This window comes from Melospiza melodia, chromosome 5 (assembly GCF_035770615.1).
Source record: "Melospiza melodia melodia isolate bMelMel2 chromosome 5, bMelMel2.pri, whole genome shotgun sequence".
Taxonomy (NCBI): domain Eukaryota; kingdom Metazoa; phylum Chordata; class Aves; order Passeriformes; family Passerellidae; genus Melospiza; species Melospiza melodia.
The window spans coordinates 29,431,552-30,008,267 of record NC_086198.1 but is presented as its reverse complement, the minus strand read 5'-3'; the positions used below and the strand labels follow the sequence as shown (position 1 = coordinate 30,008,267).

General features: G+C 40.4%; 5 protein-coding genes and 1 long non-coding RNA gene across 9 annotated transcripts; 2 read left to right on the top strand and 4 right to left on the bottom strand.

Moving 5' to 3' along the window:
• Positions 1-117,349: 117,349 nt before the first annotated feature.
• Positions 117,350-160,296, bottom strand: LOC134418446 (uncharacterized). The gene is made up of 3 exons (XR_010027776.1): positions 160,255-160,296; positions 120,384-120,527; positions 117,350-117,887 (listed from the first exon to the last, which is right to left on the bottom strand). It is a non-coding gene; the product is annotated as an uncharacterized LOC134418446 (long non-coding RNA).
• Positions 160,297-160,373: 77 nt separating this feature from the next.
• On the top strand, positions 160,374-349,467 carry NR3C2 (nuclear receptor subfamily 3 group C member 2). Of its 3 annotated transcripts, none has more exons than XM_063156751.1 (9): positions 160,374-160,506; positions 165,324-167,091; positions 270,402-270,541; positions 300,084-300,200; positions 318,239-318,577; positions 318,989-319,133; positions 334,467-334,597; positions 338,177-338,334; positions 346,628-349,467. In XM_063156751.1, exons 2-9 carry the CDS (start codon positions 165,326-165,328, stop codon positions 346,781-346,783), a joined length of 2,952 nt encoding a protein of 983 aa, XP_063012821.1. In that variant the 5' UTR covers positions 160,374-160,506; positions 165,324-165,325; the 3' UTR covers positions 346,784-349,467. The 3 variants fall into 3 exon arrangements, with proteins under 3 accessions (XP_063012821.1, XP_063012822.1, XP_063012820.1); XM_063156752.1 differs by lacking the exon at positions 160,374-160,506 and adding an exon at positions 162,118-162,188; XM_063156750.1 differs by lacking the exon at positions 160,374-160,506 and having other exon boundaries at positions 165,310-167,091.
• A 5,007-nt stretch (positions 349,468-354,474) lies between these two features.
• ARHGAP10 (Rho GTPase activating protein 10) lies at positions 354,475-493,007 on the bottom strand. The gene is made up of 23 exons (XM_063156749.1): positions 492,801-493,007; positions 451,998-452,093; positions 451,847-451,908; positions 439,639-439,710; positions 436,294-436,395; positions 433,183-433,293; positions 431,075-431,179; positions 427,391-427,520; positions 425,998-426,104; positions 424,261-424,355; positions 421,461-421,542; positions 420,395-420,437; positions 419,020-419,085; positions 412,673-412,747; positions 407,664-407,751; positions 406,380-406,438; positions 403,752-403,857; positions 402,970-403,129; positions 389,247-389,397; positions 374,316-374,478; positions 363,991-364,122; positions 362,971-363,062; positions 354,475-355,444 (listed from the first exon to the last, which is right to left on the bottom strand). The coding sequence occupies exons 1-23, from the start codon at positions 492,952-492,954 to the stop codon at positions 355,356-355,358; spliced, it is 2,340 nt and encodes a 779-aa protein (XP_063012819.1). The 5' UTR covers positions 492,955-493,007; the 3' UTR covers positions 354,475-355,355.
• Positions 493,008-498,580: 5,573 nt separating this feature from the next.
• PRMT9 (protein arginine methyltransferase 9) lies at positions 498,581-514,144 on the top strand. Its single transcript, XM_063156747.1, has 14 exons — positions 498,581-498,712; positions 498,940-499,042; positions 499,591-499,803; positions 500,249-500,397; positions 501,247-501,483; positions 501,984-502,151; positions 503,244-503,346; positions 504,366-504,472; positions 506,396-506,588; positions 510,245-510,428; positions 511,580-512,291; positions 512,978-513,131; positions 513,524-513,646; positions 513,820-514,144. The coding sequence occupies exons 3-14, from the start codon at positions 499,618-499,620 to the stop codon at positions 514,033-514,035; spliced, it is 2,532 nt and encodes an 843-aa protein (XP_063012817.1). The 5' UTR covers positions 498,581-498,712; positions 498,940-499,042; positions 499,591-499,617; the 3' UTR covers positions 514,036-514,144.
• A 2,306-nt stretch (positions 514,145-516,450) lies between these two features.
• On the bottom strand, positions 516,451-526,036 carry TMEM184C (transmembrane protein 184C). The gene is made up of 10 exons (XM_063156748.1): positions 525,828-526,036; positions 523,941-524,071; positions 523,810-523,846; positions 522,899-523,104; positions 521,919-521,993; positions 521,061-521,154; positions 520,030-520,142; positions 519,262-519,361; positions 518,636-518,807; positions 516,451-518,253 (listed from the first exon to the last, which is right to left on the bottom strand). The coding sequence occupies exons 1-10, from the start codon at positions 525,942-525,944 to the stop codon at positions 517,961-517,963; spliced, it is 1,338 nt and encodes a 445-aa protein (XP_063012818.1). The 5' UTR covers positions 525,945-526,036; the 3' UTR covers positions 516,451-517,960.
• A 16,858-nt stretch (positions 526,037-542,894) lies between these two features.
• On the bottom strand, positions 542,895-576,149 carry EDNRA (endothelin receptor type A). Of its 2 annotated transcripts, none has more exons than XM_063156744.1 (8): positions 575,957-576,149; positions 572,651-573,149; positions 558,433-558,560; positions 552,612-552,810; positions 548,674-548,826; positions 546,755-546,888; positions 546,247-546,355; positions 542,895-544,944 (listed from the first exon to the last, which is right to left on the bottom strand). In XM_063156744.1, the coding sequence occupies exons 2-8, from the start codon at positions 573,047-573,049 to the stop codon at positions 544,804-544,806; spliced, it is 1,263 nt and encodes a 420-aa protein (XP_063012814.1). In that variant the 5' UTR covers positions 573,050-573,149; positions 575,957-576,149; the 3' UTR covers positions 542,895-544,803. The 2 variants fall into 2 exon arrangements, with proteins under 2 accessions (XP_063012814.1, XP_063012815.1); XM_063156745.1 differs by having other exon boundaries at positions 572,651-573,136.
• Positions 576,150-576,716: the final 567 nt, after the last annotated feature.

Below are 576,716 nucleotides of genomic sequence, written 5' to 3'. Positions count from 1 at the left end.
ATGGCATTTTTTCAATGAGAAAAATTCAAATGGTGGCCATGTAAAGGTTGCAGTTTAATTCAAATGTCTCTGTCCATGTGTTTTTATGTAATCTAGATATCATATCATACTGTAAATTTCTATTCTGTTACGTAGTGGCTTTGATAAGAGAGTTAGGAATGGTGGAGTCCTCTGTGCAGGCCTCATAGCTTGAGGACTGATGACCTTATAATGTAATTCTTGCCAGCATGACTACGCTTGCTGTTACATTTATAAGTGAGTAGCTCTCTTTCAGTTTCACTAAAATATCAGTCTTTTAGGCAAACCACATTTTTCAGGGGACTTTCTGCTTTCCAATATACTCTAAAGGTCAGAAAATTCATCCATATTTTATTTTTCAGAATTATCCATGAGTTAGGTACTGATTCTTACATGCTGCTCTGGGGGAAAAGAAAGGATGAAAAAAAGAAAAGCGAAAGGAAAGCCTTAGAATCTCAAAACTTGTAAAGAAGCAGAGCCAAACTGGAAAAGAAAAAGGATGGACCAAACACAGATTCACTAAAGTGGCTCAAATTTTTTAAAATTAAGTAAGTAACCCTGAAGGATGTTCTAGCTTTAACACTTTCAAGAAAGTATTTTGTCCCCTTACAGAAAGGTTGTTCTTGATTTCATATGCAAAGATGACGGGCTTCTAGCATGTCATTTCCCGGAAATCCCTGGCTGGCCGATCCCACATAACAATACTGGGATGAAAAGGAGAAGTGGGCCCCTGGGGATAGCTTGGATCCATACCATTGGGCCTTATTCCTGCTGAAGAGCATTAGGAGAGCCTGGGTGGGGTGCACAGTTCTGCAGCACCCTGTCAGCAGTGCCATGGAAAGCCTCCTCCACAGCAGCCATCCTCACCCACGACCAGGGCACCTAGCTCAGCCCCTGTGGGTGGATCTGGAAGAACAGAGGAAATGCCTTCCAAAGCTGGAATTATGACTTGCTCATGTTTTGGAAGAAAATTGTTCTGTGTGCCTCCTCTTTATCAAGATAACTTTGTGGCACAGGCATCATGTCTGCCACAGAGGCTAACACCAAGAGAAAAGACCCTGCTCTTGGTGTGAGTTCATCAAGAAGGGAAGGATGGACCCAAATCCACTCCCAGCCAGCTCCTGATATTTCACCGTTTTTGGTGGGAACAGATTTGCTGTTGCCCTTGACACGCAATCAGACTAAACTTCTGCTCATGTATATCTCAGCAAAACAGATTTGGCAGTGGGAGCTGGTGTTGGGCTTCTCAATAAAATTAAGCAGTCTGGGTGCAATGGATGAGACTATTCCCTTGAATCATCTCACTGTGATTCTGACTTCCTTTCGCAGTGGGTTGGAAGAAGGTCAGTGGTTTGTCAGGGTGCCTTGGGCCAGGAAGAACATTAGGAGAAATAGCAGGGATTTATCCACTCTGCTGGAAATTAGTCCCTCAGTGATCAATGCTGATTTGCTGCTTCTCTGGACAGTCTTTCCTGGCTTCATGGATTAGATGCTGGTAGTGTGGGGAATAACAATAAAACCATTCGCTAGCTGCATCTGGTGCAGGGAAAGCTTTCCAAAGATTATTAGTTTAAGCATCCTAGAGAGACATAATAAAAGGGGAATCATTATTATAGTGTGTGTGTTTTAGGATATCCATTACTGCAATGTCTTGGCATCATTACATAATTTAAAATAATAAAAACAATTATCCTTCAGGATAAAGGAGACTTTGAAGATGCTGAGTTACAGGTCACTGCCTATGCATTTGTTAGGATAGAAGCACCCTGACATGTGGAGCTGAGCAAAATGAAAGCTCCAGAGGTGAATTCTGTGCAGCAATAGGAGAGTTGCAAGAGCTGGTTTCAGCCTTAACCACATCAAAAGTGGCTTACACATCTCTGAGCCTGGTGTCACCACACTGCTGCAGAGCTCACACTCAGCCTGTTTATCTGCAGCTTTGCATTATTCTGTAGTGAAGTACAGAGGAGCAGAGCTGGGTTTTATCCACAATGGATGCAACTTTCCTACACAGACCCCCCAACAAGCCTGAGCCTGCAGATGCAATTGGACACAAAGTTAAGTAAGAATCCCAAAATTGTTACTACAACTCAAAATCTCAAATTGGAAAATTTCTTCCACAAACTATTTGAATGCTTTAGGACTCAGTATTTTGTGACCCTTGTAGAAGATCTGAGATAGCAGCAGTGAAGTACAAAAGGAAACCACCAAGATCTGTGAGGTATCCAGCCATAAGTTATAATTATTTTAATCCATGGTAATTACTTCATAGATATGCAAGTGGATGACTCGGGTCTGAACCCAGGGGCGTCTTCCTCTCATACCTCTTCCTTCTGTGCCATTGACTTACTGTATGACTTGCATAATCCTGTAGGTATTGGAAACTGGAGGAACTCAGAAGTAAGGAAATGCTCTTTCTAAGCCTTAGGTGCAGATTTAGTTGTCTAACTTTGTAAATGTCAGCTTTCACTTACTTGCCTCAGAAAAGGCTTGGTAAATCCAGTCAATTCAAGTCAGTAATATGCCTAACAGACACTGCATAAAAAGTGTTACTTACATGCAAAGTATTAGTGATTATGTATTATTTTGTCTATATTAAAACATATCAACACTGAACATATTGTCGTAGCTACTGGAGGACGTGAGAGGGCTACGCAGGCGACTTGTCTTTATAAAATAGCATGTGTTTGGCATGAAAGTTAACTGAGGGAAACATTCTGTTTCAGTAGATGTCACACAACCACCAGTGCGTGGAGATGACCCTCTCCCACACTAACACAGCCTTGAAGGACTGGCATTATGGAAAGGATCCCAGTTTCAAGATGCTGGACCACTTTCATCTCCCTTGCACACTGCAAGCTCCTCTTGAAGTCAGTGGGTGGCTGGTCCTAAAAGGAAAGCTGTGTTGGGAGCTGTGTTTTTCTTAGATAAAAGTTGCATAGAGAACTCACTCTCTCTGTGCTTTCCTCTGCTTTTCCCAAGTATCAACAGCAGCAACTATTTGTATTGGCCACACCATTATTTTAAACAGAAGGGACTGACTTGCATGCAGCCCACACACAATCAGAATCACCATGTAGCATAAAGCTGATGTCACCTCTTGCTGCTACTCACATAATGGATTTTGTTCTCAGTCTGTGCAACAGTACAATTTTTCTTTTCTTTTTTTTTTTTTTTTTGCTAGGCAAAAGAAAGAAATTACTGAATCAAAACAGTCTGAAGAACTACCAAAATTCAAATTGAAATGAAAAATACTAAAATGTTCACATAAATGTTCTTCTTAAAAGACTCTATGGGTTTGATTTTAACAATTCATTATTTTTTCAACCTGTGGAACATCCCTCTCCAAGACCTAAATGTACATAATTCCAGGCTCTTTTGCTTTTTCCCAAAAACAATCACTTTGTCACCAAGACACATATGAGAAATTTATGCCTGTCTCTGCTTGGCATCACTGCCACCTCATGGATTAATGAATTCTGTGTCCTCTAATTCCCCCACATTATGCACCTCTGTTTTGTATGAGTAGCCAAATGTATCAAGATTCATTTTAATGAATGTGAGTCATTTCCCTTATTCAGAAGGCAGGGCTGTTATGTTGTAAGCAAGCACCCCATTAGCTGTGCTAAAAATAAACAGGCATTACCTGCAGGAAAACCTATATAGTAAAGATACACACTGCTAAGTACATAGGAAAAAAAAAAAGGAAAAAAACCAGAGACACAGCCAGGAATGGTGTTTGTTTGCTGCAGACAAAGGAAACAGGATGGATTGCATAGGGAATCCAACAGGTCTGAAAGAAGAGTAGGTCCTGAAGATTGCTTTACCATGAAATTTAAATTCAAAACACTCAGCTCAATGTCATCATACATTTTGTTGATGCTTTACTATGCTTAAGGTAATTTAATTGCTAGTGCTGAAGGAGAACTAAATGGATGGCTTCTTTTAACACCAGTTTTCTTCTGTGTCTTGGTTGGTCTAGAGCAAGTATTTCCTGTGTGGTTTGATGGAGATTTCAAGGTTTGGAATATTTCAAGGTCAGCCCAATGTTGGTTAAACAGAAAGCATGCATGACTTCGCCATGTGGTATTTCTGTTCCATTATTTTCATGACTTTTAGTGTGGTTCGATGGGAAAGGCTCTGGTTGAGTCTCAGAAACCAAGCTCATAAATCAGGAAGTCAATCAACAAGTCTGGGGAACAATATGTTCTTCTATTTTAATTTCTTTGTGGGAAATGTGTAAATAGATACTGGCAATGAAGCTGGAATATAATGGGTACTTACAAATCAAGGCATGATTTATCTTCTCTACGTGCCATGTAAAAAGAGGTTACACTTTCTGATGTGTTACAATACTATTTTTAAAATAATGAAACATCTTTAGTTTTTAAGAATGAGAATTACTGTCTCCTGACCAGTTTCCAGAAGTGTGGGAAGTTAATGTGCTGAGATGAAAATTTAAAGACTCTCAGCAGAACATTTCTACGTGACTGTACATTATCAGAGACCTCCCAGCATCACCTGCTGCAGCACACCACAGCCCAGCAGCCTGGCCCAGGCAGGTTTGGCATTATTTATGGCATTATTTGCTGCAGGTTCAACCTGTCCCTGCAGCTCCTTGGCTGTGGCACCTCTGTGTGCCTTTGCCCAGCTGTTTCCCCCTGTAAAACCGAAGGATGAACAACAGCCTTGCTGGTTGCTCAGCAGTCCCTGGACATTAATTAGTTAATGTTTCTACAGAACTGATAAAGGAAGTCATAAACAAGAAAATGCAAAGCAAAAAAAAAAAAAAAAAGGAATGAAAAGCTTTAAAATTACTTTGTGCCTGTGCCTTCGCTAACGAGGTTTTAGTAGTGTTTGAACAACTAAAGTGCTCTCTGTACAACTGATCCCAAACAGCTAATTTAAGCCCCCTCACTGAAGTCCTTTTAAACAAACCAAACAATATGTATTATATGCTGAAAATTTATTATGGAAAGAAACAGAAGTCATTTATAAAGTTACATCATCTATTCTGGGAAAATAATGCAGAACTTGTGATTTAGGAAGCCAAACACAAACCCTACATCAAAGGGTCTACTAAATGTTTACTGCAACCAGCTGACAAATGGCAATGCATAGCTCAGAAATGTCCACAAAACAGCTCACCAACCTATTTTAAATAATTTTATTGCTTTCTTGCTATTGTTAGAAAGGGCCATATTTCTGGATGACTTACAAATGGAAGGAAAAAGTTAGCATTTGAGAAACCAAGTATTTGCAAACAGTAGTCTGTCCTGCCCTAAAGACCTGACTTTTGAGGTGCATTTGGGCAGAGAAGCCATAAAGTGGCCTTTTCAAAAGCTTCCAAATATCTAAATGAGGTACCTATGAATTTTTAAAATCTCATTTCTGCCTGTCCACATCTTGGCATGTTTAAATGTCTTTAAAAGCTGCCCCCATGATGTTTTTGTAGTGTGAAAGGCATTATCTGAGGGCTCCTCCTCATCGCAAGAGGCAGCTGCAATTACTGTACACAGTCATGCTCCTCAGATGAGGCCAACAAGAGCAAGCCAAGAAGACCAAGCAGAGAGCTACACAGAGTGAGTTCTGCTATTTCAGGCTGCTCCTGCCTTCATCACAAGAAAAGAATTAGCTAGAGCCTTACCTCCCACTTTCAACCTCTTCTCTGAAGCTGCAAACCAGCTTAACCTTAAACATGCCCTAAAGAGAGCAGGAACGGGGATCTGGAGAGCAGTGACAGGGTAGCATCTCAGATTATTGAGTTAGGAAGGTTCAAGGGGCAAATATTAATCAGAGACACCTTCGGGCGTGTTTTAGTGTTTGAGTTCCAATCTAAAACATGGAGCCCATCCTTCTACTTCCATAAATATATAGGATATTTCTAAAAACACAATTCCTAATGAAGCCAAATGAAGAATAGGCCCTTAATGCAGATGTAAAGACCAAATATTGGATTTTTGAACATGAAAGATGTCTTCTCCTTTAGAAAAATATGGAGGCCAAATGTGTTGATATTTTTTGAATATCACCCAGTCCTAAAGCTCAGCAGATGCATTTTTATCTGAAAAGAAAGTTGCAGAACAACAAACATAAGAGTGGTTTAAAAGCTGACCACTTGTACCTGTAAATAGAAAACAGCAAACTTTTTTGGAGTGGGTTCTTTTGCTTTCACTCATTGGTGAAAGAGATATTCTCTAGAGGACAAAATGGTTGTCAGCTTCCCTTAGGAATGAAGTATCATTTCAAACTCAAAAGGAAGGTACAGGAAGAAAAAATGTAAGAAAATATAAACAAATTCAATACCATAGATGTCACATTACAGAAAAATCTGCCTGTCTCTGGACCTTGGCTGATGAAAATGAAAATAATGAAAATATGATGAAATAATGGAAATAATAATGAAAACCAAGCATCTTTAATGAATTTATTTTTTTTTTAACTTGTGAATTTTCCAAGTATTTTTCTTGAATATGTCTACTATGTGAAATGCTATTAGGTTTGGGAGAAAATTTATATACAAATATATACCTTTGTACATGAAGAGTTTTATAGATTTTTTTTGTGCTTTACAAAAACACAGAGAACCCAGCAGAGTGTGACTGTTAATATCATCCAAATAAGTGGTTGTCCTGGAAAAAATGATCTATTTTCTGTCTCTATTGCTCTGACTTAAAACTAAAATCCCAGGAAAAATTAGAGCACCTGAATTAAAGGTTGAACTTTCCAACCTATATTTGCATACTCTGGGAACACACTCCTTCCATTTAATTGATTTGCTGGGATATTCCTGTATTACAAACACAGCATCAGATGCAAAACCAGATGATGTCGATTGTGCTAAAAAACATCTGAATTATCATCATCACAGCACTTGGTCAGCTACTCAGTCACACTTTCCAGAGCCATAAAGGCTGGCCTCAGACTTGCAAAAACAGGCAGCTGCACAAGGTGTCTCCTTGCACTGAAATTGCTTTCTGGCTGCTTTGTCAACAACGTGGCTTCCCCTAGGCAAGTCTTGCTTGCCCTTGAAAGAGTTGCAGGACTCGTTCTGCACCATAAATATGATCAACGGATAGTGGGACAGATTTACTGCACCTCAGCCCTGCTCTCATCTCTTCCTACAATATCATCAATAGCCTCCGTTGCAAAAATTCCCCAGCGCAGCAGCGTGAGGCTGGGAATGCTTCCATTTGCTCTCCTGAAACTGACTTGGTGGTCCTGGCTCTTCCTTGAGGATGGAAACTGAGGAAGTGAGGGCTGTGGGGGTCCCCACACCAGCAAATCAGGAAGGATCCCCCGAGCATCCCCAGCTGCCACTGTGACTGTGTCAAGACGTTGGGACAGCACAGTGACATTGCAGAGGTCTCAGCTTTATGAGAGGAAGAACCATTCCATGTAGAAATCAAAGGACAGTTGTGCAATTACATGACGCTGGTGGGAGATTCAGAAGGTGGAAAAAAATTCACAGAATTCTGATTGCCTTGTGCTTCCTGGATTAACTTAGCTACTGTAGTTTTCTGCTCTAAACCTCCTCTTTGCCAGGGCACTCCTTGCTCCTTATTTGCAGTAGGAGCTGTTGTGCTGTCTGGAATCAATTAGCATAAAAGTGCTATTTTTATTAATGTAGTTTCCTTGTTGCAGCTTCTGCTGTGATTGAAGGCTTTCAAAGGTCAGCCTGAGCATATCAACAGGAGGGTGCATCAGGCAATGCAGAAATGCACTGACAAGCCCTTCAACAACTCCTCTTTCAGCTGGGCAGGCAGTGAAAGAGATCCAGTATTAAACAGCTCGGAATAGAATATGATCAGGATGATGAAGCCTGTAATAGATGAAGCCTGTAATATCCAACCAAACTCCAGCTGCCTAAACAGAAATCAAACCTCAACGATTCCCTCATCATGAAAGACATTCAAAGCCAGTGTGTTGGATTAAATTACAAACCTTTAGAGATGAACCCTTTTTCTACCTTTTTGAAATTTCTTGGACTTTGCCAGAGTGTCTTCGGATTCTACATGAAATTAATTTTATTGGCTACTTACTAACAAAATCAAACAAGTTTTAGTGGCTTTTATCATAGATTTGTTTCCTCATATCCATGGATCCCTAACCCTTTTGCAAGTTTTCCCTGATGAGGAGGACAACTGACCAGTTTGGTCAGAAACCAAAACCATGACCTCCGATGCTGAAATACATTCCTTTTTGAATGGTCTGTGACATCAGCTCCACTGCAAGTCAACTAAGCAATATCCAAAGGTATTGCTAAGGTCTCCTTAATACAAGAAGTCCACCTCTCTCATACGTAGTACAAAAAATTCATCCTAATGTCTGTACTGAAGTGAGGCAGGAGTAACTAAAGGAAATCAAGCAAACAAAGTAATGGTTCTTTTCTTTTAAGAAAACACAATGAAGTATGTATAGACTTAAACTGCACATCTGGATTATTCATTAATGGCCTGATTTGATGATCTCAAAGGTAATTTCTCACCTATTCGATTCTGTGATGTTTCTGCAGTAAATCAAAACACTGGTAGAAATTTTCCTAGAAAAATATCCAAGACTAATGAAGTCTAGCAGGATGAGTTGTAACCACGGCTCTGTGTTTGGCAGCCCCGTGTTTGAGTTCACCTGGTCAGTAGATGGGACAGGAGCAGTTCTGAAAAGGGATACCCAGAAACACAAACATGCAAAACCCTGACAAACCTAAAACAATCTAAATTCTTCAGCAGACTATGTTGTATCTGTCCTGAAGTGAAGTGCACTGTAAATTTGTTTCAGTTTTTTATTATCTTGTATTTGTAACGTCATTTACTATGCAGGACAATTCTAATAGACTGGTAATACATAGAAAGTCTTCCAGAAAAACTCTGAAGGCCAATATTTAACTGTCAGCTGTTGTTCCTATTTTTCAGTGCTTTGACCTTGTTGGAAGTGAAGTCTCTTTAATTTATTTCAGATTACATCCCGAAAACAATTATCAAGTCTCAAAAAGTGCCAAGCTCCTGACTGGCCACCTTTTACTGTTTTCAAGTCTGACTTTAACTGACACATGTATAAAACCAGTTCAGTATGGAAGCACAATTTTTTCATATGCTTTTGTTTACTTTATATAAAATTTTGTGGATTTATTTAACCATCATTTCAGGATTTTGGCTGTAATCCCAATTTTTTGGTATTATTAGCAATAAATTGACCAATCTAATAATAAAAAATTTCCTTGCTCCATCCTATATCTTAGTAGAAATACTATTAATTATTACAAAAATCATAGCAACACAATTTTCAGATAAATGTCTAATTTTTGAATTATTATTTTGTTAAACCCTGCTCTTCTGATTGTCCATTAGCTGACAACTAATGGCCTTGTAGCCGTAGCTGTACATTTGATCTTAATTAACATCTGATCTCACCAGTAATAATGATTTTATTGACAATATCTGCATCACAAAATCAATTTCTTTTTCTTAGGTGAAGAGTTCATTTAAGTAAAGTCAGCATTTAATAAAGGGGAAGCATGAACACATTATGTAGAAGATTTTTTTTCATAATGACTTTGAACAGCACATCACCATCTGTACAATTCCATGTGGTTAAAAAACCCCAAACAACCAGCACTGCATTAAGGGATCATATTTGTGATTCCCTCAATTCATCATTTGAAAATTTCTATATATCAACAGAAATTAGCATTGAGAACAAGCACAGATATAAATCACCAAAGAAAACATCTCTGTGAACATAACAGAGTGATGAGGGGCCAGCATATCCTGGTTGTCTAATTGTTTAATTTATGTGGACATCGGTGTTCAGAGAAAAAGTTGGTTTTGCGCTGGAAACATCCAATTACATGAAAGTGTCTGAATGTATATTCTGGAAGCAGCTGTCAAATCAAACCATGTCAGTAAGAGGGTTTTAAATTTATTCCAGCATCCAAAAGAGAGAGCAGCCCAGCCAAAGTAAGGAAAAGAGAGGAAGAGCCCAAATGAACCACACCCTGCAAGACTTTGATTGCAAACCAAATACCATTGCAGATTATTGCAACTGGCTTCAGTTGCAGTTCTCCATAAAGCAGCCAGCAATGCCTGTCTGGGATAAGCCACTGATTTCCCAACCCATTCCAACAGATATCCCCTCCCAGTGCTCCCTGGGCTCACCGTGCTCCATCCACCTCACCAGCCTCTGACTCCAGACACAGCTTCATCTGAAGACTCTCACATGGTCAAAGGTGCTGCTGGAAGTGAGGAGCTACGTGTCCCTCTGGGGAAAACCTACAAGGAAAAAAGGTGATTTACTTTCATATATTTTATGCTTTCAAGGCAAAAAGCGGAATCTGATTAAAAATAAATGACTTGTATCTGATGCTTATCTTTAAATCAATTGCAATGGCATGGTGATTCCACTGGCATCCATAAAATCTGGTAGTCACTGGAGATGTCACTGAAAGAAAATGGTATTCTAGATCATGCAGAGCATTTCCAGGTTGGGACCTGGACACTACAGCCAATATCCCTGATAAGCAATGAGAAACGTGGCTAGAGAAATGATAGCCTAGAAATCTGAAATCCTGCAATATAATTAGCTAGACCATTCTGAGCTGCTTTAGAGAGGACTGCCTAAACTTGTTCTGGCTCTGGCTTATGTCCTATTGATCTGTCCTGACAATTGGTGGACCCTTTAGCTCAGCCTCAGGTGCAGATACCACCATGCCTTGAAGTCCTTCAGAACAGAAAGTCTGTCCATGTCTCCATGTGTGCAAGTGCAGCTTCTGCATTCCTCCAAGGGCAATTCCCGGGGGTTTGCAGCTGGCAAGCAGTACACTAGCTCTCTTTTTTTTTTATTAAAAAAAGCTGCTACATGCAAGTACCCTCCCCTAGGTGCTGTGAGTTCAGAAGCTGTAGTCTGGCATCCATGGGCAGCACTGCCAAGCACCTCATTCCTGCCTCTCCGTGGAAAAAGGAATCCCAGAAGCAGTGCAGGTGAGGTAAGAGCATGTAGGCACAGGATATGGCCACATTATTGTCATACCTCCTGAGATCTTGTGATCCGAGGCAAGGTCCCTGGACTTCCTTATCTGCCTTTAGACCAGACTGTAACGTGAGAGCAAAACAAAACTCTGTTTAACCATGTGATGTCATCTAAATGTTGATTTTCCAGTTCTAGGAATACCCATCAAGGGAAAAAAAACCAGCACTAAATAAAGCAAGCAAGCATGAGGCAGAGGATTATTATGTGAAGACCTAAGTAATACACAGGGAGATATTGCATAGTGGCAGAATAAGGTTGGACAGTGGCTACCTGTGAGTAAGACCACATAGAAGAAATAACTTTTTCATTCAGGAATTCTGGCAGTGTAGTTTTTTACTTGCATGTTCTGCCATGAGTGGAATACACACATAATTATTTTTAGTAGCACTTGGCTTAATAATAGTGGTATGCAGGGATTTGGTGCATAACATTTTACAATAAGTTGCCATATAATTTGAAAGTAATGTGATGCCTTCTGCTTCTTGTGCAATGAGCCTGTTCAGGCTTTGAGAACAGTTGGGAAAATTGTTTCTGCACACAATATTTTGCTATCTGTCTCCTACAGCTTCTGAAATCAACATGCAGTTTTGCATGCAACATCATCTTAGTTGCAGGGCTGACCATAGTAAAAGATATCTTATTTTTGTTATAATCTTTCAGATGCTCCAGACCTCAGTGGACAACAACAACAGAGCCTTTGTAGAGAGTTTTAGGCATGGGCCCAAGAAGTGCAATTAACTCAGAAAGACTGCAAAGAAAGAGAGGAAGATGAAGGCATGCCCATGAAATAAGACATGGGTTTGAATCCTACATCGCAAAGGAAAAGTGAGTCCGGATTCCATCAGGTCACAGCATGAGTCTACTGGAAGCATTTTTGTTCACCCTAAAATCTCCAGTGAGATTCCTTTTAAATATTGGATGATCCTTGCCAGCTCCCTCCAAATTTCACATTATTTCACATACAAGTGATTAAGGGAAACCTAAGGTACTTTATTGTCTCAAAGACTAGGATGATTCCATTTAAAGTAAGTGGAAAGTCTTCCCATGCCTTCGTTCACATCCAGTCTAATCCCAGGGGAGCTCTCTCTCCTTCTGCTGTTGCATCTAGTGACTTTTGCTTCTTACTGCTTGTGCCTTGTACAGGGGAGAATAAGTGAACATTTCCCATTCCTTTATCAGTTGCAAAATGAAAGGCAAAAGCAGAACCTGTGAAATGCACTCTAAGAGAACATACGGAAAATGTGACCACTGAAATTGCATTTAATGCCCTATGTTATAATGTCACATGTTTGCACTACAAGCAGCAAACGAAGGGATGCCTGAATTATTTCAGGAAGAAATCTTCCCATAAGTCATTGCCAGAAAAATGGGAGGCAGTTTGAATTCAGTTCCTATTATTTAAACTTAGCCCTTTAAGATCAGTAAGTAAAGAGCAGAAGCTGATCTGCTGCACTGAGATGTGCTACACTGCTTAAATATCATTTGCCCCACAGCATTTATGTCTAAACTGCTTGATTTGTGCACCAGCCCAAGTTACCTGGGTCCCAGTCCTTGCCCAGCCAACCTGGCTGTTATTTCAGTTTCTCCACATCTCCTGTGGCTGATTTCCCTGCCCCAACAAACAAAGAACTGAGGAACTGAGGAACTGAGGAGTGCTGTGTATATCCAAACCTGATCCTGCAAAACCAGGGTGGCATGGGGATACAAAACTTGATCTGTGATCTCGGAAGTACTTCCAGGTGCTGCATACTAAACATGCCCAAAGAGTGCTCTGGCAGAAAGCCTAGATCTCGTGGTATGGAAGAACTGTAATAAGCTGTTGACGATGCATATATGGAGATTGCATATACAAAATTTTCTAAAACTTCTTTAACTCAGCTTCTTCCAGAGCATTGGACACCCCATATGTTTTTTCTTAATTGTTCCCTCAAAACAAATCATTGTTAAATCCATACATATTTTGCATGCATCTTCATAGGGGAGGAGTAGAACAAGCCCATACACAGCATTTTCAGGTTGAAAGCATCTAACAAGCATCAACTAATTATGCTGTTTAGAGTAAAAAGAAGAGGGACTCATCTGCATAGCTATAGACAAGCTAGTTACCCTTGTCTCCCTCTCAGCCAAATGGTGTCAAGGCAATATAGACAAGAGTCTGGGACAGTGTTCATCTCATCCTAAAGCAGCTACCCAAAGTAAATCAGATGTGTGTGACCTAAAAATGACCTTTTTCTCTCTACTGAGTCTAAGGTAAGTCTGCTCTGGCTGCCTTAACTGTGGGACTATTGAGATATCCAAGCCTACTGGGAATAACTTCATGTCCTATATCAATTATATTCAGCTCAATTATATGCAGCTAAGAAAGCAACCATTGCAATAATTTAAATTGCCAAAAGAAGGAATAAGAAATTTCAAATGTATAGTGGAATACATGTAAGTAAGTATTTGTAAAAAATATGCTTCTGCTAAATTCAGCAAATGGATTGGGTATCTGTTGTTCTTACTGTGATTTTTACTTTCTAAAAGACTTGTTTACTCAACTCTACAGGGATTTTGTTTCATGTCTCAAGTGATAACTAGTTTCTTCAGTTCAAAATGCTGATAACATTAGCTATTTTTACTGCCCATGAAAGGCAATTTTCTTGACAGCAATCTGGTGGTCAAAACTGATCATCCCTATATACTTTCAAATTATATCATCATCATTAGCATTTTTCTGTGCCATTTAAATATCCTGCCTATCTGCTTCTTCTGCAAGAAATCGTGTTCATTTGTTAGGGAAAAAATAAAAGCCGTACAAAGAGAAGAAGCAGCTGACATGTAAGTTAGTCATACTTCCTTGTGGCTTGCCTCCTGAAGACATACATGGCCAATCTGCTCATAAAATCCACAGGCACACAGTTAACAGTAAGGGACACAAAGGCTGTTAAACTCTTGGCCAAACTTCTCAAAGTTTTCAGGTAGCAAATACAATAAGTTAAATATTAATGGTTCAGCCACAATGAAGAAGCAGTGACCAAGAAGAGAAAGGCAGTGCCACACAACAATTTGGCAGCAGATGATCCAAGGAAGTCTCTTTGAGCAAGGGCTGCAGCCAGTGCCACAGTGAGCAGCACCATTAGCCATATGGAGGTCTAACATTTGCAAGGATGGTTCCAAGTACAATCCCACCCCCTCATCTCCTGGCTCCTAAGGGAAAAGGGCAGCAAAGTATCTCCATTTCAAATCTTACCCAGTTTTGAAGAATATATAAATTTTTTTCAGTCTTTGTGTACAAAGTACAGCATTCCCACAGCGAGCCCTCTGCTCCCCAGGAGCAGGGAAGAAAGAGTGACTATGACTCAGGAATGGTGACGCGGCCTTGGCACTGATGGAGGCTCCACAGCGAAGCTCAGAGGTGATCCATGGCCCTTTCATACAATTTAGGGCAACCACCAGACTTCTTAAACTACAAGGGGAAGGAGTCATATGAAGTAGCAATGAGCTACTTTGTTAGCAAGAACAAGGAACTCTCTATACCGAAAGCTTGGAGAACCCTAAGTCTTCCAGTTCCAGGATATCACAAAATCCCTCCACGAGGAGACAATTAGCTTAGCTCAGTGTGTTGTTATTGTTTACACACAGCCATAGATAGACAGACACATAAACAGTGCAGCGAACATTTTCTCTCACACTATGTATTTGTCCTTACATGGCAGCTTATTTCCATGCTTTTTTCTAATAGGGTTGCAAATGGGGGGGGGGGGGGGGAATAAATAGCGTGATCTTCAAGGAGAAACAAGTTTGGCAGCAAGAAGAAAAGGAGATGAGTAATACTTCTGTTTCTGCTTTTCAGAAGGGTTTATTTGAAAGCTCTGTTGTGCCCCAAGTGTTGACTCACCCATGATACTTTTCAGCATCTACATTTACCCTGAAGCAGAGCAAGCTTCTAAATGGAGGAGTAAAGCAGGGTTGAACTGGGGAGCAGTGAAGGGTTCATATAGTTTGTACATGGGAGTGCAGTTTGAGGAGCTATAGAGAAAATCTGATCATTTTTCAAGTTAAGTGAAAAAAGGAAAAGAGAAAATTTGCTTTCAACTCTCTGCCTGGCTAACTGAATTTAAAATATTAAAACCAAAATGGGTTTACTCTTTCCTGTACATGATTGCTGCTAAGAAGGTGCCTGAGAGACAGATTGTCCTAGGAGGAATTAGCCTTCTAAGCTCAGCTTCTTGGTTTGTATAACTCATCAGGGTTAATAAGTTTAAAGATCAGCAAAACACTTTTTGTAGCCAAGGTCATCAGACGTAGCTCTGAATGCAGCAAAAGTGGAGGGGGACTTGCCATCCTGGCAAAGCATCCTTCTCAAAGCAGAGCTGCACCTTTCTGAGTCTCCTGTTTCCTGCTCACATGGAAAGATTTCTGCCTTCTCCCACTCCTGTTCTGCATAGTTAAACTGGGTCCTCTCTGGGGACTGAAAGTAAAATCCCACCTTCCACTGGGACAAAGTGCTTAGAAGAGTTCAGAAAACAGACAACCAATCTTAGGAACTGCTCTGAAAAATTTACTTTCAATTATTTTAGTATACCATGCATAACTTCTTCTTTATTTGTGCTCAGTAAAAGTTTGTTGCTTGCTGCAATTAATATTGTTTGTATTTAATTCACTAAAATGGGTTGAATGTTTACATTTCCAAGTGTTTCAAGTAAAATAGAAACTGACAACTGAGATTAAAAGTCATTCTCAACAAGAAAAACTCAGAGCCTTATCTTGTGACTACAAGAGCATATGAGTAATTTAATAGAGTATTAGGAAATATTTTGAAACATCTGAGTTTTCTTGAACAAAAACATGACACTGGAAATATATTTAAATAATATAAAATCAGAAATATGAAACTTATGTACCTGTTTTACTTGTCTTATTAAGGTTAGAAACCATTATGGTTTCAGTGATCAATAACAAAGCACAAATAATGAATAATCAAAGCAACCCTATCATGACTAGCAAGTGATCAGCGACCAAGGAAAAAATTACAATATCTGCAGAAAACAAAAATAGTTCTGATAACAAATTGTCAGCCAAAAAGGGAGTCAAAATAGTAAAGTATGAAATGAAAAATGAATATCTAAATGAGATCAAATGTCAAACAGCATATAGGAAAATGAAAGAATGCAAGAACAAGAGCTCCAAGGCTTCCAGGATCATGTATGTAATAGCTAAAACTATGGCATGACTACTGGATCTTACAACAGTTCAAATGATCTAGACTGAGTTAATAAAGTTCTAGACTGAGCACAAATATTAATTTGTTACCCAAATTATCTGAAAGAAAGCATCTAACCTCCTAGACAAAAATATTACCACATTTTATAATTCATTCTGTCAACAGAATTATATTTAATTCACAAAATACAGAAGTAAAGATGGTGAGATACACGTATATAGATCTATAGATATATGAAAGGCACTCTGAAAAGAAAATATATTCATGCAGCACAACTAACCACTGGCAATAAAAGTCTCCCAGGAGGAGTCTGTAAATCTCTTCTTTACTGGAAGTCTAAAATAAGAGGAGAGAGAGGAGAAGTGGGTTACCTTTTCTTCACACCCTTTCCCAGAACACCTGCCTGTGGCCACACGGACTCAGGGATGAGCAGGCCACGAGGTGAGACATCCACTCAGGGTTCGACTCTGAATGGCTGCACATGGCACTGTGCAAAACATCTGCTCTGCCTCTCAGAATGGCAAAGTCCTCCACATCAAATATCTTCAGGCTGTTTCTAGGGAAGTACCCAAAATCCCGTGGGGTTGATTTTTGAGTATGCAACCACACTGTAGATCAAAATGTCTCTGAATTCACAACACAGCATTGTTAACCTACGTGAGATCAGCTGTGCTTTTTGGGAGTAGCTAACACTGCTGCAATCTGGTTTGTATTTAGAGGTGAAATTAGTGTTAGGGAAAATCCATGTTTTCTTCCAGTTTCATTTCCCATGACCACACTGGTCCTCCAGTGAAGATATTGGTGAAGAGAAGACAGTCAGACTGATACCCAGGCAAAGGAGTCCAGACAGACTGTTGAAGACAGATCAAATAATAAAATTATATCTATTTAAATCAGCCTCTCCCCACCAAATTAAACAGCACACCTCAGGTTTGACAGGAAGAATGAATGTCCCTTATGCACATGAGATAATAGCATGTATTACAGTACCCTCTAGTGACTCCTACCTCAGCTGGGTTTCAGCCAGCATTCAGCACATCCCAGGATGGATCCCACCATGGCAAAGGTGCAAGACCCGGATGCTCCAAGGTTGCCCTTGAATTTAGGGAAATCAGTCTCCAGCTCTCTTTCTTAGGAAGAGCAACACTGAGTGTTGAGTGTTCATTCATTTCTTGTTTGCCCCAGGGTTTGACTTTCTTAATTCCAAATACCCAGCTTTTAAAACGTATGTGAGCTAGCAGCTAGACACTCACTATTCTTTGATCTCACAGTATGAGCTTCCTACACAGCAGGAAGCTGATATTTTTTCATGTCAAAATCCAGTCATATCTCAGAAGGAAACAAAAATAAGCTTTTTCTTCTCTGCCCCAGTTTTCATCACAAAACCTTTGGCCCCTGTTTCTTTTATAAGATCTTTCCTCCCTGTCTGACACATGAACTGTGGGAAATCTTTCCCAAGTGCGATTAAGCCCTTCCCATCAACCCATTCCAAAAACTGCTTTGGATTCAGTGTCCCTCTATTCAAACACTCCCTTCCCCTCCTGTGGGCTTTAGCTCAGGAACTGGCAAAAAATATTAATATCACCTGAATGGCCTGGCCTTGAAAGGTCATCTTCAAAGGTATTGTAACTCCCTTCTTGACTGATGTCCTATACAGCAGACTGGAAAGAAAAGGAAACTTCAGCTTTGTGCCTGATTTCCTTACTTTTTAACCACATTTCATTGTTATTCCAGTTTCTTGAAAACATTCAAAGAAATTGTCTGACTTAGATCACAGGTAACACAAAGAGATTGGTATTAGCAAAGTGAAAGGGTCTAATATCTGTAGGGTTCCATGTGTGCTATATATTTTCAATAGTTGCAAACTCCACCTGTAACAAGATCTAAGTGTTTTTCTCTTCAAAGTTACAGACCTAAGGCTTTGAAACAGTTGCCTTTTAGCTAATGGACCATAAAGCCAGTCACAGTTTAGGCAAGAATGTTTTGAGAGCGAGGAAGAGCTTTTGGGAGAGAGTTTCAGGCTTTCTTCAGAAACTTTACATCTCATGGCTGAGCAGTTGTTCGTGCAGGTGTAGCTGGAAAAATGTGCCGAGCAGGCTGTCGGGGAGGCATAAATGCTTCTTGAATGGATTTATGGCTGGATACCTGAGCAGTCAGCACTACATGATGTGGTATTGAGTTATTTTAATCCTTTAGTCTGTCCACTTATGCGTTTGGTCCCATTCCCAGAATGGCTGAATCACCTTTATGGACTTATGGCAGAGAAAGGCAGTGCTGGGAAGGGAGCAGGACGCCAGGGTTTGGACCCTCGAGCTGGGTCTGCTGATTTTACATCCCCAAAGTTCCCAGAACTACCAGGGAAAACTGTGCCTGGTCTGTTTTATTTCTCACAGGAAGCCACTCCACAAATAGCTCCACACCCCATCATCCAGGGCTTGGATACAGCACCTCCAAATTCTCAAAGTCCCCAGATAGCAGCTGGGATATCAGAAGCTTTTCTGAATTTAGTCCTGGAGCAGACAGCAACATGACAGGCAGCTCTCATGACTCAAATTTGATTCTAGGTAAATTGAGTAGTCAAATAATTCACTGTAATTCAGCCTAGCATTTCAAAATACCACACACTCCTGATTCCCTGGCAAGCTACATCATGTAGGATACAATATATTTTTTTCAGCAGTTTCAAACTGCCAAAAATTTGGTATTATTTCTCAAACAGGAAATAAATTAATGAAGGATATGAGAGGTAAATGAAAACATGTCACAGAATGAAAACATAGTTCAAAAGCTCTTAATAAATTAAAAGTTACAAAAAGCAATTTACAGAGTGTTTTATGTATGTCACTATGATGAGGTTTTATTGGTGTGATATCATAATTTGGCTGCCTCTGATCCCTTTCTTGGCAGCAATAGCTCCAAAGACATTATGTGCTGATCATGCCAGCTCAGAAAGCTGAATGCCAGAGGTCTGCTTTATTTGGGCACTAATCAAGAGGACTTGTAGGCTTACCTAAGAACTTCCACATCAATTCTCATAGTACCAGATCTTGGAGACTTTCTTGCTTGACTTTAGTAATTGATTTTGTGCAGAGAAACTTAGTAAAGTTGTCAAGATTTGCTGCCTGAATTGCATGGTTTTCTGCTGTTTTCCAAATTTCCCATGAAATTATCTGTGTTTACAAATATGTCCAGATTTTACTTTGAACATTCTCCACTCCTCCTGCCCCTAAAGATAAATGAATTCCCAAGCATATTTGTACTTGCAAATTCATAGATTTATACACTTCATGCCACTTTAATCCCTATTAAACTAATTTGAAGTCATGTCAGGCCAGCTATCCACAGTAAAATGGATTAGATAAGCCAGCTGATCAGATACAGAAAGGACTTCAGGCACTTTTTCTGTCTAGCCTCCACTCCATGAATTTAGAGAACTAGTTTCATACAAATAATTTTGTTCTCTTTAATTCCTTTGTGATTAAGCTAATTCACAAATAACATTGGTTCTTAGAGAATCATTAGTGTAAAACAGAGCAGACAAGGCTTTTAATTAGGGCTTTTCATACCTCCTCTATCCATTTGGTAATAAAATTACTTCTGCATTAATTGGTTAGTTATTTTAATTTACACAGCAATAAGTGCTGATATACACTGCCCATAAACATCTTTGCTAAATAATTTTTGAAGTACGACTGATATTTATTTCCTGGAGAAGTGGAAGATGTTTTGTTTAAAAGCTTTCTGACGTCTGTGCTGCACTTCAACAGTCATTCTCACAGTAACAAAATAGACTTCCAAGTGAATTTTAAGGAACCCAACATGCACATCAGCTTTATTTTTATTTCTACTACAGATTTTCTTGTTTCTAAATTAATACATGGGTTCTTTAGATGTCTTGAAGTTATGTAAAAGACTTTACTGTAAAAAGAGGTTCTTCAATTGCAAAAGACTGGTTATCTACCAAAAAATAAGTTTTGTGTTCTCAATTTTATTTACAGTTCTGCTATTTTTTGACACCAAGAAATAAATTAAAATACTTTGCCTTACTAAAGTAACTAGTAATTTTAAATGGCTGTTGGGAAATCAACATTGTTGGAAAATGCATTTTTAAAATAGAACAAATGCACATGTTTTGGACCAAGAGGAAAAGAGTGGAGTGAAAGTAAAGACAAAAATGAAATCTCCCAATACAAGTTCAGAGCAAAGTGTTTGATATTCAAAAAAGACCAATTTTGATCTTAAGCTTGTAGTACATGAAAGTCAAGTTTATCACATTTGATCATAGCTGTCAATATTAGCAGTCATTTCTGAATGCTTGTCCTACAACATGGAAGCACAAGTAATGAAGAAAATGCAAGGATTAGTGAAATAATCTGCAGTGGTATCTGCCACCCCATCCCCAAAGCCACAGTGGCTGACATTTAGGGCAAAAGAATGGCAATTACTACTGAACAATTCTATTTTCTCAGCATCAATCATTTAGAAATTTCCAAAGCCAGATATGTGCTTCCAGTTGAATTTACTAAGTTTATTTGCTGCTCAAAAAGAGGCCAGAAGACAAAAAATGCATTTCCACATCCCCCCCCCCCCCCAACAACTAAAAACAACCTCATAGAGGCATTTATTTTTACAAGTTACAGCTCTCTGACACAGAAAAATCATTAAGTGAATGTCACCCATTCTGCTCATTGAATGAGGCCAACATCCTCTGGGAAGAAAAAGCGAAAATAACATGCAATCATGTGGTCACAGGCTGCATATTTGGGACATTTTGCAACTCTGGAATATTTGATTTTTTTTTAAGATTTACCGATCCCTTAAGACCCATTTCTGCGTGCTGCTTTGTCCACCCTTCTCTTTTCCCACACCTTTTGCCTGTCGTAGCTGTTGCCTTACATCTGCCAGGGGGTTGAAATCCTTAGGGGCAGGAAATATGTCTATGGAAAAGTCTGGATGACAACCAGCATACAAACAGTGTCACAGCAGGTGAAACAAGGCCAACCCTAGGCACCCTTTTAAGCCATAAACCAGCATTTTAACAAAGAGGAATCCATTGCATTTGGAAGACTACCTTGGGCATATACCAAGTGTGGGATTTGCTGGGAATCTGCTGCTGTCAAGGTGAGCTCTGCAGTGAGCCTGCAGGAAAGTTTTAACCCAAACAATGATAATCAACAGAGATAGTGACAAATGGAGAGGAAGTGGGGAAGAATAGTGACATTTGGTGCTGAACCATATGTGCGTGGTTTGAAAGACATGACTGAATTGTTTTTGGTGCTCTATTATTCTGACATTTAGAATGAGGCAAGTTTCCATTTCCATTAATGTACTGCCAACTCAAAGGGGAACTGTCGCAAATTTGAGACTAAAGAAAGCTGTTCCTCAAACTTCTCTTGAGCATAATCAATGCCCTCACTAAGCAACAGAGTAGTGTCACAGTGTAGACTCCAAATAATTATTATGCTTTCTGCCTCTTTTATACCTTGCGATTATATGGAATAAGCTGCCTTTGATAAAAGACCATGAATTTATACAAAAATGGAGAACAACCAATGCAAAGGGAGGAGGCTGACCAAAATTTTCTGATTGTTAACCTCGCACTGAGAAAGTGATACAGCCTTAGGTGGAAGATGTTCAGGTGAAAGAATCCAAAAGCCTAAAATTTTACAAGCTTGGAGGAAAAGTACAGTGATCATCTTTTGCAGCTTTTTAAAGTACCTGCCTATCTTTACCAAAGAAATAAAAAAAAAGGAGGGAGACGGAGAAGAGAGAGCGAGAGAGAGGGCTCAAGACAAACTAGGTGATCCAGGATCTGGGGAGGAGGCTCTGGACTCATAGATTTGCCCCTCTTTGAAGCATCTCTTGGAAGCAGCTGTTCAGCAGCTCTACAAATAACTTGAATTCAAAGGACTCTCCTGACCTTGAGTGATGGCAGATGAGCACAATGCCAGTAATATCACTTAGAGATCAAAACTGAAGGGATGATTTTTCTCAAAATCATCCATGCACATTTTATTTCCTAATGAACATTTCTCCCTTGTGACTACTTAATCGCTGAAAATTTGGTGGAAGTGGCTCAATTTCATTCTCCCTTGGAGGCAGTAACTGCTCTTAAGTACAGTCCTTATTTTCTTTCTCCTTAGGAAAAAATCAGACTGCTTGTCAGCTCATTGTCTTGTTGATTGCATGTAAAATTATTATTATTATTATTATTATTATTATTTTGGCAGGGAGGGGGTTTGTGTTTTTTCTGTTTTGTTTTTTTTTTTTGTTTAATCTGGCAGGAGTTTAAGAAAGTCTCCAGGTTATGAAATCCAGTGTTATGCAGCAGAGCTGAAGCTCAGAGTTTGCCATTTCACCTAGGAATAGCAGAAGAGCAAATGCATCAAGCTCTGTGCCCTATTATCACCACTAACGAGTACTAAATCACAACCTCAGGCTGATCCAGATCTCTTGCCACTCATTCCTGAAACTCTCCCTCAGCCTCTCAGAAATTCATTTCCTTCCTTACTTCACCAATTCGCTCATGACCATACATGACCTTGGTGCTATTCTGTACATTTTTCTTTTTTAGTTTGTACCAAATTCCTAATTTTTTATCAGCTCGAATCTTTCAGTCCTTGTTGTGGTATTTCTCCATTTTGCTGGCAGAAAAGAAGATAAGAAAATATACAGGAGTGAACACACTATGTATATACCTTGATTTTACATAAATTATTTTATGGCCAGAAATAATACTCCCACCAGTGTAGGACCGACATCTGAAATTCTTCATTCACCCACAGAACAAGTGATATAAAGATTAAATAATGAAGTGCAAAATCCCTCTAAACACCTCTCCATTTGGCCTCAATATTGGACCAAATGGAGGAAACAGATCATACCATGAATGAGAGCTAAGAATAACCAGTAGAAATGTCAAGAGGCACAGACTAACTCGCATCATTTACCTTACAAGGAATCACAGAGCCACAGAAAGGCTTGGGTTGGAAGGGACCTTAAAGATCATCTCATTCCATCTCCCCTGCCATGGACAGGCACACTTTTCACTGGACCAGGCTGCTCAAAGCCCCATCCAGCCTGACCTTGAATGCATCCAGGGATGGGGCATTCATGACCTCCCTGTGCAACATATTCCAATATTTCACCACCCTCACAGTAAAGAATTTCTTCCTAATATCTGATCTAAACCTGTCCTCTTTCAGTGTGAAGCCTTCCCCCTGTTCCGGTCACTCCATACCCTTGTAAAAGGGCCCTCTCCAGCTCTCTTGCAGCCTCCTTTAGGTGTTGGAATGTGCTCTCAAATCTCTCCAGATCCTTCTCCTCTCCAGGCTGAACAGCCCCAACTTTTTCAGGCTGTCAGAGGAGCACAAGCACAATTCCTAGAGCGCTGGAGGCTTATAAATTGAATTAACTCTCTTTAGGTACTGGGTAAAACACAAATTAGGACCAAAAAAACCCCAACCCGCATGTGAGGTAAGGGAATTAACAAAAGCAGGAAAAAGAATTAACAGAGAAATGAACAAAAACAAACAATCCCCCCTCATCCTGTCACTCTGTCTGCAACGACCACTGACAAAAATTATACCTCATATAGTGATGCCTTCTGTGGAAATAAGCTGCAACTTCTATGCCATTTGACATAAGTCACAAAAGCATCCTCTGGAGAAGTTCCCCATAGTTATCATTCTGCTCTGCTTTTCACTTGCTGCCATTTGGTCTACAGAAACCACCCACTGAACATTTGCCTTTGAAGTGCACCACCTTCTCCTAAGTAGCATGAGTGACTTCTTGGGTCTCTCTCAATTTGCCACAGACAGCTTCTGAAATCTACAAATTGTAAGTTACTTTTTTTTTTTCTTTCTTTTTTTTTTTTTTTTTTTGTGGAATTGCTGCAACATCTTATGTTCAAACCAGCAGCCTTGGGGGGAAAGAACTGCTGGCTCGGGTTAGTCTGGCAAGACCAGACCAAGAGTGGACATGATGACCATGGACAATTGTTCAGAAAATTGATAACCTCGATTCAGTCTATTGCACAGCTGCAGACACTGACTACCCCAGATTTTCTTTAAAATGGATGGTTTTTTCTTTTTCATGTGCTTAATTCATTATGCACAAAACACTGGAAAACTATCCAGGTGTACTACTTGCTGCATCTCACAGTCCAGTCTTTGACTTGCTGGAAAGTTTTCTCTGTCCTCTAAGACCTCATTTCTTTGTATGAAGGTTACTGTATTTTATATTCAGTATTTTTATTAGCCTCCCAATCAAACAGTTTTCTTCCATCTGGCTGGCAGTTCTTATTGCATTATTTGATAAACCTCTCATAAATCCTTTACATTTTGTTTATGTTTCCTTTCATGAAACAATTGCTGCATGAAAACATTTGTTTTAGAATTTAGACCTATAAAGATCAGAAATTTCACATAAAAAATTACAGGCATGTATTTCTGCCATTCTCAGGAATATAGCTGCTAAATGTTTCTTTACTGGATTATAGTGGAAGCTGGTTTTTGTTTATTTCAAGGAAACCCCTTTCTGCCCATGCTTACTGCTGGGTTATCATTTGAGAGAGACTTTGTGGACACACTAACTTCGATATAGTTTGGATGAATTCATGGCACTGAATATTCATACAGCGTATGATACAGACACTGAACCCAATTTAGTAAATGAATACTTGTAATTTCACCAAAGCCCCTCTGAGAGATTATTATGCAGATTTATGAAGGAATATTGCTGAAGCAATTCTTGGCTGTGTTTTCAGTCACTGAGGACTTAAAGTATGTAAACCTAAAATAATTTCAGACTTATTTCCTGTCATTGCTTTCATCTTCTGAACCTTCTGACATTATTTCTCTCACTGGTTTGTATCCAGAATCCCCTCTGCTATCCTTGCCCTTGAGCAAAGAACCAGTGTCAGAACACCTATGAGCATTGCCAAGTTACTCCTAACAATATCCTTGCTGCCATAATGCCAGCAATCTGCTCTAATCCTGCTGCTGCAAAACAGCATTGCAGGCAGAGGGATGTATGGACACAGTGGTGTGGGCAGTGTCACTCACCTGGAAACACAGACATTAACACACAACCACACTTTGAGGTGAGCAGACTTTCACACCTCTTCTGTAGGATGAAGATTACCTCACTCTTTTGGGACCACTGGTCTCATAAAAGGAGGAATGATGGAGATACTTGACCCAACAGCATACTACAGTTCTTTAAAATTCAACAAGTGTACCGTAGGCTGTTCTGTGTGTTACTGATTTTATGGGCAGTATCTTTTTTAGAGCCACAGCCCCAACTCCCACACCCACCGTAACACCTTCAGCCCCATCCCTCTGTCTCAGAAAGAAAGCTCATTGCCACTTGCTGAATGTCTTAAAAGACTTAGATCAGTGTCCCTCACTCCAGTCACTGCTGCGTCTTCTTCCCAACTCATTGAGAGGATTAGTCACTGCTGGACTAATGGGCATGGAGCCAGATCCCAAATCCTTATTCATATTGGTCATTTGTCCCTCACCAGTTGGAGTCCTACCTCTCATGAGGTGAGGTAAAACATGGGTAAAGTCTTTGGAATGTGGCCCACAGGCTTCAGAAGGCTACAGCAACAGTTAAATTTTAGCATACTGTAAATACCACGGCTCTTCTCAGTTACATTTCTTGGTATACAGTATAGTAACATATGCTACATGGAAGTGAATCGTAAAGGCCAACTTCTGCTCTTGGATTCAGATCTCCCTGACTTCAGTGAGACTGAAAAGCAAGGGAGCCTGGTGACACCTGCAAGCAGCAAGTAACCATGGCAAAGTCTCCATGGGGGAGTGGAGGGAATGATCAGCAGAGAATTCCTGAAGGGTTCTCATGCTTCATGTGAATAGTCACCCTGCAGCTCGTTTCAGCCACGTTTTGTGTAGTGAATGCGCACGTTGAGCTCCTTCCACAGATTAATGCATGTTGTGGTAAAGGCAAGTGAAGCCCACGGGCCAAAAAACAGGAAAATCTGCATGTCAGAGAGACAGCAATGAAAGAAGAGAACTAGAGATAGATGATGATGGGAAAATCACCTGTTTTTCTTATTTTTTTTAAACTAAATGATAGTTTATGAATTTATCTCAAGAAATTTTCCTGCTTCATGCTTTTAAATATTTTTCTTTGCATTTCTTTTTTCTTGGATTCTCTTTTTGTCTTCCTTTTTTCATTCCTTGATCCTCTTTTTCTCCTTGTTCTTCTGTGCTTGATTGAGTGTCAAGATAGATATGAGAGGGAGAACTATCTTTGAAAATGTCAAAGAGTAGCTGCAAAAAGACACATATTTGCACACTTTACATGAAACATGTTCAACTCTACATGGATAGAATCCAAGACAGCAAGGTACAGAAAAGGAATTAAAGAAATCCTCCTCCTTTCTATTCTGCAGACACTAAACTACCACTGGCACAAGTAAAACAAGAGATGATTGAAACTTAAGGATGGGTCCAACCACTCAGCACTGTGTGAGGGAAAGTAAACAAATTCAAGCAATTTTTGGAGAGTGAGTCATGGCTGTACTCGAGTCAACTAGACCAATAAATTGCACATGGCTTAAGGAAGATTTTCTCATTGTCAGAATATTCCCCTTCTCGTTGCATCCTCTCAACAGCCCCAACAAGCATCACAAGGGTTGGAAGGTTTGAGAGGAGCTTTCCTTTTGAACAGAATCAGTCAAACTCTGTGAATGGCAAGTAAGTGGTGCTGCATTTAACAACTAAATTCCAGGAAGTGACGATGTTGTTCCGCAAAACATCAACCCAATCTTCTCTTGGGAGACCTTTCCAACACACATCTCAGATAAAACTCATGGCTGGCAGCATTCTGAAGGCAGAACTGGCTGTGCCTGACTCACAATCAGCTTGGCTTGAAGATAATTTTTTAGGGGAGTTAATAAGAAGGAGTTTTAGGTGAGTCTTTCAGATAGTCCAGACACCATTTCCCAGCATTTAGAAAACTGGGCATCATGGCCAGAGCTTATTCAAAAGCATGTAAAATACTTCAGTAGAGCGTGAATATACTTTATCTTATATTTTTCTTATTTTATATTTTATCTTCTATTTTATCTTCTATCTAGTATATTTTTATGGTGCAGTATTTTCACAGGGGGTGATGAAACTTTTGAAGTCCCAACAGTAATGGAAGAAATATAGAAGTCCCAAGTAGTAATGGAAAGGTTGTATGTTACTCTTTTATTTATGGTAAAGGTCATGTTTTAGGGGTTCCAACCTCTAAACTCACAGTACAACCTGCTTTCTTGCTGCTCTTCCAATGGACCATAGATATTTTAGAAAATATTATTCAGCTGTTCTAGAAAATTTAATTTGATAAAGGTGTTTCTATAATGGATTCTCTTGAATAAAACACAGCATTTTTAGGTCTAACAAGTAGTTTCTTAAAAAAACCCCAACAATTTTTTTATATTTAAGAAACAAGTCTTCAAGTCTGAGACATCCTAAGCAAAATTTGTTACTATGGATTTCTTGGCAGTGTTTGTAATATTAATGTAATTTTCCTTTTGTTCAAATGACCAAAAAATCGGATGCAAGTACTGGACACAAAAGGTGCGGAGTCTTTTCCAGTTTGTATAATATCCCCGGAGATCTGCTTTAAGTTCCAGCTGAGGGTTTTAGAAACTTTTTCCTTCTGTTTGTAATTTTCTCTCATAAATAGCTTGCTTCTGAGTAGAAATGTACAAGGCTCTAGAACATGCAAGCCTGACGCTTGCGCCTCTTCATGAAAACTTTAGAGTGTAGAAAAATAAATCAGTTACGAAAGGATTTCTGAAAAGTGGAAAAAGTGATGTGAGTACAGCTGCAGGAAATTCATTTTATAATCTGAATAGCTGCTTAAGATTTTTTAATAATAACCACCTAGTTTTAATGGGGACATTTTCATGTTGCTCATTCTGTATTCCTGAATACCCATCTGATACTTTGTCAGAAGCACTTGCAGTATCATTTAGACGAAGCAGAACTATTCATTTTCCTTCTTTTTCACCTCAACAAGATTTGCCTTTTTTGACTCTGAAAAGCCCATCCCCTTCTGCTTGTCTTTGCTCTCAAAACACTGTGGGAAGATATTCAGTAAATCCCAAACACACCTTACTGCCCTGCCAACAACATCCATCATCATTCCCCCTCCAGTATCAATCTTCCCCTGTCTCTGCTTGCACTTGGTACCAGAAGGAGCTTGGAGAAGGTGACCTGCATGACTCCTATCTTAAGTTATCAGCCTGGTCCCCCAGAAGTGATTCATGATCACATCAAACCCATCTCCACGGCGCTGTTTTGTCCTTAAGGCTTCGGCAATCGCAAAGACTGACTAGAGACTCCAATCAACCATCTGGTGTCTGCCAACTGGAGTGTCTAGTCAGGTTACACGGAATGCAGGGAGAAATGTGCTTTGTAGCTGCATCCTCAGTACGCTCCTCTCTCCCCGTGGGCCAAGCAGAGTATTAGGCTGTTGAAACTCAGAAAGGTTGGGATGGCAGCAGAGGGAAACCCTAGATTTTAGAAGGAAATTTAAAGTCAGCTTTAAAGCTTGACTGCGTGGAAGCACTTGTAGAATGTATGCACTAGCCCTGTACTGGCTGAAGATGGATTTTTTAAGTCATGGGATGTTTTTCATCAGTTCCTTCCGCAGTTCTTTTTTTTTAATAATAATTTTCCTATTTATAAGTGATTACAATGCTGTTAAGGGAGCTGATTTTTTACTTTAAACTCTGATTGTCCTCTAAATAAAAAAAAAAAAAAAAAACATTAGAAATCTGAAAAACCCATTATATTCCTTTTGCCAAATATTTTTCAGAGCAGGCTGCCTCGATTTGTGCTTTTGCATAGATTGTTTCACTCCATGTATTTTGAGATGAGCCCTTCCCCTTTAGCTATCTCCCTTTCATTTCTCCCCTCCTAAGGATACCACACAACTGGAAATACAAATGCTTTGGCCAGACCTGGTCTTTCCACATTACTGAATCACATGAAAAGTCTTACTAGTTATAAGCCCTTCATAATAAGCTTCTTACTCAACTGGTTTCCTTCTACCATGGCAAGTTTTATTACAGCCTTGCACAATCACAGCAGCCTAAAGTGGTCATTGGGGGAACTACTTTCCCAAGGTGGTCCCCTGTCTCCCTTGGCACTGTGTGCTTTTAGGGCACTGAGGGCATGTCCCCTGTAGCATCTTGGTGCCTCCGCGTCCCATCCTTGAGCATCAGAAGCAGTGATTGCGTCCTTGAAGTGCAATTTTCATAACACCACTCAGTCCCGAGTTATGTGCATGGCCTGATTTGACGGGTAATATCTGTCACCCACGGGCTTGAAACTGGGCAAGAAATTTCCATAACTTTCACTGATTTCAATAAGAATTGTAAACTGGCATTAAATTCATTATTTTGTTTCTACAAACTAAGAGAACGGACACAGGGCAGTTCTGAAATTTCATCCAACACCTGACAACGCTTCTCAGTCAGAGAGTTGTTGCATGTGTGGCCTGAGGTTTGGTCTAAAAAATGTGCTTTCCCTCAGAAGCTGGATTTTTATACAACTACCTGACCAGTCTTATTCATGTTTAAGACCACAGATAAAGCACAGGATCCTCTTTATATCTGTTCTTCAACTAAGTTTTGCCCTTTGTATTCCCCAAATAAGAAGTATCTCTGCCTGTCAAAGGAAATTAGTCCAGTGGAGGTACCAATGGAACAAGAATAAACAATTTATCATAAAAATATTAAGGGAAAACAGAACAGTTTGCTGTTCCATATGATTCCATATAAATTCTCCTTTAGGACATCCAGGGGCTTGAATTTTGGATTGATCTTTCTTTTGCTTTCTCATTTTACCTGTTCCTTTTAAGGAAAAATGCCTGGAGTGAATTCTAGCTAGGAAAAAAGAAATGAACTACGAATTTCAGCCAAGCACAGGAAATCATAAGAAATCAAGTCCTTAGCTTCTGGATGCCAGCTCCTCAGAATCAGCATGTTGAGATCAGTTGATCAGACCTCTTCATTTGCTCAGTTTTAGCCAGGGCTGCCCATGTGTTACACACTCAGAGAGCACAGCTTTGTCTAAAAGCACAGCCCCAAAACAACGACAACGGAACAATAATAAATCCTGGGGAGGCAGTTCAGACTATATTTACTATATACCATCTGCACTGAGCCCAGAGAGACATTATGTTCCACATTCCCTGTCTGTGCTACAGAGAGCGTTTCTGATGTGTAAACCATCATTTATCTTGTCTTTGATTCCCTTCATGTGACCTTTCCCAGAGCATGGCAGTATAACATCCTGGCTATGGCAGGCTCCAGGACCATTTGAGGACAGGCCTCATAAAGCCTGCCTTTAACATTAATCGATCACTTTATTATGGAAGTAAATCAAAGCGCTTAAACTCGGGTCTTCAGGGAGTTGAAGGTCAAACAGGGAAAAACAAACTTTATCCTGGGAAGAACACAGAAAAATTCTTCAGCCCCATCCCTTTGTTCTTTGCCTTAGAGGCATGACAAAAGCACGTACTACACACACCAGTTAGGCAAGCATGAAAGCTAATATATATTAATATACACAAAGTGTTTGACTGATTATTACTGCCTCTTCATCTCTTTATGCCAAGCAGTTTTGCAAAGCCCTTCTTTCATGTCCTGGAAAGCAGAGGCTGAAGAGGGAGGTGGTCAAGAGGAGAATACAGCCACACTTGCTTTCCTGACAGCTCAGCTGGAGAGGGAGAGGAAAGGAGGAGACGGGTGGTGCGGAGGAAGGCTCCAACAGATCTGGTCTTTGTTCATGCAGATCTGGTCTTTATTCATTCTTGCCCTATGCTGCACCTTCACTGATGCATTCTGAGAGGTGCAGAAGGACCTCCACACCTGTGAGCACAGGGGCTGCAGGAGCACGGGTACTGCTGCAGGTGAGGGTGAACACATCAATACTTCCAGGAAGCCAATTCAGACTGAAGAAATTTTATGAAGAGGAGAATCTGAAACTTCAGTTCTCCTTCACTCTGCAAGGCTGGATGAGCTGAAAGCCACCCTCTCTTCTCCCTGATTTCCAGCTATCCCAGAGGGATATCACGCTCTGCCTCAGCCTCTGCGGCGCCCCAGACAGGAGTGGCCACTCTGTGCCTTGGAATAAAACTGCAAGGCTTGAAAAAGCACCCCAAGGCTGAGTGAAAGGGCTGTGTGAGGAGGAGGAGTAGGAGGAGGAAAGCCAAGCAGAAGTTGCTGCTTCACTGCACGCTCAGCTCAGGGCAATGCTGATGCCCAGGACCTGCTCCTTCCCCAGCAGCTGCAGTGCCTGAGGGGCTGCCCACATCCCCCAGCCCGCAGGGAACACCAGCTGGGCTTGGCAAGCACATCTGGAGCTCTAGAAAGCTGTCCCTCCCCAGGCTGGCAGTGGGACAGGGGTGCAAGGGCAGCTTCAGAGGTTATGATGCCCCGTGAGTGTGACAGAGAGCTTCTGCCAGCCAAGGGAACACAAGAAGACCTCAGCATCACCTTAGACCAGCCTCTAATTTCTGTGCTTCAATCTTCCCTTGCTGAAACAAGACATATCAAATGTGGTTTTTTTCCTGTTTAACCAGTTTCATTTATGTTGTTTGTTTTAAAGAAAAAAGCCAGCACTTACTTTGCCTTTAGCCTTGCATTCTTCAAGCCCTGTGATCTGCTGTTGAAGTGTTCCCTTGACCTGTTTTGCTTTTTGAGTTACCTTGGACTTTTCAAAGCTTTACACTCACATGGGCACACCCAAATGACAGAAGAGGGTGTTGGTCTGTAATGAGATTTCTAGTCAGGGGAACCTGCCAGTTGAATTTATTTCTTTGTAAGACACAGCCATTTTTTAAACACAGATATTTGCTGACATAGTCAGTAATTAAGGGGGCAAGCACTGATCAACTCTAACTTATTGTTTTTCTTCTGGTGAAAAGTGTGCTCATCACTTTAAAGAACACATGTGAAGACATTGTGCCTGTCCTGAAGGATCACAGGAGGGCAAAGCATCACTGGAAGAAGGCAGGGTTAGGAGAGGCAAAGGTTACAAAAGACGATGATGCCACTGATCAGTCATGGAATGTTCTTATCTTGGCATCTCCATGAGACATACAATAAATAAGCTTATTTAAATGAGATTTAGGCAGTGGTTGACTCACAGGCAAAGTAACCACTCAGGAAAAATATGCATTTGAAGGAAATAATTCCCAGCCCCTGGAAGAAAGGCACAAGTGTTTATGGGTGAAGTGACAAATAGACCACTGCAAGCAAAGCTGTGAGTGGAGGAGAAAACAGGGTTGAATTTATGATAGATCACAGACAGAAAAGCAGGCAAGGCAAAGAAGAGTTCCACAATATATATGTATCTATTGTATCTATTAATGGAAGGCTAGGGAAGGAAGAGCACTGTCAGTTTGAAATATAGTACTTTTCCAGGAGTTATGTTTTCCTATTTTTAAGTGATTTCATCTCTTTTTCTTTTATGCAGTGAATCATCTGAAATGAACAGGGAATGCTGACTGCACTATTAATTAGAGGAAAATTGAAATGTAAAGTGCTATCAAGTACACAGCACTAAAAACCTAGAATAAGCATACACATTTCCACATTTCTGTCAATTACAGTAGTATTAAGGGTATTACCAGTGGAAAAGGAAAAAAATATGTTTCAGTATCACAGTGACCCTTTTAGGCCTGAAGTTCTGGGAAAAGAAGTTGACTCCAAGATAGCATAATGCTGCCAGTCAGTGAGAAAAGGTCATTTTTCTGAAGAACTCTCTGAAATTTAGCCAGGTTGATTGAAGAGCACAGCGTGGGTCACCAGGTTCAAGAGCAAGACTACGTGAGCAGTCCCAGAGAGAGCAGCAGCTATTGCTCTAACCACAGACCAAATGGAAAACTGAGGCTGCCCTAGAAATTACCAGCTCTTAATTATGGTCATTTCTGATGGGAAGCATCCACAGCATCAGACATGGGATCCTGCCCTAAAATGAGCATGGGAAATACAGTGTCCATTTGAAATAAATCAAGGGTCCAGCTCCAAATATTACAGCTGGCCCCTCTGTTGAGACAAACCCAAGAGGACACTTTGGGTCCAAATCCTCCCTCACTTCTGTCAGGAACACCAGTCTGAATTTGACTGCTATGGCTGGGCCCCATAACTCTTAAAAGGTTTTCTGGTTTGGTTTGGACTTGCACCCAAATCCCAAAAAATCTAAACTTCCAATTAAATTTGAAATATTTATATCAGGACTTACTGAAAAATCCTGGTTCTTTCTGATTCTTAGTAGGTCAAGGAAATGGAGGACTGAGTATTCTAATATTTCCATCCCACTGAAAACTGCAAATCCATGAGTCCGGGTAAAAAACAAAAATATGGAAGATTTTGTCTGAACAGTCTCAAATCTCAGAAAAAGTTTCTGCTGGCTTTTTCTTTGAGTATTTGGGTATAAACAACTTATTTCCTCCCAACAGACTCGTACACTACAGTAACAGGCAGAGGCAGTCAGTGTTGGAGCGCTTCCCTCTGTATTCACATGTGCATGTAAATAATTCCAGTAATTTCCCTGGACACAATTTCCAGCTAATGGTTTGTTTCTAACTATAATGTTTGTGCACACTCCCTCCCCAACCTGCCATTTCGTGATATAAGATTTTTTTTTTTTATTTAATCTTGCAAACTGACAATGAAAATAGATTCCCAGGATTAAAAAAAAAAGGCCCAAATTCTTCCATCAGCATCCTGAAAAGGTATAAATATGCATCTGTCTGGCTGAGCTAAAACCTACTCACTGCGTAGTACAAAGACAGAGTTATTTTGTCTAAGCAATCACAGTCCTGACTCCTCAGATTTCAGAGTCCCCCAGACTGCTGGAGACCAAAGCCTGAACTTACTGGTGAAACTTTAAAAATGTAATTTACCCCATATTTACATTTAAGTGTTCAGCCCAACTGCTGGCTACTACTCCTAAGAGTATTTGCAACCTTTTTATAGCTGATAAGTGATAAAACATCCTCTTTTATGCTGCTCTTTTACATTTGATAAAATGTCTTGGAGTTACTGGATGAAGCTTAATGAGAAGAATTCATTCACTTAGGTGTTCTGCTTTTTTTTGTAAAAGCAGACAGATCTACTGAATTGCTACTATTCTAGATAGGAAAACTAAGCTTAAACGTTGGCTTTGAGAAAGGCAGTCCAAAATGACAATGCTTGCTAATGGACTGCTTGTACACCTATGTGCTGTAGCTCCACTGGAATAAAATATGGCCAGGAGGGCTATTTTCATGATATACAGCATTCATAATAAATTTTTATATAATCGGTACTTCTGCTCAAAAAAAATGGAACCTTTCAGAAAAGGTAAAACACCTTTGTTTGATGAAAAATATATAATAACTAGCTTGGCAAATGTTGTATGTGAAATTTCAACAGAAACCATAAATTATATTAAATGCCCAATAAAAATGTTCAATCAAAAGCTCATTTTAAGATACATTGTTAATGAACTGTATGAAATGATGCTTAATCAAAACCCGACACCTTGCAGGGGAGAGAGATTCCACAGGACCTCAGGAGCACAATTGTTCTGAACAAAAGATAACAATAGAACAGGGTAATTAATAGTCTGCACTCCTGTGGCGTTCTCCAGGGAATTCCAATTTCTAAATGAGCTCCATTGTTTTTCAAGAAAGCAGAAATTATGCTGCATGATACTGTTAATGCCTTGAACTTGATCAAACATTAAGACATCATTTGTCAGGCAGGATCTGGTTGCTCCAGAGTACTGATCATTCCCCTGTTTAAAGTTATTGATTGAAAAGGAGAAAAGACTTCTCTTGTAATAGCTCATTTTGCAAAAGCATTGCCGTGTCCTTATCTTTTCTGTCTGCAGTTTTGTAATTCTCAAATTGCATAAAACTAGTCAAAGAAAAGCTCAAGAAAGACTTCTTCATCACAATGGTATTAATAAGAGATTTGGTGTGGTTATACTGATACGCACAACAGATTTTCATATTTGGTTCCTTTTCAATTGGCACCCTATAATGAGTATGTCATATTCATCATATATAAATTTCTAAATTTTCCTAGCCAAAGATAGAAAATGCTACTCTTCCTAGCAGAGCAGAAGAGGGGGGTAAAGCACTACAAGGACAGAATACTGAAATACTCAAGTCATCCTAATTATTGGCAGCATTACAGTTGTAAATAGTTTCAAATTCAGTTCTCTGGGTATTTTTCCTCCTCTTAAATCTTCATTCCTTTGAGCAACTTGGAAACATTAATTTTCTACAAATGCAATTTTTCAAAACAGTCATAAGCTGCTATTATTATTAATCACGATATTCATGTTAGCACAAAAATGGATTTTGTGCAGAGCAGAAGAAGATATAGCCCCCTCCCCTTCTCTTCATTGCAGCCTCCCACTCGGAGCTGTGTTCCTGCTTGCTCAGCCTGCAATGCTTGGGATAGAAAGAACACAAACATACTATCACCAACAATGCCTTCAAAGCTGTGTATCTTAGCACACAGCTTAGCACACTTTCCTATCTTAGGAAAGTCAAGTTTTCATAGGGGACTTGTGCTCCCTGAGACCACCAGGAGATTCCAAGGAGAAGCTGGGGTGTGAATCTGTTCCAGCCCCCTGGCAGTGCCATGGCTGCTCCCCACACTGGCACTTGTTTCCCCTTTACTGACAAGAGACCAGCCAACACACCACAGATTCCTGCTTCTTTACTCCTGGCAACATTTCTGCCTCCTTAAGCACTTTTGAGAAGTTGTCCCACTCTCAAAAGTCTAAGTGGAGCAGCTCCATTCAATGGGGTCAGAGGTGAGAAAGCCCCAGTGGAACATTCCTTCTTCTGGTGATTTCCAAGTCTGCCACAGTGCTAAGAAAATACACATTTTAAAAAATGGATTTAGATTAAAGACAGCTAGATGTGAGACATTCCCAGTGTGAAAAGCCCCTTTTCAGTGCATTTTCTGCTGGCCTGGAGACAGCTGTACCGAGATGAGCAAACCAGGCTGAGCCTGAGGCTGGGAAAGGTATTGTGTGGCTGCACAGGACATCTTTCTCTGTGTCTCGGTGCATGAGACTCAGTGCAGAGAAATAGCTCGGATTATTGAGCTTGGAAAAGCACATTTGGATGCTGATTTTTTTGACAGAGGCATTACTGTGTCACTGGCACTTAACAGCTTCAGTAGCAGTGGTCCCATATTGGTGTCCCCAGTGCTGGGAGCAGCACCTTGGGCCCCTTTCTGCTGTGGGCCTGGCACAGACAGAGGAGTTGCTCCTTCCACCCGCTGCAGTCATGGCCCAAAACTCAGTCCCTGCAGGGAGAGGGGCTGGCTGCCTGCTCAGCTGCTGTAGTGTGCATGTCAGCAGCTCTGCAGTGCCGCAAGGGCTGCTCCTGCTGGCCTCCGGGGTCCCTGTTCCACAGTCAAGGGCAGGCAGATGAAGTAAAACTATGCAGAAATTCAGGAAAGACAGATTAAGTCAAGGAATTACTGGGCTCATCAATCTTTGTGTGTTTTCTGAGAAGGAGAAGATACTTATTTTTCTTTACTCTTGCTCCTTATAAATGAATGTATGTTCACAGAGAACTGTGAAGAGATTAGATATGCAGCCAAGATAAGGTGCAAAAAAGCCCCTTGGAATGTGGCAAGGGATATCTCTCATATCTCAAAGCTGTCCTTAAACAAGACCACTTTTTGCTCTATCCAGCTATCAGTTCCAACTCTTTCCCTCAAATTTCTGCACAGTAAATATGATGTCATTGTTGTCTTTTATCTCTTAAATATCTAGTTGCTATTTGTATTTTCCCAACTAATTATTTAAATGGGTTTTTGATTTTTTTTTCTTTCCAGTAATGAATGGCACTATATTTTTTTCTTATTTTTTATTTGAGATATGATGCACCTTCCTCTCCCATTTTAAACCTTTACTTATGATTTCTTTTTCATACCTTGCAGCATCTTATAAAATATAAAATAAAAAAAAAAAGTAATGAAACATTCAGAGGTTTCTTCTCCTTGTGGGTTTTAGGAGACGCAACATTGTGCTGAATTTTGAGCCTGCATTTTATTACTTCCAAGAAGGTGCAAAGAATAACAATAAACACCTACCTGCACTTGGAAGCTGACAAAGAGAATGTGCTCAAAGGCTCTCTCACCTCAATTTCAAATCACAACTGGATGCCTCTGAGGTAGGGATGAGGACATTAACATGTGTTGTCATTCTTTTTTGCATATGGAGATTCCACACTCATTAATTTAAATGTTTAGTGCTCATACAGTTTTGATTCATTATTGAAGGAGACCAAAAGCTGTTGTATTCTAGCCAGAATGATTTGCTGCTGCCACCACAACCACAACTAGCTGTGCTCACTGTTTTATTCTCTTTTAAGGAAAAATGTGATTTACTGTCTGCAGTTGTCTGTGCCTCTGTGGTGATTTCATAGAATATTTTCCCACCTATCTTGCTCCGCTCCCTCCTTCTTGCCCATCAAGATCTTCATCACAAAATTCCTTCTGTTAGTTGTATGTATTTCTTCTAGGTTACATGAGCTGCCCATGTTGACCAGGAAGCTAAATGAGATACCATCAGAAAACTCTGGTTCTGAGCAGTTCTACCCCTCTTCCTTGATTTCTTGGGGTGGGTATTTAGGACAAGCACTCCTGTGCAGACAAAAGAGGCCCTGACAGGGACCACACCTGTGTAGGATGCTGGAAGTATCACCAGGGAGCCACCTTCCACGGGAGAGATGGGTCTGAAAATGAAGGACTCTGGGAATACAGCACTTCCCTCTGGAAAGGAAAGGTTCTGGAGGTTTGAAGAGTGATGCTCTAAGAGACTTCTGGATTCAAAAGTGAAAAGAGCAAATGGTACTTGTTAATCTGTTTTGAAGTATGGAAAGACATTTACATGTGTATATTAGCTGAAGAGGAAAAGTAGCCGGTGACACACCATAACAGGCCTCTTAATGATGGTGTGTTATTAATTGGCTTAGTACAACCCATGGCATTGGGTTTGGAATGAAATGATCTCTAGGATTCCTTCCAACCCAAACCATTCTCTGACTCTTGTCATCCCAAAAGTGATCCCAGTGCTCAAAAACAAAGGAGTCTGTAAGACTGTAACATTTGAGTGCCTCTACAAAATATTTTGGGAGATAATTAAAGTTTCAAGGTCAGGTGTGTGCTTTTATTGGTGTATATGAAATATTGTTCACAGAAGACAAGTCCCTTGGAAGTTTATGAGTCAATCATGAACTACATTGCATTGAAAGTAAATCAAGGTTCAAATGCAACAGATTTAAATGTGCCACTGTTAAAACATGCAGAATTCCACTGAAAATCCAAGTCTAAACAGAAGACAATGCTTTTCAGAGTGTTTATGTAGACTAAGAGAAAAATCTATTCCAAAAGCGAGTAGCAAATGAATCTGAAAACAAAGAGGAGGGGGAGGTATGTGGAAATACAAAACACAGATGAATGTCCAACATGGAGAACTCAGGGTCACAGAACAGAAGGAATGGTGCAGTGGAAACACAGTGCTGCATGAAGCAGAAATAACAGAAATATGAAGCAGCACATCATAGTCACAAAGGTTAGCAGCATAGAGAAATGGCACCAGGATAAATATTAGTTGATATTTAGTGCACATAGTGTTTTAATATCCATGAAGATATTTGAACAGGTGAAACTATTCAAGCTTACCACAGTCATTGCCTAAAAACCAGCCCCATTTTGCAGATTAGTCATGAATCTACAAGATGTGTGTATGCATTAAAGCAGATAAAATATTTACAATTCTAAATTGCAGATACAATGCCCCCCTACTGCCTGCTTTCAAACCATGCCTGAATCTTAAATTGATCGTGTAGATATTAAGACTGGGAACTATCTGACTTCCAGTGCTACCAGCATTAAGCCAGAAGATGTAATGGAAGGATACAGAGGTTCATTTCATAAAGCCCAGCAGTTTCCTGGGGAATACAAGATAAAAGTGAATCCTCCACTATGAGCACCAATGAAATATCCCTTCTGCACTAAGGCAGATAGGCCAGCAAGACTCTTTGAGAGTAAAAACATACAAAAGGTCCATGCCAAAACCAGGAAAAGGCATTCATGGGAGAGCTGTAACTGCATCTAAGTCCTTAATCAAGAATGTGTTTAAATGACTGCACCTGATTGTATATACATTTATATATGCAATTTAGGCTGTGCTAAATATTTCAGATGATGGATGTAAATACAGCTCTAGTTTATTGTTCTGTGTATTACACGCTTTTAAATCTTATTGCTTGTCTGCCCTGAGTCTATAAATTTCCTGTCTGCAGGGCACTTTCCAGAGGACACTGTGTCTCAGACACTCAGCTGTGGCAAAGACAGCTTTCTTTCCAAAGACTCCCGGTAGCTTTCCTCCAATGAGGGAAGGTGTGCTCAGCATCCCCATCTCCCCCCAGGACCACAGAGCCATCATTTTTCATTAGGATAATTTAACCAGGCCGAGTTCTTTAAAGCTATTGGATTGTTCACAAGCGCAGGCTGAGCCACTCACTACAAAGCTCATTGGCATCAATAAACCAAAATCCAGCAGCAGGATTGTACCTTGATGTAAGTGAAACCAGAAACCACAAATATAAGCTTATTTTATGGCAAAAACATGGATAAATAGTGAACTTGTTTACATAAAGTCTCGGGAATAATAGGACCAAGAGAACAGTCAGTTATTGATATAAACAAATCCCAAATTTTCAGGAAAATATGATGTGCAGCAAAGAGGACATTTAAGCTGCACTTCCATCAGCAAAGTTATGCCTGTGTTTGTCAAAAACCTTATTCAATTTGGCAAGGCAATGTCCAGTCTCCAGATAATAATCTTATGACTATGGAAATAGAGCAATGCAAAGAAGAGAAACTCGGATTCAGGGACAGATATGCCAGCTGCTGGCACCTGAAACTGACTGTGGCCAGGCATAATCGTACAGAGAGGCCACCTGAGGGAGGTGATAAATGCAGTATAACCAAGGGTTTCATTTAGGCCACATCATCAGTGATGTTCTTTTCTAAATATTTTATCGGAGTGTTAATAAAAAAAAAATTCTCTGAACATTGTATTTCCAGATAGGAATTCTTCCTCAAATCTGTGCTAGTTCCAAACAAGGCAGTGATGGATACTGAATTGAATGATATATGTGAAAGACTGGTTAGTCCATGATCACTGAAATCCATGTAGTTGTTTTTATTATATGTAAAATATGAAAGTAGTCCCAAAATATACTCTACTTAATTGTATACAAATGAATTCATATCTTTCCAGTCTTTATATATTACCTGAAAATACCAACATTAAACTGCCTACTGGGAATTTTCTTTGGCCTGGGAGTAGATGAATATTTTACAAATTTAAATTAGTACCTTATTGTAATCTATGTACTTCAGATTACCTTTCATGAATCTTTATCTTCAGGTTAGATAAGATTTCCCTCTGTCTGAATTTTTCTGGTGCAGTCCACAGAGAAATGGAAAGATTCAGGAAATATCTGTTACCATTTAGTGTTGCTTGTACTCTGAAACCACCTTAAGGCTTGAATATATGAATATTTGCTCTGAAGTCGACATTAAATGTTCCTATTGAAAGTCAAAATGTAGTGCACTGAAATATTAGCAGAGCACTGTCTAAAACCCACCTCGCTTCTAATTTCAAAGGGATTTGCTCTCCCAGGCAGGCACGGAGCTCCTGAAGCCATGGTAATTTGGCCCCACCATGGCCGTGGGAGAGCAGAGGCTGGAGGCAGGCAGGGGTGCAGTGTTTTGGGGAGTCACTAGATGGTGGTAATGCTGGCACCCAGATACTGCTGTCAGCTTTGCTCACGCAAGCTCCAGGTGAAAGTCCTCATCCCCTGCTGTGGGACCTCTCCTTTCAGAAGCAGTGTATATGATTAGTCAAACCTTCCTCTCGTAACTTTTCTGACTATAAATTATTTCTTAGCTGTAGTTATTACCTCAGGCTTGATCTAAATTTTGAAGTCTTAGTCTAGACTCCCAAGCCTTTCTTCTGGGGCTCCAGCAGACAGGGAGATGCCAACTGATCCCCTTTCAGTCTTTGTATCCTTGGAGATACCAAATTCCCCTATGACTCTGCCATGGTTTAACATTAGCTCCTGTGTGTGGCAAATAAGCCACACACAGGAGCTCCCTTGCTCCCCTTGGTGGAGCAGGGGAGAGCATAGCAAGAGTAAATGTGAGAAAACTTGTGGATTGAGATAAAGACAGTTTAACAGGGAAAGCAAAGCAAAACAAGGAATTCATTTTCCACTTCCCAAGGACAGGCAGGTGTTCAGCCATCCCCAGGAAAGCTGGGCTCCATCACAGGTAACAGTGACTTGGAAGGCAAACGCCATAACTCCCAACATCCCCCCACTCTTCCCTCTCCTCCCAACTTTATATGCTGAGTATGACTGCAGGAATGGTCAGGAATGTCCCTTTGATCTGTTGGGGTCAGCTGTCCTGGATGTGGCAAGGTGGTGCAAGAGGCAGAAAAGGCCTTGACTTTTTGCTGTTTTGAGCTCTGCTCAGCAATATCAAAATCACCTCTGTATAGTCACTGCTGTTTTCAGCACGAGTCTGAAACACAGCCCCATACTGGCTGAAAAGAATTAACTCTTTCCCAGCCAAAAACGGTACAAAAATCCAAAAGTTCTCCTCATTTCCAACCATTTGTGAGTTGAGATAGATGTGGGTCCAGAAAACAGTGATGGACACAGCTGTGCACATGGGAGCTGCGTGGTCTGTTCCCAACGAGGCACCAAGGGCTGCCCAAGGCACCAGTTTAACCCCTGGGCAGTGACAGAGGAGGAGGAGGTGACATCTGTGATCAGCGAGGTGGGGGAGAGCTGCAGCAATATGGGAAGCTCCAGCAGGAGCTCTGGAGATGGTGCCTGGCTGCTGCCCCAGCAGCATGGGGACCTGGGGCTCCTCTCTGTGGCATCTACATGGCTGTGGTGCACATCCCTTGGCTTAGACAAGCTTCACCTCATGCACAGATCCCATTACTGCAACAAGAGGTACAAACACCCACCCCTGCCCTGCATTTTGCTGTGGGGATTCATTCTTTTATTGTTCAGCTGCACCAAAAACTGTTGTGTTTAAAGCTGATTGCATCTTTGCTCTTTCTGTAGGTGAGGACTGTCCTTCTGGACTGGTACAGAGAATGAAATAAAAAGGAATGTAATGTATTGATTTTTTAAAACTTATTTATTATCTCTTTCAGCATAGTATAATAAAAGCTCTGCATCAGAAGACCATGCTTTGCTTTTCATTCCTTTCACAACTCTAAGAACTTGCAATGAAGGCAGTGATCAGTCTTCCTGCTTCTGCTACAGCAGTTCCAAAGTAATAGGTTGGTTTAATCCTCTGTCAACAGGCAGAGTATGAAATATGCTATGGGGAAACAATGTGTCTAGAAATGTATTTATAAATATGCTAAGTGCATCCTCAGAAACTTTTTTTCTGATTCTTTAGCATTGTTTCTAAAGCAGTCTCCTTCATTGTTTCTTCAGAAATGCACATGCTTACCTTGAATAACTCATTATGAACTTCTGCACAAAGACCTTCAGGAGTTTAAGAGAAAAAAACATCTGTTATTCAAAATAACCTCATCTCAGTAGACAGTTTTCCTGTATCCAGTCTGGGTGCAGTGTGAGTGTTTTGCAGGTGCAGTCTTGCTGACCTTGGATGTAGCAAATAGGTGTAAATGACATTCAGGCCCCTCTGCTGCTGTCATTATGGGTTCTTTGTTATACTGCAGGAGTCACATTAGCATTACACTGAGAGTACAGTATTGCAGGTGAAAGAGAAAACTGAGCCTCATGGATATTACAGTATAACAGCTTTGGCTCAGGCTCCTGAGGCAGTGAGCCAAGCGATAACAAAATGTAAGTCAAATTAAATACAAAAAACCCTCCTACATTAGCATTAAGGATTTGACTTGCACTCCTTAAGAAAAAGTGTTCTAAGTCTGCTTCTGTCTGAGTTTGGAATGAAAGTGATACAGGCAACTTAAACTTTCATAAAATGGACAATTGCTCGCTTGGTTTTGTGTTAGGTTTTAATTGTGCTTTAGACAGCTTGTTAACAGCATATATGAGATTTAATCATATCATATAATATATATTTGTTTATTCATATCATTTTTCAGCCAGGAAAAAATTAGGGTCTGATCTATGATTTTTGTAATCAAATTTAGTAAACTTTGAAGCAGGAGATGACAACTCAGGAATACGCATAAAAAAAATAAGTTGCCAAATGCATGAAAAGAATATACACTGGAATATGATTTCCAAAATAACCTTTTCACAGTGTTGTTCATCTTGCATTAATTTCCAGAATTGCATTAATCCATTGTAGGTTCACATTTTTGCAGTAAGAAATATAATTTTCTAGTTGATAGGGTCTCGCTTAACCATATAATTAATTGGTAAACTTTTAAAAATGAGCTTATATTTTAAAAGCCAGGAAATGCAAATTGTTAAGTGTATACAAATCCCCTTAAAAGGAATGGAAGGGCTAAGATGAGCAAAGAGCACAGTGTCAGGCTTGTTGCAAAACTGAACTGCCATTCCTTTTTAACCACAGTTGCATGCAAAAAGCACAAAGAATCTAGGCAGCAAGCTTTGACTTAAAACATTAAAAAAAAAGGGGGGCTGATAAAAAGTCCCTCCTCTTCTTCAAAAGACAGAATGAAGAAAATACCAAAAGCTACATAATAGTCAGTTCTGGTGGTGGGGAAGGAGCAGGACAAAAAGTCATTCTTCATCCACAGGCATGGCAGAAATAAAACAGGATGCAATCAAAGTATAATTGGAAATGTGGGTTTTTAAAAATATTCTTAGTTCCTTTTTCTATTAATTACCAGATCTTGTGAACCGTTATATTTTAGAGGAACGAGTCAGACAAGATGTCTGCTTATAATTAAGGTGATGAAGAAGCATCAAAATAATGTCCCAATTCAATAAAACTTAATAAAAATGAAAATATAATACATGTGCTGACAACAAATAACGTGAACATGCTTGAAATACATCAGGCAGGAGTCAAAAAGGACATTGAAAAACCTGCAGCCTACTGAGAGCCTGAAAGTCCCTGCACAGAGTGAAATGTTTACCTATCAACCTCTCCTATGGAAATTTATGTATATAAAGCTATGGGAAATGATCTAACCTTAAACTGAAATTCTTACATCCATGGGGAGACAAAAGTGCCCGTGGGACTTCCTTTGTTTATTTCTCATTAATTGAATTCTAAGTAGAAATGGTAAAGGTTGGCACTTATTAAAAAAAAAAAAAAAGAAAAAAGATTGACATGAAGAGAGAGAGATTTAAAACCAAAATCAATTTCTTTTTGATATGGAATGATATAATTCCTCACAACACTGTATGTATCTTCAAACTAGCTAAATATGAAAAGGAAGATTTCTGTTTCAATATTTTTACGGTTTAAAAATTTGCTTTTGCTGACTGTCATAAACTCTCAAAGGTGACCAAAAAAAAAGGTTCTTTCTAACCAATGCTCTGTTTCTGCAATTGATCTTTGATCTCTTTTTTTTTTAAATTGGGACCAAGCAGCAGACAATAAAATGAAAGTCAATAAACAGGTCAGCTTCTCTCCAGCCCTGGGGGCATTCCTGCCTTTGTCTAAAGAAACCCTAAACCTCCAGTCATATGGCAAATGTCCTGGCAAAAATAATGATGACAAGTTATAAAAAAAGATTGAAGTGCTAGGAGTTTGAAAAACAGTCCTTGCAATAAAAAAATCTCAGATTGGTGACTGTAAAATGAAAAGGCATTTATGTACTGTGCACAGTGAGAGGCAGAAGCAGGCACCTGAGCTTGAAGCCATCCTGGGGCTACCTTGGGCTCATTGCCCATGGCCACCTTGTCATGCAAAGGAGAATCCATGGCAAACCATGGGGTTTTGTCCATCTTTATAAATGCCAGCCATTTAACCTCCAGGTGAGTCAGAACCCCTGCAGCATGCTGTCCAAATACTCACTGAGGGTGAAATTGCCCTGACATTTCACAATAATTGACAAAAGCTCTGATCTCCAGGGAAGTGGTGGAGTTCTTAGGGGAGCCCATGTTTCCAGCTGGCTCAGGGGCTGGCATGTCCTGGGGCGTGTCTCAGATGCTTTCCTGTGTTTGGTGTCCCTGTGCCACAGCGGCTGCTGTCCTTGCTGGTTGGTGTGTGGGACAAGTCCCCCCCGCTGCGCTCTGAGTCACCACATTAATCAGTGCTTTGCTGCCTCTTGTCTCCTCCCTGCAGGGAGGCAGGAAACACACCGGGTATCCTTGAAACTGGCATCCAAGATGTGAACAGGATGTGGAGCTACTCATCCTCTGAGCACCCTGATGCATAAGTCTCCTTAGAGCATCCGCTGCACATGAAAATCCCTCTTCACCCACGTGCTTCAGTGGGTGAGCACTGATGTCATTGCTCTGGAGCCAGATGAGATGCATTGTTTGGCTGGAGGAAGCCTCTTGGTTGCCAGCTGGTTTGCAGGTAGCACTGACCTACAAAGCCCCAAACAAGCCTTCTCTGCGTTCACATCCCCTTCTCTCCCTCTGTGAGTCATGGGCAATGAAATAGTATAGGCACACAATTAGGGAGAGCTTCTCGTCCTGAGCAGGCTTTTTTACTCTTTTACACAGGGATGCTTCAGTCATTTATCCAAAACAGGGAAGGGACAGACATTTCCAAAACTGAAATAGAGGCTTTATTAGGAGTACAGTGTACACAGATTCTTGCTCTGAAGAGGATGCAAGCTCACTCCAAAAAGCACAGATTTCAGGGAGCTGTTGAGCAGTTGGGTTCAAGGTGCCTCTCAGACACCAAGTGGGAGCTGTACAAGGGATATTGGGGTAGAAATATGTGTCTTTGCACTGGCAGAGTCACATCAGTGTGGAATCTCTCAGTCTTCTTCGGGCCTGCACAGAGGGTTCTCCAACCAATATACCTTTAATTAAAGGAGAACCTTTGAGCAACTTCATCTACAAGCTTTGAGCTGGCCCAGGAGGCTGTTCAGCTGTGCCACATCTCCAGGCTTTCTCCCCATGCAGCAGTTGCTCTTGCAGGTACAACATGCCAAGCATAATCAGTTAAACTAACCATGAGATCTTCTGAGTGACAATCAGGGTCCTTCCACACTTTCTTTCAGCAGCAGCAGCAGTGTGAACCTGCCAAGAGGAGGTGGGTGGGCCACACGACTTCAAGTTGCTGCTGATAAATTATTAATTCTCCAAGAGGCTGCTGAGAGTTGAAAGTTGGAGAGGAGATGTAACTTCCAAGAATCCAGGGATCATTTAAAAAGGACTTGTTCCTGATAGGGACAGTGGGAGAGACAAGACTATATGCAAAGTGCTGACCTGGGGGCAAGTTGAGCATGTCTTGCTTTCCTGGAAGGTTCTGAATTTGTCAGAGTTGTGCGCAACCCTATTAAAAAAAAAATAGGCCTTAGACAATTTGGCCAGAAATTATTCTAAACCAATCCTGGTATAATTCCCTTTACAGACTACTGCATAATTACTTGTTTCCCCCTTTACAGTAACCGAGAAATCCCCGAGGTGCAGAGCACCAGGAGCCGCTCCTGTGCAAGCTGTCCATCAAGGCAGACTGGCCCTCCTGGCCCAGGTCCAACAGCCTCCAGTCCTGTATTCATTGGCACCACGAGACAATAAGGTTTAGCAAAATAAGGCTGATGGCAGCAGCTCTGGTAATCCTGCCCTAACCTGTGCTAAAATGACACCGTGTGAAAATGCCAGCCCTTGCAGGTACAGGCTAGAGTGTTAGGGGTTTAATGCTTGGTGAACGCTAGACTGTAAGAATTCAAATTAAAAATGGCTGGAAAATCCCCATTACCATCATAACTAAGAAGTAGGAGGGTCTTAGCTCATCACCTCCCGCCACAGCACCCCCAGTCTCAGGTTGTCTAAAGCCCTCATTAAGACTTCTTTTGACCAGCACAGTGGGTCTGATGAATTAGAGAATTCATATTTCCCAATGAAGATATCAGGGCAACTAGGTACACTGGGAAGTTAATTTCATACATTGTCTGTTCCAGACCCTGGATATTCCCACCAGTTCATCAGAAATTCAGTTCAAGCCCCCTGCAGGTGGTGGGGTTTTCTGATACATGGGAAGTCACCTTCACGTGCTGATGCACCATTTAAAGTTCACACAGGAGTGCACAGTAGAACCTGTGTAACTCACAGAGAAACAATACAGTTAAGACAGAAAATCCAGATTTGCCGCTAATGTAAATGATGAGCACTTCACTGTAGCACTCTAAAACAAAGGCAGCTTTAAAATTCCAGATCACAAAGCCGCACCCAGCTTTAGTTTTCATCCTCTAAACAATGAGCCACTGTCATCTTCTCATCATACCCAAGGGACAAGAGAGCAAAGGGGAGTTCTTGATTGCAGAGCAATGTTTACATTTGTTTGTATATCCCTAACCTGGAGAGAGATGGTATGTTGCCATCCCCATATTCAATTCTTTACCTTTCAAGGGCCCTTGAAAATAGGAATGTCTGCTTACTGGTTTGTACAAATGCTGAACTAAACTGTAAGTATAAGGCTTTGTGAATTTAATCTAAAGGAGGCAGCTACTAAAGCAAATATTCAAAATGCATTTGGAGGGATGGTATGAACTAGTAGTACAGGCAAAGGTTGTTATGCATAAATAGTATTTCTCTCTTAGAATATTGATGGCTTATAGGTGAATCAACATTCCAGTCATAACAATTGGTTTGACCAGGCAAAGTCAAGTGGTACATTGACCTGTGGCTCAAGAACTGAGCATCAATAAAAACAAGAGCAGCAGCAATTGGGTGAGGGAATTCATGGTCTAGGTGTGTTGTAGGTCTGTCACCTGCCCTGATGATAGAATTACCCCTATAGAGGGTGTTTCCTGACTATCAAGATGAATTTTAAATCTTGTACCCCTGCACAGCAGCTGCAGGTTGGTTTGCAGCAGAGGTAAGAAAAAGGCTGTGGTTTTAACCCAGATGAAAAATAACAGGAAATCTTCCCTGCAGCCTTAGGTAGGCACCGTGGGCTTCTGGTGAGGTGCAGCACTCCAGCTCAGTCTCTCCTGGCTGTCAGCCACGTTAATAAAGCACACTGGAGCACAGAGGCACCTCCTGCCCTTACACACCAGTGTGCAGCTACATGCCATCCCCTGGCCAGCAGAACACGCTGGCAAATCAGCAGCTCCTTCAATGTCCCTGTTGGCTGTGCACAAGCTCTCTGAGCCTTGCAGCCATGCGTGGCAGAACCAGTCAGATGGAGAGCTTCCTGCACTGCTCCAACAGGTGCCCAGCAGAGCCTGAGAAATGTCAGCTCTGCAGAGAGACCTGGCAGGACAAAATCATTCAATTCTGGTGCGGGAGGAGTTTGTGATGAAGGCCTGACTGATGCTCTTTGTGCAAAACTGAGCAGAGTCTAATGTCTTTATAAATCCTCTGCATTATTTTAGATCTGATGAAAGCTAGACTGTCAGTTCAGCACAGGAAAAATTCATCCATGTGCAGGAGTATTCTATGAGACTGTGTGCCTTCCATGCCAGAATATGGCTTCAGGGAGACCCAGAGTCACACTGGCCTTCTCCAAGCCCTCTGCCCAGGAAGAAATTCCTCTCTAAATGGAAAACAGCTCTCCAGTAAGTAAAACCTCCTAGAATATCTTGCATGACTGATGTGTCACATGGTACATCATGGACTGTATTTCCCCCCCAGGTAATCTGCCTGAACAAAGACTTGCTTTTGCCCTCAAGTTCTTTTGCCTCCTTGTGTCTCTCATTCTTCAGCAATGCCCTCCATGCTGGAGCGATGCCGTGAAGCTTTGCTATATTGTGCAATGTTGTCAAAGAAATTTATGGTCCAGTATTTTGGCTTTTTGGAGGGCTGCTCCTCCCCTTTCTGCTTTAGCAAAGAATTTACTCTGGTCAAGGTCATGTGAATTTCACCAGTGGGGATACCTGACTGACAGGATACCAGTGTGCCCCAGAAATGTATTATCTTTCAAAATACATGACAACAAGGTATTAAACCCATACTCAGCCTGCAGCTTTTTAATTCCAGGTTTGGCTGGATTTGCACACTATACAGACAGAAATTTGGTAGTTGCTTCAGAAAGGAAAAAAAAAACAAGAAAAAAATTGATAAGTTAGAATAAAAGCATGAATCCATATCAATCACTCAGAAAGGTTTATACACAGATAGGTGTGTGGGAAAACTGGAAGAACTCAATCAAAACTGATGCAGAGAAGAAATGACTGGCTATATTGACAATGAGGGATAATAACTATAGAGCTACATGGCAGGAAGACTTACAAAAGGGAGCCTCAGAACTAGTGACATAATTTGAATGAAAAATGTCTCAGGAAAACTTAAATGTCATTGCTGCTCAGGTTGTCAACAGTAATGCTGTCATTTAGGTAAATGCTACATTATTTTATTACAAGCCTTTAATTACCGCTCTTGCATTCTAACTATGTTTTGTTAAGCTCAACATTAAGGTGACCCATTATTACTTATTAAAGGCAAAATGGCAGGATAATAGCAGGCTAGTCCAAAAAATCCTCAGTATGGTATGCATTCATGGAGCCCACCCTGGACAGCCACACTCAGTACTTGAGTAACACTGTTTTTGCTCTATCTGTTTCTGTTTGTCACATCTTCCCACAAGTATGAAGTTCAGCTTCCCTCCAAAAATCAGGGGCATGATGGTGTACTTATAAAGACTGGAAAACTGAATAAAAAGCATTAGTTGGCCATTATTTGGCCATTAGTTGGCCACGATGGACTCACGGCAGAGGCCTAGCCCTCCAGAACTTAGATCTGATGGAAGGAATGCAATCAGTGTGCTTTTCAAAAGGAGGCTTCACACGTCAGCAGGTACTCCTTAAGGAGAGGTTGCATCCCATAGCTTTCTAGCCCAGGCTTCCTTAAGGACATTAATTCATCAATCTGCTTCATAGCTGACAGCTGAACTGTGAACTTGAGGTTTTTTGCACTGTCTGTGAGATTGTGCTTCCAAACCCTCAGACAATGCAGTGGAAAAAAACTGGAAAATGCAGTTATACCTTAGTCCCATCACATGACTCGTCTGTTCTTGACCCCAAGTTCACATTCAACTTAAATAAGAGAATGAAACAGATATATAACAAGGGAAATGGGCCTGGGGGAGGGAAGTGATAATGGCCACATGCTGCAATACAGAGAAGAACTGGAGCAAAGTATTAACACGTGAAAATCACAATTCAAGGTAGGAATAAATCAAATGGGCTGCAAAGACTGCAGTGTATCCAAGATACTTTCTGTGACGTAGAGAAAAGAGGCCATCCAGGGATTTGTAGAAGGGACAGTTTTCAGCCCTAGAAAAAACCCATTCTACTGAACAAGTAACAAATATCACCCTCAGATCTGGTTTTCTTACTTTGCGATTTTTTTCTTGACCTGCTGCAATTTTACAATGATCTCTACAACTTTGTGGCTGGTCTGTTGCTTGAAACAAACTGACTCATGAAATGATGCACTTTTACTGCTGTTTGCACTACTGTAACAGCCTTATCTACAGTACAATAGTTCACTGCACTACCTGAATAAATAAAAAAGCTACCAAGTCAAAGCTATAAGTCACAGCTATCAAAGACAGAAGATATTTTCACTTTAGAAGTCCATAAGAGAACTTGCATAGTGTACTATATCCTTAAAAGACTTGCTGAGTGTTTTCCATCCAAAGGACTCAATCCTTGCTGGATTTGCATATGTGGAAGATTGCATATGAGATTTCTTCTGTCTTCTAGAAGATTCGGTGTGAAACAGAGAATTCAAACCGGAAAGAGGAAGGATGTCAGTGGGAAAATAACCTGAATTTGATCATAAAACTTCTTTTGCACAGACTGTATGGAAAGGACATGGCAAAGTGGTGAGAGGAACTGCAAAGAATGTACACAAAGAGTTGACAGAAGCTGATATAAAGAACATACTTAAGTCTCTCCAAAATTTGTTCCCCAGTCTCTGTATGGAGACTGTTTTTCAATGACTTTTTGATCATAATTCCTGCATGTGGCTCTGCCCTGCACATTTCAGGCTGTTTTGTTCAGTGCTCAGCGCCAGGCAGGCATTTTCAGTGTGCATGAGCAGCAATAGGAACAGGACTATGTAGTTAATGGGAAGCATTTGTTATTACCTAATTTCATCAAATATATCAGTATTTAAGAAAGCAAATTATGAATATTACTGACAGTCATGGGTTTGTTCAAGGTTGAATACAGTCCTGGAGTCAAAGATTAAATAGCCTTTGCCTGATATAATTCATCATCATGAACCTGTGGATGTAATGGCAACCAAGGAGTTTTTGGCCAAGGAGAGAATTCATAACACAAGACAACTCAGAGAAGTTCCACCTACTTTAAATGTCTTTTTTCTTTAAATATAGACCATCCATATGAATATCTACTCATTGTTCCATAAGGGTCAATTATCAGTCCTTTGCAATTATTCTTCCAGCCTGTGGGGCTCTGTGATGCTTTTTTTCCTCCCACATTCGGAGCACAGTTCTCAAGTGTTAATTTACAGAGAACCACATGATTTAATTTCACATTCAGGGCTGAACTAAACACACAAAACAAGCAGGTTAACAAATGCAGGTTTTACATAGTGATGATAATGATCCATGTAAATGGGACTTGTAACAATCAATTACTTTGATCAATAAGGTTTTTAGAAAATCAAAATCACTACTGATATAAAAAATAAACTAAAATCTCTTTGCTCTTGAGAGAAGTGACTGCTAAGGTCTCTGTCTCCTGAAGGCAACAGTACTATTCCTTGCCTGGAAAAATTTTGCTCCATGAAATGTAGCTACCCTCCTTGCTATGAATAGCTATGTTTCTTCTTCATTTGCATGAAGGACCTCTCTTAAAAATAGAAAATAAGCAAAGAAGAGTAACAAAACTTACAATGGAGATTTAAAAAAAAAAAAAAACAAACCAAACAACCCACCCCTCCCCCTTTAAATTTCTAAAATACCTTAAAATTAAAGCTGAGCAGAGGTCACACAAAGTAATTTTCATTAACAGGAATGAAACCCAACCTGTTGAGTTGACACCACTGAAAAACCGCAATAAAGACATTTTCATATAAGGTATACTAGAACATGATGTATTAGGACATGTATGACAAAACAAGCCAGTTCTGAATGTATGAAAGTACTGCTGCAGTAGTTCATGCTGACTTTTGAAGGGGGTGTTTTCTGCCTCCTAGGGCAGCCTGAAAATATTGCTCTATCTAGTACAAACAGGCCATTATACGCTGCATTAAACAAACCCAGCAGTGTTTGGTAGACTTGATCATTGCCTACTTTTGTGTCCTTTGGAGGAGTCATGCCATAGGCTCTCATTTCCCAGCATTCCAGGAAGTGTCTCCTCCATTTATGCACTGAGTTACCTCAGAGGAAACTTTTGTGAGAAAGCCTAACCAAAGCAGCAAAACTCATTTTGATGTGCTCTTGATGTGCAGTGGGCTCTGATGTAAGTTCTCACAGCCATTTTGGCACAAAGAAAAATATCATCCCCATGTCTGCTTTTTTTATTACATATTAAACCTCAGCTCCCAAAACTGTGATCAGAAATAGAAGCAATGACCAATTCTGCTACGTGTCTCTGATAGTAATGGAAAAACAGAAGCCACACATAGATGCATTTGGAAAGAGGGAAAAAATACAGAAATGTTCTTTTGAGTCAGTTGGGTAAAATCATGTTTTGCAATATTAAAAAAAAAAAAAAAAAAGATATTTAGATTCCTTTGTACAGACTGGAAAAATATTCACTGGGTGCTCACATTGAAATTCATGCTGACATGGATTTTTAATTACTTATGGTGAATTAAAGGATCAAAGTTCTGAGAAAGAGAAAATAAGTTCTCTTGTGCTTTAAAATTATGGATTTTACTAAAACATGCTGAAATATTCAATTTCATTCCCTTTGCAAGTCAACAAACAAGACAGGGGCAAAAGCTCCCTCTCAAAGCATTTATTCTTTAGTATGAAATTAGTTTTCATTTACCTTAATTTGTTCTGTTTGCTGAGAATTACTGGAGTTATTAAAGCTCAGACTTGAATTTTAGGATCAAATTACTTTCTCATTAATTTAGCAGTATAATAATCTCACACACCCGTGGCATCTTCCTTTACCAACATCTTCATGTCTCCTGTTCATTTCTGGAGTGGCAAGCTGCCTGTTTTGCCTGTGAATATATATATTTGTGCACATAACATTCCTCATGGCTGGGCCATCCCAATCCTTGGTCTCAACTTTCAAGTTGAGAAAGCAAATGCAGAAGTAAATTATGTGCATAATATCTGCTTCCCAGACTTATTAATGACAATATTAGAAGGATTTTTCAAAAGCAATAGAATGCAGGGCATAGTCTTCTCCTGAAGCTGGACATACTGAAGTGAGAGGCATTTGAAAGTTTTACTAAGGAAAAGTTTCTGCTAATGACCTTAGCTATCTTGTTTACCTCAAATAACTTTTGATAAACCTTTTTATCCCAACAAGACATTCCCTGTCAAGAATGCTGACAGAGCTGGTCAAGGACTCCTTATGAATCAGGAAAAATCACTTCTGACACCAGAACAGGACACAGGAGCTGCTGGTGGGTTCTCACTTTAGTATAAAGGGAGTAGGGAAGCCCTAGGCAGGTTTTGATTGCAAAAGACAGACTTTCAGAAAACAACTGGGATAGAAGCCCCTCAAACAGACTCAATCAATTCATAGGATCTTTGAATACTGTGACCTAAAGCAAGTGCTGTTACCACGTACACATGAACTCAAACCACTCATACACAGGGGGATGACAAAAATGTTAAGATAAACTCCTGAACTCCCAGAAAAGAAAAGCATGAGAGCATGATAGAAACATCACAGGCAAGAAAACACAAATCTGATCTCTAAATTAACATGAACAAAACCAGCATCAAAAGCAGTTAGCATGTGAAATCAAAGGATTTTACTATTGTAGTGCAGCACTGGAGAAAACAGATGGCTTTGCAATACCTGTGGGAACAGATAAGCATTAATGACAGCACGGGAAAGATGAAAGAGATTAACTAAGTATTCTGGCAATGTGTCCTCCTCACCTTGACCTACAGTGCAATGCAATACAGCCCACTTTTTGCATAAAATACTTAACATGTCTCATAAAATGTTTATAGGGAGTGTCAGCCAAGGTAGAGGAAGACTATAGAGAAATGCAATCCCCAGAGCAAGTCATAAGTAGTTGAGATAAAAGTTTGCACAATTTCCTGTTCTCCCTTTTCTGTCCCCACCTCTTATAAAATCTGCAGATTTTTCTTCTTGTTTTCCACTCCTTTATGTGTGGTTTCACACTTTAATGTCACAAGCTAATGTGAGATGTCATGTATTTATTATTTTAATTTACTTATCACATAAATTTATTCTTCTGGTTGCTGCTGAAAGAAAGCAGAAAGAAAGCCAGATCCCCTGCACCTAGCAACCTCCCAACTTTGTGTGACCCTGGTAAATTCAATGCTGAAATATTCTCAAAGTAAAGAGAGATTATGCACTATTATGCAAGGGGAAGTCTTACAATTTTCTTTGGTATCTCCTCTCTATTCAAGGCCCAGAGAATACACATATTTGGTTTCTCCTGAGGAGAAACCTAGCCTTTCTACTCCTTCTGATTCCTAAAACTGGAAGGAGAAAGGGAGAGATTGGTGGGGAGAGTGTGATGAAAACAGTCTTTTTTGCTGAGAGGGTGCAGGTGAGTACCAGGACACGGGTTGAACTGCCTCACCTCCCCAAGTCCTTGCAGTGAGACCGTGAAGGACACCACCAGGAGGAGCAGGAATCTGAAGCCATTCCAGCAGCAGAACCATGTGGAATGAGCTACAGGAAGTTTTAATTTTTACAAGATCTAAACGTGATTTTACAGTTGGGTTTAGATGCAGCAGCTGTGTGGGAAACAAATAAAGGAGATAACGAAGTCTTGGGAGGTGCAAGTCCATCCCCAATGCCAAGTCCATCCTGTTACAGTGTCCCTAACTCTGATGTCAGTGGAGCTGTGCTTGCAGGCACAGAGACTGACCTAGGCCCACTTACAGCTGTTGAACATGCCAAACTACACCTGGGAAAATGGGAAAATAAGCAGGGAAAAGTGACAGGGATGGTGATAGGCTACCACAAAAATAAAAAATAATTATATAGCTGAGCAAGGAGTAAAAGACAAAACTCCAGCAGTGTGTTAAAACAAGTGAGAAGGCAATGGGCCAGGGCAAGGGACAGGTGTCCCCCTGGCCTGTGTAGTCGGGATGCAGGGGGATTGACCCCTGCTCTTGTGTCAGTACTAGCCAGCAGAGTGAGTGCAGCTCTGGGAGGTGGTGCACCCAGGTAGAGCAACTCTGCTGCAGTGTTAGGAAGTCTTCCCCTGAAAAGAGAAGGGTGTTTTTCACCTGAAGTAGTTTAGGTTTAGTTTGGATGGAAAATCCCTGGCACCAGATCGCTCTCCATAGAGCTGCAGAGTCTGGGTTAGAATTTCTAGAAATCAAGTTTCATTATGAAAGGAACCAAAACATCCCACACCATGGGCAGGGATTAACCTCAGCACAGCATGCTACTCATCCTCCTGGCCCATTGCCAGGACTGACCAGGGTTTGCCTGAAATCTCAGTCCTGGCAGGTAGCAGCCATCACATCCTTCTGGAACAAGGTCTCTCCAACTGCTGGCCATCGTTTTGGGATGTAGGTGCATTCCAGCAGTTAGCTCCTCTAAAGTAGAGCCTTGCTAAATAAACTCTAGTGGCTGGAGGAAGAGGGAGAGAAAAGACTTGTATCTTTGCACTCCTGCCACCTAAACAGGATTTTGCATCAAAACATGCAGGAATCAAACCAGGAACCAAAGAATCACCTCCATTTCAGGGACGCATATTTTGCTAATTCCACCTGCTTACCTTCCTTGTATTGAGTGGGGCAGGAGAGCCTTCTGAGTGGGACAGAATGTGCCCAAGAACCACAGATTTAGGCTAGTTGTTTAATTAGTTGGGCCATCCAGTCAGCTAAGAGCATGAACTGGGGGAATTGAGTCACAGTCAATTTCCACAGTGGGCTGCAGAACCCTGACTGTGGTACTGCAAACAAGAACTGAGCACCATGTGGGATGGATACTAGAGTATTAAATGCACTCCTTCACTTAAGTCTCAGAGTCCTTTCAGGTCCTTTCAAGAATTGTATTCTGGAAAAAAAAAACCACCTTTGCAATGTCTACTACAGATATTAATGCTGCATAATTTTGAGATTTCATGACTTCTCTGTTGTTTTATTGGAAAATAAAACCTCCTTTCAGCCACTAATGAGAATGAAGTATTTATATTTAATAAAGTTTAAGTGGTAGTGGAGAAAAACTGTGTCTTAAATTGAGACTTCAGCTCCTAATTGGCCTTCTCAAACTGTATGAGACCATTTATATGCTGAAGGAAGTCACTGCAGTACCTAGTCATCTGTATAACCCTCCATCTCTATTTTGCTTATGTGAATTGTAATGGAGATTTACAGGAATCTGTGGTCTGTAGAATATCTTTGTTTAAAATATAATGGCCACGTATCAGCATGAGTTCTCCTCTGAAGAGGCCCGAGCAGCCAGGGCAGATAAATATTCCAGATGGCATTTTCTTTTCCACCTGATATTTTCCTGACTGGGTGCATGAAATGGGACAAAGCAAGGCAGACCAGGAGGTATTTTGTGAGGCAGCAGAAATTAGCTAGCCAATTTAGTTATCAAACAGCTATTTTAAACCACAAGTATTGAACCTCTAATGACTTAACTTGTTGGTGATGAGATATATGCTAAACAATACACGGACAATGGTACAGTGCTTTAGGTGTCTGCTGGGAAAATAAAGGGAAAGATTTAAAAAAAGGAGTCAACACACTTGACTTAATGCAGAGATTGCTTTTATTTCTCATTCTGTAGCCTCTGGGGACTTATTTAATCAATAACAATATCCCATTTCATCACAATATTCCATCCTTTTTAATATGGGAATAATAACAACACCCCAAAAGGTGTCCAGAAAGGAAGAAGTTTGTTGAACAAGTCAGCCTGGAGCTCTGCTACACTTTCTGAATAAAGGCCTCCCTCCTAATTCTTCTCCTTAAATGGCAATCATCTGATAAGGAAGGATATGTGCTTTGTATGTCCCTGCTGGAAACAATTATGTTCTTATAGCACATGTATATTTGTATCTATAGTTGTGTATATGCATATGTATGTAAATTAATGTGTATAAGTATGTAAAAGATTTAAACAACATGATTTCTCCTCTGCCTTCTGAATCCTGATACATTAATCTTGTGGTGGGCTCCTTGGAGATGAAGAGCTCTAATGCAAATCTTCAAATAACCTTGTTTTTACCAAACTGTCTTGTTTTCACAGTGGTCTGTATGAAGTACCTCATTTTACTAAGAAATTGCTTCAGAGATGGAAGGTCACGTTGGTTTTTCTTTCTGACTTGATAGTTACATGCTGCTCTACTGTAGTAACAAGGTTAAGGCCCTGGAATCAAATATAAGAGCAGAATGTTTTCTGTTTGAGGGAAAATGAAGATTCGTTTAGATTTGCTGTGCTGACTTGCAGGGCTTGCACACCAGGATTTTTGCCATGACATCTGATCCCCTTTTATGTATTTGTCAGTGCTGTTCTGCAAAAAACATATTCAGCTTGAGCACTAAAACACACTGATGGCTGCTGAAGGGTAGATTGATTTCAAGTCTCAAGACAGATTCACATGATTCACAACTCCTACAAAGCAAGAAGGTTGTAGGTCTGTTAAGCCCATGCTATATCACATACCAGTAAGAAAGAGGGGCTGAACACACTAAGGAGCTCAGATTTTCACTTTTTAGGTACCCTTGAGCACATGAGGCCAAAGTGTTTCACCAGTCCAAGAGAAACCTGGTGGTCAAGCTGTGATTTGCAAAGGGAATAACTTAAAATTTGCACTCACTGATTTGGAGTGCAAAATCATGGATTTGGGCCCAAAGAACAGTGTAGGCATGTTTAAAAATATTTACAACAAAATGATGCTTATTTTTGTGTTGAGTTTTTTGACTGTCTTTATAAATTTTTTTTGTGCTTGCTTATGTTTTATGATCCTAATAAATAAAGATGCTAGATATTTTCTCCAACTGAACAATTTCCATTGCAAAAATGTTCTAGAGCTAAAAGACAGATATGGGGTGGAATGCAAATACCTAAGCACATCTGTTTATTGCTATTTTAATTGCCCAGCAAGATGCTTTATTGAATGGGTCACCTACAGGTCTTTTGTCACATCTGCCAGCTCTACATAGACCTGTCAGACACAGAGGTGTAGAAAATGACAATAAGTGTCTATATGAGAGTCCTGAATAGTTCTCTGGGTCACCTGCAATGTTTTCTTTTTATAAGTAATATTAAGTAATATTTTCCTTTTTTTGTTTTTTAAGCACCTATGGACATATTACCCAAAATTTGACAGAAGTAGACTACATCCAAAAACAAATTGCAATGTTTTGACACTTGACATTTCATTGCTTGTCAAGCTTGCCCCATGACATTCTCACGTCTCCAATGCAAAAAAATATGATGGTGATTTAACTTGTATGAAAATTACCACACCATTTCAGTTCTTAAATAGAATAGCATAGTGAAAGCAAAATTTTGGCTAAACAAAGTTCTTGAGTACATAATTAATCTCACTACAGAGAAACAGGGCTGCATGTGTGCTCCAAGATAAACATATTCTTAAATGTTACAATAAGCTGAAGCCAAAGAAAATACGCATAGAACAGAGACAAGAAAGACACGTCCACAGAAATGTAGAATAAGAGGAAAAACCAGTGCAAGAAGGTGAAAGCAAGATATTCCAATCAATCAACAGGAATATGAATGGGGAAAGAACCTGAAACTATTTTCTGGGAAGGAAAATTTGAGAAGTTTTTAGCTAATTCTCATTCAAGTGGAGAAAGTTCTCAGCAAACAAAAGAGAGTATTTGCTGAAGAGGCATTTTTCACTAAGCTTTATGAGATTTTCCTTTGAGATACTTCATCATGTAGGTTACATTCACCCCATCAATGAGCTGCAATATCATAGGATCCGTGGAGCCCAAATAAAACAAGATGCCTGAAACCAATTAAGAAAATGAGATCCCCTGCCAGGGGACAAAAAAATACCAAAACCAAAAAAAAAAAAAAAAAACCCAAAAACACCCCACCAAAAAATACAACGACAAGAACAACAACAAAAAACTACACAAAAAACTCCAAAGGATAAGTAATGAGGCAAATCACAAATTTTATAGCAAACACACTTGTGATTTGCAAGCTATGTTCACCTCTCAGAAAGGAAGCTGTATGGATCTGTCAAGCAGCATTTCACAGGAAACACTTCCTTCAGCTTATAGTTTGTGCTACTGATGTGGTTTGTTCTGGGTATTCCAGTTGAGCCCACACATTTCTCTGAGCAAAGGTAAAGCCCACTGTCTTGGTCCTTGTTTGTGCTGCCAGGGAGCTGAATGGTGCCAAGCTTGGGTGCGCTCATATGTACCTCAGAGGTAAAGCTGAAATCCCTGTCTCTTTTTCCAGCTGAATTCCCCTCCAGCTGTTACCCACCTACCAGCCATTCCTTGCCAGCAAACTCCTTCCAAGGCTGTTTTCTAATCCAGATGTGTCAAATTATGCCTTTGGCATTCACGAACTACCTAGAGGACAGGTAACAAAGCAAAAGATTAAATACTGTATGGAGAAGAAAAATCAGATTAAAATGTGCCACATAGTCATGGTAGATCATTCAACCAGCTGGGCTAAATGTCAAAGTGACTGACACTTAAGTCATGCAAAACTCCCACAGATTGGAATAAGAGTGATGCATAAATAGTGACTTCAGGATCAAGTCTGTTCTTAGGAGCTACTGAATGCCTAATTTCTACTTCAGCCCTGGAATACACTCATCAGCATCCAAGAATCTGCCCCAAATCCTAGCTGTGTTTTGCAGAGCACCAAGACTATAAAATTCTCATTTTATCCCATCTCTGAACAAAACTTTTATTTTGTTTTTCTTAAGAAAAAATAATCATATGTATGTTATTAATGGTTTTAAGGATAATTTAACCTGCAGTTTTGTGTAACACAGAAAGAAAATATGCCACTGTTATGATCACATTTCAAGGGGCTGAAATACTGTTGACCAGAGGTTAACTGCATTATTTGTTACCATTTCTGCCTAAAGCTTCTTGTTTTCTTACTTACAAAAAGTTTAAGCAACACAAGAAGTTTGTACAGGCTTTCATCCTGTACTACATTCACCACAATTCCTTCAGAATCAAAATCTTCCAGACTGAAAAAAAGCCTCTGTTCTTAAAAAAATTAATTTTAATAACTATGTACATTATGGACAATAAAGATGATTGAATATTTGAGCAGCACAGCTATGCAGTTTTCATGGAGGCCATACATAGTTCTTTGCCCCAAGTAAATAACCTTAACCTAATGCAACTCAAAAGTTTGGAAACTTTCCATACTGTTTCTAGGAGGACAGTCAAGAAGTATACTTCATTTCTGCAAAACTAGAAAAGACTTTTGCACACTTTTTTAGAATTGGAAGAATTGCTTAAGCAATTTTTCAAAACATCAATACAATTAATAAAAATTATCATTCAATTTAAAACTAAAACAGCTTCTTGAATTTCACGATAGGCACCATTAGAGTCCAAATCTTTCTGAAGTTGATTCCATCTCCTACAATACAAATCATTGTATTTTGTCATGAAATGTGAGAATATATGAAGATGGAAAAGGGAAAATATTGCTTTCCTCCACTGGCCCTGCTCAATGTGGCAAGTGCCACTGTGACGTTACTTAGAGAAAGTCTATACCTCGTCCAGAGCAAGCTGACCGCCACGTTTGACTCAGACAGGAGGCAGTAGTTTTACTAGAACCCGTTCTACTCACTCCTCTCTGTGAGTGTCAGAGAGAGGTGAGTTTCTCTCCTAAACAGCAGAGTAACATGCTAACCTAACCCTAACCCCAACCCCAACCCTAACTATCCAGAGGAGCGTGCAGCCTCAGCGGAGCGGGGCTGTGTCTAACAGGCCACTATAATTCCTTGGTCTGTTGGTTCAGCAAATGAATGCCTGTTCATTGGTAGAAAAGTAATCTAGTTTTATCAGAAATATCGATAGACTGCATTCTGCAAAACCTGCACAATTAGCACATACCCAGCTTTTAACAGTTTCACCTTTCTCCGTAATTTGTTTTGGATAACACTTCCTTGGGTATGTAGCGTCAGCCAACTGTACATTTTTTTTAGAATCTCAAAGTATAAGCAAATGTTTCAGTGTTCATATGAACCTAGGTTCTTACTTTTTTCATGAGGGGTGCAACCCTCAAAGGATTTTTAACTGCTTTTCATAATTACTCCTTTTTTTGGTGCTCTTTGTAAACACTTTGGCAGCAGCTCTCCCTTCACACCTGGATGTTTCAGGAGCAGCAACCTGACAGCTCTCTCTGTTTCAGCTGAATAAAAATGTATAGTCAGTTTTCATGACCTCGCACAGAATTTCACGCAGAGCTGCCCAAAAGGAATTCATCAGCTTTAGAGCTTCACCCCAACTTACACTGCTTCAAAGTAATTTCACCTCTGATGGCCCTTGCAGGTTTCAGTCATTGTCACAGACTCCAGCTTGCTCCAGTGCTGCTCTCCCAGCCCCACAGGAGCGCTGGCAGGCAGCAGAGCAGCCAGGGAGTGCTGATGGTGCCACACTCTCAGGGGGGACCAGAGTCAGGTGTGCATCTTCAGCACCACCAGCCCTGGGCATGGGCTCCGCTGTAACTGCAGCATCCTTCTCTACAGGAGCATTTGCTCCTTGTGAGAATGTTTTACGATTAACTCAAAAATCAGAGAGACAATAAATTAGCATTTGAATGTTGTATTAGCTTTGCATGGCCTGGTTTTTGGTACTGTAAGATGTGGCTTCTGTGAGAAGTTGCCAGAAGCTTCCAGCATGTCCAGCAGAGCCAGTCCCTGATGACTCTGAAGATGGGCATGCTGGTGGCCAAGGCTGGGCCAATTAGAGGTGGTGGTAACACCTCTGTGATAACTCATTTAAGAAGAATTCAAAAGAAAGGTCATGGGGCAGTTGTAACTCCAGTCAGAGAAGAGTAGGCTGAGAACAACATGGAGACACCAAGGTCAGGGGAGAAGGAAGGGCAGGAGGTGCTCTGGGCACCTGCAAGATTCCCCTGCAGGCCATGGTGAGACCATGGTGAGGCAGCTGTGCCCCTGCAGCCCAGGGGGATCCACAGGGAATGTTGAGGATCTCGTGGGGGAGGTGCCCACACCAGAGCGGGAGAGCTTGGAGGAGGCTGTGATCTGGTGGTAGAGAGGGCCCTGCTCCCAGGCTGGAGCAGCCTGTCCTTGGAGGATTGCATCTCGTGGAGGAATGACACATGTCTCAGCAGTTTTGGGAGGACTGTTGTCTGTGGGAGGGACCCAAGTTGCAGCCATTTGCAGAGAGCTGTTTCTTGTGAGATAGACTCTCACTGGAGAAGTTCATGGAGCACTGTCTCCCCTGAAAGGGACCCCACGGTGCAGCAGGGGAAGGATTCCTATCCCTGAGCAGTGAAAAAAGCCTCAGGTTTCCCCAGACCACAACCAGACCATGACCTCCATTCCCTGCCTCCTGGAGGTAGAGCTGGGAAGGAGGGAGGGGTGTGGGGAAGATGTTTTTAAGGGCTTGTTGTGCCAGCCTTTTAAGGGCTTGTGTCAACCCACAAGAAAAGTGTATGCTGAAACCAAGAAAAAAAATCCTAGTTTTGTATTATTATCTGTTTGCTTCAACACCTAAGAAATGAAATTTCATGTAAAGAAGAAAATAGTTTGTTCTAATTTGAATAAACATTTTCTTTTATGTATCTTTCTTTAAGCAAATAATCATGGCTGCAGTCAACACACGCAGCCCTCAATTAAATTTTCAGTGGTAGGATGAACATTTGTGGAGAAGTATTTGGTCTGCAGTGTGCACCAGAGAGCAGCTGATTGCCACAGTGCAACTCTTTCTTCTCCAGCCGCTGTGGCAGTGACATCAATGTGAGGAAAAAAGTAAAGGTCTTGTGGTTGAGATGCCGAAGTCGAGCACCTCACTCCGATTCTTGGCCCCACCACAGATTTCCTGCACCACAGTCTGGTGGCAGTGACATAACCTCTCTGTGCCTCCATTTCTTCCTCTCTGAAGCCTGCCTGTTTTCTTATCACTGCACTTGAGGAAGACCTGCTCAGGCCAAGGCAAGCAATGCTCAGCTGCTTCAAGTTGGAAGTCCCTCCTTTATTTCAGCAAGACCCTTGGAGGCAGAGGGCAAAATGCTCTGCAAACCTCCCGGCCTGGGGAGGCTGGGTCAGCAGCCCAGACTCTTCTGTGATGCAGAGGATTTGAATTCCACCCAGCTGATGGCAGAAACCGTGGTGTCAGGAAGATAAGGACAGTCAATATTTCACAGCTGGTTCTGCTCTCAAATATCAATGAAAAGCTGCAGTCTTGGAAAGGTCACTGAGGCACAAATCTGACCAAGTAAATCGATTTATAGGTTGCTATTAAAATATTTTATACATTTAAAGCTGAATAGTTTTAAGTGAAAAGAGATATTTTTTTCAATGTGTTCTTGAACAGACCCCAAAACTGAGATATTGGTAAATGTAGAAGTACCATGCAATCCAAGGTCTGAAATTTAACTTGTACATTACATTAGTAAAAAGCCTAAAATTTCCCTTTTGCCTCTCCTATCCTCATGAATTTAAATAAAAGATTACACAAAGAAGAAAATAAACTGAAATATTTAACTGAAACATTGCTTTTAGAAAAAAATCTACTTTGAAATAAGAATGAAGTACAGAAAATCACTAGAGTAACCTGTTCTAATATTTTCTGTTGTTATCATGGTGATTTTCCAACTGAAGGGATTCTGATATTGCACATAACAATTAAGTAAATATCCAGAGTTTTGCATCTATAGCTGAAATAAACTCTGAGTGTTGTTTGGTGATGAGTATCATTACTTCCCAGACCCTCAGTTGTCCTGAAATGACCTTGAAAGGAAGCATCACAAAAATACATTGTAGATTTTATGAGGTCAGTTTCAATTATATCCAGTCTGTTACTTCTAACACACTTTCCTCTGAGTGCTGTGTTATTTGAAAACACTCCTTTGTATTTCCAGTGATATCCTCCAGTTTTTTAATAAAATTCCTTTGAAAATGCCTATTTATCAATGGCAGGCATAAGTCTGATTTTTGCCTTGGGAAACAGTGATATTCCTGGAAGAATTACTTTAGGTAGCTAGAAAGATTAAAAACATAATTTAGTTTTATACAAACATGAAGTATGACTATAAAACCCTGCTCTTCTAGATATATGATTTGTTCTTTGGTCAAAATTAAAACAAAGAATGAAAACACTTAGCTAAAAGGTGTACTTCTCATCTTCTCCTCACTCTTTATAGCAGAAATCCACTTATCTTGGCTTTCTATAATAAGGTATTTTCCATCATCTAAAATTATGGCTGGGGCTGTATAAAGGTTGTGTCAGCATTTCCATTATAAAATCATATTTTAGGGGGCTTACAACTCAGTCATAAAAACTCCCTCTACACTGAAACTCAGAATGCAACATCCCAACCTGGAGCATTTTTTTATCATGATTATATTATTATAAAAATAAATTTTAAAAATCTAGATGTGTTTGGCTGTTTTTCAGTTTTCTGAATGACACATGAGATGAGAAGAATTTCAGGTGAGGTGAGGGAACGGCACCCTGGTGAGGATGTTATAGCTGGTGTTGGTGTACACAGTCTGCCACTGGAAGAGGAAAGGTGGCTACAGGTAAAAATGGCCTCAGTAAAGACAAATCCCATCCCAAAAAGGAGAGGCACATAAATCCTGACAGGTTAAATGTTAAACCTCAGGAAGGCCTGCCAATTTAGTAAGGAGAAACTTATTAAAGGAACTCATTAAAGGAATAAAAGCTAATAATAAAACCTTTTTCAAATGTTTCAGGAGCAGGAAGTCTGTCAGAAAGTCAGTGGGGTGAATACCAGATCTGAGGGAAGAAAAGTTCTTAGTGACAATAAAACTCTCAGAAATGTTACATGAATTATTTTTATTTGAAACTTGTCTTTGTAGAGTCAGTCACACAGGCTCCCAAACCAAAGCTGAACTCTGGGAGAAATGAATTGAAGGACCTGACTCCAACTGGATCTGTAGGACAAGCTTTTTTTTTTTTTTTTTTTTTTTAATTTTGAGGAAATGAAAAGTTTTCTATTAAGAAAAATGGTACTCATCCTGAAAAAGCTGAAGGACAAATTCAACTAAATTGCAAACCATAGTGTGGAAATTATCACTTAAAGCAACCTCTGTGTGTGCCAACATCCCTACAAGACTGGAGATAAATTGACCTTTGCTTTGAGCCAGGATGGAGGATCTTATGGTCTACCTACTTATAAGTATTTTTTTTCCTTAAAATTATATACTTCTATCTAATGCTTTGTTCCTTTTATGGAAGCTCAGCTTCTGGTGACCTACATACTCCAGCTACACAAGTTTAGAGAGACCAATACAGAAAATAGATTTTTCTTCCTTCAGTCTCCTTGCTAGAGCTTCCACCTAACATCTGCTGGATGGATTGTTTTCACCAGGAATTGGCAAAAGAAGCCATTTTCTTGTGATAATATCCAGGAGATGAGTCTCAGACATTCCTGCTGCCTTTTCACCACTGACCCCTGTGGTGTGGACAGCGTGGTCACCACGCTGAGAGTCGTGTTGCTGGGAAGGGAAAGTTCATGGATGTTACATCAAAAATCCACCACTGAGCACAGAGACGCCTTCCATGACAGTATTTCTGGCTCAGAGGAGACTCTATCTATGTCTGCCTACATTAAAAGGGATAATTACATTAATTAACATCTTTAATCCCTTTGAAACAGATTCACATCTGAGGCTGACTGTGAATGTAGCCCTCAAGAGTGGGTTGTACTCTGAGATCACCCAGGGCTGCAGAGCTGTCTCAGCCACCTCGGATGCTTTTGAAGAGCCTGCTGTGGTGGCAGGGGAGTGGTGCAGTGCCACAGCCTCCCCCAGCCCCTGCAGGCAGTGCCTTTCACCTCCAAGGATGCTCCACCTGCCCTCAGCTCCAGCCCTGCTACCATGTTCTTCTCCATGATCATCTTGGAAAGGTCATTGGTTGTAGAGGCAGAGAGTTCAAAATCCTGATGCCAGGTCACTGGTTGTAAAAACTTGCTTTTCTTTTTGGAAAAAACAACTTCCTAGCTATACACATTGTTGTCACTTACCTCCCTTCACTGTGAGACACTTAATCGCTCTCCGTTCCTACAAAGAATTGTTTGAAAGGTGGGAGCATCCTCCTCCCCAGCACTACAGCAGTGTCACCCACACAGGCAGCATCCTGCCCATTAGTTGCAGTTGTTGTCACTCAGGGAGAGCACTGGGAAATCACACAGCTCTGCTCTTTCTGCCATCTCCTGCAGAGGAAAACCAATCTTGCCTGTTTTCTAACTGTCTCCCTGATTGCTTCTGCTTCAAAGCAGCTTCTTACAAGCTTTGGTGCATGCTTTGAGTGTTGTTTTGGTTTCTTGGTTACCCATCTGCCAAAGCTGACTCCTGTACAGGGGATGGGTGGGCACCTCAAGCATGGAGCCTGCCTTCCAGTGCAAGACTGGACCTCACATCACTGATGCTTCCAGTCAGGAACCTTTAGTTTTATTTTTACTCTTACACACTTCTACTTTATGAAAGACCTCATATAGCTCTGGTATTGAGAACAACTCATATCTTCATGAAAAAAATGCTGGGCTTTTTTTCTCCCCTACATCAGAACTGTGGACAGTGTGCAAGACAACATGATGACAGGCAGTCATGGATGGTCCTGGTCTGGGCCATGACACGCTGACATTCTTTCCAGTGGGGATGTGGAGACAGAAACAGGGACCACCAGCTCTCACACCCACCCACCTGAGCAAGTCCTGATGGGGATATTCACTGATAGTAATCCCAGTTCCTTGTTCAGCATCTCCTGTGAGACAACGCATTTTTTTAATTGAGGTTTTTTGTGCTATCTTCCTGTAAGAGTATTTTTGACATTTATGATGAAGTGTTTCTCCGCAAAATTACTCTCCCAGAACTGTCCAATTCTTAACCCATGTTCTCTGGGTTAAGAATATGTGTTGTACATTAACACATGAGAAAATATGTATTTCCCTCTGGTAGGGAGCAAAGAATTTGTTCATTTCTCTACTACTGTGGCATCATCTCCCAGGCAGAGTGAGTGAGTTCTGCCCAGCCTCCAGGCAGGATCAATTTGACCCAAGTGCAAAACACACCCATGCTAGGAAAGACAAGAATTAAAGAAAGAGAAGCTGAAAATGCTGTGAACCTCTGGAAGACTTAAGTGATGTATTTGCTGTTCAGCCTTATAATACTGCATTTCATACTGCTGGTTTAGTGCTAGCTGTGCTTTCTCTTGTCCTTTACGAGTATTTCATGAGGACAGTGCCAGATTGGGTTTAGCAAATACTGACACTGCAGGGGTGTCACTGGGGTCATCTCTGTGCTTATTCCGTTGGTGATTCTGCTTTCTTAGTGACAAAAATCATGGTGCAGTGGTGCTCAGGCACAGTGAGAGATTCCTCTGTCACAGCAGTGGTGCTTCCAGAGGCTTTGGGGAATGATCCTCTTTCCCATAGACTGCAAGGACCAGGCAGCACAGGGGACTTACCAGACCTTAAGTCCTTCCCCGAAGGGATCCTGGAAGCAATGTGAACCTAAATGATGGATCTGAAGGATAGACAGAGGATTTTGTGGTTGCCCTGGAAACTGAGACCAAAGTCCAGAATGTGTTTCAGAGAAGAGGTTGGACAGGTGAAGACAAGAGCTGTCACGAGCCCGGGATTATCTTTGGATTACCTGCAGCAAATAAAACAAGAGATGCATGGGTGGGAAAATAGTAACACTAATAGGGCACCACATTTTTTAATGCAGACTGTGAAGCTTTTCTCCTCACAGTGAATAGGACGTGAGGACAGGATGACTGCAAGCCCAAAAAGCAGTCAAGGACAACCTTTGAGAAAGGTAGAGAGGGCTTCCCACCTTCCCACAGGGCCCAGGGATCATGGCTCCTGAGCATCATAACCTGTACCTGATAAAGCAAGTCTCCCCAAAGGCTGGTATCTTCAAGAAATCTTTTACAGATAAGTTCTCTGCAAGGGAGTTTTTTTCTTGGTTTGTACTTCTTGAATTGCAGTCCTTAATGTAGCATAGGGAAAGAAAATGTTTGATTTTCTCATGACACTAGATACTGAGATCTGTAAAGGAAGTCCCCTTGGATGGAAGAAGGAAATAATTAACAAATATCATAAATTCCATTGATTTCTGCTAATTCTGTATTTGTTATCATGAACAGAAGCCTGTAGTACTGTACCATTTTGAGCAGAGTGTCAGAAGAAAGCCTGCATTTGCTTTCTTTCCTCATCCAGTTTGTTGTTTCCAGTATTTTGGCAGAGAACAACTTGCGCAGCTTCCAGATCACAAAGCAGACGCAGAACTTCAACAAAAGAAGAAGAGTTGGATTGCTCATAGTGGTAAGGAGTAATCAAAGTAATCAAAGATTAAATGCAGTTGGTGGGGACAGGACAATTGAAATAAGGATTAATTCAGATATCTATTCCCTTAATTTTTCTACTGTGTCACAAAAAATACTTTTCAACTTCTCATCTGCTTTCTGTGTTTCCCTAAGGCCAGGTTGAGAATAGAACATTTGGGATTACATTACTATATGATACAAGGTGGATTCCATTTGAAATGATATAATTAATGTTTGTATTATTATATTATATAATATTTATATTATATTATATATATAATTATTATAATATAATAATACAAACATTATATAATATATATAATATTATATATATTATATAATGTTTGTATTATTATATTATAATAATTATATTTCTCAGGGTGGGTAGGAAGAAGCTGTCCTACCCACCCTGAGAAATATAATAACCAGCTGTTGAAGTGCAACTTTCCTACAAGAAATTCAGAAGCAGAAGGGCTTTTGCAGACACAGGTACATCACTCAGCCCCTCCTCCTGGGGGGGCTGTATATACAGTTCCATTGCTATTTGTAATCCTTTCCTATGAAGCACACCAGCATGAAGCAAAAAAGCCTCACAAAACTAAGTGAAAACCAGTCAACAAGCCTAATTTTAATTATAGGATGTAAAGAAGTGCTTTAATCCTTCTTTAATATGTGGTAGAAATACAGAGGATTCTAGGCCAGAAGCAAAAATGTTCCTGTGTTTGTTCGATTGCGGCTCCTAATGCATGTGAGAAGATGACTTCCACAGGAGGAGAATGGTCCCCCAAGTGGTGCCAATATTAGTTATTCTAGGGAACTCAGCTGTGGAAATCCAAGTCAGGTAGGAATATCCATGTCAGATAGGAATATGTGCAATGAGTAATTGATTAATCAGCATCACAGCTTCCACTGTATAGCAAATGATTAAACAGATTGATCTGAACTTTGAAGGAACAGCAGGTCTCCTGTTTTCTTGTGATAAACCCTTTCTCATTGTGCTAGCCAAGACATTGCCTTGTATATTCCCTTCATGCTAGAAGAATCAAAAATATGCTCTATCAGGAGAACATTAGACATTAGCAATGTCATTAATAATCAGAACAAGAGAGTCAAAAATCACACTTGTTTGAGTTGAACATTTATAGAAATTTGTTCAATAACTGAGTGTTTCATTATGTTGTTATTGGGTTTGGGTTTTTTTAAGGCCATTGTCTTTCTTGTAAAATATGTGATGACATTAATTAAAAGTTAAAGCTAAAGTAAAAAAATTAATCAAAAATTATTTATGTGCTAGAATGTTTGTCCAAAGCCTGAACTAGATAACAATAGCAGCTGTTTACTTTGCAAGTGGATACCAGTACAGCTCAATTGACTGTAAAAGGGAATGTCAATCAAATTCCACTCTGAAGGCTTCAGGGAGTCAATGGAATCTACATATATAAAAAACAAACATTACATACACCTGAATTTAACCCATTTATTCAACCTGCATTGTCTCAAAACAGGTATGTGCACATGCACATGCTGCATTGGGTTAAATCAAAAGGGGAGGCCTAAAAGGAAAGGAAATTTATGACAAATTTAAGGGACCATGGTGGGGGATATCAAGGATTATTCATAAAGGATAAGGAAGAACAATAACTTTAGTGCACCCCCCATCCTGGTGATGTTGACTTGATAGCATCAAACATTTCTGTGCACAACTACAAGCTTTGAGATGCTGGGTATAAGACAAGAGAGGGAGCTGGCAGCAACCAGAGAAAGCATTGAAATGACATTTCTTCCTTTATTTCCAAGAGAGAAATTCCATTTCCAAGAGAATTTCCCTAAAGTGGAACTGTTGCACCGCTGACTGCAAGGAAAACCTGAGGGTTTATATGGAGCAAAGATTGCCGTGGTTTTATACTTCTAATGTGTCTCTCAGTGAGCAAGTGACTTTCTTGTCGAGGTCTCCCTTTACCCTTATCACTGCCGTTAAAAAATACCTAGGAAAAGAGGTTTACTGCTGTCATAGCCCACTTGATCTGTGTTTCCTCTATTGAAATACCAGAGATGACAAGCTCCTAGAGCTGGGTGTCTTGGAAGCTCAGGTGAGAAACAGAAGACTGGGTCTCTTGTCTGACCCCCTGAGGATGGAGAGGGAAAACCTCTTGGCCTGTTATTCACGACAGGCAGACTGGTGCCCTGCTGGTCCTGCCCCAGGAGCGAGTCCCTGGCCCTGCTCTGTAGCCAAGGGCCGTGTGGGAATGGCTGTGTGCCAGGCTTTAAACAAGTCCAGCCAACACCAGCAAGTACAGGATCTCGGGATAATTGCCTATAACACCATTACACTGGAAACCAAATCATGAGTATTGTAAGATATGGAAACAAGACAGTTCATCACTCACACAACTGCTTCTGCCTGCTAGCTGCAACCTCTCAGGTTTGTTGAAGAACATGTAAAGGTCAAAATAAACATCCAGGAGATATAAAATCCCGTTTCCTTTTCACTTGAACTGTCTCCAAAGTACTAAAACATGAACATATGTTACAGTATTACTCACTACATAAAAATACATATGTTAGTAGATATACAGTATAGTTAAAACACAAAATTATACAATCCACATATAGTCACATAAACCTCCAACAACATCATCTATCAACACACTCAGTCAATCAAATCCTATATAAAAAAATTTCTTATTCTCTAACAGACACAAGACAAAAGGTTAGAGAACTTTTAAATATCTTGAAGGTTTCATTACATTCTTAAGTGACAGGATGTTTTAGACCAAAGTGTACGGTGTTGCCACTTCCCATGATGTCAGTGATTTTCATTAGTTGATGGTATCTAAAGTCTCAGCTCATGAAACTCCAACTTTTTAAAAACAAGGGCTTTTGTCTTTTTCCTAGAGAGAAACAGTTGATGTCTGTTTTGATACCTAAGCATTCAATTACCAGAAATAAATAAAAAGAACTCAACTCAGGATTTTGAAAATCTCACTCCTTACTCTAACAGTGAAGTTTATCATTAATCCACATGGATCTGCTGATTCTTTTTTTGTTTTTTTTTCAGACACATTTCCTTGCAAATTATTGTGGTTTAAAATAAAATTTAAAAAATGTTGGGGTATTTTAGCTGATTTTTTAAATTATTTATTAGAAAATAAAGTCAGTTTTCTATGCCTGCCTTTTCCTGCTGGAAGCTCCTTTAATTTTTAAAAAGCAAAGGAGACTTGAAGGCTCATGTTTGGCAGAACTTATTGATTTTAAACCCTGAAAAGAATTTTAAAAAATATTTTGTCATTGCCTCCACCACAGGTGAAATGTTTCCTTTCTATCTACAAGTCTTGAAACTTCCTCACTGATGGCTGAGGTCAGAGTTCTCAATGCAAGCAAAGCACTTGCAGAAGGCCAACACCTCTTTTGCATTGCTGAAGGAAGGTGTAACAATGAGCAATTAGAAATTCTCCCTGACTTCCTCTCTCCTATAAAACATCTAAGAAGCTCCAAAGCAGCCCCTATGTATAAAAAACAGGTCTTACACTCACTACAAAAATAGCAGACACTGATTTTTTTTTTTAAATTTGTTGTCAGACATTGAAACAGCCTTGATATATAGCTCATGCTTTTGAACTGGCTCTGTTCGGAGTTTAAGCCAAAGCTACAGGAATATTTTTGGCAATTGGTTGGATTGGCAGCCCTGCCACTGATCACCAAGGTGGAGAAGGTGGTTGGAAAATTTAGAAGTTATGGCATGCAGAAGTCTTTTTGTATTATTGGTATATCTGAGGTTGTCTTAGACTGGTTGATCCACCAGTAATTAGAACTGCTGGAAAATGCAGTGCAATCAGCAGGGATGTGAGAGCAGTAGGGGAAGATTTGGAGAGCCTCAAACATTGAAACAGACACAGGGATCCAAATGGTTTTGAATTCTCCAGGTAAAACTTGCTCTTTAGGAATTTAGCATCTAGGAAAATGACAGCCTCCTTACAGCATTTAGGTAAATAATATTATAACCAAAATAAAGCAAGTCTGTGTGTCTAGTGTCAAAGGCCCACATTTGTGACCAAGGGATAAATACCCTGAGCACTTACAAGTATCATCTTCACTTCTCTGAGGGGTGGATGTTTGGCACTTCTCTGAAGAAAGATGCTTATATTTTTCTTACTCATTTTCTATTACTGAATAGAGGTAAAAAAGGCAGTCATCTTGTAAATGCTGCCAGTTTCCAACTTCCAGGCTTCTCGTTCATTTATGGTTTGCATGTAATTTACTTTCTTGGGCAATTTTTAGAAACTTAACGATTTTTGAGAAAACTTCAAAAAGAAACTTCCAAAGTCTTCTATAAGCCTGTTCCTAGTTTTTAAATAATGTGTTAATAAAATAAATAAGTGGAAATTATGAAGTGGAAGGGGGAAATATGCACAAAGCTTTTTTCCTGCAGGGAATTGTTCCAATAGGCTTAGCAATTTTAGGTTTTTTAAACTAGCTTAAGCAGGATTATTACTTAGTTAATTCCTGATTACTTTTTATGTTGGAATATGATTAAATAAGTCAACACTTGCTGTTGTCTGACCCTCTAAGACCTACAGTCTACTATTCATAATGATGAGCAATAGCTTGAATATTTGTTGCTGCATAAAAGTCTATCTTCTTGGACATGAAAAACAATGTAAATCTTTTCCATTTATATGCCTGATCATTTTTTCAATGCACTGAAGTGCTTGAGTTTCCAGGGTCAGAAAATGATTAATCTTATTAAATGTTTGACAGAATGAACTAAGTAAAACATCTTTTGATAGCATAAAGAGAAGATAAAAAGAATGCATTCTTATCATTGTAATGCTTTAGCTGCATGACTTCAAGGTTCTTAGGCTATCATAATATAATATAATGTTTATTAGAAGCCAAAACAAAGATTTCTCTCTTAAAGGAGTTTTGGGATGTAATGCAGAAGACAATCTCAGAGATATATCATATTGAAAAAGAAAGTACTGTGTTTTAAAAATGCTAGGAATATTAAGCAAAAAAAAAAAAAAGTTTAAAACCAGAAAAATGAGAAACTTCATTCTGGGCAAAGTGCTTGTGGTGACTAACATGCTAACAATAAAGATTTTCAGTGGAATGTATAACAAATCTGAGGAACTTTTATTAAAAAATTGCCATGGGCAGCCATACTTTGGTTTTGGCTAAGCCTCAATCATCATGTTTTGATTTAGAAGCAGAAAACCTAAACCACCTGTGGTTTTCATTTTTAATTCATGGCCCATAGGAATACAGACTTTACACTTTCCAATATTTCCTACCCATGTGCTGCCTGCTAATCAGAAAAATAATATTATAAAGCTATTATTATCTATGTGTAGAATTTTAAAGACGCTGAAGTGAAAATATACAGAGGCCAACACCAGCATTGTCCATGAACACAGAGGAGGGACCTTGCAAATCCAGACCTCCAACCTGGGTGTCACAAGTTGCCCTTTCTAGATAGAGCACATTTACTGCAGTGCCAGCTTCTCCAGCTTAAGGTTATATGTTATTTTCTTCTCTTAAAGAGTAATGTTGGAGATAGGTGAAGTAACAGCACTTCCAATAGAGCCAGGAGAGAGACTTCTCCTAGGTAAGGCTGATTTTCTACATGTCCATGGAGTGGTTTTGAAGAGGTTGTGGACCACACACCCCCTCACTCAGTGATGATCCACGTATAAAGCTGAAGGAAGCTGGACCATATCCTGGAATATTAGAGAGTACAAAACAGAAAAGTAGGCACACAATCTCCAGAGGGGAGAGGGCTGGGATTTCAAGGGGAATGGGACCACAAACAATCTTAAACCTGGCAGCTGAGGTGAGGGACCCTCACTTCACAGCTGTGCCTTAAGTGGCCATGCCTACAACGATGCACCAAAACAGAAATATCAGGCAAATGTTTTCTCCTGTTTTGTTTTAAAGGAAAAAGTACATTTTGTGTGCTAATCTGCCACAGCAGACTTCCAAAACCTTCACCCTTTGTCATGCAATGAAATGCTGACACACATTTCTTTTGTCTTAACCCACATCTAGCTGGATCTCCAGCTGGCAGATGTTATTGGCAGCTCTCTTTGAGAAAATACACAGGGTGAAATACAGATCCCTTTGAAGACAGTGGGAGATTTGCCATGGACTTTAGTAGGGCCATATTTCACACACTTCTTTTTGATAAAGGCAACAAACTAATAGAAATAATTTGGTTTTGAAACCTCTATATATAGTGGAGGTACATAATTTCTTAGCTAAACTAAGCTTCATCTTCTATGCTACAGCATTCCCACTATAAGCAATTAGATTTATGTATTTAAATATTTGTATGGATGCACAAACATATATGAATATAAAAGATACATAAATACTGTTTACATTAAACCTCTTTCAAGAAACAAATACATTTAATTAAAATCCAGTTATGTAGGCTGTTTTCTTTCTTTTTACAGTTACACTATTTTTATAATAAATTGTCATCTTACCCAGAGAAATTAAAAATAAAATAGTTAAAAAAATAGCATGTAAATGTATATATAGCCATTATTTATATATAAATATAAGAAAAAAAAACCTGAATCTTTTTCACTCTCATATATGTGTACATTTGTATATATGAACATATACATGTGACAATAACATAAAAAAAAAAAAGTCCTAAATAAGGCAACTTCTCTGCAATATTTTAATGCAACTCAGAGACCATAGTGGGTTTATGAACAATTCTGTGGTCAGAGGCATGACCATGCAGATTAGTCATGACAAAATTAGTGCTTAAAGTCCCCTGTAAAACCACCATAAATTCCAGAGAATCCCGTCACATTAGTATAATGACTAATATTCATGTTTGTAGGTGCAGATCCTTTGTTCTAATGAATTACTGCAGCCTTCTGTAAAGTCTCTGTGGTCTGCCTCCCAATGGCATTTTCTGAAATGTCCTCAAAAAAATGAGATAATCAAACCTGTTCTTAACATTTAGATATTTTGCTACATCCCCTGGATTGTTCCGTCATTCTTTAAGTAGACATTGGATTTTTATAGTGATTTTGCTCTAAGTTATGTAGCAGGATGGGGCTCCTTACATTCACTTACCTTTGTTAAGGTGTTCAGTTGTCTTACCAATTTGTAATCTCCAAAGCAGTGAATAACATGATCCACTGACACAGCAGCATAACAACCATTTCCCCAACAGTTCCTAAGACATAAAATGTGACTGAGCCCAGCAGATTTGCAAGGCAGATAAATATTATCCAAGCCTCATAAATGAGGAAGTCAAAGCTGCGAATACTTGACAAGTGAAGTGCAGGATCCTCAGGGCAGCAAGGAGGGGTATCAGGAGAGCAGGCTTTGGCTTCTCCAGGGGTCTGCTTGGTACAACACCAGGGGACAAAGCCCTGGAGGAAAGAAGGTCCCAAAAAAGCTGGTTGATAGTCAAGAATCACCACCTCTAAGATCAGGAGTGATGCTCCTTAGCCAAGAGAATGTCAGGAAAAAATGCCAGGAGGACTGCATGGATGAACAGAGATCCTGGGCAAACTCAAACACAGAAAGGAACCTACAGAGGGTGCAAACAGGGGCAGGTAGTCTGATTGGAGTGCAAAGACATTATCAGAGCAGCCAGGGATCAGGTTAGGAAAGCTAAAGCCTGGTAGAATTAAATATTCCCAGTGAAAATGTGAGCCTTCTCCACTAGGAAACCAGACACCTGGTTATCTGGGATATGGAGAAAACCATGATCTCTATAATATTTTTGCTTTAGTATTCACCAGAGAGCACTGGGAGAACGAAGAACTGCTCACTGTAGGAGAAGTTCAGGTTTGAGATCATTTAAGTAACCTGAAGGTTCACAAGTTCATGAGACCTGATGGGAAGCACCCAGAGGTCCTGAGGGAACTAACTGAAGAAGTGGCTGAACTACAATCCATCGTGTTTGAGAAGTTATGGCAGTACAGTGAAGTTCCTGCTGACTGGAATAGGGCAAAGATAACCCTCATTTAAAAAGGGAAATGAGGAACACCCAGGGAACTACAGGCTGGTCAGCCTTACCTCAGTGCCCAGTAAGATCATGGAGCTGATCCTCCTGGAAACCATGCCAAGGCATGTGGAAAATGATGAGGAGACTGGAGACAGACAACAAGGCTTCACTAAGGGCAAATCAAAAGCAGCATGGCCAGCAGGGTGGAGATGGTGATTCCCCTTCTCTGTTCCATTGCCATGAGACCACACCTTGAGTATTTTGCTCAGCCCTGGGCCCCAGCACAGGAAAAACATGGAATGGATGGAGCAAGTCCAGGGAGAGCACTGTCCAGTACCCAAAGGGTTACTGGAGAAGAGAACTGGTACAAGAGAACTGGAGAGGGACGTTTTACAAGGGCAAGGACAAGGAGTTATGGATTCAGAGTTAAAGAGGGTAGGTTTATATTAGACATTAGGAAGAAATTCTTCACTGTGAATGTGATGGGGCACTGGCACAGATTGTCCAGAGCAGTTGTGGGCTGCCCCATTCCTGGAAGTGTTAAAGCCATTTCGGATGGGGCTCTGGGCAGCCTGGGCCAGTGCAAGATCTCCCTGTCCATGGCAGGGCATTAGAACTCAATGATCTTTAAGGTTCCTTTGAACACAAATCATTCTGTGATTCTATGAATACCTGGCAATGCCACAACAGAACTGAAACTAGGTCCCAAATCTCCATTTTTCAGGGAGGAAAACTGGGCATTGTAGTCAGCCCCACCTTTTACCAGACCAGAAGAACTGTGGGTCTCCCAGTAGCTCTCCACAGACAGCATTCAGCTGCTTACCCCATTCACATTAAAGCTCTGTTTAAAGTTATATATTTATATGCCAATATACCCATTATATTTAATGTATTTATATGCCTTGATCACCTTCCATAGTAAACCAGATCTGCCAAAAGCTGGGTTTCAGTCACCCTTATGCCTTTCGCTTTTTGATTGCAAGTGGAGAAAAGAAACAGAAGAGAAAGTCAAACCCATTTTTGCTTAATGAATAGTCCAGCTACTAAATTTTGGGTGCCTTCCTTAGATGGATGCTGCCAAAAGGGCCTGGGATGCAGAGGGAAAAGAGACAGTGTAGATTTTTGGGTGAGAAGAGTTTGAAGCTGATTTAATCCAATGCAGAAAGTAATATTCAAAAGTTATTTGTAAAGACAATAAGAAAATAACATATATACAGAGATAAATTTATAAAACTGAAAAAAATTTTGCAAGCGTGCCTATACAATAGAACTAAAAATCTCCATTTTTATCCTGCTGACTTGCTTATATTCGTGTGGTTTCAGTCTCACAGATGTTCTGGAGGCTAGGACATGTAATATGGCTCCATAGTTTTCTAACCACAGAATATCCAAAATATATAACCAGGAAATCACTTGCAGTCTGTGTGGGGTTTGGCAGATGGTATTTCTAAAAATGCAAATATCCAATATGGAGGTAGTGGAGAAGACGGATTTCACAAGGGAACAGTGTAACTCTTTATATGGAGTGTAAACTTTACACAGTATTCCAATATAGAACTGGTGAGCACTGTTAAAAAAGTTTCCAATGAATATTCATTTCAGTTTATAAACATATTCTCTTCAACTGTTTCAATGCCCTCTTTGTGTTTGCTTACTGTGCATGTTCTAGCTATTGCATTTACTGGCAAGAACGCTTGTAGAAACAGCAAATTTTAAGCAAGTATTAGAGAATATATATAGGTAATGAATTTTTCATTTGGAAATATAGGTGCCAGCACAAGAATTTAATTCCAAAAGGTATCCTCAGCCACTCTGGAGAGGGATGTATATGAACTGCAAGACTGAATTTTCACAACCACATGCGCTAGCAGCGGTCAGATGAGACAAAAATTGAAAGGTTGTGTGTTCTTCTGATATGGAACTGGCATGTAATGGAAGAAAGTCAGGAATGGGAAGGTGTGAGATAACTGACTGAGCTGCATTCTGGTTTCTGTTGTGATACCAGTCAACCTGGTACAGTAATGAGGGAGGCACAGAGCAAATGGGATGTCCTGAATGAGGGGCAGCCTCCCAGCAGCCTGCTTAGGCTGTGACCGAGTATTTTTCAGCTGCACTGAGCGCCCCTCCCTTTGCTCCACAGCACAGTGTTGGGATGGAGCAGAAGAAAACCTGTTTCCAGTGTTCTGTGCCCCTGGCAGAGCATGAGGCACCACCTGGGACACAACACAGGGCACGCTGCCCACTGTGAGCAGCACAAAGGATTTGCTTCCATGTTTTGTGGTGGGCTGGAAAAACCCCGAGATGAGCAGAACGACCCTCAGCTCCTCACAGCTAAAGGGATTTCTGCCACTGGTGTTCCTCGCCTGGCAAGCCATGTAGCTTCCAGTGCTGAGGGCTTTCAGAGCTAAATGGTAAATATGAAATATGGATGTATGAAATACGTGACATATGAAAGCTATTTGAGCCAAGTTTTCCTCGCATGGGACCTGAGTGACATGAAATCCTTAGAAATGATGGTTTAGTTATAGACAACAGCAAGCACAGAAAAGGCCAGGCAGACTTCATCTGAGGGAAGATTTCATATTGCATTGCACAAGTGCAGTCTCTGTCTTAATATACCATAAAACATATAAACCCACGTTCCTAACTGATGCAAGCAATTACTGCTCCATCAAGCTAATTTACAGTGGAACTAAAACATATCATTCGCCTGGCAATTCTACCATAAACAGCCTGGATTCTCTCCTAGTATAGACTAGTAGGTTTATAACCCATAAATGTATTTACAAGGAAAAAAAAAATCAGAACACAGACCAGGCAGAAATGCATGTGCCCCCATAAATTTTTTGTGAAGTTTAACAAAAATAGATATTTTTCTCCAAGCTTTTTTACACACATGCCATGGTTTAACTTTATGTGCATGTATACACATCTCAAGTACACTGCTCTGTTAAACATTTTAATCGCCCGAAAGTGAGGATGTCAAACTCAATCAAGATCTGCATAATTTTAAGGTAAGAGGTTAAGTTTAATGTCTGCTTGTTCTCTATTCTTTTTAGCTTTACATTCTCTATGGCTTTTTAATTTTTTTTTTTTTTTTTTTTTTTTTTTTTTTTTTTTTTTGTCAAAGAAAAATCATAAAACAGAGAGGAAAAAAAGTTATCTGTGTCTGAATTTCTGACTTTACTAAAGGGTCAGTTTCTTTCCAAGCCATATCAAGGCCAGATGGATTTCTGGCAATCTCAGTTCAGCTGTGAACAGCCAAGATAATGTGAGATGATCCAAAAGATTCCTGAAATATTAGATATGCCTGCATATATATATTTCAGACTAAATATTTTCATGGATGCAATCAGATAAAAGAAAAAAAGATCCCTCACACTTATGAAAACCCAGCTTCACACGTTTTAGACTCTGTTTATGAACCAACAAGCTGTATAGATTGGATTGGCTCTTTCCTCGTGGCTTGCATGGGCTTTGTCTAGAAAAGTGCATTCCAGCTGCACTGACCTTACATCTCATCAATAATATTTCACTGCATTGAAGGGACCACACACTCTGTTGGGATGATAATTCACCTTCTCATGTCAGAGGGTCTGATCCACGGTCACTCAGGTTCCTCAAGCTGAGGTCATTATGCTAATTCCTTTCCAATGTGCAAATTGTCAGTTTCTTCCAAAAATGTAGCAAAATATCCATAGAATTTTCTGTGTATCTGTAATTAAATATATTCTTTATAAATTCTTGTCAGCAAAACCCATGTGAACTTTTTCTTCATCTTTTTAAATGCAAATAATTAGCATGTGATGGAACAAAAGACTTATCCTGTATTTGTGCATGTGTAACACATCTTTGGTTCAAAACAAATCTTCTTTCAATTTTCTTCTTCTTTCTTTGTTGTATACCAGTGGATATTTTTATTTACAGGAAGAAACTAATCAATTCATGAAACCATGATTCTAGGTTACTGTATTTCCAAGGCATAATTTAGTGATGTGCTATTCAGTTTTTCAACAGCAACCCCTGGAGAAACTCAGCAGGCCCAGAGGCCCAGACTCGTGGATTTCACACTTATACCCTATTTCTGACTCCAGTTAAGTCAGTAGGACATGTGAGCTTTCATGGCAGGGGAGCACTGCTGGAGATGTGCAGCATCTCCCAAGCCTTCAGCGCTCTGTCTCCTCTGCAGCAGTCAGAGCATGGGCTGCTCAGCTGAGGCAGAAAGCCATAACACCAAATCATGGATCAGAAACACACTCAGGTAATGCAGCACTGTTATTCTTGGGTTTGAAATGCATTACCTAACAGAACAGGCACAAACCCAAAATTATTTGGCGTCATAATTCTCCTCTCTGAAACAGAATAATTGTCATCTGCTTTTCAGCCACAGACATCAGTATCTGTGACACCAGCACAGTTTAAAATTTTCAGTCCAGCGTCTCATCACAGTATTGGAAATGGAACAAAGCTTTGAGTATTTTTTTTTCCAAGAAACTTTAAAAGAAGAAGGGCTGATCAATATGAGAAGCAAAATAATCAGAACCAGCCTGACTCTCGTGCTGCTAATGCAGTAAGGAAGGGTGGTAAAGAGTTACTTGTATTCCATCACACTTGATTCTCCTGTGACTTACTGCACTTTTATTCTAAAATAACACAGCTGGACTCTTTGTGAAGTTTCTCTTTTTAGACTGCAACAGATAGTGTAATCCAAGTATGGATTTAAATGCTTTTTCTATAGACTCAAAACATGAAATAGAAATCGATATCTTACACTAGAAGTCTTCTGTGTATTAAAGGCAGAATATGTTTTCTTCTGTAATTTTGAAAGCAAGTGTTTATGTTTTCCCATTTACACAGAGCAGAAAGGCACAATGATATTCATTTCTGAAAGGATGAAGGCAAGCCAAACACAAAACAGCACCAAAGCCCTGTTCCTCCTCCTTTGTCAATGGCAAAGCACCTTGGAGGAGCATGATCACCTTGCACCATGTGTGCATGATCACACTCCAGAGAAAAAGAGCTCTGATGTTTTTCCCCAAAAGCCATCAGCAGAGATTTGGGTACAAGCAACTGTGGAACAGCACAGAAATATGTGAAGAGCTCAAAAATATAACCACTTCTTAGAATCAGAAAACGCCACTTTTCACAGATCTAAGACCATACCACATTCTTATTTTCTTCCTGTGGGAGGTCAGTGTTTATGCAGCGGATGTGTCTGCCAGGAAGAACATTTTTGCACTTGCTCCTCTTCCAGTTGCTAATCTGCACGTTCATTTGCCTCTGCTTGAAGAATGGCCCGTCTGAGCATTTCCAGTGCTGCTGGCAGTAGACCCAAACATTTTCACAGAATCACAGCACTTTGCAGGCTCAGGATGGAAATTTTATCTTCCCCTGATTTGCCTTTCACACAGTACCAGGAGGTGGCTGCCTTCTGTCCTCTTCTGGCTGCTAGGCTGGCTTTTGGAAGTGGGCTCTGAAATTGCAGGAGCCTTGTTAGTGCCCTGCTCTGACCAGGAGGCTGAGCACCAGCTTTCCTGACTACAGCCTTGGTTCCTCACTTCTAGTAATTTCCCTGAGTCTCCTCACAATCCCCAGTTTGGCTGCGTTGGCAGCAAATAAAATCTCCCTCCTGCAGCATCATGCTGGTGTTTCTACAAATGCTCATAAAGCCTGTTGTTATTCCTAACAATAAGCTGGAGAAGAAACACAGCACACAATGCCTCATCTCTTATTTTGTAGCTTGCCACAGTCTTGTCTTTGCCTTGTGTCAGGAAAATAGGAAGGTAACTAAAGAGTGGAGTTCACTTTTAGGGGTATTTCCTGGAGGTATTCAATATACGTTATTCCATGCAATGCATTTTATCCCAAATTTAACTGCAGTGCAGAAAGAAATGAAAGGTCAAGGTGGACTCACCTCCAGATTTGCAGGAAGCTTGAAGCAAGGACAAAAAGTGTCAGTGTGGGACTCATCCCCCCAAACTCAGGGTTTAGCCTGTTTGAGTGGAGCTAACTAGTGCTGGATGCAAAACAGATCCAAAGCAGCATGTTTAGGTCTTACTTTCCTTATTAGAAAACAAACAAACAAACAAACAAACAAACAGGAATAAGAAGGAGGTGCATTAACTTCTCTGCCTGGTTTCTGAGCATTTCTCACCAGTAGCATCTGCTGCTGGCTCCCTGGCCACACTGCAGTCAGCACGCTGCCTCTCCCAGGCTCCAGCTGCACAGCCGGAGCTCGATGGAACACAGCAGCTTTTCTGAAGGACCCTGTAGACACTAAGCTACTCTCAGAACACCTGAGGCTGTAACCCATGGCTTTTGCCTCTGCCTGGTGAGTGAAAACGAGAACCTGCTCAGCCCCGCGTCATGCTCTCCGTAACCCTGCGGTTTGCGGGGAGACCTTCATGGAGTGTTTCCTGTTTTCTAATGTTTGTTTGGGGTTTTATTCTCACACATCCCAGGAGGTACAAGTTGAAGGAGGCATTGTGAGAGGCTGCAGCCAAAACTCCATCTTGATAACATTTTTATGGGGGTGAAAATACAAAGAGCAACTCAACAGCTGCCAGCAGGGCAGTGTTAGCGTGAAAGAATCTCCAGAAGCAGGCGAGTAACATTCATGCTGAAAATATGATTGATCACTTCTTCTTTTCCCTGCAACTCTGCCCTGGTACAAACCCAGTCTCAGTGAGAAGTGACTTCAACTAGGGCTGAGTTCAGTCTTCAGAGGCAGCTGCACTTATTTCCACTAAATCACTGGTTACACACCAAGCCCATGGCATGGCTTGGGGATAGCACATTGCCCCGGTCTTTACTTTGCTTAAAACTGACAGAAGCTGACATTGGTCATTTCTTGAATTCCATCCAAAAGACAAGTCAATTCGTTTCTGGGTGTGCCAACGAGCTGAGGTATTTAACTGTTCTCTGAGAAAATAGAGCATGCTGCTAATAAAGGTCACTTTGCCTTTGTTTCAAGAGGAGCTGAGGGATTTTCCAGACAGGTAAAGGGCTGGATTACCACATGAGCCTCTCTGATCAACATTCTCAGTAAGAGAAAGCACTGCTAAAGCTAAGGGCACTGAAACCATGTGCAACCACAACTGCCCTTTTTTTGACACGCTGATTTGTCCCCATCACAGGTACCCTACAGAACTTGCGTAATTACATTTATGTAATTTGCCTAATTTAACATCTTGTTTGAGTATTCAAATATCCACCAAAGAATTTGTCACAGAGAAGGGTTTTTAGAAAAAAAATTAGTATAGAATCTGGAAAATATATTAAGACCTTTTTCTTAATTCTTTAAGTTCCCTTGCTGCTTACAGGAATTAAGTATGGAAACAACATCTGTGTAATATTGTGAAGGATTTCAAAAGGGTTCCTCAAAAAGGGCTGACACAATCTTACTCCTTTTAGAAGAGGATATGAAATGAATTGCTTACTTTGGCTATTACATGCACTCCCTTCCCCCCAGCAGCAGAGCCAAGAACTAGTGGCACGTCTGAGAATTTTTTTTTTATGGTGAGTCCTTCAAATTTTTTTGACTATTTGCAATAAGACCTAAGAGAGGTCCCCTCCCATAAACATAACAAAGGAAATTGCTACATTATAGCCCCACTTAAGTGAATAAATAATAGATTAATAGAAACCTATGATTAATTATTTATGTCATGTTTTGGCATATGACCCTGACAGATGAAAAGGGTAAGTGAGTAAAATATATATAGAAACTTTTAAAAAATCATAGAAACCAGCTGAACCTTAATTATTTATTCAAAACAAATAATATTATCCATTCGAGTAGATGTTAGATACGCTGGTAACTATTAGCAACAAATGTCATTTGACAGGAGGCAACACCTCCATCATTGAAAATATACATGGATGCCGGTCTCCCCCCTCTCCTGTGAAAATATTGGCCAGAGTCTTGAAACACCACCCTTGAAAAGGCAGACACCTCCACTCTGGCATATAAGCTCAGGTATGTTTCCAAAGTAATTAATTAAAGCCTTAATGGCAGTATGGAACTTGATTTGAGTTTAGCTTAGCTTTAAAAGCACCCTAATAATATTTTCAGAACTTGCCTGGGCCTAATTACATTTATGTTGTATCAGCTCTGAGGTTTGTCATGTGTAAACACACAAACACAAAAATAACTTCTCTCTTCTACTTTCCAGCAATATTCTAATTGTTTTCAAGTGAGGAGTTTGCCTAAAAAGAGGAGATGTCTTTTTGAATCAAAGGGCCACAGGATGATTCAGGATGAAGCTGCATGTTACATAAAGACTCTTCCTACCTTAGGGAAGGTAACCATGAAGTTCCCATTGACTTGTAATTAGAATGACAGGGCACACTGCTCTCTTTTAAGAGAAGGTATTTGCAAATGCTGTGTATCTGAGAGAGGTGACGTGTGTCTCTCCTCTCCCGCATGCCCACATGGGGGATTTCCTGCTCTCACAGCTTCTTTTATCACAAATGAGCCTTGCTGCACCCTACCCTTACTGAGCTGCCATGTCCTAGAAAGAGTAAATACAGATATGCCAGGACAGAGTCTCACAGAGAGAACACCAGCCTCCTGTGGACTCAGACATAGGAGCAGCTTCTGCAGTAGATTATATCATGTTTTCAGGTAGCCACTTGTAAACACATACTCTACTTACCAGAAAATGCCATGATGGCAACTCCACCTGGATGCTGTTGCATTAACAGTTCAACCAAACTGTCCTATGCAGTTCTTTAATTAAAAGGCTGTTCTTCTGAAAATGGGGGAAATTAACCAGACTTGTGGTGTGAAGATGCAGATTCAGCATTTTTAGGTGTTTTCACCAGATGCCCTTGAAATATCATAAACGTGAAAGAGGATGCAAAACCAAATAAAAACAGACTTACATCCTAGCCCAGGACAACTCCAGAGTCCACTCTGCAGAGAATCTTTGTCCTCCCTGAGGGCAGCCCTGGGGCAGGAGAAAGAAAGGTGTCTTTGCCAGGAGCATTCCATCAGCTGCAGCATGGCTCTGCACCTCTGCTCCCCTCATGCCCTGCCTAACACCTGGCACTGCTTAATGCCTGGAAAACCCATGCTGGTGAAGCTCCTGGTGCTTGGTAAGGCAAGGTTGCCTGATTTTCCATGCCTTCCTTTGGTACCAGCCACTGGAGTTTGGCCCACCCTTAACTTGCCAGTTTGGCAGGAACAGCAGAGTTCACTGAAAAGATTATTTGCAGCAAGAATATTTCAGTGCTCCAAGCCAGAATCCAACAATGCTCTTTCAAAATAAAGCTGACTAGTAAAATCAACCAGCTGAAAAGCATTTTTCACAGTATCAAAAATGTAAATAGAGTGGACAGTTGGCGCATTATTATGCATTTGTATGTATATATAGTCATTGGGCAAATCCAAAACACACGTGTAGTTTAGAAAATAAAACAGATGTATGTAAAAAATTGTTTCGTCTATACAAATATGGTGCAATTGTTCCTGTGTAACAGGCTCAGGAAAGAGAAGGTGACTGTATTCTCTCAATGGTGTTTTAAAACTGTGCTTGCTCTCATGAACTTCTTATTCATAGAGAGAATCCCCACTGAAGCCAGCAAGACTAAGTCTTCCAGGATCTTCCAGGATCCTGCCCTTAATTTGTGCTTTAACAGAGTTTGCAAACGTCCAATATATTTAATCTGCCATATCTAAAAATGTCCCAGTAGCATTACAAATACTTTATGAAAAATAAATATTTAGACAAGTGTAGAACCTATTTAACATTGATTTTTTTCCTTTTCATTAAAACTCATCTCGTGTCAGAGGCTGACTAGATCAGCCCGCATCCACGTCAACAAAGTTTGCAATCAGCTAATTTATCCTCGGGGTACTAACTTCTAAAATTGTAATATTTGAGAATTAAATGTAAATAAAATGCTTTCAATCTTCCAGTCAACATTTAACCTCTCATTTCAAAAAATTAAAGTAGACTGAAAACTAAAAAAAAAAAAAAAAGCTAGAAGAGTGGCAGCAGCAGGATCAGAGGACTTTTTCTTCACTGGCAACAAGGATTTCAGAAGCAGTGACCAAACCAGGCAGAAAAGCAGGGCAGGATGCTGGCCATGCCTTTTATCCATGGAGCCTTTCAAGAGGATCGTGGTACCCTGCCATGAGAGCATCCACAGTGAGGGTGCATATCCAGACACGACTCCAGTCAGGTCCTTGGATAACTTCTCTGTCAGCAGCCTGGGAAAGACCGGCCCAGGCACTGCTCTGGCCCCGAGCTGCTGCAAGTGTCTGACCCTCTTTGCAGCGCTCTCCTTGGGAGAGAGCAGCCTGCACCCAGCAGGGCAAGAGGATGGGCATGTGCTGGCCAGATCCCCGGGACCAGAGCTGCCACGTCACCCGGGATGCTCAGTGGCTTTCCTGCCGGCAGCTCCTGCTGTCCGACAGTGCTGGGGATGGCTCCGGGTTGGAGGTGGCTCACGGACAGCCTGTGCTGGGTGGGGTGAGCCTCTGAGCTGGCAACACTCCCCCGAAATCACAGTGCTGCTGGTTGCAAAGAAGAGCAAGCAAAGGGCTGTGCAATGTGGAAAAAACCTCCTCCAAGGTCCTGAGGTGAATTGTCTTGGAGTCAGAAGCCCAGATAAAAAAAGCCAAAGAAGCCTCTGAGCCCAGAAAAGGATTAAATGGATTTACTGGGTCCAAAGAAAAGCCAGGCAGAAACAAGGGGGAAAAGTACACTGCCTTGGTTTCTTCAGCTCACTGCTATTCCAGAGAGAAGAATTATGAGTTACAGTGAACTGAGGAAAGGGTTTTTGAATGTGTGAAAGAAAATAAATATATCATTCATGCTTATTTTATATTGTCACATATGCCAGTTCGGGAAGGAAATAGCCATACAGATTTCTGTATCTTAACAGAAGAGGAATCTGGAGGAGTGGGGACACTGCTTCAGCCACTGTTACAGGCTGGTGCTGGAGAAACAGTTCTTTCAGGTTAATTTGCCGCTGGTCATTTTCTGACATGCAGTATTTGGGTAAAGGCTGACTGTATCATGGCCGTGTTACGCAGGAGCCACCAAACTGCCCAAACCCTGATTTCAGCTGCAGTGTTGCAAGTGCTAATGGATGCAGTCTAAGTAGCTTCTCTGTTCCTCTTGCAATCTCCATGTTTCTGGAGTATCGATAAAATACCCATGATCCTCACTTCTTAGAAAATTCACCTTTGAAATGAGTGCGTGTATGCAGCCATTCTCTTTATTTATGTCTGTATTTAAATTCCACATTTTTAATACTCTAAATCTGCTTATCTGTAGGAGACACTTTAATAATCTGATGTGAATAATATTGATACCTAAGGATAGAGGGAAATGCATTATGCCTATTTGGTTATTCAAAAGTAGGCGCTGAGATTGTGCATTTCTGCAAGTGTAATCATTTATTTTTTGGAAAAGCAGTATAATATAGGCCTCCACTTTTGTTTAAATTTCAGCTGAAGATAGCAAAAGATTAATAAAGACAGATTTGCCACTAATTTACCAGAAAGTGTCATAAACAGAGCTTTGTAAAGTAGCAGAAGCTGCTCTGTGGCTCACAGTACCAGATCTGCAGTAAAATTTTGGTTTTTTTTTTATTTTTTTTTTAATTGTTTTTCGGGTTTTCCCTCCAGAATATATGTGGCCCCATCATTTCAGCTATGCTTCTACATCTGTACAAATATTTTGGTGGTGTAAAAACCCATTTGTGTATCTCTGAAGATTTCCTTGTTGCCTTCTTTGGGCTCTGTCCATGGACAGAAACTTGTTGGGGAAGAAATGCATGTCTGCACATCTTTGTACCTTCAAGAGCACGTTTGTTTGCAGCAACTTGCTGACATGCTGCACGGTCACATCCTTATTTCCTCGTTTTCAACTTTATGTAATCCATTTCTATAAGAATGAATATCTGGACCATGACCTCTCCTTTATCAAAGCATGTATTTGTAGGCTGTGATATCTCTGAGTACACAGATACCTGATTAGGTAACGTGTTTGCATTCGGGCTATTTGTGCAGCTATTGAGCCGCGAGAGCCACTGAAGCACCGTCACCGAGTGCCAAATTTGCTCAAGTCTGAGAACCCTTTATGGCCTCAGATAGCAACGCTTTGGTTCCCACTTGTGTGCAGAGCAGATAAATAAGTTATTGTGGTGTTCTCCATCACCAGCCAAACAGAAATCATTTTGCCATTACACGGCTTTAGCAGTAGGGAATGTGCATCGGAATTGCCTCACTGACCTAAATGAGAACAATAAATGTGGGGAACACTTGAGTCTGATCCTCCTCTTTTTTCCTCTAGTCCGTGTACTGAAACCTATGAAAAGTGAATGTAAAAGAGCTCTCACCCACTCTGTATGTTGTAATGCAAAGGCACATGTGCGGAGCACAGAAAACATGTTACTCCGTGTTAGCAACTCACAAAAAATTTTGCCTTTGAAGAGCTTCAATAATTAATTTTTTTGCTTAATTTATTTCCTTCAGTCCCAAAACAGCTAAAAAATGCAAAATAAGTTCTGATTTCATGGGGTTTTTCTTGGTTTTTGGATTTTTGGTTTTTACCAGGGATGATCAACAATGTAAAAAAAAAAGCTTCTGCAAAGGTATTTCCTATCATGCCATGCTCCTTACAGACTTTCCCCATTCCTTTTCACTCCACCTCAAAGGAATAATTAGCTTCTAAAAAGTGTTTTTCATTTTGGGTGGGAGAAGACAGAGCATGTTCTTAATTAAGGAACTGTTATTAAAATAAACTTTTCTAGGAAAATGTACATAATATATAACATAATTAGAAAAATACTTTTATTTCTTCTGTTTTTTTTTTTTAATGGCTGACTGAAAAGTTTTCAGCCAACTCAAGTATCAGTTCTATCTTCTTTTTCTGTAATCATCCTCTTGAGTGTACTCACTTCTTCAGCTCATTCCTTTCCTTAAAAAGCAGTTTCATAGATTTTGTTTCTTCACTTTCTATCTTAATTGTCTCTAAATTTGCATCCAGAAAAAGTATGGATAATTTTCTTTTCATCAGTGTGTGTCTCCCAGCTTGGAGTCCTGCCTCTAGCATTGCTGGTCACATAATTTTTATGCCTCATTCTCTCTGATTTTACTGCATCTGTTACAGCTGCAATCACACCTACAGAAAGGAATTCCAAGATTTCAGTTAAATGTAAGTCCTGCCCCACATGTTTACTTCCACCAGGTTTTCAGCCCAGAATCTCCAAGCTAACCTGTATTGTTTTAAAACCACTGGCATGCTGTCATCTTTCTTAATGGCTTCAACTTTGTGCTGCTTTCTTTTCTGAAGTCTGAATTCCTCATCAGTAACTAGGGGTTGAAGTTTATACAAACATTATAATCTGTGCAAATCTTGTATTAGCTGGGCCCTAGGGAGCCTTCAAACCACCCAGCCAACTCCAGGCTGAGTTTCCTCCTGCAACCTGCAATTGAACTGTAACTCTTTTCTCTTGTGCTGTCTCATTAACTTCAAAATATTGCTTCATCCTCAGTGTCTGTGTTGGCCAGGCCCCTCTATAAAATGTTATCAAAAGGCATCACTTTTTCCAATATTCTCTGACATGCTGTCAGCAGAACTGAGTGAGTTGCATTATTCAAGCCACACGGCGATCGCTGCTCAGGTGGAAGCAGCAAGCAGAGTGGTAGGTCGTGTCACACCAAAACAAAATGTGAGTGCTAGGGCTCCCCACTCCGAGGAGAAAAGGCACAGGGCCTCATTTTTGTGAGCAGTCTACCTGGCAGACTTTTGTGTCTAAAGTAGCCACATGCTGATTCTGTGTCTAATGTCAGGGCTGGCTTGTTTGCTAATAGTAGACATCACTGGATGGTAACAGTGCTTCAATACAAACCTGAATGCCATCTTTGAGATATTTGGACCTGTGAAAACTTTTAATCGATGAGATGCTCACTATTAATGCACTTTGAAGACTGCCTATAAATGCCTTTTGCTTTTTTACTCCCTATATAGAGCTGTGTTTCAGTTATCCTGTACCATTTTTTTTATCATACCACACAAGTATACTGTTATTTTTACTTTTATTTAATCTTCAGCTGAGAGTTTAATAAGCATACTGACAAACTCATTTATTGTAAATTCAAGCACATTCAGAAGTCATTTTTAAATAAGCTGTGGTGCACAGGAGAAAAAACAGATTTTAGGCTAAAGTGATGGAGGAGATTGGTGCTGCAACATAATGTTGATGTCAGGTGCTTTGCTATCTGCCACAATCCCAAGTGCCTGTGTGACCCTGGTGACAAAAGGAAGACTGAGGAAAATATGAGCCCCCTCTGGAAGGAAAGAGGTGACCTGGTTACTTAGGGCATGGAGAAGGCTGACGTACTCCACAATGTTCCTGTCTCAGCTTTTACCTGCAAGTGCCCCAGCCACACCACCTGGGTTGGAGATGGCAAAGCCACTGTCCATCAGGGCTGAGAAGATGTGGCAGTCCAGTGAAGTTCCCACTGACTGGAAAAGCCCCCCATTTTTATAAAAGGAAAAAAAGGAAAGCCTGGGTGACAACAGGCTGGCCAGACTCACCTCTGTGCCTGGCAAGATCGTGAAACACATGGAAAATAAGGAGGTCATTGCTGACAGCAAACATGGCTTCATCAAGGCAAATCATGCCTGACAAATTTGGTGGCCTTCTATAATCGGGCTACAGCATTGATGGAGGAGTTAAGAGTGATTATTGTTATCTACCTGCACTTGTGTAAAGCGTTTGACACTGTCCCACACAGCATCCTTGCCTCTAAACTGGAAAGATGTGGATTTGCATGAGGAGATGCTGATGTGCTGGACAGCACACCACTGGAGGCAACCAAGATTCATATGAGTGCTGAGATGAAGATTTGTGCACCTGATTGTCAGGTCAAGGTCAAATGCGAGTAAATGTGTGTAAATACATGAGACAAACTAAGGTTTATGTGAATTGTGGTGTTTATTTGACCATAAACTGTGAAAGAAGCAATAAAATGAGTGAAATGGCATGCTTAAAGGAGTATTAATGCAGCAACTAAGTAGGGTAATAGGAAGCTTGTACAATTGGCATATGTTCCTATTTGGTTTTTATTTTATAGCTTAGCAAGGCAAGGCCTATTATTTCATCTAAAGTGTGGTTAAAACTGACTGTAAAAATGGTATTAGACTGCTTAAATTTTATATTTCATTTACTTCCAGGTATAATACTCTGTACCGTTTATAAATAAAATTACTCTCCTTCTGAACTGTCAGCTCAGCAAGCACAAGCTGGCCTCTGAGGTCTGGGCATCTCCGTGTCTGATCTGTTCAATAATAAAAATTATGTGGTAGATCTTCAGTGCCTGCTATGCTACAATTTGCATGCCATTTTTGGATAAAGGTGTGTGTTTAATGAGGGACTTGAATATGCAAATTTTGTTTTGTGCAAACAAAGGAGATGTCAGCCATACAAATAAACAAGTATGTAAATCCTTCTCATGCAGCAAAATGCCTTTGTATTTGCCAGCAGTTTGCAGAATCCTGCCTTTTGCTGACAGTCAGTGTCTTGGGAAGGCACTGTGGTGGCTTCCCTCCTTTATTACCAGAACAAGGCTCAGCCTGCCCCTGGCCATACGAAGCCCCATTCAGAGAAAATGCGCAGGGAGGAGTTTCCAGGAATTAGTTTATTCTCATTGTTGCCTGATATTCTGCCAGATGTTGCAAGTGGGGAGGGATCCACAAACACCTGAAGAGTAAGGCTAATCTCCTCCACACCCTCTGCAGTCACTGGAGAGGTAGATGGCCTCCTCCCTGGCACAGCAGGCACCAGCACCTTCCCACGAGGGACAACCCCTGCAGGCTCTGGCAGCAGCCCTGCCCCTGGTCCCCACAGGGTAAGCGAGTCAGCTGGCTGGGTGGTCGGGAGTCTGGGAGCTTCTTCACCAGAGACATTCCTGATGTCCCTCCCACTTCCACCATCCCCACTCACAAGGGAAGAGGGCCCCCCAGGTAACAGCTCATGGCCGGATTGCAGTGGTCCAGAGGACAGATTTTACAAACTTTAACATTTGAGCTGTGTTTGCCTTTGAAAATATATCCCTTGCACTTGGAGAAAAACGGTTCTCAAAGTTGCTTGAAAGAGTCAAGAGTCATTAAAATATGTAAATGGTAAAATTGTACATGGATAATAGTCTGATTACCATTTCAGTGACAGATGTTCTCACACAGAACCAGATTTTCAAAGGAGATCCGGGTTAAATTTTCAAGTATTCAGCCCAACATCTGGAGCTGAATTTTCAGATGAGCCCACCTCTTGCTGAGGCACTAAGTGGGCAATTCTCTGTAAAGCCCTCAACATGTTATTCCCATTGTGTTCCTAGTCAGACTCTTTTTTTTTATTCTTACTTGCAAAAGAAAATTTGCAAGCAACTGAACTTGTTTGAATATCTGGCCCTGGCTCTCAGTGCTGAAGAAATTCTGGAACTCCAGCTTCTCACGTGTACCTGAGCCCCACAAGCACAGGATCACTGAATCCTAGAATGCTTTGGGTTGGAAGGGACCTTAAAGACTGTCTGGATAGATCCCACAGCAGGGGTAGGGTTGCTGCCCACTACCACTCAGAGCCCACTTCAATCCAATTAAAGATTTCTAGGGATAAGGCATTTACAACTTCTTTGGGCAACCTGATCCATGGAACATTACCACGGAAGGGTGTCCCACACACCTTCTCCTGATGCCTTTGTCAGGGACCTTGGTACAGCAGAGTGGACTTGCTTGGCCTACCTAGGGCCATTGGCAAAGGCCTGCTATACTTCATGCTATGCACCGGATTCTCTAGGGCATCAGGGAAAGGCAAAGAAGTAGGTGAAACAGCGAAAACCACACTGAAACTAAAGGCAGGCTTCCAAACACTGGGGCAGTGCAATTGGGCACCAGGATCTCCTCTTAGTCACAGTAGTTCAGTGTTGGAACCACCATCAAAATCGTGGTGATCCAAGTGTGACTGGGACCTGGCTTTTCTGTGTGCATGTGCACCTTGTCCAAAATGTGACAGGCAACCTCCATCTGTCTCCTTAGGAAGTTTCAAGCTAAAAAAGGGAGCCTGCAATGACAGGAGGAGCATCACCATTTGACTGGGGCACCTTGCAGCATTCCTACGTAAGGCACTTCTCTACTGCCAAAGGCACTACAGAGGGAAGCCAGGATTGCTTAGCTGAGCTACTGGTGAGCACCTTTGCGAAGAGACCTGTGTCACTGAATCCCACAACAGGCAGCTAAGACAGCCTAAATATGTCCAAGAGCAAACGCCATCACTGTGCTGCTGCAGTGGGGAGATGCTGCAAGGAGAGCTGTGGAGAAGTCAGGGAGAAGCTCCCAGAGGCCACGAGTGCACTGGGAGGGTGCAGGACTGCCACTTGAGCCATCAAGCTCACACACTGGAATTGCCCCACCTATACCAAAAAAAAAAAAAAAAAAAAAAGTATCTGAGTTTCTGCTATTAAAAATAGGCATCTTTTATCAATGTATGTAAATTGCTTTAAGAGGGGGAAAGATGTTCAAGCACGATGACTCATTTTCGTAATCACATCTAAGAGTATACAGCTAATACTGAAAGTACCCGAGTCGTTCTTGTGCATTTGGTTTATTCTGTGTTTGGTTTGTAGAGTGTATTAGACACTTGCATAATCACTTGCTGTCTGACTCGGGCTTCCTCTCTACTGGGAGGTACAACTCGCCCACTCCACTCACTCAGTGCCTTGTCTTGCATCCGTGACCTTCACAGTTCACTCATATAACAATGCTAAATTAGTATACTGGGGGCAGGAAATTCTGCTGAGGCCTTCTTTTTCGTTTTCTTTTTATTGTAATTTAAGCAAACCCCAGCAACTCATTTCCAAAACCTGTGACTCTTTTTTAACTAACATTTATTTCAAAGTGATGCATCAATGATCAAAAAAAAAAGGTTTTGGCAGGCATTCCAACAAACTCTCTCACCCTCAGTCATTGCTGGTTGCCTCCTTTTAAAAGTGAGGCATGAGTGTTTTCTACAAGAAAATCAACAAGCTTTATAACTGCAGGATTATGACCATCCCTGCTCACCATTTGTGGAAGGTTTGAAAATCTCAAATTTCATTAATTTTTTCATCCAGGGTTGTCTGACAAGAAGTTTCCTGTGGGAAGGATTTAATTTTGAAAGTCTACACTCATTACCCTTTGTTACACTATGATGGCAGAGGAAAATGTAAATGTGGCCTAGAACCAGTGTCAGGACACTTGGTGGTGTGGAGAGCTGGCTAGTACCTGGTGGCTGGCATCTGCTTAATGTTGATGGATGCAGTAAAAGGTGACATTAATACAAGCCTTTATGACAAGCTGCTAGAGGAAGCAGCCTGGAATTTGGCTATCCTCACCTAAGCTGCTTCTTACAGCTGGGAGTCAATGACAGGAAAGTAGGAGCTAATTAAGATGTGGGATGGGGAGAGATTAGAAAATTGTTCTAAAATCCTATAAAGGTAGGTAATTAGTGACATGATGTCAAATTGCCAGAATTATATGGAAGTATCAATGAGAATCTCTTCCCTTCTCCCTAGCTAAATGCAAACATTTCTTGTGTTGATAATAATTACTAGCTGTCTTTTCTCTTTCTTATTTGTGCCTGTGAACAACTTTTTCTATTAAAAGTTAAATCAGAGCAAGAAGATGCTTATTAATTCTAAGTATGGTGAGTTTAACAATCGCTGTTACCTGCTGTGAGGTGAGTTTCATGGTATCTTGCTGCTGAGAAATTCCATCCCTAGTGTTCACAGATCTCCTGTTTTGGTTGAAAGTTTTGCCTTGGAGGTGGATTTAGCAGTGTTGTGAAAGGCTGTGATGGAAGCAGGTAAATAGAAAATAAATACCTCTAGCTAGAGACACTCCTTTAAGAGACATTGCATTGATTTCAGATTTCAGCCATAGTAATCACTAATGTCTTGGTGGCTGAGGACAGATTTTTCATCTTAACTAGCAGCAGGTTTTTTCTATAATCTTTCCTATGAACTCAGACTCACAGAATTTATCCCACTTTATTTATTAGCAAGTCCTGACAAATATTGCTGTTACATTTTATAATTGTTTCTGAGGATAAAACATGCAAAATACCTATAATATATATTGTTTCTTAAGCAGAAATCTCCATACTTCACCTAAAATTAGTCCACTAAGAGCCTGCAAGCATCTGGTCACCTGTGCCTGTGCTCAGCAAAGATTTCTCGTGGTTAACAAGTCCCTATAAAATGAGCTGTTTGTTGCTGAGGCTGCTGTCAAATCCCGCAATGCTTTCCCACTTTGTCCAAGCGGTTTGGGAGAAATCTGATCGCTCTCTGTCAGGCAGCATCAGGCTCGTTCAGAGAAAGCTCATTCTGATTGACAGTAATCTGAGGAGGCACTGTTTGATCAGAAGGAGACTTTCCTCAAAATGCGGGTTTGGGTGGAGAGAGTTTCCCAGATGCCCAATGGATCACAGGGCGATCAATTGGCTCCCCTGGAGGGGGAATGTGAGACAGCCAGGGTTCTGGCTACTCTGCAGCTGGGGCATCTCCTTCTGGAAGTGCTCAGCACTGCTGGGCAGGAGGTGATCCCATAGGAAATCACGGCTTCTCCTACCCGTGAGAAGACCACAAAGCCACCACATGTGTGATCTTCAGCTATCAGCATCTGCTTGCCTTTTCCTCAGATGCTGATATTGTACTTCACAGAGGTCTGGAAATGAGATTGATCTGCTGGGAGCATCAGAATGAAGGAAAAAAGCTGTGGTCCCGCTGAGATTCATTCCAGTCAGCTTCTGCATCACCAGAAGTGTGAATTTCCACACATGGCACCATCAGGCCATGGGGGTACCATGGTATTAGAAGCAAGCCCTGGGATGAAGGCAGTGCCCTTGGTTCAGAGAGGAAAGGAGGGTGCCTGACCTCCACAGCAGGACTCATCCAAAGTGTCACTGACACGTTTGAGTCCATTTATTTATTTTTGTCTATTTATTTCTTTTATCTGAGGCTCACAACCAAGAGGCAAAGGGCAGAGGTCAGTCCCACACTGGCAGGACATTCCAGACGTGGTGAGCACTGAGCTGGGTGGGACTGGAGACCTCTTCTTTCCTGGTCCCAAGGTGTTGAGCTGCATTATTCTCTTCCTCTTATGCTTATTTTCACCAGCCATAAAATACTGATAGGGCATATTTAGCTCTTAGTCATGTTGTGAGCATTATTTTATGAGTGTGTTACAGTGCTTTGAAAACTCAGTATTCCCTGAATTACTGCTTTAATGCTGTGCTAGAGATCAACGACACTGATAAACTGGGGTTGCCTGCCCATTAAGTCATAGGTTGGACCAGCAGACACCAGGGAGAACTGTGAGCTCTCCTCTCCATCATGCCTTCACCAGAGCAAGAGGCTTATCTGTATTTGCTGAATCATCTGCTGGAGCTGCATAATCAATGTATTTGCTCTGGATACTATTTCCTGTGAAAATAACTGCCTGTGAGGCCACACCTCACACTTCTAGTGAGATAAGTGGTTAACCATTGTCTCAACTAAAGATTGACATTAAGCTGATAAAGCTACTAAGCTAACTGAGCAGTAACTTCATTAACTCCCAACATGCCAGTCAACCAGGGAGTTTAACAAGCTGAGGAGCAATTAAGGCCCCCTGAAATGCTGGGCAGCTGTTCCCAAGTGTTTATTGAGTAAATGTCCCACTGTGTCAGCTTAAAGCCTGACATTCATCTGTTTCAACTAGCTCTATAAGGCATCTGCAGCCAACCTTCACCACAGCTGTAGTGAAGATCCCTTTGGCCATTTGAACAACCATTCCGAGTCCACTTTCTTCTTTGTCTTCTTGTCTCCTCTTTTCTCCTTCACAGCAAGAAAAACACAATTCAACCACAACATGGATGGAGCACCACGGTGGTCAGGACACAGTTATCTTCACCCAGAGGAGTTGTGCAAATCCTCAATACTTTTCTGGATGTGCCCAGAATGAAAATGTGTCACTTCTGCCTTTTGTCTCCTCCAGATGTTGCACGCAGCCACTACACTGATGGCATGGAGACACTGCTTCCCAAAGAACCTCAAAGAACCTTCTTGAAACCCATTTCCTCTCAAGCAAATCCCATTAACCTTTTAGGTTTGGGTGGGTTAGACGTTGACCTATGATTGACTCAGATTTAATTGTCAGGCTTGTTTGCTGTCTTTTCAGAAAACCATGGGCTGAGTGGACACACTCCTCTGACCCAAGAGTGTCTTTTCAGGTAGGATGGAGGCATAATGCCAGGATAACATAAAAAATCCAACAAAACAGTACTACAGTACTTTGAAAGTCCAGTTGAATCCCAAGATTGAAGGGTCTCCCCTGCAAAGCATTCAGTGTTTGCCATATAATCTGCTGAAGCTTGGATGGTGATGAATAACAAGTCTCAGTTTCTCCAACTGCTCATCCAGAGTCCTACACAGGGCCCCAAACCTGCAAAAGTGCAACTTTTGCTGTTTGAAATATGGCCCTTTTTCTCCTCACCAGCAGATTTAGGAAGCCAAGAATCCACCTTGTATGTATTACAGCAGTCTTGCTTGTATTAACTCATCAGGTGCACAGAAAGAATATTTGATTGCTCCATCCTATCCATCAACAACTTGTCCTTGGACTACATCACAACATTTACAGTGTGCCTGTGCAAAACACACTCTGCAAAGGGATCCCTGACTCCTTGCACCAGCTATTCATACATTGTTTTAATCTTTCCTGTGGGGGAAATCTTACTGAATCTTTCACACCCCAGGAGACACGGTAGGATTTTTTTAAACTGAGTTGCAAAGTAAGGAGTTCTGTACCAGGGCAATTATGGTTTATTGTTTCAGTTGGTAAATGTTTAAAAAAGCAGCCGTCTCTTAAGACCATACCATAAAATGTGACTTGCACACAAACTGTAAATAAATAGAAATAATTGCTTGTGCTACAAGATCCATCTGGGGTTGGTTTCAGTTCCTCAAATAGTTGCAAACTTTCCGCGCATCTATGAGCAAACCAATTAATCTTCCCTGTATCTCATTTCCCTTTTAGTGCAATGAGCAAAGTTATCTCCGCTGTCCAGAGGATGAGTTCTGCAGCCTGGCAGAGCCCCAGCACACCCAAGCCCTTACCCCCTGCCCCAAGGAGGCCTTTAGCAGGATCAAAGTAAATAGCTTGCAGTGATTTCACATATTCCCAGCCCCACGGGCTTAATGTGATTTTTAAAAAGGGAATTAATTTCTAGCCAACCTATGGCTTAGCTGTTACCCAGTTACACCAAAGATGACAGAAAAGGCTTAAGCTAAGGTGTGACTTGATTAGCAGCATTTCTTCTCACAGCCAGGTATGCCGCCCTCTTTGAACCCTGTCACTGCCCAGAGGAGCAAAGGGGAACCTCAGGAGCCAGGATTAACACGAGGGCCCCAGGCCACAGCTGCTTCCATAGCTCTTGAAACAACAGCAGCCAGATCTCTGCTCTGGTGACTTCCTATCCTTGCTCTATCAGTTTGTGCTGGCAATCATGAAGCACTGGAAGTTAGAACCAGTGCTTGTTTGCTGCCTGTTATCACATCCAACCATTCCCCATAACTAAAGTGCATGGGCTCCTTCACCCATGTCCCCCAACTTCTAGGATACATCTGAAAAATCCTCGTGTCTCCACAGGCAGACACGGTACAGCCTCATGCTTTTGTTTCTCTGCAGACTTGTTCCTGCTGAGCTGGTGATCTTGTCATCTGTACAGGAAAAAAAAAAAGACTCATTTTCAAGGAGAATGAAAAATGGATCTCAGCAATTACAAGGGACTCACCTCTCCGTGCTTCACTGGTACCTTCACTATCATGACAGTGGCTACCTAGCAACCATGCCTTTCTACTCAAGACATCTTTATTCAGATATATTTATATTTCTACTGGCATGGGGAAATGTTGGCCATAAAAATATTAGTTTATTTGGACACAGTAAGGTAAAGTATCTTTCAGAGAATTTAAAACACTATTTCAGCAGCAGCTTGAAGAAGCACCAGCAGCTCTTTTGTTGGTGTGGCAGCTGTACCTGTTTAACCTCACTATTGAGACATGGTCCTTGTCAGGTTAGAGTGTGCAAAAAGTACTTACAAACCAAAACTAAAACCACTCCCCACCCCAAATCCCTGAAAAACAAGACCTTAAGGTTTTCTAGGAGCAAGTCCTCTTCCTATTAGCTCACAGGAGCAATTAACCAGTGGGTGGTTTCTGGGCCTACCTTAAGCTTTAAATGAATGTACTTAATACATTTACCTATTGCCTAGAAGACAGGGTGGAGTTAAATGTGCTTAAGATTTATAGACAGAGGCAATCTAAGGCAATAAAGCTGTTTTGCCTCCCTTCTGTCTGAAAGAAGAGCAAGGGTAACCTTATAAAGCTGGCTAATTGTGCTGGTTGTTTGTATTTTAGATCACTGCCCTCCATTTTAGCCCTCCCTCCTCCCTCCCCACCATCTATGAAAAACAAAATTAGGCAGAAGCAGTAAATCACTGCATGGAGCTTCCCTACCTCATCCCTCTTCCAGCTGACAAGAAGTAAAACCTTGTTGATTTTCACATGGCAATGCTTACTTTAATTCATGGGACGAGATACCCTTCCAAAAATAATTCAATATGGTTCTGTATTCAACCCAGCTGCCCTTCTGCTTTATGCTGTAGCCTTGTCACAACACTCTTTCTCCCTGCACTTGTTTCAGCCTTCAGACTGGTGTATAAGCTTTTAATCATTTCAGAGTTATTTACTTAGTATTATCCCACCAACTTTGAGTTTTTCCCAGTATTTATTAATTAACTTTCCCAAAATTTCTGTGGAGTAGCAAAGTGTTCCTTGTCCGATTTCACAAGAATGGAAGCAGGGTTTGTATTTAGTATTACTGGGGAAAGTTCCTGATTCCTCTGGAACTGGGTACCAAATAAAGGGATTTTGTTCAAGCAGACAGTATCTGACCAACAGTTAGAAAGACTGAAACCCAAACAGTCAGTAGGCAACTCAAAGGAAGGAGGGGGAAATGTGTTTCTGTAAAAGTAGACATGGTAATAAACAGATATTGAAAAGATAAGAAGTTCTATAAAGAGTGAGATGGGCAGACAGTATTTTTTTTAATACCAGGCTACTCATCCCAGATCAGGGATGTGAGTTCAACTTCAGGCTCCTACAGGAGCTAATGGTCCTGCAAGAGGTTCACAGTCAACAAATAAATACAAAAGAGAAACGACTAAGCAAAATGCAGCCCCAGGTGAAGTGCTAGGACCCTTGAGAAGCTCTGAGTAGGATCCTAAACAGATGTCACTTTGGGTAGGGACAGAAAAGAAACTGAGATGTGAGAGGGGGACCACTGTCTGCCAAGGTCTCAGTCACCTCAGGTGAGGCTTCAGTCATTTCTCTTCTCCTGAAACCCACAGACCAGTGGACACATGGACTCTGGTACCTGTAAGAACATTTTTTTTTCCATTTTACATTGTTTGAAGGACAATATACGACTTTAAAGTCATGGATTATATCTCAGGTATTCACTACTAATGCCTTAGTCATGTAGTGTCAGTTCCTGTCTGCCTTTATGCTATCCAGCTGGATTACCCTGGAAATCCTCGTTTTATAAGAAAGGATGAGCCAGTGAGTCACCCAACGTCTCCTGTGGTCCCAGCTGCTGGAGACAGAGTGAAGCATGTTCTCCTGCTGAAAGGTGCTGAACCCACAGGTCTCATCAGCTGAGTGACTCGTTAAAGAGGATAGGGAGGGCAGCAGCAGCAGCAATTTAAAACACAGCAGCTTCAGCTGTTTTCTTTGTGAGGCGCCCATCCCTTCAACACACGCAGAGAAGGTGTTGAATTCCAGGTGGACATTGGAAAATAAAGTTTGGGTCTTTTTGACACAAGGATTCAAAATCCATTTAAACCCTCCTGTGGGCACCATGTAATTGACCAAGATGTATCTTTGACAAGCCCTTGAAGCTGCATCACAAACTATGCGATGCATTTCTTTAACAAATCATGCAAAGGAGAGCAGTGCCCTGCCTTCACCACTGTTCCTGCTTTCATTAAATCTGGTATCAAACCTTTCAGGAGGAGAAAGGCAAAAAGACTCTGAGGAAAAGAGCATGTTCAAGTTCAGCATGGGCTGCACTTGCCTAACTCACAGGAAAGCTCAAGTTTGCAGAGGGCTCTGCGGATGTCAGAAGAATTGAAACAATCATTAATTAGAATATGATCATTCAACTTAGGTTTTGATTCTCAGCATACTTTATCCTCTACCCTTTCTATTACAACTGCAGAATTGAAATTTCATTTATCTTGATTGTCTGCAGTTTTGAAGTAATGGGAAAAGTTCACAGTAAAGGCTTTGAGGTGTCTTCTGTTATCAAGGGTTCCTATTAGCTACATTGAATTGATTTAAGCCTATTAGTTTATCGAGAGCATAATCCCATTCTTTAGCTTTCAAGGGAAAGCAGCAACTATCTCAGTTAATTACTGTTTCCTTGCTGGTACCCCAGAGCAAGCAAATGGTCCAAAGTAATTGGTAACAATTGGGAATGAATGTGTACGTATGGTCCTGCTAACTATAGCTTTTAAGGTTAATTGGAAAAACTGGGATAAGTGTGGGATGCAAAACAAGTGAATTTTCTTCACAAAAGGAGATGAAGTTCCAGCATACTGAAAAAATAGATATGTTTTACTTGGTGTTTATATAAAGAACAGGTCATGAAAGACCCCTGAATCACCACAGAAATGCATCCAAAGCCATCTGAACCAGCTTTGCCAAGGAGTCGGCCTTTTTCAACACACAGCTGTGGGGAAAACCCTGGGAGCAACCCTGCCCAGGGGCCACGAGGTTCAGCTGCCTGCAGATCCTGCTTGCCCTCACCACAGGCAGCTTCAGGGTCCCTCTCCTGAAGATCCTCTGCTTCATTGTCGTGCCCTGCATCCCAGCAGCCCCACGATGACATGGCAAGGTGAGAGCAGGCGGGAGTGGGGAGGGAGTTTGTCTTGGCCATGCTGCTGCACAGTCATATTCACCTGTAGGGGATAAAGGAGCTGCTGTTTTTTCTGTGTGTGAGGGGTGCAGGTGGAAGGAGGACCTGCATCCCAAGATGGGAGAGACGAACAGGTCTGAAGGAATGGGAGTGTGTGGACAAAGCTGTGTGCAGGGAGAGGCGTGAGGGGAATCGTGTTTTGCCTCACAGGGGTTTGAATCCTAGACAGAGAGCACAGCAAAGCAGGAATCTTTTTGAATAACATTGCAGTAAATTTTCCCAGATTCTTAGGAGGTTTCTAATAAAATAGTCGTGTCAACTTCAGTGAATCTTTGATTTATACTGACTGGGGATTTATCCTTCTGCTGGGGCATTTCTAAACTACCTATAATTTTGTTATACTAGCAAGTCAGAGTTATTCTGATGTATGTATTATTGGTTAATATGGACTGTCATCAACCCTTCAGTCAGCTGGCCATGATTCATGAAAGAAAATCACTTCTAATTAAACATTCATCTAATTATTCTTGCCAGAAACAAATGAAATATGCAACCAATATGTTCCATAACAGCTTCAGAAGAGCACCACTAGGATTTGTGAAGCCAGATGATTGAATGCACGGGGAAGCTTTTCAGCACATGTTGCATGAGAAAATGATCCATTCCTACCTTTTAACTGTCTTCTGAACATTTCAAGCAGTATTTAATGTCAGACTAGATTTTGGAACAAGGCACATTAATGACTGCAGTAATTGCTCTTTGGGAGAACAGATTTGAGTGACAACACTTTCTCTAACCTCCAGGGTCTTACTTTCCTATGAACAGCTTAACGTTTAAACAAACCGATTTCTCAATATTTTACCAAAAAAAAAAAAAAAAGGAAAAAAGATCCCTGCAGAGGCTCGCATAACTATTTTTCTGTTAATTTATTTTTTCTGTTAATTTAATGTAAAAGAAAAGCTGTAGCGTAACATTTTTCTTTGATGTATCAGTGTATTGCGAGTCTGTTTCATACATGCATCTAAGTAATAGGACGTTGACCCCCTAGAATGACTTCAAAATTCTTATTTCTTATCATTCCCCTTTGTGTCTGGGACTGTAAATCTATTCATCAAGTGCCTGGAATAGTTTTGTGAGTCCTGTAAATTTCTTTTTTACTCTAACATATTCTGGCTTACAACATCTTGAATATGCAGTAACTGAGGATTTTCTCCTGATTTGTAGACATACATGTTGCAAATTGGTCATATATGTTTGATTGCAATCAGTTGAACTTCCCTAGAACTCAAAACTAGTCTAACTGAAGAGAGAAACAGAAACAAGGTTTGGCAATATTTCCCTCATCAAAGGGCAAATCTATAAGGTTACCATTTAATTTTAATTTTTTATGGCACAATCCAGTAACCATTAACAGATGAGTGGCAAACAGTAATGTTATGCCTTCATGGAAACTACAGTAACAAGAATCAATTCTCAAGATTTGTTCACAATTGCAAGCAAATAATTTCTGTTAAGAAACCTTCTCCTCAGTCTGAAAAAAATGAATTACAGGGAAACAGGTAACAAGCTGGGGAGGATAGGCTGTTCAAATATGTGGAAAAGCCTGGAGATTCAGCAGGTTGCTTCAGATACCATCACACTTGCAGGTTATCAGGTTCTGGCATACTACTTCTCTGAAATTATTTATTAAAAGACCTAAAATGAACGTTTCGAAAGGATTTTGCAGAGCAGTTGGAGTTCAGGTTTGTTTCTCAATCCTGCCACAGCTTTTATGTGCAGGGTATTTAGAACCCCACTGGCTGAAGCAGGTAGGTGATGAAATCAAGAATTACAGATGTTTCTTATGAAATCAGTGGGAAGTAAATATCTAAAAAACTTCAAAAATCTAGTTTCAATGCTCTCTGGAATAATCTCTGGTTGGAAGCAAGCAGTGCAATGCCTGATATGGCATCAGAGTTCAGTGTAAATTGATCATATCTTGGGGATTTCTTGAGATCAGTTTGGCTTTTCAGAAATACCTTACTGTTCCAAGGCCTTCTTTCAGTAAAATAAAAACAAACAAACAAACAAAAAACAAAAACAAAAACAAAAAAATCAAGTTTTTCACTGGGAGAGTTACATTCTAACCTATAGAACTGACTGTTTAATGATACTTTGATTCCAAACACAATTTGTTCCATATTTACTAGAAACAGGGAATTCAGCAACACAAGCAGTTGTAGTTGAGAACAATTATTGGAGTCAAGATGTTGAATGGAGCTGGATGCCATTGTTGTTTCATACATGCTAAATATCTGTTTTCTGTGGTTCCTGACAATTGTGCCAAGGTCTGGACTCTACACTCCCCTCTCCCAGAGCCACAAGCGCATTACCTGAACATGGCAGTTGCAGTACAGCCCGCATTTTATTAATATACTTTTCTATCATAGGGATATTTTGTGACTCTTGAATGCCCCCATCAAGCTTTCCTCTTTCTCATTCTGAAAATACAGGCAATTTAGCTTTGCTTTTCAGTTTTAATAACCAGACATTACCACTGACTTTAATCCACAGATCATGCCTCCCCACACTGGCCAGATTAATCATCAAATTGTCAGATCTGTAGTCATCTTTCTCTCTAAATTTCCCTATTATCATTTTATTAGCTGCAAATTTCTGCAAAACCACACAGAACTCTTGTCCAAATCTGACTGCCACAGCTCTCATAATCTGGAGGAGTATTTCAGCAAACTGTGACCACAGAAGAAAGGCAATTAAGAAATTTCCACTATGGCTCCATCCTTCTGTGATATCCGCCACAGTGAGAGGCTGAGGATAGATCAAGGCAGTGAGAAGCTGAGGAAGGCCCAAAGGCAGTAAAACTGCAGCAGAGGGATGTACTGAGAGTCTGGAGGTGCAGGATCCTTGGGAAGGCTGTCCCACATCATTGCTCACACATCCAAAGCACCCAGTTTTCTTCTCCTTTTCTGCCTCCCGCAGCTCCCAGAGGCACAAAGTGCATTTTTCCCATGGGAGATTTCTGCGTTCACTTGTGCTGGAACGTGAACTCGTGAGTCACTCCTCACACAGCAAGAGCAGCACTCTCTCCCCTCCCTGCACCTCTGGCAGTGCTGCCTGGTGCCCACATCATCCCTGCTCCCAATGGAACCAGCCTGGATTCAGACCCCAAGCAAATGGCCACCTCCATGGGCGCCAGGTCTTGTGAGATGGTCAAAATCAGGCCCATGCCCCTTTGCTTACTGATTTCAAGTTGGCATGTCTCCACTTAGCTGTGAGGGATTTGGTTTTTTTCAACAAGCCCTTTCAATGTGCCTGTGTGCTGTTCAAAGGGTCCAAGCACTTAACTTGATATTTTTGCTTCCATTCCAGGGACCAGTTGGCTAAATATTCAATTTGCAGCATCTAAACATATGGGCATTTACGTTCTTTATCACATGTAGCTGAGAGTCCACTGAGCAGTGAGACTTATTTATGTTAACTGTTCATTTTACATTGTTTTTAATACGGCAAAATAAGGATTTAAATTTGTTTGCAGACAGAAAGCAAATTATTTTTATGTTGTGCTGCCAGAGTAAAATTTTGCTGCATGCAGCTTTCCTCCCCTTTTCTCAGAAGCTATCTAAAAATAAATGTCGCACACCTGTCTTGTCTCTGTATGCCATCCAGTAACTAAAGCTAGACATGCATACAGCACTCTGATAAAAGCCTCAGTGGAGCCTGGAGGGGGAACTTCACACGCACTGCCTTTGCCAACTGTCCTACTTGCTTTCCATATCAGAGAGCTGAGACCATCCTAGCCCAAACTTCACCCAAGAAATATAACATGGACAATGTAACATGGACAACCCTGAAGTAATCAGGCAGTTGGGCTGATTACTGATCAGTCAGGCTTGATGGTCACTGCAAGCTTCTACAAACTGAAATATTTTATTCTTCTGTATTCTAAACCAAAAATCCATTTCCTTGCTCTTTCCGCCATGGAGTTTTGCCCAGTTTTCCCATTCAGTTTATTTCAGGCTGGATTCTCACCTTGGCGCGCTGGCAGTGCAGGTCGATCCCGACATGAACCAGGGCCAGGAGCACATTCCAGTGCTGGGAAGATCCCACACCTCACACCACAGCTCCCGCTGGCAGAAGGGAATCACAAGCCAGAACGCTGCTGGCACGCTAGCATGCATGACAGATTCATTTTCCTGCGGCATATGAATTGGCAAATTACGGTTTCTGAATGAGACTGGGCCTCAACAAGTCTTGTGCTGTCAGATACACCTCAGTTTCTGGGATTTTACGTCATCCACCTTTCTGTTTCACACCAGTAATTTCTGTCTTACGGAAAAAATGCTCTTTTTTTCTCATTCTGAAAAACATTGTGACTGTTGTTATGCTGCCTCAACAACACGCCATTGGCTAAGAGCTATTTTGGAAATTCATGTCAGGTCTGTTGAACCATTTTCTTCTTTTCTTCTCCATTAAATCAGACTTGCATCCCAGCCACAGTCAGTCAGAGAAATCGCAAGCATTGATTTCCAACTTGTGCTAGTTAATGCAATTCCCCCCAAAACTTTTGTGGCAACCTCACCTTCTCCAGAGTTAAACAGGTGATCTGCTCATGAGCCAAGCTGGGAGCAGCTCCTGTTGGATTTCAGAGGGACAGATTCTCATTGTGTGCACACCCAGCCTCTGGGCTTCTGTGAATGGCGAACCATCTTTAGAGCATGATGCAAGGAATACTGAGATCAGGCAGCCAAATCAGAGCCTAAACTGGGAAATAACCAGTCTGATCTGACCCAGCTGTGTCCCACTGCTTTTGCAAAGGTGAGAAATACATAAATCTGAAAAAGGTTTTCCTGCATTGGATAACCAAGCAAAGCTCACTACTGGCATAAAAAGCATTTTCAGGTAAAGGTTGTACTGTGGTATGGATTAAAAGTTTTTCATTTCTATCTGCTACATTGAAATGACAAGTGTCAATCCCTGAACTTTAAAGCATAAAATAAAGTCAGAAAAAGATTCCCTGAGGATGAAAGCTTTACAAAGTTTTGTCAAAAAAAGGCACTGTAGAGTAATTTTACCTTCTGATGGAAGACCTATGAATATCAGTGGAGACAAGTGATTGGACTAGTCACTGGTGTGTGACATTAAGATTCCTACAGAGGAAATCACTGTAAAATTACTGAGAGACATAAGAGGTTCACACTGTCTTCACCTATGAAAATAAAATTCTTGTGGGTAGGTTATGGTATAAAACATGTAATTGCTATCAAATGAGCACAAAAAGGTTTATCTTTTGTGATTATTAGCTGTTTTAGATTACATATTTTGAGACATGGAAATTCTTTTCATCTTAAGTTGTTCAGATCTTTTGCCTCCTAGCCAAGATCTCAGGAGACACCAATAATATACAGTCTAAGGATCTGTCTCTTTTCCCCAAAATGGGACAACAAAACAATTTTAGAAAACCCACCAACCTAAATGACTGCAATAATTTGTTAAAATTAAGGTTGGATGTGATGGATCCTGAGACACTGGAACAGTGGGGTAGAATACAGCAGAATGCTGTATTACAGTGCCGAAAATAAATCAGCAACGTAGGAAATGATTCAGAAGGGTTTTGGACTGCAGTCCATAGTGTCTCAACATGCAGCAATTGAATTAGCCTTCATTCTGCTCTAGAGACCTCAGAGCCCTACCCTGCAGTGAGGCAAAGTGCAGGCGAAAGTCAAGAGGAAAGCGTGGAGCCCTTGAGAATGAGGAGGGACACATAGTTTGTACTTTTTTCCCTAATAAATCTACAAATATCTCAGCCTAGCTTTAAATAATGCAGGCAGGGTCTTTCCTTCTTCCTACAAATTTGCCATTAAATGGAAACACATACTTCCTAATTTGACATGGTCACTTCTAATGGAAGTATGGGGCTGCATCCAAGTGATAAACTTCTGATTCTAGAATTAAAGAAGCAAAGGAACTCTGCTTCAGGGCAAATGCAGCAACTTTAAATTCCTTCCTTGCTCATGCTGTTGTATAGCAAGGGTATCATTAAGCTTTTTCAAGCTGGCATCGCAGATGAATCAAGGCATTGTGAGTGGCTTTGCACACTGTGGAGGTTTATCCCAGGTGAGGATGCTCCGGCAGTTTGTGCTGTGTGTGGGCACGAGCACGTGCTGGGGAGGGGAACACACGCGCCACCACAGATTCCTGCTCCTCTCCATTTGTTTATAAATAGCAGTTTCGCAGTTCAGCCACCGTGTATTGGAATAAGAATCCTAAAGTGTAAGCTCTTTCAAAGCTCTCTTTAAAGTCCTACATTTTTTGAGAGACATTCGAGAAAATGTCTCCCAAAAAGTGAGAAAATAACCTTTAACGTGTCCATGCCTCATGAAAGAGATTTAACCACCTCTCAGTTAACACATAATCAATCATCTAGTAAGATTTAATGCAACTATGAGATCAACTAAGAAATTGTTCTGGGCAGCTCTTATAAATCAGGAATGTATTTAGATAAATAGTAATAGTGGTGATTTAGTAGCAGTAGTAAATATTTTTTGACCCATTTCTACTTTATCAATGCCTCTGTCAACTCAGTGTAAACCCCACTCTTAGAGTTAAAAACTGAATTAGAAAATAAAACATAACAAAACATCTTTTTGAAAACATAGGAAATGAGAGTGACATTTCTTCTGCTATTGTTCAACACTTACAAGTAGTATTAACTTCCAAAATTAAGGAAAAAACTGTCGTACTGAATAACTTCTATATTTAAGATGAACAAGTAACTCCAGATTTCTTGAACTGATTAATCTCCCTTCCCTTCTCATGAAAAAATATTCCATGTGAAAATAAAATTGCATGTTTCTTACGGCATGAAGCCTCTTTACCTAACTGAATAGAAGAGTGTTCCACTAAAATGTATTTATCCTTAGGCAGAGCACAAGTACGCATGGTTATGAAGGTCAGCTTGCTTTCGAAGCTGAGTGAAATACATGTACCAGATTTAGCAGGCACACGCACAAGTAAGCCCATACAAGAAGAGAGAGTGAGAAAAGCAATTATAATTGCTATTCTCCAAATATATAATGAATTCTCAGGTTTTCATCTTATCCTTTTACATTCCAAGAAGAAAGCTTTGCAGGTCTTAGGGAGTGGAGGTAAGAGAGAAATTTCAGCTTCTGATAGGACTCTTAGCTTGGTTAAATGTTAAAACAAAATTTAAAACATCTTTAGTGTACTGAAACCTTTTGTGATCTTTCAAAAATTATATTAATCCAAAGAGCAAGTTTTATTCTAGGCAAAGCTGGATAGCGAAATTCTACTCTCAGTGCAACACTTTGGATGCCCACGAATTGTGTGAATCTGTCACTGAAAGTGGAATTTAATGCCAAATATCTGTATTTTCAGCATCTATTGACAGGCCTACAAATAAGATTTCTAATTAGTCTGCTACAGAGAGAATAATCTGATCTTTAGGGAGCTTTTGCATTTAAACAGTCTTGAGGAAGACACCTTGGCATAAGGATATTAGTGGTTTATGCATCCATACAAAGAAACACAATTGATTTGCTCTTTGATAACTACTCAGACTAAACCAGAGCAAACCCACAATCTTCAGGGGTTTTAGGCTTAGTACCTATTTCATAGACAAGCTAAGTGCTTTGCCATGTACACCACCATAGTGGCAATGAACATGGCATGTGTTTTTAGGAGATATGGTAAAGACAAGAAGATTTTTACATGTCTTGAAAGGGTGAAAAGTTAAGAAATTTTATGCATGTACCATAATGCCACAACTGTCAAGGTCTCATCTCTCTTCCCCTTTTAATTCTATTGTAGCACAGGAAGAGTACAAAAATTCAATAGAGGAGAATTAAAGAAAAATCATTACATTTCTTACAGCAAATCATGAACAATTGTGTGGTGTCACCGAAGAGCATGAAGTGCAGTCAAGTCTAAAAGCTGGAAGTGCCCTATTATTCATTTTTACTGAAAATCCAAGAGGGCTTCTTGTAAATTCAAAATTTGTCATGTGGTCCTTGAAGGAGGCCTTTCAAGATTTCAAACAGTTGCTTCAGAACCATGAACTATTGCTGCATTTATGGAGTTCACAGCATTTATAAACAGCTAAAATGCTGTGTTAAGAAGCAAAAATATGAAGTGAAAACTGGATCTTTTCCCCTACTAACATAAAACTACAACTCATATTCAAAATATAAACATATGGAGATTGAGAAAAACATTGCTTTTCCTCTTCCATTTAAAGAGCTTCAGTGGTTTTGTGTTTTCACTTCTCTCTAGCCTTTGCAAAGATTACACTCATAAATCAAAAAGTCTCAATCTAATTACTGAAAGAAATCTCTTCAAAATCTGGGATATCCACAACTCTTAGGTTAGCTCCTGACCTCAGGCAGACCAAGCCATCTGGCTTGGTTCCTTATTGCTTGTAGTGATGGTGATGGACCTCAAGCAACAGCTGGTGGCTGTGCCAAATTCTGACCTTCTTATTTTAAATATAACTTCTTCTCCATTCTGTAATAGACAATTAAGAGCTGAAATTGCACCAAGTAGATGACAAAATGCCTATGGAGATCTCTGCTTCCTAGGAAGGGAACTTAGAGCCTCGGCACCAAGCAGCAGCAGCAGCCTGCACCCATCCTGTATTCCACAATCTGTAATTTCAGCTACATATCTATTTATTCCAATGCTGCAGTATTCCATTTCTGAATGAGTTCCCACATCATGGTGACACATGCCTAGCATTATTGCATTTTAGACAGCCATCTGTACTGATATATTCAGCCAATAATTTGCCACCAGGAAATTGGTTCCTGGGAATATATTTTTTATGCAGAGTGCATGCATGCCTGTCTCTAATTTGTAAAATCCATATATCCTTGATGTGTCTTGTAGGAAGGTGAAATCCTATTTCATCCTGAACCACCCATAAAATGTAATTCTTGGTATTAATTAACGGTCAAGAAAATTTATGCCACAGTTCATCAGCAGAACCTTTGCAGCAGCACAATAATCCCCAGAAGGATAAGTGGCAACATGGCAATGCCAGTCAGCTATATGTGGCAAATGGCAGGGAAGAATGAAATGGGTCTAAAGGGACACAGATCCTCTCACTGATGAAAGACATGGGCTAAAAATACACCTCAGTATGGATAAATATAGAATAATGATCGTTAAGAGAAATAATCCAGACGTGGGTTGCGGTGTTTAGTGGAGCAATCTTACAGGATCCTGGAAAAAAAAACCCAAAAGAGCTGGGTAGGTATTACTATATATTATAGTATATTTATAACCCCTTATAACCCCTTATGTAGTGAGAAATGGCCACCTAACTTCAGATCATTAAGTCCATCTCCTGTGACACCAGAACATGGCCCACCAGATGGGAGACACATGAAATATTAAAGAGATACTAAACATGTACTTCAGCTTTGGGCAGAGAGCCAAGGGTAGCAGGAGCACGGGCAGGCAGCTCACAAGGGGTCTGGGGAGGCAAGAGTTCCTCAGATGAAAACTGTGGTTCGAATTATGTGCAGCACAATTTTCATATCTGCTAAAGAGAGTGCTTTATTTTCCATTTCTTTTGGAGGGAGGGGATTCCTTTTTTGGTCTAGGGAGGGGTGGAAGAGGGCTAGAGAATTAAAAAGAGAAAGCTTTAAAGCATAGTTCAAAATGCTAAAAGATAAAGAAAAATTCTATTACTTTCAGCTAAGAGAGACAGAGTTTTGGAAATAAAGTGGGTTTGGTTTTTTTTTTTAATTATCAGAGATTTTCCTGTCCTCACACAGACACCAAGCTGCTAATCAGGGGCATTCACAGCAGTTAATTCCACTTTGAGTAGGATTAACTCTAATATTTAAATAAAAAACCTCCACAGCTTTGCAGTTTTTGAGTAACAGGAGTTTGGGGAGGAGGAAACCGATAATGAAGGGAGAAAATGAAGTCTCTGTCCTCCAACAGATCTGGAAGCCAAGCAGCAAAACTGGGAGAATATCTCATAGGGCTCCACAGCCCTGGAGGAAATTTTGGAGGGAGTGGTCATCCAGTTGAAATAAATACAAGTTCTGTTTATTTTTGGAAGAGAGAAGATTTTCACAAGTCTCTCTATGTCTATTAAGTATTTCCAGAGAAAAGACTTTTTCATAGTGAATAAGCAGCCTCCAAATAATTTTTGAAACTGCACATAAGTATTGTCTTGACTTACACAAAATTATCTTTGGTGTGGACTGATTTTCTCTCTTTATTTTGGCAAATTTACACTACTACAAAAAATGCCTTGTTTTGCAAGAGATGTCAGTTGGGTTTCATGTTTCAACTAATTGTTTACTGTCAACTAAAATATTTTCACAAGAAAAAAATCACTTAAGTATTACTTGGAGTTAGTTCTCTTTCTGTATAGAATAATTTTTCATTTTTGTATGTTTTGAACTTTTAAGAGACCATCATAGCAACGTTCTCAGTACATCATGGTTACAAGTATTGCTGTACTATTAGGGTTAATAGTAGACTGATATTTTATAGTAGACTGATATTTTATAGTAGATTGATATAACAGATATTATGTAATATCTTTTTCCAAACACATGAGAAAGGTGTTTAAACCGATTTGGAATTAGAAAGGATAACCCATTTCCTTGACTAATTGTAGATTGCATATAACAACAGGCTTTGAGACGGAAATAAATTTCGGTAGCAATTTAAATGGAATGCGAGATTTTGCAGTAGGAATCACATCTCCAGCATGTTTTTTTAGAGCAATCCTGTTAAATAAAAATCCAGCATAAGCTCTTGCAGGAAGGGAGCAAGCAAAGTTAGGTCAAGAGGAGTTTCCAAGGCATATACTCAGGGCTCATCCCTCCTAAAGTGGCACCAGCAGAAGCTTTGGCACAGCCTTGGGTTGTCTCCAGGGGGGATCATTGCAGGTTAACCCCCCTGCCCGGCCCCACTGCTCGCTGCACAGCCCCACATCAGCGGGAGCAGGGCACCTGCAGGTCAGCTCCTGCTGCTCCCACCAGCTCCTGGCTTGCAGGGCTGAGACCTAATTCTGAGCTGAAATTGCGCACTCTTAAGACAAAAGGCAATGTTCTCTATTTTCGTCTGTCTGCCTCAAACAAAACTGAGAAAATACTGAGTCCTCCAGGATTCTTAGCTCTCCAGGGCAGCAGATCCTCGGAGAACCATCCTAGAGGAAAAATTCCCATTTTTACTAGAGTCCCCCATTAGGCTGTTCTGGGTGAGGAACCACAGAGCTGATGTCAGCTACTTTTAGGTTGGTTCTAAAGCCTTTTGGCATTATAAGAGGGAAAAAAAAAGAGAGTGAGGGAAAAAAACCCAGACTCTCATGGGCTGACTTCTAGGTTGAAATTTGTGCATATGTTCAAAAAATACAAGTGACATTTGCTCCCATGTATTGAAGGCAGCAGCAACTGAAATTTGACATGTCATATAGAGTACATGCCACTTAATCTATCCAGTTTGAGATCTGGAACACAGCGTGTTACAAAGACCTGAGGAAAAGAAAAAAAAAAAAGGAACATTAAATATATGTGAAATGCTGCGGAAAAAAAAAGTGTAAATTCTGTTTTTCAGCCCCCAGCTTCACAATTCTTCCTTTCTGATGTAAATAGCTTCCAGCAGAAAGATTTGAGAGTGCAAATCTGTATGAAATGTTGGCAATTCCAAAAAAAAAAATGTTGAGAGAAATGACATCGTTTATTTCCTTCAAAATTTCTAAAGTTCTTATTTTTTTATGAAGTATCAGGAGATGTTTCATAACAGATCAGAATTAAACCTCCCTCAAAAGTATATGTTAGCTTTCTCTTCAGCCCCTCAAGAGGACACTGTATGGCAAAAGTCTAAAAACACCCTCTATAATAAAAAAAATTGAAACTAATTCAAAGAGTTAACAACCACTGCAAATAGATTTACTGCACTTCATTATAAAGTTAAAGTAAATGGAGCATTTAAAAAGAAATAACAGATGCCATCATCCTGGATGGATAATTAACAGCAGACTTTTTAACACTTATATTTAAATGGGACTGAAACATTTCAAAAAGATTTTTTTTTCTGTTGCAAAACATTCAGATGTAAAAAAAAGACCATTCTCCTCCAACAACCTCCCTAGGGAAATGAACTTCTGAATAAAACTGAGAGCACTTCAGGACTACAGGTTTCCATTTTTCATGAGAGGAGTGTGAGCTGCCTGTTGAGTTCCTGGGTGTGGGAGAACAGCAAAGGTGATACCCGCCCACCTCCCCAGCTACCCAACCCACTTCCATCCCTGCTGGGCAGATTTCACCCTCCTCAGCCTTGCAGACCTCAGCTCTCCTAGCTCTGTTTGGCTTTCCAAGGTGCCTTGCCTGCACCAAAACAGCTGCTGAACAGAGCTGTGGCCGCACTGTCACCTTCTGCACCATCAGCCCAGGTAGAGCTGAGTGGGGACACCATTCTTTAACAGGTGCTCAATAATAAAAATAATACTTCATTTCCACGTGCATTTTTCCTGGACCTTTTCTTAAACAACTCAGCCCTTTTCCCATCTCCCAGGTTCTGGGGAGATGCACAAAGCCAAGGTTTGCTCAGACCTATTCATTACAAAACTGCACCTACTTTGCCGTCACTTGGCACCTTCTTTTGGCTGCAACAGTAGAAAAACTGGCTCACTCTGACAGAAAGGTTGGAACTCTCCTCTGTTTTCTAGAGGTGATCTCTCAAGGTAAGGATTAACACATTGTTCAGACAGTCTGAGGGAACAAAGGTGCTTTTGCCATTCTCTGTGCCATTTCGAGGCATCGGGTAACACCTTTCACTTTAATTTTGAGGAACACAAAACCTTTTAAAACACAGAAAAACCATCAGCTGCCAGGTTATACAACTCACTCCAAGTTACCTCCTCTGAATTTTGAAGCTGGTGTGTAATACATGGCTGTCCAGAGGCTGGGTATATACCAGCTAAGGGTGGATGGGCATCCAGGAACATCAGGATATCTTTTTTCCCATCCTAGGTGCCTTCAGCACACGGCACAGTTCAACCATCAGCTGCCTCAATATATCATTTCAGGTTCTGAGTCTATGCTGCTTATAAAACACAGCTTTTCAGATAAACACACGTTTCTCACTTTTTTTTTTGCTGTTGTTGTTGTTTACCAGGCTGTAAGTGTTACAGATTATCTTCTGAGTCAAGACACACAGATGCTCTCCTTATTAATGTGAGAAAATAATAGTGCCAAGGGGCATTAAAGATCTGTTCATTCAGGTGGGGGCGGGAGGGTGGAATTACACAATATGATAAAGTCAGAAAAATACCGGGAAACTTAGGACAGCTCCTCCAACTATTTATTTATCAAATTGATTTTAAGTTTGAATATGTGGTCTGCATATGTAGTCTCCCTATTAGCAGTTGCAAATTAATGATTAAGACTTTTGACAGCCCTAGCAGCAGAAACTGAATGTTCACATAGCAAAGTGTTGCTGCCTTGGTAAAGACACTGAACTGAGAGTCTAAACAGGAGAACAAAAGAGGCTCCATCTCACAGCCAGCAACAACTGGGTTTGCCTGTGCCTACATAGAAAGCAAAGCCCCAGCTCGAGGCACGCCGAGGGTAACTCATGAATATGAACATCCGAGAGCGATGATGACAGGAAGTTTACATAATGGTAACAGTATCTGTCATCCTTTGCGATTCTCCCACATGTGATATCTGATGTCTGACAGTGACTCACGGGCCACGGCTCTCATGTGGCTGCTCAGTTAGGTATGACTAAAAAACAAACCCGGATCGGGGAGGAGGCGCACGTGTGCCCCAGCGCTGACAGCCCGGTGGGCGTTTGTTGGGGCTGGTGGCAGACACCTGGATGGATGCACCACCAGTGTTTGGGGGAGGGCGCATGGGCACCAAACTGCATCTTTTACACAGCCGTGATTTTGAGATGTCTGGGAAGAGAAGTGATACTCGGAGTCACAGCCACCCTCCCGCCCCCCCCGCCTTGATAAGTCGATAAGTTAGCATTTTTGTCTCATTTCCATTTTCCCAAACTTCTACGTGTATGAAATTGCTATAGGCAACTGCCCAATGCCTTTGCATCTGCTAGAGCTGTTAAGTAGCTGATGAGGTCTTTTTCACAAGATCTGGCTTTTATTTAATTAATTATTTAGATTACCCTTTTTTTATTTTTTTTTAACAATTTCTGAAGATATAGAATCTGTTCCAGCAATATGGCGAGTGCAAATGCTCCTATTGGAGACTTGCTGATATCCAAGAAGATGTCTTAGTCCCAATCTTAAAATTATTTATTTAGCATAAAGGTGTAAATAAGCACATGTAGATGTAGGTGTAGAAAAGGGATATTAAGATACATAAATATCCAGTATCAGAGATTTTTCTATGGCTCCCATGACAGAGATTCATTTTAATGGAAATTGCTAAAGGACAGCCAGATTCTTCATGATATTGGTATTGAATATCAATAACTTCTGTGATAAATAGGGAAGGTAGTGGGTTAAATTCAGTCTTTAGTGCATGGTGAATCTACCACTGAAACTGGAAACTGTTGAACTCATAAAATTATGACTATATATTTCAGTTAACTAGAAAGATCGGGGGGAAAATAAACCCACATTGTTTTTTTCCTTAGTTAGCAGGATTGTTTTAGTACTATTCACAGCACTTTCGTGCCTCAATGGCTTCCCAGGAATCCTATGAATTGTTAGAGATAATTTTTCAAAGATATTTTCTTACATAGGTTTGTTTCCTGAAATGCAGCCTCACTTCACAGGTTCCTTCCTTGTAAACTTATTTGTGACGAGAGGGTCTCTGCAGTTCGAGGGCTGTCTGCTGGGGATGAAAGTGAGGGAAAGCGCTGTAAAACAAACAAAAAAAGGGAGGAGTAAGATCAAAGTACCTCATTAAGGGTAGCACATTACAGCCTTGTCCAACCTCTGCCTGCCGAGATTGTTCATATCTGTCACCAGTTAGCTGATAGCCTGGACCTGCACCAGGGAGGAGAGGCTGGAAACAGGAACATGTGGATGTTAAAGTTACCTGTGCTTCCCCAACATGAGCTGCATTCTGAGCCATCCTTGCAGCACAGGGGCCAGCACCTTTGCTTGATTTTTGAGCTGTTCGGGATGTTCTTGAGCTGCCCAGCTGCATTTCTACCTGAGCGCCCCAGGATAATTTGTCATAACAGAGGCTCCTAATTTTATTTGGTTTATGTAATCACACGTGCTTACACCTCTTCTGACAACGGCATGTCAAGGAAAAGATCTTGGAGGAGAGATCACAGCATCACAGATCTCTGTATTTGCATCCTTTCCCAGCTAATCGGTGACCGGGCAGGCATGGCAGAGCTCTGCCTTTGCCCTCTGGCTTTGGCCATCTCTTGCTAATGTCAGCCTCTCCCCAGCCACATGGAGAACCTTCCATGGTGAGGGCCTGCACGGAGGAATGGCCTGCCTTTCCTGCTCTGCACTGCCAGAGCCAGCAGGACTTTGGACCCATCCTTCCCAGCCAACTGCTTTTCATCTCTTTACAGGAGCCAGGAGCTCTTCAGAACCGACGATTCCTCCAGGGCTGGTTTCACACCCACTCCTTGTGGCTGCTCCTCCAGGCTGGCGGAGTTTCCTGCAGGCCGTCACGTGCCCAGCAGAGCCATTAGGAAGGAGGAGGCATCCCTAGGGCCTGAACCAGCTTTCCAGCAGTGTGGCAGGACTGGTCTAAGGAGTTTGGGAGGCAGAGGCACGTTGGGATTTGCTCCTCTGTTGAAAAGAGGTAATCAGGAGCAAAAGCAATTGTTTTCCATTCTGCTGTGTGAGCTGCCTCCTACATACCCACTGCATATTGTGAAGCTACAGCTGAAACACAAACACCTGAGCATCTGCCCTGGCATAAACAGGCTCATGGGGCCCTATTCACCCCCTCCCACATGCAGGTAGACACCAGAAAACCTCAGCTCCTCTCTGAAACACAAGATTCACGTGGTCTCACCAAGAAGAAAGGCGAAGACAACGGTACAGCCAGCCACCACTGCAGCTGCTCACTGCCACATCCCAGAGGGACAACTCCAGAGCCCCATCAGAGTTGCCCAGCTGGGATCAGCTCAGGCCTTGCATGGGTAATCATGAATGGATTGCAAACGAGGAATCTGGAGGCTCAGAAACTGGAGGTGCATTGCCTTAGGACTTGACTGTGCAGCAGTGATTAAGCAGCCTTGGCTGCTTGACACGAGTGGGAGAAAGGCACTTAGGTTCCTCTGCATGTTTGAATGTTGGGGTGCTGCTCTGCTTCAGATGTAATTTGATATTTATTTAGACATCTAGCCTTGGGCCCATGGTGACTATGGAAGCGAGAGAAATCACGAAGATAAATTCCTGCCAAACAGATGGATGACTAAGCAGCTTCAGATGCCTACATTGATAAGACTAATCATATTCCTTGACGCTTCCTAGACATACTGGTTGCACCTACCCAAGGCTCCTCAGCAGAGGTTCAGCAGGTCCCACATCGCTTCACAGGTGTGGCCAGAGTCCATGACTTCATTTTACACCCTACCCAAAACATTGGTGACCGAATCCCTAGTGGTGCCTTGCAGACTGTATTATATAACTGTATAATGTCGTAGAATTGTATAAATAGCTACTTATAACAATAGTTCAAATATTTATCAAGCTGTAAAAGTCTCCTCACCACACCCACGGGAGCATGATGTGATTCCATGGGAGTGAGGTCTTGCTTGTGAGCAATCACAGCCTCAGCAGGTTTGCTGCTCACCTGGCCTGCCTGCCCAGTGCAGACCAGGATACTTGTGCAGCACGGGATGGAGGAAGTTTTTGTGTGGCCTTTTTTTTTTTTTTTAATTATTTTTAATTACCTACTAATTGTCTGGAAAAAAAAATCTCCATTGTTTCTTCTCCAGCTGGACAGGTCAGTTTGTAATGTAATTTAGGAGAATTAGGCCTTCCATCAAAAACAGGAAAAACAGCTCAGTGGTGGTCTCTGCAGCAAAGAACTTACAAAGAGACTGAGCTCCACTTTTTAGGGACTACGTCTTGAAGATGATTGTGAATGCACCCTCCCTCTCTATCATTCTCTTTCTTTTTCCCTTCTCCCTTGCCAATCCAACTCCCCCAAGAGGACAGGAACCACTTGGTTCACATCCACCTTCTCATCCTGGTGGAGGCTGTAGCACAAGGTGGCACTGGAGTGTTTTTGCATGTTTTAGGTGGCTGCTGGTTTCCTTCCTATAAACCAGGATTTTTCCCATAGGGAATACAAACAAATTAGTGTACCATATAAATAATTACCTTTATGTAAATGTATGTGATAAGATAAATAGAATGTGAAATGATTAACTAACCTTCCATTTAACAACATTTCTGACATTTGATTAGAGGAATGAAGTCCAACCAGCTTTTCTGTGCCTCTTGCTGTGGGAATACCAAGGATGTGTAGTGGGCATTAGCGTGACTCAGACATGCCTTGTTCTTCTTTGTCACATAGGCTGAAAATATCAAACATGAGGGGAAAAAAATTAAGGAAGCACACAAGTCAGCCAATTTTTGATGTCCAACCAGAGTCAGCTGCCACTAGGGCAAAAGCACCTTCTTCTCACAGTTTGTCTTCATCAGTTTCTTATGATCTGTGCTGCTGGTTGACTTGAATCCTTGAATCCCAGCATCATCCAACCAACACAGCACTGCATGGTGGCCAGCTGGGAAGCTGGTGATCCAGCAGCATTGTCCCAGGGCTGGTCCTGAGCTCACTGAAGCTTGCTCCATGCAAGCATGGCTGTTTTGGTTCAAGGTCTGGAGCTAGATCGTTCAGTGTTCGTCTGGGGATTTCTGCACCACACCTTCCTGCCCAGTGTAGACATGTCCCAGTTCTATCATCATTTTCATCTGCCAAGCATTCAGACAAAATAATTAACTTAGCTTTGCTGGCACACATTCTTCACTCTAAATTATTTGTATCAAAGAGCATTATTTCAACAAAATCTTTGTACTTAAATCACAAAAAATAAACATGAGGAGACTTAAACTGTAACAACACTGATTAAAAATATAGAAAAACTTGACTGTGTTTTCTGGCACAGACAGATAATTAAGAGGATTTTTAAGGGTTTTTCTCTGTACCAGGTAGAGTGGTATTTTGTGCTAATCACCTCTAGGCTGCAGAATCAGTACCAAAGCATAACACAAAATAAATGACCAGAAGGCTTAATGTTTTTGGTGTTTTATTTAAAGTGATTTCATATTGTGAGCTTATGCCAAAAGTTTCATTTGTTTCTGAGGTTCTGGCTCTGAGGACTGTTATCCACGCTGTGAATTTACCACTGTGTTTGTCCACACAGCTATTGGAGTGCATATATATAGTTTTCAGGGGCCATTCAAGCTTGTCTCTCTTTTGGTTCAAAACACTTTGACAGCTACCAATCAGAGCACTTTAATTACCTGCAATGCTGTATCTGATGTGAAGATTACTGTAATTCATGAAAAAAGTCTCTTATCCGGCTAGGAATATCTTCTGCATAAGGGCATACCTGCTATAGAGTGTTATACAGGACCTCCTGCAATAGGTGGGGCACTCTCACTCATAACTTCCCTACACTGTGAATGAAGTCCTGAGGTGCTCATGCAAGTTATTTTATATATAAAGGAGTATTTTATATACAGGAGGTTTTTTTGAGGGATCGTTGTTTTTAAGTTACCCAACTAGAGTCTCAGCCACTTTTTGACTTCTGGACACCAAGACTCATCCTGGTGCCTTTTGCTGTACAACTCTTCTGTTGATGAGCTCCCAGAGGGCAGTCTGAGACACCTTTGGATAAGACATGAGGTCATGGCCACCCTCATGATTTCAGGTGTTGTTTGAGGCTGTTCCAGCTGCAAAGTCAACAACACACATTCCAAGTGTTTCCTGAGTGTTTGAGGACCCCAAGAGTCTGGAGAGCTGAGTGTGTCACTCACTGACTTCACTCCTCTCTTCCCTGAAAGGCAGCATGGTACTGTGGCTCATTCTCCTGATTTCAAGAGTCATAGAAAAGGGGGCACCAAAATTTTTGGGGTTTCTGTTACAGGTTAATTATTTTGGGTCCTGCTGCTTGACACCCTGCTTGTTGTGCCAGCTTTCCATAAACAAACTTTGGGAATCCTTGTTCTAATAGTATCTTTCCATCTTCTTAATGACTATGTTTTTTCACTCCATATGGCCACTTCATCTGCATTAAGCCTCCTCACTTTTAACAAAAAATCCTTCTGTCGTTTCTGTGTTTAGCCAGGTCTGTTGCTCAGATGGTGCAACCACTGAATACTTAAGCTGAGTCTGTGTAAAATGTTGTTTCTCTAGCTATAGGCAAGGTCAGAAATAAATATCTTTGGTACCATATCTATTTAACTGAAAATCTAACTAGACCTCCAAATCTGTGCGCTCGGGCGCATATGTTAGAAACAGATCCTCTAGGAACTGATTTGTAATAGCCATTCCTACCACCACCTCCTCCTCCTCCCCAGAAGCCTGACTGCTGTTGATTATATCCTGACTGTGCCCAAGGAAAGTTGTCTGGACTGAGTGAGGCTGAGAAAGAAATTTAATGTTGTTTCAATACCTTTGCATCTTGGCTGTACCGGACCAGAGGTCCCATGTTTCCAACACTAGCTGACAAGGAATGTAAGTAAAATAAAGAGCAGCAGAGCAGAGGGAACATATGATGGCTATGTGCTATTTCCACAGTTCCAGGTATCTCAGCCCATCCTAAGCCATGTACAATGTCCCTGCACCTGTAGGTCTTCCATGAATTTGTCAAATCACTTCTTAAGAACAATGAAAATTTGAGCATCAGCAGCATTCTATGACATGCACACGCCAGCAGGGCAAAATTCTTCCTCCTGTTTGTTAAGAGTTTGCTGGATGATAATCTTATCTAGCCAACCCTAATCTTATCACATGCAGAACAATGATCAATTGTTCCTAATTCACTTTCTCTATTGCCACTATTGCCACAATTAACTCCATAGACTTCTACTGTATTTTTCTTTAGGTCTTATTCTGCTGAGTTATTTCTTATAGGATCTATCCCATGCTTTTTTCTTTTTTTTTTTTTTTATCTCTGTTGTTCTCTATTTCTCTTCCCCTTCTGCTTATTTTTTAATGAGGGAAAGATCAGAAATGCATGTGGTAGCAAGAGCAGGTATTTAGAGTGACTGAAAGACTCTCCTCTCCTCTCCTCTCCTCTCCTCTCCTCTCCTCTCCTCTCCTCTCCTCTCCTCTCCTCTCCTCTCCTCTCCTCTCCTCTCCTCTCCTCTCCTCTCCTCTCCTCTCCTCTCCTCTCCTCTCCTCTCCTCTCCTCTCCTCTCCTCTCCTCTCCTCTCCTCTCCTCTCCTCTCCTCTCCTCTCCTCTCCTCTCCTCTCCTCTCCTCTCCTCTCCTCTCCTCTCCTCTCCTCTCCTCTCCTCTCCTCTCCTCTCCTCTCCTCTCCTCTCCTCTCCTCTCCTCTCTTCTCTTCTCTTCTCTTCTCTTCTCTTCTCTTCTCTTCTCTTCTCTTCTCTTCTCTTCTCTTCTCCTCTTCCCTTTCCTATTAACTCTAAGCTAACTGTGCTCATCAAAGACCTTAATCCAAAATATCTTTTTCACATGAAGAAGGTTTCCCTTAACTTGGAAATGAGCCTGGTGTTGGCTTTCCTACTGTCTAAATGTGGAAAAACAGAAGTGGGAAAACACATTATTGCAGTGATCCAACTGAACATAGTATCACACCAGGTAAAGCCCAATCCATAAATGTAAGAGACAGCCAAACTTGGATTTTGCAGAGTTAACAAGATCCATGCCATTGCCTTCAGTGTGGTCAGGCTGTCTCTCCAGGTCTCTCTAAGAGCCAGTAGTAGAGTCATCAGCTCCCATGACAGCACACTGGTTGCCTCAGTCCCCAGGAGACTGGACATTTTCTCCATCCCTGTGAATAAGCCCAGGGTATTTTAAATTCACTGACAGATTACCTGCAAACAGACTGGTCCTTTTGTCATGGCATCCAGATGGGACTATTTTTTCTTTGAGGTGATCATGACAGATTTTTCTCTACTGTATAATCTTCTTCTTGGTCTTTTAAAATGTTGTCTTAGATCTTTATTTTCAGCCAGGCTTCTTTTGCCTAAAGACATGCTTACTCTTAACACTTAGACTGCCCATAGGGACTTTTATTAGCAAAAGAAGCTGATTTAATTGGGCACGAGGAAGCTGTGGCAGTCATTTATCTGCTTCATGCTCAGAATGCTTCTCTCAGCTTCTGGTGATGCTTTATTTCTGAATTTCTCCTTGCATGCTTTCTCTTAGAAATTCCATTCCCAGCATTAAGTTACACCTTTATTACCTCAGAGCTGTAAATATGTCTCCAGCAGCCCCCGTGGCAAGGCACTGCTCTGAGGGACGATGCCTTCTCCCCTACATCACCAGGTGTGTCTTGAAACTTTGCCTCCACTTCCTACCCCTGCCTTCCCCCCTGTCAAGAGAGCAGATTTTTCAGTCAGGGTATCTGTGCAGCAGGTTCAAAGGCAGGCTAATTCTTCAGAAGCACTATAAATAAGCCTGTCCCTCTCTCTGCCTCCTGGTGCCATGAAAGTCACCGTCACTGCAACCTTTGCTCTGAGGCTGCACATTTTTGGGCAATAGGGCATGTAACACACTTTTGAGTCTTCATATGCCAAGATGCAGAAAATCAATTTTAATGTCCCTACAAAGAAGAGCTAGTGAAGCGAGAGGCTATCAATACTGCCAGACACTCTCATGCACTGGAGGTATGAGGAGAAAAATAAAAAGAGGTTCAGTGCTTTCTTTAGCCCCTGACTGTTGTGACAAGAACGCAATGCAGAGGAATAGGAATGGAAAAGTAGTGTTGTCTGCATCATGTGCTTAAAAAATATTTGCCTTACTGAAATGAAAAATTGAAGGATTAAGCATTCTTTTCCTGTTACCATAGAATCATAAAATGGTTTGGATTAAAAGGGACCTTAAAGATCACCCAGTTCTAGGGTTCTGCTAGAAATCTCTGCTCATGTCAGCACCATATCAGTGATCAAATTAGAAATTAGAAAAGTCACATCTAGAAACCTACAATGCCTGAAGAGAAAGTGTTGAGAGAAATTTCCAAAGACAGAAGTAATTAAATACTAAAGTAATGGTATTATAAGGATCTCCTTGTAGTTTTAATTACAATCCCTAGTTCATAGCAGTCAATAATAATTGGCTTTACCATAACTTGCTGCATCTGAGTCACCAAACTATCCATATCTTGATTTTTTAAGCCCTCAGCTCCAAAATTCATAATGGTTGAACTCCACAGATGAGAAAATAGGAAGTGAAAAGGAGGGCGAGAACAAATCAAAGCAATCAATTCAAACAAAACTGTTTCTTACAAGCTGAACAGTAAATGTCTTCAGAATGTTTCACTTCAGGGTTTTGACAGAGGCAAATTCTAAAGTCTTGGAATACATAGCAGAAAACAAGTCAACAGTTTTGTCAGCAAGTAACACATAGATGGGAATTATTTCAATCATATGAGAATCTTAACCTTTGCAACTGTGCCTTTCGAGGGATATTTCGAGCAGAGTGAACTGACACCCTGTGGAATGCTCACACAAGGCATGTTCTTGTTCCTGCAGTTTTCTTCGGCACGTCTGCTGCCTCTAACCTCCTCCTTCCCAGCTGCATCCTCAAACAATTTCTCAGAGCACACAGCTATCTGCTGGCTTTCCTTAGCAATGGGGAAGGGTTATGCTGGGCAAGTCCTCTCTGCTAATGTGCAGATACTGATGTCCACAAAACATCAGCGCAGCACTTGGCACGGGGAAAGTCTTTTCAGGCTGGCTTTATAACAAATAAAAACTATGATCAACAGGTGGCTTTAGCTGGTGTTTTTCCCAATAACAGCATAATTTAAGCAACTCCAGAAAGGAATAATGCTGAGTGCAAAGAGAGAAATATAATAAAGCTGTGAGAAACACATTCACACAGTGCATTTAAATGTGCACTGAATTATAAATGAGGTGATTCCACAGAAACATCTACAATAAAAAAAAAAAAAAAAGTTTGGTGCGAATAGATTTTTCTCTTATGAACATGTTTGCAGAATTATGCAGGTATCCCTGTCCACCCTATTAAAAAAAAAAATATAGCTTGAGAAAAAGTTAAAAAATAACAAGTCTGAGGGATTGTGTCAGGGAAAAAATACTCAAGCACAAAGAAAAATTGTAGTAAGCACACAAAACAGGGACTTACAAGCACTTAAAAAACACCATGGTATACTGTAGGGTAACAAACATGGTATCAGAAAAAGAAGTCAGGCATTTTGAGTGCTGCATATCCTCAAAATACATAAAGTTGAAAATAGATATTCAATATGCAATGCAAAAAAAAATCCTGAATTATTAAATCTATGCTGTTTTTTCTGTGAGCACTGCTTGCTTATAACAGCTACTTCAATGAAGCCTTCTAAACCCACTGAAACTGTCACAACTTTACTACATTATTTCATAGAAGAATCATAGCTCAGTGTTTCACTGTGGCACATGAAATAATTTTAATATTTGTACTGCTGAAAAGACATGGTCAGTGTTCCACTACTACAAATGGTTATGTTTTGTTAGAAATCCACTGGAGATGGGATGATTGGTGGCTGTGAATGCATGTGCAAATAATGAACTCAGGGTGCACAGGGCTGTCATTTTCCAGAAATAAATAAATCATATGCCGAGTTATTTTACCAAATTATAGTGTGTATATCACTTTGATACATAAAGTAATGTTATATTTTTATCTGAGATAGAGAAGAATTTCACAATAATTATTTTTAATGCATATTGTAACTTACACATATCAGCGTGAAACATTGAGAAATTTGGGGTAGTTTGGCAAAGATGTTTTTCTCAACAGTAGGAAAAATACATATCCTGTAGATGAGGCTTTGAAAAGAAAATCTCAGAGGGAAGAGGGGGGCTGGTTTCTAGCAAGGGTTTAACCTCCCTGCTTCCCAGCCCATCTCTGTTTTGACAAACATGCCTAATTTCCATTGGAAAGCGGTTTCCCTGCAAAATTCCCAGCTGGCTGGAATCGGGAGTTATGGCTATTTCCTTCCAGAGTTTGCTTTCTACAACAAAGCAGTAGAGGTTGCAAGGCTTGTGACAAACATGTCTTCAGCATCAATGGCATGCCAGGCAACTGCTTTTCCCCTGTGTGTGCCAGGCTGTGCAGGATCAGGTGTTTGTTCTTCTTCTGTCACGTTTTAAATGCAAGTGTGGGAGATATTGCTGCACAACTCACCTCTGTCAGTACAGGAACACTAAAAATGTGTTGCTGCTTTTCACACAGAGTACTCTACCATTATGAGCCTTTGCTCATTGTGGGAGACAAACTGGTTTCTGATACAAATCCAGAGACATTCAAGTCTTTTTATGTTTGTGGTGGGGTTTTTTCACATTAGGAAACAATTAATTTCATGGTGTTTATGAACTGTTAAAAATAACTATACCCATTTTTCTCTTTTTCCATAGTCAATTCTCTGCAGAGGCTACCACATGAAAATTCAGTGATATAAATCTCGATGAACCTGCAGACACATTTATTCATGATGCATTTTAAGAGCTTAAAGCAGAAATGTGATGCAGCTCATTAATTTTTCTTTCAGTGGTCCTGAGGCATACAACAACAGCTTATTACACCAACCTATTATACAGTTTGCTTTTTGCCAGTTCTCAAAAAACAAACAAACCCATTCAACCAAAATTTAAGTGGTAACTTTTTGGTTCACTTTGTCTTTCTACATGCAACATGTATGTACTCATCACATTGGCTCTGTTCACTTGGTGTTTTTCAGCACTGTGAAGAGCCCCATCCCAATTTGTGTATTGATTTGTGTAATTGGCAGAAGCTGTGCCTGCCATGTTTCCAGGTGTTGAGTCAGAAATTCACCCTGTAGAAATGCCTACCTGCACTAATCTCCCAGGGCAGGTACACATGACTACAGGTGTAGGCAGGATAAAGGTTAGCTATTTTTTGACTCAGTGGCATGTGGCAGAGCATTCCTTGCTCTGCCCAGATACACCTGCAGGAGCAGTTAATATGGTGCAACAACTGGTGTGACTGTGAGATTTTTGTGACCCGCTAACTTTAACATCTGTTACATGTTTCCAGAAGCCTTACCAAAGTTAGGAACAAACTGACTATGTACATTGAACAACAATAACAACAATAAAACCAAAGAAAAAACCAAAAACAAAAAACAAACAAAACCCCAAAAACCAAAACCAAACCAAAATGAAAAACCAAACCAAAAAGTGGCGTGTCCTTTCTTTTGTGTTTTCTTCTCTCTGGTAGATCAAATTTTATAAAACTATCAGTGAGAAATAGTGCCCATCATGTTGGCCTAAAGGAGAAGGGAATGGACTGGAAGAAGAGAGAAGGAAGAAATTTAGAGTGTGCAGAGGATACCTGAGTGCAGCCTCTGCAGGTGAATGAGGAAAGGAATGGACCTAAAATGGTTTCAATCCCAGCTCCCTTTCCTTTTACTGGCTTTCTTTTCAGTTTAAGAAACAAGAAAGGGGTCACAGTGCTTTATTTGGAGCTCTTCAAGCCATCAGCCAGCTGTTTATCCATCAGGAGCCTGAATGCTCTGACAGACGTAATCAGTGAAATCAGTCACCATCCTCCTTTTCCCCTCTCAACCTGGGTTTGAGAGCATTCCTGATTAGAGGGGTAAAAACCCTTTCTAAGTATTCTGAGTCACAACCCTCCATTGAAAGGGCTCCCTTCAAAGGTGTAGCATCTCTTTATATAGAAAGAGAGTTTTTTGATTTGGAAGGAGCTGCTTTGGCTCCAGAAAGCAGCACTGAACACTTGTCCTACATTGCTTCCTGAAAGGGAGCATTTCAGCTGCCACTGAGTGTGCAGGACCAGGGATGCTGCAGGCAGACTGCCAGAGGACAGTGAACATCAGTCCCATGCAGGACAACTGCAGCACCTCTGCCATCCAGCATGGATACCTGTGCATCCTGTGGCTGAGAATATCAGAAAAATTAGAAATCTCTCTAGCTGATCTGTTATTCAGAGAGAGCCTCCCTCCCTGGATCTCTCTCCAGCTCACTGCCTCATCTCCTTTTCAGCCACTCCTCCTCCCTGCCCAGACACATTCCTTCCCAACCCCTCCCACACCTCAAGCCAAGGGCTGGAGAGCCTCCACAGAAGCTTTGGGTTCCTTACATGAATGAATGGTTATAAATGTTCTCAAATGTGGTGGCAACCATACACTGAAAAGAGTTTTCTTTATCCTGAGGGAAAGACTATTATTCAGACAAGCCTTCCCTAATGTTTTTATTCTTCTGTTTCCCACCTTACAAACAGCAAATTGAATTAGACTCTCAGACAACTGTTGATGTGGGAGAGGAAGAGCAAACACTGACGTGTACATACACACTTCTTAAGGATCCGACTCCTAGTTTAACAAAAACAGCCTTCTGTTATTCAGCCTCAGTATGCCTGGATGATTTATACAAAAGCTTTTGAGCATTGCTACTCATTCCCTAAGGGAGCTGTGAGGAGAGCAGAAGCTTTCCATGCAGCTCTAAACTCACAGTGAAGGTTTGGTTCATCTGAGAGGATGAATGGAAAAAAACCCAAAAAATTATTTCCAGAACACACACTTTTCTAGACATTTCCCATCGTGTCCATGAGGTGCAAGAGACGTAGCTCAGCTCCAGAGCGTGGCTGCAAAGCAGCTCCCAGAGGAACCCAGAGCAGGAGGACGCAGTGCAGCAAGCAGCCACTCACAGCCACTGCAGAGGCCAAGGATGTCCCCAGACATCCTCACACCACCACCACCACAGATGGGACAGTGTGGGACGGCTGGAAGCATTTCCCTGGGAGGCCCTTCCCAAGCAGGGCAGCCTCCAGCAGCACCATGCTGGGTGTCTCCTCTTCCCACAGGCCCTTGTTCTACAGGGCTGTCTGTCCATGGGTGTTGGTCTTTGCTTCCGTAGTTGAAACATTTCCTGAAATGTCAAAACTTGTCATCAGTAACTAGGTCAGACTGGCTGGAGCACTGTGTAGGCTCCTCCTGAAACCTCACCAACGTGTCTCTCACCCAGTGTCCTTTCATTCCTGGTGCTTTTTGCCATGTCCAAACCCAAGCCATACCAGTAAATGAAAGTTAACCCTGAAACTCTCTCTAACTTTTGTCCTAATGTGGCTTCGAGCCAAAGGCAGAGAGTTAGTGCTTTAATCCACTTCACCATCTATCCCTCTGGGGGTTCATAACTCAGCCATGAATATTTGTTTTGAGCTGAAACCTGCAGTGCAGGTTCTCCTCCAAGAGCCGCGGCAGGGCGGAAGGCAGGCACACTCCCAGGGACTGCAGAGAGGGAGAGGAAAGGCCAAGTCCCTCTGCAGGGAGAGAGGTGGGAAATGAGGCAGGGAAGGAAGGGAAGGAAGGAGGGAAACATACATCACATATATGCACTAACACTCTTATCTTTGACTTGCTTAGTCTTACTCTCGTATTGTTTGTCTGGATTGGCTTTTTAATCTTCACACAGAGACTGGGACCTAATTTCTCCTCATCCTGCTCAGGTAGTGTTGGTGTCAGCATAGCGCTCTGAATCATCATAATCCCAGTGATAATAATATCAGTGTGACTGTTTCATATTCCTAAAACTGACCACATTTGAATTTGTGGGCATACCTTTTTACATCCTTGCAAATTTTATACAGATTTTTAGAAGATTCAAGCAAACAGTGTACGTTATCTGAGGTCCTACCATTGGGATATCTGCATGTCTCAGGCTTTATGGTATGTTTGGTTTTGGTTTTGGTTTTACTTTTTTTTAATAATGACCTTGAGAAGAGTGGAAATGCTACCTCTGTTTTACAGAAGGGAAACAGGGGTAGAAAGCAGCTAAATGCCTTCCCTGAGGCAGGTAGGATGTCTCAAGCAAAGCAAAGAATGAAAATGTTTCATGGAATCCAGACTGCTGAAGTCCTGTTGTGTATTTCCAAGCACAGGGACACTGACATGTGAATATGACCTCTCCTGACTGAAAAATAACATTAGGCATTCTCTTATCAGAACACAAAGTACTTACATACGCCATGTTCACCAACTGTTTTCTTTGGTCTTGATTTCCAGAGTAACGTCTTTAATTGCTTCAGTACAAAGCTTGGTGGAATTATAACATTAATGGATCTAATGAAAGATTTTCCATTTCTAAAATCCTTTTTCTGACATGAACCTTCTAAACACCTCTTACTGAGCATCTCTCTTATTCCCCTTATGTAGCTACTCCTTACTTCAAAAGTCTTTCCAAGGGTAGCAGTTAGTTAATATGAATTTTAGAACCCCATAGGGAAAAAAAAATCTTTATAACCTAGTATCTTTTTTATATGGGTACACCAACCATCATGCCTGATGACAGGTAGACCATCAAAGATTGCTGTGGATGTGAGCATGTTAAATTATGTTTTAACTTGCTTAACATTAATTTAACAGGAGCACAGTCACCAAAGCTGTAAATTTCCTGACAACTTTTTGATTGATCCAAGCTGTTCGATTTGCAGCAGGGACCGAGCTGCAGTAAAAAAGCTCATGGAAAATCCGTGTTTTTTAACAGCTACTGACGAGTCAGTGTGAGGATATCCGTGCTTCAGCAAGAAGCTGGAAAGCTGAAGGATGAGCAGCTCCGGTGAGAAAAGCACATCCCAGTTTCCCATGGCACCTCAGAGTCATGTGCTGTACAGAAATGAATGACTGGCACACCCTACATACTTCTGTGCTTTGTACAGGAAAATGGCCAAAAAAAGGTGTCACATGAACACCGCAGCCATAATCGACCACCTACAGGGGCTCTTGCATCAGAAGGTGACCACCAGGTTTGAGTGTAACCACCAGGTTTGAATGCAAGCAGCAGGTTTGAATGCAAGCAGCAGGTTTGAATGCAAGCAGCAGGTTTGCAGTCGTCCTCCTTGGGAGCCCCATCAGCGTTCCAATGACAACGCTGCAGATGTGCCATGCTGATGAGGCATTCCCTGGGCCATCCAGCTACACCTCTGACCTCCTGTCATCAGCAAGCCCACTTTGGCCAAGTGCCTTGCACAAGAGTGGCTTTTGGCTGATGCCATTAGGCAGAGCAGGACCACAACAAGTGGTCACTCCCACTGCTTGAGTTGCTGAGTCATTAACAGGAAAAATAGGCAATGATTCATGCATGGGATGGGTGCACTGCAGTGGCTGCGCCGTGCCTCATTACCAGCTGGCTTGCCACAAAGAGAAGTCTTTGCATACTTCCCAAACAGTATTTCACTACATGCTAATGACAGAAAAATCTAGAAATATTCCTGGGATACCACCAGGGATGGCTAGAGAAGACCAAGGGGTCTGAGACTCATGGATCCTCATCTATAGGTGCTTTGCACCACAGGCACGTACTCCATTGATAAATGTGGATGAGCACAGAAGAGACGTGGGAGTGTCATCCCAGGAATATTAACTTAAACTTCCTGAAAGATGTGCTTGCATTTTAAGCACATCTGATACTTGGAAATATAGGACTGATTTCTCTTCTACATTTTACTCTGTCCCACTTGTGGCATTACAAAAAGTGGCTCAGCTTTACTCCCCAATGTATGCAATGTATACTTCACAACCAGCAGCCCAAGTGAGAAACCAAGCCTGCAGGCAGGCAGAATAAGCCATTACTGAAGATTCCCTTTGAGATGGAAAAATGAACAATCATCAAACCCCAGTATTAATGTGGGATATCAAAAGATACCTCAGCAGAGGTCATGCATCTTACCTGCCTTCTCATTTCCAAAGCCAAATTAGCACATTCTTTGAAGTACCAGTGTTTACCCAGGAGCCATTAAATCATCTCTGGGTACAGGTAAAGATTTAATGACTAAGCAAAAACATTTTACACCTCATTTCAGCTGTGCATGCTGCTTTGAACTGCTGCTCCAGTCTCAGTGTGGGCTCTGGTCCCCTGGCACTCCACTGGGGAAAAGGGTGTGGGGCACACCAAAAGAAAGCCAGTTCTGGGAAAGCCTTCAGACCACAGGATCACACACTGGCAGTCACCTCCTGCCTACCAGCACAGGCAATCTGTCACCTGCTCTCTCACCTGTGTTTATCTGGTGCCTGGTCTGCTTTTCATTAAATAGCACAAGACCAATATAGTTTGACCTCCTTGCACCCAGTCCCTGCCTCTGTCTAGTCCTTCTCCACAGCCATGTTCTCATAAAAGAAGCAGGAATGACAAACAAAAATTATTGAGAGAGAGAAAAACACAGCTACTGGTGGAAGCTCCCAGCTCCCCAAGTCCCAGGAAGCAGCACTTGCTCTTCCCAGAGTCTCTCCCTAATGCAGCAGCACTGGCTGGCACACAGGGGGACTTTGTGCTCTGTCTTTTTCGGTGTTTTTCTCTTTCCTTTGGGGGGTTATTAAGTGTTCACTTCTCCAATATTTGTCTCTTCGGTGTAGAAATAGCACAGGAATTATATTTCAGCTGAGTGAGAAAACGCTGACTTCTGATGTTTTCCACAATAGATGGGTTGATGTGAATATGAAAGATGATGTACTTGATTTGCTTCGCTTTCACCATCCTCTGGAGAGTTTAATCTATCCAGAAAAGAAGTGTCTGCTTTTCTCTTCCTGTGTGACTGGCAGTTCATCATCTTGTAAGAAGGAGTTATTCTAAACACAAAAAAGAAGAATTCATAAGGCAGCTTGATGAGTTTGACTCACCCTATTTGCAGCCAACTTCCTCTATGAGGTTACGAAGGGATATGTTTAATTGCCAGGTACCATCAAAAAGGTAACACCTGAATTCAGTGCTTGGACTTTGAAAGAAAAGTGTGCTTATCAGTATTTATTGAATTGAAACTGTCAGATTCAGCTTTTAAAACTGGCCCAAAGCAACACATGTTTACTTTGTGTTTGCTTACCAACGTAAGCTTATTTTGCATGCTTCCTAAAAGTTGCTTCCAATCACTTTATTTCTCAAAGGAAAGAAGAAAATTATTCAAATATAATAAAACAAAAGAAATATTTCTCATGCCATGTTTTCTTATTTTTATAATGCCTTTTAAAAAAAATTCTCACAGAATCAAGGTTATACACTAAATATTATTAACAAGGATGGTCCTGATTCACTTATCTGTGAGGATAAGTCTGGCCAGCACAGAAAAAAGCTGTGAGATGGTGCAAAACAAGGGGTCTCATGCCTCACGATCATGAGCAGAGAGACCCCAGAGAGTCCTGGCACCTCCTTATGCCTACAACCTGTCCTTTACCTGAGGGAACACCACTTGCAGCCCTTCTGTCAGCCAAAAAATGCAGGACACTTATTCTTCAATTTAGTTCCTGGTACCTCTAGCTCAAATTCTGGTAAATACAGCCTTTCCCTGCTTTTATCAGACACACAAAGCCTCAAATGGCACAAAAAATATGTAAGGGCATAAAACAAATGGATGTTGAGCAAGAGCTTCTGCTTTTCTTCCCTAGTCATACGAGGATAAGGTGACATTCAATTACATTAAAAATTGGCAGGTTTGACCAAAGGAGGTCCTCTTTCACATAATTAATGGATGGAAGTCCTGGCCCCAGGATGTCATTGAAAAGAAGTGCTGCTCCTTGACTGGGATGAATCTGCAGGGATCTGCACATGCTCCAAATCCATCCTCGGGAATGCAGTTGTCACTCTGAAACGTCCCAGGATCTGCAGTCTGCCAGATCCAGGGATGCCCTCTTTGAAGGATTTTGCAGGAAAATAACCAGAAAAAAGCCCTCCTTTGACATGTCACCAAGTGTTTCCTACATACAACATCTGTACAGGAATTGTGAAGGTTTGGATCACCAGCAACAACAAGTGATGCACAGCTTTTCACACACAGCAGGGCACTGACAGCTCTGCTAGGGCTTGGGGCTTCATTGCTAATCATTAAAAAATTTAAGATGATTAATGCTTTTGGACAACATTTATCAGCAATAAAATCTTAAGAAGTTCTACATTTTTATTTCCATCAGGGCCTGCACTTTTCCCATTGACATTGGTGTTTGTTTTGACAACTGAAAATCAGATCAGACACCTGCTTCAAGCAGCACATTGGCAAAATTAATAATAAAAAAGGCAAATGTCTCCTGGCAGGTGGATAATTTTTGAAGGAAAACTGAGTATACCCTGTGACTAGGAACAATAGCTAAATAGTCCTCCTTCCTTAGATACCAGCAACGTTTTTGCCATGCTTTAACAAAATTTTTTCAACAAACATTTCCAGACACATCTATTTACATGATGAAAGTAACATCTTGAGCATGTTGGAAGCCACCCATGCAGCCTTCCAAGCTGGGTCACCAAGACCTGGCATGAATTGGGTGTCTTCTACAGTTTCACAATAGTCTTTCATTTCAAGTTTTATTTATAACAGAAGGAGGTGTCTCCAAGGGTGCTGGCATCTAAATAACTAATGGGGGAAATGAAACAACAGGTGGAGCCAGTATCTGCCCAAATTGCAGCACAAGTGCACCAGAGTTGTTGACAGGGTGCTCTTTTCAGAGTATATGAAATCCAAGACTGGAATTTAATTTTGTAGTTCAAATGACATGAGTGTATTGTATGGCACAGGTTGGCCGAGAAAGGGAAAAGATTATATTGGATATCTGTGCTGCGTACTGCACCTATAAAAACTGGGGCATACAAGCATTTTCAGCAGGTGAGACCAAGGCTGTTTCACCCAATGTCCTGCCACTGACAGCTGCTCTGGGAGTGCCCATGGACGTGCAGAACAAGCAACAGCTCCAGAATAAAGATGTGCTAATTTGGCTGATAAGACTAGCTCCTGAATTTCCATAAGTATTGGAGCAGCAAGTTTAGGGATCCTCTTTTTCTCAGGAACATTCATGAGAAATACACAAGACACGACATTTTCAATGCTGTACCCCAAGAAATTTAAAGTAAGTATAGATGTATTGTTAGAGGTTGAAAGGGTCACATGATATTTTTTAAAAAAACAGCTTCACCAAACCATTTATCATATTTTATTCACTTCCAGGGCATAAGATAATGACAGTATGATGAGGCAGTTTCTCCTCTCTCCTTGAAAGAATGATTCTCCAGGCTGTTTTGGACAGGAAATAAAACTGCAGAGAGTGCAAGGCGCTGCTACTCCTGGTGCCAGCAGCAGGCACAGAGGCACGAAACCACTGGACAGCCAAAAACTGGACAGTTCTTGGGAGTGTTGGTGAGTTGGGCAGAAGACTTGTGCCAATGGTCAACATATTCCAAACACCAGCTTCTAAAAGAGCCTTCAATCCTTAGGAAAACCTTATGCATGTAAGAAGGGGTGGATGATTTAGACAGAGCAGATAAATATCATTTTAATCAATATTTGCCCTTCATAGCAGTTCAGCCCAGTGCCTGAAGTGCTAAAACACCAAACCAAAATGCATTTGGCAGGCCAAATACAGCTGGTCAAGATAAGCACCTGAAAGCTAGAATTTCCACCTGAATTAAAGCACTTTATCTTCTGAGGTCTGCAGCTCACTATTTATAGCACAGCTAGGTGGGTCCTGGTCTTGAGCACATGAATAGTCCCATTCAGCACAGCTGCCCAGCAGAGCAAGGGCTGTGACAGCACCTTCCACTGTCTCTTTCAGTGTGCCATGCCGAGGCTGCTGAGCACCCACAGCCCAAGCTCGATCCAGCTCGTGGGGGCAAACCATTGTTAAACCCACGGCACTCCTGCTGCTGCTGCTGCAGGACCAAACAGCTGTGAGCTAAGTGGCATCGGGATCACATCATCTGCTTACAGCCTCTCTGTTTCCAAAACATTCTCTGATGGGGCTGAAATTTTCCATGATTGATCTCTGGCCAAAGGCAACCCTTTTTTTTCTTTTTTTTTTCAAGTGTAAGTAAACCCTTCATTTTCAAGAGGGAACGTGTTGGAAAGAGGGCAGAGCAACCCTGTGAGGAACAATTCTGTAACCCGTAGCCTTTTTGTTCAAGCCTTTATATCCTCATAATGGAAAACAGGATAGCTAACTGCTAAAAAAGGCCAGAAAAAGTACAATTGGACAAAACCACAAGTTTTATCATGCTTCTGATTCAAAAACAATTTCTACATATATTTTTCCTGTAGTTGTATGTATTGTGTGACAGTGGAAATCAGAAAGTCATTGCTATTAGTCAATAACAAAATGGGAGCTAATAAACCTGACTATAAAAAAAAAAAAATCTTTCTCTCTCTAGTTCCAGGAGTGTTAAAGTACCCTCTGCTTTGCAGAGCCTGTGCAGGGGTCCAACCCACACCAAGGAGAAAGAGCAAACTCAAAGCTAGCCATCAGAACAGACCCGAAGAGAAGGCCAGCTCATTTGCAAGTGAACAGGTTACACAAACACCGAGAAGTGCAGACCCATTTCAAAACCTGGTATTACAACTGAAAATAATTTTCAAAGGTAGAACTATGAATGCATCTTCTAGCATTTGCTGCTGACTTTTGGACAAACTATCTCTTTACTAACTCATAGCAGAAGATGGAGAGGCTGCATTAGTTTCCCCAGGTTTTTGTTTCCAGCTCAGTGGTTTCTGCCTGAGTGTAGCCCAGATTCCCCGTGAGGTCAGCAGCCATTCAAAATCACTCCTGCTCCCAAGGACTAGCCAAGCCTCATTATATTTCTGTGCAAACATCCTCCTGAAATCGCAGCTCCACTGACAAACAGTTTTGCACAGCAGAAAACAACGGGGTAAATCACACCGAGCTACAAGTCACCACTTTGGAGTTCCCAGTGAATCTGTAAAAAGCATGTGGCAGCACAGAGGCACAAAATCTGTACACATGACAAAAGCAGGCACTGCCTGTGTGTTGGCCTAAGGAGGTGTTCAGAAACCACACAAGGGTTGATTTGGTAAGATGGTCACATATTTAGTGGGTTCCAAACACACACTGTGAGGACCCAGACCTGGCTCAAGCTCAGTATGAGTTGCTCAGCAAAAAGTTGGTGTACAATGGGAGTCTAATGTGGAGAGGGAAAAAAAAATCTAATTATTTCACAATGGGAATCCATAGAGCTGCTTGAAGGGTAGGTTTCATTTCACAGAAGTCATGGTAGGCACTGATCCCATCCCATGCTTCTCCTGCCTCCATCTCTCTCTGCTGGCGCCTGTGGTCCCCAGGAAGTCACTCCTCCTTGCCATATTGGAAAGAGGAAGGATGGATTTTTTTTTTATTTTTATCATTAACGTGTGCATATCCAAAGGTAGAAATCACGTTGTATTCAGGGCAAACACAAGAGGTGTATAGTGGACACTGTGACACAAATATTATAATCTGGGAGGTACCAGTGAAACAAACTTCAAACCTGGTGCATTACCTTCCTCACAGACTGCCTATGAATTCTCAGGCAAATGACACCCCTGTCTCACAGAACCAGGGAGCAGGACTGTCCCAGATGCCTGTATCCCTGAAACCCTGCCTCACTGTCCTTTAGGCACGATTTCTGTGCCATCCCAGACTCTTGCAGCAGTGCTGATATCACTCTTACATGTCGCGCAACCTCAGCTCCTCTGACAACCCAATTAGATACATTTCACATTTTAATAGTTCTCTGAAAAGAGAGATCAAGCGAAATGACAATTTCCTTCCCACCCAGGGATGCCATAAACAGCAGACTTCAGAGCCAGCCTCACTGACATTGAATATTATTGTCTCTGCACTTCATTCCTTCAGCAAAGGCCACGGGGAATACAACCTTCCCCAGACCCTAGAGATCCACAGATCCATACAAGGGTTTGGGTTGGAAGAGACCTTAAGGATCATCTAGTTTCAACCCCCTGCCATGGGCAGGGACACCTTCCACTAGGCCAGGTTGCTCAAAGCTCCATCCAACCTGGCCTTGAACATTTCCAGGGATGGGGCATCCAAAGTTTCTTTGGGCAACGGTTGCCAGCGCCTCACCATCCTCACAGTAAAGAATTTTTCCCAAATATCTAATCTAAACCTACTTTCTTCCAGTTTAAAGCCATTCCCCCTCATTCTATCACTACTCGCTCCTGTGAAAAATCCTTCTCCATCTTTCCAAGGCTGGAGATTCCAGCCCCATGAAGCATTGGCTCATGGGAGGCCAAACCTTCCTCATAAAGGAAGAGGGGCACCCAAAGACACTGAGTTTCTTTCCCACCCAAAAGGGAAGAGCTGACCTCCAGGTGAGGAGCAGGAGCTGGGACTTCTGTCTGCATGGGGCTGGGTGACAAAGGGGTGCCAGGGGGCAGGGGCTGGCTGCTTGGCCAATTGTGGCTGGTGGCAGAGGAGTGCTGGAAGACAAGCAGGGTTGGCTGCTGCCTTCAGTGCTTGATGGGCACAGCCAGTGTGGGTGGGGAAAGCAGTGGCTGCTGCATTTGGGGGTTCTGGGAACACGGGGAGCTGCTCCTGTGTCACAGACTGCTGCCATGTCCCAAAATCATGTTCATCCCTTGCTGCAGCAGTGATGCTGCCCAGCATCACTGACATAAAAGTCTTCCCTGCTGACTCGTACAGCTAATTTCAAGAGAGGGCTTTGGTTTGTGATTCTAGATTTCATCAAGAATCCTTCCTCGAGCCCAGATTTAAAGTTCTGCCTTCTGTGGGCAAGCTGGGGAGAGCTGCCTGCTCTGCCATGGGGCCTGCGTGCTTGGTGCGGGTTGGGGCAGAGAGGCACAAAAATAGTGTGGCAATGAGTGACCACAGAAGCACCATAGTTAGACATGGTTTGTTTAGTGCCAGAAGTATGCAAGTCATTTTGCCAGACAAGAATCTTCCTCCCAAAGAGGCTCCCAAAGAGCCTATCATCAGTTTTTTAAAGTGCTTGCAGTTTGCTGGCTGAAGCTTTCCACTAGAGTTGGTCTTGCCTAAGGGCTGTAAACTTGCAGAGTTGGAAAACATAGTGTTGATGTATTCTTGCCAAATCCAGCTTGTTCCTTGGATTGTTTCCTTTCTCTAATCACTGTTTATCTTTACATGGGCCAGATTGGCCCATTTCTTCCACTCTTTCACTAGTCTCTGCAACAGATACACGATCTCTAAAATTCTCCTTTGGCTGACCATGGTTCATTCATCGGGGAATAAATTTATCCCTTTGTTGGGAAATTAGTTACCACTCACTGAATTTCCAAAGGCATTTTTAATACCTCAGCTACCTTGGATTTCCAGGTGTCACAGCAACCCTATCCTGTGTGCATGCAGGGTTTCCCCTTTTAGCAAAACATCTGCCACCAACAGCACACAAAAGCTCTGTCCCTCTAGCTCTTGGACAGGAGTCAGCTCTTCCCCAATCTCCCCCTTGCTTTTATAGGCAAGGAAAAGGAAAGTGCTACCCAAAACCTGCCCTCAGCTATGTCTCTAAGCAAGGACTTTCACTGCAGTTTTCCAATCTGCATTTGGAATTTCTACTCTCTTTCTCAAGATACTTGGTTTGATTCTTTCTACTCATCTCTGTAATGTCTAAATTCCCAGGCCCTTTTGCTTAATTTTCTGTTATTGTTACTTACATTTTAGTGTATATTCTATACTAATAGGTAAAATAGATAAACAAAATATTATCATCCCTTTTGGCAGATGGACAAGAGAGAAATTGGGAAAATTAGGTTGTTGCCTCACAGATTGCAGCACAGTCACAAGCAGAGCCTCAGTGCCTCAAGTTTGGTACCCTGATCCTCGATCCTGATTTTGATCCTGTAATTTTCCACCTGAACCCATTCCAGCTTTTACTGATTCCAAAGGGCTGGATGAATGTGCTCTAGCCTTTATACCTCTATCTGCCTGGGACAGCAATACTTTCACACTGAAGAGAGGGGAAGTAAGCGGCCACTAAAACAACGGGAGGCAGATTCAGCCCTTACATAAGTGAAAGCAACTCTCTTCTGCCAAGCCTGAATTTGCCTCTGTATCCATAGCGCTGCATTTTTTAAGATCCTCAGGCCAGCATGAAAGGGGTTTTGGTAACCCAAAGAAACCATGAAGGCCAGCTCAGAGCTGGCTGCAGCGCAGCCGGCTGCCATCTCGGCCAGCTGGAGATCATTGGGCTGCGGACGCGGCGCCAGCACGCGGATCCATCACCCACTGCCCCCCGTGGGGAAGCGAGGACCATCGCCAGACTATTCCCATCTTGCAGCCAGAAGCAGGAGGCTGAAGCAGCTCTGCTGCCACCTCACGCTGTGCTTCTCCCGGCCTGCCTCCGCTGAGAGCCTGCTCTCCGCTGGCGGGAGCGGAAGCCCCGTGGGCCCCGCCGCGGGAGTTTTCACACATTAGCCTCTGCACAACTCCCACTTAGAAACAAAAAAATCACAACTTTGGGGCAAAAAGTATTCGCCAAGACCCCGTAATTGGAAGAGCTTCTATTCGATTTCCCAGCAGTATATTTAGGTGCAATTTCTAGCTTCTTTCTTCTCGAGCCCACATAGAACATTTGGGGGTGCGGATCCGTATGGCAGAATAGCGCTGTGACTTTATAAAAGTCTTGTAAATATTGCCTGTCAAAGAGAGCACGCGGGGGAGTTGATGTCCAGGCAGCTGGCATAAAGGGGTAGGTTCCTGTCATTTCCAGAGTCCTCTCTGCCAGCAATGAGTTATGCTCCATTCAAAAAGTCAGCATCAACTTGCAGGCAGTAAAACCAACAAAATTTGCTTGGAACTGCCCTGGAAGTGTTCAAGGCCAGGCTGGATGGGACTTTGAAGAAGCTGGGCTAGTGGAAAGTATTCCTACCCATTCCTACCCAGGGGCATTGAAACGAGATGGTCTTAAACATCCCTTCCAACCCACTCTTTCATGACTCTATGACATTTGAACATGTTGTCTTGAAATCCTTGTGATACATTGTGTTACCCTGACCTGTGCTTCTCTCCATGCAAATAAAATTACTAAACCTACTTTTTGCATATATAACATTCTTGCCCATTAAAAAAAAAAAAAAAAGTGAGGAGTCTATTTTAAGAGCCTTCATATAGCCTCCTTTCCATTTCCCACAGAGAGGCACAAATGCAGCATATACAAACGTGACAGCATTTACAAAACACAAAGCTCCAGCAAACATAAGACAGTGATCCAGAATTTCTGACTCTCCAAAGAAAATGGAGAAAATAAAAGAGAAGGATGCTGAGCCCTGTGATTCTGAGGCTGACCATAAGTGAGTAGCAACAAAACCTGACCTTGGTCAGAAGTCCTTCCTGTCTTCTGCCCTACATCAACCTCAGTCAAATTCAAAGATACCACAGATGACAAAATTACTCTCGTCCACAGCTTGTGGCCAAAAGGCTACACCCTTTTGTGGCCATGGTTCCACTGGTATTTCAGTTTAGGCTCTACAGACCTCATGAAGATTGCAGGAGGTGACTGATGCATGTAGGAGGAAGGTTGCTTTGCCCCATTTCCTCCCTAAGACACCCGTGCCAGAGAGAACTCTATAAAAGGCCACAGTTTTATTAAAAAGAAAAAAAAATGCTTTCAAGATAAGGTCTAATCACATTCAGTTCCTTCAGTGCTTGCTGGAATAATCATGATGAACTCTGTCAGTGTTAATGGGGGTGTTATAAGTATCTGTGTAGGACTGCCTCTGTAATTCAGCATTAATTAGCTGAATCATTATTTTAGAGTGTTACTGAATTATCTTATAATTACTACCTAACTTGGTGCTTGTAAATGAGGCAACAGAAGGAAATGGCAATTCTTTTAAATGTACTTAAAATTAAGAAGGCATAATAAACACTCCATTCTGTCCTTTTGAGAAGCTTTTTTATCCTCTGTGAGATGTAAGGCTAGTACAACTGCTTTCATCTGTGCCTTGTAGATTTATTACAATCATTATAACAAATGGAAATGAATATTATTCAGGTTTATTACCCCATAGTATATCTTAATGAGCACACAGGAAACCATGTTGCTTCTTTATCCACTGCCTACGAAGAGACAGAAAAAAAATCCTGCCTGGGAAAACAGACTATTGTGATTAAAAAAAGATCATTTGATTCTCCTAGTATAACTGTTTTGCTAATAACTTATCTGCTCTGATTCCCAACACAATCAGACCTAATTGTTGCTCACTAAGAAGCCTCATTACAGCTTGACTGGGAAGGTAGTTAGGAAATACCACGTACATTTTTGTTGTCACTGATTCTGCTCCGGAGGTGCTAATTCTGTGGTACAAAGTCTTGGGCACCATATCCCCCCGCACCAAGTGTGCAGAAGGAAAGGGGAAGAAAGGGAATGTGTTTGTCACCAGGCAAATCAGAAAGGCTGGTTTGGGGTTCAGGTTCTTGGGATCATCTGAATGCTGGGGACAAGCCCCTTTGCTCAGACCAACATACATTCCCAAAGGACTACTCTGCATAATTTTTTGCAGGATTTTTTTTACAGCACAGACACAGATTTATAAAATTATGAAGAAGCACACTAAGAAAATCTCTCCCTATTCTCAGGCTTTTACTTAAAAGGTCCTTTTTGTAACTTCTCTGCTCAGACTAAAAAAGATTGTCCAGGTCTACAGCTCTGCCAGACCAAAGGGGAGTCAATGTTGTGCAACCAGTTGTACCAGCAACCAGACATTTCTGGCGTACTTTAGTTTTTCAGGGTGTATTCAGAGATTTGCAGCAGGCCCTCACAGTCTGCATTCTCTTACTTTTACCACATTCTTCATACGCAGGACTCACAACATACCTGTAACCTCCATTTTCTCAGTGTTTTGCCACCAGAGCTGAGGGCACGTTGGTACTTGACGTTTTTAGAACCCAAGTGGTTCTAAATTTGATACAAAAATCAATATATACACACATACACACACATATATAAATATATATACACACATACAAGGAATACAGATACTTGAAAAATCTTGTTGTGAACAGATTTTCAGCCTGACTGTTCTCAAATGCATTGCTTCCTGAACACTAAATATTATACACAGTTTGAAATAGTGTAACAATTTATCATGGATGATTGCTGGGAGGATGGTACTGATACAATGAAGGTATGAAACGTTAAATCACACTTAACTTTTATATCTATGAAAAAAGAGATGATTTTCATACCATGGTATGTTTATTGCTTTGAGACCTAGCCTGTTATTTATTAGGGTTTACTCTGTAGGTTTTAGAAATGGCAGACTATTACTATTGTGATTGCTCTTATTGCTAGAATCATGATGTATCCAAACTTCATACAGAGCAGTTTAAATCACGGGAAGAATGCACAGCATGGCTAAACAATTTTGAGGCGAAGATAGCCCACAAATAACCCCTCTTCCATGTAGTACACTTTAAGAAACTTACCTTGAGTTTCTCAACTCTCCTATCCAAGATCAATCAATTAAAAATATGTGTCATAGCTGGTCTTCAAAAGCAACATTTTAGATAGACAGCAGTGGTCCATTACTGGAAATATAACCATCCTGACAACTAGAATATTAAACACTCAGAAGTTTGGATTATGAAAATATGATGGAAAACTTTTGGCTGGAAGGGACTTCAGGAACTGATCTCCTCCTCAAGGCAGGACTAACCTTAAGGTCTAGTCAGGCACCTCAGGATCTCAAGTAAGCAAATTTTGCTTTCTTCCCTTGCTCTCCAAACCTCCCAGAGGTAAAATGCATCTCTCTGTTCAGCATATATCCAGAAGAACCCAGTTTGGGTGCAGTTAGATGTGTCACTCCTACCTGCGCTGCTAATATCAGCACAGCAGTAGTTTTACATATTAATAGGGCTGCCAACCGCTTTGAAGAGCCCACTTCCAATTGTGTGTGACATTTCCAAACACTACAAAACATCTCCACAGTGAGTCAATTCTTCTCTTTGCTTTCACTTTAAAATACAAATTTCATCTGAATTAGCTGAGCTGTTTCTAAGCAGCAGACGCAGGAACAAGATTCCTGCTGAAAAACCCAGTACCCTCCCATAACTTCAGGGCAAGGACAAGAAGCTCTGTCAAAGAACAGCTTCTCTGTGCACTTTCTGTGCAGGTCCACCCACATTTGGTCAAAGGATGAGCTTTGTAAAAATTGTGATGGAATCCACTCAGTGTGGACTTGCTATAGCCTTGAACAGACACTGCATGGAGCACGTCTGAAGCTCTCTGCTTTTCAGGAGAGCAGAAGCCAGCTGTGCATCAGGGTGGCATTTGGGCACGAGCAAGACAGGAGGTGACCCTCCACCAGTCCCTGCTCCCAAGTCCCTTGGTTCCACGCCTTGGACCAGCCAGGTGGGCAGAGTGCAAGGGGCCAACAGCAAGAGATGAAACATGAGGACAGGAATGAGGTGGAAAAGACAAAGCAGGCAGAGAAATTTGCTAATGGCACTCACCACTACCAGTTCTGAGTGCTTTGCAAACATCAATGATTTCATTTTCACAGCATGCTGGAAACTGAGGTGACACTATTAACAACATTTTGAAAAAAAAATCTAAAACGTGGGGAATAGTTCCAAAGTTTCTACTATTCTTGGTGTCTGTTCTGAGTCATTATTTGTTTTTCTCAGAGCATTTACCACTACATAATGTTTCAGGCATTCAGAGTTCATTACAGATGTAGCTGCTCATATGTCTGAAAACCAGAATTCATGGCCAAATGTCTGTAAAAGACTAAATTAAGGATAACCTGTGAAAAAATTGGTTTAAGTAACTACGCAATGTCCTAATGGGACTCTTTGGCAGAGCCAAACCAGAACCAGATCCCACAGCTCAGCTGAGGCTCCTTGTGCTCCAGACTGTCAAATACGCCTCCAGTTTCAGCTGGGCACCCTAGAAAAATCTATTGTGGGCTGGCTTAGAACAAGAAATTTGGGAGGATATGGGAGGATAATTGAAAAAGTTATGAGAGGATAACACCGCAGGAAATATTATTAAAATGTTGATGAATGTGCTTAGTCTCCCTTGCTGCTACACCATCCCACCCTTCGGTCTGAGTGGTGCCTCTAACTTACTCCAGGACAGGCACAACCCAGAGAGCTCTCAGTGACATCTTCCTGCTCCCATAATCCATCCAGAACAAACCTCCTGGGAGACGTTTTTCTTCCCTAGCCCACAATTAAGTGACTTCTTCTCTCCTGCCTCTTCCTGTTTATGCACTCCTGCTCCGCGGCGATTGGGCTCGGCACTGGAGCGTCACATCTCTCTGTACGGGATGGCCTCCTTCCTTCCCTGCCTCCCAAATCCTTCTCCCTTAAACTTGCTTCTGTGCATCTTTAATTAGCACATTGCCAGCTTCAGGCACCACGACACTTTCTCCTGCTTAAATCCTCCTCAAAGTATGATCACGTTACCTTGCATATTACAAAGTATGGAAATGTTTAATGATGAAAAGCCCTTTTATTCTGTTGAACTTGATGAGATTTTCAATACCCTGCTGTGTTAAACCTCCATGTACACAGAGAAAAGCAACAAAGGTTTAGGAATGGAATAGTTCAGGCCACACTGTTGACATCTCAATTTGTTGGATTAGGGAAACAGCCTTGCACCTGCCCTGCATTCAGCACTACAAGGTTAACTCCAGTTTCAAGGCATTAGCTTGAATGCAAATAAAATATGTTTACTCAGTTAGGTTTGAACATGTGTTGCCTCAGTTGCCTGATAGCCTACCATGACATTTATATTTGTGTTGATTCTTACAGTTAGGGTAAATCTCTATAACTTTTAGGCTGGTTTTTTTTGGGTTTTTTTTTTTTTTTTTTTTTTTTTTTTTTTTTTTTTTGTTCAAATACCAAAAAAAAAAAAGAAAGAAAAAAGAAAGCAGCAATAGAGTATGTTTGATTTTTCTTAGATTTGGACAGTGTTCAGATAAAACAACCCTATTTACTCCTGGATTTCTTATTGAACATTCCATTTCAGGAAATATTTTACATCAAGTTCACACTCTTTCAGGCGCAAAAGTGTTAGCCTGTGAGCTGGTGCCATCACTGAAAAATCCTTAATTCCTGATTTCTGATGATGATTTTGTAGGGATTTACTTACAGCAGCCATAGCCCATCCCAGCACTCTGCCTCTGCAGAACAGGATGCTGCCAGCTCTTTGTAGTCCACCAGAAGCAAAACTCAAAGGATGGTTCCTCTAAAAGACTTTGTCTGACAGATCCTCATACGTCATTTCTTGGCACCTATCTGTCAAATTATTTGGCAGTTCTCTCCATACGAATTGTAGCAGTTTAGCTGCAACAATTTCCAGATCAAAGCTGTCAATCACTCGGCAATTCCCACAAGGACATGCAAAAGGACCTGACAGGAAAATTAGTTAAAGCTGCAATAATCTAGAAGATGTGAAAAATATTTTTAAAAAATTAAAAAAAAAGAAAGAAAAGAAAGATTTCCCGAATTATATGGATTGAAGTTCAATTACTGTTTTCCTTTGAACAATTTAAGACACTGAGCTATCATAGCCACTAGATCTGCAGGAAAAGATCTAGAAAGGGACTTGCAATTCATCTGTTTCCTTGGCATTCCCTTCCTTTCCAATTAAATATGCTTTTCTTTTCTTCACCATTATTGTGAGGAGGCAGTAAACTTCAGTCTAAATGAACATTTACATGAAAGTCAGAGCTCTCCAAGGCATCCACTGAAACTTCTTTAATACAATATTTGCTTTAATTTGATTTTTTCTCTTGCCAGTGGGAGAGTTTCAATCACATTTGGTATGATTTATAATTGTGCACCCCCTCGTCCTGCAGCGGTCATTCCTTTCCTAAAACTGCATCACTTGACCAGAAAGAATTCCTTTTACAAGTAAACAGCTGAGCAATCAATACTGTCCACAGATGACAGTGAGCACAGTGCATTTTTTAATAGAGTCTCTCAAATGTCAGAAACCTCACTTTAATCTCCAAGAAATATAATCTGTTTACCTCACCTGCAGCCTCTTGGTCGTCTCCTTCAGGAAGACTGCTTTCTTGGGCTCACTGAATAATCTCTTCTACTTTATTTTATGAAAAACCCACCTTCATCAGACATACTTCAAGCAATCTTTACCTCCCTGGATACAAGTGAATAGGGGAATCATATTCTGTGATTCTCCTTTATTTATCTCTCCACTTCAAAATATGAAGCCACATACAAAGGGTTATGATGCAAGCATCTTCTTAAAGTTATTTAATCCTGCCTCCATGATATTGATATCACTTTGTTTTATTAAAATAATCTGCCACATGCTATTGGCACTGCCTCTCAAAGAAACAAATTCTTCTTCTAAAGAGGGAACCTTGACAAAATGTATTATTCAAAGTATTAAAAATTAGTATTTATCTGTATATATCTGTATTTATACAGATATATATCTTATATTTATTTAAGATATTTACACAGATATATATATCTTATGTTTATGTAATACTAATTTAAAAATTAGTATTGACCTTATATATATCTGTATTTATACAGATATCCTAAACTTTTACCAAACATAGAATGATGTGCAAAAAAAAAAAAAAAAGGCTAAAATCAGCAGGAGAAAAGGAAAATTCTAATGATTTACAAAATAACTATTTTTTTCAATTACTAATCTATGCTATGACATGTCAAAGCACTACCATGATTGTTAGAATATGGAACCCAAAGCAAAAAAAATTGTTTATCTAAAACAAACACATACTCTGGGTTGGATTTTCTGTCCCCACTCTTAACTCCACATACTTTGTTGCATGTCTGCATAGCACTACATATCTGTACAATGATTTCAGTAAAGTAAGCACCTAGACATGTCTGCATGTGTACTTTCTGCTTAGCTATGTATGTATAGTTTTTTGCTTACTGATCAGACATATAACTGATGGAAAAATTAGAGCCTACATCCTTCTGTCCCTGTAGGTTCATAGGATGTCAGGGTTTGGTTTTTGTGAGATTTCTCTATCTTGCAATCTGAAGCTCTTAACAAATCATTATTTATCACCTATTTCAGCTTCTTAGAGCTGTGGGAAAACCCAGGAGATTTCTGTATAGTTCTTTGGTTTCTTCTGGGGAACTTTGGGCTTTATTTCAGAAACAATGCACATTACGCAGCCCTGGGTCAGGTATTGCATCTGTGTTAATTGTTGGCTTAAAACTATTTCCCTGCCTACATTGCAAATGACAGCAGTCTTTCAAACCCTTTTTTCCTCTTCTTGATCCTAACAGAATATCCTTACAACAAAGACAGCAAATTTTGCATATGCATGTTGCATGAAAAAGAGCAATGTAGAGACAAGTTTCCTCCAGGAGAAGGACCAATGTGCGGTTCCTCAGGAGTTAACATAGCCTGCAAAATAAACTGATATGCATTTCTGTAATGTATGTACTCTAACTTGTTTTACTTGCTTTTAGAGTGGCTACAGTCCAGATGTGCATAAAGTATACATATATATTTATATACATATTTGTGCATGGTTGTTTCACTTGACTGTATTATTAAAGACAAGGCAGAAAACCACAAAGAAAACCTGCCAAGCACTGAGCTAGGGCAAGATTTGCAGCCTCTTGGGCCTGAGACACTCACACGAGGGGACATTCCCAAAGAAGCTGCAAACACATAATCAGCCAAACATTCTGTAAAGCAGAAATCCCCTGCACCGCTCAGGAAATCCTGCCAGCCTGCCACCAAACACCCAGAGCCACCAGCAACCTGAGAGCTGAGTGAAACCTCTTCATGCCATGCCAGAGAAGCTCTTAACCCATGGTAATGTGGGGAAGGGCTAAAACCACTGCAGCCCCCTTCCTAGAGCCATGGCTTTTGGCTGGAGCACTTCAGCAGACAGAACTTACCAGTCACACCACGGAGGGTGAGAGTGAGACACTGAAATGCATCATCCCCAAATCAAAGTTGAGGATCCACAACACGACTGTGCATAGGCTGCTCAGAAATGAGTACTCACAGTGAATGCAAATGGACTAACACTGATATTAAGGGGAAAACCCAGAGAAGTGCTGTCTCCTAATCCTCTGGGCCACCCATTTGTCTGGTCACTCCCTGTCCTCCTAATGCACCCCAAAAGCTATCCCACCAAAACACTGGGATTTACCTTATAGCTTAAATCTAACTAAAACCCCATCAGACTTCTCACAATCCCAAAATTCCCCTTTTTCATCATCCTAATGAGGTGCAGCTCCTTGTTTCCAGATGTGGCACTGCCCTGAAAGCAGAAAGCCCCAATGGCATCAATGCACAAACTTCCTTGCTCTGTGAGAATGTGTTGTTGCCTGACAGAAACTTCTGTGATGCATTTGATTGCCTCTATCAATGCCTTATCAATGCTTTCCTGTGGTGAGCAGCATTTTGAACAGTGCTCATGTCCATCTGTGAGCATTAGCTCTGTGGGAAAAATCTCCTGGTTGTTTTCTTATGGAAAACTCATAAAAAAAAGATATCCATTCGCCTGAACCAGGGCCTCGCCAGAATATTATTAACTTTAAATCCAACAAATAAAAATAGTGAGGGTGCACATCAATATCTGGAATCATATTTAATATTACGCTCTACCAAGCCCTGAAGAAACATCATTGTATGGCTAATACTGCAGTGAACAAGGAGTAACACACTTGAAGGCAGAGGCTGTCATTTACAGATGTGCTTTGGATAAGATTTGCAACATGCAAGTCTGAGTCTCCCTCTTCCTTTCAGCTCTTACAGAGGTGCAGGGAGCTGGGAAGCAGAGGCACAGGAGGATGGACTGAATTTGATGGACTCTCTTATCTGTCACCTCCAACTGAGGATTCTTTGAACTGCTCTCCCTACTGATTCATAACAACAGTGGAGCACCATGTCTTATTCTTCACCAAGGCTGCTGGGACATAGTGTTGGAGAGCCTCAAAGCAAATGCTGGCTGTGAAGGAACCTTAGAAGAAACACCTTTCTCACTTCACCTGAGCCATATAAAGTTACCTCCCACCTGAGAACTGATATGTCTTCGCCAATTCTGAATCACCTTAATGGAAATAAACTTTTGGGATAACAGTTGTGACTGTTTCCCCTCTGTTAAGGTGACACTGAAAAACTGCTTCCAGTTTCCTCCTGCCAATCTGCACCCCTGAAGCTGAGGACTCAGACCGAGCTAGAAGGAAATTATCAAAGGGATGCCTCAAATCTTTGTACTTCCCCAAGTATATTCACCTTAGCATACACCACTACTAAAACCTCCACCCAGACACAGATGGAAAGAGAAAATGACAGGCTTTTGTTTGGGTGCTTCAAATGTTTATTGTCTTCTTCATTCTGCTTTTTCAGCTTAAATTGTAGTCAGCTTATAATGTCATTACTGGTATGAAAACCATCCTGACAAGTATTCCATGTACTCTATAAAGATGCCCATTAATTTACACCACATTTCCTTTTTGTTCTTAATTGCCCAAATACTTTGTGCATTTTATATACATGTTTTCTGGACTTTGTGACACCTAATCTTCACTGTCTGTCAAAAGGAAATGCATTCTCCCTATTGCTGTAAGTATTAGAATTTCTCAGATCAGTCTGGATTACCTGCAAACTTTCCCTTTCACTCTTCAATTTATGGATCATCAAACTAGATGGGAAATTTTTTAGCACAGTATCTATTTTCATACACTGTTGTATTCATATTGTTGCATAATTATATTTCCTGAGTCTCATACCTTCTCTCAATGGTCTTCTCACGGCAGATCTTCACAGCAGTGGTGTTGTATTCATATTGCTGTACAATTATATTTCCAGAGCCTCATACCTTCTGGGTGGCTTTCTCATGGCAGATCTTCACAGCAGTGGTGTTGTTGCTTCTCGGTCAGGGCTCCTCTCCCAGGCTCTCCCTGACCACCCCGCCCCCTTTTATCTCAGCTACCTCCATGGGCTACAGCTGCTGCCCAATCAAGGACATCACAGCTGCAGCCCATTTACAATAACTAGAATCAGGGCAGGGTCACTAATACAATACAAAGATCTTTCACTGCCATACATATATTTACAATACATAAGTTAACTCAGGCCCCCACATTTCCCCCTTTACTTTTACCAATTTTACAATTACCATAGACATTTTTGTCCCAGCTCTCAGGCTGCCACAGCTCGCAGCTGTCTAGTCCCAGCTCTCTGGCTGCCACAGCTCATACATAGAATATATACATATCCTCCTTTTTTTTCTTTTTTTTTTTTCTCTTTTTTTTCTTTTTTTTTTTTTTTTTCTTTTTTTTTTTTTTTTCTTCTTTTTTTTTTTTTTTTTCCTTTTACTTCTAGCAACCCTACAACTACAATACACATATCTGTCCCAACTCTCAGGCTGCCATACACATATCTGTCCCAGCTCTCAGGCTGCCACACACACATATCTGTCCCAGCTCTCAGGCTGCCACAGCTCGCAGCTGTCTTTACCTTTATAGTCCCAGCTCTCAGGCTGCCACAGCTCGCAGCTGTCCTTACTTCTAGAGTCCCAGCTCTCAGGCTGCCCCAGCTCTCGGCTGTCCTATCTTCTAGAGTCCCAGCTCTCAGGCTGCCCCAGCTCTCGGCTGTCCTATCTTCTAGAGTCCCAGCTCTCAGGCTGCCACAGCTCTCGGCTGTCCTTTCTTCTAGAGTCCCAGCTCTCAGGCTGCCCCAGCTCTCGGCTGTCCTATCTTCTAGAGTCCCAGCTCTCAGGCTGCCACAGCTCTCGGCTGTCCTTTCTTCTAGAGTCCCAGCTCTCAGGCTGCCCCAGCTCTCGGCTGTCCTTTCTTCTAGAGTCCCAGCTCTCAGGCTGCCACAGCTCTCGGCTGTCCTTTCTTCTAGAGTCCCAGCTCTCAGGCTGCCACAGCTCTCGGCTGTCCTTTCTTCTAGAGTCCCAGCTCTCAGGCTGCCACAGCTCTCGGCTGTCCTTTCTAGAGTCCCAGCTCTCAGGCTGCCACAGCTCTCGGCTGTCCTTTCTTCTAGAGTCCCAGCTCTCAGGCTGCCACAGCTCTCGGCTGTCCTTTCTTCTAGAGTCCCAGCTCTCTGGCTGCCACAGTTCTCGGCTGTCCTATCTTCTGTCCCAGCTCTCTGGCTGCCACAGCTCTCGGCTGTCCTATCTTCTGTCCCAGCTCTCGGCTGTCCGGGGGATTCCATACCTTCTTTAGATGTTCGTTGTGGCTGCAGATCTTTATCACGTCAGGGTCACCAGATGTTGTATTTCTATTGTTGTATAATTATATTTCCTGAGTCTCATAGCTTCTTGGTGGTTTTCTCATGGCAGATCTTCACAGCAGTGGTGTTGTTGCTTCTCGGTCAGGGCTCCTCTCCCAGGCTCTCCCTGACCACCCCGCCCCCTTTTATCTCAGCTACCTCCATGGGCTACAGCTGCTGCCCAATCAAGGACATCACAGCTGCAGCCCATTTACAATAACTAGAATCAGGGCAGGGTCACTAATACAATACAAAGATCTTTCACTGCCATACATATATTTACAATACATAAGTTAACTCAGGCCCCCACAATACACAAAGCAGGAGGTTGCATCATCTCTTTCATGAAGTATTCCAGTAATCTCTGGATTAATAAATTTCTTGCCCTTGTCAATTTGTCTCTTTGATTAGTCTTCTTTTTTATTGTAATCAGAACTGGCATGGGGAAGCACCTTAGGCTGTTTTGACCAATTATACCTTCAATCCTTGAAATCATCTTTTTGGCATGTCTGATTAAAATGGATCAATTAAAAAGGACATTTTGCTATTCCTTGACATGAACTCCTCACTTTTCAGTCCCATCTCATATTTTAGTTCCCAAGAGTTACGGCGCCATTAGAAGATTTTTTTTTTTCTGTAATCAAACTATGATAATTCTTTTTATAATGGTGCAATTATCTCCTCTCATCTGGTTTCACCTTAGCTAGCTCAGTGAGTCATAGACCTTTACATCTACTGCATCTACGCCCACTGATGATCAACAAGGAGCGACAGTCCCTGGGATTCATTTGCTCTCCGCAATGGATTTACAAGGAAGCACTTGCTTAGACACCCTTCAGTTCAAGCTCTGAAATAAAAATGTGCAGGCAGAGTGTACTGTCTACTTCATGCATTCATTTTTTCAATGATACCCACTAAAAGAAGGTCTAATTCTTTCTCTCCTGATAGTGTAGAACATGTTACAATCACTATTGTTGTGGTTATATAAAAGTAGTATAAATAATGCAAATACAACCCAGCACCTCCAGTTGCTTAACTGTTCTGTGTTTCCTTTCAGTTTTCCTTTTCTTACAGAAAAGAGTAATGGTTAAGACTTGAAAAGTCCTGCAAGACTAGCACCACAGTGACAGGTGTCTTCTGCCTAGAGCAGGACTACAGCAACCAGATTAAAAGGATCAGTACCTGCTCTTACATTTGGAAGTAGTCATGTCTTCCATGCATCTGTTGAACACAAAAGATTTCTGATAGGCTCATGTTTTCAATTTTAAGTCACACGTAGAGGACATAAATGAACCATGCCAAGAGAAATTCTTGTTTGCTAAACCCTCTATAAGTCCTGCCCTGGAACAACTTTGACTCTGAAACAACATTTCCTTTGAGTCCTGGCTGATCTTCCTTTGAAAATCTTGAGGAGGCACATAATTTCTACTCCATGAGTGTCTAGCCAGGGCTGAGAATAGAATACAAAATTAATAAATAACAAAAAAATTTATGAAATTACCTTCATTTAGCCTCTTATGTGTTTACTTTATCTATATGAAAGAAGGATTTTTTTTTTGGTCAGAATTCCTCATGAAAAGCAGAGTTCAAAGTCGTGAGGGCATGAACAACATGCACAGAAGCCAAAATGAAAATATGCATGTTACAAGAACTCATACAAGAAATTCTTGCACATTCATGGAATGTGACTCTTCTGACCAGGTTTGAGCAGGCAGGGAAGGTAACGTCAATCTTCAGTGGCTGCTGCTAATCCATAAGGTAAAAGCCCCAACAGTATGGGGTTTCTAAACTCATTCCAATAATGAATCCATTCAAACAGAGCATGGAGCGTTTTCCTTCCCAGACAACAACCAAAAGTGTTGTAACTCTACGTCACTTGTGCTCAGGCAGCATTCCTGGGAAGGCCCTGGCTGAAAAGGAACCCTGGTCCTGCAATGGAAGGCGGTGATCTGTGATTTGGGAAGTAACAATCTTTGTACTTTGTAACCTTCTTGGTGGCCTGAGATAATCCCTGCAATCTCTTTGTTCCTCCACTCCCTGCCTATAAAATGCTGATAATGCTGCTCCTTTTTCTAGAACTCAGAAGAAACGGGTCTGTGTGGTACTTGGATGCTGCAGGTGCCAGGATTGCACAAGCACTGATAGAGAGAGCAGCCTTTGTGGAAACCAAGCTGAGTTGGTTTAAACCAGAAGAGAATGAACCACAGCCAGACAATAGGGTTGACGAGAATACAGCTCTCACCTGTGAGTTACTAGGGACAAACCAACCCAATGTGCCAAAATTTCTGTCTCTCCTGGCCTGTGAGCCAAGTGCTGGTGAGTTCAGTGGGAAAATGCTGGAATGCATGACTTTTCATTACCAGATATTTAGTCTAGGGCAGAAAAATTCTGGTGTGACCCTGATCTCCAAAGCCAGGACAAGTTCTCAGAACACTGACTTATGGTTCCTTTTTTAACCAAACCTGTGTAAATCAGCATGCATCTGGCAAGGACCAACTCTCCATGTTGTGCAAGATCAACGGCCCAGGTGGGCCCAGGGGACACACTGAATGAGCTCCTGGAGCTGGATCATAGCCTACAAAGGAAGAGACAGTTCAATATATGAACAAAACCAACAAAATACATCCAGGGAAGCTTTAGGAAAGCTGTGCATCTTCCACCTAAATCAATAGATTTTTTTCCCCTTTTCTGTCTTGCACATGTTTCTTCCTCATTCTCTTAGCTTCACAGCATTGCTCCTCTCAGTCTTTTCTTCACTGTACGCTTTGGGAAGAGTCCAGCCAAAATCTCTCTTCTCCAGGAAATACAGATTTCAAGAAATGCAGACAACAAAGGTTCTTCAAGTCTCAATATAAATTTGATCATGCAGGTTGATATGAAACAATCTAACATTGCATAATATCTGAGAGCAGGCAATTTCAGGATTATAGAAGAATCTGGAAAATTACATAAGAATTCTCCTTTTGCTGTAGGAGATTTAAAGCCACACCTTCATTCAATCAGGAAGATAATTTCTTCTATGCAGCAAGTTTCAAATTCTGCTTATGACCTTGGTGTCATGACAATTTTGGTACTAACTTATTCCACACTTTAAGTATTGCTACTAGAACTGTGAATAATCATCAAAATTAACTAGCCTATAGACTGATTAAATAATTTCCTCCAATTTGCATTTGATATGTTTATGAAGTGCTGGAGGGTGCTATTTGCTCTTTTTACTGCTGTTAAACACTGTGTCTGGGTTTTTGGCACAGGTGCAGTACTATTATGGTTACTACAAAATTTTTATCAGATTACAGCGTGAGTTACCATTTGATACTGCAAAAATGCCAGTAGGTAGTAGATAAATATTAAGACACAATTAGCTGCCATGACCTTTTATTGCTTGGGAATTCATTAATATTGAGATAAGGCTCCTTTCTGTGGCAATGACAATTATTTTTAAAAGTTACATAGTCTTACAAGAAATAGTGTAAGAGAGAAGCTGACTATAAACAATGTAAGCACGTGGCAATATTAAAGCTCCAAAAAATACAAAGTACTGCCCATGTGTTATTCTTTATGCTTTCTTTGTCCTGCCACTGTCTACAAGACCTATTATCCACAGCAAGCAACTCCCTGTGGGATGTTTTTATTTTGAAGCAGATGAAACTATTGGTGCTAATAGTCAATAAAAACTGTGATTTGAAATGTATTGGAAATAGACGTTTTTAAATGCACGTCTTGGCCCTTTGCACAAGCAAGTGGTTGCTAATGCCAATGTGCATTAGAAATGCACTTGTACTATACTTAGATGTGGTTCAACCACAGTTACAACAGGGCTATTAAAGAGCATTAAAAAAAAGAGGAAAAAAAAGTAGAAAAGAAAAAATACAGGTTAAAAGGGAACATGTTCTGTTGCTCATCTAAACGTTTTCTCTATAATTAGAAAACAAAATTGTTCAAAATTAGACTAAAGAGGTAAAATATTGATATCTTGGAGAACATAAACATACCATACAGAAAACATGCTTACTTACAACAGTCTTGTAAAAAATTCTAAAGATTTTCAGCATGGCTTGGGAAACTAGCTTTAACACAATTAACTGGCAAGTCAGAGAAGACTGTGGACTCCTCTCTTGGAAGGCTCATGTCTGTTGGTCAGGGAAAGTAAACTCTCACCTGCCATCCCCAATGTTTTCCCAGTGTCTTCCCAAACTACTTCAGACCAGCTGCAAATCTCCAGTAATCAAACCCACATGAGCCAAATGGCACAAAAATTAAATCTACGGTGAGTAATGTCGGGTAAAGGAATAATATGTGTGACCATGTGATTGCCTGCATTCCTGGGCTGGAGCTGGAGAGAAGTGGGAAATGCCCAGCTGCCTTAGTTGGAACCGGCTCAAAACTTCATCCGCTTTGGTTCAGTTCTCAAAATAGGGCACATGACCTCTAAGTGAGACAGTACAGTAGGCTGCTTTTACACCACATCGCTGCTCCTGCAGCCCCTAATACCAATTCACTCACTTGTCCAAGCACTGGAGGAGGTACAATTTGACGCTTGCCGAGTCCCAGCGTTATCTTGTTTTGTAATGCATTATCCATAGCAAATTTGCCCCTATCTTTAGGAACAGAGATGACATCTGCTGCAAGAGTGCCCTAACACTTGTCTGTCTGCTGCTTTCAGTGTCATGTGTGTGACATGAGTTAACCTCACAGAAAATCTAATAGCAGGGAAGAGAACTGCTCATTGGAGGTGTCCGTGCTGCTCCTCTTGACCTACTTGGAAAACTATGACTCGACTCTTTGCGGCTTCCCCCATCGCACACAGCTGCAGAAGGCAGCAAAACAGGACCACTTTTAACCAGATCTGAAATGTGCTATATATACATTTGTATGCCTTTGAATAACATTACTTCCAAAGCCCTGTTACTTTATCAAGCCCCCTACACATGCCCCTTTTTCTTTCCCCCATGGAATTGGCATAATGAGAAAATATAGCCTTTTCTCTTCGCAGATAAAGATCCAAATTGCATTTTGTAATCTGACAACTATGTAGTCTGATTTTTTAAAATAAAACAGATAAACTCCCCTTCTCGTTCAAGATGGGATCGTATTTGTTAGTGACAGCTGTTAAAATGCTGCTAAAAATAGATATAGTGTCAACCACTAAAAAGCTAAGTGCTCCTGTGAACCACAAACAGAAAACAAATGAGGTTTCTACTGAATTTGTGGAAAAACTGTGAGCATCTTGCACATACCGTGAAAGGTACTTTATTCTTCCAGCAGCCATCTCTGTCTGCATCACAGGGGAAAGGGAGGGGATCAAATATTTGGTACTAAGGCAGTAGATTGGTATAGTCCCTCAATTTTATTTTCTATCTCCATTTTGCTCTTAAAAATACAATAAAAAAAAATGATGCAACACAAAGACTGAGGCTACATCCAAACATTTAAAATGCCTTTTTCATTTACAACTTTGCCCCCCCCCAAAAAAATCAAGAAAAGTAAAACAAAAAAAGTGCAATCAAAGAGCCAAATACGCTGTAATTCTTAATTAATAAAAAATTTTTGTTCTGGCTATGCCAGTTATTGGGAGAGATGACAGTGTGCTTGGATGCTTTTTGCATGGCTGTGACTCGCCGGGTTCCTTGCAGAGTTGCGTGGAACTTTGCTTTGGAATTGCAGCCTCCAGCCCATCCACGGTAGTTCTGTTCAATTAATAAATGAGCTGTATTCCAAACCAGATGTATGACACAAAATGAGTAAAAAGAGAGAGAACAGAATTGTTCACATTCGATGTTATAATACATCTCAGTAGGTTCCTCCTTTTTAGCTAGATTATGGCTAAAAATAGAGCACTAGTGTAGGCACAGTGAAATATGATTTGCTTCCAATAATACAGTAAACTAATTGTGAAATTAAGCTATTGAATGTGCTGTTATCTCCGAGTCTGGCCTCACCAGCACTTTCTGCTTCCCTGTTTAACATTTATCAAGTTACCCACAAACTTTGACGGATGCAAACAACAGCTGATAAAATATTGCCCTTTCCAAGGCCCCGATCCTACAGACTTCGGCACAGGTAAAATTCCCGGCGAGCAGCCCTTTCCCACGTTTAAAGACTTGCATCGAGACTACTAAAATAGGGCCAAGACTTTCCTTCCTCCAATACCTAGGTTTTTTTCCCTATGATGTTTAAATGCAGAGACATTTAATGCCCCGAACTCAAACATAATCAGTTCTAAAAGACCTTAGCCACAAGTGAAATATTATTTCAAAACCAGCATCGCTGTTAGCACCGATTTTCCTGTTAGTGTGCGGAACCGGGGCGGGCTTGCCCCAGCGCAGCCCCGCGAGTGCGGCGCGGATGCTCCCGCGGCTTGCCCGTATCCCGGGACACAAGGGCACGCTGGGGGGCAGCGGGGACCGGCTCCCCCCGCCCGGCAGCGGCGGGGACGGGGGGATGGAAGGCGCAGGCCCGGCGGGGGGGAGCGCAGCCTCCTCCCGCCATCCCGTCCAGGGGCGCTCCGCTCCCCGCAGCCCGCCCGGGGGCCGAGCGGGGCGGTCGGAGCGCGGAGCGGAGCGGAGGGGAGGGGTGTTCCGCCGCCGCCAGGGCCGGGAGAGACGCTCCGCCTGGGGAAGGGCACGGGGAGACACTCCTCCTCCCCCGCCGCCCGCCCTCCTTCCCTTCCTCCGGCGGCTCCGCGAACCAGGAACCGCGGCGGCGGCGGGCTCCGTGCGTGAGAAACCCCGCGGCGCCGGGAGCCGCCGGGAGCCGCCGCGGCGGGCGGCGCGGGAGGGGCGGCGGGGGCGCCGCGGCCGCCGGGCGCTGCGAGGGGCCGGGCGGCACCGGAGGGGGCGGGGGGGAGGAAAAAGTTTACACCCTCGCCACTCTCCTCCCTCCTCTTCCTTGGTGGCGCAGATGGGAGTTTTACCTGGAATGACATAAGTTTGATTTTTTTTTTTCGGGTTTGTTTTTTGGTTTTTTTTTTTTTTTTTTTTGGAGGGTGTCTCTCTCCCGCCTTCCCTCTCCGCCCCCTCTTCTTTTCCCCCCCACCCCCAAAAAACCCCTTCCTCCTCCACCGGTGCTGGATCCACCCCCCGTTCCCCTCCGCCGGCGGGCGAGGGTGTGACCCGCGGGAACACCCACCCACCTAGGCGTCCATGGTGGGAGCTGTCCGCCGAGCCGAGCCGAGCCGAGCCGCGCCGCGGGCACCCCGCCGCCTGCCGCCGCAGCTCCCTCCCTCCCGCCGCCCGGCCGCGCTCCCGGTGCTTCCTCCGCGTACTTTTTTTTTTTTTTTTTTTCCTCTCTACCCTGGGTGGCGGTGCGGGCTCCCGGATGGTTCGCTGCCAGTAGCCGGGGGCCGCGTCTCCTCCCCCCGCCGCGCCACCATGTCCTAGGGGAGGTGAGTGAGTGCAGCGCGGAGCCTTGCGCGGGGCGAGCAGCGGCGCGGGGGGCAGCGGGGCGGGTGTCCGACACACCGGCCGGCGTATCCAGGTCACGGCTAGTCCCGTCACCATCCGTGAAAACTTCGCGGGAAGGACACGTCCATTGCTCGCCAGCGCCCGCGGGGAAGCGCGGCGGGGGTGGCGGCTGCTGCTCCGCGGGTCGCGCCGCGGGCGCTGGGAGCCGCCGCCTCGGCCCGTGAGTGTGGGTCGATATTTGGCAGAATAGGAAAACGAGAGGGGCACGTGACAGCCCAAATCCTGGGGATGTTGGCGCTTTCGCCGTGACTCTGGAATACCAACCCGCAGCAGCACACGCGGGGTCCCTGCGGGCGCGCACGGGCGATTGCGGGAGAAGGTGCGCGGTGCCCGGCGCTGCCGCTGCCCGGCGGGCTCAGCCCCCGGCCCCGCTCCTGGGGCACCGCTGTCACCCCGCGGGGCCGGGAGCTGTCCCCGCCGGGCCGTGGGGCGCACCTGGGGCCGGGAGCGGGGCTCTCAGGGGCCGCTGACCGGGGGCTGGGGGCGGTATTTAGCGAGCGAGTTGGAAGCGCATCGCCTGAAAGTTTGCTCGGCGGCTTTTTTCCCTTTCTTTCTTTCTTTTTTTTTTTTTTTTTAAAGGCTTGTCTGGGAAAGGGGTATTCCTGCAGCTGGGACGCAGGCACCCAGGGGGACACTGGGGAATAGGAGGTGGCAGCAACCCCGGGGCCAGGGGTCGTTCCGGCGGCTCCTCTGGCTGGCGGGAGGCAGCGGGCGGGGCGCCCGGCGGGATGCGCGGCTGCCGCGGAGCGGAGCCAGCCCGGCGGGGAGCGGAGGACGAGTCCTTGAACCCTCCTGCGCTCCGCCGCCGTCGCTCCTCCGCTCCTTATTTTTTTTTTACCCCCGTACGTTTTTCTTCTTTCTTTTTCCCCCTTCCACCTAATTACATTAATTTTTAAAAATTTCCCTGGTTAAATCGCCGCTGCATCGGCACGGTGCGCATTCATGCGCCGCTGACAGGCGGAAACCCCGGGCCGGCGGAGAGGCGATGCCCGGCCCTGCCGCCGGCGCGGCGCGGGCACCGGGCGGGGGCGGCCGCGCCCCGCGCACCTCACCTGTGCGCACGGTGCCGGGGCCGCCGCCCGGCCGGGGGCGCGGGGCGGTGCGCGGGGAGCCGCGGGCGGAGCGCGGGGCCGCCGGTCCCTGCGGCTTTAAGGAGATGCGTTTCCCAGGCTGTGTCGCAGCAACTTTGTATCAGTCATGTCGCCCGGCGGGTGAGTGACGGCGCCGCGCAGCCAATGGCGCGCCCGCCTGGCCCCGGCCGCGCCGCGCTCCGGGCCGCGCCCGCCAATCGCGGCGGGCGGCGGGCGGGACGTAAACTTGAACTTTATGTGGGCATGTGACATGTTTTTAAAGGACTTGGCACCTTTTGCCGTCCCCTCCCGGGTGCCGCTCCGTGTCACCGGGCGGCGCGGCGCGCCTCGGGCGGGCGGGCAGGCGGGGGAGGGGCGGGGGAGCCGCGCCGCCCGCCCTGCGCTCCGCGCCGCCCTGCGCTCCGCTCCGCGCCCCGCGCCCCGGGCTCGCCCCGCCGCAACAGGTAGCGGGGCCGGGCCGGCCGGGACACCGCTCCGCGCCCCGCACCGCGGCGGGAGGTGCTGCTGGCCGGGTGAGCCGGGGGGTTCGGCAGCGGGGCCCGGACCCTGCCGCCGTGAAGGGCGGGGAGCGGCGTCTGCACGGGAGGAAGCGCTGTTCTGCATCGCTCGGGGGGCGGGCGGCAGGAGGGGGCCGAAAGCGGGTTTGGGCTGTGGATCCCCCTCCCCCGCGGGCTCCTGGGAGGGAGGGAAGGGAGGGAGCGAGCTTCCGGACACTGCCGGGCCCCCCCACGCGTGACAGCCCGGGCTGCACCTGCGGGAAGGCCGGCTAGGCTGGCGGGGGGGGACAGGGGTGCAGAGCGGTGGCTGCTCGCTGGGAGCTGCGGGGATGCTCCTCGCAGCGGAGGGTGAATGGGGAAATGAGCGCTGCCTGCGCGGATGTTAACGCGCGGGGACGGGGGGGGCCCGCGCCCGGCTCCGCTGGGTCCGGGGGCGGCCGTGCCGGGGCTCCCCGCGCCGCTCCCGTACCCGGGAGAAAGGGGGGAAACCACAGCCCAGCCGCGAAACTCAGGTCCCCCGGGCAGTCTTGTGTCAGCGGCGGTGGCTGTCAGACAGTGAAACTTTAAGGAAATTTGGTTTACAAACACCGAGAATTAAGAAGTGGGTGGCTGCTTGAACCACCAGTTTATTTTTATTTTTTTTTTTGTGAAGCTGGGCTTACTTCAGATTTCCCCGTATCTAGGTGACCTTTTGGTTGCAGGGATACCAGGTACCATTTTATTTTTTATTTGGCTGTTGCTGCGAGACTAGTTTCATGCCTAATTGATCGGAGATTTGTGCTGCGAAGGGCTGCGTTTGTTGATATGTTTGGGGTGAAATGTACAACTAGATGTGTTTAGGGTGAAATATACAACTAGATGTTTTTGGGGTGAAATATACAACTAGGTATGTTTGGAGTGAAATATACAACTAGCAATGTCTCGGTAGTTCTTCAGAGAGGGAGTCTGGATATGCTGCTGTGCTCACAATGTCTCTTGCTTTTGTAAAGTGTCAGGTAGAGATGATCTTGGTTCCAGTATGTAACTGTGCTGAACTTTAGTTGTGGGTGTCCGTGGATGTTGTAGCCCCCAGTCAGATTTGTTTAGTGAAAGTTAGTAAAAAGGCATGTGTGTGCAGTCGGTGAAGTGTGGATTCCGTGGATAGATGTGCTAGTCAAGTTGTAATAAGTTCTGCCCAAAAGAACAAAACCAAACCCTAATGCTACCAGTAACCCCCGAGATTATTAATTTGGTTCTGGTATCCACCGAGGCACTTGGAGGTGACAGAAACCATCACTTGCAGAAATTCTGTTTGCTACTGCACTCTCCCTAGTTCATAGCTCTCGTTTTAAACTGAACTTGTATTAGGCCACAGATAATCTCTGCTGCTTTTTGATCCTCTCAGATATATTCACCAGCCTTTGCAAGTGCAGGATCAGGGCATTTTCTGCTTTTCCTTTGTGTGACTCAGATTTTTATTTGCTGAAGTTTAAGAGTATGTTCGGCTATTGATTGTACATGAAGTTTGGATTTTACTGCTGTGGGAGAAGTCCCTACAATGCTCAAACACTGTTGTAATGTTAGGCCTGCAACAGAGATTTCCTGGCATGCAGTGGTTCTGCTGGTATTTCTGAGAGTTAAAATTAACTTACATCCTAATTTTAAGCCTTAACTAAGTTTCCTGGTTTTCAGAAATGCGGGTCACTCACAGCTGCAATTGATTTCTCTAGGATTTAGGCTTGCTCAGCACTTAAATCAAGGGTAGGTGATTATCTGGGAGCGACTTTATGTGGAATTAGGCACTTCTGTCTGAAAATTTTATACTATAGGAATGTGATTTAATGTACATGATGATGTGAGACATAATTCTGGGTTCTAATACAATTTGTGCTTGAGGGAAATGTAAGCATTGGGCTATAGTTCCAATTAAGTAAGGGCAAAGAAGTATTCAAGTCATTCAGTTTGCAGGTTTTTTTTTTTGTTTTGTTTTTGTTATTTTGCTCAAAATAGCTTAGTTAAGAAGTGTTAAGTAAAGGGGTAGAACACTAAATTAAATATTGGAAAATGAATACATTCTGAAAAGAAAAAAATATTTGCATAATATTGATATTGTAACTGTTGGCAGTTGAGTTTCTGCAGTTCTAATGATACTATGAGCCAAATCCTTAAAAAATAATTGTTGTTACTTATATGTTGGTTTTCAGATTGTTAGAGACGGGGTCATGATTATGCTCCTTACATTGTGAAAGTGGCATGTGGGATGGGAGGGGTTTTTTTAGGGTCCATTTTAGAGCAAGGTTTGCTTTGCTTTATATATTCCTCTTACTGGCTGCCATGGAAGTTTGCAGAATTGGCAGAGTTATGGATCCATTTAACAGCCATGCATTCCCACCTAGTCTGATCCCCTTCCTCTGTGGCAGGAATGTTTCCTACTGATCTGCTGTCCTCCTTGTCTCTCCACACCTTCATGTCTCCTTGGGAGGTTGCACGAGAAGTTTGTGTGGCTGGGAAGGGGCGAGTCAGCTCCCAGCCCCTCAGAACCACTGCTTCCTTCTAAAGCATCCTGGGTTAGGCTGAATAGTGAGGATGATGAAATCTCTTTAAAACAGCAGTCTCCCTTGCTTTGTTGTCCCTGTAACATGGCAGTGGAAGGTCCTTGGAGGAGCAGAGCTCCTCCAAGCTCTGTAATGAGCAATTTCCACTGAGTTTTCATCCTGCCTGCCACCAGCATGTCCTTTCAGGACCTCTCTGGATCCCCTCCTTCCTTACTCCCCTTTCTCTTTTTTAGGTGAGGGACGGCCCCTGGTACAGCTGGCCCTGTCCGTGGGGCTAGGGCCAGCGAGGGTGGGCGGTTTGCTGACATTGCCAAGCCATTCCTTTTGGGCAGGGCTGGGAGCAATAATTTGGGTGTTCCCCAACTGCTGAGCTGTTTTCTCCCTGAGCCCATAGGGCTGTCATATCCATGAGACCTTTCCCTCGGTTTGATTGAAATTGGACAAATGGTTGAGAGATGATGGATGGGGCAGGGAAATGGGACTGGCAGGCAGAGCGAGAGAGGAGGATAGACAGAGAAAGCGGATACGCCTTGTTTCCTTAGGAAATTAGGAAATTTCCTTAGGAAGTCACACTGTCCTGTCATTAATTTTACTTTTTTATATATGTCTTTGCTAGTTATGGAGACAAAAGGATACCACAGCTACCCAGAAGGCTTAGATATGGAGAGACGGTGGGGTCAAGTTTCTCAGTCTGTGGAGTATTCTTCCATAGGTGCTGGAGAGCAGACTGATGACAGTAACTACATGGAGATTGTAAACGTCAGCTGCGCCGCCGGCACTTTCGCAAACAGCAGCGCTCAAGGAAACGGCAAAGAAAAACCTGAGCTACTCTCCTGCCTGCAGCAAGACAACAGCCAGCCTGGCCTCCTGCGCTCTGACATCAAAACCGAAACAGAGTCCAAGGAGCTGTCGGCAACGGTGGCCGAATCCATGGGTTTGTACATGGATTCGATACGAGACGCCGATTACCACTACGATCAGCAGAACCAGGGGAGCCCAGGAAAGATATACCAGAACGTGGAGCAGCTGGTGAAGCTCTACAAGGAGAATGGCCATTGCTCCTCTCCCCTCCACAGCGCCAGCAGGCCCTTGAGGTCTCTGATGTCAGACTCTGGGAGCGCTGTGAACGGCGGTGCCATGCACACGATTGTCAAAAGCCCCATCATGTGTCAAGAGAAAAGCCCCTCAGGCTGCAGCCCTCAGAACATGGCCTCTTCAGTGTGTAGTCCTGCGGGAGTTAACTCCATGTCCTCAACCACCGCTGGCTTTGGGAACTTTGCCATGCACAGCCCCATGGGGCAGGGCACCCCTCTGTCGCGCTCGCCCAACGTTGAGAGCCGCGGCTCCATGCTGCACAGCCCCGCGCACGTCAGCAATGTCGGCTCTCCGCTTTCCAGCCCTATCAGTAGCATGAAGTCGCCGATCTCCAGCCCTCCCAGCCACTGCAGCGTGAAATCTCCCGTCTCGAGTCCCAACAATATCACTATGCGATCTTCTGTGTCCAGTCCTGCAAACCTGAACTCCAGGAGCTCCATTGCCAGCCCTTCCAATGCCAATAACAGGTCCACGCGTTCTAGTCCAGCGGTTAGCACTGTGGGATCATCCATCTGTAGCCCCGTTAACAACTCCATAGGGTTCCCGCCTTCTGGCACACCAGTGGGGCCTAGCAGAAGCCAAGACACCGTTCCCAGTCCAGAAACAAAAGACAAGGGTGCTCAAGAACTCACGTTTCCTAAGATGGAGGAAATGGAGAACGCCATCTCCAACAACAGCCAGATGAACCTTGTTCAGTTCATAAAGCCCGAGCCAGACGGGTCCTTTGGCAGCGCTTGCATTGGCGACAGCGGCAGCAGCAAAATAAACTCAGATTCCCCCTTTCCAGTACCAGTGAAGCAAGAGTCGGCCAAACATCCTTGTTCTGGTGCCTCCTTTAAAGGGAATCAAACAGTAAATCCTTTCCCATTTACAGATGGCTCGTATTTTTCTTTTATGGATGACAAAGACTATTACTCTCTTTCTGGGATTTTAGGACCACCTGTTTCTTCATTCGATGGAAATTGTGAAGGTAGTGGTTTTCCAAATCCAGGCCTACGTGTGGGGATTAAGCAGGAGCCTGACGATGGCAGCTATTACCAAGAGAACAGTATACCATCCTCTGCCATTGTGGGGGTAAATTCAGGTGGACAGTCATTTCACTACAGGATCGGTGCCCAGGGCACGATATCCTTGTCGCGGCCAGTGGCTCGAGAGCAGACATTTCAGCACTTGAGCTCCTTCCCTGCTGTCAGCACGCTCGTGGAGACCTGGAAGTCGCATTCGGAGTTGGCATCCAGAAGAGGTGATGGGTATCCAGTTCTAGAGTACATTCCAGAAAATGTGTCCAGGTGAGCTGGCAAATTGCCACTTTTTTTTTTTTAAATCTCCTTATTTTTTTCTTTCTTCCCCTGCATTAAACAAACAACGCGTGAATTATAATGAGGACCAGGGTGGTATTCCTCAGTCTGATGCATAATTCTTTGTTTGAGTTTCCATTATTATTAGATTTGTGGCTATCTTGCTGTATTTTACTCTGCCTTTAATGAAAGCGAAGTGCTGGCTTTAATATTTAAGAAGAACATATTGTATTCTGTTGTTATTAGGTTTGAAGGTATGGCTTTAGTATGTTTATGAGCTCTTACTACTACAAATGTTGTTTTTCCTATAATGAGAGCTTAGTAAAATTGCTCTCTTGTGTCCTATAATGGTTATTTTTTTCTTAGCTAGTGCTTGAATGTGTTGTACCTCAGATGAAATGTTGAGATGAGGATAAGAAAATGGTAGTGTCAGTAATCTGTTTTTGTGAAGAAGCATGGTTCTGTGTTTGCAGTGGACTTTAACTGGTTAAGTTTAAAAAACAACTTTGCAAGCCTGTGGCAACATATTATTTCTGTATTTTAACTGTAGGAACATTTGGTTTATATATATAGAAAAATGCCTCCAGAAGGAGGAGAGCTGTTAAAACTTGATGCATTTGAAAGGGAGAAATGGATAAACTGATCTCCTCACTTTTGGTGGAAGAGAAATGAGCAAGTGTCATCTGAATTTGGCTTTCTTGGCTGATCTGTGGCAGCATGTCCTTCTTCTAGCAGGTGTCCTTGAGTTGTGTGAGGGATGCCTACTTTCCTAAACCACCTAGTTGCAGAGTCAATAGTGCATGTTCTGAAGCGCCTCTGACAGCATGCCTGAGTTCAAATGGTTGCACAGCACACCCATGTACCCAGCAGGCTGACCCAAGGCTTGTGCCAAAGCTCAAATAACCAGTGACAGATTGGCATTTACCTTTCTCAAGTGGTTTTTCTTGCTCATCACGAGCTATGCAGCTGCCCTCAGTGAATGAAGCATCTGCCTTATTCTTGGCGTGGGGTTAGGAGGATGCGTGGTGTTTTCCATATTTGTATGATGCTACAGATTTCTGAAAATAGTGTTGCAGTGAAAAATATAATATCTAAAATACTGGTGCTTTTCAGGAGGGAAATCAGCCCATCTACCTATAAGGAGGGAAAAAAAACCAAACCTGTTTTCATGTTACTGTCAGTTCTGTCCAGCAGTGCTGCAATCTCTCTATCATTTTGTAGGCCATACTTCACTTTTTCTTTGGCCATTTCTAATATGGTTTTGAAAAAGAATGCACTTTTTAATATACTCAGCTTGAAAGGGCTGTGTCCTACCATCATGCTGAACTTTGCATGTGGCTGGATATTTGTTACCATCCAGTCTTGGCTTAAATGTACTTTCTTAGATTAAGGAAGATGGAGTCACTGTTCCTTAGTTATTTTACCTGATGAAATTTTCATAAATTGCATTATTTATATAGTGAGAAAAGTTCACCAGAAGACTGATGGAATGGCTGAATACAAAGACCCAATATTTTACTGCCTTTGTGGTTGAGCACTGTTGCTTGGACAGGTAGCTCCTGCCAGCTGTGAGAACTCTGGTGTGACTTAATGCTTGCACTGAGTCAAGGCTGTCATCCATTGCAAGGACAATAAACAAGGAAATAATGCAGGAAGGAACAAGGTTGCCATCAATAGTTGTGTTTGGAGTGACAGTTTCTTATAAGGCTTTTAAAGGAGTCTCCTGATCTGACATTAGTCCAATGTAGCTCTAGATCAGTACATGTAATCAGGTTTGATGATGACAGAGGCTTGGTGCACTTTCCTGTCTTTGTTTATCCAAGCTGTATCTCTGTAGGATTTGCAGGTGAATGTAGCTGCCACTCTGCAGGATTGGAATTCTGAAATGTTTAGTGCTCAGAGCTGTTACGTGTGGAATTTTGTTCAGGTGATGGAGATCTGCGGGGTTGCGACACTCCAGGCATCCTGATCTGTACTCCAGATTAGGACATGTGTCATCATTTCAAATCTCAGAACCAACCCCATTATTTAACCAAATGTTGCTCTTAATCTGGCTGGTGATGGCTCTATGCCAACAGTGCAGCCAGGGACCTGTGCAAAGCCCTTAAAATTTTCAAGGTAAATTCGTGCAGAGATCTTTTTGGCAGTGCAGATTTGAGTGCAGAAGTGCCTGCTGAGATATTTGTCTGCTGGTGAGACAAGTCATAAAGCCTCCATATAAGATGTCACACATGTAAAAGCTCAGCCTTGCTATTGAACCTCAGACTGATCTTTATTTTTTCTCTTCGTTTCTGTGCTGTCTTGCAGCTAGAACAGAGGAAATCATGCTCAGATTAGTTGGTGCTCTGAGGTGTTGTAATAAAACATGCATAGCTTAAAACCATGCCAGACCCAACATCCCAAGCAGGGTTGGTTTCAGCTGTCCCATATCCATGTGGCATGGGGATTGCAAAATGCCTCTTCTTTCGTGTCATCAGAACAGCAGCATCACACCTCTGTCCTTGATATCTAAACCAGATCCTTGCTATTTCCAGATTTTTTTCTGATGTGTCAGTCATATCAGGCATCACACATTTTGCAGACTTTTACAGCACGTGATTAACCCTTCAAAGTTTGCAATATTTTGAAGTTTCTGGTAGTCTAAGTCTTGGTGTTTTTTTTTTTGGCTTGCAATATAAAGGGCTGCAAGCAAAGAATAGGTGAAGGAAAAAATAGGCTGCATGGTTCTCTAAAGCCAGTAGATGACCAGCATGGAATATGTCTTGTTTTAGCAGCATTATTTTCTGAACCCTGATGTCATACCCTTTCTGAACTGCCTCAGACTTGCAGCTTACATGGTGAAAGGGAGTGGATGGCCAAAAGAACATGACTTTGACTTTTCATATTTATAATGAATCTTAAGAATATTACTGTTAAAAAAAATCATATTAGAGTGTTCCCTTTCTTGAATCAGTGGTAGTGCCTAATAACCATAGTTGAGGCATTTAAAATGCCTTGCCTACCTTGTTGACTGCGCCAATCACCCACTGCCAACTAGAACATTTCTCTTTTTTTCCTCCAGTTACTTTTATTAGATGTGCACAGTTGTGGTTCTTTTTAAGTTAGTTGATAGTAACTTTTTTATAACATTGCAGATTGTGGTGTTTGGGGAATGAGAGCCTCTTAAGGAAAACCAAATTGCCTTATTCTCTTTTAAATATTTTTCTTCTGCTAATATGCATGCAGAACATGTCTTTGTTTTTGAAAGATTTTACATTTGTAATTTTTAATAAAGGATGAATCATACTTGTCTAGCTGCATGTATAGATTCCTCCTTCCACAAATGGCATTTCTAAGAAATACTGGTTTCTAAACTAAATAATAACTAAATGGGCTTGAAAAAGAAGGTATGTGCAATTGTGTGATGTCATTGATGAAAACCTGCACAAAGAATCCAGATAAGATTTCACTATAGGGTGATCAGTGCTTGTCTGAATCAGGGTACTACCCTAAGCCCCATGATTGTGCCAATTTTGTGATTTTCAAAATGGCCTATGAAAATGCCATGGCTGCTTAAAACAACAGTAAAAATTGAGGAGAATGACCTTTCTGCTGCATTCGCTCTTACCTAAAGCTTGTTGTGCAAATGTGCCTTTTCCCTCTAATTTCCATATTAACTCATGTATGTACACACATGTAATTGCTTTTCTCAGTGCTTGTGGTGGAAACAGAGGGCTGATACTCCCTCCTACTGTCATTTCTTCCTGGCAATTCCACTGGCATAGTCCAGTGTGGGAGGAATTCACAAAGTTTGATGTGCTATTCAGAAAGTTTAGTGTTTTAATATGAATTGCATATGTTTATCTGTAATAGTGTTTCAATAAATTTTTGATCAGACATTGATAGTATTTTAGGGATGCCTTATACCTGTCTGTTCCTGAGCCATTCACATATGTCAGGATTTATTTCTTAGACACTACTTGAAAAAGCCTCCCCAAAAAAGCCATCCCACCCACCCTAAAACCAGAAGGCAACCCAACAGCATGATCCTGATTTATCTGTAGCCATTACTGGCTTGAATTGATTCTGGTTAAAATCTGATTTCAGGCTATTGCAAGTATTTTTGTAAATAAACTTTTATGTTAAATATTATCTAGAATAGTCACTTATCAGAATTATACCTGCCAGAAAGATAAAGGTCTGGTAAATATTATTTTTAGAATTTATGAATGGCCTTGACCTCTGTTTGCTGATGGACTTTATGAGAAAAGGACTTTGCTGTTAAAATATTCTCCATGCTTGGCAGGACTGTGTTCCCTTTTATCTTCCCAAAAATTTACTGTGCCAACCTTTTTCAGAAATGATTCTGAAATAGCCTCAAATCTATATTTTTCCTTTATTTCAGTTTGAGAATGTATACTTGTTTTTGTAGGTTCTTGTATAATTTTGTATCAGTATTTAATGCAGCTTTGGGTATAGTCTTGACAAAGCTGAGACCTCTGCATATTCTTTATTTCTCGCTAAAGAAATTAGAAGTCTGTATTAATATGTCAGCCCAGGAGGCTGAAAGGTTCCCTTGGGCATACCAGCATGCATTGAACAGCTTTTTACTTTCTACAGCTTTCTTTGTTGTTATTTTGGTGAGAGTGCTGGGTTTTTGTATCGCTCTTTATTGAGAAGTTCAAAGTCTGTATAAAGTATTTTCCCTTAAAATATGTATGCAAATAATGGCTTACTTTCCCTTAAAATTATATATATCCATTGCCTCCTGTGCTGTGGCGTAGGGAAGTCCACATTAATGGAAAATTGTGTTCCAGAGCTGGGTGGATCTTCCCCATCTGGGGAAATAAGAGCTCTGTTGTCAAGCTGGGTGGCAGGAGCTAGGGCTTGGTTGTTGCTTTGTGCAGCAGTAAATATAGTTGAGCATTTCCAAAATGTTTCAGGTTGATACCACTAAACTTTCCAGTACTTGGCTGTTGGAAATCAGTTTGCCATGTTTAATTCTGATAGTAGCTAATAGTTGTTGCCTAGTTTTTGTATCACTTTTGGTGATGTGGAATCTCACTATGGTAATCTTATTTTGATGGTTTTCTGAAAAACAGGAAGGTGGGATCACCTTCAATGCACAGATTTTATAACAAGCAGAAGAAATTTTGATGGTGCATTTTCTGACAGTACGGATCAGTCCATTTTCATGAGAACTGGAAGACAGAAAATTATGAACTGTATAAAAAATGTTCCTGTCCTGTTTTAGGTGATGTGTGTTGCAGCAAGGCAGGCAAGCACAGAGACTTCTGCAGCAGATTCAGTGCTCGTGCAGTACTCGTGTTGTCTGCAGAGGGAGTAAATTGTTAAGTTGTGGTCCAATAACCTGGCCTTACTCAACCAGCACTTAACATTAATGGAGCTACAACCTGCTGTGGAGTGCTCTGCCTGGCTGAATCAGATTGCCAGGTACTTATTGGTGCTCTGCTGATCCCAGGCTGGAGCACTGGCTGCCGTTGGGTGTCACTTGTAGCAGAACAATATATTATTTGCAGTGGGGAAAATACTCTGTTGGGCCATGCCTTGTCTGCTCTGATTCTGGCTTTGCCCTCTGGTTGGGCTTGTTGTATGTAAGAGCAGGATTGCGTTCCTCATCTGGTCCACTCTGAAGCTCCAAAGAACCGACAGGACGGTGAAACTTGGTGGGCAGTGTGATGTGATATGGACATGAGAACAAACTGAAGGGATGGAAAGGGAATGGAGCCTGTGAAATATCCCAAGTGCACCTTTCTGCTAAAAGTTAATGTATTGTGCAGCCATAATCCCAACACTCAAATTTTCAGGACGTAGTTTTAAGGTGTTTTCTCTATTTTAATTGTATGTATTGAGTCTTTGAACAGACTTGTAGGAGATGGAATTAATAATGGACTTGTTTTCACCAAAACTTCTTGGAGAACAATGGATTGCTGTGATTTGAGATTTAAGATCTCAGAGGTCAGAAAATACCACAGTTAAGGATGAATATAGAACCATAACTTGTTCTCTGGCAAATGTGTCTTAAAATATGGCTGTCTAAGAGCGATAAAAATGGTCCAACGAGGAAACTAAAAAGAGTGTGTGAAAAACAGGTATTAAATCCATCTAAGTTTAGTACTTTTATCAGTTTTTCACATGCAGCTGGTTGCTACACAGTGCCTGGTGCTCAGCATATGAATTACTTCGGTTGCAGTCTCCTCTGAGTGAGAGATCTGTGGAGAGGAAGAAAAAAGCAGCAGTGTTTCCATTGGGTGCAGTGGACCAGGTTCTCGCCGCGTTATTGGGCACGTCTGAATGCACCCTAAATAGACCATGGCGCGGTGTGGCTGCTCGCTGCCCTGCCTGTGTCACCCGCAGCACAAGGTCACCGGCTGGGGGGCGATCCCACAGCCTCTCCTGCTGCAGCCACCTCGGCTTTGCTGACCTTGGAGGGAGGCACACGTTTTTGGCTTGGGCTGCAGGGGAAGGGCTCCCAGGTCAGGAAGTGCCTGTTTATCCATGGCAGCAGTTCCCAGTGCAGTTCCCTGCTCCGGTACCACTGCCGGCAAGAGGAGCGGCAGCATCTCCCCCTCTCTGCAGGGCTTGTGTGGGAGGAGGCACTCCCTCCTCGGACTTGGAGATGGGATTTCTGTGCATCCATGGCTTTCCCTTCAGAGACCCCGGGATTTTACAAAAACCTTGAGGGCTGGTTTGCTTTCAGGGCAAAATTTTCAAATAAACGGTCTCTTTAAATGGGAGACTTTGTGACCTTGTTTGGAGTTGGGTTTTTTTTTGGTTTGTTTTTGTTTTGTTTTTCAGTGCGGTTTGTTAATGTGGTTTATCAGAGCTTAACAGTGTGTTTTCTGAAAGGAGGTGATTTAGGGGGGTTCTCTTTCCTTATTTTGCTGAAATCAGTGCTGAAAGGTTCAAAACACATCAAACAACGCTGCGCCCCCCGTCCCCCAATCCCACCCCAATCTCCTGAAACCCTCTCCCAAAACAACAAAAAAAGTGCAGAAAACCAAATCCATGCTGTTCATTCTGGATTCTGAAAGGTATAAGTAACACTGTTTGTATGTGAATAAGTATTTTTGCAAGATGCCATTTCTTTACTGAGTTCTATTATTGCAGAAGTTCCCACACTGCTGTGGTAGATTACGAAATAACTAGAATTTTATTTTTTATCTTAAACAGTGAATTAAGCACCTGCAATTACATTACAGTTTCTTATTAGTTGGTTGCTAAATTAAATTTCTCCAAATCTGTGATCTCTAAGCTGCATATTGGCTTCATGAACAAGCTGATAGCTTAAATTTCATATTTGGAGGTAGGGTTAGTTGGAGTTAATATGTAATGCTATTTTTTGAAAAGGAGAAAAATAAAAGTAGATTTTGGTTAGAATCTCTGAGCAGGAACAAAATCCAGTATTTGTGGATAATGGCTTATAGGAATTTGTATGTTCCTTCTAAGATGCATGAAAATGCTGCTGATTGTGGTTAGTGATAATAATAGATCAAAGAGTTACAGCCCTAAGGTTAAAAAGCAAATTTCAGACTAATTACTGAATGTTTCTGACAATTTTTCTATCACTTTGCTCATTTCCATCCTCTCTCCTAAACAATACTTTCTACTTGCATCTGGAGGTGAAATAACTTTTTTGAATGAGCTTTCAGGCTAAAATTTCTGCTGAGTACATGACTCATTTCTATTGTGCTTTTCATTGCATATCTGCCCTTGAGGGGTGTTACCCCAAAGAGTGGCAGCTTTATAAACTTATTCCATAGCAGTTAGATCTTTGGAAAAACAAACAAACAAACAAACAAAAAAGAAATAAAAATCTTCATATCAGCTTTAATAATGCCTTCTGAATCTTTTGGATTTGTGAGAATATCTTAATTCCTTATTTTTGTGTGTGTATGACCCTTTTGGGTGCATGCTCAGTCTTAAGTCTCCAAAACAAAGCAGTATTTTAGAGGTTTATTTTGGGTAGTGTAATCTATCAGTGGTCTGAGAACTTTTAATCAGAGGGCAGAATGGGGAATTCAGGAGTTTGTCCTGACCAGGATTTTGCTGAGAGCTGTAGGGTCTTGCCAGCATTTTTGGCAATGCTTTTCTGAATCCTGTGTTGTACTAAGATCGTTGTACAGTCCTGCAAAACCCTTTGTTTTCAGGGTTTGAAATCCCTTTATAGTGACTTTCTTTAGCCCACCAGCTCCTTTCTTGTACCTGGCTCGGAGGGTCAGGATGGCGCACGGGAGCTGTCCCAGTCTTGGCTCGAGAGTGCCCCGTGGAGATGGGAGCAGTCCTGAGCAAGGCAGTGCTCTGCTGCATGCACTTTAACTCGAGCTCTGCCTCTCTCTGGGAGCTGCAGGGAAGGGGCAGGTGCTGAGCGTGGCTGGTGGGAGCAGGGCGCAGGGTGCCCGCTCCCTGCATCCCCTATCCCGCACCCCGCGGGCGGCTTGCGCAAGGAGCCGAGTGCGAGTGCCCCGGCAGGGAGCGCGTCACCTCACCCGCCCCGTCCCCGGCCAGAGCCGCGCTCCCCCAGCCCTGTGCCAGTGTGGTTTCGCAACCAGGCAGCCCCGGTTTACTCTGGCAGCGTCTCACCTTGGAAAATCAATTGTGTTTGTGTCTTTAGCTCTCCCTTAGTGCTGCTGCAGGGAAGAGAGTGGGGAAGGGACTCTGCTTGCTGTTATAGAGTGAGTTGGCTTGGGAAGCAACATCCGAGATCGTCAGGTTCCAACCCCACCTTCAGCTAGACAAGGCTGCTGAGAGCCCCATCCAGCCTGGTCTTAAATGCTTCCAGGGTTGGGGCATCCACAGCTGCTCTGGGCAACCTGTGCCAGTGCCTCACCACCCTTCGAAGTAGAGAATTTTTCCAAATACCTAATCTAAATTAGGTGTTCCTAATATAACTCCTTCAGTTACAGCCATTACCCATTGTCCTATTGCCGTGTGCCCTTGTAAAAAGTCCCTTTCCAGCTTTTGCAGGTGACTCACCGCTTTCCCCACTCAAACAGTGCCTCTCGTCTGACAGGAGCAGCGCTGGAGGTGGGACGTGGTCTTATAGTCAAGTTTCATCAAAGTCACTGCCCTCAGACTGGGAAAGGGATTACTTCTGGAAGTGCCTTAAGGTGGAGGCATCATGAGAGCAACCTTTCTATTCCCTCAGGAGGCACGAGTTCAAATATGAGCTTCTCCAAAAGGTCGGAGATCTCACTTTTAGCATTGCTGAAGACTTGTCTCTAGAAAACTGTCATGCACTTCAGCGTTTTTGAAGACTGGAGTGCCAGGGACCTTGCAAATGAAGGTGGGTGGGAAATTTGCACAGTTTCCAGGCAGACTATCTGAGCTGTCAGCTTCATTATTTTGAACTAAATTAGATTTGTGCTAGAGAGTGCAGTATGCTGGAGCGGTTAGAAAGCTCTTCCTCTAATGGTAGCTTCAGAGCTACTTTGCTAGGTATAACTGTGTTAACTTCCAAACTCACGTGGATAAATTAAAATAATACAAAACAACTATCTTGCACAGGTGTGGGTCCTGCTCTATGGGAAAACTCCCTGTTAAAACTCAGGAATTCCATTTGAAGACAATATAATTTAATGTTTGGCGTTTCTAAGGATCAAGGTCTGTTATTTTTTTATAGTTTGGTAGAAATTGAACACGTTGTCGTTTCTGGCCAGAGGATGCATGCTTCTGGACCACTGCACTCCTGCAGCTCCCTGAGCACCCTGAGCCCAGCAGGGAGAGAATACTCAGGGATGCTGCAGTGGAGGTCATTTTTCCCCATTTCCTAAGGATTGCCCCCTAGCTCGTAGCCCACTTGCTTGGATTTAGTGTACACCATGGGTTTGTTTTGTTATTTCCATTTTAGATTTGTTCAGTTTTGGGCACTAAGGCTTTCTAACGTTAATAATTAAAAACAAATATTAGCCAATAAATATCTTTAAGGATTAGAAAAAGTTACTAAACATGACTGGCTTGTTGAAGTTCTGCATTGAACCTTTGTTGCAGACTGCCTTGCTGGAAAATCCATCAAATAAACCCACATTGCTGCAGAATTACCTCTACAAACCCTGCTTTACCCTACTCTTCCTTCAGATACGCAGTGGTAAAAGAGAATAATTCCAGTTGATACAATTTGGATTTTTAAATCCTTATTTTTAATCTGGATCCATATAAAGTAGCTGGAAGATGAACAAAGTGTGGGGGGTTAGACATGTCAGCTTCTGCTCAGTGTATGGAAGTAAATGTTGGAAGTGGTCCAGAGCTTTATGGCTGCTGCCAACTAATGACATAAGATAATGTTGCAGTGAAACAATGCATTTGATTTGCATTTGTTTCCCAACTAACCTTTCCAATTCTTGGGACTGCTTGGAATTTATGTTTCTGGAGATGTGACAGTAAATAAAAGGAGATTGGGCATTGAAAACTGAGTGATTAAATATGCAGTAATGACAACTTCAAACTGCACATGCAGATAATGAGATAAAGAATGGTTACTCACTTCACATTAAACCCATTTGGTGGAAGAAGCAAAGAGGATGAGTGTCCTTTGGATGGACATGTTATTTTAAAAAGGGAGAAAATTCAGAGGAGCTAATGAGTATAGAAATAGAAATTTAAAAAGTGAGTTGCTGATTTACTTTTTTTTTAAATTTCTGGAATTGAAATGTATCTATTATGGGTCTGCAAATTGTCCTGCATTTCTTTTCTAACATAAACAGGAGTTAACTGGGTGCAGAAGGCTAATAACAGAGTTTGTAGGTTTTGTTTACATTTTATTTGGATCAAAAATGTGCTTTTGAAGCAAATCTTCCAGTTGCCACCATCTTCTGCCCTGTGGTTCACATCACTGGGCAGCTGAGGGGGAGCAATCAGATATTTCTGAGCCAGAAGGGAATGAAAAAAGCACTCCAAGGGATACCCAGAGCATTCCAGCCTCAACTTCTGTCCATGGGACCCCACTGGAGCTGGCCTGAAGCACAACCCTTGTGACATCTATAACTGGATCCTCAGGACTGACCACTCCTCTCCATAGATCCCTTTTATGCCTGTAATATAAGTGCTGCTGGTATGTAATTGCATTTTCACCTGTGAGCTCAGGCATCTGTAATTGAGAAAAGATTCAGAGTTACAGTCAGAGGAAATTGTTGCACAGAAGAATCAGAGGCACTGTTTTCAGCAGATGTGTTTGTTCATAAGTTGTGACCAGAATGAGAAAAGTACCTACTTACTCACCCTTCACCACAATCTAGAAATTCTAAAAAAAAAGCTGAATTAAATCCTGGAAATAGGAAATGAAACTGAAGTGACAAATAGGCTGTATCTTTTTTTTTTTTTTTCATTAAGTGAATTTCACTTCTTTTCAGCTAGAAAGGAATATTCTGATATTTATTATAATACTAATCTGTAAAGGCAAACAGAAATGTTTTGATTATAGGCAGCTGCCTTAAGTATTTACAAGCAGCTGTAACTTAGACAAACTAATTTAAGGACTTATAATTTTCATTTCAGGAAAAAAACCTACTTTGTGGATCAATAAATTCTTGTAAAGTAAACCTATTGATTTGCAGCTAATTGGATATTGTGGATGTCTGGTAAATTAATTTTAATATGAGGCTAACTGAGTTGACTAGGTGATGTATCAATGGTTGTAAATGACTTTGAGTCATTAAGTCTATTTATAAGGTAGCCACGGGAAAAAAAAGAGTTAGAAACCTCTCTTAATTTCTAATAAATCAGCATTGTAATACCAGATCCAGATGATTTCTGAACTCACAAGAGGAGCTTCATGCTTTTCTTATCTTCATACCCTCCATACTGTGATAAACAAGATACTCCATGTCCTCCACTAATTGTTCCATGTCCTTCCACCTGTATTAGCCCTTTCCATGATCTCAAGATTCTTCAGGTTCTGCTTGCTTCAGCACAAACACCTGATATTGTGCTTATTAAAAGAAAGTCCTACGAAGGTTGTAGCAAGGTCCATGTTGCTGCACAGAAGCCTGTTCCTCCCTCTGCCAAGCTGCTGTTCCAAGCTGGAATGCTTCAAGGCACAAGGGGGTGGCAGCCCCAGCCATGGCTTTGGCAGCTGCAGGGGTCAGTAGGTGTTCATGGGGGCTTCTTTGCCCCAGTGCCAGCAGCATGGACACTTACAGTTCTTTCCACATTTTGCCTGAGGTATTTGAGGCTTGGAGCTTGGGTCTGACTCCATAGGGAGAGTTGCTACTGGTTGGGATATGTTTTGGCTTTTTTCCATCACGCGGCGTGCCCCAAACTCAGAGGTGATATTGATGTTGGCGTGACTTAAATCAGTAATTTAATACAAGGGAATGCAATTTTCATGCTCAGTGAAAAAAAAAAAAAAATCAGGACCAAATAGGACTGAGCTTGGGATCAGGAATGCAGGGCAGTAAGAAATATGATCTAATGGGAAAGAAGAGGATGATAGGAGCAAGGAAAATAGCAGGTATTGATGTGAGAGGATAGAAGCTCAGTGTAGTGCCCCAGGTACTAGGACAGCTTGTGCTTTTGTCTGACATGACTAAAAATTAAGAATATTCAGCATCTTATCACTTAGGATTACAAGAAATAGCTTTGACTGATTTACACAGATATATTTCATGGAATCAGTTTGAAAGGCAGCAGTAAATACACAAGTTTCCCATGTGTTGGTTTTGGTACAATCTACACTTTTTGTGATGTTTCATATGGGCAGATGAAAGTACCATATATCTCTGTACTAGACATGAGAACTGATGGTGAAAATTGTTAAATTATCCAGTGTTCACGAAAATGTAAAAATAATATACCATTTTTAGAAGACTCTGCATTAACATTGTAGCTTTTTTAGAATTTAATTTTGCATAAAACCAAGGAAAATAACTTTGTTGCACTACTTGCAGTGTCCGAAATACCAATGCTGTTACGGGTCTCATAAGGTAACTACGTACCCAACTCTTAATTATATTTCTGTATTGCATCAGGTCTGTGGATTAGGAAAGTGAGATGTCAAGGGTAAATTTAGAGTGGGACTTCTCCGCCAAGTCCCCAATGCTCCCACCAGTAGCTCAGTATGAATGAGTCTGTTTCTTTAAAGACTTGAAGTAAATATTGAGTAGGGTTTCCTAGCAACATTTGTAAGGTTAAGTAAAAATCAAACTTGCCAGGTGTTGCTTCCAGAGCACACTAGCCTTTCTATTTCAACACTTACACTTTCAGTACATTATCTGCAGTATGAAATGCTGAACAGGATCTGATATTATTGTAAATAGATAATTTTGCAGAATCATATGTCCAATATGTCCAGCTGCAACATTTTTCCCACTTTGGGACGCAGTTTTTCTTTTGCTGTGTATTTTTATTGTACTTACACTAATGAAGACTAATCTTACTTGGCTTCTGCAAGTATTAGCTATAGATATGTGTGTGTGTGTTTTAAAAATACAATAATAAAGGCAATGTTTATGTCTGCTAAAAAAATGTTCTTATTTATTGTTTTTTTTTTAATAGTAAACCAAGGAGTCATGTGTGTCCCAATTGGTCTCATGAGTTTGCACAGGTCTGAGGTACAGGCAGTAGAATCTCTTGCAGAAATCTCGATTTTTCTTCAGCTTTGATTTCTAGTGCTGGTGACAGGAGAGCAGATCAGCCCAAATACTTTGTAGAGTGACATAGAAGTAGAGTTTTCCTGTTATGCATGCTCTCTCTATAGGTGCCTTGGGATGTGTAAGAGGTGGATGTGCCTGTGGTGTGCCTGTTGGGGGTGGGATAGTTCCCCCTTGAGAAACACAGGAAGCTGGAATTTAGGTTAGCCCAGGGTAGATAGATAGACAGATAGATAACGGAGGGGAATAAGGAGTGGAAAAATTTGGTTGGCTGCTTCCAGTCCTAAGTTTTTGAGTCTATAAATAGAGTCTATCGGAATATTTCTAGTTAGTTCTGGGGAAAGTCAGCTGCTGTGCTGGGGATTGGCTGTGATCCCAGAATGAGGAGGGGAAGGAAAAAAAAAAAAAAGGATGATAGGAAGCCTATTGAAAATCTACCAACAGACACCAATGAAATTGAGAAATTGGAAGATGCTGTATTTGGGCTTCAGTTTATTTTTCTGCAGCTTCTCTCAGTGCTGGATGCTCTGCAGAGTGGCTCTCTCTGTGTGCTGCTGTGAGTTTCTGAGTTAGCCAAGCCCAACAGGCCGGTCCAACCCACCAGGGTTCATAGTTCAGAAGCCAGAGCTAAAGCCCAATAGCAGGAATTAGCACGGAAGTACAAGGAAGCAGCATATTATCCTCATTCCATGCTGCAGTGGTGAGCCTGAGCAGCCTGCCCTCTCTCTGGGTTAGATGCATTATGTAAAGGAAAATGGAGAAATGAAACCAAAAGCTGAATTTTCAGCTAATAAAATTAAGTTACTTTGTAAACTGTGACTTTTTCAAATAGACATAGAAAGGTGTCGCTGATACTTTAGAGTGCAAAGTAGTTGAAGTATGTTATGATACCAGAAATAGACATTTAAGGGTGCCATGATGAGCTTTGCAAACAGTTGATATGCTTTCTAGGAAATGTAAATGACACACTTGAAAAATATTCTGAATTGAGATTCAAACATAATGTACAGCTAGAGTATAAATAGCATGTAAATGTTAAAAATACAGTATTTTTAGAAAGTGCTTTAGTAACAGTAATAGATAACCTTCTAGCAAAAGTCCCTCTACCCTCCCTGCCCCCAGCCCTGTAACCAGAGAAGATGGTTCATATTGTAAGAGGAAAAAGTAGCTTTGGTCAAATAAACAGCATTATGTAGGTAAGCTGAACCAGAGTTCTCAGGGGAGCGTTTATTCACATGTCAGGGTTCATAGAGCTGAAATTATCTGAGCAGTAAATGAGCTTTTCCAGTGCTGAATTAATCCCAGAAAAGTCTGTGCTCACGTTGAAAGTAAAAATGTTCATGACAATGATTTTGCTGCTCAGGCTTTGCTGGCAACTCGTTTTTTCCTTTGTCATTTTTCAGGAATTGGAGAAAGGGGTTGTGTTTAACGTTTATGGCAGGAGGAGAAGGGATAGAGCAGTGTCAGTGTTTCCCCATAGGTGCATGCTCCCTTGATGTCCATTCATGTCATGTTCCAGTAAGATGTTTGCTGCTTCCAGATTTTCTTCAATATTAGATAAGAAGGTCCTACCCATATTTAACTTGGTTTCTTCTTTTTTTTTATTTTTTTAATGAATGCATTTTTTTTCATCTTTGTGTTTGTAAAAATCATAAAACTTATAATAAAGCAATTTTAGCTCTGCATCAGTAGGTGCCTCAGTTTCTCTGTGTTTTCTGGCATAAAATCTTGCACTTAATGACTTTCTGAGCTCTCTTACTAAGCCTTTTTGATTATTTAAATGATAATAGCAGTAGAACCATTTTAGATGTTGTTGAGTTAAATGGACATGTATAGGTAAAAGTTTCATTGGACAAACAGAATAAGGTATTTTGTTGTTGAGGAAAGGTTGTTGATAAATACTTTGATTTTGATAGTTCTTGAAGATGATTGGGTAAAAAGGTAAAGAACTATATTTTTTTATCTCATTGGCATGTGGGAAAACAGCTCCCTAAAAAAAAAAAAACCAAAAAAAACCAAAGAACTCCTTACCATTTGAATTACAGGGAGGAAAATCTATCAGGAGATTGAAACCTGCCCTTGTGGGAGTTGATGACCATTCCCATTCACTTTCCATAGGGCCAGTACTATACCAGATGATGGCTGTGGGAATTAAAACTCCTAATTCATTGTGACCATGAATTTTGCCTTGAAGAAATGCTGAGAAACAACTTGTCTGTGGAGGGAGGAGGGGAAAATCATTCTGTGTATGGCCAAGGTAGATTTAATTTGCAATAATGCACTAAATTTGTGAAGACCTAACAGTATCAGCTATCTGTATTGGACAGGCTTCAGGAATATTTCAGCTTGCAATTCCATTTTTCAAAAACTGAGAAATTGGAAACAGAAGATAAACAACACATTAATATTTTATTTCTTTTTGGGATAAAGTTCTGTCATGTGTTTGGAAACTTCATTGAAATATTGGTCTTGTTAGAAGAAGCAGCTCAGAATTGACATTAACTGTTCATTGTGCCACTTGTTAATTTGGATTTTGCAAACCAGTCTGATAAACTGATCTGGAATGAAACTGGAATAGAGTTCTAAAACTAAGCTTGTAAATAGATCAGCGGATGTTTTGCCTCTTCCCAGAGCAGTACCTTTAAGATGTATGTTGCATACAGAGAAAACCCAACCAAAACCCAAACGAAGCCCCAAGACCCCTCCAAAAGTCAAAACAACTCTGGATTTAATGGGGAATTAGAATTCATATTTTCTGAAATAGCATCTGCTCAAAGTTTCAGAAGCAGGCAGAATTGTGTCTTTAGAGGGAGGATTTGATCTCGCATCAGTTAGAGTCCTGACAGCTTCTCCTGACACGTTGCTTGATGCATGGTCTGGCAGACGGGCTCCTGCATGGAATTTTTTTGCTTGCAGCAGTGGCCCCATTAAAATCAGTGGGACTGGCCACATAAAAAAGGCTGCTGCAGGTTGAAAGATTCTGGTGTCTCTAACTTACATCAGCTGTTTTAGATTATGCTTTTTTCCTGAGTTGTTCTGGCACTTTGGTTCTTGTCATGCACAGCATGCATCTTTTCACACTCCCAATGCCTGACTGTGATGGCTTGAATCCTTCATTATTTTGTGATTAATTGTAGAGATGCAAACATTATCAAATCAAAATACCCGAAAGGCCTCTTTTAAAGGATCAGCCTAGCTTTTTGATTGAGCTGCCCCACAAATTACTTATCTGGTGGCTGTGTGGTTTTTAACATCCTGCTAAATTTGGAACACGTCCATTAAATACTTTCTGCAATATCTGGGGAATAGAAAAGCTTGATAAGTTATTTCGTCCATTGCTTGGGTCAAGCCTTTAAAGAGATGGCATTGCTGTGTTGAATCCATTAAGCAGGAATTGGTGGGTGAGCAGGATCGTGGTTTGTGATTGCATTTGGGTGTTCAGTGCAGATTTCCAAGTGCTAGAAGTCCAATTTTTGTCTTTCTAATACATGTAAACTCATAAGCTGCAATAGCTACTGTACAGGAGAAATTGTGATGCAGGTGAGAAATAGCACAGCAAGGAGAACGCTTTGCATTAGCTCTTTTGTGCATTGCTACATGTGGTGTTTTTTTAAAACAGATTTTATCCCTTGGGATCTAATAAAAGGCTGGAGAGTTATTTGGTTTATAAACCTATGTGGTATATTATTTGGATATTCAGAGGGAAAAGGTCAAAGAATGTCTCCTGTGTTATCAATTCCTCAGTGGGAAACTATATTAAAAACTTGAAAATATAATACTATATAATTTAGAAACACAATATGTAATGTGGGTTGAGAGACAATTACTGTGTTGTATTTCTCTGTATTTTCCATTTTACTGAATGCATTTCAGCAACAATTGGGTTTTGGCTGTAATGCTATTTGTAGCAGTTTCATGAAGCTGCACAGCAAATTACTGTGGTGTACCAGATAAAATCAACTCCTCACTTCATTTCTGAAAGTCTCATTATGAAAAGCTCTTACTACTGGCTTCTGCAGGTGACAGCGGGTTTTCTCCATGTTCATACAGTTTTGTGGAATCTCCATTATAAGTTTTTAAGCAGTTTTAAGATGGACATATTCTACATATCTAGTCTGTCATTTTTCAGAGTTTGTTTAGAACTGTGGTTAATACACAGACTCATAGAACATGTCTCTTTCTCACAAAGTACTATTGCCTGGCATGCAAATGTAACTTAAATACTCAGCAGCTAAGCCTGACAAGAAATTAAAAGTGTATTGTTTATAAGTTGCTTAAAAACAGAAATATGTTTCTTGTCGGTAGCCTTCTTGGCATTAGTGTTCCTGTGCACCTGAGCTGGTAGGTATTTTCCTTGGTTTGATGACCAGCCTTGGAGTGTTAAATGGCTCACACTGACATATTAGGAAAATTAGGCAGATTGGATGAAAAAAAGGAAGTTTTGGCTGCTGTCAAGTGATGCTTTATCCCAGGAGCTTGAGATAGCATCCTTAGCATGTGTTCTAAAGAGGAATTTTTGTCAGGAACCATAGTGATAGCATGAGGAGTAATGGGTACAAACTGAAAGAGGAGAAATTTAGGTTAGGTGTTAGGAAGAAATTCTTCACTCTGAGGCTGATGAGGTGCTGGAACAGGTTGCCCAGGAACATTGTGGGTACCTCCAACCCTGGCATTGTTCAAAGCCAGACTGGATGAGGCTTTGAGCAGCCTGGTGTAGTGGGAGGTGTCCCATGGCATGGGGAGTTGGGACTAGATGATCTTTAAGGTCCATTCCAACCCTTAACATTCTAGGGTTCTATAAATCTGATGGATCTGTTTAGAGAAAGAAGGCAGACGTGTTAGAAATGTGTCATAATGGATAGCAGTTTCCTGCTTCCATTTTCATCTGGCTCTGCTTAACATTGTTGTAGGGAAATCTAGAAGTGAATTGTTTTATTTTCTTGGTAGCAGGTTGGTACTGGGAATTCCCAATGACATGCTGAAGGTGTTTGGGCAGCAGTCATGACCAACCCTCCTTATCCTTGCTGCCCATGGGGATATCAGCTCTGCTGGTGGGCTTGGGTTCGTGGAGCAGATGTTGCTCTTGGGCCTTACTGACTTCTGCAGATGTGTGGGAGGTGCTTGAAAATGTCTGAAAAGGCTGGAGGTATTTCTGGTGCTCACTTCTGGAAGAGGTAGAAGTTCTAGAGACAAAGAAGGGGTGTGTGGTTTGGGCACGTGAGGTGTTGTTTATATCTGAATAAAGGTCCATGTTCCTTTTTTATGATGGAGTCAAGCATGGTTTGATTGAACTGGGCAGAAGAGATATAGGAGGTTGCTAAGGACTCCAGGTAGCTCAGGATAAAGGATGCTGAAGCGGAATCCATATTTATTTTGTGTTCTGTTTCCCAGAAATTTTCCTTTTGTTCCTGTCCCTGTCTATGGATTTCAGTCTTTCTCCTTTTTCCTGTTCACTGGTGGCTGAGTTGCCCTCAGGAGGAGCCTGTATCCTGCACCATATGAGGGAGGAATGTAAGAGGACTCTTGGGCAAATATGACCTTGGTGAATGGTGTCCCTTATTGTCACCTTCAGTTAAGACTCTATGTGTTCCTTCAGACTTCACTTCTGGATCAATGTCCTAATGGCCTTTTAATTAGACCAACAAGGAACTGGTCTGTCCAGATTTTCTGGTCTCATCAGAAAGGCTTTAAGAGACTTTCTCTGCAGAATTTCCACTTGACCTGGATCTGAAACACACTGCAGAAGTATATTCCCCTCTGATAAAGCAAAATATATGTACAGAAGTTTCCTGCTGATCATAGGTCAGAAGTTTCTCTGTCTTTGTAATCAAGAGGAAATTTTGGATAGAAAAATGTGATTATTTACATGTGAGATTCTATATTGAGGTGTGTGTGTATGTTTAAAAAATATTTCTGTCTGTCTTCCTGGCAGGAGTGAGATGAGGTTGCAGCCTCTGTGTGGCCCATTCCTCACAAGGGCTCAGGGGCAGTGCACCTCCTTCCTGCCGCTTCACTCCCCTGAACTCAGCAAATGAAGTTTTAAGTGCAACTTCTGTTTTCCATCTAAGACAAATTTTACGATTTCATAAAATTAAAATTTATCTGATTTTTGGAATTGGCTTGGAGTGGGTTAAGGTGGGTTTTGCTGCCACCTTTATTTATATAATACGAATGTAGTAATGCTTGTAAATAACTTTCCCCATTATGTAAACAACTCACTTTCCTGGTGATACTGACAGTGTCATGAAACCAAGCCTGAGGGGGTAGGGGAAAGTTTGTCTTGCACAACAAATTTCAGTTCTTTTTGCTGCTCAAAGTATACTCTTACCAAGGAGTATTAGAGAGCAGTGTTGTCTTTTTTGGTTTAATTATACCAAATTGAATTATTTAAACAAACAGATACTTTTTTAGAGCATTAGATAAAGTTTGACTATTCACTGTATGGAAGTACATTCTCACTGTTATTTTTATTTATGTGGAATTTGAAGTAGTTTAAGATGAGTATGTATTTTAGTACTTAGCCTTTTCTTTATTGTATTATTGCTCCTTCTCCCCCATAATGGCAGCCCTTTTTCAATTTTTATAAACCATGGTATTATTTGTAAATTCAGCTCATGAAGTGGGTATATTTTTGTAAGAAGAAGGGGAGAGGCAAAAAAGGGTTAAGATCAATTTTCATTTCTTTATTCTAGCAGAATGATTTTATATAAAGCATGTATCAAACTATTGCAGGTCTGTTGTTCTGTTCTACTTTATTGCCTTTTTCCTTTCACCATTTCAGTACAGTACACGTACATATTTCTACTAATGAAATTTTAAATGGGGAACGTATCTCAAGTTGCTGATCACAGAACAGTGAAGGGGCTTTTCCTCCCTTATTCAGAAAACTCTTCTAGCTAATTTCCTTTGTGTGTGTTGTGAATCCCCAGCAGGGCATAAATGTGTATGGCCACAATGAAGGATAAATTAAGAACTGCAGATAATACCAATCTTAGTCTGCCCTGTTTGTACAGCTCCTTATTTCTCCCGTAGACCTTGAGAAAGATTTTATTTACTTGCTAGGAAGTCCAGGAAGTGTAATTAAATGGCAATTAAAGCACAGAAGTTATTTCATGGCGCTATCGCCTTGCTTGAACTCGGGGAGTTTCTTTAAGAAAATACTGAAATACTGTGCTTGAGTGAGCTGCTGCTGCAAATGAGACAGGAATAAAAATTACTCCTGCTGGCCAAGGAAGGGATGCAGTTGGTTGAAAACTTGTGTGGTTTTGTAGGAGTACTGGAGCAGATGAATGCGGACACTCAAAATACCGTCATTGGAGAGATGATGTGTAGAGTCCGAGGTTGAAGCTAATGTGAACAGAATTAAAAATAGCAAGTATGACAGACCCATTAATTTTTGAACATAATTTATGTTTTGGAAAATAAAAACAAAAGCTAAAGTTTAAACGAGATTTGTCCTTGAATTGGTAATAGCATTCAAATGGAAATCTTAGCAATGTGAGGTTGCTCTATGGAGCATAAGAGGAGCTCCAATGAATAATTAAACAAGTGATAGCTAATAAAATATACAGCACATTGCTTCAAACTCAGAAATTGTAACTCTGCCTAAGGGATGAATGTTTTTCATTACTTTTTAATTGTTGCCAGTGTTGACCTTCAAGGTCTTTTTCTGGCAGATAATTTGTTATGGTAAGGATGAGATCATTAAGTATTTTAGCACAAGCCGCATGATGCAAATAGTTTCCTAATATTATAGAATGCTGATGTGGTAAGGGTTTGTTTTCTCAGGAATTTGTTCTCCATATTTAGTGATATTTGGGATCATATCTTAAAAGAGCAGTTTTACTGTAACCGTGCAGGACGGTGATCCTAGGTAGGATGAAAGCAAACACCACCAGTTTCTCTGGCAAGATTTTTGTGACGGCTTTTAAGTTGTAATAAAAAGATATTACTCTAAAGTATCAGCATGGTTTTTTGGCTCTTAATGATATTTGTATATTCCAAAAACAAATAGCAACTCTTCTCCTTTGCTGGGTTCATGAAAGCATCCACATAGCAGCCTGCAGGTTTTTCCCATGCTGAAGCAAACCTCTCTGGCATCTGAGGCTCCAGGGCCCATGTGCAAGGAATTAAGTGTTACCAAATTTTGCTAGTTTTATACTGTAACTGTTTTTACTATTTCAATGTTTGCATAGGTAAGCACTAAAAATATGTATTGTGCAAACACCAAATGGTCTTGGATTTATGTTGACAAATTTTAGTTTAAATTCTCTACAAGTAAATGTTTAATTTTTTTTTTTTTCATCAGAAATGCTTGCTCAGAGGGAAACGGCAGTGGGGAGGAGCAAGCTAGCATATAAACTCTTTTCAATATTATTTTTCTAGCCTGAGGTGCTTGGAACAAACTGAATCAGTTGTTTGCTCAAACGTTTGTTGATAGAAACATTTATTGCTTGCACGGTTACGGATGGAAGATGAACAGAGCTATTGTCTTGTGTTCATCAAAGCTGTGGGCAGTCACTTGCAGGAAGTCTATAAATAATTCTTAGCATAAAATTTACCTTGGTACTGCTTAGAATCTAAAGGGGAAAGCCTGGTGATACGTGGGCCTGGGGCAGAGGGCTCTGGCTTGCAGGTCATCCATCTGCAGGCAGCTGCCTGCAGCAAGGATGCTTGGGTCCAGCCTGTTCCTGAGGAAGAGCTGGCAGGAGGGGAGGAAGGGCTGCCAGCAGAGCCCACGCTTGGATGGATAGTTAAGGGTGGCCAGGGCCAGCTCTCTGTACTGTGGGGAGAGCATGGGAGCAGTGTTGGGTTAGAGAGGCCGGCTGGGAGGCTCTGGCCAAGCAGGGGGTCTCTCTGGAGTGGGGTAGGTTGTCCTGAGATGTCTGGGCAGGATAAGGGATGAATGGCAGAAATGCAGCCTGCTCCTCCTCAGCTCCATCCCTGTCCCTGCCCTGTTCCAGGGACTCTCTGGGAAGAGGGTGGTGCAGTGGCTGGCTTTCCTCTCTACCAGAAAGGGAGGGAAGAGGGATCCCAGCTGTGTGCTCGGGTTGTTCCAGCCTCAGGCACGGTGTGCTCTGGTTTCCCTGCAGGAAATGCACCTCCACAGTTTGAGTTTTGGCACGCCTGCGCCAGCTTTCAGGGTTGGGTCCTTCTAAATCAAGGAGGGGCCCCAGAATGAGCACTTATCCCTGTTTCTGTTTTTCCTGGTGTTGCCCCTTATTCAGCTGCACATTAAATGAAAGTAGAGTTTTTCAGTGCTCAGAGGTGTGCAGCAGTGAAGTAAGTTGATATGAACATATAAATGGTGGTGTTTGGGTACCTTTGGTTTATTTTCAGAGATTTCCCACTTAAATGTAACTCAGAAAGATTAAATAGATATTTATCTATCTCGTTACTGATGAGAATAAAGACTAGAAGCTGTAGGTTTGTCAAAGTTACTGACAACATTAGAAGGGGAGGTACTGCTATTGAAAATGAGCCTTGTCTATTACAGATCTCTGGCAAGGGAGGCATTAATGCCTGCAACAGTGCCAGTATCTGCTGAGAAAGGAGTGATGAACATGGTGCACAGTGGAGGCCGTGCAGCCTCCCTGCTCTTCTCAGGATGTCCCATTTCCACAGAGGCTGGAGATAGGAAAAGCTGGGTGATGGAGCTGACTGTGGACTCCAGACCCCTTCCCTCAAGGTTGGCTGGAGAGGAAACCACCACAAAGGGTTGTGTTGGAGTGCAATAACTGGTCCTTACTGAATGTTTTCTAGCCCCATTGGCACTGTAGCACTGGTGAAAAAGCAGAGATGTAAAATGGTGGTGAAGTAGCATTAATAGCTGGCTGTGGCTTGGGGCTGCAGGGTGTTCAGCCGACCCTCCATCTGCTCTCATGCATTTTTGACTTAGCAAGTGGCTGTAGCAGAGGACAAAAGTAAGAACTGGGAATTAACATGCCCTGAAGACTTACATTGCTGTTTGTTGGTATATGTTACTTGTCATACCTTCCAAGGGTTTTCTTGTTTTTGTCTTCAGCAGGTTTGCATTCCTGATATAAATCTGATATGCGTTATTAAGTTCAAACAAGAATGTCTGAGGCCATCCCAAAACGTTCTGTTTGGAACAATCACCTCAAAAGAAGCCAAATGCTGACTTTGGAGAAAGTTGTGATTTTGAACCCAAATGATTCAGGATTTGAATAACATATTCTGGAGACATGCTTTCTCAAGTCAGCGAGGGAAAGGGCTGCTCGGTGCAGCATGCATAATGGTGAGGAACCGAAGGAGCTATCAGGAATGCAGTCTCAGAGCCTGAGCAAAATTAGGCATCATTTAACCATGTTATACACCCTGCAAAACAGCAGATTAGAAGTAATGGAAATTATTATCAAATCTATCACTGGATTAAAAATAGTGTTAACTCCTTAAGAGGAAGCGCTGTTAATCAACTTGCACTTGAACGGGGAATTCAAAAACACTCATAGGCATTTTATTACTTGCAGGAAATACACTACTGCAAAAATCCAGGAGCATGAAGACAATTATTTGACATAGATTCTTATGTGGTAGAGAGTTAAGATGCCTGTATTTGTTGCTTAACTTGAAGCACAGTTCATAGCAATGAACTTCTGTGTTGTTGCTGAATTTATTCACAGGTGAAACTAAAAATCACTTTAAAAAATCAAACTCAAAATGCCATAAATGACACACAAGATCTGAGACTCCTTCAGGAAACAGTCAGCAGCTGTAAAAGTGTCCCATTGACATGTAAAATATTCCCTTTACTTGTGAAATTGTTCGGTTAGCCCACTGACAATCCCTACTGTTTTTTGCATTTATTTCTCAAGCACTGCAAAGAATGCTGCTAAATTAGAACTGTGATTTTGCATGCTGCAATTAATTTGCATTATGCCTTTCAGAGGAAGGGAAGAAATTTGCCAATTGTGTGTTTACTGGACCTGTTAAATAGTGTCTGGTTTGCTAAATACGATTTTCTCTGCCTATGGTGTTGTAGGGGAGTTATCACTTGTATTTGTCTTGCAACCTTGGGGCCTCCCTCTTTATCCCCCCTGTTCATTTAATGATGGGCCAACTTAACTTGTACCTGCAGTCTAATGAGGGACTAGAAATGTATTGAAGGATGTAATGATGATCACCTTTTATCTCTTTTGGCAAGTAGTTTACTATTTGTGTTTATAAAGTGAAATGAGCTATCCTAGTATTTACATAAACACATACATATCCATATGTATCTATCCAGTGTTTCTGTGTGAGGATAGATGCATGTATGTATACTGCAGCATTCAAAACTTTTTTTCAACAGCTTGAATTACATATATTAGCCCCCAGTTTGTGTGATCCAATAGCTCTTTCTTCTATTAAATCAGAGACAAAATGCTGTGTGGCAAGGGAGGAGCTGCTGTCCCTTTGGAGTGTGTAGTGCATGTGCTTGAATTCCTTCAGCATCTGAGTGGCCTGTGCAGCAAAGGCTTCACGTCATCCCTGGTTCCCAGCTGAAGCAATTTCTTGCATTTCTCTTATTTTGAGCTTTGGGTGTTTGCACAAGCTGAATGCCTTTTTTTTTTCTTTCCCTGCCTGTGTTTATATCTGTAAAGTGGGTGTAGGGAGAGCAAATGCCTGAAGTATCAGGAACTGAAACGGGATGTCTCAAGGCTGGCTTAAGGCCAAGATGAAATACATCTCTCTTGGCAGCAGGGGTGCTTGAGGCAGCCCTGTGATACTGGATAACTTATTTTTTTTTCACTTGCTTAGTCCCATCCGTACCTCAGCTGACCTCCTTTGCTGGGTGCTGGGCAGTCTGTGCTGGGCCAGCACGGCCCTCCTGGAGCAGGAGAAGCTTCAGGCCGTGGGCAGAGTTCTCGTGTGTCTGCCATTGTCCTGCCCTTGGGAGATGGCCTGTGTACCTGAGGAGAGCCCGCCATCCCTTGGCACAGAGCGCCACATCCCAGTGAAAGATGGAGCTGTTGTCCCCCCCTTCTCTGCTGTGCTGACTGAAAATGGTGCCCACTGGGTTTGTGGTGCCTGGCCCGCTTGGCATCCGGGAGGAGCTGTCCCCCCGTGGCACTGTGCTGTCTGGCTGTCACCTGTGTCCCTGCCGGTGTCAGTGACAGGCAGCAGCTGTCAGAGCGGCTCAGCCTCCTCAGGACAGCGGCCACTTGGCCTGGGCTCGGGCAGGAATGCATTTATAGCACGCTTTGCTCTCTGTGCCAAAGACAGTCGGGCAGGAGTGTGGCTCAGGGCAGTGTTTTCTTAGGGGCCCTTCCAGAGAAATGCAGCACATGGCTGCAGGCCCGGGGAGCTGTGCAGCCCCTGTGAGCCCCGCAGCTGCAGGGAGCTGTGGCAGGCCCAGGGAGATGCTGCTCTGGAAGTTGTGCTGAGGCAGAAAGGAGAAGCAAGGATTAGTGTCAATAAGTGGCTGCAAACAGTTTTCAAGGTTCCCCCTGCCAGCAATAGAGCTGAGTGTCTGGCCTGTGCGCTTGGCACCCTTCCTCTGCAAGCTTTGAAAATGTTGCTGGAAGTTGATGCTTTCAATGCTGATTTTCCTTTTTTTTTTCTTCTATTTTGTCTTTCTTTTTTCCCTTTCTTATTTTCTGCTTCTGCATGTGGATGCTGGCAGGAAGCAGGATTCAGGTGAGAGCAGAGAAGGCAGCGCTGCCAGGAGCTGGGGTTCCTGGGAAGGCAGTAGGGTCTTCTGCTGCAGCAGATCCAGAGGTTTGTGCAGCTTCCCTCTTCTGCACTCATTTCTTGCTGCCAGGGGCATGATCATCCAACCCCTAATTATTGCTGTGTGAGTTTCACCTTTCAGTTGTAAAGGAGCAGATCATTGAATTTATGGTTTTAATGCTGGAAAAAAAAAAAAGTGGGTCAGTCAGGTATTAATAAGTTATTGCTTTAAAATGGTGATAACCTACTGATTTTTAATAGGTTTTAAATATTTTGGGAAAACTGCTGCAGCCTCTGTGCAACATAGTCATGCATATCACAGAACAAATGAGGGACAGAACCTAGTGAGCATTTTTTAACTAAAGATGTGAACATTTTTACTCATTCATTGCCTGGGGTGAAATCAATGGCATTTCATAAAATATCTAATTGAAATAATTAGTAGCGTAGTTAGAAGTGTCAATATTTTCAAAAACATTTCTCATGTTTCATAATTATTTCTGTAGACTATTACTACACCTATTCTTTAATAGCAAAATACATGTTATTGCCTAATTGTCTAAAATAATAATGCAGAATAATTTAGGTTTTTCCAGTTTTTCCAGCTCGTATTTTTTTTCATTAATTGTAACATTTCTATCTGTAGGGAATTCTGAAAACTGAAAAAGTGATTACTGGATTTTAAAAAAATCTTTTTTTTCCCCACAAAGTTTTGCAAATACAAGAAATACAAATAAAAATTTCCATGTTTTAGGCACAGTATAAGTGGGATTTCTTTAAGGAATAAAAGCTGGGTTCATGGGGGAACACTGACAACTTGAAATTTGACAGAACAGAAACATTCTTGTTTGTTTAAAAAACTGTTTCACTTTTATGCAGTTGACAAAGGACTGGGGTGAAAGAGAGGTACAGGAGAATGAAAATTGCATGCTGGTAAGATTAAGTGTGTACTTTGTAGGTCATTTGTTTGTATAAACAAGAATCTGTTGCTATAGCTGATGGCATTTCAAAGAGTCTTAAACCTTGAGAAGACCAACAAGAGTAAAAAAATCATGGATTTCATGCATTTCCATGGATTGAAGTGCAGTTCCTTTCTCAAAGGTCAGTTCTACCCAGGTCAGTTCTCGGGCAGCCTGATGGGAGGCGGGCTGAAGTCAACTGGAAGTAGGCTGATAACTTTCAGTCTGTTTTGGAGCTGAACTCAGGTGAATTCCTTTGTTCCTTAGAGGAGACATTCAGCAATGTGTCAGAATAATTCCAAAAAGAAAAAAAATATTTTCAAATTTATTTTTTTTAATATAGGCATTGAGGGAAATTTGTAATTGGACATGGTTATCAAAATATGTAAAAATGGTGCCGAGAAATGTGTTCTTATCTCATGTAATTGCTCTGTAATTGTTGGGGAGGGGAATCAGATTAGGGAGGCTAAGTAGTTCCAATGCTGAAGTTAATGTGTTTTTGCAAATAGTGAGTCTAAGTCTGCATTCCTTGAAGTCAGTGGGAGTTTTTGTGTTTTGCAGAATTGGAGCTAGTATTTGCAAGTTCTCAGCTTTATGTAAGCAAATTTGAGTTTTTGAGGATTTTTTTAAGAATAATCAAAACTTTTAATCAAAGGATTCATTTATGTTTAAAATATTTTTTTAAGTAGGAAGTGTTGATCTTGAGGGTATAATTTATTTCTTCTTTTGTCTTTCTCTCCTACTCTCCACTATCTCTTTTCGAACTGAAATACAAAAACATTTCCATCAAGCTTAAAAATCAATAAATTAGTAAATGTTTTTTAATGCATAGAGATTTTTTTTTGTTTAATTTCGGGTTTTTTTGTTCCTCGACTATGTTGTTATGAAACTCACCAGCACTTGCTTCATTTTATACCTTAAGTTAAAATATTTGTGTGGTACAGTAGGAAAGCATTAACTAGCTGTAGTGATTGAATTTTTTTGCCAATTACTACCTTTAAACTAAGATTTTTTATATGTAAAGTTACTGTTTTCTTGTCAATAACTTCATTTGGGAGGATAAGTTGTTCTTTAAAGCTGGTCATTCTTCTTAGTTCTTCCAAAGATAAAAAGAGCAGGTAAACACATCAAAATTTGTGCTGTAGGTTATGATGTAGATGAAGATTAGAGAGCTGAAAACCTTCTAAGTTGTGCTTCACAACCATTATGGAACTCTGAAAAGCATGCTACTTCCAGCAAAAATGGTTTCCTTGAATTTGGTACAAGAGCAAGTATTTTTGCTGCTGTGGAAGCTGCTTCAGTTTTGTTTCCATGCTAACCAAATTTGCACTTTGTTTGACACTGTGTGTGGTGCTCTTGCTGCCGGGGAGCTGCAGCAGCTCTAATGTATGTGTAGTAGATACTGTGTCTGTGAAAGCAAAACCAGCCTGGAAACAAAATAGTGATGGCTGCCTCCTATGAGACCTGCGTGGAAAAGTCCGTGAGAGCAAAGGAGCAAAAGCAAATCAGTTCTGTGAATGCAGAAATGGAGACACAGGGAAGTGGTTTTCCTAAAACCATCCAGGGGTGACCTGCAGGCTGGAGACAGAAAGGGGATTGCCAGCTCTGTATCTATCTGTCAGATTGTATCTCTGTGTCTGCACTTCTGCTATCAGCATCCCTGATTTTTGGTGTGAAAAGTAAGTTAGTACTTGTCCTGAACTTGCCAAAAATCTAATACTTGTCACAGCAAGATGCACGTCAGACAGTGATTTTCAGATCTTTTCTGGTATCTTTCAGAACTGGGATCTAACCTGAGACATTTAGTGAGACGCAAAGCTCATTTAAACAGGGCTGTTGCTGACTTGCAGTACTCTGAGCAATTTTACATTCTTAGCTAGGAGGGCTGGGGTGGGGGTGATGATGGGGAAGACTGTCAAGGATTTGAAAATCACTCTTTCCAGCCCTTCCAGGACTGCAAGCAAAAGCTGTCTCTTTTTTGTACTCTAAAAATTCCTCCATTCTCTCCTGCTTAAGTTGCAAATTCATTTTTAGGCTAGAGAGATCATGATACCAAAGTTTAAAGATTGAATACCATTAAATTCAGATATTAAAAAAAATAAAACACTTAATTTTTGGGAATCGGGCACAGAAGTATGAGAACCAGCTAAAACTGCTGAAGTTGGGAGAAGAGAACACTATTCTGAAAGCAGGAATTTTTGGAAAATGTACTAATGCTTATGGGGATATTTAGAATATCTCCAGAGATAATATGGGTACGGTAGCAGTGGAATAGTTGGAAATTCGCTGAAAGTTTAAAAGCTACATAATGAAACAAAGGCAGGTCACATGGATGTTCACTTCTCATAGGGGGAACCAGTGCTCCTTTTATTTCTGTTTTAAGAGTGGAAGGAGCACTCAGGCTGTGCTTATTTATAATTGTTGATCCTTAACTCTCATCCATATTCTCTGTATTTACACATGTGCTCTCCCTCATAATGCGGAGTAGCGATTTTCTTTGTCCTTTAACAACTTGTTTCCTCTTCAGTCATGCTTTCATTCACTTCCTTTTGGCTCTTTCTATTAACTCTACCCTGTTCTGATTCCCGCTTGTTGCTGCTTTTTACCCTGTCTTTCCTTTTCTCCCCAGCCCTTAATTCCTCCCATCATTCTGTTCCTCCTTCCTTCCTGCCTCCTGCCAATGGTTCAGATGGTTTTGAGTGACCAAGATGTGGGAATATTGCATGATGCATGTGGAATGGAGCAGTTATCCCCAGAAGTCAGTGCTTCTTTAGATTTCCCCACTGCTGGCAAATATCTACCTCTGTACACCAGGAAGCCTTAGGAATAAGCCCTCAGAAGATGGGCTTCCCTGTGTCACAATCCTGTGGAAGCCCTTCAGGAAGCGGGTGCTGTGCAGCTGGAGAGGGAATGAAGCAGTAATGTACACTCGTGTCATGAGGAAACAGAAACATGAACCAAACTGCTTAACCCAGCACCTTATACTTCTGCTGGAGTAACTTGATTTAGTAAGTTAAAATGTCAGTGCTGTGGCTGTAGCACTGCTATTTCCTTTCCCTGCCTTCTCGACAGCAACGACGCTCCAGGGTTTTTAAAAACATCTCCCAAAAGCAGGAAAGATCACGAAAAACATTCTCTTAATTGCACACAGTTTTTAATATTCCTGGGATCTGTTTTGAAGGGTGCATTTGACAGAGAGAAACCCAGCAGCCCCACACTGAATCCTTTGTCCTTCCTGCGGGGTGAAACAGTAGATAGCTTACTGTAAGTGTGGCTGCCTGCCAACCCGTGGCGCAGATTCTTTTTTTAATACTGTAAACTGGCAAGAAATCAAGAATTGCCGTTCTTCCTTTTATTTACTTTCCCTTCTGTATTAAAGAGCTCAGTAAATAAGAGAAAGTTAAATGTTGAGTGAAGGTTTCATACTGATTAATCATTAAATAGCAAAGAGTTATCAGTTCGGGGGGGGGTATTTGCCCCCTTTTTTCCATTTCTCTTTGGTTGAAACTGGAAATATCAGTTGCTTCATCTGGAATAGATTATCACAGGGAAAAGTCTGTGCAGTTTGAAATGAGGACAGAGCAGAATGCATCCATCATGCATAGTTTAAAATAATCTGCAAGACTGCTTCTGATTTGATCCTTAGATGTACTTCCTCCCGATTTTCTTCAAAACTTGTGTTAATAATGAGTACTCTGTCTCTAGAAAAGGCTTTTTTGTAGAGTCTGCCCCCAGCCTCTGCTTGTAAGTATTTTCTTATTTGAACAACTAAGCTTCCTGAAATAGCTGCTGAGTTTTTTGTTTTGCTGTTATATTTAAAAGTGGTAGAGGGGTGTGGAGTTCCTTCTGCTGCTTCTCAAATCCAAGGCATGCCTTGCAAGCTACTTTGCTTTCACGCTAGAAAGGGAATCGGCGTTGCTGCTTTCCTCATGGTTGTGTCGCTAAATTATTGGCAAAATTATCCCCAAGTAAAAAATATAATGTTGGTATTGATATTGGGCACATTTGAGTGATTTATCTTGAGAGAAATGTATTTCTATGTGCATGATGCAGGAGGCCAAATTAAATTTAAAAATTACTGTTGCTGTTAAATACAGACCTAATGTGAAAAATTAGCCTACAACAGATTGTTTTAAATCCCAAAGCATACTGTGGTTCATTCAGAGGTCAATCTTGCTTAAAACATATTAAACATTTAATAATATCAATGTATATCTGTTGCTGACTTGATGAACCTGCTATATAGGTCACGTATGCACAGCTTTATTAAAGGCATTGTTGAAAGAAAACATGGATTCATGTTTTGTTTCTTTTTATACTTCATAGCTAATTGGAAATTAAGGTTTCTGGAAGTGATAAGGAATAGTTCTGCTTTAAAAGCAGTGGACTGTGACTGAAGAAATCTGGACTTGATCTGGCAGATTTCTTGAAATAACTTGTTTAAGTCATTAATTGTTTTGGGGGGTTTTCTTTTGTTTGGTTGGTTTCTTTTCCCTCTGAATTCTTCATCTGTAAAATGGAGATAATCCTGTTCCCTTACCAGATGGCAGTATGCTATGGATAAATTAATGAATGTTTGTGGGACAAAGCAGTAACACTTAATGGGCTCAGCATAAGTATTCACATTAATGATTCATGTTAAAGAATGATTGAAAAACTGCATTAACTTGAAACTTGGGAGTCTGCTGTCCCAGAGGCAGAGGCTTAGTTTCCAATCTGCAGTGCCCAAATGAGGGACACAAGAAATATTTATTCAGGAAATTTAGTAGTTTACAAGTTTCCTTCCTTTGGTTCCTTCCTTCCTTTAGCTAGAAAGAAATTTTTTTTCAGACTCTGCTGGAAAAGTCTGGATTTCTGAAGTAAATTCTATTTGAATATAAAAGGAATAGGCATATTTTTATGGATATTTGTGCAGGTGATCTGACACAAAAATTAATGAGTAAATAAACTATTTAAGGATGATTCAGTATGAGAGATGATCCAAAGAAATGAGAGCAATTTTTCCAAGCAATTATTTAAAAAACCCAACTCGCTCCTGCAAAAGCACAGATCAGAAAATATCCTGTCTCAGTTATAGCCATCAGAAATCTCCCCTCCATTCTCCTTTTTCTTTTGAATCTATATTTTGAGCTCGTTCAAGACATGTAGGAAAGTTTTCTTGCAAAATGACAGGTAGAACTATCACAAACTTGTTACTATTTTAGGGGTGTTGGATAAGATGCATAATTATCTTGAATATAGTTTCGGTTTTGCTGCCTTTTCAGTGTAGCAAGCTACAGGGAAAATACAAATTCAATCTTCAAGGATCCTCGACCTTAAAGGGAGAAGTAAATAGGTAACAACTCTACTTTCACTTACGTTTTGCAGTCTTTTTTTTTATAAACAGGGTTGTTTATTTTAAGTGTAAGTGGCATTAGTTTATCCCCGTTTTGTTATCTATATTGAGGGAAAATAAAAAAGTATCTTCTCAGATACTTTTGGAGTTATAATGTGGCCGTGTGACTTGAGAGGAGTCTACTAATACATAATTCTCCTTTGATACTGGGAGCAGATTGTCTTCAATAACTAGCAGATTTCTGTATATTTTTTAAAATGCAGGATTAAGTGCTTGATATAACTATTAAATGACTTTATTTAATAAAAACCAGTGCACTGCAGTAGCATTTCAGAGTTACTCTTGCCATGTTTGGATAGTTCTCTTGTGGACCTCAAAAGCTCGGGGTTTGTGCTCCTTTAACTATATATTTGGAAGAACCAGAAAATTGTTTTATCACTTGCTTCCTACTGACATACTCGGTTCTTACAGTAACAATTTTCCTTGGCTGTTGCAGTGTTGCAGTGTGTGCCAGGAGATTGCAGATCCTGTGTCTGTCCGTAGACTTGATACCTCAGAAACTGTCTTTTATCCGATATGCCGGTAAGGCAATTACCATGAGTCAGATGAACCCTCCACTCCTGGTTCCTTGTTATGGGTCAGGCCAGAGCAAGACCTTTTCTGGTCAGGGAGCCAGTCTGTGAATTAATGTCAGTGAGAATTACGGGTAAAATCCCCAGCCATGGCTGGTGTCCAAAATCGGTAGCAAGACTGGTAATTTAAATGTCTGACGCTCCTGGACAAAAATAAGCTGCTTGCGTCTCGCTCTTTCTCTCATCCTAACCAGACCACTTTGGATTTGTCCAAGTAAAACCAAGAGAATAAGTTTGAGGAGGAGGAAAAAGTGTGTCTTCCTCCTTCACTTCAGTAACTTCGTGTTTGTCCATGTTTTTTTCCCCAGCTCCTTAAACCGGAGGAAGGATGTCCCACTGATCGTCTCTCAGCAGGTCACGGCATAAGCTGCTCCCTATTTTATCCCTCTGATGAGGCCATATACCACTTGCTGCATTCACTCTTTCCTTTGCCAAGTCACGTTTGATTTTCTCCTCTTGAGCAGGGCTTAGAAGAGCCCCAGTCCTGGCCAGCTCCTCATTCCCTTTCCAGAGCTGGGGGCTGCTGGGCAGAGCGACACTTGCAGCCCCGTGACCTCCATGGCCGTCTCATCTCCGCTGCGGCACCTGCGGCAGTATCGGCCACAAAGGGATTTTCTTTATTGCATTAAGCTTGCAGAGAGAAGATTTAGTAGGTGTGTCACAGTGCCATTAGCCTCCTGTGACCCAGTGTCTCAGCAAATCCTGCCATGGCTGTGTAGAATTTGTTTTAGTTTGAGCAAATTCATCTTCATTAGAGCCATTTTGAGGGAAACTGTTCTCTCTACCCATGGGCCCATCTTCTTAATTCTAGGTGGCTGGACCTACTGCTGGTATTTGAATCATTATGCCAGTCTTGAGTAACATCCCATCTGGCAGTGGGAAATTCAAAAATACAATTAATTGAGTTTCCTTATGGTTGTGAAACCCTTTTTAACAAACTTTCACACAGAAACAGAAGTTTTATGCTTGTGGTAATAATGTTCATAAAAAATGTTTTGGTGTGCTTAGTGCAAAATAACATTTCAACTTCTGGAGGACAACCACAAAATCTATTAAAAAAAAATGTTGGCAGACACATAGGCAAAGGAAATCTATCAAAGTTTGTTGATATTTGTCTGCAGTGCAGACCAGTTAACAAATTCTTTCCCTACGTGAATGAGCAGCATCTCCAGCATCTCGTCACAACACTTCAAAATCTTTAAATAACTTAAAGGCTCTTTTCTTTGATGTGAAGTTCACTGTGCAACACCTTGGTGCCAGGGAGGATAGTTAATTATTGTCTTTATTAGAGGCATGGCCTGATTTAAGTATCTATAAAATGTCTCATCTGTGGCACACTGATACTGCTTGAGCTTTGAGTACCTGTTGCACGTGAGCCACCTTCAGCTGGGCCATATTCAAAATGAAGAAAAGAAAATATTTTACCATCCTTCAGATCCTAAATGGAGCTCTGCTGAAATGTCATTGGAAAAGTTGGAAGAGCTAAGCCTAGCTTGGGAAAATAGTAAACAAAATAGGATTTTTAGGTGAGGTACAAGTAAGATTTGCCTGTATAAGTAGAAAAGTGAGACCTGCTAGTTTAGACCAGCAGGTTGCCTCTTGCCAAATTCCAGATGACAGTAAATAGAAGTGACGTGGTCTGTGTCTTTTGGTGTGAATATCCCTGTTTTAGCTCTGACTGCGGGATACTTTTGGGGGAAGAATTGCTCAGTCATGGAGTCACGCATAGAATGGTTTGTGTTGGAGTCAACTTTAAAGGTCATCTAGTCCCCTGCCATGGGCAGGGACACTTTTCACTGACCAGGTTGCTCAAAGCCCCATCCAACCTGGCCATGAACACTGCATGGACTGGGCATTCACAACTCTCTGGGCAACCTGTGCCAGTGCCTCACCATACTCAGCACAAAGATTTTTTTCCTAATATATCATCATGCCTGTGCTATTGGATTCTAAACAAATATACGGGAGAGCCTTTTGGTATCTTTGGAAAAATGATCAGAGGAAGGAATATCAATGTTTTGGATAGATGGATGTGCTGCAGTAATACCTGCTGCCCATCACTGAGGTCTGAGGTCCAGCCGCTGCCTTTGCTTTAAGGCATTCATAGACTCGACATGCATTAGCTATTGGATAAAATGTGAACCTTAAGTGAAAGGATGTACTGCTAAGATAACCTTTAATTGCCAGATATGGGAAGGATTTAAGACCTGTTTCCAGCATTTTTTTTTCTTATAGCAAATGTAAAAAGCTTTCCAGTTAGCTTGACAGTTTTGGGAGGGGTCTTGCCCTGAAGTTTCTGTTTTCCTTGTATGTTGCTTAGGAAGAATAAGTGCATAATTTTTTGTCTGTGAATGCCTGTTGATGGAATTTAATACTGTTTAACTGAGATAATCAAAGGGTCAAATAATTTTGTGAATTGTTAAGTATCATTTTATCTTTAGAACAGTGACTGTGGTCCCTGGGGTTGAAGAACAGCGATTGTTATGGCTCTTTTACCATCTGGCTCTGTGACAAGAATACCCAATCTTGTGTTGCTCTACATGATGAAAAAATAGATAAATAAATAGGATTTATGAGTTTTCTTTACAAGGCTTTTCCACAGGGCAATTGATTTTATTTTAGTCTGTACAAGACAGACCAAGACAAGAAAAAAAAATTGTATTTCTCTCTCTTGCTTTCCCAGGTTCGGTGTAAATGAAAGAAGACTGATCTGTACTTACAGATCTTTAAAAATGCCTTAGCAATTTTTCTTTGGCTTTCTGAAGAGAAGATTCTGTATTGTTAATTTTGAATAAGGAAATTTTTTTTTTCAGTAATTTTGAATGCCCTTGAGCCCTCTTATGCAGAACTCTGTAATTCTTCATGACAAGCACCCTTGTCAAGACTTTTTGGGGTGGGAACCTTCCTTTTTAATTAGGTTGCAGATAAAGGTTCAGCTTAGTCATGTTAGTGGTGGAAGTTTCTTCAGTGACTTTTCCCATCAATTGTATACTTTATGTCAAGGTCAAAAGTATCACTGTTCTTCAAAAATTATCTCATAACCTTTTTTTTTGTTTAAGGAAGCAGTAGTCTCCTTTGGAAGAGTCCTATACAAAAGATTAAATTGGTAGTATCAGAAATTCAAGATAAATCAAAAGGCTTTTTGTAAATGTGAAGACATTCCATTTAATACTAAGCTGCTTTCTCCTTTTCATGATAAGGCAAATGCAAAATTAAGTAACAGAAGACAAGATCAGACACATTTTGAAGGTTTGTTTGTTTTTAAAGTGTATTCCTCTTCCGAGGAGAATATGCTTCAGGTAAATATTGGATCTGTCTTGTAAACTGGAAAATCAACTTCTCATCTTACTTAAAAGGTGCCTTTGTAGTAAGGACAATATAATATCATTAAAATAGTGTTTTGCATGAAGAGAAATGCAATGTCATGGTATTTTTAACTACTTTGTAAGAGCCAAGCTGTTGTGATGAGAAAATTTCAATAAAGTTTCTAATATTAAAATTTATTTTGCAAGTCTATAACCTTATTTGGCATTTGTCAGTTGGAATTAAATACTGGTTGTCTTCTTGAAATTAGGCTTAGAACTGTGTCTTTAATAATTTTCAAAAAATGAATATAATTATAGGTTTCTCGTTATAACAAAGGTACCAGTTGTGTTTTCTTAGTGTAGAGATGGTTAAAAGCTGGTATATTGGTCATCACAGATCAACATATATATATATATATATTTGTGAGGTTAAAAGTAGCTGTTTGTTGCATGAAAAATAACCAAGATTTAAAAATTCCTTAGAAATGTGCAGGTGACAGTTTCCTCATGTCTACAGCCTAATGTCTAAAGGCCTAATTCTGTAGTTGTGCCCAGAGAGCACTGAGCAGAGTGGGATGTAGCTGAGAAGCTGCTTGCGGAGCAATCCTGTAGCAACGCCTGGCTCAGTCTCGGTCACCCTTTGGGCATGGCATGTCCTCAAGGGCAGCTGCTGCCTGCAGGAGGGTCACTGGTTCAGGAGAGTGGTCAGACTTGCCGGGCAAGGGTGTGTTCCATGGGGCACAGGTGTATCTGCATGAGCGTTCTGGTGTGGGTTAGGAGTGTTCTCCTGAAGCAAGTCCGCTCATTGTCCCCGCTTCCTGCCGACGTGCGCGCCTTGCCGAGCAGAGCGCGTGGGCGGTTTCATTTTGGGTGCTGCTAAGCCAGAAGATGTTCCCACCTGGGAATACCCACTCAGTCAGCAGGGCCAGTCTGGTTCTAGCTGAAAGTGAAACCATCTGATGGAAGTGTGGACACTTGTGCTCGAGATCAAGCCCTGAGGAGCCGTGCTACTGGCTGTTGTCACAGCCCAACTGCTGTCACTGTCCCTGTCTCGGCCAGGGACTAACAGCAGGTGCCTAGGGAAGACAGTAAAAGTGCAAGCACAGAGTAGTGCTTTCCCAATATATTTTCCCAGCTTTCAGCAATCTGAATCTCACAAACTTCCTGAAGCAGAGATGGTATCTTTGGTTTAATAGCCTGTGATAGATTTTTCTTCCATTAGTTTGTCTTATTGTTTTGTAAACAGTGTGCGTTTTTATCATCCACAATATCCTGTGCAATGAGTCCTAAGGTAGAACAATGTATGTGTTGAGAAGTACCTTCTTTTTGTTTATTTTGAATTTATTACCTGAACATTTCATTTGATGCTCCTTTGTTCTTATCTTGTAAGAGACAAATGATTCCTTATCCACTGCCTTTATGGTGCTCCATTTATCACGGATCTCTTTGATACTACCTTGATTGTTTGTCTTCCAGGCTGGAAAAATCCATGTCTATTTAGTTCCTTGATCAGAACCCATTTGATACCTTTGATCATCCTTGTTCTCCTCTCTGCCTTTCCTTGCTCTGTTTTGTGTTTCTGAGACTGGAGGACTTCATGCAAGCTAGAAAATGTATTCATTGTGCAGTGTCTGTTGTTTAAATGCTGGCTTGAGGGTGTGTTCTGTGGCGGTCTACATTTCCCATAATTTTTAACAGTATTTGCTTTTTTATTTGACTGCTGAAAGTAATCCATCAGTGTTTTTAAATGTCCCCGTTGAACACAAGATCTTTCCCTGCAGTGGTAACAGCTAACCCAGAGCCCATACTGTACTCATCGGGTTGGGGTTGTTTTACTCCCCACCACTCCCTACAATTCTTTATACCTGCCAACACTGAGTTTTGTCTTCCATTTTACAATTTAGTCTTTTGCTATGTGAGATCAGTTGCAGTTCTCTCAGTAAGCCTCCATTTGTATTGCTGTGAGCGACTTGGTATCAGTAGGGTACTCTTTCTGCACACCATTCTTCCCTCTTCTTCAACATTTTTATCCAGCTGTGTCCTACAAAACTCCTGTGGAACACTGATAGCGACCTATTTTCATAGAGAAACTGAATGTTTAATGCCATCTTTTCTTTCCCATCCTTTAACAACTTATGTCTTTGGAGATCAAATGAGTGGAGTCATCTGGTCATGTTTGTCCTCACATACAAGGATTCTCCAGCAATGCTGGTGGATTTATGAGGCAATTGTTCAAATGCCATATGGACTCTTCCCCAGCACGTGGTAGCTAGCTCTCTGTTCTTTGTAACAGTTCCTATCAATTTGCTCAATGCGATGTCAAATTAATTGTTTTGTAGTTTTCTGGATCCTCCTGAGAGGCCTGTTAGGAGCTTGGCAATGTGTTTGCTATCTCACACTTCTCTGGTACAGAGTTGGTCTAAATAAGATTAACATGAGCAGTAATAGCTCAGCTGTGTGTACGTGAGTTCCTGCTGAAGTAGAGGGAGCACCATCTCACACTTGTGCTCTGTTACCGTTTGGTTTGGCTGTATTTCTCTGCTGACCTCTATCACTGATGCTTAAATTTCAGGCTGATTCTCAACCCAGAGACAAAAAACCCTACTCCAGTCAGGGGATCGTCTACCTAACTTCTTCCATAGCAAGCACAGAGGGAAGACATCTTTTAGTTTTGTTGTTGTTTGTGGTTTTCTTCATTTGGTTTAATCCTATTTCTTCTTCAGCCTATTTAGCTCTATGTAGATTTATAGGCAGATCTGCGCCAGGGTTTCTTTTCAGACAGAGATAGGTTACATTACCCAGAGGCAGAAGGGATACTCTTTTCACTGGGACAATCCATTAGCTTTCTGTTCCCTTTAACCCCAGGCAGCAAGAAGGGACCAGTGCAGAACTCAAGCCTAAGTCCCTGAGTGAACCTCCTTCAGTGATGCACTGGTGACTTGGAGAAACTTGATAAACTTTTGAGTTGTGTGGGCATTTTTTTGTTATTCATTGCTGTTTTGAATGAGTTGTTTGGGGTTTTTTTTTTTTTGGTGTTTTTTTGGGGTAGTTTTCTTGGTTTTGTTTTGTTTTAATTCTCTTTAATATTTCCCCTAAAGACAGCTAGGAAACTAAACATGTCAGTAATCTTAGTGCAACTTTATGATTTCATAATTAAAGTCACAATGGCAGGAAATGCAGAAGTTTAGGTTTCAGTAGCAATATTGGCCACATATGGACTGTTTTAACTTCCTGCCTTTCATAATCAATTCTTATTTATGTACTTTGTGACCTACATTAAGAACTAAGAGTCTGGCAAAACGTGATCATTTTTATCCTAATGATGCTCCTGGGAAGTTGTGGGGAACATAAATTTTTTGGTTAAGAATTTAGTGCAAGAAGTTTAAGTGATTTACTGTATTTTGTGTATGAAGCTTATGGAACATGGGAGTGAATGCAGACTTCTGAGTCCTACCCCAAGGTTAACATGCTTGATTTTGTTTCCGGTAATATTTAGTGACTTTGCTGAGATTCTCTGTAAAAAAAACTCCCTATAAGCAAGGGAGAATGAAGAGGAGAATAAAGGTGTTTGGATTATGAATAATTGTCCAAGAAGACCTGAAGGTTGAGGAAAGGGTGGGTACTTCAAATACTCTGGAAGACAAGGGTGTGGGCATGTCTTGAGAGAGGTCAAAATTATCTCTGGGGAGACAGCAGGTGACTTACATGTAACTGTGGAGCTTTGTCAAGGGGACCAGGTGAAAATGTGCTGCTCTGTTATACACAAGGTCATTTCAAACTATGCTAATAAGTTAGAGATCATACACTGCAGGAAGTTAGGATATGAGATCCCTTAATGCGCTCTGTGTGTTAAAACAATAGGCATGAACAAAAAGGGAGGGCAAATAAATAGGTTTGAAGCGCATTTTTGGTTTTGTTTTCAGCTGGTTCATTTAGAGGAGGCTTATTGGGAATCTGCATGATGGGAATTTGAGTTGTATTGCTCTTCACTAACACAGCTGACAGGGCAGAAGAACCTGGAAGTGGAGAGGTTTGTGACAAACCTATAGCTGAAGAATGAGGCAGAGGATCAGTTGAAGACTGGCTTTGAGACTGAAATCTTTGAAGGTCAGAGGCTGTGCAAGAACTAAGGTTAACTTCACCAAGACTACTAGAATTTATGAGGATTGGACACAAGGCAACAGTTGGAGAAAGTGGAGTTGCAGGTTGCAGACCAAGGATCTTGGCAGGTACTTATTAGGAAGGTGTTTGTGCAATGGGCATGAGGCATGAATGCACTTATCAACCTAGACAAGAGAAGTGCTGGTCCTTCAGGAGGTGCTTGCAGATATGCATGGCTATTTGAAGTCTCAGAAATCAATTTAACATTTTAATTTTGGTTTAGTTAATAGGTAATTTCTGCACTGTGTCAGTGTCAATGGTTAATTATTTGCACGTTTCATTAGGAGAGCAAAAGGATATTGCGCCTGGTCCTTGGCATGATCTGGTTGGTGTTGGCTGTCATGCTGAGCTGAAGTCAGAATTGCTTTTCTGCTTTAATATATTTTTAATACTGCATGTGGTTCTGTCGTGGCCAGAACATTCAAGTCACTGTGGGATTTTTGTTTCATTTTTAGTTGTCCCATAGTTGTAACTCAGCTGTGAGTGTATGTTCCACAGAGCCATTCCTTTTCTCTTGTCTGTCATTTTCAAGTAACCTCAAGTGTCACTCCTTTATATTATGAATGGTATATATTTCCAGTTGTGATGTAATGGTTTGGCTAGTGGCTGAGATAATGAGCTGAAGGACTTGAGCTGATGATCTCATCTTTCAGCCTGCCAGACTCTACATTTTTTTGCTAATCACTGCTCATAATGAATACTCACTTACCTAGAGTATTTCTTGATACTTCAAAAGTTTTCATCTCAAGCATGGGGTGAATTTAATAATGAATCAAATGGGACTTTATATTACTTGAAAGAATTTTCTTGTACCTTTTTAAGGTAGATTATTTTTCTGATTTCTACGGTATTGATATACCTCCCTTGTTCCCTCCATGGCTTTAGAAAATTCTTGAGTAGTGAAGACCAGACATAGTGTTTGATGAGGTAAAAAAAGGATTTTTTCTGAGCAGAGTTTACATCTGAATATGCAGAGCCTCTAAGTGCACTAAAAGTGCTGTATGGCATGTTTCATAAAACTAATATTTTAGTAAAGAAGGATCCCATATGACATTGCTTTTCATCATTGCTGCAAAACAAGGACATTCCTCCTTGTGTGGGAGCCACAGTACACGGATTTTTGAAATCAATGTTTATAAAACCAGAGTTTTCAGGTACTTTTGGTTTTTTTTTTTTTTTTTTGCTCATGTTTATTTTTCTGGAGATGATTGGATCAAATTGATTTAACTCTGCATGTGATATGTGGACTTTTAGGTATATTAAAGGTCTGCATTCATACTGGGGTGGATTTTTGACTGAGGCATCCAAGTTCGCAATGCAGCTGCTGTGGTCTGCATCTGTAATCCATAGAAGCAGGGGGTGCTGCCAGAGGGTGATTTGCAGGTGCCTTTGTTTCTGTTCTCAGAGCACAGATAATGAAGAGGAGAGCAAATATCTTCCCTTCTTTTCTAATTCTGAAGTGCTGTCATCTTTTCAGCAGTGGGGTTTGGCATCCTACCTCCAGAGAGGCTTGCTCAGTCACAGCCTAGTCTGTGTAGGATGCTGTTCTCATACTGTTGTTTTTTCTTGTTAGAGCTTTGATAATATGACTGTCAGGTTGGCATCTTGCTCTGTTTTGTATCTACAACCAGCAGAGCTTCATTTTTGCATCTCTGTCATGTACTAATGAACTGAGTCTTGAATTCTGCTGTTGCTCCTTGAAAACTAAGTGCCAAATTTGTTTCCACACAAAGCTCCTTCACTCAAGATGTGAAGTAGATTCAGATGTGCTAGCAAATACACTTTGTGAAGTTTGTCTTTCCCTGCTTTCTGGCTACTGATGGAAAAATTTGATTGCAAACCACTTTCTGACTGTGCAGATTTCATCCATACAGAGGTTTGGAAGAGCAATTAGGTGGCTTTTTATCATCAATAAATAATTTCAGTAGCATATGGCACTTGGAAATTTAAACACTGATATAATACAAACTCCCAGAAGGTGCCAGTATAGAGAGAGATGTTAACTTCCAAGCAATTTTGCCCTTGCATTAGTTGTGAAATTGTAATATTCAGGAAAGATGTCTCTACTAATTGTATGTTGCTGATTGCTTTGTTTGCAGCATGCTCTACAAACCGGGCCACGTAACATTTGTAGAGGGACTGGACTTCTTGAACTTTGCTGCTCTTTCTAAAAAGGAATATTGAAAATACATTAAAGGAGTTTGCAAATAGCCTTGCTGTCATCAAGTGTCAAGTCTGGTGGTGGCCCGTGGGGCTTTCAGATCCGACTGTGGAGGCTATGATATGGTTTAAGGTGTTGTTGGAAGAGCAGGGCGACAGAACACAGAAAGATTGTTTGAGAACTGAGTTGTTGGTCCATATCAGGCACTACATCCTCAATGCTGCTTCAGTCCTTCATTGGAAACCAAGTGCTGGACTGTTGGGATACAGCAGATTGCCTGTTTTTACCTTGTTGCCCATACACTACTTATATTTGTTTTAGCTAAATTAGCAGATGAGTTTAGCCTGCCCTTTGAAGTCACCCCCCACCTAGACATACTCCCAATTAATTGAGAGATGCAAGGGTGGAGTAATTCTCTCCTTACGCTGCTTGTGCTTCTGAGTGATTACATTTCTGTAATTATTTACAATTATGTGAAAATTGAGCAGTGTGAGAGGCCTCATCTCTCGTAATACAGTCAGTGCATCAGGCACAGGAACCAGCCATAAGGAAATTATTCAGCTCTTGGATGAAGAACTGTGATTTCTCTTCCTAGATCTCAGTACCAGGGGTGGGAATGATTATGCCATAATGGAAGTGCAAAAGTTTGCCTCTTGCCTTGCAGCTGATGAGGTTTTCATGTAGCCCTTTGATAGGCAGAGGAACAGAAAGCTTTATAATTTTGACAATGGATTTTTATCAGATTTTATAAAAGGGGTGGCAACACAGGGTTACCTCTGGTAGCAGGGAACTGTGCTTGGTTGCTTGAAAGGTCTCTCCCAGTCTTTTATTTTCTGTTTCTGGCTAGAGGAGAAAGCTGACCTGCCTGTGTGAGGAAGGTTTGTGTTGTCAACAGAGAGGGCCTCTGAAAGGGAGTTCTTCTTTTGCAGAAAAATAATTGAAGTTTTTCCACTATTCCCTGTCTGCTCAATATTAATACACACTTGATATAATAAAATGATTTTCATGGTTTTATGGGGGAAAATTATTTTTCCAAATATTTGTAAAGGTCATTTGCCATTTAATTATCCACATAATCTACTTACATTAGTCTGTAACTCACAGTCCCAATAAATACTCAGTCAAGAAAGATTTGCCAGTGCAGAGGAGGAGCACTGAAGTGCTAAATAATATCTGAGCCAGCTAATAGCCAGTAGAAATAAAGCTTTTCTGCACCTTGTTTAAATAACATAGAGTTTGAGACTTTTAACATAAACTATTCTATCTTATTTATTTTCCAAGGATTTGTATTTGCTCCTGGATTTTCTTCTCTTACAGGTCATTGAAAGTTCCTTAGAAGTGTTTTTAGGTTTGCTGTGCTTAATTCAGATATAAATCTCAATGGGGAAAAATGGTGCTTCTGCTATAATAGTGATATACCCCTCAAATGGAAGCTTTGTTACTGACCTTAAGGGGCTTTGATTTTATTAATCAGTTTATTATAGCTCACACATTCACTCCTTATTTCATATACAGGGATCAATTAGGAGCTGAATTTTGTCTTGAAATAAAAAAATAAAATATTTTGAGTGCTCCTAGGTGCCACTTTGTTTGTTTTTGTTATGTGTATACTTATACATTCATATATATTTTATAGTAATTTAGATAATTTCATAAATAAAAGATAAAGACACATTTCAAATTAAATAAAAATTCAAATTATTTAAAACAGTATTACATTTAAGAGTAGTGAATAAACAGTTGTATTTGTCAAGTAAAGGGAGAATATATGATGTGATACTGCTGTGTATGTAAGATATCTTAAAATTTCCAAGTCGCATTTGCAATGTTTTGATTTAAGTAGAATGTCAAAGAAGTTTTACAAAGAAAAGCTCATAGTACTTACTGAAATATTGATCTTGAAATGGAATGCATTTGTGTAGTTTGTAATACCCATTCTTTATTCCACTAAATATTATATTTAAAAGTATAAAATGCAAATGTATTAAGAAAGCACACTGTCAAAATGGTAGGAAATATTTCTGTTTGGGTAAACTAAGAAAATATTTGCATTCTCCACTTGCCAAACATCACCCTTTTACCCAAAAAGATGAAAACATACTATCTGAGTCATTGTACTGCAGTTGCTAATATAATATTTTTCATTAAAATGCTTAACAGTGAATGCAGGAACGATGAAAGTTTTTACCAATAAAAGAGTATCACATAAGGGTTAATGAGATTATGGATAAAATGTTAGTTCATAATGCTCTTTATATAATAAAGATACCCTTTGATATGAAAAAAGATACCCTTTGATATGAGAAAAAAATAACTGAAGATTAATCTTGAACTTCATCTGAATAAAAATGCAGCTTTGCTCCTTATCACTTCGGTAAAAGCTTTTTAACAGAATCCAACTTCTTTTTTTTCCTTTCTCATAGCAAAGGGAGCTTAGGATATACTTGGAGATTGAATTAATTTTTCATGGCAAAAGCTAAAGTTGAAATACATGTTTGAAAAAATGATGACCAACAAATATTCTTGGGTTCTGTATGAGATGTTTCAGGGTATATTGTTTCGTTTTGAGTTCAGGTTTTGCTGTAGCCAAGTCTTGTCTCTTCTAAGTCATATTCGCTCTTACTTACTGACTGATGAAACACATAAAAGCTCAATATGCTTCCACACTTGCTGGCAAAATTAGAGAAGTCTTTGGCCAGAGTCTGAGCCCCAGCTGTTAAGTCGTATCTAAACTCTTTGGGGGAAAAAAATGGAGGTCAGTTTTCAAAATACAGCTAACCCATAAGTAAGCTGATTAGTTACTTGTCTTTTAACCTTTTGAAGTAGACACACATTTTTTAGAGGATTGGCTTCTTAGGAGCTCCTCTTAAAACTTACGTGGCAGTATAAAGATGTAGAAAGCCACTAATTGTATTTTATGGTGACATTAAATACTTCACTTGCAAAAAGCCACAGAGATAAAATACCAACTGAGAGAATGTTTTCACGTTATTTGGTCCCCACATGTATGTAGGCATACAGATACTGCTGTTTTGCTGGTAGTATTTCTAATGTGCTTTTCAAAATGGAATGTAAATACTGGAGTATTTTCATTTTTCATGCTGTTTCCTGTGTCTGATCCCATGGGATGTGATGTAGAACTGCTAGTAAAGTTTGTTTGTTTTTGTAGGCTTGGGGGGGGTAGGTAGGTGGGGGTTAGTTGCATTTCCTTAAGCATTGTTAACTATGTGTTTAAATGTTGGAACTTGGGCCAAGAAATTCCACCTCATAATTACATTTGTGGTTTAGTGGCAGAACATAATACCAGTGCCTTTAATAGCAGATAGAGGAGAACACGCAAAAGAGCCCCCTTGTCACTTTGTGAAGCACAGACCTCAGGGATAAAGATCTGGTTTGGATACAAAAATCACATTCCTAAATTTATTTTCAGTGCTTAAAGGAGATAATAGAACAGATGGTTGATTAATAAAGTAATTTTATAAAATTTCTTTTGAAATATCTTAATTCTGGGTTTTACAGTAATATGTTGGACTAATAATAATGAGAAGGAGGCTGTATTGCAGTAGGTTGAGTTGTTGACTTTCAGATTAGGTCTTTTCTATTTAGACAAAAAAGTACTGTCATTGCAAAAGCTGCAAAATGTGTGTTCAGAGTAGTGCTCTTGAAGCCCTGATACTTATACTATGTATTGAAACAAGGGTTATTTTTCCTTTATTTCTTTGCATTTAATTTCTGGACATTGTAATTCATTACACTCTGTGTCTGTAGCTTAGCAGCTGTAGGGAGCACAGAAAATCAAGCCACCGGAAGAAGTTTTCCCAAATTTAATGTGTTAGCAGCTGCCACACCACATTCAGTAGGAGCCTCCCAGCTGTTGTGCCAGAGGGGGAGCTCCCAGAGATGTTGTGATCTCACTTACCTGAAAGTCAGAATTCTCATTCTGGAGCCAGCAAAGGTAATGCAATGTAATAAAAATACAGAGAGCTGCCCCAAAGCAAGAAGTTAAATAATCCCCTAGTATATATTGGTTGCACAAGTGGACTGTTTGTGTATGGAGCAGCTCCATCCGAGGGAATTAGTAGCCATTCCTAATTCTACAAACCAAAACCAAAACTTACAAAGGAGAAGGGGTCTTTCTTTCCCAGCAGGGTCCTATTGCAAGAGCCCAAGATGCAGCAGGAGCCCAAGGTGCAGGAGGAGCCCAGTGTTCATGGAAAGAGCAGATGATCAGTTCTGCACACAGATTTATTTTACTGAGCTTGTCTGATGAGCTCATCTCAGGTAGGACAGTTCCCTCTTCTGTCCAGGCATTACAAAGTATTGATTAGATACTTTTAAAGTATCTATTAGAAACGAAATATTCCTGGCCTTATGCAAGTATTACTAGTGTTAACATGTGAAAAAATCATTCTTCACATATTTCTCAGGAGAATTAATGAAAAAAAGGATGAACTTAATGCTAGCCTATATTCATTAATGGTTTTAGGATTATGTTGTTCTCATACCTCAGGCAGGTCTTCACTTTTTTGTTGACACAGCAACAGTCTTTATTGCAGTTGATAAAGTCCCAGGATAGACTCTTAGGATCTAGATTTCCAAGGTAGCCAGACACTTGCAGATGACAACAGTCCTGGTCAAATTTTTTAAGGTACATAAACAGAGTAGATGGGCTTATGAGTGGTTAGGTCTCTAGCCCACTTACACTTTTTCATTCCCTATATATGCATTTTAAGGTACTGAAAAAACTTGAAAATCCAGCCCTAGAGGCCACATAGAAGCACATTAAACTTTTGAACCAATATTTGTTACGTATTTTACTTTTAGCAGGGAGCAGTGTCTTCATACCCTCTGAACTGTTTGGTCTTGCTTTGGGAGATGGGCTAGATTAGTCTCTCTCCATGTGATATGTATTTTTATAACAACAAGGTGAATTTACTTGGGAAAGCACAAGTTGTTGTAGGATTTGAGGCATAGTTTACCCCAGTCTGGGCTTAATTCAGCATGTAATTAAACACATCTTTAACTTAAAGCATATGAATAGTTCTAATTAAATTAATGGCTCTCAGTGCAGCTTTGAGTGCATGATTCTGCCTGCCTGAAACAGACTGTGAGATTAGGACCTTCATTTAAAGGGTGTGCTTTACGGAGTGCCAGAGTTCATCCCTGCCCTAACTAGAAACGTTAGACTATTGTAGCACCTGAGAATTAATATTATTGTTACAGGAAAAGATAAATGCCAGTTTTCTGTAGCTTTTCTGAAGTCTTTCACCTATTGGTTTACACAGAGAGTTGGAAAAACAGCACTGGTAAGTAATAACGAATGTGGTTTTGTGGTTTCCAGTCTGCCACATCAATGCTCTGCAAATGAGTTTGGTTTGCAGCAGGCACTGCATATTGTAAGCTGTTTCTGAGGCAATATTTAAATATACTTCCCTGGCAGCATAGAAATATAAATAAACATGCGGTGTTAACTTGTAATATTATTAATCTGAGTGAACTTCAAAAGCAGCTTACCAAAACTGCAACATTATTTTTGTTGGATTTCAAAGGAGATGTGCTGTACAGATAGCAATGTTTTATCAATCGCACAATGAAATCAAAGTGGCAACAGCGTTTGAAAAAGCCTTGTAGAGTTTTGTACTGATGTGCTAATCCATTCAAATTTTATTGTTAGCATCTCCACTGAGTGATTGGAAGAATTACCACGTTAGGGGCCCTTGAGACAAGTATTATTTACATTTGTGTCAATGAATTTGATAAATACATTTTAAAATTTATGGAATCAGGTGGTTAAGCTATTAATGAGAGTTCAGTAATATTAAATGTTAGAATATGATATTACTGCTTATGCCTGTTGTTATTGCTATTAATATTATTGGTTTTGTTGTTGTTTTTGTTATTATTAACAGTATTATTATTGTTATTATTAAGATAATATTCCAGGTAAACACCCCCATGTTGCTTAGCTAGAGCTTCTGCATTTATTAAGTGATAATCATATTTTTGAAGAGCAAGGAAGAGTACATTATTAATTAATTAGCAGATAGATGACGACCTTCCACCATTTCAACCAGCTGCATTTGATGCTGTTGGTGTCTCTCAAAGCTGTATTTTTGCTGCTGATACAGTTTTCCTGGTGTGTCAGGGAGTTTGTGGCAAACTGCTCTAATGGAATTTCCCTGCACATGGTGGCAGTGTGGAAGATCTCACCACACAGAAACAATACTTGCTCTATTCGCTTTTTGTTTGATAAGCCACAGTGTAAAGAAGTGGCCTTTTTTTGTTGTTGTTTTGGGGTTGGCTTTTTTGTGTTCATGCCCACTGATGAATAAGGTGCCTGTTGTTTGTGTGTATTTGTAGCATGCAAATATAACTCTGCTGTCACACTTCAAAGAGGTTGTTTGTGTGTCACTGTGATGTTTTTACTTAGCAGTGCTACCTGACTGGGTGAGTTAGGCTTGAAGTGATTAACTTCATAAACATTTTAAGTGCGTGTGTACTTCAGCCACAAGTGTATTCAAGAATGACAGAGTACTGAAAATCACACACACTGGGTGGAATGCAGGATTTCCACACCATTGTTTTGCAGAGTGGCATTGCGTTCACAACATTTGCAGTGCATTAAGAAAAGTGCTTAACTGAATAAAATTAAATGTAAAAGCTGTCAGAATCGACCAGATATTATTAGACATTTTCCTGGTTTTCTCCACCACTTTTGGGTGTCTTAAAGACCCACCTTGCTGACATTTTTAAATAAAGCAAAGGTATTCAGTGGAGAAAATGGTAATTTATGCTACTTGTGCTTTATGTAGGAAAGGGTATTTCTTTCAAAAGGTTGCATTTAACAAAATCCTTATGACATGAAGGGTTTCTTGTTTTGATGCATGGGGTGAAAGTACCCCAGGAGGGGGGACCCCAGGAGGGTACTGGGCAGCTGTTGCCAGCTGTGTGTTTTGGCAGCACTAAGACAAGGGGACCTGCACCCCTCCATTAGTCTCTCTGCCAATAAAGTCACAGCTGGCCAGAAATAATTGCCTATAACACAGCAGCACATGATCCAAAAACTAGATGGATTTCATAAACAGTTATAACAGTTACAGTGGTGTTTCTGCATTTCCTTTGGATTTTTTCTCTATTACTAGAAGTCTATTGATGCAGTTGATGGATAGTTTAAAAATAAGCCCTTTAAAGAGAAAATGACTGTGGCAAGATTAAAACACTAAAGACTTGTACTGTTTAGTGGGCTTCTCCCTTTGAGAAATATTCTAATAAGAGCTGTCCAATTAAGAAATTTTGTGGGGTTTGCAGGAAGACTGGTTTATTTCATTTTATTTTAAATAGAAAAATGAATGTATTTCTGTGGTGTGTTTTATACAAGGATGAGCAGACACATGTTCCTTTTCTCAGAAGTCTTCTTTGTGGACTTGTGAGAGGACTGTCTGTATAACATTGGAATACAGAAATAAAATGTCTTAACAGTGGAGTTTGGTCTCAGTCTACAGACTAATCATGTTTGCTGCCTACACTGTATTTCCTGTGGTCGTCTGTTGAATTATGATCTCTGTCACATAGTTTAGAAGTACCAATTGCTTTCATATGGTAATATGGAAAAGAATCATAGTTAAATAAAGCACTTCTTTGGCACTCACTCTTGGAAATACATGATTGTGTAATTCCTAGGCAAATTTGAGTTGTGTCTTTAGGTATTTTAGTTCTTTCTGCACTGTTGAACATCTCAGTAACTTGCGTCTCTCACAGCCCCCTTTTTAGCTCAGTTAAGCTGTAGATCTTTCCTCCTTCGGCACACCTTTGTGTTTCAGGCTACTGAATTGTAGCTGACTGTTGTGCAAATGTTTTTGCCTTCCCTCTTCTTTAAAAACCTTTCAGGCAGAAGGTGGGACAGAAGAACCCCAATTTCACAGAGGGAACCTGGGCTTTCCTGCCTTACCCCCATCAGGTCTGAAAACTGGGCTCACAGTAAGGTTGAGAAGGAGCTCAGTGAGCTGAACTTTGCTTTCCATGCTTTCTTCAAAATACATTTCTTCTACCTCTCAGCCTCTTGGATTTGTGGTAACCAAGTGTATGGCTTTGGTAGCTGTCTTTTTGAAGACTGAGCATGTTGAAAGTAGGGCACACCTTTCTCCTGGACAGAACCCTCTGGTTATGTGAAGGAGCAGCAGGGTTAAATCCTGAGTCCAGGACTGAGAATTACTGAAATAGCCAGCACCAGCTTTGAAAGTTGGTTTGAATCCTAGAATTTTCAGCTGTTTGGAGTTCATTAGCCTACTGGTCTTGCCTGCTGGAATCTTTCAGTCATTAGACCCCAGATCCAGCATCTTTGTCATGCTGTAGAAAATGATTCTGTAAGCATTTTGGTTACCCCCTCCCAGAGAGATTGCAAGCTTCTTCCATGAATGAGCAGATAGAAATCATGTAACAGATACTTAATTGCCTGAAAGCTTACAGAAGGTGTAGCAAACTACCGAAAATTCAACAGTGAAATAAATAACTGGAAACATTACACTTTGGTGCACCTGTTTTATTTGAACATAAAGTTACTGTTTTGAAGAGTTTATGTCTATAGTTTAAATTGTGATATGTAAAACTGTTTTGTATTAAAAACAAAACAGTACATTCTCACAAACTGGGCATGTTACACCAGAACTTTGACTAAGCAGTGATTCACAGCTATCCTCAAAAAACTGTGTCATGAGAAGTTGTAAAAAAGTATCCTACTAAAGTTTCATTTGGCAAGCAGAAATAGCTCTGCTAGAATAAAATTTGTTTCTAAGTTCTGTCTAAAATGTATGTGTGGTGTGTTTGTAGCATATGCTGTAGTTCAACTGTATTTTTAATAGCTTTGTAACTGTTTTTCTCTCTACTTTGCCATATGAATTCTTTTTAGTTTGAAAACTGTAATGCTTGCATTCATCCCAAGAAAGGAATTATTTTGGGAAAGTTTAGAAAAATGTGTTTAAGCATTCTGTGAAAAAAAAATCAGTTTGAGTTCTTAATGGTTGTAACTGAAAGTTTCAAGGATTAAAAGAACAAAGTCTCTGACCCTCCTGGGGTGGGAGGACATGGGATGAAGCACAGCTGTGGGTGTGACAGAGCTTTGGTCCAGGTAGAAGGATAAACTTGTAGCATAAACTCTCACCACAGCAATCTTGATCTCCAGTCCTAAGAATGGGCCAGGACTGACAAAAGGATTTTGTGTGGCATGGACTTAACATGAATGGACGTATGGCACCGTCTTCTGGGCTGTGAGTTGTGAGGGGAGACTTCCTCATCACAAGGATTTCTTCTTTTGTGTACTGCCATACATCCTTGTATAGGAAAACCTTCTAAGAATCCAAGGAAAATCTAGCAGTCCTGTGGTCATGAATAATTAAATCTATAGCAGTTGCCTTTGCGTTCCTTGATTTTCTTCTCCTTTTTAAAGTTTTTCGGATGTTTTCTGAGGCCGCTCTTTTAAGACGCTCTGCAGTCAGGAAATTGATGTTAATTTCCATGGGAATTTCCCCTCTCAGGGTTCCTGTGGACACTGATGTCCTTCATGCACCCCTGGGCACCCCACTGGTGCCACCAGAACTGGTGTGGGAATACACACCATGGGCTGCCTGTGCTGTTGATCAAGCTTAAGCAGAGAAGCCCAGGATAAACACACAGATGTGAGGACAACCTGTGGCATCTGATGGCTTCAGCTCAGCTCTGCTGTCAGCTCATTTCTGTTTGATGCTTCCAGTGTCCTTGGGAGGAGGGGTGGAAGAGCAGTGTGGCTAACTGAAATAGGCTGCATAGGGGACAAGATTATATTGCAGGAGTGATTGCTTTCTAAATAAAGAATTTCAGTCTCTCTTGAGAGAAATCAGGAAAAGGACCATAAAGTTCCTGTTGTCCAGCAGAAGAGAACCATCTGCTGGAGTTATGAACAGTTGGCTGTGTTTAATGGCCAGTGGTTGATGGTCCCTGCCCTAACGAGCAGGAATTAGTTTGTTCAGTGCAGGTGATTGAAAGTGCACCAGAAATAAGAAAGGGAAGAAAGAAAAGTGGATAAAAGCTGTTTTAAAACAGAATTGTGGTTCCACAAGGACAGTATTTTTCTGGTTTTTTTTTTGTTTGTTTTTGTTTTTTTTAATTATAAATTTCTCAAATGTTAAAAGGCACTTGCACATGCCATGTCATGATGTTGGTAAATCATTAACTTTGTCTTCAGAGAGAAACACGACATTTTGGCACTTCCTTGTCTTTTTCCTTTCTTTCTTTGTGGTTTTCCGTTTCTGTTCTGCAAACAGTTAGGATGAACTAAAGCATTCTCTGTTTTCCACTAGGTCTCATTTGCTACAGCTTTCTGCCTTTAAATTACTTCTGAACCACAGAATCTGGCAGGGCTTGTTGGAAGGCATTTGAGGACAACTACTTGATCTGGAGTACAGCCATGTACGGTACTTGAAGGCATAGAACAAAGCAGTATAAATTGAGATTGTTTTACTAAATGTTTATGGCTCTTCCAGGACAGCCAGTAGAATTACAGAAAAAAAATCTTAATTAGGGCATAGCATGTAAATACTCACTTTTTATTGCATCGAGGAATGCTTTTACCTTCTCCGTCTTAAAACAAAGGCTTGTTTAATAGCTTTTCCTTAGTTGCGTCCCTAATCTAACATTTCTTGTCTAATTGTCAGAGCTCAAGTACATGTAAAGAATTGCTAACATCAGGGGCATTGAATAAATTATTTAAGGAGGACTGGCTAGGATAGGAGATGAATCACGCTTCTACAACCTTACAGCCCAGTTAAAACTCCATACTATAAAACAAGTAAATGCAAATATTAACAATCATAATAGCAGCCATTTAAAATATTTTGGACCAGTTCTATCCTGATATGCACTCACAAAGCCTCACTAGATCTTGTGTGCCCCTGCTATGCACTGTGGGTAGATGTATGCAGAAAGAAATGTTATCATGGAATTGAGAAATTCAAGCCATGCAAACTGTGTTGCGAGGTGTTAAGTCATTTTTTTTCTTCTTATAGCCACAAAGCCTTATGGTTTTTCCTGCAATGAGCTCTGTGTAATAACTTTACATATTTAGAAGCATGTTTTGAAAACTTGGCTAGTTACTTGAATGCAAATGAGAGGGATCAAGGTCTTTTGTACGGTTTTCCACTGGCACAAGAAAGTGCCCATGCAAATAAGGTAGATCAGGTTATTCCTAGGCGGGTTCCAATTTGCTCACATGTTACAGGTTGAAAATCACGAACACAAATGGAGATTAGCTTGAACACTTTTGGGACTTTGATAAACAGACAGTGCTGCATTTTCTGTGTGTGAGTGTTATTTCTTGTAATAAAAGGAACAAATAAGGGCACTCTAGGTGTATGGAACATCTTTGATTTTAATATTAAGATGAATCTGTTGCTGACAACAATATGTTTGTATTTAAAACACACTTTTGAGGTCTAAACTAACAGTGCGGTTATTTAATGTTTTGAATTCATAATACTCATTCTGTAATTTTGTGGCTTCCCTGCCATTGGTAATAATGCAGTAATGAAAATGATATGCAGCACTTGAAAGGTTAATGCTACCTGTTTGATTAAAATACAACAATTACACCTTAGAGATGGATGCTGGTTGTTTGTTTTCTGTGCTTCCTCTGTCAAGTCCTCCAGCAGAGGAAGTGCTGGCTTGTGAAGTGTGCCATCAGTACCTAAGTGTGTGTCCCCCCCCCCCGGGCCCTCATCTCTGTATTGTGTATTTGCCCCAAATCATATCAAATGGCTTTTGAAGGGTCTGAATGCTTTCTCTTGTTGTGGATTTAGTGCACACAAAGCAGTAGATACACACATGAAGCACCCAGCATACTCGTAGGATCACGTCCCAGGTTGTATGAGTTCATATTTGCAGAAACGTTGTCTGTGAAATTGTGAAGACACTTTCCATGCATCCCTGTAACAATGTTTTCACGTGAGGAAGGCCAACAATGTTTTCTGTTTTCTTTGCATTGTGAGTTCCAGACAAAGGCAAATGCTAAAGAAAAAAAATGAAATTACATGTTGCTGATTTTAATTCACAGCATTCACAGCCAGGCTCTTCTGCTTTAGTAACAGCATGGCGCATAATTCCAGTTCTCTTATACATCTTCTTAATGAGTAGAATATTTCATGGAGAAGGAGAATTTAGTTATCTTGTGGCTAACTGGGCAGAAGTTACTGTTGTGTCAGTATTACTAGAGTTACAGCAAGGAGGGGTCGCAGGGAAGGGAATCTGTTTGTGCTTTAGTGAAGTCTAGAATGCCATTTTTCTTACTCTCTAAGAACAGGTTGAAATCTTGTGTGTCTTATTTCCTTGGGCCAAATGTGGAATTTATTTAGATCTCAGTCAGATACATAGTAACACATTCACATTCAGAAGTATGAAATTTCCCAGACTACTTTAAGTGATGCCAATTAAGTTCACAGCTACATGAGTCACCTAGAATAAAAAAGAGAGGAAAGTGACCAAAAAAGCACATAGCCATCTTTGCATGCTAAAGATTTAGGAGGTATGCCTGAATAAATACGTGTGAAGTTTATTAATTTTATACTCTAAAGTGCCAGTGAAATACATGCTGATGAAGGGCTGTTTGATTTTAAAAGGTAATAAGCAAATCCAGATATATTCTGTTAATATTAGAGGGGACACTTAAAAGGCATCAGACTTGGTTTATATAAAACAGGAGGCAAGACTGCTAAATGCATAGTTTTCCAGAGATGTTCCTTGTTTTTCAGTATGCTGTCCAACGAGCTGTATGTAGAAAGAATTCATAATAAGCATAGAAGTGGCCAGGTAAGGTTCACCTCTTAGCACAGGCGCTCTGGAAAAGGCTGTAAGTGTTACATGATGAGCAAGTTTAGCATAAGGAGGAAAAGTTTAACAAAAAAAATACCTCTTTCTTTCTTTCTTTCTGACCTGGGTCAAAATTTAAAGTAATTTTTTTCTTGGGACAAAAAAAAGAAAAAAAAAAAGGAAAAAAAAAAAAAAAAGGTGTGTGAAGGTGATTTCTCCAAAGAGAAATTTGGTGATGTTCAATTTGTTCCCGATTTCAGTTGGACTGCAAAAGAATGAGAGGGAGAGGAAGCAATCAGTGTCATCATTAAAGACATTACTGTCCTGCCTGTAGTGTGATACAGTGTCAGAACTACTGTATATGGTGTAGAATTCTTTCCTGCAGGGTGCAGGCATACATTTATGTGTGCTGGCAAAATATGGATGTGGGTAGAATGTACCTGTAAAGCTACAGAGATGTGCATATGGGCTACTTTGCAGGCAAAAAGGGAATGAAAGACATTATGAATGGAATAAAAGAAAATACATCTGAAGTGCAAAAGCAGGAAAGGTCAGAGTATTTTTGTTGTATGCTGTGACCTTGGTGAGGGCAGAGTAAAAACCACGTGGGATTTAGTGGATGGCTGTAAATGAATGTGTGAGTACACACATAAAGGTAAGACCCAAGGAGAAGAATCAGTCTGGAGAAAGGGAATTCCAGACAGATGAGGCAACACAGGCTGAAGGGCAACCCCAGCTGCACGGTCAGGAGGATGGGACAGGGAGGAATGCATGAGTGGGCAGTATTGGGATGATGGACACAATATTGGAGAGGAAGGATGGAGGGGGGCCAAAAAGAGGTTTTGAAAAAAAACCAGGATACTAAATATAAATAGGATTCAGACATTAACTGTGTCACTGTGATAGAATTACAGCAGTTACATTGTTTTGGTCTGGAAGGACACAAATTCAGTCCTTAAGGTTCCAGTTTATGGCGGCTGAAGGACAAAGTTAAAAGAAATAAATAATATGAATGGAGGCAGGAAATAACAAGATCACAAGTGGTGATGTAGGTGGAGCAAGTTGCTAATGAATTAAGTAAATAAACCTAGTTCTATTTAGTTAGTTTTAAATTTAGAGTAATTTGAAAAAAATCTAAAATAAACTTTCAAGCTTTTTTCTAAAATGAAACCTGAAGAGATTTGTGTTTGTTGGAAGTTTTTTTTTTCTTAGATCTGCATATTCACTAATGTATTTTCAATGTATTTGTTAAGTTAAATGTGTTATCTCAAAGTCCATTAATTCATTTTAAAAAACTGTCATTCAGATTCCATAATGTGAATGTGTTTTAAATCCCTAGATAAGTTTATTAGGACAAATTGCATTTCAAATCTTGGACAGTCAATGTCTTGTATCTATTGACTGGAGAAAAAAAAAAAGGTGTAGAATAGCTGATTACTGCTGGTTGAAAAATGTACCAATCTAATTTTCAGGTGGTAAAAACATACTCATAATTGAATTTAAACCTAGTCAAGGCACTTAGCAGTGCCTTACTGACTTTTTCATCTCCACAGAAAATTGTGCAAATAATGAAATCACTTATCTCTAACATTTTGTAATTGCAACATGTGTTCTTCAAATCACTGTTGTTGGTTTTTTTTTCCCTCCAAGATCAAACTCACAGGTGTCTCACGCTCCCCTGCTTGCTCTCCGCAGCTGGCATGAATTTTCCCAGAAAAACTTTTCGTTGTAGCTGGTGGTACCGCAGATAGTTTTCGCGATGCTCGGCAGCTGCGAGGCTGCTTTGCACGGAGTGAGCTGCCCTCTCTCGGGGTGGGCTGGCTCTGCCGGCCGCCCTGCTCTGCATGGGAGCCGGGAGATGGGCAAGGACGGGGCTGAGCGGCACCAGGACCGGCTGGGGGGACCTGCGGCCCCTGGACCTGCGGCCCCTGGATCTGCGGCCTCCGCCCCACGGAGCCTGCGGGGCCGGGGGCAGCGGCAGTGCTGCTGCTTATCCTGAGCTCTGATGGATGGGCCGCTTAGTAATCTCTCCGTGGGAAGACCTGAAAATGTTGTTCGGCAGCCGACTGGGTCTCTCTGGGCTGGGTCAGGTTAGCGAGAGCTGATTTGACCAAGCGGTGAATGCCCCATGCCAGTCTTGGTGCAAAGCATGGTGCTTTCGATTTGGGGGGCTGCAGACGTGGTCGCAGAGTGTGCAGCTTCTGGGCTTTCAGCCTCTGAGCGTCTGTTCCTGTCACTCTCCCCTCTCAATTCCTCTGGTGAGAAGAAGGTCGGGAGGATGGTGGAGGTTTGGTGGCTGCAGTGCCATGTCCCTGTATGGGAGAGCAGCTCCTGAGCCCGGGGAGCAGCCTGGGACTGGTGTCTTCCCTAAGCTGGCTGGGCTGCGTGGGCGGCTCCCCTCCTCATACAGCAGAGTGAAACTTCCCCGTTTCCAGGTTCTTTCAGCAGTTAAAAAAAGGTAAAAATACGGATGTATTGATTGACTTGGGAAGTGGTGCCAGGAAGGTAAAGGTGATAAGAAGTGACCCCTGGGATGGCAGGACTGGATCATGGTATGAGGATGGCTCTTGTGCAGCCATGCCAAGCGGTGTTCTGTTTCTTTACCCTCTCTTACATGAACATCATATATTGGTTGGAAGCTTAAGACAGAGAATCTGCGAGATTTTTTATTGTTGTGGTGGTTTTTATTGGGTTTTCTTCCTTTTTTTTTTAATTGTTCGTTTGGGTTTTTTTAATAAGCTCTTAGACAGAAGTCCAAAATGAGATGTGACATAATATAGTTCTGGGGGCCTCAGGCTCTACTGTATTCCAAATAATGGTTGAAAGTCAGTGCATTCTGGTAGCCTGACAAAAAACCTTGATGGTTCTTTACCAGCCTTTCCACTGACAGACTTGTAGTTTGGTTTAGAGGTTTTCTGTTAACCTCCTGAAAGCTGGAGTTAAGCCCACCTGATTTGCCTGCTCTTCTGTGATAGAGATACTTTGTCCATTAAAAGCTACACCAAACCACTTCAGGGTTTTTGGACTCTGATTAAATTACCTGCAGAACCATGCCTTTAAGGGGGTAGATTGTTAAATGTTACCCTGTATCCTGCTCTGTTTTAATGCCACTGCTGCTTCATCTCCCAGTCAGAATGGAGGGAAATCGTGTGAGGGGCCATGGCCTGGGAGGTCATTGTTACTGACCTTACCTTTTCGGCTTTTTGTGGTTTTGTTCCTGATTAACACCAGGTTACCCACAGCCTTCGTAAGCACCGGTGCTGTTGTTGCTGTCTCATCTCTGCTTTTATTCCTGCTGCCCTAACGTACATGTTTATTTAAGCAGCAAAGGGCGGTATTTTGTTATGGCACGTGGGTGCAACCCTGTGCTAGCTCAGTTTAGCTGTCCTGAATAGCAGAAATAGCCAATATGCAGGGACATGGGAGTATCAGGCTGGCACCTAGGGTGCCCCAGGGTGTTGGGGACGTGTCTTGGCTGCCAGCCTTGGCCATTGCTGGCAATCCCGCGGAGTCGTGCCCGTGTCACCTCACTGTAGAGATTTGCAGCAAGTCTTGGTCTGACGCTCCTTGTAAACCAGAACAAACTTACACCACTCCTTTTTGTGTAGATGTGACTTCTCTGAAGATATGAGGTGTTTCCTCTGTTTTCTTTTTACCCCTTTGCACTTGCGTGCAGCCACCAACAGACCGCTGCCCTTTTTTCCTGTACCTGTGACAATATTTTTTGGGCATTTTGATTAAATTTAAATAATATTCCAATAGGTGCATTGATTAAATACAGTCGTTGGTGCCAGAATAGTGTCTCCCCTCACCCACTGGACTTTGTTCCCTTTTTCTGAAAGAAAAATGTGCTCATGGTGTTCAGCTTGGTTACAGTGCCTTGCTGCAAAAAGCCTGTGCCGTGGCTGAATCTACCGTAGGGATCTGGTGTTTCAGCAAAAAGAGTCTGAAATGGTTTCATTTAGAGGAGGTTGCTGCAAACTGAGCTGCCTGAGGAGGGCAGGCAGCCTCAGGGCAGTATCTCCAGTGACTGCAAATTCTTCTTCAAGTTGGTTTTTTATGGAGTCCACTATACTGTTGCTGGTTTGCAAAACAGCCCTTGCTTCTCTTTCCTTATTTCAGGAAGTATAATTTCTTTCAGTGGAGCCAGTTTGGGGATGCTGCTTGATAGCTTCCTGTGTTTTCTGAATCGTGCTCTTTGCATGTGGCCTCATGCAAGAAGATGTGAATCAAAAAACACATGGAAATGCATCTCAGTACATTGCTCACATTGCTCAATCTGCTTGTATCATCTATGTTTAGCTTCTCTTCTACATTATCACTTCTATCCCTGAGGCAGCTGTAATTTATATCTGTTAATTATTTTCCTGCACCCTAACATGTTGAAAGAGGAGAGATTGAAAACCCAGAGAAAGGTGCTAAAGTGTAGATGAATGAAAATATCTGCTCTGCATGTCCAGAACTTAAAACGGAAGCAAACAGAAATAAGTTGTTTGGGATGTTATCTGCTTCTCTTTGTATTTCTAATTCGGTGCTGAGGCATCTGATGACATACTTTGAAAAGTGAGAATACGTAAGTGCCTGTAAATCACTGTGGCTTGACATATGAGACTACTCACGTCTTTTGGTTTGTAAATATGATTTATATTACGTTGCAGAGGATCTGAGAAGTCCTCCCTAAGCAAAAAATGTGCGAACAGTTGGCATCTGCGGTTTTGGGGCACATCGCTGCACTTAATAACATTCCCGGTTTGGAATGTTACGTGTTAATGGTTTCACGTGCACGCAGTGCCAGTGCTCTTCTGCTGGTGTGAAACACCTCAGCACTGGCAACTTCACTGTTGGGCCTTTTTTTGTTGTCTGAAGAGCATTTCTCAAAGGTGCAAAGTCCTGATCTGTTAGTTTCCCTACAACTTGTGATCTGTCCGGTGAATTGCAGTTGGCTCATGATACCAGGCAGCCGAGCGGGTGAGTCAGCCCATCCAGGCGGTCCCTGTGAGTCCGTCTGGGAAAGGCTGATGTGCCAGCACGGCTGCTGCCCAGGCTTCCTGTACACAGTCCAGGGCTGGAATCCTGAAGCGACATTTGCCTCTTGACACCGTTTATTCTGACAGGCTTAAATGTATGTGACACCTATTCAGAGTTTAAAATCACTGCAAATACATCTAAAGGCAAGTTGGCCACGGCTGCTGTTGCTGTACGTGATGTGCCTTGTGTCTGGGTGAGTGTTTAGTCCTGTCCTCCTGGCTGGAGGTCAGTTCTTTAAACAGCTCAAGTTTTTCCTCTTACTGCAGGTTTTTGTAGAATTGGTAGTGGAAAAACCACGTGTAAATGCAAAGGAGTACTTTGGGGACTGTTGGCATATAAAACTTGTAGTATCTTACTGTTTCAGCTTCTGCTTTCAGAAGTATGTCCCTCATTCACACAACTTTTCCAGGATGAGTGCAGTTTTGGGCTGCTTGGCTTATGCAGCATGCTGAGGGCAATGCACATCTGCTGTGACACCTTGTAGGGCTTCTGGGCTTTTCTCTGAGTGGTAGAGCTCATGGGCATAACACAGGTCACAGGACCTTACTGCTGCTGCCCAAGACTGGGGAAAAAAACAAGTGGGCATTACAAGGGAGGGTTGAAAAAGTAATTAAGGTGCCCGAGTAAGTAAGTCTGCACATGATAGGATTTCCAGAAACACCCACCATTCCAGATGCACAAACAAGTTACAGTTCATCAGCTATTTATGGTAATTGCATGTGCATTATTCGCCCCTGGCAAAAGCAGGGTCACTTGAGTTAAAGAGCCAGCATGTGCAGTTACTGTGTTTGGCGTTGATTCACAGTAACTTGTTATCACACGGTATTTAATTGAGATTTTTGGTCTTTCCCAACTTTGAGCAAAGGTGGTGGTATATTTAAATAAAGGCTTTGTAGACATGGCCCATGGTGAGTGCTGCACTGAGTGCTTCCCCTCCACAGGGATGGGAATTGCAGCCTTCCCACCCTGCTGGGCACTGCCTCCAAAATGATTTCTAGCAGGAAAGTCCATGTCGTTGCAAACGAAGTGAAAACTTGGCTAAATGAGATTGGATTGCTGCATCTGGATTGGGACTGTTGGCAGTGGCCCTTGGACATGGAAGTGCTGCTTGTGGCATTCAGGGACTGCGTTTCCACAGATGGGGCCTGTGTCTGTTGGGAGGGTGGGAGAGCAGGATGTTGCCCACTTCATCCTGGGAAACCATCTGGGATGAGGCCAGCTTTATTGTGTGTGTTTCTGGATTAAAAGCCCCCTTTATCATTTTCTTTTAGGAAAATAGAGGAGCCTTTCAGTTTCTATCTGAAGAAATATCTCTGAATGGTTCAGGATGTTGAATTTGGGGCTTCTGGGATTCTTTATGTTTTAAGTACAACTTCAAAAACAGTGGGAAAAGCAGCTACAGTAAAAGCAAATTAAATTTGTTTGCTGTACCCTTTCTGCTAAGGGCAGTTAATTCTGTTCCTGATTCATTATTTGCAAAAAGTTGTGTGAAAGCTTGAGTCCTTGTCTGACTCTCTCTGCCATGCTTAGGGGGACTGGAGTGAAAGTATAGGCAGGAATTCTGGCATGAGGCATGAAAGGATGCTTATATAGTGCTTGGGTCAAGAGGCAGGCATGGCACTGTGCTTTTGGGCCATGTAGAAGGCATATCACCAAGGAAGCTAAAGCCCCATAAATTGAAAATTTAGTTGAAAATTCAGCATTGATTTTTTTTTCTTCTATTTTCAATTTGACAGGCCATCAGCAGTCTTCATTGAAGCCAAAGCAAAAAGGAGGATTAAAAACTAAAAAACTTATGTAATTACATTTCTTGTTCTGCTGAAAGTTGTTTTGTTGTGACATCTCTGAAATCATTGGTATTTTGTAGCAGCTCCATTGAGTTGGATAGAAAGCTATGAAATAGGATGTGCTAGAGGATTAGATTGGTTTATTAAAAATACTGTGGTAATACCATGCTAAAAGTATATCAGTATTAGCATTAGTATTCATATCAGTGTTTGTTACTTATAGAACAAACATTACTTACTTCATAAGTGACCTAAGCAAGCTTTTTAAAGTATAGCAGTAAGATGCTATAATAGATGAAAGTGGGATTTATAAAAATACTCCATGTCCATGTGGCTCCCTCTTGGTCTGACAATTTGCTTTTCCCAAGGCTTTACCTCCTGTAGGGGTGAGATCTATTCAGCAAAAAGCTATGAAGAAGGGTGGCTTTTTCCTGCCTTATCCTGAAGGAAAACCTGGGAGGTTTGAGCTTCTGAAGGGGCAGCTGGGTGGAGTGTTTTGGTTTGGATTTTGGTCTTTTTTGGGTGTTATAGGTTGTTGTTGGGGGTTTTTTTTTTCTTCTTTTTTTTTCTTCTTTTTTTTTTTCTTTTTTTTTTTCTTTTTTTTTTTTTTTTTGTCTGAGAGAGATTAGTTCCTATTAATCCAAAATTAAAAAGCAAAGAAAAGCCCATTTTTATGAACAAATATTCACTTCACAGCTTACCTCAAATCTGTGCTGGGTCATTCATTAATTAATCACTGTTAATTTTTGCATCTTTAGAGAATTTTTCCTCCTTGGACTCGTTACTCCTGCATTTATTCTTTCAGCTATTGATGTCCATGTTCTTGTTGTATATGTGAGTTAATTTGGTTCTGTTTCTGAGCTCTTGCCTTTGCATAGTGCATTTGACAGTTTCATTTTGCAAATTAAGGGAAGGTGCGGATAGAGAGACCTTAAAAAGGCCCAGCAACCCAAGGAAGGGTGGAGACTCTAGGATCCTTTCAAAGGTAGTAAGAAGTGGTCTTCATCTTCTTTAATTTCAGTATTATAATGATAAAAAGATGGATGTGGAGACACCTGGCTTCAGGCACTTTTGTTTTGTTATGGTTTTTAAAGGCTATTCCATATGGGAAGCTTTTACCTAGTCAGAAGGAGGGATTGTATTTCTGCTATTGCTGGAATTTTATCTCCTGACTCAGTCTAAATAAGACATCTGCTTGTTTTGTGTTAATAAAATATTTTGGTAGCAGAATGTATTATTCTGGTTCTGTCCTAATTTCTAGGGGCTCGTTTGCAGTCAACCTCTAGCTAAAGAATGTTTACAGAGAATGTAGTAAGTCCTGAATACAGTAAATTTAGGTCATACTTCATACTTTCTTTTTTTCTTTTTTTTTTTTTTTTTTTAAGTGGTATGGTTTAGAATAGGGTTTGTATTCCCAGAGTTGCTAAAGCTGTATATTTAAAGATTTTTTTCTTATCCATTCAGTTTTCGTGATGTTTTTGTGAAATATTCTTGCATGGATCTCCTCATGGATCCATCCACTGTTGCTATGCATTTAGATTCACAAGTAGAATGGCAATTTTTTCATAAATATCTTCAACATATATCACATGATTTGTTTTTTAACTGTTTTTAGAACTGCAGTGAATTATTTTTTGCTGTTGTTAAAACCTAAACAGTTCTTGAACTGTTTTCTACTCTAGATCTAGTTTGGATCAAGATTATAGCCATCCAATAGACAAACAACCAGGGAAAAAAATCTTTGATTGCTTTGAGATACAGAAAGAGGGGGATTATTTGGCTTTTTCTTCCCTATAACGTTGTAGGAATTGTTAATTTTTTATTTGATGGAGCAACTAATATGCTTTGACATCAGAGCTCCAAAAATCTCTTTTTCTTGTCCGTCATGTTGAATTTCCCACAGGAATCCTTAGTGTTTTTGTTATGTTCTAAGAATATATCAGAAAAGTCTTTTGTTGAAGTAGTAATATCAATAGGTTTCTGTAGCACCCGTGCATTAGGCGAAGGTCTGTGAAATTGTAATTATTTTTGGAATTCTAATTTAGTTTCACTTCCACCTTGAAATAAAACCCTGAAAAGGTTGAGTAGGCTTTGCTGTATACTGTTCACTGTAAGAAAAAGAAAGTAATTAAGTTGATATCCAGCTGTGTGGTGGAGCTGAGTGCTGGAGGGAAGGGATGCCATCCAGAGGGACCTGGAGAGGTGAGCCTGTGTGGACCTGGTGAAATTCAGTCTGGGGAATAGCAGCCTTTCTATTGCTTTACCTGCTACTCATATATCTAAAATGTGTGTTTGATATGTATTAAGAGCAGCTCTGCTATTTCCAGAGATCTTTAACTTCAAAAATGTGTGTACTGAAGAACCATAATAGCATAAAAGCCTGATGAGGTTGTGCTTTGGCAGGGGTTCTATTATACAGCTTAGACGCTGTGACAATGTATAATTTGGTACTATTTATGTTGGTATTTAGTCACACTTCTGGAACTCAAAAAATGCAGGAAAAAGACAGACATATACTTATCCACCAGGTACCAAGCTTAGAGTTGGAAAACCAGAATATTCAAGCAGTTGCAGAGGGTCTCATTTACTTTGTTTTAGCCCCTATGCAGTAATTTCATATAAAGGGTTCCTCAAGCTTTTTTGAATTTTGCAGTGCTGTTTCTGCCTTATTTCTGACTGTTTGGTTTTTCAGTTTCTTTTGGCTTCTCTTCTGACAGTTTTGGTTTTGAGTCTTTAATCTTCTGGCTTAAAAGTCACCATTTTGCCACTTGAAAAGCACAGGCCAGTTGGAAGCTAGAACCACAGAATTACAGAATGGTTAAGGTTGGAAAAGATGTGGGTCCAACAGTTAACCCAGCTCTGCCACCACTAAGCCATGCCCCAAGTGCCATTCTTCTGACCCCTTCCAGGGATGGTGATTCCTGCACTTCCTTGGGCAGCCTGTTGTTGTCGGGCAACCCCTTCCCTTAAGACATTTTTCCCAGTGTCCAATCTAAACCTTCCCTGTTGCAATTCGAGGCCGTTTCCTCACATCATATGGAAATAGTGCAGGACAGGTTTCACAAAGATGGAAGCTTCCAGGCTTTTTAGTCTGATGAGTTTTATGGGTATTTAACACTTAATTCAGTCAAAATTGTCTTTTGAGTTATGTTAAGAGCATCTTGGGAAAATTAGAATGGCAATTACATGTGGTTGCACAAGCAAAAGAGAATTGTCCTCAGCTTTTGTTTTCATTTCCAGGTTTGTTGTTTGTGGGGGTTTTTTTAATTGAGTTTTCCAGACAAATGCTTTGCTCTTGCACAGTGCCTCAAAAAACTAGCAGTCTTCCCCTTTCCTTAGTCAAAATGTGTGGAACTGAGTCAGGTTCTGTGCGGGAGTAGCATATCTCATCAATGATTGTCTTTGCAGCTAAAAACAAGTAAAAAACTGAAGTTCTGTCAAAAAAATTAATTAGTTTGACAGGACTTACTTTTCATGAACTTGTTTGATATTAATTGCTTTAATTACTCGATGCTTATTAATTAAAGTCTTATTAATAAAATCCTAAATCAAACTTCTCACTATTTTGATGGGCTCAGTATTCAGATGACAGGCTATCATAAAGTTATTTTCTGCAATTATCGTTTCAAGCATTGCAGCAATCCTAGTTTTCTTCCAGGCTTTTGGAATTTCCCTGGTATTCTAGGACTTTCTGAACAGGGGTGTTAATAACTCAGATAAAATCACTTGAGTGTTTTTTGTTGCGAGTTACTTGGACCTAACCATCTGAAAGAGTTAAATGTTTAGAGCCACTGTCCAATACTGACTGATCACTAAACAAAAACATATCTCTTGTATGTCTACTTTTTTGTCTATTTTTTTTAAATTTTACTGATTTTGCCTTTTTTTTTCATTTCACTTCTAGCAGGAGTTCCACAATTTTAATATGGTACCTATTGGTACCTTTTATTGTTTGTTTCAGTGAAGTTAAATGAGATTGGAGTTTTTTTTGAATTCATGTTAATGATGGTTTGTACTTCGCCTTTCTTGTATTTTAACACTTCTAATTAATAAAATTTCTGTTGGCTTCCATTCTTTTCACATGTATACCAGGGTGAGAAGCGTAGCTGGGAGCTGCTTTTTCTGCTGCACTTAACTCAGTTTGTCTTGCTAATTTTGCAATGCAATGTTTAGTATTAAAAGTTCCCAGTTACCATTTGCATCTCTAATTATGTCCTCAGTGGTTTTGTCTCAGAGCTGTTCTCAGTTTTACAGAAGTGCATGTGATAAAGTGATGTGTATGGATTGCAGGACTGGATTTATTTTACTTGCTTGTGCGTGGACCACTAATTGTTACACTCTGAGAATTGGTGTCTTAGCCAGGGTGGGAGGCTGTAATACATTTTCTGCATATAGATCATTAAGGTTGCTTCCAACCCAAACCATCCTCTGATCCTGTTCTCTTTGTTGAAGTAGAAAATGGATGCCCAAATATACAGGGAGGTTGAGTAGTGCAATTGCTTGTAGCACTTAAATTCCAATTAACGGGTGACTGTGTAAAAGGTTAAAGCAGTGTCTTGGCCTTTGCTCTGACAACCTGAGTCTGAGGGAGATGGTCATGCTGGACTGTTATTGTGTATTTTGGGAAGGATGGGTGTGGAGGGTGTTTGATCTTTATCAAATGCAGCTAATGTTTGTCTGGACTGCTTAGCTCGAGCTAAGCAATGAAATCCTTTAAAGGCCCCACACTGTCTCCTGCTTTTCTGTGCATCATCTCCTAAGAAGTCTGCAGCCATTCAGCCTTACCATTCCAGTTGTGCTTTTCTTTGCAATTTAAGGGGACTTTCCAGCAGTTTCCTTGTGCCCTTTTCCGTGGTAATAATTAGGTGTTTGTATTGAGAGCAAGGAGATAATGCTGAAGAAAAGATTGGGATTCAGACTGAGGATGATGGCATCTGGCTTGGTCTCCTGGCCAGGAAGAACTTTTGGTTTTTTTTCTTTCTTTTTTTTTTTATCCTACAAGCTTTATGTGGATGGATTTTTTCATTGAAAAAATATTTCTGGAGGGTTTGTCATTTTCATGAGCTGACAGGGAGGTTTCTTTATTTTTAATGAGCAGTAAATCCATGGAAAATATTTTTACAGAGGTTATTATTTATTTGTGTGTGGAAAGAGGCACTTAAACACTCCAAATAGTATTCAACACCTCAGAAGTTTTATACCATGAGCAAAACAAAACTTTGGAAATAGGCCAAAAATGTATTGTCTTATTTTATTTCAGTTTTATTTTTTGATGAGGTTTAGCTAGTGGGTGAGTTAATTCCACAGAGGCATAGAAATGTTTTTCTAACATTTTCTAGAAATGTTTTTCTGCTAAGGAGTACCATCCTTAGCAGAATGAGACCACAGTCCAGATTTTGACAAATCCTGATGAACTGCTGCAATTCTGCCTGTATGACTGTAACAGAAACCTAGGAGGATGCTGCAAAGCAAAAGCTGACATTTGTACAGCGTTCTGCTTCCTCATCCATTATTTGCAAGGTCTCGTTTCTGAAATCTAAACTACATTTTTACATATAAAATATCTGCCTGACTGTATTTCGTGCTGTACCACTGCAGTTGAAGGGCTTTTCAAGGACCAGGTGTTTTGGGGGAGGGTTGGAGCACTGATTAAAGCTAAGGGAGAATATGTTTTAGAGAATATATTAGTTAACACTGTTGATAGCATGGACCTGTTTCCTCTGACTGATACTGAAGCTATGTAACCTCCCTGCCAAGCCTGAGCATGTGCAGAAAATAAACATTGGGCAGCTCTTACCCCTGCAGTTTCAGGGTAGTGTTTTGGGATATGTCTGGATCTGCTAAACTCGCATCTCTAAAGTGTATTTGCTGGCACAGCAACACACTTGTGCTGCTTAAAGATGTTTTTAGCTCTGAAGAGGCAGTTGCTGCTGTCCTGTCTCAACTTCCCAAGGCTTTTGTAGAAATATCTCATGTGGCCACTGCTCACCTTCTTCTTTCATTTTCTGCCTGTGATTGACTGATGCCAGTCAATAGGCAAACTAGCTGGAAGTGATATTTCTCATAAATATGCATGTGAACATCCACAGTAAATGTTCAAGGCTGCTCATATTTTGCAGTAGGGAATAGTTCCTGTTGAGGCAGCATTCATTTTTTTGTCTAGGTCACAACAGGAGGATTTGACTAAGTTATTTATAGTATATTTCAAAATAATAATTCTCTCTCCCTTAATGATTTATCACCTTAAATACTCTTATATTTCAAAGAGTATAATTTGAGAATAATTCTTTCTCATAATAGAGAAAGAATTCTTTCTCATAATTCTGATCTTTCTTTACAGTAAGCCATTGAAGTATATGGAACTGACCTGTATTTCTCTCTCTAACCTAATGTAAGGGCTGAAGAAAGCCAATAAAAAGATGCAATCTGTCATTTTTCTTTAGTGTTGGGCTGTTATTCATTTTTTAAAATGAAAAGCTGAATACTGCAATGGCTCCTGTATGGAATACCAGCACAGCCAAGGTGCTTTTCAGTGGTGTGGGCCACCTCTGCTGAGGGGCAGGAGCATGTTGCAGGAGGTGGGTGTGCACAAGCACCTCTTCTCTCCTAATTTCATCAAATACTTCTCGGATTCCCACCTGTGCCACGTGGAGCTGAGGCTTTGCACTGATTCCAGTGTTGAGCAGACTGAGGTGGGGATGAGTCTGGTGAAGGAGGCAGAGCAAGCTCAAGCTGTAGAGCGCACTCTGTGTGCTCAAGATGCTTTGCTGTCAAGTTTTAGGCTATCCTTAATACTTAATCTTAAGAGTTTTTTCAGACTCGCTTTAGAAATACATGCCAACACTGAAAATTGAATATAGTTTCAGTTACAAAGGTTCATAAACCCAATGTGATGTTGGCAGTTCCTTCCATTTGACATCTCCTCTCTTCAGCTGGTCGGGTGATATTTTATCTTGCTGCAATCTGATTCTGAGGTCAGACAGTCAGGTTTCCTTCCTTCAGCCAGTGCTTCTTCATCAGAAATACAAATTCTTTAGATGAGTCTTGTCCCAGGCCCACTCTGGGCAGCTCTCTGGTCTGCAGATTGTGCTGGCCCACTGTGCAACCCTGTTGACTTCAGTGTAGATGCATTCAAACAGATTTCTTCCTGTGAAAAACAGTATTGCATTTGGTCTGGAGTGGCATTGGCTTGCACAAATAAATTATAAGATGTTTCTGGGGTTAATTTTTATTTATTTCTTTTTTATCTTCTGGTGAGTAATCTTTGTGGTGCCCACATGAAGCCAAGTTGTTGGGTTCAAGGTTTGAGAATTTTTTGCTAAATGACAGCTTGGAGACTGTGCTATAGTTAATGCATATGGACTTAATGCATATAGATGTGTTTTATTTTAAGGAAGTGTTAGTTTTAAATTAAGTATTAGCAGTTAAGTATTCATTCTATGGCAGCAAATACGCACTGGCTGCAAGTTTTGGTTGGTGTTAGAGCATCAGCAAATAATCTCAGCCATAGAGAGCAAGATTTTAACTACTTGTAGCTTACACGAGCTGCTGGTAGGCAAAGGGACATCAGTTTTTGTGAAAAGATTGTGGACTCTTACTTGGAGATCTGTCACTGTGGGTGGATCTTAACGGTGGGTTAAGCTTTGTATATTGATCCCATACACTGAAAAGGTGTTTACAGAGTGTAATATTTTTTTAATATTGACATCTGAATATTTAGACCATATTTTAAATGTTAGACAGGGGAGACATGGTGAAACTTTGATAAGGTATTTACAAATCCAAGAAGAAATTATTTCTTGAGGAAATTGAACTTGAAGCTTTTATAGTACATTTCTGTTGTAAATTATGCTTGAGATGGCCAAGTGTAACTGGACAGCAAAATAATCATATCTATTTAAAATGATTACAAGAACTTTTTCTCTTGCTTTGAATGCAGAATTTGCCAATAATGAGGATTTAACCCTACTCAGAATAGTGGTGAACATGTAGTATACACTTCAGTTGCACTTTAGCATGGTGAAACAAGGTCATTTCTAGCAAGTCTCCTAATGCTGTCTCTGAAAAACTGAGAAAAAATGGAAGTTTAGCAAAAAACATTATTTCTCTGTTTAAATATGTTCTCTAACTTAGAAAGTATCAGTTTTATGAATATTGAATTACCATTCAATGTGGTTCTGTAATGTGCTTTCTTCAGGCTGTAGAAATAGTATTCATTTGGCTTTATTCATCTTGTGGATAGAAATGAAGCAAATAATAAATTGGGAGTAATCTTTTTATTCTTTTGAAAAAAAAAAAAGAAAAAAAAATTAGTCAATGCGTATAGCTTCAACCAGAAAAAACCTGTTGCTTCTATGGCATTAGCTGATGATGGTGAAATAACTGAGATGGTATTCTAACATTTAAACAAGGCTGTGAGAACTGGAGAAATCAACCTTCTAAGAGGAGCTGGGCAGCTCAGAGCCTGGGCTCTCGGCAGAAGCTGCTTGGGAGCCCAGTGGCTGCTGAATTCTGATGAATCCTGGCTCCTGAGCCCACCACTGTGCAGCACTGAGCTCAACACTGCATGATGAACAAAAGCACAACTTCTTTAGCTGAGGTGTCTTCCAAGTGAGATCATATGTCTTTTTTAGAGTATAATAAAAAATGGAGGATCTACAGCTTCCCTTCTTGGCTTGTTTCTGTGGTTTATTACCCTGCTTGTTAAAAGCTTTTCTCCTAATTTACTTACAGATACTTGTTTAACAGCCCTTTAAAAGTCATTTTAGTATGCAGTTTCTCCTAAAAAAAGTGAAGTGACCTATTTTTGAATTTTCTGTTATCTTCAATGCTCAAAGAGTTCTTCTTTGCAACTCTCCCACAAATTGTGGAAGTTTGTATTGTGTATTGCATGTTAGTTTGCATTCAATCATTTCATATCTAACCCCTCTAAACAGATATATCTAAAGATTAGTAGTATCTGGTTTACTCCAGGAGGTCATGGTGAGCTCCTCTGGGGTGGCTCTTGCCCATTTTAGCCACCCTAAAGAAAGACAGCAGAAAAGGAATGGGGGTGCAGTTTCATGGGTGGCACTCCTTTCCAGGTGGGTATCAAGAAAAAGTGTTTGTTGGTTGGGTTTACCAGTCCAGAGCACTGCTATATTAATGCTGTGTCCTCTTCCACTCTTTAACTTCATTGTTAATCAAATATCCTTAGAAATATTTGTGATTTGAGAGCCAGATATGGCAGCAAGCAGTGTGTCCCTCAACTGTAGCTGCCTGTGGATTGGTCTGTTGTGTAACGAGTACTTTCTCTGGTTGGTACACTGATAATCTGAGTTAAAGTATCCTAAAGAATATAAGAATTCATTTTTCAGAAACCTTGAATCTGTACTTACAGGTAAAGTTAGGCTCAGCCTCCATCACTAATGGGCTCTGTGCCTGTGATTTGAGGCTTGTCTTCTAAGAGTCTGGAAGCTTTTCATTGCATTGCTTTTCTTTTCTTGGCTTTCCCCAAAACTGCTTTTAAAACTATATTCTTTGGGGCAGATCTCTCATTCAAACTCCTGAATACAGGCTTGTTACAGCCTAGTCAGGCTTGCTAATCTCAATATGCATATCCCTAATAGACGTAAATTAGGAGGATGCTTAAACAACCAATGGGCTGGAAATTATTTATTGCCCTCCCATGATACAAGCCTCTCATTCTGGAGCTGAGTAATCTGCTGCTTTCTGTTCAGTGTGTCTGTCCTATGCACCCAGTTGCTGACAACTTAGCAAGGGGTCTGTTCTTTTAGGGTTTTCCTGGGCTTTCTATTCTTATTGTCAGCTTTGTTCAGAAACTATGTCATTTGGGGAAAATTGGCCAACGTCTTTATTTTTTCCTAATGAATTTCCTATTCTTTTTTTGTTCTGTTGCTTGTTACTTGGTATTCTTTATTTTATGGTGCAGCCTCTCATTTGTTACCAAACTGGCATAGGCTTTTACTCAAATTCTGGGTTGTTATTTTGCAAAGCAGAGCTGTGGATTGGAGTCCCTGTCTGCTAATTCAGAGCTGGTTCCCCATGTCTCATGGCTTGACCACTGGTAATGCCAATGCAAAGCTTACTGAGTTAATTCTTGCCAGGTCTGGGCATGACCCTGCAGGAAGGATTTGGGATTCCCAGTTGGATTCCCTATATTTGGTTGCTGGTTACTAATGCAGTACCTCAGTTGCTTATTTTTTGCGTCGGAAGGCGAGCCATGCATTTAGAAATTCAGATGACTTGTTGCAGGCTGTGGGAGGTCTAGAGCACGTCTCTTCAAAGCTGAGGACTTCCGTTTCTGGAGCATAAATCTCCTCATTTATTTGTGAGCTGCTTAGCTGATGACATCCATTCTCCAGCACAGTTGGATCACAGACTCCCCTTGGCGCCCCTGTGCTTCAGAGTCTTCCTGCAGATCTATCCCAGTGCAAGACCAAGTAAGCAACTGAGTCATCCCCATATGCAAAACAGAAAAAGAGCTTTCACATGAAACATCTTATGTATCTCATAACCTTTTCAGGAAGGTTGGAACCTGTAGATTTAATATTTGGAGGATGTGATTTATGGCACTCTTTTTCTCACCCTCTTTGTGTCACTGCTTCTCTAAAGGAAGATTTTTCACTTGGTTTTCCCTTTTAGCCAAACACCTGGCATTTGTGTAAGCAATTGGGGAAAACATGGGGAGAATGTGAATGTTTTTGGCAGTATTGCTTTGTGTGCTGCATAGTTTTTGTGCTGTAATTCTGCCTTCAGTCTGGCGTCCTCATGGCTGGTCAACTTAATCCTCAGCTGGAGAGTTTAGGAATAGTGGAGATGCAACCAGAAAACCAGAAAATGCATCTCATCTCATGCCATACTCATTTTTGGTGTGAAACACTTGACTGTGGATTTAAATGAAGAAAAAAAAAAAAACAACAACAGACCTTAGTCTGTGAAATCCAAGTAGTTGGATTTGTGCTGTTCCTTTGCATGCCTAAACTTCAAGGAGTGCTTTAATATTCTCTGTTGCAGTTTTCCTTTTTAATTTTGAAAAGGAAACATTTTAATCACTTCCATACATGTGCTAACTTAAAAGGGTAAAATTATTGCATCATCATTTTATAGCACTTGGCAGAGAGACTATTCTTGCTAATTTTATCCCAAATCATATCAACTTAAAGCACTTTTCATGCAATCTTGATTTTTTTTCAGTACACTTTTTATACTAAATGCACAATTTAAATGCTCTCCATAAAGATTCAAGTCTGAATGACCTTGTGCCTGTTTGGATGCCCTTCATTTTATCTAGTGCAGATTGTCAAATGTAATGTGGTGGCTCTTATGATAGAGTAGTCCCAAAAGTGATGGTTCTGTGTGAAACACTTGACTGTGGATTTAAATGAAGAATCAGGGTGACAGTGGTGTATGACAGAGGGAGGAACTGATGATATTTCAGACTAAAAAATGCCAAATGGCCTCAGTAGAAATTTGTTTGTAAAAAAAAAAAATAGTTGGGGGAGGAAAGCATGCCTCTCCAGGAATTGCTTTGGATTCATGAATTCAGTTTTGATTTGCCTCTTTTTCCTTTCCTGATGACTGCAAAAACTTTCCCAAGAAGAAATAAACATTTGCTTTGAATAGGTCAAAAAGTAGCTCCTGTTTTGTGGAACGTGGGCTGTAACATATTCCTGCTGGTCTGAGTGCAATAAACCCCTCAACACCTTCAAGGTACAGAGGGCATTTATATAAAATCTCATTTTTATGGGTTTTTTTTTTTGCCTTGTAATTAACCATGGGCTGTTGTCCTTTCCCTTCCCTGAGAATGAACTTCCTTCATGTCCCACATTTAAAAGCAGCCATAAAGATGGGGCAGTTGGTGTCCTGTGCTGTTTGGAGTATGTGTTACGCGGCCAGACGTGGCTGGTTTCTGTCCTTGAAACAATGATGAAAATCCAGGGCTGAAGTTCACCAAGTTGGCTGTGCTTAGAAGGCTGCTTTCTCTCAAATTTATTCTTGCTTTCATTGCTTCTGGGTGAGGTAATGCAGCTTTTTATACACAATGAATCTATGAGTTTTCTCGGGTTTGATAGAGACATTAATGACTTTGGGGAAGTTTGGCAGCATATTAGCGTCTCTCTTCCTCGTCAGTTGTTTTATTCCTGTTTAATTTTTGCTGTGGCATTATCTAATTTAAAGTAGCTTTATAACTTAAACCTTTTAGCATATGAAGAAGAAAATCCTGTGCCACAGAAGAAGTAAGAATGCTTTCATTTGAAGTAAAAATGGTGTTCCCAGTGATTGGGTTTCTATCCCGCACAGGAAACTAAAAAAAATTATCATTTTGCTATTTGTGCACTGCAACTCTTGTACTTCCATTCCTGAATTTCAATTACTAATATTGTTTAAGAGTATTTGTAAACAAATCTTGGGCATGAGTTTATTTAGTCAGTCAAATGGTAGGATCTTTTACTTCATCTTTTCCTGACCATAACATGCAGATCTCTTAAAGACATACAAGGCATTTGTATGACTTAGAAGACAATTGTTCAGAATTCTCTGTCTGAAAATTTGCTTCCTGCAATGGCTTTCTATTCTGATATCAAGCCCTAGTATATTACATATTTGTATCTATGGTGGGGGAGAGACAGAGAAAAAAAGGATGTGTCTACCTCTGGAAATAATTCCTGTGTGAATCACATACCTTCCTTCATTAGGGAACAGAATTAATGGAATGTTGTGTTTCTTGCTTTTGTAGCATTGCAAGTCAAACTCTTGTATATGTATGGATTTAGGCAACCTCCAAAGAAGATCTTTATTACCAAGTTTTTGGAAGTAAAAGTTCCTCAGAGTGAAGTTTATCTTTGAGGAAGTAATAAAATATAGTTGTGGCTTTTCCAAGGACTAATCTTCCATATGTGTTCTGACAATGTTTTAGGGAGTTTTGCTGGCAGAGTCCTTAGTATTTGATCAAAATCAATGGACCTGTTCCTTTTTTGATTCAGCTCAGACTGGAGGAGGAGGTTTCACATTCCTCTCAAGGCTTATTTCATTAGAAAATATGTGAAACCTTTACCATGGAATACTGAACTCTGAGAAATGAAATACAGTAGTCCATGGAACTGCAGGCCTACAAACCTGAAGTCTCTCATACGCAAAGCACTAGAACCACATTTGTTGGAGAAACAGGTTAGATACAAAGTAGATGAGATAAAGTATTTGCCAGAAGTAATCCTACCAGATTAAGATAAAATTTAAATGGAGCCTTTGGTAGAGTGGCAGATGAAAAATATATAATTTCAAAGTGGAGAGGAGTTAAAGAATCAAAAAGAGAGAGGTGTTGGATTAAGACTGTCTCATGAGGAGACACAAATGCCTTGTGCCAGAGAATGCTTATTAGTAGATAACCACTGGTCTTTGTCTTCTGTCATTTTCTTCTGCTTATGGCAACAGCTGAGAGTCAATAGTAACTAAATGCATGGTTGTGCATTTCCTTCATTTGAGCTTTGTCCCACTTCTTTAATGGGGTATCCAGTGCCTGTCCATGAGACTGATCCTTTGGTGGGATGATGATAATCCTCAACAGTGTGCTAAGGGATCTTTTTAGTAGGACAGTCCTAGTTTTATGAAAATATAAAGAAGAAAGACTTGGGGCACCATTAGACCACATACAAGTAATGTTCTGAAAATAAATAAGTTTAGCTATGCTGTAGGGGTTGTACAAGGTTTACTTGCAAACTCAGGAGAGAATCAGTTCTCTTCTGCCTTGAGGGTAGTAAAGCAAGGGATATCTGTCTGGGAAAAGGAAAGCTGAGAGAATGTATAGGGGGTGAGTTTTGTTTTTAAATAAAGTTTTGGAGGGAGTAGAACTGATTTTTAAAGTTTTGAGGTTGCTTTTTTAAGGTGGAGATTAACACTGCTGGGACAAGAGTGAGTGCATATAGCTTGGGCTGGGTGCATTTAACCCCTGTAGATTAAAAGTCTTGTCATTGGAAAGGCAATGCTCAGAAACAGCTCTTTGAAGTGGTATCATAAGATCAAAACATTTGATTAGTTCTGAAATAAAGCTTGGGAATTTCTGAAAGTGGCTACCTTGTGAGGTGGAGGATGGCACGACCCACAGAGTCTCATCCAGTTTCATAATGAGAGTTCTAAGCATGCAACAGCTGTGCTACAGCTAGAAGATAATCTGTCTGCTGGTTTCTTCCATTCTGACACAAACAGGGAAAAGATGAAATTCAGCCTTGTCATTCATTACAATTCAGTAAGACAAATACCTGTTTCACTTATTAAGAAAATACCCCAGAAAAAGTCTACTCTAGCACAGTTTGGAGAATTTAGTTATGGTCAGACATGTTGGGGTTCATTTGTATTCTCTTTTGTCTAAATACAACTTACAAATCACATAATGGAAAAGTTCAGGCAGTCATACTGGACAACTCAATAGCCATCTCATAGGATCACAGAGTATTTTGAGCTAATTTTGCATAGAATTTCAGAATAGTTCGGTGATTGTTGTATTACTATTTTTTCTAACATCCTACCCAAGATTTATATTTTTAATCCCAGACTGAGCAAGGTAATTCCGGTATCATTTCATAATTGTTTCTAATTTTACAGAGGCTGTAAAGTGTGAACAGGTTTTTGTTATGCATTGAACCAGTGTACCTGAATCTAGTGCTTCAGTTTTGATTTCAGGAGATTTCTTTTTCTGGGTTACTGCAATGACCTAGCAGAGATGGGAGGGGAAAAAAAAAAAAAACCTGATAGATTAATTTCATTCATTTTACTTTTGTGTTTTCTGTGGTAGTAAATTGTGTGGTTTTGGCTTGGTGCAGGAACATGCAGAATTGTATTCCAGGTTGATTATCAACTTATTTTTTTCCAGTAGGAACTCGGTATGAAAGGGCAAAACTTTTACAGATGTTTGAGGAGCAAGGTTGAATGTGTATATATGAGTCTTATTTTTCTGCAATGCAGTTAGAGAGCTGTGCAGAGAATGTGGAAAACCTTTGGCAGAATTTTCAAAGCAGAGCACTCGTGCTGAATAGAAACTAAGCAGTCAAGGAAAAAAAAGGGAACAAGAGAATTAAAAAAAAATTGCCTTCCAAATAGAGCCTGGAAAGCTAATGAGCATATGACATCATTTAACTAGTTATAAAAAGATTACAGCTCCTCTGATCCAAGAAACAGACCCTCAAGGTTTCTGATGTTCCCTAGATGAAGGAGGTCCAGAGTTGTGCTGCTGATGTTTGTCCTTCCCACAGAGCCCCTTGGTGCTGGCAGCCAGGGTTGCTGCTGGTTCTCCTTAGGAGCAGCACCTGTTCCAGGGCTGGCAGCAAAGGGCTGAGCCTCATCTCGGCTGGGACAGGCAACTGCAGCCCGAGCTGGCCAGCCAGAAATAGTGCTGTGCTCTTGGAGTGCCTCCATCTGTGCTCAGAGAGCAGGAGCTGCTGGAGATGACCTTGTTTGCGGCTTGCACGTACCTGTGGAGACCCGAGGGCCCCTCCAGGGCCAGGAGGGAGCTCTCTGCTGTGGGTACAGCACCCACCCCTGGGGCCCTCGGGCCACATCCTCTGCCTCTGGTGGTCAGAGTGAGCACTTGGTCCAGGGTGGATTGTCTCCTCTGTAGCCCAGCCAGGCACGGAGAAGACTGTGAGCATGTTTGCTGGTCCCCCAGACTGTAGGGGTGCAATGGGACAGCAGCATTTCAGACAAAAGCCGGCACTCATCTTTGCATGATGCTCAGCTCTGGGTGCTGTGCATCTTCCTCCATCCTGGTGGAATGCTGCTGCCTCTGGAACCTTCCTGCTTCCCCACAGCAGGGCTTCTTCCCAAGGCCTCCATGTTTCAGCCTGAGAGCTAGTAAAAACCATGGAAACATCATTTTATTTTTTCAGACTTAATAATTATGTTTCAGGCTAGGAATGTATTTTTAGGAGGGGGAAGAAAAGAAGTTATGTAACTCCTGATTTATTGCATTGGCTTAAAGAGCTAGGGAACCTGGGATTTTCCTCTCTTGTCGTGGCGCTGGGAGCATTTCCCTTTATGGCAGCAGGGAGGCCAGTGGATAACTGTTCTCAAGAGTGATTCAAACTTTTTATAAATCTGCTGAATGTGTTCCTCTCGATCACATCTCAATTGCAGAGAGGGGAACAGCCGCTTTTGGGAGAGTGAGCCTTGGAGTGCAGACGTACCTTGATGTGGAGGGAGCACCTGGGAAGGCAGGGAAAGCATCCCTGTCCTCTCTCTGGGGGCAGAGATAGATTCAAGGCAGGAGGTAGATTTGTTCTGAATTAGAGAATTTTTTAATTGGTTATGTAGGAATTGTGCACTTATCTGTAATGTGTGTATGGAGATAACTAGTAGTAACTCTGCAGAGGAATCCTGAAAGTTGGAATGTGTTGGAGCAGAGACAGAAGTGAGTTCTGATTCTGCAAAAACAAACTTGCAGGTTAGGAATTGTGGTTGCGTGCATGTGGCTCATTGGGAATAATTTGCATAATAGAAACAACTTGAGAAAAGCCGTGTGGAAGTCAGCATACGTTTTGTCTGCTTCATCTGCAGTTTGCTTTTATTCTTGTCCAGCAGCTAAGAACCAAAGAGAGAACTTCCAGCTTTCAGAGAAGGGACATGGTGGAGGGGGGGATACTACAAAAGAAAAATAAGTACTGGATATAATTCAGAAAAGACACGCAATCAAACTGAACAGATTGCTCAGGAAAAGATCTATTCTGTTGCTGAAATCCAAGAAAATGGGGGAAAAACAGGAAATAGTGAAATCTGTTATCGACCATCTGCTAAGCCTAGGAACTTGAGAACCATTCCCATGGCAAAAATACTAGATAGTGAACTTAATTTATATTTCATAATACTTAAGGTATAGTTACAAAAGTCCTATGGAGAATCTAGTATTGCTAAATGTTTAAAAGATATTTAAAGTCCTACTTAGAAATCAGAGTATTAATTGGTTTGATGCCTTTTTTCTGCGATCTTCATCGATGGATCTAACAGATCGCACCTTGTGAGGTCGAGGCAGCCTTTTCAAGCTTTGAGGAGGAGAGGGGAAGCGGGCAAGGAGACAGTGGTTCTCCTCTTCCAGCTCCTGCCACCCTCCCCTTTGGCTGTTCCTCGTGAGTGTTGCCACCTCTATGGCACCGTTACCATCCCAGGATGGGAATTGTTTGTGCGCTCTGATGTTCGGGAGCCACGTGCTCCCCGTTCCTGGTGCTGCCTGCATGAAGCACACCGTGTTTGCTCTGGCCTGCTCCTCTCTCCCTGCCTCTCCTTTCACACAGCACAGCCAGAGAGAAAACATCCAAAGTAATCCCAGCAGCTCGGGGGGCTGTGAGCAAGCCACGAATTCCCCTGCACTCTGCGCTCACAGCGACTCCACATGTGTGAAGGTGTAAGCGCTGTTTCCTGTAAGCGTTTTGGAAGGATGCAAATGGAGTTTAATTGCTGAAAGTTGGGATCAACGTGGCCATTCAAAGGCTATGTTGTTTGCTGGATTGTCAGTATTAATGGACTCGGTGTGCAGTTTGCAAATTGCTTTAAATGTGGGCTATTGGCTCGCACAGCTTTTTGGAGTCTTTTCACAATTCAAAGATAAAAGTGAGAGAAGTCTTTGGCAAAAGCATATGTTTGCATGAAAAGTATTATTATGTAGCATGTGGAAAAGTTATGATAAATTCAATTCTTCGTTGTGATATTGTACTTTCTTAGATGGATTGGTCATTTTCTGCCAAAACTTTCCAGCCTTGTTTGGGTTTCTGAAATGAAGGAGGCACAGTCTCCTTCCTAATGATAGATTTTTTTTTTCAGTTACAGAATGTACTTGAATTTTCTTTTCCAAATTTTCTCTCCAGGTAATAGGCTGTTCAGCCTGTGCACAAAGCAGGGTTGTAATAGGTAAGATTGTATAGGGTCACAAAGGTTTACAGTCACAGGTACTTCTGAGACCTCTTAAGAAAGCAGGTGGAGTGAATTCCATTTCATGGAAGAGTGTTACCACCCATGTAGCTCACTGACCCTTAAAAATGAACCTTGCTGCTTCTGCTGACAGACTTGCTGTAGAAAGAGGCCATAAGTAGCAATGAGGCACGGGGAGATGTTTGTGATGTCCTGGAGTCTTCACCTCTCTCCCTCATCTCGTACTCTGTTCTAAATAACCCCATATTTTCACCCACATTGCTGCAGAGCTCTTCTGCTGCTCTTCCCACCAGTTGGTCTCCTCCTTCCTTCTGCTGCTGGCACATTTCCACCTCACCCTTCTCCTTGTAATCCTCTCTACAACCACTTGTTGCATCTCAGCAGCCTCAAGTAAAGAAAATTGTGCTGCCTGTCCTGGTCCCTTTGGTTCGGGTTGGGACCTTCCCTTCCTTCACAGTCTGTATTTGTAGCAAGGTGTTTGCAGAGGTGAGGTGGGGTTCAGGTGTCCTTCACCTCAGTTCAGGTGCAGCTGGCCACAGGAAGAATGAGATCCATGCAAAGGGAGGGAGGGAGGAGAGTGAACTTTGCTCAGCCCTCGTCTGCAGCTTGCTCAGCGCAGCTAAAATGGAGGGAGTGCTGCTGCCAAGTACTGCAAACCACTCCTGAGTGCATGCAAACACTGCTTTTAGGTGGGTTTGAGTGGATTTTCCCTCCGCTGGAAAAAGCACCACCTCTGGCTCCAAGGTTAATTCAAAGTCTGTACACTAAAACATGGAAATACTGGTTCTCAAAGGATCAATTGTAGGGAATATGAATACTGTCCAAACAGTGTTCTCCCTTCACTTTGCTTTTTCAGAAACATCCACGGCATTTTTCTTAAAACACGGATTCTTTTGGCCTGAAACACACCCATGTTGTAAAATGTTAATGCTTAGTTTTCAGCAAAGTAAATAGAGAAATTTTTTTGTATCAGTAAAAGGAGAGTTGTTTGGCAACTTTAGTTGTAGCTGCTGTTCCACTGGTGTTGATTTGCTGCAAAGTTTAATGCAAAAAGCGTGGTAGGAATAGTTAATATATTGTTTAACATTTTATGGTGTTTTGCAGTTGTAACTCTAGAACCTATAGTCAACCTGAGCACTTATCAGATGTTAGTTTTCATGAGGTTTTTGGGAATTTTGTTCTTTCTTTCGAATTCTTTCAGCTGTATCATCTGCTGTCCATAGCAGGGCAGGTGGCTGGACAGGGATGTCAGTAAGGGTAACTCATTAATTCAATAATCTTATGGAGTGCTGTGTACCAGCATTGGACAGTTCAGGTGCAGGGGGCCTTCATGAAGCTCCTGCCTCTTGGCCAGTTGTACTGCAGTCTGCATCTTCATGGCATTCAGCTTCTGTGGAGAAGTACACTTTGCAGATAATTGATTGGGTGATTTTTCTGTATATGGTGTGTGTATATATACGTATACACATACACATATACATATAATTTTAAAAAAACTTGGATGTAGTCCACATGTAAGCTTTGTCACACTGCAAGTGCTTACCTTTCTGCATGCTCTTAAATGCCTACTACCATGTCCTTGAGTGTGGAAGAAAGGGAATAAAGCATCATCTCTGCCACTTCAGCCCACTGCCCAGATGTACAGTTATTACAGTTCCTTTTTGCATACTGTAAATTATAATTAGTGCTTAACTATTCCCTAGCTTCAGCCAACACTGTCTGCTTTAAGAAACCTGTATCATGAAAGCAATTTCAGGTTTCAGTTTCTGCTTTTGGTTTTTGTGATGCTTTTGTTTGTTTGTTTTCATTTTCTAACTCTGAACCAGAAAACATTGCAGTATGAATGGGGGAATATAACTGAAATTTAAAATTGCACTAAGTCCCACTCTCTTTCCCCCACCTCCCTTGATCATAGCTTTTGGGAGTTGGGGGAAGGAGAGTGGGACTTAGTGCAATTTGCTAGTATTTAATATATTTAAGCTTATTTTTTGCCAAATTGCAAACAAATGTCCTTTTTTGAGGATAACATTTCTGTCAGAAGTGTGTGTGCCTCCTGGCTTGATCATTGCTCATGTTCTTACTCTGGCTTTGTGGCTGGGAGTTGGTTTAAGGGAAGTGGTGCTGCCCAGTAGCTGCTCTGGGATGCTCTGTCAGTCATGAGGTGAATTTCTGGCCCACCTTGATTTTTGTCAGAAATTTTATCATGGCTCTTGGTGAGACTCTTAGGTGAGGTCTTTAGGGCTACGAAGCCAGAACTTTCCAGCCCATCCAGCTACTGGATTTTGTAATCTGAGATTATAACAATTATTTACACTGCTCACCTCAGTGATGCCGTGGCTGGACCACTCTCCTGGAAGCAATGGTTGGCCCCATAGCAGAGAGCAGCTGCAGAGGCAGAGATTTGGGTTTGATTGTGCTGACAGTCCCTGTAAAAGTAAAATTTTCCATGTTCAAATTGAATATTCAATTTAGCTATAATCAATAGCTTTTTAATTTCGAGGCTCAGAAACCAGAGTACCCTAAGTTAGAGGCAGGGCAAATTCACATCACCATAAACCAGAAATGGAAATGTCCCTGGAGATTTTATTAAAAAGAGCTCAAGATTTATCTGTCAATTTCTTTAGCTGATGAATAGAAATAAGAATCCTTGCAGAAGATTTCTAATATTGCTGTAGAATGGATGGCTTGGATTCTGTGCCTATTCTTAACTATACCAATGGCTTATGCCATCTCAAAGGACTGATAACAGAAAGAAATCATGTCCATTTGACACAGGGGAATGTTGGTTCTTTGGAATTTAGAAGTGCTTCACAGAGGGAAACAGTTCTGTCACGTAGTTTGTTTGACTTTCTGGTCTTGCTTTGTGTTTCCCCAGGAACATATTGGTAGGTTGATTTTTGTTGTTGTGCCATCTTCCTTGAAATGGCCAGCCTGGGACCCTTTCCAGTATGCTTAAAGGTTATTATTTTTTTTTAAATTTCTCTTTTTTGAAGTATTATTTAGTTAATATCTGGTGAAGTGGAAGCATGTCACTGTCAGGGTATCTGATAGCTCTCACAGACCTTAGGAAGACGGATTCTGATTCTGTTGGATGTATGGGTTTTTGTGTCAGTAGAAGTTCCTTGTGACATTTCATTGCTATCTTTGTGTTTGATGTCTCAGTGGTCTGTTTCAGGAAAAAAAAATAGAAGAAAACAGGCTCCATATTTTATAGCCACTTAATCAGATCATTATTTATGCAGTAAGAAGGCAACATTAAATTTATAAGTAGCATAAAATTGAGCTGATTTAAAGGCTTGTGTCCAGTATTAATCTTCAAGGAAACCAATACCAGAATGGAAATATTGCTGTGTCCCCCTGTGTCCATAATTACTTCTTTTAATATTTTATATTTTCCCAATTCCAAGACCTAGAAGTGGTCCTATGTAAAACACCCAACCAACAAAGTATGGTACTGTATCTCATACATATGTACATGTTTATGTTTGTTGTTATAATAAGGGTTTTAATTATATAAATTTGTACTTATGAGGTCTGGCCATGATCACTGAGCCCATGACCCTAAGGCAAAGCAGCCTTTGTTGTGCATGTGACATCTTGGTCATGTAGACCCAACATCCAGGGCCCTTGTGGCCTCTGGTGCCAAAGCATCCCTGTGGGGTTCCTTCCATCCAGCCTGGTGTCCTCAGCTTCTGGCCTGGCCTTTTAACTTGCTATAAGCTGCACCAGGCTTGAGGTGACTTTCATTTGTGATTAGAGATGATGCTAAAAACCTTGGCTCCCTCACTGAATACACAAGTCACTTGGAACATTTGGCTCACCAGCCTCCTTGGTGCTCTGACTGCCCACAAGGTATTCCTAGAGCTCATGGGGGCAGTGCTCCTGTGTTACCATGGCTGCCTACAGAGTTGTTGGGATAGAACCAAAACTGGTTTTTCTGCCTTTATGAACCTTCAATTCCTGCTCTGTAGTAAGCAAGTTTGCAGAATTTCGACCTTGATTTGTGTCAGAAAGCTGAGCTGCTAGTCTTCATTGCCAAAATTGTCTCTTGGCTATCCAAGGTAGATTTCTGAGATATGCATGTGTTGGTCTGTGTAGTGTCTTTGCATTTATCATTTAAAAATGGCAGTGGTGAAGAACTGACACTGTGTTGAATGTTGCATATTTATTCAAATATTGCGTAACTTCTTTTTGCACGGCTGCCTGAAAAGCAATCCCACCACAGTGACTAGGTGTTAGTCTTGGATGTACTCTGTTGGGAATTGAGGAAACGTTTAGGAAGAGGTAAAAATCATGGTGGGATGGGAGTTGGGGAGTTGTCTTTCTTGTTTTAACAAAACTGGTATCTTAACTTTTCTAAGCATATCTTTTGATATTTGGTTTTTTTGGTAAATTTTGAACATCTTGTCTGGAAATTATCCTGTTCATTATATTTTTTTTGGAAGTAAAATACTGGCATAATTTACTGAAACCAATCTCAGTTCCATCAGTGTAGGATCTGCTAGTGCAGGGTATTTTTGCTGGCTCCGGCTTCGAAGAGTTTACTTAAGTATCGAGCTGTTAGTACAAACCCAACAGGTGCTGCCTCTGAATTATGGATGATTACACAGTCACTTTAGTCTGAATAAAGGTCTGGGAAAAACTGGGTTGGGTTATACACAGGAGTCAGCTTCAGCAGACAACCACAAATGCCAAAGACAGTGTTTTTACTTTAGTACAGGCATTGCATATGTAATTTCTGACTGAATTGGGAGGAGATGAAACAAGCTCCAAGTTTTGTATTTAGATGAAAAAAAGACTAGAAGAAACCTGGGAAATTGTATTGAAAAATATATGAACATATAATGTGAATATACACAGTAAATTCAAATTCCATGATGACATACTTGAACAAAAAAAAATTAGTAAATGAATACAGCATTTCTTATTTCACCAAAGCCAAGATTATCAAGATGTCATTGTTGATAAATGAGAATAAAACTCAAAGGCAAGTTTCAGCCTCAAATGCACTTAGCTTTGAAATAGCCTAATGTGCCAATTCTGTTCTTAAAGGAAAATAGTTTACATACCTGACATCTGAGCCCTTTAAGTCCTGCCTGAAGATGTGTTTAGCATGCAAAGAGTGGAAGAAAATGTCTGAATCTTGAGAGAAAAGCTTGAGGAAATAAGGAAGGGAATACAAACTAAGGCAGTCACAAGAGAAAAACTCTTGAAGTGAAAGCTTAGAAGTGAGAAGTATATGTAACTTCTCTGGTCTCCTTAACATATTGAAGTTTAATGCTTCAATTATGCTGTAACACTACAGAAGGGGCACAGTTCAAGCTGAAGTAATTAACAGATACTGACCAAAAACTGAGGAAAAGTCTTAAAAGCTCTACTGTATTCATCCCCAGTCATAACAGGGAGATGGAAAGAGAGTTAAGAATTGTTTGCAATTTGTAAAGTCTCCTCACATAGTTAGAATATTAGCTAAAAAAGTAAGTAAACATCCAGTGAAGGGAGTGGCTTTTTTGCCTGTTCCAATTCATAGATGAATTTGCAGCAGAACTTGCGCAGCACTGCAGGCAGTGCTCGTAACTCTTGAATGGGGCATTCAATCCCTGTCTCAGTTGAGCACATTCAACTTCTAGCACTTGCAGATTCTGTGTATCAAGATAACATCCCTGTCAATTCTTACACAAATGTCTTCAGGGAGCACACACAGAGCCAGCAAGTGATATCTCTCTCCTGGGGAGCCAGTAAAGTCCCATTTGTGCACCAGTGACGGGCTCGTTTGGAACATCACCAAATATGTTTAATCCAAAGTAAAATGGAGTTTTGCCATAGACTGTCATGAACTTTTGCAGATTTTGTGTTTAACATCCTTCCAGATCTGTGAATTTCACTGTTAGGGAAGGGAGAGAAAAAAAAAAAAAAAGAAGACCATACAAATTTCATGAAGTATGCATTGTATAAAGGATAAATGATTATAAGCATATGGTACCTTTCCATGAACAGACTTGCATATGCATAAAACTTTCTTTAGAAGTAGCCTTGGAAGCATGCAGAGCTTCCAAAATATCATTCAGACCACTAAATTAGACTTTCTCCTTTTCTTCCCCCTCCCACAATGTTATGGTAAAATGGTAAGAGATAGAATTAAATTTACTCCTTAATTTCTTTCTTCTTATCTTTTCCCTCTCCCAAGAAATTTCAGGGACTCATTGTTAAACATTGTTGTACCCACTTTGGCTCCATGATGCATAAAGTGTGAAGAGATTGCCTTCAGCTGAAAGGCAAAAGGCTGGAAGATTATTAGAAAATATAGGAAAAGAAAAACTATATCAATGGTAGCACGCTAAGATGCTGATCAGACAGCTTAACACTGATTTTGTATTACTAGGAAAAAGAAGACCAAATTATTGTTGTTGTTGCTATTGCTATTATTATTATTATTATTATTACTGTTATAGACTATTTTTTTTTTCCAGTGGGTGTCTATATGACCTCTCCTGTATTTCATATACATCCTTTGCAGAGAATTCAGGAGGTTTGTGGTGAGAGAGGATCATTATTTTTCATGCATGTCATTTGTCCTCTGCTCCGTTAGCTCCCCTCTGCAGGCTGGCAGCGAACTAAACCAGAGCTCTGGAGCAGTTCAGAATTGTGTTTCTGTATCTAATCTGAGACAATTTTGAAGTTGGCCCTAACAGGATTGGAGTTAGCAGCATGCAGCAGCTGAAAATGTCATACTTTGGCTCTGCTGCTGCTGGGCTAAGTCTCACTATTGCCCTTTGTTGTTCTCACATAGCATTTTATTTTTAGGTGGCATTGTTTGTGAGGACATAGAGAAGAGAGGTGAGAGGGAGAGGGAAAGGAGGGCTGCTGGGCAGTCAATATTAATATACAGAAGTGAAGTGGTGAGGTGTTGGATCCCTCGAGTCATCCTTGGAGATCTGGCCATGTGGGTGGGTGAATGTTAAGATCAAGTGTGAGCAGTAAGTTAGCATCGAGGTGTCAGCAATTTCCAACACGGTTTTCCACTTGCTAATTTCTCTGCCTAACGTGTCCTCCTCGTGCAGGTGATGGATATTCAAGTGCTCTGTTGCAGGAAAATGTTGTTCTGATGGACTCACAGCAAGGGAGCAAGGGGGGAGGATGCTGCAAAGTAAAGGGAGGGCTTGAGACAGGTAAACATGCCAGACGGAATTTCAGATGGGCTCCATCACGTTACCTTCCAGGAACAAATGTGTGGGATGCAGGAGTATTTTAAGCTACAAGATCATTTGGACTAACAAAGTGACATGCTTTTGAAACAACTGGGTAGACAGTAATTTAGACGGTTAAGTTCAGTTTGACAGGTCGTGCTTTGGTGTCACCCATCAATCTGATAATTTAGTTACAAAATATTTTTTGTGGTTTGTCCAAAATATCTCTGCCTGGTAGAGTGTTAGGTAAGATGGCTTCTGGGGTGCTTTGTATAAGAATATTGCAGAAAAGCGGGAATGAAGGACACAGCTTCAGGTAGTAGTTACTGTTTTACCTGTGTGAATTTCTTGAAAGATTGAGGAGTGTAGAACACAGAAGCGCTGGATGTAATCTTTCTGTGCTATCAGTAATAGCCAGAGCACCCCAGAGCACTCTCGAGTTTAGAGCTGTTGATAGAGTTGATTGACTGGGACAGGTTTGCCATATTCTCCCCCACATCTCCCCATCTGCTTAGCATAATCAGAAGAGAATGATTTTGCCACTTATTCGCTTAAATGATTGAAATTTTGCCCCATTTGAGAGAGGAATTTCAGCTTTGGAGTGCGGTTATTTCCGGTAGTGTTGGGGATATAAAGGGAAGCTGTGGCAGAGATTCCCTTACAGGAGGAGTCACCTGGGAGCAGCACCCAGTCCCTTTTTTCCCTGCCAGTCTTCAGACTTATTGGAAGCATATGCATGCCTAGGGTAAAAGAGCACAGAAATAATATAATGGGAAAGATTTGCAGGATTATCTTAACTACATTTCTGTCAACGAGACCTTGTTTCTTACAATACAATCCTAAATCCTTTCTTCATTAAAATTTTAAAGCACTCAGCTCCAGAGGAAAATGCTTTGGTTCCTTTTCTCCTTAAAAAATAATGTGCATGTGTCTACTGAAATTGCACTGTTATATTTAAAAATACCTTAACAGGCTGCTTTCTAATGAGCAGGTTTTTTCTGATAGTGCAGTTTTTCTAGAGCAGTGGAGCAGCTCATCAATAGTTAATTGGAGCCATGGCTGTACTTGTGCACTTGAGTAACAGCCTTGTTGAGGAACTTCTCAGTCGTGCAGACAGGCCACTGCAGCCTTTTCAGCAACAGGAGCAGGATGTCAGATTTTCTACAGGAATAGGAGACACCAACAAAACTTGCCATCTACTTCTAATTAAGTATAGACTTGAAGTTCATTTGCTCAAGACAGCACTATCCAAAGTAATCTGTATTTTTTTTTAACTTTTTTTTTCAAGGCATAATGCCCATTGGAATAAATTTGGAGTAAGTTAAAATGTAAAAGCCTTTTCTTTTTATACAAGGTCCTGGTTTCCTTCTGTATCATCTGGATTTCAGCTGTCCAGTTTATCCCTGTCATCTCTTTCACAGCATTGGAATTTAAATATGCATATCATGTTTTGTTAATAATATGTCAGTGAATTGAATTACTCTCTATTCTTAATGAAAGCTCTTCAGGTTTAATGAGCAAAGAAATAATTTAAAATATAATAACCCAAGCCTTAATATTTTCTTGATCACAAGTCAAGCCTTCTATATAATTTATTAAAGTAGCATAATGTCCTTACATTTGAGGTCAAGATTTTGCAGGCTTAGCAGAGATTTTTATGCATAAGGGAAAGATGAAACTTTAAAAATATTATTTCAGCAGTTTCATAATTTAGGATTGTGACCTCATGCTCTAAGAATAATTATGGTGCATCACGATCAGCAGTTTATCAATATTCATTCATGGACTTAGACTCTCTTCATATCATAGTTTGTTGGGTGGGTTGTTTTTTTTTCTTTTCATGCAACCATAGTAACTTTAAAATAGATGCTAAATGCCTTAAGGAGCATGGGCAGTTGCATTATTTGTAGATTGTGCTTTAAGCAGTATCTACAATATTTATGAAAGCCACTGTTCTTTCCCTGAATTTTTGTGCAGTTGATATACCTTCTGCTGCCAGGCGGGACCAGTGTTTCTAAGGACCTGTCACAGTGATGTTGGCCAGCTCTGCTTGCACTGTGGCCGCCGTGAACTTGAATTTGTTGTAGCTGCAGGCGCAGTTCCGGCAAAAATTAGAGGCAGTAGGGGGGTTGCCATTGGTTTAAGCTGAAATCATAATGGCAGTAAAGGCTGAGTACAGATATGAAGGTCTGTGGCTGTAAGTTCAGTGCTGTTGCATCAATTCATTGGGAAGATGGTCAAATGCTGAGAACCAGCTGCAAGGAAAAGCTAAATCAATGAAGTGAACACTTCACTACTTTATAAAAATTTCTATGTATCATCTTTAATGAGGCATTAAATTAAGGTTTCTGACCTACCCAGCCAAGACCAGCAGGCAGCAAAACAGCACAAGCTCCTCTGACTGTCTTGTAAATATTAGAGAGAAGAGCAGAAGGCACTTCTTCTTCTGGTCAGATAGCCCCAACTGGCCTGATAAAGGCAGGACTGTTTGCAGGCATCAGGGACAAGTAGATGATTCCTCAGGAGTTCAAGCACGCAGACATTCAACTCTACAAAAAGAGTAGAGCTCATGCCTTGGAAAATGGTGTATTCATTCACTTCTTGCAGGAAAAAGAAACTTCTACCTTTGCTGGAATAATGGTCGTCTGACTGGAGGTTTAGCTTGGTTGAGGAACAGTTAATGCAGTTTTTCAGCCAAGGAAATCTCAGAAAAGCTGAGACTAAAGGCCTGTATATTTTCTTTGTCAAGTAAACCAAAGCCTGTAATACCATTAATCTCAAGGGTTTCTTCAGGCTTCAGCAAAACTCAGCTGTTTGGGAAGAAGTTGAGTTGGCAGCTCTGGTGCGTGCTTTCAGCTGGGGCAAAGCATCACAGCTTTCCTCCTTGAGATGGGCACGAGGCTTCATCCCTGCCCTGATCCATCTTGATATCTTGTAGGCAGGGCTGCTTCTTGACCTGTTTGGTGTCTGTGCTAGGGGAAACTGCACCCTGTGTCACAAGGTTGGGGGAGTTGAACTCTTTGCCTCAAGTCCAAGGTCGTGCAGCCAATAACCTGCAGCCTGCCGCCCTCTGCCAGCCTCTGCAGCTGGTTCCTGGAGGGCTGAGAGCAGGAGAAACTGACTCCCCACGTTATTCTGCCAAGCAGCTTGGCCTGAACACTTGTGTGAGGCAAACTTGAGGTGCTGCTTAATTTTCACTCTGCTGGGAGACATTCATGGGCTTGACATTTGTAGGCAATTTGTGCCGCTCCTGCAGCAAGTTGCCCGAGCGCTGCTGCACTTGACAGCACAGTCACCAGCAAGGGTAACAAAAGGCAGAGCAGCATTTGTGAGATTAAAGCAGTGTTTCTGGAATGAAAGAAGTGCTGAACTTCAAACAAGTGCTTGGTATGCATTTACTTTTATTAAAATTCCTCTGTATGACTCTGAAATTTGGATAACAGTCTCACTTCTCCCAAGCATTAGTGAGTTCCTCTTGAACTGTCTTTGAGTGCTTGCTGGTGTAAAAAGCCTGGGAAAGGTTTTGGCAAGTTCTTGCAAGTGTGTTTAAGCAGCTTAGAAACACTGTTTTTGTAGATATAGGAGCACAAATACAGATTTTCAAGGGAAGGTATGGACAGTGTTGCCTGAAGCTGCTTTGTTTGGGCTCATTAAAATCAGAATGGCTCTGAGGAAAGTCCAGGAAATATTGCAAGAGTGTCTTCAAGGAAAGTCCACATTTGGAGTCCAAAACCACAAAAAAGACAACAGCTCTCTCCAGTGTGGTCAAGCTTTTGCAAATTCAATAACTAGACATCTATAGACAAGTGCAGAAGTGGAACACTTTATTTGGGGAAAACAAACAGGAATACGTGAATCAGATGAGTATCTGATAACAGATAACATGCTGCAAAAAGTCCCTGGTTTACAGTAGCAAGTCCAGCAGACCCCTAGACAGAGCTTAAGGAGATCTTTATGTAACTGAGCTGTCTGTGTGTTCCCACCTAATAAGTTTTGAATGTCAGCCAACTCCAACTAAATTTGACAGTGGGTAGCTATTCCATTTTAGCTGTTATCTCTACCAGTTCCATTAAAAGAAGTGACTGGAAGGAGGAAAGGCACCCAATTAGTGCCCCCACTAGAGGAAAGGGGCTAGTTCACATTTTTTTGCCTGTTAAATGTTGCAAGCAGGAAGGAGAAAGACCCAGGAAACACAGCTTCATTATGCTTGCTCTTGAATGACAATAATTTTTTTAAATAGCAAAGCATTTTCATAAACTTTAGAGCTCTACTCTTTATTTTATACATATTCTTTAGGAACATGAAAAATCAATATAGAAGTAGGAAGCTCCAGGTTTCTTCTGTCTTTGTGACAGCAGTGGCTTCCCACACCAGGAGCTGCATGGGCTGAAGTGGTCTGAAGCCTGAAGGTGTATGCAGATGGGGCCTTCTTGGATCCTCCAGCTGTGTGATGAAACTGAGTTACACTCTGGTTGCTGCAGCTTTTGAATCCATGGCTGCTCAAAGCTTACTCTTTGTTGAGTCATCTTCTTTCTTCCCCAAATGCTTATTCTGCATATTGCACACCTGTTTTGAACAGAAATAATTTTGGTGGCTACAGGAGGCAGGGCGGGGTGGGGGGGAGGCAAAGCAGATTGTTTTAGAATAGGCAGAAATTCAAAGCCAGGTTAAATGGGGTTTCAGCAACATGGTCAAGTGGAAAGTGCCCTTGCCCATGGCAGGAGGTTGGCACTAGATGAATCCCAATGTCCCTTCCAACCCAGTCCTTTCAGTGATTTGATGATACTTCTTAATGAAGCAAAGAATGTGTCACCAGGTTCTTTGGTTTTAATTGGCTTTGTGTGGGACCCGTTTTGTCAGTGAGTAATAATATTTGTGGTATAACAATGAATGCAAATATTGCAGTCCTTGCTAAAGGAAATTGAAAGTCTGTGCCACAAACAGACTGCATAAGTGAGTTCTAGGGGGGGGTGATGGATTAGCAAGTAATAATGTTTGCTCACTGCTATACACCTTGATTTCTGTATAGCTTGTATAAATTTATGCATAAGCACTTTGTTATGCACACTCATAAACTCTCTGTCTGCCTCTACAGTAGTGTGCTTTTGTGCATAAACAGTTAAACATCCTTTTCCTGACATGGGAGGGATGCAGGTATTTTTACTTATTGTACCAGCTCTTATTCCCACTGAAGTTAAATGCAAGCTGCCTTCCAAAATCAAGGCCTGCTATACATTGCAAGAGAGTTCTGACAGGATGTAGCAGAGGATTTAGGAGATGAGCTGTGTTGGTTGTTGAACATAACTCTCCTGGTCTGTGCTTTGCTTAGTGCTCCCATTTTCCTTTGGTCTTTGCTGTCTGGGTTTCAGCTCCTCAGCCAGAGAGAGTGGTAGGTACAGTCCTGTGCATCATTAGTATGTGAGCAGTAGAGTGAATTTCAGCTGAATAAAAATGAATTCTTTGACTTGCAATTGTGAACATTTCTAGTTTGCCTTGACAATCCTGTCAAGACAAATTTGAACTTTGTCAGCAATTGTGATTTATTGTGGGAGAATTACCAAAAGCCTTTGCTCTAGGTATCAGTCAGTGATTGCAGCCCTCATCTGCTATTTGACCAAAATTTTCCATGGCACTCAGCAGGCTATTACTTGTCACTCTGACTTATAATGGAGGAGTATTTTAATTGATTTAAAAGTTAAAATTTATCGTTACTTAATACAGTATAGCTGTATTACATGTCAGCGGTTATACTTGCTGTGAAAATAGAGAAAGGGGAGTTGAAAGGACTTGGGGTTTGGAATATTTTTAAAACACATGCCATTGATTCTACCTTCCACTTTGAGGAGCTATCAATAGAGTTTTTATTTAGTTAATAGGAGCAGAGGTTTTCTACTATGTAATTATTGTTGATTTTTAAAGAGATTCTGGAATGTTAACTCTGCATCTAGTTTCTAAAATTGTTTCTTCCAAGATTCAATAGTGCTTCTGCTCAAAAGTCTTTGCTTTTATTCCAAACTTTGAATAACTGCATTTTGGATCTGATGCTGTTCTGTTTTGTCACCTAAAGCACTCCTCTCTCATGGTTTCCAGGTGCCCAAAATAGGCATTATTATACGTAAATCCAAAGGTTATGTGAAATTGAAAATTTTAAGTCACTCTGAAGGCTGTACAGTATGAGTGTGGTTGGTGCATTTACATACATGCAAGTTATGCATATGCTGGAGTATGGCATCAGCTGCTCTGGCAATCCTGTCTTCCTGATTTCTCTCATAGGTGCAAGTATGCAGTGGCATTATAACTGGTGATGATGAGTTTAAACCCTCTTTTTCTCTGTGTCCAGTTCAAGACAAGCCCTTTTGGAAGCAAATGAAGAGAGGAAGGCACTACAAACACAAGTGATTTGCATTTCTCTTCTCTCCACCTGGCCCATTGTCAACTTACCTGACTTTCTAAATTAGGAAGAAGTATGGAAAGAATATATGCATTCCTTCCATAGGAGTAGGATGGGAAATTGGGCTGTTGAATACTCATTTATGTATCTCTCTTTTGGCTCACACTGCCTGACCCTCCACATAAACAACAGGCAAGGAAAACATAAGAACTTGAAGTGTGCAAGTAAATGTGGCAGCCAACAATATCACCACCAACGGGAGTGAACTTACCTTGGGGTAAATACAAGGGTAAGGCTCTCTGCAAATTGTCACTGTACGTGGAGGTGGGACAAGTGGGAGGTGATGTCCCTGTCTGAACTGGAGCTGCTGCTTGCTTGTGTGCTCTGCTAATCATCACAGTTTTTAAAAGCATATATGAAGCCAGAGAAGGCTGTTTCACCTGTGACAAAATTCACAGGTGGGACTGGAATCATGATTGCTGGAGGGGATCCAACTGCAAACTGTTAGTAAGCATCCTGAGAGGCAGAGAGACTGGGAAGGAAAGTGATTCTTGAGGCAAGACAGGAGTAGTAAAGATAGATGTGGAAACCCTTCTACTTTTAGGAAGGTGTTTGGTTTGGGCCGTGAGACCAGGATGGGAAAAAAACCAAATTTACAAACTACCTCCATATCTGTATACCTAGAGCTGCAAGAGTCATCCTGTTTCATGTATCAAGTAATAGTGACATGCATTAAAACACAAAGAACAGGTTGAATTTCCTAAAAATGGGAAAATGTTAGTGAAAAGAAAGCCATCATTATTTCAAATAGTGGTTTTAGAAGTTGACAGATGTTTCAAAATAATGTGACTATTAGTCTTTTAAAATTCTGTTAATCAGAGATGATGGTAAAGTTGGAGTTTGGTTCTCACTGTATCATCTGAAGCCAGTGCCAAGCTGAAAACTTCCAGTAAAATATAAATACCTGTCCCTAATCTTATTAAGGATTATTGCTTTTTGATTAGTGAGATCATTTTAGGGGGTTTATTTATTTTTTCCAAACTTCTTTTTACAAGTGTTCACAGTGCTCCCTGCATCTTGCAAGATACTCAAGTCTGTTATTGTCAGGAATTTCTCTGATAAGACCTATGGGCTGGAGTCTCAGCAGTGAGTTGTGTTGGTACTTCATGCCAAGTGATACTGCGAGCTGCCTGTTGCTTTCCATTTTCCCCAAAGTCCTGTTTATGAAGTTTAGGTTGGTGTGCAGACCTTCCTACTTCTCTTTTCTGTTCCTGTGTGGCGTTTTAATATAGCAAACGCTACTGCCGTAATTCCAATACCCTTTCAACATCCACCATAATTTTGTCTTGGTGGATGGGAGGGGAGGGGGGCATAAGGGCGTTAAAAGACCAAACCCACCACTCCATTTTCCCCTTAGATTTTTTCAGATCAAGCAGTAATTATACATGTTGCCTTCCTAAGCCTGTGGGATTGCTCTTATGAGTAAAGGTCTGCCATACTGGGGCTATTATGTGACAAGTTGGAAAATAGCCTTTGTTCCCATGGTAACCTTTTTTTTGTGCTTTGGTGCATTTTTCCTCTGTGGTTTTATGGTTGCTCTGGAGGTTTTTCTATTGTGGTATTTTAATCCCCAGTAGACAGTGGATGGCAGTTCAGTTTACTTTTTGCTGTTATGAAATAATTTAATTTTGAAAAAAATTTGATTATGGAACACTTGTAAACTTTTTATGTTGTGGTTAGGGTATTAATGGTGTGGTAGCTTTCTCTGTAAGCATGTCATGCACTCAGAAGTCAAAGCAAACAGTTGGTAATAGGAAAGTACGTCCAACTGGACCAAGCTGCTTCTGTTGTAAACTAATAGTTTTAATACAGTTATTCTTTTAGTACTTTGGGGCCAAGCTGTTGCCAGACATATCAGGTAGATTTTTTGTCTGCAACGGAATGACGTTTCTTAAGGTCATTAACAGTCAATATTCTGGTCATCAATGTCATTTCAGGTTGATGTAATAAGGGTTTCATAAAATAAACTTTCAAACAAAGGAAGGTGTTTTTTAGGAGTTGCTTGTTTAGACTCTGAGGGAAGAACTTCAACTAAAGTTGAGAGCCTGCTTTTAAAAGGAGGAGGCTTTTTAAAGAGATGCTTTTATTACTGGTAGCATCTCCCTGCATTTGCCTTCTTTGTGCATTTTTCTCCCTTGCTTATTCAGTTTTCTTTGTCCCGGAATCCTTCAGTAGCAGAGCAATGTACTTGTGCAGTCTTGTCTTGCCTGAAATTCCTCATGGTTATGATTTCCCACTGGTGCCCCCATCAACAAGTGAGCCTCACTTGAATCATGGCATTTTATGCAGCTTTAAAATGTTTCTGACTGAGAAGGCAGCAGGGCCTCACCAGGTAAACACTGCTGTGCCCTGGTAGGAGAGTTACCAGGGTGCATAATGGCTTGCATCGTTTTCAGTAGTGGAAAATGAGATGGTGCTGTGAAAAATTGGATCTTCCAAGCTGTGTGTCTCCTCCTAGTTAGGGCAGGTGAGCAGGTGCAGGAAAAGAAAGAGTTAAATGTACTCCCTGCCCCCTCAAGCAGACTTTCAATAATTAACCAGATAATTTTCCAGATAAACTGTTCCTGCCTTATCTTGCTATACATAGCAATTTATAATCAGCAGCACAAACACCAGCATTGCATGCATTTAAACTGCACTAATTCTATAAGTGGGCCAAATATGAAAAGTTAGAGCAAATGCACTGTAAGGCTTACTGGAGTTCTCTGCCTTCCAAAGCCAAAGGCTTTATGCTGATAGGAGACTCCCCTTTTAGGTTAACCATTCCATTTCAATAGATAACTCTATATACTGAAAAACCTGCAGAGCAAGGAAATTTTATTTCCCTGGGGCAGTTGTGTCTTGGTAGGTTGTGACAGCAGTTAGAGGAGAAAAGTGCCTTGCAGAAGAAAAGTAGGAGGATGTTATACTTCTCTGATCACTAAATCACTGGGTAAAAATTAGTTTTATTTCCCTAGGAAATAAGTGCTCCTCAGTTTCAGTCCGTCAGAACACGCTTTCATTGATGCTTAAGTTTATATTTTTCTGTAGTCAGTCGATTATTTGGAGGTAAAATTTGGATTGCCGACTGTAGTTGCTACCAAAATATTTCAGTAGAGAAGGTCAAGGAAAAGTCAAGGTTTACAGCTGGATGGAGGAAAGTGCTGAGTCCTGTCAGCATCCACTGAGGTAAATGGGAACTGAAGGAGCATAGCACACTTGCTTCATTTTGTAAAATCAACATATGCCTTAAGGTTAAGCTAAATACAGGAACCTGTTCACTTTGACTGCGGCACAGAACGCATCAGATTCTATTTGCCGAATAAACATTGGAACTTAAATGCTTTTTTTAAATCCTGAGTGCATCTTTTTAGATTTGGTGGAGCTTGGAAAAAAGGTTGGAGCCTTTTCTATTAGTGCATGTCAGAGTTTGCTTGTTATCAAAATTAAGATCCAGGTATGAAAGTGTGATGTGTGACCCTTAGGCATTGCTAAATAAAGTAACTTCAAGTGAAAGCTGGAGCTGCCGAGGAAAAATACCATCCAGGTTCTCAGCTTGCTTTTTCTTAACTAAATGCACTTCCTTTCCAATTCCTTGATGTTCCATCATACTGAGCATTTCTTAAGATTAAAAAAGGTTGTAGTGTTTGAAGTTCAAAGAATTGAAGGACTTCTCTCTTGGAATACAAAAGCTCTGTGCTTTAAAAAAAAACCAAAAAACCCTAAAGAACTAATTGAGGCTGACCACTAATTTAAATGTAATATTACAGCTACTGAATTCTATTTGTTGCTTGCTTGTTTTTCTTTAAAATAAGCTCTCAAAGAGGGTAAATGTTTCTCTGCCTACTCTGGGAGTGTTGTTGCTGAGGCTCAGGGGTGGTTGGGTTCCAGCAGTTCTTCCTCTGCTCAACATTCCCGAGGTCCCACGTGACTGCCTTCTCCTCCAAAATTCTGATCATTTCATCTCTGCACCTCTTCACTCCTCTCTGCTTTCTTGGTCTCCTGACAAGAAGATTGGTTTATATACTCTGACATTTAAGAAACACTATTTTCCAGCCTGCTAATATGCTTTATTCAAGTAGTTATAGGAGAGAGCCAGGGTTCTTTCTTGCGGTGAAGCTGTTTAAAAATTCAGGTTATACAACAAAAACTGATGCTGGTCAAACAGCAGTATTGACAATTAAAGCAGGCAGCATGGAGCAGAATCTGGGAGATGATAGATACATGGCACTGGGGGAGGTTGTGACTACCATCACTGTGGAGTGAATTGGTTTAATAAATAATCTACTGGACAAGTTCTGACTAGTATGTCACTTTCTAAAGGAGTAATAGAATTATCTTGGACAGTGAAAATATTATGTGGACATGCACAAAAATAATGGAAGTAATGTGAAAAGGAAATGGTTTCTATGCTGTCTACTATGATGGCTGAGGGAACAATGAGTTAGAGAAAAGAAGATGCTGGGAGAGCTGCTAAGAGAAGTAAAATGCTCTTGTTTTGGGCCACAGGTAGGTTAACTGCAGTATTTACAGTGCAGAGTTTACTACCATGTTTTTAGGTGCTAGTTCCCAGCAGAAGATGACTCCAGGGAGGTTATATTCCTTCAGAAATGAGATGAGAGGGTAGAAATAAACTGCTGGCAGCCTCTGCATCTTGATTATCCTGATTATTCTTCCTCTTACAGTTACTTTCTTTTCTTCTTGTGGTAAAAATATGATTCTATAATCTCAAGTTCTTTTTACCTTTGTTTTTGCATACCTTTATTTATTGAGGTGTACCCGAGTTCCTTCTGTTTGTTTTACTGCCAGAAAATTTCAGTATTAAAAAGAAAAGTCAATGATGTGGAATTAAAAAGGACTCATCTAGATCTCATAATAATAAAAGCGCTTGGAACAAATGACTTTGGAATACATATTGTGGCTTATGCTTCTTTGGAGTGCTTCATTTTATCATCAGAGAGGCATCATTTGTTTAAACTGTGCTCCTGTATGACATCTGGTTTGGAAAGCATAATAACCTATATAATCAGCTTTTAAAATGCTGGATTATCTGTGGGTTTATTGACTCTTCTTTACAAAATCTGTTATTTCTAATTAATTCTCCATATAACTATTACTAAAGCCAACTCTGAGAGACACAAATGAGCTTGATGGCAATGGCTAGTCAAGGTCAGCATTTAACTGCCACTGTTAGGGATAATAAATCAGGCTTATTCTTAATCACATACCCTGCAACGTGACAAATGTTACTGGAGCCATTGAAGCAACCATTTTAGCAATCATTTAGGAGATACATTTGGCATTGTTAAACCCCTGTGCTGCCCTTGGCTGTAGCAGCATTGGGATAAAATATGCATGCTCTGGTGGATCTCCTCTCTTGGGATCCTGTGGAGTTTTATGGGAGGGGTGTGGGACTGTGTTTGCCTATTCTTGTTGTTGTATTAGAAATAATGAGAGAAGCATGAAAGCAACAACACCCAATCTACCTGTGGGAGCCACTGGCTTCTGAAAATGGGAATGATTAGCCAGCTCTTTGGCACTCTTTCACATTTCTGGTGTTTTCAGTTGGGAGTTTATATTGAAACTAGCTTGCCACCCACAAGGAATGTCGTGGCTCAACAAGAGCCTGTTGTGTAAAAGTTTTTTAAAAAAACATGGTAAATATCAGAACAATAGGGTATATGCTGTGATTTGGTTTAGGGTAAATACGGTGTTTTCACTCAATCTGAATTTTAAGGTTGAAACCTGCTGTGGCCCACATATGCCATTAGATTTAGCATGTCATTCTAACAGATATTTGGCACTAGGCTAGTTATCCTCCGGGGAGTCAATTGTAAAGTTTCTAATATTTTTTATGGTATTCATTCTTACATGGATCAACTCTTGGATATTCCAGAAGAGAGAATGACTTGTTGCTTAAGTAACTTGTAGTATTGTAACTAAACTTCTCATCTGGAGCAAATAATAAAACTTATCTCCAAAAAAAGGAGCAAAAATTAAATTAATGTAGATATCTCTGTTGTAATAAACTAAATTTAACACTGATATTTTGCTTATTAAGTGTTACCTGCCTATAACTTTCCCCACATGTCAGTTTACATTAGGCATTTTTACAGGCCAAAAATTTACAGCATGCTGATGTGGAAAATTAATGCAAAGGGAAATATTTAACTTGGAGCATGCATGAGAAGTAATTTCAATGTGGAGGGTTTAGTGTAGTTTTTCTGCCTATGCATATTATAGAATAAAGGGCTATGATGATTAATAAGAAGAATTGATTTAATGAAAGTGATGAATAAATGAAATATCTTCTTATGTCATCCACACTGGATGTCTGGCCTTGAAATAAAGGCCAAGGGGTAGGTTCCTAATCAGTCAGATATTTTTCCACAATGGTCACTAAGGGAAGGCATGACAGCTTGAAAAGAGAGAGATTTAGGAGGAAAAGGTACAACCATCTGTGTGTGCCTTGTTTGGAAAGAAAAGCTTCCATGGAGAGAACGAGTTATCCTGAGGTTTAGCTTGTGATTTGAGCATATTTTTGGGCTCAGCCTTTTATTATTTGCACCACTTTACCTTTGTGTGAGGTATTACAGCAGCATTTTGAATTAGCAAATACTCTGGTATTGCATGAGTGAAAGAGAAAATAAGAGATTTTTTTTTTAAAAAGCCAAACATTGTTCATTGAAGGCAATCATAGCCAGAGCTGGCACAAGTTGGAGGAGATTGAAGTACCAACAGCAAATATCAATGTTTCTTTGCAGTAAGGTATTTGAGAACAATTCTTGTTTGATATTCCTGTTAAGAATGAAAATGCCTCATCTGTGTTTTCATGTATTCCACTTTTAAACTGAATAAAAGAATGAGTTAATTTCATTTAATTGCACAATGTTAAGCTTCCACCTGTGATGCTGTGGCTGAGTAGCTGAATACATACTTTGTATTCAGGCTGTACCTTCCAGCTGTACTCAAGTCTTCAGTGGAGAGGAGCACTGTATAAAATATGCTATAGATTGCGTCTTAGGCAGGCATTTAATAATAGTCATGGATCAACTGGTGTCTTAATTTGTCTTTGCTGACTTTTTTTTAACCTAATAATTCTGTGAAAGTGCAATTTTGTAGGGTAGCTTGTGTCTAAAAAAAGGTTCTCCCACCTTCTGCAAATCCTACATGACAATTTATTTTCAACTAAAAATAATACATAATTACATATATATATGCAGTATATATATAGAGAGAAGCATGTGCGTGCGTATATATATAAAAATAAAAATCATGCACACTGCTGTGATACCCTGGAAACCTCCATTTCTCTACAGGAAAAGCTCTCTAATAAAATTGACTCTTTTTTGGATACGAAAAAAAATACAGTGACCTCTTTCAGGGTAGAAAGACTAGGAAAGTTTTTGCCAGTCTTATGAAGAAATGGGAACACGCAGCATCAAAATTAAAAATCCCCTGAGACATTTTGGACTTACATCAGAATTGAAATGTTTCCCATCTCAGGCAAAATACTGATGTTTGCAGTGAAAGAAAGAGAATTTTCAAGGTGAGTTTTCCAGGTTACTGGCATTTTCTGTAGAAAGTAGACACCTTTTTAAGATTTTTGTTTAATGGGAGGTCTGATTTTTTCACGCAGTATGGAACGTGCTGGAGGGAGAAAGTGTTTTACTTTGTCCTAACACATCAGAGCTGAATACCAGCACAGCCTTGGCAAATCCTGGAAAAGTTACTTTTCCTGGGGGTAAATTAATGCAGTGTGTGCAGGTATGACTGTGACTGGAGCACACAGAACTTATTTTAACATGGATTTGGTGAGGCTTTCTCTCTTAACAGATGAGCTAATGCCATCACCTAGCAATTATCAAGTAGTGTGATGTTATGTAATGAGAGTATAAATAGCACAGGGACTGAAACTAGTAAATCTAACAGACTAGTGAGGAGACAAGAGCAGGAATGAATACTATTTGGAACTTTTTGATTAACATCTGAGCGCTGTCATTTAAGCAGACATTTAGATTTGATGTTGCAGTGAAGCTGTAGGCTAGGGGAGCTGCAGTCCCTCATTTGGAGTGGCATTTGAGCTGTGCCCTGTGGATAAATCACTTGGCCTCTGCATCCCTCTTTAAAGGAAGTTAGAAATTTGGAAAAAGGCAAAGGGTTCATACTTGAGATTTCTTTAACAAGCTCATTATCTTATATTTGAATTAAGACTACCTGTGGACTTTGTTTCCCAGCGGCTGATGGACAAACAGCCTAGGACCTGCAGTTTGACCTGCCTGATAATTTCCCTGCTGGTGGGAAGTCTTTCAGGGTTGTTTTTGTAGTTGTTTGGCAGCGTTCAGAGAGATAACATGTAAGAAATGCAAGAGGTCATGTTTACCTGGAGAAGAGAGGCTGTGTGGAAGGAGACTCTCTCTCCAGCCCCATAGAGACATGGAGGGATGCAAAACTTTCATCTCCTTCAGGATCTGGCATGTTTCTCCAAGCATGCCCATTGCATTAGGGTGGCCATTTCTAGTTCCTGGGGGAAGGATACTCACAGGATCAGGAAATGTGACTTGTTTATGAAAAGCATTGTCCTTGAGAGTGGAAAATGTTTCCTAATGGTGCCCTGCAGTTTGAGACAGAGGTAGGTGATTGAATCAGGCTTGTAAGGTGCATCTCTGTACCAAACTTGAGGATGGTCTGAACCTCCAGTGCTGCTTTTCTGGCACCTACAGGCACATGGGAAAATCTTCTGCACTTGCAGAATGTACAAAGGCTTCAAAACTACATGAGAAGTAAGGTGCTAAATTGCAGGAATATCAGAAATAAGCTCATGAACTACTGCAGGGGTAAACAGGAGCACAGACAGGGGGAGTACATACCACCTTGCTGCACTACTTCATCACAAGGCCTTAGAGCTTTGCTTACAGGTACTCCTTAGCTGTGAAGGCTTCAAACAAATAAAGAAACAGAAAGAAAATTTATAGCTGCCAGGTTGCTGCCAGAATGGTTTGTTTGTTAGTTAGTTTTTCATTTTCAGTTTTAATCATCTGCTACCAATAAATTCCACTGCCCTTGTGGTAACTTCTCACATTAACATTGATATATTATGGGTGTTTTAAAACAGACAATAAAAATATTGCACTTACTAATTAAAGCAATTTGTGTATTCAGCTAGGCACTGCCAGAAAGAGTTGTGGTTTACTAATTGTTAGGTGCCTTGAGCAATGTACCTGTTATAAATTCTTAATTGAACTTTGTATTATGGCTGGTGTGAATTGAAATATTCATATCTGCTTTGTTTTGTTTGATTGTTTTCACTCCAGCTCTTCATTGAGAAGTGTATCAACTGGATCTTCAAGACCTTCCAAAGTGTGTTTGGTGTGTGGAGATGAAGCATCTGGATGTCATTATGGGGTGGTTACATGTGGCAGCTGTAAAGTTTTCTTCAAGAGAGCAGTAGAAGGTAAGAAAACACAAAATATATCAACACAAAAGACAAAATTTTTTTTTTGTTTTTTTTTTTATAAAATAAATATATATATATATATAGACATATAAATTTTTGTATGTGTTTTCTGCTGTTGGTAAAATTCTATGTTGTTAATATGAAAAAAAAACATGTTGAGTGACCTTTACAGACTTTGTAAGCAACTTCATCAAGTGGATAAAAGGTTTTTAATATCTGATAATAAGAGTTCATGGCATGCGAAGGGCATAAATACCGTATAGCTTTTTGGAAGTCTTTTCTGATGAGTAAATGTTCTTACTACCACAGATGAAGTAGGAGATAGCTACTCACTGATTTATCTTCATGAAAAAACCCTAGAAGGAAAAAAATAGGTTCTTAATATGGTGTCCAGCTTGTGCACTGAGTGAGGCAGTGTGAGGTGTGATTAATTTCTTCTGTGATCATTAAATCTACTTCTGATGGCAATAAGGATTTAGCTCTCTGTTAAATAGACCTGGAGGGCTTGTGCGTCACTGAAGTCAAGGCTTCGTGTAATGTCTATCAATCTATTTATCTATCCATCATCAGAAGTGTCAATCTAATTGAAATTAACTTCCCAAAGTTATAAGGACATGGAAAAGGTTTCCCCTTGCTGAAAACATCTTCTCTTAAAGTTGTGTAGTAGTTGACCTTGATGTCCTCATTCCCCAACTACTTCTTCTTGAGCATTTAGTTGCTTGATATAGCACATGAACTTGAAAACCTTCTTTTTTCTGGCTGAGTGATTTCCTCCATGAACTTCCACACCACATCCTGGATGGCTCTTCAGGCGCTCACATCTAAGTTGACCCCTGAATCATGAGAAGATAATTTTTGGTTAGGTGGTGGTGATGGTGAAGCTTTCCATATACATGCACACACTGTGTGAAGTGACAGCGCCTTCTATTGTCTTCCTGCCTCCTTTCCTGCCTCCCAGGAAAGCTTCCTCTCCAGTCTTGAATCACTGTAATTTCAAGGTACTATTTGCCCAATGGTGTCTTTTGCTGACCATTCCAACATAGCATGATGGATATTCTCATCCAGATTTACAGGAATTTATGAAAAATTACTAAGGAATCCCTGTAGGAGTTAACAGAGCAGCAAGCAGTTTTCAAGCCTCAGAAGACAAAATTATTAGGAAAGGATTACTCTCTGATCAGGCATAGAAAGACGTTTTTTAAATGTAATTAAAACTGATCAGTAATTACCGAAAGTTTGCAAGTTATGCAAAAAAAATTTTAAAATGAAAGAGAAAGCTACCCCGTCATCCCTAAAAATTTGATGTGCTTTGAATTAGTTTAAAATACATTTTTAAGAGTCATTATAGTAAGATACATGTACCTACCAGTGGTATGTGAACACTGTCTAGATTTCTTGGTATGCACATGACTGAGTTCTTGATGCTACCAGTAGCATTGTTGCTAGGCAGACACTGAAATTTTGTCTTGGCTTGTACTTTTTTTTATATATTGTAGAGTGTTGGCCCCAAAAGGGCATAGCAAAAACATAACACACATATTGGCTTCAAACATCCTGGCACAATCCAGATAAATAAAAGTTTTTGTGGGTAATTTTGTAACAAGAGGTTTCTTGTAGAGCAATCATAAATTTTTCAGTTGAGAACAGGACCAATAAAAACCCCTTCCTGAGGTTTCCTATTTGAAATAATTGAAACAATTAAATATTTGTAGCACAGGGACACACACATTTCTTTCATGATCCACTAAATGTTCCTCAGTTGATGAACATCCTTCTTTTTGTAAGGACCTTTAAAGGTCTCCTCCAACTCAGCCCCTCTATGAAGTGGGGAGACAAATTGGGTCAAAAAGCGTGGAAACAGAGAAAAGAGGGATTTGGAGAGAGAGAACTCTGCACACTACCCAGCTTTTTGGGTCTCAGCTGGAATGGTTAACATTGTCAGCACACCATGAACAGCCATTGACTGCCAATTCCTTCAGGCTCCTCTGAAATCCTACAAACCCAGAGAGATTATAACAGAAAATAAGAACTGTATTGGAATTTAAACCCAAGAAACTAAGAAGAACAAAGTGACTAAAGTTTGCATTTCAAATTATAAATCTGGTAGTTGTATTCCCAGTTAATTGTATCTTGGAAGTTTCAGGAAATGTCTAATGGATTTAGGAGAAGGAGAGGTGCAGACCAAAAGGAGTACTAAAATGGGTTTAATGGTAAAATTTCAAAAGTAATTTGAAGTGGCATTAAATCCAAGGCTATAAATTATTCAAGTACTAGTTTTAGTATCAAGTAGGTACAGGCTTTTTGATGACTGACTGATGAACAGGAGACTGGTATGAAGAAACATGATTTTGTCATTAACATAAATTTGATCTGCCTTGCAAACATTAAAAATCTTTGGGCTGTAAAAGTGTTGGTAAATGGTGTCACTGCAAAAGTTAAGGTATGTACATTTAGAATACATTTTTACGTAGGTTAATTTTATTCTATGGGTTTTTTTTCTCAATTACAGATATGGCCAGCCCTAAAGTCATTTAAACTTGAATTTGTGATCAATATAGAGTCATATGCTGAAAATACACTGTACTGTGAGGGAACCTAAAGCACCTGGCCAGGCTTGTCTTCTCTTTTTCCACTGAAGCAGCTTTCTCTAAGGAGAGTAGCAAGCTTGAAGTCAGAAATCACAGCTGTTCTTGCCTATGCTTTGCATTTTCAGTCTTCATTTGTTCAAGTTCCAGACAAGTATGAGGTAATCTCTCCTAAATCAAAATTTATATTGTTTTGTAAGTTGCTAATCTTTTATTCTTCCTTTGGCTTGGGAGCAAGAAGAAAGGAAGGCATTTTTTTCATCTTCATATGCTGCTAAAGACTACAGCAAAAATGACCATTTTCTTCAAGTTATTTTGCATATTTACTTGGAAATTTTTAGCTGCTTAAAATGGGAGCATTGAAAATTATATTGGATCAGTTATAAGGAAGCTTGTCCTTTTTTTAAAATACAAAGGGGATAATTCAGTAGAGGTCAGATTCTGCTCTTGATTTCTGTAGCAGAAGGTTAACCTCACAGCTAGTTTTTCGATTTTAAGTTAAGAAAATAAGCTCTGAAGTAAAAACACAGGCACAACAACGGAAGTTTCTAGGGTTGTGGGTTTTTTTTTTTCCTCATCTAAACTTTTGTCAGTTTAGAGTGGAGGGATAATTTGACTGAAGAAAACTTTTCAGTCTGATTTGATGCCTCCTGGATGTTGCAAACTTGCTGTGCCCCTAAGTGAGCAGCGTAAGAACAAAGAAATCCTACCTGTTTTTCAGAAACAGGTGCTTTTCCTATGCACTGCAAGTTGAAGAACTTCCCAAGGCTTTATAGGCCCTAGTAGAAGATAAACAAAAGCCTCTCTCTGTGTGCCTCCCTTGTTTATTGGTTTTGTTTTCATTTCAGTTGAAGTGGAAAACTTATCAAGGTATGAGGAATGCTAGCATACATAGCCCTTAAATAATTTGTCTAATTAGCATAACTTTTTGTAGAAAGCCACTGGTGAGCAGGGAAGTTCACTGTATTGATCATTTTGTAAAGCAATACTTTTTATGCCGTATGAAGCTGAAGTTGACACATAACAGGCGTTTTGCACACCATTTTGCAGTGTGTACAGCCATGAATTTTGTAGGTCTGTATTACTATAATTAATTATACATACAGTTCTTCACTCTCCACTCTTCTGTTCATTCACTGTAATGGAGTCAGTGTTTTTCCATAACAGGATGCAATTTTCCTTTTATCCACTTTCCTAAGGTCCGTGGCCTCTCTAAATTTGACATCACTCAGTATAGATGTCCATATGTTTTCATAGAAATTTTTATGTGGGATTTGAAGTTGACTCTGTTCCTGACCTGTTGCAAGAATCTGTTTTACAACCTATCAAACAGAAATATTAGGTGAAGAGCAAGCAGATGGGTGATCTGCTGAGGGCAAGTGAGCTGGTCAAATTCATGTAGCAGCTGCTACTCTTACTTGATATGCTATGGTTAATAGGTGTAAAATAAAATTTAAATAATTAAGTCATTGTAGGTTTGAAGCTGCCACCAGCCTTCCATGCTTTCATGGATATATGAAAAGGACTTTTCCTGGGTTTAGCTCTGGCAGGCAGTATTGCTCTGTGAAATTAAGTCTTGGTTCCTTCTCCAGGCTGGCTTTAGTTACTAAGGGCTCAGAGTTGAGGAGACTGGTAGGAGGAAGGTGCTAAAAAAATTTGCAATGGGACCCCAAAAAGGAATAAAAAAAACCCCAAGCAGCAAGAGCTGAGACATAAGAAAAAAAGGAAAGACTAAAGAATCTAACATATATTGCAACAGAGTATTTTAAAGTTGGGGAGAGGTGAAATGTGAGGAAAATCTTTCCTTTTGGGTCTTTGGAATACGTGGGCTGCATGGAAAACACTGTCCAGTGTTCAGTAAAAAACGCTGGATGCATTCAGGTGAATGTGACGTGGAGCACCAGGGAGCAGGCAGAATGTGGTGGCGTTTCAGATGGAGGGGGGAGATTTGGGAACCACCAAGGTGACGGAGTGCCTTGCTTTGAAAACAAGCACAGAATGAGTGGGCTTAGCAGCTGCAGTGCCACAAAGAACATAAGTTGGTTAATAGCTGTGAAAATGATACAAAAAATATTTTATATCAAGGATGCTGAAAATCTGCATTCATTCCTTTCCAAAAGCATTAATAATTTCTTCCCTCCCCCAAGACTTCTCAACATTTGCAGTTTTTTTGAGGGTAACTTATTTACTGTGTGAGCTGGTGTTGCTGTGGAGAGGGATAGATGAGTATGAGAATTTAAATACGGGCAGCTGTCTAGCCTTGAAAAACGCACGCACAGGGCTGCGTGCAACTATTCTTCCCCTGCACTCTGTCATTTGTCTTTTCTTCTTTGTTTTATGAATGTTAATTTCTAGCCTGCTTGGTCTGTAAAATAATATGCTCAGTAGGTGATAGCCAGCCTGCACAAGCACAGATACCCAGTAAATGGAGCATGGATGCAGTGGTAAGGCTGGTTTATCTTGGGCAGAAGCCTTCCACTGCCACAAATTCAAGCACCAAATTCAAGCACCATACAGGCTTACCTTCTACATTCTGTTAAGAGCAGGGAAATTTTGGCGTTCATATGATGTGACAGGGAACTCAGTTCCAGTAATTTGTTATTGTTGTTGTTTTCTTTTTTAACACATCACAGGGTAGCATCCCAGCAGGTCAGAGTCGTCCTAGAGGGGGTGGCTCTGTCAGTGCATGCTGATTTAAAGTAGCCACAAATATTTGGCTAACAGATGTTCCAATGCTACAGCTATTAGTTCAGTGTTTTCTTGAGTATGTCAACTGCCTTTTCCTTAAAAAGGAATAGATCTCTTTTCCTGTAGGAAAGATAGACAGGGTGCTTCCTGGGAAATTTGTCTTCTAGGTGGTAGTTCCAAGTTGGCTGAGCCACTTGCAGAGTTGAATTGCACAAAATGGATGTGTAAAATTCAGATGCACTAAGTATTTCAAGCCATCAGGGAAGTATTCACACTGTCATGGTATAAGTAATGCTGGGAATGCTTATGTGGAGTGTTGAGTATACTTCTGGTCACCAGCATGTTAAAGACAGCTTGATTCAAAGTCAGGTAAACACATGAGGAGAGCTTTTGAAATTATCTGGGAAATAAAAATTTATCTTATGTCAGGTGACTGAATGCTTTTAGCTCTTTTTAGCTTACCCAAAAAGAATCTAAGTTGGGGCATGATTACTGTCTATAAATATTGCAGTTGAGGAATAGACAACCGAGAGGGAGGAGAATTTATTTTGAACTAAGAACTGACTGAAATAAGAGTAAATGGGTAAAAATCCCATTAGTTAGTTTGCTATTTTAAGAATGCTGTAAACCACCAAAAAAGAGAGACTTTTGTGGGGGCACTTTCCTAAAAAGAGTATGAAGGATTTAAGTGCCTACTTTGGAATTGCTCTTAAGAGAAGTAGCCAATGATATAATTTAGTTCTCTGTGGTAGTAAAGGATAAGCCAAAGGGGTCTCTTTTGGTTAATGCTGTATCCTGGTGAGGCTGGAGACTTCAGCTGACTCTGAAAATGGAGGAAGTGTGAGTAATAGAGAGGGTGGACTAGCTAATAACGTTTTTAGAATATTCCATTTGTAATGATGGTGAATGACTAGATCTTCACAGGAGTACAGAACTTCAGTTTTTAGAAATTGATGTAAATGGATGTAAGATGGATGTAAAGTATCTTGCATAAGGCAGAATTGCTTTGTATTTGTGCTAGCTGATTAATGTTTGTCTCCTGCAATGACTTTTCTCATTGAGTTCAAAAGAAGCTCCAGAGAGTGAAGTACTTTTGAAAGAACTCCATCCTACCCAGCTAAGGCTCTGTAGGTACCCCCCCAGGCCCCATCAGGTTTTTGTTGATTAGGTTTTTTTGTTATGTTGTGTAATACCTGATGCACTATATCCAAAGGGATAAATAAAGTATGAGCAGACATTTAAATTGGAATTTGCAATTGGACAGAAATACATTGACAAGATCTGTATCTTAACAGTATAAAACATATAAAATATCCTAAAACATCCTTAATCAGATGCTTTAGCTCCTTACAGCTATGATAGTGCTTCTTAAGACACATATTACTTTATAAAATGCCTTTAACTGCCTGCCTTGGCAGCCTCTAGAAGGAATGTTAAAATTTTCACTTTTAGGACCAAATAGCACTTCCCTTCTACAACCCTTAAGTTCCTGAAAATTTTCCAAACCTGAAAAGCTCTTCCAGTTTCAGGATAAGTAGTTAAAAGTCAAAAGGGGATAATCCTGGAAGGGTCCTTCAGCATTCCAGTGTTAGAGATAAGGAATTTTGCAGTGTTGTGGCCGAAAGAAATTCTTAACAGATAAAACTGGAAAATAAATATATCAGGCTAGAAACAAAGCATCTTTTTGTGCCTCCTAATCCCATTTTAAATAAGGGGTGGGAAAACAGTCTTCAGACAAAAAAAAAAAAAAAAAAGAATAAAAAAGAGAGAGAAAATGTACATACAGATCTGTCTGTTGTAGACAGAGGGAACAAGGCATCTGCTAGCATCTCGGATATAAATAGAGTGGGAAAGGTAATGGCAAATCTCCCATTGCCTTAAATGAAGCCAGGATTTCATCCTTTTTTTGGAGCACAGTTTTAGGTTGTTGAAGTTTGTGAGTGTCTCTGTTAGGTTTGAAGTCTAGACTTTGACAGAGGCAGTTTTGTCAGGGTTTTTAAAAATAATAATGGCCCAATGGTCAGCATTGAAGCCCACAGGTCTTTATTGTTTACAGAGAAAAAATTTTGTTAGACCAAAAATATATTACCTATTTTTAACCTACAAAATTATTTGGTGCCATTTCTCACTGTTGAGTTGCCAAATCCAGGGCCCTAAAATAGGGAACATGAGTTAATCAGTCCATTCCCACCTATTTCAAGAGTGATGATGATGTTTGGCTTCTGCATGTACCTTGTCTATGCTAAGAGCCATTAGAAAAAAGCAGTTTGGAGTTACTGCTCCTCGGTGGTTTCTTGTATTAGGTGCAATAGTGGGTTTCAGGGGGTTTGAGCTGGTTCATTTTTTTAAAGTTTGCTTTTTTAAAATATTTTGGATAGGGGGAAAAAAAAATCAAGTTTCCAAAATCGTCACTAAGTATGAAAGTAATGAACGTTAGTGGCCTGCGTCTTTGTTCATCTGCACTGCATGTAATGATTCCTAATTCAGCCTTAATAACACAGTCCCATACAGTTTTTTCCATTACACCTCTGCCTTGTTCATTGAAGAGATTGGATGGTGTTCAATTAATGAGCAGCTATTCAATGTCTTATATTCTTTTCGTAGCCCCATGTATGGTCCTGTGCCTTCACTGCTGATTACTATTCATCTCTTGCTCAGAATACATAATTACTCATTTCTTATAAAGCTTTTTTTGTGGTGATTTCGCTAATATCTAAGTGCTTCACAAGCATTGTTTAATCTATAAGATGAGTGGTTATTACCCCTATTTTACAGTTGAGGAGATAAGGCACAGATTAAGCTCAGACATACCCACTGATTTGGGTTTCATGATTTATGATATTTAGGACCTCAGGGTCTAAGTACTTGGCATTTTATAGCTCTTAGTATGTCCAAAGGGCAGTTTCCATTGATTTTACTTACAGCTATGGTCACTTAAACCACTGCAAATCAGATTCTGGATCACAAGTTGGATATTCAGGAAACAGGGAGGATAATTAGTATTTTTTCTTGCTTATTATGATAAAGTAAGCCCATGGCAAAGGAGATGCCAGTTCTACAGGGCACCTGCCTCATGCCTTCTTGACTTTCTCTCTTCTCCCTTTCTCTCTTTCTACTTTAAATCTCTGTAATGTTTGTGTACTTTGCTCTCAGTAGCACATGAATGCGGACTTCAAGGACAAGAGTCCTTTTGACTTCAGTCCTGATTCATCCTAAATCACCCTCCTCATTGTCCCCAGGAGAAGCTAGAGGTCTGGCAAGGCAGGGCCAAGGGTGTAGAAGTAAGACATAATGTAGTAAGAGACATGGAGAGTTAGATCAGAATTCAGGTTGTGAGGTGTTGGGAAGTCTAAGATTCTCACTTGTTCAGCAGCAGCAGTCAGAGCAAGGTTCCTAGGATGCAGTCACGTGCAGAACACATGGATAATGGTGGTGCTTGCTTGGAGCTCAATAGGTGCCTAAACCATTTGACTGGAGTGCATTTGGGAAGGCTGTAATGCAGCTTCTCTAGTACATGCTGGTACTTCCATTAGTGGGAACTCCTCAGGGCAACCTGTTTGACCATCCTCTCCATTTTAAAATAAATGTATTCTTGCTCCTCTTAAAGAGAGAAGTGACACCTGCATCCTTCTAGTCTTCCTAACAGATTTTTTTTTTCCTGATTTATTAAATCATAACTTTTTAAAAGGTCCATCTACAGATTTTCTTCAATGGTAATGCCAGAGGACCAGTAATAAGGGCAAAAAGCTGTAATGGAATTACTGCTTTAGGCAGTAGGTTTTTCTGTTTAATGAAACTACTCAGTGCCTCCCGCCTGGAAAAGAATGTCTGAAGAAACTCAAAAGGGCTACATAAATGCCTCAGAAAATAAATGTGGAAAGGTTATGGTTTAGAAATTTATTCTAGAGATTCAGAACGTAGGCTGACAAGTCACAGGGTGAGAAAAAATGCCAAAATGGGAATAGTTTCTGCAATAGAAAGACAGAGACATTATTTTAAAACATAATGTGATGTCCGTATTACAGAAAAAGAGTGTAATGGTGATTTTGAAGAAAATTGCTTCTTTGAAACTTTCAGGCTGTTCTTGCAAGATGCCAACAAAAGGCTTTCCCATTTGCATGTTACTTGAATATTCTGGTAAATATTTTGAATATTTTTTTATTCTTGTAATTTAACATTTCACAGTTTTTTTTCAGAAAAGGTGTAATTACTTTTAGGGCATTTGTATCAGATTCTTACATCTCATTTCATTTGCCTTTAATTCTCGATTCTTGTGGAAAACCATACCCAGAATAGTGACATTTTCCCTACTCATTTGCCATTCATGGTGAATTTGCATTCATTTTGGGCTACCAGGCAGAAGAACTAGAGCATATTTCCCTCATTTGTACCCTGCCTGTTTATTTTACTTCCTCTGGCAATCAGTTTGTGGTGCTCTCCAGGACAGAGGACTGGACCTGATGTTTAGAACTCGCTGTTGCAAAACCTTCTCCCTCACATAGCATAAAACTGATGTGATCCTGTGTGGTGGAAGGGACATATGGCAAACAATTCCCACACTGTCACAGCAGCCAGGCTGATTGCAGAGCAGGGTGAGGGTGCTGTTAAAAAAGGTAACTTTGCTTTCCCAGGGACGACTGAGTGATGCCGTGTGTGGGAGCAGGGCTGGGGAACCGAGCTGGAAGGGTTTTGAACAGGAACAACCCAAACTGCGGTTTGAGGGTTTACAAACCTTTCGCATGCTCTGCACAAGTTCTCTGATAAGCCTCTTCTTGATTAGGCTGGAACAGCTTTTTTAATTTAAAGCTAATGCCTGTGGGGAAGAAGTGCAGTAGTTCTATACTTTCAAAACTTGGGCATTTATGCAAGTTTCTTATAAGCATTTTAGGAATCTAACTATACCATTCCATTTCTGAAAGGACATTTTTTGTCTTGGGTGCTTAGCTGTAGATGAGTATTATTATATGTATTTCACAGACTCGTGCTCTAATTTTTTTTCTAAGAATAATTATATATTTGGAGCTAAGCATTCAATTATTTATTCATCCATTTTACCACGTGGACTTAGCAAATGGACTTGTGTTAGCCTATACACCATATCATGCATGCAAATTCCACTCTTAACAATAGTGCTTGAAATTATGTAAGCGATAGGTGCTAATTTTCTCTGATACAACAGAATGATAATGATGGGCTATTGGGAAAAATAATAATAAGTACTTCTTAGGTTGTGTGCACTGGCATACTAAACTATTCATAAAATTAAAAAAGGAGAATGAAAAGACACTAGCCTACTTAAAAAATGATGCCTTTCACTTGCAGTCTTTTTAGTGATAACAGGATGAGAGTATTCCTACAGTGATAGCACCATATTCCTGAAACTATCAGGTTGTGCACTATTTTGGGTGAGGGTGGTTGTTAATGGCTTCATCTGCAAGGTGTAAACAGCCAGACTGTTGAATTCCAGATGTTCAAGTGGTTTATAGAGCCCTGAGAACTACGAGTAGTATTTCATATTCCATGCTTCTGCACTGTCATCGTGCAGGTAACTCTGTGCTGAATGTAGGGCAGCAGGCAATCTGTCAAGTAGACTATATTTTAATACAGCAACATTGCATGCAGCTTTATAAAATAAATTATGGTGCTAGAAAATAGTGCAGGCACTCGGACACAGTGGTTTACACTGAGCTTCATCTTTTCTTGCTTGCCTTCTATTTCATGAAGGAATCCACTTCCATGCAAGAAATTTAGAAAGAATACCTAGCAATTATTCCATGTAAATTATTCATTTCAAAGTAGGAAGAGGAAATATGGCAAGGATGAGCTCTTTCACTGACTGTTTAATAATAAAAGATCCTTCATGGAAAGCTTATGAAAAAATGAAGGACATAAAAGCACAAGCAAAACATATGTATTAGTACATGCTAAAAGCTCTGTGATGAGACAAAAGAGGCTGAGCAGCAGAGGGGTTTTGAACAGCATTTGGGTAAATTTGCTTACTTGAGCATCCCTTTTTCCATTGAGTTAGAAAAAGTTCCAGAAATAGAAAACTGAAGGACAGTATCATCTTTCTGAAATTCATTTCAGCCCTTCCTATTGCCATTCTCGCACTCTCTGTATTTTCTATTACCATTCCACAAAGAAAGTGAGAAGGTCCTTGTTACTGTCACCATTCTTTGTGTCCTTGAAGCCTTCAATAACAAACTCACAATGCAAGACACCTGTTTCCCACAAGGAGTAAGGTGGGAAATGCTGTGTGTGCTTCTATAGCCCAAGGTGCCCACTCACATTCCACAGGGAAAGGTGGATTTGATGTGTTGCCATATACTGCAAGTGGGACTAATCCAAAATCCATATGCCAAGTGCATTATGGGGATTATGCAATCCTTAATCCTAAAATCAGTATGCCTGGGAATTTCTTGGAGGCTTCACTTTGAACAAAGGTTGTCAACTGAAAAAATGAGGGAAAACCTTAGAATTAAATATTTCCATCCAGTTGTGGGACAAATGTAAGATTTCAGCTGGAATCAGAAACAAAGGTTTAGGGAAAGAGGGGAGAAGGGCCTCTGGCATCCAGTGAGGGGCACAGAGCAGGCCACAGCAAAAACAGTTCTGTTCCAGACATGGAGGTCATGCCTTACAGTGGCACTTGCCAATACCAATAAAGGAAGATTAAATTTAAAGTGAGAGGAAGATTCTTGTTCAGAAAAAAGCCCTGGTGCTCAGGCCCGTCATGTCTTTGTCACAGACTGAGCTGGCATGCGCATGTTTGGCTTGTGTCCTTCTGCTAGGCTTTACCTTTTGCTCTCTGCTTCCTCAGCTCTCTGGGTCTCATGGGAAAAGGGTTTACAAACAGCAAATTTGGGAAGGTGAGGAATATGTATGACAGCCCAGGCATGAGGGACACAGGGGCCATGTGGCTGAGCCTGTGAAGGGGCAGAATAGCAAACCTGTTTAGAAGGGAGGGCAGTCAGGAAGGATTTTGGGGACAGGGATCTAAACAGGGCCACCTGCTGCAGTACAGCAGCTCTCCTGGGGCATGTTTTAGTAGGCTGCTGAAGGCAATCTGTTGCTTTTCTTTTGTCCTTTACTCTGGGACTTTCCCTCAGTTAATATGTACATGCAGGTATTATGTTTATTCACTATTTAGTCAAATTTATTGTAAGTATTCATTTTTTATTAATCAGCCTGTCAGGGTTTGGGGTGTTTTAGGGAGTCTTTTAGGTATTTTTCCCTGTATGTAAACATAGTGTACCTTTGGTTTCCTGGGAACCCTTGACCTCAGCAGAAGCATGGCTGCTCAGTGCTCGGTTAGCTGGGTTAATTCCATTTTGCACAACTATAACTAATGGCCATTTAAAACTGCCAGGAGCCCGTCGTGGGTTCCTCCTCGTGCCTGACCCTGGTGGGGAGCAGCGCATTAATCAGCGCTCTCTGTCACGGTTTATTGCTCTGTGATGAGGGTTAACTGACCACTTCCTAGGAATAATGAAAAACAGAGGTCAGCAATCACTGGCTGAGCGGAGAGAGGAGCTCTTCCCACTTGTGCTTCTCCTCTTTCGTCCTCGGGCAGCGACAAATCTGTCCGCTCCACCACTTCAGCATGAGCACTTATCTTTAAAATTCATCTTAATTATACATCAATCCCTGTCACGTGCTTACCCAATTGAAACAATCAAAACCACTGAGCCAGTTACCTAATTAAAGTCAGGGTAATCGTATTTGCAGGACAACACGGCTCTCTCTGGCAGAGCCTGCTTTGGGAGGGTGTTCTTGCGGCCGCAGCGTGGATGCGGCACTGGAGCTCCCCAGGCCAAGCCTTTTGATGATGGCTCAGTAATCCGTGTCCCTCCCAAGCACTGGAGTTTAATTTCTGTGTGCAGATACAGCAGCTGCCAGGGTAAGCTCACTTGCAGGTACTGATGGATGCTGGGTCACAAATTCACACTGAGTTTTATTTTTCTCGAGTCCGTGGTTTTACTGCTGCTTGTGGTTTGTGCAGGCCTCACACATGTGGGATGTCAGGCCAGCTGCAGGGCTGGGTGGCTTTGCTGGCCAGTGGCACCCATGGCAACGTGTGCAGAAGTTGCCCACTACCTGTGCAGGAGGTGTTTGAGCAGGGAATATGTCCTGGGAGCATTCATTTGTCTTTCTCCCTTCAGCTATGGGCGTGCTTGCTCTGCCTCTTAGCCTGCACTGCAGGGTTGTAGAGTGTGGGATATGCTCCTCTGCTCAGTGGTAAGGGTCTGAAAGCCCCATTTCCTCTTTGCAGAAAATTTTAGAAAAGCAGAGAATGTAAATTACAAGCCAGGGGTTGTCATAGTTTCCTAAGGTTTGTTGCCAGAGGGGGAGAGGTGAAATGGGATGTGTGTGGGACACCCATCCCTTGGGGCAGCACTCCTCTGTCACAGCAGCACGACAGAGCCCTGTGAGGCCACGTAGGTGTCTGCTAGCAGTAACCCTGGGGACAAAAAGGCTACTGGGGACAGGTTTTTGGGCACATTTTGCATCCATAAGTTTTTATGGCTACCACTAGCTATTTTAATACCCTGTGCTTATGGAGAGCAGCAGAGGGTGGCATCAGTCTGTTTTGGGCTCGCCCCTGAGATAAACTCAGCAAGTCAAGTCCCAGTGACCATGAAAGCTTGTAGGCAGAGCTGGGAGCCATGGGTACCTGTTCCAGTTGCCTCACATGGGGACCTGTACCCCAACCAGCTGCATGTCTGCCTCCTTGGAAAGCAGTCTCTTTTTAAAATGCTCAACAGTCAGAAAATCAAGCTATGGGAGTGACAGGTCAGGCTCAGTGCACGAATAGACATTTATTTTTTGCCTTACTCTTTGCTTGCCTTTGATTTTCCAACCTGTGCCTCATTCCTCTTTCCTCCAAGCTGTTCCCTTGCTGCATCTCGAGAGTGTGATGGGGATTTTCTGCACGTAGTCCCTGTGCCAAAGCATTGCCTGGCACATGGAAGAGATGGCTGGAGCACAAGCTCAGCTCAGACCCTCTGCCCTGGTCCATGCTCTTTGCAGAAGGGAGCTCTGGAGGTTGGCAGCCAACCTCCACCAAAACCTTTGCAAATCATATCACGTACAAACTGCAACTTTTCAGTGTTTTATGCTGTGATCCGTTATAATTTTAAGTGATAATGTATGAGATGGCAAAAGGCACATCTGTGGTATCAGAGCAGTGATGCTTCAAAGGGTCTGTCTCAAAGTGTGAAGGCTCTTGAGCTTCTCAAATATGTCTGTGAAAAATGTAACACGGGAGAAAACCAACATGTTCCTCCCTACCCTTATTCACAAACTTACTTTGCACTAAGCTCCGTGCTTCTAGCTGATACATTCTTACTCTCACAAAATAATATTCAGCCTCAGGCTGACACACAGCATGGAAAATTTCAGCCCTAACTGCTAATGTGTGGTAAAGTTATAAGCAATAGAAAATGAGGTCTTAAAATGAGAAGTGTCAGGCAACCTTAACTATATGTAGACCTACCGTATTCAATGATGATAATTTGGTTTTTGACAGATTCCAACCAATTTGCAGATTCATTTTGACATATACTATACAGAGAAAGGGGAGGAAGAAGTCCCTGGAGTAGGACTCTCAGGCTTATAGGTATGATTTTGTAAGTAGTCAAAGCAGTGATCAACCACACAGTCATTTTACCTTCTGCCAAACCTTCAGAACTGTGCTGCAGAGCATCCATTAAAAAAAAAAAAGTTATAAGGTAAAATCAAGGAACCAATGCACTGAAGCTGAGACCTGTTGACTTCATGCTGTTCTTATTTCATTCCATGAGTCTAAATGTAGTTAGCAGAAAAATGTTGAGTTAATAAAAATATTGCAAAAGTTGTAGCTTAAAGCTTGCATTGCTTGCATAAACAAAAGCCTCAGCTAGCATGCTATTCAGGTATGCATTGCCAGCACAGTTTTAGTAACAAATGCTGACTTTCCAGTAAACACTGCAGACTTCTGTTTTGTCTCTCATTTATGGACTAAGGATCTGTCCAGGGTATTTTTCCAGAGAAGAACTATGAACTTTGCTTATTTGGAGCATCAAGAAGTGGTTTTAAGCAAGCCCTAGCCAGGTGAAGGGGTTTCAGGGGGAGGTGTGGGGGCACAGGGTTACCTTTAGGATAACATTTCTGGGTGGTCTCACCTGCTGGTACAGGGGCTTGGGAATTTTGTGTCCCCAAACATGGCTGCTGGCCTGGAATGTTGCTTAGAGATTATAGAGCAAGCTGCATCCCAGCAGGCTTGTTTGCAGGCTGCCTGCAGCTGGGCTTTGCTGGTTTTTTGGCTAGTTTTTTGGTGCTTGGTTGCTTGGAGGGTTTTTTTCCCAGATCACATGCAAAACCTATGTGAATGGTAATCACCCGTTCCCTGGATCAGGCTCTGGCAGCCTCTACATGACTTTTAAAGTGTCTTTCAGTAGAGCCCTGCTGACAGCTCAACAGTTACATAAAATGCTGCCTTCCTAAAAATCACTTCACAGCAATGTCAGTGTGTGAGGAGCTAAGCTAATCCAGTTACTTTCCTGCTGGGATATAATTTGTCATTTTGCAGAGCTGTTCCACCTGGCTTACACAGACTGGGGTAAAAATGTTTGCTTAGCCGTGTCTCTTTACCTGGACAGGATAACTTGGTGCTATATATGTTTGTGGCAAAGACTTGTCTGGGCAAAACTGCTTTTATTGAACAGTCCTGTTGTTTTACAGATGATAAACTTGAGATGTGAATAACCCTTTTCATTATCAGCAGTAAAATGTGAAATTTCAAGCAGCGCAATCTCTATCTTTTATGGTAGCTCGTTTAGTCATAATTAATTCCTGGGAGGATTTTGATGGCATGTAGCCTAAATTTTTTTCCTTCCCTTGATCTTACTCTCTTCATCAGGTCAAAAATCTTTGGCTACTCGGTATTCTTAAGGCTAGGCACATGCTCAGGTGCCCAAGGCAAAAGGGCTGAAGGCACGTGACAGGGGACTTGAACTCCGCTGTTATCATTTCCCATCTCTAATTATCAGAGGAGTTACAGGCAGGTAAAGGGCTACTTTAAATTTTCTTGGTAAATCTGTCCCTCTGCTTCTAATCATTTCCGTTCCACTTCTCTGGACTTCCTCCAGTTTGTTTATATCTTCCAGTAATGAAGTGCCTGAACGGCATACAGTATTCCAGGTGTGGCTGCAAAAGAAATGCATGGAGAGAGCGCTGCAGTGCCATCCTGCCCCACTGTGCAATGCTTCTACAGAACAAGCCAGGGGTCTCAGTGGCACTTGATTCTCCTCTGACACATTGCTTCTTACGTTCAGATTATGCTCATGTTCCTAGGTCTCTTTCAGTGGTGATGCTTTCCAAATTTTGCTTTGTTCCTGTGCCTTGTTAACTCTTTATTTTGGATTTCTCCCTTGATACATGCCGTAGCATTTTTTCCAGCCGCAATTTTTACTGCTTGTTTCCTATCTCTGCTTCCAATTTTGCTACACCTCTTTGTATTATTTTTCTGTCCAAACTTGTGCTGGCAGCTCCTCCTCTTTTCTTCCTACTTCAATGACGTCCCTCTGATAGTTCACAGGATATCTTCACAGTGTGATAAACTCTGATTTTGGCAGTCTCTTATCCTCAGTAGGAATTTGCTGTAGAAATACTTAACGACAGAATTGGTATAGGATCTTTTCATCATGTATATCTTGCCAGATAATAACAATAAACTGGATTCTAGATTTCCTGCTCACTGCATAAACAGCCTTTTCAGGTGAGGAGTAGAGGGAGTGAGGGGTTAGTGGATAAGAAACGTAGTGGATAAAATGAACTGGGCATTGTGCATCAGTTAATAAATAAAATAAATTTTCTGCATGAGTGCATCTCCCATTGGTGTCTTCACTTTAAAGGAAGTATTTCTGACCTGCTGGGTGGCTCAGCATCTTCAGGGACCATTACCTTGGAACTGTAAGGAGTAAGGGTGCTCCTGGAGGCAGGAGAAATGTGCTGTGCCCAGGAGGGAACTGCCAACCAACACTCTTTTTTTCTGCAGAGGAATATGGATTTCTTATACTGATGGCCTGATTTTCCCTTTTACTCAGTGTAGACATCTGAACTTGGGTAAATGGAGTTTCCCTGGTTGCAGCATCACTAATATAGAGAGGTCTTCTGTCGGTACCAGCTTCTCCAGGCTTGGAGGGGCTGTAATGGCAGAGCAAGTCAGGCTCTGGTTATCTTTTTGTAGGTCTCTATTCCCCTTCAAAAATTAGATCACTTCCACACTTTATCTTGTCTACTTCAACTTAGGTCTTCTGATTAACTAAAAGTCCGTCTGTCTCTTTGGAAGTCCCTCAAAAACCAGCAACCACCAATCTTTCCACATAACTTTTTAATTATTTCTGCATGTGAGTTTTGGCTGTGCTCCAACATTGAAATCATTATGCTGTTTCAGAGTGTAAATAAGTGGGACTGGATTAATAAATTGTATGAAACATGGTGCCACACTTCATTATAATCCACTTATCAAAGTGGAAAAACCTTTTAGTACATAAAGTGCATCTGCTTTTAATTTTCATTTTGATCTTTTCTTTGTGTATTTTCAGACACAAGTGCACATTTTCAGGGAGGCTTTTAATGCTGGTGCCTGGCAGTTTCAAAGTTACTTCTGAGGATGGCAAAACAGCCTACCAATTTGGGATGTATAAGGAGAAGCACAGGATTGGGTTATACTCTCATAATTATAAACTGGGGTGCAACACATCACAAGGAAATCTGGCATAAGCAGAGGGCAGATTTTGGCAGATTTTGTTTCTTTATGTTAGTGACCTTTTTAAAATTTACATTTTCTTAATGCAGATTTTGTCCTTTTTACTTACAAAGTGGTCTTTGCCTTTAGTCACTCTCATTTTCCTGTGATAAAACAATTCCTTTTGATGCCAGTAGTGAAACTCACCTTTTCCAGGAGCTGCAGTTAAGCTCCTACCATGGCTTTGCACTAGGGGACCACCACCCTCATCATCTCTTTCCTTCCTTGACCTCTCCTGCAAGCCTCAGCTCCAGCAGCTGCTCCTGAGGAGATTGGACTCTGTCCCTGGCTGATTTCTATCACTTTAATGAGCAAATTGCTCTATTTTATGATTAGTCCAAAGTATTTTTGTGCTGTTGATACATTTCTTGTAAGCAATGACATTTCATTTCACATCAGTTTGTATTAAATAGCTGCTTGCAGGAAACTAAAATGAATTCAATCTGCTTAGTACTACTGGAATTCTAATTATGAAAAATGAACTCAAAAAAAAAAAAAAAAAAAGAAATCTGTGTCCAGACCTGCCCCTTGTGAAGTTAAATGGGAATAAACTGAGGACTTTCTGATTTTGTTCTTTTTAAATTAGTTGAATGCAGAGGGTGAGGATATATACCAGGGAGGAGCTGCAACCCTAATCCAGGGGGGAATTCTGGATATAAATTATATATTAATTCTCCTTTAGTTTTCATTGAGCAAAAAAAATTTTGAAATAACAATTATCGCAATTAGGCAAAATGCTCTTTGAAAGTAATTATATTTATGCCTGAGTTATGATGTCCTTATGTCCCAAGATAATTATTTTTCTATTGTCTTATGCCTCCTTTTTCATTTTTGTTCTCAGTGGCCACCATTATTGGGGCTGAAATTTGGCACATTCAGTTTTTCCTGAATATCCATTCCCTTGCAGAAAAAGGAAGGTCTGATCCCTTCAAGATGTCACTCTGGCATATGAATTGTATGTCTGAGAAGTTTTGTGTGCTTTAAAAGATGTCTGGCTTGTTTGCTTTTAACTCCCAGTTGCAACTTTGTATGTTGGAAATGTCAGATGCAGAGCAAGTCATCCGTGGCTTTAGTTGTTCAAGACCTAGGATGATTCCAGTGTGAAAGGTAACCCCTGTGTATATTTCTGTGGCAAAGCAAATTGCAATTCCTATGGAAAAGGTGCAGAAATGAGGGCATGGATCCAGCACCCAGCATGGTGGCTGTCACCATGGCAGATTTATGAATCTCTTTTTTTATCTCTTAGAGATTATTCTTGTGCCACAGTTGGGGTGTCAGAGCCACCATGCCTGGGTGAGGGGAGCCATGGGGGTTTTACTTGTGAGATGAGCTCCAGTAAAATTTGGGGTAATTAGGCAAAGCTTTGTTTCTTCATCAGCAAAATGCTGCTGTGTGATGCTTTGCTCAGCCTTTTGAGGTTGGATGAGTAAGCAAAGGGTGAAGTGTTTGTTTTCTGGTGCTGTTTAGGGGTTTTTGGAGCAAGGGTTGGAGGAGACTGAGACCTGTGGCTCTGCAGCCAAGAAATTCTGCACCCACTTTGGCGAATGGTACTTGGAAAGATGTGCTCATCCAATTAAAAATGAAAATTGTGATTGTAATTAGTGTAATATCTGAATTTACACTTTTTGGTTTATGTTGTTATAGTATCTTAACAGTAAACATACTGTGAAATTTCATTATAATTGTCAGATCTTTTTTCTACAGCCCTCTAATCCCCTTTCTTCTTTCTTCAGATTTATCTAGGTGACAGAGAGCTGAGGTTTCTATTAAAAATAAACAAATGGAGAGAGAAAAAGAAGAAAATAAATAGGGAGACAAGTACATAGTTCAAAGGGTAAATCAGACTTCTTCTCAAAAAGTCAGCAAACAAATGCAGAGAATTTTTAAGTTCACTTTGGTGAGCATCTGATATTACTTTGATCAACATTTCTGTGTTTGGGATCTCAAGAGACCCTGCTAAAAGGCTCTCTTGTGATGGTTTTGCTTGCAGCCTTTAAAAGAAAATTATTATTGACCAGGGTTCTAGTGGAAAATATTTCTCAACGTATGTGCTAGCAATATTTTAAATTGTTGCTATTATACATAATAATATTCATTATTATAAATTTAGCATATTTCCAGACTGAGCTGTAGTAAACTGTACATGAAAAATGCAAGAGAAAAATATGCTTTGAAGATAATGTGTCATTCACACAGAATAAAATTTGTGATCTGCTGAGCATGCTAAATGCAAGAACACAGCAGACTTGAACATCAAAATGTTTGCAAAAACCAAAGGGCAGCTAGTTTTAAAAACAAAAAAATAACAGAACATTTTCACTGAGATCAAGAGTTGGGGAAAGTTTAACTTTGTGAAACAAACAGCCTATTTTTCTAGTAATATCTTTTATAAGTAGCATGCATCTTATTGAAGGAGTCAGCCTGGAATTTCAGATTTTAAAATGGAGGTGCAAATCACAGAATTAATGCTGTGCATCTTGATTTTTCTGTTTATCCTATGAGAAGTTATCTCTTGGTTATTACTGCAGAGACAATTTGTTACATTAATATATCAGCGGGATGGTGGGGCAGACACAGAAGTTTGGAGGAATAAATGAAGTGTACCAGGCTTCAGGTACTTGCAAATACAAATATTATTGTAGAGGTGGATAGTTTCAGTACAGTGTTCACTGAGGGAGTCTGACTCAGGGAGCCACAGAGTCATTCAGAAATCCTCACATTACCAACTAGTGCTCCATATTCCAGAATGCTCCCCCCACACCTCACTCTCAAACATTCCCTCAAGTGAACTTGATATTTCACACAAATGTTATTTTACACCAAGTGCTTCCTGAAATCCAGTTGAAGCAGTGAGCTATTTGTAGAGCAGGATACTACAGCGTGTATCAGTGGAGCAGATTGGCTGACCACTTTATGTCAGCAAAAAATGGAAGGGCATTTCAGTTGCAATTTAAGATTTTTGCATTACACTCATTTAAAAAAGTATTTTCATACCTTTTAGACCATTTCTTGTACGTTGAGATTTTCCATTAAAGTGCCTGGAAATTTGTAGTATGTCAAGAATCCCTTATCAGATTTGTAGCATGGGAAAGCAGTATTAGCCATCATGCATGCAACATGATCTCTTGTAAATCTGCCTCTGCAGATAGCAGCATCTAGAGACTTCAAAAATATTCAGTTAAAATTAAACCAAACTGAAAATTTGGAAACTCACTGCGAGAGAAAATGCTGTAAAGTATTAGATGTGTGATTTTGTCAAAACATCCTCTAAAGCTCTAATTCCACTCTCTGTATCACTGTATCCATTATAATCTAAAATGAAAAGTAATTGAGCTGAAAACTAGTTTCAAAACAGAAACAAAATTATTTCACTCAATAACAGGATTTTTTTAGTATTTGTAGATATTTTTCCTTGGTTTTCATCCAAAAGAGATTTCCAGTGCTGTGTGATTTCACTGAATCAGAAATGCTTTGCAAAGATCAGGTTTTTCTATTCCTCTTCTGTGCTAACATCTTGCAGCATCTCTTTGACCACCTGAAAAGGGAATTATCTTGTAGTCTGACATGTGGCTGTCTTCAGGTTCCCAGCAAGCTGAACTGAAAGATGGTCCTGGGGATGGTCTCAGCACCACTTTTGGGCATATCTTGTGTTGATGGCTCAGCCTGTCTGAATGACGGGATGGCTGGAGCATCACACACAGGCTTGGAGGGGCCATCAAAATTCTGCAGTGTTTTTTGAGCATGGCATAAGAAAATGTGCACATGGACCTTAAATGTGAGGTGCTCACAAATATTCCTGCACTCGCTTGTCTCGCTGCCATTAGCAGGTTTCATCCCTGCTGGATGGTTTCTCCTGCAGAAAATAGGAGCCTCTTTTGGGTTACATCCCATGCTGCCTTGCCAAATTTCCTCTCTCCTTGATCCCTCTCATCGGTGCCCTTTCAGTCTGCTTAAAATAGTGAGTGAGAATCATTTTTATAACTTCTCCTCTCCTTTGCCAGGGTCACCAGACCATTCCAATTGTTGTTGTTAGCCTGGTCTGAGCCCAGTGTGAAAGCCAGCTTCCAGAGAACATGAAGGAGCAGAAGACAGTCTCCATGCTAAGATTGGCAGAGCACTGGAGTCTGTGCTCTTAGGTGTGTTTGTAGGGAGCGTGTAAATGACAACTCAAAAAGTTTTGCATATAAAGTTTGCATTTTTTATAAAAGTTTTGCATTTTTGCATATATGTCTCCAGCATCTGGAGACACAACCGTCCTTGCTCCACTTCCAGGAGAAAAGGGGAATCAGCTTTGTATGTGTGGTCACCGTTGGAGGAAGCTCTGGTAGCTCATCTGTGAGCACCAGTGGGTGTGCCCTGCTTTTCAAAAAGCCCTTGCTAGATTTTGTGGACCTTGCAGGAAATGGTTCTGTTGAAACTTTGTTTTTGTCCCTTGCTATTAGTAATTTTAATATACTTTGCTTCAGTATATTCAATCTGTCCTAGCCGTACCTTTAACTGGAGTTATGTGCCCTGTGAAATCACATTTATTGGCTGAACAGAGGAAAAAATTCAATTAGAAGGTAAATGAGAAGGCTGAAGAAAGTGTTACAGAACAAGAAAGGGGTAAAAGTCTTGAGGATGAAAGTAAGTTAAAAAAATGGTTGGAAAACAAATTTTATTGAAGGAAAGAAAAAGGAGGGGGGAGTAGAAAGTAAGGAGACTTTAGAAAAATATCATTAAAATGGCAGATAATAAAGAATCCAGTAATATAAAAGAGTAAAGAAAGTGAAAGACATCTTGGGACCTAGAAGTAGCAGAAGGTAATTTGGAATGAGAAGCAGGCAGGAAATATCCCAGATGTGATGAATAGTTTGCCAAAGTCAAAACAAATTTTAATTAAGCTTCTAATTTATTATAAAGGAGGGAAAGCTCTAAATTCTTGTTTCAGGGAAGGATTTAGATTATACCTAGGCTATAAGCATGCTGTAATAATGTTTATAATTGACCAATATTGTCGTCTTGTCAGATACTGACTTGGTCTGCAGTCGAAAAGCACGTTGTCTGGGAATGATAGAGTCTGTGGAGTAATAAGGGAGATAAGCCCTGAATTTTGGGAAACCCTGAGATTCAATATCTAAAATGCAAACCCAGAGTACTCTCTATGTAAAATGAAGGGGCAATATTCATATGTAAGTCCTGTACCCTGGCTGTGGCATTTATAAGCTTATTCTGCCACACATAAATCTCAGCATGAGGAATCAAGTTTATTAGTTTACCGTGGTCAGACTGGACTGGTTCAAACAGAGCTGAGGAAGTTAATTATCCAGTGTCTCAGGTGGGTCTGGCAATGAGTAACTAGCCCTGGAGAGAGGCACTGGGGCTGTGCTGGGGGGACAGGTCCTGCCTGAGTGTGGGGATGGATGGCCGGCTGGGAGGGACTGCCGTAATCTCTTTCCCAGGTTGTTCGAACCAGTTCAAGAGCAGTAAAACAAGGTTATGTAATTGACATGTGATGTAGCCTAAAATAGTGACTGCAAACATAGGCTGCTGTTGCTGGGCAGTTGTCAACTGCTTTAAAAAAAAAAAAAAAAAAAAAAAAGGCGCAAAAAAAAAAAAAGTAAAACCAACCCAAAACAAAAAAAAGCGCCCTCAACTGTGTAACAAATGGACATTGAAATGAAAATGCAGCTCTCATTTCCATTGAATAGCAGGTTTGTTTCTTTTGTTGCAAGAAATAGGGACGTTGTGAAAACTGAAATTTGAAAAGAGATTCATCATCATGCTTATGTTGATATATTTGAGAGTACCTGCCTGCTGCAGATGGTGAAGTGAAAACCTCAGGTATATGCAGTTTGTCCCTTGATAGTGTGATACGACTCCTGTCAAACAGGAAATCCTTTTCTGGATGTAGAAAACCATTGTGGCAAGTCTTCACAGCAATTTTATTTGTATATTGGCCATAAAAAGGTAGAAATAGTTCATTTTTAGTAATTGAAGGAGCTTATATGGATACAGAGGCAAAACCTGGGGGGATTTCAGAGCTGGTTTAAAGGAGCAGATCACATAGCTCAGTGAGCACAAATGAGAGTCTGGGATGTGCACATTTTGTGATTCCTTGGTGTAGGAGGCAAAGCCCTTTATTAGGGCTATCCCAGAAAGCAGAAAAACCTGGTGTTAAGTTCTGTTTGCTGACCAGATATTCCTGAGATGAGAGACTTCCTTTAGAAAATCCTGATTATTTTATGCAGCATATTTGCTTTGTCTTTAGCAGGGAAGGTCTGTGGCTCAGGTTGGAAGGGATGCACAGGCTGAGCTTGTGCAGTCTGACAGGCTGGTGGGTAAAGGGAAAGGACGGTGTTAAGAAATAAATGCTATTTATTGCATAAGGCTTTTATATGTATTGCTGCTGGGGAGATAATCTTCCCAGTTGGGAAATATTCCAGAAACTAAGCACTTATTCCAGCCCAGAAGCTGCAAAAGGGATCCTAGCTCTTAGCATGCAGATCTGCAAGGCAAGGCTGGAGGTGGCTTCCAGCTCCTCTCTCCTCAAACCCTGGAAGAAGGCTTGGCTTTCTGGCTGCCTGCAGGGAGAAGACAACTCTGCCTGCAATTTTCTGAGTCAAAGTATTAATTCTCATTGTGGAGGAAGAAGGGAAATTGGGACATTTTATATGCATTTTGATGTGCCTCAGTAAGACACTATCTTAAAAGCTGAGCTTTTCAAGCTGCTTCTGCTTCATTTGGTCCTCAGCTGCTGCTCCTGGTTTCTCACTTTGCTGTCCCTTTGTGAGGCTTCCTCAGTCTTGGGACCCAAGGCACATTCCTGTTTCAGACGTCAGACCCCGAGTGGATTTTGGACTTTTTCTTTGCCTCTCTCAGTGAATGTGTGTGTGTGTGAATCTAGGAGAGAATAAAGAGAGCTGCCTGGCCAGGTAAAAGCAGGAAAGAACATGTGGAAGGCAGCAGTGCCCCAGGAGAGGAGCTGGTCGTTAGTGACACACAAGTGAGCGTGAGTCAACAACCTAATGCCATTGCCAAAAGCCAGCTCTGGTCCAGGATTGCATTAGCAGGGCTGCTGTGTGTGCAAGATGCAGGAAATAACCATTTTATTGGCCTTAGTGATGGTGAAACTCAGCAAGAAAAATGTGCCCTGTTTTAGGAAAGAGGCTGGAGGAGAATAGGAGGAATTGACGACAGATTCAGGAAACATGACCTGCGAGGAGAGATTGAGAGAACTGGATTTGTTTAGCCCAGCAAAGAGATGGGGAACATAAATCTTTTGATAGGCAAGTGATTGTTGTGAGAAGGTGGTGATCTATTGCTCTGAATGTCTAAGGGGAGACTATGATTATCTCTTCCTGTCACAAAATATTCCCATTTGGGGGAAATGTAAAGGGAAAAACCACAACTTCGGGGTGCCTAATCAGACAGAGCTTGTAGGTTGTAGGGAAGTTGCAGAATACCTTTCCTCAGGAGATTTTAATACAAATAGAAAGAAAACTAAAAACCTGCCTGAAGTGTTAAGCTAGTCTTATCATGCTTCCATGAGTGGGCTTGAATTAAGCAGTCTTTGGGTCCTCTTCCAGCACTACGCTTTTCTCCTTACAAAATTTAACATTTGATCATAGTAGTTGCTATTTTAACAAGAGAACAAAAATGTAGAATACTCATTAATGACTTGCAATTCCTGACTTAGACTTCAAAAAACTGGAGGGAATTTCTTTTTTTTTTTTTAGGAGGAAGATAAAACATGTGGAATGTTTCAGAAATTTTTGTGATTTTCTAATTTTGCCCTAGACAGGAACAGAAATAATACTGACAAGAAATATCTACTTCGTGTTCCTTTTGCAGCCTTACCTGTTGGGAAGCATGGCAGCCCTTGGAGTGCAGCAGGGCTCTTGCACACATACATAAGTTCATCTTAGCAAGTCAGTTTTGGGGACTGGTGACTCAATCACTGTAGTGGAGGTTTAAAATGGGGAAAGGCACAACTTCTGCTGTAGCCTCATTTTGGCAGTAATTCCTAGGCCAAATAAGAACAGCTTTTTCTCCTCCCCTTCTTTACTGCTGAATTTTGCTTATTCAGGAAAACTCAGTAAGAGGGAAGACTGAATTTCATGAATACTTCTTTTGTTTTCTTTTGCAAGCCTGTAAAAGCAGGGAATTATAGAATCTTTGGAGGTGAGAGGGTTGGAAACATTCAAATCTTTTTGTGTGTACATTTGGTTGTGTCATTCTGTGGTATGGCACAACAACCTGGAAGATGCAAACTTCAATATTCCTCTATCTCTACTGCTAAGAGAAAAGATCTTACTTTCTTCTTACTGTGTAACTGTCTGTTACCCATTCCTTATTTATTTAGAACAGGAAAATTTTCCTCGTATCTTTGGTATCTTTGTATTTCAGATGAAACAGGAATTAGCTGCTTTAAGTGCTCTTAATGATAGCATAAGTAAAAATTACTTTCATCTTAATGCATTTAGCACATGGGAGATGAGAATTCAATATCTGCTCTGTCACTTTCCAGCCCACTTGTGGGTGATTGAACGGGATAAAAAGAACAGCTGGATTAAGCTAAACACAAACTGCACAAGGCAGATCAATAAATCTCTTGAAAGAGTTGGAGATCTCGCAGCACAAAAACATCAAGCCTCTCTTCAGGGAGGCTCCTCCACCCCATTGAGGTCCTGAAGAGCCCTGGAGGTCCTGAGAGCACTGCATCAATTTCAGATATGTCAGATTTTGGTTTGATCCTGAAGTTGAGGGGCCTTAGTGGTGCACAGATGGGACGTACTGATTTGTTATGGGTGTCTTTGCTTTGCTGACTTACTTCACAAAATTGGTTTATTTGAAATGAACCATATTTGATTGCATGGAAGAATGAAGCCTTTTTTTTTTTTTTCATTGTAGATGTTAAATGAAAAACTGTTCATTATTTTATAGCTGTACTCTGCATAGAAGGTTTGTTGGAATGTTGATCTATTCTGTTTTTTTAAAGCGTTTTCAAGTCACTTTCATTAATGTAAACTTTATGATGGCTGTGGTTTTTAAGGAGTATCTAGAAATTAAAAAAGTTGTGAAGATTTTCTTTGCTGTTTGCCTTGCTTTATAGAAAAGCTAGTTATAGATTTTGTACCATACATTACTACTCAGAGATGCATGATTCAGAAATTGGTGGACCTTTACTAAGTTATGTTTTCTGAAAGTATTTGATCTAGAGTAGATAGGTCACAGAGCAATAATTGCAGACTACTGAAAGAATTGAAGGGTGATTTATGGAATATTCTGCTGTTGTGGGAATATTTCTTAGGAAGTCCCATTGTGACAGTGTTGGAATCAAACATTACCACAACATTTAAAAATGCAATCCAAGTAATTATCCTGGAGTGCGGAAATGGGAACTTTTGTATTAAACCCATTAGATTTTTAAAGCAGTAGTGAAAAATGTTGACTTACCAGGTATACATTTTTTTAGCACTAACTGCATTCAGGGTAGCTCTGCAAAGGGGTTCATTTTGCAGTGTTGGAGCTGACTTGTCTTATTAATAGCCTGCACCCGCCTGTGGAAACCTAAAAATGGTATTGCAGTATCTGATGTACAAAGGACATTGTACGAGTACTGAGCAAGTGCACCTGCATTCCTGGCAGAAAATAACCATTTTTCCCTTCTCCCTCCAGAGAAAGGAGTATATGCCAGTATTTTTAAGGACATATAAACCATCTTTATGCTGTATATAATAATTTTAAATGCTTTTGTTTTCTCCTTTTGTGTTACTTTCATGCCGTCTGTGTGGTAGTTCTTTACGAGATATGCTCAAGTCAGTTCAGAGCAAAAATATAAAGAGGAATTAAGTTGACTCTTTTCTTTCGTGTCCGTTTTTGTATAGATCACATCACAAAATGAGCATTGTGTGATACCCAGGTTTTCATTTTGTGATTAGCTGAGAATGTTTTCTTTTTCTTGTTTAGCAGGCCTACTTAAAGGCCAGCCGATAGATCCTGGTGCTGTCACCATATTGTACAACTTGATTTTATGCCTTATGTTACTTATTCTTCAGTTATTTTGAAGTTTTCTTCTTTTTCATCTGTGTCACAGTACTAGGTAAAGTCCCTTAATAAAACCTTTATTTGCCCATCTGCTTGTTCTTTAAACGTCTAAAGCATTATCTAAATGGTGATACCTTTGTGATGCTACTGTAGCACTCCACTCACTCAAATGAGATCGATTTTCTTTGTGTGAGATGCTCAGAAGAGATATGAGAAACATCCCAAGTTTCAGTTCACTGTCTAGATAACATTGTAAGGCTGAAAGGAAGACAGGTGCAGAGATAGGAAATGACTTAGCTGAACTTTTAAGGCAAATTCCTGAAGATCCCAAAGCAGAAGCCAAGTCTCCTGTGTCCCATCAATATTCTCTTTATCTTTCCCAAGGAAGCATATGAGTATTGTGGAAAATATCTTGGCAGATATATTTTATGCCTCTTGTCCTACATCAGCTCTGTCCCCTTGTGGATCTGCATCCTCATTCCCTCTCCCTGCACGTCAGCCCCTGCCCATTGCAGTGCAGCTCTGCTCCTGACTTCTTCCAGGGCTTCCCCTCCTCTCCTACAGCTGCTGTTTGCTTTGGTCATTGGCTGCAGCTTTATTTGCACATCTCTTGGGTTTCTGCACATTTGTTCTGCCTCCCCCCCCCTCAATCCCTGTGTGCCACCTCTGGATCAAGGCAGCTAAAACAATTTCCTCTCACTTCAGCTGTCACGCTACACCAGCCCTCGCAGCTTCCTTCATTCTTCCACATTAAATTCAAGCACCAGACTTTGAAAAGGCCGTGTGATAGTGCCCGTGTGTGAGACACTGCATTGGTTTGTTCCCCCTGTGCTCCTCCCATGGAGCAAAATGCCTTTTGAGTCCAAGTTCTGAAATGCCAGCCTGTTTCCCTGGTTGCCCTGTAGTTCCCTTCTGCATTAAATACCTGCTGCCTCTTCAGGAGTGCTTCTGTGGGGCTTTACAGAAATTAAATTATACAGTTGTGATTTAAGCCTGGTTGAAGAGAGTGAAGTATATGGGGAAAGTTAACCTCAGCTGTGCATTTCTGCTGTATATCCTGCACTTCTTCAGCATGAGAATGTACTCAAACTTAGAGTTGTTAGATTGCTCTGTGATACAGAACACCTAAGAAGATCTGAAAAATCTTAAACCAATTGTTTGCTTTTCACTAGAAGAAAAATTCCAATCCTGTTTGGAAAAAAAAAAAAAAAGTAATGTGATCTCTCTTGAGGGTGACACCAAAACTCCTTCCCAAATTAAAAAGAAGAGATGCTCATAATAAACACCCATGACAACTCACCAAGATCATTTGGAAAGGGTAAAGAATGGAATTTGAAGTGTCTTCAATAATAAGAATCTCAAAATGAGTGCAAAATAGCAGAGAAGAACAAATTGGAATTATGTAAATACAGGCTCTAATAATGCATTGTATTTTTGGTTCATTCAGGCCAGCACAATTACCTGTGTGCGGGAAGGAACGACTGTATAATTGATAAGATTCGGAGGAAGAACTGCCCAGCCTGTCGATTACAGAAATGTCTGCAAGCTGGAATGAATTTAGGAGGTAAGCAGAATATTAATAGTTCAGTCTCTTAATTTGATTAGGTGAAAACATTGGAAATGTGCAGCCTTTTTATAGTTCTGGCAGCTGCATAATCTCAGAAGTTTTAAGGTGGGATTATCCTGAAGAAGTGCTTAATAGCTGATAAACTCTATTGTCATTCTAAATTGGGGTTTGGACGTGCCTTTTTTATGGCACAGAAAAAAGAAAAGTGGGTGTTTTATGATGACAGTAATTTTAGTAGCATACCATAAGCTAAAAATGTTAAGGTTTCAACTATTGCATAGTTTTTTGGGGTTTTGTTGGGTTTTTTTTTTTTTTTGATGAGCATTCTCCTGAATACTGGAAAACGTGTTACACCATCGTGAAAGCAAATTCACACATAGTGAAACCTCTCAACTTCTTTGGTGCTTATTCAGCATTTTTGTTGATTATTTTCTGTGACTGTAAGGATGTGCAATAATTTTGATGATGTTACTGCATTGTTCGTATACCAGCAACAACAAGGAAAAATGTTTTCTTACTAATTGTCAAAAGCATACTGAAAACAGTGTGATAACAAAATTTATAAGAGTTTTTTTCTGTTGTTTTAATCCTACTATGGTAATGGCTATGTGTTTATTTCTGTGCTTCAGTGGATTTCCTGTCTCAAGCCATCATCTGAGCAAATGCTATTACAAATGCCTTTTTGCCACCACTCCTGTGTTTATGATGCTGTCTGTGAATAGGGATTGGGATACTGCTGCAGGTCCTTTCGCTGATGTACAAGGTTATCCTTCCCTTAGAGTGTTTTCACTGTACAGAAAATTACAACACGGTCACATTAATTCCTCCCTATCTCAAAATTCACTTTTTGTCCTCCTGGACCTATTCTCCTGGCAGCCGAGTTTATTTCTACAGATTGAGTTGCTTTGTCTTTCATAGGTTGTGTGCAAAATCCTGGTTCCTGCCTGCTGCCTTTTCCTACCTCCCAGACTTCTTTTTTCTATCTTGTCTCCTGGCAGAAATACTCAAACAAGCCACATCTTACTTTTTCAGAGAGAGTAGCCCTGTTAGGCTCTCTTTCAACCCCCTTCCCAATTCTGAGATACTACATTGCACCTTGTTTCCTTTTCCCAAGGGAAAACAGGGCCAGATCGTGGCATGCTGGGGAGGTGACAGCTTTCCCTTGATTTTGATCTGTACTGTTCAACCTAGCAAGGGAAACAAAATGCCTTTGTTTGATGAAGCAGGAGCTCCATGGCAGCAGCTCCTTCATCCCAGAAAACTAGTGCTGGAAATCATTGTGGAGCAGGGAGGTCAGCTCTCTGCAGTGCTGGGAATGTTGCTGCATCCTGCTGGCACCCCCCTGGATGTGCAGTGCCAGTGGAGCTCCAGCAAACCCAGGGCTTGAGAACCTTTGGAAACAGCAGCAGGGGACATTTATCTGCAATGTCATGAGTTCATCCCTGTGATGTCCAGGTGGGTTTCAAAGGATCTGTTCCCATGATGTCCTCCGCAGAAAAGCAAGGCAGGAGGGAAACTGCCTTTTTTTTCCCCCCCTTTTTTTTTTTTTTTTTATATTGACTGGGAATGCTGTAAATGAGGAATGCATTGAAAAATCCTCTCTTTCGTTGGAGCTTGGTAGACTGCTGGAAATCATAGTTTGCAACCTGTGTCTGTTGCAGCTTTGGGTCCCTCACTACAAGAAAGACATTGAGGTGCTGGAGTGAGTCAAGAGGAGGGCAGTGAAGGTCTGAAGCACAGGTCTGATGAGGAGTGGCTGAGGGAGCTGGGGTTGTTTGGCTCCTTAGGAAAGGAGGCTCAGGGGAGGCCTAATCACTCTCTACAACTGCCTGAAGGGAGGGTGTAGCAAGATGGTGACCAGTTGGTCTCTCCTCACATGAAACGAGCTAAGGGATGAAAGAAAATGGCTTAAAGTGAGGTTTAGATTGGATTTTAGGAGAAATATCTTCACTGAAAGGTTGGTCAGACACAGAAGTGGGCTGGCCAGGGTGGAATTACCATCCCTGGAAGTGTTCAAAAAACGTGCAGATGTGGCACTTGGGGACAAGGCTTGGTGGTGGACTTGGCAGTGCTGGGTTAGCAGTTGGACTCTATGTTCTTAGAGCTCTTTCCCCAACTTTAATGTCTGTGACTCTTTGACCTGGAAGGCCAAATCTGACTGCAGTGTGCAGCTGGCACGCAGTTCAGATTTGCAGTTCAGCTGTTTCAGTGATTTTCATCACAGAGAGAAACTTCAGGGGAAATTCTCACTCCTGATTTGATCTCCTTATGCCACGTAAAGAAACCAAAATGTGACAAAGGAGGTCTTTCCATCACTGCCATGAACGAGATGGCAGAGGAACAGTTCTGGATTTCCATGCACTGCAGTGCCTTCTGCTTGATCAGAGAGGGAAGGGCAGGCTGGAGGGAGAGGGGAGGGCTGCCAGAGACAGGTAAAGCACCCTCAGCCCAGAGGCAGCATTGCTGTTTAGAGAGCCTCAAGGGCTCCCAAATCCTGCTGATGGACCTTCCAGCCTTTGAGCCAGCCCAGCTCTGGCAGGAAATGCTGGGAGCTTAAGAATTTTTCTCTCCTTAGGCCATCTGTCTCCAGTGGTGAGCTCTGCATTGGACATCTACAGAGGAGCAACACAGCATCTCAATTTTGGGATCTTCTGTGTGCTGTTGCAGGGCATTTCTGATATGTTGGAAATCATCACAAAAAATGGAGGTGGAAATGGCAAAAAGATATATTAATTCATATTTGAAAATTGTGCTTTCATATGAAATGCCAAGGTTTGGTACTAATAATTTTTTTCATATTTAGCTTGAAGAGAATGAGTAAGGTCATATTATGAAGACTCATTGTGGGTTGTAGTTTCATGCAGTCAGTCTGTTTTGCCAAGCATATACATTACTCCAGTAAAAATGGGCTTTTACCTGTTTCTGGCTTGGACTTACAGGCAAAATGGGCAAGTATGTTGTTAGGTATTATGAACAGTAAGGAACTGGAGAAAAATGAATTTATAAATGCAACCTAAAGTTCTCTTTGCAGCAGAGTACTCTCTGTGCCTGTGACACACTGCACTGTGCTGTGCTCTTGGTGGAGTAGTGCCAAGCTCAGCTCTCACCCTCCAAAGAAAAGCAAATGTAAAAGCAAATCCCAGATTGTATCAGAGGTGCTGATGTGCTTGGTTTGTGAGAAATAGAGTAAGATGATATGCAAAATGGTCATCAGCATAGCTCAGGGTTGGAAAGTCTGCAAGTTGCTGAAACCATGGGCATTTATTTTCTACTTGTGCATAACTATGATGTTTTATCCCCTCATTTAAAGAAAAAAAAAAAAACAAAAAAAAAAACAAAACAAAATACCAATCTTCCAGTGGATCTAGAAGAAATGTTGCATTAGGGAACAAGGTCGTGTTTCCCATGGGCAGGAAAGGAACTTGACTCTCCTTTGCCTCCTCCCCATGTAAAGATGGGAGTGAAGGACCCCAGGCTGCCCCCACCCAGCTCCTCCCACCAACTGAAATCGGGGGGTTATGAAGAAAATTTTGTAATTTCACAGTTTGAGATTGTCTTCCTGCTCTTACTGAAGATACTAATCTCTATAATGGAAAACTGGAAATCAGAAATAGTGTTCCATGTTTCCTGCAGCACGTTTTTGCACAATCTCTGATTAATCTACTGATCTTTTTTCTTAGGGTTTTTTTTCTCTTTTGGTAATATTCTTTCTCAATATTTTTCAAATAGTAAAATAGAGTGCTTTTGTACTCTGTCAGTCTTTCTGTTTTGTTTTGATGGCATAACTTCTACTTTCCAGCATGCTAATTTTTTTTTTTCTAAATTAAAAAAAAAAAAAATTCAGCAGCATGCCATGATGAGGCACCTTGTAAAAAATACATGTAATTCAGTGATACAAAATGCACCTTTTTGTGAATGCTCAGCCAAAATAATTTGGCACTTTTATTGTTTACCTCCTCGTTTTGTTTGTTGAAAAATTGAAGCATTTTCTAAGCTCTTACATCCTTTAATAATCTTTAGAAAATTATTCATCAAGTCAGCAAATAATTTACCTAATTATGTTATTGTCTCGATTTTTGTTTTGATTTTATAAGAAGCATCTGCAACCTGTAATTTCTGCAAAGCTGAAGTTGCCAAGTATCACATTAAATCATCCTTCTCATTTCCAGAAGGTATGTGTGCGCTCTGCAGACAGCTATATCCCATTTGGCAAGTAGGACTCCAAAACTTTTTTGGGAATCATATTTTGTTTGTTGTTTTGTTATCTTTTTTTTTAACTCCAGTGACATATGCTAGGCTTAATTGTTGGAAGAGATTCAGAGTGAGCAACTGCACTATGAAGGTATGCTGGCCCATTTTTGGTTTATGCTCTTTTCAAGATTCTGTAATTAATTTTCAGTTAATTACGGACCAGAACGATTTCACGGATTTGGGAAGTTTCTTCCAGCATGTGCTGTGATTGGATTTGGCCAGGCTCTTGCTTTCGCACGAGACGTTTTCCTTTGGCTCCCGCCTCGTGCTGCTGTTCCTCAGTTGTGTCTGTCCCCGTGGTCCCACATCTTGGCATGGGGGTCTTGTGCCACCACCAGCTGCATCCTGTAAGGCAGCAGCCCCTGGGATGTGTCCCACAGAGCCTTCTGGTGTCACTGCCATGTGCTGGAGCCTGGAGAGTGGGAATGTTTTATGTGGTGTCACTTGGGGTGACCACCACCCCACTTTCGTGGGCAGATTGATCCTCACACCTCGGATGGGACCTAGTGGCCAGGCATCCCTCCCCGTTCTGCAAGTTCAGAGAAGGTTCCTCTTCTGCCATGGGATGTGCCATATGTGCAGAGGGGACAATAATGTGTGCAAAGATCAGCACCATGCAGGGCTGGAATCCTTCCCTGCCTCAGCTCCCCTGTGAAACACTGCCAAGACTTCCCAGCACTGGTATCCCACAGCAGTGAGGAGCAGCTTGCTGAGGGACCCTTTGGATCTGGAAGGGACATAAAATAGATTTCACCTTGCAAATTGCACAGTTCATCATTCTGTCTGCAGAGGCTGCCTGTGAAATCCGAGTCTTGGGTCCGCATACATTTACATATGTAAGACACTTGGTGCACAAGATGCTGGGTGTGATTTGTAGGCTTCACTGGCAGATACCCTTATTTTTTATACATTGAAATATTTCAATAATCTGAAAAATAGGTTAATTAAGATGACCAGTAATAAGATATAGTAGTTCAGCTTTCTGCTCAGCTTTCTATTTTCTGCTTAAGAACTCATACTAGTAGGGTTTTAAATTGCACTATTATTTTCAGTTACTGGAGCTTATATGGTTTATATTATCATTGTTCCTATCTTTTTGAGAAAAAAAAAGAAAAAAAACCTGAAAACCCGGAGAAAACATAAATACAGCAAAAGTGTATCCTCTTATTTTTCTGTAGAATTTTCTACTAACTGTGATTTCATAAATTTTAAAGGAAAATAAACCCCTTTGTGTAAGGCACAAGCAATTTGAGGTATACATATGGTTAAATTTTATTTTTCATTTAAACTTTAACTGCAAAGTATTTTGAAATGCCATTAACTTTAATGCATTTTTATTTGCATTTATTATGTAGCATTTTCTTCTGAAGGAATCCAGTCAATAATTTTTTAGCTTGAACATTCAGCTGGGTTTTTAGCAGTTGTTTCAACAGACCATTAAAAACACCAGCAGGCTGGAAAGGACCTTTAAGTAATAAACAATACTATTTAAGTAATAAGTAACAAACAAATAAATAATATTTAAGTATGTAATAAATAAGTAATAGATAATTATAAGTAATAGATAATTTGCCTGTTGCTTATAAACCTGCCATTGAAGATGTTGTAGGAGCCAATTTGTTCAGCAGTTAACTTTTCCTGCTTTTGTGTCCATCTAAGTCCACGTGTAGTGCTCTTGCCCTGCTTGTGGTGTGACCCTCTAACTTTCCAACTTTCATAATCCTCATGAATGGAATGTTTAGATTGGATGTTAGGAAAAGTTTCTCCACTGAAAGGGCTGTCAAGCATTGGAAGAGGCTTCCCAGGGAAGATGTTTTCCTTCAGAAACCATGTAGATCTGCTGCTTAGGGACATGGTTTGGTGAACTTGGCAGTGTTGGGTTAATGGTTGGACTCAATGATTTTAAAGGTCTTTTCCCACCTAAATGATTGTGTGATTCTTGAATATTGTAGATAACTATGAGAACAGTCACATGCAGCAACTATTAAGAAATTATTTGTGAATGACAGTTAAAAATGCAGAATTTTGAAGAGGACTGGTAATGTCAGAGTAATCTCTCGGGCATCAATTAAAAGCAATATTGAAAGTGTGTCCTTGGCATTTTGCTGATGATTTTATTCTGTTTGCAAAGGCAGTGGAGAAGATGCACTGTAGGGGTTCAAGAGCCCACACCTCACATCCAGCAGTCCCTGATCAAACTCTAATCGTGTTCATGCTTTGTTTTTTCATGTTTTCCTGATTCCAGCTCTCCCTTCTGCAAGAGCCCAGCTGCCAGCAACATTTGTCTTGCCTCCAGGAGCAGCCTTTCAGGCTTTTGGTGTGGGGCTGCTGGGCTCCAGACTTCCCCTTCTATCCTCTGGACTCTCCACCGTGCCACTCAAGGCACAGCACCCTTGGTTGCCAGCCCTGCAAAGGAGCTGTGGTATCCAGGCTGGGCTCCTGCTGGCAGTGTGTCCCAGCCTGCCTGCTGTCCTGCAGTGCTGCTGTGCACGCAGGCTCTGGGGGTGATTTTGGCTGTGCAGCACTCCCTGTGCAGGCTCAGAGCCTGCTCTTTCCCCAGAGCTTCACATGCTGTACATGGGGCCTAGCTTTGGTTCAAAACACAGGATGGGTGATCACAGTTTTCTAAGAGGAAGATTTTCAGCATTTCTCAAAAGTTGTTATGCGCAGCTCCTGGTGGTGCTTTGTTTTTTCCTGAATCACCAAATTATCACTTCCACAGTGATATTATTATTACAATTTCCTTCCACAGTGCTGTAACTCCATATCCTTTTTACTCTTCCTCACAGTAAAAGCGTAGTCTTTGTGGTGAAAACCTGCCTGTGTCTCCTGTTCCTCTTTTTCCAGAGCTGCTGGTTGTCACCAGAACCCTTTAGAAACCTGCTCCTGTGGTTTGTGATGATGTGTTTCCATTACTCACTTCCCCATCACGAGAGAAGCTGTAGGAGCAGGAGGAACTTGTCCTTTTCACCGAGCATTGCTTCAGAGAATTTCCACCTGAATAACAGGGCACGAAGATTTAACTTGCCATGCTTGCAACAACCTTGGCCAAAGCAGGGTGGGCTCACAATGCAAAATTGTGGGTTTTGTTATTCATCTTATTTCCTGCTTTTTTCTCCCCACCAATTCCCAATTGCATGGCTTTCCATTTTTTGTATCTGCGTTTTGCTTAAATAAGTGTGAGGTGTGGCAGGAATACCTGGCTCAAAAAGCAGCTCTTGGAGCCCAATGCCAGCAGGTTATGAAGGGAACATTGGGCACATTTAAGCCTTAGGAGTACACAGCAGCAGGAAGCTGGTGTTTAACAAAGAGGGAGACAAGGTGAAGGCACTGGATGGAGTGTTTCTAAACCACCCAGTACACATCTTCCTGCACACTGGGGCTGGTGATTTGTGTGCTTTTGTGGTTCTCTGCCGTCAACTTTCCCAGATCATACAAATGGGTGATGGCAGAGATTTGCCATTACCCTGGAGAATGGTTGGTATTACCTACAGAGTGTTTTCACTAATGTTCAGGGTGATTTATTGAAGCAGGAGATTAACAGGGCTATACTCTCTTTTTCTTTTTTAATGACTAATCATGAACTAGATGGTGAAAAATATGGCCAAGATGGCTGCAGAAGATAAACAGCCTGGTCGTATTTCACAGGTAGCTTTGCTGTTCTGGGAAGTGGGGGAGATAATTTCTAGAAGGTGAGGGACAGACCAGCAGCATTCAGTGTATTAGGAGTAAGGACATTTGACAGAAATCTGAGTTGATAATAACTGGGGATATGAAAGTCATACAGATGAGGAGACAAAGGATCTCACAATTTTTATTGCTTGGGGAAAAAAAAAAAAATCAAGTGGGAGTGTGGTAATGACATACCCAGAAAGACCACAGAGGGAAGGGCAGCACTTACAAAGCTTAGTTCTAGCAAGAACAAGAATGAAACACTCTTAGGCATGAAGTGGAAGTCTGGGCACTCAAGATACAGAATGAGAGTTATGGCAGAGTTTGGTTTTGAAGGACTCTGAAACACTTGTTGGGAGAGCCTTTGTCTCCAATGTAAATATGAAGTTTTGTACATGGTAAGTGTCTGTCAGGGTTTTATCGTGTTGTGATCAGGATGGAGGGCACATAAATCATGTAACAGACATGGAACATTGGGTATCAACCCAAATAAAAGCAAGAGGGAAGACTTGGATGAGGAGTGCCTTGCAGAAGGCTGGGTGTGTTGGGAGGAGCGTTGTTGCTTGGCATAAGGCAGAACCCAGTGACCATAGCCAAGAGTGCTCAGTCTGGTACACTCAAAATCTGTTCTCCAAAGTATCCTTAACTTTCTTTTTAATCAAATTATTACCAATGCTCACAGTTGAAGCTGCTGATGTTTCATTCCAACAGGTGTCTTGGAGTTGCAGGTGATCTCATCTTTGCATTTGTTGTTGACGTTTTACTGCTTGTCTTTATTTGATGTCAAATAGAATAATCAAAACCACTGATGCATTTAGTAGACAACTCTTAGCTCAAGAATTATTGAATTTGCCATACGCTTGAAGAATGAATAAATAATCAGTAAAAAATGAGTTTTGGGAGCATCTGAAAAGGACTGATTAAGATTGGCTTTCATCAACATTATAATTTACTTTTGTACGCTTTTTTTTAAGGCTTTGTTTATTGGATGATTTAAATATTTAGTAAATACATTTCTTTTGAAATTAATGAAGAAGTACAAGAGAGAGCTTTATATACCAAAAATGTTAGATGTGAGATTGTGTTATGTGATTTTGGGATTTAATATGCAATATATATGGGGGGAAATTTTCATACTTTAGCCATTTCTCATTAAAAAGCTTTATCAGAACCAGCTTGATTTGATTTTAACAGGAAACCGCTAATTGGCATTTGGTGAAAGTTGTTCCCACACAGGGAGGAGTACCCCTATGAAACTGTTATTTTTCATTTAATTATCACTTTGAGGATTGCTGAGAAACAAGCAAATGTGTTAGACATTTTCCCTGACAACCTAAATATTCCTGTAAAATGCACTTTGGATCTTGGCTTTCTTTTGTCACTTCTATCTGCTCTCTCTTCATGAATGCTTAGCCTGAAACTCAACTTAAAAAAGGGATTAATTCCTCTGTCTCTTACCCAAACACTCCCCAGTGCTCATCCCTGTCCCATGTGATAGACAGGGGGTAACCTGAGCTTCACCCTTGGGGCAGGCCTCAATATACACAAGATTTGGTCTGGGCTTTCACCTGAAGATTTTTGAGACAACTGCTGCGTGCAAACGTTGGTGTGAGGTGCCACCTCCCTGCAGCTGTTTGCATTTCACTGCTCAATGACTCCAGGCCTAAGTGTAATCAGAAGAAAATGTGGTTTTTTTCATTAAAACATCTAAGATTTCTCATGAAGTGGGCATGTAATTACTCAGAATAGTGTTCTTCCAGAGTGGTTCCTTGTTATACTGAAAGGACATCTAGAGAAGGGTCCTTTTGAGGATCCAGTGGTAATTGTAATGATTACGTGCATAACAAAGTAGAGAGTAAATATGTAAATCTACAGTTTGGATCAGAACTCAAAAGCATCTTCAGTTTCATTGTTGGAAACCAATGTGATGGCATTTTTGGTACAGACTAGGATGTTGAGAAGTGCAAGTTGAGGCGTGGGGAAATGGGATACCTGAGAGCAGCTGCTGAGGGATGGCAGGGAAGAAAGGAGAGAACAATTGGGTAATGATCATGAGTTAAAGTCAGCGAGGTGAAATTGTTGCAAAAATAGGCAAAGTCTTGTGTGATGCCAAGGAATCACTCTGTTTCTTGTCAGAGCTGGCAAGTGTGGGCCTGATGATTGTGTCTGGTTTCAGCACTTCTGGGCAGGGTGGTGGGGATGGGGCAGCCTTGCAAAATTGTCACGTATGTTCCTGTGGCTGTTGGTGGGATTGCAGTACCTGTGGTACCTTTGTGAAGGATGTGCCTCTCATGTCTTCTGGGACCTGTCCAGTGTGAATGTCCTGTAGGTCCCTTTTTAACCTGTTCTGTTTTTTCGCATCAGGTCTTCAAATTTAGAAAGGTTTCTTTAAGATCTAAACTGAATCTTCCTGAAATTTCATATCATGTATCTGAAGAAAGGTGTGTACAGACTAGAGACTGTCCAGGGAAGAACAAGAATAATAGCATGCTTAGGAAAAGAAAAAAAAAAAAAAAGAGTCAAAAAACTCATTTCTTGTTAGTGTAGAAGGGAGAGGCTTTAAGAAGGTCATGATACCAGTCTTTCAATTCAAAAAGTGGTGTAAAAGAGGACAGGAATGATAAGTTGTTCTTTTTGGCCACTGGGAGAATGATGGGGAGAAATCAACTTTACTGCAGACAAAATTGATGCAACGTTGGAGATGCTGGGAAAACACTGAGGAGTTAGATAGTGGTGGGATATTGTGGAATTCTCTTTATTGGAGATTAATAACATACTGAGTTGGGCAAAGTTCAGTTGATCCTGCTCAAGGCAATTGGATAAACTGCTTCAGATATATTGTTTCTGTGCTTTACAGGCCTGTGCTCCAGCAGCATTGCACTGCATCATTTATTAGAATCTGTTCCAAACAAAGCAAAATGCAAACATTTCTGAGGTTGTTCTGTAAGTAGCCAAAGTAATATTTACCTAGGTGCAGTCTGTTTTATGAGGAGTTTAAATCCAACCAGAATAATGAACCAAAACACATCCAGGTGAACATAATGAAAATAGTCCACAATAACCATTAAAATATGCATCAGAAGGTCTTTCTTCTATCTGTGTTTTACCTCCCTTTTTGGTATCCAGATGTAAACCAAGAATAAGAATTGTATTTATGGATGGTCCTGGCTCTTTGCAGGGTCTGACTAAAGGCAAATAAAATGTGACATTTCCATAGATCAGACTTCATGCATGTTTACTCCTTGTCTTTAAGCTGTCCAATCCTGTCAGATTAAAGTGTTATTTATTAATTAGTAAACAGTATGTCAGACTATGTCATTGTTTCAGTTATGCCTTCCATTTCATTCCACTGAATTCAATCATTGGATTGGAGCTACTCATCCAGTAAAAGCTTCCTTCTTCCAGTGGAGGATAAGAAATTTGGAAATTTTCTTCACTTTGTTAATTAGACTGCTGATTCCTTGCTCAACAGCAAGTTTTCTGTCACTTTCTCCTCTGGGTCACAGCTGTCAGAAACAGATTTTAAAATTTATTTTGCCATGTGAAGCCAGGACCTTTGTTTTCTTCCTTACCAGCTGCAGTCTTGCTTTCTTTGCATATTTAGGCAGACTACTGGGTCTCTTCAGCATATCCCAAACACTACTGCAGAAATCACCCTTGAAAGGCCTCTGCTCTGCAAGGGTCGAGTCCTTTTGGCAATGTGTCTTACATGATAAAGTAATTTTGTGCTCTCCTTTTAAGTCCCTGTACAAGTTGTCCCTGCTTCAGTAGTTGCTTTTCGTTTGCTTCCTCCCCTTGGTCTCTCCAGTTAAAGCAGTGACTCATCTGCTTGCCTGTGGGCCTCCAGATTTGTACCTGATCCTTCCTCTCACACATGGCACAACAGGAGTTGGACTCGTGGATCCTTGTGGTCTCCTTCCAGCTCAGGATATTCTGTGATTCTAACACTTGGGGTCACATTTAGAGGTTCTTTGTCTTCTGGAGCTACCTGAAAATCAGTGGTTTGCTTCCCAAAGTGGGCAGTGGGTTTTATGGAAGCTTTAGGGTTCTATCTTGGTTGTTCCTTCTGTGTTTCTGGAAGAAAATAAGTGTGCTTGAGTGCACTTTGTAGGGAAAATTGTATAATGCTGTAGGATCTCATTTGTATTACTGCTTTTCACTTTATTCCATGCATTCCCAGGCATATGTCTCTGTGTATATATGAAGTCTGTATTATTGTCTAGAAAATTCTCAGCAAAATCTCATTCCCATTGTGCTAGACAACTAAGTGAAAAAACGTCTGTACCAAGATAGCTCAAAATTTTCATGTCAAGATACAACAGATTTGGGGGAAGGGAAAACACTATTTGTGGTAGCAGTAAAATAGCTAATGAGAACAGATGTCAGCTCATTGAAGTAAGTGAGGCAAAGTCACCAGGAAAACATGATGAAAAGATTCAGAGGAGAGAAGAGTGGCATTTTGATGGAGCATTTATCTGTACAAAGGTGGAGGCGCTGAGCGAGGGCCTAGAGAAGAATCTGCCTTGAGTCAGAGCTGCCTGGAGGGGAGAACTGGCGCCTTTGGTAACTGTGGTGCAGCAAGGTGCTGGAGGTTGTTGGTGGAGAGCAGAGGGAGGTGGCCGTGGCAGGGTGTGCGGGAAATGCTGAAGCATTTGGCATGGTCTGGGAGGGGGAACGCTGGCAGCTGGGGAGGCTGGGCCGGAGGGGGTGGCTGGAGCTCAGGTGTGCAGCTCGGGCACTGGAGCTCAGTGGAGGAGCCCAAGTGTTGGAAATGCAGGTGTGCACTGGCTGGGGTACAGAGGTACAGGTGGCCACAGTGAGTTTGTTTTGCAGCATATTGTCTACCCTCAGGCTGCCTAGACTGCTAGTGGTACAGCACACGCTTAGAAATAATCCCAAATTATACCTTGTCTGAAGTGCTTATAGTGATTTGCACCTCCCCTGCCTTGTCTTTTATATTTTGTGTATTTACTCCAATTGCTGCTTTCTCTTCTCTATCTTTTTTAAACATCCACCACTTTTTGTGTCCTCTGCTGTGTCCATTCTGATTTCCCCTCTCTGTCCACTGAGAGGCTTTACTAGAGGTAGCATATGTTTTTAAAATGTGCTTTTGATATCCCCTGTGGGTTCAAACATGCATAGAATATCATAAAGATCTCTTGGGTGAGGATCAGCTTGGTCCTGGCTCTGGCAGAGCTTTACAGATGTGATTAAATAAAAGTCTTAGTCATCTGAATTGTGACTTTAGGTATACAAACAGTAAATGATTTTCTGATGGACATCAAGGCAAGCTCTGAGTATCATCTTTAAGGAAAAATAAATTTAGATTCCAGGGGATTGTCATTGCAAGTCTTGTGATTCATCCTACATAGAACTACAGCTTATTTTCTAAACTTCAGACTTGGCTTACTTTTTTTACTTTCAGAGTACTAGAAATGAGTGAATCTGCAGAGCTTTTAAAATTGTTCGTCTTCTAAATTTGAACACTAGTACAATTCTACAAACAAGATACTACTCTCTTAGAAATCTGCTGAATTAAATAATAATATTTAAGATAAGGGGCTTATCTACTATTAAAAACATTTTGTTCTTCGATGTTTCTGGATCCCCTTTTTTTAACAGTAATGTGATGCAAATTATTAATTTTGAGCCTATGAAAAATAGTGATTGGGTGTTGGAGTCCATAACTTAATTTGTGTATATTCCCTGGGCACAAAGGAAGTACATAATGTATAATCTACATGTATTATCTCCCTCTAGACCCAACTTGTGTAAATTTACTATGATATTTTTGAAAAGATAGTGTGATAGTTTACCTACCTTATGGCTACCCTAAACCCTCAAGCTTTACCCTTAAAAATAAGGGATGCTATAATTTGTAGCTGATGTTCATGTTAATTTGAATTCCAAAGCCACTTTACAATAGGGCCACATCCAGATAAATGTCCTGTTATTGGACCTAGAGTAGCATTCCCTGTTGCAGATGACTAGAAACCTACTCAGCATTTCACAGATGGCACAAAAACTCCCATCCTGAGATGGCAGGACCCCTGTTTCATCTTCAAGAAAGGAGACTTCCATGTGAGGGTTCAATAGTAAGGAACCAGCTGTCCAACTGACTTGAATCTTATTTGTTCCACTATTTATTGTTAGAGCTACAGAGAATGGCTGTTGGAAGTGCCTTTTTAAAATCCAGGTTTGTGACTTTTTCAAATGTTACAGACTTTTTCAAATGTTACACCTCATTTCTTTTAATTGGAGCATAAGGACCACCTAAAATACTCAAAAAAAGTAATGACAGATATTTGAGATTTTAACCTCTGGTATATCTGCAGTGTCTTTCTCTATTGTTTGTTTTTCTTCACCTATTGCTCTGTCTGAGGTGATTGAAAAACAGGAGAATTATAATACGATATTCTGGCTGCAATAATGCTGAACAGGAAGGCAAGAAGTCCTGCAGTCGCTGCTACACAGCCATTTGGATGAAACCCTTGTCCTAACCCCAGGCAGGCTTCAGGCTTCAGCTCTGTCGCTGGAAATGCCCCATGCTGGCTCCATCCCCTGGTCAGTGTGGAGAGCTATTTCTTGAGCATTTTCAGGGAGTAATCCTGATGAGTGTAGCTTTTACTCTGCATTTCAGAGGTGGCTTAGTTGGTTTTGTAGCTGGTATTGGAGTGAGAGAGCAGATGTGAAAAACAGCTTTTAAAGAGCGCCTTGGAGTGTGTACTGCTCAGTTTGTATTTAATCTTTACTTGTTGGTTTCTGTGGGAGTTACCAAACCCGTTGAGCTACAGCGCTGGCATGGAGCCAAATGAAAAATACAGTTTTCTTCACTGTAAACATGACTGTCAAGCAGTAATGTTTTTCTCAGCTTCATTTTAAAGGCATTATAATGGAAGAAAATGAAACTAAAACACATTTTTATGCCAGTTTCATACGTGGAAGAATTTTTTTTTTCTTTTAATAAAAAAAACTATTGGAGAATAGAACATACAAACTTATGTCTTAAGTATGTTATCAGTCATCTCTGCTGCAAGATACTTGATGGAGTTGGTAAACCAACACTTTTTTTTACTCAGGTGTAGTTATGGTGCAAATGCATTTTTTTGCCTCTGTAAACATGAAAAATGTGTAGAGTTCTCTTTTTTTAGTCCTGTTGTGATAACAGAAAAAAACATAGTGCCTGAAAAACTTAATGAATAGTAGCAGCAAGCACTAATCTCTGTCTCTTCAGGCTTATTTTTAAACTCTGTTTTCAGTGTCCAGTGGCTCTGTTAACTCATTATCAGACATTCAGCTGAGCTTGCTCATCGGTGCTTTGCTTTTGGGATTTATTTTGTTGAAAAATCTGTAAGTCCAACTTTGTCTTTCTAAGATAAATACAAACCAGGACATCCTCATGTAGGTGCAACTGCACCACATGGGGAACAACTGCATTTTCATTTCCTTTTCTAGGCTGAACTTTCCAGGGTTGCCGGCTTTGCCTATAACTCCCTCTGTTTTATTTTGCAGAGCGAGGAAAATGCTTGTTTAACAAAATGATCAGCTGCTGCATTGTAAAATGAATTTTTGGGTACTAGAGTTGAAAATGACATCTTGAAGAATGGATGTTGCATCCATGTAGCTTGATGCACCAGAGGATAAAAAAACCCTTCGGTTGTGCTTCCTTGTTTGAATGAGTTCTTTTAAGAATTTTGTAATAGCAAAGTAAGAAATAGGATTTGAACAGACTTATAGAAGGATCTTCTCACAATTCTTGTGTCTTGAGACAGATTAAGCTGCAGGGAAACCTTTGCTGACAGATACTTGTCTCACCTCTTCCTTATATCTTCAAATGGACAGCTATTCCTGTGTAGCCTGTGCTAATGCTTTTGGTCATTAGGAGGTTTTTGCATAGATGTGATTAGCTCAACAAAAGAACTTTAAATTTTATTAGGAGCAGTACATTTTTATTTGCATATTCAATTCTTTTATTAAAAAATTCAACTTGCCTCACTTGGTCTGTACGTCTGCAGGCATGGAGGAAATAAGGAATTCTCAAAAGCAGAGACATACATCCTGAAATGAATCAATGAAATTAATTTCCTTCACCTAATTTCCTCCAGCTCTCAGAAGCAAAAGTGATAAAAGTTAAACAAAGATCTCTGAAGTTCTCTGTAGGCTCTCTGAGGGTTGTTTACGCTGAGATCAGCCAGGAAGATCCTTCATGGTGTGATGGAAATGACTGCAAACTGATGTTGGGATTTTGGACTCCTTGCTCCATGCAGGATGTGCTGCAGTAGCAGGGAATTTTATTTTTACCTTTTGAACGCCTTAGTCAAGGAGCATCTCTTTGGGCACCTTCAAGATCTTACATTTGAGTAGTAACATCACTGTTTTCTGTAGCAGTGCCTCATGTTTACCCTACTAAATAATTTTTTTCTGTTGAATCTTGGGATGAACCATCTCCTCTGAGTTCAAGGTACTGTCCCAGCAAGGAAGTGTTGAAAACAAGGGGCTATTGTTGCACTTGGGTGTGCATTGTCCTGGCCCCTGGGCGTCTGTATCCTGCCTCCCTCATTCCCAGCCACTGGCTCTGGGCAGGCAGCCCCAGTGTCCAGGAAACAGTGGCACATTCATGCTGCTGTCACCAGAAATGGTCTGAGGGCAGCAGCAGCTCTGCTCTGAAGGGGGGTTCTTAAAACATTGGTTTGTAGCAGAGTAATGAGGTGGTTCTGGGGGTCTCACTGGGGAGATTCCTGCACCGTAAATAAGAGGAGCAGGAACAAGCGCATAGAGCAAGCTTTGAAAGCATCCCAGGAGGAGGTGGCATGGTGTGCTGAGCTAGAGTGGAAGTGAACATTTTGGAGAGGTGGAAGTTGTCCAGAAAGGATCCTGGAACTGAAGAAAAGGGGTTATATTTAAGGAAAGGTAGGGTAGGGGAATTGATGATGGGAAGAAACTTGAGGAGGTAAACTTGGGAAAGGATATGGACTAGGAAGGGGCTATTTGCAGTAGTATTCCAAGTATGAGAGAGATAGGCTTGTATTTACTGATGCCAGTAAAAGGAATGTTGTAAGAATCAAGAGACAGGAAGATAAAAGTCCAGACAAGGGTTTTACCCGTGTCCAGATAAATAACAAAGATTTCATTTGAGAGAAGTTACCCTGAAAGATCTGCAAACACTTAAACGTAGTTCATTATTTATTGATTTTAAAGATTATTTGTTGTTGTTGTTCCGTTTCCCTATTGCAGAAAGGGTGATGATGGGTTTTTGGTTTGGTTCTTTGTGTGTGATTTTTAAACAGAATTGTCTTGATTTTTAATTCCAGTTTTTTCCTCATGCTATGGCAAAGTTGGGAATGCAACCCACAGGGAATGGCTGGCCTCTCTTCAAGGAGTCAAAGCACTGCAGCATTGCTGGCTTCTAAGAGTACTTAGTAAAGAAAAGTAGGGTGGGTAGAATTAAGGAAAAAAAAAAGGAAATTAAAAGAAAAGGGAAGGCAAATCATCAGAGGCATGTTGGGAGCAGTGAGAAAGGTGTTACATGAAGTTCAGTTTTTCTTCTTTAAGTGGATAAATATTTAAGCTTTAAATATTCAAGAGAAATGTGTAAAGCTGTTATGGACATATCAAAGCAGCAAAAGGAAAGGGGACTTGACTAACTTGAGCTGTTCAAAATGGATTGACTACATTTCAAAGTTGAGGCAAAAGCTTAGGAGGGCTCTGGGTCTGCTAATACTGTGCAGATTTCTTTTGATGACCAATGCAATGCAGATCATGAATTGCAGTCTTGTAGGTGATAAGTGATTACAGCTCTGAAATGTTTAGTTGGCACTGACCACAGTAACTAGGATGTTTTATGCATGTCTTTATGGAGGCAGATACTGGACATTCTGTCATGTATAAAAACATCCAGTAAAGCAGTGAAAATGAGCTCAGAGGTGTCTTTTGGTCCTTTTTCCAGTGTGACGATGCTGCCAGCAGCGAGGTATTTCTTAAGGTCCTGCGCCTGTTTCACTGAAGAGCTTTGAGATTATACTTTGACTTTCATTTCCTGTATAAAGCCCAGAAGCCCAGGGTTTTGCTGCCTTTCTGTACTGACTTGGTTTTCTCATTGCTCACGTTCACAGCCCGGAAGTCCAAAAAGTTGGGGAAATTGAAAGGGATGCACGAGGAGCAGCCCCAGCAGCGGCAGCAGCCGCCCCCGCAGAGCCCCGAGGAAGGGACGACGTACATCGCGCCCGTGACCGAGCCCTCTGTCAACACTGCACTTGTCCCCCACATGTCTGCTATCTCACCAGCACTTACTCCCTCTCCTGTGAAGATCCTTGAAAGCATTGAGCCGGAGATCGTGTACGCAGGATACGACAGCTCCAAGCCGGACACGGCGGAGTACCTGCTCTCCACCCTAAACCGCCTGGCCGGCAAGCAGATGATTCAGGTGGTGAAGTGGGCGAAGATACTTCCAGGTAGGACCGTGACTCATCTGCTGAGATGTCACTTCACTTCACTGTTTCTTGTAGTTCAGAGAAGTATTTGCTTGGCAAATTGCATTGTTAATCCGTGGACTGTGTTGAGAAAACCGGCAACTGGAGTGTGAGAGATGAACCTCTGAGAGAAAATAGTTGGGTTTTTTTCTTATTTCATGTAAAGTTTGTTTCAAATGTCTGTGATTGATGTTTAAAAAGCTTTCATTTTCAGTAATAGCCTCTTAAGAAGAAAACATGTTTTGTCACTGGAATGAAAAATTGTGGTTTTATTTTTTCCGAATTGGGAGTGTTGCTCTTGTTTGTGAATACTGGAAGAGTACTAAGCTATGTGTTTGGTGATGGTTTGACCAGCCCTTGTAGTTCATGGATATTTTCTGGTTTGATCTCTAGGATTTAGAAACTTGCCTCTCGAGGACCAAATTACTTTAATTCAGTATTCATGGATGTGTCTGTCATCGTTTGCCTTGAGTTGGAGGTCATACAAACATACAAACAGCCAGTTCCTCTATTTTGCTCCAGACCTGATCTTCGATGAGTAAGTATTCCTTAATGGCCCTTTTCAGTGCAGGCTGGAAGGATTGCTGTCTTTATTTGGTTTTTCAGGCATACTCATAGTCTAAGAAAATTTCAGCTAATTGTGGCTTAAAAAGCAGCTGAAGTTTTGATTTTTTTCAGTGACTCACATTTCAATTGCCAAAGCTTTGATTACTGCTGTCCACTTCTCCTTATGTATGGGGATGTGTTCTCAAACTGGGACCATCCCACTGGTTTGAAATGTGACTGATGCACAACCACAATTTATAGAAAAGAACATTTTTTGGTATCTACTGGAGCTTGGAAAAATATCCAACTTCTAGGAAATGTGAATGTTTAAATTACTGGGGTTTTTCAGAGCAGTCATATAATGGTGCTTTTGTTAACAATATACAGCTGTTCAATGTGTTTTCTTGACAGTCTTAATTACCCTTCTTTGCGACCGTGAAAGAAGCCAAAATGTTTTTTCAGTAATGAAACATAACTTCTTTTATGATGCATTCAGACAAAAAGAAGGATCAACCATTCTGTCTGAGTATGTGTTCCTTCATATTTTATGTTTGTGTGTGTTTAGTGCTTTGCTTTTGATGACTATAATTTAATTTCTGTTCCATTCTCCTAGTGTTTAATACAAGACAGTAAAGTCAAAAATCTAAGTGAATGCACAGGCTTGCATCATTTGCTTATCCCAGAAAGTTGAGGGGGGTTTTTTAGAGGTAAAAAGGAGACATAATCAATAGGATATGGGTGCACTTGGGGAAAAAAAAAAAAAACCAGCAAAAAACCACAAAACAGGAATAGAATTAACAAAAAAATAACTTACCACTTAATCTCCTGATGCATTCTGAAATCTTTTTCTTGGAAAAGATGCTTTGTCACTGTCTGTCTTAATAGTCTGTCTTTGATTTAGGAATCCCTAAATAATTAATGAGTATGAGATGGGTCCCAAAGCAGTGAGCAATATCAAACAAGGATTGTTTGGTTTGGTTTTTTTTTTTTTTAAGAGGGAGAACTGGTGATTTACTTCATGTGGCCGAAAATGTAGTGTCAGCCATTTTCCATGTTGAAAGCACCTCCATTATGACTTGAACATTAGAGAATTGTCACAGGAAAAAAAAAAAAAAAAGGTATTTGTAGCTAGAAGTAAGTGAAAATGTGAACTTTGAAGAGTTTAGGTCTCTTGGGGGAATGTAGACTAACAGTTCAAACACAAAAGCAGCTTTCCCTCATCTCAGGAAAGTCAGTCAGGGGGTCAGAATTTATTGGACAGAAAAATCAATCCTGCTTGCAAATAAAAGTGTGTGCATTGCTTGCTCTTGTTCTACTGCAGCTAGAAGCTACTTCGAGAATTTGAGATCAATTGAGAGTTTTATGCTGCAAGCCTTGAAGATAAGTGCCTGTAGAATTATATTGAGGTTGAGGTAGGGATCCAGTTGCAAAAAGGAGTGCAAAATTAAAACATCCCAAACCAGATATGTAATTGAGATAGTGGTCTGGTCTCCTGTGAATTTGGCAATATGCTCATTGCAGAGAGAAGGCAATTGCTTATAAATAGAGAAAAAAAAAATTGCCAGGAGATGTAAGAGGGGTACAGGGCCTTTTGAAGTAGTTAATCAGGGCAGAAATTTCGCTGGAGGTGAAAGAGTAGGACATTTGGTGTTCACTCTGAAACAGTGATGGACACATCTCTGGAACGTGAAGGGTTTTCTTTCACGCACACTTTGCTTGTTTCATACTCACTGGGCATCACAGCAGGCATTTGTTCCCAGTCTCTCACATTGCCACTCAGAATGGTGGTTGAGGCTGCATTTGGAGTTCTGAGTTTAGGGCTCTCTGGCAAAGCAAAGTTGTTGAGAAGCTGGCAGAGAGCCAGTGGAGGATGGCCGAGGTGGTCAGGGCTGACTGGGACAGTGAGGGACCTGATGGTGCAATGTGGATTTAATTGCACCCTTCAGCTTCCTAATGAGTGGTAGAAAAGATGAAGTGTGGCTTTTCATGGAGGTGTTCAGGGGAAGAATGAGAGTTTGAGATCCCAAGCTTGAAACAAGACAGTGCCTCCTGGTCAGCAGGAGAAGACATTCCGTAATGAGATGGCGAATCGGCCGAGCAGGTGCCCAGAGAGGCCCTGGAGTCTCAGTCCCGGATGATGTCCAAGCCTTCACTGGGCAGAGCCCCAAGCAGCCTGCTCCAATGACAAAATTAGCTCTGCAGAGAACAGGGGCCTGGATGTGAGACCTCCAGGGTCCCTCCCAAGCTGCTGTTTTGTGATTCTAAGTTAAGAGATGCAGTGCTTTTCCCAGTTTTGGGGTAAGGCCAGAGATTACTTACTGGAATTGTACAATACAGTTCAATGTAGAAGCCATTCCTGTAATACAAAATACAATACATATTGCTGTTCATGAAGTGCTTTGAAACTTTGCTCTGAAATTCCTGAAGGCTGGTCTTACCTTCACTTTTTGAGTACCTTGAACTTGGAAATGTGCTGTGTCATTATAAGCACTGGCCTTTGTTTCTGTGCCATGGAGTTTATTAGACCTCCTTGAGGTTTACTTGGTGAAACTTTGAGTGTTTTACTGCCCTTGGCATTTTAGGACATTTATAAATTGATGCAGAATGAAAGGAGATGCTTTACAATGCCTTTCCTTTTACTGGTTTGAGAGAGTTTCATTTCTGTTATCATCTGGCTAAGATTTTCTTGGTATTTTTTCATATTGTGTCTGGAGAGGTCATTTCCTGTTTCTCTACAAGAAAAAATAAGCAATGCCCTTGACCAGGCCCTTGGTGCCCCAGAGGGTTCAGCATTTTCCTCAATGAAAATGAGTGAAAGTAGAGGTTGGCATTAGTGGAATTATGTGGCTTTGTTTTATGTTAAATGAATTTTCCGTTTACTCTTAACTACTGTGAATAAAAGGAAGTTGTAATGTTTCTGGAGGGCCGTGATATATGATCTTGTTTTCTTTCTTGTTCTGAAGGCCTGTAAACGAGGCCAATAACAAATGAGGATCTGTATTGTTAATAGCTGTTAAATGTAGTTTTGATTGTATAAATATAGTGCAAAATGCCTCCCTACTCATATGTGGTTTGATTTCCTGTTAGGCTTGTGGAAGGCTGGAAATATTTGTCTGCCTTCATTTAGTCATGCTACCTATCTAATTAAGTGTACTGTTTGTCTTTATGATTCAAGTATATATTCCATTGATTTAATTGGGCTTAGCTGAACATGAAGATTTTAACTGAGGGATAAGGAAATGGCTGCTCAGCCTGTCACTGAAATGCCTAAAAAACAGCCTGAAAAGAGGCATAAAATAGGGTGTTTTGTGTTGTGTTTGTTTAAGTTGTGGCATGTGCAGTTTTTTAATCCATCTCTTTTTGTAATGTAGTGGCTGTGATCAAAATTAATATTCTGTAGATACAGCTTTGGTTTTAATCCACAGTAAATCTTTAGAAGACCGTGGTACACATTGCACCACATAGCTTGTATTGAGGGTGAACACTCTTAAACAATGACTGCTGCATATGGCATAACATTCAAAAAGTGTTGCAGTTACGTTTGTAGGCTGTGCAAACTGAAACTCAAGAAGTTGCAAAATTCCAAAATTAAGGTGGTCTGCAAAATCACGGTTTAAGCCCTTCAGGTGCATGCTTTGAAGACTGTATCCTTAACAAAACCCTTAAGTTATACTATCCCATAATATTTTTCCCATGTGATTCCTTTGATCAGGTTGGATGAGATGTAAGGATTATGTAGTAAGAGACTCTAGGAGGTTTTTCTTCATTTGTTGTCACTGAGGAAGCCTTACCTTGAATGGATCTAGGGATTTGGGAGAACAGAGATATTAATGGAGAAGATTTTCTTAAGACGTGGGAAAAGACTGTCCCTAATTCAAACCCTAAGCTCTGAGACTTTTCAGATTCCTTCTGCAAAAGTAACAGAAATCCTGAAAGAAAAGAAAAAAAAAAAACAAAAAAAGGTTATTTAACTCAAGGGAGGGAGAAAATTCCTCTACAAGATTTAACCAAAGACTTTAGCTAAAATTTTCTAATCTAATTCAACCTGAGGCAGGCACATGTGTGGATAATCCAAGTCCAGAGCATTAAATGGGTAAAATCATACACAATTAAAAGCAGAAAACGAAGTAGTGCTGGCTGGAATGGGTGCAAGAACAAAACAAGGGATGTACAAATCCCCATGGTTTGTAACACCAGCTTATTTTCAGGGATTCTGGCTGAAACTCTGCAATATACTCTTTACTGCAGGGAGCAGCCTTAAACAGGATTTCTAAGGCATGGTTCTGGAAGGTAGGGCAGTTAGTTGCAATTTCCATTGCTTTTTCCCTTACTGGATGAATTAATCATAGAACTAAAGGCTACCATGACTCTTTCCCTGGCTGTGCCCTTTTGAGGGAAAAGTCCTCAACATTTTTGAAAAGAGGTGCCGTGAGAGTTCATGTCTACAAGAAGTGAGCCCAGCCTTTCAAAAGCAGGAGTTTTTCTGTCTTTGCAGTGCAGAAGTCAGATGCCTGAATTCCAGAGGAAGGCAAGGGATGCTCCTTTTTGCTCAGGTTTTAACGGGCTCAGGCAGTTGCTGTCCGCCGGCTACTGGTGACAACATCCCAGGTATCTGCTTCCACCCATACATTAAGTCAGGGCATTGGCTGGCAAACTTTCAGAGGCTCAGGAAGGAATAAAAAGCATTTACAAGTTCAGCACTGCCAACAGAAACCCGGCAGGAGCCAAGACACAGAATGGCAGGGATCCTCACTCACACAACGTGGGAAACCAGTGGGAGCGGTGGGACACGGGCTGCCTTTGGGGCCATGGCTCGTGCTCCCAGCACATCTCCTCCTCCCAGCTGGAAGCCAGAACTGCATCCCTCGTGGCAAGCTGTACTTCTTATCCATTCCTTCCCCTGAGGTAGATGCATGGTGGCTTCTTACTTCTCCTTAAGGCAAAAACACAGCTGATGGCATTGATGATGAATATTAAAACTCAAGCCGTGCTCCTCCTCTAGATATTGGTTTGTGCTGGCATAAAGGCCCCAGAGAGACAACCCAACCCTGGAATTCCCCCACAGGTCTTGATTTATTTTTTGCTTTTAGGTTTAACATTGTCTCTCTGTAGATTTCTGAAACTGCAGCTACTTATGAAAAGACTGAAATTTCAAAATAATTTCCTATTTTTAACAAATCTACCCAAATTATCTTATTTACCATTCCAGCCTTACCTGGTTGCAAAATAGCAGTGATGTGGGATACTGAGACAGTTCAGAGATGCTGAGGCACACTGTGTGGAGACACTTTAGTACCTTAAAGTACAGCATCAATATTTCAACAGTATTTTGCAAATGCACTGCATGACTAATGTGCTGTGTGTTTTCTTGCTCCTTTGATTTTCCTCAGTTTGTCATCCGCAGCAGAAAGAATAAATCACAGGTGCAGAAGTGTGCAGGTTCTGAATTTCCTGGCCATTGCACTAGATGCTGTCGTTGGTTTTTTACCCTAGTCAAGGACTTGAGGATTTGCCTAATGAAAACCAGCACTAGGCATTGTATAAGGTAGCGAAAATTATTGAACTTGAAAAACTGAGTTTAAAACCAGAGCCAGCTTTCACAATCATTTGGATCAGTTATGTTGTTTTTCCATCTCTGAAATTATTGTATTAGATCATATGCAGCTCAGTCCTTACAGTAAAAACATTTCAATAGAGACTGCACTTTACTTAATATTATGTACAAAATATTAAGAGCAGAATGTAGTGATGGATATATATTTATTTTAATTTTTTTAAAATATGTACTATGTATGTAATTAACAAAGTTTACTACAAATTGATATAAACAGATCCTTTAAAGCTTAAGATTTTGCTCCCAGTAAAATAAAAAGGAAGTATTGCAAGCACCTCCCATGCTGTGCCTTTGGTAATTGCCCCAAGCGTGGAGTTTTTAAATTTAGAAGGAGACCGAGGTTGATGCTGGCAGTAGATGAACAATAGAGAATACAATTTTCAAAGAGACAGTTGAGGTAAAGCAAATGAGGTAGAGAGGAGCAGGAAAAACAGCAGTACAAGGGGATTTCTAGGAAGTTTCTGTGCTAGCATTGTCAAGGGATGTGGATGGGCAGAGGATTTTGTAACATTGAGGAAAGCCGTAAAATTAAATTGAGGATTGCTGTGTAGCTCAAGTGAAACAGCTTAGATTGTATTAAAAAATCTTCATTTAATAATTAAGTACATTTTCTTGGTAAATAACATTTTCATTACATTCCTAAACTCCCTCATGATGTGCCAGTGGAAGCTGGGACCATTAGGATTTGGTGTTGTGTAAGGCAGTGCAGGGATGCAGCAGCTTCTCTGTGCCCTCTCAGTGCTGAAGCTTGTAAGTCTTCCTGGTGTTCTGATTTCTATGGTAACAGCAGGAAGATAAATGTAATAAAATAAGCTGAATATTTATTATCACCTCTTTTTTTTTTTTAATTTATTTATTTAAGCTCATATACCTCAGGGCTTGGGGGGGATAATTAGTTAGATCATCTGTGAATGGTGATAAAGCCAATAAGAAACTTCACTCATTGTTCCAATGATTACTTTTTTGCTTTTATGTTTGGCAGAGTGATGGCTGTTAACCCTTTTGTCTTCCCTTGCAATCTGCTAATCCTGTAGTTTCTAAATTTGGGTACATTTTTGTAATCTCTGTCATCAGGCAGCCTCCAAATCCCTCATTTTCAATTATTATTGCCACAACCAGATTTGGTAAGAGTGGTCAGTGCTCATATTTGCTGATAAATTGTTTGTTCAGTCACTGGTCTTGTTAAAAGGTCAGCAAGCACTCCTTGGTGATCCTCCCTGCATGGTTTTTGCTTGCATGTATTATTTTAGTGAGGAATACTTAATTCATGCGAAGTGTCATTGCAGTGAAAAGTGAATATCTTCTCAGTAATTTTTTTATATACATTGTTACTACTATTTACTTTTCATAAAGTGTGACTCAGTTCCCATCCAGAGAAGTGCATAAAGGGATTTTGTTACATACCCACCCAACAGTAGTGCATTCAAAAAAAAGAAATTTTGGAAAACTGCTGTCATACCTGTACATAATAGATGTATACATAATACATGCTTCAGCTAGATTTTCCAAGTCTTTATTTTTGGGCTTCTTTTCTTTGTAAGCAGGTCATTGGTTGGGTAAAGCAATAGATTCGGTTTCTTTGCATAAATTTCTAAAGGCTCTGCCTTTTAATGCCTCTATCTCTAAACACTTCTTAAATTTCTGAAGTGTTTTGCTTCAAATTGTGAAGCTTTAAAGGTAAACAGGAGATAGTGTAGATTTATGGAGATCTGTGAGAATGGGGAAATGTCAGAAACTGTCCCTCTAGCAGAGTTTGTCATCCTTTAAATTGGCCAGAGAAAGTTTAAGATCAGGACAAGGGACTTACTTCTTCATTTGCCCATTCTAGCAATTACTTAGGTACTTTCTGAAAGTGAGGTTGCATTTGGACACTTGTGCTTAATAACCCCTCTGTGTCTTTCTCTGTGAATTTGCCTGTTACCCCTTTGAATACATTTATAATCTTGAAATCTAAAATGTTCCGTGGCAGTTGCTTCTGCAATTTCATTATGCATATTTGTTTGTTGGAGATGTTTCTAAAGCAGGTGGCTGATAATTTAATGGAGTGCCACTTCATTCCTGTGTTTGCAGTAATAGTGGATATAATCCTTCTCATCCCATGCATGCCATTTATCACTTAGTTCTCCACCAAGTTCTGTTCTTTCTTCTGTGAGCTGAAGAATCAGTGAGTCAGTTTGACCTCCCCTTGTATAGATCTGCTAGTTGTCTGCTGTCCCTGGCCATCCTCAGCTCCTCCTCTCATGCTTTGTATTAATTTTGGGAGGAGACCAGACTGACACGTTAGATTTAGAGCACAGTGGATGTAGCGGCAAAATTACAATTTCTGTCTTCCTCTCAACTCTTCTCTCACATCTTTGCTTTTTTTTTAATGAACATTGAGCAAGCATTTTCAAAAGGCAGAAGCCCAAAAAACCTGTCCTAAGTTATGCCTAGGACTCTTTCTTGTGTGATGTTTGTTATTTTGTATGTATGGTGGGAGACGATTATACTGTCTGCATTGTCCAATCAGTGACTTTCCCCTTCCATTTTGCCAGCCAGCCCCGCAGACTTGCAGGACTTTTCAGCAGTCTTTCACAGGCAGCTCTTCATTTCATCGTCTGGAGCCATCAGCAAGCACTGTCAGCTCCAGAGGTCTGATTTTTCTCATATGATGTATGAGCACAGTTCAGTGCCCAGGCCCCAGCTCTGTGAGACTTCCCTGCTAACCTCCATTACTTGTGAGAGATGTCCATTTGTTATGACCCTTGGTCTCTTATTTTTAAGCTGCTAATAATCCACAAAGAGACAACCTCCTTATCCCCAAGCTCTCTTTAAGAGCTTCCAGGAGATCTTTTTAATAGCTTTAAAATCCAACCCTGCCATGATTGCATCTTTCCATACCCCTCCTGATGCAAGGCAGTGTGCAGGTCCTAGACCAGTAATTACCCATGCTGGCTCGCTGACAGAATTTATTAGCACCCATACCCAAGCTGCATGCCCCAGTTTCCTTTGTGTGGAAACCAGGGCAGGGGAGAGGAGGAGGAGGAGGAGAGGGTTGGTGTTTGCTTAGGTCTCACCCCATATGGCTGTGGGATGCAGCTAGACCTGGCATGTGCAAAGCATTTCCATTGTGCGGATCCACCCGAGCGTCCTCGTGCTATCACCAGAGTGCCCTCTCAGATTCGTGAGACGTGACCTCTCCACCAGAGTTGTGCTTTCTTCCCTTACAGCATGTTTGTTTATCAATTCATGCTCCTCTTTCAATGGTTTTGCTCGATATAGAACTGGAGCTTACTAGCCTCTGGTCTCCAGTGCTCCCTTCCCACCCTCAGACCCATTTTAAGAAATCAGTCACGTTTGTCGCCTTCCACGACTTTTATAAGGGCAATTTAAGCAATAAGCTGCACAGCACAGTTAGTAGTTCAGCAATTCCATATTTAAGTCGCTTTACAGCTCGTGGATGGATGCCATCTGGTCTTGGTGATTTATTACTATTCATTTTACTGTATTTTTTTTTTCCTTATAAACCCTCTTCCACTTGCACTTGAATCTGAAACTATTTCTCAGACTTGCTTACTGAAAAGGGAGAGCCCTTACTGGGCTCCTCTACAGAGAGCACTGATGCAAAGATTTTATTTAACTTTACTGATCTTTCTCAAATGCTTCACTTTCATCTTGCTCATCAGTTGGCCCAGTGGATATTCTGGCAGATTGCCAGCTTGTGATCAGTTCAAAAGAATCTGAGCGTTAGTTTTTACAACTTTAGTACGAAGACTTGTCCAAGGACTTTACATTTAGCATAGACCATAATTATGCTCTCCTGGTATGGTCCCAGCATGATTTTGGGACATCCACAAGCTGTTTGGGAGGGTTTCTTTTTACTTCTGTCAATGTCTTAGAACAGAGATTTGTTCCTTGCAGTTGTGTCTGAATGTGGTGCTGCTTTAATCTTCCTGCTGGCTTCTCCAAATGCCTCTCACATGCACAGTGCTTGCTTCTGCTACTTCCCCTCTAGAGTTAAATATGAGCGAAAGAAAAATTAGGAAGTCTTTTTTCTAAACTGGCATGAGAGGAAGACGTGCCTCAGTCGACTTCCAGAAAATGCCAGGCTTCGCGTGACAGCATGAGCAAAGTCTTAATTTTTGAGGCATTGTTGGCATAAAAGGAGAATTGCTGCTGCATGTGGAATATAGCAGTAATTTTGTTGATGAACCGCTGCAAGTGACAATGAGCCCTGGCAGAATGGATGTATAAAACAATACCTAATGGGCACCTTTTCTGGCTCTCAGTACCTTTCTCTGATGAACTTTGAAATGGGGTATTTATTGCCATGTGTACATTATCATCACTTATTGAATGTGTTATTGAAAAAGCATTTTGGTAAAGGCATAATTATGTATTTTCTCATTTAAAACTGTGATTTGTCTCTTTTGAAATGCAAATGCTAACCAAAAGAGAGTATTTGGTATCAGCATTCTCCTAAGTGCATAATTAACTGTTAATACCAGCATATACTTGGGGTTTTTCGCTATTGATATGCTTGGGATTTTAGGGTTACATAACTGGGTGATTATTAAGTTGGATTTTATCACAAGTTCTCTGCTAGTGATTGAGAGCTGAAACTCTCCTTTGGCAATCATTATCCATGGGCTGTTGCCAATTCCTTCGTTGATAGGCATATAACAGGAGGACACTTGGCTGGAACTTTTAAAGCAGCTCTGAATTCCTTAGTATCGCTTATCCGGGATGGTATTCTCTAGGGTCACCATGATGATTTTCTTGTGAGAAAACTAATTTTCAGACTTGACTTCTGTAAGTTCAGTTTAAAATTGCCAAGTTGAATTTAAAAATTACCAATTGCCTGGGTGGCTAAAGGCCAAAAAATAGCAGCCTAATGTCTCTAGATCTGTTTTAATGGGAAACTATCTTCCTTGTCTGATTATCAGTGTTCATGCTGGTGGTCCTGGGTCCAGTCATTATTTTGTCCTGGGTTTGGCAGTGCCCAAATTGGTGCAAAGTAATAGGCAATTTGGCTCCTTGGAAGGAGATGATTCTAAAGCTTTGCTTTAGGAGTCAAAGTGTTGGAGGAAAGAGGTTTTGTATCTTTCTTCTGTGGCTTGCAGACTAAGCAGAGATTAGAAAGTGTTGAATAAAAAATAAGTACTGAATGAACAGTCATAATTGAATTTTGCCTGAATCCTGCTTGCATTTTGGCTTGGATTTTGATCAGTGTGTTAACTTAATGAGGCTGCTCCAGTACGGGTGACTTCAGTGGCATTTTTAATGGCTTCAAGATGGGACACAGGTGTCTGGGTGCAGTCCATTGAGCCAGAGGGATGCTCAGTGTTTCCTGCCCCTTTGCATGGAAGAATTTATTCAGGTCGTGGCATTCTGTCACCACTGTTGGAGCAGAATACTCCCTCAAGAGACAGTTAAGAGTTGTGACAATAATATGTTTGTTTTTTTCTTTCCCCAAGAACCTCAAAACTTCTTCCAGTCAGAATGCCTTCCTAAGGCAGGTAAAATAATCCAGGCCAAGGGCTTTTTATGATTAGAGGGTTTGAGCCACTGAGGGGTTTCTGTAATGCCATGTCCTAGTCTTTTCCCCTCTTTATTCTCGGTAGCTCTGCCTTGCCCTCAAGGTGTCTGGTGATGTTTTTACTCCTCTCTCTGTCAAGTTCAAACTGACTTCTTTTGGCATGAGGGAGAGCATGCCTTGGTTTTGGAGGCTTCCAAACAGGTTTTGACTTTCAGGCCTTTGGCAGGTTTTCTTGTTGGGCTGCATTTGTTTGATTGGTTGTTTGTTTTGGTTTTGTTACAGTGAAAAGTGCTTTCTGAAGGTGCCTAAAATCAATTTTATTGGTGGGCAAACTTCAAATGGATACAGGTTTTAGTCTAGCAAGGGAAAGGCTCTTGGTTGTAAAGTTGGAAATAGTTCTTACAGTGGTAAAAAGTGTGAAATCAGAAGACAAATATTTATTGGTCTTTTCCTAAGTATTTTCTGGGCTGCAGAGGCCTAGGGACTAGCTCAGGTACATATTTGTTCCTCTGAGGTGTTGTGAAAGGGGATGATGCCTTGGCCAATCTTTTCTTGGGATTATCAGCAAGTCACTTAAGTCCTGATGAAACCTCAACACACCCACCATAGCCTTCCCTTTATTCACTTCTCTGTCTAATTTGGGAAGGTGCCTTATGCAGCAGCTTTGAATAGTACCCATGAGAAAGTAAATAAAACCTGGTATCAGGTTTGGTTTGGGGCTGAGTTTCGCCTGTCAGTGAATATTTCCTGCCGCATGGGTTCCTCTTTTTGGTTATGGTCAGTTGAGTTGCAGTTTCCATCCTCAGCGAGGAGATTTACGATACTGGGCCTCATGATGACTTAATAAATGATGAGTTACTTATTCATAACAAGCTGTTTCTCTTCAGCCTGCCTGCAGTTTCACAGGTTCTGATGTGGCTGCCTGGTTTCTGTGGGGATCACATAAGGGTATTATGAGATATGTGGCTGGTTGGTATTTAGGATGCCTTGTCTTAAATGTCTCAAACCATCCCTGCTCTCCTGGGGGACTGGTCAAATCCTACATATCTGTTGTAGCTGCGTGGCTCCAATGGCAATTGGGCAGAGCAGTGGAAACAGGCTGGAGGCAGTGATGGGAATGGCTGGTGGCAGAAGTGGAATGGCTGGTGGAAGCAGTGGGATTAGCTGGCAGTGGTGGGATTGGCTGGTGGCAGCAGTGGGAATGGCTGATAACGGTGGGAATGGCTGGTGGCAGAAGTAGGAATGGCTGGTAATGGTGGGAATGGCTGGTGGCAGTGGTGGGAATGGCTGATAATAGTGGGAATGGCTGGTGGCAGTGGTGGGAATGGATGGTGGCAGTGGGAATGGCTGGTGGCAGAAGTAGGAATGGCTGGTAATGGTGGGAATGGCTGATAATGGTGGGAATGGATGGTGGCAGTGGGAATGGCTGGTGGCAGTGGTGGGAGTGGCTGATAACGGTGCGGAATGGCTGGTGGCAGCTGGTGGCAGAATGTCTGGACTCCCTGGCCATCCACAGGGCTGCAGGAAAGGTCAGACAAAATGTGAGCTGGGCATTACTTTAAGCCTGTAAGGAGACACTCGGGGAACTTAAGATGGATTAACTTAAGGTGTAAAGTTGAAAGCGCATTATTATGAAGGAGGATTAAGCTGAACTGAGCTAATGACACCACTTCTGAATGAGAATCCAAACAGCAGATTCAGAGCTTTGGCTCCACGCTTTTTGTTACTTAAATGTACTTACCTTCTTAAATGTCCCCATGAAGATACGTGCCCTTATATTCCTGATCTTCATATCCTCTGTTTTTCATGTTGAGAGCTTCAGGAGCTGTGTCAGAGGTGGGTTTGGCTGCATGGGATTTGCCTTTTTTTTTATCCCTCCTTTTTTTTTCATTTTAATTTTTCCTTGTGATAGTAAAGGCATTTGTGATTACTTGATGGCATTTATTCTTAGCTGATGTGTTTGGTGAGGAAAAAAATTACTTTGCTCATATTTTATCATATTTCTGTTGCTTTATTTTGTTGCTGCTCTCAAGGTATTGGATATCTGTAATGTCAGCATCTGAATTTTCAAAAGCTCTGTACCCTCTTATTCTACCCAGTGTGGGGTTGAAAACCAAATACAAAGTTGACTACCAAAACTCCCACAAAGTGCTTATCTTTCATTAAACAGAGTCATGAATTAACTAACATAATTTTTAGTTGGTAATATTTTGTAAATATGTAATAAATCAACTTAATCGATTTTTCAGGTGGCAGACTGATTTCAAATAATGTGTTTGCTGTATATTAAACAAATCACTTAGTAACTCATTCTGTGCATCATTTTATCTCGTTACAAACAATGCCATCAGGTTTTCCATGAGGGTAAGCCTACAGATCAATATTTGTAAGTAGATAACAAAATGAATATTTAAAAGGCAGAAAGAAATAACTAACCAAAAAAACCCCTGACTATAACTGAAATTCTTCTATTTAGGCAATTTCATATAAGCAAAACAAGTACAAAGAAAAACAAAAGGCAGAAAAATTTGGATGTCAGAAAAAGGGCAATGTAATGTAAAAAATCGAGTTTTTGAATCAACACTTTTACAGTTAATTCACACAAAGAGTGTTTTGTCACTAAAAAAAAGGCATAAGAAACCTGAGACAAAACATTATAATGTTTTACTTTTCTTGCTGTGTGGCTTGTGGTATCTGATGAAAAATCTGTCACTTCTCTCTGTAGAGGTCAAACACAGGGATGGTGGCAGTGGCTTTTATATTCTCAGTCTGGAGGAACAGGAACAAACCTTGGTGTCCTGCAAAAGTAATGATGGATGTCATAGATGGCTCTTACTTGGAGTGCTGCTGTCTCTGGCCAGCTGAGATACACTTCAACATGTAGAATTTAAAATACAAATGTCCTTTATTAATCATTTGCCTTTTGAGTTTGGTGTGTATCCCTCAGAGCCTCCTGGGAGCAGTCCATGATGCATAATAAAAACAAATATGTATGGCATTACTCCTACTATTAAATGTAATTAGAAAAAAAAAAAAAAAAAAAAAAAGAAGCTGGAAGTTCTTAGTCTCAAGAAAAGAGGGTGGAGCAGGGGAAAAGTGCAGAGCCCATCTAACAATGGGGAGTCCGCTTTATTAGTATTAAAGAGGAAATGAAATTGCTCTGGCAGCAGTGCAATAAAACACCAGGAAGATTATGTCAGTCTTTGTTTGCACACAGTATGATTCTTCTCTTTCACCAGCCAATTTGTATATTTGAAAAAGCATTTGCTTGGTTAAAATAATGAGCTGAACTTCATCCAATTCCCCAATTATACAAAAATTTGTTAGAAGAAATACAGACAATTGGTTTTGAGCAACTGAAAAAAAAGAGGAGTAGTGGCCATGGAACAATTATAGGGCCTTGTCTCCATACCTGCAGACACACACACACATATATATATATGTCACAGTTTCTGCTGAGACAACCAACTCTCAATGACACTTTTCTTTAGCTGTTGTGATTTGAGATGGCAGCTTCAAAAATTTAGCAAAATTATAACTAATTCTGCCTGGAACTTGAGCAAGATAGGTTAGCCCAGGATTACCTCAGAGAAGAGAGACAAGGTCTGAAGTGAAATTTATGAAAGTATATTTAAAGATACAAGTCACGTATCCTAATTATTTTACGATTTAACAAGCGGAAGTCTGTATTAATGAACAAGTTCATTGTTTTTTTACATATTCCTTTATTCCAGATTTTTTTAGCTTACTAGTTTGGGAAAAAAACCCACGTTTTTTGAATATTTCAGTGTTTGAACAGGAGATGTCACCTGATGGGCGAGTGTATCACCTAGAGCATGCATTCAGTGGGTGTAGGCTCGTTCCCCTGTTGCACCAGCTCTGACCTCTTCAGCAGGCACGCTTCCAGGCACGCTCAGCCAGGGCAGAGCTGAGCAAACACTGACGATTCAAATACGTTTTAAAACGCTTTTGCCACTTCACTAATCCCATCAGTGACAAAACTCAAATGATTTCGTTGCTGTTCCTTTTCCGTGATCTGCGGGGTAGCGAGGTGAGCTCAGCCATCCCTGCAAGGTGGTGCTGGGTGATGCCCCTGCAGGCTGTGCTCTCCCTGGGGTGTATTGGTGCCCCTGCAGGCTGTGCTCTCCCTGGGGTGTACTCAGGCCCTGGGTGTTGTTCCCCTGTCTCCGCAGGGAGCGGATGCGCCAGTCGGCGATGTTCGAGCTGTGCCAGGGCATGCACCAGATCAGCCTGCAGTTCGTGCGCCTGCAGCTCAGCTTCGAGGAGTACACCATCATGAAAGTGCTGCTGCTCCTGAGCACAGGTGAGTTGGGTCCGTGGTTATGTGGGAATGCTTGAAAATGTTCCAGCTCACAAAGAGATGCAGTGGTTTAACCAACTTGGAAAAAGCCAAACTGTTTCCAGCTGGGCCGCAGGAATGAGCCTGGGTTTATCTGCAGTTAGCATGGGAAGTGTCTTTGCAATTGGAGTGTGTTATGAGCACTGGAGGGACAGGAGTGGCCAGGTACAGGACTTTGGCCCCCCCCTTTCCATAGAGGGACCTCAGACATGCCAGGCAAGTGCCACAGCTGTGGGGATTGAGGGAAAATCTCTGCTAAGCATTCAAAGCCACCAGGGTTTGGCTGACTCAACGTGACCTTCAAGATGAAAAGATGTGCATTGCCTGTTCTGCAGAGCAGGTGATCTTGTAATGCCAAGTGACTTGAGAATGGAAGGCCTTCCACAGGCTTCTGAAAGTTTAATAAATGACAGTGCATGCTTCCTTTTTTTCTCTTGAGCATCATGCTTTAAGACGCAAAATTACATCTTGGTGCTTGTTACAGCACTGTGTAGTAATTAGCAGATCTCTTGATCTTATCTTACTGAAAATATTGAAAACCACCTGTCCCAGTGCAATTGTATAAACACACAGGCAGTTTGTACATTACTTTTCCATCAGTAACAGCCTGTAAACCTGTAAGCAAATGTTATTCTGTGGAATCCTGTTCCTTTTTTGTGGGGAACAGCTCGGTGACACCATGACAAGCCAGCTCTGTGGTTAAAGTGCCTGCCTTTGAGGGGGGACATGGGGCTGCAGTTCCTGTCAGAGCTGGAGGGCATTTGCATCCTCTAACAGAAACCTCCTGGGGCTGTGAGTTTTTGGGCTCAGCCATCTCCGTCCCTTCCCTCTTCCAACTGAAGCTGTTCCAGCTTGCTGGGATTGGGAGAGACACCCCTTTTTGGGGATCCCTTTGTGTCCTGGCCTGCAGAGTCTGACCCCAGGTCCCACTCCACCAAGGGCTGGAGATGGTCAGCCAGTGGACCTGGAACAGTGGGAAGGGGCTGTGCTCCAGGCTTGCCCTGAGGGGTAAATGGCTTTTTTTTGAAGGTTGTCACTCCTCCTGTTTCCAGAAGCAATGTGCTCAGGGAGGGTTTGGCTCCCAAAATGTTCTTGAGAGAGTGTCTGGATTGGAGATCTGCCTCTGCAGCATTTTAATCAGCCTTAAAGGGGAAGAATCTTTAGGAAAATAACCTGAAGGCATTCTAAAAATGCAGCAAAATGTCTTTAAGCCAAATATTTATTATTCTACCCTCTCTAGAGTGTAAACTAATGAGCTATTGCAAGAATCTGTTAGGTGAGATCAGTCTGGCCAATTAATTTCAGTAAGCTGGGTCCCTTTCAAACACACATCATGGTCACTAGAAAACCTGCTAAAAATTGTTTGTTTTGGGAGAATCGGGATATTTACATTAGAGAGAGAGAGAGAGAAAAAGGAGAGCAAAATGGAAATGGAGGTGATAATAAAACCCAGAAAGTGTCAAGTGAAGGGCAGCAAACCTGGTTTTGAGTGCTTGCACCTTGGTATAGTCTTATGACAGAAAACTCCAGGTTTGTTTTCATTTGAATTCTTTTATTGAATCATGTGATGAAAAGAGTACAAGTTATTCTGAAACTTTCATGGTGACCACATCAAGGAAGTTTCACTCCATTTACATGTGGAAGAAACCACACATTACAACTGAGTTGTTTTCTTGCTTTCCACAGACCATAGATTTTGGGAGCTTGCCAACAGTATTGCTGCATTTAATAAGTAAAATCAGAAACACTGGGCAAACCTCCAGAATTTCATGTTTTGCTTGAGTTCTCTTTATTTGTGGTCTTTCTTTCTGCCTTAATTATCTGGCTGGGTGATAGTATAATAATTTTCAGACAGAACAGTAAAATACATAGTAGTAGACAAAGAAAGAGGGACTCTAACAGCCTGTAAGCACTGTACATATTAAAGGAGCTGTAAAGCCTGTGCATTTTGTGTGAGGGCCACAGCATGCTCTGATGGCTTTACTTATCTTGATTGGTGCCTCTGTGTTCATTCACCTTGAACTGAATTTGTAGATTTGTTCCAGACAGTTTCTTTTATCTGTCAGCTGACTGAGAGGGTTTGCGTCTAGAATTTGAAAATTAAATGAACATATGATATTTATATTGTGATTGTGTGATATAAATATATAATATTTACCAAGCAGCTGGCAGGCTGGTGTGTAACCTCCTAGGCTTTTTCTAAAGATTCTTCCTTGTGTCCCCTTCCAGCACTTGGTGGCCTCAAGTCCTTGGTGGTACAGCTCTTCCTTGTTCCTCATTGCTAAATTGCCCTTGTAGATACTGATGCTTTTTCTTAAAGCTTCTACTCTGGAGCCATTTAGGGCAGTTGTTACATGCTTCTGATGTGATTTCAGTGGGATGGGTGGCAGTTGAGAGGATTTAGAAGAGAAGGGAGTATATGAACAAGAGTTTCTGTCAAGAGGTTAAGTCAGGGTAAGCTGAATGGGAAGATCATGATTTTCTCCTTTCTCGTTTTAGTAGGTAACTTCCCATTTAGCTTAATCTGACATAGTTTTTTGACTTACCTAGGAAATAAAGTCGCTCATGTACTGACCATATTTTATTTTCCTTCTATGGACTATGCCTAAGAGATACAGGGGAAAAAATCGCATTTGATGGTTAAACAGTGTTCATGAATTTGGATATTAAACCTCAGAATATTTTGAGTAATGTTGTTAATAACCCCTTTGGAGTTTTCATCATCTGATCCTAATAAGCCATTCCTGTTTGGGGCAGAACCTGCAGGAGTGTTTGCAGTCCATTAAGAAACAGGGTATTGCTTTTGTAATCAGCCTTGCTGATATTGGTCACAATAAAAAGTATCAGAAAACTGTACTTCTGACCCATTTATAAAATGATGATTCCGTGATCATGATTCTGCCTCTGTCTGGCAGATGGAAACTTCAACAGGACCCTAGAAATTCTTGCAAGTGTCTGTCATGGTCAAGCACTGGGTCAGGATGCCTGTTTGGAAAACAGACTTCTGTTCTGTGCAGAAAAATGGCTCTGTTTTGTTCTAGATGCTATGCAGATGCTTGCTAACATTCAAAGAAATTTTAGATCTTACTTGATGGCATAAAAATATGTCACTTGGTCTAGCATTTCTGCAGATAACAGCTGTGATTCTGTACCTTCTCCTCCTCTGCCAAGTGTGGGGAATCATTCAAGAATGATAAATCACGTTTTCAGCTTCTAACAAAATACCCTTGATCCATCTGCTTGGTTTTTATGTGGTTGGATTGTATTGAAAGCAGTTTGGACATGAGGCTAGCATGTGTCTATTTCTGAGATGTTATCTTGTCCTCTGCCACAGCTCCTGCAATCACACATCTGGAGAGGATGCCTGAATCGCTTGAGAATCTGTGTGATGTTGTTGATCCCTCACCAATGTCTGTAAAATTACGGACTTTGCTTAAAGGTTTCATTCCTTCATCCGCTGACTGCTGTAACTGTTTAAGTATGCACATCAAAAGAATAAGCAATGCAGTTAATACTAATTTAAGACTGTCTTTTCAATGACAGTTCCCAAGGATGGTCTCAAAAGCCAAGCTGCATTTGAAGAAATGAGGGCAAATTACATTAAAGAACTAAAGAAGATGGTAACTAAATGTCCAAGTAACTCTGGGCAAAGCTGGCAGAGATTCTACCAACTGACTAAACTTCTTGACTCCATGCATGATGTAAGTATAACTCCTCAGGGAGCGCAGAAAAGTTAAGCAAAAAATCTCTCCTTTAAGGTAAAAAAATAGTCTTTAATTGTGTTAACTGACAGGGAGACAAAAAACAGCCATATTCTTTTTAAAGGGACATCTGAGAGAAGTTGTTAGATGAACTTAAGAAGTTAAAATAAGAAAGTAGAAGTCATAAAGGTGAAGGGTTCAGGGTTAGTGTGTTACACATCCAACGTGCCTGACGTGCCAATAAACACGGAATTCATGTGCTGATCTTTTACAGCTGGGTTTGTAATCATGATGACTTTAAAAGATGCACTGAGTCCTTGAAACCATCCTGGGTGTTTGAAGCTTTATTTGAAATTTCAAGTGGAAGATTCCTTGTTGGGTTATTTCTGCCACCCTTCCTTATTCCAGCACAAGGTGTTTTACATGTCTCAGGTGTGAGGGGTGATGAATGACACAGGAAACTAAAGGTTTGGTCTCAAAGCACCTGGGCTGCTGATCCTCTGCCCAGAGTGACAGAGTGCTTGTGGTAGGTGTGGTAGATTCCAGAGGGGGTGTCCATAATGTTGAGCTGTTTAGCTGAGAGTGACCTGGTTCTAGCCAGTGTAAATGGTAAGTGCCAAATTTACCTCCGCAGCAGCAGGGCTGTATCTCCTTTAACTTGCTCTGAGGGAGCCTGCAGCCTCTACAGAGGAAACAAGTGACCTAGCTGGTAAGGTCTCTTCAAGCTGAGGGTTTTGGTTTTCCTAGTGCCCCCTGAGATTTCCCTGGGGACCAGCCCATTGCCTGGGCCAGCAAGGCTGGCACCCATCCTCTCCAGAGCTGTGCCATGGAGCAGAAAGTGATGGGAGACTCCTGGGGACAGTGAGAGTGACCTTTAGCTGTGCTTGGGTGCATGAGACGAGGGCTCTCAGCATGCTCATCCACCCTCCCAGTAAAATCTGGCAAACTGCATCAAAGGAGAAAACTGCCCTGCTCCATCCTGGCTGGGATGGGGTTAGGGAAGGATCTTTGCTGCATGAAGAAGCTACAGCGCTTGCTTTCAGAGCCTGCATACAAATGCACATCTTTGTGCTCAACTTGAATTTCATTTTGCAGAGATGGTACAGTACAGTGCACTTCAGGTCATATCGGTGTAAGAACCTCAGGTCTGTTTACAGAATGTACATATGGAATTATTTTTCAAATATTGTTCTGTTGTTCATTAAAACATTGCAAACCTTAGTGGGAGGCAGGGGGAGTATTGTTAGTACTGCAGTAATAGCTCATTTTTCAGAGATCAGGTTTCACTTGCTCAGTGCCAGCAAAGGAAGTTGTAGTGTTTTAGTGGAAAAAAAAAGGGATGGGTGATAAAATCATTTGCAAGAATTCACATCTGAACCTCGAGGCAGCATAACAAACCCCTGCATTTATGAAGTTTTCCAATCCTCTTCAGGATAGGCAGTATGTGATTTGTTGCTGAAATTGGAGTGTTTGTGTGGTTAAGGTGACTGGATGACAGGCTCGTGCTTACTGAGAGCACTCCCATGTCCTACAGACATTTTCCAAAACACAGCATTAACCATTGGGAGCTGAACTAACCAGAGGAAGCAGGCTGCTTTTGCATTTTATTTAATTTTTAATTAAGCTATTTTTGCATTACTTTTGTTTTAATAGTCAAAGGACTTTTTAAAGAAAATCCCATTGTCAGCAGTCTCTGTTAGAAAGGCCGATTGCCTCCAAACAGTGCTTCCTTTCAGAGATGATGCTGGAGACTTGATCAACAAGGGCACTTGTTTATTTTTTCTCTTTAAAACAGTTTTTTTTTTTTTTTTGTTTTGCTTTCTGGTTTTTGAAATCCATCAGAATAAATTTGGATTGGTGATAATATTAATGAGAAGTGAGAATTAATATTCTCTCTCCACTGCCTGTTAGTGCAAAATTTCTCCGTTCAAATGATGTGAATGCAAATTTTCTGCTTGGTTCCTTAGTCTAGGAGGAATGCTTCCTCAGCTGTCACCTATGTATTTTTAACTTATTCCATTATAATTTCAGAGGGTCAGAATGTATTTGGTGCTGGGCAGTCTAACTGGAGCTGAGGCCCCATGTTTACATGCTGCTGTAGTCTCAGCATTGGCATTGTCAGTGCAAGCCTGAAGGGGCTGGTGCACAATCCATGCTTGTTCAGCCCTCCTGCTGCATCCAGCTTGTCCATCTGAGCAGAACAGCATCTCATCACTCATGGAATTCACTTTACCTGAGTGTGGGGGCAAGCAATAAAGAACCCTGCTCCTTTGCACCTCCAGACTTGCTTTCATCAACCTCATTTATAAAGACATCTATCTGAGGAATATATGAAATACAGTGTGTGGAAATATCAAATTACAGTATGCTTGGCTTATATAATATGAGGAAGAAAAAGAAAACCCAAACAAGATGGTTTTACATTGCTCAGTATGCTAAATCATTCATCCACACAGCAAACATATGTGCAGGTAGAAAAGTGCCAAGCTGAGGAAATAAGAAATTTTCAAGAAGGCCAGGCAGGCACTTAAGTATTTGAAAACATCAGCAACTTTAATGATCCATAAAGCCTCAAAGCACCTTAAAAATAAGAGATGGAAAGCCATCCCGGGCAGACAAGATGAAGAGGGTTTTGTGCATGTGCACACCTGTGCTTGGCTCTGGAGCCTGCCTGCCGCTCTCTGTCTGCATGGTGCCGTGGGGAAGCCGTGGGTTAGTGGTGAACATGGCAGTGCTGGGATAACAGCTGGACTCAGTGATCTCAGAGATCTTTTCCAAACTTAATGATCGTATGATCCTGTATTTCCTTCTTGTAGAGATTGTATTTCTCTTATTTTGAGTGGCTCATGTGCATCATGTCCTGAAGAACCATAGTGTAGCAAGGACAGCGCTCCTCTCTACCTAGACTCCGAAAGTTTTGGTCTTGTGCCTGTGAATGGCCGTGGGCATTTCAGGGAGAGATGCATATGCAGCACTTGGATGGAGGTGAAGTGCCTGACAAACACCCTCAGGAACATTAGAAGCAGATGTCCTGCACATGGTATCAAAAACTTCATCTGGATCCTCCTCGGCATCTCCTGTTGGCTTTGGCAGGAAGGGCTGTATCTTGCATGGCAGGCCTCGTTTCATATAGAGACTGTGTAGTGTATGGTTAGGCAGTTTGCAGAACAAAAGCTGAATTTGGTTTCAATCTGGCTGATACTAAACAGGCTTTGAGTGAAGAAGGCTTTTGTTTCGATGCCATGACATTAAACCCTAATGTGAACCTTCCCCTTGGCAAGGCAGTGCCCTGCGCTGTCATTTGCTTGTTGACATTTTCTGCCAAACAAAAATAAATTCTTTAAGGCTCATGCTGCTGAATAATTAATTTTTTATGGTTCCTGAAGGGAATACTTTATAGCTGAGGTGGATCTTTCCATAGGCTGAGAGCGCCAGGATTTCACTCGCTGAAAGAGCTGACAGTGGGAATAAGGGCACGGATCCTCCGGGGGCAGGGCTGCACGGGATGCTGTGCTGGATGCAGATGTGCCTCTGCAGGTTCCTAACCCCACAGATACAAAGCTGCAGATGAGCCCCTCAGCTGTCACCAACACCTTTGGGTACACTTATTTCTGCTACTGATGTGCCCAAGTTGTGTCCCACAGATGATGAGCAGTTTGGAGCCTCGTTCCGGTCCCAGTGCCTGAATTCTCTGGGTGAGCATTTTCTCTCTTTAGTGAGAGGATAGAACCAGCCTCTACTCCCAGAGCAGCAGCCATGTGGGAGTGTGCCAGGTGTGTGTTGTGGCAGCTAATATGCATCTGTCAAGTGAGAAATTGATTCCCAGCTCCCTAATGTAGACAGAAGCTACTCTGAGACAGAAGCTAACTGTCTTGCTCAGTTGGTGATGGTTGGATCCCTCTTCCTTCACATTTGTTGGTGTTTGTTGGGGAAGAACCCCGCTACTGTTGAAGAGCAAGGGACACTTGGCTCAAAGTTTGTGCTGGCCAAGGGATGAGGATGTTTCATTGCTGTGGGATGCTGTGGGTGCATCCTCCAGGCACAGAACACAAGTTGAACTCAGGCTCTTCTGTGGCACGTCCAGGTGTCAGGTGCTGCGGTTTGTGTGTGCACGTGGTTATAAAGGAAACGTGAAAAAGTGAGTGCAGTTCCTCAGTCAGATAAATACTCAGACAGAACCAGGGTCCATGTTTGCTCAGCCAGACACTGTGTTAGTGCCTAATCCATATGTATTTTATCCACCTTTTACTCCTTTCTAGCATGAGGCAAATTCTCTGCATTAGTATAACCAGAAGCTTTATCCCTTGGTCTTCCCTTGTACTCCTTGTGATGGCGGAAGGCTTTACAAGGCTTTACTCTTGGGTCAGAGTTCAGGATTTCCTAGGCAGCTAAGAACTGGCCACTGTGAGTAACCAAAGGACATATGGATCTCCAAGAATCAGCCTGTAAGCCATCCCAGAGGGAATAATTTCCTTCCTGAGCCCTTGGAATAATAATTATTTTACATCATGGGATTTTCATAGGACTGGGAGTAGAAACAAGTGTAGTGGTAATGGAATAATCAAGACCTGCTTGGCAGTGGTTTTCCTTAGCCTTCCTGGTTGTTGGAGCAGGAGTTTTGTATCCACTGCATGAAGTGGAAAAAGCAGGAAGGGACAGCAGTCCTAAATTCACCGAGGGCTCTGCTGAGTGAGGAAGGAGCTAGGTGAGCAGAAACCCATTCCTGAAAGGGACAGAAACAGGCAATTTGGAGTGCCTTCTTCTTTTTTTTTTTTTTTTTTTTTTTTGTTAATATAGGAGAACACTGATGTTTCTGACAGTAATAGCTGTAGCTAATAATAGGAAGAAATTACTCAGCGTTGTGTTGTTACCCTACTGCTGTCTTAATTGCTGTCTCAGTAGGCTTAATCACAGAGATGCTCCTGATAGAGAAGTGACTGAGGGCTTTCATACCACACTCAGAGATTCTGAGAGAATTTGGAGAAAAAGAAGCACAGAAATATGCACCCTTGCAAATCCAATGTTCTTACCATTTCTGGAAATGCACAGGCATCATGGTGAGATTTCCAAACTAAAATAAATTCTTTTTGCTGTAAAAATGGGGCAAGTGCTCAAAGGTCACTTTAACTGTATTAACTTCAGGGACTTCATTAAAGGATTCATTTTTTTTAATTATGAAGAACAGTATGCATGAAAAAGTCCATTTTATACACACCCCACCCTAATAACAGAAAATTACATTTGATTAATACTCCTATTTCTCAGAGGTGCTCAATACAGCATGCAAATGCAAAAATTGATTAGGTAAGAATATCAGAATTGCTAAGACTGCTGTAGCCCTGGAAATGTTTGAAGCGCAGCGCACTGCAGGGGTGGTGATGAGAGAATTGGGAATTGTTTTAGTTGTGGCCTTAACTGCACTGCCAAGCTGTAAGTCTTCAGAAGTGTGCTTTAGTAGCTGAAATAATTGAGATTGTAGAAGCCAGGATGTTTCTAGTCACCATTGCGCTGCTTGTGCAAACAGCAGAGCTTTCACTCTCACTGCTAAATTTGAGTTGTCTGTCCCACCAGCTTTTCCAGTATAAACCACCAGAAGTGGAGGGTAGGAGTGGTCAGCTAAAGTGTAGTCAGGAGTTCTGAGAGCACAGGCATTTTACAAGGCTTTAAAGAACAACCAGGAGTATATTTGATCTAGGAAATTAATAAGGCACATTCAGAGGTGCTGGATAGCTCATGTTACCTTGCTTGTCACCTGCAGTGACAGTCACTGCAAAGACAGAGCTTGTGTGTTTCCAAGAGAAAACAAACTTTTTGATATCCTTACTGAAGAGGGAAATTCTCTTTTAAAGCAGAAGACCATCTAAATTATTTACCTGTTACAAATCAAAACTCCATCAGATAAATGTTGTTTGGGATGCAGAAGCAAGGACTTACATTTCAAAATTAACATTGCCTGTGGGACTTGAGATTTTCATCCTTTCAGTGCATCCACATGCCAAGGCTGCTGAGCTGGCAGGGGGCTGGTTCTTTTGAAAATGCACAGGAGCACACCTGCAGAAAATAGCCTGCTCATGGCTCAGCTCTTGGTCTCACAGCTTTAGCTGTCTGACCTTAGCACAGTGTTTACATTTTCGTACTTCTGAGCTGGCTTTCAATTCTGCCACATTTTTCCTCTTTAGTTTAAATTAATGCTTTTCCAATCCCAAAAAGCCACACAGCTTTCAAGGCTGGAGTTTAAAAGAATGCTGACTGCAATCCTGTGGTCCTGGTGACACGTGGGGTCACAGGTGTGACACACGTGCTTCCCTGTCCTCCCTTTTTCTTTACGTGGATGATTCTTGTCAAGTGTGTTAAAGCTGATAGCTTAAGAAAGTGGAACAAAACTTTTAGCAGACTAAATAGGTATAGAGAATACATTATCCTTAGGTGTAGAATATATATTATCCTTAGGTATAGAAAATATATTATCCTTAGGGCTTCAACACAAGTATGACATGAGGGGAGGGTTCTATGGATTTTCTTTTAAACTGTTGTGCAAACTTAACCATTCTCCTCTGTGGTGAGATTCTTAGAGTGCTGTGCTACGATTGTACCTGTGATCACATGCTGGTTTTCACCCACTGGACTGCTGACTTTTTTATGGAATAGAGTAGATTATGCTTCCTTCATTAGTGTTATTTTTCATTTCCCCTGTCTGCATACTCACCAGACATAAATGTGTACTCGGTACTACTAAAAGCTTGCAAAGAAGTCAGCATTAGTAGTTTCTAGGTAGGATTTCCTGTGACCTGTCTCACTGAATCCAGAGGCTCCACACAGACGTGATGAGGTAGGAATTCAAGCTGCACAGAAGGCAGTGGGACAGAGGTGATCCCAACCCCCTCTCACATTCAGTGATGTGAACAAAGTTTAGGAAAAGGAGCACATTCACAGGGTCATTGTCAAGGCTTACTTTGCTTAGGGCTAGTGTTTAATGCCAGAGGCAGGGAGGAGGGAGTGCCAATCACACCAAGACACAGCTTCCTTCACTTTGATTTTGTGCTGTTTAGAGTATTTTTGGGACAGGAGATATGAAGTAACAACCTCCTCCTCGTGGGTAAAGTGAACCGTTGAACATCAGCATTTTTTCCTTGAAAACCAGGTTATGTCTATGCTACTTATTTAGCATGCATCTGTTTAATTAATTAGTGTTGCTTCGTGACATGCCAGATCATCAGCAGTGACCTAAGCCCCAGCAAGCAGACTCATGTAGGGCTCAATAGCAGCGTGTCATGTGTTTGAGTGATCTCAGCACTTCTCTGGGCTGTTCATAAACTGCTTACATGTTTGCAAGAACAGCTGTCAAAGTCCTGAAAATGAGCAATAAGGTATGGTGCTTCAGGATGGAAATGCTGCTGCCCATATTTTTTTATTCATTTCCTTTTCTGCCTTCCAGAAGTCCACCTTTATTTGCTCTATCTTTAACAGGGGCTTTATGGCAAACTGCAATTCTGCATGGTAAGAATTGAAATGACAAACTTATGTTTGATAAACTACACAAGCAGAAGTGTTTCAAGTCCTCTGCAAGGACATGAAGCACCACAATTAATTTAACACTTAGATTTTTAAATAGCAGAGGCTCTTTCCTTCAATCACAAAACAGTGTTTGAACTGCACTGGAAGTTCACACACTCACCGAAACCTGGATGTGCTTCATTCCTTCACATGTCTTAAAGATTGGGAAGGTCCAACATACTGTAAGGCTTTAGGAGATGTGTTTAGGTCACAGCCACCAAAAACCTGTAGACTCCGTCTCTGCAAAACCTGAAATGCCACCATGTCACGCAGCAGTTGTGTTGTTGAGCTGCAAACATCAGCTGCTCTGGCAGTTGTAGGCTGTGGGCCCTGGAGAATGCACTGAAGTTAACCAAATAATCTGATTTAATGAATGTGTATCCAGCTGAAGCTGAGAGATACAATAGTTTATGGCTGATCTTTTCCCCCTGGGCAGAAGCCTTTATTTCTGTAGACCTGGAGTTTTCGTGGTGGCCAGTTGCTGTTAGTGAAAGGAAAAGTGCAGCTAGGCTGAAAAATCAAATCTGTGGTCTCTTGGGTTTCCCTAGTTTGCTGATTTTTAATGAGTCAAGTAGCCCTTTGGCATTTGGGTTCTTTTGTTTGCTTTATAACCCCTGTAAATGGACTGTCAGGTCAGAGTGAGATGGTATTTCTTGGAAATAATCAATTATCAGTAAGCTGTTGTTGTGTGCAAAAATATTGGTGTTTTTCCTAAAAAGTGTTTCTTTCTGTATTTCAGCTTGTTAGTGACTTATTGGAATTCTGCTTCTACACCTTCCGAGAGTCTCAGGCACTGAAAGTAGAGTTTCCAGCCATGCTGGTGGAAATCATCAGTGACCAGCTACCAAAGGTGGAATCTGGGAATGCCAAGCCCCTGTACTTTCACAGGAAGTGATAGAAAATGTCTTAAATGGAAGAACTTTGCCTTAAGTTTCCCTGTGTTATTCCACACCCATGAAGGACCCAAGAAACCATATTTTAAACATGCTCTTTACACTTGTTCAGCAGTCTCTGAATAGTCTAAAATCATACGAAGGGTTTGGGGGAATGGAAAGCAGTTGACTCGGATTTGGCAAGACCTAGATGTTTGGAAATTACCCCATAACCCTAATACACTTAGAAAATGTTCCTGTTCCTCTGGATGAAAAGCCATATCTAGTCAATAACTCTTTGATTTTGATATTTTAACAGATGGAGTTTTAAATATGCCATGTAGTTTCTGGTATTGTTTGCTTGTTTTAAAAGGGTTCGAGAACTAATGAGAACTTTTTAAAGCTTACCCTTGGTTTGCACATAAAACGTAAAGTCAATATGGGGCATTAATATTCTTTTCTTGTAAAAAAAAAAAAAAAAAACAAAAAAAAAACCCAAAAAAAATTACAAACAAAAGCTATATATATACACACACATATATACACAAACACAAACCCTAACGTGTAAAGTAATAACAGAACATTTGGTGTGGAATACTGTTATCCCCACCTGTGGCATTTGTTATCCCATGTTATCCCATCATAGATGATATACACTGTGTTAAGTGTCCATTTACTATTTAATTCAAAAGGATAAGATGTGAAAAACAAATGCCCTGGTATCAATTTATAGTATCTATTGTGCTGGCTTTACAAATAATTTTTTGCAGTCTTTTGCTGTACTGTACATTGCTGTATGTATAAATTGTGAAGGACCTGAAATAAGGTGTAAGGAACTTTTGTAAATGAGACAAAAAAATCTTTAATGGTTAATAGGATGAATGGGAAAGTATTTTTGAAAGAACTCTATTTTGCTGGAGACTATTTAAGTACTATCTTTGTCTAAACAAACAAGGTAATTTTTTTGTAAAGTGAAATGTTCTGCATGCATAATGAACCGTTTACAGTGTATTTAAGAAAGGGAAAGCTGTGCCTTTTTTAGCATCATATCTAATTTACCATCCTACAGTATCTGTTGTAAATAACCACGCTTAACCTTTTCAGTTGTGTTTTAAGCCTTTCTATTTCTCTCTCTATTTTCCTCCCCTTTTGTCTCTCTTGCAAGCATATGTGACTTGAGCACATCTTAGAACTCCTGCTTCATATATCTGTAGGAAACTACACAGTTTTGTGTTTGCCACTTTACCAAGGTTTCATTTAACAAGACAAATTATGGTCTCTCTCCAAAGCTTTTGCCAGCCTAATGATCTAGTGAGTTCTTGCCCTCTATTCCCTTTCTCTCTCAGGGGAACAGGGGCAAGCAACACGTTGAATGATTTTTCTTTTTTTACTAAGGTTTCCCAGATTGTTTGGTTTTGGTTTTGTTTTTTTCCTTTGAATAGTGGATCTATAAAACATCTTAAAAGTTCAGATTATTATTTCAGATGGGAGAGATTGATCTCTGGTTATGCTGAAGGGAACATGCAGATCATTACAGTAAGTATATCAAGGAGATTTGTACTGGTGAGAGGGATGGTGAGGGATGATAAGGGCAGATAAGCTGAGTAGAATTTTTAGTGATAAACTAAAAGTATCTGTAATTTTGTAAGCATTTTTGTAATAATCGGGATACATCCAAGAAGACAAATGTTCACACTACAAGTTCAACTCAGTTGGTCTGATTTTGTCTCAAAAATGTTTTCTCTAGAATAAGACTGCAAAGAAGAGAATTTTTGAGGTGATTTTCACTATTTCACAATTTATAAGCAACTACAAGATTTTGGAGTAGAATAGAGGACAGGTGAACTTTTCTGAGGCTCAACTGTTGCTACCATATGCTCATGTTTAAATAGAATAGTTTTTCAGAGTCCTAATCTGTAGTGTTCTCTCTGGGTGCCACTGGTATTTTTGAGCTATAGTGTGTCCCTTGGCCGGTTGGAATGTAGCATTTCTTGTCAATGGTGGTCGAATTAAGAATTCTACACCCTTTCTGAACTCAAATTTGGAGGTGCACTGTGGTGCACTGAAGACAGTCAACGCTACTTGTCTTTTTAAATGACACCTGCCTTATGCAATGGTAAATCTGTAAAGACTGTATTCAGAGAGGTTTTTTATATATAAATATATACATACATATATTATTTGCATTTTGGAAGTCTAATTCATAGGCAGATCTTTAAATACTGACCTGCACAGCAATATGAAAGCCAAACTTCCAACGTGAGATATACAGCATGCAGACTGGTTGTTTACAGTAAAGACACAGTCATACATCCATCTATTCATTTAGGTTTTTTTTTAAAGTCTAAAATAGAAGATTTCAAAGCCAGGTTCTGGGTGAATACAGTCTGCAGCAGCTTTTTATATTAACAAAGTTACTGCCTCCTTTTCTGTCTCAGAGTAACTTTGCTTGACTAAAATAGCAAAGCCATATTCTACACTTCACTGTTAAATGCCTGTCCCAGTCCAAATTGTTGTCTGTTTGCTCCTATTTTTGTACCTTATTACTTTTAATCTTGGTTTGGTACAATTCATAATTCACAGAAACGTCATATAATTAAACACACTAAATTAGTTTTAAAAAGCAATTTATATCTTTATGCAAAAACGTATGTCTGTCTTTGCAAACAACTGTAAGCAGATTATAATAAATCCTTTACTTTAATCACCTGTTGTTTATGAAACCATTCATTGATTATTATTTTTTTGCTAGACATCATTGAAGTAATAGATACAATTGGATATAGATGTTGTAAGAGGCAGTATTCTCTTATCAAGGACACTTAAGCAGAATAGCCATCACTTTTTTTATCTAAACCTGTGTACAGAAAAAAGAAAAAGAAACCACAAAACCCAGCCCTAGTTTTTAGCTACCGGGAAGTTCTTTTGAATTTGTTTAGAATGAAATAGGCATTTGTCTCCTGCAAAATACAAGACAAACTATAACAGCTTTTAGAAAGTGGGCTTTTGTTCATCGAGCTAAATTATTTTGTTGTAAGAAGGAACAGGGATATGCAGCAAGAGCATTGTATACACGGTTAAAATGTAAAATAGTGTAATGTACTGCAGTGGGTATTTCAGGAATACTACACATCGTGCCACTGAGCAGTTGCACGGAGTAAAATAGAAAATACTTAAGTTTGCAATATCAAAATCTTATTAAAAAGATACTTTACAATCAATCATGCAAAAAGCTAATTCACAGGGTGGTGTTTTTCACTGACTTGTTTAAACATTTATGAAATTAAAAAATTCTACAGTTAATGCACTTTTAATTGTTTATTAAAGATTTGACTTTTTTTAGAGCAATGTTTTCAGCTGGAGGTCAATGACTTGATAAGACAGACAGCAGTTCTGAGGCCAGGAAGCTCAGAGAAATGTTTAAGAATTCTTGGAGTTTAAATAGATTCCTGGATGAAAAAAGCAGCCAGCAGTATGGTGTAAACAGTAAAATCTATGCATAATGATGCATTTATAATTAGGGGTTTGCTTCTGTATGTTTAAAGCTTTTTAAATAAATAGAAAATATTGTTTGGTCTTTATGTTAATGTCTGCAAGTACCTATTTTTCTTTTTTTTTTCCTTTTTTTATACAAATTGTACAAATATACATGAATTAAACTGGTTTGATTGCAAGTATTTCTTGCATTTTAATCTCAGCTAGCTGCTGGTGCAGTGATATCCCTAGAGGCAAGCCTTCTGCTCGTGCAGGAACAGTGCAGAACTAAAGAGTGGGTTGGGTTGGAAGGGACCTTTAAGATCATCCAGTTCCAACCTCCAGCCTTGGGCAGGGACACCTTCCACTAGACCAGCTGCCCAGAGCCCCATTTCACCTGGACATGAACACTTCAACATAAAGTAACTTGCAATGCCCTGCAGCACCTCTCTCCAGCCAGGGGAGTGGTGGTTCCAGCAATCCCTGCCAGCTCCGGGTGTCGTGGCTCCAGGCAGGAGCAGCTCCTCAGGCTGCAGGGCAGGGAATGCCCAACATGAGCAGGGTGGTTCACTGCTCCTGCCTCCCTGGGCTTGGCAAACCACGTGCTGATACTGCTCTGGGCATCCCACTGGAAGAAACAAACCCTCAGTGGCCAGACCAGTCTGGGCTCCAGTTTTTGTTAACCTCCTGCTGCTCTTCCCATTGACTAAAATTAGTGAATCCCTCTTGCCCTGAGAGAAATTCTGTTTTATATACACAAGGTCTCCCCATTGACCCTGCCTTCTCAGGGTCAGACCTTCTCCAGTTGTATTTACAGTGAGCTAGCAGGAGTTTTATTGCCCCTTCTAACTATCTTATTTTGTTCTGGACACTCTCTCAGCAATTCACCACCAAGTTCTGCACAAAGCCTGGTCTGTGGTGTAAAGCCACCATTTCATTGCATTTTGGTCTTTTAATAACAAAGTTGCATGAACTTTTTTATTGCCAAAAAATCCCTGCACCTGCTTTCTCTTTGCTGAATTGTCAGAAGGAAAGAATAGTAGGGGATCAGCAGTGTTAAGAAAAATTTCCCATATGCTTACAAGCAGATGCATCTGTCATTTGCTGTTCTAGAAATAAGACGATGCTATCACTACTTAAAACCATAATAAAACTTGTAACCTGACCTCAAGCTGGGGCACTCAGGTATCTGCAGAGACTAGGAGTTCATGAGGAGTACAATATTACTAAGAAAGGAGTGGAAAAAATGCTCTTTCCTGTCACAGATTGTGCTTGGTAAACTATGCCCTGCCATAAGGTTTTTGAGGTGTTCTTACTTTAATTGTAGATGTTGACAGGGTGGAGTTTATTTGGCACTTACCTGTGGCTACTGCAAGGACAGATGAGGGCAGACTGTTGGACTCTGATGTAGAAAACAATGTCCAAGACACATTCAGCTGAAGAGGTGAAACTCCACTGAAGACTTTCAGTGAAACCCAGTTTAGCACTGGTGCATTTACAGCCTACACAGGCCCTCTGTCAGCAACTTTTCTCCTTAAACTGCAAACCAATTGTGAAATGGGTTAAGAGAACAAGGAACAGCATTAAGGAAGGCAAGTTTCTGCCCAAATCTCTTCTGTGACACAATTAGAGGCTTGGGTAGCAAAAGCTGCAAGCAGTGTGGCAGCTGTATTTTCATTACAGGACAGATAAATCAGCTAATGAGATTTTTCTTTCACTCATAAAAGACAGCATCAGAAGGAAACCCGCCATGAAGATCAGCTGGGACAACACTTAACCTTCAGCAGTTTGAAAACCCCAGGGTTTTGCACCCAGCAGAGTGGAAGTGCTGCTGGCCAAGGCACAGCACTGCACCTCGGCCAGTGACTTACAGGCTATAAATTTCTGCTGAGCCCAGCTGGGCAGGAGTCTCAGCTTGGCCATTAATTATTCAGCAAACACATCCAACCTTCATCCCCAGCCTGAGGGATTCAATCTTTGGCCCCACAGTGATGGCAAGGCCAAAGCTATTTTGCATAAAAAGCCTTTTTTGTTTGGCTTTTTTTTTCCTAATTTTCAGCCCATGTCATGCATTCACTATCAGCAGCCTCAGCTTTTGAAAACCAACAAGTCTGTGGCCCTGCCCACAGTAACCAGCACAGAGCAAGGGCCGGGAACCCAACCCAAGGATTAACTCCTCTGTGCCCCCAGCTGTGACAGGGGAGCAGTTCCATGAAAGAGGACAGAGGCCATGCCATGGAGAATGACCATCCTGCTGCCAGGCCAAGAGAAGGATCCTGCAACCAGCTTGCTCCAGATGGGACTCCCTGTCCTCCTTCCTGTCTCAACAGCACATTACTGCACTCCTCCAAAATCTACCAAGCCATGGTAGATGGCTACCAGACAAGAGGCATGCCCTAAAGGCCACCTTCAGGAAAGCAAGCAATCTCAAAAGCCTGACTTCCTTTGTATTTCATTTTTTAATCTCCACTTCCAAGCAGTCAGTACCGAGGGCATCGTTCACAGCTCTGCTCAGCAGCGAGGATGAAGAACGAGCTTGGCCATGGCTACTGGGCTGTGCAAGTCTGTACTTGGCACTGGTGTAACTGGGCTGATGTGGAAACCCATCTGGTGGGTAGCAGTTCCCACAAGTGAATTCCTCAGAGGCACTGTGGTTAGCCTGGAAGCCAGATCTGATCTGGCTCAGCTCACACCACTGCCTTCAGACAACGGCTGGGACGTGAGAAAGTCTGGATTAGTGTTACCTCTGCTCAGTGTATCACTTCTCAGGAGAAAAGTTTTCTTCTTGTTTGGGTTCTGCATAGCTCCAGGAGTAACAGGAGACTCAAAACATCTCACCTGAAGGTAAAACAGGCTCACAGGACTGGATGGAAGAGACACTAAGACTCTTACTCCTTCTCTTTATATCTGCTTTTTAAACAACTTCAGTTATAAGGAAAAAAAGCCCCACCACCCAGAGCTAGAGCTGAGCAGCTAGCACATTGAGAATTCGGGAGGACAGCAGCCAGAACAAGATCAAACATGCACTGCAGGTTTAAAACAACAACAAAACAAATGGAAGCAACTTCCAAAGCTTGAAAGCTCCAAGTTATCAGAGCTTCACCATCTGACAAGCCAGCATACCTAGCTGCCACACCTGCAAGGCTAACACCAAAGATTTATATTCTCCCTCTCCTTTCAACATTTTCTACCAAGTGGTAGCCATGAAAACTGAGTTTGGCACACAAACACCATCCTGCCTCCAGAATGAATCTTTAAGGCCACAGATGAGTTGATAGAGCTGTGGGCTCAGGCAACGGGAGACCCAGCCAGGAGGGAGCTTTGCCATGTGAATGAATGTGAGCACAGAAACCTGCAGGCTGTTGCTGCAAGTACTGGTGCAGCTATTTCCTTAGCACTGAATCAAGGAGCAAATCAGTCAGAAGTCATTTTCAGTGCCTGGGTCACTTAGCCAAGACAAGAACTGCCTAAAAGCTTTGGAGCAGGGAGTCATTGCTCCAGTACCAGGAGAATTCTCCAAATGAAACTCCTCCAAGCAATGAGGGTCAGTGCTGGAGAGCTGTACTGGCTTGGCCCACCATTGCTCCATCTGCAAGTGATTTGTGCATACTCCAGTGGTCTGTGCAGCCCAGGCAAAGGAACAAATTCATTGCATGGAGTTAAATCCTTGGGGGAAAAAGCCATCCCAACCCCACGGCAGCATTAACCATTAACTGTTTACTAATCTCATTTATTAGGAAAACTTGCAAGCTAAGTAGAGCTGCAGTAAAGGACTTGAAATCCACGGAGTCCAGTTTAACAAATAAGTGAGCCTGAATTAGCATGCCATCCTGTCACGCTTTCCTGCATCCTCTCTATTGTCTTTCTTGAAGGAGAGAAAAATAGAGAAATTAATGATAAACTGCATGTAACTTTTTTTAAGTTCTACAAATTTTGAGGCATCAATAAGACATTGCAGTGGACAATTAGAGGGAAGGAAGACAGGCAAGGTGAACAAGCAGCTAAAACAGACAACAGATAAAATGCTGGAATTCTCCAGTATGCAAAAGCACCATAGCCAGAGATTCTCTTTTCCCTTATGGCTTGAACTTCCAGAGTTGCCTATTTTGTGTGAGGAAAGCTCCCCATCCCTTCTGGAGCCTGCTTGAGGCTGACTGCACAGAGCTGCCAATAATTATTTCATGCCACAACTTCCAGAACCAGAGCAAAATACTCTGCAACATAGGAATGACAAGTCAAATAACAAATAACATTTTATTTCATTTACAGTGATATTTTTGAGTAGCAAAGGAACCATGACATATAGGAGCCTGTAATAAAAGTTCATGTGTCTTATCTTTATAAAATAAATGAAATCATACACACAACATAAACGAATGTGCTCTTTGAAGACATTTGAAAAATGTCATGTCTTGATAACTATTATTTTTACTTACTGATGTCTGTTCTGCACTGGCTATTCCACTCTGAAATATAATTTAATTGTCAGCATGATAGCTTTTTTTATCCATCAGTATTTTCCAAACCTAAAATGATCATAGAATCATAGAATGGACTGGGTAGGGAGGGACCTTAAAGACCATTTATTTCCAATCCCCTGCCATGGGCAGGGACACCTTCCAACTAGACCAGGTTGCTCAGAGCCCCCTCCAACCTGCCCTTGAACACTTCCAGGGATGGGGCATCCACAGCTGCTCTGGGCAGCCTGTGCCAGGGCCTCAGCACCCTCACATGCTGTTAAAAATGGTGGCCATCAAAGCATCATCTCCAGGACACTAAGTTGAGTCACAGATGAACCAAATACTTGACTTCAAAAGCTATTTATCTTGCACACAAACATACTACTACTGCTTTTTACAACTGAAAAAACAAGCCCCCTATTAAAAAATCAACTTATCCCTCCATCCCTCTTTCTTGCCCCCCCCCTCCCAATTCCAACCCTCAAAGAATCATTTTTTTCTAATTCATATTTGGCAGCACTTAATGTCTTTATACAGATAAAATCTTCAATCCATAGTCCAGCTCTTCACTGATTAAAAGCAGTCACAAAAGTAGAGACAAGTGACTAGAACAAAAATCCATGGATACCATGTACACCTTCTTGGCGTTCAATGCACAAAGCTATAAAAACTGAACATAATTTTGTGGAATAAGTCCTCTCTTGCCATCTAACGTGCCTTCTAGCCATCCTGGCTCTCTGGAAAATTGCACTGCAAAAGAAAAGGAGAGAAAATTACTAAAATTACTGCATCTTTTTATGTTTGAATTAGTACTTTTCAGCTTTAGCTGCATGACACCAGGCAAAGCACCCACAAAAACGTCCCTTCATCTGCAATCACCAGTTTAAGAATCTGGCTAGGAAAGATAAAGAGGATTATTAACTTGACTTAAATATAATGTACTTCTGCAAAGCCTACATGGTGAAATAGCTTTTAGGTGCAGGAGACTTCATTAAGGAAATAGTTAATGGAGCTCAGGACAGATTTATAAAATAGAAAAATTTGTGCCTTAGGGGAAAAGTCTGAATTCATATCAAACAGTGGAAAACACTTTCAGTAGGTGGGGCAAAACAAGAGCAAGAACCTGTCTTGAGGAGAAGTGATGAATCTGGAAGATCAGAACCACAGCCCAGGACTTTACTTGGCATGAAAAGTAAGCACAGAAAGGATTGTAGGGGAAATGGAAATGATCCAGATGTCACTCCAAGTACCATCTCTTCAGAATAGAGCTGCTATTAGAAGTGACCCGTGGACAAAATCTGAATCATTCTTCTGATTAAATCCTCTCTCTGAAATTCAAATACATGGTGCAATTCACAAAACACAAAGCAAAGGCTTGCAAGCTCCTTGTGCCATCCTAAGTGTTTACCACTGCGAATCCCAAAGTTCATGCAAGAGTGTCCGTGAATATAAAATAAGAAATATTTCAGCTTGGACTCTCAATGCCCCAGAAGTTCCTCTGTGAGCAAGAGAACTAATGAAAGCTGACTTCCTGAATATATATATATTGACCACATTTGACAGGAAGTTAAAAAAGAAGCATAAGCCTCCTTTCTTTGGAAAACAGACTAGAAAGGCCTCAAATTCCCCTCTGAGTGTCTTTTAAGGATACAATACAGATACCTATTTACCTATGTAACTGCAAAATCCCACACTTTTTAGCAACCTACGGCACACTCTCCCATCCTAATTTATCCTCACAGTGCTTCTGAGACAGACAGTATTTAGGGAAGACATCAGACAAATGCTGAAACGTGCTGCCAGCCATGTCAGTGCTTTATTTAAAACACATTAACACATTGGGAAATGTGATATTTGTAGCCTTCTACATATCAGGGAAATAACAGTTGAGAGAGAGCAACATGTTAAGTCTCACTTCCAAAAGCATTGTAAAGCTCTTAATTTGAGGACTTAAAAACGTACTTTTCCTGGTTTTTTCCTTGTGTCCTATTATTCTTAGACAGCTGTGCACAGAAACCACACTTTAAACAGCAGCTACAACTCCAAAGAACCCAGAAAACGAAACTGCTTTCAAATGATACTGATAGTTTAGATTCAGCACAAAATGCTGGGCTTATCTCTGTAATAAATGTATTCAGCAAAAAGATTCCAAAGGAAAAACATGCATAGACAATTACCTTTGAGGATCTGTTCTCACATAGTAACTTACATTACTATTAGTAATTAGCAGGCCCTCCTCTCCCTTTATCCTTTCTGTTCCACAATTACAGAGTACACAGGCATTTGAAACTGCATGGCTGACACCAGCACAAACCTCCCTCCAGAAGCTGTAATTCTGCATTTCCAGCAAGTGCACCAGCAGCCAAACCCCTCCCTGAGGAATCCCATACCTACGGAGCACATCTGTGTTACAGGAAACAAACTCCCAAAAAACAAGACAGATTAGGAAGAAAAGCAACTAGAAAACCTAGAAGTAAGAAATTTCTACCTGCCCTTTGATGCTTAACCTTAATTTCCATTAGAAAGAGGGTGGGTACCACTGGCATGTGAGAGTCTATAAATCCAAGATCTGTTCAAGCTGAGGGAAGCCTTCATCTGAGGGGATCACACCGAAATTAAAATTTACCTAAAATTTACACAGAGGAGGAACTAAGCTGAATCACATCACTCAACACAACAGCAAACTTCCACAGAAATATTTTCCGAGCAAGTTTGATAAGATAATGGTGAACTCTGCACTCTACAGCAGGTTCATGGCCCAGCAGCTGGGTTAGAGTGGGAAACATCATTTTCACCCCAGCAGACAAGACCTAGCTGGTGCAGCTGAGCTCTGGGCTTAGGAAATGAAATGTTGCACATGTACACTACACAGCTCAGGGTCTCACTTGTTGGCAGACAGTTCTTTTAGACTCTGGGAAGACTGAAGAAGGAATTATCACTCAATTACACCTAAGGCCACCATTTCTAGAGATCTTTTTTTTTTAAGTAATTTTTTTAGTAAAAAAAAGTAATAAGAAAAAGTAACACAGCAAAAAGTAATTCTTAATGTTCAGCAGCTGTGGTGGCTGTCACAGCAGGGAAGGTTTCTGCCCCCACTCCAATCACCTTTTGCAACAAGATGCTTGTGTACATCACTGACTGCTTCTGTACGCAAAAGATATTAATGAAGGTGCCATCCAAAAGTAAAGCTGCTTTAAGCTCCAGTGATCCTATTTACTTTGCTAATCCATTTCTGAAGTACAGTGCACAACAGCATGCATTCCTTTAAAATCAAAACCACTTAACCACACAAACCTCATTCCTCTCTCATGCACAGCTCTTCTTAAACCCAGGACTATTCCTGAAAAAATGCCCTGCTCAAGAGAAGACATCTGTAGTGTCCCCTTTCTGTCATTTCTTCTCAGTCAACAACAATTACAGTTCTTAGCACTTTCTCAGGCCTGCCTCATTTAAAAATACCTTGATGCAGAAACTACACACTTGGCCTTAAAACTACAACTCATTACTAGAGCAATCATCCCACAGGACTAAGGCTCATGCTGGCACAGGACAGGAGGGGAAACACTCACAGTATAAAAGATACAGAGCACAGAAATAAACAGTAAATATTTTCAGCAAGATTTAATGAGTGTATAGCAAGGCTGTACAACAAGACCAAGCACAAAACCACCACTAAAAGCCACCACCTCTTAGGACAGTGCAAATAGCAGCCAAGTTGAGAGCTCAGAGGGGGACAGTGACCTCCTCAGCACCTGCAAGGCCTTTTCAGCAGTCTCACTCATGCAGGTAAGGTGCAGGGAAGAAAGATGTCTGAGCATGAGTACAACAGCAAGGGCTGTGGAACAATCACCCCAGCTCAAATGGGCCAGCAAAATCCAGAGACTTGGAACTTGCCGTGAGATCTGATTTCTTCTAATCAAGGAACACCATTAGGTCAATTTGGCATGTGCAGCATTGCCTCTTACTTTTCTGTATTCTTCAAAGGAAATAGCTTTGATACTGCCAATGTTGTTATTTTCTAACTGCAAATACATAAAATTCACAAGCAGCTCTTCCCAGAGACCCAGTGCCATAAGCAGACTTTGCTCTGCTCTGGCAGCTCAAATGTTTCACAGGTCTCAATCACAAAGAGAGCAGGACTTACTTCCTCAGCAGTATTAGTTCATTGGCTGGGTGCCACTAACTTCAGCAGGACTGAATCAGACACTGATTCACACTGATTTCCACGTCTTTGTGGAAACTGGCTGTTTTGGGAGCAAACCTAACCTGCATGGTGTCTGGCAGAAGAGGGCCTCCCTTTCTCATGGACTGTCAATCAGGGTAAAAACCTCAAAAAGCAACATAAATGAGGATTACTGAGAGCAACAGAAATTTCACTGCTAAAACCACTACAGCACTAGAAATCACTTCCATCGAACTCAATGATGCTGGCCAATTTTTCATCAGGAAATTCAATTAAAGCAACCAAATGTTCCTGCAAGCCCTCTGTGTTTAGAAACCCCTTTGGGTTTTTGAAACAATCCCTGTGGGTTGAGTTGATAGCAGAAATATTTATCATGCTTAGGGTTAGCCTGGAATTCGAAATTTCAAAACTTGCTGTTTCCCTTAATTATGCTGTGAGAAGCAGAATTATCTTGTGGACAGAACACAGGACTAGGAGTCAGGGGGTTCCTCCCCATGAATGTTTCCAAGTGCTCTGAACTACACAGATGAAAGGTGCACCAAGAAGGGGCTCTATCTCCATTTTTACCCAACAGAAGAACTATTTGCACATACAGTGCAATGCAGTATTTCGGGAGCACCACTCCTCTTTGATGTAAATCCTGGATTGGTCAGGACCATGAAGACAGTCCAGAAGCCACAGCATGAATCAGAGGGCAGAGTGCCTTGGAGTCAAAGCCAGGAATATTAACTAAGGCTGGCACTTTGTTACAGTGGGAGAGAGAGATGGGGATGACAAGGGCTGTGTGAATGTGGCTTTTTGTGCTCCTTTTGTACTTGGTGGGGATGATGGGTGCCCCACTTTTCCTTAGGAACAAAACACACTCTCAGTTTTCCTCATGTTTTCTCTCCCCTAAAATTGGATTTTAAAAATTGTAAAAAGCCTTGATAAGAGCTATCTTGACAAGTTTTCAGGAAGCCTTCCTGCTAGCAGTTCTGCCAAGGAATTTTTATTGTGTAAACACCATTTAACCTATCTGAAACACTTCTCCAGAGTGAAATTCCCATTTACTGACTTTAAAGCAGTCTCTTTCAAGAACCAGAAATTTAATAACACTTGGCTCCAAGACTGGCAAAATTCCAGTGCCAGGCAGTCTGATTATTCTTCCCCTGATTATTGGGAATATCTGCCTCAACAACAACAGACATGCACAGCCAGCATATGTCTCTCAATCTCAGATTCTACTCTGCTTCTTCCCTTATGTGCCCTTATCCAGCTGCAAACTCTCCAAGCTTTGCTTCCAACCACTTGAATTATATTGTTATGTGCTGTCAATAATATAGCCTGTAACAACTGGGAAATAAAAAATATTGGCACAGCCCAAGGCAAATTGAATAGAAGATTTAAAAAAAAAATCTCGTGGATATTGTTCAGATTACGTTATTCATTTTCCTACACAATTCAATTAAATAGAAAACTTTGCCTTTTCTTTTTAACTTACCAGATGGTGCCTCAGCATTTATATTCTACGGCACTTTAATGGAAAGACTGTGGGATTTGGGGAAGCACAATGTACATGCAGTACTGAAAACACCTGAATGTGAAAATGCTAAGGTTCTATACAGATTCTTAACAGGTGATGCAAAGCTTAACTCAGAATATTAGCAAATCTAACCTTGGCAGACGGAGACAGATGTTTTCCCCCTGTTTAGAAACAGGAAATGGAGATGGGAGCAAAGGTTAAACTCACCTTCTTGCACCAATATTACATTTAGTAGCTATGACAGGTGCAAGACTGCTTCCCTAAATGCCATTATCCTGTCTGAGGCTGAAGCAGCCAGAAAGATTCATCCAGAGTATGGACAGCTGGGACAGAACTGCTGCAATCAACATCTATGGACCAAGAGAGACAAACCAAGAACAGGGAAGGAAACAGGAAAAAGGAAACAAAGCAGGAAAGAGAGGAAAGAAAAAGGGAAAGAAAAAGAGACAGGATTAGAAAGTGAGAGAGGCCGGGTGGAGAAAGGAGAGACATATAAAACCTTCACTAATGGAAGCAGCACTTTTTAGTAGACATTAATTTAACAGTTACTTTAATGGTTGATACTAGCTGTATGTCAACTTGATTGATGCGTTGTCACTTTGATAGTTAAGGTTATTGGTAGAGCTGCAGAATTGATGTATTATTACTTTAATTCTTCATTTGGGGGCTTTATTAGGGCATATGGGAATTTAAATTGAGTAACTAAAGAACCTGAATTGATTCACTGCAATCTGATTTCAGCACAGACACAGGGGTGCCTGATACAGAAAGAAAAGGCTCATGTTGAGGCATTTCAGAGGTTTCAAATGTGGAGACAGGTCTGCACTTGGCATGAAAGAGCCATCCATGACATAAACTACTGGGAAAAGTTATGAAATTACCATTACATACAGTTACTGCCTTACTACTTGCATGCTCTCCCCATTTTTTCTGCCAATCCACAGCCTACCTGAGGGTGAGAGCCCTGCAGGGCAAGGACAACACCTGTGAAATAACCAGGATACAGCAGAACAAATTGAAAGTAATGTGTTTAAGGAAATGTGAGCTTTGCCATCGGAAATCTGCAATTGGGTTTTCCAAATGCAATCCATGCAACCTTTTTCCCAGGCTTTGGACCTTATTTGTCTGATGACATGGAAAAAGTTACAGCTGAAACTTTTCTGCACAGATGCCAGAGTCAAATTCCATACTTGTTTTGGGGCAATCCAACTCTCCAGTTGAAAAACTCACCTGAGGCTGCAATGCACCAGATCATGCGGGCTTTGTCACCGCTTCGGAGTTCTCATACAAAGATACAATCTTAACATTGCTCTCACACAAAAACAAGACACACAAGGAACTACTTCTTGGGAGACTTCCTTACCCCAAGCTAACACACAGCCCTTGCTGTTCTACAGCAGAAATGGCTCTCCCAGACATCAAATCTTTTCCACCATGCACTAGATTTTCTTTCCTATACACAGTTTGATGTCTGCTGAAGAGCCCTATCAGTCATGTTTTAAAAAAACTTAAATTAAAATAAGTGGTGTTAAGGACTTTAAAAAAGAGCAATCACTCAGCTAATTCATCTTTAAAAGGTTTCCCACCTAACTTGATTCAGACATGATTTGCCTGCAAGGCAGCTCTAATAGGAAACATCAAGAATGATTTTGTAAAGTGGGTGCAGGTAGGGAAGAACCTAGTGGGGACCCCAGACCACTGTACGTTGAAAAAAAAGAAAAAACAGAACTGAAGTGTGGAATAGGCTTGCTGTTTACTTGTTTGGGGGAAAACAGAGGACAGGAATATCCTATTATATACACTATTAAAAAAAAAAACTTTGCTAAGCTTCCCATTCTGCATTTTGAGAATTGGTATTACAGTAGTCATTGGCATAAGGTTAAAAAAATTAAAAGCTTTCCTATCAGTTTGAAGTCCCTGTGCATTTGCTGAAGGGTAGATCCATGGAAGCTCACTGAGAACAGAGTCTTGAGCACAGGATTCACCTTCTGGATTTCACATGTAATGCTATATTTGGATCCATAGAAATCATTAAACACAGGCCTTCATTCCACACCTCAGTGAATATTCTATTTTCTACCAGTACATGCACACACTAATGCAGACCTTGATCTAAATCAGTAAAAACACTCTTTTTTCCTCCATTGTTCACCTGATTTACCTGGCACTCTGTTTGCTTCAAAATCCTGACACAGATTTTTTTTTTCTTTAAAGGAAAACCCCTGTGTTATTTTATAACAAGAGTTCACATTTTAAAAAATTCAGTTTCACAGGCCAAGGTGCTTTCTTCTATTATTGAATAACCTTCTTTTGGTACTACAACACATGTAAATGATGCTGAAAAATTATACCAGTTGGAAGAGTATTCACCCAAAAATCAAAAGCACTGCCTCACAGTGCTAAGGATATGTTAAGTAGCTTCTTCATACCAGAAAATACCTCCATCACCAACTGTGTGCCATCAGCAATGTTGGCAGAATAGCAGTCAGGCTTGTATTTTTATCCAAAGCCATTTTAGCAGTTTTGTCAATTTGTTTTTCATTGCTTTATATTTACTCAAGCAGTACTTACCATCTTCAAATATTGCTCCTATCTGAAATGACAATTCAGAGCTGTGTTCTGCTTCACATGGATAAACTGCTCTTGCTTTTCGGTGGGCAACACTGAAAAATGAAATTATGAATTATAGCAACTTTTTACTATTATGAAGACACTGTCTCAACCATTCTCTCTCCATTCACATTTGGAGATGACTAAAACTTTAAACACAATCTCACATGCATCATTACAGGGTTATAATTCATACACACAGCCAAAGCTGAAGCTTCACAGCTTACTGTTGGCATTTCTGAATACCATACTCCCAACTTTCTGCACACTATTTTTATGACAAACTCGACTTTCACCTACAGTTACATTTTTTTCATGTGCTAGTCAGCAATGAACTCAATAGCAGGCAAAGTATGATATACTTCTTAAATTCAACCAGTAATAAGAAATAGGGTTTTTTTATCAAGTGTTGTGAAGAATTTGTGAATATACCTACTACTTGAACTACTTAATTAGAAAGACATATATTAAATTTGAAGGGAAAAGCTAAGATGGTGAAGACCTTCAAAGAAAAAGTTCAAAATATTTCAAAGCGTGGAAACCAACATGGAAGGAAGCAGAAACAGGATGGAAGGAAAGCTGGACAAAAGAATGAAAGAAAAGAATGAAACCAAAGAGAAAGGAAAAAAGTCTAGGATGAGAATCTTAAATCTGGCAAAGGTGGAAGAATCTGCATTTTAAAAGACTCTAAGAGAAACACTGCAAGAGAGAGACACTACGAATTGCCCACCCACTGTTAATACAGCTCTCCTGTATTAACCAGCAGACCACTGGCTCAGGGGACTGTGTGCCTTCCACCAAGGAAGGTGCTGAAAGGAAAAGTAAGATGAAGTAGGCAGGTATTTCATTCTGTTAAAATTGCTGCCAGGCTGCATTTCCTGGTTTGAGACAATCATTCACATGCCACGGGAGACTGTTTTTGTGAAGATACAGAAAAGGAGGCAAATAAAGAGCCAGCAGAAGTTGAAGTGCACACCATACCTTTCCACTGCTCTGTCAGTGCCAGGGGCAGGGCTGGGGAAGATGAAATTGGGTAGTGCAGCATCTGAGGCAGCCGGGTTAGCAGATGGAATGTTCATCCACGAGACCATCGACGGGCGGCTCTGAGCAGGACTAAGAGGAAATACATTCAAGGCAGAATTAACAACATGAATAGAATTTCTTATCCTACCAAAATATTTGAATCTTTATAACTGGACAACCTGTGAGATTTTCAAATTCAAACCAAATAATATTGTCAAGCTGATTTTGCAGAAATGGCCACCATATGATTCTGCACTCCTCCTTGGAATTCTTTTTCCGACATGCCCTACATCCTAAGCTAAGGAGAATTACCTGAGATGCATGACATAGGCAATAAAAGGGCAAAATTCCCCATTCCTTATCTGATAAAGACAGACAAAGTGAAATTGCATAGAGCAGGCTATTATTTGAGCTGCCACTCTGCCTTTACAAGTTTTGATGAATCTATTTAAAAATCTCCTCAGTACTGTACAACTGAGAAGATTTCTAAAGAGGCTGCAGCTATTCCAGCACTGGGATCACGATGCTGGCTCTGGATTGAGATCTTTATGGAGCTGTGCAAACACTGTCTCAGGGGCTGCCCCCATCAATGTTGTTAAATTAATGGCTGAACACAAAGTTACCACAAGAGGAGAAGAAATAGCTGACAAAATTTAAAGCTTGTATTAGTAAACACATAAAGTTGTCCCCAACATAAAGAACATTTCTAATCTTATGCCTTAAAAGAACTGAAGGGTTCCAGCACTGGGAGGCTTTCCTTCATTGCGTGGACAAACAACAAATAGTCCAAAACCTGGCTGTCAGCATGTCTTTGGAACAAAGAGCTGGACTTCAAGCAGCTTCTAAGCAGAAACAGCATTAAAATCATTTGCACACAGCAATTGTTCCCTCAGAAGCAGAGACTTTCCAATACAGCATTTATGACTTTGTCTTACTCCAAGATTAATCTCTTAGACAGCATTGATCTGAAAAGCACCACCGAAATCTAAGAACTCAGTCAAGAAGGTTTTTGTGGGAGTCTAAATGCACACCTAATCAAAATGGAGTGGACCAAGCAAAAAGAGGAATCAAGAATCAGCCCTATTATAATTGTAGATGAATAGAAGAAAGCAGGAAATCTAACTTAGATAGCTAATTTTTATCTTATTGTACACTGGGATATTTAATTTCTAGAAGAAATTATCATTATTTGTTGGTTTGCATAGCATGATTTACAATCAAATTCAACTTTTACAAACTCATATCTCAGTCACTCTAGCAATTACATAGTTAAGCAGGCATTTATTTTGTGGTTTTTTTTTTTTTTTAATTTAGTACATTATAATGTGAATTTCACATTCCTTATAACAAGACAATGGCTTTTCCTTTGGAAATGTATCAGATGGCATTTGAATAAAAACTGGAATTCACAGTTTATAAAACAGCATTCTATAGTTAATTCTACTAGTAAAAATGAAACTTAAATGTGTTGGAATCATAACCAGAAGGTTTTATCAAAACATGCTCTGCTTTTAAAAATTATCAGATTTACCAAATAAGGAAAGGAATCATATACATTAAACTGAATGATGAGCAGGATCATGCTGTCTAGAAACATATTTTATGCTTAACTTTGGGAAGAGGATATCCAGTCATCTTTTCTGCCTGGGAATCTTCCACGGCACAATTTTTTATATCTTCCAATAATAACATACATTTAGGAACAGCACCTATAGAATTTTAGGGTTTTGTTTTACTTCAACTTGTCTCCTTCCTCCCATTTTTACCTAATAATTGAAAAAATTTCCTCAAATAAAATAAAAAACTTCAGCTAAAAGTGACTTCATTCATACAAACCAAAAAAATGAACACCAGCATTTGGATCATTTTCCCTAAATACTAAGAATAAAACAATCCTCAGTGGTACTGTAAAGTTTATAAAGTTTGCCAAAAAGTAAATAATTTCTTCATCATTCCTCACTCATAATGTCTACATACAGAATTAATTTTAACTCAGCAGGTGAACACAAGAAAAAAGTTTTTCAAAAGTGAATTTAAAAGAAGTTTTCTACTTGCACAGACTAAACTCTTCTACTTAAAACAGTCCTGAGACTTAAAGAAAAAATATTTTCCTTGCTATTTATTAAATTCAAATCAGTCTCTTGGCAGGGGGTTTGAAATGATGTGATCTTTAAGGTCTCTTCCAACCTAAGCCATTCCCTGATTCTGGGATAAGGATTGGTGTTAAACTCATTTCTGAAACCTGTAAAACTACTGAAAACAGAAAAATAACACTCCAAGTATATTGCCAAAGGAGTATTAAAATGTCTCTAATGCAAAGTATTCATAATTCAAGAATATTTATCAAGTGGCCTTTTGTATTGCAACTTCAGATGTGTGGTTTAATTTTCAACAACTGAATATTAAAACTTGCATTTATTAAATATTTCATTGATGGATACATCATGGTAATCTCTGCAATTTACTCAATCAGCTCTAGAACAACACACACCACCTGCACCTCACACAGAATTCATGACTTCAAAGCAATGCTCAGAACAGAGAGAGCACAAAAGGAACCCTCTGACCCAGGGAAGCATTGGTCATTCTTAAGAATACTTGGAATAAATACCAGATGGTTTCTTGCTGAGACTTGGAGAGGAAAGAAAGAAGGAAAAAAAAAAAAAAAAAAAAAAAAAAAAAGAGAAAGAGGTGTGCACATAAAGGAACAGGAGATGAAATGAAATGTTCAGTTCCATGCTATGGCATGTCGATTTCTCAAATTACAGAGACTCAACAAGAATTGCAATCTATCACCAAGTGAGACTACACTGTCCTTTACCAGACAGGATTTTATAGAAGCATGTTAAAATTGGCAGGTTTTCTACAAATTCTGAGCCACTCCAACAGTTGTAGTAGAAAAACACTCCAGAAGTACAGGTATGTGGAGTGCTGGGCTGCTCCCTCCCCCACTTTTTTGATGAATTCCCTTAATACTTTACAGCTGTAGGGAAAACACTGCAGCAGAATTTGCCTGTCACTTTAGGCTCCTGGTTACCCAGCAAGAGATCATGCTCCACCATCCAGCAGGAGACAAAAAAACCCAACACATTTTTCAACAGCAATAGCTTCACCACAGTAAGAAGAAAGAAAACAAAGGAAAAAAAATGTTGATAGCTTTAACTATTAAGCACATCCTAAAATTTATGGATTCAGTTGAGTTGTGTTTTTTTTTTTTTTTATTTACTGTACTTGGTTACCTCAGGAACCATTTAATTCTTTTTACTGAAACAGAAGGTTTTACTCAATGAGAAAAATAATTTCCAATGTTGCGGTGTGTAAGCAACAAAAGGTTAGATTTTATTGTTTTTTCCTTGAAAAGGCTCTTGTCACAGCAAGGCTGCCTTGCTGTAAAGATCTGCACACCTTGTTTATCAAGATGATGCTATATTAGAAAGTATTGCGTGTGTTATCACACAGCATCTCAACTTTAAGAAGGTATGTTGAAGAAATCCTGAGGCTAAAATGAAGGCAATGCATTTTCTGTGGGTAGGAAAAAAACCCAAAAAGGCTGACATAACCATCTCTCTTTGAGGAAAAAAAGCTATTGTCTAGCATAGTGAACGATGGGAAAAGGGAGGAGGGGAGAATGGCTTTACTGAAAATAAGCTAGAGATTCTGCACTGATATTCAGAAAGAAATTTCTGAAAACAAGATTTTATTGGATGTTTATCTGGCTGGTTCCTAAGGTAACACAGCTAAAGAGCAGCCTCTTATCTTGAGAGCAAGGAAGAGAGTCTGTGAAAAGAATCTACGCTGCAACTCCTGAGAAAAAGAGGGTTGTTTCAGACAAGTTTGGCAGCACCACGGCTGTCGTATCACAGTGTCTGGCTGACAAACTCAATGAAAGCGTTCTGAAAGGTTTCATTACAGGATGACAGTGTGTATCAAAGGGTGTTGGTTATTGATGATTCTTTATGCAAGCCAATAGTGACCACCACCATGTCTTCCTGCACCTGAGAATCCTCTGTGCCCTGTGGAGGGAGGAGCAGAAAAATGTGGCCAAAATTCTAAAAATTGTCGTAGCTGCAGCAAAGCTGGAGACAAACAGAAGGCCAGAATTTCCCCATCTGTGTTCCCCCTGGAAAGAAACTGCATCCTCAACATTTCAAGTATGTGACATGCACGCAGCTTTCCTGAACCCTCATTTATACAGAGCACATCAGTCAGCACTGAAATAGAGGGTTTTTAACTTGGATTGTGAAGTCTCAGTGAGGCAGCTAACACATTAGTGAAATGATCTTTCACGCCAGTCTGGTAAATCCAAAGCTAATGTCTACAGCAGCTGTCCCAAGTTGAAGCATTTTAAATGATAATTCAGACAAAGCAAAAGTGAAATATGTACATCTATAAGCTTACACCTCACCGCTGCTCCTTTCAGGGGAAAAGAAATGAGGGGGCTGTGTTACCCTGGAGGAATGCAAAGAAAAGAAAAGAAAAGAAAAATAACAATTTTTAAAAATTTAAAAAGGAAACTTTAGCTCATTCCAGCAATTGCATCCACACCCCTGCCTGCCCTGAGCACACACACCATTTACCCTGTGCTCACACAGCAGTGCTGCTGTCAAGCTCCCTGGCAGCCAAGGAGATGGCAAGGTCTGTTCTGTACGAGCCACATGACTAAGTTATATTATGCCTGTCTCAAAGAAGCTGCAAAATGAGGGCTCTTGCTCTGCTTGCATAACGAAAGGGTACAAAAAGAAGTGCCTGCTCTGCTAAACCCGCTCTCAAAGTGCTGAGTCACTGAAGAGGTGGCAGCTGAAACAAAAACAAACTGCAGAATAAGCACAATGACCCAACAGCAGCTAGAGCACCTTCTTTCAATAAAACAGGATGGTGACATTAGATTTTATAATAAGTTTTCAAGACAGTGAAACCGAAGTCGCTCATCCTTTAGGTAAAACTGCAAATTCACACCACTGCCAGAAGGTACAAAAAAGAAAGTATTGCCATTTTAAGGAGACCAGACATGCAGTCTACTGATGTAGATCTAACAAGGCTGATGGGAATTCACGCAGAAGTCAAACAAAATTAATAACTATCTCCAAGGCTCCTGTTATGTGTTATCACTATCTCTGCCCATCCTTGCCATCTGATGGCTCTTTTAACATCAGGTTGCTCACCAGCAATTTGAACAGGTTGAGATTTCATGAAGAATGAGTAACATCTTCCCAGCATGGTCAAAAAAACCCTGGATGCTGCACAGCACAGATCTTGTCACCATTTTGCATATTGAAAACCCCAAAACTAGATCCACAGTGTAGCACTTACATACCATTGAACTGGGTAACAGAATCTTTTACTGTTGGGAGAACCAATTAAGAAAAATTCATAAGAAATTTAAAAAAAAAAACAAACTCTGAATTATTTCACCTTCCATTAGTCCCTTGCACATTCCTGAAAATCCATTTATATTGGATGCTTCCAATATAAATCCATTTATATAATGGTGCTTCCATTTGTCCTCTGGACTTTGAACACTTTGGTATTTGGACTGTCAGGACTGTACCCTGCATGCTCCTACAGAAGCATCAAGGTGAGATTCGGTTTGGAAACTATAAATCTTACCATTATTAGCCCAGAAATGTAATTGCTTTAACAAGCCCTGCACCCACCTACACTACTGAAAATGTTTGAGGGACAGGAATGCTTTCCATCCCCTCCAACTGCAAAATCCCAAAGGCTTAGAGAAGGAAAGAAGAACACGCAAGGTAAACAGATGCCCAGTATCATCTTGAGGAAGGCTATTCCATACCCTGCATCATAGCTCCATCCAGAACAACCATCAAGTCACCATGTTCCAGCCCCCTGGAAAACCCAGACATCCTGCAGTCTCAGATCCCAAGAATGAACTCTCCAGCTGAGAAACAAGGCATTCATTTCCATTATTTGAATGAAGAAGTGATCATGCAGTAAGTGTAGGATACTTTCAACAAAAAAAGGAGGACTGACCCAATTCTGAAAACCCAGCACTGTGAGGGTAAGTCTGTAATGTCTGTAGATAAGCCCTGGCACAGGGCATTGTACTGTAAGCACAAAGAAATCTCGTCACAACAAGGGGCCAGTTACAGCAACAAATCTTTCCTTATCAGAAAAAGGTCCTCAGAAAGATTAATTACAACACATAGCGAGTCCAGAGAATACCAAGTGTTCAGCTTTTTTGGTTCATTCTGAGGTCAAGTGAAAAAAGACATAAGGCAGCCCACAGTATTTTAGGGCATGACTGGTAATCCACCTTTTGACAAATCAGTCATTGCAATGAGGGAAACCTGTACTAATCCATCAGAGGTGAGCTGCCATTACAGCCAGAGCTCTGGAAAGGCTGAATAGGACAGGATCATCAATAAATGATTCTGTAAGTAAATTCTATAATCAAACCACAGCAGCTGAAAAAAAAGGTTTCCCTCGCCCTGTTTTAATTTAATTACACCACTCCACATGTGATACTGAAACTGGCAATAACACCTTCTTCACTATTAAGAGGACTTTAAATTTCTGGACGTTGTCTTTACTTGCTTAAGCATGTTTATTAGACACTGAGATGTATACCCAGTTTAGCTATCACTGTCGTCTTCTGCATGTGCAAAGCCATAGTGGAATAGGGTGAAATTCAAGTTTTGTATCACTAACTTTCCACTGCAGGTAAAAGGGAGGATTGACTATAGCTCCACAGTTCAAATGTAGTTTAACAGCTACCCATAACTCCTTCTAATCCATATTTCCAAGCTCAAGACCATCACTACCATCAAAACAGTCTGGGGACTAGCTTAGAAAGGCTATCCAGCCTCTTAGTAGCTGAAATCCTGAACTCCTCTTAGGAAACTACATGTGTTGAACTATTAAAAATTTCACCACAGGAATAAAAATCTGAGTGATTAGGGTGTACTATTTTTCAGTGCCAATTAGAAAGGGTCATATCCTCCAGCAAAAAGCCAGCAAGCCTCTTGAAGAAAAGATGTGGCAGATTTACTTACTTTTTGGGCAAATGCAATAGAAAAATCAGAAACTGTGTAGGAGAGAGTCTGTATGGAGAGTAAGAGAGGAAAAAAGGAAGAATGCAAATGCTGTGGTTAACATTAAACTGAGATTGCTGTTGCTGCTCTTCCTTAAAGGGAAAAAACGTCCATACTAGTGGAGAGCAATCCTTTACTCAGCTCAGAACTATAATTATGAATTTATTGTGTTTGAAATCACCTTGTGCAAAGCATCCTTGGATAGAAGGTATTTTCAAACAGTGCATATTTATGACATCAAGTAGTGCTCCATCAAGTAGAAGTGGTAATTGACCCATCCTAGGCTATCTGGAGTTTGAATCCTGTGTCTACAGAAACTACTGCGTAACTTGGTGATTGACAGGGGAAAAAAAACCCCTATGTTCTACCATAGAGTGTATGTAAAAATAAAACCTATTTATTTTTAGTATTTGGCTCTAGATGGAAGTGTGAAGTTAAAAATAACTTCAGGAAAAAGGTTAAAGAAAGTTTAGGGTGCATGATAGTCTTAAAGCAGCAAACTCAGGTCTCCACTGAGAACCACCCCTGCCAAGCACCACCCAAGTCCCTACTCACCCCTACAGCAGCACGTGACAACACAGGACATATGTCTGATCCACACAGAGCTTTCAGAGAAAATCTAGCATCAGGCAGACACACACACTTACAGACATGAAAACCAACAGCTTAACGGGGCTTCAGAATGGCACATATGTGAAACATCACCTTCAAACTACACCGTATGCACAGCACATCTCTAAATGCTGACGTGACAATTGAGCAGTCGGGCCTTTGTGAGATATTTCACATGGGTGGCAAAGCCCTTGCTCTCTTTGCTTCTTTCACCACTCTGGACATGAAGCCCCTCCTAGAGCCCATCAGGAGGTGAGAGTGTATTTGCTTCCATTTGGTGCTCACCTCACCATGTTGGAAGCTGTAGCTCTTGCTTTGTTAGGTGGGACAAGGAAAGGGCATGCATCACAAAAATTTCTGCCAGGAAACATCATGGTGACAACAGCTATCATTCTGGAAAAAAACAAGCTTCTTTCTTGAAAACAAATACCACAAAAGGTATTCTTGCTACCCATCACGTACTCTTGCTTAAAACAAACTACTGGTGTAAACCAGCTCTTGAAATATCTGACACATCTTGACCCACAATGCAACATGCCTCCCCTGGGAAAAGCTGCAAGCAATCTTCTGCCACAAAGAAGTCCCCATCACCTTGTTGACTGCATAACTCGGGAGCGATCGATCTCGGACACGGAACACCCATGTGTTACAAACATCAGCAGGAACCCGAGGAACCGGATCCGCTGGTGTAATTCCATCTCCCCTAGACTCACTATGGCACATGCTGCAGATCACTGAACACCTGCAACACCATTTGAAGGATGATACTGTGGATTTAAGAAAGGGTTGATTTTGTCCCAATTTGGCTCAAAATACAAAACATTTTGAAATTCTGCACAAACAGGTTTGCTCTTCACCTAACTCTAAGGGTTGGTCCATCTTATGAGAACAGTCTACAACTAACAGCCAGTGCTACATTTCCTGGAGCTGTGAGAGCTACCTGAGCTACATTCTGCCATCACTACACTGGAGCTGCTCTATGGTCTGGTTTGGGTTTTATTTATTAAGGCAGGGCCCTCTGAGTCACCCAAACTAGAAGGGGAAGAGAAGCCAGTCTGAGGTGAGAATGCAGAGGAAAGAAAGAATGCAACGTTCACAGACTATTCTGTCACTGTCCAGGCTTGTTACAGAAGCAGCTCTTAAGCAGACTTCACAGAGAGGCGAGTGGAAGAAAGAAACTACTTTTGACAAATTATCTAAATGCACATACCATGCACCTTTATTTTTTTCCTTCCAAAGAGAACTCTAAGTACTGTTTCCAAATGAGCAGAAAACCTCGAGCCATCAAGTCATGTTTCTAAAACACCAGTGCTGTATAATTTTTGATGAAAATTAATAAACAAACAAACAAAAAAAAAAAAAGCAATGTTCTTTCAAACACCTGAAGTTCCCTGGATATCCAAACTCTCTGGATAAAACCACCACTCCTCCTTTTATTCTCTGAAGTGACATTATCACTGTCCTGCTAAACCTGCATTCCTTAATTAGCTTTCACTGACAGTCCAGTTTTATACCAACTACAGCATCTTTTCCACACATGCACCTCTCTTTGGTAAGTACAACTAGTTGCTAATTCTACTCACTTCTAGAGGATAGTACAAGAAGATAAAGGAAGAGTAACTTCAGACTTCTACTGAAGAAACGACATTTATGGAAAATGCCTATAAATCTGGAATTCTTTCAATACATATGAGAGAAAAAAACCTGTTCTAGTTAATAAACACTCAAGTCAGCAGTTTATTATTAATAATTGCTCTGTGACTATCTATATATTCTCATGTGTTATGTACATCTACACATACATTTTACTCTTGTTTCATCACCAGAGCTGGCTACTCAGAATGCCATTATGGAAAATATTTGTAACAGATCTTTTCTCCAGACATGCTCCTTCCACTGTTCTTGGCACTAAAGGCTGGAAAAGTTTGTCTTGATAGTGGTTAAAGTCTGAATGAATAGCAAACCAGAGAATTCAATTCAAGTTCAACTCTGATTTAAAAACAAGTTATGGTCAGCTTTTTGTGTATCAAACCTGAACACGTATTAGAGAGTCAGGACTAACATTTTGACGTCAATTTCTGCTAAATTTAAGTCATGCTCAAAGACAGAACACTTACAGCATCTACTGAACGTGACAGACTGCACTTCCATTGGAAACCAGGCACTTAATTTGTTAAGAAGAGATTAAAAATAATAATGTTCTTAGACAATAGCATCTGAGCACACACTCATTGCAGAGTGCTTATCCAAACCCAAAGCTGGGCCCAAAATCTTAGCACTATGGCATCTAAATGTACCTAATGTTTTCTTGAAATAAAACTAGGGTAAAACATCATATAGAGAATAAATTATATATTCACTGCTTAAATAAAAAAAATTAAAACCATTTAAAATGTTTAACAGGTAACAGGAAAATGAAGTAGATTTCAATAGAACATTTTTCCTACAGGCATTCAAGTAGGCTCTAAGCTCCACCACAACACAAACACCTCTTTCTGTAGCAGAAGAAAACAAACACAATTATATGCAATTTCTAAAAATCACTCCTCACCAAACTGAAAAGGAAAATGTGCTTCACAATCATACCAGTGGAAACATCCTTAATATTCAGTTACTTACAGATTTGTTGTCCAGCCTGCAAGATCTCCACTGTCCATGATAAGGTGATTTTCGTCCAAGAGGCCAAGGGGGCTGCTGGAGAATGCAGGTGTTGGGGACTGGGAAGAAAGAGAATCCATGCTCCCAGTTGGGGTGTCTTCTCTGGGAGAGCTGTGACTGTCAGCTAGGAAAGAGAGAACAAGTCAGGATAGTGAAGGAATTATCTCATAAAGCCAAATAGTCTGCCTTGGAGATAACGCCCTGAAATATGTAAGAGAAGAAACCTTTCTGTTCCATCTCCACTGGGTATTTTGGAAGACAAGAAATCTCCCAGTATTTCCCCAAAAGGTATCATTGCACAATTTCCCCCCCACTGTTCTCACCAGGCTTTCTTCACATACAACATGTGTTGTGTTCCCAGTCCCTTTTCAGTTGTGTTTTATGTGAATGAAATGCTAAATTTTGGGGAGGTGTTTTTAGACCAAGGCAACACTTCTGATAAGAAAACAGTTTAGGCTATGCACATTTGCACATCACCCTCAAAACAGTCTCTAAAGATAATTTAACATACATTTGAGGAAATGAGTGCTCTCAAATACAATAAGCACAGTCTTCTCAAACATGAAACAATGACATTTAGAAAGGTCAGAATAAGCAACAGATCTCTAACAAACACACAATACCCAAAAATGCTACTTTTATTACTCCTTTCTAATGGTGTTATTTTAAGAGAGTTCACTGTATTCTGATCTACTTGTTTTCTTAGGCTAATCTTCGGATATCACTTGAGAGACAACATATTCAAATATGATTGATTAGGAAAACATTAAAGGAATAGCATTCCTATCCCTAGGACCATAAGATAAAGTTACCAATGTGTCAGAGTGGTCACTGCAAACCATGCTGACACATCAAGTCAAACAGCACATTCTTCACTGAAAAGCTCACCTTCACCCACATAGCCTTTTCCTTTCAATCTTTATTTTTTAAACATCAGCTGTACATTTCATAAATTTGAAAGGAGGTGCATGAAATGAGGATGTTTGCAAGCATTAAAGTATCCAGCACAGCTAAGCCAGCAGTCTCAAATGGGGCCTGTAGCTGTTTTCAATATATTAATATTTAACAGTAATAAGGATCAATTCCAGCCACCCTTTACAAGGCTCCCTGCATCCCTTCCTCCATCCATCTTACTCCCAATAGCACTCATGAACACAACCCATAAGCCTGCCAAATAACACCACCAGAAAAGGCTAGCATGCATTAGATACCACTGTCTTCACCATCTTTGTAAAAGAGTTCTGCTCTTTTGGGGCCAAAAGTTTTTGGGGAAAGAAAATTAACAACTATGTCCTAACACAGCATCAAAACAATACAATCAAAAGCTGTTCAAATATCATGCTGTCTTACCAAGTTATATGTCCCATACATAGTAATATACAAGATGAAGTCCTGTACAACATTACTTTCTATTTCTAAATTAACTAGAATCTGCTCAGGGAACAACTGAGCTTAACTCTACTCCATCAAGCTAAGCATTACTGTTGCAATCATTTAATTTATGATTTTTTTCTTAATTAATGAAAAGTTCAACACCACAGCAAAACAAATGTGGACAATGAAAAGCCACTCTTGATGGAAAAAATCCTCCTCATAACTCTGTCACAGCCTCAATTTCTTCTGCTACAATAGCTCAGAGTTAGCAAAGCCCTCAGCTGCTTCCCCAGCCATCTCATCCTCACCCCCATCCCCTCCCAGCAGCTCTGAGAGAACAACTTCCCTAGAGAGTAAAATGACATACAACTGAAAACAGTGAAATGATAAAAGTGATCATCTGGAAATTTCTCCCCAAGCAGCTGCTAATTTAAGGATCTAAATTAGCCCGTAGCACCAAAGTGTGATATGCTCTGAGGAGGAGAACATTACCTGGGAAAATGAGTCACTTGCACTGTGGCAATCCTGCTCACCGGGCACCTCCCCACTGCACCAAGGCCACGGTGCTGCTGCTACACATTTACAGAACATGAGAATCACAGGAGTGTCAGGTAAAACTAATTCATTACATCTAATTTGCAGATGTATTGTGTCACAGTGATAAACATCGGAGAGATCAGACAGTGGTACTGCAACCTTACTTTCTAAATTCCTTAGAACTGGAGTTAAGTCCTTTTAATCCATCCCAATTTCCTTCCAAAGCAGTAATAGTAGCACAGTCCAGATTATCAAACAACATATACCATATTAGAAGGTCACATTTACCTTAACCATTCACTCAGCATTACTAAAACACATTTGAAAGGAATATTAATCTGGTTCTTAATATTACAAATATGACCAGCTCACAGCACCCCCTCACAGAATGCAGAGGATATTCTGTTGAATTGTTTCCCAGAACACACAAAAGCAGTTCAACCCCAAAACACTGAACACTTCAGTCACGCACAGCAGAGTCAACACTGGAGACTGTAGTATACAGGCAATTATGTTTGACATTATCTTAAATTAAACTGTGTGTTAAATCTTTCCTCAAATTTTACTTCTTCCTTCCTGAGCCAGTATTTTCTCACAGTCTGTACTGCACTGAACTCCCAAAACTAAGACTGGGTTTTGCACAGTAAAAACAAATCAGGTATTTAAACAGGAAAACGCCTGCTAAATTATATGGGATTAAGTAAAAACCCTCTAAAAACGTGTTCAAAGACACTTCACATTTCTGATGTCTTCAGTTATCTTCCTTTTTAAAGTAAAACAATATTTTTATTCAGGAAGAGGCAATTCTGTATAACTGCAAATACAGATGACTAATGACCATCTAGCACATTTTCATTATTAAAAACAATATATGCTCCAAACCTAAATCCTCAAAATATAGGGTCATTGCTATGATTGCAACAGCACAAAGACCTCACCCTGTATGTCAGTGCCAAAAGTTCTGCTAACTTAAGAAATTACAGTAAGCCCTGTGCATGGCAGAGGCAACAGAACTGTGCCTCATTATCTCTTCATTCAGCTTAATAACCTGCTTTTGATTAATGCCCATTTCATATTGGGGTCAAACTACATCTTCCAAATAGTCATTGTCTGAAAACATCAGCAGACGATAAAGGGAATGAAGAATCAATTGGTTACTAATTAACAGACTTGCCAATCAATGCATGCACCTTCACTTTGTTAGGCTTTATTTTCAGGCATGACCCGTGTAATATGCGCTACTAATTATTATACTGCCTCTCATATCAGGTTTCTGTGCTGTGTGACAGTATTTCAATGATCTCCTTTTTAAGTTTTACACCAAATCTCTTACTGGAGGGAGGGATTTTGCAGCTGTGGAATCACATACCTGGTTTATGAAGCTGTTAGAATTTCCCAGTGTTCTCTCTGAAGAGGCTACATCAGATGTGATTCTATGGGGTTTTGCTGTGGTTCCATCAGAATGACATTAAGCATTAATTCCACTGCTTACCCATACTCATCAGTCCCATTTGTACATCCAGGGCTGGCACTTGTTTTAGCCATTAATGTAAGTTAATAATATGATGAGTTGATTGGCCTCTGTGACCAACAGACTTAGGAGAGTCATTGTTTCCAAGGATATGCTCCTTTCTGTAATTCTGGGCTATGTTTTCCCTCTAAAATCTCTACATTTGTTTCTCAATACAACTACACTTATTTTGTTTGAATGGGCGCAGCTTAGCACACAACCATAATCCTACTGTCTGTTATTATTTGCAAGTCTCCTAACTTTGTCTCATGTGCAAATATATTGTCAAATATCTGTATTTACCTTTTTAAATACTGCTACATCATCAGCATTCCTCCAGTTGCTTCAAACTTCTTCAGCAAGCTACAAGATGTTTTAAAAATTGACATTGCCAAGCTACAGAACCTCATGACCAGAGACCTTTTTTCAGACAAGTTAGGTGACTTTGCATTATTCAAAATATTCACCTAGCAACAGACCTACCTGTGAACATCTATGTTTGATTACACATTGATTATCATAACTAAGTTCTTTTTGACACTTCTTCAGAACTTGTAACATACATCGACTTCTAGCTGTTTCCCCATTTTCCATCCCCTTGCCCTTTTCCTGCAGTTTGCTTTGTAGAACCAGTAAAGACCCTAAGCTGCTGGAGACCTGGCTTTTAAGTTTTGACATGTTTTGTTTCTTCAAGTGCATGTTAAGGACATTGCTGGAACTGAATCAGCTTTATGGGTTTCCTTTTACCTCAGAAGTCAGGGGCTCCTAATATTGATAGTCTAGTATATTTTACCACTTCTCTCCTCTCACTCCTCTTTATCTCCAGCATTGTTCTCCAGTGAGCAGCACTGTCAGGTCTCCCACTCCTATGAAAAAGCTGACTGCCACATTGGACTGACAGGTCGTTTCAAAGAGGAGCTCCAGAAACTTCCTACTCGTCTTTCCTACCACCTGAATTCTAATAAGCTCTTACCTTATAAAACATGCAAGATGTGACTGCCTTTAAAGCTCATTTATATTATTCTTTGAGCATACAGTCTGGTGTTCTTGGTGCCTTCACCTTCTCCTTCTAAAAATGTCAATCCCCCTCCTTTTTCTCTCATATTACACTCATTTTTGGGTGCCAAAGAGAGCCTGAACAGATGAAGGACATGAGAGTTCTCAGCACAAAAGCAGTAAGTCTATATGACATCTCACAAATTTCTGTCAACATTCCAGCCATCAACTCTTCACCTTCCCTTCGTCATATTTGTGGGAAGGCTCTGAGTGCCTTCAGCTTGGCCATCTTTCTAGAGCTGCCATGAAGCTGCTTCTACAATTCTTGTCCCCATCCTACACAAATAGGTGTAAGATCCAATTTTACTATCAAGAGATTGTTTCACATTCTCACCACCTTTTGCATACTATTTAAATTTTTTGACTGCATGGATCCTTTTAAACTGTCATGTAAATGAACTTCTTGTTTCACTGATCTAATCACAACACTCATCCAAGCCTTTGAGCTTTCACTGTGCCTCTGCAACAGACAGCCTCTGCTCTGCCTTTATGGCTGTTCATGCTTCAGACCAGCTCCATCTTGAAAATAATAAATATCTTAGGCTGACCCTAACAATTTACTGGTGTGTCTAGCTGGTACTACTAACCCCTCAGTTTCTAACCCAAATATCCTCCTTCTTCCCCCCTTCCCTGCCTCATGTCACACTTTCTCATAATAAGATACCCCCAAAGTACCAGCACAGACTCACACCTACCTCATATGCAGCAAATACATAAAACCTTCAATTCCTTCTGCTTTTTATCTGAAGGAACTTCAGATAGTAAAAGCTCTCAGACCCTCCTTACCAGAAATCCGAGCTAAGCTTCTACCTAACTGAGCATGACATGTCTCCCCACTGCCTTTTTTTCTCCTTTTTCCATCTGGCTAGTCTAAGAATATTTTTTGTTGGCATCCAAAGTTGAAAAAAAAACCCCCGAAATACTTTGGCAGTGTCAATAATCAGATCCTTACTTTACTCTGAGAATTCTAAATAAGAAAAAAAGCATTTGTATTAAGGACCACGAAAAGCACAGAGTTAACACTATCACTTACTTGCTTAAGAGACAGTTTTCTTCCAACTTCAGCTTAAGTAAACTAATGAATTACATGTTTTAATGTTAAAAGCAAGACTAATCTTTAATGTCAACAGTACAACCAATGTCTAGAGTTTAAGGGTAACCAGAGAATGAGAACAGTTTATGAAAGAGAATTTTTCTGGAGTAAATTAGGAATATGTAACTGTTTCTGTTGAGATACACAGAATATACCAAACAGCAGGGTCATATATGTTTTAAATGGTCATTGCATGGGCAAATTATGGTAAAATAAGAGGATAAAAATCCATCTCAGCTTTGACACAAACAGTCATAGACAAGGGACGATGGGGACAATTACTGAGGAGAGTAAATTAAAGATGCTGCGAAATCCCTGTTGCCACCTTCAAGTCTGCCATTTTCTGCATCAGGAGGTGGGGAAGCAGCAGCTGCACTCTGTGCAGCCACCCATCCTCCCCCATCAGCATCACAGCTGCATCCCACTCTGAGACAGCAAACATTCCTTCCCCATAAATAGCTCATGCCCCACAATAATCCAGAAGTTCAACCAAGTAGAAAGTAGCTTTGCTCTTACATTAATTTATGGGTATGTACTATATTTTCATTTTAATAGGAATCTCAGATCGGGGACAGAAAAAAATATTGGTATCATAAATATCCTTGATTAAGTAAGTATTTAGTTCCATGTGTTAGATCTTCAGCATCTACAGAAAATAGGCACAAAAAGCATAACCAAAGTTTCCTCACACAGTTAATGAATCTTTAGATGATCCCATGAAATGATGTACCATCTAGTCTGGAAAGAATTCAGCCATTCCTGGAAAGCTAGAAGCAAGTCCACTGAAGAAAGTTTTCTGTGATAGCTATCAGAGAAATCTGCAGTCAAGAAGAGCCTTTTCTAGGTGCAGGGCTGCCCTCTTTATTCACTGTTTACTGTACCACTCATCCTGTGGTAGGGAAACACCAGGGGGACTCAGATATTCTTCTACTTCTTCCAACTTTAAAAAGTTTTCTGAATTAATGGAGCCAAGTCATCTGTTTCTCAGTAAATTAAGAAGCTGTGTACTTTCATTTGTCATGCCACTAAAACTGGTCAATTGTTTATTACCTCCAGACCACAGAATCTGCTTTTTTAAACAAGCAGTTTCCAAATCAAGGTGAAAGTGTGATTGCAAGCTATTAGTGACCTATAATTTGGTTTAAAAAGTAACCATAGTGAATGCTAAAACTAAACAAGAGAATTATTTCAGTGCTCCTGAATAATGGGTATTTTGGAGGTCAGATTCCTGTAAAAACTCAGAAAAACAGATTTGTACTACCACATTCCATTACCCAAAAGTACCCATTAATAACCCAGAGTGTAGCAAACCCTATAAAAAACAGCCCTGCCCTGGTATGCAGTTAGTTCTTACATAAATTTAGACATCAGAGACTCATCCAGCCTCAAGCCAGCAGAATAAATGGACAGCAGACAACCCCCATTCCCATCAGTTTCATGCTGTCACATAGAACACATGCAGCAAGAACACATGCAGCAAGCTACTTTTTTTTCTCTCAGACAAAATAATTAACACAATTATTTGAGCTGACTAAAGGTTTTCCTAGATAAAGACAAACTTTCATATATTTTTCAAATGTGTGCATGTAGCAGCATGCATGTGTTAGGCTCAAAGTAGCTTTCCTGCAGCAAGGTTGTTTTCTCCAATTCCATAATGGTTCAGATACATCAGGAAAAAGGAGGAAGCTGTGCTAGACGGAATTTGCCTCAAGACTGGATGATGCAACTCAAGAATTGTAGTCAAAAGGCCACAAGGTGTTTGAGTTGGGGTTAGGAAAGGGAAAGAAATATGCTCATCTGCAAGTTAATTAGAGGCAAGTGGAGTTTGGGGACCATCATCCTGTCCTGGTCTCCTCCGTTTTGATTTTTTTGTCCATTTTTAAAATGCAAAGTTCAATTTTTAACAAGCATCTTTCTAGAGATGCACTTACCCAGTATCATTAAACAATTAACCTGTAAAAATTAAGCAATTATTTTAATGAATATCCCCTTTGCTGCAGGCCACCTTTCAAAATCAGAAGAAATACTGCTCAAATTATTTCACATCAATAAAATCCAAAAAACACATAGCCATTCACTGAGCAATCTAAAACTAAAATGGGTAAAGAATCCCCATTTATTCCTCATGCTGTGGAAAAACAGTTCAAGACAGTTACAGATACAATGTTGGGATGTTAATTAATTCACATAATTAAATTTTGAAACAACAGAAATCAGATACAAGCCTGCAGAGGGGTTCCTCTTTTGATTTGTGTACACCATGATAACAAGAGCAGTATCTAAACTCAACAATTACTCATTTTTACCAGAGCTGGCTTGGCAGGAAACCACACATGATCTCCAGCCTTACCAGCCTGGCCAGATGCCAACCAATTTCATGGTTGAAAAATGCAACAACGAACTGAAGCTACTTCCTAAAAATCCTGACAAATACTAAGATAAACAGACTGTCCAACTGCTTCCATAGCTGTTTTGGTAGCACTGAGTTTGGGTTTCCACCAGCCCAGGCAACATTAACCTATGGTCCAGGTCTGTAGTGAAACATACAAGGGTGTTCCCTCTAGTTTAATCCATGAAAATGAGAACTGTGAAAAACCAGAGCAGACCAAGAAGGGGTACAATCACCAGGCCTAAAAGTTCCCTAAGTCAGAAGCACTTCTTAAATACCATCAAAAACTCCAAGTCCATGAAAATATTATTCCATTTCCTTTTCTGTTTGGCTGGCAATTCAGGCACCAAGAAGCTCGAAGATGTGTCTGTAAGGGTGCTTCCACCCCTAAAATGTAAGGTGTTCAAAAGCTTTTTCCCTGAGCTGTCAAACAGGGATAACATCATGCTGTTGTCTCCTTTTCTCTTGCTATTAAGCTTGTTTCATGTGCAGTCACTTCCTATGACTTCTTAAAAGAAGTTTCTCACCAATAATTCCACAACCTGTCCACTGACAAGGACTAACTGCTACCACATTGTGTATCTGATGGGTCTCTCACAAGAAAGCCGCTCTGAAATATTTTCACTGTGCTGCTGACGCTTGGCTGTGCCGCCTTTCTCGTTTTGTTCACCTCTCTCCTTTTGCCCTAGGAGTGACTTCAGTAGAGGAATGGATCAAGCAGGATACCCATGGCTTGTTGAAAAAACTACAGAAAACAAGATAAGCAGCCCTTAGGGGAAGTTTTGTCAGTTGTTTCAATTGAACATCCAGGTGACAGGTTTGTTGATCTCCCCTAAGAACGCCTTCAATCTCCCTGTTGGTTCAGCAAGTCACAAAAACAGCTGGGAAGGAAAGAAGCGACAGCAATGTGATTCACCTTGCACTAAGTGCCACTTTTAAAAGAAGAAAACAGAAAATTAGAGAGAAAAAGAAGAGCAGATAGGACAAAAACTTCCAGAAGCTAACAGGCAAACAAGAAGACATTTTTTTCTGACTGAATCAAAAACACTGATAGAGTGGGAGCAAAACAAGAAGAGGAATATTTTCTAACTTGCATATCAGGCCTATAAAAAGTTCACCAGCTCTCCCCTGCAAGATCTCTGCTATTCTTGTCACCAGTGAAGAGAAGCAAGAGCATGTGAGGAAACCCCTAATTCAGTGCAATGCATGTTCTCATCCATAGGAAGGTGACTGAAGAGCTGAAGTCCTTGCTCTACTTACACTCTTGTGTGCTGGGTGAAAGAATTTACTTTTACCAGTAGAGGTTGGCCAGGGCACAGCTGGCATGTAGTAAAGATATGTCAGTGACTTCCATGCCTGGGATTAATGGCTTTTAGCATGCCAAATTGGCCTTCTTACAGCATTATCTGCCCCTGTATGTCTGTGTGCAGAAGGTAGAGAATTAAAGAGATGAAGGATTATTACAGGAGGTCAGAGATTTTTAATAATGTCTGGCCTCAAGGAAAGACTGATCCTGTTCCTTCTTTCAATTCAGATTCTAGTTTTAAGTCTATTCAAGTTCCCCGTCCCTGCCCCCTGACTCCTGTTCTATGCATGTGTGTGAACACGTGGATGTGTTTACTTTGAACATTTCTACAGCCTCTAGATTTCTTACACTGAAAACAGACAAGCACTGGCAATAGAACTAAGGCAATTCTCACGCCAGCCATGAAGATCTGATGCACCTCATTCAACGAGATGGTAAAGTTAGGAGATGTTTACTACATCATGACACAAATTTGATTTTTGCTAGCATTACAGCAAAAAGATTACTCACAGGGTTAAAATGACCAGATAATGTATACTGTGCATGCAAAGTATGCACCAAAATTATTCTGTATCACTTAAAAAAAAAGGAAAAAAGTACCTTCTGTGGACCCAAAGCTCTCCAAGCAGAAGTCAACTCTGATAGGAAAACAGGACCCACAATTACATAGGAAAAAGCTTTACCTTCACTGGCAGTAGCTCAAAAATACTTTTAAGTTTGTATAGCACACAGCCTACTTGGAGCCATCAGGTGGGAAAAGCTGTGATGAATCACATAGAATTGCAGGAGCTACTCTTGCAGCAAGATGAAATACAAACTGTCTGAAATTCCACATGGCAAACAGCAGTCATCCTGATCTTCCCCTTATGACTAACATTGGTGCATTTATTTTGTGACAGCATAGCTGTGTTCTGCTCAGCTGTTAACAATAGCTTTGTAAGCAAGTGTTGCAGGGCCTTATGGCTTTTTGATATGCCTATGTAGCTGCTTTCCTTTCCATTTCCCCTACTACGTGCCAGGTTACAGAAACACTTCCAAGCAGCAAAGTCAGAAATAGAAAGAGTTCAAGGCCAGGTTTCACACCTGCAACCTTGCAGTTCTGGGCTGTTTCAGCCCTGAAGACCAGTCTCGTAAGTCCAAGGCTTCCTCTAACATCCAGGTTTTCTGCTCAGTAATTCCAAATGAAGTTTATGATTTTTTACTTGTGTTTGGGGCAGGAAGGGATGGGGGAGGAGTAGGGAGAGGGAATATTGCTATGTAGCCATTAAACGCATCACATTTACTCTGATAAAGTAATTTAATTGAATGACATAGTAATTCATGGAAATTAATTTATCACCCAAATTAAGACACTGTCTCACTCCAATCCCCACCAAAAAACCAAGACCAGCTACTTCTATTCAACACTAACATACCATTCATAACTGTGTCCTGAAATACTTCAAAGGGCAATATAAGTTAGCACAAAGTTTTGAAGGGTTAAGTAGCTGTTCTAATTTCTATTTCTTTTCAAATTCTGCAGAAGAATCTGTTTTCTAAATCACTATAAATATAGTATTTAATTTACAGCAGCAGCAGCAGGCTATCAAAAACACCCTATATGATTGCAGAGTGAGGGGATAGGACACAAATTCCCTGAAAAAAGAACAATGCAGCCCCCCTTCAACACTAATGTGCTATGTCTATGTACGCGCCAAGAAGAAATTTTGGCACCTAGAGAGTATTCAAAGAGAATAAGGCATCAGCAGGCCCTGTGGTTTAAGATGTATATTCTGGTTTAGAAAACAAGTTGTTCTGTCATTGGACAAAGTGCTACACATGACCCATTTTTCAACTCCAGGTGTGACTTATGCAACTTGTGCTGATTCTCTGCTCATCCTGGATGGGCTGCATTACACAGCCTACCTTACACAGGACTTTTCTTCCCATATTGCTCTAACAGCCCTGCAAAAATGGTTTAATAATCTCTAAGTCTCTGGCACTAAAAATACAAGAAAAAGAATGCATCAAACAAACAAAAGAAATCCCAAACCTGTTGCATTTGCTACGAGACAAGAAAGGTACATTAAAATTTAAATAAAATTGTAAGGGAACAAAATTTTAAATCTGCATTGCCCTCTAGGAGAAATGTAAACTGCAATCTCCTCTGATAGATGCTGACTGCCCAAATGGAAAATAAAGACCCTATGACATGTTTAGAACGGGATAAACAACTTCCAGTTCTAGCTAACAGTCTTTCCCTGCCTGCATAGAGAGACAGAGAGGCAATGAAAAGTCATTTGTACATAGCTGAGACTGTAAGTCACAGGAGTTTCTGCACTGCTATTCACTGTAAAGTTCATTCAGAGAGTGAGGGGGAAAGAAGAAAGCAATTTCCATAGATTAGGAAAAACCCAAACCCAACAAAATAAAAAAAAAATTTAAAACCATTAAAAACCCAAAACCAAACCAAATCAAACAAACAAACCAAAATCAAAACCAACCTACCACTAAAAAACAAATCCCAAATCTTAATTTAGAAGGCTAAAAACCATGGGAAATAGTCTTAATGTAAATCTCAGACAAATCTGCATTTTGCTGAAATAAGAACTTTGGGTCTAGGCCACATAGCAAAGTAGCTCAGAGTTCCCCATTAGGTCCAGTTCTACTTAAGAAACTAGGATGTCAAAAAACTTCAGAGTGAAAATTTAGTACTTGGCTTACCACAGAGCAAAGAAGAAAGAAGTTGAAAGAAAAACAGACAGCATAATCTGTGATACAAGTCAGTCTTTCAGGAAACAAAGATCCTCATGGTAGTAAATATAATCTTTGAATTGTTTGCAAATAGGTTTAATCATCTAATTGCCATGTACAAGGAAGGAAAAATCTATGCACTATCAGAATTCAGTACAGCTAATTACTAGAAGGCAAAATAAAGATTTTTATCAAACGCAGTGTGTGTTCTTCAGCTATTATATCTATCAATATTTATATATCTTACAGCCCTTTCTGGGTGGTTGCTACATACATTTTCTGTGCAGTCAAGAAGCTTCTCGACTGCTAACGTGCTTTTAAAAAGAAACCTGGCCCGAACCCTGCATTTCCAATTCAAGCAGTGGATTCTGAAGCCTGTTAACTCCCTGGAGCAGCTGATAGCTAAAGACTTGTTTCCGCTTTTCTAACAATTTCCTGGTTTGCATAACAATCCTAAAAGAAACATACTCAAGAAGTTTTCCAGCACAGAGAGATTTTGTCTCCGACATAGTTCTAGTTTCAAGGCATAGAGAATATTTATATACAATTACCATAACTTTAGAGATATATTTATCTACAAATATATTTACATATAAATATGTATCAGCTGCTTGTTTAAAACAAGATTATGATAATTTTGCCATATCCAGGAAACACAAAACACTGGCTTGTGCCTGGTGCTTAACTCATGCCATTGTGAATGGGGGGGGGGGGGGGGGAGGGAAGGGGTTTAATGTTTAATTTCCTGTTAAAAACACACACAGGATAAAATCTTCCAAAGAGCAGTTATAAAACATGCATTTGTTAGCCAAGAAACTAGGTAAATATGGAATGAAGCCCAGGCTCACTTCTATTCCTTCACCCCTCTGCAAAGAAGAAAGCAACTGAAGGCCACAGAGTGTGTTTGGAGGCACTGAGCTCTACTCAAGGACTAGGTAATTCATGAGCCTGGCTGATGCACAGAGCCTGCAGCCACTGGGGCAGTGGCTCAGAGCATGCAGGGACACAGCTGGGCTCCAGGCACTGCATGTGCATGGCACACGTGCCCGAGAGCCATTGTCCCAACCACTGCCCACTGTCCTGACACAGCGGGCTGCTGAACAAGGAGAAGAGCCATCAGCATGTGGCCAGCAGCTACCAACAGCCTGAGGATCCTGCTACCTTTGGTAGTGGCTTTACAGACCACAGAGGGTATTTTTTCAGCAGTTACAAGGGGAAATGTTATTGCCAGATCCCACCGAAATTTCACCTGCAGCAGTTCAGCCTTCACTATGGTTTTAATATGAACCATGATGTACTAGGCTATTGCACAGTTCAGCCCACTACAAATCCCAGACAAGCACCAAGGTTCTGCATGAAATAGAACTATTACAGCCTTTAACATCCCAGCTCTTTGCCAAGATGCCCAAATTAGAAAAGAATATGGGATGCATTTTGGCAAAATAGAATCTTTATAACAGTCTTCAACAGTAACACTGTATTTTTGGCTCTCAGAATAAAAACAACCCACCAAGTGCTTTTTGTCTGCAGTGTTTGGGTCAAAGTCAACTCATCAATGTGCACCTTGCTCCATGGAGTTTGAGAAGCTGTGGTACTTCTTGGGTCCTGCTAGGACTCACATTCAAAATAAGATGTGAGCAGCTCTGTGACTGGCTTCAGTTTACCTTTGTTTTTCAGATGAGAATAAATTTATTATTGCAGATGTAGCTCAAGAGCTTTCTTAGCTTTTGGGAGCATATTATTCAAATTAACACATCTTAAGCTTTTTAAGCAGATACCCCTAAACATCTTCTAGTCAAGGCATTTAGTTTCACATTTGATGCAAGAAAAGACAGACACAGACTTTGTATCTCTCTGGTGAATCAAATCCAATGACAGGAATGCTGAATTTCTTGCTGACTCTTTGCAAAACTGGCTTTGAAACTATAAACAGTCCTGAGTTTATTTCTAAAAGCTGCACTTAACAGCTGTCATAGGTATTTGTGTTCTTGTCTTATGAAACCAACCACTGTTAACCACTAATTTAGTGACAGTTCACCAGTGAATCTCTTACTACTGCATGATTCCAAAACCTTTCTGTTTATTTTCACTTGTTGTAACTGGACTTTGTGCCCTGATCCCACGGCTCCTCATGTGAAAAGACAATTGGCAAAAAACATTAGGAGAGAGAAAAGGAATAGGGTGGAACAAAACTGTAACACAAAATGAGCCCTGACTTGCCTCCTCAGTACTGTACATACCCCCAAGCAACAAAATTTCAGGAAAATGATTTTGGTTCTGGCCAACAGTCAGAATACATAAGATGTTATTATACACCCTTTGCCTCAGTGTATGTTGCTACTGCAGACTCCACACAAAAGGAAGACTCTTCTTTTTTTTTTTTTTTCCCACTGCTTTTCAGTGGTAAGGCAAGTTGACAAGTATTTACTGCTAGTTACAGCAAGGTATTAAAGATTCAAGTGAAGTAGTGGTATTCTCCAGTGCAGTGGTGACCTGAGCCTTTAATCCAGATGAATTTAACTGTAAAGTGCATTAGCTCTTCTCATAAAAGATTTGCTTTAATTTTAGTTCTCTCTCCATTTATCTTATGGCTGTGTAATCTTCAGTAGAGGTCAAAGAGATTTCCCCAAAGAAACAGGAGCTGCTTCTTTTTTAGAGGAGAAAAGCATATTTAAAACAGTCCGTCCTACTTTTAACTGTATGTCACAGGACAGTACTCCCTGCTGTCCTCTCTCTGCAGCTCTCCTTGCTTCTTTGCATGTTCCAAAGCAATTAAAGCAGCGTGCATGTGCATCCACACATGTATACAAATGAAACATGAAATGAAAACACCTCCTGGAGATAGGATACACAGCCCATCTGATGCAGGACTGAAATTATTACTAACATCTTACCATCATCCAACTCCAGGCAGAGATTGTAAACAGCCAGAGGCCTCTTAATACGCTGTCCTTGTCTTCTTGACTGCCTTGGTGGGGCATTTGGAGGAGATACTGACATAGAGATTGGCTCAGGGAAAGAAGCATCAGGCAGGGTTTTGAAAATCTGCAATCAAGAACACAAAGGGTGTTAATTATTTATCATGACGAGCAACCTGTGCAATGCAACTGTAAACCATTATCAAACAACATTTGTTTTGGATTTCATTCAAAGCAGACGGGAGCCAAAAAATCCATTCCTTCAAGTTTGGGAGTATGCCGTGGGTTTTTAATGAGTGCTTTAAAAATAAATAAATAAATAAATAGATAAATATAATATGGAAATAACCAATAGCACTGTCTACCCATTAACCAAGCTGCCAATCAGTTAATTCAAACACAAAACATTTGCAGCCACACTTAGCAGCTAGGATAGAGGGGAAGGAGAAAATGAAAGATACTAACTTAGGAACCAGTAACTAAAATGCTTTATAGCTTTAGCTAGAACCTGTAATGTTTCCAGAATACCCATTTTAATTTTCAAAGCTTGCAATAGCATTATATCAGCCATTTTAATTAAAGAAACACCACACTCTTGAAGAAAGCAAGGGAAAAACTTTGTGGGCAGGGATTTTTAATGAGAAATACCATAGTAACAAACCACGTGATAATTTATTCTGTTAACTATTACATATTGAGACAATTTTACATTAAATAATGACATTCACAAAGATGCATATAAAAAGGATTGCATTTGCTGTCATCCTTTTATCTTTTGAGTCACGACCATCAGCATATCCCCACTCCACACAGAACACCACGTCATTTCTCTCTGAATTAACCAACAACAGATTCACTGTACCTGATAGCACTTTTACTGTCACATGAAGGGGACAGTCCAACAGTGCTGACTTACTACTATAAATTATCAGTGTGCTGGCATGCAATTTACCAGCAGCTTTCTACAAGTGATCATGGCAAGGACAAATTGGCTTCATATGTATTTCAGCAAAGACAAAGCAGCAGATAAAGAAAATCACAAACAGGAGCTGTGTCAGAAAACTCCTGTGTCTGTACAGCACCTCACAGCAATGCAACACAGTGATAAAACAAGATGTAATGAAACAGTGTGTGATGTTCCTGTGCTCTGCAACTTTATAATATTTACTACAAGGACAAGTGGCAGAGGAGAGCTGTAATCAATATTTAAGGGGAAGCTTTCTCTAAAGTAGAAATTCATGCAGAAACTATAAAGGGACAACACAGATAACATTATTTCTGGATAATAACAGCATGTGTCAGGTTCAGTATGACACTAAAAGCCAGACAGGTGAGAAATAATGCCATAAGCATCCTGTAGTAAGGCACTCAAAACACCGTGTTAAAAGTACCAGAGACCCTAAATCCCATCGTATCCTGGCCTGCTAACCCTGAATATTAACGTGTGGGAAGAAGATGACCCAAGATCCCAGGTATGCATTGACTTACAGACATGTAATCATCACTTTTGCATTGGCAGGTAAAAGACTGTGCTGGTACAAAATAATCAAGAAAGGACATATTCCATGAAAACAGTGAAGAAATTATCATATTCCCAAAACTGGGAAGCAGTGCGTGTATGGTGTGCACAGGAAAGCTTCAGTGGAAACATTACTTTCCTTTCCAGTAAGTGAATGCTGCCATGGGGGAGGTAAAAATGCTCTAATTGGAAGCTCCCCATCCCAGCATTAGGAAAACTGTCTCCCCCTCCTTCACATGCCTACGAACAAGGGACTACGAGAGAGAGCCAAGACAGCGCCTCTCTAAAAACAAAATGTTTACAAAGAAGAGAGGAAGCTGTCCAACCTGGTTCTCCCCAGCACAGACACAGCAGCACTCTCGGGCAGTGACAAGGCTCTAGTTGTGCTCAGAGTTCTAAAGCCATTTCTTAAAACATGATGCAATACATAATAGTGAAATCTGATGTGCACCTCCGTAGCACTTGGCTAACAGTACCACACTGCCCCCTTATGTGTAAATACAGGGCTAGATTGAGCAGGTTTAGGGATAAATATTTGCTTCTGAAACATTCAAAGGTACCAAAACTTGAAATGCCATCTTTTCCATGGACTAAGCATTGCATTTGGGCTCCCTGGCAAACAACTCTCCGCCAAGAGGTTTCAGCATGTTGTTTGCTATGCCACATTCCACAGCTGTGTTTATTTCTACAGCCTTATCCACAGATCTCTGCTGAAATTAGTGGTGGTGAGAAGAAAAGTATTTCCCAGGGATACTTCATAAGAGATGAACTTTCTTGTGTGGTTCTAGGTGGCTTACAGAGGTGGCTGAGAATTTCTTCAGTGTTTCTTACTAGTCTCTCACAAATTTTGTAATATACTCTTTTAAAACTATTATCATGAGAAATTAGGAGTCACAAAGGCAAAAGACAAAAAGACTTTTTGCTCTTTAAAGCAGTTCATAGTTGTGTTCATCCCTACTTTGGTATCGTTTTAGGCCTTTTTATTAGGAAAACAAAATCCAACCCAGTCCTAACTAGACATTTTTCAGCAGCAGCAACATCTTTCTGTTGTAGGCCAAAGACTCAGATCATACTACAGTTTCGCTAAGGAGAGCATCTGAAAAGCAAGCAGAACATCAACCTCCACCTTCAGAAGTGCACATACAGCCCTCAGCTTATCTTTCTTGCTTTATTTTCACTTAAATAGACAAATGTGTTTCATCATGGTTTGGATATTTGTCTGCTGCACTGACAGAAGCACTGCTAGGTCTGCCTGAGAATTGAGGGAATGGAGAGCTGCTTTATTTAAGCTGTGGGGAGAAATGCAGGTTTTGGTTTTATTCAAATTTGCTTCCAATCTTTTAACTATTTAAACATCACTGAAGATAAATGTTTCATGGTTAATAAAAGGTGCCGGCTGTGAGTGACCTGTTGTCAGAAGCCCAATGCATGCACACAGAGGACAGAATAGAACATCACACACACACGATATGAGCACCTGAAATGGCCCCAGCAGCACTGAGTGCTGGCTGACTTGCACAAAAGCACGTCCTGGGACCACAGGTGAGCAAGTTTAGGAGTACTGTCCTGCACTACAAGCAGCTGCTATCAGATGCATGGCAAGGCAATCACACGTATCCAGTTGGAGGGAAACTCTCCCAAGGAAGAACAGATTGAAATGTGCTGTTTAAGAGATGATTGCTTTGCTGCTCAAAAAACCACACTCCCTGAAGGTCAGATCTACCACTATCACTCATCTGGACTGCAGAAGTCACCACAGCTTAGACTAATTTCTGTAATAAAGACAAGAGTGAGGTGTGCTCATTGAATTACATCATTCTAGAAGCGATAAAAATATACTAAGCCAACCTCAAAGTTTAAAGATTTCACAGTCACCTCCAGTGTTAACACAGTTTTTGACACTGTGGTCAAACTGCATGAGATTTATAGACTGTCAGTTCTCTACAATTTAGTTCTCAAAAGCTCTGGCATCCTGCTATTGACCTACCTGGGAGTAAACTCTGAAGCTAAGTGTAACAATTTACACTTGGGAGAAGACTAATATATGTAGCACTCAAAATTTTAATCCAGCAACAAATCCCTCTGTTAGTCAGTCCCAGTTAGTCCACTACTGCAAATGCTTCTCTAGGTCTGATCTTATATGAAAGTAAAATTTCAAAGTGCACACCGAATGAACCAGAGGATGAATCTCCAAACCTGCAGCGTAAAAGTTACAACAGAAAAGATGAAACTCTGGTGGATCAATTTAAAACTCTGGTAAGTCTGACCTATTTCTCTCTCTATGTAGGAGTATAAAATGGATGCTTTACAAGCCTAAACAAATCACAAACCATCTTGGGCATACAGCACTAATAACAGCTCTGTCTAGAGCAGTGAGCCCAAGATCATCCCTACATAGAACCATTCCAATTCCTAAATCTGTGTCCCACAGTGTCTATGGCAGCATTTCTTCAGAGTAATGAGCCAAATTCAACATATTATCGTACTGTACTCTACCAGCAGATCCACATGGCAGCAGCCCAAGCAATTTTGCCAGATTCCCCTTAATCTGCAACAACAGTGTTGGACTCTAGATCCTGAGCTCTTACGAGAACTGATTTTAGATACTGAGAAAATTCACGGCTGGGAGGATTCACCTTGGCCTATTCCACAAGTTTATGGCTAGATGTATAGCTGTACATGGAAATGTAGATTAGATGCTGCTGCTACAAGAGAATACTGATCTGTTCGTTCTGGTCTCAAGCAGAACTAATTAATGAATTTCAGTATGTTTGCCAGGAATTACTTGAGGAAAAGACCCAGACATCAGGTCATCTCTGTCTGCTTTGTTTCACTGGGGTAATTAAAATTTCCTCTAAAAATCAGTGGGAAGCAAACAGCAAGGACAGAGCAGGGTGAAAAAGAGGGGAGAAAAAAATGGAGGTTTAGTAATAGAACTAATGAAGATAAACTTATAAGAAATCAGTGAGATTTCTTATAAGAAAGCAGTGCCATGGTTTTGTTTCAAGAAAAAACCCCTATCACTTTCATAACACCAAGCATCCAGAACATGCATCTATATCCTTGGAATACACAAAGGCAAACCAGAGCACCAAAAGTCACTGTGCAATGCAAAGGAAGCTAGGACAAGCAAGGTTATTCAAAATTCTTTGGAATTCCCCAAATGGGATAGGCTTCACTACAACATTAGTATGTTGTGGAGAAGAGTATTTCTCACTATAAGAACAACATACATTTCTATTTGGGCAATTCCCCTACAATTCCAATTTGATTTGCCATTGTTAAATAAAAGATACAAACACAGACACTTCCACTAATGTTCATTGAATAATATAAAACATCTAGCTATGACATATGTACTGCTCTTCCCTTACACATTTTATCCCTAAGGTACTCCTTGCATTTCCATGACAACTGGCTATCATACATGCTGATCAAAGAATATTTTATACAGTAGGAGTTAATGGGATAGTGCAAGGGGAGCTTATCACCATGGTCTTTCCTCGACCTAGCTTCGTTTCAGTGTAAGGCAAGTCCAATTCAGGTTAAACCCAGCAAACTGCACAAAACCAAAAATCATATATTTTTATTAGAGACAAAAAACACTAAAAAAATGGCAACAGTCTTTGTGGCTCACAGTTGTGCTCTTACTCAGAATAATTTTCAACATTTTTTTCCTCTTAGGATAATGAAGACAGTGGCCATACCCTGCTTTTTGCCATTTTCTGAAACCAAAGCAGTCTTTTATGTCCAATTACAATTTTACTGTAGATATCAGAATTTCAGAAATTGCAAGGTGAAAACAAGCATCCTAAAACACTACTACAATAGTTCAGCCACTAATTATAACCACTAACCACTAATTGCACACTAATTGTAATCCATTTTTTAACAGCAAAAACCACATTCAATAAAATGAAAAGTTCCAGGGTTTTTATTCCCTATTTGAAGGGATTACAGAAGCTAATTGGAGTTATTAAAAGTTTAATCATAATAGAAGTTACAAAATATCAATTTCTAGAGTGCAAGGACAAAAGTTTTATTTCAAAACTGATTTCTGCACCAGTTCTAATAATTTTATACAACTTCCAGAGTACTGAAATCTTTTTTAAAAATATCCTTTGTTATTGTAATTTCTTACTAGTTCATATTTTTACTTTTCTATGGACAATGTTAGATCAATATGTTACATTCCTGGTTTTAGTCAAAATATCTATTTCTTTTTCATGTTCACAAACACAATTCAATAAAGGAATTCTTGATATCGAAACAGAGTATGTGTTCAGTGTACAAAATGTGATTAAAGTTGATTACTTCTAGAATTCATATTCAATATTTTTTAAAAGTTTACAAAATTCTCCAAGAAAAATTACCAACAACTTCATCAGGATTCTTAAATAACTTACCTCCCAAATGTTACCATCATGTCCACTCCAATACAGATGTGCCTGCCTCAAATTAGCTATCCTGTATTTTGCACTTCAACACTTGCATACTGTGAAGTATGATTTGCTGTGCACTGCTTTCTGAGAGTGCACAAGACGCAGATTTTCTGGGGCTTTGGAGGCTTGGATTCAGCTACAAACCACAAAATACATTTATATACTATTCACAACCATTGTATTGGTGGGTGGGGGGTAGAATCAGATCTAGTGCTGAAAACTACCTGTGGCTCAGTCTCTAGAGGGCCACCAACCAGAGCCCGTCAATAATGCCCTTGTTGCTGCCTGGCACACACTGTTGAACTGCAGTGCAACAGTGGATGTAGCCTGGAAAGGAACCAGGTATAAGTCAAAACAAGAAACAGGAATCATCCCTGGCTGTGAGCCAAACCACAAAGCTCTCTAAATAAATAAATTAAAATTGAATCCATCCAAGGCAGTCTTTTCTTCGTTGCAGAGATATCATTTGCTGAGCCCATCTACCTGGCAGCTGGACCACCCCTAACTAAATGAAACATTGCTTATAGGGATTTGTGGACACTCTGAGCCTCAATCTCCTTCTGACTGGAGTATCTGATATCTCCTCTTCTTATACAAAAACAACTGGAGATCTATACAATCTGTAAACTACAAGAGTGACAAAGAATCCAGGAAGTTTCAGACAGACCTGATGTATCAGTAGACTCTAATAATTAGTCACTCATCTGCCCTGATTGCCTTGAACTGCATGGGTCAAGTTTTGGGATGAAAGGAAGAACCTAAAAGGCCTGCAAACACAACATTACAGTCTAGAGGACATCTGCAAAGGAGCGGGAAAAAAAAAAGAAAACCATACCAAGGTTAAGAACGCACGTCCTTTGATGGCTGGCGAATTCTGAGTTTGTTGAGTCAGCCTTTCTAAAAGTAGCACTCCTGATACAAAGACTGCAGCTCCACCATATCACATCACACTCCACCTTTAACAATTCATGAGAAGAACACTCCTGATGCAGCCCATTCACTGCTATCAACCACTCCACTTCAGCCATAGAGGGAAATGAGAGAGTTAACCACATACCAGGCTGGGAATAACTCCACATTTGCCCACTGCACCAGCAGGAGCAGCAGTTTCACCTTCTCTTCTGTGCTCACCTACTCTAACTCACATCAAGGAGAGTATTCTAAAAAGGTTACCTTTCCCTGTCACACACAATAGCTATGTATATCTTGTTTAGATACAGGAACTACTTAAAATAGCAGAGAAATGCCTCAAAAATTAAAAGATTGAATAGTCAATCTAATTACCTTGATTTCTAAAACATCATACACTTCTCAAAAGAAAATAATGCAGAAGGAGAATGTCTGCATGTATTTTCTTTTACAAAGAGTGTGAGAAGTCCTAAGAAGATGAAAGATGGCACTTGGAAACCTAAGTCAAGACCCAGCAAAAACAACAACTATGGCCAAACACAGCACAGGTATCTCCTCTTCATTTGCAATAAATATATATATATGTAAAAACATATATATACATGTGCATATACACACAAGACCACCATTCCATATCTATATATATACATCTATTTTACTGCAGATTTTATGAACAGATAATTGAGTATAAAAACCCACATTTTACCCCCTACCACACTGTCACCAAGCAAATCATCAGAATGAAATTACAAGATCTTCAAGATTATTGCAAATGACATGGTTCCAACTGCAGCCAACCTTGCAGCCTCACCAGCACTTTCTTTTTCACAGATATCCTTGCTGTCATTACAAGGATTTATACCATCATTGCTTTTTCAAGTATTTTTTGCTCATTGTTTTTGTTAAAATACATTTTTTATCTTGCATTATGACTATAGGCTCTTTGGAGATAAAGAACATGCTGTTCTACTGTATGTCTAATGAAATATTGATGCTTTATTAGTGCAAGAAGCATGCACTTGAAAATATTGGAAATAAAAGTATTATCAGCTGACTGCCACGTATTTTCAATACAAAAATATTTAATGGTTTGAAATATACTAGCCCTTCTGGTAAGGCAAAAGCTTTCTAGAATTCCAAAGAGTACATGCAAAACACATTATGTCACACAGTTTCTGCATAACAATTTACTTTTTAAACTTTTCAGAAGCACAACAACTTTTCCCCCCTTCAAGTCCCTTGCAATATTTTACAGAATATTTTCTTTTACTAACAAGATTTTATTTAGGAACATCCATTTTTGCTGTCTCCATAAGGACTTCTCCCTTGCTGCCTCCTCCATACATGCAAGCACAGCACCCTGACCATCAAGACTGAAGCAAATATTAGTCACTTGAATTCCACTCCTTCTTCATCCTTTCTCTTTACTTAGGAACATTGCTTGTGGGCAGCACATGATGACATCTCTATCACTTTGAAATTTTGTATGAAGTCAAGGAAGGTTCCCCCAAATTAACTGTAAATAAGGTAGGCAAATCAACAAGTCAGAAATCTATATAACTATTTCCATGCACCATGTGTTTGTAGCACAGCATCTCAGAAGGTCTCTTCGACCCCTGAGATCATGACTTTTGTTTTGATTTTCTTTATTAATATAATATGATTTCTCACAGTGCATGTTCTGTTTCTTTTGGACCAGTCTAGCAGCATACCAATCCAAGTATTGATCCAGACTGCCTCTAATATCATCAACTGCAGTCACAAACGTGAGTAGAGACTTGATATTCAGTCTTCTTACTATGCATAGAGCACATTTAGAAAACTGGAGTCTTTTAAACAACAACAACAACAAATATTTGCAGTTCATTAACCACCACATGTATGTGTCTTACATGGAAGGGCTTTATGCTCTCTACAGGGCAGAGAAAGGATTTTAAGAGTTTGCTCACTCTGCAGTGGAACAAAAGAGCTGCTCTGACTCCTACTAGAACTTCTTTGTTGTGTCTGTTGCCCTTTCTGCTTGAGACTCAGCCAATGATTAAGACATGTAATTAGAATTAAGTTCACGAACAGTTTCAATGACACTTCTGATTAGTTACATGCTTCAAGTTCGGCACGTGCTGAATACCCTCCTGAATACCTTCACGTGTTTTCACAAACTCTGTGCTAATGGAGATATTTTCATGTCATTTTCCCCCCTCCAAGTCCAACGTTTGTTGACTTGAGAAACATTCACCTTGTGGAGGTTTCAAATTGCTGCACCACAGCGAACCACCATAATTACACTGCATTGCTTCTTGGTCCTGCTTTGCAGCCAAAGGCAACGCAACAGGAAAGCTGAAACAAACCCTCTTCAGTAACTCTTATGTGTCCTTTCAAAAGATCTGCTCTGTTGCCAAAAAACAGTATTAAGTTTATGTGGTGGTGTGGCATTCCACCCTGAAAAGCATTTACCTGCAACAGAGCTGCGGGATTGCCAAGGGGACACTGTGCTGCTTCATGCTCTAAAACAAACCAAGTTCACCCGCTTCCATTCCTTCTGTCTCACGAATATTGCATGCATTATGCACTGTAATACGTTTTAAGACAAGATTTTTCAAGGATTACTACATGAAGTTGATGTTGGCTTAAGAGCTCAGGAGTATTAAATTCTTCTCTTCCTTTTCTAGTTTAAAAAAGAAATCATGAAAGCGCCCAAAGTATGAAGAAAAAAAAAAAAAGCACTTCATTAAAAAGATTCCCCTTAAAACTATTTTCAACATATCATAGCTAAGCCAGAGACATTTTGTATAAAATACGTAAAATCTTTCCCCTTTATAGAAAGATTGATAGAGAAACGGTATCTGCCTTATATATAGGAAATACTGAGCTTTTCAGCTTGAGTGTCTTTGAGATAATTTTGCCCATAGGTTGTTTGAATTTGAGAAAAAGGTATCTTTTACAAAGCCTATTCCCTTTCCTCAGATTCTGGTCTTCCAGTCTCCAGAAGGAACTTCTAGATCTAGCCCCTCACTTTTTTCCTTCTAATTTTCTTTCATTGTAATCTTAATCTTCTTTCTGTTTTTATAATCTTGCTATTTGTACTCACTATTCTTTCCTCCCCCATATGCTGGTTTAAATATTCCAGTCCCACTGAGATTTTTATTCCAACCTCCTCCCTCATCTTTTTTCATTTCTTAGGGTTTTTTTTTATCCTGGTGCCTTTTTTTTCCTTCTTAAAATAATATTCAGGGAATTGAGAAACCAAAATGGTTCACATTAGCACTGAGGCATCTCTAAATGGCAAATAAACAAGCCCTTTGAATAGTGACATTCACTCCAACAACATACTCTACAAACACTATAACAAACAGCAAGATAAATGTGCATGCTCCTCGTGCTGCCGTGGCATGATGGACCAACCTTCTTCCTCACCACAAGTCAGAGAAAAACCAGAAGAGCTAAAATGTCCAAAATTTCCAATCTGTTAAGCCCATGGGAAGAAAAACTAATTGAAACCCTTGAAACTCATTTGGAGGAGGCAAAGAAGAGAAATCAAAACCTTTTCTTTGGGCCAAGTTGACTAAGACTTGTCATTAGAAGATTACCTAAAGGCCAAGATTGCTCCAGGCAGTGTACAAGCACAGCTGCAGTCAGCTCCTGAGCTTGGTACCTCAAAGCAAAATAAACATAATGATGAGACACAAACATGAATTCCTTGATGCTTCTTTAGTGAAGGGAAAAATACAGGACACAAAATCTGGCTATCCTTCCCCCATCTGGCTGTCCTTTCCCTATAGCCATAGGACAGAAGCAAAGCAAGACATTTTATGGGTCTAATTATCCTCTAGATTGTCCTTGCTTCCACAGCAGGTGGTTCTGACAGTCCTGAGTAAAATATCTCAGCTGGGGTCTAGAGTTTGTCTTTTTTCTTTCAAAGCAGAGATCTGCTTGTGCAGCTCACCCTCTAAGTGGGCACTGTGAAATACTCAACCTGAGAGAGACCTGCCTAGAATTGACAAAAGCTAAACAATTCCCTCCCTGATGCTCCTCTATCCCTTCCTACTCTTAATCATTGTGCCATTCTAATGCCATTTAAGCAACACATCAGGCTGTATGGTCTGGCTTCAGTGTTCCAATCTCAGCATTTTGCAAAACATCCCCTCCTCAACACACAGTAATTGGTTCACAGCCACAAATTGTATGTACATATGCAGCCTGTAAACAAGGTGGAAGTGGCGCTGACTGGTTTCTAGCCAGGAGGATGTACATATCAACAAAGCTTAACAAAAAAAATAACCCCAAAAATAAACAACAATACCAGCTTATTCACTAAGCATGATACTCTTATCTTAGGGAAAGTCATTGTGTTCAGGTTTCCACACATTCATTGCACAGAAATTCTCTAATTAGAACAAAAAGTGATGATACTGGAATAATTGCACCAGGATTTCAATGCCAGTAACCCAATTATGTGTCCTAAAAATGAACAGTGATTCTCGTTCAAAAAAGCTATCCACAAAACACATAATGGGAATTGATGGAATTTAAAAATATTTGAGGAATCCTAACCAATTTTTACTCTTCTGCCTACCAGGTTTCTGTATTTATATCAGAAGTGCCGATGGCTCCTGCTCCTACAGTTGGAAAGTTTGTTGGTCCTTTCCTTGGCTACAGGGGAAAAGAAATGCCTCTCTGCAGAGTACCAGAGCTGGAAATTACATATGTACAGTGTGAGGGGTCAGTGCACCTCCATCTTGACTCCATCACTTTCCTACAATTCCAAACTTTGCTCCCATCAGCAGAAGCCACTAAAAATTAGCAGAGTTGGAGTAGTGGCTGAACAAAATATTAAAATATTTTAACCCACAACCAGTGACATTTCCTAGGACTTCACCAGGGCTATAAATAAAAATATCTAATGCAAGACTCTCAGAAAGTCTTAAATGCATGTAAATTTAAAATAACAACATAAAATGAACGTTAGACTGGCAATAACCTTGCTTGCCTTTAAAAGCAGGTCCTTGGTCTGCCTTAAACGAAGAAATGTCACTTGTAAAAGCAGCATACTCAGTCTGACTATAAAATTTTTGTGCTTCAATGCTTCAACACACCTCTGCCTTTGTTATAAGCACACAGAGGTCACACATGGGGCTGCCTCCTATTTTGGAAGCAGGTCTGGAATGGGAGAGGTTGCTGCAGGCAGACCACTGATGACAAGTTCACTGTTAGAATTGGCAGTGAAATGACAGAAATCCCTTAAAAAAATTATACCCTTCTAGTTCTAAAGAAGGCATAAAACCAAGAAATTATGGAAAATGAGGCAGTATTATACTGATGTACTTTCCATTCCTCGCTTCTCCACATTTGCAGAGGAGCAAGAAAGGCCACTAATGTCTCAAATGTAAAACTGATGTCCAATTTTAAGAGACATGTGACTGAGCTGGCATGAGAATAGGATGGTGCTAATCTGTGGTGATTTGAATAAACACAACTCAACCTCCACATGTTATTAAAACATCCTGGCTCTGCTTGCTCTCTCTCGACTTTCTTTAATTTGTGTGGTCACCTCAATAGCTTTAAAATCATGAGCTCAACTGCAAGGTTTACTTTCATTTCTAAGATCCAAAATTAATACCATCGCTTACAGCTCTTGGAATATTTATTGCTTAGAACTTGAGCCACATGTGCAGCCCAGTATTTTTCCAACAGAACAATGCCATATCTGCTCAGTGTGCGTGTGAGGACAGCATTACACCCTAAGTCAACTAAGCCAACAAAACCCACCATGTGGACACAGCTATGCCAACAGCAGCTTTGCCCAGCCTGCATCAATCAGGGAGGGAGCATAATTACATTGTCAGAAAAGCCTGAAACATACATTATTTAGAGTAGATAACACTTGACTTAAATAGCCAATTTCAACACTGTTAACCTTTAAAGGAAATAACAATTTCAGTGCTCTAAGTACTTAAGAAAGGAGAAAGGAAAAAGCACATCTTGGGATTTTGCCAAAGCACTTTTTTTTTTTTTTTGACAGTAAGAATTAGGGATATGCTGTCCATCTCTCAGTACAAAGTACCTTAAACATCCAGTTAGAGAAGTCAACTTAGACACACGGGACTCCCAAAGGAGTACCTAAATAAGGAGACAAGTAAATTACTTTCTCACTATTTTTATTTTTAATTTCAGATCCCAGATTACATGCAGTGATATCCTGGACAGTACCTTGTATATGTGAGGCACTCTAGTAACTGGCAACTTTAGTAACAGCAGCAACAACAATTTCTATTTTCAGTACTACCAAAAATACAAAGGCTTAAAATAACACACATTCAGCTGAAAACAAAGGAAGTGTTAATACCTGGCTCTCTCATAATGTTTTTTACACATAAAATTTAGAGTACAGTAAAGTCTTCTTTTTTACACTGGGAACTCTGAGGTAAAATGAAAACATAAAGCAATTAATTTAGACCCTGGTCAAAGTACTTGATGGTCAAAGTACTTGATGGAAGAGCCAGAAATGGAACCCAGGCTTTCTCTTTTCTCATTTTGTATCACTTTTGCTCAGAAAAAAAGCAAATGCAAAATTCACAATGTAAATCTACTGGTGTACTATGCACACAGAAGCACTACCTCTGCCATGAAACATGCATTCTGAAATGTCAGTTCAGCTATGAACACGAATGATTACCAAGGATAAATAACCAAAAGCATACTGTGTATAGACAATATTCTTTAGAATTAAACTGTTAGTTTAATGGCATGCCTAATTCCATGCTTAACCCCAATAAGGCTAGCAGATTGTTTCAGACAATGCTCAGATAGGTGAAAATGTAGCAAAACGTACCTTCTCGTGATTTTCTATCAGGATTTCAACGACAATATTCTGAAACTTCAGATCCATGATGGCTGCTACAGTTTCCTCCTGTGGCCTCATTAAGGTTGGTCCAAATACTACCCCTAGGTTTGCCACAGTCATTAGATTCTTCTTGGCATGTTTTGAAACACTTTTTGAAAAGAATTGAAGGAAAAAACAGGAAACGGGTTATGAAAAATTTCCATTACTGCTGGAAACGGCAGTCTATGAATGAAAACATTGCATTTCCTTAATCTATGTTTTAGAAGTTTGTTTTGTGCAAAGTTTCTTCAAATAAAGTCTTACTAAATTCTGGAAAACTGAAAAGCAATTCTTCCAGTGGCAACTTAAAAACAAAACCAGTCTCTTACTGAACTTAAATATATAAAATACGCTTAGCCTTGGACCAGGGCAAGTGTGAAACCAACTTAAATTTGCTAACAGATCTCCACTATTCCCTCTGCCAGAATTTGCAAAAAGAAAGTATAATGTTCCCTTTCTCACTTCAATCAAACCCTCAGCTGCTGGCAGGACTGCTAAAGTAAATACTTGTATGGCTTCATTAACGTCTTAGATTTCTGCCTTTCCCGCCAAAATATGCACAGCGTGAGTCAAATGTCTCGTCTGCCTTTGCACGTTTGGTTCTTGGGGCTGAGGATGACAGCATCAAAATGGGCTTCAGCTCCAGCCACACTTCACTAAAGCCCTTTGTAGCTAAAGAAAGGTAAAGACAAGAATTCTGACAAGGTAGGAAAGCAGGTCATAGCACTCACTTCGCTAAATGTTTCACCAGAATTTCCAGCATCTCTTTGTTCTTTTCTGGGAGTTTGTGGACTAAGAAGTGAACAGCATTGACTCGAGATTCCGGACTCCCACTTTCTATGGGATACAGAAATAAATATCTCAAAAAAATTAAAATAAAATAAGATCCACAGCAACATAAACCTTCTCCCACCCCTGCATGGAAACATACTGCACACACTTCACTTCACCACTTATGTGTCTCCAAACATAGCAACACTGAACATATGTGCTTGTTTTCACAAGTAATATTGTTCTCGAATTATCATCTTATTTACTTATTTTGAGAACTTGTCTTTCAGTCCACCTGCACAAGGATGCCTTTGTTAATCTATTTTTAAAGTCTGCCAGATGCAGTTATTGTTTTGCTGCATTGCATCCGTGTGCTTAGAAATACACTGCAAGGTGAGCAGCGATGTTACTGGGTGCCACAGAGAAAAACTGTACTGCTTTCCACTTTAGCATCATTAACTGATTGTCCTCATTATTAGAACTCAGTTTTGTTGGTACTGCGCACCTAATGACACAGCATTTAGGCAACCTTGCATTGGAAACTGCAAGCAAATCCAAATGCTTAGAAAACCTAATGACCTCTGAAGACACAGAAGAATAAACATGCAAAAAAACCTACAGAGAATACTATGACAAAGGTTCTGAATAACAATGGCATCTCTAGTACAGTACAGAAATATAGATAAGCAAATAGCTTTTATGTTTGTCTGTTGCATGTCAAATTGAATAATTTTGGCCCCTACAGGTTTCATTGTACACAGATGAAAACAAGAACCTGTAAAAGATGAAAATAAACCATCTTCCTACTTCAAGTTGATTAAATCACAAAATTACATCTCTGTAGTGGTTATAATGAGAGGAATGGAAGCATTTCTATTGCCTATAATAATACTTACTAGAAAGTGCAGGATGAGAAAAATTTATACATTTTTCTGAATGCAAAAAATTTTGACATGAGGACCACTGATCAGATCCCATTTTTCTCTAAGGCAACTGTGTTTGCTAAGTGTATTGTCTATAAAATACCACAATTTCTTCGGATTCATCTGTGCATAATGCTTCAGATTTTTTTTTCTTTGCACATTGCTGTAGATTTTAGGGCTGTATTTTATTCTTTTGCAATGAATACCCCTGCACAGATTGCAAGAAAAAAGGCTACCAAAAAGCAAAATGTTTAACTTCTAGTGAGCTACTCAAAATTCTCATGGAAAAAATGGGTCTTCTTTAAAGTGAGACTATTTTGTGTATATGTGAGATCACAAATTCTAATTAAAGAATGGCTAAACAATTTAATTACAAGATACAGTCAAAGTTAATATAATTTCAATCTATACTGATATGCATAAAAGAGAACAGGATTGAAGGAAAACCTTTTAATTTTGGCTCCTCCTCCAATGGTTTCAGGGAAAAGGATACTCCATGCTATTTCCAGTGTTGGTTTTTTATAGCCAACATAGGAAACAACACTGACTACCTATTTTTGAGCATACTGTAACTCAGATCTGCAATGTTGACCGAATTTCCCTCCCCAGAAGCAACTCCTTACTAAGCTGTTTACTACTCATGAACACTGTACTGTCTCAAACATGTAACTTAAACTGAATTCCTTTACTGAAAGAGACTATAATATAAAGAAAAATAAAGTGAGGAAACTGCTGGCAAAACTTCAGAAGTAGAGAAATTATTTTAACACTTTCCAATACAAACATGAAGACTCACCACATAGGTAAGGATGTCAACTTTGTTTAAGCACTTGCCTGCTAGCATGTGCTTTGGCAATGAATTTCCTGAGCTAATTCTCATTTTGAATTAAGGACCAGAAGAAAGCACATTCTGCAGTCCTGGAAAGTCATTACAGCAATCTGAAGATGATAAAGCAATTGTCTCAAAGTTTATTTTAATTTTGCTTTCCACAGTTTGCCAGACGTGCTACAGGCTGGAAAGAAAATCAGCTAAATATCTGTTTGATACTTTGCCAAAAATTTTCTTACACAGTTTCCCTCTATCCTCTTCCAAAAAAATTCCGTGTACACTAGATACCATACAACTGAGCTACAAATGCTATTGTGTCTTCTCCAAGTCTGTATTTGAACTGCCACAGTGTAATCTGGCCTGCTCTTTCCTTTCTTCTAATGCATGAGGAACATTGAAGCCAGCCTACACACAGAGCTAGCAAGGCACTGAAAACAAGGGTCAGGCAGCTGTGCTTTGAGGACTCCAATGAGCTCAAATGAATGTACTTGCTTTTGCTAAGCTTCATACTCTTTATAAATGTAAGGCAAAAAAAAAATCACAGATTAAGTAGATGCTTATCATTATGCAATTAAGATAATAAGAATAAATGTTTACACTGGCTATCCGAAAGTTTTTCCATAAAAGTAAAAATTGTGCTAAGCAGTCATATTATATGTGACACACACTGGAACTAAATACTGATTCAAACATATTCTTAAATCATTTATTATTTCTTGTTCCTGTATTTTTACTGGGATGAAGCATTTTTCAGGAATTGCATTTGCAGAGGGCTCCTGAGGTCACAACAGCACAACAACAAAAGTTTTCTATTTAAACTACAGTCATGTATTTACTGGCAGGAACGATGAATTCTCCATGCAACTCATATGTCATCAGTGGCTCTGGAAGGCTTCTGCAAAACAAGGATGATATAATAAATTTAACTGTATTTTCTTCTAGCTGCATTTACTCTAATCAGGAAGCTTTTTTAACATTCAGTAGCATAACTCTCCTACTGGAAGCAACCATTGTTACAAAGGAACTTGAATTCAGTGATTTCTAGAACAAAAGGAAAAATTGGTATTATCAGGAAAATAAGCCTAAATGCATCCATTCACCTTCCATGAGCTGAAACGATGCCTCTATCATAAGATACCTTTCCAGTTTCAAATCAAGATTGTACACAAATATTATTCAATTCATTCTTTATTGTCATTCTTAGCATTTGAAAAGTGCTAAGTTAATGTCTTACTGGAAAGACACCAAGGTCTTAACAACAACCACCACCATCAGAGTTAAAACCATTAATTATATTGACTTTACTGATGCTCATGAAATATTGCATATCTGAGTAAACACTCAGATGGGAAATACTGTAGGAAAGAAATACTTTATTGTGTACACTTATACTTTTTTTTAATACTTTTCTATACTATGTAAGAGTTGTATCCTTAAGATACTTCTGCAGCACTCATTGAGTGTGATTGTAATAATATTTTACTCATTAAAAATAGCAGATTAAAAGTACAGTGTGTTACACTAGAGATGCACAAAAGTGTGACATTTTATGTTCTTAGGCAATTTAGTAAAATAGCTTTATTACGAATTGGCAAAGCCATTTGAATAGCAAACATATTTTAAATTCTAATTTAAAAATTTTGACATTCTAATTTAAATAGTAATCAAAATTTTTCTAATTTAAAAATTTTGATTACTATTCTGCACAGAACATCAGAGCACGGGTCAGAAGGAAAAGAGGAAAATATTAAAAATTTTACAGCCTTCTCCCTTTTCATTTCAGCACACAAACACAAAAAGGAAACAAATTTTAACAATCTTAGCCAACTTTCAGCAATGATTCTCAGCAAGTTCAGTAACACTTCAGGTTTCTGAACCATCAGTGAAATGCTTCTGTGTCTAACACCAAAGTGTTTGAGGGCTAGTCTCATATGAACACGAGTATTAGTGCTGATGAAGAATTTTGCTTTCCCCAAAACAAATAAATATGGTATTTGTACAAAATGAGCTCCTATTCCAAAACACAGCAAAACTAACTAGTGCAGCCTAACATACAGCATAGGAGAACTAAATTAAGAACTTATAATCTAAAAAACCAAATTAACAAGAGACAGCCTTACCGCAGATACTGCTTCATAGCACTAGTAATTGTCTTCACTTCCCAATCTACAGAGTTTTCCAGGTCAACTTCATTGCAGGTTTTTGAATCTAGAAAATAACCAGAATGACAAAAGGGACATGAAAAAAAGGAATTCTAAATCAGTATGAGTTACATGAACAGCAACACACTGACTTTCAACACTACGTGTTTGCTCACATGAGCACAGAAGCAACGTCCTTTTTATTATTATTCAGTGATATGAAGAAGACCAAATATCCAAATCTGTTTGTAAATTCCATGTTCATATTTTTTTTATTTAAACTATTTACTGATTTTTTTTTTTTAATGAGGGATTAAAAACCACCCTCATGTAAAAAGATCTCTATAGCAATTGAAATTTTCACACCTCTAATTAAACAGAGAGATGTTCACAAACACAGAAAGATGTACAAAAACAGTTTAGGGAAAAAAGAAGAATAATTTTCTTTTACACTTTTCTTTCTTATTTAAAGTGATAAATTGTTTCCATAGTTTTTCTTGTAAACTGTTGATGAGAACAGGTAAAGTGCAGCATGACCCTCTGCATTGTGTGAGAATGTTTTAAGAGGTGCTTCCAAAGTAGGAAAAGGAGTCTTTGCTGAATGTTTGCCTTACTTGATCAGTTTTAGCCACTGGACAAGAAATACTTGTTTGTTTGACCATTTCTCAGGACCACAGAACTCCCACCTTCTCCCAGGTTAGTTGGGGGAGCCTTGGAACAAGACAGACCAAACCAAAAGGTTTGTCTGATTGACCCATCAGTTTGAAGACTTTAACAGATTGAAAACAACACAGCACACTGGAATATTTTGCAATCAAAAAAAACCCCTTTTGGCCTCAAAACAGGAAGCCATAGCTAGCTGACACAAGAGGAGAGCACATATATATGGCCAGCTTAGCCCTGTGTGTTTGCTGGTTTCCTGTTATTATTTACTGCTACGTTTCTGTCAGTCACTGCAGTGGCTGATGCAGATTACGTGTGGACCCGTTCATACAATTCAGAATTCATTTGTTACTTGGCTTGTCAGACAAATGACAGACACATTTAAAAAATCAAATTAGGATCCCTGATTAAAGGTGCATTCCTTTTACTGGGACGAAATAATTTTGTTCTAAAAGCTGTGCCAAGCAATTATTTCTGTAACTGAATATTCTCCCTCATTATATCAATTATTTAAATCTCATTTTAAAATACAGGTCAGATAACATTTTCTAGCAAACTGTTACTAGCCAACCACCACCCAAAATATTCAGGATTGTCTCAAATATAAGGTTCTTTTTTTTTTTTTCATGTTAGCATACTACTTGTTTCCATGTTCAAATTCTCTTTTTCAAGAAGAAAATTTGTCTCCTGAATTAATTAAATAAAAAACTGCCATCACATCAGAAGCTACAAAATCTATGGGGGTTTTGTTACTAAATCACTATGTAATATCCAGTTTTAAAATAGCTGCTTCATAATCATCAACCTCCTTTACATTCAAAGTATGCACTCTGCTCATTGAAATTTGTTGATGAATTTTGGGAGGAAAACAACAGGCATCTGAATTACAAAGTGAGCCTCTTAAAATAAAAAATAGAAAGTATTGTTGAAACATTTCATTATCTCTTGGAGGAAAAAAAAAAAAAAAAAAAAGAAAGAAACAGCCCTGCTACAAACCCCTGGTTTGATTGTAGAAGCCATTAAGATTTAAGGACATTTTCTTCATTTTTGGTTTGGCATTTGCTTTACATTGCTCTGTGCCCTTCCACCCAATAAATTTCACTATTCCTGCTCCATTCTCCTCCTCTACTTCAAACATCCATTTTAAGTAAGAACTGGAACTTGAACCAGATTTCAAGAAATTATTAGTCTAGCTTTATTCATGCTACTCGTTCATGTAACAGCCACTGTGCACTCAAGGGCAAATTTATGCCTGTAAAACTAACTGTGCATGTTTAAGGAACAGCTTTTGACAGATCAGCTCTAAATTTTATGCAAATCTTTCTGACAATAAGTGAGCCAGAGCTTATAAAAACTGTCCAGTTCACTGAGTTGGTTAGGAGGAGACTCTCTTTGCTTTCATTTGCAATATGCCCACTGTAGATGTCCATGTATACTGTCATCTACTGTACAGAAATTAACAAGGAATTCCATGCCATTGTTTCGAAACCTGCTAGTTCTGGGAAGGCAGAAGCACCCGAAAGCTTCCTGCTACATGTGATATCTGGTATTTTTCACACCAGACAACATCAGAAATAAACTTGAACTCATCAGCAGAAACTGCAAGTGCTCAGCAGCCCCTTCCCACAGGCAATGGTCCATGTGAAAGCTGATCCATGCAATGGCTTGTACAAAATCTGTGGAACAGCGTGTAGGGAATGAGGCACCTCAGATCTATAACGCCACCAATGGAACAGGAACTGGGCCCTGATGCACTTCCAGAACTGAGACTCCTGACAACTCACACTGCAGTGCTTGGAACACATTTCCAATAATATTGGAAGTTCTAGCTTTCTATCCCTGTTTACAGTGAGGTATTTGGTTAATTTAACATTTTCCCTTAAAAGGTAGAAAAGTGTTTTCCTCACTAGATGCCTCCCTTTAAATTTAAACAAGATCATTGCTGCAAAATAGCACAGTACCAGTTACAGGTATCTTCATGGACTAAGTTAATTGTAATTTTTTTTTCTAAATAGAATTATGTATTTGATTGCTAAGCTTTATTTTGCAGAGACTTAGCTCCACTAGATTTTTGCATTACAGCTGAAAATCTATGCATTCATAGTACTAGAAAAGCATATGTTGGTCTTCTCATACTCTTTTAACTCTCAGTCTACTTTCCAAAATTCTATAGAAAATAATCTGAAAAAGAGACAAAAAAAAAATTACATATTACATTCCTGGTTACCATTTGGAAGACTCTTTTCACACAAGGCCTTTCCAACTGTGAACTTCATGGTCAGTGATAGGTAGCTTAAAATACTTTGAAATCTTATCAAACATTTTAAAATACAGAAAGTTAATATGAGTTTTTTATGATTCTGAAAAATCTTTCATATAAAAGAGTATCTAAGAGTATGTCCAGAGACAAAGGATTAAAGATTAATCAGTCATTTTAAATTCTCTGTACCACTGTATATCAAAAAGGAACCCTCTTTGTTCTCCTCTGAGGACGGATAGATAAAGAGCAGAGATAGAATCACTTTCAACAAATCATCAGAAAAGAGCACCTGCCTGCACCCTAACTTTTTCCTGTTCAGTATTTGGCCTCATCTTGATACCGCTGTATTCTTCCTTTGTCAAATAAATATATGAAACTTGGGAATGACAAAAAATGTTCCTGATTCTAAAAAGTAACTAAAAGCAGATGCTGGAATCCCCAGTAAACTCTTCCAGCTGCTACTGAGCCACTGGCAACCTGAGTCTATTTAATTTGGATACCAATAATGGCAGCAAGGAAAATCTGCCTGCCAGACCTGCACACCCCAGCTAAGCCAGCAAGAACAAAACTGAAAAGCATCTTGTGATATCAAACACATTTAATCAAGGCTCTCTGAGTGACAGCACGTCATTCTTCCCATGGTCAATGGCTAAAGATGGTTATTGCTTACTGAGGCTAACCCCAACACAGATAAACAACTAGGAAAATCTGTTATAGATCAGTCATTTTTATTAATCCCGGTTTGTATTTCCAAAAAGAGCCTTTTTTCTGTAATACTTTAAAGGTTTACTAATGGACTACTTCAGGGTGCTGTTAATATTGATTAAAGTAAGACATCATAAATTAATATTTAGCAAGGTCATTATGACAGATTGATATGACATGCAGGTCCTCAAGTCTCAAGATGTCTTATCATTTCTGAGGAGACAGGCTGTTTGAAAAAATAAAGGAAGGAAAAGAAAAAGTCTTACAGGTGGCACTGAACTGACAGCAGCATATAATATAAAAGCGCTTTGTCATTCACATAATGTCTGGGGTAATGAAATGAATTCACTTTCTGGCTTCCTTCAGTTTGCAGTGCCAAAGAACACTGTGTTATCAGCACAGATGGAGCATGCATGGTTCTGGAGAAGAGCCTGGTGCAAACTGCAAACAAGCTTCTTTGCATACCAATGAATCCCTGAGAATCAGACCTTTGCTGTCAAGTGACAGGTTTGGAAGCTCTATAAAAATGAACTAATCCCAGTGGTCTTGTCCGACTGCATGTACTGTCAGTGCTCAGGACAAGAAATGGGGGGACATGGCACATTCTGCAGTCATGGCTACTACTTTGGTGAGAGATGAGGGACTTCATCCAGGTGCCATATTCATATTTCTCTCTTTTTCCCAACCCCCAGGGACAGCAGAGTGGCAAGAGAACTCCAGTCACTGGAATTAAAGATGCATCACAATTTCCAGAAAGAAAAAGGAGAAAAAAATTTCTGCAAATAATTTTAGCTAACTGGGTATAAAAGAGCCTAAGATGTTTAAGTTTACAAAACCAAATCCTTTCTCCATCTGTCTCCTGCTTCAACACACAGTTATTACTAATACAGATATCATATCCCTCCTCTTTAACCAAATAACTCTTTAACAGTAGGTTTAAACTAACTCTTATTTTGCACAGTGATTAACTACAGATACATGGGTGTGTACACTGGTACATTCCAGACATGGGAGAAGGAAGATGGAAACTTCAAACAATGAAGCAACCAGCTTCAAACATACCAAATACTTTGGTATTTTGAATTTTCTGATCAGATCCTTCAACTTAGGCTGCCTTAATCCCACTTCCATCAACCTTGCACAAAGCACAATCTTTGCTCCTACATATGTCTCATAGCAGTTCTTAATTTGTTCATTCCAACTAATCCAGGTCTTTTTAAAGTAAGGAAACTTGCAACTATGTGGTGATTATTTGCATGGACTAGAGCAAACTACTGGAAGGTGCTTTAAAAACTAAATATTGACAGTAAAACAACATGAAATAAAATATTGAAAAAATAGTTGTAAAATAGAGGCATACCCATCAACAAACTCAGAAGTCTCTGGACCTTTGAACTCACCCCCACAACTCTGTACAATCCTTGGTCATTTATACCTATTATGTAAAAAACAGAAAAAAAAAATCACGAGATCAACCACAGTCAAATTTAGCATTAAAATTTTTGCCTCAGGCAAGAAATTATCTTCAAAGACAGAGAGACTACATAGTATTAACAGTTCCAAGAACAAAATTATAAATAAAGAATCCTTTTGTTACTCTGTTTTTAAGGTAAGTTCATGTTATATATTGATAAAGATTTCATGTACCTCAGTTCCACTTCCGAAACTGAGAGAAGAAGCAAACAGGGACAAAGCTTTACTTGAAAATAAATAAATAAATAAACTACTGACTAATTTCAAATCTTTTAAATTGCACTTTGGGTACATCAACAGCCACATTCTAATAATGTAGGAACTGAACACACAATGCTAAATTAAGATTTCTTCAATAACTTTAACATTTCTTCCCCCCGCCCCCTCCCCCCCCAATGTGCAGTGACTTAAACACTTTGGATGAAGAAAAACCTAAGCCTATTCCCAGTCCTCAAAATCAGCACTTTTTCAAGTTTATAAATGCTTTCCATTTAAGATACAAGGCCTCATTCCAACCCACTGTGGTCCACATTGGAGTTACATCCAGAGGCACCACCAAAAGCTACTGAACAGTTTTTCTTGGGATGAAAAGAGGAGCCATAACCAACACAGTATTTTCAGTCCCCTACTCCCATTCTATATGGACACTGGACCACTTTCCTGGCATTCTCTGTGCCCTTCCATCATCTCACATACATTCACTTCTCTATCCCTTTTCTCCTCCTGCTTTTGCTTTCCATTACATTACTCAGTTTTATCCCCAGGGAAGTAAAATTGTGAATATAAATTGGAAAAAAAAAAAAAAAAAAAAAGGGGAGAGAAGAGGCAGGGAAGAAAAAGGGCAAAATAAGGTAGTCTATGTCTGCCGCATTGTTTCAGAGCCTAGACAGTGGGAGGTAAAATACTACAGTACACAGATGTTTGAGAGGCCTCATAATAAGCAGCCATCTACAAACACAATCTACCTTCATAATCACACTGGCCTGGAAGAGTAGAAATGCCACAAAATCGCTGTGTTTCTACTCCAAGGAAATCTTTTCAAATAACAGATTATGTGGTATTCTTATTCAAAATATCCTTCAACAAAGGAAGAATTGTGGAGAATTCCCAGCTTCAATACCAAGCTGTTCCAACAGAGAGAAGGAAAATTAAAACCAGTCATATGAGAAAAAGTTTCTTCCCAAATAAATATTAGATGAAGTATGTAAAAATCATTAGCCTTTTAATGAATTACTGTCAGACAGAGCCATAATACACAGCAATAATTCTCAATATGGTAGAGGGAACTTGGCATTTTCTACCTCATCCTCCTGCCTAGCCTTGCTGCATCTTTTCTCTCTCCTCTGACGCCTTCCTCTTCCTCAGTCTGCAGCCTCCTTGCCATCCCAGATTCCTGAGCCTGCTGAAGTCCTCCCTGCCAGCACTGCTCCTTCCCCTGTCCCAGGGCTGCAGCTGCTCCTTCCCTTGCTTGCCCCACCTGGGTAAAACTGGCCCTTTTATCCTCCCAGGATGCAGGCACTGCTGGAATGGTGCTGAGTCTTGAGCTAGATGCCAGGTCCAGAGCTGGCTCAAATTAACAGAATAAGCCAGATCTCCTTTATTTTATCTGTGCTCATCCAAACACACAACTCAGGAGTATGCTTGCAGTTCAGCTGTGAACAAAAGAGTGAACTGAATAAAACCAAAACAGCTATGGGGCCACATCACTGTTTTTCTCAAAATTGGAAGTTATCATCACAACCAAGTAAGTTTTCCAATGATCCCTAGAACAAGTATGATAGCATGCTATGCACCACTTGGAGACACTAAAAAAAACCTCAACAGTATAGTCCTTGATACACTCCAAACAAGAATGCACTACAAATCTGTCCTGAGAGCAGCAAATAGTTTCGCTTCAAACTTCTCAGAGGTGTCCAGGAAAATTCTGGTACTAAACTAACACCAAGCTTTGCCAAAATGCATCATACTTTTTTTATACAATGTCTTCTACTACTTTCAGTACCACAGAACAAGCCTTCTGCATCATATGCATGATAAAAAAATCTGAGGAAATACTGTCACACTCATCTTTTGCTCATCTCAGAAGCTGATTTGTGATTTCCTGTGTTTCTGACATTAAAACTGGGGGGAACCAACTGTGCTGACCCCAAACATACCTTTACAGGCTTTGAAATAATCAAGGTCAAACCACAAAACCTATTCCTCAGTATTAGAACAGACAGGATAATGCAGAAGTCTCTGGAAAATGGCAGTATTGAAACTATGACAATCCTCCAGCAATAATCATGAGCCTATGATAGAGATTACCAGATAATTGATCAGTTTCAAATTCATCAACCTGAAAAAAGCATAGCTAATTGCTTGCAGACATCAAGGAGTGCAAAGAGGCATTAATATTTCAACATACTTTGAGATGATACCTTTAACCATACTTTCAAATGATGTTTTATTTAAAATATACAAACCTGGTTTGAAACAGTCCTACTTCTGATTTAATCTGCACATTTCAGATCTTCAGCACATCCAACACTGATAATGCTTGGCATTTACAGAACACAATTGACAGGATGACTCACTGCAAGGAACAGCTCCCCACTGCCTGAAATGCTGAAGGGTTCAGACGCTGTGTCTGCCGGCTCAACCACTATTGGCAACCTGGAACGGTAAAGCCCCGCAGCACAACTTCCTTCATATTTACATTATCTCAAGATGTTTGGCTGCCTGATACAGAATTTGGCACAGGGACACAGCTTGTGAGGCATGCTTAGAAATATAAGGTATTGAAAGCAAGACAGTAATTTATCCTATTGTAAGCAAGGTACAGAGTAGGCAAGTTTATTTTGTGACTGCATTGTACATGAGGCTGACACAGACTTGCAATATAGCTGCAAATACAAATTTTTATACCAAAATCCATGGCACAGAAACAGCCATACAAGTGACACTCTAAATTCAAGGTAATGACAGAGGGTTTTATGTCACTTGCAAAGGTTTTCTACTCCCTCTTCACCATGTACTTTCTGCCTGAGGAGCAGCCAGCCTGGTCATGCAGCTCAATGCTGCCATCTCTCTCTGCAGCTCAGATTGGCAGCTCCACCAGTACTAAGCTCAAGACAAATACTGCTCTGGCAAACTTTACCATCACATCCCCTCAGAAGGTACAACCAGCTACTTGCACACCAAAACATGCACAGAGCCTTTACTAGTGGGGCATGCAGCTCTTTGATGTTTCTATAAACACCTAGCCTATTCTATCATTCTCAGCAGAGAATAATAAATGAAATACTCCAAAGAGAATCCCAAAACGCTCTCTCCAAGACAAAACACAGATGCACATCCAACCAGCACGGCACTCAGTATGTGAGAGATGGGATGCATATCCTGATGCCTCAGCATGTCCTACCAGAGAAGCATAGCCAATCTCTTGTAAGGCAATGCTGAATCAGAAGCTCACGTGCATTTTAACCAAGACACTGATTTTTGTGCTTCTATTCATTCAGAGCAAATAATTCCCTTCTTGGCTTTATAAAAGGGAACATAACTGAGAAAAAAAATGATCCAGCCATTGACAAGTTTATGTTCAATATCTCCGTTATGCTCTTCTCTCTCTGAATACCAGACTACTTCTGCTGTGACATGACAAGACTATTCTCAGTTTCCACCCACACTAGACTGTCCTCTCTTCCCACCCACGCCAACCTCACACCCATTATGATTAAAAGAGATAAAAACATGGCACAGAAGCACAGTCTCTGAAGAAGCATCTGTCCTGTTTTCTCCTGCTGAATATAACTTGCTTTTGATGTGTTATCATTAAAGTAAAATAACCAAGTAAAGATGGTTTTCAAGGAAAAGTACAGGTAGAAAATTCTGCCACTTGAGAGATGGATTTTCTTCACCATACAACTATGTGACCAAACTCTTTTGAGACAAACAAGTGAATGCTCTCCTGGCCCTCCATTTGTTTAGCATAGCAGACATCAGCAGAAGGTCCTTTAGAGGTTTTTTGCTTTGTTTTGGAGTTGTTTACTTGTTTTGTTTTTTAAATGCAGTTGATGTTAAGTTCAGAATCAGTAAACAGAAAATCATCAACGACTGCTTGAAACGTAATGGAAAAAGCAAGTGCATTGAAACCAAACTAAGCAGATTGTTGAGTTCCTGGGAGGTAGCACCTTACCTAAATATATCCTTGGAACCCCAGGATGAGAAATATTAATTGAAAAGTGATTTATTTTCTTTCTTGAGTACTCTCTGAAACAAAATTAATAGACCCAAGTCTTTTTCATTGGTAATAACTACCATTCTACTGACTGCAAACCTTACAGATTCTGTGTACATAGGGCAGCAAAGGTGCCAAGTGTGCATAGACTTGGGGAACTTTAATTCTTCCCCAAGTATGTTTCAGGGCAGACCCCACTACGGGGAGAAATGCTGCTACCTCATGAAAGCTCATAATTTGTCTTGAACAAGAGAGTTACACAAATACTTTGCATCATCTTGCATGCCTCTAAATCAAGGCATAAAGGACAGAGTGAACTTAAACCTCCATTCAGTTTAACCTATCCACCCATAGCCCTGAGAGGGGAAAAAAAAAGGCAACAAAAACCATTTTTCCAAAGAACCATTTCATGAAAAAAAGTGTTCGCATTTTTTCCACCGTCGTGTTCTTGTTTCACTTTTCTTGTAGGGTATCAGAAAAAGAAAAAAAATAATCAATCCTCAAAGAAAACTATTTGAAACATAGATATAAATAATAAATCAAAATACAGAAATATAGCATATTCCACACTGTTCATAGTAAGGAGAATTCATGAGGTATTGTAAGGTAGCCTGTAACTGTACTTTAGGCCAAAATTAGCCTTTTATTACATGAGCACATGCCACCTTTCTCATTAAATCTGCTTCATTTACTGTAAAGAGAAGATCCAGACTATACTGAGACAGGGTTTTGCAGTGAAGACAACTTATCTGTAGGATGCCAGCTTTATCTGCAATGTTTCCCAGCTCAAATATTCAGATTGTAAATGCCAGTAACTGAAATTTTAAAGTGATGAGACAGGCAAACTTATCTGAAAAAATATTCAAAAGAACAGAATGAACAAATACAAAACCAGATAGAATAAGGCTTAATCTGGAATAACATCTTTAATGCATCAGACAGGACTGATACAAAAAGGTCTAAGAGAAAAAGGACTTCAGATATCTCTTGCTGTTTAAATGCAAAACTTTAAGTTTTGCTGCTTGTGTTCCTAATAATATTGTATAGTAAGTGTGTGCATGGAAAACACTGTTTTTCAGTAAGATGCTGCACTGACAGCAAGCATGAACCTGCTCTTCTGTTCATCTTATTTAAGCTGGACTGTGATACACAGAAAGATTTAAGTATTCTGCCCTGTGCAATGCCAGACCTCCAGAAAAATAAAAAGATCCAGTTTGCGAAAAATTCTGTCCTTCCTTTGGGAGTAGGAGGGAAAGTCAACAATTTAGAAGAAAACAAAAATGCACACAGAGAAATCATAACATCTCTTTTAACAAACCGGGAAATATACTGTAACCTCACCTACCTTCAGGCCTTCCCCTCTTTTTTTAAAAACCACCACCAAACAAGCTGTTTCTCCACACAATGCCATGTATAATGCAGTGAGCCTCAGCGTGGCTGGTCAGCACACACTTCAGCAGAGCCTCTCCAAAATCAATCCCAAATACCTCTCGAATACTGTCTGCACACCGACCTCTCCTCCATCTCCAATTCTGGAAGTACAATGAGTATATGCAACAATAAATCCTGACAGCATCTTTGGCCCTGGGGTGAAACTAACTCCATGAAAAGTACTTCAACACTTTTTGTTAATCACCTGCCTGCTCAGCTCCTCTTCTTCTGCCTTAAGAGACTGAACAGAAATGAAACACTGAAATAAATTAGTCTGTTTGAACAGCAAAGCAAAGGTGCAGGCAATGCCTACAAAATACAACAGGTTTCTCTCAGCTTTTGTGCACAAAAACTGGCTCCCTTTATCAAGAGAAGTGCCATTCCCCTCTTGTGAGCACTTCTGGCAAACACATTTCTTGAAAGAAAGCCATGCATAAAAGGACAGACTCCTGTCTTGGTCGGTGTAATCAGTGAAAGGTCTTCCATGGTAAAGTCTTTTCTAGAGATCTACAGGAGGCTTTACCACCTTCTTCAGCAGACCATCTGCTTCACCCTCTTCACAAACAGGTTGGGTTGATCATTACCTCGTGTTTCAACAGCACTGATGCACTTTTTGATGATGGCGAACCCTATCTTATCCAATTGTGCACCTACAAAAGAAACAATAAAAAGGGTTGAACACTTTAAAAGCACCATTACAATTATGTCTTTCACTGAAAATAAGGCTGGACTTAATCATAAAGCCTGTACTTTTGAGGCAAAACTATAAATATTCTGAAACTGGAAGAATACATCACTTTTTATAGAGAAATTCTGCTTTTCTCCTTCACGAGCCTGCCTAGCTGAAGGAAAGGCTTGTTCTGGTGATAGTGGCTTCAGTGAATCTGTTCACAGCAGCATCCTTTGAAGAATGGGATCTCTGATTAGTTACACATGTTGTTGGCAGATGCAAGATGGAATTTAACAGTACTTACTGCAACATCAACAACATCTGAGAGAGTTCACCAAATGGGACAAGGAAGTACTTATGATGAAAAAACATAATTATCAACAGCAGGGCTTTTACTGAGTCCTACCCTCAGCCAAAGAAATTCCCACACTAAAGATACAGGACACATGTATATCATTTCACAGCAGTTAATGATCTGACTACATGAAAGCAGATGCATGAACAGGACAACAGCTGAGCTCCAGCATTCCTTTGTTGTTCCTATCTTACTCTTTTTCTTCACATCAAAACTTCATTTAAAAGCTTATGTTGCAAAACTGCCCTTCCCCCAAACATCTGGCCTTCTTGCTCCTGGGGACCTGGTCTTGTACCATAAAAAGACAAATCTGAGGAAAAATTTCTATTAATAACACTAGGATCCAGCTTGAATCAGCAATTTCAAGGTTTTAAAAAAGCAAGCATAAATTGCCTCATAATCAAAGAAGGATACTGTTTTCACTCTTACACTTCACCAACAGAAGAAAGCTAATGTTGTGTAAAGAAAGCCATCTTTTCTACTTCCATATTTTGGTTTATATTTTAAATGTAAAAATTCAGCTTTTTTGCTGATCTTTATCTTCAGCTGCAGCTGTTTTTAAAACCATACCTTCACATTCTAACAGAAATGTACACACAATCTGGATTAAGAAATTGTGATGCATTTACATAAAAATTCACCCTTGAATCAATTTCAGGTATGAAGCAAACTGGCAAACCAATCAGACTGTTTCTCCAGCTTATGTCCAGTCCTATACAATATGTACTGAGTTAGTATGAAAACCTATTCATTAAAAATTAATTAATTGCTTGTAATTACAAAAATTACAAGTAATATTCAAAACTCAATATTTAAAAGCAAAATAATTAAGGGGAAAAAAGTTCCAAAAGGGGAAAAAAAACCAAATTACCTTTGTCTTTCTCAATTTTAAAATATTAACAAAATCAGCCTTAATGCTAATTCAGATACTTACTTCCCTCTCGCTTTGCATTCGCTTTATTCAAGTTGACGAGAAGCTAACACAAAAAGAGTAAAAAAGAGAAATTATTTTAAAGACTTTCGTGAAACCAGGAAAAGAAGATATTCTCAATCTCAGTGCTCAGTAGGCACAAATACAGCTGATTACAGCCAGAGCACAGCACCACCAGCAGCTCTCACAGCAGGACCAGAGGTCTGTGCCCCCCTCAGAACAGATACAGCCCCTGAATTGGCTGTAGCCAGATAACTGGGATTTATGTGCTCCATCTTCCTATGTTTCTCTCCAGGTTAAATTCCCCCAGTTTCAAGGTCATTTAAATTATTAAGAATGTGATGATTCCTGGGACTTATGTTCCAGTTTGAGTTTCCCAAAAGTTTTCAACTTATTGGGGAGTGCAGCTCAGCCAACCTGTCATGGTAATAAACACCTCTGCAAATGAAACCAGATCAGTGTAACAACGAGGTCAATCAAACAGCTACAGGGGCAGACACATGACTCTGTCTTTGTCTAGAAAACCCCATCATTCCTGGCCCACAAGACCAATATATTTATCATTGTAAGAATAAATAGTGTGTTTCAATTCAACATTTCAGACTTGCTTCCTGATGAGAGGCAGAAATTAAGTAAATTCATGAACAACCTTAGGTCCCATTGACAAGAACTTTTTGATCTGGTTGTAAAGAATAAAATAATAACACCATGTAACTCACTCATGCTAGTTTTGCCACTGGAATGCAGCATGTCAGCATAAGACTAAGTGAACATGCTAGACATTTTCTACAACACCAACATTATCATTGGGATGGGAAACCATTTGTAAAAATTGATGCTGTCATTACAATGAAAAATTCTCATATCAGCATTAGCAGTTATCTACACTGAGCTTTACCAAGTTACTCATCTTTCCTGAGTTTTATTTCACTTTTATCCTTTATTCATTGAATCTATCATTTTGCAAACTACATAATGCCAGTTTATTAAAGTATAAATGGGATCAGAAAGCAGAGGGTGAGAGAATTCCCCACTACATATAATAAAATATTTTTTAAATTATGCTTACAGCTTCTTTTCCATCCAAGGCTTCCATCCACAGCTTCCTGTCTTCCTCAGAAAATGCCTGCATGGTCACAGGGACTCCAGGCCTGCAAATGTACCAACAACATAAGGTAACTGCATTCATCAACAAGTAAAAAATGCTTTTCAAATTCTATTTCCAACAACAAGCAAAATTCCATTGTCCTAAAAGACAGGGTTCATTTTCTTTTGCTTAATAACTGAACACTGCCGATCTTGAAAATAAAAGGCATAGAAGTGATACATGCAGTAAGAAATAGGGGAAACAGGAGGAAAAGGAAAATTAATGTAATCTGCAAACTATTTCAGATAGCTCATTGTTGATCACCTGCTGATTCCAACACTTGCTGGAGTTACTGAATTTTGTGAATTGTAAATAAACTTGGACTCGCACTGTTGTTAGATGAAAAATGGGATTTGTTAACTCAATATATGATCTTCATCTTTAAAGTAGCAACAATGATCATAGTTTGCAACCATTCAGTTCTTTTCATTAATTTACAGTTCTCAAGGCATCAGAGTATCAACCTAGAAGCAATACATCAAACTCAATATGTGGTGCATGAAATATCATTTATTTGTCTTCAAAATAAAGTCAAAGGAAACAAAACCTCCTCTCATTGTCCTATACTTGAAAAAAATTAAATCTAAGTAGTATTTTAGAAGGATAATGCTCTTTATCAATAAAATAACTTTCTCCTATCCTAGAAGACCTCTGCTCTCTCCTTAAGATTTAAATTTCCCTACATTTGCTTCAAGTCACCTTCAAGTAAACATGATGGAGAGTACTAGAAACAGAAAAAGTATCACTTCCCAGAGATTTAACCAGAATCTTAGCACCCTGAGAGCCATAAATATCAGAATTTAAAGAAAATACAGCCATCTCAGCATTCCTTTTGAAAGAAAAATATGCAAATTTTAAGCAAGCTCAAAGTTATGCCCAAGTCACACACAAGGCTGAATGTTTGCTACCTAAAAGTCTTCCCTAAAATTTTACAACCTTTTCTCCTTCCAAAGCACAGTACTGAAGAAAAGCCCATGCCAGCTGTCAATCCCTGTGCTATTTTTTAACTTGGACAGGCTGAGGGATAAGTGTGCCCTGAACTGATACCAAGGAAACAAGCTAATGGCCTGCAGCACAGAACTAATCTCCATGGGAACATCTCAGTACTACACACATATATTATTAAAAGAAAAATGTCTGATATCAAGGTCACAGCAGATCAAATTGTGTCTATTATATCAAGACAGAAAGAGGAACTAGATTGTTCCCCCTTTTACCAGAGAAGAGAATGAAAAAGTGTTTTGCAGGATCAAGGAAACCCTGCTCTCCCATCCATCTCTGTATTAACTCCAGATACCCCACTGAGCACATGACACACAGAGGGGGACAGACTGACATTTCTCACGCTACTTTTTAGCAGTTTTATCAGACTCAGTTTGAAATCTGTTATCCCTACTGACCAATCAATACACTGACCCAAGAGGAGCTGATGTCTGGAGTGCAAATCTTTACTTCCTTTCATGCTGTTGGGACACAGCATTAGAATAGATAAACCACATCCTCCTCAACTCAAACATGCAAGTTCAAACCATGCTGTAGAGTGACAAAAAACATCACCTGAGCTGTAAATGAGCATCTTCTCATCTGCTATGTGGGCTAGAAGTTTGCTGCTGCACATCCCTTTACCCATTGCTTGTTGTAGTAATGAACATGCCTCTGGCCAGTCTGACTGGTCACACAAGCTCAGCATAGATTCTGATTAAAGTTTGATCACATAATCACAAACATATCTGCAGATCATGAGCAATCACAGGACAGGGGGCCTGAGAGCATTAGCCCTGCTGCTTTTGAAGTGAAAAACACTAAGAATCTGATGCAAAAAAAAAAAAAAAAAAAAAAAAAAAAAAAAAAAAAAAAAGCCCACAAAACTTGAAGACCTACTATATTATAAGTTAGCATGTGGTTAATTGGTGTAAATAAGGAGCAAACATATAGATTCAAAGCAGCTCAGAGGGGGTCGATGCAAAATCTCAGCAGCAATTCACTAATTTATATCTAACATTTAATTCCAGATACAATCCATTTCTGTACCAAAAGAATGTAGCATTACCATGGCCTAATTTATTCAGAATACCTTATGAAGCTGAATACCCTCATCTTCATAAATGAAGGAAGACTAGAACACTGTTGAAAGACAATGTTTATCAAATTTTGAGGTCTTTTAGAGAAAAAGATTAGCAAGTCTTTTCTTAAGAAATAGAGCAACAAGTGGTGCTTCAAAAAGACAGTGGCAACAACACTCAAGATGCAGTGGATGATGATACCAGGCACAAGAAGCTTCAAAATCCCAAAAACCTTATTTCAATCTGAAAATGCAGCATATCTCCTCAGCAACCCATGATTTTGGAACAGAGGAATGTGATACAATGTGGTCATGACTACATAAATTATTACTGCAATCAGTCTTTCACTACAGCTCTATTTAAGCCATGTTTCTTCACTATGATAACTCTTAATAGTTCCTCTTAACTCTCTCTGTGCTTTTCTTTAGCGTGAGCTCAGGCAATGTCTACATTTCATTTCAGTTCCTCTCTGTTTTTGCAACACACAGGTGAGGTAAAACCCAGTGAGCCATGGCAGTGCTTGCCTGCTCCTCCAGTGACCATTCCCATTGGAACTCTGACTGAGGATTGAAGAAATCAGAAGAAAAGACAACAGCAATTTTGCAGTAGTTTTAATTACTACTTAAAAGAGCTTTCCCTAGGGTGCTTCACAAGCTTACCTGTCCGAAGCTTCTAAGTCAAAACAGAATCGCCTGTCTATTGTATCTGCATTTCTTTTGGTACAATATGCAAGGACAAAGAGTTCTGCATCACCCTGTGAAAAGAAAGTTTTTATAAGCTTGACCCAGTTCTTGGAAGTTTTTATAAGCTCCAGTAAGCCAGCTGTACAAGGCAAGTTAGGTAAATTTATATTAAATGCAAAAGCTATACTGAAAACTGACACTTGCAAAAGAATCCGCCCATGTTTGCAGTTCACTTTTCTACACAATAACATAAATTCTATGGTCATTTCTGGGACATAAATCTAAAAATATTGAGTCCCCTTCAGCTGGTACTTTACAGAATGACCCAACACCACAGTAAGTTAAACTAACAAAAATATTTTGCACTGGTTACAATAGAAACAATCAAACAGGTTTTTCCCATTTTATGTCAGCCACAGTGATTTCCATATAAAGGCCATAGTAAAGGCTACACCAATGAGAACAAAGGAAGTGTTCTTTACCATCTGTAACATATCTTACAGAACCAATTCTCTCTTTCTTCGAGACCAACACCAGGATCTTATCTTACCCAGGAATCACAAACTCATCTGTGAATGCTGCCTGAGTTGTACCAGATTAAATCAGGATTAACTGCACATTTTAATTATTTCTTGTCTTATTCAGCATCTCCAGACATAGAAGGCTGCCACTAAAGGAGTAACTGCAGGGATTTCCAAATGGGAGATCTTTTAATACAGCAGAAATGGCTTCATAGGTATTTTAGAATGCTGAATGCTCAGTCACACATACTATATGCTATGCAAGCTAAAATGGCTTATTACAACTACAGCAAATTAGGATAAAAAATTCATAGAAGTACTGAAGTGATTAAGGAAACCAAATACCACTTATTTTCAGTACATCAGGTTTTCCAAAGCTTTTGAAAGATTCTTCCAAATTCAATATATTCGTAAATACACAGACTCCTCAAAATTATGAAAGTCATCTCTCCTCTGCTGAAGCTAATAGGATACAATAACTTGATAAAATTCCAACAACATGATCTCCTAACCAAATTTGAAGGCAGGGCATACATTTACAGGCATATTGACTCAAGCCTTAGTTTCCAGATTCAGATATCATTTTTCTTTGCGACAACATGCATTTTATCCCTATCAATACATTCATTTTATGTGTCATATTTAAAGGTAATAAATTCCCAACTATTTCAGTAGTTTAGCCATTTAAAGATAAACAAAGTCTTGGGTCTTGAATATTTCAGATGCTTTTAAAGATAGGTGAAATTACATTCAGTTATCAGTACAAACTATATTCCTATCCACTTTTCTATTTCCACTTCTAGTATTTAAATCTCCAAAAGAAAACACTGAGTAATTTAATAAAGAAATTTCTAGGTCTGTTATATTTTCCTGATTTATGTTTTAGAAAGTTAAGGACCTCATAAACAAGATTCTAAATGGTGAAACATTCCATGTTATCTGTGCCAGGTCCTCTTCTCTCCTAAAAGGATGCAACTGAAAAGTCTGGAGAATTCTATTAATAGCTTTATAGAAGGTTAATGTCCACTACTTTAGGTTAATGTCCTTTAATGGCAGACTGAATTGCTGAAGGAAAGATTCAAAAAAGGGGCAAGGAGGGTAGAGGGGAAAAGTACTTGACAAATCTTATCTGACACATTTTCTGATCTTAATACAGGACAAGTGTAAGAGTAGAATACATAAATATACATACAAGTTTCCCTCCTGATCTGTGTTCAAATGGGATCATGGAAAACTTCTTTGTCTCTTTCCTGTACATGCAATAGTGCTTCACCCAACTGGAACCAAAGGGAGCAGGCCCTACATAACACAAAAGCAATAAATAGTATGTACTTTTTCCAGTTTCTCCATTCTGCTTTCTAAAATGATATTTAAGAGCCCTAGTTAATTCCTACTAATGCAGTATTTAAAGAAAAGGTACAAATTAACAATATTATACATCATACATCATACTAATGTTAACCACTGCTTATTATTCTAAAATGCAATGCATGTTGTACTTCACTCTTATGCTTAATAACAAATGGAAAGAATTATTAATGTATCTTTCTCTCTCTACTAAAGATAAAATAATTTTTCCCTATACAGTAAATACCCCCTTGAGACTTTATTTAGAAGAACACAGAAAGCTAAATTTATACCTGGTAAGTTGAAGGTAAATAACCACAGATTACCACACATCTGTTACAAGTTCTAAACAATCTCATGATTAAGGTCTGATCACACCAGAACTCTCTCCTATAATCTGTGCGTACCCTAGACAGAAAACACTTCCTTTAGAGCCCTGCTTACTGCAAACAGTATTGCTGAGATTTGCATCATAATGCTAACTGTTCAAACTTGGATTCTGACCCTTTGTATCTCTGCACTTCTATTACTTAACTTCTCCTAGAAAACAGGTCGGCAAATGAATCTTTTCACTCTATAAGGGCAAACATCTCAAAAACATGATTTATGCAAAATGTTTTAAAATAAATAATAAATTACAATAAATTGTCATTCCTTGAGCAACAAGAGCTCTGCATCTTGCCTGGCGTTTCTACTAGTGTGAGAAAGATTTATAATTGTTTGAAGTGTTGACAGGATATGATTTATGCAACATGCACCTTCACAGCAAGAATTTTAACACCAGCTACCTAACATATAGTCTGCTTTATTTGACCCTATCATCACAATTAGGTAATGAAAGTGTATCAATGAATCAAGGAAATGACACTCAATTTCATCATATTCAACAAGCCAAATTTTCAGAGGCTAACTTGACAACTCATCTTGCTGGCTGACAACAAATGTTTGACAGTTCTAGGGGGGGGGTCATTAGTGAGGAACTAAAAATAAGATTAAATCCATTCTTTGGTCAAACAAAACTTCCCTGAATTCAGACACTTTTACTAAAAACTGTCACATTTTCAGCTCAATATTCTTTTTATGAGCCAGAGTAACAATGCTGCTAAAAACTTTGAAAAATATACTTAGATGACTCTTTAATCAACAGTAAATTCTTTGCATCATCATCATGTTACCTGTAGAGGCAAGACTCGCCCATATGCCCAATATGGGCACTGGGAATACAAAATACCCCTTACTTTTTTCCTGTACGTAGAGGTAGCCTTCCATCGTGAAGTGATTTGCTCTTTTATGTTCCTGAGGATTTCTTCTGATCTTGTTCATGAGCTCCTCTACCTCTGACCTTGTTCCTTCAAAACGATTTCGTGTCTAAAAGGAGACAGCAAAAACTCTTTGGTAAGGAGAGTGGGAGAAAGACTTTTCCTGGCTGATAGGAGTCATGTACTGGGCTTGCACAGCAAGGCTACAGAGAGGGCCTCTGTGAGAGGGTGACAGAAGCTTCCTCCCTGTCCCATGGAGCCAGTGCCAGACAGCTCCAAGACAGAGAAGCCATTGGCCAAGGCTCAGCCCATCAGTGACGATGGTAGAGCCTCTGGGATAACATATTTAAGAGGGAAGAACCACACAATGCCAAATGCAGCCAGGGAATGGAGCGAGAGCATGTGAGAGGAACAGCTCTGCAGACACCAAGGCCAGTGTGCAGAGGGGCAGGAGATGCTCCAGGTGCCAGAGCTGAGGTTCCCCTGGAGTGCCTGTGGACACTGGATAAGCCCAGGGAGGACTGTCTGAAGTGAGACAGACCCCATGCTGGAGCAGGGGAAGAGTGTCAGGAGTCTTCCCCCTGAGGGGGAATTAGCAGTAGAGGCATCGTGTGCTGAACTGACCATAACCCTCATTCTCCGGCACCACTGAGGGAAGAAGGGAAGGCTGATGGAAAAGTGTGTTTAAGATTTAGGCTTTATTTCTCATTACCCTACCCTAATGTGGTAATAAATTAAGCTGAATTCTCCCAGTCAAGTCTGTTTTGCCTCTAATTGGTCTGTAGTTGGTTTCCCTGTCCTGTTCTTGATCCACAAACTCTCCAGCTAAGGAGGGCAATGACAGAACAGCTTTAGAGAGAACACAGAGCAGCAGGCCTCTGGCATCCAGCCAGGGCCAACCCCCCACAAATAACTACAAAAAGAGACAATGATCCAGGCTATTTTAGGACATTTAGTCTTAAAGCATGATTCCCATATAGGTGTTCACTCTCCAAGTTTTCTGATATTCTTCAAAATCAATGTGAGATTTAGATATCAGCTGCTGTGACTGTGGAAAGCACACTAAGACTGCCAGAGTAGGTTTTGAAACAATCCACTGATCTGTTCAGAGAGAAGTGAAATACTGAGTGCAAAATATTACTACATATATTGGCTTAATTCATGAGACTCTTACTTGTTGACAGGAAGTAGAGAATTTTCTGTGGTAATTGAGGAAAAAAGTGTCAGGAAGGTCATGAACAGTGTATACAGACTGAGACTATATATGTGCCAAATGTTTTGACCACACACAAGCAGAAGCATGCAAAAACAACCTAAAAAAACTTGGAAGTCCAGTTGATTTTTATTCCTGAATGTCACTTATTCCAAAGTCTGCAAGCAGCAGGAAGAGAAATATTTATCAGAATATTAGCAAAAACAATCAGAAAGTAACCATGCCACCCACAAATTACATGACAGGACTACACAAAACAACAGAGTAGCTCACATCTGACACAGGAAACTCTTTGGTTTAGTCTGAAAAACACTGGTAATTGGTAAATGCACAAATAAAACCACAACAATCATGGTAATTGGTTTTCTCTACATATGCACATGTCCAAGCTGAAAACACTGAAAAATACTTTAAAATCCAAGCTGGTACATGTGTTTTGAGGAAAGCACATAGTTCCAGATGTGTCTTTTTGCTTTCTGAAAGCACCTTTATTTTTCTGAAAATGCGGCCTCATCTGTTTTATCTTTTCCCCAGGACAAGCCTACAGGATAGCACAACTTTGGGAAGAATCAGTTTTCTAGAGCTTGGGCTACAAGGCTTTTTCTTTCCTTCATCTGAGGGGGGGAGATGGGCAGTGAGAGGAAGGCAGGGTTTGTGGTATGGTGTGGAGAGGAAATTCATAGGACAATTCTCAAAGTAAAGACAACCTGAATGAAAGGCAACTACTACAGCTACACTGGCAACTCTTAAATCACTCACCATTTCCAGCTAGGCTATCTCTACTGCATCTTGTACCCTTCAATTTCTAACCCATCAATCCAGTGTTCTGCCAGCAGCTCAGCTGTACTACAGGCAGACCCCAGTTCATTTTTCCTTTGGGATGTCTGGCTGATCTTCAGCACAGAGGAGAATGTGTCCTCTCACAGCGTTTTCAAATGTTTCCTTCTATTCTCCTCTTACCTTAGATAGTTGTTGAGCCTTGTTCTGACTTCTCTCTATGGCCTCTATCTGTCCATAAAACTTGAGCTGCAAAGCTCAAGCTCTTCAGAATCTGGTGGGGCATAGGTGCTGCCATTCAGTCAATTGAAAATGCAGCTGCTGAGATTAGCTTACTTAATTACTGCTCATCACTTCTTCAGATCACTGCTCTGGCTCTTTTCCATCTGTATTCTGAAACCCAGCTCTTCAAAACTGTACCAGAGTTTCCCTCTCATGTTTCAGCTGGCATCAGTTCTCCTCTAAGCCGCTCCTCACTCTGTTAAGCACACAGAAGAAGCAAGTCTGGCCTAACATTTTCCCCACAAGCACTGACTTCTGCAACAAATGTCTGCTTACAAAGTTATCACTAACCAGGCCCCTTTCTCAAACCAAATAACAGCTCAAAAGGAAACTTGACACTTGAACATACAGGAAGAAAATGAAAGGAATGGTATGGTGGCATGTGAATCACGTCACTATGCATTACAGCAACTGTAATCCTCCCTTCCGCCTCCCTGCCAGCTAAGCCATTTCTAAAAACAGACTGTCCTCTCCAAGAAGCAGTTTCTGTGTCTTAATTCCAGATGCCCCCAGAGGTCAACAAAACAAATGCACCACCAGGAACTGATTTTTGGCAGTAAGGTGTGTGGTGTGCTTCCTACCAAGAGGCTTCTGGCACACCCAAGTTCCTCTGAGCAAGATTTATTCTTCATAAATCTCAAGGAAGCAAACAGACCATCTGACCAGTAACTCTGTCAGTCCCACTGCTCCAGCCTTTACCTTGTTTCCTGCTCTCCCAGTCCACATCACACTGGGAGATTTGGGATGAGGGCATACTAAACTACTGGTGGCCCCAATTACCTGTCCTTGAAGGAACAAATCATTTTGTCAAATACACCATGGGTGCCAACACCAAGTCTCCTTACACAGTTCTGTACCCCAAACCAACAGGGATGTTCTTGTTTGAAAGGGCTGCTGCAAGACAAACTCCACACTGCTGTGACCAGCTGGTTTTCTTCCCTTTTCTTAGTTATGGATAACGTAACCCTACAGGGAAATGACCCTCCACATGACCACCACATACTCAATTCCAAAGTACACCCAAAACACTGAAAACTTCATCTTTCATTACCCATACTCTGAATTATCCAGTGTTTTATGCATTTTTAACAGACTTAATTCATTTTAAATAATCCTTGCATTATTTCTATCTCCAAAAAAAACCTAAAAAAGGAGTGGAGGCCTTTTACTTCATGCTTGTTTTTTACAGTATTATTAGAACTTACAAAGAACTCACTGGAATTAGTGATGATTTGTTCAGTGATGTGGTTGGTTATCCAGAAGATGGCACCATATCCCCAAAATTCACAGGCAATGCACTCACATGGAACTCTTAAGTGTTGGCAATACAGATAGTGCACATGTAGCAACTTCACCGAGTGATTTTACTCACAAAAGTAGACTCAACTTACATTTTGTATATTTATCTGCAAGGCCGTTTTGTAATGGTTGAAGTCTTTAGCAAGCTCATATCCCTGGTGATAGAAAGTGAACAAACCCTGAAAAAATGATAGCATCTGAAATAAAAAAAAATACTTGTTAAAACAAAAAAACTCCCCTTTTCTTCAATACAATTGCTGCACATAGGCTTTTTTTTTGAAAAATAGATTACAAAATTATTATTTTAAAATAAATTTCCATTAATGCCTACACTTTATGAGTACTATTTAAATCTGAACGATGATCTATGTATATAGACATTCTGGATGGTCCTGTCTCTGGAATTTCACAACTGATCTCTACTTTCCATTTGACCATAGGAAATGTATATCCCATGTTCCCAAACTTTCCTATGTAACTTTTTCCTACAACTGCTCTGATACCAATGATGTCTGGAGCACATATTTGTGCACAAGAAGGTAATGAGCATTCTGTCCTTTCGTCACCATTTCCCTGGTCATTCCTCTCTCTGCTCATGACCACGTGCAGATGACTGTCACATCAGCCATCTGGTTTGCTGCAAGAAGGAAGCTTTGCCCATTGCTGCTTCTTGTGCACAGATCTGACTTTGTGTCAGAACCAGCAAGTGACCCACTTAGCATATGCTGGCTTTAGTATTTCAATTTAAAAGAACAAACAAGTTATACTCCACTGGAAGTAGCATGAGGTATAGTCCTGTCTAACTCTCCTGTTTAGTTCAGGTTGCTGGAACAAAGCAAGTGAGACATAAAAGAGCAATGTATCTAATAAAAGTCTGAAGTCATATTGCAAATAAAGCATTTTCAACAAATGCAAAAAAACCCATAAATTTTAAGTATTAAGGGCAAAGGAAGTAAGAATTTGGTACAAAGCTTTCTAGTGTAGTGTAAACTTCAAGTACAAATTAGGCAAAATACAGCCCCATCCAGAAGGAGCTTTCAGAAATGAGAAAGGGACATGTTGCAAGAACATAATTTGAAGATTCATTTTTCTAGTCTGGCTCTGAGGAAACTTCAAACAGTCTGAAACACAATAATCAAATGCAAAACTATTAAGGGTTACAAAAATATTTTTCAAAAAAAGAAAAAGCCAGCATATCTACACTAGAAAAATGCCACACAACCCCTCTTTTCACATCATTTTGCCTTTCTTTAAACAATGCTAATATAATTGCAGCAATTTATTGCCCCTTAAGTATTTCAGAAATTATCTCTATTAGAATAGACAGTTCTTAATAACTGCTTAATGACCAGCTATTTTGATTAGGGTCATTTTAAACTTTTCTTTCATTATTATATTAAAGCCGTTGTATCAGAATAAAAGGACAAACTTGGCCCAAAAGCACAGACTTCAGAGCATGAGAGAATGGAAGTTGCTTCTACAATCCATCCTCCATTTATTCTCAGTATTACACTTACTGTTCTCTTGTTGTTTGATACACTTGTATTTAAAATACCAAGCTACTGCACATTTCAGAAAAATTTCAGAATAAGTTCTTCTCATAGATTTAAGAAAGTCTCATCAGTGCATGCAGCATTGCTACCAAAATCAAATTAAACCCCTTGCTTTCTGCACAGATTCAACTGCAAGTGAAATTAAACATATCAGGCTACCCAGGAATGGGCTTCTTACCCAGTAGCATCCTCCTAATTGATTTATATCTGCAATTATTTACTAGCAGGCCTCTAAGCTCAGCCTTCATAATTAAAATTAGATTCCTTGCATTAGTCAGCAATTACATTGCATTGGTTAGAAAACTCAAGGCAAGAATCTTGACACCAACATCTTTTTGATTCCTCTACTCTATCTCACAGTGTGAATTGAGGTTTTTGCAGTACCATAAAAGGTTTCACACATTTTCTGAAAATCAACAGCAGTGACTCCAAATCAGTTCTTATTACTGAGGTAAGGTTTGACATGCTTGGTTAAATTTATCTGCACTAGGAATCTGTACAGCTGTATCTGTAACAAGTTAGTTTAAATTCTGTTAAGTCACTCAATTGGTTGTGTTTTCCAGAAAGCAAAGCTTGGCCTTTGACCAAATGCATTCCTTCTCCATCCCCTATGAAAGGTAGAGTAGGTTGAATTCCCTGATACTCACAGGCTCCACACACTCAAATTTCTTCCGCTCCTGGATCTCCTGCAGCTTGCACACGTACTCAAGGGACAGCTCATAGAAGTGTTTTCTGTTCTGCTCCACTTGGTTATCTGCCTGCACACAGAGCACACCTCATGAAGTTTCACAGACATTGTGCAGACAGTTTCAGGGTAACACACACACAGAAGTGGCAAGCAGACAACTTTCACTATATTTGAGGGATTTGTTACAACATAGATCATTCCATACTTTTAAACGGCAGCAGCAATTCCCTTTCAGTACATAACATATGTTGTTTTGAATCATGAGGCTAGACTTTTTAGAAAAATTCCAGCAACACCGCTTTAAGCTTCTTTTCTAGGGAATCCAACTTTTAACAGCATTGCAAAGGTACCTGTCCAAACAGAGAGTGGGAGCTAAGAGCATCATTCATTACAAAAGGGGGAAATCATCTCTCCAATCAAAATAAGGAAGAAAAAGTTATTTTTGAAAACTACAGTTCTGGTGCTGTAAATTTTACCCTATAACCCAAGTAACTGTTGTTAAATAGCCAGAACGCTGTTGTACCCATCCCACACCTGTGCTCACTCTCACTGGCAAGAAATGCAATGGAAAAAAGTTCACTTATTGGTACAACACTCCACAAGTTTCCCCAGAGCATCTCGTGTCTAAAAATGCAGCCTTTCTACCTGCTGCTGATATTTAGCACAGCTTTGCAGAAATACCAACACCATATTGATGCTGAACAGCTACATTTCAGCTAACATCCATCTGCATATAAATATTTCACTTTCTAGCATCTGCCTATTTTTTTATGAAGTTGTTATTTAAGGTACATGTAAGATTCATTTAAATTAATCTTAAAACTTGGTAATAGAAACTGTTATTAAAATACATTAAAGAAAAGGTTACTCTAAGTAACTAACACTTAGTCTTTGCCCACAAAGATAAGACAAAATGCATCTACAGTGAATTACCAAAGGAAGTGGAGAAAGGGTTAGGTGAAAGGACAAGACTTACTATCAGACTCTCTCTTAAATACTGGACCTACATACTTCAGGCAGAACAGTGGCTGCTGTGCTTTAAGAGGATAAACCAAATTAGCTTTAAGACAGTTTTGCCTTAAGACCTGCTTGGCTTTACTGCTCTGTGCTGGAGAACTCTCAGCAGTTAAAGGGGCATAACCACAAATGCCATTAAATAAATTGAGCCCTGATAAGTATTTCAGTAAGCAAATATGTTTCAACAAGCCATGTCATTTTGATGCATCCCATAAACTGTGGAATTGTTTGAGTTGTCAGTCTATAAACACAGGAATTGTTTGAGTTGTCAGCTAAGCTTCTAATCATATATACATGAAGGGTACCACAACACCCTAGAAAGAGACTCTGAAGTGGATCTTTGAGGACATCTGGCCCACCACACAGTCCAGATGTGATAAAGATCCATACTTTATCACATCTCTCAGTTTTTTGAGGCATGAGCCTCCCCATGCACCCAGCAAGTTGCATTGCAGTTTGTGCACTACTGAAGGAAGAGAGAAGTGAGAAACACACCATGCTTCAGTAAAATTACAGGAATATCCCACCACCAGGAGAGTTAAAATTTGTTTATGTTAAGACACACTCCACAACATGGCATGTTTTTCATCAAATTTTGTCAAATTTATCCCTCACTATTTACTCCAGTCGGGAACTGACACAGCTAGACATGAATAAAACTAAATTATATATATAATTGCACATATATATATATGCAACTATATACACCTGTTCTCTAAGCTTATGCAAGAAATTGTTTCCTATCTCCTCTGACAACATGCCCTAAGGGCCTTTTTTCTTATACAATTATACTTCAAAATTAAACACATAAATGTGAGAGCCTGACTGAAGAATTTCGGAATTTTTGCTCATGAAACTTTGAAGGACATTTAAAACAAAGCTATTTGCTCATTCTAGATTTCACACATGCTCTAAAGCTTCAGGCTATATTTGAGACAGCTTCAAAATGCCTCTTAGAGTCATTATGTATTTTTCCATTGAGGTTAGGTCTCATTTCAGATTTGATATCAAGAACCCATATTTCATCAAGTGATCATAATCAGCCCTTTATCTTTTTGTCTGCGTCAAGTTCTTTGGCAGCTGATCAATTTGACAAAAGTGCAGGTCCTGACACATGAGCCATGCCCAATAACTTCACTGGGACAACTCAACTCCCCAAAAGACATTTCTTTACACATTTGAGGGTCTATGCTGCAAGTGCAGCATGGTGAAGTGACATCTTAGTGAAACTCAAGAGTAGAGAAATTCCAGGGTAACTTTGCCTTTTACTTTAACAGTAATATAAACCATTTTTATGAAAAATGGCATAGAATGTTTGGGATGGGGTAGAGGGCAGGGACAGGAGTTATCCCTGAGGGAAACATTAAGGTTTTTTATAGTCTAAGCATTAATATTCTGACATAATTACACTTATCTGGGAAAGAAGTCCTCCTGGCTACAGCAAGTCTCTACAAGATTTCCCAGAAGTCTTTTCACATACTATTTGCTGTTGCCCTAGAAATAAAAACTATTACAAATAAATTGATGAGGATAAACCCAGAGGGAACCAGAAGGAATGCCAGGCAAAACAAATCTATCAGTTATAAATTGTCAACAAATTTTTTATAGTACTACTCAAAAAAACACCAAAACAAACCTTCAAAACACAAGAAAAAGCAAAGGCACAAACCCACTTTATTTGGGAATAAAAGTCTTGCTGTCCTCTGCTGCAAGTGTTAGCACAGGACATTCAGTGAATACTCACAATGCAATGCAATTACATGAATGATAAAGCCTTGTAAGAAATTTAGAGTTTTTCACATTATGTTTGCACTTCCCTCTTCCCCAATTATATATAAAAATGACATGAGACTCAGTGCTTCATACACACAAAACCCTTGATTCAGAAAATGGTGGAGGAACTAAGTTCAGCAAATACTGATTTTCTCACCAACATTTCCAGATGAGAAAATGGCTTTGTTTTACCACTGAGAATGCTGTTTCTGCATTTGCAGAAGTATATTTACCTATCCCAAAGTCTCCAGCCTGCATTAAAAAAGAGAGGCAACAATACCTCTTGTAATTGAAGCTCTTTCTTCTTAGCTGATAAATTCAAATGCTTTTCTAACAAACTGTAATTCTTCTCTGTCTCTTTATCAAACTTCTTCTTTTCCTCCTAGAAGCAGAAACAAAGTAGCAATTGTGTCAATATAAAAGTCTATTATTTTTCTTCTGCTAAAATTCTAGTTCATCAGGAAGAAAGAGGAAAAAAAATCATAGCTCCAAAAAGCAGAGAAAAATATGCTCCATCTCATTTTAAAAATTAATTTAAAGGCTAACTTGGAATGAAATCCCATTGCATCATTACGGTGCAGCTTATCACACAGATGCTTACATCTTCTAAGTTAAGAAAGAAAAAACCTGGCTTCTTCTTGATTTATTGCATTTTTCATTACTTTCAGGCATCATCCAGACCACCTTGTTTTTGAATAAAAGGCATCACATGGAAATATCAGTTTCACTGAAAAAATAACTTTCTAAAATTGACAAGGGAGAAATTCCAACAGCTCGAAACCCAAAGGAAATACACCTCTATATTCCATAGGATTTCTTCATTTTAAAGCTATACAACAACCTCAGTGCTGAATTCCTATTTCTACCAGAGTTTTATTGTGCCCATGACAAAAACCCCCAAAAAAAAGAAAAAATATCCATAAAACTTAATATCACGGTATCAAAAGAAAAAACTCTCACATACAAGTAGGAATATCATTTGCACAATGCAAAACTATTTCTCTGACCACCAAAAGCAATGTACTAGAAGAGGGACAGTCATTACTTTTTGTAGGAAATCTGAGTTTCTGAATCTAATTTAGTAGAAAATATTGTGAAACAAATTGATTCCTCGGTTCCTCTGCATTAATGCAAAAATCAGTATTCATGAATTCAACCAACCAGTTTTGAAGCTACTTTTAGCATATCTAATTGCAGTTGAAAACAACCTCAAATATGTAAAATCAAGTATTTAACTACATATTCAAGAACTGGCAGATTTAATCATCAGAAAGATACTAGTTAAATTAAAATATTTTTCCTCATCTGTAGATTTGAAATCACATATAGATGTATTCTAACCAAACCCCTGGTTAAACTCTACAGACATAATTGCTCTTTTTTTCTCCTCTTAACCTTTCATTTTGAACACTACTATATGTACTATATTACAAGAGACACACATTTTTGCTCTCCGAACCATCAGATTCTGAAGATGGCAGTACATTAAAGAGGCTCTTTAGGCTTGCTTCTCAGCAAGGACTTCTACCAGAATTTTTTCCCCCACTCTGACACTCACAATTTCTTTTAAAAAAATGAATCTTAAAAAATATTTGTTATCGACTGAGAAACATGAACATATGCATATAGTATCAGGGTGATTAGAGATAACATATTAGCAACATGGGGGATTAGGAACAAAGTGCAGGAAAATAGGTGAATCTCTGTGTTTATACCAGTAAAATTTCCATTGATGTGGTGAATATTTGAGTGCCCCTTCCCCCGCCCCCCACAAAAAAAAGAGTTCTCAACTTCTTAACAGACAAAGCCAGAAACTTTACACACATAGTTTGGGATTAGTGCAGCAACAACTTTCAATAAGGGGTAATTCAGTAAGTGTCTCAGCTTCCAGCTCTATGAAGCTAAACTTTCTTCCCCTTCCTTTTCTTCAGCTTAACTCAGACCATTTCATCAGCAAAGGGATGTAATATACAGAAAAAAATCTAAGGCAGCAGATTCAACTTTTATTTTTTAATGGTAGAGCATAGATCTTTCCTAAAGCAAATACTACAAAATGTCGCAGATATATTTCACCACTAGATGCCATGGGTTGGTTTTCAGAGCTAAGCAGAGTTATATTTCCAATGTCAGTGTTTTGATTATATTGAATAAATATTCAGTTAAGAATATTCCAAGAGCTAAATATTTTAGAGGGTTTTTATTTAAACATTACACAATTATGTAAGACTTCTATTTAAAGGTTTAAACGACTTTTTTTGACAGAATTCTGAAAAAAAAAAGTTTTGATCAGAAATAAAAGCTACAGCTTCACAGAAACAGTATGCAGGGACACAAGGAAAGAAACATCCATCCAAACAAAATGGGAGAAGTAGGCTTTGTGAATTTAATTTGTGTTAGAAGGATCAGGAAGAGAATTCTGACTAGGAAATGAGTGAAGATATGAGATAACTTAAAGATTTAGTTCTCACCCCAAAACCAGCAATATTCTTTAACAGCAAAAATACTGCTGAAATAACGCATTCATTACACAGCTGGTTCTATGACAATGGGTTACATTGAGAAAAAATTCTCTCTTTCCTTGCAAGACTGGCTATACTACAGACCAAGTTTTTATTGTGCGTTGGTTGGGTCACCTAATATGCTTCTCTCAAGTCCATAAAATTGTACAAAGCTCATTGTACCATTGAACTGAAAGGATTTATGATCCACAGAGCATTTTCAGTTCATGAACACTGAAATCATATGCAGACATGTTAATCATTCCTGCCAAAGTCAAAATGCACAGTGCTCTCATAAGTGAAACATTGTCTTAACATCACTAAATATCACTGGTGATGAAGACATGAAATTGTAAAATAAACCATATGCAGGTATTTTGAAAATGTATTTAGTTTTACAACAGAAAACTGTAATAAAATGCTGGTTTCTTTCTTTTCTGCCTTTTTTTTTTAATAAGCACTTAAATTTCTCACCCCAAGGAAGGCAGACAGACACAAATCTGTCCTTCTTACTTTTATCCAAATCTAGTATGTACTTAATGCATGATTTTCACTTAGCTTTTCTTTTTAATATTCACAACTTTGTGACAATCTTAAAAAAAATGACCAAATGCTTTTATCAAAAATACTTTCAATGAGATCTTGTCCTCAGCCTCTTCATCCCTATTATTCCCACGCATACAGAGCCAGAGAGTCATTTATTCAAAACAAAAAAATAAAAAAAGGTAATTCTCGCTTGCAGGTGGCAAAAATGTAGTTAAAAGCATATGGATGAGTGAGCTCCTTTAGGTAGTTAATATTTTTCAGCCCTTGGTTGTGCAACTGCAGGCAAATACAAAGCAGAACAGGGTTACCCATTAGGAAGGGGGGGAAGGCTGTTAGCAGAATTCTTCCTATTACAGACACAGGAGATAAGGGAGGTGGGGAGAAGGAAGGGAAAGGACACATTCTTCTCTTCTTGACACATTCCATTTGTTTCTGAAGCAAGTTCTCAAAGTAGAAACAAAAAAAAAGCGTGAACAAATGAAGCATAAACAATAGTATGTTTCTGCCAATTACATGTCATTATTAAAATGCAATCCAAGTAGAGAAATAAAACAAACTTATAAAGGAAAAGAGGGACAAACCTTTACAGCTCCTAGCTGCTCTTTCCTAAATCTTTCCAAAGGTTTGATCAGAGTTTCAGTAACACTGATTGCCTGAAGAAAAAAAAGCATGGGTTAGGTTTCTGTAGCCAGATTGATGAGTCACATCAGCATCAGCAACAAAAAGTAAAAAGCAAGGAAGCTCTGAGGTAAAATAATAGAAGCATGCAAGTTAAAACTTCTAACTAAAAAAAAAAAAAAAAATCACATCAGAGTTCATTCAAGCTTACAAAATTTCTTAATTCAATCCACTATCAGGAAAATTAAATTAAAACAAATGCAAAAATTTCAGAAATTTCCAGGTTGCACCCAAAATTGCAACTGCTTCATTTGTGGCAGTCTTGCAGATCAGGTTGAAGGCCTCAGTGACTGAACACCAGAATGACACAGAGGACAAATGAGCTCCATTTGGGGGATTCAAACATTTCTGCAACAAGAAGCACTACAGACAACTGTGGAATAGACTAGTGAGTAGCAAACAATAATCTTTTAAGACAGTTAAAGCCACTAGGCATTCATATAAATCTCCAAATATTACCACACTTAAGTACATTAATAAGACCTTAAGCTAAATTATAAAATCAAAGAGGTGCAAAGCCAATAAACAAGAGGTTTATTGAGATGACTGGGTGAGCATCCACCAGTGCACTTACAATATAAAGTTTCATGGCCATTGCAAAAAGAAAAAAGGAGGACACAACATTCCATCACAGAACAGAAAACTGTAGCTTATTAAATCTGAGCAGCTACTAATTCACATGAAATTTCCCTGAAGATGGAGCAGAGTTCCATTTGGCGCAAACAAGACTTCGAATTTTAAAAACGTTTATTAAAATTGTTGAAATATTTTATATTAAAAAATAAAAAAGTTTTAAAGAATTTAAAATCTCAACTTTCAGGAAAGGCTGGTACTTCTTGAACACAGCAGCAGCATGGAAAAGATGGCAAGAGCATTTCAGGTGGAGCAGACCTTTTGGTCTGTTCTAAGGCAGACCCACAGAACAAATCATGCCCAGCACTGGGCTTAGCACAGCCACTGGGCTGGGAGGCCACGAGTTCAGGCAGAGCTCCCTGGAATCCCCTAACATACAACACAAACTTTCTCTCTCTTTCCTCCCCTTTCCCCTCCCTTTAGAGCGAAAATCTTCAGATAAAACATCACAGGCTTAAACCGGCCTTCTGGAACACTTCAGAAAATCCTTATCATGAAACACACAGGGATGTACCCGAGATCTGGCGCAACACAAATCTGAGCTGCTCCCGCCCATGCCTGCAGCCATGAAGGATTACTGTGGGAGTCATGCTGCCAATTCACTGTAACCACAGCAACCCACATGTCTGCAGGGCCAGCACAGCACACCAACCTGCAGCTAACTGGAAACCCAAAGGGCTGGCAAGTCTGGGCCAAACTGGTGCTGCACAGTCACCCACAGAACAGCTACATCCTAACTTCAGAGCGCGTTTTCTCAGCACAAAACCTCCCTCTGCATCCAGCTCCTGACTTTGCCAAAACCATTTTAAAGCACCCTTCAGTGCACCCTTGGGAGCAACAGGAAAAGAACTCTCAAGTCAGAGTGGAGAGCCTGGAAACCCCACAATCAGTCCTTCTGTAGTGGAAAACTTTAAGTTGTTCTCTGTTCTAACAAAGTGAAGGAGAAAACTCCTCGGAAGAAAACTCAGAGAGGACGGCACAAGCTTCCACGAGGTAGAGCACCACACTTCCTGGAATAATTTCAAAGCATTTAGAGGTAACAACTGAACACTCACATGGTTAGAGGGTTAAAAATAATTAACAAATATGACAAGTTGCTTATTGGATGTTTGAACATTTACACAAAAAAGTGTAAGGTTAACACGCATTGAATGTATGCTGAACACAAAGTCCAAATCAAAGAAAACCATAGCACCTTGATGTAACAAAGGAAAAATACAAAATAAAGAAAAATATACACATAAAAGGCTGTGTTTCATAAAACAGCAGAGCTGTAAATCACTTGTCCTGCTACTCCTGTGGAGTATTAACCATGGGAACCACTACAGGAATTTGTTTGAAGCAGAAAATAATCTTTAAATCAAAATGGGATGTTCTCTTCAGCAACTGCCAACAAGCAGATTCCACTGCTGCCAGTGGGATGATATGTCAGTAATTCTTTCATTAAAAGAAAAACAAGCTTCCCCTCCTTCCAAAAAAGACATTTCTCATTTTGGACAACTTAGACTTTTGTTAACAGATGTATCCCCAAGTGCCAGCCATGAAGGTACTTTATGATTTGTCACCCCCTTTGCTTTCTGTGCCTGGGTTAAATAACAGGACTCTTGATTACTTCTGGGTGGAGTGACGTTTTGCAGAGCTTTGGTCATTCTCACAGAGCTTCATACCAGGCCATATATACGAATACAAGACTGGTAAATTCAACAGTGAATTACAGAGATGTTCTTCTGACTGACCAAGCTCATAATTAAAATACCTCCAATACAAGATTAAATAGAGACTCATTCCTGCAGTTTTCCAGTACACAGAATCCATGCTTGTCATGAAAAATTACAAAAAAGATGTATTATTATTTATAGAAAGAAATTATTTTCACTGCTATTCATTCTTAGCTTATTTATAACTCGGAAACTTAAAACAACTCTTTTTTTAAAACTGTAGATAAAAAATCAGCAAACAAGCAAGGGATTACCTAAATATATTTGTAATTATCACTTGTACTTTTCTTCAGAACTAGAATCATGTTAAAATGGAAAAGTTCCAGCAAAAGTTAAACTAGGCATTTAAGTTGATTAATATGAAACTAGATGTTCCTTCCTTTTTCAACTTCTGTCTTGACTCTTACATTCATTTTCATCCCTCTTCTTCTCTAATCCTGACAGATTATGACAGAAATGTACTATTTGAAACGACATTTTAAAATCCATTTTTTTACACCTCTCATCTATCCAAACCTACATGAAACAAATATATATTCAATTATATCTGGCAGGCAAACTGTGGCACACAAGTCATAAGTGAACCAAGCTAACAAGGTCATGTCTCAGGTAACAGAATTTTAACTAGCTTTGTGAATGTCAGAGTTTCAGGAATGCCCAGAAATGTTTAACCCAATGTGCGCACATGTCCCGGGCAGACAGTCCCAGACTGCTCAGGCTAGTCCTGCTCTGTTTGCAGCACCTACAGAAAGGTCAAAGAATTAACTGAACTTGAACATAAACCTGGCAACAGCAGCAGTAAAGTCATCAGTGCCATCAGCACCTCAGAAGATCACTCTATCCAACATTTCCCACATCCTGAAGCATGCTGTCAGCTTTGTGTATGTCTATTTCAGATGCCTTTACAGAACCCCGCTTGCTCAGCAGAGAAGTTGTACAGATCATAGATTAAGGGGCCCCAACCTCTCTTTCCAACTGCAGCCCTCAAAGGCACAGGTAAATCCATTAGCAAGCTCATTCACAGCTGCTGGATACTTCCTCAGTCAGGTCAGCAAGACCCAATAGGTCACTGCGCAGTCAGTGGCACTCCACAAGATGACTCCATTTGGATTGTCACTTCTTCCCTTCCCAGAAAAGGTTAGAGTACAGATGTTTAAGGACAAATTGCTTCCACCAACACCTCCTCCTATGTACTGTTATCTGACAGAGAACACCAGGCACCAGCATTCAGTGCTCCTCTTGCTTTCTCCTGCAGCAGGCAGGAGCAGGTTCTCTAAGTTCCCACTCCCTTTCCAGGCACAAGCAGGTTTATACTGCAGAAGAGGAAGGCTGCTTGTACAGCCTGTAAAGGAGTAGCAACCCACAAGAGCTCTCCTCAAAGTTCAGTGGCTAAAAAGGTTAAACCAACCTAAGTTAATCAAAGTTTGTTATTAGACGAATGCAGCACTGTCCTCCCAGCCTTCAGCCTAAAAACATCATTAGAGCTCAGCCTTTACTGGAAGCACTGGAAATTGCACACTGCTCATCAACAACTCTGGTGGTGAGGCAAATACATATCCTGACTCTGCTACAGTCTGAATTGATGCATTCTCCCATAAAAAAAAAAAAAAAAAAGGTTTAGTGAGAAAGAAGAAAAATTAAGTCATAAACATACACCTTCCTGCAGCCTGCAATGCAACACAGGAACGCTGAGTTCCCAATTCCACCTCGGGAACTGGAATGCAGATTGGATGCCTTGCATAAAGGAGGGGGTTTAGTTTCTGAGCATACCAACTGGACAGATTTCTTTGTAGTCAGGCAGGATTGTTGATTGTCCCTCGACAAAGCTATGAGGGAGGCCAACATGTCAGTAAGGCAAAGCCCATGAAACAGAGCAAGTGTCAATGAAACCAGATCTGGGAAGGAAGCTTTGCCTTAGTGAGTGCAACAGAGAAGGCAGAAAGGAAGACATACCTAGCAGAGACTCAATAACAAAATAGTTGACAGTGCTGCTAGATAAAGAAGTTCACTTTCCAATAAAGATATATGCCACAACAGCAGCTCTTCTACTTACAGAGGATATGGTCGTGTTTTCCCTAAGAAAATCTGAGCCTAATAAAAAAAAAAAAAAAAAGCCAATTCTGATACTTCCAATGTTGGAAGAGAGAAAAATATATAAAGAATATTATTTTCCCCAAAAAGCTTTCCTACTTCATATAATGATTTGCTATTGAAATTTCTCAAAGCATTAAGACCTATGCCTTAAACCCTGTACTATTAAAATTTGCAGATACAATTCCACTACTGAAAACATCAGATGTTATTTGCAAAGCCTGAATCTCTATTCTTTCTTTTCCCACGAGAATATGATTTGCTCTTACAGTTACACATGCCCCCAGTTAGCTGCACAGCCAACACCCCTGCCAGCCCTACAGACAGAGGTGTCTCTCTATAACCACACCTCAGCACTGGTTTTCCATTCACCTGGAGCACTGATGACTGCAGACAGTGCAAACTACCCCCAAGGCTCATTATTTTGTTTTCAAATCAAGTTTTCTTCTAATAAACATTTCTGGATTTTCTCCCTGCTCTAGAGCTTTACCTGTAGCTTTACGATATTAGACACTGAAAGGGCCTCAGGCACACATAGGGAATACAGACATAGGAGTTTTTTGGTTTTTAGAAGGCCTGCAGTACATAGACTAAAGGATTTTTAAGGAGGTCTCACAGCACATTAATACTTGTGTATCTTTGCATGTGTGCAGAAGCTCTAAAAAAAAAGTGACATCCATTGCTGTGGATTCATTTGCCGTGCAGGAAAACATCTGGTAACAAGAGAGCCAGGGGGACCAGTGATACACCTCACCTACAGACAACATATTTTGTTGAAGCACCAGGAGGCATCTGTAACAAAATACATCACCTCCCTCTTAGGTGTTCCAGAGAAATAGCCCTCAGGGTTTGGCAGGAAGACAAGTTTCTCAAACTGTTCCAAGGGGAATTTCCTAGACCATTGAGCCACTGCCTCACAAGCTTCAATACAGGCAGAATCCTGTGCTCTGTACTTCCTAATTCCTTCACAAGCAGCAGCCTTGCCTTGCAGGAAATTCAACAGCTGGACTCATGAGTTCACCCTTCTACAGAAAAGTTGTTTCCTGTTCACCTGCTGGAAGTTCATGACTCACCTTAAGGACAGACAACTAAAAGGGCCTCCTATGATCCATCTGCTGTGCTGTGCCCTACTCTGAAATGTTGCCCTCATTGAATTCCTTGTCATGAAACTGCTGGCCTCTAAAATCAGATTGGTATCATAAGGAAACAATACACAATTTCCTTTTTTAAACAAAAGATAATTAAATAGACAGTAGGTTTTAGTAAAGATTATTTACTGAAAACTATTTAATAGTCCTGTCTCCTGAGTAAGTTTATTCTTATGCAATACATTCCACTATAAAGAGAAAAATACTACAAAGCCATAATCATAACAAACAAGAAAACAAAATAAAGAGAAACAGACTTTCACACACTGCAAACAACGAGTTTTCCCCATCTGCAGTGAAGGAAAGCTGGGGATAACTCCTCTAAGGAAGGCCTTGCCTCAGCAAACACCAACACACCAGAACATGGTCTGGTTTTTGTACCATAGATATTGTATGTCCTGACCAAGCAAAAAGACTGCTCAGAAAAGAAAAATGCATAATTCCCATTTTCTTGGTGCATGGCAAAGCTCATCACTGAGCAAAAAGATGTCTCTGAAAGTCAAGAAGTCCAGCAGCAAACAACGGCATCAGTATTGAGTCAAGAATGAATTGCTCAATTGTCAGCGCTTTCCTCCAGAAGAAACAGTGCTGTTATTAACAACCAGCAAAATCCAAACTGGTGACAGCTTTACAATGCAAATTCCAAACATTTCCCAATGATGAACTAACAGAATGAAAATTCTCTAGTGAATGATGCTGATGCATGTGAGACCACAGAGTTATCTGGAAGAGGAAGCCAGTGGTAACAGGACTTGTCAGCTGTGTTCACTCAGAGGTGGGAGGAACACACCCAGATCTGGTTTTGAACTTATTTTTTCTATTGTACAGGCAAGTCATCTTTGGTTTATAGATTGATGTGGGCAAGTTCATATGTAACCCACAAAACTATTTCAGAAGACTGTATGTGACATTCAAAACCCAACAAATAAATGAAACATTCAATGTCAGAAGCCACCAAATCAGAGTAAGATGTGGCTGAAATACTCATTGTTCTACCTTCATGTTCCATATTCTGATAATTACGGGATTGTCATCTGGTCTCATGTCCAGCAGAGGAAAAGGGGAGGCTGGGCAATGAGATATGGCAGCAGTTGTTCTGCTTGATTCTAAAACTGGAGAATGTTTTATTAAATTAGAAAAATTGCACAGAAAAGACTGTAGATGCTGCAATTAAGGTATTCAAATGCTGTTCCTGAGACATGTTGTTTCATCTGTGCCTCTATCTCTGCATCTGAAATATTCAGTGTACTGCTGGCAGCCTAATTTTTCAGAAGTGGTCAACAATTATGTCCTTTCCGTTGTCTTGGCAGATATATTTAGCAGTTTGCACTGTCAGCAGACTTAAAAGCATCTGAACATATGGAGCACTACCTAATGCCTTGAACTCTTGTTGAACAGATCTTGAATGCATCACACATCTAAGACTACTGGATACTTTCTTACTCCAGATCAGTGAGTCAACTGATTGCTCCTTCACACAGATTTCTTCAGATTACTGTCAAGCAAGATTAAGATTTACAAACCCTTAAATACTGCATGAAGAGTGCCAAAGAAAAGATTAGAAAAATTAATACCACCATCTTCACAGCAGAGTCAGCCGCTGAATTGGATCCAGACACAAAAGTCACTGGACAAAAGGTAACAGAGTTGGCTATTCAGAACACTGTGTGTTTAAGTGAGCACTTCACCTGTGAAATAAATACTCATGCACTTCCATATCTTATCATAAGAGGGAGTTTAAGTAAGAATAAATAAGTAAATGTACATATGTGTACAGATTACTTAAAGTATATCTTTAAACTTTGGAGTGTATACCTTTGAAAGTTTACAGTGTCTTTTAACTTGTGAAAGCACAACTGAGAAACCCTCTCCCCCCCCTTTTTTTTTTTAAGAGGAAATAAAAGAAAGACTAAAAGAGCGATCTCACTGGGATATCTCTTTAAAAATCCATAGAGAAACCATTTCTTGTGCTCCTGATATATGCCAGGAATAACTCTGCTTTTCAGAGATGCTAATCTGAATTCGATTCTGCCAAGCTGGCAAAACTGACAAAGAATGCAAATGAATTTTTTCAGAGGCCAAAATTGCAAAGATACCCATGGGAAAAGAACAAGCCCTTTTTTTTTCTAAAAAAAAAAATGAAAAGGAGGAAAACGACTTTAAAATATAGCTGCATAGTACCTTTCCTCTTAGGACATCTGAAGGGATAGAAGTGTGTGAAAAATGTAGCAGGAAAAAGAAGAGAATGTATCAAAGTAAAACAACTTATTTATACTGCCTTGGGAAATCACAGGGAATAGAAGGTGAATATAATTGTATCAGAAATCCTATACAAAGAGAAATGTAATGGAGTGAAAAGAAAATAGATGAGTGTGCAGGGGCAAAATTAGAAAGAAGGTAAAAACCATTTTATTTGGCAGCAGCAAAAAAAAAAAAAAAGCCTAAGGAAAAGAAGTTCTTCATATGTATCTGAAAAGAGAGAGGAAGGAAGCTATAAAACCATTATTGAACTGAAATGAGTGTCAAATCAATGATGGTGTATAAGACAACAGATTTTAATTATCTCCAGAAGGGAAAAAAACCTCTGTTAAATTACAGCAAACTATCCAACAAAGGGGGAAAACAGGCCTTCAGGGGAGTAAGCACTCCTTAAGAGCCATTAGAGGTATTCCTGCATTACACAACAGAAGTATTAACTGCATTCAAGTCAGGAGGGGCTTTGCTTCAGAACAGTTTAGGAAGTCAGCAAAGCAAACTAAAGGGATAGGCAAACAAGGTCCCAAAGGACGGTAGAAGAGCAAATATAGCAGCAACTTAAAAGCAAGAAGAGGAGGAGGAAGCAGTAATTCTAACATAAAAGATAGAAGGTCTAAACACAGTGTAATTAAAATGAACACGGAAAAATACAGATGCAAAACACCACTTAGAAAGGGTAACCATAAAAATACCACTATGAAGGAAAAGTGATCAGTTTTATTCCATGACTACTGCAGAAAAATTCTCAAATGTTTCCCAGCTTAACTTGTAGCAAAGGAGACTCAGTGTGAACAGGAGGTGAAAAAAATGTAGACTAAATATCAGAATAAAGAGAAATCCATGTTCCTGTAACTTTTTTAAGAACAGGTTAGACCAGCTCTTGACAAGAATCATGTGAACTCCAGAAGCAGATAAACTCCAAGGAGGACAGAGGAACTCCAAGGAGGAAAGCACTCAAAGCCAGCATACCAAGCTGACCACAGCAGCAGTGCCAAGCACTGCCAAGATAACTGAGGGAACAATGCAAGAGCTATCAAATTTGGTTATGACTTAGCAAGACTGGAATCAACAGGGAAAACTAATTAGGGGCAAGCTGGTTGTTTAGGAGTAGCTGGGATGGAGAAAGGGAGGTGTGAAGGAAAGGACCAACAAGCACAGTCTAACCAGGTAACGCTTCTCTGCTCACCACCACAGCTCAAATGGGGGCAGACAGTGAACCTGCTGTTCTCAGTCCCTCACAAGAATCAAAGCTCCTTTCTGCTGCCAGGAAAAGTGGGGCTGGGAGGGAGGGTTTGGTGCTCTCCCTGGCAAGCAGAGGAACAGCTGGGTACTGAGACAGAGCATCTGAGCATCACCATGCTGGGCCTTGCTCAGCCCACCTTTTCCTACCACCTTGCCAAGCTCCCTGTCATCCCTGAACATCCACAGCACTTCTGCAGTGCCAAAGGAGCAGAAACTATGTCCTACAACTCCATTCACCCTCAATATCTAAAAATAATTTCCAGAATATTCTCAGGGACAAAGTGATCTATTTCTGCCCTGGGGAGTATCACCAAGCTACAGCGCTACAGAAAGATGTAATTTGGTTTTTTATTGACCACTCTGTAATAATTTCAGTGAAATGTTTGGATTATTGCCAACTTCCCTTTTCATATGGAACTAAATCCTTTGACACCTGGAATATAATTTCACCTCTGAAAAAGATGGGAGAAATGGTGAAACCATGAAGTGCAAGATCCCATCTGAATGAAATAATATCCACCAAATAAGTATGCACCAGATAAATTTACCTTTCTGGTCATCATTCATTGTAAACACTGACAGCAAGTTTTATGGACTCTGGATTCACTACAATTTCAGAAAACCATGAGAAGAGGAGATGATGAGCATTTACTTTGAGTCTAGAATGTATTTTAAGTGGAAATTTGTTTCATTTACAATGCAGTTCTGAAAAAAAGAACCCTTTTCTCAAGTATCTAAAAAACCAAAATGCACAGCAGTGTCTGAAATGCCTTTTGTCCTGTAATTATTCATTGATTTCTTTAATATAACTTTATGGGCCTGAAATTTGCCTATCTGTTTAACTATACATTGGCACTGAAGACAGTGGTCCAAAATCCTCTGGTTGTCTTCAAAATAGTAAGAGGTGAAATGCTTAATAATGAACATTCTTAACAAAGACTGAGGGCTTTTGAAAAAAAAAAATGCTGCTATATACTTTGCATCTTAATGGAAAGTCTTTGGATCCCTGACCTCATTCCAAACATCTGTGAATGCAACATGTCCTAATATTCTCCATGGGAGTATCTCTACAGCTCATGCCACTGTTAAAACATCCACTGAGAAGTCAAAAAAGAAAAAAAAATAGTCAGAGGAGCAGATGCTGGAAATTATCTTTTCCAGTCACCACACAATCATTTTCTCAGAAACTTATGGCCATTGTTACATAAGCTCACTCCAGAAATGATACATAACATTTGCTAGGCTACAGATGAAATAAAAAGGCCACGCATCTGGTAACTCAGAGAATATATTCTGTTTCCATTTGGTAATAAATATCTTCCCCATTACAATTTATGCTCCCTGTTTTTCATCAGTCACAGTTCTAACAAAAACTGCATTTCATCCTTTTCCAATCAAGAAACTGACACAAGTTAGCTTTCAGTATGATAGCACCTTCTGTGTAAGCATGGGCACCATACCAAAAAAGTAAGTTAATACAGTTTCATGGCATTCAGTTTGAACAATGGAAGTGTTTTACAATCCAGACAGACAGCACTGGATTCTGCACAGCCTGCTGTGGTGGTGATCTATCCCTGCTGAAGAGCTGTTGATACAGTCACTAAAATGTGCCATGGAATTGTTAAGTCATCCCTCAAAAGCCTGACATCAAAATAATGTGGCAGCTCATTAAGTATTTTTCATTATAAAACTTCCTAAAGATTTTCATTAATTAGATTTGTGCAATTCAATAAAATAAAGTACAGTTATGGATGACAGGAAAAAGCAGAGTAAAGACTATACTGTAGAATTATGAAAAGCAAAAGAAGTACTGAAACATACTTGAGCCAATCTCTACAATTTTGCAAAACAGCTCAAAATATTGAAAAAGTGTCTCTCCTATGCAGAGACAGTTTTTAGGAAAGTGTGAAGAACCACACTGACCCTAATTCAGACGCGAATGTAGTTCCAGAACAGCTTACCAGAACAGAACACACCACTTACAAGGAACAATGACTATTACTGGGACCAGGACTGGAAAGAGAAACATGGAAAAAAGAATTTTTCACAAGTTCTTTTATCACTTATCTACATATCCTGCACTGCAGGCACAGCTTCTGGCAGAAGGAAGCAGGGAAGACAGCAGATTAGTCTCAGCTTCCTCTCAGTGATGCCAAGGGATCACTGATTTCCAGGAAGGCAAAGATATCATCACATGTCAAATACCAAGAAATGCAATTGCTATCATGTCAGATCTAAGCTCATGTCCCAGATGGAGAGTCTGGCCTGACTCAGAAGAAAACTGGGTACACAGCAACTGCTCTATGAATCACTGCTCTGAAACAAAAGCTGGGCACGCAGCTGCTGAGAAGAACCAGAAAGAAACCATCGAGAAGGAAACCCCCATCTTCTGAAAAGTCAGGAAAGCCAGGTAGCAAGGTGTTTGGCAGAGCTCTCAGCCCCTGCTCTGCATGCAGCCAACGTGAGCCATAATTCACTAATTACACCCCAAGCAATCACAGGCAACAGAACAAAGAACAGAGAACTTTTACACAACAGAGCAATTGTCTGCAGCTCCAACCTCTCACTGAAGCTCAAATAGAAGGTAAAGGTTTCTAAGTCTGCTACTTCATAAATACAACAGACTGCATCCCAGATCCACAAAAGCATTGAAGCCAGAACTACAGAGATCCTGGATCCAAAGCTGGCCAATTGCCAAAACTTGAGTGTCCCCTGCTGCAGCATTAACTCTTTCATTTTGCTTTTTACTGGAAATGGTGAACAAACTTATGGTGGTTTTCCCATTCATCCCAGCCATAATTAACCTGGGCATGACTATTTTAAACCAACTCATATTTATCCATCCCTACCATACAGATTTCTTCTTTAATGAGAACAAATTGTTGTCTCTACTCTAGACTACAGAGCCAGAGGCTGCTCCCACTGTTAAGTCAGCGATACTAACAAAGCAATGAAAGCAATTTCACCTAATGTTGATTTCTTTGCTATGTGCATAGCTTTTTAAATCTTTAATTGCAACTCACCAAAATTTCTCTTTGTTCTTCAAGATTTTTTAAAAAGTTTGAAAACTCATGAAGTGATGCATCTGTAATATAAAATAATACAAAGAAAGTTTAATCATGTTGCAGGATGGCATTGACAAAATATAGCCACTCATAGTCATTTCTTACCTACCTATGTATCTTTCATCATCAGTCTCTGCATCACCAATGAATTCAAATTTAAAGTCTCTCAGAGAATGGGCAAATTTTCTCTGTGCTGCTGAAAGGTCTGCAAGAAAAAGAGCACAGGTTGAAGGGTAAGCAGTCATTTTATGTAGGCCAGAAGATCTGTCTATGCCTAGAATAACCAACTTTTACAAGAAACTCTTAACACAGGTCTGCCTAAGGACACTACAGGACATGCAGTGTTGCCTAACCCTCTTCTGATAAGGCATTTGTCACACAGTTTTCTTTATGCAAAGCTACATAGTAGAAAGCACATGCGACCATGTGTATAGTGTTACATCTATCCTTACAGTTCACTTCAATTTAGGGCACATGAAAAGAAATCTGTAATTACAGAAGTTAAGGGCACAACTCTAAGTTGTACCAGTTGTCTTGCTCTGCTAACCTAAATTCACTCCTATATTCATCAGCACAAATACACATCTTGGAATTTTCTAGGTACTATATATAGATAGCTCTGCTAGTGAAACCTTTATAAATATACATAAACCAGATACAATAGAATTGTTGCACTTGAACTAGAAATTCCATGGAGTTAAACTCTGCCAAAAGTTAAATTAATTGCACAGCATTAAAATTAATTTTATATAATAACTGTTTTGCAATAGCTATAAAACATTTCCAGCAACACAAATTTAACCCATTAACATTTGACAATTTGAGGTCAGAGGCTGCACTCTTGCACTTCCCAGGAAGTAATCAGACTCCATATTCAGTCACAATATCATCATGATAAACCGTCCCTGAAATTCATAAAGCTGTAAATAAACACTGTGCACACACTTTTCTGTTGTACTGACATGTGCAGGTTGGGAATGTCACAAGTTCTGGAAGGATGCAATTGTTCAGGAGGGGAAAAAAAACAAGGATGCATGTCCTGGTACACCTCTACCCAGTTTGGAAGGTTTTACTCACATTTTTGTAGTCAGTCAAAGTTAAAGACAATTTAAAGTACTTAGTTAATCTATAATCTTTTTCTTATCACATGCAGTTCTGAAGGGTTAAGAAGAACTCTTTTAACAGGCCAGCTAAGCATTTTGCTCTTTAATATTAACAGGCACTAAAAGATTACCAGCTTGGTCTTTTTTGTTCTAGTTTTAGGAGGGAGGTAATTTGTTTTGGGTTTTTTTTTCTTTTAGTTTGGGGTTGGGTTTTTTTGTTTTGCTTTACCAACAACAAATTTAAAAAATCACCTAATTTTATTACCAGTCCTGCATCTGACACATCATGTACTTTATCACATGTCACTGAACTGGAAGTTCAGTTCAACCACTTAAAAGGTTAAGTCAAATATTCTACAAACAGCAAAACAGTCTAAAATGAAAAAAAAAAAAAAAGCTTTTTGATCCTTCTCCTTTCTTTTCACCCATTTCTCATTAGCCCTCTCCCTGCCCATTGTGTAACAGAGCTGTTCCCTCCTAAACCTGTGCATGTATCCTCCAACACATGAAGTAGCAGGATGCTGCACAGGGTTGAAATAACAAGGATAAGAAGGTTGAAGGAAGCAGTAACCTAACTCCCCTGTGAAAGGAAACATGGGTGTTTTAATTCAAATATCTCGTGGGCTCAGCAGCTGTTCATAAAGCAAACGGTGAAAGAAACAAGTTCTGTTGACTGTGAAAGTCTTAAATATGGAAAATAACAAGGTTCTTAACCATCTAATGTTACACTTATTTGTGAGCCAGGTCACAACACAAGGCTGAACAGAATTTATTTATGGGAGAATGGTTCCAACAACACTCACTCTCCAAAACTTATTAAATTTCCTTGAATCCAATAATCCCCTCCCAAAGCCCTGTCACATGAGAGTCAGCCCCATGCTAGAGGAAGAAATTGTTTATTATGTTTCTCCTACTTGTAGAGGTGAAGCATTCAAATCATGTTGAGCAAGGTACATTCTCAGAGACTCATGCAGCACCACACACCCACAAAACCCCCATTTCCCATCATGGACTGAACAGGTACAATATTAGTGACTTTATGGGCCTTTCTAGAGTGCCATCAAACTTCCACCTCTCTTGTGACAGTGACAGCAAACAAAAGTTATGGCCACACCCAGACTCTTTCAGCAAAGTCCAACATCTACAACAGCTTAAGAATGGGCTGAATTAAAACACTCAGCCTCTCACAGGATCAGAAACCCACATTCCTGTATTTCTCATTAGTGAACCTGCTCAGGGATTGGAAATTACTGACCCAAGAACTGACTATGTTGTTGGAAGCAGTAACCTTTTCACACATCAAAGATATATTAGCAGAGTTCCTCATTAAAATCATGAAGATACATTAAATTTTTGCAACATATTTCCACAGATAATTTCTGAAATGCTTAAGAACCATTACAGTAAATTTTGGAAACCATCGATGAGTGGGAGGGACTTGGGGATTTGGGTCACAGAATAACAGTCTGATGGGTCAAGAGAAGCTGCAGATACCTGACTATTGAATCAACACCTGAAAGAAAACAAGAAGAGATTTTCTGGATTTTAAGAACTTGGCACTTTCAACAAAACAAGTCACTGGAGCAAAATCAAAACTGAGTGTCAAGCAGCAATGGAGGAAAACTTTCTCAGAAGGTCAGAGCAGGAATACTGATTTCCTTTTTGCTAAGGCACAGGAAAAACTTAGGATGGTGGCTGAAAACAAAAAAAGGAAGATAGCACAGCTTTGTGGTGGATTTTCTTACCACCTGACAAACCACAGCCACAGAGAGATACCTGAGACCACCTGCAGTCAAACCTTCCACTGTGGGACAAGCAACATCAAACTGCTCTGACAAATTCCAAATGTCCTACAGTACACACCCAGAAGTTCACCCAACTATAAGCATTTATAAAAACTAGATGCTGATATCATTGTAAGTACTATAGTGTCTGACTATTGTGCTACAATTTCAATGCTGAGCATTGTTGCTTGAATTAGAAATTTCATAAATGTAACTTGGCCTTCTTCCACAGTGTGTCAGAAGACCTTTATTAGAGCAAAATGCTTTGTCTGGCACTGACAGACACATCCCAGCATTGTTCCACACCAGCATGACAGCCTGCAGGACCAGGGTGTGTTATTTAGCAGACTGTAAACCCGAATGGACTCCAGCTACAAACACCAGAATAAAACAGCACTTGAATACAATTAGGTATCAAACAGCACGAGCAGTTAACTGGTTACGTGAATATTGCTGTGGCCTACTGAAGAGTAACTATTTTTTCCCTTTAATCTCCACATTTTACAAAGTAACACCAAACTGAAAGATAAAGGAAGCAGCAATAGGGCTGTTGCTTGTTACAAGCCGTGGTTATCATTGAAAGGGAGGAACAGGGCATTCAAGATCAAAGAGTGCTTTAAATATCAACCAAATACTAACAGTGCTGAATACAATGCAATCCCGGCAAACCCTAAGGCAGAGTCCTTTCAAAGATTCACCTTCTAAAGCACTAAAAGAAACTAAGCATCTGCTAAATGCTTTGACCAAAAGGCTGAAGACAGATTTCCAAGGAGAGAAGGGAGGGGATCCAAGGACACCAGGGCTTTTAATTTTTTCTTTGGCACTATTTATATCAGTACAGCATTTAATTTTTTCTTTGGCATTGTTCATATCAGTACACTGTACTTCTTTCATGTTTGGATGCAATTATTTAAAAATACAGCAGAAGAGACATGAGCAGCTGCCTGCTTCCTCACTTTGCTCTGAAACACCTTGGTAACAAGTGCTCCTGTGAGCTTGTCCAGTGCCAGATGTGCTGGCAGTAGCTCACACAAAAACCTTGATATTTTTTCCATTAGGATTTGAAAAAAAACACCTTTGCTCCTTATCTGAGTCGAGCTGAGCCAAGGTGACACCATTAGTTGCTGGGTGGTGGCCAAGCCTCACTTAACAGCACCAGAATCCAATGATTCCCTTTAAGATCAGTACCAATCTCAGTGCTAGCCACACAAACCAGAAGTCTTGCACTAAGCCTGACAATACTGCTTTCTACAGTTATTCTGGATCTCTTTTGGAAGGCAGAAGAACTACACCCATTTGTAGGACTGTTAATATTTTTCCACAACAATATATACATTTCTGCATCAAGCTTTTAAAAAGGACTAGAATTACATCACCATTCCTCAATCCTAACTTCAAATTTCACTGACTCTTAAGAGATACACTCTGGGAATGACAGATTTCCAGCAGCTTTATTTAACATGGATTAAAACTGCTCTGGCTTCATTGAACAACATCCTCCCTAAAAAGCTAGAAGGTTAGCAAACACTTAGATTTAACTATCAAGATCATCTTCAAGCTATTTTAAGGACTAATATTAGATTTTCCAAGGTATTTTTTTTGCAATGGGCCAAGATCAGGCAAGCCACACACCATTGTGAAAAAGGCAAGAACAAACTGAGGCAGAGTTGGCCTCTCCCCTTTTCTTCCCAGGCATCAATGTCCTACAAGAGCCAACAAAGCAGCTTCAGAGGAACAGAGCACTTAAAATAGTTTGTCCAAGAGCTGCGGTACAGACTCGTACGACTGTACTCATATTTTTTAATACAAAAAATGCACCATCTCAACACTTTAAAAGCAACTCTGTGTTCCTTTTCTGTGTCCCCTTTCACAAGGTGAAAAATGAATCTAATATAATCCATGACACTGAGAACACGAACAGGATTTAGTCACTACCTTAGCAAGGTGGATAAACAGGATTAATTTAGTAATTTAGCAGATGCAGGCCACGTGGCAGAATTCCTAAGAGCGGTAACACATTCCAACACCCTAAAACCAAATAAACTTTTTACTCCTCATTTTTATCTGATAAATATATTGAAAGAGCCATCAACAAAAGAAAGTTTACAATGAAACTAAAGCACAGAGTTACTCATTCCCATCCAAAACCTGAATGGAAATAAAGTTCAAAGTCTAAGGGGCTTCTGGAGTCCCATTTTAGTCATGTCACATCACCCATGGCAGCTCACAGGTTTCTGAAAGCTTAGCAATTTTGGCCATGAGGATTAAAAAGTAACCTATTACTGACTTGTTAAGTGGTTCAACCTCCCTCCCCCCTGTCTTCCCTGCATAATACAGTGCATTTGGTCAATCCTACACCTTTAAAACAAGTAAGGAAAAGCTCAACCTCTCACCATTTCAGTTTAATCCAAGCAGCATCCTGCTCATGCTGGTCCAAAGTTGTCTCCAGCTGTCAACAACTTCACACCCTCCTCATTCATATACTCAGGTCTAAGGCAACTCCACGTTAAGTGTACCAAGATTAAAAATTGTTTTACTGTTTTGGAAAATCCCTCAGAAATTTTTCCAGGCACATAAGTAGGAGTTTAAATTTTCAAAATACAACAAAAAAGAGGGATGTCAGCAGAAATGTTTCAGGAAAGGTCTTTCAAAGATTAACTGGGAAAGGGTTTTTGCAAGGTGAAAAAAAAAAACCAAAACAGATGCAACAAAATACTTTGCATCAAACAGAAAAAAGGAAATTGCAAGAGTAAAATGAAAAACAAACATCTCTCAGGTAATTTATATGTAAAAACTTGAAATCAATAAGAATTTGAGCAATCTTAATCACTAAGGAATTTTTCTTCTTGACATAGATAAGAACCAATGTCAGTCTTCTACTACACTAAAGTTCAGATTTTGTCACAACTCTCCAAACTAACGACAACAAAGAAGCCAAAAACAAAATCATATTTTTAGTGTTCAACCTAATAAAAAGAGAACTACTAATATAGGGGCAATGAATACCATTCCTCCAAACAGTGCCTCTTTTAGGAACCTACTGCTCCCAAATGTTTCTTCCACAGTGCTGGACATTCCCTATTACCAGTTTTACGGCATGCTGGGGTCATTAATTGCGGTGTAATTTTGGGACAAGTAAAACCAGGCTATTTAGTCTGAACACGTCACATTGTGTAGCACAAAAGACACATTCTAACCTCCCCAGTTCTTAAAAGAGAGAACCCAACTCTTGCAAGAATTTTATTATTTTCCTTCTTTCAAATGCATAATCCCATGGTCTAAATGCCACTACTCCCCATATCAATCAGAACAGGTAAGTTAACAAATCTTTCCGGTGTCAGCAGAGTAGACTAGTTTTTTCATAAATAAGCAAAATTGTTTGGATGCCACAACCTCCAACCATTCTTTTCTTCTACAGAAAGTACACAGCACAATAAGATAAAAATATATATCAATTTATTTATCAAATTTTTCTACCTCTTTTTCTCTAGTTCTACAACTTTTATCAGTGAAAGCAGACTTGACTCATTTCTCCTCTCTCTACCCTTGCAACTACAAGGGTATAAACTCCATAATCCTCCACATCAAGAAACATGCAATTAACATGTTAATTACCACATATGAAATAAAGTAGCATCTTAGGAGAGTATGGGAAAAGTGCCAAGTGCTGCTGGTATTGTCCCTCGGCTGCACCACACCTTCTTGGGCTCAGGTTATTTGCGTTTTTAGCTGGATCTCTGAAATCTGCCAGCAGCCTTACTCCACCCTGCCAAGGGCATTTTCCTCTTTGCATCAGAGACATTAGGCAAAAAAGCACGTTTACTATCTCAGCAATGATTGAGGTTTTTCTAAAGCATCTCCAAGAAGCTCTTAGGAAAAAGTGTTCCCACCCTTCTGCCAGCTCAGATGGTGACTACATCTTTCAGTTCTGCTTTTCAGGAACAGCCTAAAAGTTACATTATGAAAGCAAAAGAGAAGCTCCATTCCTGGTCCTACAATCCTGCAGATAAATTCACTGCTTCAGTGGTGTAGGAATATTCCTGCAATCACCCTGACATAAGACTTGTACCCCAAAGTCTCTGCTGAAGAGCCTTGCAACTCTGAGGGAAGCTCCTGTGAAGCACCACAAAGATAATCTGTCTTCAAAGGAATCAGAACCATCTTCCTGATCCCTACAAAATCTGTGCCTCTAACAAAGAAACAGAATGAAAGAAATAATAAATTAGAAAGCAAAGAATAAGGAAAAATGAATTTGTAATGCATGAAACTGCGAGGGCATTCCACCAAATTCACAGGGTTCCCTAAGATAAAAACCAGCGGTTCAGGATTTGCTGCAAAGGTTTCCCTGTGCCACACTGCACCAAATGGCAGCAAGAGGGACACCACTGTTCTACCGTCTGTTCCCAAGAGAAAACTCTTCATCAACCCAGAGGCAATGCTGGAACACACAATATCAAATACTTATACAATCAAAAGTTTCCCTGGTAAAACTTCCTACAATATCTGCAACTGTTCAAGTAGCCCAGACCTGGGAATTGCCCTCCAAAAGTGACTGCATTAGACAGTGTGAGATGAAAAAATTCCTTTCAGAGACCAGGATTTTACTATTATTAATGTGAAGATGCATGAATTCAGAATGTGAGATTATAACGCTAGTAACAAATTCTGAAATGGAAATTAAAACCTCATAGAATTTATAAAACAACTCTGATCACTTAATAAATCATAGATTTCCAGATGTTTTATTCTTCAATTAAAATTCTTGACAAACACCACAGATTTGAGGGCCCTTATGCATTACTGCTGTTCAGTAGCAAGTAAATCAGAAGACCAGACTACTTAAGGATGAAAAATTGTGCTAGTTAACTGAAAACATTCTCAACTGGGAAACTCCATAAAAGAAATAAAGTACTTAGAAGAAAAAAATTTGTTTATTCTACAGATACTTATCCAACATCAGCATTCTGAATGTTTAAATTCTGGATCATTGCTTTCATTCCCAAACTGAGTTCCCAGACAACTACAATGCTTACATAAAAAAGAATATATTGTGCTGAAATACTGTTTTGATTGCAAAAGAAAAATAGCAATTGACTGTTCGTTAGAAGCTAAATTTTGCCATTATGGTCTGCAAATTATAAAAGAGGTTTGTGGTACAGGGACAACCCCACATAATCCAATCCACACTGTGAAAACGGGCAATGAAGCATTAATCCCCCACAATTCATCTTAAGTGAAATAATCACTGAATTCAAAGCACTTTTCTAAACCCAAATAACCAACAGGACACATCTACTTTCTTCAGTCAGCAAAATTTGCTCATGGCAGTCAGGCCAAGTTGTGACATCAAACCAGCAGAGGTCCTGACCCACCACCAAGGCACGGAGATTCCCCCTTCCAAGAAACAGGACTGGCTTCATTACTTGAAGTCTCTTCTTGTAGAAAGCACATGTCACCAAAACTTCATGTGGTTGGGAAAGCTGGAGGGGAAGCCCAGCTCAGCCTGGGACAGGAAGGTCACAACAAACACCCCAGTTTGCAGGTTTTTCATGTGCCACATCTGCTGCCACTGGGCAGACATCATCCCAGAGTTCACATCCAAGAAATATTTCCAGCCAGACCTTTATTTTGGCAGAAATGTCAACATTAAATACCTTTGCAGGAAAAAATATCATTCACATGTTTTTCCCCTCTCAAAACTTTGTCACTTGTATGGAATTACTGCCTAAATATTTGCATATGTAGAGAAAAACCAAGAAGGAGCTCAAACTTGCATGATACTGTGATTTCTCCACAAGAAAACACGTCCAAACGTGCACCCAGCACAACTGCACACCTATAATTAGGGTGTTAAATGAAAGGGCTACCAAATACTTCATCATCAGTAAGCCCATACAAGGCTCAGAAAAATAAAGTTATATTTTCACCAATTCCTCTGCTCATGAGTCATGAATGCTTAGCAAAACTCTTCCAGTACACAAAGACTTGAGACAGCACAGCTTCATTCTCCCAAGTGCAAGAGGATTCAAGTGGGAGAGGAGAGAGGAAAGCACAATGAGAAATCAGATAAATGAGCACCTGAGATCTATAATTCAACACAACATGACCAAGTGCCCAATCCTTGGGCTATTTATTTCCTTATTAAAAGATGAATCTTCAGCATCAGGAAGGACAGAATGACCACAACAGACCCTCAAAGATGGAAGAGTTCAAGAATAACCTTGCTGCAGCTTGACACAGAAGTGAAATTAATCAAAGTTCTGACAGAGAAAACAGCTGGCAGCAACTGTGGTGCAGAGGACAGCCTGTACTCCTGTCATATACAGTTTCCAGAAAAAGCAGTAGAGAGCATAGCAGTGGGTAACTTAACATGATTTTTTTTAGAATTTGAGTAAATTTTTAAAAAAAGCGCCTTATTCCACATCTTTCCAAAACTGTCAAATATGGACTTAAAGTGCAAAGTGACACAATTGTTGTGTGTCAAAAAAAAAGCTTTTCTGATAGCTCTGAGTTGTTTCTGACTAAAACATATTAAAAATGAAGCTTCTAATTAGGTCAGACTAAAGTCTTACATGAACACAACACAATATTTCAACATCTTTACTATGAATACAAGTTTTCTTTATATAAACAAAGTTGCAGGAAGCACCAAAATACACAAAAGTTTACTTTAAAGGATGAGTTTTATACTCCTCTTTCCCTGCTCTCACTGTTGCTCTTTTAAAAAAGTTATTGCTAGAGAAAGCCCAGATGTTCCAGCCCCATTTCACCTGCCAGCTTCTCCAATTATTGCAATTTATTTGTCTGGGCAAAGAATAAAATTATTGCTTCTGCCACCAATAACTGCTAAGAGAGCTTAGCAGGAAATACTGATTTAAATAGTCAATAATGTAGTGTGGTACATGCCAAAGGAGAAACTTCACTCATCTTTGGTCAGGATGGTTGTGCAAGAGTTGGACTCTGGGCAAAGAAATCCTGTAATCCTTCTGACACTTCCAGATTAGAAATTTTACAAGAGGCCAATTAATCAAATGTAGGCTGATAATGTGCATTTCAAAAGTGACACACAGTAAAACTCGCTGACTCTGACTGGGAAAAAACTTTTGACCTTAAAGCTTCTGGCACACAAGCATGTGAAAGCCTCCCTGCTTTGGGTTTCCATAGAGTACATTTCTCAAAAATGAGTTTCCAATCCCAGATATCAGTGGCACTTGGTTCCTGAATCAAAGATCACTAAATGATCAAGAAATAAAATAACTGAGCAAAAGCAATTATAGATAGGCAAGAGCAACCACCATATCCTCATGAGAAGCACAAGGCATGAAAAAGAAACATCTTGCAATCCTACACAGTAGGAAACAAAAACCATTTCCATCTTCTAATGCAATTCCATATTTCATTCTGTTTTCAAACAAAAAGAATACTTACAGTATATAACACAGTGAGAATCTTTTTTATATCATTTATATGCTCCATGCTTTGACACAAGAATTAGCTTAAATACACTATTGTGGTTTTAGGGAGAAGTCAAGCTGGTTTTGTTTCTAAATAAGCATAACATACAAAATTTCTGAGTGAAAGCCCAAGCCTCAGTAACTTTTTGATTTTTCCCTCACTTAATTGTTCCAGCTGCATTACTAGGTATTGTGCATTTTGCCGTAAGATGTTCTCATGAGAGCAGATAAAGCAGTTTCTTGCCCAAGACAAGCAACACCATGAAAGAATTCACAACCTCCTTTAGAAACTCTAGTGTGTATCTCCTGCAGTGGAAGTGACTATTCTCCCCACTCTGATAACATGAGGAAGACTTCCTAAAACAGAGTAGGAATACAGAAGTTCAGGACTTGGTTCAGTCATGTTTGAGTTTCATTGGTGGAAGCTGAGGGAAAAGGAAAGAGCCAGCATTTCCAAATTGAAAGATGTTTTCCAAAGTGCTTCCATTGCCATTTCTGGAGTTGAGGCATTATTCAGCTTGAGATAATTTGTTTATAAAACAGAAAGAATTTATTTTTCCTTTGTCTCTCTTCCCTGCATCCTGTTAACAACAGTTCATATTCAAATAGTGTTCCTGCTTATCATCAGCTTAAGGATCCACAACCCTGCCCTCATAGCCCAGACACACTTGAAAAAACTTGAGGCTTTAACTGCACATCACAACAAGTGAGAAGCAGACAAAACCAGAGCAGAGACTAAAGCAACCCATGGCTGCCAGCAAATGTTGTCAACTTAATTTAGCCATGTGGCCCGGTGGAGCTCGTTAAAGAAAGATGCAGGACACAATTTTTTATGGACCAAACCAGAAGATCCCAGTTTATTCCCGTGTCTCTTTATACAGAGCTTTTAAAGAACATCCCCTGTCTGTCCCAAACTGGTCAGTAACAAGTTGTTACCCTGTGTTGATTGGTCACTCAGTCGCCCAGTGTGTACATGCAGAATGGGTTGTTTGTGACATACTGTTTCCATTTCTCTACCTAACGGTGTAAAAGCAGTTTATACAGGTGGCTAGAGTTTCTCACAGTCCTAGAGTTCTTTCTCAGGGAAAGCAGGTTGTTTTCCACAGTCCTGGAGTTTTTCTCAAGGAAAACAAGTTGTTTTTAACTGCTGCAGCACTGTTCTCTACTAAGAGCTGTGAGTTTTCTCATGGCTTCTGTCAGCTCAAGTCAAAATTCAGTTTGTAAGGCCTCTGGCCTGCTATTTCACCACCACATATGTGGGTTCCCTTCTCTAGAATGTGACAAAATGAAACAAAAAAACCCCAAAACATTTTGTCAGGCTAACAGCTGGAATGAGAAGCTGCTTGAATTGTGACAATCTATGTTATAGAGTCATAGAATCATTTTGGTTGGAAAAGATTGAGTCCAACTAAAATCTAACACTTCCAAGTCCACCACTCAATATGTTCCCGAGTGCCAAATCCACACAACTTTTAAATACCCCCAGGGATGGTGACTCCATCAATTCCCTGGGCAGCCTCTTCCAATGCTTGACAACCCTTTCAGTGAAGATTTTTTTCCTAATATCCAACCTAGCCTTCCCCTGGTTCAACCTCAGGCAGCTTCCTCTTGCCCCATTGTTCGTTCCTTGGGTGAAGAGACCAATCCCTACCTGGCTACAGCCTCCTTTGAGGGAGTTATAACAAGGGTCAAGCTCTTCCCTGAGCCTCCTTTTCTCCAGTTTAAAAAATTCAGCTCCTCCTCATAGGTCTGAAGCAGAAGTTCTTTCTCTTGCCCTTCCCTGGACATGCTCCAGCCCCTCAATATCCTTCTTGTCAGGAGGGGCCCCAAACTGAACACAGGATTTGAGGTGCAGCCTCACCAGAACAGGGGGACAATCCCTGCCCTGCTCCTGCTGGCCACACTAGTGCTGGTCCAGGCCAGCATGCCAATGGCCTTCTTGGCCACCTGGGCACACTGTTAAAGGTCCTATACTCACAGAGGAGCCCCAAATTCCGAATTTGGGGAATGATAAATATACCAAATTATATATACAAAGACAATAACAATAAATTACACAACAATCTGAAGGAAAAGCTCCAGCTTTCAGCAGTGAGAGCACTGCATCTGTACAATCCAGGGAAGGGACACGTACACCTACCTACTCTGAACTGTCCTGCAATACAAACCCTGCTGCCTCCTGCACTCCAGCTGCCCTGGCTCTGTAGCTCAGCTTCAGCACTCTCTGGTACAAACTGTCCTGTCTGCTCACAGAACCTGAAATGCCTTTTATATCTGATTATTTATTCACAGATCAGGCTTGGAAGCAAGCAGAAAACAATTGAGATGATGGAAGAAAACAAAGTATTTAACTAATACAAACACCAAACAGAAACTAAAATTTGAACAAGGCATCACATGTGAATTATCATGACAACTGCAGGGTATAATTGCTTGACTAGGTCTAGATTTTATCAAATTGATAGGGAAGATTAAGTAGTTGTCCTCTGTTTGTCTCACTCTCTGCCATAACACACATTACCATAAAAAAGAAAAACTTGAAAATATTAGCAGTTAAAATTATCATCCAACTTATCCACTGCCATGTGGTTAAGTTCATACATTTAGAGTACAAATCAACAAGAAAAAAATTTGCTTGGATGACATTCCAGTGAAAAGGGCTCTTTTGTAAACTGCCCTTAAAATAATAACCAGACTTAAAGAGGTTTCTGTGGATTGCACTAAAAAGGTGGTGCTTAAATACTCCCTGATCTCTGGTTTGGAGCAAAAGAAAGGACTCAGTCTCAAGTGACCAAGCCTGTGTCTTTTGAAACAGAAGATGACCATACTGCTACATGGAAACTCCCGATCTCTGAGGAAAAAAAATCATAGGCTGTTAAGGAAAATTATGCACTTTAGTTTTTAAAATCTTTCTTCTGGACATCACAGACCTTTAGAAAAACAACCACTTTGTTTATTTGAAAAAAACTAGGAATTACTCTGGACCCTTTCTCCTTTTTTTAAAGCACTCTAACAGGTGACAGGAATGGTCACAGAAGAAAAGAAGGGTATTTATTCATCTATTCCTGAAAACATGCAAAAGTACTTTAGGAAGGCTGGGCAATATTGCAGAGACTTACTTATAAAAATTAAAAAGAACCTGACCTTGATGACTGCTAAGAGGGGAAGGGAGGATTTTATTGGTAAGAGGGAAAAGGGAGGATTTTATTTATTTTTTTTAGTCCTCTCCCTTCTCTTTGATCTTTTCCTTTAAGAAAACAAAGCCACATCTTCCCTAATACAATACCCCTTGCTTCCTTACAAGTTTTACATTACATTTATTCCAGCTGCAAAACAGAAACCTTTAACAAACCGTACAACCTTTATCAAAACATACAAATTAACTATGAGATAAGAGTCACTCAAGCAGCAAAGAACACCCTGGAAGTGACCTAAGTAATAAAATGGAGTTCCATATTTCAACAGACATGGGAGTGGCAGAGTTGTTAGACAATGTAACATACATATTTCTCAAAATTACACCTTTCTATCTGGCTCCTTCAGCAGTCTGTTTCTTCCCACACTCAAGGGACAAAGAAAACCTCCAGCTCAGGCTAACATGAAAGAGACACAAGCTTTCCATAAGTTTGAAGTCATAAGCTGAAAGCAAGAGAGGGAAAGACAGACTGACCGCCAGTGCAGTGGTTACTCAGCCAAGGCAGTCACAGGACCACCCAGGTTTTACCTACAATTTAGTATTTACCCCCACTTAAGCACCTAAAATAGTATTAAAAGAGACATACTATCAAAAGCATCTTGTTCTAGAGAACTGAAATAATTGTATTCTCCTCCTTTCCTCCCTCAGAAAGATTAAAATCCAAGAGAAAGCATTACAAGAACTACTTGAACAAATTCTGTCCATTGTTAGGTAAACAGCAACAGTAACACCAGACATAAAAGTGTCCCCTCAGGTTTTGGTCTCTGGTCTCACCACAACCATGATCAGTCTTGCTCAGCTATAGGGATTTAATCCCCCCCTGCCTGTCCAAGTGCCGCTGTAATCTAAACACCTTGGTTTTAAATACACACAGGAGAGACACACACGCTGATGTACAGCAGCCCAGTTATTCTCCTTGGACATTCAGCCGTGCCTTCTACATCAAAAACAAAGCCCAAAAGGAAAGTAAACAAACAAACAAAAAAAAACCCCCACTGGGAGAGCAAACATTTCACAGCTGGGCTCCTTAATGGGAGAAAATCATCTATTGGCATACTTGAAAAGTCTCTTCTTTCCCCTGAAGAACCACCATGAATGACCACAGTATCCTTGGACCCAGCCACAACACATGGCAGGCTCTTTAGCTGGCAAAGCCTGGTCCTGAAATTCTGCTACTGCTTCTCACAGGTAGTTTCATACGGATAACTAGAGGAATCCATGGAGAAGATCTTTTTAGCTGTGGGAACTACCTTTACAAGAAAACTTCCAAGCACCTGGAATAACAGCAATACATTGTTGTTCCAGAGCAGTGACAGATGCTCTGACATGTCAAATTCAATCCTGCAACAACAGCATGCTCAAGAGCTACTCAACACACAAGTATTTGAAAAGCAAACATAATTAAAGGAGTATTGTGAAGCAGTTTTCACATGGTAAGCTTCTGAAAGGCTGTCAGTAGTTTTCTGATTAAAGAGAAGAGCCTGTCACAAGACAAATCAAGTATATTTTCATTTGCTCAAACCTTATTTTGGATAATTCCCAGCTCATCTGCCACACAGACCAGAAGGAAGGAGTCGGGAATCCCAGTCTTGCAACTCATTTGTGCTGCATTGCTGGTTTGTAATTGTAGGACTACCCATGAAATATCCACAAAACAAACCCCACACCATAAATGTCAATACAACCTCACTACACCACAGGAACTGGCCTCATTCAATCTACAACATATGAAAATAAGGCAGCAAAACACTGGAAACCCTGAAGTGTTCAGTGAATGCATTTGTCAATGACAGCTGGAAAAAACATTTGCTGATTTCTGTAGGACACAGGGGATTCTGAATGAGTCTAGTGATGTAAACCAGAAAGTTTCTAACAATTCTGGTCCATGGCAGACTGCACAGACAAAAGTGGTCCATCCACATGTGGTCCTCAAAACCACAGGGAATGACCTAGTGTACTGTACTGGGACCAGCAACTCTCCTACCCATCTCACCATATAAACACAACATTTTTAGGTTGGGATAAGTGGAATAAGTATTGAAGACAAAGTGTCAGTTCAGATCTTCATGCTTTTTCTTCTGCTCCTCACAAGCAAAAGCTCTTTAGGATTTTTGCAAAACTCTGCAAGATGTGTGAAAGATCCCTCTAAGGCAACTAAGGCATATGCCTTAAAATTCTTCCTCAATCTTATTTTCAAGTCCCAGTTAGCACCAATAGATAATCCCTACACTGAATGTTCCCAAATGCATTTCTTTCTTCATTTCTTAACATTTCTTCTCATGTCCCAGTTTATAATAAAATTATTGCTGAAGCAGGTGAAAAGAAAACCCATTTTAACATATTAGCTGTAGTATTTTAACCTTAATTGGTTTTTTAAGCATTAGTCTCTACATGGATGAGTCAAAATCAGGCTGTAATTTTCTACTTTGCCCATTTAAACCAGCGCTTTGCCATGCTTTACAGGAAGATGCAAACATGCACACTGTAAACTCATTGAAAAGCAGCTGCTCAAGGCCCAGGGTGCTCCAATCTGTGCTGAGTATGTGCAGCACAACCCAGCATCAAAGCCACAGAGCCAGCAATCAATTAGCACCTTCCAGACCCTGGGGAGGGAGGGAGAAGCAGATGGAGCAGCTCAGGGGTGCTCAGCTGCACAGCCAGACCACAGGTACAGTCACGGCAGGTTTGCACCTCCTCCTACAATCACCATGATTTAGCACTACCTGCATGTTAAAAACATTTCAGTATCATGGCAGTATTGTTTCTTACTGCCCTGAACAGATGAAGGCCACACTGGCACAGAATCTCAGACAGGATCAGTCAGAAGCTACGTAACAAAGAACATTAAGCCTTTAAAGATGATTAGCTTCAACAAGTAAGGCTGCTGTACTTTTGAATTGGCACTTTCAGTCACAATTACCCTGCTGCCAAAGCTTTAGAGCTGTATGTCTGTGACTCTCCAAATGCAGTCCCCTGGACCTCCAGTAACCTGCAGAACCTGTTAAATGTAGTTCAACTGCAACTCTTCTGCCTTTCTACCCAAAAGACCAAAGTCCATGAGAAACTTTGAGGGGTGACACCAGCCAAAACAAATGTGGGGAGGAGGTTTTGAGTGGTTGCATATGGTACAAACACCACAGCAAAAAAATTAAAACATTTTTAAAAAATTTTTTAAAACCACACACACACACACAAAAAAATCCAACAAAACAACTCAGCATGTGCAAACCTGTAAGTGCCACTTTATCTTATGACAGAGGTATTTGGCAATGCTAATTTAAGAGCAAGAATGCCTAACTAAGAGAAATGCAACAGACTCACTGACTTTTATTTACCTTTCTTCTTATTCTTGTTGACTGAGAGACAGATGAGAAAATCCAGAAAATCCACATGACTGCTGGAGAACAGATATCAAGGATCTTTGCTGGTCAGTAGTAACACTTCCCACACCAGCATTACAACTGTAACTCTCTGCAAGTAATAGATTTATTGAAAAAAAAAGACTGTAAATCATTGTAATTGTTGGGGTTTTTACCAAATTTTTCTACCAATGTCAGCATACTTGCAACTACAGCACAAATGTTAGTGGATGCATAGCTAAGACACAGATATTTTGTTTACATTTTGCTTACATGGCCACAAGCATTTTCTAGTTATTAATAATGAGAGCCAGGACAAAGTCTTTCACTGAACAGAAAATTGAGCCTGTCTTTTTGGACTACCTGAAGAAATTTCAATTTAATACCAGGGGAATAGGGAAGAATAAGGAAAAGCAAAGGCAGGATATCAGCACAAATTGAGAGCACAGTGGTCAGACTCCACATGTAGATGGCTAATTTTAATGATCTATAAAAATGTACTGCTGGATACACAGTGTAGTCTATTCAAAATATAAACATGCTCAAATCAGACCTTTAGGGACAAGTTGAAATAATCAATTAATAAACTCACTTCTTCCAATTCTATAATCTTTGTTTCATCGTGTACTCTAGAGCATTGCAAGAAGTCATATTATAGTCACTATCACATACTTCATAGAATCATAGAATGATTTGGGTTGGATGGGACCTTAAAGATCATCTAGTTCAAAACCCCTTCCATAGGCAGGAACACCTTCCAGCAGTCCAGGTTGCTCAGAGCTCCATCCAGTCCGGCACTGAACATTTACAGGGATGGGGCATCTAAAACTTCTCTGTGCAACCTGTTCCAGTGCCTCACCACCCTCACAGTAAAGAATTCTTTTCTAAAATACAATCTAAACCTACTGTCTCTCCATTTGAAGCCATTCCCCTTTTTCCTGTCACTACATGCCCTTGTAAATGCTCTCTCTCCATCTTCCTCATAGGCTCCCTTCAGGTACTGGAAAGCTACAATTAGGTCACCGTGAAGCCTTCACTCTTCCAGGCTGAAAAATCCCAGTTCTCTCAGCCTTTACTCATAGAAGAGATGCTCCATCCCTTTGATGATCTTGGCATCCCCCTCCTCTGGACTTGTTCCAACAGGTCCATGACCTTCCTGTGCTGGGAGCCCAGAGCTGGATGTAGCACTACAGATGGGATCACACCAGAGCAGAGAAGCAGAATCCCCTCCCTCCCCTGCTGCCCACCATGCTTTGGATGCCCAGGACACTCCAATAATAAGCACACAGCCCAACAAAGTGCCTGTGACCCAAAGAAATGAAACTTTATTTTTCCCTCTTATTTTCATGCCACTGGAAGATGCCACCTAGCCATGATACAAACATGAGAACCCCTTACACAAGGCATCCAGAAATTTACTGCACAGTGCTGCACTGAACAGCATCTTGAACTACACCTGCACCACTGAACATCAAAGACCATGAAACTGCTCCCCACCTTCCTCCACCCCTTCATTCAGCTGAAAGCAGCCCAGCAGTGCTGCAGCAACACAGCAGCTCTGAAGAGCAGAACACAGGAGTCCAGGCAGATCCCTTGCTTCCACATTGTGAAGAAACAGGAAATACACTTCCCCTCCCACAGCCAGTTTCCACTTCAGAAACAAACACTGATGACCTGTAGTTTCATTTACTGCTGTCGTGTTGATCCTGGAGCATTTATCACATCCAAAAGCCTGAACAAAGTTCAAACCAGGATGATAACCCCTACACATGTGACTGCTGGGTGTTTGAGCTGGGAAAAGGCCAACACACAGCCAACACTCTGCCCTGGCTCACCAAGTATTTCCAGAAGTAGATCAGGGAAAACATAATAGTGCATTTAGTGCAAACAAAAAAAAACAAAACAAAACAGTTGGAAACTCAGAATTCACTTCCCAAGGAGCAGAAATGCATGCAGAAGAGCTGACAGCAACTAAAGCCAATCTTTTCTAAGGCATCTCAAAGTCTCTGTATACATCACTTCCCATCCTGATGGTGGGGGAAATAGATTTTTAAAAGCCCAAAAGAACAATTTATTTTTTTGAAACACCAACTGAGACACTATTTTGGGACATAGTAGGATTTATTTTCCAAGAAAGACCATGTATTAGAACCAGTGAGCTGGTAATTTGATCAAATTGCATGTTCAACAGACATCACTAAAATCCCTGATCAATGGCAGCACTACCTTTATTTCTGCTACCCCACCACATGCAAATGTCATTTCACAACTAAATGTGGGACCAAGATGAAAACACCCATTGCTGGGTTTGTGCAAATCCTGCAGCCATGGGAAAAGGACCACCAAGGATACACAGTATACATGGAGGAAGCACATCACACATCACCCTCATCCTTTTAAGAACCACAAGGACAAACTGATGGCCAGTATTGCAAGGAAAACTGGATTCAAACATGAAGCAAGTCTGACCTGCTGCTGGCTGAAGCCAAGTCATGAACCCAGAGCAAGATACAGACAAAGTGTGACTCTGATGATATAATTTATAGCAGCCCAGCAGCTGGCAAATGCCACACACATCCATGTCCTCTGCACACATCAGCCTGGCCACAGTACTGGAAACACATCTTCCTCCCAAATCAAACTGGCACCTGCATGTTTGCAAACTCCAAGCTGCAAACTATCTGCCTAGCTTCATATCCTTGCCACTGTTCAGGCATCCCAAGCTCAAAACAGCTGTAGTTAGGCAGGAATACTGGAGGAGCAGGGGGCAATGATTTCACACTAATGAAATGCCCTGAGAAAACAAACAAACAAGCAAACAAACAAACAAATAAATAAATGTAGTGTATGTCTGCCAGTACACAAGTGAATTGGGATAAATTCTGTTTAAAAAGTAGAAATAAATACATTGAATTAGGAAAACTGGCTTCATGCACAAAACAATATAACCAGGCTCAAGAGACTTTGTTTCATGTTCCAGCCAATGAATAGACTTTGATAAAGTCACTGACTCATGCTGTGCCCCAGCTATTACACAGGAAGGTACCTCAGCCTCTTATCACCAGGCTAAAATCTATTAGTGAACAATACACTCAGCTATTCAGGTCACCACATCTCCCTCTCACCACTTCTGCTACAGGTATACAGGTAATGAAACAGGGTACAGCTATATCATTAGAATCTTAAATGCTTGGGTTTTAAAACAGTGGGCTGAACTTACACGGATTATATGTTAAAGGGAGCATTAGTTATTCTTCAGGAAAAAAGATGCATAAATCCACAATTAAAACCTTTGAAAAGACACCTGTATAATGAAAAATAGTACTTTTGAAACTGAGGAATCTATCTTTTCAAGCAAACCAATCTATAGGCACAATAGATAATCCCAATGGCATAATCCCAATGCAACCTGAAAATGGAAATATAACAAATATTTAATCAAATCTTCCAATACAAGAGTAGATAGCCACTATAAATCTTAACCTTGATGACTCTATACAGCATGTGTAATGAAGCAATAGCTTCAACTACATACAAAAAACTAGTATTCTCATCACTAGTCTTCACTCTTTTTATAAACTGAATGACCCAAACATAACCTCAGAGTAAGCCAAGTGCCTTCATGTAGAATTTTCCTTTCTTAGCTGTATCTCACAATATTTTTTTAAAGTTCTCTTTAATACTACAACCAAAAAGGGATGATGACGATACTGCAATTTTACACTTGTACATGTTCGACAAATGCTGTAATTTAAAGTGAAGGTCCACTGCAAGCTAATTGCCAACAAGTTGGGGGTTCATTATCCAGATCACCAGATTCATATCTGACCTAGATCACAAGCAACTAGATGGTTTAATCCTCTAGCTGCCAAATTCTTCATCGTGCTATGAAGACATGCCCATCAAGTCACATTCATACCGTCCAAGTATGTGAGACAAATCAGTAACTATTTATTAAAAATTTTAACAAGTTACCAATTAAGAGGTTATTTTAGGAGCTTACGACTCGTGGAAGCTAGAAACAGTTTAATTTGCTTATAGCCACACAGAAAATGCTGAGCTTCCTCCAGCATTTTCTGAGTGTTAGTCCCTAGCTAGAGACAGAAGTTGCCACAGTTTCTCTCTTGCAGTACTGACACAATCCAGCTGATTGAGGGAAGGGAAATCTTGCCAGGCATCAGGCAATAAGTTGCCCCATCCATTCTGCACACACACAGTTTAGCTAAGTATGAACTGGGGAAACCAGAAGGCATTATAGCACTTCTCAGGATATCTAGGCATCTTCAGGGGAAAACAATAAGGGTTGAAGTCTGTATAAATAATACTCTTAAGTCTTTTATAGCACTAATTCTCTCATGGATCATATCTTCATGTTCATGAAGTAGGAAACTCCCTTTCCCTGATAAGTTTGCTTTATCCTTGGTTAAAAAAAAAGTCTAACAACATCACAGAAATCGGAGATAAACAAAAGGACAACAAAAGGAAAAAACAAGAGAGCTAGCAATACACTGGTGGGGACAGGGGGAATAACATCATTACCAACTCCTGTGACACAGCTTAAATAATACACTGTGATACAGCCAAACAGACCAAATAAGAATAAGATACAAACATATGTTCCAGTTTATCTTCTATTTATTTGAAAAAACAGTGGGTTAATGACTCCATAAACCAGAATTATCACTTCTCCAGGGAAGCTCAACTCTAACCTCCCATGGACTGGACCAAAGGACTCTCTGGCTGCTGCACAGCACTGCACTGAAGCCATCCAGCAGCCAGATTTGTATAATAAGGAACAGGGTGTGACAAAGCCAGGCTATCAGCTGGAAATTGCTTTAGACAGCTGCAAACTTAGGTTTGCTTTGGCTTTCTTCATTCTTTCAAAGAGGCTTCAGTCACAGACACTCAAGTTCTCTCTGTGTCCAAGGCCTGACAGTGTTAGAGAAAATTGGAAACACAACATCCCCCTTCCAAAACCTACAGATGACACAAGCCACAAGCTCACCACATTGTTTTTATGCTTTGTATATTTGAAGTTTCATTCGATTCCAGGAATTTCATAATTCACTCTGTGGCTCCAAGCAAAACATCAATAGGCAAAGTTGTTTTGCTCAATTGGTGCAACTCCTGCTACCTGCAGGAATGTGCATTTCAGAAAAACACCACTAACTGCTCCAATTCATTCTTTCTTGAATTGTGAACTTTCTTTTGAAGCTAGGAGAAAAAAATAAAAAGGTGCAGCCAACCCAATTAAGCAGCAGAAGAAAGAATTATGAAGGCAACTGAGCAACTGGTCACACTTGGTTGAAAGCAACCACAACTATTTCTAACTATACCCATTTTGCCACAGTAACCCAGAAAGACTTTTCCTCTGATAGTAGGAAATGAAAATTAAGAGAATCTTAAAGCTAGAAAACAACAAAACAGTCATTCAAAGCTCTTTTAAAGGAAAGAAGAAAAGAACTTTTACTTCATGTTGCATCATGTCCTTATCTTCCCTGACACCTCTCTTAGGAATTTGCCTATGATATCAATAATTTCTGAATTACTTTAAAGCAGCTCTCTTTCATTTATCAGCAATATAAATATATTTTCATTTCTTAATATAAATGAGCAAATTTTGATCTGAAGAACACAGAAAAGCATTAAGGGAACAGAAAATAATTGTTTATGCTTTTCCTTAAACTCAAGAGCCAGCATTTGCACATTGTGTATTAATTCTGCAGAAATTATGCCCATAGAAATCCCAGGTTGCTTAAAGGATTCTTCCAACAGTTAGATGATCTTGGTCACGTTATCTGCAATTTCAGCAATCACAGGGACACTTCTGCACACTCATGTTTTAGTTGCTTTTTCTAAATTGCATCCCTCTCCAGTCATTAAAGAAAGCAACAGCAGCACCTAATACATTGCATGACAGCCTCACTTAATCCAACATTATAATCCATCTAAAAAAAAGGGAGACAGGAGACATGAGGTCAGTATTAAACTAAAGAGATAGATGGTTAAATGTTGCTGTTCCTCAGCACTAGGAAGGATTGACAACTTAAGCTCATCCTGGGACTCTCAGATACTCAGAATTACAATGTTTGAAGTGTTTCACAATGTCTGCACATATTCCAGTCTCCTCTTATCAAACAAGGAAAGTTTTTATGCTTTAATTAAATATGTAATTTATCTATTTGGCATAGCAAAACTATAGCCTTTTATTTTAGCACAGAATGGACGAAGCATCTACACATTTTTTTCTAGATGTTCTTTCTGCAATGCTCCCTTCCCAAAAACAACACTGGCAAACCAATACAAACACATTTACTGCTGACAGGCCATGATTTGGCCACATGACTGTCCTGACTGTATTTCAGGTATTAGTGGTGTCAAATCTAATTATCAGAGACAGCTTGACAAGGCCTTTCAAATTATTCAGGAAAGGTTCACTTGCCAGAACCCTAATGGAAGTCATGGTATATAAAAAAAAATCTCACCCAGTTCAACTGAGCCTTGCAGTTCTGCTGACAGTTTTGCCCAATACATCACTTCACATAAATAATCTCAGTCTAGCAATCCTCTGTGAGTACTGTGAGGAATTTAGTGACCCACAATGTGTAAGAAGTACTGCCCTCAATGTTTACAGTCAAATGAATGAGGTTTTCTTCCTACATGATGACTGCAACAGAAATTACACTGGTATTAATTGTACAAATTATAAAAGCTTCTGTATGAGTACGACAGAGTGCTTCAGGCTATTCTGCCCTTCAAATCCTGCAATTCAAATAACAACCCTGTCTAGCAAGGGACAGCATATCAAAGAAGGTGTAAGGACTGAATTACAAGTTTTTCTAGTTAGTGGGTGTTTCTTCCCTTCATTTCCTGCCATGGGTGAACGGTACACAGATACCAGGATGCAACACACAAGCACACATACAAGTGTCTGGAGTTCATGGGAACACAACATAAGCATAACTCAGATTACCACGATTTTCATGCAGAAACAGCCATCCAAAGCAATTAAATGTTCAGGCAGTGTTTCAAGCAGAAATGTCTAACTTAGAAAGATAAGGAAAATTACCCAAGGGGAAGCATGTTAGCATATCTGATTAAGGAAGTGACCAGTATAGTGGAAAGCAAGAAAGGAAAGTACAATATCCACTTTCCTCAGAGACCCTAAAAGAAAAGTTCTGCAATAATTTATACTTCAAGTCCTTTGTTTCTGTGTACAGAAATGATACAATAATTGTTTAAATAGAAATGACAGCTACATCTTCCAGGGGTAGAAGCAGAGCAGGCGGGGAAAGCAAATGTTCTGCAAGGGCACAGGAGAGCTAACAGGAGGGAGTTGCAGTGCCTGAGACTTTGCACCAAAAGCTCCAGCACAGGACAAAGTCTCTCACAGACAGCTTCTAGCCCTTAGAGAAGTTGTATTAACCAGGGAGCTTGCACTGGCAGCAAGAGCTAGTATCAAAACCAGCCCTAGTACTGAAAGCATCAGTAGCTTTTCCTCCGGAAGCTCCAGAAGGGCTTTTCTATTTTCTACCATCACAGCTTTGCACTAGCTGTGTGCAAGACCCTGAATATAAGCTTGCACCCAGGTGGACATGGGCCCTCAGTACTGTCAAGTGTTTGTTTATTTTTCATCTTCTTTAGAGGCACATTTAAAGCTGGAAGTGCAACATATGTTACTGACCACAAAAGGCTCACCAAGTACTGTGTAATTGTGGGGTGATGTAAGAGAAAGAAGAGATGCCCTGGGATGTCAAGAGACAGAGTCTGATGAGAAGGAAACCTTTAAAGAAAAACAGAAACAAGATCAGATTCACTCCTTTCAGAAGACCTCTCCATTCCTGTGGCCAAAACCCACAGCAAAACATTATGGCTTTTCTTCAGCCCAGTCCACTCTTTGAAAACTAGTGATTTGATCTCAAACTTATTTAGAGTGTAGAGTTAGCAGTAACAGGCACTTAATAAAATAAACATGAGTATCGTAAGCTGATCCTCCCTATTTCTACATTGTAGCAACTTATACCAAAATAAAGCAAAACATACCAAAGACCAGTGTAGGATTCCCAGACAAAGATAGTACAGTAAGTTTTGAACAGTGCTCACAGTTGCAGAGATTATACAGAACTGAGAGCAGAAAATGGATGGTGATTTCCTAATTACAGCCCAGTAAATGAAGAAATTTTTCCCCCAAAAAAATAATTTCTCGCAGTAAAAAATATATAAAATCATAATTTAATCCTTCTGTATTTAAAACTTTATTTACAGTGCCATAAAGACAGATGAGACAAATAGTTCACATACAATCAGCTATATGGATACAAAGGGAAAGGAAAAGCACTCATGTTTTCTTTCTCATGTATGGTTGTGGGAAGGAAGAGGGAAACCTTCCCCTGATATGTCTCAATCCCACAGCAGGCATCTGCAAATGGGAACCTCTGCATAAACAGTCTTCTTGTATTCTTGGTCTGATGTCAACTCAAAGCACAACCATCCTCTTGCCCTTATTAGTAACAGAGATTAAGAAATACTTTATAAGGCAAGTAAAATTACTAATACAAAAATAGCTTAAAAATTTTAAACTTTATGACTCTTGGCAATGTACAATTAAACTGGCTTGCTGTTGCCCATTGAAACTCCAAATCCCGCCTGATTCTCAATTTGTTATCTTCTTTCCCATTGGTGGAAATAAAAGGCAGACTGGCTTTACATACATTCTATATCTTCACTCCTGGTTTCCAGAGATTCACACTACTCTAAGACATTTATCCATACATAATCAATATAAAACAGTGGAACCAAGTAAGATTTAGTTCATGCCTCATTTAGCAGTTCAGTGGGAGCCACCTGCTTTGTGTTAGGGCAAGACTTGAGCTAGGATTCATTTGCAAGGCTTTCAGATTTTTCTTTTTTTTTTTTTTTTGTTTTTTTTTGTTATTAGTTACCACTGTCAACAGACAGACAGAGAAGGATCCAAAAATTCAGTCAATTACTTTTAGGGCTGGGTAGCAGCCAGCAGGAATGCTCATTGCTGGGTTCAGCAGAGGTTTGCCAGATGATGAGAGATGTTAGAATCAGCAGCGAAAATTTCCTTTCTTGGCTTGTATCTGCTAAAGGCTACAGTCACCAAATTAGGGCTAAGGATGGGTTCAGAAGAAAAAATTTAGAGCTAAATTTAGGACTGGTGTCAGTAGTAACCATCTGTAAGGGCAGAGACTGAGTTGGGTAGGGTCACTGATAGGAAAAGGAGAAGACAGAGTCAAAACTGGCAGCGAGCTCCAAAGGCTCTGCTCTGTGTGAGGCAGACTGAAGCGAGGAGCAGCAGAGGCAGCACGGAGCCAAGGGACACTGCAGGGGCTCAGGGTGGCACAGCCAGCTGCACCTTCAGCCTGAGTGAGCTGCTCAAGGTGAGCTCTGGCCAAGCCAAAGGCACTGTACTGTAACTAGGCAAGTGTGTTTAGATTGTTGCCTGACTGGATGTAGCTCTGGAACCAATTGCTGGAGTTGGGGTACATTTCCAACCAGCACAAGCCAAAACATTCAAAATTCCCTCAGAGCACCAAGGTAAGAACAGTCCCATGTCCTCCATATTCCAGAAAGTACCAAGAATCAAACAGATGGCTTCACCACCTCGCTGGAACATTTAACATGACTGCACAACAAAACTGAGCATTTAAAATCCAACACTCTCTTCAAATCTGCAAGAACCTACACCAAAACAGTTCTGATCACTGGTTGGGGGATTCAATGGGCAGTCCAAAACTCTCACAGTTTACAGCCCAATCCCAATGTCTCCAGGCTGTCTGACAGAACAAAATATGCCAATGCATGGCTAAAAAGGTTAAATGTCAGGGCCTCCTAATAACTAACTCTATCTCCAGTGAGGGCTTGATGTGCAATCCTATCTAATCACTTGGCCTCTCCCTTCAGCCATGTGTAAACAGAGCCACAGCCCAACCTAGTGCACAGGATGTTGAAACGTTCCCATCCAAAATGCTTTAAGCACTTAGAATTTTTAAGTGCTATATAGGTTAAGAGCTTTGTTTGTTTATTTTTAAGAATAATCTCATATTAATGTGCACATACTTCACTTGACAAAAAAACACAGTGCTACAAACAGAACACAGGAAACCATTAGCAAGACTTTAAAATGGGTTGTGACTTGGCTGATCATAAGTAAATAAACTTACCTTTAATTCTTCTGATGACATTTTCTGCATATAAATCCTTCTACTGGGTTTTTCTAGTGGCAACCCCAAATAAGGAGCTTCATGCTATCAAGAATCCCAACCACACCAAGCTGTTCATTGCAGGAGTATAGGGCAAAGCAAGGAATTTCCCTCTGACTTGAATTCCTAAGTATCTGGTATCACTAAGAGTACGCAGAAGAATTAGTCTTTGCCAGACAGACGTGCTTCGTTTTGCTGGGACACAAAACAACAACTCTCAATTCCCTCTATTCACATTCATTACCCACTTACAGCTGTAACTATGTATCCTCTTGAACTGAAAACAAACATTAAACCAGCTCACACACAAACATCATTATAACTTAAGAAAACAAACATTAATGGAACTGTTTACCACACCAAGGAATCCTCAGCTCCCTATACTGCACATACCACTAAAACATTCCCATGGGCTTTGATCCAAAAACCACAAGAAGGCCATCAAGTATCAAAAGGCAACTTGAGAAAAGTGACTGCCAGCAATCAAATTCAACATGTTTAAGCAAACAGAAAACACAGGAAAAATTAGAACAAATTCCCTCAATAATGCTCAATAAGTGAATGCCATCATTCAATATTAATAAATATTATAATGTTATACAAAACAGTATTTTTTTTTCCTTTTTCCTCCTGGGAAAGGTTAGATAATCCATCACCTGAAAAGGCTGAGGTAAACTGCACTAGAGAGCAGTATAATGGGTCCCTCTCTGGAAGCAAAGCAACTGGGAATAAGCAAGTATCTTAAAGAAAGCAAGTAAAAAAGAAACCACACCACACTCCTCCCCAGAAGAGAACTGGCATGCTCTCTTCCTCTGACATTACTAAATACTGACATCAATTTTTACAGAGCCACAAAAGAAATGTCTTTCCCCCTTCTAATTGTTCTGCTGTGACTAAAACTTCAACTGACATTGGCCACCCTGGTCTGAGGATATCTTTTCCAAAGGCCAGCAAGAAACTAGAGGCACATGCTTTGAAGAAGATTTCATTCAGTCATTGTTCTCTCCTACAGCTCCTAAAACCTCTTAGGAAGCATGAGCATGTCCCCATGGTAGCATGTGCTAAATGCCTATTAGACCTTTCCTGTTCATCCCTAATACTTAAACTTGAACATTCACCGGAGTTTGCTCTATAAATGTTCACCAGAGAGGCAGCTGAAGACATCAAATGAGGTGACGAAGGCAGCAATTTCTGCTGACTACGGCAGGAATCTGAAAAGTTACATTACTCAGACCTCTCAGAGGGAAGACAGAGAAAGAAGAGACAGAATCACCAACCACTGAGTTCACGTCAACTATTTTCCAATCAAAATTCCTTCCTGGCATCCCCCAGTGCCTCTGCTTGTCACTGGGAATGCCTCCCCAACACACCCATCCAGGCACTCAGAACAAAACTCAGCAGCTGCTCCTATCTCTCTCAGCTACTACACTAATAATAGGGTCTAGGAAGCAATGTTCCAATAAGGCTGTTCAATAATGTCCTCATGATTCATGAGATCACCTCCAGACCATTAGTAAATATGGAAATATTCTATATTTAAAATGGAAACTGAAAGAAAGAATTTTCTTTTCCTGAAACCCAATGAAAAACAGCATCCTTATTCAAAGATAACACTCTTTAAAAGATAAATTCTCTTAACAAGGCTTTGCTGTCAAACCTGACACATCAAAAGCATACAATCCCTTTCATCTGCTCACAAGTCTTCAAGATCCTAAAAGCAAGCAAACCATAGCTATCACTACAGGAATGGAAAGCACATGCATAAAGCTTTATTTACAAAAGGACTGAAATGGAAATAAATGTTGATAGAATTATTTGAGAGTTATTTGACATTTTTGTGGTATCAGAAGCTTTTGTTTCAGGAGGGGCTTTGATTACTTGTTTCAGTTACGTGTTGCTTACAAACACAGTAAGTTCCACTGAAATAAACCTTTCTCTGTATCAGAGAAAAGTGGTGGAGGAGGCACTATCAGATTACTTGCCTGTATAGTCCAGTTGCTTCCCCCATCCAAAAAAAAAATTGCTACTTTTCCTGCCTGACATCTTAGTTCCTAATTCCATTTTTAAATGCATTGATGGTAATTTTGCCAAGCTAATTTCCAAGAAGGTATTAAAGCCAGCTTCTTTCTAAACACTTTCATTTCAAAAACAACAAAAAAAAAACATGCAAGAGGGAAAAAACTCTCCTCAATGAAGCAAGCTTAGCAATAACTTTACCAACCTGAATTAGTACATCCATGAAGTGTTATAGCAAGGTTGGCATACCTGTTTTTCTTCACATCTGCATGCCTTCTATTTAAAAAAAGTGAATGATTAAATGCTAGAAACCTTAGAAAAGCCAAACTGCTGACTGAAATTTCCACTGGAATAATCTGCATGGCAAGGGCAGAACAGCTGCCTTCTGAGCTCATACTTCCATGCCCTCTGTACTGAGATGTCCAGCCCATGACTGCAGGAGAACACGGAACATCCTCCTCTCGGATTCTGTATTAAGCTAATTTACTTGAAGAGGATAAAAACAGTTTATAACTACTGTCTAATTCCAATCATGACTGCAGAAAAAGAGCAGCCTTCCCTAATCCAGAAAGGACTCATACACAACACTTCTTTGTGACATTTCAATATTCATTAAATGCTTAGCAGATTAATAGCCCTAAATTTGAAGCAATAGATTAAATAGTGCTGAAAAGAAAGATATAAACTAGTGAGAGGTTTGCCCAAAGCTGCTCACAAAGTCACTTCTCTAGACACAGCTTGGTCTTTCATTTATAGCATAAAATTATTCATGTATATGAAAAGAGAACTAATTTTGCAGACATGAACCATGACCACTATAGAAAAATCCTCAAGACTGGCAGCAACCTATTTGCAGCAACTAAAATAAAAAAAAAAGGTGCCCTATATAAAAATTATGTTGCACCAAATTATAAGGTATTTTTCTAAATTAATAAAGAGGAATTCATACCTAAGACACACTCTAATTACAGATCTATTACAGTGGGTAATGAAGGCAGGAAAGGAAATGGAATTTCCAGGTAAGTGAAGACAAAGAATCATTTCTCTTGAGTCTCAGCTGCATTTCCCAAATATTTCCTTAGTTCATTACACTAACTACACAAAAACTTGAGCTGCATGTCTGGAACTTAGAACTACTATTTCACAAAACATGGCAAAAAACTGCAGTGAGAGGAGAGACACAATTGGCAATAAATTTCCATGCTTGACTAGCTAGTTCCCAACCCCTCAGGATGGCAGCCTTCCCCCTCAGGTACAACCCTACAGAACCTCATGGGACAAGCAGTAATGGTGTTGGAAGACACCATTATAAGACACAAAACACATAAATGTGTTTTGCGAAACAAAACAAAAATAGCCATGGGAGAGAGAAGCGTTTCTTTCAACATTAGGTTTTCTTTTGCTGGTTTTGGCTGGGATAGAGAAAATTTTCTTCATAGTGGCTGGTATGGGGCTGAGTTTGGGATTTGTGCTGAACACAGTGACAGTAATAAGGATGCTTTTGTTATTGCTGAGCAGGGCTTACACACAGCCAAAGCCTTTTCTAGTTTTTGTATAGCCCTGCTGGTGAGGAGACTGGGGATGCATGAGAGGTTAGGATGAGACCCAGCTGGGACAGATGACCCCAACTGAATGAAGTTTATATTACACAGAATATGCTGAGTTGGAATGGACCCACAAAGATCACGGAGTCCAGCTCCTGGCCCCGCACAGCGCCATCCCCAAGAGTCACACCACATGGCCAAGAGTATTGTCCAAATGCTTCCTGAGCTCTGTCAGAGTTGGTGCTGTCACCTCTTTCCTGAGGAGCCCATTTCAGTGTCCAACCATCCTCTGGGGAAAGAATTTTTTCCTGATATCCAAGCTAAGCCTCCCCTGACACAATTTCAGGCCACTCCCTCACATCCTGTCACTGTCACCACACAGAAGAGCTCAGCGTCTGCCCCTCCTCTTTCCCTCATGAGGAAGCTATAACTGCAGTGAGGTCTCTTCTCAGTCTCCTCCAGGCTGAGCAAACCAAGTGACTTCAGCCACTCCTCATATGGCTTCCCCTCAAAACCCTTCAGCACCTTTCTTGCCCTCTTTGGATGCTCTCCAATAGCTTAATATCTTGCTTATACTGTGGCACCCCAAACTGCCCCCAGCACTCAAGGTGAAGCCACCCCAGAGCAGAGCAGAGCAGGACAATCCCCTCCCTTGCCCAGCTGGTGATGCTGTCCCTGATGCCCCCCAGGACAGGGCTGGCCCTCCTGTCTGCCAGGGCACTGACTCACATTCAACTTTCCATCAACCAGCACCCCCAGGGCCCTTTGCACAGTGCTGCTCTCCAGCCTCTCATTCCCCAGCCTGTCCATACACCCAGGGTTGCCCCACCCCATGGGGAAGTGCAGAAATCTGCAAGTGCAGAATCTGGCACTTGCCCTGGCTGGACTTCACCTGGCTGGTGATTGCCCAGCCCTCTATTTTGTCAAGGTCTCTCTGAAGGGCCTCCCTGCCTTCAGGGAGTCAACAGCTCCTCCTAGCTTTGTGTGATCTGCAAACTTGTTTAGCATCCCTTCCAGTCCTGCATCCAAGTTTTAATGGGGATGTTGAAAAGCACAGGGCTTAAGATGGAGCCCTAGAAAACACCACTAGTGACAGGTCTCCAGTGCACACCCTTCAGTCCAGCCCTCTGTGCCCAGCTGTGAGCCAGCTGCTCACTCACTGCATGCTCTGTTTGTACAGCAGAAGGACCCTGAGAGACACCAGCCAAGCTTTGCTGAAATCCAAAACCTTTACATCAGCTGGCTTCCCTTGATCAAATAGCTGCATTTATTGTCATTAAAAAAAAATCAGGTTTGATCAGCAGGAATTTCTATACCTGTGGTGTCATGCTCCATATATAAAGAAGGGAGAAGAAGGAGGAAGTGGGGGAATGTTTGAAGTAACAGCATTTGTCTTTCCAAGTAACCCTTACAGATGACTGGGCCCTGCTCTCCTGGAAATGACTGAGCACCTGCCTGCCTGCCCATGGGAAGTGAATAATTCCTTGTTTTGCTTTATTGATGCTCACGGCTTTTGTTTTCCCTGGGTAGAGAACCCAGGAGTTCTATAGCTTTCACCCTTCTAATTTTCTCCATAGTCCCACCAGCTGGGAGAATGAGCAAGTGGCTGTGTGATTCTCAGCTGTTAGTTGGGTTTAAGCCATGACACTTCTAAAAATTAAAAAAAAAAAACAAAATATAAAGGCAATAATTCTAGGTAGTTTGATTTCTTTTAGCAAAGATGCTGAATCCCCTGGAACAAGAAAATAGCTACAATAGGCACAACAGAAATTTGAAACTGTGCATTTTGAAATGACTGAAAGCATAAAATGAAGCACAATAAAAGAACAGGAATATTACCACAGAGCAAGTGTTTGAGAGCAGACTGGACAAAGTCAGCTTTGTTCCTGAAAAGCTTGCAGGCTGAGGAGTTGAACAGGCAAAAAGCTTTGGAGAAACAGTCCTTTGGCCCATGACTGAGTTTGTCAGTCAGTCCAGGCCTCTCCAACAGAGAGCTTACACCCTGGGATTGTAAGAGGAAAAAGGCATGAACAAGTTACACTGCTTTGCTCTCAGAGCACTGATGTGCTCCAAAGGCTGACACTATGCAGCAGTCACAGTCTGTTAATGCACATAAGCTGCAAGCTCAGCCCCAAAACAGAATTCTAAGAACTGGGATCCACTGTCAAAATGATATTTTTACAAGTTTGTGTCAGGTCCTCCATGACCTGGAAGCTCCCTCCACCTGTTTGCAAGACAACAGGATTTTCTTTTGAAGAAGCACATCCTAAGCAATTACACTCTTATGTAAAACTGCTACAAGTTTACATATACCTTTTTTTGCTCCAACACATAAACATTCAAATATTAGTAATATTTTTCAAAACAAGCAACTCTAATGACTGACAAAACCACAGATTAAATCAAAACATATACATCATCTGGCTTCCCTTGATCAACTAGGGGCAAAAAAAAAAAATTACAATGTTCTCTCTCTGCTTGGGAAAACATCTCAATTTTTGAGATTTGATACAATAAGGCTTAAACACTTGGTGTGTGACAAACCTTATACTCCTCAATACTTTTCATCACTATGTAATCTATTGCTTCGAATTCAGGGTTATTCTCAGTCCCCATTCCTAATGGAGGAAGCCTAATGGAGGACATGGACACATTCAAAGCTAAAAACCACTCACCAGCAACAAAGTGGCTGAGAACCTGTTCCTGGACACCACACACACTACCATGTCCTTCCAGACCCAGCTCTGGTACAAAGCCTGCTCAGTTTCATCCTGGATACTCAATTTTCCCTGCCAAATTAAACAAAGCATTGTTTTTCCTCTTCAAGGACATGCAGTCCCAAGCAGCCAGGTGCACATACAAAAGCTGACAAGGACCCAGGGAAGCTGTAACAAGGAGATCTACTGAGAGACAAAGCCCCTCTCTGACCCACCTATCGAGCCAATAACCTCCACCTGCCCAGTCCTCTCATTTAAAAAGGCAATAGAGGGTTTATTCAAAGGTCTGGGCTGTAGTAAAACCATAATCTGTTGAATAACACTATGATTTTCCATCCCTGTAGATTATTTTCCCCTCATGCTTCTCCTTTCCCACAAAAGACAAGTTTAGCATGAATGATTTACAGGAACTTCTGATTTGGCCTTGGCCTGTGATGGCCACATAGCTTCTGAGGGCCTGGATGTTTTCTCTCTATTTTTATCCTGAAAGATGAGCAAACACACAGGATGAAAAAGAGCAACAAAGGGAGGAAACAAAAACAGAGCCGAAGGAGTAAAAGACAAAGAACATGGTATCTGCAAGAAGCTCCATCCATAGTTAGAATCAGGTATGGAAAATCAGCATGACATTGAGGTTGTCTGTCAAAATTTGCCACAATTATCTGTTTAGGAAAAGAATTGGAGGACAGTGTAAACCAGGCCACACACTTCCCTTTCCAGTATCTTATTTCCAGCGAGATAACAAGACACACTTTGGACAGAAGGCACACATTTATCCCGGCTGTATAATATGGGGCTTCATAAATTACTGCCCTCTCTCCACCAAAGTCACACCCAGAGGAAAACAACCTCCACAGGAGCTGCTGGGATAGAGTACAAGTGCCTGCTTCAACTCATTGCAAAACTGATGGCTGAGTTTAAATTTGGCAAGGAAGATGGGTTTGACTTAGCAACAAGGCAGATTTTAGATGCTGATTAAGATTGACAACTACAGTGGGTGGCAGCAACCACCAGCAGAGAAATGTTACATTCCCTGAACAGTACTTTCTTAAGTTATTCTGCCAATATGTGCCCAAGTTTATCTGATCATATATTTTACACTCATTAGATAATCCAGAAAGCATTCATTTGCTCCAAGTGTCTTAATTAGCCAACTCAGAAACTTGAAGACTTTTAAAAGATAACCAAAACACTGAGCATATTGTAATATCTAAAGGACAACTGTCATAGAACAGCAAATATGGTACTGAAAATCAGAAAAGTGGCGTTAGACACAAAAGGAAGCCCCATCAGACATGAGCAAATCATAAAAATTATCTCAAGAGGCCACAACCCACACTATCAAAACACTAAGCATATTGCCAAGATTCACATGCTGTGAACTCTCTCTTTGAAACAGCCAAGCCCCTGGTTTTTAGGTTAATGTGCTAAGTGTTGCAGCAGTGACTGAGGTTGGCACTGTAAAACGAAAGCACTACAGTCAATGTAAACCTTAGACAATAATTACATCATGTCACAAAACAGCTGGGAAGGAGGAGACAAGCACTGGGATGCAGCTCTGCAGTGCCAGTCCAAACATGTTTGCTACTTCCCAAAAAAAAAAACAATCACATAGCACTCTCCTTCCTGCCCCCTTGGAAAAACATCTGGGCAGAAAGAGACGTTCTGCCTCAAAAAAACTGACCAAGTTATTTCAGACTGGACTTGAGGAGTGTTATCAGTGTCATAAGGTCAGCTTGCTAAAATTTGCAACATTTTTGCAATACAGAGCTGGAAGGCACAGGATAATTTTAGGAAGAGCATACACCTACAGCTTAGCAGTGGGCCTATTGTTCTTAATTTCAAGAAGGTGTTGGCACTTTACAGACTGTAGGGCAAATGCACTCTTTTCTACAACTCCTTAAGATAGACTGAGATTCCATAGAATTCTAAAATTACCTTTATAAAGTCTTGTCATTTAAAAAAAAATCAAGGAAAAAAACCATCTCAACATGATCTACCAGACAACATCTCCAAAATCTATAAACTTATTTCTGTGGTTTTGTCCCAAAGTCTGACAATTACACCTATCAGTGATGCTCTCTTTAATGACCACACACACATTTTATCTAAAGCTGAAAAATGATACCTTTCCCCACAAATTATTAAAAGACAAAATAACTTCATTTAATGACAGTTTTTCCCATCTCTCAGAACTAAGAAAATCCAGGTAAATTCATGAACTTTTATATTTTCTGCTCTCACAGATGTTCAGTAGCACAACGCTCTGCTTTCAATACAGAAAAAAAAAAATGAACAGTGGAACATCTACAGGACAAAGACAGTAATGGAGCTAGTTAGTAATTCAAGCTGAAGAGATGAGATTCAAGCTGACAAACTGGCATCCTCCACAGAATGAGCCTGACACTTTTTATAGCTACTGACACAGTAACGAATGCTCTACTTGGGGTGGAGCTAAACAAAATGTTCTTTAGAGTACTTTCTTAAATATAAGCATTTCCCTGGTCCTTGTACAGAAACAACTTTATCTACAAGCAGAAAAGAAAAGAAAAACAAAGCGCTGTCAGAGTTAATTAGGCCTCAGCTGTGGCAATTATCTTGATGGGAAGAGAAAAGCAACATTTTTTTATGTTATAATCAGCAGCTCTTTCTTAAGGGAAATCTCTATTAGATGGGCCCCAAAGTACCTGTTTGCCTTAGTTCTCTAATGAGCTCAATGATGGAAACAATTCCAATAGAAAGTTGAAGATTTTTAAAGGTATACATAACTCAGTAGCCTTTGCAATACTGCCCTTGAAGTAATTTTTATCTAATGTGGCCCTAGCAGAGTATATTTCAATTTTAAATCTCAGAGCATTCACATACAACATTGATTTGCTCATGGTTATCACACCTAAAGCATGCCTTACAATAGAAATAAAGCCTGGGTGTGAGTTACTAATTGAAAAATAAAATAGCTTTTTAAAATGTTAAATATAAAGATTTATAAATTCAGAGGTCTCACTGAATTCAAGGCAAAATAATCAAATATAGAGCTCCAACTAACCTCAGCTGACTTAGGAAATTTTGCACACAAGTTAAACTAAGACCCTCTTGCAATATTTCCCCCTTCCCCATTAAGTAAAATGGCATTAAGTTTTTACTCAACCTTTGGGTTCTACCTAAATCTTCAGTGAATGCCCATTTCTTGTCTAGAAGTTATTAAAAAGCCCTATATTAGTGGTTTTCTCTTACTTCTTTGACATGTACTGGAATGTCAGTAGAACATTTTTGTTGCAAAAAAAAATTCCTAAGACTTTGAAAGTTGGCACACATTACACATGGTTTCATAACTGCAGATTATATTAAGGAAAGCTTTAAAAACTAGACAATTAGTGCTTAAGAAAAAAATGCACCACAGCTCAAGTGGTCTGAGAAGTTTTTATGTGGTGGTATTATTATAAAAGCTGGATTACCACAGCTTTTATATTTACATAACAATATATACACCAAGTCAGGCCAAAATCTAACTAGACCAGTGTCTGGAAGGTCAACCACCACCACACACCAAGAGAACTGGCCAAGAAAAAGCATAATGGTTTGGACAATTCAGATACCAAACTGGGGCTTGGGACTGGATTAGGTTCTTCAGTCATCTTTGTTAAAACAAATACTCATCACTAACTCTGCATATTCCAACAAACACTTTCTACACATAAAATAAAATTGGTTGCCATTTTGTATGCTGTCTGGAAGAGTGCAAGAAAGAACTCTTCCACGAAAAACACAAAAACAAATGGCAATAAGAAACAGTCACTGAGTATGCTGGGCTGCACTGGATAGCCAGGATGCCCAGTGCACCCAGTACATCCATCTTCTGTCTTCACCAGCCCATCACAAAGTCACTGCAGCTGGCTCAAACAGAATTCTGCTCCAATTTGAGCCTAAATCCAAGAATGGAGAGGTTCTGCTTTCAGGCACATGGAACAGCTGTGAGCATGCACTCATGAGTATCCTTTGCAAAGGCCCTGTGAGAAAGCCAAAACCTGTACTCATTCTGACTCTTCCCACTCGGCATCTCATTAGCAGCGACAGCTCCTGCTGCAGGTATACAAAAAAAAAACCAAAAAATCTTCAAAAAATATCTCCAAAGCCCCCCAAAAATCTCACACTCATACAAAGAGGCCTAGAGTTGGATCAACACAGGGAGAAGAATTCAGACTAAATATATAGTATTTATCCAGTGTTGTATTCTTTAGCTTCCAACAAATTGCACTGCAGATTTTTAGGAGCTCAGAACTAAACCTCTTACGTTCCTTTCATGATTCAGAATAAGGATTCTCTTATCAGGCACCTTTAAATTCACTTTCACTGAAGCACAACTTCCTCCATCCAGAAGTTATTTATAAACCATATTGATCCTAACTTGTTTAACTGAATTGGAATCCCCCAAGAAATAGTACATTTCTATTTTAAAAAGCACAAGTTCATACCACGTGTATTTACTGATTAGTAACAGTAAGGAAAAATGGGTTTGTACTCCTTTTAAACACATTTAACTGTCATAAGAAAAGGAAGAATCACCTATTGCTAACTCATCTTTCCAATATTTAGCTTGAACTAGACAACTTGGTGATTCAAAACCTTACACAGGAAACAGACAGCTTTGAGTCACTCTTGTTTATCTCTCTATCACATTACTGAAACTACTGAAACTTTAAAGTGTAAAGATACACTTGAAGTATGCTTGACTCTGGAAATTCAACAATTTAAATACACAATTTTTTTTTGTTCTCTTTTTTAAGTAGTACAGTCCTATCCTAGCAAAAATCAATTCTTCTGAGTTTTAGGTGAAAAATACAATCTCATACGACTGAGGAGACAAAGGGAAAGGAGCCAGTGAGAGGATCCACATTGTGTTACTGTTGTACCCTGCAAGACACTGATAGTTCCTATGAATTAGGGGGAGTGGCAGCAGTATCTGCTATCACCTGTCAAGATGTAACCCAGTGCAGGCAGCATCAAAGTCACTGACAAGGCTGTCTGTCAGGCAGGAAGAGGGATCCAGTCAATTGCATCAGTTATTCACACCTAAAGAATCCCCTTAACATTTGCTGCCAGCTTTACAAGTGAAATAAGGAAATTGCTAAGGGAGTGAAATGCTGAAATGCAGTGTCTATTGCAGTCCCACAAATTACACATCTCCCACAAATTAAAGAACAATAGTGCACCTACTATGTTTTATACTTTACACATCACTCAGAGCAGCTTATCACACTCACATATCAATTACACCAAGTGCAAATCTCATATTTTACCGGTTCTAGAAACAGGGAAATATTTTCACTATTATCAAGATGATATTTTTCATTCAAAAGACTAAAACAGACAATTTTCTAAAAATTGTCAGCAACTGTTGTTTAAGAGGCAATCATCTAAGCTCACTACACCCTGCTTTATTATCACATTCTCAAAATTGCAGTGAAACTCTTTGTGCAGAAAATGCAGTTTGGACACAAATGAATAGACCATTCTGTCTAGACCACTTCTGAAGCTGGGTTTTTGGAACAAATACTAATCCCATTTGGTTTCCTGACAGCAAATAAATCAAGTTCCTCAAAGAATTTAGATGATAACGTTTTCTTCTGGAAACACAAGGAGGGCCAATACCCTAACCACTGGGGTTTTAGGGGGTTTTAACCACTGGGCTCCCTGTGCTTCCTCTACTTCAATTTGTCTTTAAATGTCTGTTGAACAGCGGCACTCCTTCACCAGCACCAGCGGAAGGCAACTGAGCTTCAAACCTGTCACTCAGGGCACTCTAAAGAGGAGAGGCAACTGCAGAAACCTGAAATGTGGGAAGAAGGGTCTAACCTGTTTGTACTTTTCAAACAAGTATGCTGAAGATGTTTGTTAGAATAAGGTACAGCAACTAAACTCAAGAATAAACCTGAGACTCTCATCTCAGAAAGGAAGGCAGTGCTTAGACCTGAACAGGCAGGATCTCAGACAGCCTCTCTAAATATTACTCATGGGCTAGCCCAAAGTATTTAATGGAGCCCTCCCAGGCCAGGTGGCTCTGGCCAGCACACTTGGCTTCCACCACACACAGGAAAGCACCCTGAGCACTGCACACAAAGCCAGTTAAGCAGCACAGGATTTTGGTATGCTGTGGACACCCAGCTGTGGACAGGATGCTCATTTGAGTCAGGGCTTTCCTCACCACAGCCAGCTCCACGCTTTCAAATTAAGTTTTGTATACATTACTGTACATGAGCAACTGAGAGCTTGGGGCAGTTGCCAAAATAATGTCTAGATGCTTGAGGAAGAGAAATTGAATTATTTCCCTCTACTATTCTTATCCAATTTTGGAGACACTTTTTTACTTTATACCCCAAGTTAAGATGATTTATACTGACACTTCAAGTCACAGATTTGGAATAATCCTCCAAGATCACAATGTGCAGTAACTGAATGTAAACTGGCCAAAGAATAACAGTTACACACCAGTGACATTTGATATGGCATTTTCTACTGGAGACAAATCCAGAAAACAGTGGTTTTTATTTACAGAAATGAGTTAATTCTGGTTTTAAAAACTTCACCATATCCAGGCAGCTACACTGATCAAACCACCAGCCAAAACCCTATCAGTTTAATGGAAACATCCTGACAGCATGGTTTCCTGGCTTCAGAAGTTTACCCTACCATAGGTGCTGTGCACTTCCGAGAACAAAGTGCCAGAGCACTATTAGTGGTTTATTTGAAAATTGGTATAGCAAATCATCCTACCACATATTTAGGCGACTACGGAACTGTGTCTTATGTTAAATGGAAAAATACATTAGCACAATAAAATAACAACAATAATACTAAGAACATGCATGAACGTGGTTATTCAAGGCAAAAAAAAACATGATTCCCACATAAAACACATTATAGCTAGCTATTTATATACACTGTGTATATACTCAACAATTAAACGCAGCATTAACAAAACACCAGCACATTTTAAGAGGCCAAAAGCATAGAACTGGTAACCAGCGCTGTCAGCACAAAACTGAGTCTGAAAATTCCTGAACACACTTCTTTTGACAGAGGCATTTTCCAGCAGCCTCCCCACAGGCTGCAGCGCACAGGCACGCCACGGTTATGGTCAGTAGACGGTTCGCGGCCGCTCAGCTCGCAGCGCACCGGCAGCACCTGGCACCGAGCGCTCCCGGCGGATTCACACGGCAGCCGGGGCTGCTCGGGCTCGGCACCGCCGAACACAGCAGCCAGGCCCGGCCCAGCAACCCGGGCAGATGCAACAGGAGTCCCCCGGCGCTGCCACCGCCTCTATCCCTTATTGCCCTCCGCGGAGAAGGGCTGCAGAGGACCCGCGTCTCCAAGCGGCTGATGGGGAGCCCCAGGGAGAGGCTGGAGAGCGCCGGTGCAAAGCCCCGTGCCACAAAGGCGAGCGCCGCCGGCTCAAAGGCAAAGCTCCCGGTGCCGGGCAGCCGCCCCCGCAGCTCCCCCCGCTCCCGCCACTCACTCTTGGTCGCGGCGATCAGGTTCTTCCCATCCTTCAGCAACTCCTTGATAAACTTATTGGTCTTCTCCAGCTCGGCCTCGTGGGCTCTCACCCGCTCCCTGAACCAGGGGCTGTCCAGGTAGCAGTCGCTGAACTCCAGGGGCTGCAGCCCCATGCCTGCCGCTGCTGCCGCCGCGCCGGGCTCGGCTCCCCACGAACCGCAGCACCGCCGCCCTCCGCAGCCGCGGCCACAAAGACGGAGCAGCAGCTCCCCCCTCACAGGGCTGGGCGCAGGCACAGACAGCCCAGCTCAGCGGAGCCGCCCTCCCGGCAGCCCCGCCGGGACACGCCCAAGCGGGGCGGGGAGAGCCCGCGGCCCGCCCCTTCCCTGCTCCCCGCGGCGGCGGCTGCGGCTCCGGGCGGGGCGCTGGGGCCGCCCCGGTGCGCCCGGTGCCCGGGCAGGGCGGCTCGGCTGAGGCGCTGTGGGCGTCCCCGAGCGGAGAATGGGAGCAGGTACCGCTACCGATAGAGCCCTGTGCTCCGCATGGACATCGCGGCAAGTTACCGATGGACAGACACCAACCCCTCCAGGGGCAAGCGCGGGAGGCTGCTCCTGGGACCGGACAGCCCTGGCTCCGTGTGTAGCCTGGAGAACAGAGCAGCGCTGTGCAAAGGACCTGGGGGTGCTGGTCCATGGAAAGTTGAATGCGAGTCAGTGCCCTGGTAACCGGGAGGGCCAACCCTGTCCTGGGGGACATCAGGCTGCCGATCAAAGGAGGGGATTGCCTTGCCCTGCTCTGCACTGGAGCGGCCTCACCTCGAGAGCTGGGGACAGCTTTGGGTGCCACATTAAAAAAACGGCATTAAGCTATTAGAGAGTGTCCAAAGGAGGGCTGCGAGAATGGTGAAGGGTTTTGAGGGGAAGCCATATGAGGAGCAGCTGTAGTCACTTGGTTTGTTCAGCCTGGAGGGAACTGATGAGAGACCTCATTGTGGTCTTCAACTTGTTCGTGAGGGGAAGAGGAGGTGTGGGCACTGATCTCTGTGGTACCCAATGACAAGACTTGAGAAAACAGCATGAAGTTGAGTCATAGGTGGTTTACATTGTGTATCAGGAAAAGGTTTTTCACCCAGAGGGTGGTTGGGTACCTTGAAAAGGCCTCCCAGGGAAGTGGTCACAGCCTCAAGCCTGACAGACTTAAGAAGTGTTTGGACAGCACTCTCAGGCACATGGTGGGATTCCTGGGATGTCCTGTGCAGGGCCAGAGTTGGACTCAATGATTCTGATGGGTCCCTTCCTACTCAGCATATTCAATGGTTCTGTGACTGTACCAGTCATTGGGGCCCCTGCATCTCATGGAATCCTCTGTGAGCTTTAGGAAGGGGCTGAGCAGGCTCTCAGAGGGAAGATGCACAGAGCAGCACATGGGCTGCTTGAGCCAAAATTGGCTGTGGTGGTGGTTGTCTACCAGCTGAGAAGGCTGGTGTTGCTCACCCTGTCCCACTTGTGTCTGCACATGAAATACTCAGTAAAGGAGATAGAGACTCACCTTCATGTCTTCATTCAATAAACTACTACAGTCTTGTGAACAAGAACTGTGGCAACAGCTAGACCCTGAGAAGACCACTCAATGCTGAATTGTTTCAGTTAAGAATGCTAGGAAACTAATGAAGAAGGCAGAAAAGGCTTATAGTTATATTTGTGTTTATAATTTAGCTATAATTCATGGTTTCAATGGTTTGACAATCCAGAGTGGTTTCATGGGACTTTTTCAGATGATTGGAAGGCATATATATATTAGTCATGAGTGTCTACTTTGGGAGTCAATTCAATCTATTTTTTTCTGTATTTTGGCAAATTGGGTTCCCTTTCCCTTCTGAGATGAAGATAACTGGTGGTGTAACTATCAAGCTTTTTCTGTATGACCCCATGCACTGACCTGGAGAAGTCAAGTACGGAAATAGGTGGGCACTTTACAAATCTCATTTTTAATTACTCCTGTTCATAAAGCTGTATATTGGGAAGTATTCAATTTTGCAAACATTTGGGTTTTTTAATACCTGTCCACTTCAGAGCCTGCTTCAGAAACCAGTCTGAGGATATGTGTTACTCATCTGGCAGCAATCACAGAGCTCAAGTGAGTAAACACAGCATTTCATGATCAAAGAACAAGATAACATCCTCATTGTTCATGTAGATAAGGATGGTAAGAAAACACAATTATGTAAAGACAGGGCCAGGGAGAAGGGGCTTGACATGAAGGCTCATGGGTAAGTGTAGTTTCTGAAAGTAGTCTGAAAATGAGGGTGGCCCCTCCAAATGAGATGCCACCTAAACCTGCAGATGATCTGCTGAAATCACAGCAGACCAGAAGGGGCTATTGAGAGCTGATCCTGAACGTTCAGTTTTTCAGCCAAGTGTTCCACCTGCTAGATCATATTATCTGCTGGTAGTTATTTTCTAATATTACTTAGCTGAGAAGTTTCTATGCTATTCAAAAATCAGTTTAAAAAGAAAAAGAAAACCACCTTAAATAACAAACAATCTTTATCTCTGTTTAGATTACTAAAGTAGCATTTCAAGTATAAGTATGTCTTCCATGGATAGTTTGTTTACTTTGTTCTGTAGTTGTCTCCAGCATTAAAGTTAGAATAATATTTTTCTTGGCTGTTTTTAGTTATTTTAATTTCCCTATTATATTTTCAGTGAAGTGCTGTAAAGTAGGGGGGTCCCATGCTTTGCGTGGAGTTGCTTGCACTGAAATAAAAATTATTTTAAAAACTGAATGTGTGTCTTAGTCGTGGGGATTTTTAGCTGGCAAAAATACCCAGCAGGTCTGGGACAAATTTAGATTTGTCCTACTATGGCTCATCAGGGGAAATTGGTCCACCTGCCTCAATCATGTGAAATAAAAATGTATTCCTTTCTAGTTGTAGCTAAGAATAGCATTCAGTCCAATTTATATACATAAAAATAACATATTTTTTCCCAGAATAAAGAAAGTAAACTTCTATTTACATAATAAAACAAGAAAGCAAACTCACTACTAAATTGAAATTCTACACTCTTTATCCAGTTAATCAAAACAACATGCTGGATTCCTACCACCACAGTTCTTAAATATATGCTTTCCTAAACTTGACCCACAACTTCAAAATATTGTCACACTCTGAAAAAGCAGAATTGTGATTTAAAACAAAAGATGGAACACTGAGGGAAAATAATAACCTATTATTTATGCACAACAATTACCTATGTAATGAGCAATAAAAGGAGTTGCCCTTTTACCACTAATTACCACCACTAATTAAGGCTCCGAGTGGCTTTGTATCAGAAAAATCTCTGCTTTTCTGCCACTCCCTACTCAAGGTCATCAAATTTTACAGCCTTCTTATAGCCTCTTTTAAGAGACTATGACACAGATTGACTATGTGAAGCTGTAGCAATATCCTGTCCATAAACTGTGTATTTATCTTTGCTTTGGTTGTTTTCCTTTGACATTCTGTGCAAGCATGGTTTCAGGAAACACCCTCTTCAAGTAATTTTATACAATAGGCATATACACCAGCATATCATGTTTTGTTCCATCTTAACTTCCTTATGTTATTTTCAGATCTCCATTCTGATTTTTATGGAAGATGATATTCTGATGTGTGGCTGATTGTGTCTCCAGGCTGCATGTTAAGGAGAGACAGGTTAGAAATTAGTAAATTTAACTTTCAGTTTTACTGATGTTTTGTTACAGAGAATTGATATAAGCTCCCACCATTTCCAACACACAGCTGCGTTGTTCAAAACATCACTAGCAATAGCAGCCTTCCAAGGAATTATAATTTTTTTGTCTTTGTCTAAGCACTTTTACCTCTGTCATGGGTTTAATAGAGGGTTTAAAGAGTTTCCTTCTAACTCCCATTTTGCTTATGACTGTGTCATCACAGTTGACTTGCAAGACCTTAGGGGTCTGATGCACATGTGAGATACCTCGAGACTGCATGCTCCCTCTCCTTGCATCCATCAGCAGTTCATACATAAAAACAGACTGGTCTGCAAGCACTCACCATGCAGACCAACATTATTTACTCTACTGTCAGCCAATTTGATGATTATTATGGAAATCATGTATATCTCTGATGGGCATTCCTTTCTGTCACTCCGTTACAGCACAAGCTTTACCCAACAAATTATTTTAGAAAGCAGCTGTATGTTTTGTCACTGTTATAAAGTATTGTGTCCTGGAGCCACTTTTTCCTGAAGTGTTCCATCACAAAGTTGTGAGTATGAAATTCACAAGTATCCTCCCCAGCCTTTGAAATGAATCGACTCTTGTGAATTTCAAGGGTTTTACTCTGCTATATTTTAGTAATCTTCACAAATAGGTCAAATTAGCACACAGTACTATTTCATTTATGCTTAAAAATATGCCCTATAAAGAATTTATGCTACCCACTAGCATTTATTTCCTCTGACAAAAAATACAGCTGAATTCGTTTGGAGAACCATGGAAGGCCAGAGATAATTGCCCATTACAATATTTGGTGCAGTCCAGCTCTTGTTACACCTCACTGACCCCAGGTGATAATTGCATTCTGTTTTTTCTCTCTTTTTTGCTCATGATGTCCCACAGGTGCTAACATTTTCTTTGCCTCATACTATCATCGTCTAGATGGAAAGCATAATTAAGCCAAAGTCCAAAAAGGTAGTTCCCTATCTGTAACTAATTTAAAGTTCACAGCTTTTTTTTCCTTTCAAAACTGAATGAAGGCTTCTTAGTACCAATCAATAAATTGATTAAATATATATCCTCCTTTGGAGCTCAGTCCTCATATGAAGTATTTGATACTTTTTGATACTGATACTTACACATCCTCATGGACTTCATTCAGCCCAAGTGCTTTACCAGTTATGTTTTTTCTAGCACAGCTCACAGTTTAGCTGCTACAGCGTTCCATTGAGACTCATGCTCCCAAATCCGTACGTGCTCTTTTCATCTTGTTCAAAATGCTGGCCTGGCATTTTACACAACGCTCATTTGTTTCTAAAAGGGTACGCACACACAATATGCACAGCTGTAAAAGCGTGGAAGAGCTGCATTCATGCTTTGAAACGGGAAAGTAGAGATGAGCAGCTTCCAAACGCTTCATAATTAGTAAACAATGCCGCGGCCTGTTCCTGCCGCAGAAGTAGGACATGACCGAATGAACTCTGCCTTTTTAGAGCCGCACTCCGGGGCTCCGAATGGGGCCGTTCCCGAAGGGGGCTGTCCCCGATTGGGGCTGTCCCCGGAGCAGACAGCTCCACAGGGAAGGTAAGCGGTGGCACAGGAATGGGAGGGGGCAGGATACGGAACTCGGGATATGGAGCAAAGCTCTGGATTTTGCTCCTCGCGGTCTGCGGCTGCCGAGCGAAGTTCTCAATCAAAGGTCCAAGAAAAGCTTGTTTGTGACTTAAAGCCGGTGTTGTTCTCCCCTGAGGTTCTCGGGAACTTACCAAGAGGGGAATTAAAACTTAGAGTCAGGAGCACCGTGACTACAAAGCAGTGAAGGGTGGCAGTGCTACACAGCGCTGGGCAGCATTTAAGGTGGTGGTTCTTCCGTGCTGGCCGAGCAGCCCTGAACAGCCCCGACCGCCAAGGGACAGCACCGGGCATAACTGCCGATCCCTTCCACAGCCCTGCGCTGGCACGAGCTGCACTGCCAGCTTCCAGAGGCTCGGATGCGGGCCGAGAAAGGCCGCGGGTAATGAAAACACCTTTACCGCAGCACCCACTGCCGCCCGGCGCCTGCGCGATGGCCCCGGCCCGGCAGCGCTATGGCCGCGGCCTGGGAGCGCCGCTCCGCGCACGGCCCCTGACGGATGGCCTGGAGGCCGTGACTGATGGCCTGGAGGCCGTGATAGATGGTTCTGGAGCCCGTGACGGATGATCCTGGAGCAGGTGATGCCCGGGAGCGGGATAAGCCCCCACCTCCCCCGCACCTGCCGGGGCAGCCCCTCGTGGGGGCCCCTCGGCCGCGCTGCCCCGGCCCCGGTGCCAGCGGCGAGACCTCCCCGCCTCTGCGTGTCCCGCGGCGCTTTGGTCTGCGAGTTGTTATTTATTTTACTGTATTTTTAAGAAAACAGAAAAGAAAAAGTCTAGTCGTGATGGCGTTGTGTTTCTTGCAGTCCCTCTCCACGAAACCTTCGTGTTCTTCAGCTTTGGGACCCGTCTTTTCATACTATAGCTGTGCTCACCTGCGTGTCTTTAAGAGTTACAGCGGTAACACAGGCAAGTATAAAAATGTGCATATTGGTTCTGGTCGGTGTTTTTAATGTTTTCTTAATGGAAAACATCGCTGTGGTGCCGTGTGTAAAATAACTGTGAACTCAAGCTCTGTGAGGCTTTGCTTATGAAGACGCTGTTGTTCAAGGAGAAGAAATTTAACCTGCAGATTTTGTGGTTGACTGTGAAATGTATTGAGTGCATAAACTGCCAGTGTGCCACGCTGTCTGGTCAGAGACAGGCTAAAATGTCTGTTATGTATATAAATTTTGCAAAGCCAGAAATGTAATCTGTTTCCAGAACGCCTGGTTTAACCTAGATGTGGTTCACACTTGACTTAGGAATGGTGAACCCTCAGAGCTGATGGAATTATCAGTAGTGTAAAGATGTAAAGGTGAGATGTTTTAAATCTTTAGGACTTAGTGGGAGAAGAGATGTCTTTACTAAATGCCAGTGAAAATGGAAATGTTTTTTGATCGGTCAACTTTGTGTACAAACATTTTGACCTACAGTATATTTTCTTTTTTTTTTTTTTTTTTTTTTTTTTTTCTTAGAATAAGTGAGTATTTACATCCTTCAGAATGCCCAACTCCAATGCCAAACTTCATTCTAACCACAGGGCTGGCCGAGAAGCCAGCAGACGGGAATTGGTTTCCAGGTCTTTGCAGAGTGCTCAGCATTGCCTGGAGAACCAGGATTTTGGAACTGCATATGCTCACTATCTCCTGGTACTAAATCTAGCTCCTGAGTTAAAAACAACTGTCAAAGTAAGTGCTCTTCGAATTACTTGGAATTTTATTTATTCTAATTCTCTTGAGGTCTTTGTGACATGTTTTGAGATTTGTTACATGTAACTGACTTCTACTTTTATTGAAGACAGAATTGGAAAATCAGTAATAATTGGGATGGCCAATGATTTCTTTAATAAGCTCTGTATGAAGGGAGTTCACAGAATCTTCTTTTAGTCTCTGTGTGTCAATGGTATTTAATAAAAACAGGGCCTTGTTATTATTGGAGCCTGCATTAATATACACACATATTAATGTGTACATGTTAATGTACACATTAGGGCTCTCAGTAAACACTGCTGGGTGCTGATCCTCGTGTGTGGGTGTCCAGGTGTATGCCAGGACACCTCCAGATGTTTTCAGGGCTCAGTTCCCTACTTCTGACAACTCCCAGCACCTCAGTGGTCTGTGCTTTATTTTCTAGGAAACATTTCAGTTTACTCTCTTTAAATGGGCAGAAGAACTGGATTCTCTGGCACGGATTCAAGATCTGTTTAACTGCTATGAACAAGCCCTTGAGCTGTATCCCAATGATGAAGTGATCTGTAACAGTATGGGAGAACATCTCTTCAGGTTTGCAGTGATGTATATTCAGTGTTTGTAAGGGTCATGTTGTGAATACAAATGCATTCATATATGTTTGTCTTAAGTAGCTTAAAAAGAGTAGCCAGTGCTAAAATAAATGTTGTTAATCACAGCAACAATGGGAAAAAACCCCACCATGTTTTGTTGTTGCTCAGGTCTTCTAAGGCTGGAATTTTAAGACTGAAATCATAGATGATAATCCAGGTTTTAGTTAGGTTTCCTTTTTGTAATTTCTTTGTTTTAAAGGAACTCCTCTCTGAGCATTGTGTTAAAATGTATACAAATATTGATGGATTTAGGGCTTTTTTCAGTGCTGTCTGATTTGAGATTATGCTGTAGGTATCATTAAAAATTGATTCAGATTCACAGTTTGGTTTCTTGTAATTTCTTTTTTCAAAATTGGCACTTAATGCAAAAGCTGGCAACTCAAAATTTGGTGGTTTTGCAGGATGTTCCAGTTAAATAGAGTACCCACAGTTTTATAGCATTCTTGAGTTTATAACATTGTGTGACTAGATTGCAGAGCTGCTGCTGTCATGTTGTTGCAGTGAGTTCTTGTAAATTAAACCTGTTTTACTTTGTCAAAAGATGCAGTAGTGGATGAAGGTTGGTGCACACAATGCTGTTTCTGAGCTGGCTTTGCCTTTTACAGTGTCTTGATGTAAAGCTATAAATCATTCTTTTTCATAAACTAATGGCGCTGTTTCTAAAGATAATTTTTCAAACTAACACAAAACATTTCTGTTGTCTTTTAACTGACATAAGACCTCTTTACAGACCCTCAGATGTTCACAGCTGCATGCATACTTTCCATTTGTTTGTCACTTTTGCTCCTAGGATGGGTTTCAGAGACGAGGCAGCTGGCTATTTCCACAAAGCAGTGAAGCTCAACCCCGACTTTGCCGACGCCAGGGAGAATTTCTACCGCGTTGCCAACTGGCTGGTGGAGCGCTGGCACTTCATCATGCTCAACGATGCCAAGAGGAACCTCACCTACCTCAGGGCCATTGAGAGCGCTGTGCGCTCAGGGAGCAGATCTGTCCTGGATATAGGAACGGGAACAGGCATCTTGAGGTATGCCACAATGCATGTTACACAGGAATTTTAATAGAAAAGTATTGGTTGCCTGACAAAATTTGGCTGAGAGTGGAAGAAATAACTGCTTTGATCCTTTTATGGAGACAGAACTTAAAAAAGCAAGCAAAGCTTACAGAAGCCAGTGAGTCTGGAGTAGTATTTTTTTAACCTTTTTTCATTATTTGTTGCAGATGCTTTTTGTGCCAGTAAGTGCTGCTGAAATTGAATTACTCACATGGGTTTTGAAGTTGTAATGTTATTTGTCCTGTCTTTAAATATTGACTGTAAAGAGTGGATTCAGCATAGCTGAGGGAGTGTCCTTATGCTAACTGTAGTGGTTTTTTTTGCTGATAACATATCAAGAGGGTATCAACTTGTGCAATATCATTGTTCACACAGGAGATACCAGTTAATCTAAGGATGGTTTTTAGACTTGAACTGGTAGAAATGTGAAGCAGATGTGGAGGAGGGGAAAACCCCTGATTATTGTTTTTCAGTATGTTTGCAAAAAAGGCGGGAGCATCTTTTGTCTATGCCTGCGAATTATCCAAAACCATGTATGAACTTGCCTGTGATGTGGTGGCAGCAAATAATATGGAAAGAGAGATCAAACTTCTGCATTTGAAGTCACTTGATATAGAAATTCCAAAGCACATACCTGAAAGGTACGTTGTTGCTTTCTCTTCTGGTGGTATTTTGAGTTTGCTCATCATTTCAAGAAAATAGGAAATGTCTTGTGACCTAAACAGGAAGTAACACTTCTGTGATATTGCTCAAAATGTGAGAAAGTTCTCAGTATCTTTTATGTATTTAAGGAGCAGAAATGACAACATGTTCTTCAGATCATCCTAATTTCTATTGGTAGACCAACAATGTCCTAAATTAAGGAGTTTAATTCTTTGATGGTGGGAGCTTTGGGGCATATGTAATGATACTGCAGCAACGGGGAAAAAAATAGATTACTATGTCATAAAAGTAATTTTAACACACTTTTACACTTCTAAGATCTTGTGGCTCACTTCTGCAGCTTTTGAATAGAATCGAGTGACTAACATTTAACAAAGTTGTGGTCATGGTACAGGCTCATGATCTGAAATGATGAGGCTCCTGGTTTAGGCCAATCAAGCCTTGCCTAATTGGCTTGCCTAATCATCTGAGCTACTGTAATGCATGTATCCCTTTAGTGCATATAATGAGTTACTAGATGTCAGCTATTAATAAATAACTTACTGCTGTTCTGGAAGTGTCTCCTCTTATTATGCCACATGTTTTCTCGTTTAATTCCAGAGGACTTAAGATTTTAGAGTTGTTAGTCTGTGTCAGAATTTTTTTGTGCTTTGATTATAGTTTTGGGAGTTTTAATTCCTTTTTATGCACATGCATGAGTGCATACTATTGCACAAAATATATATTCTGCAGTATCATTGGCTGTATGCCCAGGCTGAAACATCTTCCTGTTTTGGCTAGATTCTTCCCACACAACTTATTTATAAATGCTGAGCAAGAGGCTTTACAGTAAATTCTTGCTCAATATTTGCTCTCTTTTATCTGCATCTTCAATAACTTCTGACTACAATTCAAAACACATATATTTTTGGAAGAATTAAATTGTCCACATGTACTGAAACTCCTGGTAAAAGTTTTGCTCTGAGCTCATCCTGGTACGGTGGTTTTTTGTTGTTGTTTTTTTTTCTTTTTTAAAGAATGATTGATTGTTGACAGGAGTGTTTGTTGCACATCATATTTTTCTTGTCTAGAGTTTCCTTGGTTGTCACAGAAACAGTCGATGCTGGCTTATTTGGAGAAGGAATTGTAGAGAGCTTGATACATGCTTGGGAACATCTGCTTTTACAACCAAAGGTGGGTGATGTGGGTACCTGTGCATGTGCACACATTCCAGACATATGGGAATGAGAAACATTTGTCTTCTAAGTACTTCATTCCTTTTGGTATGCTAAAAATGAGTGATCTGGGCTTGCTCCATGAATTTGATTTTGGTAAGTGGCAGTGAGGCAGAACTTTCATTGTACTCCTGTGAACTCTGTGTTCTGAGTAAACATGTGTTTGCAAAGCATGTTTCCCTGATGTAACCTTCCTTCATCACAGATGGTTCACTCTTAATCACTGTTCATTCATTTATTTTTAAATCTTTTTTGTCCCCCAACTTTGTAAGCAAAAGGGTTTGTGTGGATTTTAAATGTACAGCCAGAATAGGCAGAAAATGCTGAATAATGGTAGAGTTATTTGGGAACACTCAATTATGATTTGGTAAATAAATTTATTTATTTTTGCTGATTTGAACCTTTTTGGAAGACTGAGCAATTCCACTGGGTTTCAGATTTCACTTTATATTTTGTGGTTTTGCTAGTACATTAAGCAAAGTAATATTACAAAGAGTCTTAAATAGCCTAATCTCTGTTAAGCTAATATTCATCCTAAGAGGACTTCTCTTTATTTTGTCCTTGCCTTGATTCCAACTCATTTAAAAAGAAAGTTTTAGCTGGCTGAAACCTTTTGTGTTATACTGAGTTGAAACTGATGACCTCTAGTGTTAAGTACAGGAATGATGCATAAGGGAAAAGTCCTGGAATGTTTCAGTGTAGTCTAACAGTGTTTCTCAATCTGCATTTTGTTAGTTACACACAGGAAGTAGTAGACTTGAGAGAAAAGCTGATGCCTGGTTATATTGAGACTCTGTATTTAAAACACTCCTTTAATGGTCAACAGAATGCCAAAGAGTAGTGACTTCTCCAGTCACTAAGAACTTAGCAAAGTTTTGACTGTCACTTGAATGGCTCACTAACATGTAATTCAGGCTTCTCAGTAATGGTAGAAATAATCCACTGTCTCATTGCATGTTGTTGTTCATGTTTTCACAGCCTAAAAACCAAGACATTAGTGCTGGAGACTATGGCAGAGTTATTCCTGCAAGTGCTACAATATTTGGGATGGCAGTGGAATGCAAAGAGATACGTAGACATCACAGGTGTGTTTAAACTCTAGCACAGCTTGAACCCACTTTTTTTATTTGGGAAGAGAGACTGGTTGTTTTTATTGACCATTTCTCATTTACTTTGCTCTTTATTTTTTGAATGGCTGATTATCTGTTTAACGAAAAAGATTTCTGCTCTCACCATCCCCACCCCTTTTCCAGACTGTCTTTTTTTTTTTTTTGCCCCACCTCCCTACCCCTTTGAGGTTCATATTTTCCGGACCCTTTAATCACACAGTTATGCTGAAATACCTGCCTCTAACACATGCTAAAGAAATTTAATTCCTTCATAGTAAAATTACTTCTTGATTTCTGAATTGGAAATTCTTGGATTAACACTTGGCCTGTATCCTCATTTTACCCTCTTTATAATCTGCTCCATACCTCACTTCTGGATCTAAGCCTGGATCTAACCCCTGTAAAGCCTAAGTGTTGATAACCCCAGCTGTCTTTATCTGTCTGAATGTTCTTTGCCTAATTCTGGACTGGCATACAGTAGAGTTTCTTTGCTGAGTGCAGTTCTGACTGTGTATCGATTGCTTTCATATTTATTCCAATCTTTTAGAACATCATCACTGTATGGAGACAGTCTGTCTGAGAAGTTTGGACTAGGGGTATTTTGTTTAGGATTAATATGGTTGTAGATTAGAGAAAATACTAACTTCTAGAGGAGCTCCAGTGCACTGGATTAAAAGCAGCTGGGCTGCATCAGTCATTTCTCTAATGCAGTAGATCTGGACAGTGACCTGAAAGAGAAAGAAGTTCCTGTGGTTGATGGTCACAAAACAGTTTCTGTTATAAGTTAATTATTCATCAGTTAGAGGAAGTTTTGCCTTGAAACTGGGCATTGACCATTACTTACAAAATTTAAATACCATGAAAGTTAATTTGCTGTTAACTTTGGATTGTTGAATTGATGTTTCATTTTGATGAGTGGCAAAGGTCAGGTGAAGTGATTGTCGCAAACTAATTATATGGTATAGGGAAAAAAAGTCACTTTTAAATTTCTTACCTTTATAGTTTTAGATCCCATTTTCTCTAGCAAGAATATTTAAGATTGTTATAACAAGTCCTGTTTTTATGTAAAACACTTGCCTGTTCTCAGATTTAAACTACACAGATCTCTAAATTACTCTGATGTTCGTGCCTTCACATTTCCTCAAGTGTTTTCACAATCTACAGGAGAGCTTTGGGGTTTGGATGTTTTTTTCTGAGCAGGAGGCCTAATGAAATAGCAGTGTACAAGTGTCTCTTTTCTCATTATTTTCATATAATCTAGCAGTTTCTGCCTAAGTTTCTGCCTTGAACAATTAATACAATTTTTCTTTGAGCTTTTCCTCATGGTTTAATTTTTTTTTTTTGAGTGGTTAGAAGTAGACAGAGAGCCCAGAATTGAATGAATACATGATTTTTTTTCCTGAAGTACATTTAAAAGTGTGTTTAATTTCTCATCAAACACAGATTCATCTTGCTGAGAGAGAATCAGCAATTGTTGACAATCAGTCAATTGTTGTTAATCTTGCATATCACAGCCATCTCTCTGTGCCTGATCTGATCTTCTGTTTTGTATTCTGTCTCATTCTTTCAGCAATTCTAAGTTATGCTTCATGGCTTGTGCTCTGATTGGTACTGGGTTTTTTTTCCTAGGATATGATCAAATTCTTAATATGTATTGGGCTTTTCTTTAGTTTCTGGTGACAGCATTCAGTTCTGATTCTTCAAAGTGAGGTGCATTTTCTGTGTTTTAGAGCTGCTCTGAACATGACAAAAACACCACAGAACTGTTTTGGTGTTTTTGAACTTCTTTGTTTTAACACTCTGTACATTTAAAAATAATTAGCCTAGGGAGAATTTCCTTTAGGTTTATGGTCAAATTACTTGGAATTTAATTTCTCCTGTGTTTGCCTTTACTCCCAGAGTGGGAATGCAAGAAGTTGCTGGTGTGTGCTTGTCCAATTCAGTGCAGTTCTTCAGTCCCACATATGCTGCTGCTGGCTCAGAGGAAACTGTGGAGCCCTACACCACCGAGAAGCTCAGTCGTATTCCTGGGGGTTACAGAGCCCTCACAGAGCCCTGCCAAGTCCTGACAGTAGATTTCAACGATCTGCAGGTAATGATTTTTTCTTAAACCCTTCTTAAGTAGTCTTTTTATGATAGTGAAAAGTCCCATATGTCATTTGGTTTTGGGTTCAACTTCAGAACAGTTCACAAGCGCAAAGTTGGCAGGGCTGCTCTGAAATCCTCTGCTGGTTTTGATGCTTGTCTGGTTGTGTGGTGATGTGATTCCTCAGACAGCAGTATGTGATTTTTTTGAAGGTGGACTTTTTTTGTTTATTGGGCATAGCTTAGGGAACTTCATAAACTACCTCACTGTAAGATCAAACAGCTGCCAGCCTCAGCACAGGGAAGGGCAAGAGATCCATCCTAAATGATTTATGCAGTTATAGAGCTGACTTAGTTTATCTCTCTAAAGTCAGTCTTCACAAAGCTCTTGAAGACAGGAGAAAGGCTGTATTTTTCCATCTGGCATAAAAATGTAAATGTTAGTGGGTAAGTGTAAAAGAGCAGATGAAGAAATTGTTCTATTCAACCATTTGATTCCACACTTCAGCTCCTTTGTGTCTTAGGATATTTCTAAAATCTAGTAGCATAGTTTTGTGTATTTAGCACAAAATACATTTGGATGTGTATGCTAAATAGGCCTGAACTGGAAAGCAGGGAGCTCAGCCCCTGCAGCTGAGCTTGCTAAAAAGATGATACAGCTGATCTCTGGTGTGCTTCTTGCTCATTGACCTGTGGTGAGGAGCTGGTATTGAGTCAGAGCCTAAAATAGATTCTGTTATATAAATGAAATTATTCTTGGCTGCTGCTTGGCCAGGAGTTGCAGTTTCTGAATCAATAGCTTTTCCTAGTTGGCTTGTCTGACATCCTGAGATGAAAAATGAAATAAGACAAGGCTCTTCAGTATACTGTGGGGAGCAATCTCTGTGACCTAATGTTGCTTCTGCTTCCAGCGTCAATAAGGAACTATTGCTCTCATCTGAGACATGTCTGCTCTTAAGCATCTGCCTGCTGGCAAACATGTAAAGATAATTTTAAAGAGTAAAGAACAGTGTTATTCTTTAAATCATGTTTCAGAAGTGCTCTTTTGAAGTTTTGGTTAGACTAATGGAGTGCTCCTGTCATGAAATGTTAAGATATTGTAAGTAAAAAGGAAGAAATGCCTCTGTTATGAATCACTGATGCAGTTGGGAGTCCTTGGTTACTGTTTGTTGTTACTTTGTCACTGGGCAATGTGGCAGTTCCAAACACTGGTAGGTTACTTTCAGTATGGATTTTTGTTTTGGGGCTTTTTTAATGTGTTGTGTCATGGCCATACCTGGATGTTCAATCAATGCAGCTAAAAATGAGAAAAAAATTGTCTTTGTTCCTGTTGTAATAAGAAAAAATTCTAATTCTCCTAAACTTAAAAACTGTACAGAATTACCAACTAAGAACAGAAATTCATGTAAGAAATCACTTAGCACTAGTAAGGTAATTTTGTAAGACCTATTATCTAAACTCCTATTTCAAAGAACTAGAGGGATGTTGCATTTGTTTCTGCTTGTGCTAACTGTCCAGACCTAAACTGGCAGAACTGAGGAGAAGGCTTAAAATTCAATAAAACAATGTTTTTCAAACTGAGCTGTAGGAGACATCAAAAACATCAGTACAGATCAGAGAAATAATAAGTCAGAATTCACAAATAATAATAATTTCAAAAAAGCAGCTGCTTTATGGTGATTACTTTATGGCTGTTGTTATTAGCAGCAGCTCAGTCCCTCCCAGGCAGGGGAATGAGGTGTGGCTGTAATTACACTTGTACCCAGCCAGGTGCTGCCTGTGTGCTGGCAGCAGATCAGTGCCACTGGCAGGGGAACTGTTTACCTCTGCAGCCAGTAATTAAAGCTCAGTCTCACTTTCAGGCCCTAAAGGGACTCTGCTTTTGCCAACAGTTACAGATTTGGCTCTTCCTAATCCTTCATGAGAAGTTGTGGTGTGGAATATGTGAGAAATTGTGGATCAAGGCATAGGAAATTCAATCACTGCATTCTTGCTGTAGATTTTCCTTCTGTTTGTAGGTCTTTCTCATTCAGAGGACATGTGTGGTATTAAATCATTTTGGGGTTTTACTGCCTATTCCCGTGCCATTGCTTTATTTCCGTTGCTCTCTCTTAACAAGACTACTTGATGAATTGCCATCCTGATGTGCTACAGCTGTTTAAATCTGTAATTGGCATAAATAATAGGAGAAGGTTTATAAAGTGGCAAATGTGAGAAATAAGTATGGGTTAAGCAGCATGGCAGAGAGCAGGGAAAGCTGAAATAAGCCCTCAAATGGGTTTTTAAGTGATGGCAATGTAACACTGCAGTTACTAGAACCCACTGGATGAGAACCTTGGGCCTGCTGCTGTTGAGGAGTAACCAGGAAGAATACTTCTAATATCAAATACACTTCTGTACCTCTCCAACTCCCCAGAAACCAAGAACCAGATGCATGCTTGTGCTCCTGCTGTCTTATTTCAAGGGGCTTGATGCCAGCAAAGCTTCAGCTGGCTGCTCTTTCATTCACTAGCTGAGGAGGTACAAAAAGGATGACTGGCAGCAAAGCACTTCTGTTTGAAGAGCAGTGACATCTTACTGTGAACTTTGTTATCATTCAGTAATCTTAACTTGCCCATTGCTCAGTCATCTCAGTTGTGAGAAGAGGGATAGACAAGCTCTTGGAGAACACAGAACAAAGAGGGAAGAATAAGAAACCCAGCAAGTGACAGCTAGTCCTGTCCTCAGAGCAGGACATGAACTTTTCTTTTGCCATGTGTATTTTAAGATTGAAATGTACAGAGAACAAGTGTTGACATAAGCAGATCAGGAAGTTGATAAATGTTTTGGAAGGGCTGTTACTAAGTAGAATGGCTGTGACTGAGAGAACCTTTGGTCCCTTGTGCTTGACCTCCTGTTAATTGGTTTATGCTGGAACTAAAACATTAGGGCTGGTCCTTTTGTGCTTGTGAATGTTGATAGCAGAAGGTAATTCCTGAGAAAAATAAATTGTACATGGAAAAATACTTAATTCCTGTTACATATTCAAAACTTTGTAAAGTATTGGAGAATTTATAAATGATCCCTTTAGGATAGACATTAAGGTGTTCCCAGTGGTGAGATTGTACATGCCTGAGCTTTTACACAAGGCCTACAAAGCCCAGGTAAAAACACCCTCAGATAAAACACCCTCAAAGATGTTTGATTTCCTGTTTTTATAATGACTCTGCAAGCCTGTGTTTGAGCAAATTCACAGTACACAAATTTCTAGAACTGATTGAACACAGGTTTTAAGTGAAACATGTGCCTGAGCACTGGCTTGAGTTCAGCCAAAAGTCTGGCACTGTTTTTATTCATTCTTCTAAGGCAAGCCCTGCCAGTCTGAAGTCTTTCTTGCAGTTTTCACTGGGTTTAAATGTGTGTGTTCTTAGATGTTTGCATGTTTGCTTCTCATGGATGCAGGCTGTCCATGTGGGAAATGGCTCTTGCATGTGGGAAGACAGTTCCTATGCTAATGAGTACTAATGATGATAATTGATATTGTAGAGGCTTGCTAACTTCAAGTTTCTGTTGGGTGCCCTCACGGATTGGTGCAGAAATTTTGGATTATTTAGTTTAATGAAACCAGTTTTTATTTATGGAAATAAACTCCCCCACCTTTTTTCCTCTTTCTGCTTTGGTCAGGAGCTGAAAAGCCTGGCAGCTAGAAAGCCCTGGAAGCTCAGCCTGCCAGTCACTGAAGGAGGAATATTGGATGCTGTTGTGGTGTGGTTTGTACTGCAGCTTGATGAGGAGCATTCTCTCTCTACAAGTCCCAGTGAGGAAACTTGCTGGGAACAGGCTGTGTATCCTGTGCAGGGCCTCCTTGGTATGTCCTGTGGGTTTGCTTCTTGTGGTACATGAACTTGGTTTCATTTTGGGTATTTTTTTTTTTCATTTTGATAAGTTACCTTATGTCAGAGATTAGGAAGACTAAATAGGATTGGAAGTTCAACAGCAAGTAGCTAAGAGGTGGTTCCTGATCATGTTTCTAGTCTGTAGAGCACAGTCCCTTCATCAGGGCTTGTTTGTGGGACTTTGCTGTTAAGCAGATGAGATTGGGGAGAAAGCTTTTCTTTAAGTTGGGTTTTTTTCTGTACTGAATTTAATGCATTGTGAAGCATCTCCAAAAAGTGAGGCTACTGACTGGCTCACTAGCAACTTAGGAGAGGAATGGTGGGCAAGGTGAGGTAGAAATAGCTAGCTGCTACTGCCACAAAACCAAAACTAAACATTCCTACCTACCCTTTGAATCCCTTGTGGGATTCAACTTGAATACTCTCCATGTACAGACATCGGCAGTGTAATTTTTAACAGTCTACTTCTCTAAATTTTAACAGTCTACTCTATCCACCCACCTTTATTTTCCTGTTTCCTAGAATCTTAGAATATCTCAAGCTGGAAGGGACCCATAAGGATCATGGAGTCCAGCTTCCTGCTTCTTGCAGGACTACCTAAAATGAAATCACCTGTCTAAGAGCATTATCCAGGTGCTCCTTGCACTCTGGCAGACGTGGTGCTGTGACTACTGCCCTGGGGAACCCATTCCAGTGACTGATAATCCTGTGGGTGAAGCACCTTTTCTGAATGTCCCATCTCAACTTCCCTGATGCAGCTTCATTCCATTGCCTCATGTGCTGTCTCTGAGAGGGATCAGCACCTTCCCCTCCACTGCCACCCTTGAGGGGGCTCTACACTGTGATGAGATCTTCCCTCAGCCTGTGCTTCTCCAGGCTGAACAAAACAAGTGCCCTCAGCTCCTCTTCATAAGCCTTTCCCCTGAGGCCTTTCTCTGTCTTGGCCACCCTGCTCTGCACACACTGTGATGGTTTGATCTCATACTGTGTCACAGATATGAACAAATGAGATATTGGGGTGGGTGCATTGGTTTATTTGTTTGTTTGCTTCAAGCACCATAAGGCTCTTCAGTGATGTGTCTGTAAAGTAACTGACACGACTTTTTAATGCTCTTTTGCCAAGATTATTCTGTGAAGACTGGAGATTCTGTGATGATGGAAGTTTGCTGCCAAGACTGCTACTTGAAGATCCAGAAGATTTCTTCCTTGCCTTCAGAGTGTGGGATGGATTTCAGTGACAGAGATGACACACTGAGTTTGGGCAATGAGGCTGAATTATGTAATGCTCTGGCTGGACTTCAGACAAGCACCAAACAGGATGGCAGCACTCCAGTGTGTGTGCTGGAATCCACAGAAATAGCCCTGCTGAATGACACAGCTTACCATGAATGCTTTAAAGCTGCCATGAGCAAAGTGCTGCTGTCATTAAATCCAAGCAAGGACTTGCACTCCATGGATGTTGATGGACATGGCAGTGGGATAAACCTCCAAGAGAATCAAAGCACGAGCTCTCTAGGTGTGGATCCTGATGCTTTGTACATTTTAGATGTGTCTGAAGGCTTCTCCATCCTGCCAATTATAGCTGGCAAGCTTGGGCCAGTTAGAGCCTACAGTTCTGTTGAGAAAGATCAGCATCAGGCAGCACTTCATGTCATTGCAGAGGCAAACCACTTCCCTAAGGAAACACTAGAGTTTTGGCTCAGCCACTTAGAAGAAGAAAGTGTGGTGCTACAGAGACCCAAATCAGACAAATTGTGGAGTATTATTATCTTGGATGTTATAGAGACATCAGGTTTAATCCAGCAGGAAGTGATGGAAAAGGCTGCAATATCCAGGTAGAGTATAAAAGGACAAAAATATTCCTAGGAATCTGTAATTACCTGAAAAATTTTAAGAATATTCCTTGTAACTATGTAATTACTCTTATGTTTCTTCTGTAGAAAAAGGGTTTTTCCTTGGATTGAACCTCCCAGCGTTCCTGGCATGACCATTGTATACATTTTTTTTTTTAAGCATCAAGATTTCACCATCTCAGATTCCTTTATTTTTTTTTTATAGAATAAAAGAATATGGATGATCATATTCCTTGGTCTGTCAGAAGTTTGCAGGATAACAAAGAATAACCAAGGTAGCTTTTAGTGCAAGTTAGAAAAACCCAGATTCGGGTACATGTCAGACGGTTGTTGGAACAAACTGGTCCTGCTAAAAGACAAACCTGTGGTGTGAGAACAGCCAGGGAGGCAGCAGCAAAGCTGCTCTTCCTCACAGCAGGAGGAGTGGGAAGGAAGGCAGAGGAGAAGTAAAGTAATGGAAATGGGTAACTAAGTGTGAAATGGATTTATCCCCTTTTGTGGGCCTAGGGAAACCTTGCTGTTAACCTTTGTGTTTAGTGATGGCACGTCATGCCTAGGAGCACTTGACTTCAGAGCAAGAATTAGTGTGCCTTTCTTAAATGTATTTACTGTTCTTTTATTACTGTTGATTGATGAGCTTTACAGGTGAAATCCCTCTTATTTTACAGGTGTTTACTTCACAGTGGAGGGAAGATTTTCCCACAGTATGTGTTGGTATATGGGATGCTTGTAGAATCAGAGTCTCTGTTGCTGGAGAGTGCTGTTCAAGGAACAGAACCAACCCTGGGGTTTAATATTGCCCCTTTCATCAACCAGTTCAAGGTAGGAAGCTGGTGGGTGGCTTCCAGGCATGGTTTCAAAGCTGCAGCTGTTTAGATTTGGTGTGAACTATAAAAAACCACTGTTGAAATTATCAAGAGAGGTTTTGTGACCACACAGGGACCTTGAGATAAGCTAAAATGGGTGATGTTTGTTTTAGAACTGGCATGGAAGTTTTGTCCTTGTTACTGTACAGAAGAATGACTGTGCAGTTACTGTTCCCAGGCAACTGTATTCCAGTGTTTCAAAAGGGATTAGAGGGCTGTATTTTGCCTTTTGTCTATCTCTGATAGCCATTCCAGTAATTCCTGGCAACCTCAGTGTTATGATTAAGTTTACTACCTTTTCCCTTTGTAATGGCTGTGGCTGCCTGAAGTTCTGGTCTATTCTTTCAGGTACCTGTTCGTGTGTATTTGGATCTCTCCACATTACCCTGTGTACCCTTGAGCAAGCCAGCAGAGCTTTTAAGGCTGGATCTCATGAGCCCTCTGCAGAACAGCTCCAGCAGGGAAGTGAAGGTGAGTTCTGGGGTCCAAAGTGCATTTAAATATTCTTCTGCAGTGCTGCTTCTTAATTGCTCCTGTGGGCTAAACAGGATTTGTCTGCAGCTGTCTCTGAAAAGGATTGAAATGGTTTGAACTACTTCCTTGAACAAAGTAGTATAACTGATCGTTATTTTCAATACATTTAGGTACAAATTTGTAAGTCTGGCCGGGTCACTGCCATTCCCTTCTGGTATCACATCCATCTAGATGAAGAGCACAGCTTGGACACATCTGATGAGTCCTCACACTGGAAACAAGCTGCAGTTGTTCTGGATGAGCCCATCCCAGTTCAGGTTGGAGATGAACTTGTACTTGATGTCCAACACCATAAAAGCAATATCAGCATTACAGTGAAAAGGTGAAGAATGTCCTGTGTGATTTGTGTTCAATAACCTATGCATAAACTGAATGTTCAGAACAACACTGCTGTTACTTTGTAATAAAGTCTAAATTTTATTTACTGATCAAAAAGGCTGATTTGTTGCTGTAATAAGAGATACCTAGGTTCCACTGGTGGACTAGAATTTGCACTGTAAGGGTATCCTACCAAGCTAGAGGAGGTATTGTCTTCAGTGCAGCACAAACCTGATTGCTGGCTCGTGTAGTGGCTGCAGCAGTGGGACAGAGTTCTGCTACCAACTCAGCTGTAGTGAGCGGAAAAAAGTACCCAGGTACCTGTTCCAGCCATAAACAGCTGTGGCTGTTTGGGACAGAGTCCTTGTTTCTCAAACTGTGATTCAACTTCTCAGTCGCCAGAGCCTCCTACATCAGTGTATTGAGATGTTCCCCTTGTGGGAGGACTGAACAGCATTCCAGCTGCAGGATCACTAATTAGTGCTGCACACAGAGCATTCTAAAAAGCTGTAAAGGACTGCTGTTAGGTAACTCAAGCTATGTAATGGAAGGTAAAACTGATAAACTGTTTAGAATCCCCCAGAAATTTTTTTCTGGGAATACAATTGGAATTAACTTATCTGTAGAAAGGTGTATAAAATACAACTGTCACTGCAGTGCTCCTGACTACCTTCTACAGCATTACATTCTGGTATAATGCAGGTAACCAGTTCCTTCTACTAAATTTGTACACAAGTGGAAGACTAATAAAAGCTTTGAACTCAGCACTGATTCTACCTCTGCAGAGAGGAGGAAGACTGTTAGCAAGATTTTTCTGTAGCTAAGCTTCTTTTTAATGTGCAGTCTGTTTAATGGAGAAGAGGCAATTCTGTGATCTTGCCTTAACAGCAGCCAGTATAAAGAGCCATCCAAAAATGATTCTTCTGTAAGTTCTGGGCCTGCTGAAGCCATTATATACTCTTCATTAGATCAAACATTTCAGATAGTTTAACTTATTTCTATATATCAATTTCTGTGAAGTCCACTCAGTTTAACTTCAGGGACTGTTAGAGCTGGAGGTGTCCCAGCCTCAGCTGAACCTGCACCTGAGAAATTGCTGTAATAAAGCTGATTTTGGAAGGGTGGAGGAAACATCTCCATTTTATTTTTTTCCAAAGTAGAGGCACAAAGTAATGTTTTCTGAAGATAAAGTAACTGGATACCATCCCTTATCCAAGGGGTACAATGTATAATGAATTGCAAGTGAGTTAGAGTATAGGACAGAGGCTTTTGATACTACATAAAACCCAGTGCTTCTTAAACCCAAAACCATGATCCATAAAATTTTAAGTTAGTCTGACACAACTAAACCTGGTAATGGTGATTTTACCAGAGTGCAGTTGTACAGAAAAGTGTTTACATTTCTTGTGCCAGAAGATCTCTGATAAAAACAAAAACCTTACAGAGTAGGTTAGGTGTATTTATTAAGATTTTAGTAATTAAGATGAAAGGAAAATTGCTACAAGACAAATGAAAGACATTCTAGTCTCCTTGAGTAAGGCAAGAGCAATCCTCAAGACTTCTGATCAAAAAACTTGGGAGGAGATTTGGCATAAAACAACAGAGGAATAAATACAGTTAAGAGGAAAATGAACTATTTGCAAATTAACTTTTTATGTAATTGTGATAGGTTTTGCTGTGGAATACTGTGGTAGTGGTTTTCAAAAGACAGGGTAGGTATTGCAAGATTTGTATTTATTTTTTAAATTCACTGGCAGTTTTTAGGGAAAGGTACAATCCTATAAGCTGCTGCAATTAAAAAAATAACTCTTCTCCCAGAAAGAAACAAACAAGCAGGAATATTATATTGTGCAAATAGAATAACTGAATAATAATAACTTAGTAGCTTTCAATAAATACCCTGAAAGAATTAACCAAGACACTTAAATAATCTGTTTTCCTGTCAAAGTCCTCTCTGAACCTGTTTTACACCAAACAGACATAACTTCAAGTATTAAAAAAAAACGTCTCCAGAGGTTTTTGAAGAGTTAGAGCAGCTACTCTGCTTGCAGCAGCCCTGCTCCCTCAGATATTCCTCCTGCCCCTGCCCCTTTTTACCTGTACAGATGCAGGAAATGAGGTTATTTCTGGTTGTGCTGCAGTGGGCACTGAGGTCCCAATGCACTGTGAACCTGTACAAGTTGTTTCCTTTTAGAGCAAAGCTGGTACATGCATAAGTGAGACCTGGGATCATAGATTAAAGATTCTGATTCTTTATAAACCCAAACAAGAATTCCCTTTACAGTACAAGCCATGAAATACTGAAAGCACAAACTCTTGCAGCAGTTCTACTTAAGATCCTCTTCTTCTATGACGATGGTTGTAGTCATGTACCATTCACGCTCTTAAATTACTGTAATAGTAAATCAAATTGATAGAAGGTGAACCGTTTAAATAAAATCTTTAATTGCTTATTTACAACAAAGGCAATGAGTTGGCAAATGGAAAATCATGATTTTCACTTTCTCACTAACTTCAGATACAGCAAGTACATACTCAGCTATAAAATATGCAGCCTAGTGAGTAAGGCGCAATATTTACATCACACTAGTACTGCAAAAGAAGCACTTAAGATGAATTTACTGACAGCCAGAAGTTAAACATTTATCCTGGAAATGCTAACAATGCTGAAAAAGAAACTTAAGATCTTGTCATTTAAAAAGTAGTGCTCTACTGGTTTGGTTGTTTTTGTCAGATTGCAAACATGCAATAATAGTAAAAATCTGATAATGGGATAAAAACAAAAAACTGACATTGTCAGTTTTTGCAAAGTAACGTTTTGATACAAGTGTACTGCTTCTTGGGCTGAAATCTAGCCCTAGTAACTCCAGTATTAGATTACTACATAGTTTCACCTCAGCAAAGGTCTTCTCTGGGGAAAAAAACAGCTAGTACATTTGAATCCAGGCTATACTAGAAGCATAATACAATCACACACAGACACAAATTTAAGAACACAAATTGCTACAGACAGAAGATATCCTGCTTTAACAGCTTAAAAAAACTTAAGTGTTAAAGAACTTACTGCAGCCCAAAATAAAGAAATCAGTTTTGTTTTCTACTTCCTTTTCAATATCCTTCATTCCCCCTCCATGTATTTTAAGGTAAGTAACCATGATTCTTATTTTAGAAGGCTAGGGAAAAGAATAATCAAGGTAAAGTATTAATCCAAAACCTACCATCCTGGCTGTCTCTTCTGGATATAAAAGACAAACTATGAGCCTCAAAGACAACAGATACACCAACCACATGATCTGGGCATGATAGCAAGGCCTGCAGGGAATGTTTTCTTTGTAGAGATTCTTTACTAGTGCTTGGTAGTAACTATCTTCATAAGGGACTTGATTTAGCTATGTAGGAATGGGAAGAAGGTGGCATCTGTACAGAAGCTATCATTTCACCCATTCACATTCCATTTTCAGCACTGGCTATGGAAGTTAACCATCATTAAGACAAGCAAAGTTAACACAAGCAGTTTTTGCTACTGCTCTCCTTAAAATACATTCCTGAAATTAGGCTTTCCCATTGCTAGTAGTACTTGCACTTCATTTTTATATGAGCAGAGGATTTTTTTTTAATGTTTCTTTTGCACTAATGAAATTCAGTGTAACTTTGATATGATGTGGAAGCATTTAGCAGTTTAAGGAGATGATGCTTAAATTTATGCAGAAACCTTTACAGTGTGCGTGTTTCATATCCATGGGGTACTCACAGGTGCTCACATCCATCACAGACTCTGGATTCAGATGTCAGTTATAGCCATGCCATATCCTCTTCCTGTGCATGCAGCAGCTTTCCCAAGCTTTCCAACTTCCATCCTTAACAGTACATGTTAACAGGACACGTGTGGCAAGTATGTAATGACTCCTTGACACATTCAAAGAAAAGGCAAGTTTAACTTTTTTCCAGAGCTTGCTCTGCTAAGTTATTCTCTAGTTCAGGGGATTCCTCAGCATCCTGACTGGCAGAAGGGTTAAAAATCCCATCCACTGCAGGGGCTGTCGTCGGTGTTGTGAGAGGGGTCACAGTGTGTCCAAACCCCTGATAGTGACCCATGGGTGAAGATGGCATTGAAGAAGCATCAGAAATTGGGTCTTGAGTAGATGAAGACAGTAAACTTGTATGCTCATTTTGTTCATGATCCTCAGCAAAAAACATTTTCCTTGGCTGGCCCAAAACTGTCCTCCCTAGAATTATGCAAAATGAAAAGATTTTTTAATCCTTCCAACACTAGTCTTTGAACACAGTCATGTTAAATTAGAAGATAAGTCTTTGTTTTGCATTAGTTTTACATGGGCATTGTTAGTTTTAATAAAGAAAAGTATGTCTTTCCATTTAAGAGAAAAACAACTTACCCAACCTTTTCTTGTTAAAAGAAAAATTAAAACCTAGACTAAATCAGTCAGGAATTCTGGAAAGAAAAAAGTGCCAGATAAACTATGAAATCCTCTAGGCATGCAGCTGCCACTGAATTGGTAACAGAATGTTCTCAGTAAAGGTGGGCAATAGTGTGACATGAAGCTGGAAATACAGATGCTGTTGATAGATTGTACAAATCCTGTTACTTACCCACATTTCGAACCTGTTCGGAGATATCTGCCCTTAGGTCAGAAATATCCCACATTGCAAGGAAGGAGTCAAAGCATGAGCCTTCTTCAGCCTCTTGAACATAAGGTTTATAGGAAAAACTGTAGTGATGTGCAATAGCAGCCAGAAACATCTCCACACAAATGATAAAATCCTGCAATGACAGAGATACTGACTTAATCATTCACAACTGGAGAAAAATAGTTCTGGGTTTCTTCTACAACTGAAAGGCTGCAATTGCCCTGGGATACTGACACCAGCTACTTTTCCACCAGGATATTCCTGGCAGCTTTCAGAGAGCCACACATACAGGACTTCACTTAAACAGATAATTTAACAAGCAGCAGCTCTACAATGAATACCTGCAAGAAGAAATGTAAGGATATCCAGACATATTTCACTGGAGCACATTCCTTCTGCCATGGATATCGAAGTGTTAAGCATAAAACTCACATGGGCTCATTGGCTGAAACTCAGCCCTGCTTAGAATAAATCATTACTAATCAAGCCTGTATTATTTCCTTGAGTATTTCCAAGTATTTCCTTGAGATCAGCTATGTCATGTTACATATAACCATTTCTGCCCAGAAATAACCATCTGCTCCTACCTGTAAGCCTGTAGCCACAGCTTCCACACTTTGCCAATCCCAGGTGTGTTTCTCAGAAATAACACCAACCTTCACCAGCAATGCAATGAGCACAGCCTGCCTATAAAGAGATTTTATTATAAGAAATCTTTGTATTAGAATTGTAACAGTAGTGCCAAAAATCTGCAAGCAAATCTGGTCATATGTATACGTAGGAAGAATCTTAAAAAAAACTTTTCTGTTCATATACTTAGATTTTAAGAGGAGGAAACAAACTTAACAAGAGATGTCATTCATCCCTGACCCTAAAGACCAACAGAACAAAAAACTAAAGGAGTTTGTTGCTCCAGTTAGTCATTCGAACAAGTTCCTTCTCTTTCAGGATGTTGCTGTAGCTCAGAGAGTAATGCTCTGATAGTCAAATACACTACCTCATTAGCAGCTAAGTGTAAGCAATGCTCAAACAGCAATTTTTATTTAACTTACAGTAACTTATTTTGAAAAAGTAATTTTTTTACTTTTAAAAGGAAATTAGTTTTGAAATAACTGCAAGTAAAGAGTCTAAAATAAGTTATGTTCTTGAGAATCACCTTACAAAAGAGCAAGTCTAAAAAATAATTTTAAGTGAACAAGACTGCTCTCTCCAACACAGTAGCACCCTCTTCCCCTCACTGCAGCTCACTAAGATTATGGGTAGACATTCTAAGCCTTCAGTAACAAATCCAGCCTTTTTAGCTCATCTGCAATCTGCCCTGAGAGCAAGAAGTAACAAGTAAAAAATCCACTTACCAGAAAGAAACAAAAACTACCATCTTCACACAAAGGAACTTGCCAACAGGCTGGATAGGGTTCAGTTCCTCACGCAGTACTTTGTAAAACAGCACCAGACAATACATGGCAAACTGACAAGGAAAAGAAAATGAATGAAAGCTTTCAAACCCATGTTTATTTTGTGAGGGAATTGTTACACCATCTCTACAGTTAAAACATGTATCATAGCATGAGACAACCTTAAAATGCTATCTTTTTTTTTTTTTTAATAAAAAAAGACTTTCTGTTTTAAAGCCTTTTTTTTTATTCCTGACATTCCAATCATTTCAACCAGGACACAGAAGTTGGTGCTGCTGTTGGGACTGCTGTCACAGCAGAAAGCAATTACAGCTTCTTCTGTGACAGTGACCCATCAAACACAGGGGTGGCAGCAGGAGGAGGACAGAATTTCCAAATGATCCCAGTTGTTATGCCGTTCTGACTCCTACTGCTGTTGGCAAGAGAAGTAAGAGCAATCCATAGACTCCAAAATGAAATTCTCAATTTTAGAGGCTGACATCTTACCCTGACATTATCTGACAGCTGACCCAACAAAAAAAAGATGTTGGGTAGGCCAGACTCTCAGCACTGCACACACCATTTCCATTTTTTCCTGTGAATGTTATCACCATTTTTAACACAGAATTTTTAGCATATTGATTCTTTGTATGAGAGCTGAAGGGAAGCAAGTGGAGTCATCTCTTACCAGAGAGGGGCAGGTCTGCAGCTCTAATGCCTGGGCCAGACCACCTCACCCATCAAATAATTTGGGGCAGAAAGGTGCTTACTTAATAGAGCTTCATTGTAAAAATAACAAAGTTTTAGATTATCTGGTTTTCCAGTTTTTTCATACATAATATTTAACAGACAGCATTTTTGACTTAAAATAGAAAATATTCTACCTGTAAGAATTACCAGATATTTACACAATCACTGCCAACAGTTCACATAGAAGATTCACATAATACTGATGAATTGCAAGAGCAGAAAGATGAACTCCTGATACTCACTAGTTGTGACATGTTGTTGAGTATAACTAGGTAAGTCCATGCATTGTTGAAGCTGAAGTTTCCTTCATCATACACTCCCACCAGTTCACAAATTCTGGAAGAATTTTTAGAATTAATCACTATGGAGTAACAGATCACTTCCCTCAAGTGCTACATCTTCACTGTATCAGTCAATCCTTAGAATTCAAAACCTCTTCTGGTACTCAAATATGGGCACTGGGGGCCTGCACAAGAATCAGTTTCCAACAGCATGTGTATATATATATAAATATAAAAAATAGAAATATTTATATGGATATTCATTGTGAGTAGCAACATTTTTCACAGTCCCACAGAATTAACAGTAATGACCATCAATGCAAAGCTCATGAAATTAAGCTTTCAGTATCATCATGCCTGACTGTCTACTGTTCCTTTACAGACACAGGCTGTATGATATGCAGGCACACAGTCAAGCTTGTCACATGTGAAGTTAAAAAAATTTAGAAGTTACAAGAAATTTGCCTTTAAAAATTCTCAGTTGGTGAAGTCAATGAAAAAAAGGGAGGAGGAGAAAAGAATCTAAAACTTGAGATAATAAAAATATTTTCCCACCCCAACAGTACTTCACATTCTATCCCACTGATTACAGAAGCTGGCATTAAGTATTTATGATTTCAATTCTGCAAATAGTCATTTGCTATAGAAAAGCCATAAAGAAATCATAAGTTGATTCAAATTGTTGGGACCCATTTAGCATGCAACACGAGTCTGCTTTCAAACTGCCTTGATCCAATACAAAGGGCCTGACAATTCTTTCCAGTGTAACTCAAAATCATACCCTGAAGATCAATATTAATTATTTATCAGTGTACTTACAAAGCAATGATGGTAGTAAATGGTCTGACAACAGTGTACTGCAAAACACCCAGTTTACATCTAAATAATAAAACTCTGAAAGAGAAACAAAAAAATCATTGTACAGGGATTTAAATACAATTCTCTTATGGATGAGTCCTATTCTCAGTAGATTTACTAAGTTAAATTTTAATTTGATGGTAATTTCAACTTCTACATCCAGGACTTAAGATGTTGCATCATACAGTGTGTATACACAAAATACACAAAAGAGCTGGATTTTTACAGAGACGTTACAGTAAATATTCAATGATTCACTTATTTTAGCCATGAAAAGCTTCTGGCTGGGCTAAACAAAGAGAATGCAATTTTTGCTGTGTTTGAAGATGTAAGAAAAACTTGAGTCTAAATATAAGAGATTTAAAAATCATAATAATTGCCCTAAACCCTTAAGAGAACCAAAGCTCTTTACCCAGTATGGCAAACTGTATACAGAAGCTGTGACCACTGAAGCCCACCTTCCCTTCCCCTCACCCCAAACAGCTTTATCAAAATCAAAATCTCCTGAGAGAGAGAGAGATTTTATCAGTTTAAGCATTCAGAAATAGACATATAGATGCATAAGGCCTTTTACCCTTCACCTGAAGTAAAAACAACAGGCTACCCAGTCTGCTCCCAATTTCACATGAGGTTTTTGGCAAACAGCAAAAGAAGCAGATTCCAGGAGAGGTTTTTTAATATTTTTAAAATAAGAAAGCTTCCTTCAGCACCCCCTGAGTCAATCCATGCATGTTAGTAACTAAGTCCAATTCACATGATGTTTTATAGCTAGATTGTCACTCATCCACAGCTGCTTTCAGCAGAGGTTCACAGCTGACCAAACACGTACAAGCCATAAACTCCCTCCATCAAGCAGCAATTGTTATGCTGCTAAAAATGAAAACAAAATGTTTGGAACTGCCTACACAGGCCAGAGCTTGAAGATGTCATGATATACTCACTCTCCCATAGCCCACGAGGGACAGCAACAGAGAGGGGGCAGATGTCTCTGCTGATCTTTCGCCTCTATTATTAACACCAGGTTTGGGTACCGGTTGGTTAAGTAATTTGAAAGAAAAACCATAAAGTTATAGATGACATAAGCTTCATAGCATTCTCGACATGTATCCACATATATTGCAATCTTGGGGTATTTCAAAGCTATCCACTGCAAGAAGAGAGGTACACAAGAGGTTATGTGCGAGAAAGACAAAAGGGATCCCAACGACAACACTGCTTCAGCAAGCTGTGGAGCCAGCAGGCTCTGACCAAACAGGGCTAAGGGGAGAGCAATGCTACAGCTACAAAATAACACACACAGCTGAGATGCAGACCAAAACCCAACTTTTTACTTTTAGTGAAACTGGTTATGGATCAGCTGTCAGAGCTCTCAGTTTCTGACTATCACAATGCTGTTGTACTGCACAAAGGATGTTATCCTTCGTCCCCTGAACCAAAAAGGAATCATTTTAGCACTCAGCATAACTCAGGAAAGAATTCTAGTAGTAAGCCTAACTTGGGTAAGGAAGGTACAGCACTGAATTTTGAGGCAGCTCTTGGATCAGTCCTGTTCCCACTTCTGCTATTACGATGGAAGGCTTAAAATAAGGGTCCTGTCACACCCCCTTCCACATCCATCATAAAGGATACTCAAGGACAGGGTTAAGAAAGGTTATCAAAAGCAACCCCAAATCTCCAAAAGAAGAATGCGGCATGACTCGAGCTATGCTTCTGACATACTCCATAAACAGGAATGCCCAGAAGTTTCTAGGACTACCCCTCCATGCAGCACAGTTTCTGCCTGACACTGTTTTCCCTCACTCCCACAACAAACAGAATTTGATTGAGCTGGTAACAGCAAGGGAACACTTACACTGTCTAAACTGTAAATCGGCACCATCCACAGAATCCTGTTACAACAAAAAAACATTTTACATTACTAAAGGTATTTTTAGTCTGAATTAAATCCAGTATTTGTAGCATAGGTAAAACGTGAAATATTACCTTATTATTGGTTTCTGTAACTCAGGTTGAGTATAATGGACTAAGTGTTGCAGTATCCCCCAGAGAGATATTGGAATAGTCATTAGCAGAAATATCCCAGCGATAAACCATGCCTTGGTATGAATTCCAACCTTGCAAGATCAAAGTTTCAGTCTTAATACTGTCAAGTTATTACAAGTACACAAAACATTTCACAAAAGCAGAGTAATGCCCAGTACTTAATTACTGAAACCCACAACAGGGTCCTTGTTTTATGTATATGGAACTTGTCTTGATTAGCGCTGCATTACAAAGTTTCTGAAAACCTGTGGATTTAAAGTCTTTTTAGCTTTAAAATCAAGTTTCAAGTAGTAATCAATTAGTTTTCATTTAACAAACTGAAACAGATATGGATGTAGACACATAAAACCACAATGTCTGCTAAAACACAGGGTTGAAATTTTAAATCAAAGCTCTCTAAAAAACAACTAATGATCCTAAGTACCAAAACCTGAGAAACATGGGAGACTCTTGTCAGTTTCCTTTGATGAGAATCGTTTTTCTGATCCCCTACGTTACATCAACATCCCATGTCTCCTGTTGTTTTCTAGTTTTACTTCTGATCAGTTTCTCTACAAGTATCAGACGTAATGGTAGAAACTTGGATATAAACGCCTATTATGCTGAGCATGCATTATGCATCAGAACAGGAATTTAAACCAGAAAATTTTAAACACATTCAAGTCAGATCTTACTGTCATTAAGGTCTGAAAATTATACCCTGAAAAAACTTACCTCCAGGGCCACAGACCTGTATCACAATGAACAACACATGTATTTTAAGGTTAAAATTTTACTTCTTGTTAGAGAAGTGATGTGATTATATGTGTGTAATTCACACACCACAGTTACAGTACCACCAGCACGAAACAGGAGCTTCTCTATCCATAGAGATGCTCTACTAAATTCTCCCAAAACAGACAGAAATACCTTTATGAATGCCAGCATTAGAACTAAGTTTCAAAATCTAAGTCCTGGGATGAACTTACGGAGCGAGCCAGACTCTTCTTGGTGGTGCCCAGCAACAGGATAAGAGGCAACAGCAGGAACTGATGCCCAGGAAGTTTCACCTGACCATGAAGAACTCCTTTACTGTGCAGAGACCTCACAGTGGGACAGATTGTCTAGTGAGGGTGGGGAGTCACCCCTGCTGGAGATACTCAAGAACAGTCTGGACACGATCCTGTGCCATCCTGTGCTCTGGGACGACCCTGCTTGAGCAGGGAGGTTGGACCAGGTGATGCACTGTGCTCCCCTCCAACTTGACCTGTTCTTGTCATTTTGAGACTCTTGGCTGACTTGAGTTTCTTGGGAATTGTACCAACTGTTCAAACACCAACTATTATGGAAACAGAAGGGGAAAGAAACACTGCTGTGCTCCTCTTAAGTTCACTAGGGCTTTAGCAGCAGGACAAATGAGACCAGCAGCATCATGGCACTTCTCCAGCCTGTCCTTTCAAGGAATAGGTCAGGTTGGAGGGGACCATATTGGGTCATATCTGGTCAAGCAGAGTCATCCCAGAGCACACGGCACTGGATTGTGTCCAGATGGTTCTTGAATATCTCCAGGAGGGGACACTCCACAATCTCTCTGGACTATCTGTTTCAATGTGTGGTCACTGCACAGTAAAGTTCTTCCTCATACCCAGGTGGAACTTCCTGTGCATCAGTTTCTGCTGTTGCCTCTTGTCCTATTGGGGGGCACCACGGAGCAGAGCCTGGATCCATCCCCCTGGCACCTGCGATTTCCACACTTTTACACTTTTCCGATGAGGTAGCACATTTATTTCCCCGCCGCTCCCTGCCCGGGGCCGAGCCCGCTGCCCACGGCCCGGCCGCGCCGCTCACCTCCAGCTTCTGCAGCTCCCACACGCAGAGCGGCACCACCACCAGCAGCCCCACGATGTAGAGCAGCACCACGAGCGGCCGGATCCATCGCCGCCAGTTCCCGCAGGTGCACGGCATGGCCGCGCCGCCGCCGCTCCTCGCACCGACCTCAGCGGGCCGGCAGCCCCTGCGGAGTGCGCATCACCGGCGGGGCCGCCGCCTCGGCTCCGTTTGCGGGCTGCCCTCGGTGTGCCGGCGCCGCTCCCTATCCCGGCCCGGCCCGGTCCCACCCCGGCGCGCCCAGCCCAGTCCCCGCGGCTCTTCCGCCCGGCGCCGCTTCCGGCTGCCCCGCCCCTCCCGCCAGCCTCTCTGATTGGCTGTGCGCCCTGCCCATCACCGCTGCCCCGCCCACTCGGGACAGCCAGGGGGAAGCGCGCAGACATGCCCCCCTCAGCTTTGGGAGGGTTGGTGTGTTCCACCCGTCCCCCCCCGCTCGGCGGCAGTGGGCTGTGCCGCGCTCCGCAGCGGCTGGAGCTGAGGGAGGGAATGAATATCAGGGAATGCGCGTCAGGGAATGGCCGGGAATGGCCGCGGTGCCGGATAACCCGGAGCCGCTGCTGCAGCTGCCCTGCCCGGCACGGGCCTGAGCGGTGCCTCCCTGGGAGCCGCCCGGGGTGCGCAGTGCCCTGGAGAGCCGCACCTCGCTGTGCCAGCAGTGGGTTGTGACATAGCCGAGGAGTGAAAGCTCCCGCGGGCTCACCAGTAATGCAGAATTGCAGTGATTGCAAAGTAACGCAGAATAGTTGTTAAACTGCAACTGCTTGTTGAACGTTTGTTCGGAAGTGCCGTGTAAAAGCTGCTGGCTGGCCAGCCCAGCCCGCAGCGGTCAGCGGCAAACACAGGCCCTGAGGGGAGGAGCTGAGGCCGCAGGTGGTAACGCTGCCTAATGGCCGAGGAGCTGCAGCTCCCAATTCTGCAGGAGGCAAATGCCGATCTTACTTTGTGCTGTCACTAAAACGTGCTGGAAGAACCCCTATGAATGAAGAGGTGCTAGGGAACAGGACCTGTTATTTCTGTGGAGGAGTTGTAATTGACATGTAAGAGAAGGGGGCGGTTTCCCAAGCAGTGTCTGGGCTGCCAGGGAGCAGCACCGCGTGGCACTGATTCCAGAACACGCATATTCTTTCTAGCTTTCAGCGAGAAGTTACTTGTGAAATACTGGTAAAAACCAAGTGGACAGAGTTCACTTTCACTAACTATTAGGACTTCTGACATTAGAGAAAGAGTAACAAAGCTACTCCCCAGAACTTGCAGATAACAGCTGTATTTAGCAGCATTCCCTGCTACTGGAAAGACTGATGTGAATTATTGTTGGTGTCAAGCATTATGTACATTCTGCTCTCATGAATTCCAAGTTTATTTAAAGGCGAGTTATGTCAAAATATAATAAACTGGGATTATGGGACCCTATAAAAATTTTACTAAATTAAAATGGCAAAGGAAACAGACTATTTTATAATTGTAGCTGGAAAATTATGTGGTACTTATTGCACACATTAATTATATTTTTGTTTGCCATTTGTTTCATAGGTTTCATCATTTTTTGTTCTTGTTTTGTGTTATGGAAGTGCAGATGCATGGTTATAACCAGGCTGTCCCTCTTGCCTGATCATCATTTCCCTGTGAGATGGTCAGTAAGGATTAATTCTCATACAGTGAAAAAACCAGATTTCCCCTCAATTATGGTAGTCTCACTATCAGCTCTTTGATGTCACATCCAACAGCAAACACCCGGTCAGTCTATTCTCCTCCCTGGTGCTTACACTACCAACCTTTCCAGAGCATTTTTATTTCATTTTATTAAAACTTAATGATATTTAAAAACTCAATTTAATTTCTTTTTTCTTTTCCATCATTATTTTCCATCAGAGGGCTGTCACCAGTTATAAGAAACTGATCTTTGTTAGGGAAATGCTGCCACCATATTCTGATTACTTCCTTGTTTCTTTTGGGGGTGATCATGTAAGAGAGTGACCGAGTTTTGGATCTAGAAGAATCTGCAAGCAGCAGTTTGGGTGGTAACTTTAAATGCAGCTTCTTTGTTTTCTTGGTCACTCAAATTTGTGCATGGTAATTAGCTGGGAATTTTGAGTTACCTCTGTAGGTCCCTTCAAATCTCAACCATTTGAATAATGGCATTCACGGGAATAAGATTGCTGCCATATAGTATGGGACAAATTATGATGGGAAAAGTTGCTGCTCAGCACCTCTGCAAAAAAATTTTTCAGCTCTGACAAAGATTACAGAAACAAATCCCTCCCATACACCACCATCTGTGAAAAAAGAAAACTGTCATGCGAACCATGACCAGAGGTCCCTTCCAAATAAAAATGCTTTCATCACGCATAAAAATACATTTATTTATAGCAAATAGTATTACCTGAAGAGCTCCTTTTCTCCTCTACCTATTTGTTGTCTTATATATCAAGAGTTCTATTATCACTATAGTGCAAGCATTCCATATCACCAGAGTTTCATACCCCCTCGATGTTTCTCACAGACAGCTCCTCTAAGCACTGACTGTTCCTGGTCCTTGCAGCAGCCATCTGACTCCAGATCCCGCCAATCCACTCTTTTATAACACTGCTCTCATCGGCTACAGGTGTGGCCTGTTAACAACAGGCCTGCTCCTGATCTTTAGTAATTGGTCCAGCTGCAACTGGTAGATAAGATTACATTCTATACCACCTTCATACTGTATCCCCCTACACCTGTTATGTGTCCTTCTGCTGAGAAGTTAAGAGCTTTTTACTGAGAATTCCTTATGTTAACTGTTTTATTTACAGCAAGGATTCCTGAACTCTGATTGGAAATTATTCCAGAAAATAATCTCTACTTCTGGTAGAGAAGTTGGCAGTATTGTTCTTAGGCTGTACCTGCTGTAACAGCCACTGTCAATGCTCATTTAGGAAATGTTTGGGGACTGACAAAAAAACCCTCTGTTATCTCTCACCTTGCAACTTTAAACAGCTTTAAAACACAGTGTATGTACCTAGCTGGGCTTGCTAACAAAGCTGAGAGTGCTGGAGCCTCTCCCTTCTTTCGCTCCCCTTCTCAGGAGAGAACTTTTGAGACCTGCACAGCGTTGGAGGGAATGATGATTCGCCTGTAGGTGGGGCACAGGGATTATTTCTGGGCAGCTTTTCCTCTCAGCCAAATTAAGATGTTAGCACTGGCAGTAACACATCGAATGTGAGTCAGGCAGCAGCAGACCATGAACTAAAAAATGGGAATCCTTTTAACTGACTTCTGATTTTTGAGCCTTTGGAAAAGCCACATAATAGTAGCACAAAATCTGTTTCTCACATATAATGATTTTAAACACTTTAACCATAAACAAACAACCAAAAAATTTATCAGGTTATAAAATTGCCCTGGAAGAACTGAAACTGATTCAAGAAGGGGGAAGAAATATGTGAATCTAAGAACAGGAGGGTCACTGCCTTCCTTCCTTCATGGTATCAGGTTCTGCTGCAGAAGTGTGCTGCCTGCTGATTATTGCAAATATTCAGCAGGCAAATTTAGACTAGACTAGAATAGAATTATTTCATGTGGAAGGGACCTACAACAGTCTTCTCTTTGAGAACTTTAATGCTGACCAAAAGTTAAAATATGTTATTAAAGGCCTTGTCCACACACCTGTGAAACACTGACAGGTCTGGGGCATCAACCAGCTGACCAGGAATCCTGTTCCAGTGTTTCACTCCTCTCATGGTAAAGAAATGCTTTCTAAACTTGCCCTGATGCAGCTTTGAGCCATTCCCAGCTGTCCTTTCACTGGATGCCTGGCAGAATAAATCAGCACATCCCTTTCTACTTCCTCTTTTCAGGAAGCTTTGGAGATTAAGAGGATCACCTTTCAGCCTCTGTTTCTCCAGACTGCACAATCATGGGGTTCTTAAATGCTCTTCATAACATGTCCCCCAAACCTTCTTTCACCACAATTCAGCTTATGGAGCCTGTTAAGGTTACAGCACTGCATTCACAGGCCTGCTTCTTTAAAAGACACACACGTCACCTCATCTTTTCTATGGAAAATATGTTATGAATATAACAATACCAGAGAGTGAGAAATATGCTGAAAGGTTTTGCAGCTATACAAAATTGTGAACACAAACTTGTGATCTGGGAGAAAATATCTTGAAGATTTTCCATGTCTGTATCCCTTACTTCACAACCCTTCCCATATGAAGTTGGTTAAAAATCTCTAAATGGGACTATTATAAAATATGACAGAGTTAAACAGCATTTACTTTCCATTTTCTCTTGATTTTTGTCTGGTTCAACAGACAGCTCTCTGATTGTGCTCCATGCTTGAGTGGCAAAGCCACTTATTAAGAAGCTGTAATAGATGTATTTTTGATAAGTAAATATATCATTTTATTGATTAGCCTGGTACTTAGTAATATGCACATATTACTAAGCTCATATTTACCAGGTAAAGCTGTCCCTATAAAACTGAAGTTGTTTTTTCCTATTGGCAAATGAGAACAAAAGAACAAACCACACTACTGTCCATTGCCTTAAATTGGTTAAAATTATGCATATTCAGAAGCACATTTTTGCTTTAAAGATTTATGGGACCAATTGTAAGGTCTTCTGTGTTTCTCAATTATCTCAGTTGTATTAATTGGTACACACTTCCAAAATCCTAACTTTAGTTTTTGTTACTCTGTACAGGGAAGGAAGAAAAGTGCATGCACTGAAGGAGGCCACAAGACTATGCAGCTGTGACTGAAGTATAGTTCAAAAGCCATGGAATAGTGTGAGTACCCACTAGGATGTGCTGTTGGCCTAAAATTGAAGCCCTGGCATTTAAAAAACTAAAATTTCAAAATTCTTAAGTGTGATGTATACATAATCCCCGTGGTATTCTCATATGGAGATTTCAGAGAAGTACAAAATACAGGGGTTTGTAAGAAAAGGCATTGGGGGCTTGAATGATAGGCAGGCAAATTTTCCTGTTGTGCCACTATTCTTAGCTGGCATACTTGAAGTGAGAGTTTCCCAAAGGAGTGTCACAGCCATGACCATATTAAATTTATTCAGTATCTAACATTACAACTTCTTCAGCTAGGAATTTTTGTGCAAAGGTGTGGTCCCTGTGCCAAGACCTCTGTATATATCACAGGGGTGATAAATGTAACAGCTTTACACACAGAAAAATATGAAATGTGTTCTATAGTGAGTTACTTGTAGTTTTGCTCTTTTTGCCTGTTGTGAGTGTAAACATATCAAACAGTGTAGAGCTAAGATTTGTGGAATTAAACTGCTATATTGTGTTACTGGGTGTAAAACAATGTACATTTATCAAGATGTAGAGTTCTGAAAACCAATATGATGGAAATATTTGATGGATCATTGTTAAGGCTTGTGGTTTGTCATTTCAGTAGTACTGACATTTATCAGTTTTGATACTTTAGCCTAGAAATGGTTTCTTATGTAAGAATTTTCCAGCACTCGGAACTTTACAGTGGCCAACATACAGTGCTACTATTATGTGTATGTAGAAAATAGATTGATAAGATGTGCAAAAGAACTTGGGCAAGAGTCTTTTTTAACTGTTCAAACCTAGAATGTGATATGAAGGCCTTGGTAGCGGACAGTACTTTCGTGCCAGCAACAGTCTTTTCAGGCATCCAGAATTTTGGAATTCCTTCAGCAACAAAAGGAGAAAGAATCCTCCTATTAATTTTCTTCTGGATTTTCCATCTTAAAAAACAAAGCAGGGAGTGTAAAATATTAAAGATTCCTAAAATACTTCAATGTCAGTGTAGTACAGACAGTGCTTCCAGTGGTAGTGATTAAGTGATCTAATGAGCCTTGCCTTTTCTTTATTTTGAGTGATTGTCTAACTGATGCATCAGGCTGGCATAGTATTATATATAGTCTTTGCAGTCATTCCTTTCTAATTCCAGACAAAAACCGAGTTTTACTGGAAGTAAGTTTTGGTCACATGTTTTCTCAGTTCTTTACCCATCAGTGTTGCTAATAGTCTACTAGAACTGGAAAGTAGTGCTGCAGAGTTTTGTGTATAGTCTGAAAGGTGCCAAATCTACAACATAAACCACTTGAAAAGAAAAAGGTCTCAGTCAATTAAAACCTGTCAACAGCACAACTCTTCTTTCTGACCAGCAAGATTTTTTTCTCCTTCTGAGGGCCATGAACTAAGTTCTAGTCTAAAAGCCAGGAATTCCTCCGTTCTCATTCTGATACTGACTCTGTTGTAGCCTATGGCAATTTATCACAATTTTTTGAGTATGTAAAATGGAAATATTTGCCCAGGGGCAATATGAAGATTAATTACTTAATATTTATAAATTGTTCTGAAAATCAGCATTATGCAGATATTATGATTGTTTCTGAGCTCTGGATTCTAATCTGGGATGAGGCCCAGAAAAGGACATAAACAACTGATGTTCAAGTCAGGTGGAATTTAGATGCCCTGGGTCAAAATTGCAGTCCTAAAAATGTTCACACATCTGCCACAAAACCCTGAAAGTTCATAAGGTTGAGTGGAAGCACCAGCATTTTTTATTATGAGGTGCATTTTGTACTCCAGCAGTGCTTATTCATGCTCTCAAAGGTACTTAGGGCCTAATAGGACTCGGCAACTTTGTAATTAACTCAGGCTAATGCCCAGTAGGTGTCCAGAAATGAGGCATTCCTCTTCATGTCTCCCTGGAGAGTTCAGTCCAGTAGGTGAGCTCTGAAAATGCTGGCCCCACCGTGGAAAAATATTTCCCTTCAGACTGTAGCTCCATGCTTAGAACAGACAGAAACATGGATGGGGTCCAGGTTCAGTTCCCTTGTCTGTCTCAAAGGATCCAACTCCTCTTTGGACCATGCTTTAGTCAACAGGCAGAAGATGTTTGAGAATGTAGGAAGGATTCTTTCCTCTTCAATTCCACTTTGTAAAGAAAAAACTCACTAGTCCCTGTCTGTGTTTCAGTCTTGCAGTTATGGCACTATTGGTGAAAAAGAGGAATTATTGTGAAAGTTTACAGAAAATAGAGAAATATTCAGTTCTGGAGAAGCACAAAAATAGTTGTAGGTGCTGGGATTAGAACCTAGTGCTCTTCAGTGAGTCCCCACTTATATTCGTCTGCTCTCTGTACCATGTGATGACTTTGTGGGTGCACCAAATGAAAAAAATTTCCTCCATGCTCTGTATAAATACCCTAACCTCTGGATTCAGTTACGCAGATGAAAATCAGATGGTGTGGTACTTGGCTGTGCAGTGCTTTGTCTTCTTCCAGATCTGTCCCAGGTTTGGCCATAGGGATCTGTCAAATATAGAAAGACCAGACTCCTCTTCTCTCTCTTGCCTTGTTCCTCTGTTTCTCTCCAGGCTTGTGGTCAGTCCTTAAAATGAACAGACAAGAAGCATAATCTGAGCCTGACCTTTTTCTCCAGAAGTCAAAGAGAAAACTCCTTGTGATGTTCATTAAATTAGAATAGGGCTCCAAGTATTAATGGAAGAAGAATTTTTGGAGAAGTTTCTTGTACAGTACCCATTATGTAAAACTCCTGCCTTTCTGCTCCAATTCTCAAAACTGCTATTGCCACCAAGTCAATGCCTGCCTCAATACTTTAAAGCAATGTAATTGAAAAGCAGTTTTACAGTAATTTAAACTCAAATATGCTGAGATATTGTCTGTTGAGTGACTGAAAATACAGCTAAAAAGGAGGAAAGAGAAAAATAAATAAGCTTTTCTTTCCAGAATACATGCATGCTTGTGCTTTATCCTAGCAGGGATATGTTTAGCAAACATATTTGTAGCAGCCTGTGTCTATGATAAGGCAATCATTGTGGCACAAAATTGTGAAGACAGTTTTTACTTTTTGAGAAATGTTGGTATAAAGAAACACAAAGAGTTGGAGATACAAATGGACTTTAATCCCTGCCAACATGTAAGTAGTGATGTGACTGCAAGAAAGTCTTCACACTAAATACATTTCTAAACATCTACAGATAGATAACTATGAGTGGAAAAAAGCCCCAGTTTTTCAATAATCAGTAAAAACTGTAAACTCAAATATTTTTGTTCTAAATGAGCATTTTTGTTTGAACATGATAATTTTAGAGGTTTTTTTTTCCTGTGCTGCAGCCTAGAAAAATCCATGAAACAGACTGAAACCCCCTGAACTGGGCCCCTGGAAAAAAAAAAAAGGAGCTTTTCCATATTTCAAAGTGGCTTTTTAGGCCTCTCGAGTCTTTCTGGCACATCATTCTCAGACCCTTATGGACTGGGATGCTGCCAAACAGCTTTTTTCCCACAAAACTTTAATAAACTTAGAGTGCTGGACAGAAGAGTGGTGCAATTCCCAAAGAGAGATTTCACTACAGGATTCCAAAATGTGTACCATATAGAAGCTACCCTCTGAATGAACCCAGCAATACTTTTCCTTGGATTTCTTACAAATACAAGAAATGCAGTTCTGTGTCTTACACTGGTTTTTGCATTTTGCATTTTTCTTACTACCAATATGATTCCTAGCATTGTTTTATAAATTAGACATGCTTATTCTAATGCAAGGATACTTTAATTTTTCCAGACATGAAGCCATACTTCTATTTACCTACAACCACATGAAAATACTTCCAACTACAAAGTGTTTAGACACAGATGAAGAAATTTACATGAGGTGACAAAGAGAGAGCTACAGCAAAAAGATTCCCATTAGTCACCTCAGACTCCTAGTCAGTGCTACAGCTGCTACTCCAGTTGTGGGCAAGAACACTGAACCTGATTGTTTCAGTTAATTGATAGAGTGTTTATACATCAATACACTTCAATCATTTATGCAGCAGGGGATCATTATCACTAGCTTGGTCCTGTTTTCTGAGCCAGCATTCCCAGGTGCAGGGGAGCACTCCTGTAGATTTGGCTGGAAGTTGCTTTCACATAATTCAGAAAAAAAATTGCGTCAAATTTTTAACTCCGTTCTGAAAGAAGACATTGACTCACCTTGTCATTTTCTGGTCCTTACCCTGCTCACTCAGGCAACGCTTCCACTGACCTCCAGGAATACAGTTTAGTGTGTAAAGCAGCAGTTAATTCCATTTCAGTGTGAGCTTTGCTAGAGTGAAGAGAACATAATTACTTCACCCCAAAAGATAAATTAATGGAGGAATACCCATAATTTACCCAAAATGTACTGATTCTCTCTTCACCTTGGTGAAGGCTTGGGCACTCTACCAGAGAAATGTTGTTGTATCCTTATACTGCCCTTACCTGGGGGCCTGCTTTGGATCCTCATGGATGACAGGAAGGTCTGATTCAGAATATCTCCTTTAGGCTTTTAGATCCTTTTCATCATTAGCACAGAGACAGCTCATCCATGTACAAAACAGAACTGGTCAGGAATGTGCTAATTTTACATGGAGAGTTAAACAAATCTATTTTTATAACATGAATTTTTTCCTGTATGATTTCTTAAACAATTACTTTTACTGTTGAAGGGCCTCTCAAGTAATGGGCTTGTTCACTCCCTAAACTGTATGCTACCAAAACACAATGTTTTAAATCACAGTTGTGCAGTCTGAATGCAATTATTTCACATATAATCACACTATAGTCACAAATTAAATCCTTACCTTGTGATGCTTAATATCTCCATGTATTAATCCCAAACACTTCTCTTTCTTGATGCCATAGTTCAGTTGCAAGCACATCACTTACTTGGTGATCACAGTCACCTGAAGGTCTGTTTCCATGATTCCATCTTCCCATTAGAGAGTAACTTCTGATTATCTTTTTTTAGATGCATTCTTATAATTTTCTACAAATTGATGCCATTTATCTTCTGTCTATATTTATCTTTTTACAGCTTTATTCTGTTCCATTATGTTGTTATAAAATTAAATTGGTTTACTTACTTGTTTATAGCAAATCCTTTCTTTTCTAAATCCCTTTTTTTTTTTTAAAGTAATACTTCTGAAAGGTGTCAGGCTGATTGTCCTAAAACATAAGTTCTCCACCTCTTCTGGATCATGGACAGTAAAGACAGACCTGTAAACTCCTACACCATTAAATTTCACACATTTCTTAATTTATACATTTCAAATTTGACTTGAAAGGGCTTTTTTAAGCAGTGTTTGCATTAGTGAAATTTCTAATGCAACCCTCCTGCCACTCCACAGATAAAAATGTATGGTTTAGGTTTGGGTTTTCTTTCCTTTTCTTGCAAAGATGCAGTTTTGGGACTAGAAGCTATTTTATGTTAGATTCCTCTTAAAAGGCTACGTTTTTTAATTAGAGTCCAGAAGAGGCTTTGTGTTCTGGACCTTTGTTCCTTTCTTAAAATTCATAACGCAAATCATGACTGCCAAAACTACACTCGATCAATTTCTGAATTAATTCATTTGGGTACCTGTAACCATGAATTGCAGTTGCATGCCATAATGTTTGTTGTGCTGCTGAGCAAAGTTTGGGCTCTCTAGGCCGAGCTTTTTGTCTGCATAGTGGGATTAAAAATACTGAATCTAGATTAAAACTACTTTGACTGTATCTCTTTTTATCTGTAGTTTGACAGCTCTGAAACAAATCTATTGCAAATTAGGCATGAAAATCTTCTATACTATGTGCATCTAAAAGTTTAAAATGCTGTTTATTACTCTTAGCTTGGTGTAAAGGCGGCATAAAACCTTTTTATTCCTTGATTATGATTTTGAAGAATCTTTGAGAGAACCGTCATGGAAAATTGATAGAAAGCTATTCCTAAAGATGGAAAACTCCTTCCAATGCAGTCTTTAATTGTTTTTCCTGTGTTAATTCCTCACTGTTTCCTATAATCACCTGCACTAAAATGGTCACATTTTGATCACTTCATCATCAGAAACTACCTGGAAAATTCAAAGTATGTTCACATAGGAACTTTTTGTTATAGGGTGCTAATACTTAAGGCCATTTTTAGGCATGGGTAACACTAAATTCTGAAGTGGAAGCAGTCAAGAGCACAAATTAATTCATCCTGCTTATTGGCAGCAATAAGTCAACAATAAGAAAGGATCTCAGAGAGAAGGACAAGATAACAAAAAAGATTTCAAGGGCAAACTGTAGGCACCAAGTCATAGAAATTGGAATTTTCAACTTCCAATTTCTTTATCTTGTGCATTACATTATTTAGAAAAGATTTCTCTTAACTTTGAATTTCCAGAGTTCTCAGGGTTCTGTAGTTTGGATAAGGAAAATCAGTTAACACTGAAAATTTCTTGCAGATTACTGCTCACCATCAAACTTGTAGGACTAAACATTATAAAAGTTGCATTTTTAGTGTTCCATAAAGTTGTTGTGCAGCCTATGTTGCCATGGGCTTGCAGGGCATGGTTTTGAAAAAAAAAATTATTAAAGTATTTTTACAACAGGCAGTTAAAGTAGCATTTGGAACAGATTTTCAGCTCCCTAGTGAGCTCAAAATTGTTCTTGAGTTGTCTTGTTTGTTTATTTGGGTTGGTCACTCCTTTCCATTTTCCATCTTAGCACCCACTGTTAACAAATCATTGCTAACACATCTGGAACTGTTAACCAGTTCTGTGCATACCATGCCAAGTCAAAGTAGCCTCACTTGAACTAAAACATAAGCAGTATCTTAAATTAGTTGTCTGTGTTCAGTTTTGAGACTCAACGTGGAAAAAAGTAATCTACTATTACCAAGTGGATCTTCGTAATAACTGTGTCAGGTTGGCTTAGATAAAGAGCACTCCTTTTCTTGTGACATCTAATTTTTTTTCATGCAATGCATTTTCCATATTCTTTTACTTCATTTGGTTTTTTGCATACAGAGCAATGCTTATGGAACCTCATCCCCATGGCAAAAAAACTACAAAGTGGAAATGACTGTACATGAGAGCTCTTACATGTTGTTTTAAATATCTAGAGTTCCATTACCATTATACAGCAAGGATTCCATATCTCCAGAGTTTGGTACCTCCTCAATGTTTCTCACAGACAGCTCCTCTAAGCACTGACTGTTCCTGGTCCTTGCAGCAGCCATCTGGCTCCAGATCCCACCAATCCACTCTTTTATAACACTGTTCTTATTGGCTACAGGTGTGGCCTGTTAACATCAGGCCTTCTCCTGATCTTTAGTAATTGGTCCAGCTGCAACTCTTTAGGGGATAAAATTACATTCTATGCCACCTTCATTTACCCACACTGTATCCCCCTACACTTATACAGGGTTTAGTTAGAGCAAGCTTTGTTTTCCCAAAGCTTAGAGAATACATCCCTAGAACAGCTAAATATGTAATCAGGACATGATATTTTCTGAAAAGAGGCAGATCTCAAATGCCTGCATATCAGGAGAATTGTAAGGGTTTTCAGTTTGACTCAGCAGGGTAAGCTCCCACAGAGATATTTTTGTACATATGGAATTCTTCAGGAATACAGCGTGCTACATCCCCTGCAGTAATAAATATTGATCCATGGTTCCTCTGACATAGGATCACTACATTTTTGAGACGTATGTGCTCATTCTATAATATGTCCACATTGATTTCAGTGTAGGCCAGAATTGGTTCAGTAAAACTGATCTGCATAATTGCAGCGGGCATGTCAGGGATACGTAGTGTGAGGATATTCCAGCCAATGGTCTTTTCCCAATATTTGCCTGAACAGGGACACAGCAGTAAGAACATTGGCATAGATTATTCCATTGATATCTGTGCAATAACTGGTTTAAGTAAGAGTCACAGTGTCTTGGAGGAAGGACAGGCTCAGGAAAATACTCTGGATTTTCAGAATATCAATATTCTACAATGGAGATTGCTCCTCAATTTTCCTTTTCTTCTATTCTGTCTCGGTTGGTGTAATGGAGTGAGGGGAGAACATTGTTACCTCTGACTTCATTTATTAAACTGATTTTATGGGAAACAAAGTGTGCTGAGGTTTCTTTCTTTGAGGCTTCTTTCTTTGAGGCTTCCCAACCTGAGCATATGAGATGATAATTTCATAATTATTCATCCAAGCCCCACAGAATCTTTTACTTCTCTCCTGCTTAGCTGCAGTCGGCTTAGTCATGTTGGCACAGTTACCATTCCAATGGGCTCCATCACAAATTCTGACTGAAATCCCCATCCTACTGAAGTCAGTAGGTTCAGCACTTTATCCCAAGTTACTGCTTGAAATTTGACATTACTTTATTGTCTAGTTTTCATTTTGATTGAGGTATTATACTGCTGAAGTAAATGGAAGAGAAGATTTGTTGCGGGGGGGGGCATGGTGTATATTAATAATGTACTTTATATGGAAGAACAACCACTGCTTAAAGTTCTGCCAACAAATGCTCAAATGATATGTATATGCATATATATGCTAATTTATACAAATGATCATAAAAAAGAACTAATTCAACACTGCATTCCTTGATTTTGGAATAGTCCTTGGTATTGCTGTTGTTGCAGGTCATTTGTGGTCAAGAAAGCCATGCTAGATATTATGAAAATTGTTAGTCACAGATTTTTTTGCAGTGCAAGAAGGCAAACTGAGTAAGCATCTCCCTTTCTTCACAATTCTCTGAGTATGAGGTGTGTCTTGAAACTAATACTTTAGAGAAACATTGCAGGGAAATCAAAGAATCTTGCATTGGAGAGTTATAGCTTCCTAATCCCCAGAATTTACATGTATTTTATATAATGGAGTGTGAAGATTTATTCCCCTTGTAGTATTTTATTCCAGCTCATGAAATGTGGAGTTTCTCATTCTTGTAAACACTGCTCTTTCCTGAATTAGCAAAAGTGGTATGCTTTCTTTTTTATCTATTAAGAAAGCAATGTGTTTTCCACTAGTAGTACTGAGCTGTAATCATTTGTCCCAAGAGTACTCTTTTAATTTTGCTTCTGTATTGGAATATACTGTGTATATATATCTGGAGATGAATGCTTCATTAACACTGTGTAGATATTGGAAAGAAAGCTAATCCAAATGTATACTTTATTCAGAGGCAATACCAAAGAGACCACTGTACAACAATTTTAGAGGGGGAAAGGCAAAAAAATCTTGAGACACAGACATTTCAATAAATATGAAAAGTGGCTATGGAATAGTACGGTGGTGCAATGATGGATTTCTCATCTTCCCCTCTGGTTAAAACATGTTGCAGGAGGTGTGTTCTCTTGGAGAGCTTGGAAATGCTTCTCATTAATTGTTCTGGATGCTTGATTCAGCAACTTCTCAATCTATTTGCTCCCAAGGACTAAGACAGTGAGATTGAAGTAAAGGCCTTATTCTGAGATGCACCAAATCATTAATTTCAGAGCAGTTGGCAGACACTCAGTTACAGAAATGTGGGCAGAGTGCTCCTGAAGTTCAGATTGTTTTTGGGTTTTTTCCTAACCAGTTGTAACACTCTGTTGAGCTTTTTTGTTGTAATAATAAGCTACTGTAAGTAACAGGACTGCAAGACTGTGACTCAAGTGTCAGCTCAGTTCAGAAGAGTAGTGTTTGTACAGGGGAAAAGTGATTCTAGATGAGATAGTAGAGGTCAATTAATTTCATATTCCTTTAGAGAAACTGGAGATGACCTACATTTTTTTATTTAGTTCATATCTTCCTTTCCCACACTTGGACTCATGATAAGCTGTATTTCTTTTAGAGCCACATTTTAAACATGCCTGGATTCGGTATCTTTTTTTTCCCTATGCAACTTGAGAGCTGTTTCTGGTCTGTGAACTTTTTATATTTTATGTCTTCTTTTACTCTGATTTAGGAGAATTGCCTTTATTTAGTCTTTGAAATAGTGAGGAGTGTAAATTAGGAATACTTTGTTGAGGCAATGCTTAGCAGCATTGATTGTATGAAAGAAACTTCGCAAGGCAATATTAGCATGCTGTCCCGGCGTTTCTTCTAATGAAAGTGTGTGCTTTGCCTCAGGGACATTTAAGCAGGCATCTCTTCATACAAATGCAGCAGAATTTAAATTTGTACCATGTCTTCTCACACACTGAAACCCATAAGGCTGCACGGAGTCAAATTATACGGTAAGAAGATTGCAGTAAATATGTAAGTGATGAAAGAGAGGCATATAAAAATAAAATATAGAATAAAAAGAAGCAGCAAGTAATTCCATGAGCAATGGAACTTACAAATACTGGCTTCCAAGAATGCGTGGGTTGTGGTTTGATTCTCAGATGTCTTACAAGTTGCATGTTCTGATCAAGGCTTTTTCTACATCTGTAATGTTTATAACATCTTTCCATCTAGTGAATTTATTGTTGTGCACAAACTACATTTCAGAAATTTTCTGCATAGAGCACGAGTAGAATTTTGTTCTTCCTGCCATCCTGCAGTTCTGGTTAAATTCTCTGTAGCTTCTTAAGGATGATAACTCTGTTCTGTAAAATTTATTGAAATTGCACAGGGGGGTTGATAGTGGGTTTGGAAGGATGGAGGTACAGATAGGTAAACACCTGAAACTGACTGTAGTCAAATCAAAACCAAACATATTTAGATATGAGGGTAGCATAGGTATCTTTTCTTAGAACCAAGCTAATAGTTTTGTCAGGTGAGATTTATGATGTACTTTTTTAATGCACAGGAGCTGGCTAGATCATGTCTGAAGCACAGAGTTTCATATGTAAATAAATAAATGCAGACATAGATACAAGTGAAAAACCCATGTATGCTGTCTCCTTGAAGTAAATAAGTATAAAATATACCAAAGAGGAAATGTTTAGTGAGGGAGTTTGAAAAAAAAAAATGCATATTGAAAACAAAGAGAACAGCTGTATTCTAAAACTAAGTTAAGAAGTGAGACCGTCAATGAAACTTTACACTGAGTGGTCTGACAAAAGTTGGGAATTCTGAAGTCCACAAAAAAAAAAGATGAATGTGACAGTTAAATGGATTTTGATTGTGATGAACAGACAAAAAGTTTATGAAGTTAATCTGAAGCTTGTGAATTAGACCCTGTTATCTGCAGAGAAAAGCTAGGCTTAGTTCAGTTGAGATTGATGCAAACAGCAGGATTAAAAATATCTATAAAATAAGAAGAGAATGGAAGGATTCTTGTGGAAAGTTGTACTGATGTAAAAGAGAAAGCAGCTTCTATGTGACACCAGAATTGTAGAATACTTTTGTTGGCCCTTTTTGAAAGTCAGCTTTTTTCAGAATTGAGGGTAAATACTGTACCAGGAGGAATATTTACCATTCTCAGTGTGAAGAAGAGGAGAGAATTAAGAAAATACCTTGGGAAGTTTTTCAGAAGCATTTTCCCCTCATCTCTGCTGCTGCCACATCACAGCACCCTTTGTTCTTACAACTGATTTGTGAGTGGGAGCAGCAGCCACCAGTAAAAATACAAAAAAGCAAACATGGCAAAAAAGAGTATGAGACCTCCCAGGACCTCACTTTCACTGTTATTTAAACTTTCTCTGTTCTTCCACAGGCTGGGGAAATGGAATGAGGGTCACCAGTTAGTTTTTGCAGGCTCTGATCACTAAGTAAGATCACTAAAATAATTCTAAAGGGTTCTAAAAAGTACCTCTCACTTCTTTTAGATAATTTACCCTCTTCTTTTCATTAGTTAAAAAGTTTTGTATTTTTTTATGCTGCTGCTTAGGTCAGTCAGCATTATGAGGAGTAGGAAATTAGTTTTTCCATCTAGGCTGAGGTGGTTTGAAGGATGCTTTGTGTGTCATGTATCTCTGCCACATAACAGAGCAAGCTCTTGGGTTTAAGGCAATAGATGTTGGAAATGTTAATCCTGGAAGGAAAAATTTTAAATTTTCATGACTCACAGTTTGCATCAGTGCTTGTAAAGCATAGAAGTGACCCATTTCACAGTCTGAAACTTTTGCAGGTAGATGGGGCTTTTTTGGTAGAAAAACACTAAATTGACCTAGATTGTCTCAGTTGCTTACTGTCTTTTGTAGACAGGTAGAAGCATTGTCTCTGAGCAATCACATTACTGGTCTGAAGGTGCATGAAATTTTTTTGTTCATCTAGCCATCAGGTAAATAGCAGAAAAGAGGAATGCACACAAAACTTTCTCGTGCCTTGAAATAAAGGAGGAGCAATTCACAACTTAAATCCATTCCTCATGTATTTTTTCTGTTTACCTTCATCACCACCTCAATACATTCAGTCAAAGCAGCAGGGAAGATTTCAGGATGTAAAGAGATTCAGTAACTCAGTTTTCTCAAAGGAGAGCATTGTCACTCATTTACTATGATTTCTGATACAGTTTGAGGATGAAATGTTCTAAGTAAAATTCAGCCAAGTCTCATTCCATACCATGCTCTTAGGCTCTACCACAGAGCACTGTCAGAAGACTGTATTTAGGTTTTTAACATATGAACATAGATTTATATGTATTTATACAGGCATATATGTCACGGAGACAAAAGCACACAAAAAATACACAAACCAATTTAAAGAACCTTTTTTTAAATATACTTCAGAAGATTTGTGTGAATGTAAACATTGGGGAAACTTGTGCAGCAGAAGTCACTGTAGGCACTAGCATTTTGACCTCTTAAATAAAACTATGCAGGATTCCATCTTTCACTGGAGAGGAAACGGATGTTTAAAAATTTGTGGAATTTTGATTACTGCTTCTTAGCCTAGCACAAAAGATGCTATAAATTGCCTAACAGGTTTGTGCATGAGACATATTATATATGACACCACACTATTGAGTTCCACCATTTAATGAAAGGCTACCTATTAAAAATTTTTATAGGCAAACTGAAATCTCTTGCCGTGTAGCCTTAATGGATGGAAATAATAAGGAAACCATCAGTTTACATATATGCAAGCAATAGCTTCTATATATTTTTAATAGCATTTGTATGGTTAACAATGCTAATAACCTATTAAACCCCATTAAAATCTTTGAGTGTTGTGTAAGACAGAACTCTGTAAGAAATAAGGCACAAAATATCCTTCTGCACATCCAACTCTTACAGACTTCCACATTTCCACATTCATTCTGACTGTAACATCATGTTCAAAATGTGAAAACAGAGTGCATAGCTGCTCTGATAATAACCATATTCTCAGAATGCTGTGGACAGCTTTACTAAGGTATCACTATGTTCCACTGACCCTCATTTCAGCTTAGATTTAATGCAGCTATAGTCTAAATAGATTAAAAGGTTCATATAGTTTAAGAATTAACATGTCAGGTTAATAAAAACACATTGTAAGGTGCCCATCTGTGAGCATCTTCCATTCTTTTTGCTGATACAGACTATGTTTATTTTGTACAGAGCATTAGAATAAATAACACTGTATAGTACTGTATTATTAATACCTCTTTTTTTGGTATTAATCTGTGCTTAAGTGCCAAATGTTGATGCTGTTTAAATGGTCTCTTCCTATATTTGAATACTGAAGTGCTACAAATGTGAACTGCCCAGCTAATGTCCTAATCCATTGTAACATAGGCAGAATGCTGGTGTGGACCAAAACATTTTCTAACGTAAACCTGAAAAACAGCAACAACAACAACAACATGCAAAACAAACTGGTGCATGGACTTTATCCACCACAGAAATAGAACTTAAAAGACAAATGGGCAGAGAGAAAATATAGTCACAGATAGATTCCATTTTGATATCTTCTCAAAAGTTCCAGAGTGGTTAATTCGAGGTGACAATCAGGTAAAAAGATTGCATTGTACTAGTCACAGACACTGGGCAGTTCCTGCCTGCTTCAGAAGAGCAAAACCACCTGTATAGTTCAAGCCAGTTTTTTGTGTCATAATCACATCAATATCCTTTTCAGAGGCAGAATTACCGTCCAGTGGATCTCAGTTCACAGGACATCACAGCTACACTCACTCCATCTACTCAGTCACCTCTAGAATTAGGTACAATGGTGCACATGTCTGAATTCATTATGAAACAGTCACTGGGCTTCCTGTTGTAATAGCTTTGTAGTGACTTTTATTTTCCTGTTTCATTCTGAAATGGTGTGAGAGTCCTTAATGTTCAGTTTATGCTGTCTTTATGGCTGCTTCGGTCTGTATTGTGATTGTTTAGTTCTTGGTTTTTCCACTGAATGCTTGTTCCATTCATGGGCACTGAAGTCACCAGACTCTTAGACTGGGAGCAGCAACAGCAAAGACATGACTGAAAATGAATAATAAATAAATAAATAAATGTTAAAACAAATCTCTCAGTTCTATGCAGATTGCCAGCCATATTTTTCATTCAGAAATGACAGATAACAGATTCTAGCTGAAGGGAATGCTAGCTATATTCAGGGAAATTTTTATCCTGGAACATAAACAATTGCTGTGATTGAACATCACAAGTGCAGCAAATTAGACCCAGCCCTGTGCCTCTTATTTACAAAAAACTTTCACAATATGAAAAGGGAAATTTGTTTCACTAAGGTAAAGAGATTGAGAACTTAGAGAATTCAATACATATTGTTAGGTGCTGGGTTGATTGGGTTTTTCCCTTCTTTATCATTGTACTTGACAAACTTAGGGATCAGCATGCTCCTTAGCATGGAAGAGAAAAAAAAGAAAAATTCCCCAGACCATGACGTAGGTCTCTTCTCACATCTTAGAAAAAGACAAAATTATTTTGGAAAAGGTTCAGTAAACATACTGAGGTGAACATCTTGCACAGTTAGGAATAGAAGCTGATTTCTTACTTATCATGTGAAAATGCTCCCTTAAAATATTTTGTAAATCTGAGCAGGCTACAGACAAACAGGTATTCCTTCCCTAAGTGTAACAATTCTTCACTTTTTTCTCAGTAGTTTGGATTCTGCCTGTTCTCAGACTTAAAGTTTAGTGGTACAGTCCTGTCATCCTTTGGTTTTCATTGCAGATAAAGCTATTTCATTAATTTCTTTACTTTTTTGCTTTCTGTTGTTGCCTTTAATAGGTGGACAGGGACTTGCAGAAGCACATTGTGATGAGGAAATTATTTTAGCCTTAAAATATATTTGCATGTGTAGGAACTGGAAAAAGCAGGTAGAAGCCATAATGCATATTTGACTGCCAAAGTCAACTCAGGTGCCTGATTTGGTGTTCAAGCCTGAAAATTTCAATCATTAATGAGATTGTTTATTACAAGCAGCTTGGTGTCATCAAGAGTGGAAAATTGTTATCAAGCAAATTCTATTCCATGTGCATGTCACGTGCAGATAAATAGTATTTACAAGAGCATGTCTGTCTCAGTTTACACACATGAGGAACTATGTCAAACTTATTTATTGGTTTAATATTTAAGATGAAGTGGATTGCTTCATCTTGGTAGATGTGCTATGTGAACTGAACTGCTAGCTGCTCAACCAGACAATTTGTATTCTTTCATTCCTTTGCAAGCCTCTTCTCCCAGCTGTTAAAAATAGATAACAGCCAAGTGGTTCAATACAGTGAGTAAACTGGACATAAAATCTTATCAAGAGAAGCTTACCTGGAAACAGTTTTTAAACTTCTTGCTCACAAAATACAGAGCTATGGGGTTTATACAAGAGTTCATGGTTGCCAGGTTGATGCTGATGTAATCCAAGGGCAGCAAGAAACTAGGAAAGAGGAAGACAAACTTTTAAACAGTTCAAATGATACAGAAGCATCTGTTTTCCTTGTGGTTACAGCCTCTTCCGCCACAAAAACTCATTCTCTCTTACTTAACTCCCTCAATCTAATCTTGCACCATGCCATGTCTATAATAACCTATCTCACATATGTTAATAACCTGTCTCACAGATGTTCAGAAAATCTAGAGCAATATTACTGAAATAATGACAAACAACATTTGTTGAGATTATGCTACCCCATTAAAACTGAAATTGCTGAAAATGGGTGCAGCTTAAAATTAATGAACACCACAGTTGCATTGCACAGTGACTTTCCTCATAGAAATTCTAAGCATATAGCATTATATTTTTCAGTACAAAGTATTGACATAGAAAATGAAGTACCTGAGCAGTTCACATCTGCTGGGATCTCTTTCATTGTATACCATTTTCTTCAAAATCCGGCTCAGATGGAGAGGGAACCAGCAAAGAGCAAAAATCACAACTAAACAGAAAACTGTCTTGGCAACTTCTCGGCGCTAGATAAAGGAGATAAGAGTGTATACTGAGTGCCCAATGCATCCTAGCAGGTGATTGTAGTTAGTAATGTTGCCAGAAAAGCCAGTACTACAGATAAATTGTAAAAAGTTTCCCAAAGTGAAGCTTTCAGACTACCTGATGTACTACTCTTTTTTAATGGGGTTTGTCATGTTCTTGATCCTGGCCATCCTCAACAGAACCTGCTCATCACCGAGGCTGGGGCAGCTGGGCACACAGGTATTGGTACTCCTGGAATATTGTAGGATTCTCTCTGATATAGTGTTCTATAAAGGGATACTGCCCAGTATCTTGATTTTGCTATGTGATCCTTACTGCGAGATCTTGATGTTCTCAGGTAAGTAGTTCCTCTACAAACATTTCAGAAATTCCAGAAAAACAGCTTAATCTTTTAATACTTAGGAAATAATTGCAATTTAATGGGTTTTTTATGTGGCTCTAGAGAGTTACAGATGTTTTCGTGGATTTTTGACAATGCATACCAGCGGTGTTTGGTAGGCATGGGTTTGATAAAGAGAAGCATATGAAGGGGTAAGGATTCCATGTAATATAACAGTGACAAGGACTGCTAGGCTCTGTCATGAAAGAACTTGAAGTGAAATAGTGATTACAGTCTTGTTAGGCTTTGAATATGACTTTTATAGTTTCCTCTTTTTTATAATAGCAGCTTTTATCAAAATATTAAAATATTTGTGATTAGACTTTTATGTGGAGAAGTACATAGGAAGGAGGGAGGGAAGGAAGGAAGGGGGGCAAAAGGTGAGGGTTAAAAAGATAAATATTTTTAAATTGTGGCATAACGTCATCCCGCAGCAGCCAGTCTGAGAAGCTTAATGGGCACTGCATTTTAGGACAGTGGATTGCCCCTCCTCCTAGTACATACCATTCTAGTTCTACTGGGTGGAGTAGCCTGTGTGTGGCCCTAGAACACACTGTGTTGCAGTCCCAGGGCCTGATGAGGGAAAAAAGTGGAGAATCTGCACAAGGGGAGGATTTTCCAGTCAGCCTTGATCTGGAATGAAGCAGCAGAGGAGGAACCTCTGTGAGAACTCACTCTGATGCTTTAGGGATTCATATCTGTGAACATGGAAGTTAAAAGAGTGGAATTTGAAGGGCTGATATTAATGCAGGGGAAAAGCTCCAGACTCTTTTTTAAAGTTCAGTTAAGTGTTAAACATCAGCCAGTGCTGCCAAACCAGCAAAGAGACCCGGCAGTTCCATGAGCGACTTTGTTCTGTGATCGTTTGTTTGCTCTGTTCTCCTGTTGCTCTTTTCAAAGCAGCTACAGCAGTGGTACTGCAACAGTGCAATAACCCTGAGAGGCAAAATCCACTCTTTTCTAAACTAGGTTATTCTCCATTTGCTTTTTATATGGAACTACAGTTACATATCAAAGAGTGCCAAAAGGAGGGAGGATCCATGGAGTCCTATCTTTATATAGAAAAAGAAACATTTTTGGCAAATCTTTGTAGTTAAATTTCAAAGCATTTAGCCAGTAGTGATTTGAGGTTAAAGAGAAGGAGGGCACAACAAGAAAAGAAAGAAAAGGGTTAGTTTCCTGAGCATACTGTCTTCAATGCCTCCTTATACAAAGATTTAGTCTTTTGTTCTAGGTTTAAATGAATGCCTTAATATCATAAATAACCCACATCCTCACTTTCCACTTCTGTATTTTACTGTATTCAGGTACACTTTGAAATATTTCTAATGTAACCCACAGAGAGAAGAACAATATTTTCAAGCATTAGTGTTTCTAATATACTTACCTGCTTCAGGTGTTCACTGAGAGCAATTCTCAAGTTGCTGTTTCTTCTGTTTAACATTTCACAAGTCATTAGCGTATAAAAGATGGCAGTACATGCCAGCGGCATGCAGAAATAGAAACCAAACAGCCACCAATCCTTTGCATCTTTGTAAAACTGCAGATAAGGAAGAGAGCAGATATTTTCTTATGATTGAAAGCAAAATACCGCAGAAAGGCCTTGGAAAAGCCTGACAGCTGCTACACTGGTATCTGTCTGTTTGCTTATTGTTGATCTCTTTTTGACCAACATCAAAATAGGAATTGTGGCAGTGTAAACATTTACAGACAGCCTGCCTGTACCTTTGTTGCAATCTGTCTCGGGTTGGAATTAATTGTTTTTGGTTGTACTTTCTGAACATTTATATTCATTCATGAAAACTGGAATACAGCTGCATGAAAAAGACCTGCCAAAATGTAGACAGTGTCAGTCTGAGATAATGAATCTTACTAAAAGCCTGTCTCAGGAAATGCCATTTACCTCTAAAGCTTCTGTCCTGATGCCAAAAAAGGAAAATTCAAAATGTCTTGTAAGTTTAATCACCTTTTGTTATCAGTGAAAAGGTTGGCAGTTGGTTTGCTTATGTACTGGGCAGATAGGAGCCACTTCATAAGTGTTTGTCTGATATGTGCAAAGCTTAGGGATGGCTTCCAGTGGTACAGTTACTTTTAACCCCTTCACTGCCATTTCCACCATTTGCCTTTTGTGACGGGACAGTGAGGTACTGATAGAATAGCAATACTTTGCTCTATGTAATTTTAAGTATTAGCTGTGATGTAAGCAGTGCTGTAAGTTAATAAATTTCTGTATTGTGGGAAATACTACATTTGGGAAAACATTTAAAATAGCCCTTTTCTGTAGAGGATCATGTTTTCAGCCTTCAGAAAATACTGTATTTTGGTTTTTAACTGTTATGCTCAGCCAAAAGTATGTGCTGAAATATAGCATTTCAAACACTTCCTGTGTCTAGGTTATTAGTATAAAAGGGATGTGTCACTCTTTCCCCCAGCTTGTTTGTTCTTAGAGGATGTGCTCTCGTAACATCACAGTTCCCACACCAAATGTCAAAATTCTTATGCCTGAGGATTTTATGACTCTTGTTTAAAAAACTCAAACTTTTGACATCGTGTTTACATTTAAAACCAAATAGCACTACACTTCGAAAGATGAAAAAAAGTCGATACAATTCATATACTTCATATACTGGTGTTTGATGATGTTACTTTAAAAATCTACTTCAGTTACATTATGAAGTTGATTTACTAAGAAAAAGGGAATGCTTTTGATTTTTTTCCCTCTGCCCCAACACAGCTGCATGCAGAATTTGCTAGTTTAGATTATGCTGCTGGTTTCTGGGCCACAATCCGACCTCACTCTGGGACGCTGTGTTGTGTTGATTAACTTGTTTCCTCCTCCTCATTAGCCTCCTCTCCTCCCTGAGAAGGGGCTGCAGTCTCCTGCATAGCTGCACTTTCCTTGGGGGCAGAATTTCCCCCTCTGGGAGCAAAGCTTTTGCCAGCAGAAAACCAGAAAACAATATGCCTGATATTTGAGGAGTTTGTACTGAGGGCAAATGTAATTACTGCTCCTTCTGCAGAGCACAGGATTACAAATACATGGAGACAATTATCTTTTCCATGGCAAATTCTTTCAAGTCAGCCTGGAATCGTGTTGGCTGGGCAGCACAACAAAATGTGTACTACGTGAATCCATTCCATGTTTACAAGGAAAACTTTGTGTCCTACAAAAAGTGTTCCAGGCTCCATGAGCATTGCCTGTTGGTCAGGAAAACACACGAAAGGTCTGTGTCACAGCCCTGACCAATTCATCACTTCTGGATGAGGAGTTGGCCTCGTGGAGTTACAAAACCTACTCTGAAATGTCTGTAAATGATTAATTGAGGAATCTGAGTTTCACAAAGCTTACATCAATGCACAAAAATGGGTTGATTGAAGAGAAGTAGACATTCTTTTGTTTGTCTTGAAAACCCACATGGAACCGGTTTTCTACAGGAAATGTGCATTTTAAACAAGTTTCCTAGTGCACTTGGCCTCTTGGGAATCATGGTCTAGCATGAATATTTTAAGTCCTTCAAAGATAGCTTTAAACATGAATAAAGCTCCTATTAAAAACAGAAGTTAATAACAAATCCTTCCTGAAGTTTAGTAATTGTTTATTGTGGTGTTTGTGGTAGTAAATACTATAGTTAAAGTTAAAATGGTATTTACACTTTAATCTCATGTTTGTACTTGCTTGCAACACATTGAAACACAAAGCTCTCCATTTTGACTGACATATCCAACATTTACTCTAAACTTGGACAATAACTCAATTTGTTTCCTTAAAAATCAAACTACTGTGGGAAGATTGGCACTTCTGAATTATACTGAGCCAGTAAGAGTTACTACTTCCTGCTAGGAAAACAAACCAAGCTATTCTACTTAGAACATTAGGAACAGAACAGTAATCATTAGAGTTAGCATGTCTATGGAAGACCTGAACTATAATGTTTTTGAGAAAAGGGAAAACTGTTCTTTTTCTTAGGGAAAAAGGAAGTGAAGGTTGTCCAGGCACATCTGAGGAGAAAAACAGCCATTAGAGAAGGGGAATTTTGCTGCAGTGTGTTATTCATAAATCACAGTCTTTTAACTACAGTTTCTACTGTCATATAGGCTGTGGGGTCAAGAAACAAAAATATATTAAACTCTGGGAAATTCCACTCCATCTTTACCTGCATTAATTATTTCCATTAGGAAATTCCTTTTGTCTTCTCTTTCAATTATTTCATGCTCTTTTGGCCATCCCTATAGTCTGTGTAACCCTACCACAGTTGGGGGTGTTCCTCTGAAAAAGTAATCACCCACACTTTTTATTTTCTAAAATTCCTTGCTCCACTTTACATTATCCTTCCCAATTCTAAGCAAAGTCATGTTCTGGTCCAATTAAAGGAGAAGCACCAGACATTCAAAAAAAGAAACTTATACTCCATTATGAAAAATTCTAGTCCAGAAAAAAATGCTGGGTTTTCTCAAGACTGAAGACCTGGTGCTATCTGCCTTCTCTGCAACAGACCAGAATATTGCTCTTTAATTACTGGATGAATGGTACCTGGCCTTTCACTGTAATCAGAAATTTAAAATAATTAAGATATTTTCTCATTGCAGGGCCATGTGGAAAACCACTATGCCCCTATGCAGTAATCAATTGATTTTGTAGTGACTTCTCACCTGAGCTGCTTTGCAGAAGTTGATGTGGGTATTGACAGCTGTTAATCTGCAGGAGCACAGAGTATGAGGGGTGGGAAACGTGCCAAAGCAGCCTGGAGTGTCTCAGACCCTCCTCTTGCTCCTGAGCTGCTGTATCTAATGGCAGCTAACACTGCACAAACACCTAGCTGGAGGTGTGGGACTGTCAGCTTTGTAGTCATGATTCCTTGTAAACTAAAGGATTATTTTTTATTTGACTTTAATGCATGTAGCATGGCCCCACCCTTTTCTTTGTGTGCCAAGAGAGCTGACTACTGCATACAGAAGGATGACTAATCATGGTAAAACACGTGTTTTGACATTTACAAGCTCACAGGTGTTATACCTTGAAACTCAAAACTTTTCAAGGCTCTGGCTACCCTGATACATCTCTTGACTTTTAGCAGGTGTGAATTGGAAATGTCTGTAGTAAGAATCTTCAGTAGCAAACAAATAAAAATGCAGTAAAGCCCGATTTAATCTCTCTGGCTGAACACAGAGAAAAGTCACTGTGAACATAGGATCCTCTTTGCACCAATACACATTAGAATACATTTTGCAGTTTAATGCATGAATAAACTCTATTATAATCTGGTATCTAATTGTCTAACCTATGTACTGTGGGTTCCAAAAAAGAGAAGACAGGATGTTACTCACCAACATGAAATCATTTGTAGGTTTGAGCATGCAGGTAACATAACTTGCATCCTTGTATTTGAAAGGTACCACAGCAAAGCCAATTGCTTCTGGGATGGCCAGTATGAAGGACAGAAGCCAAATGGAGAAAATTTCAATAGCAGTGATCATGGGGATTCCAATCCCCTGTACACGGCTCCAGGACGCAACTGCTCTGTACCTGAAATAGACAGATGTTAGTTTCCAGCCTGCAGTTTCCTTCTTAAAACTTCATGGTTCAGTGCCATATGGCAAGTGAATTCCTAAAGCTGACATCTGAGACTTGTATTTCTTGTTTTTTTCTGCCTATTGCAGGGCCTCTGCCAGCTATCAACTTACCTGGGCCATAACAGGGCACATGGAGGGCTGGAGAGCAGAGAGCCGGCTGCTCCTGTTCTGCTTGGCTGTGGGATTGTGTGGAATTCTGCTGGGTGGACTGCACTGATGATTTCTAATCAAAGTAGGCAAGGTTTGTGAGGACAGACTATGTCTTTCACTAAAGAACTGCCATAAGAGAGGGAAAAAAGCTCCCAGGCACACAGCCATTCTAACAGATACAAAGCATCCATCTCCTTGAGCTACCTCAGCTGTGCAGCAGTGCTACCCAAAGCTGTCAGCTTCCAGGCAATGAAACACTGGGAAAATACTCTTGATGAAGTGTAAATGCATTTGTTCTGTTTATACTGTTCAATGAACTGAGAGGATCTTTCTTCTCTAGTTGTCTCTCAGTTTTCAATGAACTTGAAGAAATTTATTAGCCTTGAGACCTCAATCTCTCTGTCAGCTCTGGTTAGAAGGTTGTAAAATTATTCAAAGACAGATAAGCATAGGATACAAAGTGCAATCCAGTCCATAAACTAAATTTTCAGTAATAGATTTAACTGTTGTCCTACAATTACTGCAGTAAACTAATTGCCTAGCATTTCCAACAATTTAGCAAAGACAGAATCAGTGGAAAGAACCAATATTATTTTTGATCTTGTAATAATCTGAAATTCATTCTGGAGACCTCTCTGTCATTAATGAAGTAACAGCTTCTGGACTGTTAATGATGTAACTGTTCTGAACTTATTTTGTTTCCTTAAAATAATAGCACCTTTCTGTTTGGAATGACAGTGCTGCATGGGTATATCATGGCATCCACTGATGAAATAATCTTCTTTGGTTAAGGATAAAAAAGTCAAGATAGATTATTTGTCTGCTTAAAAAAAATATCATATTAAGAAGGGAAATACTGGATTTGGAATTTTTGGGATCACAGAATCACAGAATTAACTAGGTTGGAAAAGACATTTTGAGATCATCAAGTCCAACCCAGATGGAAGGAATGAGGAGGTTCCGATGGGAAAAAAAAAACATTTTTTGAGTGCTACAGGACCTAGGCTACAGAGATCAGGAAATTTTGGTTATTGAAAGGCTTTCTAAGCCCCGCTTTAACCAATACAGTAACACTGGATTCACACACAAGTAATTTCTTCTGATTTTTTGTATCACAGCCTCTTTTTAGTTTGGAAGTGTGCTTATTAACTAAATGGAAGACTTGGGAATTCCGTCCCCTGTAACCTCAGTGTTAAGGGAATGACAATGCCTGAATGTAAATCCAGGCTTAAGCCCCTCACAAAAACTTCAGCAAGCATTGTTACCCAGTATCACTGGTAAGTGTCAGGGGCTGCCATCACCCCTGCAGAAAACAGACTGGAAAGCTTTGCCTTGATATCTACAGCAGTGTCGTGCACAGCACAGTCACAGGTGAACTACAGACAGGCTCTCCAGGCTCTCAGAGCATCATTTCTACAGAAATGTGTGTAGAAATACTTCCAGCATAAAAAAGCAAACTACAGTTTGGAATTGCACATTAAAAATAAAAACACCATCTAAAAAAGCATCCTTATCTTCCAAGAATGTGAAAAAGGGGAGGTCTCTGAGATTAGAATTCTGAGACTATCTAAACAAATGGAATTATACCGGGAGAACTAAAAAAGAAATATCCAATATCTAAGCTTCTCACAAATATCCATATTAAAATCCAAATTTAATTTTAAATAATTTTTCTGTCATGTTTCTTTTTGCCAAATATTGAATTCTAGCTTTCATCACCAAATTAAATATTCATTGAAACTTAACCTTTCACACAAATGCTCAAGTATTTGTGAACTTTGGAAATTTAACAATCAGTTCAAAGTTTACTTTCTACAGACTGGCAATTTTGCAATCATTTCTGTCAGCTGCACAAGGTACTATCCTATCCTTGACTGACTGATGCTGCTAGCAAACAGGGGCTTGTATACTGTATATATTTTTCAAGTAGCAAATGTAAAGCTTGTTTTATGTTACCTCTGGAAATATAAGAGTAACAAACAATGATTTGCAAACTGTGAATCCAGTTATTTGCTTTCTTTCATTTTTATACCTGTTCTTTTGAGTTACATCTGTTTTGCACATGAGGAGATCACTATGCATAGTGTAAGGATTTGGGTCCGAGGAGATCACTATGCATAGTGTAAGGATTTGGGTCCTGTATGTATTTTACTGGGGTTTTTTTTCACTTTGCAATTCAAATAACTCTCAAATAAGGAATTGTTAGCTGAATATTTTTATTAATATTTTCAGCTAAAACATAAGAAGCTCAGTAATTAGATCAGAATTTGCTGAATGTGTATTAAGCTGCAATTACTCAGTCTCTTTACTCACTGCTGTAGGAGTGATTTGAAAAATAGTGGTAGTAATAATAATTTTAGTAGTAATAATTTTTCAGGTGGGTGTTCTGTGGGTTATGTAATACAGAGGATCTTTGTCTAGCCACAAACCTCCCACAATCAAGAGTGAGAAAGTACTGCAGGGTTTATTTCCCTCATACTTGGAAAACATAGGATGTCTGCCAGGGACTTGACATAAAATACATGCAAATGCATTGCATTTAATTCCTCACTCTAAACTCTGTGTGAGATTTGTCTAACTTTCCTTTTGTTCTGTTTATTTCCCTCTTGTCTCCAATCATGTCTAAAATGTTTGCTTTTTTTCCCAGGTCCCTTCCTGTCCTCTCCTTGATGTTGTGGCCCCTCTTCTCACTCCCTTTTTCATTTTCAACTGCTCATGCATGTGCTGTATATTTGTACACATACACACAATTAAATATTTTTCACTCCTATCCAGTTATAACATGCTTAAAGCATTTATTTCAGAAGGACATCTTGTCTGGGTCTGAGAACATCAGTGGGTGCTTTTGTTCCCCGGTTCCTTTTAACTTAGATTAGAAATTAGGTGTTAATTAGAAAACTAGGTGTTCAAATGGCCCTGTAACATAACAAGTGTCTGTTCTGTGAGTATCACCAGCCCTTTGTAAGAGTGAAAAGCAGTGCGGGAAACATAAAGGACAGGATCAAGCACGTCTGAAGCAGCCACTGTCAAGATGAGTGCCAGGACAGTTCCTAAATGTCCCTGCTGTTGCTGATACAGAACTGTTCTGCTTTGTTATTAGCACCACAGCTGTTCTTCATTTTATGCAACTGTCTTCATATAATAAAGCTCTTGGGGTTTTATTTTAGTGGCAAAATCTTGACTTGTCTCATACACTTACTGTGAGTTGGTCCAGATAAAAATATCTGCTTTAGGATTACTGTTCTTTGCGCTGTGCTATGCAGAGGAGGCGAGAAGAGAGTGTATGCACGTGAAATGAGATCCATAACTTCACTTTTCTTCTTCAACCCATTTCTTCATCAAAATCATTATGCCAAAGACATAAGCAAGAGTAAAAACTCAGGCAGGAAAATATCCTTCCTCTTAGTCACACTCAGGCACTGTTTGGAAAAAGAGTCACACTATCTGTCCTCACCATCGTGACCTGGAGTTTAAAAATGCCTGGGGGGCATCTGAGGCAACTTCAAGTGGGCTTCCTCCGAAGGGTGAATGGCTGGTATTCTGCCGGCCTCTTAAAACCCTCTCCACATGTGAGTGGCCATTGTTCCCCTTGGGCATGCACAGTTAAACCTTAATGCACTGTCAGGGCAAGTCACTCCAGGGCAGTAGTAATGAGGCGAGTTTCACAATAGGATGTAGTTAGCACAGGGATTTTCCTGATAGGAGAAAAAAGAATCCTGTTCTAACTTAAGGCTGTAGTCTGCAACAGGGATAGAGAGTCAACAACGACTGAAAATATGGAGCTCTGGATTCACTCTACCTATTAACTCCATCTTTTATGTGCCATAGAATGCAGTATATAGAGGCCCAAAATAATTATAAACAAGATAATTTTCAGGAGCTTTTTAAAAGCAAGAATTAACTTGCCCATAGACCAGAAACAGTCCAGCTGTGACAGCACACTGTTTCATATTTACTCATTTTTCATTCTAGAAAGCAACCATTAGCTGATGTGGAACTCTGTGCCCTACTTCCAGTGTCCAACCTAACTTATTGAAGGTGCTCTGCGCTCTCATGGTGGTTGAAGCTAGATTCAACTCTTGTAAGCCAATATCAGAATCTGGCTCTATACATCTGTTTTCTAACACACATCCTCTGCAACCACTTACGAGAGTAGCAACAGATGATAAAGAATATGTCCTTGGCAAAGTGTCTAAGCTAAGGGAGGAAATTAAATAGTCTGAGTCTGATCCCATACCAGATTTTATACTCAAATGGAAACAGGATTTGGTTGTTGTGAGGATTAGGAAATCAGTCCTTGTAAAAATATATATATCTACAAAATGGTAGCTTCAGCTGAGTTAGTTCCAAGTTATAAAAATGTATGTGACAGTGGAACTTCATCTAGTGAAACTGCAGTTGTCCGAATTTATCTAACAAGCTGTCTGTTTCATGTGCTTGATCTATGATTTATTCCTTAGAGTGATCCATGGGATTTTATTTATGGTGGACAGATATTGTTTGAGAAATAGAATTGGTTTTGTAGTTCTCAGACTCAAAAAATGGAAGTAGAACAGTTACCTGTATTACCTTTTAAATTTTTTTAAAATTTCTTTTTTTAATTATGGCTTTGGCTAATGAGGTACTAATGCAGTAAGGAAATGTATTTTAGCTATGAATACTACCAAATGATTATCCACTGCAAACCTTATACATCAGCTTTTTCTGTAAAGCCAAACCAATATTAATTTTAAAGCTTCTTGCATCCCTGTACTAATACACATACTGCATTTTATTTAACAGTATTTTCTGTATTTAGAGGTAATATCCCAACTGATATTTTGGAGTAGAACACGATCAAGTAACTCAAGATATAAAAGCAACTTTTACAGAAGTCAAGTGTTCATCTGCTATTGCATTTTATGTATTAAGAAAAAATAGCAGAAGCATTAGTTTTCAAACTACTTATGCATCAAAGCAAGTTTCCAATATATTTTTCAGTAGAGCTCTATTAGTTTTGAAAGTTATCAGAATAAACTCTTGTTTATTGTCCATAGGCAGTGAGTTGAAAACCTAATTTTTAAGCCTAAAGATTATGATCTTGTTCAAATACAAAAAAAAAAAACCCTGAGTTCATATGAAAGAAAGAAATCTGAATATTGAGTCAAACCCCAGTAAATTGTTGTCTGGTAAAAGAAGGTGAAATAATGCTTTACCAGAGCTTTTAAATACCTTTAAAAAACATGTAAGGTTCATTAGCCCAGGGACTTTAATATTATACTTTGAGCCCCAAATGTGATGCTTGGCATTAGCCAGAATATAAAGACCAGAATCTAAGTTATATCTGTATTGTAATCTGCCTGCTAAGAAGACCATGCTTAGTGCTCCCAGATTTAGGAAATCTGCACGTGCAAGAACAGTGGCAAAAGAGTAAAACATACTGTACCTGTCCACACTAAGGGCACACAGGTTAAGGACTGTGATTCCCACTGATGCCTTCTGGATAAAGGGAAGGAATTTGCAAAGAAACTGTCCAAATTCTGTATTTCCAAAAGGCCACTTCTGAGCGAGGAGCTAAAGAGAAGATACAAAATAATCAGAATATTTAAACAGTAACCTAGCAAGTATGCCACAATTGTAGTTATTTCCTGTCTTAGACGCAGCCAAAGTAACCTTGAATTCTCCATAACTCAAGCATATCCTTGGTACTGAGTGGATCTGGGAACTAACTGCTACTGTGGAAGCACAGAAGTTGGAAGTTTACATAAAATGTTGACCTCGTGGTGTTGCAATAGTAAATTGCATTGTTGAAATTTTTTTTTTATTGTTGTGAACCTGCCAGCAGTCCTGAATAATGAAAATCCAACTCAAGCCTGTCATAAATGGTTGTGATTGCCGTGTCCCAGAACCAGGAAGTCACAACATAACTCGGAGTCCATAATGAAATACCTCAGAGCCAAGTCCTGGTGCTGCACGCAAGTAGATTCTTGTCATCATAAATGTACCATTGTGTAACTCATGGCAACATCAGTGCCAGACTCTGAGGAGTGTGAAGAAAACACTGTGCAGGCATAATTTGTTCCATATTGCATTTTAAAGGACAGCCGTGCAAACATGTGGGCTGTGCTTCAAGGCAGCAGAAAGGCATCCATTGGAAAGATGGGAGTGACTGAGGCTTAGAGCAGTGTTTCCAAGGAGGCATTTGCATAATAAATATTAATACAGTGATTCATGGGCACAGTTGGGAAGAATTAGCATGTAAGTAGTAATATTTCTAGCTATAACTGTTAAAGCTTTGAACTTGTATTGGAACTGGGCTTTGATAGCAAGGGTACACACAAAATACAGGACACAAAATTCTTCAGGGTAATCAAATCCACAACTTGCTTCAGAGTCGCAGAAGATCACCCTTTACATGTGCTGATAGTGAACTGGCAGATTACATTCAATATAAGAAAGTGTCATAAATGAAAAATTATTGAGTCCATAGCACTGAGCCCTAATTTAGCTATTTTAACTTAAGTAAGGGATATTTCAGCCCTCATGAATAGTTCTATTGAAAAACAAAGTCACTAAACCTCCTCACTCTTGCACTACCGTTTTGTTCATCTTCTTTTCTAAGTCTCTGCTTCTGAGACTTTCTTAGCAATAGGATGTTCATGTTTTGAGAGTTAGCTTTGCAACCACAAGGACTAGAAGTATTTTTTAGTAGAAGCTTAGATCCTGGGACACACTTATTTGGTAAAAGTGGGTGTGTTCTAGCTGTAGAATTAGAAAAACAAATTCTGATTGTAACTCAGGACTATAGTATTCAAAGCAAACATTTTATTTCTATTTAAATTAGTGTTAAATTGAAGTATGCTAATAATCACTACCTTTAGCAATACAAATGTTATCTGTGGGAAGTTCAAATTCTGTCTTTATCTCAGTTAAGGTAGGTGTTACCTTTCTGGTTTTTCATACCATGAGTTTTTCAGAGAACTTTGCTGTAGTGTATAGATGTTTATCACAAAATTCTACCTTAGTAGGAATTAATTTTCTCCTCATAATCCTGCTGTGGATTTTTTGCACCCCCTCTGTTTTATATTCATTCATCACAATGCTGAGTTACTTGTGATTTTGTCCCCCAAATGATACCTGAAAAATGCTGGAAGCAGCTATGCACTCCACATTGACTGTCTCTCTCTAGGATTATATGAATGTCATTTGATTATTTGTATTTCAGGACAGATTTTAGCAACTCACAGCTTCCAGCCAGCTGGGTGGAAACTGTGGAAGCACCTTTAGTATGGTATCCCAGTTTAGGATAGTCACATTTGGTGAAAGGCAATCCCATTTTTCTTAAAAGGCTAGGGATTGGATTGCTAGGATTGGTGATTTAACTGCAGTCAGTACCTTCAGTAGCAAAGGTGATAAGTTTATATCTGCAAGCTCTTGATTAGCTCCTCTGATTCTATCTGTGTTTAGAGACTGAATGAAATACATTTCAAGTTCCAGCAGAATTTTTTTTCCAGATAGGTTTGCAATAGTGTAACGAATGTTTGCAGAGCATATTCTGCATTTTGTCTAGAACTCTCATATGAGATTTTAGTTTTTATCATCAAAAAAAAAAAAAAAAAAAATTGAGAAAAGAAGGGATGACCAGAACCCATAGCAATTCAACCATGTTGTGGTCACATGGAATTTCACCTTCAAACTCTTGGCTGGGTTTGGGTAAAATCAGAGTAGTTCTTAGTCTGGAAAGGCTAAATTATAAATGGCACTGCCATGGAAAAGCAGCTCTAGCAGACTTCTGTCAATCCCCTGTGCCAACCAGAGCCCCAAGACCCATTTATCATTACAGATCACACTTGAAAAGGCAACTGAAAGGCACCTATTCATTTCAGCCCCTGACTGTGGCTGTAGCTACACCAGAAACGAACAAGCGCTTTGTAGTGACTGCGAAACTCTGCTACTACAAGGCAAATATTAGCTTCAAAAAGAAAAGGGTTGTACTTGAAAAAGGTTCACTAACTCATTACTCCTCACGGGGAAGCTTTAGCATGCTTCCAGCATGTATGCTTCAACCCCACACCCCAGGAAGCTCTCCTTTTTTGAGATTAAAAGTATTTTATTCCTTTTGTTTCTTACACTTGCCACTAATTGAAGTAATCTCAGTACCAAATCATTAGACATTCTTTTCAAGTGGATTTTAATCAAAATCCCTGGGACCAGAAATAAGGTTTTTTGATTTCAAGATTCACTTTGCAATCATTTCTGGGGGTGTACTCCATTATCACTCTGCATCAGCTATGCATTCATTACTTCCCCTTGGATAAGGTGCCAGTTTTTTTCTTCTGTAGATATTTTAGTCAGCAAATCTGATCCTGTTTTTAGTTTTATTATTTTTTGCATCAAAACAAGTCCATTTCCCTCTGTCCTGCTCTAGCATGGTATGGATATTTCAGAAGGAAATAAGACATTTATTTTGTATTAAAAAAATGAACCCAGGAATTTCATTTAATTAATCCTGGTTTACTTAGGTGCAATACAAGAACTGGAACTACTGGCTTTGCTTGTTAAGTGCTTTTGCATATTTTAATATCCAAACAAAATGATTATAAAATTCTAGAAAACTACATTTTATCTCAAGGCTCTAGAATAGAAGAAATCAGACTGATTGCTCCTACTTGTGTCCCAGCTCTCTGAGTTGTGGAAGTGGATTGTGCTTTTGTAAACCCACTTACAAAATCTCTGAGGTTTCAAAATAAGACATGTGGCAAAGAAAATGCACTTTTCCCTTGTGCAGTTTGCAGCTGAAGAGTATTTCATACTGTGGTGCAATTCCTGACAAAAGAGTGTGGTCAACATATATTTTTGCACTGAAATCAGAAATCAAGACTGCTCTTGAAAAATTTCAGCAAAGTGACCAGACAGCCACAGCTTCCTTGAGCATCCTCCCTTCTCTGCTGCTTTATATGGCCTCTCTGCCCTGAGCTGCAGCTGAAGACAAACAAGACATCAGCACTGAGAACATTCCTTTGCAGTGATTTTTAAATGTCACTCGTTGATTTTATTCTGCTGCTGCTGCTGCTATTTTCCAACCCCCCTCAGTATGGTAGCTGATGTACAAAACATCAAGTCCCACAGTGCATCCCAAGCAATTTATATATAGTCTGGAAGAGAGAATGTTGTAACCCCAGCACATGAGTGCTGCCCATGTGCAGGCACAGTGTTTATCCCATGCCAGGCTGGTACTGTGTGTTTGCAGGCAGATGATGGCCCTGAGCTCAGCCCAAAATAAATGGGCTTGGTTGGGTGCTGGATCGGAACCGGCTCTGAGCTGCTCTGCTAAAACTCCTTCAGCTCAACAAGTGCATGTCAGGAGGTCCCCTCTCTCTGCCCTGTGGCATTGAGGATGGCAGCAAAGGCTTCCTACCTGACCTTTCCTGCTCTGATTTCATCCTAGTGCTCTAGAGGCTGCCTCTTCCTGTATCCAGCTGGGACCATTGTTGTGCTGACACACAAGATGTTCTTCCCAGAAACTGAACTGTGTTCCTTACAAGCAGTGCTTGCCTCTTATGCTGCTGCCATCTAGGACACTCTCCCAAGTTTCATGGCATTTAAATGTTCCATGATACTGCTGGAACAACTCTGGCACAGCCATGGAAGTCAGCTTCTATTCTGTCTTCAGGAAAAATAGAAATATCCTCTTCATTCCACAACTGAAGTTACACTTGGGCAGTAATGGAGAAAGGGACCAAGCCAGCAGATTTCATCTGTATAGACACAATCCAGTTGTGTAAGTGACAAACATCTCCTAACTGGGGAGCAGCAGTTACAAAAGCAGAGTAGTCTGTGGTGATTTTCTTTCCTTGCCACATAGCCCAGAATAAAAGATAAGGGAAATTCTTTTGGTTTTGTTACATCAGCACATTTGGTGTTGCTGGCTTTTTTTCCCCATTTATTATTTTTTTTAAGGCTAGTTTCCTCTAGGCAATAGTGAGCTGTCTGGATAAAACTTGTGTTCTACAATTATATATACCCTTGTCTGATTCAAGGCATGGGCCAGACAAGGTGTCTGGTGTTTTGGGTGGAACCCAGGTGATATCTGGCTCAGGACACAAGTGTCTAAGTTCTGTACCACTGACTTGACTGCATTAAGTGACAAAAGATGATGGTTCTGACTGAAGTGTCTCACCTATCTCTGATCTGTAAGACTGCTTAGTTAGGAATAAGGATGTATTGAGTCCTCAGCAGTGGTATTTTGGTTGTGGTGCCTGAACAGGACCCTTCTGTCCTCATAAAACGTCATAGGGTCAGAATTCATTGCTTGTTTTCAAGCATTTCCCTTCTTCCTAAAACCCATATATACAGGAGAGAATTGCATTGCTGGACAAGGCTCATCCATTTCATGCCTCCCAAGTCACCTGTGCTCCACCACTTTGCAGGAAAGAGGGAGACTTGTCAGGGAGGGGAGAGGAACACAGTCTGTCTCTAAGTATTCCTTCCCACTGCTGAAGTGAAAAACCACAGATTTTGAAAGCACAGTGACTAGAGGAAAACAAAGAATGAGGGTAACCTTTATAATACAGGACATAAGATCAGTACTGAGTATATGGTGAGGTGATTGTTCAAGCTTCTGCCAGCTTTGGGATAATTTGTTTATTTCCCTATACTTAGATTCGCAGCCCTGGCATGGTAGAGAAAACACACTGTATCTCTTCAATTCTTCTTTGCAGGAAATACATTCCTGATTTTACTACTACCAAGAACTGTCTTTCTTCCACTTTGGGTGGATAAAACACTGACTGGTTTTCTTCCTGGAAGGAAGAAAGGTTATGTGGGGCTGCATGAGAACCATGAAAGACATTTTTACTCTGAATTGCCCTGCCAGAGCTTTTTCTGTTATTTTGCTTATCTTAGCCCAGCTGAGTAAAGGTGAATGTAGCAAAGGGTCTCATGCCATTCACTGAACGCCTACAGTGTTTTCCTCCTGCTTAGGCAGCTATGGAAGGGAATGTATAGTTTTAACACAAGGGAAAATAGATTATACTTCAACACATCCCGAAAAGTAAGGAAACAAATGCCCTGGTTTTGCAGCTGAACATTCTTTCTCAACTAACTGGAAGAAAAAGAAATCCTAAGGTTTAGGTTCTTGTAAAAATGCTTATATTTATTACAAAAATCTACTTAGCAGTAAAGCATTCCTAAGAACCCTAGGCATCTCCCCTGTGGTATTTTTGCTGTTTACAAAGCAGGATTACTTTCCATGGTGTTGGCTATCTTCCCATCCTGTTAGGTAAACTGTTTCTCAAGCTGAGCTGCTCTTCTTCAGGGAAATGAGCTGCAAGGTGTGCTTATGTGCATGGTGATTTGTTGAAAGGAATTTTTTCAATCCCTGGGAATAATATTTCTTTTGCTATTCTTCCAGATGTGTTTTCTTTTGTGTGTTGCTAAAAAGAGTGACAGGATTTCTAAGAAGTTACTGCAGAACCCATAAGCCCTGAATATGCACAATCAAAACAATTCCTTGTTATCAGTAGAGTTCAGCTGGTTGAGAAATAAAGACAGAAACCACACTAAAATATTCTCTTAAACTTAGTCTCTGAGCACTGTACACTATTTCAAATCCACAGACCAGCAAGGCAGGCATGAGATGGGGATTTGAAGATGAGGGAGGAGCTGTGCATTGATGGGAGCATATGTCCCACTCCCCAAAGATCAGCCATGAGTTAAAGACAGAGTGGATCTTGAGCTAAGACCTAGCATATAAAATCTCTTCCTTGACTGCTACCCTGGCATGCACATTAAACACACTCTGCTGGAAAGCTGCAGTTTGTAAATAGAACAGATTCCTGATGGATTTCTGTTCCCTCCTCCATTTTGGGAAATTTCTGCCTTCAGGACTCAGTGATCAATTCTTGTGCTACCTCTAGATTTCTGCCTTCAGGACTCAGTGATCAATTCTTGTGCTACCTCTGGGTTTCTGCTGTGTTTGGTCACTACATGGAGATGTACACCTGAATGATAGGTCCTGTGTGGAGCAGGTTCTATGGATTTCTGCATCACACTGGGCTACCTATTCATTGCTTCTTGGAATCCCTGGTAAGAATTTATTGAAAACCAGAATATAGCTGTTCAGGGGCCTCAGAATTTCCTGCTTGTGTTGATACTTCATTGAGAAATACACACTACACATATGAAAACTTCTGCCTTTAAAGAAGGGTATGTTTCCTAAGTGCCCTTACCTTTTTTGTGCTGTTGGCTTGGCTTTATACTCCTTTGGTACAAAAGATGCTGCTTGTTCTATCAGCTACAAGATCAGTGCCAATGGGGTTAATTAGCATCCTCATGTAGGTATAAATATTAATTCTGTTGATGAAGGTATTCAGATATGCCAAATAATTTTTGATTCAGAAGGGATTGCTCTGACACTTAGACACGTGCTCTGATGCTAAAAATGTCCATAACTAGAAATGCTTTAGGTGAGTCTTCCTTTTCTGAAGACAAAATGGATGAACATATTTGCTTGCTGTCAGGTACCTTCTATATTTAGATTTTTAATGTTCTGGGTGAACTACTCAGATTTAGATAATGTTGCAACTAAAGTAAGCATGGATACCAATTACCAAAACTAAAAATCCCCCAGTTTTATTCAAAAAAACATCTCCTTGAGCTGTCTGAGCAGTGAATGCTTGATTTTTTCCTGGGTATCTATCTTCCACTTTATAACATTAAAATGGTTAAGAAAATTTTATTAAAGAAACAGGTATAAAGCTGCCTAATTTGCTTCATCTACTTTGTAAACTAATGATTGAAACAGTTAAGCATATTCTGATCGAAGGCAATGCAGTTTATGTCAGCCCTATGTAGGCCAGTTTCAAAGAAATAGAACTCATTTTGATGTTTTTCTCTAAGGTGCATAAAACTGGAAGCAGAGACAGCTCAGACTTCCCAATAACAGTTAAAACTTTGCCATACTAAAGGTGAGAGCCTTGGTGCAGAGTGTTTGAAGCTCCATGAGCTCAGGCAAGAACAGTGGACAGCAGTGTCTGTGGTGAGTACCTGCTGTTGTTCCTGTTGCTCTGCTGTGCTTCAGCCATGGGAGCAGCAGCAGGAACAGCCATAAGGGTTTGCCTGAGCTCAGAGCAGCCAAGGCAACAGTGGTGCTGTGCTTATTCTGCTGCTGCCTTTGTACTGCCAATGGAAAGCCTTTATGGAAAGCAGCCCTCTAAGGAAGTTTTTTTGCATTGCATCTGAATTTATTTGCTAAAAATATACATGGCAGTGATGAGTAATGCAGGTGATCAGCAACTTTCAGTTATGTGCCAATGCCACCTGATACAAGAAAAGGAACCCATCTCATCTTCAATGCCTTAACCCTATCTCTACAGCTGTGTAAAATAGAAAACTTTTATTTTCTGCTCGTCTTTTTCCTGTGGAGAAATAATTCTTACTGATACGGGGCTTTAGGCTTTGACACCTTGAAAGTCTGAGATGGTATGTTTTGGGCAAAGAGAAGAGTATTTGGCTCCTGGTGGTATAAAAATGTGATTGAAAATTAAATTGTCTTAGTTTGGTCTATTAAGGTTGGATTTATAACTGTCACCCTTCCTGTAAAACTCAGTTTATTAAGATTTTCACTACTGATCTGATACTTCAAGTGGATATATTGTGGTAATTAAGTGCAATGGGGCTTTAATACATCCAGAATGTCTTCAAAGGACAGTAAATATTACTCACATTGCAATCCACTTAACAATAAGGGGAATCCACTATATAATTACAGTAATTGGAGAAAGTAAGGAGTGAGTTTTTGAGCCTACTGTACCACAAAGAAAGGTTAAAAACATCAAACACCTGTGGCCACATCTTTAGTTGGCATAAATTACATAATTACTTTTTTCCCAGCATCATATCTTTGTTAATTGTGTAAACGCAAAACAGAATAAAGGACTCAGTTCTCCTGGGATCTTACATTGCCAATTATTAAAATTTTATAGCTGCTTCTTTCTAAGGGTTTGAAAAATGGATTTGAGTACCAGTAGCATTATCTACTTCTCTTTTGAAACTAGTATCAAAATAGTTAAGGCTACATTATGTCTCAGGAAGGTGATTATAACTATTTCTGATATTCAATTATAATTACAGATATTATAGATTTTGTTCTATACAATGTGGCCATCTTAACACTCTACTATTTGTTATTTTAATATGCATCTGAATGCTTGTTTACTCTGATTTCAGGCCTGCTTTTTCTAAAAATGAAGATCTGACCTGAAAGTTATGAAGTGTTTGAAATTTGTATGAAGTGTTTGTATTTGTATGTAAGATACAAATATATGGCTCAACATGAGGCTGACTCTGAAACTAAAAGAATCTTTTAAAATCAAGTTCAGAAGGGTATAAATTACTTTCCAACAAAAATAAAAACACTTGAATTTTTTCCCTAAAAGCCTATCACTTCAATTATCCAATCATGATATTTGCAGGGGCCACCTTTCACAGCATCTCAACAAGAGGAGATGAAAGGTGACACAGATTTTAGGATCCATAGTGGTGTAAGCAGGAATGGCATTTAACAAACTTTAAACCCAACTCCTAATGTAAGCATCCACATTAATGAATGGTTCATATGAAAAATGGACAACAACAACAACTACAACAACAATAATAATAACAATAACAACAACAATGATAATAATTTAATTTCTTATCAGATGTACCAGAGCCATCTTATAAAGCCATAAATGCTTCCCTGTGTCACAATTCTTGCAGCGAACCTCAGACAAGGTGGTTGTATGTGGTAATTTATAAGTAATTCATTCTGAAATTTAAATAACTGAAAAATAATTAAAAGGTAGAATTAAGCTTTAAAGTTTATTTTAATTCTTCCTTCTTACATGTGGAAATTGACAGACATTGGTGTCAAGGGGTTGCAGTTTTGTTCATAGCCTTTATTTATCCAATACTTCTCTGCAGCACAAAAATAATTTCTCATGTAGGCTAATGAAATTTCATTCATCAAATCAGAACCATAGTTCAGCTTATTATATAAGATAGACCAAGACAAATGCACCTATGGAATTCTGGGGAAGTGACAGAAAAATAATAGAAAAAAATATATTGCAAAATAATAAAGAGAATATAAAAAAAAGTTTGTTGCTTTCAACTAAACTTCCAAAGAAGTTTTCAGAAGGCAATTTTGAAAGGCATAATTAATTCCAGATTTCCATTCTTCTTTGCAAAAAAGAAGCAGAGCTCTTGAAAGGTTAGAAAAAATTGTGAAATAAAAATTCTTGTTCTTTCTCAAACTTAGCTCTGAAAAGAACTCATGCCATTTTTCCTTCAAATGTACTATCAGATATACCATGAGAATTGAGAACTCTGCCTTAGCAATTATCCATAAAGACGTAAGGGTAATTTACCAGGGAGGAAACTGTAATACATCATGGGAGGTGCACTCATAGAATCAGTGAATGGTTTGGGTTGGAAGGGACCTTGAAGATCACCCAGTTCCAACCCCTCAGCCCTGGGACACAGATGGACAAGGACACCTCCCACTAGCCCATCAGAGCCCCATCCAGCCTGGCCTTGTGTAGGCTCTGAGTCCAGCTAAGAGCCCCAGTCTGATGTCCCATAAGGCATTCACCTGGCTGTGGAAGACAGGAGAATCTCAAATCAGGCAGAAGCTAATCTTTCTCATCAACTTGTTAATCCAAAATACTTTACAGAAAGGCTATCAACAAATTGACAATTTAACTTCCCAGGTGGCGTATTGAAAAGTGTAAACTAGAATTTCCATTAAATCCCATCCATAATTATTTACAGTCACCCTAGTTCAAATTAATGTTATATTAAACCCAGTTAAAGTTAAAAGACTTATCTGTAATATATACAACTGGAAGATCAGGACCAGGTGCTGCATTTCACCATAGATAACATCACAGAATCACAGAATCATGGAATCACTGGGCTGGAAGAAACCTTCAAGATCATCGAGTCCAACCTGTGTCCAAACACCTCAACTAAACCATGGCACCGAGTGCCACATCCAGTCTTTTTTTAAACACATCCAGGGATGGTGACTCCACCACTTCCCCGGGCAGACAATTCCAGTACTTTATCACTCTTTCCATAAAAACCTTTTTCCTGATATCCAAACTGTATTTCCCTTGGTGCAGCTTGAGACTGCATCCTCTCATTCTGTCAGTTGCTGCCTGGAGAGACTGATCCCCACCTGAGCACAACCACCTTTCAGAAGTTGTAGAGAGTGATAAGGTCACCTTTGAGTCTCCTTTTCTCCAGGCTAAACACCCTCAGCTCCCTCAGTCGTTCCTCACAGAGTTTATGCTCCAAGCCCCTCTGAAGCCTCATTGCCTCCTCTGGACACACTCAAGCGAGTCGGCGCCCTTCCCAAACTGAGGGCCCAGAACTGGACACAGCACTCAAGGTGTGGCCTCACCAGTGCCAAGTGCAGAGGAAGAATGACCTCCCTGCTCCTGCTGGCCACACTGTTCCTGACACAGGCCAGGATGCCCTTGGCCCTCAGAGCTGGTTCACATTCAGTCTGTTGTGAACCAGTATCCCCAGGTCCCTTTCTGCCTGGGCCTGGTCCAGCCACACTGTCCAGCCTATAATGGTGCAGGGGGTTATTGTGGCCAAAACGCAGGACTCGGCACTTGGACTTATTAAACTTCATCTTACTGGACTCTGCTCATCCATCCAACAATTCCAGGCCTGTCTGCAGAGCCCTTCTGCCTTCCAACAGATCAATACATGCTCCCAACTTAGCATCATCTGCAAATTTACTAATGAAGGACTCAATACCTTCATCCATGTCATCAATAAAGATATTGAGTAGAGCTGGCCCCAGCACAGACCCCTGAGGGACACCACTGGTGACAGGCCCCAACTGAATGCAGCACTGTTCACCATCACCCTCTGGGCCCAGCCATGCAGCCAGTTCCTAACCCAGCTCCTGTCCGAGCCATGGGCTGCAGCTTTTCCAGGAGTGTGCTGTGGGAGACAGTGTCAAAGGCCTTGCTGAAGTCCAGGTACACAACATCCAGAGCCTTTCCTGCATCCACCAGGCGGGTCACCTGGTCATAAAAGGAGACCAGGTTGGTCAAGCATGACCTACCCCTCCTAAACCCATGCTGGCTGGGTCTGATACCCTGGCCATCCTGTAAGTGCTGTGTGATGACATTCAGTATAAACTGTTCCATAACCTTACTGGGTACTGAGGTCAGGCTGACTGGTCTATAATTACCAGGATCCTCCTTCCCGCCCTTTTTGTGAATGGGCATCACATTGGCCAGCTTCCAGTTCTCTGGACCCTCACCAGTAAGCCAGGACTGCTGGTAAATGATGGAGAGCAGCCTCACAAGCTCATCTGCCGGTTTCCTCATCATCCTGGGGTGGATCCCATCTGACCCCACAGATTTATGAACATCCAAGCTGCTCAGCAGTTCTCTGACTGCCTTCTCCTGGATAACAAGGGGACCATTCTGTTCCCTGACACCATCTACCCGCCCAGGAGGACAGCTGTCCTGAGGACAAGACATCTTCCCACTAAAGACCAAGGCAAAGAAAGCATTAAGCACTTTCACCTTCTCCTCATCTGCAGTTACTGAGTTTCCTCCTGCATCCAGTGGAGAACAAAGGTTGATCTTACCCTTCTTTTTGCTGTTATATTTATAAAGACATTTTTTATTATCCTTTACAAAAGTTGCCAAATTAAGTTTGAACTGAGCTTTAACCTCCCTTAATTTTTTCCTACATGCCCTAGCAAACCCCTTTAATACTTCCTGAGAGATCTGACCCTCCTTCCAAAGATGATACATCCTCTTTCTATTTCTACGTTCCTTCAAAACCACATTGCCCATCCAGACTGGAAGTTTGCCCTGTCAACTGATCTTTCAGCACACAGGGACAGTCTGTTCCTGTGTCCTCAAGATCTCTGTTTTGAAGCACACCCAGCTTTCCTGGACTCCTTTGTCTTTAAGGGCTGCTTCCCATGGAAATCTCTGATTAAGTCCCCTAAACAGGCCAAAGTCTGCCCACTGGAAGTCCAATGTAAAAGTCTTATTGATGTTCCTCCTGATTTCACCAAATATCAAGAACTCTATAATTTCATGATCACTGTGCCCCAAGTGGCCTCCAGCCACCTCATCTCCCACCAGCACATCTCTATTTGCAAACAGCAGGTGTAGCACAGTCCCTCCCCTGCTGGGCTCACCCACCAGCTGTGACAAAAGTTGTCCTCCACACATTCTAAGAATTTCCTGGGCTGCCTCTTTTCTGCTGTGTTAAGTTCTCAGCAGATGTCTGGCACTTCAAGTCACCTGCATGAACAAGGGCTGGTGATCCTGAAACATTCTCTGGCTGCTTATTAGAATACCTTATCCACCTTTTCCTCCTGGTTGGGTGGACAATAACAGACCCCCAGTGCCTCTTTACAAATGCAATGTATGCACACAGAGAGAATTTTTTTCCATTAATTAATTCAAACTGTATGATCTTGTCCTACGAATACCTGTGTTAAAATGCAGTTATGATGTCAGGGTTACCAAGATGCAAAATGCATGTTTTAAAATCGTTTCCTTAATTTTAAAATCTAGTTTGAAACCACAGGGCACCAGTTTTTATAAAACCATGCATTAACATGTTTCATTTAAAACACATGTAAATGAAAGTCATTAGAATCCTTAGGGCTGAAATTGTGAACAACATTTTTTCTTAATTATATGACATATATAATATATGACTTAGTGTTTTATTTACAAACAGAAACACTTAATGTTTCTACTGAAAAAAGAAAAAAACAGTCAGATATCCTGTTGGCTATGCACCTGTGTACAGTCCACAAAGAGACAGGTACACACTTACAAAATTCTTTGATGATTTTCTAAGATGATTCTAAGTTAATATCAAAGAAATATATTTTAAAAGGGCTCAGTTCTGTTAATTCAAGCATGTTGTGGCTTTAATTATATTAGTAAACATGAATTGCATCAGAAAAAGCACTGCTTTATGGCTTTGTTTAATTAAATTGGAAAATCAAAACGCTGGGACAAGATAACTTTATACTGGATAAAAGAATTTCTGAGGAGCCTTTTTACACTTTGACAAATCCAGACGAAATTTAATATTTCAGAAATGGTCTGTGATATAATTGGAATAATTTTGAGACTCTGCTATTAATGAATATTAAATGAAAACCTTGAGGCTCAACTTAACTGACGTAGTATCTTCCTTCAAAGTCATAATAAGAAGACTGTATTGCAGGGAGTATTTTCTGTAAAAATATAAAGTAAGGATTGGATAATATAAAAATAGCTGCTAGTTCATCAAGGAGGAGAACAGCTTATAAAAAGTCTTCCCTCATAAATTCTTTTGCTAGCTGCAGCAGCTATGAGAAATGAAGAGCTCCTCTGAAATGCCCAAGGCCACGCTTTGGTTAGGTGCTAAGAGCTGCATTATCTTTAATGGGACATACACTTTTTATTAATGGAGGTGAGACCTGAGAGCAAGGGGTTTGTTGCAGAACAAAAAGGAGTTGTATTGTTTCTTTAATTGCACTATTCGCTGACAAAAGAGCACTAAATAGAGGATGAAGCCCAGAGAACAGCCAGTGAACTGGTAAGGAGCTGCGGCTGGAATGGGTGGTGGTGTCCTACCTTGTACACGATGATGGGGATATCAATGACGATGTAGATAAGGTCTCCCAGTGCCAGGCTGGCTATCAGCGCGTTCGGGCCGTTCCTCATACACTTGTTCTGGTAAATGATCCTCAGCAGAGTGGCATTCCCAACCATCCCAATGATGAAAATAGCACAGGACACCACGGTGTTAATGTATTTGAAAGTTTCAGCAATCTTAGTCTGCTGGGAACATTTGACAGTCTGGTTGGACACGGGGGGCTGCATGGTGGTGAGGAGAATGGATTCCATCCCTGAGAAGGTGGAAAGGGGGTTTCCCGAGTCGCTCCGGTTGGAAACGTCTCTGTCAGAGCTGTCACTGAGGACAAATCCCGGCACCAGCAGCAGCAAGGAAACTCTTAAACACAAGGCTTCCATCCTGAAGTCCCCAGTGAGCAAATTCAATGAAACAAGATCTTCGCTTTTTTCTTCAGTATTTCAGTGAGATATTTCTCATTTTTTCACCTGTGGAGAGAAACTGTAAGCAAGAAAAGGAAAGGAAAAAAACCATATAATCAGTACAACAGGTAGTCTAACTAACTCGTCCTGTTTCTCATTTAGGGAAGGTATCTCAATGTTCAGCCTCTGCAGCACACATGTATAAACACCTGTTTGTACTCACTGTGCTGCTCTGAAATCTAGATTACCCCCATTACCTGTCTGACAAGAGGCAAACACAAAAAATTCCTTAAGTGCTAGCTTATGCAAATAAGGTCCCACAAAACCCTGCTGAGACAGAATTTGTATAGGGATGGAAAAAATAAGGTTGATGAAATTCTGTTCTAAAATATAGTCTTGCAGTCGACCTGTCTTGGAGGCTGTTGAATGGTATTTCAGCTAAAAGAAGAACTTACTCTTTTTCCTTTGGAAACGAAAGGTAAAAGCACTACATTAAAAATTAAAGGTAGTAAATTAATCAATTTCTGAGTATTTTTGAGGTACTGCAACAATTAGACTTTATATTATTTTTGTCTGATTTATTACCTGGATTTCAAATGAAAACTGATAAGACATGTATCTCAAATCAAAATCTGAACCAGATCCAAAATCTCAAAATATTAGGAGGAAGATTTTATAGTCCTAGGATAGGCCTCTGGCAGGAAAATGCCTTCAAACTCTGTTATCTTGTTCTGAATGTAATTGCAACTCATGCTCGGTACTTAGCCACAGTGAAGTTAATAATAAAAAATTAAGCTCTTTAAGGACAAAAAAATACTTGGTTTAGTATTCTGAGCAACAACTCATGTCATTTCAGGTAGGGAAGAAAGCATCATAGAATCCTGCCCTAGTAAGTGTGACTGTGACTGCCTGTGTGTAAGCACTGCCACAGGGTTTGTAGATACCAAACCTCCACTGAAACCAGGGATGCCATATAAGTCCATTTTCCTGAAGCCTTGGTTTAATTTAAGATTAAGATTTTTTACATGGTTTATATCTGCAAAACAAGACAAAGTGCTTCAGTGTTGACAAAAGAAGAGTAGCAAATAAAGTATTTATAACTTTCTGATTTCCAGGGACTCGCCTGAAGTATTTGGGAGGATCCTTTTAAATAAATGAATCTAATTTCATTCCCTGTGGGGCTGTTAAGTCAGAGTTTATAGCAAGACATTTACCAGAGAAGGAGGGAGAAAATTTACTGATAGTACTTGTGGAGGAGGCAGAGTATAAATATTTACTAGTATTGCAGGCTCCTGTTGTATGTGGTCTGTGGAAGTGTGTGTGTATCTCTGTGGAGCAGCAGATGCGATGCTAACCCGAGTATTCCTGTCTGGCATGCAGAGTGCTGTCCCTCACAGATCAGGGATCCACCTTTCCATCCTTGTCCTACTGTATTTGAGATCAGCAACTGGCCAACTGTGAACTCCCAGGGACTTAATTTCAAAGTTTAACATACTAAATAGTAAATCCTTCTTCATTTAATTTAATTCAGTGCTGGTTATGACAGTATCTCAGGGCACTTAGCAGCAGCATGGTGCAAGTGTTTTCACTTTAGGTTTCTAAATCTTACTAGAAAAAAGAGATGTTTGACTGTAACTCTTTTCAGGCAAGGATTAATACTTGTATTATTTTCTATGATTACAGTTCCTCAATTTACATATGGGAAACATGTATCACTATTAATGGTTTTCCCAAGTAAATGTGATAAAGCTATGAACAGAACCACAGCCCTATGTTTTAGTAGTTATATTAGTTTCCTCCTTAATTTATGACCCTTTTTGTGAAAATCTGATGTTTGTATCATATAAACATGGTGGCAGCATGGCAGTCATGCCACCAGCATGCAAGGCTGGAACAAAATTGCCAATTACCATCTCTTCCCTCTCCCTGAAGAAACTTTTTCCTAAGAAGCAAAACGAGAAAGTTTATAATAGGCTAACTACTAAGGGTACTTTTTTATAGCTTCCTGACAGCCCTTCATTCCTCTGTGCATATTTTTAAAGTGTTTATCTTGTCGCAGAATATAACATGCAGCCTGCCTGGTATGAGTACCACACTGGCATCCCTGATAACTTTCTGTGATAAGGTAATCTAGGATTGTCCTTCACACACGCAGCCTGGGTACCTGGAGGGTGTGCGGGTGCTCTGTTAATGCGGGAGCCTCCCGCCTGTGTTGTGCTTGTGGATGTGGGGAACTGAATTCCTGACTTGCCTGGAGTATCAAGCCACAAAAATTCCCATGCCGAGGTTCGCAAGAAGAGACCGTACTAGTGGAAATGAAATTGCTCCAAAGACCAACTAAAACGTTAGCAGTGCTTAGTGAGTGTAAGGCAGCTGAGATGTGAACAGGAGCAAATGAAGCGGAGCAGGGCAGGAGGGCACTGGAGGGAACAACGCCGGCAAGGGGGATTCTCCGGGCTGTTCCCAGCGAGCGCTGCCGGGGAAGCCGCCCGCGGCTCCTTCTCCAAGGCGAGAGAAAACACGCTCCTTGCTCCACAGCGAAGGATCGATTCCAGCATGCACTGGCAAACCAGCGCTGCCTGCCCCGCAGCCTGTATGGAGAGCCTCCGGCCAGATCCATACATTGTTAAACTTTATGGAATAACAGTTCCCCCAAGCTGCTTTGTGCCGTCTCTCGTTCTCTCTCCTTTCCCGTCTCTCACACGCTCACACCCGCGCACAGAGGTGCACCCGAATCCCTGTGCGGGGCGTTCCCAGCGGTGCGGAGGTGCCCGGGGCTCGGGTCGGGCTGTTCCCGGCTGTTCCCGGTGCGGGATGGGTTCGGGGCTCCCGCAGCATCCCGCGCACTTCCTTCCCCCACCGCGCCTCCCTCCCCGCCCGGCTCACCCTCATGCTGCCGCCGCCGCCGCCTCGGAGAATTCCTGCCGAGTGGCTTTTCCTGGGATAGTCTTACCAGATCCTCCTGCCTGCGTCTGACTGGGTGGAATTGAGAATCCCCACCTCCGCTACAACAGTGAACGAAAGAGACTGACGGGAGAAGTCGGAGCGTCCCCTCTTCACTGCCCCCTCCCCCAATTAAAACAAACCTCCAGCCCGAACTGAGCCCCTGCCAATGTTAAACACAAAGGCTGCCTCCCGGGCACGGGGGAACACGGAGCTCCTTAACTCTTTCCTCGCTGAAACTGAGCACAGCTCCTTCGCTGGACTCATCTGAAGCACAGCCCCGAACCCAGTGCTGTAGCTGCCTGCTAATGGCACGCAGGGTTCTCAGCAAGTGTCTCTACCTGATCCCACCAGACGGTAGAAGATCCATAAGCAAAAATTGATCCATGAGCAAAATCATATTTCCGTGGGAAATCTGATGAAATAAACCTCTTCTGCTTTGCGTTTGCCCCGGGGCTGGTGGGGATCAGTCTCTGAAACAATCGGTAAAATTGTGTGTGAGAGTTTCAAGAATGCTGGATCCGTAAACAGAAACTGCTCCTGAGTGAAAATTTCTTTGATCCATCCAGGACACATCTTGCCAATACATTTTAGTCCCATTTACAAGGATAATAAGAGTGAGGCATTTTCTGTCATGTCTATGTTTCCTATTATTGTTCTTCTGTCAAGACAAAGGTGCAAAAGAATCTGTGCAGAAAAAGTG

What these genes read in the sequence shown, in the direction of transcription:
- NR3C2 (XM_063156750.1), top strand. Translation starts at nt 165,311, where the DNA reads ATGTCTTTGCTAGTTATGGAGACAAAAGGATACCACAGCTACCCAGAA. An exon ending in AGCTGGAATGAATTTAGGAG is followed by an intron (nt 300,201 to 318,238) that starts GTAAGCAGAATA and finishes TCACGTTCACAG; the next exon opens with CCCGGAAGTCCAAAAAGTTG. An exon ending in GCTGCTGCTCCTGAGCACAG is followed by an intron (nt 334,598 to 338,176) that starts GTGAGTTGGGTC and finishes TTTCAATGACAG; the next exon opens with TTCCCAAGGATGGTCTCAAA.
- ARHGAP10 (XM_063156749.1), bottom strand. Translation starts at nt 492,954, where the DNA reads ATGGGGCTGCAGCCCCTGGAGTTCAGCGACTGCTACCTGGACAGCCCC. An exon ending in CCTTGGATGGAAAAGAAGCT is followed by an intron (nt 420,438 to 421,460) that starts GTAAGCATAATT and finishes TTTTTGTGTTAG; the next exon opens with CTTCTCGTCAACTTGAATAA. An exon ending in GCAGGCTGGACAACAAATCT is followed by an intron (nt 364,123 to 374,315) that starts GTAAGTAACTGA and finishes ATTTCCTCTTAG; the next exon opens with TCCTGCTCAGAGCCGCCCGT.
- PRMT9 (XM_063156747.1), top strand. Translation starts at nt 499,618, where the DNA reads ATGCCCAACTCCAATGCCAAACTTCATTCTAACCACAGGGCTGGCCGA. An exon ending in AGTTAAAAACAACTGTCAAA is followed by an intron (nt 499,804 to 500,248) that starts GTAAGTGCTCTT and finishes TTTATTTTCTAG; the next exon opens with GAAACATTTCAGTTTACTCT. An exon ending in GCTCCAGCAGGGAAGTGAAG is followed by an intron (nt 513,647 to 513,819) that starts GTGAGTTCTGGG and finishes CAATACATTTAG; the next exon opens with GTACAAATTTGTAAGTCTGG.
- TMEM184C (XM_063156748.1), bottom strand. Translation starts at nt 525,944, where the DNA reads ATGCCGTGCACCTGCGGGAACTGGCGGCGATGGATCCGGCCGCTCGTG. An exon ending in TTACAGAAACCAATAATAAG is followed by an intron (nt 523,847 to 523,940) that starts GTAATATTTCAC and finishes TTGTTGTAACAG; the next exon opens with GATTCTGTGGATGGTGCCGA. An exon ending in GTAGTTTTTGTTTCTTTCTG is followed by an intron (nt 519,362 to 520,029) that starts GTAAGTGGATTT and finishes ATCTCTTTATAG; the next exon opens with GCAGGCTGTGCTCATTGCAT.
- EDNRA (XM_063156744.1), bottom strand. Translation starts at nt 573,049, where the DNA reads ATGGAAGCCTTGTGTTTAAGAGTTTCCTTGCTGCTGCTGGTGCCGGGA. An exon ending in TCCCCATCATCGTGTACAAG is followed by an intron (nt 558,561 to 572,650) that starts GTAGGACACCAC and finishes TCTTCTCTTTAG; the next exon opens with CTCCTCGCTCAGAAGTGGCC. An exon ending in CTACAAATGATTTCATGTTG is followed by an intron (nt 548,827 to 552,611) that starts GTGAGTAACATC and finishes CCTTATCTGCAG; the next exon opens with TTTTACAAAGATGCAAAGGA.